This window comes from Lepus europaeus, chromosome 4 (genome assembly GCF_033115175.1).
Source record: "Lepus europaeus isolate LE1 chromosome 4, mLepTim1.pri, whole genome shotgun sequence".
Taxonomy (NCBI): Eukaryota; Metazoa; Chordata; class Mammalia; order Lagomorpha; family Leporidae; genus Lepus; species Lepus europaeus.
The window spans coordinates 32,751,308-33,328,023 of record NC_084830.1 but is presented as its reverse complement, the minus strand read 5'-3'; the positions used below and the strand labels follow the sequence as shown (position 1 = coordinate 33,328,023).

At 37.5% G+C, this 576,716-nt stretch overlaps 2 protein-coding genes across 2 annotated transcripts; one reads left to right on the top strand and one right to left on the bottom strand.

The window, feature by feature from the left end:
• The first annotated feature begins 33,388 nt into the window (after nucleotides 1–33,388).
• On the top strand, nucleotides 33,389–36,340 carry LOC133758666 (nonsense-mediated mRNA decay factor SMG5-like). Its single transcript, XM_062189858.1, is given in 4 exon segments — nucleotides 33,389–34,400; nucleotides 34,403–35,344; nucleotides 35,347–35,922; nucleotides 35,925–36,340. Coding segments are annotated over 4 exon segments (2,946 nt in total).
• A 190,513-nt stretch (nucleotides 36,341–226,853) lies between these two features.
• KCNV1 (potassium voltage-gated channel modifier subfamily V member 1) lies at nucleotides 226,854–233,172 on the bottom strand. Its single transcript, XM_062189473.1, has 3 exons — nucleotides 232,706–233,172; nucleotides 231,366–231,895; nucleotides 226,854–227,365 (listed from the first exon to the last, which is right to left on the bottom strand). The coding sequence occupies exons 1-3, from the start codon at nucleotides 233,170–233,172 to the stop codon at nucleotides 226,854–226,856; spliced, it is 1,509 nt and encodes a 502-aa protein (XP_062045457.1).
• Nucleotides 233,173–576,716: the final 343,544 nt, after the last annotated feature.

Here is a 576,716-nt window from a genome sequence, read left to right as displayed (position 1 = left end):
CTGAGCTGGCGCTATTTTTATTCTTTTACAGGCAGTTTCCAACATGGAACAATTCCAACTTTCTAGCACTTTTGATAAATAAAATCCATCTTACCATGACTTTTGTATAGCAAATATTTAGTCAAAATTAAGCGTGAGAAAGACAAACATACTTTAAGAGACATAACAGAATAAATACAAAAGGGGCTTTCTATCTATAGAGATTCAGAGGACAAGACTTGGGCATGCGGTTAAGATGCTACTTGGGACAACCACATTCCGTATCTGGGTGCCTGCTTTGAGTTCTGGCTTCTCTGCTTACAGTTAAACTTCCTGCTGAAGTGCACCCTGGGAGGCAGTGGATGACGCCTTAAGTACTTCAGTCCCCACCATCCATGGGAGACCTGGACTGAGTTCTTAGCTCCTTGCTTTGATCTGCCGAGTCTTGGGCTGTTGTGGCATTTGGAAAGTGAACCAGTGAATGGAAGTTCTCTTTCTCTGTCTCTCTGCCTTTAAAATAAAGTGAAAGTAAGTAAATAAAAATTTAAATCAGATTCAGAATAGGTCATGTTTAAATTAAATGGTATTAGTGGGCATAAGATATAATTGTATTGATGACAACTTAAAGTATCTACAAATTTTTGGAAAACTATGTAGCACAATTGTTTGCTAATAGCAGGTATTGGACAAGTTACTTTGATTAACAAATATAGTGGGTCAATCTACGTGCATCTAGGAAGAATACCGATTCCTCTGCTATGAATGGGTACATTCTCTGGAGCAACTTTACATTGAGGGGGAAAAACAACCTGTCTTTCTTACATGAGATCACATTTACTTTAATTTCCCTACTTTTTACTCCTTAAGAGGGATGTCAGTGTTAATTTTATCTCTGTCAATAAATAAATGGGATAGGCTTTTCAAAGGGGTTTATGAAAGGCCTCTAATGATTACATTTACATTATCCTATGTGAACATTTCCTTCTTACACAGGAATGAATATTGACAAATCATTTTTTAGATGATGAACTTACCACACTTTCTCATAATTTGTTGTGATAAAAAATAAGGAAAATATGAGGAATTTTGTTCTCAACAATTGTATTGCACATTTATTTGTTAACACGTCATATGCCAAGGAGCATATGCAACATGTCTACAATCAGAAGTTAGAGCTGCTCCACGTATCTTCTAGTAGCCCCCCACAAATACTTATTGAAGTGAATGAAATAAAATCACAACAAATCAGCAGTCTCCTTACAATTGTATTTTTGGTTAATGACATGACTATTCTTTCTGCTCCCAAATTTTTTCAGCCTTCTGTTTCCTGTTCCCTTTGCCTCAGTCCTCATATTTAGCTGACCTACAATTCTTACTTTCATTTTCCATTTCTTTTATATCCATTCTTTCCTTTCACTGTATGTACCATGTTGAAAAAGAAAATACATGCAATACCCATTGGAGGATGCATGAAAAATACGGATGGTAAATGCAGCTTTTGAAGCTATGTAAAAATCCTTGTTATTCATTTATATATTTGTTCCTAAATACTGTGGCAAACAATACACAAGATGTCATATACAAGTGTCTTTCCTTTATGAGTTAGTGGGTTAGACAATGCATTCCTTATAGTTCCATTCAACAGTGTTTGAGGTAAGCCTCAGGAGATATTAACCAACAAAGTACGGTTTTGAGTAGGGACAGGTTATTTTGGGCTGGTGTCACAAGGGAACTGGTGCCTGCACAAATATTTCGGTCATGAAAAGAAGTGTAGGGAGCCCTTCTGAGAAAGGAAACACAATTGAGGAAAAGACATCTCAGGGCATATCTGTAGACGGATGTCTGGAAGAACCTTGGTTAAGTGGGAAAAAGGAGATTGGTGAAAATGGCATTTGGCTGGCTGGCTGAATTCACTCATGGGTGAATTTATTTGCCAGAAAATGAGGAACCACGCAAGGTTTCCCTGCAGGGGATTAACATGATTAAAGCAATATTACAGTAATATGAATTTGGCGCCAGTGAATCATTCTGCAGAAAGAAAAATTCTGGGCACTTATTTAGAGGACAAGTGCAATAGTCTAATTGAGAGGTACTGAGGAATAAACAAGAATGAAAGTTGACATTTTTGGCTCTGAGGTCATAATCAAAATTAAATCAAGAAAGGATATTTAAAGTAAATAAGATCGTATAAATCTTTCGCCTTTTACTAAAGTAAATAAGAAAAACGCTGGAATGCATTAATTCATCCTCACTTATTCTTTGATAAGTTTTTGAATGTTTTCTGTGTGCCAGACCCTGTGCCCGCCAGGATTTAAGAGATGAATGAGATGATGTTTTTGCCTCCAAGCTCATGGCTAAGAAGGGAGACAGAAGATAATCCAACAGTTGCATATATTCAGAGAACTTTTTTCCCTCTAGTGATGACAAAAGTTTTTCTCTGATAATCCTTTTTCTCTTTTTTTCTTCCCCACCCCGGGGTTGTGCCTAATAGCGTTCGGTTATAAACTGGCCAGGATCAGGGTAAAGTCTGTGATGTGCCATCTATGTAAAGGAGTTGGTCTCATTGATTTAAAGGGTGTTCCTCAGATCCCATTTATTGCCTCAGGCTCATCGGCTGCTGTTTAGCTAAGGATAAAAGAACCCAGACAGCAGAGGATAAAAGAAAGTGAAAGAGGAGAGGAAAGGCTGAAGTTCGAAACATCCTTGGGCTTCCTCAAGCTTTGATGAAACTTTAAGATCTTGTTTCCAGAGACTGTACGTCTTTAAAATGGGTGATAGTTCCTCTCGTAAGGCTTAAAAAAAGAGAGAGAGAATAGAATGAGCTCCTTTAGCCTACAGCGATCATCATTTCACTTTATTTGAGCAGCAATCTACTGAGGAAGAAGGCTTGGGCTTCTAAAAGAGGAGAACAAAATACTTCTTTATTACTCCTCAGTCATTACACTTTGTCAGCAACACTGAGAGCTCTTGCCAAATGTGATGATTTAGCAGGTAGAAAGCGGTTTTCTGGTGCCATTTCCACCCCTTTTCTTCGAAAAGTCAATGTTGACTGAGACACCAGCAGTATCTCAGAGGACACATGCGATGCTTGGGTATTTCTTCCCAGTTTGCTCACTGGCCTAAGATGGTGTCCAGCGTTACATGGGTTGGCTTTAGAAGATGTGGTGATGTGTGTCAAACAGGCATGGAAAAGGGCCGGGCACATAGGAGGTGCCCAGTTACCTTCAGGGGAAGGACGGTATGTGTTCTTCATTCATGCCTGCTTAAACTCTCCAACTGCTTCTCAACCATTGCAGAGATGCAAAAGAAGTATGGGAGACATTTACAACAAAAGAGACATTCTAATGAAAACGCAGAAAACCTAGTTATGTTGGGCCACAGTTGTTAAGAGCAAAACATTATAAAACAAGTCATGTTATTATATCTGTATCTATCTGTATGTGTGTGTGTAATATATAATTAAAATGTTTTATACTAGAAGATATACTGAAATCACCCTCTTCCCAAATTCAAGTGCGTTCTTTACATAGTAGTCACTGGGAATGATCAATATTATAAACTAAATGTATTCACCCCGTTTTTCCTTCTCTTAGCATTTGACAAAATCTTAGTATAATTAATGGATTAAAGTTTTTAACATATTAATTCAAGTGATACATCTTATGCCTTTTTATTTTGTTCAAAAAAGATTTATTTATTTGAAAGGCAGAGTTACAGAGAGAGAGGGAGACACACACACACATACACACACACACACACAGAGAGAGAGAGAGAGAGAGAGAGATCTTCCATTTGTTGGTTTACTTCCTAAATGGCCACAGAGGCTGAGGCTGGGCCAGCCCAAAGCCAGGAGCCTGGAATTCCACCTGGCATGTGGGTGTTGGGACCTAAGCACTGAGGCCATCTTTTGCTGATTTCCCAGGCACGTTAGCGGGAAGCTGGATCAGAAGTGGGGCAGCCAGGATGCAAACTGGTGCCAATATGGGATGCTGGTGTTTCAGGCAGCGGCTTAACCCACTATGCCGCAACACAAGCCACTTCTTTTTTCTTTTCTTTTCTTCATTTTTTAAAAAAAAAATTTACATAAGGTATACAAATTTCATGTATTTCACATGTACAGATTAGGAACATAGTGACACTTCCCATCCTACCCTCCCTTTTGACTATGCTCCTGCCCTTATTCCTCCTCCTTACTCTCCTATCCCCACTCTTAATTTTTACAATGATCTATATTAGGTTTACTTTATATTCATAAGATTAACTCTACACTAAGTAAAGACCAGTGTTTTCAAAATTTGACAATTTACTGATTATTATTTTACTTAAAGTTTCAATTCCTAAGACATTCTTTTTTAAAAAGTTATATTGATTGATTATTTTTTAAAAGGTTTATTGGGGCTGGCACTACGGAGTAGCGGGTGAAGGTGCCACCTGTGGCACCTGCCTGTTTGAGTCCTGGCTGCTCCATTTCTGATCCAACTCTCTGCTATGGCCTGGGAAAGCCATGGAGGATGGCCCAAGTCCTTGGGCCTCTGCACTCTCTTGGGAGACCCAGAAGAAGCTCCTGGCTCCTGGCTTCAGATCAGCCTAGCTCTGGCCCTTGTGGCCTTTTGTGGAGTGAACCAGTGGATGAAAGACCTCTCTCTCTCTCTCTCTCTCTGCCTTTCTGTAACTCTGCCTTTCAAATCTTTTTTAAAAAGATTTATTTATTTATTTGAAAGGCAGAAGCACAGAGAGGGAAGGAGAAAAGGAGAGAGAGAGAGAGAGAGAGAGAGAGAGAGAGAGAGAGAGAGAGAGAGAGGTCTTCCATCTGCTGGTTCACTTCCCCAAGTGTTCTCAAAGGCTGCGGCTGGGACAGGTTGAAGTCAGAAGGCAGGAGCTTCATCTGGGTCTCCCAAGTGAGTGCAGGGCCCAAGTACTTGGGCTATATTCTGCTGTTTTCCCAGGAGCATTAGCAGGGAGCTGCATTGGAAGTGGGGCAGCCTGGACTGGAACTGGTGCCCATATTTGATTGCTGGTACTGGAGGTTGAGGCTTAACCTTGTGGGCCATAGCACTGGCCTTAATGTTTATTTTTTAAGGCAGAGTGACAGCGATAGAGGGTTGGAGAGAGAAAGAGAGAGGGAGAGAAAGAGATAGATATAGATTTTCCATCTACTGACTTATTCCCGGATGCCTACAACAGCCAGGACTCAGCCAGGCTGAAGCCAGGAGACTAGAAGATCATTTGCATCTTCTATATGGGTAGTAGGCACCCAAGTACTTGATTCATTGTCTGCTGTCTCCAAGGCACATTAGCAGGAAGCTGGTTTGGAAACAGAGGCAAGGCTGGATGCCAGGCACTCTAGGATGAGATATGGGTGTCCCAAGTGGTTTAATTTGCTGTGCCACAGTGCCCATCTCAGACATGTTTTCTGCTCAGTCTTATTTCAGTTTGAAGGTTACATGTAAAACATGCAAATTAATAATAGAGAAGATATAAAATTAAAATATTTAAAATGACTTTCAGTATTTATTTCTCTTTTGCATTTATCCAAAAGGATCACATAATTGGGTGTGCAGGTTATACAGTTCTTTAGTAGTCTGTAACATACTCTGACTTTCTAATTATCATGGAAACTAACATCAGTATTCCTGTTTCAAAAAACAGATGAATCAGCAACAAAACTGAATAAAACAAAGACTTTGCTGTGTGCTTTATAAAATGATTCTTTCATGTCTTGGTATGGAACACCCCAATGTTAATATAAAGAGAACAGATTTCATGTATTTCATAGATACAGCTCTACATAGATAACCATTCTTCCTTTCCTCCTTCTCTCCCTCCCTCAATCTCTCTCCTTCCTTCTTCTGATTTCATAGTTTGGGGAGGAATTCTGCAGTTTTCAGGTTTAAAAATCCTTCTGTGATGCTGCTTCTGGAGCATCCCATCACTCTCTGACAAGCGCAATTCTCACTGAAGCACTCACTCATCATTCTAATACTCCCTATTCTTTTTTTTTTTAAATTTATTTATTTATTTGAAAGGCAGAGTTAGAGAGAGAGAGAGAGAGAGAGAGAGAGAGAGAGAAGGACAGAGAGATAGATCTTTATCTGCTGGTTCACTCTTCAAATTGCTGCAGCAGCCAGGGCTATGCCAGGCCAAAACCAGCAACCAGGAACTTCTTCCAACTCTCCCAAGTGAGGGGCAGGTGCCTGAATAGTTGGGCCATCTCTGTTGCTTTCCCAGACACATAAGCAGAGAGCTGGATTGGAAGTGGAGTAGGCAGGGCTTGAACTAGTGCCCATATGGGATGTCAGCACTGCAGACTGCGGTTTTAACCCACTGAGCCACAGCATTGGCCCTGTATTCCCTATTCTCTCTCCTAATATTCTCTTACCTCTGTACAAACATAAATCTCATCAAGTTAACATTCTTCCTAAAAAAATAGATTCTTTTTTCCAGTTTTAATATTATTATGCAGCTTTTTGTGGACTGAAGAACAGTCTAAATTACTTTTAATTTCCTGATTTAAAATTTGCGTATGTGGGCAGATATTTAGCCTGGTGGTTAAGACCCCTCCTTCCCACATCAGAGTGGCTGGGTTGGATACACAACTCCAGTGCTGACTTCCTGCTGATGCCGACTCTTGGTAACACCTGGTGATGGATCAAGTGTTTGAGTCCCTGACACCCACATAGGATACCTGTATTGAGTTTCCAACTCTTGGTTTCAGACTCTGTTCAGCCCTGGCTGCTGTGGACATTTGGGGAGTGAAGTTTCAGATGCAAGAGTTCTTTGCCTGGTTTCTCTCTCTCTCCACCTTACAAATAAATTTAAAAATTAAGCAAAAAAAATCAGATTTAGCATTATTTAAATGAAGGTCAATGAGAAGTTATAAAATATGAAGAAAAATTTTGAAAGAGAGTCCCTTTTGCCAAATATATAGGGTATTTGTAGTTGAAATGAGCCACCAACTGCGATTTGAGAGGATTATAAAACTGAATATCTTCAAACTTTCTGGAGAAACCTATTTAGGCTATGTTCAACCAGAAGTGTCCAATAGCATATTGTACAACATGATACTATTATAGGGCTGAGCACTGCTTGGGATGCCTGCATCCCATATTGGAGAACCAGTTCAAGTCCTGGAGGTCCACTTCTGATCGAACTTCTTGCTAATGCATCTTGGGAAGCAGTAGAAGATGACCCAAGTGCTTGGGCCTCTGTCATCCTTATGGAGATTTGAATGTAGCTCCACCTTCTTGGCTTCCGCTTGGCCCTGCCCTGACTATTGTGGGCACCTGGTGAGTTAATCAGTACTTTGAAGATGTCTCTGCCTTTCAAGTAGATGAAAATAAATAAATAAATAAACAAACATTAAAAAGAAACTATTCTATAACTATGCAATTCAGTATAGAAGTTACTTGTTTCAGGTGGCTGTTGAGTAATGAAAACATGGCTAGTAAGATAGCAGCATTGAATTTTAATCTTATAAACTTTTACATCTTATAAACTTTTACATCTTATAAACTTCTCAAGCTTAAATAGGTACGTGACTGATGACTACTATATTGGATAACACAGGCATAGACTATACAAGTATATTCAGAATTCATTTAAAGCCATCTACATAGAAGTTATCTATATCAAGCCCTTAAGAAATTCAAAGTCCTTTGAAAACTTTGTTTAAAATTTTGATAAATGGATTTTTTGTTATTTAATTACTTCAGGCAATGTGTGGTGTTGAGAAGACTACATTGATAGCAATCAAGCTCTGCCACTATTCTGCAGAGCTGTCTTTGGTAGAGAGGTTTAGCTTTTAGGTTTTTCACTTTCTTTAATGGAATCACAGGGTCCTATAAGGTTTCTCCCAATTCTAATCCTTTACAATTTACATTGAGACTATTTCTGAGTCCATAAAATGAAGAACGCAGAGAAATCAAGAACACCTTTTTTTTTTTTTTTTCTTTCTTTCTTGGCTTACTGATTTTTTTTTTTTCCCCTACAGATTTTCCTTTCTGTAGTTTGGTGAAATTTCCATTACTATGTCCAAACAGATACTCTCTAGCTTTAAATTTCACCCTATTATCTCTTGACATTCTCTCACATTTACAATGATTTTTTTTTTTTTAATTTTGACAGGCAGAGTGGACAGTGAGAGAGAGACAGAGAGAAAGGTCTTCCTTTTGCCGTTGGTTCACCCTCCAATGGCCGCCGCGGTAGGCGCGCTGTGGCCGGCGCACCGCGCTGCTGATCCGATGGCAGGAGCCAGGTGCTTCTCCTGGTCTCCCATGGGGTGCAGGGCCCAAGCACTTGGGCCATCCTCCACTGCACTCCCTGGCCACAGCAGAGAGCTGGCCTGGAAGAGGGGCAACCGGGACAGAATCTGGTGCCCCGACCGGGACTAGAACCCGGAGTGCCAGCGCCGCATTACAATGATTTAATAGGATTTCTTTCTAAGCATTCTGCTTGTAAATTCAATGTAGCATGTCTATTAAGTGTTGAATTGTTTCCCTTTTCCTCCAATTTATGTATTTAAACCCTAAACTCTGGTACCCTACAATATCATTGTATTTGGGACAGGGTCTTTAATAAATTAACATTCAAAAGAGTCATTAGGGTGGGATTTAACTCAACATGACCTGCCTCCTTAAGTAAAAGAAGAGAATTTTAGGACATGGACACAGACAGAAGATCTTGTGAAGATACAGGGAGATGATGGCTATCTGAAAGCCAAGGAGAGAGGCCTCAGGAGAAACCACCCCTGATGAAATGGTGATTTCAGACGTCCAGCCTCCAGAGTTGTGAGGATATATTCCTGTTCTCTAAGTCACTCATATGTTATACTTTATTATGCCACTCTAGCAAGCTAACACCAAACGTAATATTTTCCATAAGATTTGTGCATGATCTACATATTTCCTTCTTTTCCTTCAAGAATACAGTCATCTCAATTCATCTTATATTGAAAGAAAAAAAATCTAAATATCTGAATAAAATACTGTGCAATTTTTAAAGGTTTGGACTTTGCTATTTCTATTGTTTGTTTATCTCCAGCTCTTGGGAAATATTTTTTTCCTTACCTTGCTGCTGAGATCCCATCGTCATGAAGTCTCTCTTTCCCTCCTTTCTGTTTATTCTAGTTTTAGTTAACTTCCAACATGTGGTGCAAATGGCATCTGAATTCAGGGATTGCTATAAATACTATTTCCATAATGCTAAATTTCCATAGCATTCCACATAACCTGACAAATGGTACAGCATTCCTATCTTATTGATGTTTTCTGGCCCCTATGGAGTTCCTGGTATTTAGTAGGCATTCTAGAAACAATAGTTTTGACTCTTTAGATCTTGAATTCCTTGGCATTATTCTTTCTTGCGCTTCTTCAGATATCTTTGTTTATTAAGCATCTACTATAGGCAAGACACTGCAGTTATTAGCCAATCACTTCACTCAGGCTAAACACAAAGCCTCAGTCAAAATATACTTTCCTGGCTGGCGCCATGGCTCACTAGGCTAATCTTCCACCTGTGGAGCCGGCACCCTGGGTTCTAGTCCCGGTTGGGGAGCCGGTTCTGTCCCAGTTGCTCCTCTTCCAGTCCAGCTCTCTGCTATGGCCAGGGAGTGCAGTGGAGGATGGCCCAAGTCCTTGGGCCCTGCACCCCATGGGAAACCAGGAGGAAGCACCTGGCTCCTGGCTTTGGATTGGCACAGCGCTGGCCGTGGCGGCCGTTTGGGGGATGAACCAATGGAAGGAAGACCTTTCTCTCTGTCTCTCTCTCTCACTAACTCTGCCTGTTAAAAAAAAATAAAAAAATATATACTTTCTTGATTCAGGTATTGTGGTGTAACAGGTTAAGCTACCACCTGCAATGCCAGCATCTAATATGGGTGCCAGCTAAAATCCAGCATGTTCCACTTCCAATCCAGCTTCCTGAGAATGCACCTGAGAAATCAGCAGAGGATGGTGCAAATACTTTGAACCAGGCACCCATTTGGGAGAGCTAGATGAAGCTCCTGGATCCTGATTTTGTCCTAGCCCAGACCTGGCTGTTATGGTCATTTTGGGAGTGAGCCAGCGGATAGAAGGTATTTCTCTGTCTCTCTTCTCTAGGCATTCCTTTCAAATAAATAAATAAATGTTTAAAAAATATGCTTTGTTTTTGTTGGATTGCCTTGTGGGTAACCATTCAAGCATAAGAAGAACCTGTATCATCTTATTTAATACTAATTTGAGCTGAACTACTGTTGTGTGAAAGTAAGTAACTTGGTTAATTTAGTTTGATGTGTGCTCAAATCATTTGGTCTGCCAAATATATCTTTATTTTGATTATTCTTTCTTAAAACAAGATATGCAATGATTTATTGAATTCAAAGAAGTCTTAATAAGTTTTGAAAATCAGAAATTAATATCACTTTCAGAGAGACTGAGTTTAGTTTAATAAAGTTTGATTCTATTTTAATTACAAATGACCATGTTGACCTTCTTATACATTCGTAAGATCTCTGAGCAATTTTGTAAAAAGTTTAATACAAGAAATGTTAGTGACACATGTAGCAGCATCTGTTCATTTAATAAAATATTTTATCTTCTTTTTTGACCTATACACATTTCTGAAAGCACGAGTTCACAGTTGAATCCAGGAAAGCCTGAGCAGCAACGTTTCCTTAGTCTGCAGCTTCTTGAAAATTTAAGTTGAAAATATATGGGAATTTCAAAAGAAAAGAAGACAAAAGAGAAAACTGAAAATAAGAAGGAAGAACCCAATTTTACCTCCCTTTTCAGTTGAGATGTCAGATAATAAAAAACAAAGGCATATGGACACAGGAATCATTTGCTTGAAGTTTTGTTGATGTGGGATACAATTTCTGAAAATTGAAGGTGAATCAATGGCTAACTAGACCCTTTACACACTCAGGAGAGGGAGCAAACTATGCCTGGTGGATTCAGGGTTAGGATGGGGAAGGGGATCAGTTGAATTTGTTATCTATTTTTGTTTTCACCATCACACTGCATCATCAAGACAAAAGAGCCTCAAGAGGACTTCTGGTTCAATTCTCTTCCTTAACTGACAAGAGTAATGAGGCCCCAAGGAGTTAAGATCTAGGACAAAGCCAGATGTTTCTTAATTCACTCTTGAGTGTCAATGTCACCATTTAGTCAATGCCAATGATTAACACTCATTTAAACTGAGTTACTCTTATGTGAAAAGTGAGTAACCGTGAGTTCTAAAAATGCAGAGACAGCTCTGCTATCATAGGAACTATATATTTAGAAATAATAATAAGGAGGTTGACAGGTTGGCTAATAAAAATGTTAACAGAAAAAAGGTTAAATTTGATAGGGAAAATGTTAAATTTTCCATGACTTTCTGTATAAAAGTTCAACTCCATTAACTGCAACATATTACAAGTCTGGCAGGATAGTGTGGTTGCTAAGAACAAGGTGGAGTCTGATGACCTGAATTCAAATTCTGGCCACTCTCTACAAGTTATATGGATTTGGTCAACTTAATCTTGCTTGTCTTAAAATAGGAAAAAACAGCTCTCTATGGGAATATGTCCACACAGCATGAAATACACTTGGGACAGTGTGATCGACAGCTTTAAGATGACTCCAGTGACCTTTACTTCCTTGTATTCATGCCTTGTGCAATCTCCTCGTCTTGACTATGAGTTAGACCTAGTGACTCACTCACAACCAACAGAATATGGAAAAAGAGATGGAACAGCAGTTCTGTGTGTAGGTTACAAAATCTTGTGACTTCCATCTTGTAGCAGACTGCCTCCCTGGCTGGTGTGGTGTAGCAAGCAGCTATGGCACTCAGGTCCACATGGCAAGGAAATGCCTGAGGAATTTAATTCCATCAACAACCACTGAGAGAGTTTAAAAGTGAATCCTTCCTAGGTGAACTTTCATTGCAGTTTTGTGAGAGTTCCAGTAGCAGGGGGACCCATCTCAGCTAGTGTGGATTCCTGATCCATAGGCACTGTGACATAATAAATATGTCATTATAAACTACAGAATTTTGGGGTAACTTGTTACATAGCAATAGATAATTTATAAAAATAGTGCTAAACATAAAGTAGTGAAGTCGATGGTAAGAGTAGGCAATAGGCTGGTGCCGTGGCTCTCTTGGCTAATCCTCTGCCTGTGGCATCAGCACCCCGGGTTCTAGTCCTGGTTGGGGCGCCGGGTACTAGTCTTGGTTGCTTCTCTTCCAATCCAGCTCTCTGCTGTGGCTCAGAAGGGCAGCGGAGGATGGCCCAAGTGCTTGGGTCCCTGCACCTGCATGGGAGACCAGGAAGAAGCACCCGGCTCCTGGCTTCGGACTGGCACAGTGCTGGCCATAGTGGCCATTAGGGGAGTGAACCAACAGAAGGAAGACCTTTCTCTCTGTCTCTCTCTCACTGTCTATAACTCTCTGGCTCTCTCTCTCACTAACTCTGCCTGGCAAAAAAATAAATAAATAAATAAATAAAAGCAGAACTGCCAGGCCGTGTAATAGTTCTATTGTTAACAGTAGTGACTTAAAGAGATCATCACCTACCTCTATCTATATAGCAAACCATCCCAAGACTCTGTGGTTTAAAACAATGATTTCCTGTTTTCTAAATGTGTGCTCTATTTTCCTAACTTCATACAATTCTCTCTAGTCTCAATGGGCTGTACAGACTCTAAAAGTTACCTAACTTGTTTATTCGCTCCTGCTTACATCTACATTTAAAAAAAAAAAAGAGTAGGCAAAATTTTAGAGAAAATTGTGGGAGAAATAATGAGGTGGGACATAGTCAGAGATCTTTCTTGGAGCCATAAGAAGACTGCTGTAGACAGAGAGAATGCTATAAATACAGGCCCTCTGGGGAACCTTTGGTGCTTGAAAATAAGCAAGGATATCAGCATGGCTAAGAGCATGTTGATCATGGATTTTAGGGGCAAGCTCATGTAGTGTCTTTTAGGCCATGGGTTTGGATTTTTTTTAAACTGTGTATGATGGGAAGTATAATAATCTGGTGAAATATTTTGACTGCTGTATGAAGAATTAAACATATGCGTGTTTGTGGTGATGGGGCAGGGGTGTTAGTAGGAAGACTTGTCTAGTGCAATAATTTGGGCAAAAATGATGGTGCCTTGTATTTGGGTGGTGGTGATGATGCTGATAATATCATAGGTAGCAGCAAGAAATGTGCTGATAGATTGAATGTGAGATGTCATCAAAAAGAACAGGGGTGACTCCAGAGTTTTTGTTTGGAGAAATCTGGTAAACAGTTTCTATTTACTGAGATGGGGAAGGCAGGGAGTCAAAGGTTTATGGGCAAGACGAGGAGCTCGCTAGGTACCTAGTAGGCATCTAAGCTGAAAAACTGAGGACGGAAATTGGCATTGTATGGGTTAAGAGAGGGATTGCAGACAAAAATTGGACTACCATCAGTACAGTACACATAGGTGTATGTGGGACTAGAGTGAGTGTAGACAGAACATAGATCTGAAGTACAAGCCCAGAGGCCCTCTAGCGTTTAGCTGTGGATAATGGAGGAGGGTTTATAAGAGGATACGTGGAATCAAGTGTTTGGTCACAGGGAAATCAGGAGATATTTTTTTTTTTTTTTCCAGAGGCTAAGTTAAAGCAGCTATTTCATTGTTCTCAGCTTCTTGTGTGTATCACGATCACTGGAGGACTTGTTAAAACAGATTGCTGGGCGCCACCCACAGAGTTTCTGATTTAGTGGGTGGTGAGCTTGGTTCAAGAATTTGCATTTTGAACAAACTTTCAGGTCGTTTACACTGGTTTTCAGGCTCTTGTCCAGGGCCCACAATGTGGGAATAGAGACTGTTGGGAGTTCAAGGTTATCTGTTGTCCCCGGAATATTTGCCATCAATTTGTCCATTCCTTCATTTTTATCTATTCAACACTACACTAGTTTCCTAGAAATTTACAGGTTATCACACACAGGCTGTGATAGGCACTAGGCCTGCAAAGCTCTTCATTATCTAGTAGAGTAGTTTCATATCAACATATAATTTATAGTGCAACATGGTGAGCACCATAGGAAAGGCATGTGTGTTGACATGGGATGGAAGAGGGGAAGAACTTTTGAAGAGAGGTGATATTTTAACTTAGTCTGCAGTAGTTAAAAAGAGGGAAATACATTCCAGGGATTAGTATGTAAAAAGAAATGACGCATACTAATAGATCACGTATTCATTAGATTCAGGACATTGCAGTGAGTCTGATTTAGTGGCTAGTAGGATTTGAAAAGTCAGTGGAAGGAGATACAGGTAGACTTGGATGCATACCATTTATATATGTCCCATTGTTTAACTTCTTCTCAACATCTCATTTCATCTGGAGTTTACAGATTTGGACAATGATATTTATTTGAAAATGGAAATGTTTCAATCAGTAGGGATGTCCTAATCAGAGATTTTAATGACTCAAACAGTTAAAATGTTTTCCTTTGGAAGTGATATAAAGGGCTGGCGCTGTGGCATAGTGGATTAAAGCTGTAGCCTCCAGTGCCAGCATCCCAGATGGGCACTGGATTGAGACCCAGCTGCTGCACTTCTGAGCAGCTCCCTGTTAATGTGCCTGGTAAAGCAGTGGAGGATGTCTCAACTCCTTGGACCTCTGCACCCACATGGGAGACCTGGATGAGGCTACCGGGTCCTGGCTTCGGATCACCCCAGCTTAGGCCATTGCGGCCCCTCTCTTGCTGTTAACTCTGCCTTTCAAAGAAATATAAAAAGGTTTTTGAAAAAGAAGTGATATAAAAGGTAACACTGAATATATTTTGTGATTTCTCTGATATGAAATATCCAGAATAGGTAAATCCCAAGGGATAGAAAACAAATTAGTGATTTTCAAGAGTTGGGGTAAGGGGACTAGGAGTGACCGTTTGATGGAAGTCTTTTGGGGGTGATGCAGGTGTTCTGTTACTACACAGACGTGGTGGTTGCACACTGAAATGAATGTAGTGAATGCCACCCAGCTGTATGCTTTAAAATGTTACATGAATTTCATATCAATTAAAATATATTGGCATAATGCAGATTTTAGATATAATATTTAAAAATAAAAATGTGCTATCAGGAACACAGTTTAGAGATGTTTAAATTTTCATGTATTTCTAGAGAGAAATAGGAAGCAATCTGATATTCTAATATAAAAAAGTTACTCATCATTAACCTGGCTGAACACTACAATAGGAATTTTTGATGAATAAAACACAGCAACTGACACACTAAACTTTAGAAGCTTTGATAATGTAAATGAAGATAAACTCTCTCTTGTTTTCTGATGACATTTACTGACTGGCTGGTCTGCATTGTTACCTTGAAGATTAATGTCTTTAAATGTCATTGCATTGTTGGATGATCTGCTTTTCATGTGACTTATATCTGAAAAAATGTCAATCCCATATTGTAAAGGTATAAATTGATTTTTGTCAGATTATTTCAGCATGCAAATGATTTCCAGAAGAAATAATTTATTTTTGTATTAAACATCATTATAAAGGGAAAATTATGATAAATTCTAAAATTATGGCAAACATACAGATAAATGTATCCAATATAAGCACAACTATTGTTATTTTCTGTATTTCCTCTCTTGTTGTTTTAAAGAATAGCAGTCTTTTAGAAGCATTCTTACTTTTGGTTCTCTGAGACAGAGAACTTAGCTTACCATACTCAGAGCAAAGTATATCAAGGGTCTGCATAGGGCCTTTTCCATTTTTATTTGATCATTTCTCCCTTAATCTCTTCCTTTTTTTTTTTTAAGATTTTGTTTATTTATTTGAGAGGTAGATTTACAGACAGTGAGAGGGAGCGACAGAGAGAAAGGTCTTCCTTCCGTTGGTTCACTCCCCAAATGGCTGCAACGGCTTCCTGGTCTCCCATGAGGGTGCAGGGGCCCAAGGACTTGGGCCATCTTCTACTGCTTTCCCAAGCCACAGCAGGGAGCTGGATTGGAAGAGGGGCAGCTGGGAGTAGAACTGGCGCCCTTATGGGATGCCGGTGCTGCAGGCAGAGGATTAACCTACTGCGCCATGGTGCCGACCTCTTCTCCCTTAATTTCAACCCCAGTCCAGTTTCACATCCCCATTAGTCACTATTCTTCTATGTATGTTTGTTGAGTTGTGTGAATATGCACATTCTAGGAAGATATATAGTACTGGTAATCTTTTAGTTTATAGGAAGGGTGCCACAGATGATTTTAGTGTATTCAGTAGTACCACACAGATCTTATTCACTTCATACTACCTTGTGAAGTCCTTTCCTTATAGCACTCTCCTTTCTGCTCTTCAGCTCCCTATTGGAGCTGTTCAAATCTCAATTATTATATTTTTCATTTCCAATATGTTCACATCTCACTTCCTTATGTTTCATGTTTCCAATGTTCTCCCTTATTTCTTTGAGGGCATTTTAAATTTTAGTTTTAAATTTTTACTTTAAAATTTTTTAATTAAAAGTCTCATTTAATTCAGTCCATTAATTTGGTTTCCTCTACCTCCAGTGCTGCCTTTGTTGCCTCCTTCCCACAGGGCTTATGTTTGTCTGGCGGAACTTTAGATGTGAGGTAGGTACCTTAGGGTGACAAATCTCTGATGTCATTGCTTGAGTTAGATCACTGCTTCTTACCATCTTTGCCTCCCGTGCCCTTCATGCCATGTCTCACCTCTCAGAAATCCGCTCTATTTCTCTTTAGGGCATCATGTTTTCCTAAGAGCTGCTTTCCTTGGATTAAATCATTGAAAGCCAATGGTTCCATAACCTTAGCACCAGACTCACTGGGGGGGTTAAAGCAGGAAATCTGAGCCCCGTCTCCCAGAATTCTTGATGCAGTAATTATGGGGAGAAAAATATTTGCATTTCTCATAAGTAACTAGATGCCACTCTTCAAGAACCACGCTTTGAGAACTAGTGACATAGACAATGGCATCGAAGATGAGAAGGAAACTAATGAAACGTTGGTCTACTTTCCTGCACCTATTGGTGTTTGTTCCTCTGTGTTGATTCCAGCATCTATTTCTGCTGGAGATAGATGTTACTCTGAAGTTTCTGGTTAGCTCTGGTTGCTAATGCTGTTGCTAAACTTCCTGCAACTGGTAAATGGGAGGACACTGATCTAGGACCTATGAGGTTGATAAAAGGCACAGGAAGGAAATTCTTTTCAGTATATTCTCGTGATCATGGTTTTGAGCCCTCTTCTATTTTAAGTAGAACTTCCAACCTTCCCCTCAAATTTCCAGTGGACTTGGATCTTTGCAGATTTTACTCTTATTTCTTCAGGATTTTTATACATTTATGATCATGATCTAAAAATTGGTCAGTCTCCCTCCCATTTGTGCACAACTCTTGTCAAGGACAGAGGTCAAACCAGCATCTCATGGTCGTTTGCCATCTTATTAAGCACCCTAAGATTTTTATAGGTTTTTTTTTTTTTTTTTTTTTGGACAGGCAGAATGGATAGTGAGAAAGAGAGACAGAGAGAAAGGTCTTCCTTTGCCGTTGGTTCACCCTCCAATGGCTGCTGCGGCCGGCACATCGTGCTGATCCGAAGCCAGGAGCCAGGTGCTTCTCCTGGTCTCCCATGCGGGTGCAGGGCCCAAGCACATGGGCCATCCTCCACTGCCTTCCCGGGCCATAGCAGAGAGCTGGCCTGGAAGAGGGGCAACCGGGATAGAATCCGGCGCCCCAACTGGAACTAGAACCTGGTGTGCCGGCGCCGCGGCCATGGTGCCGGCCAGATTTTTATAGTTTTTAAGTTGAGCACACCGGAAGTTTTATAATTTGTTTTGTCTAATTAACATGTTATTATACCTTATAGTGTGTAATTATGATGCATAATGAGCATAATGATTGCAGGATACAGTAATAACACATGACTTAGAATACAATTCATTCAATTATCCCCTACTGCTGGACATTCGGAATCTTTCCCATTGTCCCAAATTATTAACAGCGTTAAATGGATTAACTTTTCACAGCTACTAAAATGCTATTGTATCCTCTCTCTCTCACTCTTTCTCTTTTTTTTCTTTTTGGTCGTTTCCCAGTATTCTGCAAGCATTAAGGAGCTTCCAGAAGTGCCTTAAGTTCTGGGAGAATCTGCTTCTTTGTGTCTGATTCATTTTCAGTGTGGGTGGTGTACTGCTCTAACCTTGTCACTGACAGAAAAGTTCAGATTTTATTCTCATACTGTAGAGAGAAAGAAGTCTGTCCTTGAGTTCTCTCCAAAGCATTTGCCTTCAGAAAATGATTACATGCACTCTTCCATCAACACACTGGTACTTGCTAGTGTCAGTTCTCTTTTGAATTGAAGTTGCAATTTCCTTTGTTCTTATGGGCTATTTTTAAACCATGACAGATCTTATTTAAAAAGCACAGGTTGTGTTCCAGATTAATCTGTCCAGATTTGGTAGTGATCATTACACCATTCAGTGCAACTGAAGCAACCAGAAGGAAGGAAAACATTTCTTTTCTAATTTATTTGGAAAGAATGACTGTTCAGATAACATGATTTTAGTTTTTATATAAACCCATAGCATTTTGGTAAGCAGCATCTGAAAATAGGTTAATGAATCATCATGGGAAGAATCTTGAGTCTTTGGTTTAAAAAGGATGTTAACAATCATTTAAGTCAATCTCCTACTCCCAAGAAATGTCATTAATTTCATTCCAATGATCTATATTAGCTTTTTATTAGACTCTTTCCTGGGTTATAAGATCATTACCTCACCAGAGAGCTCCTTTATTCTTGGGGAACCGTAATTAAAACTTCTCCTTTTAATTTGTCTTGATACCTGTTTTTAAAACACCTACATAAAGATACACTGGTTTCCTTTTGGAATCGTGCAGAAAAAGGGATAGCTCTCCTTATCATAGTCTCACAGTCTTTCAAATATTTGAAGATATTTCATTTCCTTTTAGTTCCTTTTCTCTCTTGTTTAAGATAAACATGTTTAGTCCACCCAGACCTTTTCTTCCCCTCTTTTCCTTTATTTTCTAGCATGACAATGTCTATATCCCCAAACACCTCCAACACTTACTTGGGTATTTTTCAATTTGTCTATTATATTGCTTTACAAACATCTTAGAGACTCTCGAAAGTTCATTATCACGCAGGTTTTCTGTGAAATATACTTAGTAGTGCATATTACTTTCAGCAGTCTTAACCTAGAACATAGTTGCTGATAGATGCCACCTTCATTATGAGAGTTGCATTTCAAGTGGTCATTAGTAAGTATTTTATGAGGGCTTTGTCAGGTAGCCATAGTACTTTCAATGGAAATATAGTTTATAAAGTGATGAAAAGATTATCAGATAAACCAGGGAGCTAATTTTCATTGTCAATAATGAAAGAAAAATAGAAAAATAATTTTCAATATACTATAACCAAAATAAGCAGCATTATGTATTTAAGAGGTTTGTAAAGAACATTGGATTTACTTAATGAAGAATGAGGAGGGAGAGAGAGTAGGAGGTGGGACAGTTCGGGGGTAGGAGGGCGGGTATGGGGGGGAATAACTGCTATATTCCAAAAGTTATACCTATCAATTTACATTTATTAAATAAAAGGTTTTTAAAAATAGAACATCAAATTTAGACTTAAATGGGTCTTGTACACCAAACCTCCTAGTTACACAGGTGACTGCTGATTCTCCTCAGCTACCTGGGGATCATTGGTAGTTTGAAATCATTGAGAGGTGGTTCTATCTTTTTTGTTTTGTTTTAACTCTGATATGAGATGGGAGCTTCTCAAGGTAGTGGTCCTAACCATTGTATCAAATGTCCACCTTAATTTAAAATATTGAATGGGTATACTATAACTTATTTATTCAACTTAATATTGATATAAAATTAGGTTGTTCACCATTAGAGGGTTTTTTGTTCATTTCCTTTATTTTTCATCTATTACAGATAATTCTGCTAGAAGTATTTTTCATATGTCAAATGAAGCACATATGCAAGAGATTTCTACCAGGTGAATGCAAAACTGGAGGTGCTGTATTGCCAGGTACATACATTTTCAACATCAGTATGTTAGTTCAAACCATTTTTAAAGAAATTGTATCAGCAGTACATGAAGGTTCTTCCTCCATAGCATTGGTAATACTGGTTTTATTAGACTTTAAACATTTTGCAACTGTAAATCTCTGATTACTCATTGCATTGAACATATCTTCAAATGTTTATTGGCCTTTGATTATTTCTTGTTTTTTTTTTTTTTGAATGATTAAATTATACTTTGTCTTTGATTCATAGACTTAAAAATAATTTTCTTGATTTTACTCATTTATTGTTCCAAATACTGCAAAAATACTTTTCCAACAGAATTTTTTCTACCTAGATTTTTATTTTGAAATGAAGTTCTTGGTCTTTACTCAGCTGAATATATGATCTTTTCCTTTTTGGTCAGTGTATTTTTGAGTATTGAATCCTGTTTAAAATTTCTTCTCTATGTTGAAGGCTTTAAAATAATTTTAATTTAATTTAATTTATTATTTGCCTTTACTCTATTTTTGAATGGCAGGAAAGACCTCCATCTGTGTTATATAGGGAAAAACTAAAACCAAGAAATATTCCTAAACTTAGGATGTTTAGTATTTGTGGAAGACACTATTTTATTTAGTGATTGCATGCCAATTTTATAATTATTTCATGTTTCTGAGATTATAAAAGTATTTAATAAACATGCCTAATACCTACTATTATGTTTCATAGCACCAATAATTTCTGGAGAGTGTTAGGAAATAGTATTTCCAAGTTGTACAGAACTCTTTCTTCTTGAAGATTCCAGAACATGAAGTCATCAGCGAGGCACGTATACTCACCACTCTCTGAAGTCTGATTTACAACCACAACATCTGACAGCTGAGTGTCACTAATGGAAGGGACTTCTCATTGTTCAAATTTTCTGTTCAGGTGATAATAAATAATTTTCCCTTAGTAAAAGAAAGGTAGAATTGCCATTTAGGTTCATGAAAACTTTCTTCATATAGAGGTAAACAACAGGTGCAGTATGATCTCTTGTGTTTTGTTGTCTGTCACTAAATAACTTCTCCTAGACTTTCTTCATACAATTTTATAATTTCATCTCTTAAATTTAGTTCATTTTGAGTTCATTTCTTGTGTACAATGTAATTAAAAGCATTCAACCTTTTTTTTGTGTGTGTGTGTGGATATTCAGTTGTTCCAGTATCATTTGTTGAAAAGTTTATTCTTTCACAGCATAATTGTTCTCACACCCTTGTTGAAAATCATCTAACCATACATTTAAGAGTTTATTTCTGAACTCTTCTGTTTCATTGATTTATATGTCCATTTTTATTCCTATACTTCCTTGATTACTGCAGCTTTGTCATAACCTTGAAATCAATAAGTGTGCATTCTACAGTTTTGGAGTTCTTTTCCAAAGTTGTCTTAGCTGTTCTGATCCCTTGGGTTTGCATATTAATTTTAGGCTAGGCTTGTGAATTCTTATAAAAAATTTTGATGACATTTTGATATTGACACTATAGATCAATTTAGGTAGTATTGCCATAAAGAAATTTTAAGTATCTTAATTTGTAAATGTGGATATCTTTCCATTTAGTTGTCTTTTATTTTTTCAATGATGTTTTGTAGTTTTCCAAGTAAAAGTTTGCACTTCTATTATATTTGTTCTTGAGTATTTTATTGTTTTAGATGCTATTGTAAATGAGATTGTTTTTTAGTGTATAAAAGTTTAATTTTTTTGTATCTTGGAACTTCTTGAACTCATTTACTGGTTCTGATAATTTCTGTGAATTCCTTGGGGTTTTCTCTATATCACATCATACCATCAGCATAGACAAGTAGTTTCAACTTTTCTTTTTACATCTGAATGCCTTTTCTTTTTTTCTCATCCTATTTCCTTTGCTAGATAGAAGTGGTAAAAGTGGACATCCTGGTCTTTTTTTCTGCTCTGAGAGAGAAAACATTCAGTCTTGCCCTATTAAATAAGATGTTAGCTATGGTTTGTTTTTAGATGCTCTTTATCAGAATAAAAGATTTCCCTCTATTCCTACTTTTTTGAGTGTTTTCATAGAGGAAGGGTGTTAGATTTTGCCAAATACTTTTTGTGTACAACTGAGATGAGAATATGTTTGCTAGTTTTCTGTTGAAGAGTTTTACATCTGTATTCATAGGAAGTATTGATATAATTTTCTTGTGTTGTTTTCATTTGGTTTTGGTGTCAGGGTAACATTGACTTCATAGTGTGAGTTGGGAAATATTCCTACCTCTTCTGTTTTTGATCAGAGATCATAAAATTGGCATTGATTCATTAATTATTTGATAAAATTAACAAGTGAATTTATCTGGGCTTGTGCAATTCATTTTAGGAAATTTTAAAACTATTTAAAATATTTTAAAAATATTAATTGTGTATATTTTCTTCTTTTTTATTTAAATTTTTAAAAATTATGTAAGTGGAACAAACTTCATATATCTCATACATACAGTTTTAAGAATATAATGACACTTCCTACCCCATCCTCCCTCCCTCTCTCATTCTCACCCTTCCTCCTACTTTCTTTCTTATTTTTCTTTTAATTTTTGTGATACTATACTTTTTTTCCTTTGAGACCAAATTTTATCATTAATTGAAGTAGCACATAAGGAAACAAGAAATGAAGTTGGGCACTTAGGCTTATCTAAAATTTATGAGCCATAAGACTATCCTCCACTTAATACATTAAAAGGAAGTATATCTTTGAGAACACGTTTTTCTATTAACTCTCATAATACAACTCTTTGAGGATAGTGGTCCTGTGTGGGAAGTTAGTGCACAGTGACTCCTGTTGTTAATTTAACAATTAATACTCTTATGAATGACAACAGTGATCACCCAAGGCTCTTGACATGAGCTGCTAGGCTATGGAAGCCTTTTGAATCCACAAACTTCTTCAATATTTAGACAAAGCTATAAGCAAAGTGGAAGTTCTCTCTTCCCTTCAGAGAAAAGTACATCATTCTTCTATGACCACTTCTTTCCACTGGGGTCTCTCCCACAGAGGTCCTTCATGTAGGACAATTTTTGCCACAGTGTCTTGGTTTTCCATGCCTGAAATTCTCTTTTGGGCTTTTCAGCGAGTCCAGAATGCCTTAAGGACTGATTCTGAGATCAGAGTGCTACTTTAAGCAACTTTCATTCTATGAGTCGGCTGTACAGACAGCTTCCAATGTTGTAGCATTCATGTCTTTTTAATTATGATCTATTATTATTACCAAGCACTTTGTCCAATTTATATGATCACTTTAACACTTAATCCTATTTATATGATCACTTTAACTAACACTTTTCATCTCAGACTTTATTGATTTGGGTCTTTTCCCTCTTTTTTTTGGTTGGTTGTACCAATGGTGTATTGATTTTGTTTATTTTTTCAAAAAATCAGCTTTTTTATTTCACTGATTTTTTATTTAATAAATGTAAATTTACAAAGTACAACTTTTGCATTGTTGTGGCTTTTTCCCCCATAACCTCCCTCCCACCCACAGCCATCCCATCTACTCCCTCTCCCATCCCACTCTTCATCAAGACTCATTTTCAGTTATCTTTATATATAGAAGATCAACTTAGTATGTACTAAGTAAAGATTTTAACAGACTGCACCCACACAACTGCACAAGATATAGAGTACTGTTTGACTGGTAGCTTTGCTGTTAATTCTCATAGTACAACATATTAAGGATGGAGATCCTATGTGGGGAGCAGGTGCACATGACTCCCATTGTTGATTTAACAATTGACACTCTTATTTATGACATCAGTAATCACCCAAGGCTCTTGCCATGAGCTGTTTCAATTTTGTTGATTTCTTCTTTAATTTTATTTTTTCTTTCCTCTTGCTAGTTTTGGGCTTGGTTGGTTGTTGGTATTCTAGGATCTTGAGTGTATTGCTAGCTCATTTATTTGGTGCCTTTCTAGTTTCTTCATGTAGGTACTGATTGCTATAAACTTCTCTCTTAACACTGCTTTTGCTGTATCCCATAGGTTTTGGTATGATATATTGTCATCTTCATTTGTTTCCAAAATTTTTTTGATTTCTCTTTTGATTTCTTCTATGACCCATTGTTCATTAAGGAGCATGTTGTTCAGTTTACATGTGTTTACCTATGTTCTAGAGTTTTGAGTTGTTGATTTTCAGGTTTATGTCATATCTGTCAGAGAAGGTACATGGAATGATTTAGATTTTTTGAATTTGTTGAGAATTGCTTTCTGGCCCAGCATATGCTCTATCCTAGAAAATGTTCCATGCACTGATGAAAAGAATGTGTATTCTGTCACTGTGGGGTGAAAGGTTCTGTAGATATCCATTAGCTCCATTTGGTCTATAATGTCAATTAGTTGTGTTGTTTCCTTGCTAATTTTCTGTCTGGTTGATCTGTCTATTGAAGTCCCGTTACTATTGTATTGGAGTCTATGCCTCACTTTAGGTCCATTAACATTTTTTTTTAAGTAGCCAGGCACCTTGTAATTGGGTGCATACACGTTTATTATAGTCACATCTTCTTGTTGGATTGACCCCTTAATTATTATGTAGTGTTTCTCTTCATCTCTTTTAACAGTTGTTATATTAAAGTCTATTTTGTCCAATATTAGGATGGCAACACAAGCTCTTTTTTGGTGTCTGTTAGCATGGACTATTTTTTAAAAGATTTATTTATTTATTTGAAAGTCACAGTTACACAGAGAGGGGAGAGGCAGAGAGAGAGAGCGGTCCTCCATCTGCTGTTTCACTCCCCAGTTGGCTGCAACAGCTAGAGCTCTGCAGATCCAAAGCCAGGAGCCAGGAGCTTCCTCTGGTTCTCCCACGTGGTTCAGGGGCCCAAGGACTTGGGCCATCTTCTACTGCTTTCCCAGGACATAGCAGAGAGCTGGAGTGGAAGAGGAGCAGCCAGGTCTTGAACTGGTGACCATATGGATGCTGGTACTGCAGGCGGTGGCTTTACCTGCTATGCCACAGAGCTGGCCCTGAGATATATTTCTTGGAGCAGCAAATAGATGGGTCTTGTTTTCCAATGCATTCAGCCAATCTGTATCATTTAAATGGAGAATTGAGGCCATTTATATTCAAGGTGACTATTGATAAGTAACCACTTGGCCCTGTCATTTTTTTTAAGAATTATTCCTATTGTTTACTTTGGATTTCTTTTGTACTTCTACTTGTGGTTTTCCTGCCTTCTCATTCTTTCATAATTGTGACTATCTTTCTGTGTTTCTGTATGTAGCAATCCTTAAGCATCTTCTGTAGGACTGGATGAGTGTCAACAAATTCTTTAAATTTCTATTTGTTATGGAAGGTCTTTATTTCACCTTCATTCATAAATGTAGGTTTTGCAGGGTACAGTATTCTGGGTTGACAGTTTTTTCTTTTAAGACTTGGATTATATCTCACCATTCCCTGCTAGCCTGTAGGGTTTCCGATGAGAAATCAGCTGTGAGTCTAATTGACGACCCTCTGAAAGTAGTGTGACATTTTTCTCATGCGCATTATATAACCTTTTCTTTACGTTTTATTGTGGAGAGTTTGGCTACAGTATGTAATGGTTAAGATCTTTTCTGGTCATGTCTGTTAGGCGTTCTATGTGCTTCCTCTATTCTTTCTCCAAATTTGAGAAGTTTTCTGTAATTATTTCATTAAATAGGCTTTCTATTCCCTTCTCTCTTTCCACTCCCTCAGGTACTACTGAACCTGTATGTTTGGTCATTTGATAGTATCCCATAGGTCTCCCACACTATTTTTAAGTTTTCTATTTTCTTCTTCTTCTTCTTCTTTTTTTTTTTTTTTTTGACAGGCAGAGTTAGACAGTGAGAGAGAGAGAGAGAGAGAAAGGTCTTCCTTCTGTTGGTTCAACCCCCAAATTGCTGCTATGGCTGGCGTGCTGCGCAGATCCGAAGCCAGGAGCCAGGTGCTTCCTCCTGGTTTCCCATGCGGGTGTAGGGCCCAAGCACTTGGGCCATCCTCCACTGCACTCCCTGGCCACAGCAGAGAGCTGGCCTGGAAGAGGAGCAACCGGGACAGAATCTGGTGCCCCAACCAAGACTAGAATCCCAGGGTGCTGGCACAGCAGGTGGAGGATTAGCCAAGTGAGCTGCAACACCGGCCTATTTTCTTCTTTATTTTGTCTGATTGTAAGATTTCCCAAGATTTGTCTTCTAGTTTGAATATTTTTTTTTGCTTCATCTGCTGTAAGACTTTCCACCACAATTTTTCTTTGATCCATTTAATTCTTCATTTCTAAAATTTTATTTTGATTTCTGTTTATATTCTTGATTTCCTGGGAAAAATTTTCAGTCATGTCTTGTATGGTTTTCTTTAGCTCGTGGATTTCCTTTTGATTTTTTAAAATAATCCTATGATTTATTTTCTAAATTCCATTTCTGGTGTTTCCTTGATCTCTTCATCTTTGCATTCTAGTATTGAAACGTTGTTCTAGGGGTTCATGGTAACATCCATATTCTTGTTATTTGAATTTCAGTTCTTATTTTTTGGCATTTTTGGAGTTGATTTTTAATTTTTTCTTCTGTTGACTTATTTTTTGGGGCTATGCTTCTGTGGCTTTCTGGAATGTCTGCCCTTTCAATGAATACCAGGAGATGTGTGGTGGGTGTGGCCTGTGTGCTCTTGTCAATGCTCTAGGGTGGGGCAAGTTTCCATGGTAACGATTCCCAGCTTTGCCTTGCAGTTTTTCGTGTAGCCCCATAGACCCTGAGGTCTCAGAATTTAAGGTTCCCCAGATGCTGATGGCACGACTGCTGCTCTGTTTCTGGTAGTTGCCCAGCCCCTTCCTGGTTGATCTCTGAGAGAGTGGAGGCTATGGCTGTTCCCTCTGGATCACATGCTACAGTCACTGGCTTCATGCCTGCCCACCATTGCTGCCAGGGCTGTGTTCAGATGCCTGACCTCAGTGAGTTGTTATGTGCACACCTTCAGGCTTCCCTAGTGGTAGTCCTGATTTCAAATGGCGTCCACCCTCTCTGCCAGGTTGTGAGTTTTGTTTTGGAGAGATGGTTTGAATTGGCCACCTCCCTCCACTCCCACTTGGACCTCAGGCAACCTCCAGCATCCACCAGCTCCCAGGTTCTCAACCAAACCTGTGCTATGCTCTCACTAGTTCTATACCCATGGATTGCTGCTGTCTGTCCTGCCACCCTCCCCGACCCCTTTGCCCCATCTTAAAAGTGCTGCTGGCTCTGGCTGTTCTTGGCTCTGGTTTTCTGAGCTCTCTGGGTGTACATTAGCAATCACTACGCCAGTTCAAGCTGGTTCCTCTCCTCCTCTGTGGCTTCCCAAGTGGTTTTCTCTTCTAATCTCCTTCGAGTGTACACCTCCCATGTTTCTTTGCTATTTTTCCCTAGCCCAGCAAAGTGTGCTGCTCCCTAATCCTCCATTTTCCCCTATATTTACTTCTTGTAAGTCTGTTCAGATTTAAAATTTTTTCCTTAGGTCAATATTAGAAATTTGTGACATCCCAAAATATTTTTAATTTTATCCACATTATCTGTCAGTGAATTAACTTTCCAAAATATATTTATTTTTACTTATTTGAAAGGCAGAGTGTCAGAGAGGAAGAGACATACAGAGAGAGCAAGAGTGAATGAGCTAGAGACATATTTCATTCACTGGATCACACTCCAAATGATCACAACTGCCAGGACTGCGCCCATCAAAACCTAGGAGATTAGAACTCCATCCAGATCTCCCACTTGGGTGGCAAGTACTTGGGCCATCTTCCACTGCCTTCCCAGATGCATTAACAGGGAAGTGGAGCAGCTGGGACTTGAACTGGGACTCCACTATGGGATGCCAGCATCACAGGAAGCGGCTTAACCCGTTGAGCCACAACTTCAGTCCCAGGATTAACTCTTACAAGATATGCATGATATTTTGAAGTTAAATAAGGGTCTCAACAGCTCACTATCTGGAATGGAGTTTTTTTAAATAAAAACAAAAAAACAAGCAAACCAAAAAATCCACCAAAGCAGCCCAAAGGCCTAAACCAAACTTAGAATTTCATCATAGCTGAGGATCTCCATCTTTCTTTAGGAAATAGTATTGATGATTCCAGGCTATGCAGAGAGATGAAAAAGGAGAAAGAAGTAGTTCTCACATCCAGCCTCTGCTCAGACAGATACTTCTCTGTCCCCCCTCTCAACACACAACTTAGGTTTCAAGGATTTCTGATTACTATGATTGCACCAGGCTTTTTAGAACAAGACTTTATGGCTCAATTGAGATGGATGAAGACAGGAAACAGTTATGGTGCTGTCTTTATGAAGGGAGTCATCTTTCCTCTAAGTTTGATTTTAATTTTAGTTGACATGTAAAAAAGGAGCCATCTTTTCATCACCTTATTCACATCTGCTCTTTGGGTTATAGATGTGCATTTTATCCAGGAATAGCCCCCAGTACTGCTTGGGGCTATGTCATATCCATATTAATCCCATTGCCAGAGACACTAGGAGGAGTGAGAGCAGGTGTTTTGATTACATATTTTAGCTTCATTTTAGTTGTGTTGACCTTACCACAATAGGCTCTTAGTATAGTGAAAGTTGCCTCTAGTTCTTAGACTCAGTTTGAAATGAAATTTAGAGCAGGGGTTTTCATGGGCAGAGTTAATTCCATGAATTGGAGAGGAATTAGAAATACTGTTTACTGACTCTAAGGCAAATATTGATGTCCTGTGAGCAGCTACTTTGTTATTTAAAATATCTAGAGCCTTGCCATGTAGAATGTGCTCAGAAGACAGAAGCACTGGCATTGTCTGAAAATCAGAACTGTAAAAATCACCGGTTTCACCCAAGACTCCTGGAATAAAACTCTGCATTTTAAGATGTCCAGATGATTTCTAACTACATTGATATCCAGCTCCCTAGGAATATGTGGAATCTCTATTTCTGGCCTTGGAATCTCTCCCCTGAATGCAAGACATAGAAGAGTATCTTTGGAAACATTGTTTGCTACAGTTCAGTGATCAGAGCAAGAAAAGCAGGTGCAAAGTACACCTGAGCCTGAAGGCACCCTGGGGGTGGAAACGAATTAGTCTTTCCGAGGTGAGTATGAAGTCTCACATTCCCAAGGCGGATCCAGCATTGGTAGAAGGCATGACCCTTTTGGATAAATGGGCAATGCTAATTCTTTAGGGCTTCATCCATAGTCATCAGTGCCCATTGCAGGAATCCTTGTATTTTCTCATCCACTCAGGTTAGGAAATAGTTGGTCAGATTTCTCAAGGGGATGCAAAAATATTTTTTGTGTATATAGTTGAGTAGTTTTGATTTTCTTGTTCTGTTCTTTTCCTATTTTTTTTTTTTTGCAGCTTCTGCTTTTTGAGTCTCCAACTGTCTCCGTATTGAGTTACATCTGGTCCTGTGTTACCTGCCTGAGAAAGCCGTCTGAGCCAGCCTTCATGGCCATGGTGCACCCAGCTGATGCCTACAATGAATCAATTCAGGTGCTTAGATAAAGTGATGGGTTCAGAGAATTTGGGGGCCCAGCATGTGGGATTCAAGACCAGGAAGCTAGAAATCTGATCAGGAGTGTCTCCTTTGGATGCATCTCAGTAAAGAGATTTAACTGTATTCCTTTTATCAACGAGATCCAGGGCTTCTAGGAGCCTTAGTGTAGGGACCATCTAGCTTCTGAGGATTGTTTGTGATTGGCCCATGGCTTCGTTAGGGACAGCTGTGCTGAGTCTGCCACATGCTGATGAGTCTATTGGGAAATTGATCCTTGTGTTCTCAAAGGAGGAAAGAGGTCCTGAAAGTTGGTGATAAAATGGGCCTAATCATTAGTGCTGGGGTGAAGTGGGATAGGAAGCCAGGTTACTTTTATGTTGACTCAAATGGAATGAACAATTCTCAGAAACTGTTTGGTTTGGAAATATTAAACTATGAGGCAGTCATTATATTTTAATGTTAATGATTCATACCTAGATGTATAGATGTGTGATGCTTCCGTCATGGAGACTGTTAAGATGTTTGGGTACACTGACCAAAACTCATGGCTTCTTCTTGTTCACAGAACTTAGTAGAAAACCAGTAAGTCCTCGTTTGACTTTTTAAACTGAGAAAATAGATTCAAGCTGGTCAGCTTTCTACATTATCTGGATGTGTTGAATGGAGGGTAAAATTTCTCAAATGATCTGTAAGAGGTAAGATTAAATTTAGAAACATTTATTCATTTTGTAATATGTATGAGTAAATTTATATTATTTTATTTTTTTAAAAAAATTTATTTATTTATTTGAAAGGCAGAGCTTCAGAGAGGCAGAGGCAGAGGAAGAGAGACAGAGAAAGAGACACAGAGAGAGGTCTTCCATCCGCTGGTTCACTCTCCAGATGGACACAATGGCTGGAACTGGGCTGATTCGAAGTCAGGAGCCTGGAGCTTCTTCTGGGTCTCCTATGTGCATGCAGAGGCCCAAGGACTTGGGCCATCTTTTGCTGTTTTCCCAGGCACATTAGCAGGGAGCTGGATTGGAAATGGAGCAACCAGGGCTGGAACTCGTGCCTGTATGGGATGCCAGCACTGCAGGCAGTGGCTTTACTCTCTATGCCACAGCACAAGCCCCATTTGTAAATGACTCTATATAAGACTTCCTTATGGTTCTTAGAGGCAACTATTTAGGCAATCCCTTCAAACTTGAAAAATATCTTCTTGGGATTGAGTTTCTTTCTCTTACAGTCGGGACGATAAATTTGGTGTATCTTCAGTGTATTCCATCACACTTCATCCAGCTCAGGATTAGGAGGAATACAAAATTCTTCAAACATCTCAGATCCTGTCTTTGTTTCAAAGTTGGCAAATTTGAGAGTTGGAATGGAGGAGGTTTCTGTGCCCATTGTGAACTCTGTTCAAGCACAGGTCTTTCCAAATAGGTTTTCCACAGATGCCCAAGAAAGGTTGCAGAAGAGCGTTGTCTCCTCAAGTTAATAGGTATGGTTAGCAGTCAAGGGGAGGGAGAAGAGGCAAGTAAAAACGAATTCAGTCAGGCCCAGTTCCAAACTGGCCTTCAAACAGAACCCGTCTCTCTCAAAATACTTTAAGAGGTTTTGAGGCTTATGTTTTTCTTCTTCTAGCTAATAAATTCTAGTCTCTAATTCCTGTTTTTGATAGGGCACTTATACTTTATTTTAGGAAAATTGTGTATGTGTGTGTGTGTGTGTAGCTTTTATGTGAATGTAGGACTTTCTTCTCCATATATTTTTGATTTGGTTTTTATCTCTCTCTTCAGGCAGCTTCTCAGATTTGAAAAATGCCAGGCTAATCATTTATTTACCTGAGCAGGAAAGGCCTCTGTGCTGCTCTGGCGACCTTGAAAGCTTTGGCACTGCTGGTTCAACGTCTATCCTCTGGCTGCTTCCTTGCTTTCCTGTCTCAATCCCTTTCTTACTCTGCCCCATCTCTTTCTTTTCAGCTGTTCACATCAGAGAAACAAATCACAGCTACTCTCTTTGCTATTCCAGCTCTGTTGATACTGTATGCATACTGTATATATTCAATGAACCCTGTATATTTTTATTATATTTTATGCATACTGTATATTATATTTATACATACTGTATATATGCAATGAGTCATATATTTTTATTATAATCACTGAACAAATCTTTATAGTATACCTTCATTTCTATTTTCTTCTTATGTCAGTTATTCAAAGATTTATAAATTATGATAACTAATGAGTTGCATTTAATAATTGTTAACAACAGTATCAAGAATCTTTTTTTTGCTGAAAAACAACCATTATCACACTAATTTTTTAAAATTTTCACATATTTTCGTTTTGAAAGATGTAATACTCCAATATATATGTATATTTTCATATTCCATTGTTTCTAATTATGCTTTGTATAAGTCCACATAATTATATTTAAAGGGTTAATGATTTTCCTATAGTATATACACATATACATGTTTAAGACTATTTCATTTCATTCATTTTAGAATATTTAAGTTAATTTTCATTTCTATTCATTCTTCATCCATCCCTTCATTTATTAGAGTTGGAATGGATCTGTTATCATGTAAGTTTGGCTTATGTGAAGTGTATTTCCTGTGAATAGTGTTGCTGGGTAAAAGAACATGAACATGACTGTATTTGCAAATGAAAGAAAAGATGTTATAACTTTTAATGTTGGTAGCTGTGCAAGTTCATAAAAGTTTCACCAGCACCTGGAGCATTCTATATCAAAACTTAAATATTTTTGGCAACTTTGTGGTTAAATTGTTATCTCAGGTTTGCTTTAGTTTAATTTCCCTTTTATAAGGAAAATAAATTATTTTCTATTTTATGGTTAGCCTTTGTATTTCCTTTTGTATAAATTCTGTCTATTTATATTATAAGGTGTGCATTTCTATTCTTCCTTTATCCTGAGAGTCTAAAAGCAAATTCTACTCAGAGGTAAGGAATTTCATAACCTTTTGCATAAAATATTATTTTAATATATATTTAATATATCAATATATATATATATATTTACTATATTTATACTATATAACACACTTAAGTAGGATCTGGGTTGAATATCCTAAAGAACATACAACATTGATTAAGTTATTTTTTTTAATTTATTTTTTTTTTATTTTTGACAGGCAGAGTGGACAGTGAGAGAGAGACAGGGAGAAAGGTTTTCATTTTGCCGTTGGTTCACGCTCCAATGGCCGCCGCGGTAGCGCGCTGCGGCCGGCGCACCGCACTGTTCCGAAGGCAGGAGCCAGGTGTTCTCCTGGTCTCCCATGGGGTGCAGGGCCCAAGCACCTGGGTCATCCTCCACTGCACTCCCTGGCCATAGCAGAGAGCTGGCCTGGAAGAGGGACAGGATCGGTGCCCCGACCGGGACTAGAACCCGGTGTGCAGGCGCCGCAAGGCGGAGGATTAGCCTGTTGAGCCACGGTGCCGGCCAACATTGATTAAGTTTAAATTTTGTGTTTGATTTTTTTCCCTTCTTTTGTATTCTAGTTAATGGAAATTATTTACAGTTTTACTTCACTGTTAGACATGTGCCTTTAATAGTAAAATGAAAACTATATTTAAGGAAGAGATGTTGGAATAACCCTATCCATTCATTGCACAGTCACTTGAACATGGGGACAAGATGATGAACTGGCTCAGAGCATGCTCTCAGGGAGCTTTTTGGTCTGGTTTGGGAGAAAGAATGATAAGTAACTATGACAAATATGCTGTAATAGGCGGATCAAAATCTAGAAAGATTCATAGCAAATTCACTCCCCCCAAAGCCAACAGAGGCCATCCAGCGTGAAGGGGAGGCATTTAATCTCACTTGGGGATTGAGATTCTGCTGTTGCTCTTGGTTTTATTATTTTCATTCTCTGTGGGTGAGCACTGATAGGTCACTTTGTCTTCCCCAGAAGGGACACGTAAGCAGCATGGGAGAGGAGTCCAGTCTCGGGGAGAGAAGCCAGGCAGAAGCCCTGAACGCCAAACTCCTCTACCTGGAGGTCTGCTTGGCAGCTCAGCGTCTCGACCTCTTCCTTCGGAAAGGAAATGCCCACAAAGAGGTGTTCAAGCCTCACGTCCTGGCCCTTAGGGGCAAAGTTCAGAGAGTCTGCATTCAGCTCATGTTCCTGCATCCAGTGGCTTATGGGAGGAAGGCAGAGGAGCTGTTATGGAGGAAAATGTACTCTGATGTTGCCATGCTGCTCCTGACGACCAACAGGAAACACATGGACACCTCCGAACATTGGGCGGGCCCCTTGGGGATGCATCTGAGGGCTGGCCTCAGATTCTATGAGCATCTTTTCCTGTTCCTTCAGGGTCACTATGGGCTGAGATTACAGAGCTATATAGATTGGCCTCACAGCACCGTGCATTTGATTGGCTGCAAGAAAGTAGGGCCCACATCACATGAAGAGACTGCCTGGGCTCAAATGGCCTGCCATCGCTGTCTGCTCTACCTGGGAGACTTGCTCCGCTATCAGAATGAGTTCCTAGCACTGGCCACCGAGGACTTGGCAGAGAGATGTTACTACAAAGCCCTGTCAGTGGCCCCGCACATGGGAATGCCCTTCAACCAGTTGGGAGCTCTTGCAGGGAGCAAGTTCTATGATGTTACAGCCACCTACTTCTACCAGCGCTGTCTCCACTCGGACGTGCTTTTTAAAGGGGCAGCCTGGAACCTCAAACAGCTCCATGATCATGCAGGGCAAAGGTACAGCCATTTGAAAAGGTACCAGGGAAAGAAACTGTCTCCAAGCCAGAAGCAGTGCTGGGATAACAAAAGGCTGGTAGTGAGCTTCCTCTACCTACAGAGCCTCCTGCAGCCACAGCGTAAATTCAAAGCAGCCAGATTGATAGCCCTGTGCCAGCTGGTTCTGGAAGACTTTCGTCTCTGCCTTTCCTATCGGCCATGCCCATCTGATTCGAGCCAGGTTCCCACAGAAGGCAACCCCCCAGGGGCTGCTGATTTCTTCCAGACATCCTCATCTTGCATATGGTGGTCCTTTGTCTCATGAATGAGCACAGCCTGAGAAAAATAGACTCGAGACGGCACAGGCTGGCAGTCTTCTTCTTGTGGACACTTTCCTCCCATCTAATTCAACATGTGAGTACACGAATCCAAGCCAAGCTCCAGAAAGGGAGGCTGACTCCAGACACAACTGTCTCCAGTGATGGAATCCAGGAGAAAGAGACGGGGGAGGGACAACAAGAAATTCCAGCCCCCTGCCCCAGCCTCCTCCATAGCAAACCCCAGGACAGCTGCAGGCAGTCTTGTATTTCTAGCAAGAGTTGCAACTTGCAAATCAGTTTTCATTCCTGCAAAGACTCAGATGAGAGAGATGAAGGGGAAAATACATCCTTAAGTCCCCAGGTCCACCCAGAAACAAGTAGTGATACTTCATGTTTAGATTCCACTGATGAACAAGGGAATAGTGCCTTGAATCCAGAAGCAGGGCAGGAAAGCAGGACCACATCCAAATACAAAGATGCCCATCCCAGGAATAAGTGGAAGGCTTGTGAATCTCCCGGTTGTCTCCTAGATCTCTTGAAAACAACTATTTCTGCCAACTTGCCAACACCACTGAGTCTAAAGCTCCAAGGAAAACAGAGCTTACTCTTGGCTCCTGTCTTCATTCATGATGTTCTGATGCAACAGTCTGAGCCAAGCCCTGTGTCCAGTGGTACGTCTGGTACAAAGGGTGATATGAGCAGCTTACTTGAGACAGAACTTCCTGCTGGCACCTACCGGGGACAGAAGGCCTCCATTGGCCAGGCTGGCAACAATCTCCAGACCATACAAAGAAAATTGAAGATCCTCTCTGCAGAGGGGCTGCTGCCCACCATCAAGGTGATCTTGGGCTGGCTCCACACCAACTACAGCCTCGTTACCACATGTGGAACCCACTTAGCCTGTGGGAAGACATATGTGTACTGCTCAACTCGCTGCCGTCCATGGAAGATCTTCAGGAACCAGGCCTGGGCCTGTCCCATCACCTCCAGGACCTTGTGCAGAGTTGCACCAGCATAGAGAACCCCAGGTTCCTGCAACTCCCTGAGGACATTGCCCTATGCCAGCGCTCTCCCCTGCAGGTGTCCCAGGGGAGACTGGGCTTAGAGCAGGAGCCCCTGTCACTCAACAGCCGAGATGAAGCTGTTGTGGGCACCTGTTTCCTGAGAAGCTTTGGCCACTTTGTCACCAGACTCCCTGGACGATTTCTGAGGTTCGACTCTAACCCGGGTATCTTTGTGAATACTGCCTCTGAAGGGCCAGAAAGCTCATCTCATCAGCTTCCAAGGGTCACATTTTCCAAAGACATTGTCCAGCGCTGGCTTCAGCATGAAGTGATACATCTGGAAAAGACCCTCAGGAGCCCCCAAACTCAGTCAGTTTGGGCCCCTTACCTTTTCCCAGACCCCAAGGCCCTCTGTAATCATCTTCCAGTCATCAAGCAACTCGCTGCCAGTGGTTTTTCCTCATCACACCCAGGATTGTGGTCGACATACTCTATGTCTTAAGGAAGAAAGACAGCAGGGCCTCAGCAGCTGTTACCTTCTTAGAGAATGAGCTGAGGAGAGGGAACCAGTACATTCTATGCCAGGCCTTTGTGTCCAAGAGGTTGGTGAAGCCTCGGATAATAAGGCCAGACTCTGATGCCTGGGACCTCTATAATGTTGTTGACTTCTGCAAAGGTTTGCTGGACTCATCCAGAGCAGGGACACCTGATCCTAGCAGCATGGTGACTGTCCTCATTGGCATCTGTCTGGACAATCCTAGGAATTTCTCATACCCTCTGCAATTGGTACTGGGGACAGCAACGGAAGCTGGTGTGGAAATCAAAAACATCCAGTGCTTCCACAGAGAGTGGAAGGCAATCAGCTGACTTGGCCGTGTGTCATCTTCTTCCTCCTCCTTCAGCACATGTGGATCAAATGCAACTGGCTGTTTTTAAGAATCTCATGTTAAAGGTAGATCCTGCGCAATTGAATATTTGTTTCCACCCACAGGTAGAATTTTAATGTACCACATTTCAGAGGCTGTCTTGTTTTCTTCTTTGTCGTCTTGGCTTGATCGCATGTTCTCTGTTTGAAAAATCTCAAGATTAGACTAACTCAGTGTTTTGTGATCTTAGAGTAAAGTAGCCAGTTCAGGAAGTCCAGATCCAGCTCAGTGGAACTGTAATTTGTTTAGCTCTGTTTTCTGGCACAGAACTTTTAATGTTGCTTTATTATGATGGGATCATGCCTACTAGCTGAAGTAGACCTCTGCTGATTGCGAAAATTCAATGAAAATATTTCTCAAAAATTTTAAATTTTGGTTATCATGATCTTGTCTCTCTCTTTCCTTTTTTTTTTTTTTTTTTTTAAATTCTCCCAGATATCTTTGGGGACTTCTTTTTAATCTCCTACATGGAATGTACAATAGAGAGTCATTCTTGCCCTACAATTTTAAAACTGAGATTGACATCCTGTAACTATTGGACAAAAGTTAAAATTTACAACCTTGTTTTGAATGAAATGTGCTAAAAGTGTTAGCATCCATCAATGTCTCCCTCTCTGCCCACCCCCAACCTTCTTCCCTGATAAAGCAGCAGTTTGCAAGGTCACACTTCATACTGTCTCAGAATCCCAGGCTGGGGAGGCATTTGAGTCCTCCTCTGTCCTGGCATACTTCTCACCAATGTGGCCTCAGATTCAATTGCTCCTCTCATAAACAGAGACATCCCAGACTTGGCCTTTTCTTCCCTCCTGTGTTCTCATATTTTTTAGTGGCTCTATGCTGAGCTCTTGTGTTTCAGTTAAATTTCCTATAATTTCTCCTTCTCAATTTTTTTAAAGAACATCCTTTTTAGGCATTTTATTATATTTATTAGAAAATTTTCACTGACTCAAGAAATAAAACCACATAGATTGTTTCATTCTAACATTACCATTTTTTTCTGTTCAAAGTCTGTTGTATTTTCTCTGCATGCACATATTTGTTGATATAAATATATTGTCTAAATATGTTTTCAGCCAACTTTTATTTAAATTATAAACATTTCTTACATTATTGTATTATTTCATTGTCTGCCTTTAATAGTTACCTCATATTATTGCTTGCATAACTATTTATTTTCTTAATATTTTTAGTATTATTAATTATTATGTAATAAAGTATCTTTATCTGTTAAGTTTAACTTCTTAGGATAGATGAACAGAAATTGATTTACTGAGTTAAAAAGTATAAATATATATGGATACAAAATAAATGTGTTTTATTATATATATACATAACAATAACTTTTTAATAGACATTGTCAAGAAAATAATTTTGAAAATAGGAATAAACATTCTATACAGACTTCTAGGCTATGTTTTTTCACAAAGTGTATTATAAACATTTTTCAACTATTTTTACAATATGTTTTTAGCAAATGACCATCATATTGGTATGACATAATTTTTGTTTAATCATTTTGCTATTTTTGGACATTTGTTTCTACATTTTTTCATATTATAAATAAAGAAATTTTTATTAGTTTCTTTGATTAGTAGAATACATTCCTTGAAGTAGAATTATTGAAGCAATGGGTAAGAATATATTAAAGCCCTTAAGAGAGTAAATAATAGTGATGATCATTCAATTGGCCTCCAGAAAGGTGTGAGAATTCTTCCAAGAGTTTGAGTGTGCATATTGCACTATATTAAATTCAGGGAATTCTTTTTTTCCTTGCCAATTTGATAAGTGAAATTATCCTTATATTTTTTGACTACAGGAGCTTAGTATATATATTAACTTAAGATTTTTGCCCATGTCCTTTTTCATTTTTATAATAGAGTTCTTTTTCGTCCTGCTTATTGTAGTCTGCAACCATACCAAAAACATGTGAGAGTACGAGTTCAAGTGCCCAATACAGCTGCGCTAAGTAGAGAGTTGACTGCCCCTGCAGTTTTTGCATTGCTTGCTGCAACCTTCCAGGTATAGTTACATTCACATGAGAGAACTTATCAAACTGATGGTTTAAGAAGGGGAAATAATAGCTCAAAGCATGCAGGGGAGGGGGGCGAAGAGAATAAGAAAACAAGAATGTATTATTTAAAAAATGTAAACAGAATTGTCTTTCTGTTAGGAGTTGCTTGATGTTTTACACAGGAAAAACATGGACAACATTTAGTATGGAAGACTCTTTCAAAAAACTGGGTTGAAAGGCTTCAAATTGCATTCAGAAGGTTCTAGTCTAAATAATGTGAATGAATTAGGACAAGAAAATAAGGAACAATACTTACTGACTGGCAGCACAGGGGGTATTGTAGTTGTATCTTACAATGGGTTTTGGTTCTTTCAAGCCCAGAATTCTATTCTCATCCTTTCTATTAAAAATGAGTCATTTCAAATTGCCTTGCCAGCTCTCACGCTAAAGTGGGATATGCACTCAAAAAGCCGCATAAAAGTTGTGTTTTTTTTTGAAAATTTTTATTTATTTTTCATATTCAGGAATCATGATCCCAAGGAAGTCCCTTATTATATTCTGTGATATTTCCTTGCTTTCCCTTCTGTGTGTTGTGAAACTGCAGGTATTAAGCTGGTTATTGCTTAGATGGCTAGGATGGGAAGGGGACCTTCTATGAGAACACTGGTTTATAACTTCTTTTGTACCCTAGAAAGTGGTAAAGAACCCTATTTTATAGATGAATAAAGTTAAATCAGTCAAGTATATTTTCCAAAGACCTGTGGCGACTAAGTGACCTATCTGATAGCTCATTCCATTCCAGATATATCTGGCTCCAAATCCATTCCTTGTAGAGCTGGCTTCCTTCTAAGCACATAAAAGTATAGGACAGCCAGTAAACAGGCAGGAAGAGGATGCATCATTGAAGGCCAGTGAGTACCTAAAGGGCAGCTCGTGGGTCACAAAAACAACCCTCACTCTTCCCCCTTCTTATTGCCATGGTGTTGTGTAAATTTTCCCAGATGCCCCTAGGAGAGGAATCATTAGAGAGGGAAGAAACAGCCATGACAGCACCATCCAACTCTGACTTGAGTGGATTTACCTAAAAATAAGCTGCTGTACATGGGAAGACATTGACATATTTATTAGAGAAATTTTATATTTTGGGTGGAATAGATTTGAAGATAAGTTATGTTCTGACAATAACTAGAGCTATATATTTCTTTTGTTTTTATGAGATGAAGTGTGTAAATTTCAGTCTCAATATACATATGTGCTATGTGTGCTTTTTGGGAGGCCAGAAATGTTATGATTGAGTAATATATTTTAACTATAATAATTTTTTATATACAATTTATATTTCCATCTGCCTCCTCTATCAGCTGGAATTTTCCACATAGCTTAAATTCAATGTCTAGAAGTAAAGTCATTACTTCTTTTCTTTTTAAAGCTTTATTTATTTATTTGAAAGTCAGAGTTACACAGAGAGAAGGAGAGGGAGAGAGAGAGAGAGAGAGAGAGAGAGCGAGCTCTTTCTTCTGCTGGTTCACTCCCCAACTGGCTGCAATGGCCAGAGCTGCACTGATTGGAAGCCAGGAGCCAGGAGCCAGGAGCTTCTTCCAGGTCTCCCTCCCGGGTGCAGGGGCCCAAGGACTTGGGCCGTCTTCTACTGCTTTCCCAGGCCATAGCAGAGAACTGGATTGGAAGTGGAGTAGCTGAGACTCAAACAGGTGCCCATATGGGATGCCAGCACTGCAGGCGGCGGCTTTACCTGCTAAGCCATAGCACTGGCAGTAAAGTCATTACTTCTACCTGAATCAACCTTTTTCCTTGGAGTTTTTGTCTTGACAGGTGGCATTTAGCTGATTAAATTTCAAACCCTCATCTTGTTCTCATCTTCTAATGCTTTCTCCACAAAAATGGTTTAAGTATGTAAGTATGTAGATATTCATATGTAAATGTTAATTTCAAGGAAGTAGCTTGCAACTGGCAAGTCTGAAATCTGTAAGGCAGGATGGAAGTCTAGAAACTCTTGGCAGCTGATGCTGCAGTTGTCAGGCTAATTCTTGCACTCTCCTCACCCTCCCAGGAATAACAGTTTTGCTCTGAGGGCCTTTATGGACTTTCAACAGATGGATGAAGACCACCTCATTATTGATGAAATCTCCTTTACTTAATGTTGACTGTTGACATTTGCAACACTTACAGCTTCAGATAGATTAGTGTCCAATACAATAACTTGGTACTGTGGTCTACACAAACTAAAAGTAACCATTACACATCTACAACCATTTCTATACAGTTCTATGAGTATATCAGTAAATACTTATCAACAACTGATTCAGTTCTTATTAGTTCCAGATAACATATTTGCTGCTATGGATACATAAAAAAGAAGACATCTTTCCTATCTTTAAAGAAATCACTGTTCCAGAAATAAGAACCAACACCTAAGCAAATGGATCACTCTCCTTGTAGTATGAACAAGGTGTTAGGGGCCTGGAGAGGAGACAATGATAATGCTATACAAGGGTACTCCAAAACTTTGTGGAAAATGAAATTAAAAGACAAGTTTATTGTGGTGAAAAATGTAAGCCATTCATTTTTTTATACTGCACATCTTCCATGAACTTTATGAAGGATCCTTATCTAGAATATTCACAAAGAAATACACAAGAAATATTTACCTAACCAAAATGTATCTGAATCTACTGTTTCCATCCTCTTGTAACGATTGCAATCCAAGTCTTGTTTGGAGTTGGAAAATTGCTCTGTCTTCCTAATTTATCCCCCTCCTATACCCTCAATCCTGTTATGCCTCCTCCTTCCACCAGAGTTACTTTTATCTTAAATGCCAGATCATTTCTCTCTTTAGGTGAGCTTCTATTGAATATAGGAGATAAAGACGAAACAGAACTTATGATGCTTAATCACATAAAGCTTAGAGCAAGCAGGTACATTGAACTCTAGATTGAGATGTTCAAAGTGAGAACAACAGTGTGCCTGTATGAAAAATGCCAAAAATATATATTGACTTTAACTTAGATTGGATGTAATTAAAAATATTGACATTGATGACTTTTGAAGTTTATAACGTAGAAAAGTGTTTATAATTAACCTTTTGCAACTTAAAGGAAATTAACTGTGATTCTCAAAATAAGCTGTTTCTAAAAAAATAAATCCTACTAGAAATTCTGATTCTCCTTTGCAAACTTTATTTGAAATAATTTTTGGTGTTCATATTGTTATCTGATCTTTTAAGTTCAACCTATGTTTTGTAAGTCTCAGAGAAAATTTTGGGTCATTTAATACAGGAATACAAGTTGTTATGAAATAAAAACAAACTGTTATATACCGAGTAGAACTGCTTATATACAATTAATAGCTTAAATAATTCCTTCAAATGTAATTGTTTGCAACTATCTTTGGATGCTAGTTTTTGTGGAAAAGGAGAACACTACATAGCTTATCTCAGGGATTTCTCTCTTGATTTTGCCACACTTCTGAATCCGTCTGGGATCTTCAGAAAAGCCAACAGACACCTCACCAAACAAGCTTCCAAATTTTCCTACTGAAACTTTGTGCCATGTGTAAGTTCTTGCTTCTTTTTTCCATTTAAGTCTTCACGCCATGCTGAAGAGACTGGGCTCTGAAGTCAGCTATTCCAGCCTGAGACATGATAAAGGGTGGATTTTTAATTTTTTGAGTTGATTTCCTCATAGATTTGTCATGCAGATCAAAAGAGCCAATATGTTTAAATTCTTTGCACAGCAACAGGAACATAGTGACACAAATATAGCTGAAATCATGCCTCTCAAATTATAACTCAAAGTTAAAAATCTGAATTGTTTTCCACATTTCAATAACAAATGGAGATGATCCTGTATTTCTGGGTAAACATTTAATTCTATGTTCCAACTTTTATAAAGAAATTTTTATAAAGAAATTTCTGTCTCTGACTTGGAAGAAATCTAATACCAAAATAGAAAATTTGCAATCATTGTATAATGATAGGCTGTGAGATCTGGGAGAACCCATATGATTGATCTAGGACAATCTCCTCTCTTTGAAAATAAGGCATCTGAGACCTAGAGAGATTCAATGACTTCCACAGTCAAACAACAAGGGATTAGAAAAGCAGGGAGCTCTGCTTTGGCTCATTCTTAGATAAAAGCATGAAGCTCAAGTCTTCTCAGCGCATTAATGCAGCAGATTTATCTAAGCTAATAAATACAGAAAGCTATACTTTTACAAATGAAATTAAACACTTGAATTGTATCTATACAACACTAAAAATATTGAAGACTCCTTAGGGTGAATACAATATTTTACAAAACAGAATGCCGTGGGTAATGTATTTTCATTCTTTATTTTCCAATAAAATGGAGATAAATCACACTGGATGAGGTTTTTTTTTTTTTTTCTTCTTTTTTTTTCCAACTAGCTGACTTCAATTCATTTGTGTGGCACACAATTTAAGCACTCCCACTCTCTGCTCTCTGAGGACTTAGTGTCAGGAACAAAAGCTGGCATTAAAGTCAGAGCAGATGTGTAATCACTTCCTCCTCTCTAACTTGGCTCAAGCTGTTGGTAAAATCACTAGTCTACACTAACACTGAGTTTTTGGATTACTGCCTTAAAAATAATAACAGTCAGAATGAGTCCCTGGCTCAAAAATTCTGCTTTAAATGGAATGGTCTTGTATTTGGATGACTGGAGATAATGGGAGGAGCAGACAGGTTGGACAGGCATGTGTTTACTATCATTTCTTTTTTTTTGTATGGGATTGTGAATGCCATCTCTTTAAGGAAGTTCCCCTGCCCATGCAAAGACTTTCGATACATTGTTTATTTGATACATCCAAACTTGTTTCTGTTTCCTGGGTGCGTAATATCTACTTCTCAATTAGGGTGTCTTTCCATTGTGTTTGTGTGTGTGTGTTCATTATTGGTCTCTCAGGCAGGGTTAAGCAGGCAACAAATGTTGGAATGGGTTTCTCCAAAGTTTAAAAAGGCTAATGGTTCATAGCAGCTGTCCAACTTGGTGGAGCAATATTTTTTTCTATCTGAGCATATTCTGAAGTGTCTTCTCACAGTTTCAGTTTGATCTTTCTGCTGTCATTTGGCTTAGCTATTTCTATTTATTATGCTTTCAGAGAGGAAGAGATGTCAGCCTGGGCACAGAATTCAGTAGTAAAAACTGTGGGCAGTATTTTGGAGGAGCCATAAGAAGGCATCTAAAATAAAAATGATGAGTTGCATACAGGGCATTACAAACAGAAGAGTTAAGTAATGAAGATATAGTTTAGCCATTTTCACTTATGAAATAAAATCTTGTCACTTTACTGTTAGAGGGTAGTTCAAATAATCATGAAATCAATGAAACAATTACCACTTGAGCCCTAAAAGTAGCAAACGTCTGATGTTTTGAGAGGAAGATACAGCTTTGCGATTTTTTACAATGATCTGTTCCAGCAGGAGCTAGCTGCTTCCCATTTGATGGGGTGCCCTCAGTGCTCTCTCTGGGATTCTCCTATAGCAGGAACCCTGGCTCTGAAATGAGATCAGATTTTTAAGTTGCTGCTAAGTGAACATCATTTAGCATTTTCCTTCCTCTAACAGAACTCATCAAGTAATTGGCCTCTAACAGCAGGCAAACAGCATGAGAAGCAGGATGAGGTATGATGAAGCTAATGAAAATTTAAAGTGGTCTCCATTTTCTGTTGGCTTGGGGAAGGCCAATCAGAACAATGACACTCCCCACTGATAATGACGTGCCTCCTGAAGTGATTGAAACAACGACATGTGGACAGCAAGTTCATCTGTTGGTTTTCCAAAACAAACATAACCTTCTCAAACTCACAGTAATAGTGCCTGGGACATTTTGTGAATTTATTTATGCTAAATGATGGACCAAACTATGTAAACTATGTAATTACAAAGGTGAAAAGCCAGAAACTAAGATACCCATACCCAAACAGAACTTGTCTTGCAGAAATTTCATACATCATCTACACAGTCTATGAAACTTTCACTAAAGCTGCCTGGTTTTATGTACTGAATTGGTTCTATACACTACTGGACCTGTCCCAGGAAATTTTCTTTACCTCTAATTTCTCCTCATAAAATATTGTTGTATTAGGAAGGAAGGATGCTTTGTTAGTTTGAATTTACCCCACAGTAAACCCTGAGATGGTAACATAGCTATTTGTTTTATTTAGAAGGTGATGCCAGAAAGCACAAGAGAGGATGCTTAGAAATTGACATAAAAAAAGGAAAAAAAATCAATAAGAAAATGTGACTGGGGGTCAGCGTTGTGGGGTAGTGGGTTTGAAGGACCCCAAATCTGGGAATCCAACGCACTTGGGTGGTCGCCCAAAAACCCAAACTCCAGACCAGAAGATGCAAGAGCAAGAGGATTTTTATTAGGCGTTTGCGCAAACGGGCTCCCCAGCACCACAGGCATTCGAGAGAGTGAGAGAGCCCTGAGCAGGGGTTACAGGCAGTTTTTAAAGACAATAGCCACCTGATTAACATATGTATGCAGGGCATTTGGTGATTAGCTATTTTGAAGGGCAACAGGCATGCAAACTCTTGTCGCGGTTTTTAGCGAGGGAAGGGGTAAGTTTATACAATGGTCACAGAACCTTATTGCAACTCTTTTCGGACTCTTGCAAGCGTTATCGCGTGAGACAGTTACACAGAGCAGTTTGCCAAGGTTATTCTGCAGGCGGGTGGAGACACAGTTATCTTAAGGAATGTCTACCGTCAGCAGCCAAAGTTTTTAACCCTTACTATAATATTATTTTAATATTTACTTTTAGCAGGGGTCTTACAGGTTAAGCTGCCACCTGTGACACTGGCATCCCTTATGGGCACCAGTTCATGTCCTGACCGCCCCACTTCCAATCCAGCTCCCTGCTAATGCACCTGGGAAAAGTATTGAGGATGGCCCAAGTACTTGGACTCCTGCCACCCACTTCAGAGACCTGGATGAATGAAGCTCCTGGCTCCTTTCTAGTCCTGGCACAGCCCCAGCTTTGTAGCCATTTGGGGAGTGATGCAGCAGATGGAAGGTTCTTTTCTTTCTTTCTTCCTTTCTTCCTTTCTTCCTTTCTTTTCCTTCCTTCCTTCCTTCCTTCCTTCCTTCCTTCCTTCCTTCCTTCCTTCCTCTTCCTCTCTCTCTGTAATTCTTGTTTTCAAATAAATAAAAAAGAAAGAAAGAGAATGTGACTGAGTGTGGACAACTGGGGCTCAATTTTTCTGGGGAACTTTTTAAAAAATTTTGAGAAGGGGAGAGAGACAGGAGACATGGAGTTCCCATCTTTCGGTTTATTCCCAGCACCCACAGTAAGCCAGGGTTGGAATGAGAATAGAGCCAGAATATGGGAAACAAATCCAGGTCTGTCATGTGGGTGGCAGAAATCATCATTGTTATTTTTCAAGGTCTGAATGGATGGGGAACTGAAATAAGATTCCAGAGATGGGAATCAGACCAAGGCCCTCTCCAATGTGAGATGCATGAGTCTTATTTAATCATGAGGCCAAATGCCCACTTCTCTCTGGGAACCCTTTGACGAACCATGTAGAATGTACTTCTGTTTTATGTCACCAATAAAAGAGGAAACTGGATTATTTATTCACCAACTCTTATTCCTCACTGGGCTAGGGTTATCTGGCACTTTGGGCTGCCTTGCATACAGCTTGCGGTTCTTGTGGCACTGCAGGAAGCACTCTGGCAGAGATTAGAAAGAATCAGCACCTGAGATATGAAGCTGTCATGTTGCAGAACCATCTCCACGGCAGCTGCAGGTAATCCCAGTGTGGACCAAGAGATTAGGGACCTGATATCAACATCTCTACAGTCCATCCTTTGCATTATTCAGGTGTTTTCATGCCTCTCCCATTAACGACATTAATGATTCTTCAAGGTATCAAACACTGTCTCTAAGGAAGACTTGCACTGGAGGTCTGATGGAAGAAGAGAATTATCGCTGCTGTAGCTATTCCTTATGCATAATTGACATTCATTATTTTCCTACTCCTATTCAGGAGTAGGCTAGTACTTCTGCTGATCTAATGATTGATAAGAGCATCTTTACTACCTATTTATTTTACTTCTTTTTAAAAATTTTTGTCTATTTTCATTTTATTTGAGAGAGAGAGAGAGAGAGAGAGAGATCCATTGTCCATCTACTGATTCACTCTCCCAAATGGCTGCAACAGCTAGGGCTAGGCCAAGCTAAAGCAAGGAGCCCAGAACTCTATCTTGGTCTTCCATGTCAGTGGCAGGGAATTGGAAATGGCGTAGACAGGTGTCAGGCTAGGCAATATGGTATGGGATGCAGTCATCCCAAGTGGTGACTTAACTGCTGCTATGAATGTGCACCCATTATTTTAATTCCGTCATCTGACTTTACTCAGGGCCAATTCTGATGAGCCCACTCCATGGTGGGCAGTTCTAGTTGCTTGCTCACTTACTGTGCTGTGGTTGGACAATCTCTGCCAGGGCTCAGTAGCATGCCAGGCGGTCCTTTACAAATGGCAAGTATTCTGTGCTACAGAATGCATGGCCTTGCCTAGAATCTTAAAGACTCTTTGTTGCTGAGAGGCTCCTCAAAGGCTAGACAGACATCCCACACAAGGTACATACCTACCACAGAGAACTCTGGTATCATTGGCTCTGCCGGATCAAACAGCTTGAAAGAATGTAAAGATCTCACTGAAAGTCCTTTTTTGCTGTGGGGCCTATTCAAAACAGGTTGTCTTCTAAGTGACCCAATAAGTAGATTGTAACAGAGTCCCTGGGTATGGAATACATTGCTGTCAAAATCCAAAGAAATCTTTGCGGTGCTGTTCCTGGTTGTAGGAGGTACTAACTTGGCCTTCCATTTACAGAGCATATTTCAGCATACTAAGAACAATTGGTTCTCTGAACACTTCACCAAAGCAGGAGGCCTCTGGATCTTTATAGAACTTTGCCCAATTCTTTGTATGAATCGTATAATGACTAAGTATTTCCACTTCCTCCTTACTAAGTTCAGCTGCTAAGCCATCCAAATGTGTGAGGATCACCATGCTTTTCTGCAGAATGTTAAAATAAACTTGGTCTTTTGGGGGCTGTATTGTGAATAACAGGAAGCAAGAGAGTGAGAGTTAGCATTGCCCTGAGGCAGGTAGTAAATGTCTTTCCCAGATGAATACAAACAGCTTCTGATTTTCCTTTCTGACAGGGATTGAAAAGAATGCTTTCCTCACATCAAAAATCACATATGCAATGTCAGAGCCTTGTAGATATGTTCTAGTTAAGATACCAAATTTGTCACGGGAGCCATAATTGGAGTTGCAGTTGATCATGTTTATAATAGTCTACCATCATTTGCCATAATTTATCTGGAGTTTTCAATGACTTCTGTCAATGAATTGTACTTTAAGTGTGAGAATAACACCAATTTCTGATTATAACTGAAAAAATTTGATTTTTAAAGTTCATTATAGGCCGGCGCTGCGGCTCACTTGGCTAATCCACCGCCTGCGGCGCCAGCACCCCAGGTTCTAGTCCCGGTTGGGGTGCTGGATTCTGTCCCGGTTGCTCCTCTTCCAGGCCAGCTCTCTGCTGTGGCCCGGGAAGGCAGTGGAGGATGGCCCAAGTGCTTGGGACCTGTGCCCGCATGGGAGACCAGGAGGAAGCACCTGGCTCCTGGCTTCGGATCGGCGCAGCGTGCTGGCCATAGCAGCCATTTGGGAGGTGAACCAATGGAAAAGGAAAACCTTTCTCTCTGTCTCTCTCTCTCACTGTCTAACTCTGCCTGTCAAAAAAAAAAAAAGTTCATTATAGTAGGGGACAGTTTCAGGGTGTCTACTTTGATTTTCTTATCAAAATGGCTCTAATGAGCATTCTGCTGTAAGAACTGATGGTCTAAGGAAATGAATAATTGGGAGTCCATGGAACCATTGGACTCACTGTAAGGCAGCCCTGTGTGCCCATTTTTCCTCACTGTAATGGGAGTTTGTCATGGCACTTTGGTTCTCTGGTAGTAGTGTCAGCTTGGAGTCTGTAAGAAATAGCCTTCAAAAATATGGATATCCCCACTTTTCTAGTGCATAATTAATCTGTTAAATAGCCACAGTTCCATTTGCAAGAAGTATTGGAAGAGTATTATTGCATTCAATTCCTATGATATTCCCAAGTTCTTATTTAAACTTACCTCATTTTCAAAGTGTTGGCTTAAGAACAAGCTCAGGTTTGGAGATTGTGAGAAGTGATGACTTATCTTGCAGCAGCCTATTCCACAAGAATGTTTGATTTTTCTTGCTACTATTGTATGAGTCAGTAAGTGACCTCATGGGCAATCTACATTTTTTTTAAAAATAAATTTTATTTATGTATTTGAGAGGAAGTAGAATATCTACATCCATATAGATGTATTTATATGCATATATGTGCAGAGAGAGAGACACACACAGATATACAGAGATGGATGATAGCTATATAGGTAGAGATACTGATAGATATCTTCCATCATCTGGATCCCTTTCCAAATACAGTGGCCGCAGCTGGGTCAGATAGAAGATAGCCACCGGGAGCTCAGTTCAGGTCTCATGTGTGAGTGACTGGAGCTTAATTACTTGAGCTGTTTCCTGTTGCATCTGACTGTCCTCATTAATGGGAAGTTGGAACTCTAAAATGGGATGCAGATGTCCCAATCAGCATCTTAATCACCAGACCAAAGGCCCACCACGTGCCTGTCTATCTTTTCCTAAGGAACACCATTATTTATTCACCACTGATGCTAATCCATGTATTTCAGGCCTCCTGCTTGCTACTCCAGCCATGTTGCCTCATTTTCTCTGACAAGTACTACCACTGAAATCATGTTAGCTTCATTGACACTAAGGACTCTGTTTCTGTGGACTATCGTGGCCATCACCCTGTCCTCCAGGAGACCATCGGGTATCTCAGTGAAGATCCTATTTCCTGCACCAGTGCACTCCTTACTGCTTTGGTGAAGGGAATATCATTGTGCCTCTCCCGTTGCTGCTTTCATTCTGACTTGCTCACTTTTCTAAATCTCTGAACCCTTTCTCATTACTCTGACAGGCAGTTCTGTATTTCAATTCTGATTACCTCAGGCCATTATTATTTGTAAGCTCTAAGACCACAGCAAGGTCAAGGGAGAGTACCCCTCTATGCATAACTGACTTCTATAGTCTGGCACTCTAACTATGTAAACCCATCCCTCAGCTTCTGGCTGTTAAATATTGGCCATGTGCTACAGCTCTTTTACAGAATAAACTACTTCTTCACATAGCAGTTCCCATTCAAGTTATGCTAAAACTTGACCCTAGTTATTTATCTGGAGTATGAATGTGAAACTGGTATGAGAATTTGTTTTAAGAGTTCAAAAAAATTAGGTATTACAAAGGGTTGTAACTTTACAAAGAGCACTGAAACAAACAGGTACGCATTATATCTGTAGAATCATATTTTTTTGGAAAGGGTTGGTTGATTTAGGGGATAGATATCTAAGAGTATTCCTTAGGCATATGGTAATGAAAATAAAGATTAGAAAAAACTGATCTGTAAGCTAGAGAGGGTTTTTCCAAACCAGCATGATTGACATTTTGGATTAGATACTCTGTAGCAGACCATGATCTGTGCATTATGTGATGTTTATTGGTATCTCTGGCCTCCAGCCAGGAGATACTCATGGTATTCTCCTTGCTCCCCTGTTGTAACAACTTCAAATGTCTCAAGACCCTGCAGTGAGTGTAAAACTTCAGTGTGCTTCAGAATCACATGAAGGCTTTGTTAAAGAATGCTTTTCTGAGTTCTAACTCCAAATGGTTCTGAGGATTTCCCTTTGCTTTTATTTTTCAAAATTTTTTTATTTATTTATTTGAAAGTCTAAATTACAAAGAGAGAGGAGAAGGAAAGGCAGAGAGAGAGAGAGAGAGAGAGAGAGAGAGAGAGATCTCCCAACTTCTGGTTCACTCCCCAGATGGCCACAATGGCCAGGACTGTGCCAGGCCGAAGCCAGAAACTGGAAGCTTGTTCCATGAATGGCAGGGGCCCAAGTACTTGTACCAACTTCTGCTGCTTTTCCTAGGCTCATTATCAGGAAGCTGGATTGGAAGTTGAGCAGCAGGGACACAGACCAGCACACACGTGTGATGCTGGCATCGCAGGAGTTGACTTTACCCACTATACCACAATGCCAGCCTCAGAATTTAACTTCTCTAAACAAAGCAAATAAAGTATATGTGATTTTAGTACCTATCCTACAGGGTTATTCTGAAAATTAGATGGAATAAAAGATGAGAACAGCAGGTACAAAAGCCAAGAAGTCGTAGCCTCCATCCTTTGGTCAGGATCGGCAGGGAGACCAGTGACTGGAGTAGGGTGAGAAGAGGAAGAGTACCGACAGGTGAATTACCAACAGCAGTGAAGTGCCAAATTATGCAGAGGAAATTTGCCATGTAAATTTTCACTCTGAGAGCAATCAACAGCCAACTGGAGTGTTTTGAACTGATGAATGACATGACCTGACTTATCAGAAAGTCTACCTTGTCTACTCTGTGTCCTGTACATCAGGAGAGGGTCTGCCCAGTTATAAACCATGGATATTTAAAATTATCACTCTAAGTGGCTATCAAAAAAGGATGTACTTTTCTCTAAAGGGAGGAGAGAACTTCCGCTTTGCTTATGGCCTTGCCCAAATACTGACAGAGTCTGAGGACTCAAAAGGCTTCCATAGCCTAGGCAGCTCATGTCAAGAGCCTCGAGTAGTCACTGCCATCATACATAAGAATGTTAATTGTTAAATTAACAACAGGAGTCGCTGTGCACTAACTCCCCATGTAGAACCTCTGTCCTCAATGAGTTCTATTATGAGAGTTAACTGTAAAACTAGTTCTCAAATAGTTTTTTTGTGTGTGTATGTGTGTGTGCACAAATTTTTGAAATCTTTATTAGTATAGAGTTGGTCTTAAGTGTACAAAGTTTAAAAAAATAAAATTATCACTCTAGGTGAGATCGTTTAAGAATGAGTCCGGGGACCTGTGCTGTAGTGTAGTGGGCTCAGTTTCTGCCTGTGGTGCCAGCATTCCATATGGGCACCGGTTCATGATCTGGCTGCTCCTCTTGCATTCCAGCTCTCTGGTTATTGCCTGGGAAAGCAGTCAAAGATGGCCTAAGTGCTTGGGTCCCTGCACCCGGGTGGGAGAACTGGAAGAAGCTCCTGATTCCTGGCTTCATGTTGGCTAAGCTCTAGCCATTGTGGCCATTTGGGGCATGAACAAGAGGGAGAAATATCTTTGTCTCTCCCTCTCTATGTAACTCTATTTCTCAAATAAATAAAAATCTTTTAAAAAAGAATTAATCTAAGTGATATCTGAGAGCTGATGCCTATTGTACTACAACCTGTGTAATTGGCAACTAAGTTTATATTAATAAAATGGATTATCAGTTATCAGCTAGCATAATCTTACAAGTAAAATAATAGAAAAATAACTCAGCTAAATATTCCTTTGTAGGATATTTGAGGAAAACACCAAACAAAAAAGTCATTATCATTGGTTTTTAAAATTTATATGGCTAGCAGGATAGATTTATTGAAAGACCAAATTTGCATGTGTGTCCATGGGCTATAATAGCTATTTCCTGAAGACAATTATAGAATTTAGAAGTAGTCTATAGCTATTACATTTTATTTGAAGATGAGTATTCAAATTTGTTGTAGGCTGCACAGAGCACTGGCTTGATGTATATTTCATGAGCCCTGGTTGAGAAGGTACATTTCATATTGGAATATATGAAAGCTTCTAATGAAACATTTATGTCAGCAAGAGTTTTCTTTTGTGGAATAAAGTTAATGTGATAAAAAATAAAAAAGGCATAATAATGCCCTGAAAATGCTAATCCACTTTGGACAAAAAAGAGGGCAGGGAGCAGCTCCAGTAATGGATAGATCTTGACAACTTGATAAAAGTCAGGGGCCTGGGTCAGATGCATGACTTTTAACCGTGGCTTCCACAAGGAACGCCTAACCCACCATTCCCTTAGCCAGCTCTGAGCCGATTTTGTTGTACCTGTTAGTAACACAGCAGTTATGAATGATTACTATTAAGTCTCTTCAGTACTTTCACATTTGAGTGGAAAAATAATGAGTTTATTAAATTAATACAGTATCTAGTGTGAACTGTTTCTGAAGAGGAGATAAAGTGCTTTAAAATGTGTTCATTTCACTACAAAAATTAAATGCTAATTACCCTTGTGTGACTATCACACATTGTATACATGTTTCAAATTGTCACATTCCATTCCATAAGTATGTACAATTATTATATGTCAATTAAAGTTTTCAGAGTTTAAAAAAAAGTGTTCATTTCAATTGATCTTTTTTACAGCTATTTCAAACAGATTGCTAAGGGGCTTTTGACCATGGACTCATTTCTTCATGGTACTTGAATTAATCTTCCCAGGGTCTACTTGCTCTAGTGGCCTTCAACAAAGCTTCTGTTTTCTACTCTCCTCCATATTTTACACAACTCTTTAGAGACTGGACTATGTATGGTATTTGAATAATGGCTGCTGGGCTCTTGGATTAAACTTTATCACTTTGTTGTGCTTCCTTCCCTGACCCATTATACTTTCTCCTCAACCCTGCTGTATGTTTTTCTGCCCAAAGAACTGGGTCTTGGTGCAAAGAGAGGAGGATTGGATGTTAAACTAGTTCAGAAGTCCACATGTTGCCATTTGTTATACGCTTCTCACTTTTTTTAGTTCAAGCATTGACCCCAATTGGCCTTCTCATTCAATCTAAGTAGTACCCCTCTTCTCTAGAATTGGAGTCTTGTTCTTACCTATACATTATTTACCCAACTAAATGAGTTCCCTTAAGATTAGATCATCTTCCTGAGGGTCTTACCTTTTATTTATAGATCTCATTTAACTTGCTATTTCTTTCCTGACAACCAAGTGTACACCAACAATCTGGTTGCTCTACCTTACCTCCCTAAATGGAGACTACCATACTAACTACTGTTAGAACCACTGTTATGAGATTTAGGTCCTAAAACACTGTCTTGACAACACAGGCAATGTCTATGTCTCAATTATGATGTCTCAATTTAGTCTGTTTCGTAAACTCCCTCTTATATATTTTGTGTAGATTCTATCCTCTTCCCATCTCCCATTCTCCCTTCTGTCCTTTTTCTCATATATCTGAGGTCACCCAGAAGGATGATGTTGTTGGGTGTTTACATCATATTTGTGATTTAATAGCATCATGCATGTAACAGACATGCAATAATACTATGAATGGACCATGTTGCTTTATTCTATCTTGAATGAGACAATGTGTTCAAATTCTTGGCATGTTTTTGATATACTGGGAACTGCATTAATCTAAGACAGAAACCTTGCCCAGTTGAAGATTTCTTATCTAAGACCAGAGAACGAGTTTGGGAGAAGCAGGAAATTTTCTGCAGTGTTTCAACATATACATGGTTATGAAGTAATTGCCATATTCTGGGCAAGGTCCTACACGCTGAGAATTTACTAATGGTTAGTTGTAATTCCTTGGGGCTAGTATTAGCATAGTACTCAGCATATTGTAGCTTTTCAATGATTTGTTGAATAAATGAACAATAATTTGAGTTCATAAAGTATAAACATGCTAACATGTGTTTATTCTTAAAATATGTTTTTAACTAATGCCAATTTTAAATTCCTGATGTGACTGGAACACAATTTTGAATGCCTAGATGAAGTTTAAGTTTGTTTTCACTGAAGACTTGTCAATTTCACAGGTCTGTCTGCAGTCAAAAACTTCTTTTTAGTTGAATCTAGAAGAACAATGACAGCTCTTACATATATTCCTCATGGTGGTCAACATACTTTCCCATAAACTTTATTCCAATTAGAAAAGATAACTTTTTTATTTCAGTATTTTTCTATAGTTTAGAATAAAAATGAGTTTTTTTTTTCTTGTGGTAAGTTTATTTGTACATAGTCTTTGTTCTATTACTGGTTCTGATTCAATCATTTAAAATAGATAATCAAAGCTTCTCCAATGAGAACCTGCTCTAAATAACTAACATTGTAAAACCACATTGACCACTTTATGATAATATTTTAAGAAACAACTATAGTTTCTTTACAGCTTACTCCCAAGGTTTTAAACTGCAAAAGCACAAGTCCCTTTGTAGTTCTTGGAAATGAGGAAAAACTCTGAGAATACTGTATCTATTTTTAATCTTCAGAATCTTTTTTTTTTTTTTTTTACAGACAGAGTGGACAGTGAGAGAGAGAGACAAAGGTCTTCCTTTGCCGTTGGTTCACCCTCCAATGGCTGCTGAAGCCGGTGCGCTGCTGCCGGCGCACCGCGCTGATGCGAAGGCAGGAGCCAGGTGCTTCTCCTGGTCTCCCATGAGGTGCAGGGCCCAAGCACTTGGGCCATCCTCCACTGCACTCCCTGGCCACAGCAGAGAGCTGGCCTGGAAGAGGGGCAACCGGGACAGAATCCGGAGCCCCAACCGGGACTAGAACCCAGTGTGCCGGAGCGCAAGGCGGAGGATTAGCCTATTGAGCCGTGGCATCGGCCTCAGAATCTTTGACATAATAATGATGCTTGCATTTGTGCATCATTTGATACATTAAAAACATACTTCCACATGTATTTTTCATTACAGCCTGATGAAATAAGACATCATGAGTTTTGGTGTTAGAGGACTTTAGACGTCAGTCCAAACAACATTTTACTATCTGCGGCTGAGGTCAAACTTGGTAACTGGTGTGAGCTCAGTCACATAAATCCAACAGTGGAAGTGATGCCACTTTTCTGAGAAGTTGAGAGGGTTACATTAAACAATGTATTATTACTTCTGAAACATCACAGCTTTCAGTACATCCTGGCTTGATAACAGCTTTGAGAGACGAAAAAGGAGTTGGAATAATGATCAACATGGATAACTTACAAGGATTTTTATGTACTGAACATGTAAGTTTTTCTTCCTTACATATCAGTACAAGAAAAGTTATTTTTGATTTAATTTTCTAAGTGAAATAAAATCGGTGTGCCCCTACTCTAAAAGGATGTGAGAAATAAAATCTGAGTCAACAGTTTTCGTGTCTTTTCACTCTTGGATTTTGAATTTGGAGAAAAAAAAGATGACATTTATGTGGATATAGAAAGATGTGGGAGGTGGAGTGGTCCTCCTGTTCTTTTACCTCCCTTTGCTGGAAAATTCATTCCTTATTCCCTCTCCATCACTACCAAGCACTGATGCTCTCTGCAAGCTCACAGGTATATTTCCCAGAGATCCTATCAGTGGAACACAGGATTGTTCACTTAAGATCATTGCAGATCAGTTCTGGGTCTCCATGGGTAGGGCACAAGGACTCACTCATGGTATCTGAACTCCTGATATTTCCCTAGCCCCATGGACTCTAGCCTGTTTGTGGAAACTTCTTCATTGAACTCCTCTCCTAACATCAGTCTCTATCCGGTTTCCTTCATAGGTTGTCACCTCAATTTAAACCTGTGGTAAGGTTACTGCTGTACATAGCAGGTGATACTTTCAAGTCTCAAACTCTGAGACTGTGGAGCCTAAATGCAATATACCAAGTCTTTGGTATTGTATGTGGATAGGGAAGAGAACAATAATATTCCTTTTTTGATTATCCTATATTAGTGGAAATAATATATACATTAATACAACAAGAATTCATTCTGCAATGGTTTTATTTAGTTCTCTCATAACTCCCATGATATAAGGTCTTCAGACACCTTACTATCCTCACTAACCAAAGCTAGATTCTGGCCTCCTGCTTCACGAGCTCTGTTCTATGCTAGACTACACCAGCATTTAGCTGTTTAGAGTAAAGAGGCCCATTATCAAGCAATGATTGTGACCAAGTCTTTCAAGAGTTCACTCATTCCTTACTCTCCAAACATCCCACAAAAACCAGTTTCCTGTTCTCCCTAACTTCTCAGGACTGATCCCAATCTGATAATTCACATTATGATTCACATCCCTCTTCTGATCACCAATAGAAATGCAGCTGTCCATCTCATCCATCAGAAGTCTCATCACTATACTGCTCCAACCCCCTTGTCCCTCTCCCTCCATTCTCTCCTAATACATTTTCCGATTTCTTTCACAGTAGGGGTGGGCATATGGCAGAGTTGTTAGGGCACTGCTCGGGATGCCCTCGTCCCATATGCAGCTATTTAAGTTAGAGTCTGAGTTCTACTGCTCCCAATTTCAGCTTCCTGATAATGCCCTGAGAGACAGCAGGTGATGGCTCAAGTACTTGGAATCCTCCCACTCACATGGGAGATTCAAATTGAGTTCTGGGCTCCTGTTTTTAGCCTGACCTAGCCCTGGCTATTGAAGTAGCAGATGGGAGACCTCCTCTAGTCTTTTCGCATTTCAAACAAATCACAATTAATAAAAATTTTGAAAGAAATACTCTTTGTGCTCATCTAATTTTTGTTCATTCATATTCTCTTCATCTTCTTTTTCTAGAAGAAACCCAACTTTCCCTTGATCCACTTACTCTCCTTCAGTCTTTTGAAATAGCTGGTGTATTTTCTTTCTAACATTTTTATGTCAAAGCCTTTAATGAGTATTTTTCTATTTGTTCCTATTCTTTTCTCTTCCTATATCAGTAAATTTATCAACTTTATGGAAACATGTCATCTATTGTAATAACACTTTTAAATGCTACCTTCTTGAAGGTTTGTGCCTTCAGATGTTCCCATCTTTATTCCTTCATTTGTTGCTGTGTTTTACTAATCATGGTCATACCTCTTTATTCATTGATGACTTTACTATATGGATAACTTCCACTGCATCCATTGTACTATTTAACATTCTTTTTTATTTCAAAGTCTAAGTGGATGATTCAGCTAATCTATTACTGTGTCTGAGTCCTCCATGGAGAAGAAACAAAGACAGGATTGAAAATGTACAGAATATATGAGGAGAATGAATGCCTATGGAAAATACCCAAGAGAGCCACTAGATTGTAATGCATGTTGGTTTGACGCCAGGGAGGAGAGAGGGATGAAAAAGAGAGGTTAAATGGAAGCAACTTAATTTGAAGTTTAGTTCTAAGGAAAGTTTGTCAAGGTTATTGGGACAACCTTGATTCAAAATCTTCCGTCAGAGAAATCTGTTCATTTTTATAATATGCTCTTGTTATTGAGTTTTGTATCTAAAGTGATATCTGTACCACCTCTAAAAATGACAAAAATGACTCAATCAATTATTCAACCTCATATAAACATCTCATTCATTTTTATACTCATTTCAACCTCAATAATCATAGCCTTATTTCCCTCTTACTCTGCTAAGTGTCCACAATGAATCATTAAGATCAATAGACCAATCTCTTGCATTACCCAACTTTTTTTTTTAAAGATTTGTTTATTTATTTGAAAGTCAGAGTTACATGGAGAGAAGGAGAGGCAAAGAGAGATAGAGGTCTACTATCTGATGGTTCACTCCCCAGTTGGCCACAACGTCTGGAACTACACCGATCTGAAGCCAGGAGCCAGGAGCTTCTTCTGGGCTCCCACATGGGTTCAGGGGCCCAAGGACTTGGGCCATCTTCCACTGCTTTCCCAGGCCATAGCAGAGAGCTGGATCAGAAGAGGAGCAGCCGGGACTTGAACCGGCACCCATATGGGATGCTGGTGCTTCAGGCCAGAGCATTAACCTGCTGTGCCACAGCACTGGCCCCCCAACTTTCTTAATCTCCTCCCACCCCCACATTGTATGCACCTGTTGAAAATTCCAGCTGTTTTTACATATAGTTATACTCTTACTGTCTGATAGAACCTGTGCAATTGTTTGTTGTTGAAGACTTTCCTGATCTCGTTCTCTCCTTTTAATTTCTTGCTCTTTTTCTCTCTTTCTTTCAATCCAAGCAGACTGATATCACTTTAAACACAAAACTCAAGTGACTACTAAACATTGCCTATCATGCCATACTTTACTTTCATATGTTTCAAAGTAATAAGAACTGAGATACACACACACACACACACACACGAACAAAGTGAATCAATTTAAAAGGCATATGTGGTGCCAGTTTTGAGAAGGAATTAAATTTAAAAAAAAATTCACTGGACTTTAATTCGTCATCAGTATGTCGTCATCCCAGTTCAGGATCCATGGGAACAATGACACTACCAGGCATCAAGTCCTTAGCACCTATTTCAATGGCAGGAGTAGAAAATGTATTTGCACTTAGGTTGTCATAGGAGCATAATCTGTATTTAGACTGCGAAATGGTACCATATGTCAAAACAATATTTGGCAATTGAAATGATTTGTAAGTTAAAAAATAAACCAAGTGTGTTTTTGTAAGCTTTTCTTATCACCATTGGAAACTGTTTCTTGAGTATCTAGATAAAAATATTACATTTTCTATAATTTACTCTTCGTTAATTACATAAGTATGTTCATAGATGAATAGGGAACAAAACAGAGTGAAGATAACAGGCAAAGGAGATAAATGAAATTTCTGTATACCTACTATTAACTACAGGGACATGAGGAGGTGTGGTTCTGAAGGATACCACACTGAGCATTTTTTGGCTAAATGCTACTTCAGAATACACTCAACACATCTTTTTTAAAAAAATGACCTTACAGTCTGAATAGCAAAAGAATGACTTCCAAAAGCAGCATTTGTAGCAGTTCTGTTTCTGCCATGGAAAATTTAAAAATAAAAACAATTTGTGGTTGTCAGTTGGTATTTTGATTTACCTCGAAAAATGATTTATTTTGTCTTGTCTGAAATGTCATGATATTGTCAGATGGATTATTTTCATGATAGTTTCCCATGAGACCCTGGCCTATGAGTGTAGCCTGAATAAAATGAACAAGGAGCACACTTTGCCACCAAATGAAAGGCCACAGTAATCAGCAAAGTCAGGTTCCTGTCATCAGGTACGTGTCACCACGAGAATGAAAGCTCCTTTGTACACAGTGCACCATTTGCAGAAAGCATTAGTTAAAATTGGCTAATTTTTGCTCTGCATGTATTCTCCCAAACTGATTATGTTATTTTCTCGGGAGATGATGAGGCGTTAGGATCAAAATGTTAGACTCAAATGAGATGTTTTCCATATTAATAATGCTGAGGCTATTGCCATACTCAACATTGTATTAGATAATAAAATTTAAAAAGCCCATTTCCATTCTGAGCTGCTCAGTTTTAGTAACTTGCATTTCACACCAGCAACTTTAATCCCTATACCAACTGCCTACAGGAAGCACAGAAACTTAATTATTGACAGATTGAATATTTACATCTTGTAGAAACCAGAAAATTCTATAATTAAAACAGCAAATATTTTCTCTAAAGCTGGATTTTTCACTTAGTTGTGGGTTGCATATGAAAACAGCAGTATGCAACTTTCAAACTGCAATTGGAATTCTCTATCTGAGGTTTGAACATAGGTTATTTGCTCTTTTTCCTTTTTATCTTTTTCTTTTTAAAAATCTTTACTCATTGCTCACTTTTTTCTACTTCTTTCATGAGCATGAAATACTAGCTTCAAATTGGTGATCTGCTTCATATTGCTTTCCTTCAATATATGAGTAATTCCCATGGCGTGTGGATACATCTATAAAAGGCTACCAATTAAGGTTATTCTGTGCAAGAAGATCTTGTTTAAGAATGTCCATGATCAGACTTTTCTCTCTCTTGTTCATCTACAGTTCTCTGCAAAGGGTGTATTTGATTGACATTTCATTTGGTGTAAATAATTGCTTTGTTTACAAAGGCAGACCTCTCTAGTGAATTACAAACTATCATATACAAATCTTTTGAGATATATAATGTTCTATGAAAATAAAGAACAACTCTGGTATTATTTTCTTATAGCTTAGAGGTGATCTGCATCTGGCAAGTCCTCTTAGGTACTAGGTATCATGGAAACAACTCTGCTTGATTCAAAATTAGTTTGTTTATATCAACAGAAGGCTGTTGACAATGGTTTCCATTCCTGAGAGTGATAAGGGATGGAGTCCTTTCTATAGTTTTCCAATGATCGGCTCTTTTGTTAGGATCGTTGTGAAAAGGCATGGTATTAAGCAGAACATGGTATTCAAATATCTGCTCTGCTAATTCTTTTCTACATAATGTTGGGTAAATTATTGAAACTGTTTAGCATTATTTTCACATTTGTAAAATGGGGATAAATATGCTAGCTTGACCTAGCTTTAGGAATTAAGATAATTATAGATTTTGAAGTTTTAAATTAGGTTGGTTATTACTAGAATTTATATAATGCTGTGTTGTGTCACATCAGAGAGCTGTACACCCAAACTTCACTGTTTTAAATTACTTTTATAGGGCCAGCGTTGTGGCGTACTGGGTAAAGCTCTGCCTGCAATGCTGGCATCCCATGGGGAGGCTGGTTCATGTCCTGGCTGCTCCACTTCTGAATCACCTCTCGGCTAACCGCCTAAGAAAATCAGGGGAATATGGCTCAAGTATTTGGGCCTCTGCCATGCATGTTTGAGACCCACATGAAGCTCTTGACTCCTGGCTTTGACCTGGCTTAGCCTTGGCTGTTGTGGCCATCTGGGGAGTGAACCAGTGGATGAAAGACCTCTCTCTCTCTCTCTCTCTCTCTCTCTCTCGCTCTGATTTTAACAAATAAATAAATCTTTAAAACAATTATTAAATTGCTTTTATTGAAAGTCTTGTGGAATTATTCCATTATCCATATTTTTTGGAAATTATAAGAACATTAAAACTCTTATCTATTTGCTTTATTATAGAAAAATAATTGAAGAAATTGTTTATACCTCACATGGTACCATTTTTCTGAGTACCTTGAGACATGCCACATTTTTTCCTAGACTATCTGGATTTCTTTTAAACAAGGGCTTTCTGTGTGTATTTTGAAGTCATATAGAACTCTTTAAGTGCTCATCCTGGCTTCTAGGAAACTCTGAATTAAATTTATAGTTTCTATCCAGCAAAATATAAAATGACATGAATTTACATTCTATACTGTCTTCATGGTATGTATTTAACCATATTGCTGTATTATTTTTGTCTGTATTTTTAGCCATATTTTCCTATTCTTCATGATTTCCTCAATTTTTCCTCTTTAGATGCTATGTATTTTGAGAAAAGCATGATTTGTGGAATGAGGTAGTATCTAAACATAAAAATAGATTTTTCTATAAGCATTTGAAGTAGATAGTAGTTGCTAGCATACATTGAACATTTACTATGTGCTAGGTTCTATGAAAAGCACTGTATAAATATTATTTTTTTCTGAAAAGGTGTTATTTCCTACATTTAACAAAAGAAAATACCAAGATTTGGAAAGACAAGTTAATTGGCTCGTCTAATAGATCTCCCCCAATAAGTGGAAGGGATTGAATTCTAACATATACTTATATGTCTCCAAAATTTATTCTAATCAGTAATTATATTAAACCACCTTTTAATACATATTATGATAATATAACAAATGAGTATTGTTACTATTTTTGTATAAATTTCAAAGATTCCTAATGTAGTAGAACATTTCATCTTTACTAAGAGCATACTTTTTTAAATTATATGTTTTAGGATCCTATTATTCACATCTTTTCCTGAAAATTTCCTAGAGGAAGTCTTTTGCCATATCCTGCCTTTATTGCCAAGAATGATTTCAAGGTCTGTCTCCATATGTGACTTGGTGTAAAACACCCAGAAGTATATGCCTCTTAATGACATATGGAGGAACACATCCAACAATCCTTTTTTAGAATGTAGAAAATACTTCCTGGCACTTCCCAGCAATCTTCTGCCATGTTTTATTCTTTCAAGTTGTTCTTCAAATGCCTTTGGTACTTTCTTTCTAATTGTGCTTAGGTGGATAATTTCTGTTTAGTCCCCAGGCTTTTTGGTACATGGTGACCTCCTTAAAAGATCTTTCTTTAAATTTCGTAGACATGGTTTAGAAAAGAAGTTGAGGGAGTTTAAGCCATGCAGAGATGATGAAATAGCCAGGAAGATCCTGGGTCGGGGATTGGAAAGATGTTGTTTGATATAACAAGGAGAGCATTATGAAGTTAATAACTTCTGAATTTAATTTACACCAAAGGGAGTGAGTGCCTTTAGAATGGGGTCCTGAGGACCATGGAAAGGCTTTTTTTCCACCTTAGCAAAGCCATATAAAATCCTTCTTCTGTCACCGAGTGAGTTCTTCTTGGAAGAGGGAAGCATCGTTCTGAAAGCCTGGAAGATGAAGCTCAGTCAGAGAGGTCATTTCCAGGAAAATTGACAAATAAAGCAGTCATTTTTCAGAGATTCAAAGGACACGAAATGTCTATCACCTCACCATTTGGACAGGTCTGTGAACCAGATAAAAGGAAAAGGGGAGAGCTGGGACTAGATGCAGATAACTCATACAATGTACATACAGAGTGATCACAATGAGTGTAATATCCAAGAAAAATGGAATGCTTTTGCAACTGTGCTGTCATTCCAGTGCAATCTCCCCACAGGGTGAGGCCAAGGAAGAAACACAGACAAGGGTATGCTAACGACAGCAAATCAGTCACGAGAGAGGAAGAAGACAGTCAGGACCCAGGGGGAAATGTTTGCCAGTAAACTTTGCTAAAAGTGTCACCAAACCCTCCCTGAAATAGAACATTGTCTTTATTTTTTATCATTTGTTTTTGGGCAGACCCATTTTATCCATTTCAGGATATAGGCACCATTCCCCAGGCCATGTACTCTTAGAAGTTCTGCAGACATGCGTGCAACCTGGAAAATGACTTACTGACTCTGGAACTGGGAAGGAAAACTGCGGAGTCAAATAAGTTACTCTTGAAATATCTGCAAGACGTGGCATTAAATTACTTGTTTAATGCCATTAGATAACAACTTAAGAAAACATTTACCAGAAGGTCCAATGCCTTCTATAAATTTTAAGAATCATGTATTTGAAAACACCTCTTAAATATCTAACATGGTGTAGTTTGTTTAGCCAGTAAACTTAAGCACAACCATCTAAAATGTTTTTACCTGGCCTTTACCTGGCCTTTACCTGGCCAGCTCTCCTCCCAGGCCAGCCAAGTAATGAAAGTCAACAGAGTGCCTTCCCCTAGGAGGTTCACACCTCCCTTAGGATATACCCCATGTGAAGAGATAGATAGGTCTGGGCCTCTGAATTTACAAGGCCTAAAGCCCACCAGATTATTATCAAGCCCCTTCTATCAGGTTCTATTTGCCTCTCAATCAGAAAACTTAATTGTAGCTTAGACAGCACCTTTCTTAGCTCCTCTAATAATGACTCTGTCCTTTGTTTTAGGCCCTGTCTAGTGCACTTGGGCCTCATTCCTTCATAATCATAACCTCTACTCTACCACCAATGGCTCTACTCCCAACCTGTGTGTACTGATGGTCCTCTTCCCCACTTAATGCTGTATAATTGTTCAAACCTGGTAAATGCCACTCTTAGGATCATTGGTTACTATCCTCACTCTGTCTTTTATGACCTTGTCTAAATATGATCAGAGTCGGCAAACTTGGAAGGCTTCCATAGCCTTGGCAACTCATGACGACAGCCTAGGATGGTTACTGGCGCCATAAACTAGAGTGTCAATTTGTTGGGTCAACAACAGGAGCCACTGTGCACTTGCTCCTCATGTGGGATCTCTGTCCTTAATGTGCTGTACATTGTGATTTAATGCTATAACTAGTACTCAAACAGTATGTTTCACTTTGTGTTTCTATGTGGGTGCAAACTGTTGAAATCTTTATACTAAATTGATCTTCTGTATATAAAGAGAATTGAAAATGAATCTTGATGCAAATGGAAGGGGAGAGGGAGAGGGAGAGGGGAGGGTTGCGGGTGGGAGGGAAGTTATGGGGGGGGGAAGCCATTGTAATCCATAAGCTGTACACTGGAAATTTATATTCATTAAATAAAAGTTAAAAAAAAAGAAAAAAAAACCCTGGTGTTAAATTGGAAATGGCATAGAAAATTAATTTTTTAAAAAATATATTATGTAGGATCTCTATCTTTAATGTGCTGTACACTCTTATTTAATGCTATAACTAGTACTCCAACAGTATTTTTTTCACATTGTGTTGTTATATAAGGGCAATCTGTTGAAATCTTTACCTAATATATACTAAACTGATCTTCTGTCTATAAAGAGAATTGAAAATGAATCTTGATGTGATTGGAAGGGGAGAGGGAGCGGGAAAGGGGAGGGTTGCAGGTGGGAGGGAAGTTATGGGAGGGGGGAAGCCATTGTAACCCATAAGCTGTACTTTGGAAATTTATATTCATTAAATAAAAGTTTAATTAAAAAAATTACTTGTTTAATGCAACCTTTACTCAAGTGCTACACATCTTTGAATAGAGAATATCTAACAAGGAATAAAATGAGACATTAGTCTCAAATAAGGACAATTATGAGGATCCTCTCTAAAACTTTTTTAAAAAAGATTTATTTATTTAATTGAAAGGCAGAGTTACAGAGAGAGAGGGAGAGAGATGGGAAGACAGAGAGAGGTTTTCCATCTGTTGGTTCACTCCCCAAGTGGCTGCAACTGCCGGAGCTGAAGCCAGGAGCCAGGAGCTTCTTCCAGGTCTCCCACATAGGTGCAGGGGCCCAAGCTTCTGGACCATCTTCTGCTGCTTTCCCAGGTGCATTAGCAGGGAGCTGGATCTGATGTGGAGCAGCCAGGACTCAAAGTGGTGCCCATATGGGATGCTGGCACTGAAGGCTAAGGCTTAACCTTCTACACCACAGCACCAACCCCTCTCTAAAAACATTTTACAGCACAAATACTCTTAATGCATGATGTGAGTATTTGAAAATGTACTTGATATGCTACAGAGTGCGAATTTTAAAGTTAAGAGATGTATAGGTGAATTGTCATGAAATAACTCAGAATGGAATCTTGTGCACATGCTTGCTCTGGTTTTCTATTGTTATGTAACATGTTTCCACAAATTCAACAGAGTAAGACAACATACACTGTTATTTCATAGTTGCCTGTGTTTGGATCCAGGGCATGCGATAGCTGAGCCCTTTTTTTCAGGTTCTAATTAGGCAGAAATGGAGATGTTGCTAAAGGGAACTATGCGTTTTCCTTTTCAGTGTCTTAATGATGCTGAAATTAAGGTGATCTGGAGACTGAGTTGGCTAAGATGGAGTCATCATGGGAGTGGCCTCTGTTCTTTTGCCACTTCAATCTGGTCAAGAAAACTACATCCTGCTACCTTCACTGTATCGACTATTAAGGATTAGGGCACAAGATCTGCTTACACACAAGAGGCAGACATTATCTAAGCATGGAGGGATCCTCACATCCTAAGGTGAATTACTTTGGGTAACCCTACGATGCTTCTGCTACCACGTTTAAAGTGTTTTTTAGGGTTTTGTTCTCTCATACAAGCTCAGATACTGTCAAGGATTTCTTCAGTTATTTTCACAAAGTTCTGAGATAAAGATCATTTTTGGTTACATTGCAAATGAGTTTGAGAACAAATTCAGCACGTAGTAAGCAAAGAATTAACTGTAAAGATTTTTCTGACTAGAGAACACAAAAAATATAAAACAGAGAGTTTAGAGAATGATTTATTCCTGTTTAGCCGTGTTTTGAGGGTCCCAAGTACTCATGCTCCAACTGGTCTAAGAAATTTGTTGAATAACTTTAGTTGGGATCTTTGAAGTCATAGAGTATGTTGAAGGAATTAGAGTAGCACAGTAAGGCTAAGAGAGGCACCAAATAGGAACAAAATGACATTACTTGTTCATTATAAGCTTATCTGACAACTTTGCTGACCACCACTATCTCCTCCTGCTCATATTCTGTCACTCTGTCTTCTCGTCATCTCTTTTACTTTATGTTTTCTTGATCATAACCATTCATAACTTCTGTCCACAGTTTTCTTTCATTTTATCATTTTAGCTCTCTTCAAGCCTTATTACTCTATCTTCTCACTATTATTATTTGCTCATTAATATACAGAGAGAATGAGGATGTGTGTGTGTGTGTATCTGTATGCATATATATGTAAATCTGTGCCAATGCGTCAGTGGATATACATTGATGTGCTACAATTAGATGGCTTCCTGTGGTTGGGTATGTATGCATTGCACTCCAAGATGGAGGAATCAGGGAGTTGTGACCAGAGTAAGTGATACCTATACCTGGAACATATATGCCCTTGGAAAGAGTCTGGGAACCGGACATGGACTTTATTGAAAAAGCCTTGCTTTGTAGTTGGGAGTTCACTGGTGGGACGGGAATCCTGGGGAAGTAAAAGTTGGTACGTCAGAAACAGTAGAGAGCTTGTATTTTTGGATGAGATTCTCCAGTTGCTCAAAGGCCCAGCATTTTGTGGGAACATAAATCTACACCTAGCAGCCATAGCAAAATTTTAAGGTGGAGGTGAGGACAGTTAGAAGGGAGGGACTGTGGGTGATAGTATTAATTTTGAATTTGTTAGCTTGGGAATCAAGCTATGAAGCAAGCCTCTATGATGGACAGTGCTATTGGCTGGCAGTATAAAACATTAAGATAGCTGTATAAGTTGCTGGCTTTCAATTTAAATTCCTGCTCTGAAGAAATGAGCTATGTATATTTCAAAAATAGTCACTTCTCTGTAGGAGGACTTTAGACCACAACCATCTGAGGGACTTTCAAATTCAGTGTATTTTAGTGTCAGAACAAATAAAGGCACATCTTCAATGAGTGAAAGTGTCTAGTCTTCTTCATTTTAATTTTTTCATCTCCCAGACTACAGATCTTGAGCCTCCTCAGCTGAAATCTGGTGGATACAGGGTGAGCCACATGGCACGCTCATGTGATTTTTGCCATCTGTCTTTAAATACAACACCCCAGAATGTGTCTGTAAGAAACATAAGACAATTTCAAGCTTGAAGTCCACATTTTCCAAACATAGAGATTATGGAAAGATTAAAAATTAAAGAGGAAAAAGACAATTTATGTGAGTAAAAGGAATAAATAATATAAAAAAGCAAAGAGACATGAAAACAGGTGAAGAATTAACTAAACAGCAGGAAAGAGATGGACAATTTCCAATAGCAACATTTTCCTCCCACTCTAAAGCTGGGAAGTTTAATTTTCTTTCTCTGATAATTATTGGGAAGATTTTTCCAGAGCCAATGCATTTCATTGGTTTAGTTAAGAAAGCATTCATTATTCTGGGATCAATAAGTCTGAATATAATTGCTTTAACTAATTTGTTACAACTTTCATATTTTAGGTATTAAGTAAATAAAATTATACTTTATTTTAAATCTAATCTCACAAACAGTTTAAAACTGCTCCACTTTTGTGGCTAAATTTGGAGCAAAAGTGAAGAGATTAAGAATACATTAAAATCAACTTTATATATGTAGAGTCATCTTTTACATACATTTAAAATAAACTGTATTCAAGTTGAAGGAGACTCTATGAACTGATATGAGAAAAGCAGTTGCATCCTGGAAAATCATAAAAAGAGCAGGACTCAGAATTAATTAAGTTCTGCTTTCACTTGTAAGGAAGTCTTTGATCAGAAGTTTCTTCTTGGGAAGTTCACATTATTGTATCATTAAACATTTGTCCCCTCTTACTACGTATTTGATATAGAACCAAGTCCAAAGCCTCCATTTAGGAGAGTACATGTGAACTGACTAACTCTCAAACTAAGTGGCATTTTGAAAACTCATCAATGCTGTTACAGTTCCCATGGGAACATTAAAACTAAGCAACATGGAGGCTAGATAATTCCCTTTAAAGGTAGAAAGTGCTTCCTTGATATCAATATTGTATCCTTCAAGAGGTCCTAAAGGGTGAATGTTTGTAATGCTTAGCAGAATTGTAAATTATACAGAGAACAAAATGTTTTCTTGAGTTGTGTTCATATTTTGCAGCATTTTATCCACCAGGGAATAAATGAAGGTACTTTTCTTGACTCAGAAGTTTTATGTGGGCCAGTGCCGTGGCTTAACAGGGTAATCCTCCACCTTGCAGCGCCGGCACACCGGGTTCTAGTCCTGGTTGGGGCGCCGGATTCTATCCCGGTTGCCCTCTTCCAGGCCAGCTCTCTGCTATGGCCCGGGAAGGCAGTGGAGGATGGCCCAAGTCCTTGGGCCCTGCACCCGCATGGGAGACCAGGAGAAGCACCTGGCTCCTGGCTTCGGATCAGCGAGATGCGCCCGCCGCGGCGGCCATTGGAGGGTGAACCAACGGCAAAAAGGAAGACCTTTCTCTCTCTCTCTCTCTCTCTCACTATCCACTCTGCCTGTCAAAAAAAAAAAAAAGTTTTATGTGGAATGAAGACATATGTTTAAGCTAAGAGTAATATTTTCCCTGTATTTGAAAGAAGAAAACTACCCACACATGGTTATTAAAAATCTAATGCTGGAGAGAAATGCAGAATCAGAGTGGTTGCTTATCAGTTAGAAGATGGATTATCTATTAAGACTGGACATCAACTATCCAATGACTAGCCCAGGAAAAGAGACAGGGAAAGATATTTCTTGGAAAATTCCTATATAACACCAAAAGTAAGTTATAAAGATGAGGAGAAAAAGGTGAATTGTGATGTTCCTTTACTAAGTTAAACTGACTTTAAAATTACGAATTAGCTTCCCATTGTCAAATTTATCTCAAAAACATTATAAACTCAGAAATTTTAGAGTACTGATTGTGCAGAAATCATTACACATTAAATAGACTGTGAATTTAAATGAACTACATAAGTCATCTCATTGGTCATTTTCACAATTCAGAATATTGTTATAACACTTATGTTTGCTATAAACATAGCTAAGTCCAGTTTCCTACTGTTTCATAGAGAGTTTCTAATTGATGTCACAAAGGTGAAGGTCTAGTCTTCCTCAATTTACAAAAACTGTGATTGGAATATGCTCTTCCATTCATTGCTTAAAGAGGAGGGAGAAATGATTTTGAGCAACTGAAGGGAGTTATTATGTTGCTCAAATGAGACAGAATAATGAAGTGGAAAGTAAAAAGATTTTGGAGTGTAATTAAATTTCCTCTGTGGCCTTGCCAGTAGCATCAACTCTCTACTCTCAACTTACTTGTAAAATAAGTCCCATAACATTTAATTGGACAGGTTGTTGTGATACATAGAGTATTTTTATTAGTAATCATGTGGAAAAGTCATTTTGATTTTGTCATTGAGATATCCATATATTCAGAGATTATGGGAAGTAATTAAAGCTTTTTTTGTTATTTTGAAAAAAAGAAAATCCACAGTCAAATTGTATCCTCTACATGAATAACTATTAGTTGGATAATAGAAAGGAGATTACATGGTTAAATTTTATGGTGAAAAATAGTTTGGGGCATCTTGTTACTGGGGACATTCTGTCATCTGGTTCACATTGTCTGCCAAGCTTGACTGGGCAATTTAGCTGTGCCTTTTTCTATTAGAGAAGCAGAATATCATGTGAATCCTCAGTAGAGCAACTGTGGGGATGGAATTAATTTTGGAAGCTTCCAGTATAATACTTAAGAGATAAAAATTAAATCTTGAAAGATGGTACTTCTCATTAGGAGCAGCAGTAACAATAAATAAGGGAGTCCTAAATAAGCCTTGCTATCAGATGGTAAGATCTAAGACCTAGGAGCCTGTTCAGCCTTATTCAGTTTCCAGCACTGAACCTTCCTTGAGCCATGACATAAACAATCCTCTTTTGGTCCTACAAATAGGTTGGGTACTAAATCAGGGCTTGAAATCAAATCTCCTGATAATAATTAAACCATTTATCTCCCTTTCCCCATTTTTTGTTCATGGACGTCACTGAGGAACATTTTACAGGAGGATATCTGGTTAAAACCAGAATGTGGATTTTAGGATCTTGAGCTCCTATATCTCTATATTGCATATTTACATAGCTACATTACTTACCTATAAACTAAGGCATGTATAGTACTTAACTTCTTTTCTGACTTTTCAAAATTGAATGAGTCTTATATGTTGAAGAGGTTTGAAAAAATGTGATTAAGCCCGACAAGCCTCTGTCCAAAAAAAGGAATATAAAAGGAAACCCTTCTTTTTTTAAAATTATTTTTGACAGGCAGATTGGACCGTGAGAGAGAGAGACAGAGAGAAAGGTCTTCCTTTGCCATCGGTTCACCCGCCAATGGCCGCCGCGGCTGGTGCGCTGCGGCCGGCACACCGCGCTGATCCAAAGGCAGGGGCCAGGTGCTTATTCTGGTCTCCCATGGGGTGCAGGGCCAAGCACTTGGGCCATCCTCCACAGCAGAGAGCTGGCCTGGAAGAGGGGCAACCGGGACAGAATCTGGCGCCCCAACCGGGACTAGAACCCAGTGTGCCGGCACCGCAAGGCAGAGAATTAGTCTGTTAAGCCACAGCGCCGGCCAGGAAACCTTTCTTTTCCCAGCCATTGCTTATCCCTTTTGCTTTCCCTTCAAAATAAGAGGAAGAAGAATACTTTACTCTTCAGAACTTTATTTTTATCATGATTTCCTGGATAGTATTTCAAATGAAGATTTGAAAGACAATGTAGGTAATGGTTAAGAGCAAGGATTCTAGAGCCATGGTGTTGAGTTTGTGTCTTATCTTTGCCACTTGAAATTTGACAAATTATTTAACATCTTTGCTCTACAGTTTACTTTATATCAAATGGGACTAATTTCAGAGTCATTGTAAAGAACAAATTATTAGTGCTTAGTGCTTATCACTAAGAATAATACATACCACTTTCTAAATTTTCAGAAACTGTTACACATTTTCCTTTATAGTTTTAAAGTTTTTGTTTATTTGAAATGCAAAATGATAGAAAGAAAGGTAAAGAGAAAGAGAAAGAGAACGAGAGAGAGAGAGAGAGAGAGATATTTCATCTTCTGGTTCACTGTCCAAATGCCTGTAACAGCAGATCTGGGCCCAGTTGAAGCCAGGAGCCATGAACTCCATCTGAGTCTCTCACATGGATGACAGGAACCCGAGTACTTGGACCATCACCTGTTGTGTCCCATGTGTATCAGTCTGAAGCTGAATCAGAAGCAGAGTAGCTGGGACTTGAACCAGTACTCTAATATGGGATGCAAGAGTCCCAAGCAGCAGTTGAACCTGCTGCACTGCAACACCCACCCCTAAACTATTTTTTATTCTTATTATTAATATAACACTAGCTGTGCCTTTTATTCAAGAAACTTGGGACACCTCTAACCTGACAGACTGATTTTGTAGTAGTGGGGAATATTTTTGAAATTATTTGCCTAATGGTTGATGTGCCAGGGCGTTGCCCTCCAGAGTTATGATATTCTAACTCAAAATACATTAAGACTTTTCTCCACACTACTAATATATCTGAAGATGAGTTCAACTTTGGTGGTGAGTAGAAGACAAAGGTTATGTTAGAATGTGTTCTATGTGATGAGCTGAAAGAAAATTATTAAAAGAGCCTGCCATAGAAGAGATTGCAATAGCTAATATTGAACATGAGTAAATAGTATATAACTCCATGATACTGCTGCTCTGTCTGGTATCTAAGTTTGCTGCATATCATTCTGTCTCTGTAGCTGGTATCTAAAGAGGTTAACCATTCTTCCATTCAGAAGGGAAAATAAGAGCTTTAGTTCCTTACCAATATTATGTGTTGAGGAAATAATTAAAGATTAAAAGCCATGAAAAGCAGTTGTATTTTTGATTTCCAGATTTCATCTCAGAGACCAATCTTGCTATACCTTTCTTTTTGCATTTTCTTTCTTTTTTCCTCAGCTGACTTTATGTGTATTCAAGATAATATACATTAAGGACTATAAATACCAAAAAACAAAACAAAACAAAAGCAAAAAACCAAACAAGCCCTTCAAAACCCAAGACATTTACATTAATTTAAATTGTCTACAAAATTAAAGCAATATTGTTGACATTCATTTCACAGTAAATATTTTCTGTGGGAACTCTCTAAGCATTGGAACATAATGGTAACCAAGAGCAAGACCCCTTTATAATGAAAAATGAGATTGAAAATAGATATATAAACAAGGTTGTAAGAATGACCAATCAGGAATTGATCAATTTAATGAAAGCTATTAAATATGTGACTGTGATAAAGATGGCAGAGAGGTATGGGAAGGGGACAAATACGATGGATCCTGTCTTCAAAGAAAACTCCAATAACATCAAAACACAGACTTTGGGACCAGTAGTGTGGTGTAGCAACTTAAGCCGTGCCTGCAACACTGACATCCCATATGGGTGCAGGTTCGAGTCCCATCTGCTCCAATTCTGACTCAGTTCTCTGCTAATGTGCCTGGGAAAGCAGCGGAAGATGGCTTGAGTGCTTGGACCCCTGCACCCATGTGGGAAATCCAGAAAAAGCTTCTGGCTCCTGGCCTTGGCCTGACACTGCCTTAGCACTTGGACTGTCTTCTACAGCTTTCCCAGGCCATAAGCAGAGAGCTGGATCAGAAGAGGTGAAGCCTGGACAAAAATGGAACCCACATGGTATGCCAGCACTGCAGGAGGAGGCTTAACCTACTACACCACAGCACTGGCCTCATCACCAAGCTTTTAAAGAAAAATTACTCCCAATTCTTTTAAAACTATTCAAAGCAGTTTAAAGGCAGGAACCCTCCCAAACTCCTTCTATGAAGTCATTCTAACCTTACTTTTAAAACCAGAAAAAGATACAGCAATGAAAGAGAACCGCAGACCAATATCTCTGATAAACATAGATGCAAAAATCCTCAACAAAATACTAGCTAATCAAATTCAACAACAGATCATCAAAGAGATCACCTACCCAACTGGGATTTATCCATGGAATTCAGAGAGAGTTCAAGATATGCAAATCAATAAATATGATATATCACATTAACAAACTCCTGAATAAAAACCACATGATTATCTCAATAGATGCATATAATGCATTAAATAGAATACAACATCTTTCATGATAAAAACCTTAAACAAATTGGGTATAGAAGAAATGTACTTCAAAACAATCAAGGCAATATATGACAATCCCTCAGCCAGCATCATACTGAATGGGGAACAGGTGGAAACATTTACACTTAGACCCAGAACCAGACAAGGATGTTGCCCACTTTCACTATTGATGCTCAATATATTTCTGGAAGTGTTAGCCAGAGCCATTAGGAAAGAAAAAAAGAAATCAAAGGAATACAAATTGGAAAGGAAGAAGTCAAGTTATCCTTGTTTGCAGATGACATGATTCTATACATATGGGAACCAAAAGACTCCACTAATAAATTATTGACACCTAAAAGAGAGTTTGACAAAATTGTAGGATATAAAATCAACACACAAAAATCATTAACATTAATTTACATAAGGCCATGGTTGAGAAAGAGCATATAAAATCAAACCCATTCACAATAGCTACAACATTTTAAATACCTTGGGATAAATGTAACTATGGAGGTAAAAGAGCTCTACAATGAAAATTACAAGACATTAAAGAAAGAATTATGGCAGAAAAAGTGGAAAAATATTCCATTTTCATAGATTGGAAGAATTAATATAATCAAAGTGTCCATAATACCCAAAGCAATTTATAAATTCAATATAATCCCAATTAAAATACCAAGGATATTCTTCTCAGATCCAGAAAAAAATCAGCTCCAAAATTCATATGAAACATAAGAGAGCCCAAATATCTAAAGAAATTTTGAAGAATAAAAAGATCCAGAGACATCACAATACCATGTTTCAAGATGGATTACATGGCATTTATAATCAAATCCGCCTAGTAGTTGCAGACAATAGACATGTGGACCAATGCAACAGATTAGAAATCCCAGAAATTAATCCATTATCTACAACCAACTAATCTTTTGACAAATGAGCTAAAATTTCTTGCTGGAATTAGGGCAGTCTCTTTAAAAAATGGTGTTGATAAAATTGGCTTTCTATATTTAGAAGTATGAACAGACCCTTACTCTGTACCCTGGACAAATACGAACTCCCAGGAGATAAAATATTTAAATATAAAACATGAAATTAGTAGAAGAAAGCATAGGGGAAACACTGTAAGACAATGGCATAGATAAGGACTTCTTGGATAGGACATCAAAGCACAATAAAAACAAAAATAGATAAATGAAATTACATCAAGCTAAGAAGCTTTCACACAGCAAAGGGAACATTCTACAAAGTGAAGAGGCAAGTGATAGAATGGGAGAAAATATTTGCAAAGTTTACATCTATTATAGGATTAATATCTAGAATATATAAGAAGCTCAAGAGACTGAACAACAGCAATATAAACAATCCAGTTAAGAAACTGATTAATGATATGAACAGGCAATTTTCTTAGGATGAAATGCAAATGGCCTACAGACGCATGAAAAAAAAATGCTCAAAATCACTAACCATCAGAGAAATGCAAATAAAAAACACAATGTGGATTTTCTCACCCCAATTAGAATGGCTACCATCCAAAAATCCAAAAATAACAAATTTTGGCAAGATTGTGGAGAAAAAGGTACCCAATACACTACTGATGGGAATGTAGACTAGTACAATCATTATGGAAGACAGAATAGATACCTCATACATTTGAAAATAGATCTGCTATATGACCTAGCCAATGCACTCCTTGAAATTTACCCAAAGGAAATTTAATCAGCAAATGAAAGAATTTTCTGCATCCCCATGCTTGCAGCTCAGTTTAAAATGGCTAAGTTATTGAATAAACCCAGATGACCATCAAGTGATGATTGAATAAGGAAAATATGGTATATATACACTATGGAATACTACTCAGTCATAACAAAGAATGAAATCCTGTCTTTTGCAACAAAATGGATGGAATTGGAGATCATATGCTTAGTGAAATAAGCCAATTCAGAAAAGACAAATATCATATGTTTTCTATAGTATGCAATAACTACTATTTAGAGTAAAAAATCTAATGTTTGTGAGTGAAATACATCTGGAGACTTGATTATGATTTATAGCCCTTGTCTATATTAATGGAACAGTGGTTTTTCTATATTCTACTTGTTAAATTCTTTATTTAGTGAAGGATTAAGCTTGTGATTATAAAGTAAATGGAAAGCATGTTAGAAAAATTAAATTAAACTAGTATAAAATTAAAAGAACAAAAATGAAAGGAAGGAGGGAGAGGTTTGACAGGAAAGGATAGTAGGAAGCATTGTTTTCTTTTTTTTCCCATCTTTTTCTTTATTGGACAGTTTGTTATTAAAGCAAAATATTAACAGTATATTTTGAAATTTGTATCACATTGGGATCAGCATTGTGGCATAGTGGGTTAAAACATTGCTTGAAATGCCAGCATCCCATATGGGCACTGGTTCAAGTCCAGGCTACTCCACTTCTAATCCAGCTCCCTGCTAATCTAATGTACCTGGAAAGGCAGTGGATTCAAGATGACCCAAGTCCTTGGGCCCCTGTACCTACATGGGAGACTGGAAGAAGTTCCTGGCTCCTGGCTTCACCCTGATCAAGCACTGGCTGTTTTGGCCATTTGGTGAGTGAACCAGTGGATGGAAGGATTCTCTCTCTCTCTCTCTCTCTCTCTCTCTCTCTCTCTAAATACCTTTCTTTTTTATCATTTTATTTTATTTTTTAACATTTATTTAATGAACATACATTTCCAAAGTACAGCATATGGATTACAATGGCTTCCCCCCCATAACTTCCCTCCCTCCCGCAACCCTCCCCTTTCCCACTCCCTCTCCCCTTCCATTCACATCAAGATTCATTTTCAATTTTCTTTATATACAGAAGATCAGTTTAGTATATATTGAGTAAAGATTTCAACAGTTTGCACCCACATAGAAACACAAAGTGAAAAATACTGTTTGAGTACTAGTTATAGCATTAAATCACAATGTACAGCACATTAAGGACAGAAATCCTACATGAGGAGCAAGTGCACAGTGACTCCTGTTGTTGACTTAACAAATTGATACTCTTGTTTATGGCATCAGTAATCACCCTAGGCTCTTGTCATCAGTTGCCAAGGCTATGGAAGCCTTTTGAATTCACCAACTCTGATCATATTTACACAAGTTCATAGTCAAAGTGGAAGTTCTCTCCTCCCTTCAGAGAAAGGTACCTCCTTCTTTGATGACCCGTTCTTTCCACTGGGATCTCACACGTGGAGATCCTTCATTTAGGTCATTTTTTTTTTGACAGAGTGTTCTGGCTTTCCATGCCTGAAATACTCTTATGGGCTTTTCAGCCAGATCTGAATGCCTTAAAGGCTGATTCTGAGGCTAGAGTGCTGTTTAGGACATCTGCCATTCTATGCGTCTGCTGTGCATCCCGCTTCCAATGATGGATCATTCTCTCCCTTTTTTATTCTATCGGTTAGTATTATTCGGACACTAATATTGTTTATGTGATCCCTTTGACTCTTAGTCCTATCATTAGGATCAATTGTGAACTGAAATTGATCACCTGAACTAGTGAGATGGCATTGGTACATGTCACCTTGATGGGATTGAATTGGAACCCCCTGGTATGTTTCTAACTCTGCTGTTTGGGGCAAGTCAGCTTGCGCATGTCCCAATATATAGTACATCTCTTCCCTTTCTTATTCCCACTCTTACATTTAACAGGGATCACTTTTCAATTAAGTTTCAACACTTAAGAATAACTGTGTATTAATTACAGAATTCAACCAATAGTATTAAGTAGAACAAACAAAAATATACTAAGAGGGATAAAGTATTAAGTTGTTCATCAACAGTCAGGGAAAGGGCTGATCAAGTCACTGTTTCTCATAGTGTCCATTTCACTTCAACAGGTTTCCTTTTTGGTGCTCGGTTAGTTGTCACCAATCAGGGAGAACATATGATATTTGTCCCTTTGGGACTGGCTTATTTCACTCAGCATAATGTTTTCCAGATTCCTCCATTTTGTTGCAGATGACCAGATTTCATTGTTTTTTACTGCTGTATAGTATTCTATAGAGTACATGTCCCATAATTTCTTTATCCAGTCTACTGTTGATGGGCATTTAGGTTGATTCCAGGTCTTAGCTATTGTGAATTGAGCTGCAATAAACATTAAGGTGCAGGCTGCTTTTTTATCTGCCAAATTAATTTCCTTTGGGTAAATTCCAAGGAGTGAGATGGCTGGGATGTATGGTAGGGTTATATTCAGGTTTCTGAGGAATCTCCAGACTGACATCCATAGTGGCCTAACCAGTTTGCATTCCCACCAACAGTGGGTTAGTGTCCCTTTTTCCCCACAGCCTCGCCAGCATCTGTTGTTGGTAGATTTCTGAATGTGAGCCATTCTCACCGGGGTGAGGTGAAACCTCATTGTAGTTTTGATTTGCATTTCCCTGATGGCTAGTGATCTTGAACATCTTTTCATGTGTCTGTTGGCCATTTGGATTTCCTCTTTTGAAAAATGTCTATTGAGGTCGTTGGCCCATCTCTCAAGTGGGTTGTTTGTTTTGTTGTTGTGGAGTTTCTTGATCTCTTTGTAGATTCTGGTTATTAATCCTTTATCTGTAGCATAGTTTGGAAATCTTTTTTCCCATTCTGTCGGTTGCCTCTTCACTCTCCTGACTGTTTCTTTTGCAGTACAGAAGCTTCTCAATTTCATGCAATCCCAATAGTTAATTTTGGCTTTGACTGCCTGTGCCTCCAGGGTCTTTTCCAGGAAATCTTTGCCGGTGCCAATATCTTGCATTCTCCAATGTTCTCTAATAATTTCATGGTGTTGGGTCATAGGTCTTTAATCCATGTTGAGTGGATTTTTGTGTATGGTGAAATGTAGGGGTCTTGCTTCATGCTTCTGCATGTGGAAATCCAGTTTTCCCAGCACCAATTATTGAATAGACTGTCCTTGCTCCAGGAAATGGTTTTAGATCCTTCATCAAATATAAGTTGGCTGTAGATGTTTGGGTTGATTTCTGGTGTTTCTATTCTGTTCCATTGGTCTATCCATCTGTTTCTGTACCAGTACCATGCTGTTTTGATTACCACTGCCCTGTAGTATGTCCTGAAATCTGGTATTGTGATGCCTCTGGCTTTGTTTTTGTTGTACAAAATTGCTTTAGCTATTCGAGGTCTCCTGTGTCTCTATATGAATTTCAGCATCATTTTTTCTAGATCTGAGAAGAATGTCTTTGGTATCTTGATTGGTATTGCATTGAATCTATAAATTGCTTTTGGGAGAATGGACATTTTGATGATGTTGATTCTTCCAATCCATGAGCATGGAAGATTTCTCCATTTTTTGGTATCCTCTTCTATTTCTTTCTTTAAAATTTTATAATTCTCATTGTAGAGATCTTTTTTAAATTTTTTTTTAATTTATTTTAAAGTCAGTTACACAGAGAGACAATGAGAGGCAGAGAGAGAGAGAGAGAGAGAGAGAGAGAGAGAGAGGTCTTCCATCCACTGGTTCGTTCTCCAATTAGCCGCAACGGCTGGAGCTGTGCCGATCAGAAGCCAGGAGCCAGGAGCTTTCTCTGGATCTTCCCATGAGGGTGCAGGGGCCCAAGGACTTGGGCCATCTTCTGCTTTCCCAGGCTGTAGCAGAGAGCTGGATCGGAAGTGGAGCAGCTGGGACTTGAACTGGCGCCCATATGGGATGCTGGCACTGCAGGTGGTGGCTTTACCCACTACACCACAATGCCGGCCCCTCAGTGTAGAGATCTTTAACATTCTCAGTTAAGTTCATTCAAAGGTATTTGATTGGTTTTGTAGCTATTGTGAATGGGATTGTTCTTAGCTGTTCTTTCTCAGCCGTGGCATTGCCTGTGTATACAAAGGCTGTTGATTTTTGTGCATTGATTTTATATCCTGCTCTTTGCCAAACTCTTCTACTAGTTCCAATAGTCTCTTAGTAGAGTTATTTGGGTCCCCTAAATAAAGAATCATCTGCAAAGAGGGATAGTTTGACTTCTTCCTTCCCAATTTGTATTCCTTTAATTTATTTTTCTTTTTCTTTTTTCTTTTTTTTTTTGCCTGATGGCTCTGGCTAAAACTTCCAGCACTCTGTTAAATAGCAGTGGTGAGAGTGGGCATCCCTGTCTGGTACCAGATCTCAGTGGAAATGCTTCCAACTTTTCCCCATTCAATAGGATGCTGGCTGTGGGTTTTTCATAAATTGCTTTGATTATGAGGAATGTGCCTTCTATACCCAATTTGCTTAGAGTTTTCATCATGAAAGGGTGTTGAATTTTATCAAATGCTTTCTCTGCATCTATTGTGATAATCATATGATTTTTCTTCTGCAGCTTGTTAAGGTGTATCACATTGATTGATTTGCGAACATTGAACCATCCCTGCATACCAGGGAGAAATCCCACTTGGTCTGGGTGGATAATTTTTCTGATGTGTTGTTGTATTCTATTGGCCAGAATTTTACTGAGGATTTTTGCATCTATGTTCATCAGGGATATTGGTGTGTAATTTTCTTTCAATGCTGCAACTTTCTCTGGCTTAGGAATTAAGGTGATGCTGGCTTCATAGAAAGAATTTGGGAGGATTCCCTCTTTTTCAATTGTTCTGAATAGTTTGAGAAGAAATGGAGTTAGTTCTTGTTTAAATGTCTGGTAGAATTCAGCAGTGAATCCATCTGGTCCTGGGCTTTTCTTTGTTGGGAGGGCCTTTATTACTGTTTCAATTTCTTTCTCATTTATGGGCCTATTTAGCTTTTCTATGTCTTTCTGGTTCAATTTAGGTAGATTGCATGTGTCCAGGAATCTATCCATTTCTAATAGATTTCCCTGTTTGCTGGCATACAAGTCCTTGTAGTAATTTCTGATGATTCTTTTTATTTCTGTGGTGTCTGTTGTTACATTTCCTTTTTCATCTCTGATTTTATTGATTTGGGTCTTTTCTCTTCTTTTTTTTTTTTAGTTAGTTGAGCCAATGGTGTGTCAATTTTATTCATTTTTTCAAAAAATCAGCTCTTTGCTTGGCTGATTTTTTGTAATTTTTTTTTGGATTCAATCCTGTTGATTTCTTTTCTGATTTTAATTATTTCTCTTCTCCTACTAGCTTTGGGTCTGGTTTGCTGCAGTTTTTCTAGATCCTTGAGATGCGTTGAAAGCTCATTTATTTATTTATTTATTTTTTAACTTTTATTTAATGAATAGAAATTTCCAGTGTACAGCTTATGGATTACAATGGCTTCCCCCTCCCATAACTTCCCTCCCACCCGCAACCCTCCCCTCTCCCCTTCCATTTGCATCAAGATTCATTTTCAATTCTCTTTATATACAGAAGATCAATTTAGTATAAAGATTTCAACAGTTTGCACCCACATAAAAACACAAAGTGAAACATACTGTTTGAGTACTAGTTATAGCATTATATCACAATGTACACACATTAAGGACAGAGATCCCACATGAGGAGCAAGTGCACAGTGGCTCCTGTTGTTGATCCAACAAATTGACACTCTAGTTTATGGTGCCAGTAACGACCCTAGGCTGTCGTCATGAGTTGCCAAGGCTATGGAAGCCTTCCAAGTTTGCCGACTCTGATCATATTTAGACAAGGTCATAAAAGACAGAGTGAGGATAGTAACCAATGATCCTAAGAGTGGCATTTACCAGGTTTGAACAATTATACAGCATTAAGTGGGGAAGAGGACCATCAGTACACACATGTTGGGAGTAGAGCCATTGGTGGTAGAGTAGAGGTTATGATTACAAAGGAATGAGGCCCAAGTGCACTAGACAGGGCCTAGAACAAAGGACAGAGTCATTATTAGAGGAGCTAAGAAAGGTGCTGTCTAAGCTACAAGTAATTTTTCTGATTGAGAGGCAAATAGAACCTGATAGAAGGGGCTTGATAATAATCTGGTGGGCTTTAGGCCTTGTAAGTTAAGAGGCCCAGACCTATCTATCTCTTCACATGGGGTATATCCTAAGGGAGGTGTGAACCTCCTAGGGGAAGGCACTCTGTTGACTTTCATTACTTGGCTGGCCTGGGAGGAGAGCTGGCCAGGGAAAGGCAGGTGGCATCTCTAACAAGAAATTTGCAGTTCTGCCTGCAATGTTGCTGACCCTACTTGACCATCCCCTCAGCTGCAGTGGTCACTTTGGAAGTTGGGCTGAGTGAAGGGCTTTTCAGCTTAGAGCCAATAAGATCTGTGGCTCTGACCAGGGCATCCTTCGACTCCAGGGCAGGTCCATTTCCAGTGATCCAACTCTTGGCAGAGCTGCCAGGGCTCTTCACAAGCTGACTTCTGCTGAAGCCCAGGCTTACCACATTGAAAGCCACTGCAGTGGACTGGCCTGTTTGGTCTCCTTGTGGGCAGATCACTGTACAGATCAGCCATTAATAGGCCTGCCACCCATTGCTTCTGATGCCAAGCTTTCTTTTCCTCCTGTTTTTTGTTAAAGCAGACCAGACGATGCAAGTCAAGGGAGTGCCCAAGTCCCATCTCTAATCTTCGGTGGCCTGAACTACAAGTCTATAGTCACAGGCATGTTCTGTAGTAGTTTTTCTAAGGTAGACAATGCCCATGAGGAAAATTATATTCTCACTTTAAAACTTTCTTTCCCTTTTGTCTGAAAGGGAGGTTTTTCTACTTACTGTATACTTCGCTGATGGCGAAGTAAATCTAGCTATGAGATTATTATTTAAGTTCTTATTTTGGCTATGCTATTACAGAAAAATGTTAGCCATCTCTTTTATAAGGTCTAAAGATTAAATTGTGCGTCCTACAGATTCCTTCATAATAGAATTAGTTTCCTACCTTGGAGAGAATAGAGAAATGAAAGAATAAGTTGGGCTTAGAATAGAGAAATGAGGGAGCAAGTCCTAGATCGCTTGCTGACAATAGCAATATCACATGAATACTTAGCAAACCGTTTCAACCATTAGATAACAACTTAAGAAAACATTTACCAGAAGGTCCAATGCCTTCTATAAATTTTAAGAATCATGTATTTGAAAACACCTCTTAAATATCTAACATGGTGTAGTTTGTTTAACCAGTAAACTTAAGCACAACCATATAAAATGTTTTTAGTTTCTTTCTACCAACACGTTTAAAACATATGATACACAGATTCGGGTCACACAAATTAAAATGTATCTTTGATTGATTTTAGCAGCTTAAATTTATGGACAATCTTATCTAAAAGCCATTTAAAATAAAACTCTTAATAAAATTTCCTATGTGGACATACAATATGTACGCACATATAACATAGCATAATAGACCAATATAGCAATTTTAATAATAGCTTTTAAAATCTTTAACTCTTTTTGTAGATTGCCAACTGATTTGAATTGCTTTTTGTTTTTAGATTACTTTAACACATTGCTTTAACAGAGCATCAGAGTTTAATTCTATGTCAAAGAGAAATTGAGCTTCCTGTGATCTTTTGCTGTGAGGTTTCCTTCCTTTACCTTCTTTCATATTGGTGACCATGTTTCTGTGTTTCTGTGTGTAACACATCTTTAAGCATCTTTTGCAGGGCAGGATGAGTGGCAACAAATTCTTTCAGTTTCTGTTTGCTATGAAAAGCCTTAATTTCACCTTCATTCACAAATGAGAGCTTTGCAGGATATAGTATTCCGGGCTGGAAGTTTTTCTCTCTTAGTACCTGGGCTATATCTCACCATTCCCTTCTAGCTTGTAGGGTTTCTGATGAGAAGTCTGCTGTGAGTCTAATTGGAGATCCTCTGAGAGTAATCTGACGTTTCTCTCTTGCACTTAGAATCTTTTCTTTATGTTTCACTGTGGTGAGTTTGATTACAATGTGTCGTGGTGAGGATCTCTTTTGGTCATATTTATTAGGGGTTCTATAAGCTTCCTGTACTAAAATGCCTCTGTCCTTCTCCAAACCTGGGAAATTTTCCGCTAGTATCTCACTAAAAAGGCCTTCTAATCCTTTCTCCCTCTCCATGCCTTCAGGAACTCCTAGAACCCGAATGTTGTGTTTTTTAATAGTATCCCGTAGATTCCCAACAATATTTTTTAGATTTCTAATTTCTTCTTCTTTTCTTTGGTTTGCCTGTTTCCTTTCCTGTTCTCTGTCTTCTAAGTCTGATATTCTCTCTTCTGCTTCGCCCATTCTGTTTTTAAGGCTCTCTATTGTGTTTGTCATTTGATCTATTGAGTTCTTCATTTCATTGTGGTTTTTTGTCACTATCACAGTTTCATGTTCTACTAGTTGTTTCATTTCATTTTGATTCCTCCTTAATATTTCATTTTCACGAGAGAGATTTTCTATCTTGTCCATTAAGGATTTCTGTAGTTCAAGAATTTGTTTTTGAGAACTTCTTAATGTTCTTATCAATTTTTTGAGATCTGCTTCTTGCATTTCTTCCATCTCATCATCTTCATAATCTTGAATTGGGGTGTCTTTTTCATTTGGGGGCATCATAGTGTCTTCCTTGTTCTTGTTACCTCGGTTTTTGCGTTTGTTGTTTGGCATGTTGGAGATATTTGGTTTCTTCACTGTGGTGTTTTTTCTGTCACACTATGACTCTATATTAAGTGGACTGTCTGCTTTCGGTGGAACCTTAGAGGCTTGAGATAAGTGTGGCCTGAGAGCTGTGTTTGGTTCCTCAGGGTTGAGGGTGTGTCAAAGATGACACTCCCAGGTTAGGCGTGGTAAATCTCTCTTTCTTTCTTTTTTTTTTTTTTTTTTGATTCAAAAGGGAAGTAATTCCGCACAGCTGAACATAATTGGAGGTAGTTAGCAGGCAAATGATATACCCACAGGAGCCAGAGATCAGAAGCTCTTTCCCAAGGACCACACAGGGAATCTCTGCTGCCCTCAGTGTGGGCTCCAATTCTCCTGCAGTCTCCCACTGGGTTGCCAAGTTAGATGCTAATCTCCTGTTATTTCACCCCTCCCTCCAGAGTCAGGTTTTTCTGCTAGGCTCAGGGCCGGTACAGACTTGAGGTCGCCCTGCTTATGACGTATGTCCAAAATGGCGCCTGCTCTTAGTCTTGCTCGCCTTTGAGAGGTGAGTGGAGAGAGAGAAACTCGTGTCCGTATCGGTCACTTTTTTTTTCCTCTCTCTCTTCTAGTTATGAAAGCTCATTTATTTGGTGCCTTCCCAATTTCTTGATGTAGGCACCTATTGATATAAACTTTCTTCTCAACACTGCTTTTGCTGTACCCCATAAGTTTTGCTATGTTGTGTTGTTATCCTCATTTACTTCCAGAAAGTTTTTGATTTCTCTTTTGATTTCTTCTATGACCCAGCGTTCATTCAGGAGCGTGTTATTAAGTCTCCATGTGTTTGCATACTCTGTAGGGATTCCTGAGTTGCTAATTTCTACCTTCATTCCGCTGTGGTCTGAGAAGCTACATGGTATGATTCTAATTCTTTTAAATCTGCTGAGACTTGCTTTATGGCCTAGTATGTGGTCAATCCTAGAGAAGGTTCCATGTACTGCTGAAAAGAATGTAAAATCTTGATATGTAGGATTGAAAATTCTGTAGATATCTGTTAGATCCATTTGGGCAATAGTGTCGATTAAATCTGCTGTTTCCTTTTGATCTTCTGCCTGGTTGATCTGTCTATTTCTAAGAGTGGAGTATTGAAGTTTCCCAGTACTATTGTATTGGAATCTAAGTCTCCCTTTAAGTCCCTTAACATACCTTTTAAATAAACTGGTGCCCTGCAATTAGGTGCATATACATTTATAATAGTTACATCTTCCTGTTGAATTGAACCCTTAATCATTATATAGTGTCCCTCTTTGTCTCTCTTAACAGTTTTTTGTGTTAAAGTTTATTTTGTCTGATATTAATATGGCTACACCTGCTTTCTTTTGGTTTCTGTTGGCATGGAATATCTTTTTCCAACCTTTCACTTTCAGTCTGTATGCATCATTGTTGGAAAGATGTGTTTCTTGTAAGCAGCAAAAAGATGGGTTTTGTCCCTTAATCCATTCAGCCAGTGTGTACCTTTTAACTGGAGAGTTAAGTCCATTAACGTTCAATGTGACTATCGATAAGTAGTGATTTTGCCCTGCCATTTTTCCAAAGATATTTTCTAGTATATGCTTTGAGTTTCCTATGATCTTTTCTGGTAGGTTTTCTTCCTTTACCTTCTTTCATATTGATGACCATGTTTCTGTGTTTCTGTGTGTAGCACATCTTTATGCATTTTTTGCAGGGCTGGACGAGTGGCGACAAATTCTTTCAATGTCTGTTTGCTATGAGTGGTCTTTATTTCACCTTCATTCACAAATGAGAGGTTTGCAGGATATAATATTCTGGGCTGGCAGTTTTTCTCTGTTAGTACCTGGGTTATATCTCACCATTCCCTCCTAGCTTGTAGGGTTTCTGATGAGAAGTCAGCTGTGAGTCTAACTGGAGATCCTCTGAGAGTAATCTGACATTTCTCTCTTGCACATTTTAGGATCTTTTCTTTCTGTTTCACTGTGGTGAGTTTGATTACAACATGTTGTGGTGAGGGGTTCGATGAGCTTCCTATACTAGGATGTCTCTGTCCTTCTCCAAACCTGGGAAATTTTCTGCTAGTATCTCACTAAAAAGGCCTTCTAATCCTTTCTCTCTCTCCATGGCTTCAGGAACTCCTAGAACCTGAATGTTGGGTTTTTTAATATAATCCTGTAGATTCCTGACAGTATTTTTTAGATTTCTGATTTCCTCTTCTTTTCTTTGGTTTGCCTGTTTCCTTTCCTGTTCTCTGCCTTGTAAGTCCCATATTCTCTCTTCTGCTTCACCCATTCTGTTTTTAAGGCTCTCTAATGTGTTTGTCATTTGATCTATTGAGTTCTTCATTTCATTATGATTTGTCATCACTATCACAGTTTCTTGTCCTACTAGTTGTTTCATTTCATTTTGATTCCTCCTTAATATTTCACTTTCACGAGAGAGATTTTCTATCTTGTCCATTAAGGATTTCTGTAGTTCAAGAATTTGTTTTTGAGAACTTCTTAATGTTCTTATCAATTGTTTGAGATCTGCTTCTTGCATTTCTTCTATCTCATCATCTTCATAATATTGAATTGGGGTGTCTTTTTCATTTTGGGGCGTCACAGTGTCTTCCTTGTTCTTCTTAGCTCGGTTTCTATGTTTGTTGTTTCGCATATTGCAGATATTATTTGGTTTCTTTGCTGTGGTGTTTTTTCTTGTTACACTATGACTCTAGATTAAGTGGACTGTCTGCTTTTGATCGATCCTTAGAGTCTGTGATGGGTGTGGCCAGAGAGCTCTGGTTGGTTCTTCAGGGTTAAGGGTGTGTCAAAAGTGACTCACCAGGTTGTTCTCTCTCTAGCTGTCTCTCTCTCTCTCTTTTGACTCAGAACAGAAGTAATTCTGCACAGTTGAGTGGAATTGAGGGCAGTTGATGTGTGAAATCTGGCCCCTGTGGGTATGCGTCTGTTCTACCCCAGGGACCAGACAAAGTGCTTATGCATCCCTCAGTGTGGTCTCAAATTTCTCTGCAGTCTCTCACTGGGTTGCCAAGATTACCGAGTTTGTGTACTCAGTGAGTTCTCTTGCCCACCCTCAGATTTTCACAGTCTCAGTTTGTTAGCTCCATACTTTCACTAGGTCCTAACCTCCTGTTATTTCTCCCCACCAGAGTCAGGTTTTTCTGCTTTGTTAATGGTGGGCGCCACTTTACATACGTAAAATGGTGCCTGCTCTTTATCTTGCTATGCTTTGTAAGGCGAGTGGAGAGAGAGGCTAGTGTCCGTGCAGGTTCCTCTTATTTATTCATTTTTTTCTCTCTTCCAGTCAGCCTGGTGAACTTTCCCCAGCAGGGCTTGCAGCCTCATTCCCTCTAGGCTCTTTCTGCCTTTCCCGTCCAATGTCTCAGGCTTCTGAGGTTTTGTCTCACCTCCCCTTCCAGCGCTGGCGCACAGACTCCACGGCTGTCCTCCACGCCATGGGTGTCCTTGCTCTCCCCGTAGGTCCTCCGTGCCACATCCACTAGATCCGGGAGAGTTTCCTCTGCAATTTTTTTTTTTAACAGGCAGAGTAGAAAGTGAGAGAAAGAGAAAGGTCTTCCTTTGCCGTTGGTTCACCCTCCAATGGCCGCTGTGGCCGGCACGATGTGGCCAGTGCACTGCACTGATCCAAAGGCAGGAGCCAGCTGCTTCTCCTGGTCTCCCATGGGGTGCAGGGCCCAAGCCCTTGGGCCATCCTCCACTGCACTCCCTGGCCACAGCAGAGAGCTGGCCTGGAAGAGGGGCAACCGGGACAGAATCTGGTGCCCCGACCAGGACTAGAACCTGGTGTGCCAGTGCCGCTAGGTGGAGGATGAACCTCTTGAGCCGCGGCACCAGCCACAATTTTTTCCCGAGCCTTTTCCTGAGACTACAGTAACTCCACTTTTATTAAACTATTTTTTCCCAGTCTATCAGTGCACGCCCTCACTATTCTGCCATCTTGGCTCCTCCCCCTCGGAAGTATTGTTTTCTTAAAACTGTATATGAAATGCATGAAATCTGTTCTATTTATATAAATAATAAATTTATAAAAATGTGCCTTTTGGTTATATAAGAAAATTGAATGAAGAACCTAATAAGGGGCAGGCGCATGGTGCAGTAGGATAATCCTCTGCCTGCAGTGCCGGCATCCCATGTGGGTGCTGGTTCTAGTCCAGGCTGCCCCTCTTCCAATCTAGCTCTCTGCTGTGGCCTGGGAAAGCAGTAGAAGATGGCCCAAGTTCTTGGGCCCCTGTACCCACGTGGGAGATCCGGAAGAAGCTTCTGGCTCCTGGCTTTGGATCGGCACAACTCCGGCAGTTGCAGGCATCTGGGGAGTGAACCAACAGAAGGAAGACCTCTCTGTCTGTCTCTCCTTCTCACTGTCTGTAACTCTACCTCTCAAATAAATAAATAAAATCTTTTTTTTTAAAAAAGAACCTAATGAAAGTGTTATAAAGATAATAGAAATGAATGAATTTGAAAATATTTGATAAATAAAATAATGAATACATCTAAGAACTAGAGTTGAGAACAGGATAATTGAGTAGACAAACTCCTAGTAGTATCAATACAAAGGAGAAAAATGATAATATTTAATATTATGAATAGAAAAAACTATTTTTTTATTTTTTAAACTTTTTTAAACTTTTATTTAATGAATATAAATTTCCAGTGTACACATTATGGATTACAATGGCTTCCCCCTCCCATAACTTCCCTCCCACCAGCAACCCTCCCCTCTCCCGCTCCCTCTCCCCTTCCATTTGCATCAAGATTCATTTTCAATTCTCTTTATATACACAAGATCAATTTAGTATAAAGATTTCAATAGTTTACACCCACATAGAAACACAAAGTGAAACATACTGTTTGAGTACTAGTTATAGCATTAAATCACAATGTACAGCACATTAAGGACAGAGATCCCACATGAGGAGCAAGTGCACAGTGGCTCCTGTTGTTGACCCAACAAATTGACAGTCTAGTTTATGGCGCCAGTAACCATCCTAGGCTGTCGTCATGACTTGCCAAGGCTATGGAAGCCTTCCAAGTTTGCCGACTCTGATCATATTTAGACAAGGTCATGAAAGACAGAGTGAGGATAGTAACCAATGATCCTAAGAGTGGCATTTACCAGGTTTGAACAATTATACAGCATTAAGTGGGGAAGAGGACCATCAGTACACACAGCTTCGGAGTAGAGCCATTGGTGGTAGAGTAGAGGTTATGATTACAAAGGAATGAGGCCCAAGTGCGCTAGACAGGGCCTAGAACAAAGGACAGAGTCATTATTAGAGGAGCTAAGAAAGGTGCTGTCTAAGCTACAAGTAATTTTTCTGATTGAGAGGCAAATAGAACCTGATAGAAGGGGCTTGAAAATAATCTGGTGGGCTTTAGGCCTTGTAAATTCAGAGGCCCAGACCTATCTATCTCTTCACATGGGGTATATCCTAAGGGAGGTGTGAACCTCCTAGGGGAAGGCACTCTGTTGACTTTCATTACTTGGTTGGCCTGGGAGGAGAGCTGGCCAGGTAAAGGCAGGTGGCATCTCTAACAAGAAATTTACAGTTCTGCCTGCAATGTTGCTGACCCTACTTGACCATCCCCTCAGCTGCAGTGGTCACTTTGGAAGTTGGGCTGAGTGAAGGGCTTTTCAGCTTGGAGCCAATAAGATCTGTGGCTCTGACCTGGGCATCCTTCGGCTCCAGGGCAGGTCCATTTCCAGTGATCCAACTCTTGGCAGAGCTGCCAGGGCTCTTCACAAGCTGACTTCTGCTGAAGCCCAGGCTTACCACATTGAAAGCCACTGCAGTGGACTGGCCTGTTGGGTCTCCTTGAGGGCAGATCACTGTATAGATCAGCCATTAATAGGCCTGCCACCCATTGCTTCTGATGCCGAACTTTCTTTTCCTCCTGGTTTGTGTTCAAGCAGACCAGAGGATGCAAGTCAAGGGAGTGCCCAAGTCCCATCTCTAATCTTCAGTGGCCTGAACTACAAGTCTATAGTCACAGGCATGTTCTGTAGTAGTTTTTCTAAGGTAGACAATGCCCATGAGGAAAATTATATTCTCACTTTAAAACTTTCTTTCCCTTTTGTCTGAAAGGGAGGTTTTTTCTACTTACTGTATACTTCGCTGATGGCGAAGTAAATCTAGCTATGAGATTATTATTTAAGTTCTTATTTTGGCTCTGCTATTACAGAAAAATGTTAGCCATCTCTTTTATAAGGTCTAAAGATTAAATTGTGCGTCCTACAGATTCCTTCATAATAGAATTAGTTTCCTACCTTGAAGAGAATAGAGAAATGAAAGAACAAGTTGGGCTTAGAATAGAGAAATGAGGGAGCAAGTCCTAGATCGCTTGCTGACAATAGCAATATCACATGAATACTTAGCAAACCGTTTCAACCATTAGATAACAACTTAAGAAAACATTTACCAGAAGGTCCAATGCCTTCTATAAATTTTAAGAATCATGTATTTGAAAACACCTCTTAAATATCTAACATGGTGTAGTTTGTTTAGCCAGTAAACTTAAGCACAACCATATAAAATGTTTTTAGTTTCTTTCTACCAACAAGTCTAAAACATATGATACACAGATTCAGGTCAACAAATTAAAATGTATCTTTGATTGATTTTAGCAGCTTAAATTTATGGACAATCTTATCTATAAGCCATTTAAAATAAAACTCTTAATAAAATTTCCCCATGTGGACACACAATATGTACACACATATAACATAGCATAGTAGACCAATATAGCAATTTTAATAATAGCTTTTAAAATCTTTAACTCTTTTTGTAGATTGCCAATTGATTTGAATTGCTTTTTGTTTTTAGTAACCTCAGTTAACCATACTTTCTCTCAGTTGGTACTGTTCATACATTATTGGCTTCATCTGTTTACAGAGCCATCCCAAAGTACTGAATACAATAAAAGTGGCTGGAAAAAGTCCATAGGAACCTATAGGAGGACAGCTAAACACAGAACCAACAACGCTTTAGTTTTATGAGCAGCACATCATATATAACTGTGGATGACAAAAGACTTTAAGTCTCCATGTTTAAAATTATAAACTCATCAACCAACAAGAGGCACTTGCTTACTTCACAGTATTTTTGAAAGCACCTGTAGGATTTTACAAATATTTAACCCTTTAGGCCTCTGGGGCTTTCTCATTAAGATAACTATCATGTCTAATAACACAAGATCATTAGACTTTTTAATTCTCAAACATTTGTATTAATAGCATTTTCCATTATAGAAACTTAAAGTCTGGTACCACATCACATCTTGACAGTCCTTCTAATATACTCCAAATAGACTGATTAGTTGGTGTCTCTATAAGATGAGAGACATAGGTCCTTCGATTTTTTCAGTTGGGCCCAAACTGGAAAAACCAAAGTCCTGGATTTACTGGAAATTTTAGAGACCAGATTGTTTGAAACTTTGATTTTTTGAATGCCTGTCAAGAATGCCAAGAAGGCTCAAAATCCAAAATATCTGGTTGAAATAAGATTCCTTAAAATCATGACATAACATAGACCAAATTTGATCATTGTTACAAGGTGATTATTCAAATCTTTGAAAATAAGCACATATTTAAATAACCCATAGCTCTTAATAAAAATTCAGTTGTTTTTGAACAATTAGAATTTAACAGACATCAAGAGAACATAATAGATTACTTTAACACATTGCTTTAACAGAGCATCAGAGTTTAATTCTATGTCAAAGAGAAATTGAGCTTCCTGTGATCTTTTGCTGTGAGGTTTCCTTCCTTTACCTTCTTTGATATTGGTGACCATGTTTCTGTGTTTCTGTGTGTAACACATCTTTAAGCATCTTTTGCAGGGCAGGATGAGTGGCAACAAATTCTTTCAGTTTCTGTTTGCTATGAAAAGTCTTAATTTCACCTTCATTCACAAATGAGAGCTTTGCAGGATATAGTATTCTGGGCTGGCAGTTTTTCTCTCTTAGTACCTGGGCTATGTCTCGCCATTCCCTTCTAGCTTGTAGGGTTTCTGATGAGAAGTCTGCTGTGAATCTAATTGTAGATCCCCTGAGAGTAATCTGACGTTTCTCTCTTGCACATTTTAGGATCTTTTCTTTATGTTTCACTGTGGTGAGTTTGATTACAACATGTCGTGGTGAGGATCTCTTTTGGGCATGTTTATTAGGGGTTCTATAAGCTTCCTGTACTAAGATGCCTCTGTCCTTCTCCAAACCTGGGAAATTTTCTGCTAGTATCTCACTAAAAAGGCCTTCTAATCCTTTCTCCCTCTCCATGCCTTCAGGAACTCCTAGAACCCGAATGTTGGGTTTTTTAATAGTATCCTGTAGATTCCCGACAATATTTTTTAGATTTCTAATTTCTTCTTCTTTTCTTTGGTTTGACTGTATCCTTTCCTGTTCTCTGCCTTGTAAGTCCCATATTCTCTCTTCTGCTTCACCCATTCTGTTTTTAAGGCTCTCTAATGTGTTTGTCATTTGATCTATTGAATTCTTCATTTCATTATGATTTCTCGTTACTATCCCAGTTTCTTGTTCCACTAGTTGTTTCATTTCATTTTGATTCCTCCTTAATATTTCACTTTCACGAGAGAGATTTTCTATCTTGTCCATTAAGGATTTCTGTAGTTCAAGAATTTGTTTTTGAGAACTTCTTAATGTTCTTATCAATTGTTTGAGATCTGCTTCTTGCATTTCTTCCATCTCATCATATTCATAATCTTGAATTGGGGTGTCTTTTTCATTTGGGGGCGTCATAGTGTCTTCCTTATTCTTGTTACCTCTGTTTTTGCGTTTGTTGTTTGGCACGTTGGAGATATTTGGTTTCTTCACTGTGGTGTTTTTTCTTGTTACACTATGGCTCTAGATTAAGTGGACTGTCTGCTTTCAGTGGAGCCTTAGAGGCTTGAGATGAGTGTGGACTGAGAGCTGTGTTTGGTTCCTCAGGGTTGAGGGTGTGTCAAAGATGACACTCCCAGGTTAGGCGTGGTAAATCTCTCTTTCTTTTTTTGATTTAAAAGGGAAGTAATTCCGCACAGCTGAATGTAATTGGAGGTAGTTAGCAGGCAAATGATATACCCACAGGAGCCAGAGATCAGAAGCTCTTTCCCAAGGACCACACAGGGAATCTCTGCTACCCTCAGTGTGGGCTCCAATTCTCCTGCAGTCTCCCACTGGGTTGCCAAGTTAGATGCTAATCTCCTGTTATTTCACCCCTCCCCCCAGAGTCAGGTTTTTCTGCTCGGCTCAGGGCTGGTGCAGACCTGAGGTCGCCCTGCTTATGACGTATGTCCAAAATGGCGCCTGCTCTGTCTTGCTCGCCTTTGAGAGGTGAGCAGAGAGAGAAACTTGTGTCTGTATCGGTCACTTTTTTTATTTTTTTCCTATCTCCCTTCTAGTTAGCCTGGTGAACTTTTCCCCACAGAGTTTCAAGCCTCGTTCCTTCTAGCCTCCTCTTTCCGCTTGCCCGCTTATATCTCGGGCTATTGAGATTCGGCTCACCTCGCGTTCCAGCGCTGGTGTGTTGAGTCTGCTGCTGGTGTCCCGAACTTGGGCTCCCATGCTCTCCACGCAGGTCCACTGTGAATCACTAGTTCCGGAAGAGTTTCCTCTGCTGTTTCATCCCCTACTCTTCCTGACCCTGCAGTATCTCCACTTATATTAAACTTTCTCTCCCCCTGGACTAATAGTGTGCTCCCTGCCTATTCCGCCATCTTGCCGCTCTCCCCAGAAAAAAACTATTATAGATTGTGTTGAATTTTTAAATGATAATAAGTTTTCTAGATTCCATGCTGAAGTTTATCATATTCAAAGGTGAGTTCAAGAAAGATTAGTTACCTAGAATTAATAAAAAGCAATATTGAAAGTATCACAAATCAAAAACTAGACACCAAAATGAAAAAAAAATACCTCTTCCTTTACAGTGTGCAAATAGAAACCAGGCTCTGACTGTAAAATGGCAGGGATGATTTCTATGCTATTTAATAACCCCCCAAAATAGAGAATGTATATGAGCCACACAATTCTTTTAGAAATATAACATTACTCTAATATAAAAATTCAGAAAATGTAATTGAACAAGGAAAAGAAAGTCTATTCACATGAAAAGATTCTAATTGCAAAATCCCCTTAAAGTGCCAGCCTTTTTGTTGTAAAAATTCCATGGTAAAATAACACATTATAGACAAGTAAGATTGATTTGAAATGTAAAGATAAATTGTTGTTAGAAAAATTTTCCAATATCATTCATCACAAAGGATGAGAGTTGCTTCGTGCTATTACTTGACATCTTTCTTTTCATCTGATTCAATTGTCATCTCAGCCTGATCCTTCTTACACCTTATCTTTGCTTTCAAATGCATCATCTCTCCCCATGTTCTCCTGAGAACAACAAATGTATTCCTAAAATGTGCCTCTTAATCTTAAAAACGTTTTTAGTGGCATTCTTTTCCTCTGAATCTTCTTTCACAACAGGGAATGGAGTTTTACTGAGAGATTAATAAACCTTTTAAAAAAAAGTCTCCTAGTACAACAAAAGTGGTATTTCTCAGATTCAATATTTGCTGATGATCAGAGTGAGTAGATTAGCCTTAGACCATCTGCACACACAGAAGTGATGGTGGGACTCCATGCACACTATTCTTGGCTCCCTTCTTTGCTATTCCTGGGATTTTTCTCTCATTGGAGTACTTAAAAATCCACAAGAACCACAGGACAGATAGCAAGAGAACAATACCCATAAACCTCTACTCCCATTTGTTGGCTATGAAGAAACTATAGAAGATGAATCTTTATCCATTCCACCCCCATAAGATTATGGGTGATTTTTCTTGAGGGGATGGAATGTTCGGTGGGAAGTTAGAAATCAGCCTAAGTGGGTATGAGAGGGGCCTGAGGAAAACAGCATCTGCAGATGCTCACCTGGGAAGCAGCTCAGGATTTTGAACTTCAAATTCCTTCCCAGACCCTGATAATTTTGCAGGTGACCTCAGCCCTTCCTCCAAGAGAAGTGCCCCAGGACAATCCTCTGTTCTCAGCACCAAATGGGTTACCTGGCCTGATAACCAGGTACATCCTTCCTCCATTACATCCTCCCTCCAAGCGTCTCTGCCCGGTGCTGGGCGGGCTACCCATTCTGATAGCACTGAGTAGTAAAACCTGGGAGGAATATCCTTTGTTCTGGAGGGGAAGAAGAAATGGTGGGAAAAGCTGGACCCTTTCCCTTATAAGCCGCATCTGAATGCAGACTGCAGGCTCAGCTCTCAGCTCTCTGCTGAGCCATCCGCCTGGCTGCCAGATGTATTCTATTTAACCACATAGCCTTGCTTTCCTCCAGTCTGAGTGACTGGGCACTCTCAGATTCTGTCCCATGACCTACCCCAACAAACCTTGCTGCTTAGCTTTTCAGCTTTGCTTTTCTTGCAGTGCTCGAGTACACTCCTCTATGGTTTACTCTAAGAGCTATACTTCCCAGAACATGTTATGTTCTCTGTTCCTCCTATCATTACTGCCTGACTATTTTAACCAGCCAGGATTTGCAGTCTTTGTTTTGAAAATAACACTAGGAATAGAAAGAGGAAAATCAGTGAGTTCCTGAGGAGAACAAAGACTTCACCTTGCCAATTGCCCAGCTGAAGCTTGAAGGAGACCTGTCAGTCTATTCTATTCCATTGATGCTGGCTTGATGTTTTGAGGCAGGTAAGAGCAGATAAGACAGGAAGTTGATCCCCTGTCTTACAGATGACATGATTTTATTAAACAAAGAGGTCCAGATGAGTTAAATCCATTGAATTATCCTCTCTCTCTGACTTTCTCTCTCTTCCCCCCTCATAATTTAGTGTAGATTCCATCTGGCATAACTTTATTGTGATATTTTATCTTTTCTGACTTCATAGGTGTTGTAGTGAGTTGAGAAAAGATATCACTCAGATGTCACTTTGGACATTGTATCTTGTTTTAAAAATTTTTCTTTATTTTCATTTTGTTGAGAGAGAGAGAGAGTTATCTTCAATTTCCAATCTCTTGGGTCACTCCCCAAATAGCTACAACAGCTAGGGTTAAGCCAGGCTAAAGCCAGGATCCTGAAACTCAATTCTGATCTCATGCGGGTCACAGGAGCCCAAGGACTTGGGCCATCCTCTGCTGCCCTCCCAGGCATACTAGCAGGGAGCTGGATTTGAAGTAGAACAGTAGGGACTTCAGCTGGTGCCCGTAGGGATACCAGCACTGCAGCCTGTGTGCCACAATGAGCCTCAGCAGCATCTCTTTTACTAGATCTTAGTGAAGAAAACTCCAGGTGGTATCTTAACTACTGAGCCAAATGCCTGCCCATGTATCTTCTCTTAATGACTTTTTTCTTTTAAATACTACATTCTGTGATTTGGGAATTCCTAATATGAAGGGGTATGTGTCTGCATTCCTGGAGGACTGTTACAATGTTCTCTCCAATCTGAAATATACTTCCCCTGTCCACTCCTTTGCCTGCTCCAGCTTCATCTCGCAGATATCTAAACTTCAGTATTACTGCTAGAGGAAGCTCAAATTATTCGTGGAGTTTGAGGTATCCCTCAGCTGTGTTGTGGATTAAAAAATGAGAATCACAGCAAAAGATAATGGTAAATAAAGTACAAAGAAGTTAACATCTTCAAATATACCCCTTCCCCCCTTTTAAAAATTTTATTTCATTCACTTGAAAATCAGAGAGAGAGACAGACAGACAGACAGACAGGGACAGAAGAATCAGAGAGATAGACTTAGAGGCAGAGAGAGACAAAGAGACAGAGATACAGAGAAAGAGAGAGCTCCCATCTGCTTGTTCACTTCACAAATGCCTACAACTGCCAGGGATTAGCCAGGCCAAAGTAGGGAGCTGGGGATTCACTCTATGTCATCTACATGTGTGGCAGGGAACCAGCTACCTGAGGATTCACTGCTGTCTCCTAGGGTGCACATTATCAGGGAGCCAGAATCAGGGTTGGAACGAGGACTTAAACCCAGGCACTAGGAGTAGGGTTATAGGCATCTCAAGGGATGTCTTAACTCCTACACCAAATGTTTTCTCCTAGCTTTCTATATTAGTACCTAAACCATGAATGTACTAATTGTACATGAATATTGCCTATATAATATTTTCTAATAAATTGATGTAGCACACAAAACCTGCAGATAATAAAAAATCACAAAGTGGCCAGAATGATAAAATAAGACAATTTGATGAATTCATGTGAAATCATGGGAATGACTACTACACGTTACAAAAAGATAATGCAGGCAAGCTTTAAGCAATTTGGCTATATAGTTACTGAAAACTTATAGAGCAAACGTCTTCCAACAAAATGAACCAGATCTACACTCTAAGCTGAAACAAATCAAAAACTGGAAGAAAACATTTTAAGCAGTAATTTTTAGACTTTGGACATCAGATAGTACATGAGAGTGTTCCTAAGGAAGTTGAAACAAATAAGATGAGCCCTTGCATCATGCCAGCTTACTACTTGAATGATCCTAAGCTGTTGCTCAGGAAGGAAAATCCAAGGGGAACCAGGCTATTGTCTTTGGTTGAGGAATCTGAGAGACTGGGACAACCAACCAAGCAAAACAAAACCAAAACACCTGAGAGGATTGTACCTGAGGGTACAATCTTCAAGGCTCACACAGATTGGGGAATAGTTGGTGTACCTGAGGAAATCCCAAGTTGGTTCAGTAAAATATAGAAAATACAAAAGATAAAATAAAACTTGAAAATGGAAATGAAAAATATAATACCTGAAATGAGAAATACATTGAATGGAATTAAAAGATTATATACTAATGATGAAGAAAATATTAGTAAATTTGCAGACAAAACATTAGAACTTATCCAAACTGAAACCCAGAGGTTTTTGTCAAAGGTATAATGTTAAGTAAATGGGGAAAAGGATGGTTTTTGAACAAAAGGCATTAGAACAATTAGAAGTATATGAAAAAAATGACCCTTGATTCATGTTTTATGCTAAAAACAAAAAGTAACTTACAATTGACCATGAACCTGAATATAAAATACAGATAAACTTGTCAACTTTTATAAATATTATATATATTTTTAAACTTTTATTTAGTGAATATAAATTTCCAAAGTACAGCTTATGGATTACAATGGCTCCCCCCCCCATAACTTGCCTCCCACCCGCAACCCTCTCCTTTCCCGCTCCCTCTCCCCTTTTATTCACATCAAGATTCATTTTCAATTCTCTTTATATACAGAAGATCAGTTTAATATATATTAAGTAAAGATTTCCACAGTTTGCCCTCACATAGCAACACCAAGTGAAAAATACTGTTTGAGTACTAGTTATAGCATTAAATCACAATGTACAGCACATTAAGGCATTCGGATCTGGCTCAAGAACCCATGCGAGTATTTTAGGCATGGAAAGCCAAGACACTCTGGAAAAAAAAAAAAAGAAGAACTAAATGAAAGATCTCTGTGAGTGAGATCCCTGTGGAAAGAACGGGGCCATCAAAGAAGGAGGTACCTTTCTCTGAAGGGAGGAAAGAACTTCCACTTTGACTATGACCCTGTCAGAATAAGACTGAAGTCGGCGAACCCTAAAGGCTTCCATAGCCTCGGCAACTCATGACTAGAGCCTAGGGAGATTACTGACGCCATAAACAAGAGTGTCAAATTGTTAAGTCAGCAACAGGAGTCACTGTGTACTTATGTCTCATGTGGGATCTGTCCTTAATGGGTTGTCCAATGTGAAGTAATGCTATAAGTAGTACTGAAACAGTATTTTTACACTTTGTGTTTCTGTGTGGGTGCAAGCTGATGAAATCTTTACTTAGTATATACTGAATCGATCTTCTGTATATAAAGATAATTGAAAATAAAAAAAAACTTGGTGTTAAATTGGAAATTGCATAGAAAATTAATCAATTCTTAAAAAAATATCATGTAGGATCTCTGTCCTTAAATATTTATTAGAATAGAAAGTTAATAACCAAGTGAAACCTGACTTGATATTTATAAAATCATCAAAATTAGAAAAAAAATTAGAAAATTACTCCTAAAAGAACAATAATTAAACTCAGAGGGCTGAGTTGTCTTAGTCTATGTGAAATTTGGTAAACTTACTAGATCATGTTTTACTCTGGTAAATGATATTCTGCATTTTCACATTGATTAAATTATGTTAGGAACATTACATTTTAGACAATTATGTTTTCAACAAAATGGGCTGAAAGATTTTAAAATTTAAAAGAATTTTAAGTCCTTATTCATGATTATTGCACTACTAGGTACATAGTAAAAACGAGAAAAGGTATAGAGATTTCCCATCCATGCCCCTGTTTCCACATATGTGAGCGAGTCCTGCCTACCTTCACCATTATCAGTATCTCTCACTGGACTCCACATTGTTTTCAAATGACAGTCTAACTAGCAATTGCTTACTTCTAACTTCTCCTAGGCTAAAGTGTTCTGGCAAACACTTTTTGTTCTCTTTTTAATAATCTTTCTTCTTTCTTGTCCTTGCTAGCTAGCAAATCTTAGATTCTACTTTGGTATTTGGAGAAAATATAATTCAATATAAACAGGGGAAATCTTGAGTTGTTCAAGCTAATCATGTTAATCTAATTCCCCATGATGATTAGTTACTTTAGGAATATAAGATACTTTTTTATCGTGAGCCACACATGAATATCTAATGAGAAGCTGTAGAGACAACTTTCTTTTTCCAAATGGATGAAAGGAAGAGATGTTCTTTCTTCCTGCCTTTGGGCCACATTGTATGAAGCTGTGGTACTGGCAGCTGCTGCATCTATCTTGAAACTATAAAGGGACTAATTTCAAGGGTCAAAGGCAATATGCTGAGAGTGGCTGAGTTGAAAGAAGACAAAAATCTGGGTGTTCGATGATATTGATGAGTACTCAAGTAGACAGTCTTGAAAGGGACCATCTCATCTCCCTCACTGTATGAGATAAAAATTCAGTTAAATTGCTTTGAGTTTTTATTTTCCTAATCTGAACGCACCCTAATGGATTTCAAACTTTACCCCTGAACGTATTAAGATGTGTAAAATTGCTCCCAACCTATCTTGAACCAATATTTCCATTCTAACTTTCTACCCTTTATATGTATTTATCCTTTCTAAATATCATCAAACAGATATTTTTAACTATCTACTGAATTACCTTGTGCCATCTTTCTTCCACTGACAAAGTCTTTCTCCATGTTAACCTCAAAACTGAGACATCAGTTTGTTCCTTTTGTAACCCTCTCAGGAAGAATTCTTGTTTTCCTCTCATCTTGTTACTATAGGAGTTTTTCTCTTTTATTACACTTCTGATTTGCATTTCTATCTCCTTGATAGTCTGATCTTCTTAAGGACAGAGAAGTCATTTCATTTATGACTGTATTTTCACATTTTTTAAAAAATTAAAAATTTTATTTAATTTATACAAGTTTCATGTATTTCACATATAAAGATAAGAGAGTTCATCATATATGATACAGATATGTGGAAAAGGGTGCTGTTTGGACAGATGATTGGCCTTCAGTGCAACAAAACCTTTGGTCAGTTTATAAAAGAAAGTCAAGTATCTGTAGGCTATGCAGGTTAAAGATTTCCTGATATCTAGTAAGTAGAGAAACTATTACTGACAACTGAAGCAGAAGAAATAGTGTCTAAGCCTGGATTTTTAAAAATAATCATTTCCTGCTCCTATATCATATGAGAGAAACATCCTAGTAGTTTCTTTTAGTGCATCAGCTCTTTAGTGTGTATATCTCTTCCATATTTTTGTAGACTTTTAAAAAAATCCTCAAAGATCTAGTTTGTGAGTTGGTTTCTTTTCTCAGCCTATTTTGGAGTATCAGCTATAGCATAGCCAGCACTTCATTATGTGTGAGAACTGCTCACAGTTAAGTTTAAAAGCAAACACCCCAGCTGTGTGTTTAACACAGATTATTAGGAAATGTGTCTAACTATCATGATTTGATGAAACACAGCTATGCGTTTTCTTTCATCTTTGCCCAGATCTTTTGAAAGTGAAAATCAGTCCAATTTGTTAAAGAAGTTGCTAAGAAATAAAAATTCAGAAGTTTTATGAATTTTTTGGTAGCTAAATTATAGAAGACAGCAAACATTTGATTGTTGCCTTGATCATTCAATGCTTCTTTCAAGATTTTGTCATCTTTGGGAGGAGAGTCAGATCAAATCTGCAAACACCAAATTCGATTACCTTACGTCTTTAATGGGAATTGTACATCTGACTTCCAAGTCCCTTCAGGGTCAGACTTCCTAAGACAGGGACACTCACATTTTCTTGCTCCTAATACAGAGACATTTTGTATTTTATTCTCTTAATCTTGTACCTAATTAATTATTAATCATCAAAATAGTAAGAAAAATGATCTTTCACTTCATCATTGCAGTGATAGTGAGCAGCATTAAGATCAAGATGAGATGGAGAGGCCGGCACTGTGGCATAGTAGGTTAAACCTCCGCCTGTGTTGCCGGCATCCCATATGGGCTCCAGTTTGAGTCCCGGCTGCTCCACTTTTGATCCAGCTTCCTGTTGGTGGCATGGGAAATAGTGGAAGATAGCCCAAGTGCTTCGGTCCTTGCATCTGTGTTGGAGACCCAGAAGCTCCTGGTTCCTGACTTCTGATTGGCCCAGCTCTGGCTGTTATGGCCATTTGGGGAGTGAACCAGTGGATGGAAGACCTCTCTCTGTCCCTCTCCTGTAACTCTGCCTCTCAAATAAGTAAACAGATGTTTCAAAAAATGATGAGATGGAATACAGACTGCAAAGAGCAAACTGTAAAGTTTATAACATTTGCCCAACAGTTTTTCATTTTATGTTTCTAAGAAATTTCAGAACGGTACATAAAGTGTCAAAAGTTATGAATAGTACAGTGACTCTGGGAATTCCAAATGATCAGTGTACTACTAAGAAACAGTTCTTCTCTTGGAATATTTTTCTCATTAAAACAAATGCTTTCCCACAGTGACATATTTTACACTTGGAATAAACTGCACATTCAGAAGTTAGAGAATAACTAATAGGCTTTGGATGCCTTTTCCTACCACAATCAAAATACTGTATTCACAAGGAAATCTTTTAACAGAGCGATAGAGTGATGTTTGTATTCGAAGATAAATTATCTTGGTATGATTTTCTTTTCCAGAGATTTCTCCAGAGTTTAATAATGTCTAACTTTTCTGAGTCACCTCAGAAAATTGAATACATGGAAAATGGAATTGAATTACATTTTTCATCTTCAACATTAATAACACCTGGGATGAGATTTGCATTTTTCAGGAAGAACCATTTTAGCTATAAAATTGCTCTTTCACAGTGTTTGTAGCAAGTTTAAGATTTATGTAATATTTCAGCTGCAAGTTAGAAAAGGTCAAGATGACTGAAGTATTAGTCAAATTCAGAAATGATTAGATTCAATGAATGGCATTGTTTACTCAGTAGACTGGGTAATTTACAGAGGAAAATCCCACAGGGGAACATGAAAAAGCCACTGGAGTTAAAGAGCCAGGGAGTTGAAGAGCGTGGGATCGCCAGTTGGGCTGGCCTTTTATCAGCTGAGGGATGTTGCGCAGACTGCATGAAGTTTCTGGGCACTGGCACTTCCCTCACCTGTGAAATGAGCTCAAGAAATTACAACATAGTTTGAGTCTTTTCCAATATTATTAATGCACTTGTTCTTTTGAGAAGTCATTTTGGACTTGATTCAGAGATAGTGGAGATTGATACAAAATTCTTATTTGAACACAATTTTCAAAACAGAAAATAAAATAACTTTAAATAAGTATTCCATATTTACTACGACTCAGCCATTATTCCTGGAGTTGGAGACATAGCAGATAATAAACGTTTCTACCTTTATACTTCCTGCATTGCAAAGGCTCTTAGTTGATGCTTAAAGAATAAGGATGAGTGCACATGAAGTTTTTATCAAGTCAATCACTCTTTTTTTTTTTATGATAGGAAGTAATGCAGAATCAGTGACATAGGGATGGACTTCAGGAAGAGTGTAGTAGGTCCTGATACTTAATATGGTAGTTGGCAAGCAGCTAACCCAGAGGGACATTAAAACTTAAGAACAATTAAAAGCTGTGGCTGCTTCACATTCCAGCTCCTGGATTCTTTCTGTTCCTCCATGTTGTTATGCTGTACCCAAGATCAGAGTTTCAAAATGTCTGAAAGTCTCACTCCATATTGACTCTATCAACATCTCTATCTACATGTACATCTATATCATGTTTCACCTTGACCTCAGTCATGATTAAGATGATGAAGTACCTGAATATATTCTCTACTGGGTGAAAAGGAAAAGAAATTGAGAGACCTGGGTTTTGCCTATGTGGATGGACTGAGGTCTTATTTTAATGCTGTGATCTCTGTAACCTCAATCGCTATGGCAAAAGCTGCTGCTTCCATTTGGGTACACTAGAGAGAAAGGCCAAGACAAATTCTAGGATCAAAGGATATTAACATTGGCAAGGAACCTAGATATTACCTAGATAAACTGTGGGTCATATATAAGCCTTAATCATCTCATCTTTGGGGAGAGAAAATATTTTATTAGTTGCGTAGCTTCCAGATTTAGGTTGAAAGGAGATGCATCCACATTGGTATGACAGAAGTTGATCATTATCTACATTCTCTCATTCATTGTGGTGAATGAGACCAAATTCTACTGCCTTAGAACTTTCTTTAGCAGCTAAAGACTCACTTCTTGAACCGGAAAGCCACAATTGTAGATATATCAGTGACCCTCGAGAAGATCTCAGTGATTGACTGGAGTTTGTATATAAATACGTCAGAGCTCTCACTTCTGAGTTGGATAACTCTGACGAATGTATTTGTTAATTGTTTTGAGAGTTCTCCAGTGGGATTGAGTTCTGTGTACTCATAATAGTAACTGATTGAATCATGTGCTCTTTATTGGTCGTCTTTTTTTCCTCACTCTTACAGTAGTATTTCCTGGAATTATCTTGCTAATCAATTAGACTGGAACCTTATCTCTCATTTTGTCTCTGAGAACTCCATCTAATAACAGATAGTTTAATCATTTTCATTGTTCTGTGTTTTACTGTTACAATAATATATCTTAAATTATTTATGTGCTGTTATGTCAATAGGCATTTGGATTATTTCCAAATATAACTATTGTTAATGATGTTGAAATGAACTTTTTAAAAAAAAGATTCAGTTGTCTATTTGAAAATCAGAGATAGAGAGAGAGAGAGAGAATGAGAGATAGAGAAAGAGAGATCTTCCATCTGCTAGTTCACTCCCCTGATAGCTGCAGTAGCTAGGGCTGGGCTAGACTAAAGCCAGGAGCCAGGATCTTGTGTATTGCATGTGGATTCAGGGGCTCAAGCACTTGGGCAATCCTCTGTTGCTTTCCCAGGCACAGTTGAAGGGAGCTGGATCAGAAGTGGAGCAGTGGACACTTGAACAGGTGTCTTTATGGGATGCTGGCTTTGTAGGCAGCAACTTTATCCAGTATGCCACAATGCCAGCTGAAGAAAGGGACTTTAAAATATGTCTTTTATAAACATATAATTATGGAATCCCTGGGTGAGAGTATATGCAAATTTCCAACTTTAGTAGATGATAAATTATTTTACAAAATGGTAAGAATTTATACTGCTGGGGGCCGGTGCTGTGGCATAGTGGGTAAAGCCACCACCTGCAGTGCCAGCATCCTATATGGGCACTGGTTCAAGTCCTAGCTGCTCCACTGCTGATCCAGCTCTCTTCTATGGCCTGGCAAAGCAGTAGAAGATGGCCTAAGTCCTTGAGCCCCTGTATTCATGTGGGAGATCCAGAAGAAATTCCTAGCTCCTGGCTTCGGATCAGCGCAGCTCCAGCTGTTGTGGCCAATTGGGGAGTGAACCAGTGGATGGAAGAACTCTCTCTCTCTCTCTCTCTCTCACCCTCTTCCTCTCCTTCTTTTTCTGTGTAACCCTGACTCTCAAGTAAATAAATAAATATTTTTTTAAAAAACAGAATTTGTAGTGCTGGGAGGAATGTGTATGGATTTTAGGTGCTATATATCTTTGTCAATATTTTATATTATCTGACTTTTATACTTTAGTTATTCTTTTAAATACATGGTGGTCTTTACTGAATTTTAATTTTTATTTCTTTAAGGTAAATGGTGTTGATCACATATGCATATTTGATATCAATATTTGTCATTTGGATAATCTGTTTTGTGAATTACTAATGTCTGAGTGCTTGTGTATTCCCCAAATTCTTGTGTTGATGCACCAACTACCAAATAGACTGAATTTGTGCTTGGGTATTTTATGAAGGTAAATAAGATTAAAAGAGGTCTTACATGTGGGAAACCTAATCTGATAGGATTAATGTCCTTATGAGGCAAGATTTCTCTCTCTCTCTCTCTCTCTCTCTCTCTCTCTCTCTTTCTCTCTCTGTGTGTGTGAGAGAGAGAGCTGAGGAAAGGCCACGTGGGACTACTGTAAGAGGGTGTGAGGATGACCATATGTAATCTAGGAAGAGGGCCTCACAAAGAAACTCAAGCTGCTGGCACCTCGATCATGGATTACTACAGGAAATAAGTTGTTATTTAAGGCACACAGTGTGTAGCATTTTGTTATGGAAACACTTGCTGACTAATAAAATTTTGGCACTGGAAAGTGAAGTTTTACTGTAACAAATACATAAACATGTCTTTGAACAAGGCAATGAATAGAGGCTGGAACAGTTTTGATAAGCAAGCCAGAAAAACCCGAGATTGTCATCAAGGACTGTTGGCAATATCATCTAACCTGTGAAAATCAGCTATTGCATTTTAAACTTCAATCATCAGATTTTTAAATTCTCTAATTTTTACCCAATTCTATGTGGTTTTGAATTTTTCATCAAAACTCTCCATTTGTCTTATTATTTCCTTGATCCTATTAGTTATAAAATTAAAGTATATGTCCGATAACTCACTATTTGCATTATCTCCAGTTGTGGTTCTATCATCTATTTTTTCTTACATTTTGGTAGGTTCTTATCTTTATGTATGCCTCTTTATTTCAACCAAGTGCTACAGATTGTTTATTAAAATTGAGGTTCTGGATATTTCTCCTTTTTCCTGAAACAATTTACTTTTGCTTCTGATAGCTGTGTGGGAGAATCGGTGACCTCACACTTACCTTTGGCTGATCATGCATTAATTGAGATGATGATATTGAGCTTGTGCCCATTAAGGCCTGGTACTGTTTGATTTTCCCCTCACCCTAGGATACAATCTCTTGGGGCTCTTGCCTCAAAGACTAAGGTGGTTACCATTGGTTCTTCTTGCTGGATTTTGTATTTCTGGGCTTGTGAGTTCTGTGTTGAAGTCCATTTTTACTTTAAGTTCCACTTCCTCTGAGTAAAAGCTAGTGTTATTTTCACTGTCACATTCAGACCTAAATCTCATTCAGGCTTTTCTTTCTACCAGTGATTTCGATTTCCATTTTATGCAAGATCCTGTTCATTGACTTTAGTTTTTTTTTTTTTTTTTTTAGCTGTTTTTCTTCAGTTTTATTTTGAAATAATTTTATATTACAGGGCGGAGCCAAGATGGCGGATAGTGAGGACGTGCGCCGATAGTCTGGAAAATAAAGTTTCATAAAAGTGGAATTACTGTAGCCTCAGGAAAAGATTCAAGAAAAAAACTGGAGAGGAAACGCTTCCGGATCTAGTGGATGTGACACAGAGGACCTACAAGGAGCCCACCGCGTGGAAACCCAACTGCGGGAGCCGAGCCATAGAATCTCCCCAGTGCGGGAACGAACAGGAGGTAAGACAAAAGCCTCAGAAACGCGAGACATTAGTGGGGAAAGGCAGAGGCCCCTCCCTCCACTTGAGCAAAACAAAGAGCAGGCACCATTTTACATATGTAAAGTGGCAATGAGTACACAAACTCAGTAACTTTGGGTCTAAGGTGAAACTTGAGAACACATTGAGGGCTACATAAACTCTTTGTGTGCTCCCAGGGGTAGATCAAACGAATACTCACAGAGGCCAGATTTGAACTACCCTCAATTCCACTCAGCCATTTGGAGTTACTTCCCAACTGAGTCAAAAAAAAAAAAAAAAAAAAGAGAGAGAGAGAGAGATCCAGCAAGGAGCACAGCCTTAAACCTGAAGAATCAAGCAGAGCTCTCTGGCCACACCCATCACAGCCTCTAAGGATCCATCAAAGCAGACAGCCCACTTAGAGGCATAGTATAACGAGAAAAAAACACCACAGCAAAAAAAAAAAAAAAATTATCTCCAACGCGCCAAACAACAAACGCAGAAGCCAAGGTAACAAGAGCAAGGAAGACACTATGATGCCCCCAAATGAACAAGACACCCCAATCCAAGATTATGAAGATGAAGAGATAGAGGAAATGCAAGAAGTGGATCTCAAAAAACTGATAAGAACATTAAGAAGTTCTCAAAAACAAATTCTTGAACTACAGAAATCCTTAATGGACAAGATAGAAAATCTCTCTCGTGAAAATGAAATATTAAGGAGGAATCAAAATGAAATGAAACAACTAGTAGAACATGAAACTGTGATAGTGACAAGAAACCATAATGAAATGAAGAACTCAATAGATCAAATGACAAACACATTAGAGAGCCTAAAAACAGAATGGGTGAAGCAGAAGAGAGAATATCGGAATTAGAAGACAGAGAACAGGAAAGGAAACAGTCAAATTAAAGAAAAGAAGAAATCAGAAATCTAAAAAGTACTGTCAGGAATCTACAGGATACTATTAAAAAACCTAACATTCGGGTTCTAGGAGTTCCTGAAGGCATGGAGAGGGAGAAAGGATTAGAAGGCCTTTTTAGTGAGATACTAGCAGAAAATTTCCCAGGTTTGGAGAAGCACAGAGACATCCTAGTACAGGAAGCTCATAGAACCCCTAATAAACATGACCAAAAGAGATCCTCACCACGACACATCGTAATCAAACTCACCACAGTGAAACATAAAGAAAAGATCCTAAAATGTGCAAGAGAGAAACGCCAGATTACTCTCAGAGGATCCCCAATTAGACTCACAGCTGACTTCTCTTCAGAAACCCTACAAGCTAGGAGAGATTGCAAGATATAGCCCAGGTACTAAGAGAGAAAAACTGCCAGCCCAGAATATTATATCCTGCAAAGCTCTCATGTGTGAATGAAGGTGAAATAAAGACCTTTCACAGCAAACAGAAATTGAAGAATTTGTTGCCACTCGTCCAGCCCTGCAAAAGATGCTTAAAGATGTGTTACATACAGAAACACAGAAACACGGTCACCAATATGAAAGAAGGTAAAGGAAGGAAACCTCACAGCAAAAGATCACAGGAATCTCAAACCATATATTAGAAAATATCTTTGGCAAATGGCAGGGCAAAGTTACTCCTTCTCAATAGTCACATTGAATGTAATGGCTTGAACTGTCCAGTTAAAGACACCGATTGGCTGATTGGGTTAAGGAACAAAACCCATCTTTTTGCTGCTTACAAGAAACTCATCTTTCCAACAATGATCCATACAGGCTGAAAGTGAAAGGCTGGAAACAGATATACCATGCACAGAGATGAAAAAAGAGCAGGCGTAGCCATCTTAATATCGGACAACATAAACTTTACCACAAAAACTGTTAGGAGAGACAAAGAGGGGCACTATTTAATGATTAAGGGATCCATTCAACAGGAAGATATAATGATTATCAATGTAATGCACCTAATTACAGGGCACCAGCTTATTTAAAAGACTTGTTAAGGGACTTAAAGGGAGACTTAGACCCCAATACAATAGTACTGGGGGACTTCAATACTCCACTCTCAGAGATAGACAGATCAACAGGACAGAAGATCAACAAGGAGATAGGAGATTTAAATGACACTATAGCCCAAATGGATCTAATAGATATCTACAGAATATTTCATCTTACATCTAAAGACTTTACATTCTTCTCAGCAGTACATGGAACCTTCTCTAGGATTGACTACATACTAGGCCATAAAGCAAGTCTCAGCAAATTCAAAAGAATTAGAATCATACCATGCAGCTTCTCAGACCACAAATTGGAAATTAGCAACTCAGGAATTCCTAGAGCATATGCAAACACATGGAGATTGAACAACATGCTCCTGAATGAACAATAAGTCATAGAAGAAATTAAAAGAGAAATCAAAAACTTCTGGAAGTAAATGAGGATGAAAGCACAACATACCAAAACCTATGGGATACAACAAAAGCAGTGTTAAGAGGAAAGTTTATATCAATAGGTGCCTACATCAAGAATTTGGAAAGGCACCAAATAGATGAGCTTTCAAGTCATCTCAAGGATCTAGAAAATCGGCAGCAAACCAGACCCAAAGCTAATAGGGGAAGAGAAATAATTAAAATCAAAGAAGAAATCAACAGGATTGAATCCAAAAAAAATTACAAAAAATCAGCCAAATGAGGAGCTGGTTTTTTGAAAAAATAAACAAAATTGACACCCCATTGGCCCAACTAACTAAAAAAAGAAGAGAAAAGACCCAAATCAATAGGATCAGAGATGAAAAGGGAAACGTAACAACAGACACCACAGAAATAAAAAGAATCATCAGAAATTACTACAAGGACTTGTATGCCAGCAAACAGGGAAATCTATCAGAAATGGACAGATTCTTGGACACATACAACCTACCTAAATTGAGCCAGGAAGACATAGAAAACCTAAACAGACCAATAACTGACACAGAAATTGAAACAGTAAATAAAGGCCCTCCCAGCAAAGAAAAGCCCAGGGCCGGATGGATTCACTGCTGAGTTCTACCAGACATTTAGAGAAGAACTAACTCCAATTCTTCTCAAACTATTCAAAACAATCGAAAAAGAGGGAATCTTCCCAAATTCTTTCTATGAAGCCAGAATCACCTTAATTCCTAAGCCGGAAAAAGATGCAACATTGAAAGAGAATTACAGACCAATATCCCTGATGAACATAGATGCAAAACTACTCAATAAAATTCTGGCCAATAGAATGCAACAACACATCAGAAAAATCATCCACCCAGACCAAGTGGGATTTATCCCTGGTATGCAGAGATGGTTCAACATTCACAAAACAATCAACGTAATACACTACATTAACAGACTGCAGAAGAAAAACCATATGATTCTTTCAATAGACGCAGAGAAAGAATTTGATAAAATACAACACACTTTCATGATGAAAACTCTAAGCAAGCTGGGTATGGAAGGAACATTCCTCAATACAATCGAAGCAATATATGAAAAACCCACAGCCAACATCCTATTAAATGGGGAAAATTTGGAAGCATTTCCGCTGAGATTTGGTACCAGACAGGGATGCCCACTCTCACCACTGCTATTCAACATAATTCTGGAAGTTTTAGCCAGAGCCATCAGGCAAGAAAAAGAAATTAAAGGGATACAAATTGGGAAGGAAGAACTCAAACTATCCCTCTTTGCAGATGATATGATTCTTTATTTAGGGGACCCAAAGAACTCTACTAAGAGACTACTGGAACTCATCGAAGAGTTTGGCAAAGTAGCAGGATATAAAATCAATGCACAAAAGTCAACAGCCTTTGTATACACAGGCAATGCCACGGCTGAGGAAGAACTTGTAAAATCAATCCCATTCACAATAGCTACAAAAACAATCAAATTCCTTGGAATAAACTTAACCAAAGACGTTAAAGATCTCTACGATGAAAACTACAAAACCTTAAAGAAAGAAATAGAAGAGGATACCAAAAAATGGAGAAATCTTCCATGCTCATGGATTGGAAGAATCAATATCATCAAAATGTCTATTCTCCCAAAAGCAATTTATACATTCAATGCAATACCAATCAAGATAACCAAGGACATTCTTCTTAGATCTAGAAAAAATGATGCTGAAATTCATATGGAGACACAGAAGACCTTGAATAGCCAAAGCAACCTTGTACAACAAAAACAAAGCCAGAGGCATCACAATACCAGATTTCAGGACATACTACAGGGCAGTTGTTATCAAAACAGCATGGTACTGGTACAGAAACAGATGGATAGTCCAATGGAACAGAATAGAAACACCAGAAATCAACCCAAACATCTACAGCCAACTTATATTTGATCAAAGATCCAAATCTAATCCCTGGAATAAGGACAGTCTATTCAATAAATGGTGCTGGGAAAATTGGATTTCCACGTGCAGAAGCTTGAAGCAAGACCCATACCTATCACCTTACACAAAAATTCAGTCAACATGGATTAAAGACTTAAATCTACGACCTGAAACCATCAAATTATTAGAGAACATTGGAGAAACCCTGCAAGATATAGGCACAGGCAAAGACTTCTTGGAAAATACTCCAGCAGCACAGGCAGTCAAAACCAAAATTAACATTTGGGATTGCATCAAATTGAGAACTTTCTGTATGTCAAAAGAAACAGTCAGGAAAGTGAAGAGGCAACCAACAGAATGGGTAAAAATATTTGCAAACTATACTACAGATAAAGGGTTGATAACCAGAATCTACAAAGAAATCAAGAAAATCCACAGCAACAGAACCAACAACCCACTTAAGAGATGGGCCAAGGACCTCAATAGACATTTTTTGAAAGAAGAAATCCAAATGGCCAACAGACACATGAATAAATGTTCAAGATCACTAGCAATCAGAGAAATGCAAATCAAAACCACAATGAGGTTCCATCTCACCCCGGTGAGAATGGCTCACATTCAGAAATCTACCAACAGCACATGCTGGAGAGGATGTGGGGAAAAAGGGACACTAACCCACTGTTGGTGGGAATGCAAACTGGTTAAGCCACTATGGAAGTCAGTCTGGAGATTCCTCAGAAACCTGAATATAACCCTACCATACAACCCAGCCATCTCACTCCTTGGAATTTACCCAAAGGAAATTAATTTGGCAAATAAAAAAGCCATCTGCACATTAATGTTTATTGCAGCTCAATTCACAATAGCTAAGACCTGGAACCAACCCAAATGCCCATCAACAGTAAACTGGATAAAGAAATTCTGGGACATGTACTCCATAGAATACTATACAGCAGTAAGAAACAACGAAACCCAGTCATTTGCAACAAGATGGAGCAATCTGGAAAACATCATGCTGAGTGAATTAAGCCAGTCCCAAAGAGACAAATATCATTTGTTTTCCCTGATCGGCGACAACTGAGCACCAAAGGGGAAACCTGTTAAGTGAAATGGACACTATAAGAAACAATGACCTGATCAGCCCTTGTCCTGACTCTAGATGTACAATGTAATACTTTATCCTTTTTAGTATTTGTTGTTGTTGTTGTTCTAGTACTAGTGGTTGAACTCTGTAATTAACATACAATTATTCTTAGGTGTTTAAATTTTAACTGAAAAGTGATCCCTGTTAAATTTAAGAGTGGAAAAAGAGAGGGAGGAGATGTACAATTTGGGACATGCTCAATCGGACTTGCCACAAATGATGGAGTTAGAAATGTGCCAGGGGATTCCAATACAATCCCATCAAGGTGGCATGTACCAATGCCATCTCACTAGTCCAAGTGATCAATTTCAGCTCACAATTGATGGCTCTGATAGGTCTAAGAGTCAAAGGGATCACACAAACAAGACAAGTGTCTGCTAATACTAACTGATAGAATCAAAAAGGGAGAGAAGGATCCAACATGGGAAGTGGGATACACAGCAGACTCATAGAATGGCAGATGTCCTAAACAACACTCTGGCCTCAGAATCAGCCCTTAAGGCATTCAGATCTGGCTGAAGAGCCCATGAGAGTATAGCAGGCATGGAAAGCCAAGATACCATGGAAAAAGAAAAAAGACCTAAATGAAAGATCTCTGTGAGTGAGATCCCAGTGGAAAGAACGGGGCCATCAAAGAAGGAGGTACCTTTCTCCGAAGGGAGGAGAGAACTTCCACTTTGACTATGACCCTATCGGAATAAGATCAAAGTCAGCGAACTCTAAAGGCTTCCATAGCCCTGACAACTGATGAATAGAGCCTAGGGAGATTACTGACGCCATGAACAGGAGTGTCAAATTGTTAAGTCGGCAACAGGAGTCACTGTGTACTTATACCCCATGTGGGATCTGTCCTTAATGTGTTGTCTAATGTGAAGTGATGCTATAACTAGTACTGAAACAGTATTTTTATACTTTATGTTTCTGTGTGGGTACAAACTGATGAGGTCTTTACTAATTATATACTGAAGTGATCTTCTGTATATAAAGATAATTGGAAATGAAAATAAACAACCTGGTGTTAAATTGGAAATGGCATAGAAAATTAATTAATTTTTTAAAAAAATATTATGTAGGATCTCTGTCTTTAATGTGCTGTACACTTTTATTTAATGCTATAACTAGTACTCCAATGGTAGTTTTTTCACTTTGTGTTGCTATATGGGGCAAACTGTTGAAATCTTTACCTAATATATACTGAACTGATCTTCTGTATATAAAGAGAATTGAAAATGAATCTTGATGTGAATGGAAGGGGAGAGGGAGCGGGAAAGGGGAGGGTTGCTGGCGGAAAGGAAGTTATGGGAGGGGGGAAGCCATTGTAACCCATAAGCTGTACTTTGGAAATTTATATTCATTAAATAAAAGTTTAAAAAAATAATTTTATATTACAGTGGTGCAAAGGTATTAGGAGAGTTCTTATTCCATTAATGTTAACAGCACATAACTATAGTGCATTAGCACTGGTGAAGTGCCATTAATGAACCTATTTTCTTTCTTTGGGTTTTCCAGTTTTTCCACTAACATCCCTCTGTTCCAAGGAAAGTTTCAATTCATGAATCCACGTTATATTTAGATGTTCTGTCTCCTTATGCACCTCCAATCTGTGACAGTTTTTGGTCTTTACTTGACTTTTATGGCCCTGGAAGTTTTGAAAAGAACTTTGAAGAATGATATGTACAACATTCTTCAATTTGTTTTTTTCTGATGGTTTCTTGTTTTAACCTGGAATTTGTTTTAATTGTGTTTGGCAAGACTTGTAAACATAAAAATGTCTGTAATGAAAAAGAGGTTTTTGTTAGATCTTTAGGAACAGAAGCATGACATGTCACACAGAGCCTCACAGAAAACACCAAAGCTAGCCTGCAGGTAGAGTCGCTGGGGAAAATATGAGCAAGAAGCTTTACTGTTATTTCTGTGGGTTGGAATAAAAAAGGCAGGGTGAACTGGGCTAGGATTCATTAGTTTGAATAATTTCAGTGAGCTCTGGGGCAAACACTGTCTCTAGTTGTCTGTTACCTGGCCCTAGGTCTATGCAGGCAGGTGAATAGTGGCCCAGAATGTGCAAGTCTAACACAGGAGGGCTCTGGATTGTTTACTTGGTGAAAGAAAGGCATGTTAGTAGTGACTCATTTACTGATTCCTTGGAATTGGCTTGTCTTGGGAAGGGCATTCCTTCCAGGGACTGCAGGATCCCAGGATGTCAGAGCCTCAAAATTATAGAAGACATGGTTGTTAGAGATTTCTCAATTGGAATGAAAATTTCTCAATTTAGTTTTGGAATTATCAAGCACACTTTTTATTTTGAAAAATTCTTCCCTGATCTCAAAATACTGTTTACAATTTACTCCTTTCAGTGCCTCTATATGTTTTGGTAAGTTGGAGGGTTTTTTTCTTGAAAAACTATTTTTTTCATTCTGTGGGATGTCTTTTCACTTTCTTTGTAAAAGTTACTAATTTTTATTTATCTGAAAATGAGAGAGAGAGAGAGAGAGAGGAAAGCTTCCATTCCCTGGTTCATTTTCTAAATGTTCCTGGAGAGCCAGTGCTGGGCCAGGCTGAAGCCAGGAGCAAGGAACTGCATTCAGGTCTTCCATGTGAGTGGCAGAGACCTTAGCTTCTGGGCCATCATCTGCTGCTTCTTAGGGTGCCCATTATCAGCAACTGGATCTGAAGCAACAGCTAGTGGGACTTAATCCAGGCTCTCCAACATGGGATGAAAGTATCCTAAGCTGTAGCTTAAGCCTCTATGCCACAATGCTACCCCCAAGTTCAAGTTCGAGGTTCTCAAAGCTGTCTGTTATTCTTGCTGAAACTTTATTTTGTAAGAAAAATTTCCTTTTTTTCTCAGCTTTGTCTTCATTTAAACAATTTACTCTTTGAAAATGACTGATGTGGCCGGTGCCATGGCTCACTAGGCTAATCCTCCGCCTGAGGCACCGGCATCTCGGGTTCTAGTCCCGGTTGGGGTGCCAGATTCTGTCCTGGTTGCTCCTCTTCTAGTCCAGCTCTCTGCTGTGGCCTGGAAAGGCAGTGGAGGATGGCCCAAGTGCTTGGGCCCTGCACCCGCATGGGAGACCAGGAGGAAGCACCTGGCTCCTGGCTTCGGATTGGCGTGGTGCACTGGCTGCAGCACGCTGGCCATAGCGGCCATTTGGGGGGTGAACCAATGAAAGGAAGACCTTTCTCTCTGTCTCTCTCTGGTACTGCAGATGAGATGAAAAAATTTAAAATTTTATTTTGTTTCTTTGAAAAGCAAATAGAGAGACAGAGACAGAGACAGAGACAGAGAGACAGAGATAATTATCTTCCAGCTGCTAGTTCACTCTCTAAATGCAACAGCCAGGACATGGCTAGACTGAAGTCAGGAGCTTTGGACCCAATATGGTCTTCCACATGGGTGTCAGGGAGCCAACTATCTGAAGCATCACCTGCTACCTTCCAGGATGCAAATTAGCAGGAATTTAGAATGAAGAGTGGAGGAGGTATTCAATACCAGACACTTCAATACAGCATGTGGGCATCTAAAGAAGCAGCTTAACTGTTGGGCTAAATATTAGCTATTATATGTTGTGTGGGCCTTTATTAAAATATTTCCTTCACAGGTGGAGGAGAAATAGAAATGTTTATAGTTAATTGGCTTTTGCTTTCCCAGATTTCAGGTTTAGTAGCCTATTGGTGATAGCATGCAAATGAATTTCCTTGTAGATTTTTGCTTCCCTACAATAATTTGCATATTTTTCATTCAGCTTTCTATAGTCTGATGATCTTCTCCTTATTGTGTTATTTAAAGGAAAGTATGGTCTAAATGGAAAGCTCATTGGATTGTTAAAATATGTGCTGTGTTAGATAGGGTTCTCCATATGAGGTGGGCAAATGACTTATTGATGAAGTGCTGAAGTATGTATGGCCTCACAAGGTTTATCCTGTGTTCTTGAAAGGAGGCTGAAGAAATATTTGTACCTCTGAGTCAGGAATTCATTGTCTATGCGTTTCTATTGGAGTGAGAGGTGGGGAAACAGTGTGACTCTGGCTGAGTTTGGTCCCATCAGTTGAGAGGAAGAGCTGTGAACCATTAGCAGACAGCACAGCTGCTGAGGGATGGAGCAAAGGCGGGGTCTGGCTGGGCACTGACTGTCATTTCTGCATGGGTAAAGGCTGAGAGTGAGTGACCATACTTCTGTTCACCAGATTTTATATAAAGTAATATTTTCAATTCTGAGTAAGTGACATCTAAGGTCACACAGGACTGTTATATTTAAATGAATGTATGCAACAACAACAACAACAACAAAATCTTAATAGCTGTGCGTCCCATAACATGAGTTAATTTTGAGTTCAAGAGAAAGTAAATCCTAAGCACATCCTATCTGTTCTTAGAGGTGTTTCTCAAAAATATAACTTCTTCCCAGAGGTAGTACAGTATGCTAATTATCCACTGGAGTTCCTTTTATGTTCAAATCCCCAGCATCCTGAGCTGTAATGAAAGTTGTCAATCTAGGAAGAGAAGCCAATTTAAAATGCATTAATAGGAAAAACAACAGCTGTTATAAATAGTGCTTCATATGCCTTTTAATATGGTATAAGCTACTCCTGAGACTGAAAGGAACTGTGACTATAGCAAAGTTTTGTAACACATCTCTTCGAAATTGAAATACAAATTTCTATTCAATTACATTTCTTAGCAACACGTTAGTGCTCTACAGCTAGCACTGTTCTAGGTTTGGTGGAAGACCAACAGGAAGAAAGCCTTCAGCAGATATTGAAGAATTCTATCATTATTAGAAAATCAATGTAACAAATTATATTTTATTTTAGAGAGATTTTTGTTATAAAATATCCTGAATCATAACATGTACAGTAAATATCTACTTGCTTTACAGTTAAGTTGTGGTTTACTTTCATACTCGAAGCATAATCATAATAAAATGTGGTCAGTGCAGAGAGAAAATACAACTATTAAATACAGAAGTCTTGTTCTTGAGTTGGGGGACTGTGCTGTAACAATCTATTGACCTACAGGCCTGTCTTAAAATAAGGGTCTGAAAAAAACAACTTGATTAAACATTTTTCATGAGGAATCTTACATTTTTCTATAGATTGTGGTAGAGTAGAATTACAAAGCATCCATGAAAATTCAAGGCCCAGAACTTGTGCTGCAGAAAGCAAAACTAACTGACAGCTTCATTGATTGCCCCAGTGAATCCAATAGTGCCTCGAGCTAAGGTTATACATCTTGTGACCTGCTTTTATCCAATGACTGACCATGGTGAATGTACCAAGACAAGCTTATTTTTACAAGATGTTGGAGTCCATCTAGTGGTGTCTCTGGATCATGGATTCCTCCATTGGGTTGTCTCAACCTAGATTCTTAGACTGTGCTACTATTTATGTCATTACTCTTCTATCTTCTTCTACGGGAGTCATGGTCTGAAGGCTCCTTGTACTTCTTTGTTGCAGCTTGAATAAGATATGCCTCCTCAATTCATGCTGACATTTGCTACTCTAAGTCTTAAGTTATTTGTACTAGTATGTACTAAGATGTTGAAACTTAATCCAATTAAGGTGCTTAAATAGTAGGCCTAGTGGGAGGTCCTGGAACACCAGGGGCTTGTGGTCAGAGGCAGTTCTTGTTGGAGGGTTGATTATAAAAGTCAAGCTGGGCCTGGCCTCTCTGCTTCCTGGCTCACCATGTGATCATTCCACACTCATCTGAACTTAACCAGATGGCTGAGCAAATGCAACCAGTCTAGTCTTGGACTGTGAATCTTCAAAATGGCGAGCCAAAAATAAACCTCCTTCATTGATAAGCAGCTGTTTCAGATACTTAATTATAGTGATGAAAAGCTGACAAATACACTTCTTTCTCAAATAAATCCCCTGTATGTATAACCTCATATTCCTATGTGCTTCTAAGTGGACATAATAAACATATGTGGTAATGAGTGGTTCGAGGGTACAGGTGATAAAACAAAAACCTGGAAACATTCACTAAGCACCTACTGGGCAAAGAAGATGCCATCATGAACAGATCTTCCCTGGAACAAGTTGGTGGCATAATTGCTAAACATTTTACCAGCAGTAACTTGGGGAAACGTACCAGTTAATGAAATGCTTTTGCAGCTTTGATGATTGAGACATTTGAGTGATATGAGGAGAAACCATATTCAAGGAGATACAGCATTAGCTTTTTATATTATGTTGTATTGCCATCCTGAAAAGGGATAATGAGAAACTGAGAGCTGTTAAGAGCTAAGCATGGGAACCAGAGGGGCTTTTTGGTAACTTAGAAAGAGTTCTTAATTTTCTAAGTAGAAGACCAACTAGAGCTGCACAGCAAAATGAAGATATGATAGGGCCACAGAGTTCTAGACATTTCCTTGCCCACTCAGGGCTCTGATCTGGAAATCTGGAATGATGCAACGTAGGATGGGGCATTTGTGTTGATAATCCTGAAGATGATAGCTCTAAAGTTCTGCTAGAATCCCTAGAGCTTCAGAAATTGTTTACCATTTGTTTGAGAACTTTGAGGAAGTCTCGTCCAAATATAACAGATACCCCACTCAGGAACCCTTTCTAATTTCTTTCCTGTATTCCACAGTGATTCAGAGTAAATTTCAGTTTATAAGAACCTCTATGCAAGGTAAAAGAGAAGGTATATTTTGAAAGCATTGCACATATTAGGTGCAATATACTGTCAGGAGTCAGGGGAGTATTCATGGGATTGGAATTTCAGGGTGCTTTACAAAATATCGGTACTGTAAGATAGGATAAACAGGAATTTATTAATTTGGTCAAAATTTATCTGGACAAGGAATTTAAATAATTGACAAAGATCACAGACATGAGACAAACTTGTTGTAAAGTTAGCTCTTAGAATCTTGGGAAAGTTTAGGACCAATGCTGAATCCCAAATATCATACTAAGTCATCAATCAGCTATATTATATTTGATCCAGTCAACTGTGTTTTAATATGCACATAATGTAATGCTATATTCTGCCATGGGTAACAATTGGGTTTCCCACAGATAGACGTATATTCTTATTGATCCTTGGGTGCCCCTTGTACATCTTCACCTTATTGGAAGCATAAATGGACAAGTAGAGAAATTTAAGGTGATGTGAGTTTGCTATTCCTGCCCACAGAGCCTCGTACAGTTCACCATAATGAGACTATTTAATGCCTGACCACCAGACATTGAATCCCATGCATGATAGCATCTGACCAGCGGACCAAGCACACAGAGCACAGTACAGTAGTAGAGGAGAAGGTCCCTGGAATTCTCTGTACCATATACCATACCATGTAGAAGCAGCTGCAAAGAAGTTTGGGACATCCTTCTATAGTCATAATCTCACAGATAATACTCTAAATGAATGAATGGGATATCATCATTCAGGATAAAATATGTAAATGTGCATTCAACCAAAAACTCTATACAGTCAAATGTCCCCAAGAAGTAAAATACATGTATGAGTCCAGGAACAAAGGAGTTAATGTTGGTTTGACCCGAACTGCCATCATTCTCAATGACCCGCTGAGACACTTTGTGCTTCCTGTCCCCACAACCCCACACCTTACAGGTTTGGAAGTCTTAGTCTCCAAACTCCATTCACTCTTTTTTTTTAATTAAACTTTTATTTAATGAATATAAATTTCCAAAGTACAGCTTATGGGTTACAATGGCTTCCCCCTCCCAAAACTTTCCTCCCACCCACAACCCTCCCCCCTCCCGCTCCCTCTCCCCTTCCTATCACATCATGATTCATTTTCAATTCTCTTTGTATACAAAAGATCAGAAGGAAATAGCAACAATCCAAGCATCCTACTGCTGTCTGGGCACTTGAGGGCTTTTTGTATTCAGGAACCTGTAAGCAAGGAATCAGCATCAAGGCAGAGGTTAACAATTCTGACCAGGAAAAGGATGTAGAGCACTTTTATAAACTGGGTCAGGAAGGAATATATGTGACACCCAGGTCATTCTTGGGTGCTCCCTGGTATTTCTTTGTCTCATTAGAACCACAAATGCAAAAATACAGTGATGTAAACTAAGTATAATTGCTGCTCTGATTTGGACATTGTTTCAGTGAGTCCTTCCAGGATTTATTTATGGGCTGGGAGCTTGGTCCCACTGTAGTGGTATTGAGGGAGTACAACCTTTAAGAGGTGGGGTCTGGTGGAAGGTAAATTGAACAGGGGGCATCACCTTCACAAGGGATTGTGGGTGTTTGGTGCAGTGGTTAAGTTAATGCTTGAGGTGCCTGCATCCAATATCAGAATGCCTGGGTTTTAGACCAAGATCCACTTCCTGTTCCAAATTCCTGCTAATATGAACCCTGAGAGAGATAGGTAATGTCTCAAGTAGCTGGATCCCTACCATACATCCAGGATATCTGGATTGAGTTCCTGGTTCCTGTATTCAGCCTAGCCCAACTCATGGACATTTCAGGCACTTGGAGGAGTGAACCAGTAGATGGAAGCTCTCTGTCTCTCTTTTCCTTTGAAAATGAATAAAATAAACAAATGAAAATGTAAAAAAAAAAAAAAAAAAGGAGAAGAAACAGTGAGACTGGTTCCTAAATCTATCTTGCTTTCTGTGTTGCCATGTGATCTCTCCTTGCACACACTCCCATCATGATACCATTCATATTGTGATGCAACCAGAGTGCTCTCACCAAAGCTGGACACATGCCAGTGTCATGCTATTGAAACTCCAAATGTATGTGATGCCTATTACTCATTGAGTGTTAACTATGTGTCAAATACTGCCCTAAGCATTTTGCAGGCATTAGTTTATTTAATCCCCATAATAATCTTATAAAGTATGTGATTTATTATTTCCAGGCACATAGAGTTGAAGTCACTCCTCCAAGATATGGTTAGTGGAACTGAACCCAGATATTATGGTTCTAGTGTCCATGCTCTGTTTTTTTAAATTAAATTTAAATTTTTACAATTTGTATAAAAGGAACACATTCATGTATTTCATATATACAGTTTTAAGAGCATGATACTTTCCACTCTACCCTCCTTCTCCCTTCCTCCCAAACTCCCTCATTTTTCCTTTCTTATTTTGTCTTTAATATTTGCAATGACATACAATTTACTTTGTAATCACATGTTTGTAATCAATTTACTTTGTAATCACATAAATAAAAAGTCAACAAGTAGTAAGTAGAAAAACCACTGTTCCTCAGGAGTATAAAATAGGGCTATACACAGTAAGCAAATCGCAAGATGTTAATTTCACTCATTTTTTTGTACTCTGTTTATTAGTTACCACAAATTGGAGAAAATATGATATTTGTCTTTCTGGGACTGGCTTGTTTCACTAAGCATAATGGTCTCCAGTTGCATCCATGGTGTTGCAAAATACAGGATTTCTTTCTTTTTTATGACTGAAAGAAATATCAAATAATACCTAACTTTATTTAGCTATTTGAGGGCTTTGTGAGTAGAAAACTTTAATAGGAGCTGTTTCTTTGAAATGTCACTGTACAATCCTGGACTAAGGAGTGAGTGGTAGGATGGATATGGAGATTAGAAAAAAATCCGACTGATTCTTTCGAGAAGTTTGACTCTTTTGAATGGAGAGGAAACTAGACAATTAGGGAAGGACAGAGAGAAGTTTTTTGAGACTTGAGCATGCTTCAGAGCAGGAAATGGAAAAGGCATCACTGATGAGCAGGTTTTCTGAGTAAATGTGGTGGGGTGTGATACCAGATGCTAACGGAAGGAGATGCCTTAAACAGGAAGAGGAACAGCGATCACTTGTCTTCGGAGAGAAGGACACTGTGTCTGCCAGTGTCACTGTTTTGAGTCAAGGAGATAAGGAATCACATCACATAGCTACAAGTTAATGGTTCATCCAAAAGAGGTTTGAGGAGAAGACATTTGAAATAGTTCTTTCTTTTGAAAAATGTCTATTGAGGTCCTTGGCCCATCTCTTCAGTGGGTTGTTTGTTCTGTTGTTGTGGATTTTCTTGATTTCTTTGTAGATTCTGGTTTTTCAAAAGAGGAAATCCAAATGGCCAACAGACACATGAAAAAATGTTCAAGATCACTAGCAATCAGAGAAATGCAAATCAAAACCACAATGAGGTTTCACCTCACCCCGGTGAGAATGGCTCACATCCAGAAATCTACCAACAATAGATGCTGGAGAGGATGTGGGGAAAAAGGGACACTAACCCACTGTTGGTGGGAATGCAAACTGGTTAAGCCACTATGGAAGTCAGTCTGGAGATTCCTCAGAAACCTGAACATAACCCTACCATACAACCCAGCCATCCCACTCCTTGAAATTTACCCAAAGGAAATTAATTTGGCTAATAAAAAAGCCATCTGCACATTAATGTTTATTGCAGCTCAATTCACAATAGCTAAGACCTGGAACCAACCCAAATGCCCATCAACAGTAGACTGGATAAAGAAATTCTGGGACATGTACTCCATAGAATACTATACAGCAGTAAGGAACAATGAAACCCAGTCATTTGCAACAAGATGGAGGGATCTGGAAAGCATCATGCTGAGTGAATTAAGCCAGTCCCAAAGAGACAAATATCATTTGTTTTCCCTGATCGGCGACAACTGAACACCAAAGGGGAAACCTGTTAAGTGAAATGGACACTATAAGAAACAATGACCTGATCAGCTTATGTCCTGACTCTAGATGTACAATGTACTACTTTATCCTTTTTAGTATTTGTTGTTGTAGTTGTTGTTCTAGTACTAGTGGTTGAACTCTGTAATTAACACACAATTATTCTTAGGTGTTTAAATTTTAACTGAAAAGTGATCCCTGTTAAATTTCAGAGTGGAAAAAGAGAGGGAGGAGATGCACAATTTGGGACATGCACAATCAGTCTTGCCCCAAATGATGGAGTTAGAAATGTGCCAGGGGATTCCAATACAATCCCATCAAGGTGACATGTACCAATGCCATCTCACTAGTCCAAGTGATCAATTTCAGCTCACATTCGATGGCTTGGATAGGTCTAAGAAACAAAGGGATCACACAAACAAGACAAGTGTCTGCTAATACTAACTGATAGAATCAAAAAGGGCGAGAAGGATCCAACATGGGAAGTGGGATACACAGCAGACTCATAGAATGGCAGATGTCCTAAACAACACTCTGGCCTCAGAATCAGCCCTTAAGGCATTCGGACCTGGCTGAAGAGCCCATGAGAGTATTGTAGGCATGGAAAGCCAAGATACCATGGAAAAGAAAAAAAGAAGAAGACCTAAATGAAAGATCTCTGTGAGTGAGATCCCAGTGGAAAGAACGGGGCCATCAAAGAAGGAGGTACCTCTCTCTGAAGGGAGGAGAGAACTTCCACTTTGACTGTGACACTATCGGAATAAGATCAAAGTCAGCGAACCCTAAAGGCTTCCATAGCCCTGGCAACTCATGACTAGAGCCTAGGGAGATTACTGATGCCATGAACAGGTGTGTCAAATTGTTAAGTCAGCAACAGGAGCCACTGTGTACTTACATCCCATGTGGGATCTGTCCTTAATGTGTTGTCTAATGTGCAGTGATGCTATAACTAGTACTGAAACAGTATTTTTACACTTTGTGTTTCTGCGTGGGTACAAACTGATGAGATCTTTACTAATTATATACTGAATCGATCTTCTGTATATAAAGATAATTGGAAATGAAAAAAAAAAAACCTGGTGTTAAATTGGAAATGGCATAGAAAATTAATTAATTTTTAAAAAATATTATGTAGGATCTCTGCCTTTAATGTGCTGTACACTCTTATTTAATGCTATAACTAGTACTCCAACAGTATTTTTTTTTTTCACTTTGTGTTGCTATATGGGGGCAAACTGTTGAAATCGTTACCTAATATATACTAAACTGATCTTTTGTATATAAAGATAATTGAAAATGAATCATGATGTGATTGGAAGGGGAGAGGGATCGGGAAAAGGGAGGGTTGTGGGTGGGAGGGAAGTTTTGGGAGGGGGAAGCCATTGTAACCCATAAGCTGTACTTTGGAAATTTATATTCATTAAATAAAAGTTTAATAAAAAAATAGTTCTTTCTGATTGGAGCAGATCATTACAAAGATCAGCAGAGCTTGCTAAGCAGTTTTAGGTGAGTTTTATGGTGAGAATTAATGACTTATTTTGGTACCATGAGGTAGCATTTCCTCCACCAAAGCTTCCCAAAGTAAGACAAATAGGGATAAGTTAAAAATGCCATCCGTAGAGAGGGCTATCCTCCTTCAAGCAATCCACCCCTCTTAAAGAAAATTGGTCATTGACCTTTCTAAAAACATTTAGCTGCCAATATATAAATAATTGTAGCGTGAAGTATTAAGATGAAAGTTATAGTACAAAGTAAAACAGAACTTGGGCTTGAGAGTTAAGTGGCCTTGGTTAGAATCACAGTTCTGCATTTATTTGGCTGTGTTTCTTTAGGCAAATTAGTTGCCTACACTTCCCAATCCTCTCTAAAATGGGTTCACCTCTAAATTGGTTCATCGTTAAAATGGGTTAATAGAGAATATTTTGAATAATGCTTACATTCAATAAGTTTTCAAAGGATAGGAGACTCATGATCAGGGCTTCACAGATAGTAGGTAAAGGAACCATACACCAGGCAGTATGGATTCAGGGTCCAGGCTCTTACATCTGGTGTAAGATTGCTCAGATATTCCAAATATTAGCTACAATTTTAAAAATTTATTAATATCATCTAAAGTAGCATGGCGTTTTAAAGTGTGCTCACATTTTCTGTTTGTTCACTGAAAGTCAATAAAGAATAAGTAGTTCATAAAATATGCTCTTGCAAGACTCTTGTTGGGTATATAGTGGATTGACATTTTTATGATAAAACACTACATGATATCCATCGCCATGGTAGCATTTGGATTCTGGTACATATTGAATGTGTAATAGCATCTCTGTCAGCACAAAGTCTTTTAGGAAAATGAAATGGACAAAAATTGGTATACAATAGAAAAAATAATGCTTTATATCATTTAAGAAAAAGTGATCATAAAATCAGTTTTCAGTTTTAAAACTATCTATAAAATAACATATTTTCATTACAGTTACATTGTTTTCCATTGTTAGACAAAAGGATAACACTGTATATCTATCCTTCTGTCTACACCTAACTCTGGTGTAACATTAAGAAAGATACACTGATTAAGGCATTATGGAACAATAAACACTTGTTTTTGTTTGTTCTTATTAGGAATTTCAAGTCAAAAGAGAATAAGCCTTTACAAGGAAAAATAAAAGTGAATATCACAGTAAACCAGAACTATCATACCAAAGTATTCTTCTAGAAATATATCAAAGCTATTAACAGATATTAATGCCTCTACATTTCTGTTTATATTATTGTTTCTATCTATGGGAAAATTAGTCCTATTTAGTCATATTTCTAAATTACATGAATTTCAGAAACACTTTTTTTTAGATCCTATAAGCACAAAAATAAGGATTAATATGATTTACAACAGAGTGCATCTTCAAAATCCTGTCAGGTTGAATTTTGATGTTGTTCAGATGAAATTAATTTGTGTACAAAATGGAGATCTATATTTTCCTTAACCTTCAACTCTTTTTCTCAACTTTATTGGGCAAATATTTAATCATTGACCTAAATCAAAACATAAGCATTAGATTCATTCTTCTTCAGACTCTTTCAATTTGTTACCTGGGCAGGACATTTTTTTATTTCCTGAATCTGATCCCAGAATCTTTTTTTTTTTTTTCAACAAAGAAACCTTTTATTTAATGGGTACAAGTTTAAGAGTATAGTGATTCTTCCCACCATACCTGCCCTTTCACTCCCACTCACACCCTACCTCCTCCTCCCTCTCCCATTCTCAGTCCCATTCTCCATTGATTTTGTTTTCAGTTAACTTTATACGACAAAGACCAAATATTAAGTAAAGATTTCAACAATTTGCACAGACACACACACACAAAACTGTTTGAGAATAAGTTTTACAGGTAGTTCTCTCCTCTCTTCAGAGAAAAGTACATCCTTCTTTGCTGGCAACTTCTTTCTACTAGGACCTCACACACAGAAATCCTTCATGTAGGATTTTTTTTTTTTTTCCACAGTGTCTTGGCTTCCCATGCCTGAAATGCTCGATGGGTTTTTTAGCCAGACTGGAATGCTTTAAGGACTGATTCTGAGGTCAGAGTTCTATTTAAATTGATTTTCATTCTTTGAGTTTGCTGTGTGGAGTGCTTCCCATGTTGGAACACTCCCTCCTTTTTAATTCTGTTATTATTACCAGACATTTGATCTTATTTATATGATGCCTCTAACACTTAATACTATCTATATGATCACTTTAACACCTAATATAATCTCTATAACACTTAAGATGGTATTTTTATCAGACAGCTTAACGGCATTTGGAATCCCATGGAAAGTTTTTAAACTGTATCCTTAGAAGTAAGCTAATAGGAATGTATGCAAAACCATACAGCTTTACAGTTATAAACTTCCTCTTCCCTCTCTTATTCTCACTGTTATTTTTTACTGATATCTATTTTCAATTGAATTTATACACATATGATTAACTCTATGTTAAGTAAAGAGTTCAACAAATAGTATGAAGATGAAGAAGAAGGAAAAAACTATTCCTCAACAGTCAAGACAAAGGTTGTTCAAGTCATTGCTTCTTAAAGTATCAATTTCCCCCCTAAAGATTTCCTTTTAGGTGCTCTATTAGTTCTCATAGATCAGGGAGAACATATGGTATTAGCCTCTTCGGGACTGGCTTAATTCATTAAGTATTATGTTTTCCAGATTCATCCATTTTGTTGCAAATGAGAGGATTTAATTTTTTTTTTTACCACTATGTTGCATTCCATAGACTACATATCCCATAATTTCTTTATCCATAGATGGGTATTTAGGTTGATTCTATGTCTTAGCTATAGTGAATTGAGCTGAAACAAACATGGGGGTGCAGATAACCCTTTTATTTGCTGATTTCATTTCTCTTGGGTAAATTCCCAGGAGTGGGATAGCTGGGTCATATGCTAGGTCTATGTTAAGATCTCTGAGGTATCTCCACCCTGCCCTCCATAGTGCCTTTATAAGTTTACATTCCCAACAACAATGGATTAGGGTACCTTTTTCTCCACATCCTCACCAGCATTTGTTGTTTGTTGATTTCTGTATGAAAGTCATTCTAACTGGGGTGAGATGAAACCTTATTGTGGTTTTGATTTGCATTTCCCTGATGGATTAGTTTTCCTGAGCATATTTTCAAGTCTGTTGGACATTTGGATTTTCTCTTTTGAAAAATGTCTGTATAAGTCCTTTGCCCATTTCATAACTGGGTTGTTTGTTTTGTTGTTGAGTTCCTTGATCTCTTCATATAGTCTGGTTATTAATCCTTTGCCAGTTACATAGTTTGAAAATATTTTCTCCCATTCTGTCAGTTGCCTCTTCACTTTCCTGAGTGTTTCTTTTGAAGTACAGAAGCTTCTCAATTTGATGTAATCCCATTTGTTAATTTTGGCTTTGGCTGGCGCCATGGCTTAACAGGCTAATCCTCTGCCTTGTGGCGCCAGCGCACTGGGTTCTAGTCCCAGTTGGGGTGCTGGATTCTGTCCCGGTTGCCCCTCTTCCAGGCCAGCTCTCTGCTATGGCCTGGGAAGGCAGTGGAGGATGGCCCAAGTCCTTGGGCCCTGCACCCGCATGGGAGGCCAGGAGAAGCACCTGGCTTCTGGCTTTGGATCAGCGCGATGAGCCGGCTGCAGCTGCCATTAGAGGGTGAACCAACGGCAAAAAGGAAGACCTGTCTCTGTCTCTCTCTCACTATCCACTCTGCCTGTCAAAAAAATAAATAAATAAAAAATTTTTGGCTTTGATTTCCTGTGCCTCTGGGGTCTTTTCCAAGAACTTTTTGCCTGTGCCAATATCTTCTAGGGTTTCCCCAATGTTCTCTAATAATTTGATGGTATCAGGTCATAAATTTAGGTATTTGATACATTTTGAATGGATTTTTGTGGAAGATATAAGGTAGGGGTCCTACTTCCTATTTCTGCATGTGGAAATCCTGTTTTCCCAGAACCATTTGTTGGAGACTGTCCTTGCCTCAGGGACTGATTTTAGCTCCTTGATCATAAATAAGTTGGCTGTAGATGCTTGGATTGATTTCTGGCATTTTTATTCTGTTCCATTGGTCTATCCATCTGTTTTGCACCAGTACTGAGCTGTTTTGATTATAACCGCCTTGTAGTATGTGTTGAAATCTGGTATTGTGATGCCTCCAGCTTTGTTTTTGTTGTATACTACTGTTTAGCTATTCGAGGTCTCCCAGGTTTCCATATGAATTCAGAAGCATTTTTTTCTACATCTGAGAAGAATGTGAAGTATTTTGATTGGTATTGCATTGAATCTTTAATTTGCTTTTGTAAGAATGGACATTTTGATGATATTGATTCTTCCAATTCATGAACATGAAAGATTTTTCCATTTTTTTGTATCTTCCTTTATTACTCTCTTTAATGTTTTGTAGTTCTCATTGTAGAGATCTTTGACATAACATGGTTTAATTTATTCCAAGGTGTTTGATTTTTTTTTGTAGTTTTTGTGGATGGGATTGATGTTAGAAATTCTTTCTCAGCTGTGGCATTGTCTGTGTATACAAAGGCTGTTGATTTTTGTGTGATGATTTTACATCCTGTGACTTTACCAAACTATTCTATGAGTTCCAATACTCTTGGAGGAGTCTTTTTAATCCTCTATATTAGAATCATGCCATATGCAGATAGGGATGGTTTGACTTCCTCTTTCTCAATTCGTATCCCTTTGATTTCTTTTTCTTGCTTAATGGCTCTGGCTAATAATTCTAGAACTATTTTGAATAGCCATGATAAAAGTGGGCATCTTTGTCTGGCTCCAGATCTCATTGGGAATGCTTGCAGATTTTTCCCATTCAATATAATGCTTGTAATGGGTTTGCCATAGATTGCCTTGATTGTGTTGAGGAGTGTTCCTTCTATACCCAGTTTGCTTAGAGTTTTCATAATGAAAGTGTGTTGTATTTTATCACATGCTTTCTCTGCATATATTGAGAAAATCATAGGGATTTGTTCTTCAGTTTGTTAATGTGATGTATAACATTGATTGATTTGTGAATGTTGAATCATCCCTGCATACCAGGGATAAATCCCACTGGGCCAGTTGAATGATCTTTCTGATGTGTTGTTGGATTAGACTGGCTATAATTCTGTTGCAGATTTTTGTGTCTGTTTTCATTAGGGAAATTGGTCTATAGTTCTCATTCTCTGTTTGATCCTTTTCAGGTTTAGGAATTAAGGTGAGGCTGGCTTCACAAAAACAATTTGCAAGGACTCCCTCCTTTTAAATTGTTTTTGAATTACATGAGAATTGGAGTTAGTTCGTCTTTAAATGTCTGGTAGAATTCAGTAGTGAAATCACTCATTCCAGGGCTTTTCTTTGTTGGGAGGGTATTTATTACTTATTCAAATTCTATCTTGGTAATGGTCTGTTAAACTTTTCTATGTCTTCATTTAGGTAGGTTGTATATGTCCAGGGATCTATCCATTTTTTTGTAGTTTCCCAGTTTTTTGGCATACAGCTCTTTGTAGTAATTTCTGATGATTCTTTTTTATTTCTGTGATGTCTTTTTTTACATTTACTTTGTCATCTCTAATTTTATTAATTTGGGTCTTTTCTCTCCTTTTTTTGATTAGTTGCACCAATGTTGTGTGAATTTTATTTATTTTTTCAAACTCCAGCCTTTGTTTTACTGATCTTTTGCATTTTTTGTTTCAATTTTGTTGATTTCTTCTCTAATTTTATGTATTTCTTCTCTCTTTCTTGTTTTGAGTTTGCTTTGCTTTTGTTTTTCTATATCCCATTGATAGCTCATTTATTTGGTTCCTTTACAATTTCTTGATGTAGGCACCAATTGCTATAAACTTTCCTCTTAACTCTGCTTTCACTTTATTGTGTAAGTTTTGATATGTTATATTGTTATCTTCATTTGTTTCTGGAAGTTTTTTGATTTCTCTTTTGATTTCTTCTATTACCCATCTTACTTTCAGGAGTATGTTGTTCAGTCTCCATGTGTTTGCATATGTTCTTGAGATTCCTGAGTTGCTGATTTCAAGCTTCATTCTATTGTGTTCTGAGAAGATGCATGGTATAATTTTGATTTTTTTGAATTTGCTGAGACTTGCTTTATTGTCTAGCATGTGGTCAATCCTAAAGTTCTGTGTACTGCTGAGAAGAATTTTTATTCTTCAACTATAGAATGAAAAGTTTTATAGATATCTATTAGTCCATTTGTTGTATAGTGTCAATTTACTCTGCTGTTTCCTTGCTGATTTTCTGTCTTATTGATCTGTCCATTGCTGAAAGTGGGGTATTGAAATCTCCCATTACTATTGTATTTGAGTCTATGCCTTCCTTTAGATCCCTTAACATTTCTTTTAAATAACCAGGTGCCCTGTAATTACATACATATATGCTTATAATAGTTCTATCTTCCTGATGAATTGATTCCTTAATCATTGTATAGTGCCCTTCTTTGTCTCTTTTAACAGTTTTCTGTTAAAGACTATTTTGTCTGATATTAGGATGGCTACACCAGCTCTTTTTTTTGGTTTCTGCTGGCATGAAATACCTTTTCCAATCCTTTCACTTTCAGTCTGTGTGCATCTTTGTTGGTGAGATGTGTTTCTTGTAGGCAGTAAATGGATCATTTTTGTTTTTGAATACATTCAGTTAGTCTGTGTCTTTTAACTGGAGAGTCGAGTGCCTTACATTCAAGGTGACTATTGGTAAGTAATGATTTTACTCTGACTTTTTTCCATAAATATTCCTATTTTTTTACTTTGGATTTCCTTTGTACTTTTACTGGGAGATTTCCTTCCTTTACATTCTTTCTGAGTGATCACCATGTTTCTGTATTTCTTGTGCTGCACATCATTAAGCATCTTTTGAAGTGATGGATGGGTGGTGACAAATTCTTTCAATTTATGTTTGTCATGGATTGTCTTTATTTCACCTTCGTTCATTAATGAGAGCTTTGCAGGGTATAGTATTCTGGGTTGCCAGTTCTTTTCTCTTAAGACTTGGAATATAGCTTGCCATTCTGTCCTAGCCTGTAGGGATTCTGATGAGAAATCTGCTGTGAATCTAATTCAAGACTCTCTGAAAGGAATCTGATATTTCTCTCATGCATGTTTTAGAATCTTTTCTTTATGTTTCCTGGGGAGATTTTGATTAAATGTCTCATGGTGAAGATCATTTCTGGTCATGTCTATGAGGAATTTTATGTGCTTCCTGTACTTGGATTTCCCTTTTATGTCTCCGAAATAGGCAAATTTCCTGTTATTTCTCTAAAAGATCCTTCTTTTTTTTCTGATCTTTTTTTAAACTTTTATTTAATGAATATAAATTTCCAAAGTACAGCTTATGGATTACAATGGCTTCCCCCTCCCATAACTTCCCTCCCACCCACAACCCTCCCCTTTCTCACTCTTTCTCCCCTTCCATTCACATAGAGATTAATTTTCATTTCTCTTATATACAGAAGATCAGTTTAGTATATATTGAGTAAAGATTTCAACAGTTTGCACCCACATAGAAACACAAAGTGAAAAATACTGTTTGAGTATTAGTTATAGCATTAAATCACAATGTACAGCACATTAAGGACCGAGATCCTACATGAGGAGTAAGTGCACAGTGACTCCTGTTGTTGTCTTAACAATTTGACACTCTTGTTTATGGCGTCAGTAATCTCCCTAGGCTCCACTCATGAGTTGCCAAGGCTATGGAAGCCTTTTGAGTTCACCGACTCTTATACTACTTAGACAAGTTCATAGTCAAGTGGAAGTTCTCTCCTCCCTTCAGAGAAAGGTACCTCTTTCTTTGATGACCTGTTCTTTCCATTGGGATCTCACTCGCAGAGATCTTGCAGTTAGGTTTTTTTTTTTTTTCCTCAGAGTGTCTTGGCTTTCCATGCCTGAAATATTCTCATGGGCTTTTCAGCCAGATCTGAATGCCTTAAAGGCTGATTCTGAGGCCAGAGTGCTGTTTAGGACATCTGCCATTCTTTGAGTCTGCTGTGTATCCCACTTCCCATGTTGGATCGTTCTCTCCCTTTTTTGTTCTATCGGTTAATATTTTCAGACACTAGTCTTGTTTATGTGATCCATCTGATTCTTAGTCCTATCATTATGATTAATTGTGAACTGAAATTGATCACTTAGACTAGTGAGATGGCATTGGTACATGTCACCTTGATGGGATTGAATTGGAACCCCCTGGTATGTTTCTAACTCTGCTGTTTGGGGCAAGTCAGCTTGCGCATGTCCCAAATTGTACATCTCTTCCCTCTCTTATTCCCACTCTTATATTTAACAGGGATCACTTTTCAGTTAAGTTTCAACACTTAAGAATAACTGTGTATTAATTACAGAATTCAACCAATAGTATTAAGTAGAACAGACAAAAAAAATACTAAGAGGGATAAAGTATTAAGTTGTTCATCAACAGTCAGGGAAAGGGCTGATCAAGTCACCATTTCTCATAGCGTCCATTTCATTTTAACAGGTTTCCTTTTTGGTGCTCGGTTAGTTGTCGCCGATCAGGGAGAACATGTGATATTTGTCTCTTTGGGACTGGCTTATTTCACTCAGCATAATGTTTTCCAGATTCCTCCATTTTGTTGCAGATGACCGGATTTCATTGTTTTTTACTGCTGTATAGTATTCTATAGAGTACATGTCCCATAATTTCTTTATCCAGTCTACTGTTGATGGGCATTTAGGTTGATTCCAGGTCTTAGCTATTGTGAATTGAGCTGCAATAAACATTAATGTGCAGACAGCTTTTTTGTTTCCCAATTTAATTTCCTTTGGGTAAATTCCAAGGAGTGAGATGGCTGGGTTGAATGGTATGGTTATATTCAGGATTCTGAGGAATCTCCAGACTGACTTCCATAGTGGCTTTACCAGTTTGCATTCCCACCAACAGTGGGTTAGTGCCCCTTTTTCCCCACATCCTCACCAGCATCTATTGTTGGTAGATTTTTGAATGTGAGCCATTCTCACCGGGGTGAGGTAAAACCTCATTGTGGTTTTGATTTGCATTGCCCTGATGGATAGTAATCTTGAACATCTTTTCATGTGTCTGTTGGCCATTTGGATTTCCTCTTTTGAAAAATGTCTATTGAGGTCGTTGGCCCATCTCTCAAGTGGGTTGTTTGTTTTGTTGTTGTGGAGTTTCTTGATCTCTTTGTAGATTCTGGTTATTAACCCTTTATCTGTAGCATAGTTTGCAAATCTTTTTTCCCATTCTGTTGGTTGCCTCTTCACTCTCCTGACTGTTTCTTTCTTCTTCTTCTTCTTCTTCTTTTTTTTTTTTTTTTGCTGCAGCAGCTTTTATTGTTGGACTATGTGTGGATTAGTGGAGTGTCTGCTTTATGTACAGTCATGTGGTAGGTGTGGCCAAGGAGCTCTGTTCAGTTTTTCAGGGTGAAGGGTGTGTCTGAGGTGACACACCCAGGTTTGGCATAGTAAATCTTTTTTTTTTTTTTTTAATCAGAGGAAGGTTTATTCTTGTCTGTTGAGTAGACTCAGCTGAGCTCCTCTCCTCAAAGGAGACCAGTGTTGGGTTCTAGCCCCAGTGGGTATATTATTCATCTTCTCTGCCATAAGGACCATACAAAAGATTTGTGCAGTCTTCAGTGTAAGCTCAGATTCCCCAGAAATGATCCTCACCAGGTAACCAGGGAGTCCTGATCATGTGAAGCCTTCTACAATGACTGCTCAAAGTCTCAGCCACACCCTGGGACCTCCCATGCATCCTTAGTGTTTTCACAGTCCTGGCACACAAGCCTCCCATAGTCATGAGCACCCAACCCCCTATCTGTTCTCTCAATGAGACTCAAGAGTCTCTGCTTGGCTGGTTGCTGGGTGCAGACACAAGCTGATGCAGCTATTATGTATATCCAAAATGGTGTCCACTCTCCATCAGCTTGTTACAGGATGCAGGTGCAGTGTGATCAGGCAGAGAGAAAACCTGACCCCCTTTGTTTTTCCTCCTCTAAATTTGGCAGGTACACTATCTGCCATGGGGCTCCAAGCTGGATTCTCAATAGGTTTTTCCTGCAGCTTTTTCACCAGTGGCTTTTGCTGCTGTAGTCTGGTCTCATCTCACTCTCCAATGCTGGTGGGGAAGCTCTTGGATAGTGGGGTCTTGAGTTGTGCACATCTGCACCCTCCATGTAGGTTCATTGTGTCCTTCCAATTTGTGTAGATTTTCCTCTGCTGTTTTCTCCCTAACTCTTCCCTGAGGTTGCACTCTTTGCACTCTTTTTAAACTATCTTCTCCTAGACTAGAGCAGCAAGCTCCCTCTTTATTTTGCCGTCTTAATCCAATCTCCTCCCAGAGTCATTATTTCCACTCCTTAGCATTATTCTGTTTATCAACTCCACTATTTCTTCCATGTTTAAAATATTTTTATTTTAAAATATTTTAAGCAACCAGATAGAACCCACCACATTATCCTACTAAATTTTGTCATTCTGATCCATTTGCATCCCCCCCCCTTTTTTTAGGAAGAAAGAACCTCAAGTGATGCCTCCCTACCCTCCCTAATTCCATCAAAATCTCCTGCCCAATGAACACAAAGCAGAGACCCACACATTTCACTTCAATGCATGATTTCCTACTCTTGTTTAATATCAATTATTCAATAGAAGATAGATTTTGTGTAAAATGATAACAACCCTGTATATTATATATCAATAATTCTTACATGCCAGGTACTATTCTAAGCATTTCACACTCATTATTTCATTTCATTAAGTGCTCCTCCTTTCCAGTCAACCTATGAGGTTGGTACTGGTATACTATTGTACAGAAAGTGTGAAGCACAGATAAGTTGAACTAACGTCCTCACAGACATACAGAATGCCATATAACTCTACCTAAGCGATATCCAGCAACCTGCTCAGCAAAGTTTTGACTTAACTATGTGGAAAGATTAATTCTCTTTCATATCCACTGCAGCTTGTCCTGCAAAGCCACACTGTCGGGGAGAGCAGGGTGACAGTGTCCTTCCCAACGGAGCACCGGAGACAAGTTTTGGTGAACATGTTTGACTGTATTCACAGCCATGTACGCTTTTTAAAGGGCAAGGAGAAAGGGTGTAACTAACTCAGGGGAACACTAACTATAGGACAGAACTGACACTGGTACCAATATGCCTCTCCAACCAGCTTAAAGGTAGTTTTCCAGGTGGGCCTGGGCCACATCCAGGAGCAGTTTACCTGATTGGCAGAAGGCAGGGGTGGGGAGAAATGTGCCTGGGCTCGGGCTAACTGCTGAGATTGCCCACAATCCACTTTCCTAAAACCAAAGCACAATCCCTTTATTTACCTGCTCTTCTGTTGATGGAAAGTGGGCTTTCCAGTCTTGATACCTACATAATACTGCAACCAACAGTTTCATGGTCATTTTTTTCTTCACAAGGGGTTTCACTGGAACATAACCAGGAGTGGAGTTGCTGGCAAGTACAGTATTTACAAGTTTACAAGATTTTGGAAACTGATTGACACAGTAGTTTACACAATTTTGACTCCCAAAGCAGTCTGAAACTCTCCTACCATATTTACCCACACTTGGGCTTTCAAAATTTGCCAACTTGACAAGTGTGAGGTGGTCTGTCCTTTGTACTCCATGACTGAGCTGTCTGATAACCTTTCCCTGTGATTCATATTATGCTAACACACACACAGACACCTTCCATCTGCTGGTTCACTACACACAATGGCCCACAATGACCAGCGCTGTGCCAGGCTGAAGTCAAGTGTCAGTAGCTTCATCTGGTTTCTCATATGGGTAGTGGGGCCCAAGCACTTGGGCCATCTTTTGCTGCTTTCCCAATCCAGCAAGGAGCTGGATTGGAAGTGGAACAGCTGGGACTTGAACTAGCACCCATAGGGGATGCCAGCTTCAGAGGCAGCAGCCTTACCCACCATTCTTTCTTTCTTTCTTTCTTCTTCTTCTTCTTCTTCTTCTTCTTCTTCTTCTTCTTCTTCTTCTTCTTTTTTTTTTTTTTTGACAGGCAGAATGGACAGTGAGAGAGAGAGACAGAGAGAAAGGAGAGAGAAAGGTCTTCCTTTTCCATTGGTTCACCCCTCAATGGCCGCTGCGGCTAGCATGCTGCGGCTGGCACACCGCGCTGATCCAAAGCCAGGAGCCAGGTGCTTCTCCTAGTCTCCCGTGCAGGTGCAGGGCCCAAGCACTTGGGCCATCCTCCACTGCACTCCCTGGCCACAGCAGAGAGCTGGACTGGAAGAGTAGTAGCAACCGGCACAGAATCCGGCGCCCCGACCTGGACTAGAACCCCGGGGTGCCAGCGCTGCAGGTAGAGGATTAGCCTATTGAGTTGCGGTGCTGGCCAGAAAGCTATATTTTCATGTTGGCAAATTGTCAAGAGTGAATGCTCTCCCTGGAATGCTGTGTCTACTTTTATCTTCCTGGTGTATTGGTAGTCTTTGTACAAAATCCTTTTCAGGTTTAGTCTCGGCCGTGAAATTTTTGGAATTCCCACCCTCCTTTACCACCTTATGCCTGTCAACCTCTTCATCCCCTGAGGACCCATCACTCTTCCTTTATGCTATGCTGTACTTTGCACTCAAAGATAGAACTATATATATATATATATATATATATATACACATATATATGTATATATTACATATGAAATAGTGTTGTAACTATTAGATTGGATGTACTGTGCACCAAATAATGAATTTATATAAGTATAATTTCACCTTATTTGCTTGAGGTCTTCTACACTGCATTTAATGTCTTATTATGGTACTTTAAAAAGTTCATGCAAAAATATTCAATGATAAGTTCATTTTGGTGCAAAAATTGAAATACATGCATAGATTTTCTATAATATGTATTCTTTGTGAACTTATGAAGTCAATTTGAATAATATTTATATATATTTATTGAACTGAACAACAGATTAGGTGAATCAGGATTTGAAAATATTTTGTGTTTGAAAATCCAGAGATTCCTAAATACTATTTGTAAATTTAAAGTATTTGTTAAATGAATGGAAATTCATTTAATGGGAAATGAATATCAGAAGAATAGTCATGTATGTGGTTCAATGTATTCTTTATTCCATGTGGCCTTCAGATTAGAATCGTTTTTCTAATCTGAAATGTAATCTGGGTGGTTTCTTAGTTTCTTTTTAATTCTTTTTCTCTATTAATATTACTTTAGATCTTTCTGTCTCACTGTGTCACTACTTTCCCTAAAAAGTAGTGATATTTCTGTCATTTCTTCTGGTTCATGGTCGTCAGTATTTATGCATATTGGTCATTAATCCTTGTACCTTTTAAACCTGATTTGTGAATATCTGTCTTTCCCTGTAAGATAGTTGCCTATTTTTCAGTTGGTGATACTGAATGATGAAACTTTGGTTTCCTAGAATACCAAGGGAATAAGTCACTCTGTTCTGCTTAGAAGAATGTTCTATGGGCATCTAGTTAAAACTCTGGGTATTCCAAGTTTGAGGTTTTAATCATTTTTAAACAAAATACCTCACATGTTTGTTTTGCTTGTAAAAATCTACCATCAGTTTGCCATATAGACAATATGATCTCTACCAACATTATACAGATTCTGTTTATTTCTTGATATTTTGTTACATTAATAAAATTTTTAAATTGAAGCATTTAATTTTTTGAAAAAGGTAACATATTCATTGCTTCACTTTTGATAAACTGTAAGTTGTATTTTCCATACACTTTATTTGATAGTTTGTAGCTCATGTTTATATATTCAGACACATATTTCATTAGGATGTGATACTTCTTTTCCATGTACAAGAAATAATAAAGTAAATTGTACCTTTGTAGCCAAGGGAGTTATATTATTCATTTCATATCAGTGATTTGAAACCAAAGGAAATGCTTTCAAGTTAGACATTTAGCTTTTAGACCTTGTTACCATGTGCTTAATGTCAGTCATGTTCCTCCCATAAGCCTTTCCCATAAAAAAAGGATTACAGGATTACAACCACAGTTTGTATTAAAAGCTCCTGAGGAACAGGGTTTCATCTTAATGTTTGGTGCCATGCCCAGTATGTGGCAAGACTCTATAGTTCATGAAAATCAACGTTATTATTAATGTCTCAACACCAATAATTTTAAGGAAGAACAACTTGTAATTTAAAAATAAAAATGAATCAGCACTAAAGATGTGCCTGTTCCAGGATTCTTGTATATCAGAATATTTAAAAAATAACAGAGAAAAGATTAAAGTATAAAGGAAAGAACATTTTTGAAGTTATGACATGGTAAGCACGAATGAAGTTTGAGTGCTTAACCATCAAAATGCTGTTATAATACAAATAATTTTTTCATTGTCTATACTTATTATTATCAATAAATTGGAATTATTTCCTGAGAATTAGCTTAGTCACTAAGTAATTTTTCATTGCATGTGGTGCTCTACAAAAAATTACATTAAAATAAGTATGGGGTTTTGATAATCATGGGGAAATACTTATATATTCATTCCTTCTGTGGAGCTTATACAGTTTCTGACACCATGATATAAACATATATTGTTTAGGGTAGTGAAAAATGCAGCATTGAACACCATGGTTTCCGTTGACTTTAGAACGCTTTATCTCAACAGTGAAGAATAAATCTAAGTAGTAGAATCACACATAGTTTTCTGACTTCCTTAAATCCTCCTTCCAGGTCTCACAGCTTTGACTGACACCATAAATCATTTCTTCAGTCTGGAACCTTGCAGAGCTCATGATGTGTATTAAAATAATCACTGCATTTCTCCTGCTTTGTCCCTTTAGATGATTCTTTTTTCCTCTAGTCCCTTAAATGTGATTCCCTTTGGGGATATACTCTTTTTTTGTTATTTTTCTCTGTAAGTTTTGTGTTAGTGATTGTTAAAGTTTCAATTACATGTCTTTAAGCTCCATTGAATTACATAAATGATATGAATTGCTAAAATCATTCTTTTATCAAAATTTGTTAAGAATATCCATGTGCCTATGCTTAGTGACAGGGAAATAATCCTGGTAAAGATACAGTCTCTGCTCATTATTAACTTACAACCTAGACAGAAAGACAGACCTGGAAACAAACATTCCCCTACAGTGTTTTATAAGGGTCAGATTAGGAACGCAAAAACATACCACAGTAGAACCAAGAAGTGAGTCACCTATTTCACTTTTATAGGAAAGGCATCTTGAATCAAGAATGTACCAGCGACTAGTCTCTTATCCAGGAAAGCATTCCCATCTACCTTCTGGCTACTGGCACCTAAAAGTTTCAAATAAATGCATCTTTTACATCATATTCTCTTTTGGCAAAATCTTCCTGATTCTCCAAACTGAAGAGGTAACTATGAAAGGTATCAAGTTCAAGAATGATAGAGACTTGATGAAGAATTCAGCATCTTGATAGTTTTCTAATTCAGTAGTTCCTCTTGTTTTATAAGCAGGAGAAAGTCAGAGAACTCAGAGAACACAAGATAAAGGAAACTCTTTAGTATGTACGTGTTTTCTATTGTGTGTGCATTTGTGAGTGTATGACCACATGTGACTGGGTCGAGCCCTGGCTAGTCCATTTTTTTTAAAGATTTTATTTATTTATTTGAAAGAGTTACAGAGAGACAGGGAGAGACAGAACAGAGAGATCTTCTATATTCTGATTCACTCCTGAGATGGCTGCCATGGCCACGGTCAGAGATAGGCCAGATCTAAGCCAGGAGCAGCAGCTTCTTCTAGGTCTCCCCAGTGTGTGCAGGGGTCCAAACAATTAGACCATCATTTACTGCTTTCCAAAGCCATTATCAGGGAGCTGAATCAGAAGTGGAGCAGCCAGAACAGGAACCGGGCCCATATGGGATGCTGGTATTGAAGGCAGAAGCTTAACCTGCTATGCCACACACTGGCTCCATGATTGGTGTTTTAACTACAAGTATGCACAGAGGGTAAGCTATTATGGTATGTAATTTTTTCAGGATTTCTTTTATTTATTTGAAAGTCAAAGTTACAGAGAGAGGGAAAGATGAGAGAGAGAGAGAGAGAGAGAGAGAGAGAGAGAGAGAGAGAAAGCGAGAGGTCTTCCATCTGTTGGTTCACTCCTTAGATGGCCACAGTGGTCAGGGCTAGGCAAAACAAAGGCAGGAGCTAGGAGCTTCTTCTAGATCTCCCACATGGGTGCAGGGGCCCAAGCACCTGGGCCATCTTCAACTGTTTTCTCTGGTGCATTAGCAGGGAGCTGGATGTGAAGTGGAACAGCTGGAACTCAAACCAGGACCCATGTGGAATGCTGGCACTGCAGGCAGTGCTTTAATCCACCATGTCACAATGCTGGCCCCATGGTATTTAAATGCTAAATTTGGGTTTGGGGATGCATTGTGAGCCTCCAAGTGAGCAAGAAAATAAAAACTAAAGAGCTGGACTACTTAGTGGCCCAGGAGATTCCTTGAAACACTGAGAAATTCTTTCCTTATTACTGTCTTCAAATTGTTTCCCCCCCTTGTCTGTTTCTTTGTTTTGCTTTTTTGTTCTTTAAATGCCTTTTTTTCCCATTTAAGCCAGGAGCTTCTGGGTTTCCCATGTAAGTGGCAGGGGCTCAAGCAGATGGGCCATCTTCTACTGCTTTTCCCAGGGCTCCTAGCAAGGAGCAACGGTAGCCGGCGTCTATATAGGATGCTGGCATCACAGGCAGTGGCTTTATCCACAGTGCCACTGTGCAGACCCCCAGAAGACATTTTATTCCTTCTTTGCAGTTACGAATACAGGAATGCCTCGAGTAAATTATAGCAACAGCTTTGTTTTCAGTCACCTTTCTTTAATGTGTGAGTTCCAAACCAATGTGTGGTTTCAATCAGTGAATCTAATACCAGTTTTTTATCTCACATGAAAACCTTATTCCTCATTACCTCTTAGGAGGCAAGTTCTGTCTACTTCCAAACTTGAGATCAGCATGTTTGTGGCTATATTTGCACCTATTGTTAGTCCACAGAGGTGGACCATTTTTTTTTTTTGATATATATATATATATATATAGAGAGAGAGAGAGAGAGAGAGAGAGAGGAGAGAGAGAGAATATATTCCATTCTCCGGTTCACTCCCCAAATGGCCACAATGACCAGAGCTGGCCATGCCAAAGCCAGGGGCTAGGAGCTTCATCCAAGTCTCCCATGTGGGTGCAGGGGCCCAAGCACTTGGGTTGTCCCTCTACTGGTTGCCCACGTGCACTAGCACAGAACTGGATCAGAATCGGAGCAGTGTGTCTGGAACCGGTGTCCATATGGGATACCAGCATTATAGGCAGCTGCTTCACCTGACACACTATAACACTGGCCTGATAATCTCACTTTTGGTTGACTCAGATCAACAGATTTCTTTCCCAGAAGGCTAAAGAAGAGGAAGAGGTATATTTTCAATTATTTACATTTGGTCTAAAATGTTGATAGCTTATCTGAGTATACTATTGCAAGAAGAACTGGGATTTCACATATGTGCATCTATAAATGGATATTGTGTTAATCATTCTGTTTAATTATCAATATGTTGTTCTGAATTAGAGGAATCATGATTTTTGTTTACTTTGCAATGGACTGCTGTTTAATATGTGCATTGCTGGCCGGCGCTGCGGCTCACTAGGCTAACCCTCTGCTTGCAGTCCCAGTTGCTCCTCTTCCAGTCCAGCTCTCTGCTGTGGCCCAGGAGTGCAGTGGAGGATGGCCCAAGTGCTTAGGCCCTGCACCTACATGGGAGACCAGGAGAAGCACCTGGCTCCTGGCTTCAGATCAGCATGGTGCGCCAGCTGCAGCAGCCATTGGGGGGTGAACCAACGGACAAAGGAAGACCTTTCTCTCTGTCTCTCTCTCTCTCACTGTCCACTCTGCCTGTATATATATATATATATATATATATATATATATATATATATATATTGCTAAGTAATTTCATGGACTGGTAGAACTCTCTTAATAGTTTTAATCACTCACAGGAGTGACATTTTATCACATGTGCTATACTATATGGCTGACTCACATGCATGACACCCCTTACCTTTTCCATATTTGCTTGGCTAACTAGAACTTTTTTTAATTTTTAAAAATTTATTCCACCCCCACCCCAAAGAAACCTTTTATTTAAGGGATACAGACTTCATGGATTTCATAAGTACCACTTTAGGAATATAATGATTCTTCCCAACATACCTGACCTCCCACCCACTATCCCACCCCTCCTTTTCCCTCTCCCATTCCCAGTCCCATTCTCCACTAAGATCCATTGTCGATTAACTTTATACATAGAAGGCCAACTCTATACTAAGTAAAGAGTTCGTAATTGCATGGTAAAAAAAATAAAAAACCAAAAATCAAACCAAACAAAAACTGCTCCTCAACAATTGAGATAAGGGCTGTTCAAAATCATTGTTTCTTGAAGTTAATTTCACTTTTTTTTTTTTTTAGAAACTTAATTAACTTTAATGAAGCAACCAAAAATGATACATCTTTTGGGAGCATTTAGACATGGTTATAAAACAACTCTTTATGGACAGAGGTCCTTTACGGGAAGTCAGTGCATGGTGATTCCTGTTAATTTAACAGCTAACAGGCTTATGTATGATGTCAGTGATCACAGGAGGCTCTTGACATGAGCTGCCTAGGCTAAGGAAGCATTTGAATCAAAAATCTCTATCAGTATTTAGACAAGGCCGTAAGCAAAGTGGAAGTTCTCTCCTCCCTTCATATAAAAGTACCTCCTTTGATGACCACTTCTTTTGGGGCTTCACCCACTGAGATCCTTCATGTAGGACTTTATTTGCTTCAGTGTCTTGACTTTCCATGCCTGAAATGCTCTCATGGGCTTTTCAGCCAGACCAGAATGGCTTAAGGGATGATTCTGAGGTCAGGGTGCTGATTCTGAGGTCAGGATTGTCATTCAATGAATCTGCTATTTGGATTGCTTCCCTTGTTGGAACATTGACTCCTTTTTAATTCTATTATTATTACTAGACCCTCAATCCTATCCGTATGATCACTTCAACACTTAAGATGGCATTTTTACCATCCAGGCTAGCTAGAATTTTATGATGCACTCAGGTTCATAGCCAAGGCTATTCTTTGATTTTTAATATTTCTTTATTTTGCAATTTTAAATTTCATTTTATTAATAATTTTAATTTTAATTTTGAGTTACCTTTTAATAGATTCACTATGATTTATAGGTACAATTCTAAGATCATAATGGTATTCCCTTCTTTCTCCTCTCCGTTCCTCTCTCTCCCTCCCATCCTCTCTCCTTCTCATTTTTTTTTTTTTTTGCCCAGTTTTTGGTATAGTATACTTTAAAATTGCATTACAGTAAAAAGGCTTAATACTTCACCACATTAGAAGTTTAATAAGTAAAAAGCAAAAAAACCCCTAGTTTAGTGAGAACATAGACAACGGCTATAAACAATAATGGAATGGAAAAATGACAATTTTACCCATACAGAGTAATTTTTAAAGTAATCACAGACCATTGAAACTTTAGTAATATAGCATCTTTAATTTATAAAATCAATAAAAATTTAAAAATCTTGGGGCTTCACCAAGATTATAAGATCTGTATGATGAAAATGAACATTTGAAACACATTCCATGATCATGGGTGAGATTACTTAATGTTATGTCAATGTCAATTTTCCATAAATTGCATATTCCATAGTAACATGTAACAAATATACACATTAAATTACTAAATAGCCAAAGTAATAAGAACAGAGTGGAATAGTGTGAGAACAGAGTAGGCCAATGTGAAGGATTAGCGAAACACAGAGACTGGTCTCTGTGTATGTAATTTGTAGACATACCATGAATCAATGAGAGATGGATATATCATAAAACAATAAAAAAATCTTTCCATCCCATGGAAAAATGAATATTTAATTCCTACTGAGTGTAAGTGTTATCTCTATTTGAATTAAATTAAATTATAAAAAATAAAGTAATAATAACGAGTAGTAAAACCTAGTCTCCTTTCTATTTTTTTTTTTTTTTTTGACAAGCGGAGTGGACAGTGAGAGAGACAGAGAGAAAGGTCTTCCTTTGTCCGTTGGTTCACCCCGCAATGGCTGCTGCGGCCAGCACACTGCGCTGATCCGAAGCCAGGAGCCAGGTGCTTCTCCTGGTCTCCCATGTGGGTGCAGGGCCTAAGAACTTGGGCCATTCTCCACTGCACTCCCTGGCCACAGCAGAGAGCTGGCCTGGAAGAGGGGCAACTGGAACAGAATCTGGCGCCCCGACTGGGACTAGAACCCGGTGTGCAGGCGCCACAGGTGGAGGATTAGCCTATTGAGCTGTGATGCCGGCCGATAGTCTCCTTTCTAATGACTAATACATTTGAAATTTTCAAAGCATAGTCATAAGGCAAAGAAATTGATGAAATTAATTATAGCCAAATAAAAATATTTCTGTTCTTAAATAGATATAATGGAGAAAGCAAACAAGCAAACATCACAAGGACAGAAAAGATGTCTAAACCTATCAAAATTTTAATATTATTTAATCATTGAAAATGATTTTTTTAAAAAATTCCCACTTATTTTACCAAATCTTTTGTAAAATTTTTATTTATGCAAGATGAACACATTTCATGTATTGCACATATACAAAGTTTTTAAATTTGCTGACACTTGCTTTATGGTCTAGCATATGGTCTATCTTAGAAAAAGTTCCATGCAACAGTGAGAAGAATGGAAGCAGCTGTAGGATGGAAATTTCTGTAGATATCTGTTAGTTCTATTGTGTCAATTAACTCTGCTGTTTTCTTGCTTTTTTCTGTCTGGTTGATCTGTCCATTGCTGAAAGTGGGGTACTGAAGTCTCCCATTACTATTATATTGGAGTCTATGTCTCCAATTAGGTCTATTATTAACATTTCTTTTAAATAGCCAGGTGCCACATAATTGGGTGTGTATATGTTTATTATAGTCAGGCCTTCCTGTTAAATTGATCTCTTAATTATTACATAGTGAACTTCTTTGTCTTAACAGTTGTTATGTTAAAGTCTATTTTGTCTGATATTGGGATGGCAACATCAGCTCTTTTTTGGTTTCTGTTAGCATGGGATATCTTCTTCCATCATTTCCCTTTCAGTCTGCATGTATCTTTGTTGTTGAGATGTGTTTCTTGTAGGCAGCAAAGAGATGGGTCTTGTTTTTTAATCAGTTGAGCCAATCTGTATCTTTTAACTGGTGAGTTCAGGCTGTTTATATTCAAGGTGACTAACATCAAGTAATGACTTGGCCCTGCCATTTTCCCATAAATATTTTTATTATTTACTTTGGATTTCTTTTGTACTTCTACTGGGAGATTTTCTGCCTTCACATTCTTTCACACCAATGGCTATATTTCTGGGTTTCCATGTATAACACACTGTTAAGCATCTTTTGTAAGGCTGGATGAGTGGTGATAAATTCTTTCAATTTCTTTCTGTTATGGAAGGTATTTATTTCACCTTCATTCATAAATGAGAGCTTTGCTAGTATTCTGGGTTAACAGTTTTTATTCTTTTCTTTTAAGACTCAGGCTATATTTTGCAATTCCCTTCTAGCCTGCAGGGTTTCTTATGAGAAGTCAGCTATGAGTACAATTGGAGATCCTCTGAAAGTAATCTGGCATTTCTCATGCATATTTTAGAATCTTTTGTTTGTGTTTTCTGTTGATAGTTTGACTACAATGTGCTGTGGTGAAGATCTTTTCTGGTCATTTCCGTTAGGAGTTCTTTCTGCTTCCTCTACTTCGATGTCCCTTTCTTTCTCCAAATTGGGAAATTTTTCTGTAATTATTTCACTAAATAGACTTTGTAGTCCATTCTCTCTTTCCACACCTTCAGGAACTCCTAACACCTGTATGTTGGGTCATTTGATAGCATCCCATGGATTTCCAGATCTCCAACACTGGTTTCTATTTTCTTCTTCTCCTTCTCCTTCTTCTTTTGTGTTCTGACTGTAACAATGCCAAAGATTTTTCTTCTAGTTCAGATGTTCTTTTTTCTACCATGCCAAGTCTGCTATTGAGGCTTCCCACCACATTTTTTATTTGATCTATTGAATTCTTCATTTTAATATTTCTTTTTGATTTCTCTTTAAAATCTCAGTTTCATGGAAAAAAAATTCATTCTTGTCATGTGTGGTTTTCTTTAATTCATTGATTTGCTTCTGATTGCTTTTGAGTAATCCTATTATTAAGTGTTTGAATTGCATTTCTGGCATTTCCTCAATCTCTTCATCTACACATTGTAGTATTGAGATGTTGTGTTCCTTTAGGGGGCCATGCTTCTTCCTTATTCTTATTTCTTGAGTTTCTGTACTTGTTTTTAGGCATTTGTGTCACAATGGAATAAAGTCAGAAATCAACAACTCAAGAATCTCTAGATCATATGCAAACACACAGAAGCTGAACAACATGCTCCTGATTGAACAGTGTGTCATAGAATAAATCAAAAGAGAAATGAAAAAATTTCTGGAAACAAATGAAGATGACAATATATCATATCAAAAACATGTGGGATACAGCAAAAGCAGTTTTAAGAGGGAAGCTTATAGCAATTGGTTTCTACACGAAGAATTTGGAAAGGTACCAAATAAATGAACTTTCAATACATCTCAAGAACCTAGAAAAACAACAATGATCCAAATTCAAAATTAGAAAGAAAAAAGAAATAATTAAAATTAGAGAAGAAATAAACAAAACGGAAACAAAAAATGCAAAGAAAAAATCAGTGAAATGGAGAGCTTGTTTTTTGAAAAAAAAATTAATATACCATTGGTACAGCTAACCAAAGAAAGAAGGAAATGATGCAAATCAATAAAAATCAGAGATGAAAAAAGAAATATAACAATAGATACTACAGAAACAAAAAGAATCAGCAGGGATTACTATGTATGCCAACAAATTGGGAAACCTAGAAGGAATGGATAAGTTCCCTGAAACATACAATCTACCAAAATTGAGTCATGAAGATAGAGAAAATCTAAGGAGACCAATAACCAAGGTCAAATTGAATCAGTAATAAAGACCCTCCCAATAAAGAAAATCCCAGGACCAGACGACTTCACTGCTGAATTCAACCAGACATTTAAAGAACTAACTCCGATTCTTCTCAAGCCATTCAAAACAATTGAAAGGGAGGAAATCCTCCCAAACTCCTTCTATGAATCCTGCATCACCTTAATACATAAACCTGAAAAAGATGCAACAGAGAAAGAGAACAATAGACCAATACCCCTGATGAACATAGATGATAAAATCCTCAACAAAATAGCTAATTGAATCCAAGAACACATCAGAAAGATCATTCACCCAATGTGGGATTTACCCCTGGTATACAGGGATGTTTCAACATTTACAAATCAGATATACAGATTTAAGAGTATAACAATACTTTCCACCTCACCTTCCTTCCCACTCACTATCCTAGCCTTTCTCTGCATTCCTCTTTTATTTTTTCTTTTGATTTTTACAATGACATACATTTAGTTTATTTTTATAATTACACACTTACCCATCAACTAAAAAAAGAATTCAAGAAGTAGTTATCTTTTAAAATTGAATTATCTTCCCTTACTATATGTGTATATAATTTCATCATGTTTCAAGTTATTATTGTCAGGTGGCTTGAATAAATGAGGGTACTTCTAAAGTTAATGGAAAACAGAGTTAAAAGATAAGTTTATTTTGATTCTAAAATATTTAAATCTATGCATACAAGGGGTCATTTAAAAATTCATGGCAAAACAAATTATAACACAACTATGTTTGCAAAATTTTTGCACCAAAATAAACATCTTTTGTCTCAATTTTTCTACAAACTTATTTTTAGAAAACTCCCCTTGTCTAAATTTAAATTTAAAATAAGGTATCTATTGATTTGAGAGGAAGAGGAGTAGAGAGAGAGAGACAGAGAGGGTGAGAAAGAGAGAGAGAGATTATACACTCCCATCCATTATTCACTACCAAATGCCTGCAATTGCAGGGGCTGGGCTGGTGCTGAAATCAGGAGCTTTGAGAAAGAATCCACCTACATGAAGTCAGTCCTGCTTTCAAGAGTCTGCACTGGCTGGAAACTAGAATCGGGAACTGGAGCCAGGAGTCTAAGCCAGGTACTCTGATAGGGGAGCAGACATCTTATCTTAGCTGTATAACCACTTCTTAATGAACTTTTTGTAGTCTGCTTGTACAACAACAGGAGAGAAAGTAAACATTGTGTTTTATAAAGTATAGTTCATAGGGATACCTCCATTAGAACCTGAACAATTTTGATGTTCACATCCCATTTTGAAGTCCCTAAATTGGAGTCCCAGCTCGGCTTCTAATACAGCTTTCTGCTAGTGCACACCCTGGGAAGCAGCAGGTGATGAGTCAAGTATGGAGGTCCCTCCCATCTATGTGGGTCCATATGTGGGAGACCTAGGTTGGATAATGGGCTTCTTCTTTGCTTTGGTCTGGGCATTTGGGGAGTGAACCAGCAGATTGATATCTTGCTAACTCTGTCTGTGTGTTTCTTTCTTTTACAAATAAATAAATTGAAAGTGAATTAATTATTAAAATAAAAGACCCATAAGACAAATGTTTTGGAATTTTGTGATTTATTTGGTATCACAACTACTTGACTCTGCTATTACAGTGTGACATAGATACTTTAACAACAATGGACATGGCTGTGTCCCAATAAAACTTTATTTACAATATCAGATTGTAGATTTGGTCCACAGAAAGTATTTTCCAAAAATCCAGTGAAGATATAAAAAACATTAGCTCATATTTAGTCACAGTATATGAGTCAGGATTGGTTTTTGTGAATTTCATAAAGATTAAGAGTCAGGAGCTCAGGAGAGGAACTTATGTTCATAGCAGAAAAATTAATGTCTTGTGATAGAAACTTATCCACACAAATAAAGTCAGAGCTTATTGAATGGGAATGTGTTTACAATGATGAATTATTACCCTCACAGCATAAAAAAGATAAACTAATGGATTCCATTTCCATGGAGATTTTGTGTAACACAATGGCCTTTTCACTATGCCATTTTAAGTAATTACCATTAGCACTGAGGCTATTAATTCAATATAATCAAGGAATGTAAAGGTCAGCCAGCATCACACCATATCCATCACTAAAATTTCTCTGTATTTTTTTTTTTGCATTTTATAATTGAGTTTTCTTGTCAGAATTTTTAATATTTTGAGGTTGCTTCTATCTGCATGAAATTATTAACAAGAAATAGTATTCATTCACATCAAAAATTACATTTAGTTTTCTTTTCTGTTACATTAAGCAGAAGACAATTTCATCCATTTAAAATGTACCTTTGCTTGATTTGGGTGAATGGAATGGACATCACTTACTGATCTCATTCAGATTTAATGAGCAGCAATTAGTTATGAGCCCATGTATTTTTGTCATCTTTCTTCTCTTGTCCAGTGACCCAAATAACCATTAAAAGAAAACTACTTTATTCATTTATCATATCCGTGCTTTCTGGGCTGTGTTTTGAAGTCAGACACTTTGTCACATGTCAGCCTTCATATGTGGCAATATATTTAACACAATCTCTTAATCACTGTCCAGTTCCCCCCACAAATGAAATATTTGAAGCATCTCAGGAAAGAGTGTACTAACTTTAAGGAATTTAATCAGAAGCAAATGCTGCAACAGTTTTGAGTTTCATATCATCCCTGTTCTTTAAGGAACAGTGTATGCAGTGTGCCCTGGAACACTGGCAAAAATAAAACAACAAAACCAAGTAAAAATTTTCCCATAATCATTGTGGCACATACCTGTGATATCTAAAGCTTCGTTCTCCCACTGAGAGTCCTTAAAAAGTTTTCACCATTTATTTCACAACCGCTTTTCTCTCCAGTTTCTCTTTTGCCCGTCTCATTTTTATTGCTGGAATTCAGTAGCTCATTGTTACTTTGCTTATTTAATTTATCTGCTGGCTGGTTTCATAACATTAATTTTGCCTTCTGTAATTCAACCTTCACATTCTCACTGAAATGATTTTTCTTATTTGCAAAAATGATTATGTCACCTTCCTGGTCACAAATCCTTCAAAGATTGCAAATTGTTTTCACCAAAATATTTGAAATACTGGCATTGCTATATAAGCATAGGTTCCGTGGAAAGCAGAACTAAAACAAAGCTCTTCATGAACATGATTTATTTTGGAAATGATTCAGGGAACATTATCCTTTTGCGGAATCTTAGCAAATATATTGGGGAACTTTGCTGGAGGTGATAAAAGGAAACATTTATCTTTTAGTTCTTGTTTCCTACTGGTGAGTGGTGGCCCCATGTAAGTGTGATTCTAAAGGTGTCCCCAGCACAGTGTCAGAGAAGGCCAAGACAGGAAATAAGAAGTCTGTGGCATGGGATGAGGCAACAACCTGTAAGACTACTCCCCCTCAAAGCTGACAAAAGCAAGCAATGCCTGGAATTAGAAGGGGGCTAGAATTTGAAATAGTATGCAATAATTGTTAATGTTCCTTACATGTGCAACTTGAATTTCTGATCAACATAATATATTATCACTTTATTTCTATGCCCAGATCAAATTTACACTCATTCATTAATTTAATCAATAAATATTTATAGAATGAGGGTATGTGTCAGGCAATATTTTCTTTTTAAAAAGATGTATGTGTTTATTTGAGAGGCAGAGTTATACACACACACACACACACACACAGAGGGAGAGAGAGAGAGGAAGAGGGAGAGAGGGAAAGAGGGAGAGAGGAAGACGGGGCAAGGGAGAGAGAGAGAGAGAGAGAGAGAGAGAGAAATTGTCCACCTGCTGGTTCATTCCCCAGATTGCCACAATTTCCAAGGCTGGGCTAGGCTGAGGAAGGTAGCCAGGAGCTTCTTCTGGGTCTTGCACTAGGGTGGTAGGGGTCCAAGTACCTGTGTAGTCTTTCACTGTTTTCCCCAGGAGCATTAGCAGGGAACTGGTTGGGAAGTAGAGCAGCCAGGACTCAAATTGGTGCCCACTTGGGATGCTGGTATCACATGCAGTGGCTTCACCCACTACACCACAACGCCAACCCTATCAAGTAACATTTTAGACATTGTAGATGTAGAGAAGTTTCTGGGCTATTTGGAAATAACATTTGAATTGGCAGAGTTAGATAATTAACGTATAAAGAGAGGGATGCAATAAATTCATTTAGTGGGTAAGTGTGATAAAGATGTTGAAGTAAAGTAATGAGATAAAATGTAATAGAGGGAGAACTGAGTGAAAGCCTCTCTGGAAATGAAATTGAATGTGCAGTCTACAAGGTAAAAGTGAAAAAAAAAAAAACATGTAACACCCTGGGTAAAGTGTGTAAAAAGAGGGAGAAAGAGAAGGAGAATAGAAAAGAAAGGAAAACGAAAGAAATGAAAAAATAAGGCAAATGTAAAGGCTCAGAGTTGTAAGTCAACATGGTGTGCTCTTGGAGCAGGTAGACATGGCTAACACTAAGTGAGCTTGATAAAATCCCATTATTTTAATAAAACTGAATTCCTTCACGTATTTAATGTGAATGATAATGTCTGTGCTATGGGATCCTTGTGAAGTTAAGCAACAGAATTGTATTTAAAATGCTGAGCACAGTTTGAGACACATTGTACAGTCTCAAAGCTGGCAATACTGTCAGTCACCAATGTATGCCTCAGAAGAAAAGGGCTTCACAGCCTTTCCAGCTACAGTTATTAAATGAATTATCTGTAGACAATCTTCCAACAATAGTCAATTTTGGAGATGTTTTTGCTAAATAATAGAGCTACAGTCCAAATACCTTTGACTTCAGTTCTGATTTCCAACACAGTGTCAAATAAAACGAGTTGGAAATCTTAGACTGAATACATTATCATCAAAGAGAAAGCATTTGGAAGATCAACTATAATAATTATTATTTTTTTTAAATCTTGGGGCTGGTGCCCTGGCACAGTTGGTTAAGTAGAAACTTGCTGACATCCTATATCAGAGTGCTTGTTCAGTTCCTCTCTGCTCTACTTCTGATCTAACTTCCTGCTAAAGTGCCTGGAAAGGCAGTGGATATTGGCCCAAGTACTTGGGGCTATTTGCCACACAAGTAGGGGACCCATTGGAGTTCCTGGTTCCTAGATTCTGCTTAGAACAGACCTGGCTACTGTGGGCATTTGGTGAGTTAACCAGCAGATGGAAGCTATCTATCTCTGCCTCTCTATCTCTGTCTCTCCATCTCTAATCTCTATATCCATCTCCATTTCTTTCTATCTGTCACACTGCGTTTCAAATAAATGCATAAATAAATCTTTAAATTAAAAAATCCTGAATATTTCTGATTAGGACTATAATTCCATTTTTCTTATATCATTTTACATGTACAATTTTACTAATTTAGAGCAGTTCAAAGACTTTACTGGTAAATAACAAATTAGGTCACAAGTAGTAGAAATTTCAGCTTAAAATGACTTAAACAATTAGGGATTTGTTTTTCCTTATATAAGAAAGAGTCAAATTGTTTCTCATAGCTGTTAATCAGTGTTTGATTTCCTTCCTTTTTGGCACATGGTAAAATTTCGCTTCTTTCTCCCTTGAAGTTAGGTGTGGTTATATTCTTTACTTTGGCCAATGGAATGTGAGCAGGTATGGCCTGTTAGTTCTGGACAGAAGCCTTCAAGAGTTTTTGTTTCTGCCAAGTTCCCTTACCCCTGTGACAGTGACTGGTGACATATCCCATGGCAGTCTGATGGGACACAGCCTCACTCTCCACTGGTGTTTTGAGGTTGTTTGTGGCGGCAGCATATCCCACTGGTAAATATCATTACTGACAGAGATAGCAGGAAAGGCATGAACTTTATCTCTGTCCATTTGTTGTCTTCTGTTTCATTCCTCAGCTTTGTAACCTCACATTCTCAAATGGTCGCTGCAATTCCAGGCATCATTTTTGTGTTCAAAGCAGGAAGAAATGGGAAACAGGGGTGGAGACATGCACTTTTCCTTTAGACTGAGAATGCAAAAAAAATATCTGGAAAGCTTTCTAGACAGTTCCACTTATGTCTTCTGGATTAGGAGGACTGGGTTAAACCTGTGCTACTTATGAGCAAAGTAGTGAAAGAGGAACATATAAAAAAAAGTGGGAAGCAGAGGGGACATGATACTGAGCAGAAAACTGACAGTGAATGTCGCAAGTACACAGTTGCTATGGGGATATTCCTTTTTTCTAAACTCAGATGAAAGCACTCAATACTGTAACTAGGCCAAACTTGCGCAGAGCCATCCTCTACTCTCCATTTCAAGTTAATAATGAACTACCAAAAATACTACTGCAGCAATTCCCTCCACCATTCTCCATCCCATTTCATAGCTTAAACTGTTTCCCAAATGGCCATTGGACAGTTATATGATCAGTAATAAACAAATAAGCAAATGGAAAATCTGATGGAGGCTTGCTTGTCATTTGCTGTCACAGCTTGCTATCTACAAGGCCCCTCATTTTGGTATGAGGAATTAAACTGGCCTGGTAATGATACTCTTCTACAAAAGGAGGCTGACTACTTTTTGAAAACATAAGTAATCATGATGTCATTGATTATCCAAACCATAAAGATATTTTTAGACAAATTAATATTTGTTTCAACATAGCAATAGACATTAGAGCTGTTGGGTTTTAATTCCCAGGTTATAATATATTCATGTTCTCATATTTTCCATTCTTGGGAAATTATACGTACCATCCTTGTCCTTTTAAAAATGTCTTTAAAATGACATGTGCTTTTTAGAGGAGAGTTCCATTTTTAATTTGGACTTCATTATGTACATGGTATAAAATCAGTGTTACTTTTTATATTTAAAGATCCTCTGTTGATGGTATAATGTGTTCAGCATATGTATGGGGGTGGTGACTGAGAAGACAGACATTTAAGCAACAGTTTTTCCTAAACTTGAGGGCTCTCCTTTGATTTGGTTTAAAAATATACTCACTAGCCATTTTTTCAGTTCCTTGAAGAGCCTAATCATGTAGATAAGTACTGAGGTTGCTAATGTTTGTAGCTCTGTTTTCTTCTCCAGGGATAACTGATAATGCAATTACTCTTCCCTTGTTTTGATATGTGTAAAGTTGGACTGAAGCTGCTGTTCCTATGCTCCAGTTGATTGTCAAAGTCAGGATTTTGGAAGACTTGTGTTTTTCTCACTCTTATAGAGGCTTTACTTCCACAAGGTGTACAACAGAGACTTCAGTGTCTTAATATCTGACACCCTTTCCAGCTTCTCCTTTGGTCTACTGTTGTATAATAAAGGATTTGAAGACAGAATGTGACCAAAGCCTGGTTCCACCAGAATCCAATGTGAGGTCCACAAAGTTTATTACCACATCTCAAGCCTATAAGTGTGTGAAACACTTTGGAGACATATACGCGTGTCTTAAAACAACTTTCAAGTGAAACATTTTTACACTAATTATAATTGAGATTAGAAGTAGCAGAACATCTTTAAAAATACTTGAAATGTGAAGATTCAAAAAGTTGCTTAATGCTTTGAATAAGATGAAATATATCTATTAAAATACAAAAAATAGCTATTGGGATACTGATGAATTCACTTTTTCAGTGTGCAAGAAAAGATTAACTTTGCCTAAAGAGTGAATTATGCTTTGACTAGCTTCTGGGCTATGAGCTGTAGGCCTTTAGAATGTCCTGCCTGATAAAAGTATCTGTTCATCAGGGACCCTTTGGACCATGCCAGATACTCTATGATAGCAATGTGCTTTATGATGGGAAACTTGGGACATGGAGCGTTAGCATGACACTGGATGGTGTCCTGCAGGTTGCCAGCTATGTCTGTGTGGTCAAGTTCATGCAAAATAAGGAAGCTGTCTTCTCTGATGTCATCCAATATCTATCCTGAGGAAAGAGAGACTTAACTGAAGTAGGAACAACTATTCTTCATACGCAATTTCTACTGGTTATCTTTCAGACTGTGTTGATATGTGTATGCACATTCTCAATGCCAGTAATGGCTCCCTTTCTACCTAGGAGAGAGGTCTGAGGCACTTTCCAATCTATCTTTTACTGGAATCTCTGGAATCTCTGAGAATCCCACAAGAAACCTCCCTAAGCTTCCTGTACAACCTATTGTTAGGGTCCTTGCCTTTCCCCAGGGTTTCAGCTTTTCAATCCCACTCTTTGGAATTAACATTTGTTTTGCTTCTCTCTTTCATTATAGACTAAATCTTTTCTCCCCATGGATTCCATCTTGATTTCATGTATTTCTCTATAGCTATCATTGCCAATGTCTCATTACACATCTTCTCCTATTGGATGATATAACTGTGTCTATCGTGTTCATCATTGTGTTCCCAGCTTCTAACTCAGATCATAAAATAAAGTAGTTGCAAATAATAATCTGCTGAACTGATGGGTGAATGAGAGTGAGGCCCACTCCACTTCTGTGTCAGAACTGTTTCCATCAAAGTCAGTTTAATTCAGAGACTTGGCACCCCCAGTTTACTGGCCTGAGTGCTTTTATAATTTAGGAGATATAATGAAGAGGACGCATTTTTTTAAAGGTCAGTGAGTAAGAACATCAGTGAAAGATCTAATTTCGCAAATAAGAGGGTGGAAAACTATCATCAAATTCTACAGAATATGTATTTCATATCAATACTTAACCGTGCGATCAATGGTAGAACAATCACTAGAGACAATATAAAAAACTAGGCCACTGGAGGGGATTGGGAAACAGAAACTTCTTACAAGTTGTCATTCTTCAATTAAAGATTGCCTTCTATTTTGGTCGTGTCTCTGCTAAGAGCATTCCCACAGTTTTTAATAGCTCAGTCTCAGCTGTCAGGAACATTTGTGTTAATTTTTCCTGCTCAGCACACATAGGAATTGCTGTGCCTGTTGTTTGCTGATGCCAGTATCTGCTTCCTAATAATGTAACTGAAAGAGCCCATAAAATATTGCTGTAGAAATCCCTCCTGTTTCTTAAAAACCTAGGGATGCTATACAATTCATCTGCTGAGATAAATATCATATTAAAATATAATGTAACAATAGATTTATTAGAGATTACATTTCTTTTGCTACATTAGCAGACCTTGGTGAAAATGAAGGGATGATAGGGACTATATACTTACCTTTTTTAGGCCTGATTGTTATTGCTTTCATGGCAAAGTTATTTGTACATCATTCTGGAAAAATTAACTGTGTATGGAAAATGGTAGAGTAATAATTAAACAACAATTACTCTTGTATCTTGTAGCGGATTGAAGTGCTGTTGAATCTTCTCCACAGTGCATGTATTTAACTATCATTCCTGCCATAACAAATCACTACAAATTCACCAGCCTTTCACAACACTTACTTGTCACCTTACAATTTGGTAGTTCAGAAACCCAGGAGACATGTGGCTCAACTGGTTCTCTGATGTGGTTTTTCACAAGACCAAATTCATGGCATTGACAGGATTCATTCTTTTCTGGCTGCTTTGGGAGGGGTCTGATTCCAAGGTCACTAGGACTACTGGCAGTATTTAGCTCCATGGGTTTACAGAACTGAGGCCCCCACTTACTGACTGACTTGCCTGGAGCTCTCAGCCTTCCGATGTTCCCTGTGTTTCCTGGTTTGTGACCCCACTTCCTCCATCTTTAATAACAACGGAGGTTCATTCCTTTTTTGTCTGTACCTCACCCTCTGCCCTATCTCTTTTCTGCTTTTCTCATCTATTGCATACCTCTCTTTATTCCAGCTGGAGAATTTCCTGAGTTTAAAAGGGTTCAAATGATGACACAGGGCCCACCTGGACAATACTGGATAGGTCCTCGTCTTAAGGCACATAACTTTTATTATACCTGCAAAATATGCAACAGTAGCTAGGTTAATGTTTGATTGATTAACCGGGTGTTCGATGTGCATTAGGAGGTAGTTGGAATTGGAAGCAGAGTAAGTTCTTGAACCTAAGCAATGTGATATGGGAGGCAGGTGTCCCAAGTGGTATATTACCTGCACCAAATACTCTTTGTTATTTTCATCTTTTGCAGTTGAATTATCTCAAGTTAGGTCTGTAAGTAATTCCATTCAGCTATTTTTGCTTTGGACTTAAAAAATAAAAAAGAGAGTCAACAACAGGAGTCACTGTGCACTTACTCTTCATGTAGGATCTCTGTCCTTAATGTGCTGTACATTGTGATTTAATGCTATAACTAGTACTCAAACAGTATTTTTCACTTTGTGTTTCTATGTGGGTGCAAACTGTTGAAATCTTTACTCAGTATATACTAAACTGATCTTCTGTATATAAAGAGAATTGAAAATGAATCTTGATGTGAATGGAAGGTGGGAGGGAGCGGGAGATGGGAGGGTTGCGGGTGGGAGGGAAGTTATGGGAAGGGGGAAGCCATTGTAATCCATATGCTGTACTTTGGAAGCAAGACCCATCTCCTTAAAAACCCCAGCCTCAACTGGACTGCGCGCTCAGCTCTCTGCATCTTTGCTGAGTTGCCCGCCTGGCCTGGCCTGGCCTGGCCAGGTGTACTCTCCACTCACCCATGCAGCCCCCCCCCCCCCCAGTCTGAGGGACTGGGCACTCTCTCTCAGGTCCTGTCTGGAGAGGTGCCCATCCGTCCTTACAGATGTTCCTTCTTAATAAACCTTGCTATTTTATCTCCCACTAAAAAAAAAAATAACTGAGAGAGAAAATTTAAAAAAATAAATAATAAAGAGAAAAATTATTCCTTTAAGAAAATATATTAGAAATTATGCCTATTTGGTTGCCTTTTATGGAAAATCTGAAGCATCATTGGTATAGATATTCAAATGTCTATTGTGACTGATTTAAATAAAAATACTAACTTGAATGCTTGCTAAGAATGCAGTTGTATTAATACTCATATACTTGTCACCAACTTCTTTCCCTCTCCTCTTCCTCTTTTAATGCTGGCTTTCTGTGTGGTAATAGTCATCTGTTCTCCAAAGGAATCTCTCCATACTCCCTCCCCTCTCCATATATTGATGTTTTACAGTCACTGTCTTGAAATTCTTAATGATGTTATGTTTGAACTTTTGTTTTATAAGTGAAGTCTGATGCAACAATGGGGCATGCACATGGACGGAGGGGTTATAGAGGTAGTAATGTGGGTGCACAGATTTAGGCTGATGGGCAGCTTGTCCTGCTCACTTGGCACATGCACTTTTCTCAGCAGCTGGGAGTGGGAAGGTGAGGGATGGTGTGGGGTTCTAAGGTGAAGCTGGCTGGGACCTGAGCCCAGATCACAGAGGCAATGGCTCAGCAGCAGTAGTAGAAGCTGTAATGGCCATAGAGATGATGGCAGTGGCCATGGTCAGGGAGAAAAGCAGTGCTTTGCATAGGGGCAGGATGGGCATATCCATCATTCCTTGGAACTCAAGTCCTTATCCTTGGAGCAGCCATACAAGTATTAACTCTCTGGCTTCCTGGACAGGAATTAATGGCACTCAAGCAATAAACTTGTCAGCACATTATTGTAAAATAGAAGCATACACACTTTCACTGCAATAAAGCATATCCCAGTTACTAGAATTCCTCAGAGTTCAAACTCTCATTTTTAAAACCACTGCAACATTGTAAGACAAACATTCACAAAGTTACACATAAAATACATTAAAACAACACTGCATTTGATTGAAAAGAACACTGTGTTCTATAGGAAATTCTTCAAATAGATTATTAGGGAGGTAGATGACTTTTATATAAATTTTTCCTTTTTACTGAAGATGTAGAAATAGAATGCATAAGCACTGTTTTTTTATTTAAAATTTTTCTATTTATATAAGGTAAACACATTTCATGTATTTCATATATACAGAGTTAAGAGCACAATGACACTTCCCACCCTTTCTTTCCTCCTCCCCATGCTCTCACTCTCCCTCATTCTTCCATTGTTTTTTTGCTTTTACTTTTTGCAATGATGTACCTTGACTTTATTTTGTAATCACAAGCTTAACCCTCCATCAAAGAAATCAACAAGTAGTAAGTAGAAAACTCACTGTTACTTAAGTGTAGACAAGAGCAATAAATGATGATCAAATATCAAATTGTCAATTTCACTCATATAAATTAGTGTTTTGGTTCTCTGTAGGTTAATTACCACAAGCCAGGGAAAACATATATTTGTCTTTTTGGGGTTGGCTTATTTCACTATGCATAATGATTCTCTGTTGTATCCATTTTGTTGCAAAAGACAAAAATTCATTCTTTTTTATGGCTGCATAGTATTCCATAGTCTATCTATAACACATTTTCTTTATCCATTCGTCTGTTGATATACATCCAGGTTGTTTCCATATCTTAGCTGTTGTGAATAGAGTTACAATAAACACGGGTGTGCAGATAACTCTATCACATGGATGATTTCATTCCCTTTGTAGGAGTCCAATGGCAGAATCATTTGATAGATGAATTTTCAGATTTCTATACTGTCTTTAACAGTGGCTGAACTAGTTTACATTCCTACCAACAGTGGATTAGGGTACATTTCCCCCCACAGCGTCACCAGGATTTAAAATTAGTCATAATAGACTTTAACATAGAAACTATTAAAAGAGACAAAGAAAGGAATTATGTAATAATTAATGGATCAATTCAACAGGAAGATATGATTATAGTAAATGTATGTGCACCCAATGCCAACAACGCATCTGGCTACTTAGAACAAATGTTATTGGGTCTAAAGGGAGACACAGACTTCAATACAATAATAATGGGGGACTTCAACGCCCCACTTTCATTAATGGACAGATCAACTATACAAAAAATTAACAAAGAAATGACAGAGCTAATCAAAACTATGGACCAAAAAGATTTAATTAATATCTACAGAACATTTCATCTCAAAGCTTCAGAATACATATTCTTTTCATTATTACATGGAACTTTATCTAAGACAGACCATTTGCTAGGCCATAAAACAAGTCTCAACAAATTAAAAAAAAATTGAAATCATACCTTCTATCTTTTCTGACAGCAATGGAATGACACTGTAAATTAGCAATGTAAGAAACTCTAGAAAATACACAAACACATGGAGACTTAAAAACATGTTCCTGAATGAACAGTGGCTCATAGAAGAAATCAAAATGGAGATTAAAAAAAATGCCTAGAAGGGAATGAAGATGACAACACACCATATCAAAACTTGTGATATACAGCAAACACAGTGTTAAGAGAGAAATTTATACCAGTTAGTGCCTACATCAAGAAATTAAAAAGGCCTAAAATAAATGATCTAACAATACATCCCAAGGACCCAGAAAAACAAGAACAAACACAATCAAAAATTAGTAGAAGGAAAAAATAATTAAAATTAGAGAAGAAATAAAGTTAATACAAAAAAAGTCAATTCAAAAGATCACTGAAATTAGGAGCTGGTTTTTTGAAAAAGTAAACAAAATTGATACACCACTGGCACAACTAACCAAAAAAAAAAAAATGAAGACCTAATTTACTAAAATCAGAGATGAAAAAGATGTTACAATGAATACCACAGAAATAAAAAGAATCATCAGGAATTACTACAAACAGCTGTATGCCAACTTATTGGAAAACCTAGAAGAAATAGATAGATTTCTGGACAATATGATCTATAACAATTAAGATATGAATATACAGAAATTCTAAATAGACCAGTAACAAAGTTAGGGAATGAATCAATAATACAGATTCTCCAAGAAAGAAAAGCCCAGGACCAGATGGTTTAACTAATGAGTTCTACCAAACTTTTTTTTTTCCTGGGCTCAGTTCAGTCCTTATTTTTTTCTCAAAGAAATCTTTTATTTAAGGAATAGAAACTTCAAGAATTTCCTGAATACAACTTTAATAATATAGTGATTCTTCCCACCACACCCACCCTCTCACCCACACTCCCAGCCCCCTCCTCCTCCCATTCCCAGTCCCATTCTCTCCACTTAGATCCGTTTTCAGTTAACTTTATACACAGAAGACAAACTCTATACTAAGTAAAGAGTTCAACAATTTGCACAAAAAATAACCCACAAAAATGGAACTGTTCTTCAACAGCCACGGCAAGGGCTGTTCAAGATCATTGCAACTTGAAATTATTTTCACTTTTTTTTTTTTTTTAGAAACTTAGTTAACTTTAAAGAAGCACCCAATAATGATATATCTTTTGGGAGCACTTAGACAAAATTATAGTACAACCCTTTGAGGGCAGAGGTTCTGCATGGGAAGTTAGTACACAGTGACTCCTGTTGTTAATTTAACAATTAACACTCTTATGTATCATGTCAGTGATCATGGAAGGCTCTTGACATGAGCTACCTAGGCTATGGATCCAAAAACTCTGTCAGTATTTAGACAAGGCTATAAGCAAAGTGGAAGTTCTCTCATCCCTTCATATAAAAATACCTCCTTCTTTGATGACCACTTCTTTCCACAGAGGTTTCATCCACTGAGGTCCTTCGTGTAGGACATTTTTTGCTATAGTTTGTTGGATTTCCAAGGCTGAAATACTCTCATGGGCTTTTCACCCACACCAGAATGCCTTAAGGGCTGATTCTTTAAATGCTACTTAAAGCGATTGTCATTCTATGAGTCTGCTGTGTGGATTGCTTCCCATGTTGGAGCACTGATGCCTTTTTAATTCTATTATTATTACCAGACACTTCATCCTATCCATATGACTACTTTAACACTAAAGATGGTATTTTTACCACCCATGTGGTGATTTTGGGTCCCATGGTAATTTTTTAAACTGTACCCTTAGAAGTAAGTCCATAGGAATGTTTTCAGAACTATACAGCTTTAGGGTTATAAACTTCATACACTTCATAATTACAACTATAAGAAAATGGTGACTCTTTCCACTGTGCCTGCCCTCCCACCCACACTCCCATCCCTCTTCCTCCTCCCTTACTTATTCCCACTCTTATTTTTTACTCAGATCTATTTTCAATTGGCTTTATACACATATGTTTCATTCTATGTTAAGTAGAGTTCAATAAATAGTATGAAAAAAATCTGTTCAACAATCAAGACAAGGGCTATTCAAGTCATTGCTTCTCAAAGTGTCAATTTCACTTCTATACATTGCATTTTAGGTGCTCTATAAGTTATCACAGGTAAGGGAGAACATATGGTATTTGACCCTTTGGTACTGGCTTATTTCACTAAGTATGATTTTTCCAGATTCATCCAATTTGTTACAAATGACTGGATTTTTTTTTAAACCACTGTGTAGTATTCTATGATGTATATATCCTATAATTTATTTATCCAATCTTCAGCTGACAGACATGTTTGTTGGTTCTATGTCTTAGCTATTGTGACTTGAGATGCAAAAAACATGTAACAATTTCATAAGCTGTTTTCATTTCCCTTGAGTAAATTTCCAGGAGTGGGATGGCTGGGTTATATGGTAGGTCTATATTCAGATTTCTGAGGTATTTTGGCTTCAATTGCTTGCTCCTCTGGGGTCTTTTCTCAGAACTCTATATCAATGTTTGCAGAGTTTTCCCAATGATCTCTTATAATTGATAGTATCGGGTTGTAGATTTAGGTCTTTGATCCATTTTGAGTAGATTTTCATGTAAGGTGTAATGCAGGGGTCTTGCTTCATACTTCTGCATCTGGGAATCCAGTTTCCTTAGCACCATTTGTTGAAAAGACTGTCCTTGCTCCAGGGGTTGATTTTAGTTCCTTTGCCAAATATAAGTTGGTTATAGATGTTTGGGTTGATTTCTGGTGTTTCTATTCTGTTCCATTGGTCTATCCATCTGTTTTTGTACCAGTACCAGGTTCTTTTGATTATAACGTCCTTGTAGTATATCTTGAAATCTGTAAATCTGTATTGTGGTGCCTCTGGCTTTGTTTTTGTTGTATGATTGTTTAGTCATTTGGGGTCTCCTGTGTCTCTGTATGAATCTCAGCATCATTTTTTCTATATCTGAGAAAAATGTCTTTGGTATTTTGATTAGTATTGCATTGAAACTTTTTTTTTTTTGCATTGAAACTTTAAATTGCTTTTGCAAGTATGGACATTTTGATGATACTGATTTTCCAATTTACGAACATGGAAGATTTTTCAATTTTTTTGTGTCTTCTTGTATTTCTTTTTTTAATGTTTTGTAATTTTCATCGTAGAGGTATTTGGCATCCTTGTTAAATTTATTCCAATGTATTTGATTTTTTTTGTAGCTATTAAACTGGGATAGATCTTAGAAGTTCTTTTTCAGCCATGGCATTGTCTGTATATAAAAAGACTATTTTTATGTATTGATTTTATATCCTGCTACTTTACCAAACTCTTCTATGAGTTCCAATAGTCGCTTAGCAGAGTCTTTTGGATTCCCTATAGTTTCATGTACTCTGCAAATAGGAATATTTAGAATTCCTCCTTCCCAATTTGTATTCCTTTGATTTCTTTTTCTTGTCTAATGACTCTGGCTAATAATTCCAGAACTATATTGAATAGGAATTATTGGAGTGGGCATCCTTGTTTGGTTCCAGATCTCAGTGGGAATGTTTTCAACATCATTTTGCTGTTGTTTTTCTATATACTTGAGATGTATTGATAGCTCAATTATTTGGTACCTTCCCAATTTCTTGATGCAGGCGCCAATTGCTGTAAACTTTCCTCTTAACACTGGTTTTGTTGTATCCTGTAAGTTTTAATATTTGTATTCTTGTCTTCATTTGCTTCCAGAAATGTTTTGATTCCTCTTCTGATTTCTTCAATGCCCCACTGTTCATTCGGGAGCATACTGTTCAGTCTCCACACGTTTGCATATGTTCTAGAGATTCCTGAGTTGATGATTTCCAGCTTCATTGCATTGTGGTCTGAGAAAATGCATGGTATGTTTTCACTTTTTTTGAATTTGCCGAGACTTGCTTTGTGGCCTAGCATGTGGTCAATCCTAGAGAAAGTCCATGCCCTGGTGAGAAGAATGTGTATTCTGCAGCTGTACAATGAAAAGTTCTGTTAGGTCCATTTGGTCTAGCGTGTCAATTAACTCTGTTGTTTCCTTGCTGATTTTCTTTCTGGTTGATTTGTCCATTGCTGAAAGTGGGGTATTGAAATCCTCTATTACTATTATATTTGAATCTATTTCTCCTTTTATATCCTTTAACATTTCTTTTACATAGCCAGCTGCCCTGTAATTAGGTGCATATTCATTTATAATAGTTTTATCTTCCTGTTTAATTGTTCCCTTTATCACTACATAGTGCTCTTCTTTGTCTCTTTTAACAGTTTTTGTGTTAAAGTGAACTTTGTCTGATATTAGCATGGCTACACCAGCTTTTTTGTGGTTTCTGTTAGCATGGGATAGCTTTTCCATCCTTTGCCTTTCAGTATGCTTTGTCTTCACTGCTGAATTCTACCGAACTTTTAATAAACACTGTTTTCAATTTTAGACAGATTAGGAAGCCTTTTTTTCTTTTCTTGTACTCTCTCCACTAGTGAGATAATGTTAGAGGAGATATGAAAAGGTCTCGCATACGTTCGTATTTAAAATTAACTCAGGCTTATGCAATACTGATTTTTAGTGAGAATTAAATATTTTTTAAAATTAGGTATTTTAATTTAATTTGCAAGGCAGATGCATACATGCACACAAAGGGAGAGAGGGAGAGGGAGGGGGAGAGGGAGAGGGAGGGGGAGGGGGAGAGGGAGAGGGAGGGGGAGGGGGAGAGGGAGAGGGAGAGGGAGAGGGAGAGGGAGGGGGAGAGGGAGAGGGAGAGGGAGAGGGAGAGAGGTTTAGATAGAGATATCTGTCTGCTCATTCACTTCCAAATGTCTACAGCAGACAGGGCTGGGCCAAGCAATGCAAGCCAGGCCAGGAAGTCAATTCAAGTTTCTCATGCTCCTGGTAGGGATTCAAGCGCTTTAGCCACCCTCTGCTCCCTTTCACTATGTGCATTGGTGAGAAGCTGGATTGGAAGCAGAAGACCTAGGATTGGAACCAACCACTGGGATGCATGATGAGGGCTGCTCTTGGTGGCATCTAAACTGCTGCACCAAAAGCCTGCTTCAGAATGAAATATTTTTAAAAAATTCCACAAGAGACATAAATTATTAAGTGTTTCATATTTACATTTTTTAAAATTGTTTTGAAATTTAACTCAGTTTGTCACAACCTGTGAAACACTCTTAATGGCTCTGATAACAGTTGTATCTGTACAAAGATCCTTCTCAAAGTAAAATTTATTGAAAAAAGCTTTTGCATTTGCATTTCAATTTTATTGGATGAAAATGAAATCTCTAAAAGCACCAATTTTTATGTACTAATAAATTGAATTTGCAGAAAAGCTAGAATACTGATATACACAAACAAGATGCCAAATAATAAAGCATTATTAGTTACACTGTATACCATTATGATACTCAAAATATACATATATATGTATATATATGGTTATAAATGTATGACTCTTACCTTTATTATGTTTTTTAACAATAATTATTTTATTTATTCAAAACACAAGAGTTACAGAGAGAAGTAGAAACAGAGAGAGAGAGAGGTCTTCTGTCTGCTGGCTCACTCCCCAAATGGCTGCAATGGCCAGAGCTGAGCTGATCCAAAGCCAGGGGCCAGGAGCTTCTTCTGGATCTCCCACGTGGGTGGAGGTGCCCAAGTACTTGGGCCATCCTCCAAGGCGCGTTAGCAGGGAGTTAGATTGGAAGTGGGGCAGCGGGACTTGAACCGGTGCCCATATGGGAAGTTTGTTTTAACTCTCTGTGCCACAGTGCCAGCCCCAACTTTATTATGTTTTTTAAGTAATGGCATATTGCGTAAAAAATTTGTTTTGGTACTGTTAATTACACTTTCCTTGTTTGTGAATAGGGAGTTTGTCATATTGCACTGGGCTTTGCAAATTATTTAGCTGGACCTGCTTTCTTTCATCCAGCTTTTTAATATACCCCTGAATTTATTAAACATTTCCTTTCCTCAGACATTATCACTTTATAGATTTAGATTTTACCAGATCATAGGATGTTGTTTGTTACATATAATTTACTTGTAACTGTGGATAGCTTGAACCCGTGGTGATGGCTTCAAACTTTTTTATGAACTCAAAATATACTTCCCTGATACATCATTTTTAAATTTTTTTTTATTTATTTGAAAGGAAGATTTACAGAGAGAAAGAGATAGAGAGAGAGAGAGAGAGAGAGAGAGAGAGAGAGAGAGAAAGAGAGGCTGAGAGAGAGAGGTCTTCCATCTGTTGATTCACTCCAAATAGCCACAATGGCTGGAGCTGTGCCAAGCCAAAGCCAGGAGCCAGAACTTCATATGGATCTTCCATACGACTCCCACACGGGTGAAATGGGTCCAAGGACTTGGGCCATCTTCTGCAGCTTTCCCAGACCATTACCAGGGAGCTGGGTTGGAAGTAGACCTGAAGCAGCTGGGACATGAACCAGGTCCAGTAGGTAGCTGGTGTCTCAGACAGGGTCTTTACTTGCTATTCCACAATGCTGGTGTATCTGATATCACATCTTATATTCCATAAAATGTCAGAAAGAATAAATATCTATCTGTTTACTAAAATAATCTAAGATATAACAAGTGATATATGCAAAGAAAAATGATTGCATATGATCACAGCCCTGGAAGGGTATCAAGGGATCATCTGTGTAATCCACATTCCTTTCACAAATGAATAAATTACAAGCTAGAGAGTTTAAGTGATTTCTTCAAATCAATTCAAAATTTTTCTTACAAATTCTAGACCCATCAATTAATAGTTAATGTGATTCTAAATGATTTAATTTCATTAAATTAGTACATATGCCTCATTTAACCTGAGAGTGTTTTGTAGAATTAGTCTTCCTTGTTCTCTTCTGTGCCTGACAGCTGTGGTCCAGGTTACCTGTGGGGTTTTCCTTGCCATTCCTTCTCCTGTTTTAACTTACCTTCTTTTTCAGAAATCACATCTTTTTTTAATAAACTTCAAAAATTAAGCTGGTGGATATCTGATATTCCGTAAGTGTGACTCTACATTAGCATGTAAACTTTTAAGTTACATTTTAAATTAAATTTTGCCTTATTAAAATTTTTAGGATTTCTTTAAAAAAGGCATTGACTCAGATAATTAACTTCCATTACCAACTCTGCTTTTTGTAAAAAAAATAATAATATGAATAAAACGGGTTTTTTGCAGTCTGTAGGTAAGGTTCTAAGAAGGCAACAACACTTTCCATACTCTCAGGCCCCGCTTACCTCCCAATCTCACTCCCTCCATCCTCTCTCTTCATCAGGTTTTGCAAGGACATAATTTTAATCCACGTATATTCACAGGCTTAATTTGCCACTAATCATAATATTCAGCAAGTAAAAAGTAGGAAGATCAAAGTTCCACAAGTGTGTAAACCTGAACTAAAAATGACAGTCATAGCCCAAAGTGACCATTTCACTCCTATACAGCTATAGGAGACGTGATAATTCTGTGCCTTTCAACACCCCTTAGGAGTAAGGGAATGGAGTCTGAAAGGGGAAGGATCTAGGCAGGTATACAGGATCAGGTTTATGAGCTGGAAGACCACACCTTCATCACGCCCCCTGTGTGACCTCATGCCCCTGCCTGACTACACCTGTTGGCCCACATACCAATCAAAAAGGCCTGAAACATAGTGGGCTTGGCCTTTTTCCCTTTTGCCCTCCTTTTTCCTCCCTGCCCTTAATCCCCATGCTAGGAGCCCTTCAATTTAACCCAAAGCTTATTGTGGACTGCAGCTTGTTGGTGTGCCATGCTAAGGAGGATCACGCTCCCCCTAAAACTGAAGAGGGGGAGATATGGGCAATCCCAGCAGCTGGCTGAGCCCAGGCACATTTCTCCCCACCCACACCTTCTGCCAATCAGGTAAACTGCTCCTGGGTGTGGCCCAGGCCCATTAGACCCACCTGGAAAGCCACGTTACCTTCAAGCTGATTGGAGAGTCATATATTGGCGCTATAGTTAGTATCCCCCAGAGTTAGTTACGCCCCTCCTCCTTGCTCTTTAAAAAGCGTAGGTGGCTGTTATTAAATGGACACGTTCATCGAAGCCTGTCCCCCGTGTTTCTTGGTGGGAAAGGACACTGCCGCCCTGCTCTCCTCTACAGTGTGGCTTTGCAGGACCAAGCCGCATTTGACAGGTTGACTTCTTGCTAAATCTCTTTGGGAAGAAAATGGTCAAAACGCATTATTAGTTTTAGGATTCTTATTTCCGTTTCTCTGATGAAAATAGTGCTGCATTATAATATTAATACTTAAATATATTTGTGTTACAGGATGTTTAACAACTTTTTACTGGTATGGTTGTCTTGAAAACCTTTTGATTTTACTTATGTGTCTTTTATTTAGTAATGCTAACACCATCAATATCCTCCTTTTTCAGAATTTTACTAGCTCTTCTTGATGGCTTACTTTGTATATATGACATTTCATGATAACCTTCTGTAATTTCAAAAATATTCTTCTGTGTTTTTTATGAGTATTAAGATTGAATTAAGCTAATAGCTTATTTTAAGGAAAATTAACATATCTATAAGGTTGGTTGTTTTTACTCAATAAAGTGACATACCTTTTCATATGTTATAAATTTCTTTTGTATCTTTCAGTAACTTGTACTTTTTTGTGTGTATATTTTAGAAACTGTTGGCCAATATTATTATAGGAATTTAACCTTTTGGCTTGTGATTATATATATATATATAATATATATATATAATATATATATATTTGCTCCCATAACACTCTTTTATAGGTTGCATTATATATGAAAGTTGAGCCCAGGACCCTGATAATCTATGTAGAAGTATAAATTACTAAGCAACAATAATAGATAATCTCAAAACAAAATAACTTTCAAAAAATAATTCTCTACAGCATATCCAGAATTTTATGATATAGAAGTGAATTCCCGATGAAAACTTACACTGTGCTCCTAGGTTTCAACTACACTTACTCTCAAGTGCATTCCTCAGCTGACCCAAATGGTAGGTGTCTAGGTGTCTAACATGCCTTGTCATCTGTCTGTAAGCTAACATCACCTTGTGTTTTCTGTGTTTTGTTTGGTCCCTGGGTTAGTTGGAAGAAAAATCACTGCAGGGACAATTGATACTTCGTTTGAACGATCATTTTATGCTGCTCAAAGAAGACTCACTTCTTAGTTATCATTCATTCCTCACCTATGAAATTTTTAGATGTGAAAAATTTATCTTTAAGAACAACATGAGGCCAATCAAATAAAATGCTTCTGTCTAGATATTGACCAAAGTTTATTTGCTACATTGTTATTCTGGGTTAATTTATTAAAAACAAAAAACAAAACAAACAAACAAACAAAAAAAACCAACTCAGCTATCTGAAGTTGCAAGCTGATTCAGAGTCCTAGGTAAAATTTTGAAGCTTTATCAAGTAAAAACAAAAGGAGCAACCAGCAACATATGGAGTACTAATGCTTATTTTTATTTTCTTATGAGTGTAAATGATAAGGGACTGTTTAATACACATGGAGCCCATGATCTAAAGACATGTAATATGATATGAACACATAAAGAATACATGGCCAGGAAGATCTAAGTCACAAAATAAATACATACATAGTACTTTTGCCAAATACAAGATTTCTGCCTATTATGGATTTAAAAAATACATTTTAAGACTTTTTCTCCTTTTAATTTTTTTTCCACAGGAGTTTATACATCAGATTAGGTGAAATAAGGAAGATATTACAAAAATATAATAATAACAATACAAACTTCATTTCTGCTGAATTTGCTGTTTTACATAAAATTCGCATGAAATTTGATTAAGAGTTGCCTCTCAATTATCAATGAGAATACATTTTGCACTTCTTGGTAAAGGAGGGCAACGCTGAGGCTCAGAGTAGAAGTCAGCTGCTCCATCCCTGCTATCTGACCACCAGGACTCAGATCTCCCTGTCCATTCTGTTATACTTGATGATTGAGTTCTTATCAATCTAGACTCTGTAAGAAAAGTTTACGGAAAAGTAATTCAAATGATAGAAATGGGATGGACATTTCTTGCAGCAGTTAAAACACTGGTTGAGATGCAAGCATTCCATGTCAGAGTACCTGAGTTCAAATCTCAGCTCTGCTTCTGTTTCTAACTCCCTGCTAATGTGCATCCTGGGAGACAGAAGGTGTCAGTTCAAGTACTCAGGACCATGCTACTCCTATAGGAGACCCAGATGAGTTCTGGGCTCCTGACTTTGACCTGGGCCAGTCTTACAGTTGCAGGCATTTGGAAAGTAAAAAAGCAGATCAAGTTCTGTCTGTCTGCCTCTCAACTAAATACATAAAATTTTTAGAAGTACATCTTTTCTTGGAAACATATCTGTGAAATTCATGAAATCTGTTTTCTATAAATTAATAAATAAAAATGGAAAAATTAGAAATATTGCACAGTAAGAAAACTGTTAATAATGATAACGTACTATACATTTTTCTTAAGAAAACTGAAAGAGGATTTTCAAAGTTTTCACCATGAAGAAATGATCAGTGTTTGAGTTAAATGTGTATCCTGATTAATCATTATAGAATATATATATGTAATCTAACATGATATGGGACTTTCCAAATACGTACAATTTGTTGTACTTGTTAAAAATATAAAAGAAATAGGGAGCTGGTGCTGTGGTGTAGTGGGTAAAGCTGCTGCCTGCAGTGCCGGCATCCCATATGGGCACTGGTTTGAGTCCTGGCTGCTCCACTTCAGATCCAGCTCTTTGCTACGGCCTGGGAAAGCAGTAGATAATGGCCTAAGTCCTTGGGCCCCTGCACCTGTGTGGGAGACTGGGAAGATTGGCGAAGCTCCAGCAGTTTCTGCCAATTGGGGAGTGAGCCAGTGGATTGAAGATCTCTCTCTCTCCCTCTGCCTCTCCTTCTCTATCTGAGTAACTCTGCCTTTCAAATAAATAAATAAATCTTTAAAAAAATGTAAACGAAATACAAAGACATAAAAAGAAAAATTATTAGATTACAAATGTTTTGTTTACAACCCTTTTCTCTACCATTGAGTAACAGTGTTTTTTTTTATTCTTCATACTATTTTTTTTTAAAGATTTATTTATTTATTTGAAAGTCAGAGTTACACAGAGAGAGCTGAGAGGCAGAGAGAGAGAGAGAGAGAGGTCTTCCATCTGCTGTTTCACTCCCCAGTTGGCCACAATGACCAGAGCTGTGTCGATGGGAAGCCAGGAGTCAGGAGCTTCTTCCATGTCTCCCATGTGGGTGCAGGAGCCCAAGGACTTGGGCCATCTTCTACTGTTTTTCCAGGCCATAGCAGAGAGCTGGATCAGAAATGGAGCAGCCAGATCTCGAACCAGTGCCCATATGGGATGCCGGTACTTCAGGCCACGGCATTAACACACTGGGTCGTAGCACTGGCCCCTCCTCATACTATTTATTGAACTCTGCTTACTGTAGAGATAATCTTAGTGTAGAGTATAAAGTTAACTGAAAATAGATCTTTGTAAAAATTAAGAGTGGGAATAGGAGAGGAAGAATGGGAACATGGGCGGGAACAGGAAGATAAGGTGGGAGAATCACTATGTTTCTAAATCAGTGTATGTGAAATTTGTATACCTTAAATAAATTTAAGAAAAATGGGGCCAGCGCTGTGGCTCACTTGGTTAATCCTCCGCCTGCGGCACCAGCTTCCCATATGGGTGCCGGGTTCTAGTCCCTGCTGCTTCTCTTCCAGTCCAGCTTTCTGCTGTGGCCTGGGAAGGCAGTGGAGGATGGTCCAAGTGCTTAGGCGCCTGCACCCCCATGGGAGACCAGGAGGAAGTTCCTGGCTCCTGGCTTCGGATAGGTGTAGCTCCAGCCATAGTGGCCATTTGGGGGGTGAACCAACGGAAGGAAGACCTTTCTCTGTCTCTCACTAACTCTGTTAAAAAAAAAAAAAACAAAAAAACAAAAAAACCTTTACATTTAAAAAAATAAGAAAAAAAAAAAAAAGAAAAATACCGAAAGTGCAAAAAAATCTGTACAAAAACCAGACCCAAAATATGGCTACTTCTACATACATTATTATGAGCATCCCTCAGGCTGTTTTTCACCAGTTAAAGCATTAAATTCAGTAGCTTAGATGAAGGGGAAGAGTCTTGGGGTGACTCATCTAATTAGGGTAAACTAAGGCACAGAAGCAAGATCACATTCTAGAATGAAAACTTCTTCACTCTAGTTTTATGTTAGCAATGTGGGTATTTTATTTTTTTTTTTTTAATTTTTGACAGGCAGAGTGGACAGTGAGAGAGACAGAGAGAAAGGTCTTCCTTTTGACGTTGGTTCACCCTCCAATGGCTGCCGCGGTTGGCGCACTGCGACCTGCGCACTGCTCTGATCCGATGGCAGAAGCCAGGTGCTTCTCCTGGTCTCCCAAGGGGTGCAGGGCCCAAGGACTTGGGCCATCCTCCACTGCACTCCCTGGCCACAGCAGAGAGCTGGCCTGGAAGAGGGGCAACCGGGACAGGATCGGTGCCCCGACCGGGACTACAACCCGGTGTGCCGGCGCCGCAAGGCGGAGGATTAGCCTAGTGAGCCGCGGCGCCGGCACAATGTGGGTATTTTCTAATAATGCTAACTGTTAGCATTTAAAATCTGATACTGGTTATGTTTTGACTGACAAATAATATAATTATCATTATCATAAAGAGAAATATGCATTAGGACATTTTAATTGAAATATAAAATAATTTTATAATAGTAAGTTTTCACAAGGTAGAACAGCTGCTTTTGCAGCTGAAGAAATTATAAATGAGATTTCATCTCTTTGTGCCTCATACTACACATGAAATCCATTATTCCTTCCACATGTGAGTTAGTTATTAGATAAGTACTTTGAGGGTAAAAATATTAGCAGTATACTTATTTCAAATATAAAATTTGAAATTAATTTGGCATTTCTATAAAGTCATGATATTTTCTATGAAGACTTTATTGTTACTCATCTGCTGAAAGATTTTAATCAGGTGTATCTCTGAATGATTGACAGTCATGTGATGATAAGAGAACTGAAAACCTCAACATAGTTTTGTATTGTGTTATTCTCTACAAAGCACCATAAGGTTTCTTTATTTGAATTCTCAAGCATAAAACTAACATTTTGCTAAGTTGGTGGAGATATGTTTCTTTCCTAAAAGGCTGCCCTTACTCTAAGTCACCTAGTTGATTGCATATTTGGTCAGAATCCATTTGAGTTACTGATGACTAAAATAACACATCAAATTTATTAAGGAGCAATATATATTTCCAAGTCTATATCAAATTAGGTTAAACAAAAGTTAGAAATTAATACTCAGAACCGAAATAATGTCATCTCATTTCCCTATGGAAAGAATGATGGCACAGTTCTGCTCTCCCTGTTGTATGTGGGACAAATGGGTATTTTTTCATAATGTCTATGTGTCATTGGCATTAAATAAAACATATAAAATCTGAGCAGCCATTAGAATTCTAAGAAAAATTAAAGTCAAACTACTGGTAGATTAGCCATACAGTGCAAATTAACAAGGCAGATATTTTCTTCAATTGAATTAACATTAAAAATCCCTTCACTAGAGCAAATGTGTTTCAGTTTGGAAACATGGCACCTCTAGATGCTCATGAGCTCTTACTGAGTCAAGGGTTACTCTGGCAATGTGTCATTAAATGTCTGTTATGGGCTGCAGCCAAAAGTGAAAGATAGTCTCTCTCAAAATACACTTTGATCCGTGTACTTCCTAACCATTATAGCTGTAGAAGTAAGGGAGAGAGAGAGAGAGAGAGAGAGAATGAGGAAATGGCAAGTCAATAGGGGCTAAGTGGACATGGGAGGAATGCTCATGATCTCCAAATCCAGTTAAGATATGGACAAGCAGAACAATGAGGAGATGTGTTTAATATATAAATGTGCTATTAGAAAATGGCTTCATTGAGGTGGGTGTTTGACTCAAGATGCTGGTTAGAATTCCTATATCCCACCCTGGAATACTTGGGTTTGATCCTTAGCTCCAAGTCCTGACTCTAGCTTTTGACCAGTGTCGACTGTGGAGCAATGATGGCTTATGTAATTGTGTTCTTTGGCTCTTGCCATTGTGAACATTTGGGGAATGAACCAGCAGATGGGAGTTCTGTTTGTTTGTCTGCTGTCACACTGTGTCTCTCAAATGAAAGAAAAAATCTTAGCATCATTGAAACCAAACCACAGTTATAGTAAAAAGCAAACCAATAACAGAAATTCAACAACCATGTTAATGTCATCACAATGTGACCTCTTAAAAGTTTCCCAGACTTTTCCTTGTACCTTATCCTTGTTACCACTGGCCTAGGCTTTCATAAACTTTTCCATGTTTCTTCTTGAAGTCGGTTTCTTCCCTGTTGATCCAAATTCCACACTCACACAAGAGCTGGCAGTTTAAAACATAAACCAGGTTCATTTCACTTCCCACTTTAAAGGCGTCCAAGGCTCCCTCTGGTCCTATAACAGAAGAGAAGCCATTTACAACTGAACTTTGAATTCCCTTCTTGTCTAGTTTTTCATTCAAATCACCATTCAGTCTCCACTGTTGCAGGCACACTGCACCAGTGGATGTGACCTTTTAATATCTGGTCATTTTACTTAAAATGTTCTTGCCTCTATTTGCTGCCTTTGGAAATGTTGTCAATCCTTTTAGACTTTGCTCATGATTGCCCAGGTTCTCTAGGCAGAGCCAGTGACTTCTCAAAGTTTTTGTAATGTTATGTAACTACCTCTGCTTTTCATTCTGTGTTGCGATAGTCTGCTTTTGGGTCTCTTTGACCTACAAGATGATGATTTTAGAACACAGAAAGATCTTAGCCACTCTTCAGATGAGTAAGATACAAGTGTTCTAAATTGATGAGAATTTTCAATGTATACAAGTTTATAACTGATGCTTCAGAAGTTATAATCAGATCATCAAGGCAAAACCTGTAGGAACAAAGCTTAGAGAGAGTTGAAAGTTGATAATCATCCCTAGACCATATAGGTCAGGTAAAGCCACATACACATATTAATGTCACAATTTTGGTGTTTCTAAAAAATTACATGTATTGCCAACTTTTCACTTTCATCTCTTTGTTGGGAATATTCTGATGCTTAAAAATTACTGCAGTTAAAGTGAATAAAATAGCAGTTTTTTACATTCATATCTCAAAATAACTCCACAGATGGTCTTTAAACTTTCCAAGAAAATAAACGTTGGAAAGAAATCAAATATGAGATTTTTCAACCTAAAAATACACGCTCCTCAACCTCAACAAAGTTATGGACATGAGGTAACCAGAGACAATTGAGTTTGATTAATCAGTGCTTTCATTGTTACCAATATTGCTATTTACTAGGGAATGATATTGAGTAGATAACATAAAAAAACAGACTTTTAAATGCAGTTATTCATGTCTGTTCAAGACTGATATTTCATCATCATCATTATTAGAATATCATCATCCTAATTATAGTTAGCTGCACTTTAAAATATTATGTACAATTTGTCAAGGACTATTCTACATTTCTATAAGTATCACCTCATTGATCTTTACTTTTGTTTTTAAAAAAAGATGAATTTTTATTTATTTGAAAGGCAGAGTGCAAGAGAGAACTAGAGAGCGAGAGAGCAAGAGAGAGAGATAGAGAGAGAGCGAGAGGGAGAGAGAGAGAGAGAGAAATAGATCTTCCATCCACTGGTTTATTCCCTAAATGGCTTCAATGCCCAGGTCTGGGTTATGGCTGAAGCCAGGAGCCTGGAAATCCATCTTGGTTTCTCATGTAGGTGATAGGGGCTCAAGTACTTGGATCATCTTCTGCTGTGTTCCCAGGTACATTAGCAGGGAGCTACAATGGAAGCAGAGTAGCTGGGAAATGGTGTTCCCACAATGATGTCTCAGGTAGCAGCTTAACTGGTTGCACTACAACATCAACCCCTCATTTGTTCTTTAGATGTCTATAAGGGGTAGTGTGGTAGATATAGGAGAGCCCTTGTTTACTATCCATTTAAGTTCCTGTCTCCCATACCTTAAATGTTCTGTTGGCTAGCAAGTGAAATATTAGTATCACAATTAGTCCTGTAACCTGGTTTGGGAAGATGACACAATTCAGAATGAGATGTGAGTGGAAATCTCTGGGAGAGAATCTCTTCCCAAAACATTTCACAGAGAAATGTTTTCTCCTTTTTCCTTTTCCCTTTGCCCTTCCTGATGTTTGTGTAAGATTTTCCCTGATGCCTGGAAGTACAGCAGGTGCTCTGAAGACCTGTGAGGAAAACAGTATGCTAAGAAGAGAGATGCAAGAACCGTTTGGGCCCTTAAATCAGCTTTAGGAAACAGCTTCATCCAAAAGTAAACGTCTAAATTTAATCAAAATCTTACAGGTCTGACCTCTCGAAATATTTCTAAAACTTTATCTGCCTCTCTTTCCCTGCTGCCACAGCCTGACCTTTTTAAAACCTTTCAGTTTCCTCTCCTTGCAGCCTGTTTTTTCCCCTGGATTATGGCTTCATTCTTGGTTTCTCAACTTTTGTATTTTTGGTTATGTAAGAAAAAAGAATTCTCTTATGTGGTTAGACTTCCGTTGTTGGGAATTTCTTGTACAACTAAATACCATCATAAGAATTTAGGTTTATTCTACTGTCCCCATTGTATAGGTGATGGGTTGGTGGATCAGCAATGTTTTATAACTTCCCAAAGTTGCAAGATTCAAATTTACCCTGTCAGGACCCAAAGCAGTTGTTTCTACATTACAGTTGTTTTATATTAGGCTGCAACATTTAGAGTTGCCAGTTGCAATTTTGTGTGACTCAACCTACATGGCTATGTAATACAGAAAGAACACATTGGAAGATACTTCAAAAAATTCCTGGATATGGAATTAAAAGGTAAAATTTTTGGGGTGCAAAATTTTTTGAAGTCCTGGCATAGTTTTTCTGTAAACTGTATATTCCAATAATTTTTGAGGAAACATTATATGCATGGATTTCAACTTTTTTTCACAGAAATAAACTTATCTTTTAAAGATTTCCATGAACTTTTGGAAGTACCTTTGGGTATGTTTGTGTGTGTGTGTTATTGTACATACTTAAGAATTCTAAAATTTTATCTGATGTTTCTTGGTCAATTCGTAAAATTCTTATTTAATTAATCTAGTTGTGAATAAACACATTCTGTAATAAGTTATTACCTCCAAAAACATTATTTTTCACTATCTAAACAGAGTTTTGAAGTTGGAATAAGTGGTAAGAAGTCTGGCATTAAGTAGGTGCTCAAAACATTGAATGAAGAGTATTTTAAGTTGGTCATTTCCTTTACACCTGACATTTTTTAAATATGCATTTTGAAAGAGGAAAATTATTACCTAAAATACAGTCATTGCTTTGATGCTCACTTGTGTTACTTTTAGAAACAAATTATTAGTATTGTTCCTACTTGGTCTGACACTGGTATTCTTATTTTAAAAGGCAACTCAGGTCATTCACATTGTGAAGATTTCATAATATTGACCTTAGTATTACTTTTGAAGAATGCATATGACTATTATTTATTGATTCAATTCCCATGTTTATTTCTCCAACTAATTTATGAGCTTCTAGGAGAGAAGTTCTGTCTTCATCTTTATATTTCTAGAACTTGGATGGCAATTGATACATACATTATGAGTGAATTTTATTACTTTGATTCAAAATTATTTGAGGCAAATTTCACATTTTATGAAAACAAACATACATGAAAAACTAAATGTTGTACTTCTCAAATAAAATTTAATGACTTAGTTTTGAAGAAATGTGGGGAAAGTACTTATTTGAAAGAAAATGAAGTGAGTTAAAGTTGAATTTGGAAGAAATATTTGAATATGTGGAGATATACAAAGTCAGAATAGGGAGAATTGAATGAGTGGGTGGTAGCAGATGTTTTTGGTTATAAGGACATTCAGGCAAAGCATGTCTGTCAATTCAATGACATGTTATCACTTACTGTGAGTGCAATGTAATTTGTGTAAAAGGCAGCTAAAGGCTGAACATGAGCTAGAATAAAGGCAGCTGAAGGCTGGTACATGAGTCTGATGGTTGTGAAGGTAGTTAGGTTTTGATCTGTTCCTGAAAGCTGTGCTTTGTTGCATTTTTAAAAAATATGAGTTCAGGCCAGCGCCGCGGCTCACTAGGCTAATCCTCCGCCTTGCGGCACCGGCACACCGGGTTCTAGTCCCGGTCGGGGCACCGATCCTGTCCCGGTTGCCCCTCTTCCAGGCCAGCTCTCTGCTGTGGCCAGGGAGTGCAGTGGAGGATGGCCCAAGTCCTTGGGCCCTGCACCCCATGGGAGACCAGGAGAAGCACCTGGCTCCTGCCATCAGAACAGCACGGTGCGCCGGCCGCAGCGCGCTACCGCGGCGGCCATTGGAGGGTGAACCAACGGCAAAAGGAAGACCTTTCTCTCTGTCTCTCTCTTACTGTCCACTCTGCCTGTCAAAAATAAAAAAAAAATATGAGTTCATCATAGAAGGAATTAGGAAACAAATCTGAGATTTTGCAACTCTTCACATGGTAGAAATATGAGATTTGTGATGTTGGTTGAGACAGTCTCAGCCATGGCCCTTAATCACTAATGGATGATCTTGCTGATTGCTATAGATCTCAACGTGTATCTATTTCCTGATACTGAGCCATCTTTGTTGCTAGTCAAATGACAAAATATGTCAAGATAATTGCAGCATGCCTTCTATGTAAGTAGTTGCTCTTTAGAAAGAGGGAATTGGCTTGTATGATGATTACTGGCATGTTTCTTGCTCACTTCCGAGGTTCTGGGTCTCTTGGCTTCTCTCCTGTGATGCTAACCATGGTGTGTATAGGTCATCCGGTCCTTTCACATTACATTTGACAAATACGCTGATCTTTGTGCTGTTTGCTGTGCTGTGAGTAATGAATCCCATTGTTTTTCAGCCAGGAATTTCTTGTCTCCTGTCTGCATTCATGATGCTGTGGCAAGCTAAATTGTTAGAGTACAAGTGGGTTAAAATATCAGACTCTTCAGATTTTCAAAATTGAATTGTTATGTAAAATGCAAGCTTGTTGGACAAACAACATTTTATATCAAGGTTGAGTGGTATCCAAACAATTATCCATAACAAAGAACACTCACACATATACATATATATCTGGAAAAATGAAAATTAACACAAAACATTGTGACATCTTGAGGTAAAGTGGCTCTCCAATTTTGAACAAACTGCAAATTTAATTTTTGCTATACTGCATAAATATGCTATTGTACTTACAATGAATAAATTTTTCAGCTTAATAGGTAGCATGAAACATAACATTTCGCAGTACTACCTGCTGGATTTGAAAAGTAATAGATATAACTGAAATCAGAGAAAGACTAAATGCCTTGTGGAGCAATCAAGAAATTTCACTCGTATATTTATAAAAGTCAGTTAAATAGTTCCATTGGAAAAGCAATAGGGGCTGGTGTTGTGGTGTATGGGTAAAGCTACTACCTGTGATACCAGCATACCATGTGGGTGCAGGTCCATATCCTGCTGTTCCACTTCCAAACTCACTACAAATGGCTTGGGAAAAACAGTGGAAAGTGGAAATTTTTGGGTCCTTGCTACCCACATGTGAGACCTGGAAGAAGCTCCTGGCTTCATCCTGGTCCTGCCCCGGCCATTGTGGCCATCAGGGGGAGTGAACCCATAGATGGAAGAACTCTCTCTCTCTCTCTCTCTCTCTCTGTTTCTCTCTCTCTTCCTCTCTCCTTCTTTCTACAATTCTGACTTTCAAATACATAAATAAACCTTAAAAGAAAACCAATGGTCAACAGAAAGTGAGTAACACAATAAAAAGTAAAATGCTTTTAGATACTGGATGAAATTATTACACCCATTAAAAATATAGTAGATAGTTCTGTTCAAGTAGTAACACTGCATTCAAGAGCAGTCAGGTGAATAATGAAATAATAGATGCTTTTACAGACACTGGGAAACATAGTTATTTGCAATAGTATTGCATTGTAATAATTGCTGATTTTTGAGTTTTTTCTAATCTTTTCAATATTGCATAAAATATTGTAGAATGGCAAGATGTATATGAACAAATACAAACTGTTGTAATTTTTGATCAAAAAGTCAGAATTGGGAATCAGGGAGCAAGAGAAATACAAAAGAGTTAGTAATTTAAACTTGCTAACATATATGAAAAATATCATAAAGAAATATTCATTGATTCAGAAACATTTACAATTGTGAGTGGAGAGATTCCAATGTTGGTAGATCTATTTTAAAGTGTTTACCAACCTAGAAGCAATACTACCCAGAGAGTTGGAATTTTAATTAAGTGCCTTGAAGCAATCTAAAATGATATATATGAATCTACATTTAAAAAGGAAGGCATCAGTTATAATTACTAGTAGAGTTACAGACAATTAGACTGAATTTTGATAGTGATATAAATAAATAAATGCCACATATTTTGATCTCTGGTTCATTTGTTGATTAATTTAACTGCTTCATTATACCCCTAACTGTTACTGTTCTTAAGGGGTTCATATTTTAGTAAGGAAGAAAGCATGTAAACAATTGTCTAAAATAAGTCAGATTTAATTAAGTACTCTAATAAAAAGATAAGGTTGTTTTGATAAGAATCAGACTAAAGTAATCAGAGTAGGCTTCATGAAAGAAGTGGCTGTAAGACATCAAAAGTCATTAATTATTTTTTTAATAAAGAAGCGGAAGAGACATGATCAAGAAATGAAAATCTGAAAGTGCTGGACAGATTCAGGGAAGACTGAGTAATCTAGAAGAGTCTGAAAGTCTCAGATTTTGATTTGTTAGCCAATTAAAATGTTTTCTGTTCCTACTAAAAGGCTACTTTTCTGTTCCTACTAAAAAGTTTTAGTTATAAAGGATGAATAGTTTTTGAAGTAACATAGAGCCTGTGGTTAACAATACTATGTTGTACTTTTTTTTTTATTTGACAGGTAGAGTTATAGACAGTGAGAGAGAGAGACAGAGAAAGGTTTTCTTTCCGTTGGTTCAGCCCCCAAGTGCCCGCTATGGCTGGCACTGCACAGATCCAAAGCCAGGAGCTGTGGTGGAATGAGAAGGCCATGCCAAGGTGGCCACTGGCAAGCGAGCATCAGTTACTCAGGAATGGCTTTGAGTCCCACTTGGCAACGGAGCCTACCTAGCAACAGGCTGTGATTGGATGGCTTTGAATCTTACCTGGCAATGGAGCCTGCCTGGCAACAGGCTGTGATTGGATGGATTTGAATCTTACCTGGCAAACGGAGCCTGCCTGGCAACAGGCTGTGATTGGTTGGAGCATAGACTACCCCTTGACCGGATTGGCTGGTCTTGGCTATATAAGATGCTGTACCAACTGAAATAAACGAGTCTGCGGGCTGCTTGCCTATAGCCCACTTTCACCTGACTCCCAGGGTCTGTGTGGTGACTCCGCATCTCTTGCCCCCACCACACTCCTCCTCTCAGAAATGAATCCACTGCAACATTGTTGAGAAATCAACTGCAACAAGGAGCCAGGTGCTTCTTCCTGGTCTCCCATATGGGTGCAGGGGCCCAGGCACTTGGGCCATCCTCCACTGCCCTCCCGGGCCACAGCAGAGAGCTGGACTAGAAGAAGAGCAACCAGGACTAGAACCTGGCACCCATATGGGATGCTGGCGCCGCAGGCAGAGGATTAGCCAAGTGAGCCATGGTGCCTGCCCTATTATTAGTACTTTTAAAGAATTTGTCCAGAGGTAGATATCTGGTGCAGCACTTAGCATCCTATTTGGCAATTTACAGATTCAATGAGATACCAATCAAAATACCTAGGACATTCTTCTCAGATCTAGAAAAAAACAATGCTAAAATTCATATGGCAACACAGGAGACCCCGAATAGCTAAAACAATCTTATACAACAAAAACAAAGCTGGAGGCATCACAATGCCAGATTTCAACATATACTACAGGACAGTTATAATCAAAACAGCCTGGTACTGGTACAAAAACAGATGGATAGACCAATGGAACAGAAAAGGAATGCCAGAAATCAATCCATGCACCTATAAAATTTGTCTTTGTTAAAGGAGCTAAAATCTACCCCTGGAACAAGGACAGTCTCTTTAACAAATGGTGCTGGGAAAACAGGCTCTCTGCATGCAGAAGTATGAAGCAAGACTCCTACCTTACATCTTACACACAAAAATCCACTCAAAATGGATCAAAGACTTAAATCTATGACCTGATACCATCAAATTATTAGAAAACATTGCGTAAACCCTGCAAGACATTGGCATAGGCCAAGAGTTCTTGGAAAAGACCCTAGAGGCACAGGAAATCAAAATCAAAATTGACAAATGGGATTACATCAAATTAAGAAGCTTTTGCACCGCAAAAGAAACACTCAGCAAAGTGAAGGGGCAACCAACAGAATGGGAGAAATTATTTGCAAACTATGCAACTGATAAAGGACTAACAACCAGAGCCTATAAAGAGCTCAAGAAACTCAACAACAATAAAACAACCCAGTGAAGAAATGGACGAAAGATTTAATAAGCATTTTTCAAAGGAAAACTAGCTATCAGGTATATGTAAATCAAAAGCATAATAAGGTTTCACCTCATCCCAGTATGAATGGCTTTCATACAGAAATCAATAAATAACAAATGCTGGGGATGATGGGTGGAAAAAAGGTACCCTAATCCACTGTTGGTGGGAATGTAAACTAATAAAGCCACTATGGAAGATAGTATGGGCTATCTCAGAAATTTGTATACAGACTTAGCATATAAGCCAGCCATCCCAGTCCTGGGAATTTACACAAGGGAAATGAGATCAGCATATGAAAGAGTTACCAATATCCCCATGTTTATTGCAGCTCAATTCAAAATAGCTAAGACATGGAATCAACAAAAACACCTGTCAACTGAAGGCTGGATAAATAAATTTTGGGATATGTACACCATGGAATACTACACAACATTAAAAAAAATGAAATCCTGTCGTTTGCAACAAAATGGATGCAACTAGAAAACATTATTCTTAGTGAAATAAGCCAGTTCCAAAAGGACAAATATGTATTCCCTGCTCTGTGGTAACTAATAGAGTACCTAAAGGGTAATCTATAGAAGTGAAATTGACACTTTGAGATGCAATGACTTTGAACATTCCTTGTATTGACTGTTTAGGAATAGCTTTTCTTTCCTAATATTCCTTGAACTTTTTACCTACTATAAAGTTAATCCTATGTGTATAAAGTTAATTGAAAATATATATTAGTAAAAAATAAGAACAGGAAGGGGAGGGAGCAGGAATAAGGGTGAGAGTGTGGGTAGGGTGGAAAGAAACACTATGTTCCTAAGAGGGTATTTATGAAAGGCATGAAGTTTGTATACCTTAAATAAAAGGCTTCTGAGGGAAAAAAAAAGAAAAAAAGATGTTCCTTGGGGGGCCAGAATTGTGGTTTAATGGGTTAAGCTACCACATGTGAGGTCGGCATCCCATGTGTGTGCCAGTTCTTGTCTTAGCTGCTCCACTTCTGATCCAGCTCCCTGCTGATGTGCCTGGGAAAAGCAAAGGAGAATGACCCAATTCCTTAAGCCCCTGCTATCTATATGGGAAACCTGGGAAAAGCTCCTGGCTCCTGACTTTAGCCTGGCACATCCCTTGCTGTTGTAGCCATCAGGGAGTGAACCAGTAAGTGGAAGATTGTTCTCTCACCCTGTCTCTCCCTCTTTTACTGTAACTCTGCTTTTAAATAAATAAATCTTTTTCTTTCTTTTTTTAGATCCTGCTTGTTGCACCCATATCTCACATTGGAGTGCCTGATTTCCTCTTTTCAAATAAAATATATAAATAAATAATTAAAATTTAAAAAATTGCTGAGAAGGTAGAGTTCATGTCTGGCATTCATGTCTCTGTGTCTCTCTTTCTCTCTCTCTCTCTCTCTCTCTCTCTCTCTCACACACACACACACACACACACACACAGAGGACAAGAGGAAATGTTTGGAGGTGGTAGACTTTTTTTTTGACAGGCAGAGTAGACAGTGAGAGAGAGAGAAAGGTCTTCCTTTTGAAGTTGGTTCACCCTCCAATGGCCGCCATGGCTGGCACACTGCGGCCGGTGCACCACGCTGATCTGAAGGCAGGAGCCAGGTGCTTCTCCTGGTCTCCCATGGGGTGCAGGGCCCAAGCACTTGGGCCATCCTCCACTGCATTCCCGGGCCATAGCAGAGAGCTGGTCTGGAAGAGGGGCAACCGGGACAGAATCCAGCGCCCCGACAGGGACTAGAACCCGCTGTGTCGGCACCGCTAGGTGGAGGATTAGCCTGTTGAGCCACGGCGCTGGCCCCAGAAGTGGTAGACTTTTAAGAGTTCTTCCAGCATAGATGACTCTGGCACTACCAGCTGACACCATGGTACTTTTAAAATTTTATCGTAATTTATTTTGTTATTTTGCACTCTCCCTTCTATTGACTCTTGCACAACCTCCTTCCATCTTTGGTTGCCATTCTAGTGAGGATGTGTTGTGACTGAAGGATTCTCCTATCATATGACCATTAAGAATCACCTCCCCTCAAAATCCCCTCCACACTGCTTCTTCACATCCACAAAGCTGACATCAACTTACCATAATCTTACCACCAGTTTTGTTGTAGACCTGATTCGTTCACCCTATGCTAGTTTCTCCGTCTGGGACATGCCCTTCTCTTATAACCAAAGTCAAGAAGAAGAAATTATATAATATTTAAATTATACTTGTTTTCACCCAATAAAATAACAGTTCATATGGCCAAATCCAATGTCAGTGGGTCAGAAAACGTTATTTTCCCTTATTATGGGGTGAGGAGAGTTTGTATATGTGAACAAGAGTATAATCTACCATAGTCCAGCTTGAATTTAGTTAAATTCTTACAGTTATGGTCCTGCTGAAAGGGAATTGAGCACTTAGTATTACACTAGCTACATGGAAAGGAAGAAGGTGAGAGGAAAATATAGCTTTAAACAATTCAAGAGGAGGATAGGAGTGGATACTTAGCCTTACACTTAAAACACTGGTGTCCTACACTGGATGACCTATGTTTGATTCCTGTGTCTAGCTCCTAACTCTAGCTTCCTGCTGATGTAGACTCTGTGAGTCAACAGTGATGGCTTAAGTGGTTGGGTTCTGCTATCCGCATGGGAGACCTGGATTGTGTTCCCTATTCCCAACTCTGGCCCTACATTGGCCAATGTGAGCATTTGGGGAGTGAGGCAGAGAATGGGTGATCTCTCTATCTCTCTCCCTCTCTCTCCTTACCAGTCATTTTTTTTTTACATGAGATAAAGATAAAGAAGGCACTAAAATCTGGAATATTTTAGATAAAGAATTATAATTTCAAAAATATTCAGTTCCAGATATAGACTAGTGTGAAACAGATTACTGTAGAAATACTTCTATTGCGAAAGTTCACTGGTTTACTTCCCAGATACCCACAACAGCTAAGACTTGGCCAACCTGAAGCCAGAAGACAGGAACTCAATCCATGTCTCCATGTGGGTGGCAGGAACACAATTACTTGAATGATCACCTGTTGACTCGCAGAGTAAGTAAGTGGAAAGTTCGAATGGAGAGCAGGGCCAGGACTCTAACCAGGAACTCCAGTATGGGATGTGGGTGTCCCAAGCAGTATCTTTGATTCAGTAAGGAAGAAAGAGCTCTGCCATGTTAAACAAGAACAAGGAACTGAAATCCAGGTTGGCAGGGTTGGGAAATGGTGCTGAGGTGACTTGAAGTATTTAGAGAACCCAGAAATAAGCCCTTTGTATCAAAGGATTTGGAAGTTCGACAGTTACAAAAGGCAAAATTGAGTCCTTATACACAGAGTCAGACAAAATTCAGATTTCCAATAAATGTGCCCTCAAATGGTAACATCCATGTTGAAGCAGACAGCAGGCATTTCCTTCTACCATCCTGGGCAGCGTGCAGTGTTCAGCACTCCTCAACTCCTAATTTCCTAAATGTAGCTAAGGCACTAGGGAAAAAAATCCCACCACATTAGCATGTAAAATGGAAACATTGCTTCCTGATTATTGAGTGATTCTGTATGTAGAAATACATATGGTTTGCAAGTTGTACTGTAAACATTTTTTGTAGTATCTCAAAAAAAAAAGAATAAATATATAGGATAAAAATGTAGACAAATTTACAATAAAAACCAAGGCCCTCTCCTATAGTTAATTGTCACTCTATACGAGTGGAAATATAGCCTTGAATATGGTACAGGATGGAGAGGGGAAGACTGAGTGTATGATAAAGGGATTTTTTCAGCCAAATTATCAAGTTCAGAGGAAAAGTTCTAGATTCTCCATCATTTTCTGTTGATCCTTAGCAAGCCAACTTTGAGAAATGCTCATGAAAAATGATAGGGTCCATGCCTTGAGATAAACTTCTTATAAGCTAGAACTTGACCCACATGCCCATGGTTTGTGTTGGAAAATGTAATCCACTACATTCATCCCCTTGATTGAGGCTCAAAATGATTTTTTAATATATCTGCTTTTGATTTTTAAATTTTAGCAATTGTGTTTGGACAATAGCTTAAACTTCATTCTAAATGTCCTTTGTTTTAGGTAAATATAATATTTTCTCATGTAGACATCAGCCAAAAAACATTGCATTGAAACAGGAATAGCCTATAAAGTTCAAGTATAAAAACCATCATGCCTGAGACCAGGAACATGATGATCAGGGAGGTTTCTGTGGTGTGTGCTTATGTGTATGGTTAAAATGATTAAATACATAGAAGGAACACAACCTATGTGCAAAGAATACAATATTAAAAGAAATCTATGGGGAAAACACTAAATTAAAACTTCTAGAAATAAATTGTAGAGGCATTGAAGTAAGTCCTTAGGGGATGAGTTCAAGTGAATATTAGAACTTATCATGAAATTACTTACCAATAATTGCAGCCAAAGAGTTAATTAAAATGAAAGTTATTTAAAGAGAGATATTTTTGACTAGTGACCAATGTGCCAAAAATATACAATGGACAATGGCAGTCAATAAATAATATTGGTACAACTGTATATCCAAATGTGAAAGAATTAAATTAGCCTCTTAACTCACACTACATAGAGAAATAAATTCAAAAAGGATTAACTACTTAACTCTGAGACCAGAAACTATAAAACTAAAAGAAGAAAACTCAGGAGCAAAGCTCTACAACATTGGTCTTGACAAGGATTTTTGGCTGTCACTCCAAAAGCATAGGAAACAAAATCAAAAATAGACAAATATGATTACTTCAAACTAAAAAGTTTCTGAGCAGCCAATTTAGCAATCAACAGACTGAAGAGATAACCTATGGAATGAAACAAAATATTTGAAAACCATGTGACTCTTACGAGTTAATATCCAAAATATGTTAGGAACACAAGCAGCCAGTAGCAAAATAAAAATAACCCAATTAAATGTATACATATTTCAACATCTTACATTGTACATGAAAAATATATATAATGTTTAGTTGTCAAGTTAAAAAGTTTATTAAAATTATGTTGGGCATTTAGCCTAGTTGTTAATATGCAGAGATACTTGCATCCTGAATTGTACCTCCTGATTCCAGCTTTCTGCTAAAAAAAGTTACTCACTATTATGGTGGCATTTTCTGTATTACATTTCATTGTACATGTTGTGATGCTGCTGCTATAAATAACAGGGGTAACAGTAATATTTATGGTAATATAATTATATGAAATGAGTGATATTTAGTATCATTTTGAAAATAATTTCACCCTTGATTAATTGCCTCTCATGATTATATGAATGCTACATTTATAGGTGCTCTGACAGAAACTTCTTTCAATATACACGTTTTCTTTTTCAGATTTTATTTATTTCTTTGAGAGGTAAAGTTACAGACAAAGAGAAACAGAAAGGTTCACTCCCCAAATGGCATAAAGGCCAGAGCTTGCCGGCTCTGTGGTATAGTGGGTAAAGCTGCTGGCTGCAGTGCCAGCATCCCATATGGGCGCCGGTTCAAGTCTTGGCTGCTCCACTTCTGATCCAGCTCTCTGCTATGGCCTGGGAGAGCAGTAGAAGATGGCCCAAGTCCTTGGGCCCCTGCACCCATGTGGGAGACCCAGAAGAAGCTCCTGGCTCCAGGTGCAGCTCTGGCGATTGCAGCCAGTTGGGGAGTGAACCAGCAGATGGAAGAACTCTCTCTCTCCTCTCCCTCCTTCTCCCTCCCTCTCCCTCCTCCTCCCTCTCCCTCTTTCTCTCTTGGCCTTTGCCATGGCTCAATAGGCTAATCCTCTGCCTGCGGCACCTGCACACCGGGTTCTAGTCCCAGTCGGGCGCTGGATTCTGTCCCGGTTGCTCCTCTTCCAGTCCAGCTCTCTGCTGTGGCCCGGGAGTGCAGTGGAGGATGGCCCAAGTGCTTGGGCCCTGCACCCACATGGGAGACTGGGAGAAGCACCTGGCTCCTGGCTTTGGATTGGCGTGGTGCACCGGCCGCAGTGCGCTGCCGCAGCAGCCATTGGAGGGTGAACCAAGGGTAAAAGGAAGACCTTTCTCTCTGTCTCTCTCTCTCACTGTCCACTCTGCCTGTCAAAAATAAATAAATAAATAAATAAATAAAGGCCAGAGCTGAGTGGATCCGAAGCCAGGAGCCAGGAGCTTCTTCCAGGTCTCTCACGTGGGTGCAGAGACCCAAGCACTTGGGCCATCTTCTACTGCTCTCCCAGGCCATAGCAGAGAGTTGAATTGGAAGAGGAGCAGCTGGGACATGAACGAGCACCCATATGGGATGCCAGGCCCAGCTGGAGGCTTAGCCTACTATGCCACAGTGCTTGCACCTCAATATATATATTTTTTATTTTGTGAATACAGGATAATCAGTAACACTTCTATGATTTTCATGTTTCCTCTATAAGTCACTAAATACCAGAGTTTTTTTAAAGTTAGAAATCCTGAACACCCTAAAATAAGCCACTTTCCTTCCCAATGAACTTTTTACCTTCATTCTCTTGGCAAAATTGTTAGTTCTAAATCATTATCAGTCTGAGTCTTAGACTTTTTATACTGCTTTAATGGTGCCAACTTTCTTCATATTATTATGTTTAGTCATCATTTTTAATGAGCATTATTTTATTCCCCTTATCTCTTAAGGCAATGCTGAATTTTGATTTTGTTTAACTAAATTACGTGATATAACCAGGCTTTCTAATATGGAAAAAACCACGAAGTTATACACCCGGCTCCAAAAGAACCAATGTTCTCTAACTAGATTATGTATGGAAGAAAATGCCACCCATGTAAGTAGAAGTGAGTCTAAGAACCACTAAATCAGAATGTTTTTCATTTTCTAAGGCTAGCTGAATTTAGACTTTACAGTTTTAGATAGTTAAGTGATCTTGTTGAATATTCTGATTTAAAGGAGAACAGATGCCTGAGAAGCAGTGATGACTTCACCACATGTTTCGCTTTGTCATTTGGCTCTCTGGAGGGCACCATCAACCAGTGTGGCCAGAGGGATGCTACAAGGCTCAGGGAGTGGGGAGCGGAAATGTAAGAAAATGTAGGATCATAAGGCAGGTTGGCAAAACAAAGCATAAATGCTATAATTCAAGGTCTTTATTGTTGACTTCTTTATTTTCCAAGGTGACTACGTGAAACTTCTGTACAAGGCCCATGTGGTCCAATTCCTCTAATCTATGGTCCTTGTTAAAAGACAGAACTCTGTTACTAGGATTGTTGACACCGAGCTTTGGGAGATCCCTGTAAAAGAGGTGCAGTGAGAAGAATAAACATCATCTTATTGGTAAAAGAGAAAAGATCCACTGGTCGGCTGACCAGAGAAATAGCAGCAAGTGGGCCATAGAACAACTAGCTCAGCAGAGAAGGCTGGCTCAAACAGAGGCACAGACACACAGTTACTGAGACAGCTCATGACTTTAATTATATAAAAGAACAATCTCAATCCAACCCTCTATCCTTCTGGGAAAATTATAGGAAAATATCAGACTTCCTTTTAATTAAATACAATGGTTCTTGGAGCATTAAGAATGAAGTACTGTAAATATGAGAGGGTTGAGCTAGTCATTGGGAGCAGATCCATAATTTGTATGCACCTTTTGTTTAAAGTAAAACAAATGCCACAATATTAATAAATGTATATATTCCATGATGCAGTTAGCAAGTATTTTAGAAGCTGTGAATTTATTATCAGGCTAGTTTTTATTCTACTAACAATGAGAAAAACAACAAATTCTGTTTGTTGTAAATGACATGATAAAGGGACATGTGTATAAATAATTTTGTATAAACATTTATTGCCATTTCCATTGAAAGTTAATTTTAAGGGTACCATATGATTACATATAATTATGAAAAAGTGAGGAAAGCAGTTTAAATCAATAATCAGCAGATTAAGTATACATATGGACACAATATACCAATATCACCTAGAAATATTTGTTGAAATCATTGTAATTAATCTATTATAACTTTGTGTGGTGATAACACTCATATCTATTTATCATGCCTGGATGAAATTTTATATAACAAGACCATGCATCTTTTTTTTTTTTGAGGGGAAGCCATTTATTTATTTATTTAGTTTCAAATATAACTGCTTTATTGTTCCTTCCACCCCATATAGTTTCTTTTTTATTTTTTATTTCATAAATGTGAATTTACAAAGTGCAACTTTTGTATTGTTGTGGCTTCCCCCCGCCAACCTCCCTCCCTCCCGTGGCCCTCCCCTCTCCCTCTCCCATCCCGCCCTTTATCGAGTTTCATTCTCAATTACCTTCATATACTGAAGATCAACTTAGTATATACCATGCATCATTTTTGAAAATAGAATTCTAAGTCTTAATTTTACATCCACAAATTTAATAATATTTAATAATTTTATTAATTTGTGTTATACAAAAAGCTGTCAAAGACACTGGATTACAATCCATTTGAATTTCATTGAATAAAGTTGATCTCTGAGATGTCTCTAATTATTGATCAAGGGTGGATTTATTAATTTATTGACCTCTTAAAATTGTGGTAGGCTAGAGTTGTTGAAGGTTTGGGAGGGTCAAGTAACAAGGGAGGCTATTTAAAAAGGTAAGCTATATGCTAAAAGAAAAATAAAAGAAGTACGTATCAGAAACTAAATGCAATGCAGAAATGTTTTGGTCAAGAAAAATTGGCAAATGTAACTTTAAACACTTTCTTCTATGGGGGGTAGGGATGCAAAAATGAAATAGTTATTGACATTTTGTTTTCCTTGAAGTGATATTTTAGTTTAAAATTATTTTAAGATTTAAGTGACATGCATTTTAAAACTTAACCTGTTAGGATTAAAGTAGGTGATTATTTTGTGAAATATTTTGTGATGCACTCTAGCTTTAATACATGGGTTAGGTTTAATTTTTGATTCTTAGCAAAACAATTATTTCAGCATATCAACCATTGGGAATATTATTTCCCTCTTCAGTTTTCATTTGCAAATTTCATTATAGCATGCTATGGTTACCATCTGGTGTTTCTTATATAATATTATACTCAGGCTTTTCAGCTTTGAAATAATATTTCTAAGCACATGTAAATTCTATCTGAAAATATCATTTCATATAAGTAACAGATTTGTAAAACATGTAGTATAGTTTAGGTTTATGGTTATTCTACATATTAGAAATTCCCAGATTATATATTAACATGAATTTTTAGAAATTGCTACTTAGTAGTTTATTAAGCAATTTTCAGGATTCATGAACTTTCTTTAAACATCTCTTCTGAATAATTATTTTCCAAATAGAGTAGTTTTTCTAAAGGAATAAACATGTGTTTGCCCTTCCCTTCTGCTCTTTCTTCCTTTCTACCTTTCTTCCTCCTCTTCTTCCTTTCTTCCTTCCTTCTCTTCTATCTATATCTCTATCTATATGTAAATTCTTCCTTCATGGAGCAGGTGTTTTGGTATGCACAAGCTATGGTTGGAATGCCAGCATATGATATTACAGTGTCCTCTACTTCTGACCTAACTTCCTGCTAATGAATCCTGGGAAGCAACAGTTGATGGCCCAAGTATTTGGGTTCAGCTGCCCATGTGGGAGACCTGGATGGAGTTTCTGGCTCCTGCCTTTTGCCATGCCCAGCTCTGATTGTTAGAAGCATTTGGGGACTGAACGAGTAGATAGAAGATCTCTCTCTCTCTATTTCTGTCTCTCCCTTTCTCATTCATTGTCATTCTGCCCGAATAAGAAAATAAAAAAGCATTAAAATTAGTCCTTTGTATCTTTTATACAAATGTTATAATTTTGCCTTTGAATTACACTATAATCTTGGCTTTTAATTTTTTTTTACTTTCAAAATTAAAGCTTTGGTTTTTTTGATCACTGATCCACCCCAAAGCATGCACATGTAAAAGTATTCACTTGCATTGCAATGAATTTTTAAGGCAAATTGAGGCACAGTGGAAAGCACAATGCTGGGCGCATGGTTGGTGTGAACAAAGCTCACTGTACTTGATCTACATCAGTTGCCTTACATACTCACTTATCCTTGCTGCTCTCTATATAATAAATGTTCAGCTTTAATTAAAATGTCAACCTCAAGAAATGGTTTTAAATAAATTTATGCATGTGCTTTTGGAGCACAATTGACTCCTACTGACTTGTTAATAAATATTATTTGGTAGTTTGGTAAACAGACATAATTTCTTTCTTTTAATGCCTAGGTTTAGTGTGTGTGTGTGTGTGTGTGTGTAGTTCAGTTTTAATGATAGTTTCCCATGTAGCAATGAACTCTACCTCCCAATATTCATGCTGTTGTATGTTTTTGTCCCTTTGAATTAGAACTGGTACTGTGACTCACTTGGAATCCACAGTATAGTATGCCAAGTGAAAAGTGCTGGTCAGGTTGAACTTTGCAACTCTGCTATAGGGTCTTGGACTCTTCACTTACTAGGAAGGATGCAGAAGCCAAGCATGAAGTCAAGTGACCCTGAGGCACCCAGGCCAAGCTATCTCCCTTCGGAGGCTACATAAAGAGGGAAAGGCCTTATCAGACCTCAGCTATTCCAACCATCCTGGCCAGTATGCTCTGAAGAAAGGAAAAGTGTCTGCAGCCTAAGTCACTATCTGCCCATGAAAAAACTTTGCAGCTGAACCACTAAACTTTGCGGTGGTTTGTTAGGCAGGCAACAATACATAGTATGGACATGCAGTACAGTTTGGCTCACATAAGCCAGAAGTCCACATATGCGGTAAGGAAGGTGATGGTGGTAAAGAGAGACAAGAGGGAGGGAAAACATGGAGAAAATGGACAGTTGGAAAACCAAGGAGCTAATCAGGAAATGATACTTTTTCCATGTAAGAAATCCTTTTGAATTGCAAAGTCACTTTTTAATCATGCTTCTCAAAATCAAGATTCTGTCATAAACCCTTTTAGGGAGACTAAAAGCAGATGTTCACTCATTTATTCATTTATTTATTTGAGATGCTTCTGCTAAACTGCTACCAAGTCCAGTACTCCAGGTCAGGTGTGACCACTAAGTAAGGAAACCAAGGTGGCATCTGCCATTGCTATTCATTTTCCCTGCCCTTTTTAAAAAAAAATTTATTTTGAAAGGATTACAGAGAGAAAGGGAGAAACAGAGACAAAGATGGAGAGAGAGAAAGATCTCCCATCTGCTGGTTCATTCCCCAGATGGCCAGGAGCTTCATCCAAGTCTGCAATGTGGGTGGCAGGGGCCCAAACTCTCAGGCCATCTTATGCTACTTTTTTCTGTCCATTAGCAGGGAGCTGGATTGGAAGTGAAGCAGCCAGGACATAAATTGACACCCATATGGGATGCCAGCATCTCAGGCAGTGGCTTTACAACGCTGGCCCTGCCATTCACTTTTCAAGGCCTATTCCTGGGATGCATTTCAAGACACAGGTTTATAAAGTGATTATTTAAACTGATATGCATGGAAAATAAAGACCAAAGCCATAGAAAGCAAGAGAAAGTACTAGGGGAAAGATAACTAAGTGTTGAGTGGAGAAATTTATATCAAAATACATTCATTGTCACAGTTGTACAGAGGATAAATTGATTTGCTGAATGTGGAACAGGGCGAGGAGGCTGAGTCTGGAATATGAAAAACTGGGGACTGTCATGATTTATGTGCCAAGGATGGGAAAAGGAGCCAAATAGCGGTGAGTGAAATGACAGTTGAGCTGAAGGTCCAGATAACATAAAGCTGTACTGTAGCCAGTTACCACCGTGATGTACATTTCTCAAACAATGTGGTTGCCTGAAGCAGAAAGAAAGGGAATGGATGGCTGAGTCTGGGTCAGAAGAAGTCTGGGATATATTTTCTGTGCTTATTTTAGCAAACAACATTTTTAAAAGATTTATTTATTTATTTGAAAGGCAGAGTTACAGAGAGGCAGAGAGAGAGAGAGAGAAAGAGAGAGAGAGAAAGAGAGAGGTCTTCCATCTGCTGATTCACTCTCCAGATGGCCACAAAGGCCAGAGCTGTGCTGATCCAAAGCCAGGAGCCAGGAACTTCTTCGGGTCTCCCACGCGGGTGCAAGGGCCCAAGAACTTGGGCCATTTTCCACTGCTTTTCCATGCCATAGCAGAGAGCTGGATCAGAAGTGGAGCAGCCAGGACATGAACTGGCGCCCATATGGGATGTCAGCACTGCAGGCGGCAGCCTTACTACGCCACAGCACTGGCCCCAGCAAATGATATTGAATCTGAAAAATTGATGAAATAATATGCATGAATCATCGTGTTGATCTCTGACTTTTTAAAATAGATGTTATATTTATTTGAAAGGCAGAGAGAGAGAGAGAGAGAGAGAGAAGCAGAAAGAGAGAGAGAGATCTTCTATTTGTTGGTTCACTGCCCAAATGGCTGCAACAGCCAGGTCTGAGGTTGAAGCTAGTAGCCTAGGACTCCATCATGGTCTTTGGCATGGAAGAAGGAAGGGGCCCAAACACTTGGGCCATCTTCCAGTGCTTTTCCAGGTACACTGGCAGGGGGTTGGATTGGAAGTGGGGCAGCCTGGAAGCAGAGCTCTGATATAGGGTGCCAGAGTTTTAGGTGGCATCTTAACCTGTTTCACCACGATGTCACATTCGAGCTCCAACTCTTCAATTTCTTGAAGACTCTGAGGAAATCATGTAACCACTTAGCATTTTTCCTTACACTTAAAATGGTATATTCACCTGTCGGTTATGAAGCTAACAGGAAGAGATTAAGTGAAGTGGTTTATAGACCTTAAGCTATGACTCTTCTGCAAGGCATCATTTTCCTCTTTGACAGTAAGTAAAAATTCATTTCATGGATGACTTCAGTAACATCTGTCTGTTGCTGTTTGTTAATCTGTCTCTTTTTATCTGAATCTGCAGGAAATGTTCCCCACTGGTCACTTTATTCCTCATAGCCTCCCCTCCACTTTATTTATATTTAGTTGTTTTGTCTCTATGTTCCAGCAGATTACTAAGAATACTTCATCTTTTTTGCACTTTGAGTTCCAGTTTGCCATGACTTCTCTTCTATGGAAGCTCTGTTTCTACCCTGTTGATAACCTCTTAATTACCTACTGAAATTAGCATAATATGGATATTTTTAATTCTTAACCTGGTTTCTCTGATGATAAAAGATGTCTGGAAGTTACATCGTCTACTCATTTGTCTAATTTTTAGATGGTATTTTCTTTTAGTCAGCATTTCACACATCCGTTTATTCACAGAATGGCCTATTATTCGTAGAATTTTTGTAACTCTTATCCACTTATATGTGACATCTTGTTGATGCCATTAGTTTTAAAACAGTGTTGATAGCAAGAGATGATTATGTTTGTTCAACTTCCTTTTGCAAAATGTCCAAAAAAATCCTGCAATAGGCCGGCGCTGTGGCTTACTAGGTTAATCCTCCGCCAGCGGCACCAGCACCCTGGGATCTAGTCCCGGTTGGGGCGCTGGATTCTGTGCCGGTTGACCCTCTTCCAGTCCAGCTCTCTGCTGTGGCCCGGGAAGGCAGTGGAGGATGGCCCAGTTCCTTGGGCCCTGCACCTGCATGGGAGACCAGGAGGAAGCACCTGGCTCCTGGCTTCTGATCGGCACATCGTGCTGGCCGTGGCGTCCATTTGGGGGGTGAACCAATGGAAAAGGAAGACCTTTCTTTCTGTCTCTCTCACTGTCTAACTCTGCCTGTAAAAAAAGAAAAAAAAATCCTGCAATGGATGCTGAATTTTAAAGTTACTTCTCTTATTTATATATCCTGTTAGTATTTGCTGTTTTCCATTTTATGTTTCCATGAACAAACAAATTAGCATTTCTAATTTTGAAGTGAAACTAGCAGACAGACGAAGTGAGCTGTAAATTGAAACAGAATACAGCTTCATTTAATTGGACTGACAATTTTCAGTTAATTCAAGGGGGTGTGGGAGTCCTGCATAAAGAATGAGATTTTGCAGTTTTCTACCAAAAATAGCCTGGCACAGTTCTGATAATTGGCATAGAAGGATGTTAATGAGAGTGATGTATTCTCTGATAGAATGGTTGAGGCATCAGTGAAATGGCTCTGAAAAAAAAACAACCACAACAATAATCCTGTTCTTTAAGTAATAATACGATCAAATTGGTGTGCAAGAAATATGTTTGTGGGAATCACCAACAAGGCTATACATTTTATTAACTGCAGAGCCTAATAACACTGTGAAATTGAATTCTAAAAATCTGGCTTTAATCTTGCAGAAGTAGGACTGTATTGTGGTGATAGCTTGGTTAGCAGGAACAATTACTGGATATGTATGTATTGGGAAAACTGGTAAAATTGCCAGTCATGGTTAGAAAAGAGAAGCCCTTGAACCAAAATGGCCCTGCTTGTTCAGCACTGATTTTAATTGATACAAACATCCTTACAGAAGTGTGTTCTATTTAGGGTAGAACAAGTCAGTTAAGCTTTGCCATAGTTTAAAGAGAGAATTCTGGAGATTATTAATTGACCTTTGCCACATATCACATGATGATGTAGGGAAAACTCCTAAGGAGTCCATGAAAAAAATTATAACACTGTCAAATGAGATCAGCAAGATTACAGAAGATATATATATATATATATATATATATATATATATATATATATGTTGGTAATGAGCAATTAGAAATCAAAATTTAAAGTAACATTATTTATAGTGACAAAACCCTTAAATATGAATCTAACACAATTTTCTGAAAACTACAAAACAGTAAAATAAATAAAAGAAAATATAAATAAATTTGATATACATAGTCAGGGATTCAAAGATAAAACATAGTAAATAGGAAGCCGATCCAAAAAGTCCATGGGAATTAAAAAAAAAGCTTATTTTGGTGCAAAAATTTTTGAATCCATGCATATGAGCAATCTTCTAAAAGTTTATGAAAAATTAATATTATCACAAAATTTTGCAAGGATTTCACTTTTTTGCACACAATAAGCATTTTTTTCAAAAGTTATTATTTATTTATAACTGTATATTTTCTGAAAAAAATTAGAACAAAGAATTTTGGATGATTTCTCTATAAGAAATAATGGATATTTTGGGCTGTCATTGTGGCCTAACGGGTTAAGCCACCACCTGTGATGCTGGCATCCTATATGGGTGCCAGTTCAAGTTTTGGATGCTCCACTTCTGATCCAGATCCATTCTAATGTGTCTGGAAGAGCAGTGGAAGGTTGTTCATGTCCTTTGGCCTCTGAAGCCACTTGGGATACTCTGATGAAGCTCCTAGCTCCTGGCTTCAGCCTGGCCCAACCCTGGCCTGGCTGTTGCAGTCAATTGAGGAGTGACACAGCAGATGAAAGGTCTCTCTCTCTCAATCTCTTTCTCTCTCTCTCCATAACTCTGCCTTTCAACTAAATAAAATAAATCTTTTAAAAATGGAAATAGTGAATATTTTAGGCAATAGTTATGTCCACCTTGATTACACATTATGTAATGTGTATACACATATTAAAACATCCCATGAGATCCCATTAAACCCATGAAATGGAATTTCTTGTGCATGGTTGAGGTCCTGATTCCCAGGGTCTCAGATATGGGATGCAGGAATCCAAGTAGCAGCCTCATCAATGTTCCTGTAAGAATGGAATTCCTAATACACTGTGGGAATGTAACCCAGTACAACCATTGTGGAAGACATTATGGAGAGTCCTCAGAAAATAAAAATAAATCTACCATATGAACCAGCCATCCCACTGCTGGGAATTTACCCAAAGGAAATGAAATCATATGAGAGAGTTATTTGTGCCATGTTTATAGCAGCTCAATTCACAATAGCTAAGATATGGAATCAACTCAGATGTCCTTCAGACTGATGACTAGATAAAAATAATGTGGTATATATACACTCTTGAATACCACTCAGCCTTAAGAAAGAATGAAATGCTGTCTTTCCTAATAAAATGGATGCAATTGGAAACCATTATGCTCAGTGAAATAAGCCAGTCCCCAAAAGACAAATTATATGTTTTTTCTGATTTGTAATAACTAATCGAGAATATAAAAATTATATATATGAGTGAAATTGTCATACTGTGATTGAATTATTATTTATAACCCTTATCTGTATTCCTGAGTAACAGTGGTCTTTCTACTTGTTGAACTCTTTATTTAGTGGAGGGTTAAGCTTGTGATTATAAAGTAAATTGAAAGTGTTTCACTGCAAAAAATCAAAGAAATATAAGAAAGGAGGCAGGACGGTAGGAAGTATAATTATATTATTTTTTTAAAAGATTTATTTATTTATTTGAAAAGCAGAGTTACAGAGAGGCAGAGAGAGAGAGAGAGAGAGGTCTTCCATCCTCTGATTCACTCCCCAACTGGCTGCACTGGTCGGGCCGCATCAATCCAAAGCCAGGAGCTGGGAGCTGCTTCCAGATCTCCCATGCAGGTGCAGGGGCCAAGCACTCGGGCCATCTTCCACTGCTTTCCCAGGCCATAACAGAGAGCAGGATCAGAAGTGGAGCAGCTGGGAGTTGAACTGGTACCCATATGGGATGCTGGCCACTGCAGCCAGCAGCTTTACGTGCTACATCACAGTCCCTCATGTTCTTAAACCTGTACAAATGAAATACATGAGATTGGTGGCCATTGCTGTGGCACAGTGGGTTAGCCCTGGCCTGAAGCACTGGCATCCCATATGGGCACTGGTTTGAGTCCTGGCTGCTCCACTTCCTATCCAACTCTTGACTATGGCCTGGGAAAGCAGTAGAAGATGGCCCAAGTTCTTGGGCCCCTGCACCCACGTGGGAGACCTGGAGGAAGCTCCTGGCTCCTGGCTTCGGATTGGCGCAGCTCCAGCCGTTGCAGCCATTTGGTGAGTGAACCAGAGGATGGAATACCTCTCTTTCTGTCTACTTCTATCTGTAATTCTGTCTTTCAAGTAAATAAATCTTTAAAAAAAAGAAATACATGAAATCTATTCCATTAATATAAACAAAGAAATAAATAGTTATTGCTCAATAACAGTAGTAGCTGTCTCAGAGTGGGAAAGAATGGAATTCTAATCTTCTTCTGGGTCTCCAACATGGGTTCAGGAACTGAAGGACTTGGGCCATCCTCTACTGCTTTCCTAGGTCACAGCAGAGAGCTGGATCGGAAATGGAGCATTCAGGACGTGAACTGGCTTTACCCACTAAACTATAGCACCAGCCTGGATATTTTGGCTTTTGAAAACTACCATTATTACATGTGTGTTCTTTGGTTGATCTATCTGCTTCTTATTTATTTCTTAATCATTCTACTGAATCACTTTCAGTTGTGAGAGATAGTGATACCCACAGCTCTAATAGATGTTGAAGGTTGACTAATAAATAAATATTCTATAGTTTCCTGTATTAATCTCAAAATAACAATTATAGTTAGAAAAAGTTACAGAATTTCTGTTAACTTTAATTTTTTTCTTTGAAATTTATTTGATATGTTTACTTTGTTGAGAAAATAACAAAATGTGAAAGTATTAGATCTAGAAGCTGATATTACAATTTTATAGTAAGCTAAAAATAATTCTCAGGAGTCCAGTGGGAAATTATTAGAGATAGGCTTATCCTCAGGTCCTAATGTTATTAGATCAAAGACTTTTAGTTTGGAAGAGGATGGAAAAGCCAGGATAAAAATATTCTATAGAGTCTTTAGGAGCGAAAAGTCACCTCTTCAATTACTAGGAGAGAGAGAAAATAAGATTGATGTTTTAGAACTATTATTTGCATGTAAATTGCTTTTCTTCATCAAAACATGAGTCTTAATTTATCATGATATAGAGAGATAGGTTATGACTTCCTCCAAAGCAAGTAGAGCAAAGTGATTACTATAATTACAATATTAATTTTCAGACATGACAGAGAATAAAGAAGTATATCAGATATTTCCCATCTTTATTTCTGTTCTCTAATGAAATTTTATTTCTCATCCCAATCTCCCCCCTGAAGCTCTCTCATATAAAGGGAATGAGAGAGAATTTTGTTTCAAAACAAAAACAAAAACAAAAGTAGATAGTATTAAATTACTTAAGACCGCATCTAATAAAAAAGAAGCAAATTTTTTTTCTTTTCTTAATGCATCTTAAAATAGAAATGGAAATATCCTGATGGTCATATCTACTAACAGCTCAGTTACAGCGAGGACCTTAGTCATCCGAAGCAAGTTGGTAATAACAGGCATTTGTGCCACATCAGTGTGGAATGTTTGCATTCCTATAGCAAATGTCAGTTAACTATTTTGTTCTAGATTTTTATACTGTTAAAATGTTTATTAGTAATTGTGATAGACCACTGCATTAATCATGCAAGTATAATGCTAGTCATTGGATAATAATAGTCTTTATCTCTGCAGAAAGCATTTTATAACATTGCATGAATATGAATCTGGTATAAAATAAAATGTTTGAGAATAAATGAAATAAACGTCAAGGGATTAATTTAAGTTTAGCATATCTTGTAGGGAAAATATTTTTTAAGAGGATTTCATTTAATAAGAGCACTATTTAATTAGATCTCTTGGTTTTCAGATTGTTTATACTAAAGGACTACCTTGAACTCTAATGATGTATTGCTGGAACTTGGTGCTGTCACAACACTTTTAAAATCTAATGGGTGGATTTTGTCTTACAAGAACTTGATTCAGAACTACAAATCAAATGTATTCCTGATTAGTTGATTTTAGTTTTTTGCTTGTTTGAGAATTCTCTTTTTCATTCTAGTAAAACGGCTACTTTTCTTTAAAATCTGGATATTTGATACTAAATTTTACAGAGAGAAATATACCTTAATAAAATACCATAACATATATATTCATTGTTCATAGCACAATTTCACAATAATAAAATTTTGACAAACTGAAGAAAATGACATTGATAAAATTATTTTGCTGTAAATAAGAATGTAAAAGTACATTTATTTATTTATTTGAAAAGCAGAAAGAGCAAGAGTGAGAATGAGAGTGAGTGAGTGAAAGAGTGTGTTCTCATCCAATGACTAATTTCCTAATTAACTTTAACAATCAGGAGATAAGGCCAAAGCCAGGAGCCAGGAAAATAATTCAGATCTCACATATGTGTGGCAGACGCTCAATTACATGAGCCATTACTGTTACTATTGCCTCCTAGGTTTGCATTAGCGTGAAGCTGGTTTGAGAAGTCAGGTGCTCAGATATGGGATGTGAGAATCTTAACCACTAGGCTAAACACCCATTCCCAAACTATGATCAGCATTTGGAAGACTTATTTTTTTAATAATTATGCAAGAAAATTTTGCTCTCCTTTGTACTACAAATGCAAGGTAAAAGATGGATAGGAAAAATGTCAAGAATATTCTAGATAACTTTGAAGAAGAACAATGTGGTAGGACTCTCTCCAAATGATATTAAGAATTATAATAAACTTGCAATTAAGATAGTGTGACATTGACACAAGATGGACAAACTGGAACCACAGATTATTTAAGCAAGCTGAGAATAATTCATGCTTGGCAGCACCAGAACAAATGTGGCACTACAGAGTAGTGAGGTCTTTATGATTATAGTAACGGGCTATAAAATTTCTTTTAAGAGTGTTACAAAGCTACATTTGCAGTAGTACTGATACACACAGACATTTCTTCCTTTTTTTTCTTTTTTTTTGTTTGTTTTTTAAATTTTAGCTCCCACAAATAAGTGAGAATGTGTGGTATCTGCCTTTCTGGATCCAGCTTATTTCACTCAACATGATCCTACAGTTGTGTCCATTTTTGCTGAAAATGATAGAATTTCATTCTTTTTGATAGCTGAGTAATATTCCATTGTGGGTACACACACACACAAACACACACACATATGTGTATATATATATATATATATATATATATATATATATATATATCACATTTTCTTATTCATCTAATGATGGACACCTTGGTTGAATCCAAATTCCAAATTTTGGCTATTGTGAACAGTGCTGCTGTAAACATACTGGTGCAGATATCCCTTTGATACACTGATTGTGTTCAAGTCTTTTGGGTATGTACCCAGTAGTGGGATTCTGGATCATATAGCAAGGCTGTTTCTAGTTTTTTTTAAAAAAGAAATCTCCACCATGTTTTGCACAGCAGCTGTACTAATTTACGTTCCCATCAACAGTGTATAAGTGTTCCCCTTTGTTCACATCCTCATCACCATTTGTTTCTGTGCTTTAGATTTTAACCATTCTGAAAAGGGTGAGGTGATAGCTCATTGTGCTTTTGACTGACATTTCCCTGATGTCTAGTGCTTTTGAGCTTTTTTTCATATATTTGTTGGCCATTTGTATTTCTCCTTTAGAGGACTGTTTATTGAAGTCCTCTGCCCATTTCTCAATTGGACTGGTTGTCTTACTGTTGTTGAGTTTTCTAAGTTGTTGATAAATTTGGGATAGTAATCTTTTGTCAAGTGGTTTGCAAATATTTTTTCTCATTCTGTTGGATTTCTCTTTGGTGACTGTTTCCTTTGTTGTGCAAGCTTCTGAGTTTTATACAGCCCCATTTGTTTAGTTTTGCTTTGGTTGCCTGTGCTTTTGGAGATCTTAGAGTGTTTTCCCTACATTTTCTTCCAGCAACCTCATAGTTACAGGTCTTAAATTTACATCTTTGATCCATCTTGAATTGATTTTTGTATATGGTAAGATGTATTTATCTAATTGCAATCACATATATATTTTATCCATTCAGCCAACCTAAATCTTTTGGTTGGTGAATTTAAGCCACTTAGATACAAGGTTAGTATTGATAGATAAGAACTATGACCTTTTATTTTGTTGATTGGGTAATGATTCTACCTGTTCTGTTAGTGAATTTTGTGGTGTCATGTGTTTTCAGGATGTTTACTTTTAAGGCAGGGCACCCTTCAGAAATTCTTGCAAGGCTGGTATGGTGGTGATGAATTCTCTCAGGGTATGCACATCTGGAAAATACTTTATTTCTCCTTCACTTTTAAAGAACAGATTTCCTGGATATAATATTCTCGGTTGAAAGTTTTTTTCTTTATGACCTTAAATGCATCATCCCACTCTCTCTGGCCTATAAGGTTTCTGTTGAAAATGTTAATCTAATTGGCTTTCCTTTATATGTAACTTGACACTTTTCTCTTACTGTCTTTAGGATTCTCTCCTTTAACTTTTGGCAATATATTAAAGAAAATAATCCCTGCAACCTTATTTCTCACCAAAAACTAATTCCAGATAGGTTGAGAATCTATTTCAAAAGAAAATTAACAAATTTTTGGGGAGGGGGAATAAGTCTTTTTTTTTTTGACAGGCAGAGTGGACAGTGAGAGAGAGACAGAGAGAAAGGTCTTCCTTTTGCCGTTGGTTCACTCTCCAATGGCCACTGTGGCTGGCGCATCACGCTGATCCCAAGCCAGGAGCCAGGTGCTTCTCCTGGTCTCCCATGCGGGTGCAGGGCCCAAGGACTTGGGCCATCTTCCACTACACTCCCAGGCCATAGCAGAGAGCTGGACTGGAAGAGAAGCAACCCAGACAGAATCCGGCGCCCCGACCAGGACTAGAACCTGGGGTGCCGGCGCCGCAAGGCAGAGGATTAGCCTATTGAGCCGCGGCACTGGCCGGGAACAAGTCTTATTGTGTGTGGCAGCAATGCAACCCAAATGATCATAAGCAAGAATTCCTTTAGTTGCTAGAAATTGGAAAGTTTGTGTTGTGGGCCTGAAATATCCTACATAACATTTTTCTCCATCTCTCTGCTCTGCTAGCTCCTGCTTGGTTTCGTTTCATTGATGCATAGCTCTCGCCTCTTAGTAGATGAGAGAGCAGTGACAGCACTGACAGCCTCAAAGTCTCTGACTTGGGCAACTCTATTGAGGAGAGATGATTTTCTTTTGTGCAGTTACTGATATGGTTTAAATGCATTGTGAATACAACTCAGTGTCTACTGAGGGGGAGGACTAGATTGGCCCAGCCTCGACCATTAAAATAGTGGAACAAAACAACAATGGTGTACAAGGATAACATAAAGTAAAACAGGTTTTTTTTATTGTTGCATTGGTAGTTTTGGTTAGAAAACAATGCCAGGCATTTTTAGTCTGAAATAAAAATTACAAAAATAAAGTTTGACTCCAAAAATTATAAAATTATTTAGTAGAATAATAATTATGGCCAATGACATGTATCTTGGAATGTTCTTAATATTGCAGGCATATTTCCCATTAATATAGTATATTAATACAGGTATATTGTATGTTGAGCATCTGATTTGTGCTGTGCTTTTTATGTGCCTTATCTGCCACGTTTTACAACAAACCTAAGTGACTATTTTTGTTTTCATTTTAAAAGAAGGAAACATGTCAACGTTGCAAAATTGTGATTAGAACTCACAATTTTCTTGACTCCAAATGGTTGCTTTTGGTTGTACCATTTCTTCTCCACTGAAATTGTACCATCAATAATAATAATTAATAACTCATAATCAACAAAGATCGCTAGATATTTTCTTGTGGAAAAACTTGATATGACTTTGAAAATGTATTAAACCTTGTGCAGAATTTTTAAATCAAAAGAGGATAATTTTTACATGCTAAATTAAGAGAGCGTACATAAATTGGTGACAAAGAGTAAATACAGAAGTATTAAAAACAGCATACATTTTATTCCCTGTGACTAACACCATATTATTTACAGATTTGGTTGCTGTGGTGATGCTCTCATATGCTCATTTTCATCCTGAAACACAACAGAGATGTTTATAGCTGTGTAAATGATTTCCAAATTAAAAATTTTATTTTAAGGAATCACTTAATTTTCATAAATGTAGAGAACTTCCAATCATATATGAGTATAATTCTATTACATCACTTTATTGGAGTAGTAAACTAAAATGTATTAAAATCTGTAGACTTGAAAGATCAAATTTGAAAAAGAAAATGGTTTTCCTTCAATATACACTGATTTTGCATATTCTTAATAAGATATGACTTGGTTCTTTTAAACTTGGGAAATTTGATGGTATTCACAGAGAGCTAAGAGTAAGATGTAGCAAGAAAATTTTAATTTTTTAGTACAAAGTACTAATGTAAAGAATTGTACTGTTAAGGTAAGACCTCAGAAAGACAGTCAATAGAGCCAAAAGTGACCAATGTATTGAATTACATGAATTATAGTTACAGTATTGTTCCCCTTGCTGAATTAAATGTCAGTCATTAGAGGAATAATGTTTTCCTGAATGATATTGAGCCTTCATTTTCATGAGTATCCAGTTCGTTTTTGCACCTCAGGTTGGTATTTGATGATGAACTGGCTTATTAAGAATTGAAACTTCATGATATTTAAAATCTAAGGTGGGGCCAGTGCTGTGGCGTAGTAGGTAAAGCCACTGCCTGCAGTGCTGTCATCCCACATGGGCATTGGTTCCAGTCCCAGCTTGATGCAACTTTGCTATGGCCTGGGAAAGCAGTAGAAGATAGACCAAGTCCTTAGGCTCCTGCGCTTGCATGGGAAACCCGAAAGAAGCTCCTGGCTCCTGGCTTCAGATGGACCCAGCTCTGGCTGTTGCAGCCATTTGGGGAGTGAACCAGCAGATGGAATACTTTTTCTCTCCCTCTCTCTCTCTCTCTCTCTCTCTTTGTCTCTGCCTCTCTGTAACTGCCTTTCAAATATATAAAGAAACCTTTAAAAATAAAATAAAATAAAATCTAAGGCTGTTGTCCAATAAGCAATGTTTCTTCCTTTGCTACTCTCTTACAATTTTTGTACCACCCTTTTATAATAGTCTTCTACTGTTTCAAGAGTTAGATCATACAGTTGTGCCATTATATCCAACTGAGTGATGAAGCGGTCTTTTAAATTTTTGGATATGAAAAGAACATATTTCATGTACTGCATAGGTTTTTTATAGATAACCGTAATCTCTCCTTCCTTCCTTCAATCCCCCTCCCAGCTTCCTTCTTATTTTTTCTTTGATTTTTCAAAAAACATAATTTCAGTCCACTCCATAATCACATGTTTAATTCACCACTAACCATAATATTCAACAAGTTAAAAAGTGGAAAGGCCGCAGTTCTATATGAGTATAAAAAGGGCTAAAAACAATTATCAAATCACCTTTTAAACAGTTTTTCTACATATTTTGAGTAATCTATATATAGCATTATCAGAAGTAAATAATTTTTCCATGTTTCCATGTTTTCTTCATATCATTTAATTCTCTTTACCCTCATTGGGAAAAAGCTTAAAACTTCTTTGTTCATATTGCCGTAAGTACACGGAAATTTTTAATTTATTAGTTTACATGTAGATTAACATCTACAGTCTAGTAAATGAATATCTAGGAATGGTTTCCAAGTGCTTATGGTGGATGGTTTAATTACTGAGATTGTGAAATATTTCTAAATTTGTGTGAATATTGGCCTTTTTTTTTCTACGTAAGGGGGTTAATGTAGTTGTAGTCAATTTAATGTGTTCCTAAGTAGTGATATTGATGAAAATATAGGATTTATGTGCTGGTTAAGTTTTTAAAATACATTGAAATAAATAATTACTAAAATTTTAGATTTTCATATTCCACATGAAATTTCCTGTGTAGCATAGTTGCATGCTCAATTGTATGCTTGGGCAGAGGTAAGCATCCTAGCTTCCAAAGAATGTTATAGTTCTTATAATGTCATTCTTGTTGATTTATGACCCTATATTTAGTTTTTTATTTTGATATACACATTTTTTCTGATTTCCTTTATGATGTTTCTTCTAAAAGGAAGCCTTTTCTTCAACTTCTCCATTTAGAAAACTCAATTTTCTATAGTCTTCTCTTGGAGCCAGTATTACATTGTATTTTAAGTACTTAGCTGTTAATATGTTACTAACAGGCTATGTTCCTTAAAGAAGATATGTTCCCTGGCTTTAATAATTCCAACCTCAAGGAATTATTGATTTCTAGAAAAATTTTCCAAGTATCATTGATTTCTGAGTTTTATATTTACTCAAGAAAATACAAGCAAATCCTTTTCATTTAAATATCTCTCTTGAGAGCACCCAATTTATTTAAAAACTTAGAACATCCTACTTTTTATATTAGCTCATTTTATGTTACAATAGAAGAAACCTGAGACTGGGTAATATTTAAAGGAATAAGATTTATTTCAGCCTAAGATTTTTGAGCCTGGGAAGTCCAAAAGCACGGCAGCAGCATTTTCCAGCTTCTTCTGGGAGGTCTGGGCTTCCATAATGCATGTTGGAGAGTACAAGTAGGTAAATGAAAAAGAAAGAAAAGAGGACTGAACTCCTGTGGTAGCAAACCAGAGTCAATGTGAAAACATGAATCCATTCATGTAGATCCTAGTCCCATGACTCAAACATCTCCCACTAGGCCTACCTGCCAACACTGCATACTGCAGAGTTAATTAATACATGAATGTTTGGAGGACACAATCAAACCACAGCAATTTGGTTTTGTTAGTTATTTGTAAAGTAACCACAGCCAAGGATCTTATGTGGTTATAGTGAGACTAGCACACACCTTTCTATGACCTGGCTCTATCCTTGACCCATCACTCTTTATGTTAAATGCTGAATAGTTAGTAGCCTAGTTATCACTGAGACAAAAATGTTAACTGACATTCTTAAGAAAAGTCATTCTGAGAAGTGTGAATGTGTCAATCAATAAATGTATATTCTACATCAATAGAATGAAGGATAAAATTATATGATCATTCAATAATCGAAGGGAAAGCATTTAATGAAACTTCTATCCTTAAGAAAATCCTGAACAAATTAGAAATAAAAATAACATATCTCATCATAAATGACAAATCAGCAGCCAACATTGTATTAATAGGAAAAGGCTGAAAGCATTTCCTCCAAGTTTTTTTTTTTTAACTTTTATTTAATAAATATAAATTTCAAAAGTACAACTTTTGGATTACAGCGGTTTTCCCCCCATAAGCACCCTCCCACCTGCAAACAATCCCATCTCCTACTCCCTCTCCCATCCCATTCTTCATTAAGATTCATTTTTAATTATTTTTATATGCAGAAGATCAACTTAGTATATATCAAGTAAAGATTTCAACAGTTTGCATCTACACAGACACACAAAATATAAAGTACTCTTTGAATACCAGTTTTACCATTAATTTGCATAGTATAAAACATTAAGGACAGAGATCCTACATGGGGAGTAAGTGCACAGTGACCCCCATTGTTGATTTAACAATTGACACTCTTATTTATGATGTCAGTAATCACCCAAGGCTCTTGTCTTGAGCTGCCAAGGCTATTAAAGCCTCTTGAGTTCACAAACTCTAACCTTATTTAGACAAGGCCATAATCAAAGTGGGAGTTCTCTTCTCCCTTCAGAGAAAGGTACCTTCTTCTTTGATGGCCCATTCTTTCCGCTGGGATCTCACTCACAGAGATCTTTCATTTAGGTAATTTATTTATTTATTTTTTATTTTTTTTTGCCACAGTGTCTTGGCTTTCCATGCCTGAAATACTCTCATGGGCTTTTTAGCCAGATCTGAATGCCTTAACGGCTAATTCTAAGGCCAGAGTGCTGTTTAAGGCATTATCATTCTATGAGTCTGCTGTGTATCCCGCTTCCCATGTTGGATTGTTCCCCTCTTTTTAATTCTATCAGTTATTATTAGCAAACACTGGTCTTGTTTATGTGATCCCTTTGACCCTTAATCCTATCTTTGTGACCAATTATGAACTTATGCTGATCACTTTAACTAGTAATATGGCATTGGTATATGCCAACTTAATGGGATCCAGAATCTCATGGCACGTTTCTAGCTCTACCATTCTGTTTAGGTTTTCTATGTCTTCACGGTTCAATATAGGTAGGCTGTATGTGTCCAGGAATCTATCCATTTCAGATAGATTTCCCAGCTTGTTGGCATACAACTCTTTTTTTTTCCACTTTTATTTAATAAATATAAATTTCCAAAGTACAGCTTATGGATTAAAATGGTTTTTTCCCCCTTATGACTTCCCTCCCACCCGCAACCCTCCCATCTTCCGCTCCCTCTCCCATTCCATTCACATCAAGATTCATTTTCAATTATCTTTACATACAGAAGATCAATTTAGCATATATTAAGTAAAGATTTCAACAGTTTGTACCCACAAAGAAACATAAAGTGTAAAATACTGTTTGAGTACTAGTTATAGCATTAAATCACAATGTATAACACATTAAGGACAGAGATCCTAAATGAGGAGTAAGTGCACAGTGACTCCTGTTGTTGACTTAACAAATTGATATCTTATTTATGGCATCAGTAATCTCCCTAGGCTCTTGTCATGAGTTTCCAAGGCTATGGAAGCCTTTTGAGTTTGCCGACTCTTATCTTATTTAGACAAGGTCATAGTCACAGTGGAAGTTCTCTCCTCCCTTCCAAGAAAGGTACCTCTTTCTTTGATGGCCCATTCTTTCCTCTGGGATCTCACTCACAGAAATCTTTCATGTAGGTTTTTTTTTTTTTCCCCAGAGTGTCTTGGCTTTCCATGCCTGAAATACTCTCATGGGCTTTTTATCCAGATTCAAATGCCTTAAGGGCTGATTCTGAGGCCAGAGTGCATACAACTCTTTGTAGTAATTTTTGATGACTCTTTTTACTTTTGTGGTGTCTGTTGTTACATTCCCTTTTTCATCTCTGATTTTATTGATTTGGGTCTTCTCTCCTCTAAGATTTGAAATCAGACAAGAATGTCCTCTCTCATGGATATTACTCATTAAAATACTAGAAGTTATAACCAGAGCCATTAGGGGATAGAAAGAAAGAAAAGGCAGACCCATTGAAAAAGAGGAGGTCAAATTATCCTGATATGCATATTACATGATTATCTATATAAAGAAATATAAACAGTCCACCAAGAAATGATTAGGATTGATAAATGAGTTCAGATTTCATATGCTACAGAATTAACACCAAAATCATTAACATTGTTATAGTAATGAATACACCGAAACAGATATTATAAGAATAATCTCATTCATAACAGCTACAAAAACACTCTTAGAATAAATGAACCAAGGATGTGAAAGACTTCTACAATCAAAATTATAAAACACTAATGAAAGAAATTGAAAAGGATACAAAAATGGAAATAATTTCTATGTTTATGGATTTGAATAATTAATGTTGTTAAAGCAGTTAAGATACGGAATCAACCTAGATATCCATCAACTGAGGACTGGATAAAGAAATTTAGGGAATATTACTCAGCTATAAAAAATGAAACCCTGTCTTTTGCAACAAAATGGATACAACTAGAAACCTTTGTACTTAGTGAAATAACCACTTCCTCAAAGACAGATATCATGTTTTCCCTGACCAGGGATAACTAATAGAGCACCTAAAATGCAATGTATTGGAATTAAATGGATATTTTGAGATTCAATTATTTATAACCTAGTTCCTTTTGTTGAGGAACAGTTTTTTTTTTCTTCATACTATTTGTTGAACCATTTTACTTAGTGTAGGGTTAACCTTTTGATCATTAAATAAATTGAAAGTAGATATCTGTAAAAATTGAGAGTAGGAATAGGGGAAGGAGTAGGAAGAGGGGTTGGAGCATGAGTGGGAGACAGGGAAGTATCACTACACTCTTAAATCTGTATCTATGAAATAGATGGAAATTGTATAACTTAAATAAAACTCATTTACAGATTTAATACAATCTCCAACAAAATATCAATGACATTCTTCACAGAACTAGGTAAGACAATTCTAAAATTCATATACAAACACCAGAGACTCTGAAGATCCAAAGCAATCTCAAACAAAAATGAACAAAGCTAGTCATCACAATACCAGATTTCAAGACATACTGGAGAGCTATATAACAAAAAAATAATGGGAGTGGCAAAAAAAAAAAAAGACACACAGAGCAATATTATAGAATAGAGAGCCCAAATTTTATTTTATTTTATTTTTTAGAGATTTGTTTATTTATCTATTTATTTGAAAGTCAGAGTTACACACAGAGAAATGGAAAGGCAGTGAGAGAGAGGTCTTCCATCTTCTGGTTCACTCCCCAATTGCCTGCAACAGCCAGAGCTGTGCCGATCAAAAGCCAGGAGCCAAGAGCTTCTTCCAGGTTTCCCACACCGGTGCAGGAGCCCAAGGACTTGGGCCATCTTCTACTACTGCTTTCAAAGCCATAGCAGAGAGCTGGATAGGAAGTGGAGCAGCCAGGACATGAACTGGTGCCCATATGGAATGCCGGCACTACAGGCGACGGCCTTACCTGCTATGCCTCAGTACCAGCCCCATAGAGCCCAAATTTTAATACACACATCTACAGCCAACTAGTCTTTGACAAAGGTACCAAAAGCATACACTGGAGAAAGGACAGTAAGGACAGTCTCTTCAATAAATAGTGCTGAGAAAACTGGATATCCATATGCAAAATATTGAAATTGATGGTCTCTCCCCACCTTGTTCCACCTCTCCATACAAAAATCAACTTGCTCCATTATAATGGCCTCCATCTCTATCCATCTTGCTGCCAATGTCAGGATTTCATTCTTTTCATGGCTCAATAATATTCTATCACACACACATAAGGATTTAAAGGAGCAAGGATTTAGATGTAAATCTTGAAATTATGAAACTACTAGAAGAAAGCATAGGAGAAACACTTCAAGACATTGATATATACAATAATTTTTTGGGTAAGAACCCCAAAGGACAGAAAACAAAAGTAAAAATAGACCAGTGAGATTTTATCAATCTAAGAGGATTCTGCATAGCAAAAGAAATGATCAACATAATAAAGAGAAAACCAAAAGAATGGAAGACTATTTGAAAAGTATGCACTTGACAAAGGATTAATATCCAGAAAGTATAAGTAGCTCAAAAAACTGAAATGAGAAAAAGAACAATTGAGTTAAGAAATGAACAAAAGATCTGAATAGATCCTTCTAGACAAATAAAATACAAATGGAAACAAATATATGAAAAAATGCTCAGTTTCACCAGCCATTAGGAATGCAAATCAAAACCACAACGAGGTATATTGTAACTCTAGTTATAAAGGCAATTATCAAAATGGTAAAAAATGAATGTTGGTTAGGATTGGAGAAAAGGAAACTCTAACACACTGTTACTAGGAATGCAAATTAGTATAGTCATTATGGAGTATGCAAGTTCCTTAAAAAAAAAAAAACCTGAAAATTGATGTACCATATAAGCCAGCTATTCCACTTCTACATCTAATATGCAAAAGATATGACATCAGCATGTGAAGGACTTACCTGCTCTCCCATGTTCATTGTAACACTATTCACAGTAGTCAAGATATGGAATCAATGTAGGTGTCTATAAGCAGATGAATGGATAAATAAGATGTGAAATATATGTGTGTGTTTATGTGTGTGTGTATAATGGAATATTACTGAGCCACAAAAAGAATGAAATCCTGACATCTGTTGCAAGATGGGTTGAGATGGAGGCCATTATGTTACGCAAAATAAGACAGACATGAAAAGAAAAACTGCATATTATTTGTGTATATATATATATACATATACATATTTATGTATTTAAGCATCTTAAAAAATCTTTGTGAACTTGGAATACTGATTACTAGAGGTTGGGCAAGGTGGGGTGAGGAGGAATCGTGGGTGTTTGAATTATGGGCACCAAAATACAGTCAGATTGAAGCAACAAGTTCTATTGTTAAATTGCAATGGAGAAACTATAGTTCACAATAATGTGTCATATGCTGTGTAAAGATCTGAAACAGAGGCGCTGATAGGCAAAAACACAAAGAATGAAAAATAAATGAAAGGCCAGTTGTCTGGTTCTATTAGTTTATGTTGTATTCATGTGTTGAAATATTACATTCCACTTCATAAAAATGTACAAGTATTTCACATTAATAACATTTTTAAAAATAGGAAAGTTTTTGAAAGAAATACCCACAAAGAAAATCCATCCTTTTTTTCTTTTTAACGTATAGATGCAGCTGACTTTTCCAAACTTCCAAAGCTCCAAATTACAGTCAATATCTATTGCAATTATCTGGTTGAATTCTTCTCTTAGCAGAGTTAATTTACATTCCCCTCTCCCTTTTCAAACTGCTAACTCTTGCCTGCTTTTATCTTACTCCTTCAGTAGCTTCCTAAAAGTAATGACAAGTAACTGACATCAGCAAATGCTATGACATTTTCTAGCATCTTCTCCGAGACTCAGGAGCTGTCTTACACAATTCCCAAGTTTTAATGGATGAACATTTTGTCAAATTGGTTTGCTATGGTATGAGGTTCACCAGCTCTCCAGTTTGTAGTAACTGCTTCCTTATTTTGTGCTATTCAATTCTCACATGAATGCTAGACATTTCGAGTTTTGCAATTGTCGTATTCCACCTAGAGGTGCTGACTTCTTTATTTTCTCAGATATAACCAGTAAGTACAAGCTCCTCAATGAGAGAAAACTTTTTTATTCTTGTAACAATATGAAGGAAGATCCAGTGGGGCCATAGATGGATCTCTACCCCAGATAATCAAGAGGCCTCGTTTCTTTCCATGTTAATGCTTTGTTATCTCCTGTTAAATTTTAATTAGTGTCTATGGAATCCAAGGAGTGTTACCAGTGGACAATTGTAGATGCTCAACATTCCTATTTTAAGTAATTATAGAAATAAATAGTAATAATATCTGCTATGTTAATATTTATTACTTACATATTTAGGTCTGTTATATTAAACATTTAACAAGTTGCATATCAGTCATTCCATTGAGTGGAGAATCTAGTTACTTTCAGTTTCTTCTTGCTTTCTTTAGAAACCATTGACTATAGATTGGGCGGGATCATTAAGAATACACTATATGGATGGTGTGTTGGGTGGCAGGTGCTTTTAAGAATTTGCCACAGGGGCTGGCATTGTTTCTCTTTCTCTCTGTAACTCTGACTTTCAAATAAATAAATAAATACATAAATAAATAAATAAATAAATATTTTTTTAAAAGCCACTGGTTGTGTCTGGGACTCCCAAGAAAAAATGATAGTATTGGTTGAGAGAGAATCTAAAATCGGGAGGAAAACGGTGGAAGAAAGGATAGAAAGGGGCTGGTGCTGTGGAGTAGTGGGTAAAGCTGCTGCCTGCAGTGCCTGCATCCCATATGGGTGGCGGTTTGAGCCCCAGCTGCTCCTCTTCCAATCCAGCTGTCTTCTGTGCCCTGGGAAAGCAGTAAAAGATGGCTCAAGTCCTTGGACTCCTGTACCTAGGGTTAGGGTTAGGGTTAGGGAGACCCAGAGGAGGCTCCTGGCTCCTGGCTCCTGGCTTCTGATCGGCACAGCTCCGGCAACTGCAGCTGATGGAACAAAGATGTATGTGTACAAGTTTCCAATTCATCTATCTATGTATACTTTTACTTATTAGTGTATGTAACCATCTCTCACTATACAAAGTTAAACCAGACTTCATGGTTATGTCCAACTCTATACAAATACTACATGGATCTTTCTTGCTTTCTGCTCTTGCTTGCTTCCAACAATGAGTAACTTGCCTCCCATCAAAACACTATCCATTTAATCAGTTGTTCAGTACCTAGTGTAGTGATATTAAAATTGTGAACATGGTGAACAGCTTTAGCCACCAGAATACAATCCTTATATCCAGTTCCTTTTGTCTTTACATAGTTTACTAATTTCTTTTTTCTTAAAAACAATAGTTACTTTATTTGAAAAGCAGCTTTACAGAGGCAGAGGCAGAGAAAGAGATAGGTCTTCAATCTGCTGGTTCACTTGCCAGATGGCCGCAAGGGCCGGAACTGCGCCAATCTGAAGCCAGGAGCCAGGAGCTTCTTCCAAGTGTCCCATGCGAGTGCAGGGGACATCCTCCACTGCCTCCCCATGCCACAGCAGAAAGCTGGATTGGAAGTGGAGCGGCCAAGACTCGAACTGGTGCCCATATGGGATGCCAGCACTGCAGACAGTGGCTTCACCTGCCATGCCACAACGTTGGCTCCCAGAGTCTACCGATTTCTAAAGTTACTTAGATAAGTACTGTTTCTACCATCTTCTCCAGCGAGATTATTTTACACATTTGTCATATGGTTTAATTCTTTTGTTACAATCTTTATTCCTTCTTAGAATTCTCTGACCTTCTAGTTTATTATTTAGTTTTCTATGCTTATAGTTTTTTGGTGCTATAAGGATTTACTAGTATTGAAAAATACTAGTCATGTATCCACAATTGCAATATTATACAGCATGATTTCACTACGGAAAAGCTCCTCCATCCAGTTTCTCCCTCACCACTGAGCCCCAAGAAACACTGGTCTTTTTACTGGTTCCGGTTTCACCTTTTCCAGAATGTCTTATAAATAACCTGTGTAGGCCTCCCAGATTTGATTTTTCACTATGCAATATGAATTGCAGTTGTCTACATCTATTCTTAATAGTTCATTTTTCTTTGTTGCTAAGTAATCATATTCCACTACGTGGCTTACCACAGGTTTTTTTTTTTTTTTTAATATATTTGATAATTTCAGGACTTTTTTTTTTTTTTTTTTTTACTGATTACGGATAAAGGTCATACATATTTGGATGTAGGTTTTTATGTGGAAATGTTTTCATGTCACTTGTGTAAATGCTTAGGAATATGATTATTGAATCATGCCATAAAGCTGTATTTAGATTTTACTCAGGAAAATTGTCAAATTGCCTTCCAAAGTTGCCACTTCATTTTGCATTCCAATCAGAAAAGAATGAGAATTGCAATTGTTCTGCAACCTTGCCAGCACTTGGAATTGTCAGATTTTAAGGGTGTAAGTAATATCTTGTTGTGGTTTTAATTTGAAATTCATAAATGAAAAATTATGTTGATCTTTATTTCATATATAAGCTTGCTGATTAGTTTTGCATGTCAAGCTGGCTAGATCACAATACCCAGATATGTAGTCCAACAATATTCTAGATATTACTGTAAAAATATATTTGGATGAAATTAATTTAATTACTGATTTATTTAAAGTGATAGACTTGAGTAAAGTTGATTGTCCCTCCATAATGTTAATGAAGCCTCATGCCTTCAGTTGAAAATATTAGGAAAAATACTGAAGTCCATTCTAAAGAGGAAATTATTTCATCAGACTGCTTTCACACTTGAACTTCAACTCCTCCTAGGGTCTGCAACCTGCCACCTGCCCTGCAGATTTTGGACTTACCAGGTTTTACAATAATGTAAGCCAATCACATACGCGTTCTGTTTCTCCAGAGAACACTGGCTAATACCATGACCAACTGTTCCAGTGCTGAACATGGAAACTAATTTAATAGTCCATTGATAGTTCCAGATGAATGAATGATGGTGATACTTAGATGCTTATAGCACACTTTTTCTTTTCAGTGTTATCAGCTCTTGTGTTATCTTTATCAGTCTTGAGTTTTTTGAGTACCTCATGTCTATGCTCAGCTTAGCTGAGCAGATATTTCCAACTCCTATCTTAGCTCCAGAGAAAAAACATCCTTGGTTTCTTAATTTATGCGACTTGTAATTTTCTTTGACAAATCTAGTAGGAATTAAGATTAGATTCAGGAACAATGTACGGGGTGAAAGAAACTGCTGTAAACACGCCTTAGAAATGTGGTGTTATAATGTAGGGTGTGTGGGTTGTGGGAGAAACATTCTATGATACTGTGATTAGGTTCCAGTCTTTTATCGAACCTGGGCCTCTGGCCTGTGAACTTCCTAAGTGTTTCTCAGCTCACCTACACCCTTAGGTGGTATAGGATTGCTGGAGTGGTTTGGAGTTGGGTATTTCCCCTCCTTGACAGTTAGTTAGGCTCTGTAAATATCCCAACAGGTTATGCTCTAGTTAACTTGTTTCTCCTGAGGGAAGGCCTGTTTGAGAACAGAGTGCTGTGGTGTATGTATTCCAAAATGGTTTGTTTTGCCTTCCCTTTGTCAGAAGCACAAGGAACTTGGTTGAGTTTCTGGAGGTAAATCTCACAATTTTGTGCCTTACTCCCCATAATGAGGTCATTTTGAAGATATTTATTCTCAGACTTGTCCACATTGAGCCTCCAATAACTCATAAGTACAGTTGATGTTTTCCTACCCTGGCACTGATTTCTGCAAGATTCCACCCAAGAATCTACTGCCATAAGCTATGATGCTCTGTAACAGCCTATTTCTATAATCTTGGGAGCCATGGTTTGCCCTGTGTTTTTGCCTAGCTTACAGATCCAGGAAGACTTGTTGCTTATATGTCTGTTCAGCTTTCTATTTGTTAGGACAGAATGGTGAATTTTTAAGAGATTTATTTATTTATTTATTTGAAAAGCAGAGTTACAGAGAGAAAGAGAGAGAGAGAGAGAGAGAGAGAGAGAGAGAGACCTTTCATTCACTGGTCCACTCCTCAAATGGCCACAACTGACACTGGACTGATTCAAAGTCAGTAGCCAGGAGTCAAGAGCTTCTTTTGGGTCTTCTACTTGGGTATCAGGAGCCTAAAGATGTGGGCCATGTTCTGCTGCCTTCCCAGGCACATTAGCAGGAAACTGGATCAGAAGTAGAGCAGAAGGGACTCGAACCAGTGCCCATACGGAATGTCAGCATTGCAAGTGGTGGGTTGACCCACTACACTACAATGCCAGCTCAGGGTGGTAAATTTAAAGTTCCTTGTATATGAAACTGGAGGCCAGAAGTCTCATCTTATTTGTTTTTTTGTTATTGTTAGTAATAAGTTAAGTAATTTCATTATCAGTTTGTTTCAATTTAATTAAAACATGAACTAAAAGACTATTACCCATTCAAAAATGAACAGAAACCTTATAAGAAAATCCTCCTTGGAATATACGATTTTGCTAATAGGTAAATTTTTTTGTCCTAGCTTACTACAAATTGCTACTTATGTTAATATAAAGTTGAATAGTGAAATCTTAATTTCTCTTGGAAATGAATATTGAAATCACTTTCTACAAAATCAAGAAATAAAGTCAAGTAATACTTTGCCTGTCAATGTGTGTTTTTCGTACATTTCCTACTGCTCTCAAAACCTGCAGTACTGCATCTGCAATGCATATAGTTATCAGTGAGGGCTTGTGAAATGCACTTTACTACCTATTGTGCTATGCAATGCAATGCTTGCTATGCTATGCCAGACTATCTCATCCAATCGCTCTTATTCCATGTCATTCTATTGTATTTTACGATATTCTATTCTATTCTGATTCCAATTCTATTCTGATTCTGGTATATTCTGTTCCATTCCACCCATTCCATTTTACTTCATCAGCTCCATTGAAAAAATAGTGCTCATAATTCAACAAATGTATTTCAGGTACTATTTGGTATAAAGTTCTAAAAAAAATACACCATGCATACTAAAATAATTAAATTGTTTTAAAATTTTGTAGTATGAGTCATTACTTATAATAGAGAACTTGTTTTGGTATAGAAATGATTACACAGAGGAATACTTTGATTGTATAGGGTTTCAAAAATAGGTCCAATATGTTTAAATAAATTACTTTTATTTTACTGCAATATGATTTTTTTGTTTCATAGCACATTCTTTGATTCATTTTTTCTTTGAAATTTGAAATAAGATAGAAAAAAAGCTGTTATTAAACTATCTTTGCCAATTCTGAAACAGAGAGGACAAGTTATGCCATGGTACTTTTCTATTCTAGATCACAGAAATCCTGATCATATAAACACTGGTTAATTAGCCCTTTTCTGCATATATGCATCATCCTTGAAAGGTTATCATATGACATTAGATGAAAAAGTGTTGCTCTGTGATTTAAGAAACAGTTCTACTTAACAGATGTCAGCAGTATGTCAAAAAGATGACTTTGCTACTTGGATTATCAGATATATGTGCTGAAAGTTATCTGAAGATTTATTTACAATTCTCATATAATATGATGGATACCAAATGGAGATATAGGGTCTATCTGTCCATGCATTGCAGATGGTGCAATTAAACATTGGTTTCTTTATTTTGTCAACATATCATATTAGCCTGTGTGAACAATAGTATAGAACATTTCATTAGAACGTGAGAGTAGAAAACTGCCAAGCTAGAAGAATTTCTCAAATATCCTTTAAATACACATTTTATTAAATTATTACAGAGTTAGATATTCTGTCTCTAAAGTTCTATCTCTAAAAGAAAATCCCAGGGTGGGAATTTAGCACAGCAGGTAACATGATTGTGTCCCATTTTGGAGTATTTGGATTTGATGGCCAGCTCTGACCCATGACTCCAGATTCTTGTTAATACAAACCCTGGGAGGCAGTTGTGATAGCTTAAGTAGATGGATTCTAGCCACCTATGTGGCAACCTGGACTGAGTTTATTGCTCCAAGATTCAGCCTATTGTGGACTTTTGGAATGTGAATCAGAAGGTGGGCTGTCTCTTTCTTTATTCTCAAATAAGAGATTCCACTGTTATGCAAACAGGTTTTTCCCCCAGGACTTTAAAGTAATAAAAGTAAATAAATAATTCATGTGATAAAAGATGCTATAAATTCAGCTAATGGTTACAAAATGATTTTTATTTTTCATTTTCATCCTTTCTTTTCCTGATAGCTTGTGGTCAAGATGATATTATTGTCTTTTTTTTTTTTTAATTTTAGAGGCAAGGCCTTTTGGAATAAATTTCCTACAAAGTATAGTTTCCATAGCAACTATAACTGTCTTTTACTTTCAATGAACCATTTAGAATTAGTTGACAATAATAATTATAGACCACTTAAGATGAACCATTTGCTTTACAGCAAAGACATGTATAAAGACAGGGTTTGGTGAAAACTGTCCTAGTTTATAGAAACCTAATCACTTTTTAAAGAAGGTTTCATTTTCTTACTTAAGTAAGTGATTGAAATTGTACGTACATACCCAGTATATAGTATTGAGATGACTGCTGATGCATATCAAATAATTTTTCTTCCAATAATTTCAAATCAATATTTATTTCATAAGTTTTTATTTCTTTTGATGTTTTTATATGCATATGCCTAACTTGTCAAATCTTCTGTAGTTCAATTATTATTCCTTTGGAAATAACATGAGTACTGAGCCATAAAAAAGAGAAGAAAACACAAACATTATCATTATTTTGTTTTATTTACTGAACTTCTTACACTATAGACATTCTAAAGATGGTAAAGTAAGGTTTCAATTAATTCCAAAAATAGTCAAGCAATCTTAGAACATGAAAAGGAATCCCAAGAGTTAATTTATTTACCCTATTACTTCAAATTTAGTGGGGCTGTGCTATTGAAAGCCAAATATATGTATCCATCTCATTGGTCTTATAGCAGTTAACTTGTAAACATGGAAGTAGTTTTCAATCATTATATTATTAATAGTGCTTATTAAAATGCTCTCAAATGGGACATGATGCTACCAGCTCAGAAAAGAAGAAAATGGAATTTAGATAAATTTGAAATATTCCTGTGAAATTCTATTTTTATTCAAGTCATTTCTTTGTTCAAGAATAAAAGTAAATAGCATGGCAATGACATTTCTGTGCAGCATAATTAATTATGGTGTGCTCCAGTACACAATAATGATGAAAAGTATTTTCTAGGATGTGAAATTATTCTCTGAAGCTAAGATAGGCACCCTGAAAAATTTCTTTGTAACTCTTTTAGGATGATAGGGTATAGTGAGGGAATGGTATTCTTTGATGGGGGTGCTGTGGATAGTGGAAGGTAATGAGGATGCCTTCTAGTTGCTGTTCAGGGAGAAACTATATTAATAAGGGTTCCAATTATTCATACCAGCCTCTTTTCCTAGGCTTCCCCTCAAAAAAGAGGGACCCTGGCATTCACAGAGGTACTGCTTCTGAACCTCCATGGAGAAGCAGACCTATGCAGCTGGCAATGAAAATGGAGTGCTCATATCTCCTCCTAAGGGGTTTAATTGGCAGTATCAGCTTGTTGCCTTTCTGGAGTACTAATTCACTGCCATTTCTAAGACATGTGGGATTTCGTAGTGGGCTACTTTTGCTGAAGACCTCTATATCAATGTGGCTGAGGTATCTTAGAACTGGGCTGCAATTAGAGATCCTTCTTACCCAATCCTCTCTCTTATCCCTGTTCTTCACAGTTGTCATATTTGCAGCAAGGTCTGAAGATTCTTCTCAATTTCTCTAGATTCCTTCTTTTTAAGATTCACAGGGATTTTCTCTCAGTAAATTTCTGTCACATAATCCATGTCGAATAGTCATCTGTCTGGGAATGAGCTCAACTAAAGTTAAACTTAGAGTTTGGGGGAAATATCAGTAATTTGACGTTGGATGTACTGACTGTGGGATGTTTATTGGACACTGGTTGCATTGGCAGTTAGTAACACGAATTGAAAGATACAGGAGATGTCTAGTATGATATAGGAATATGGAAATTGACCAAGTACGAAGAATATTTAAACTAGGAAAACTGAAGATTTTATCGAGAGAGCAATATAAATAGAAAGTAGGAGAAGACAGGGGATTAAGTCCAGATTAACCATCCCAACTAAGAAAGCTGGCTTACCAGTAGAATATGAATGAGACAAAAGGAGGGTGGAGGGTGTCAGGGTATAGAAGTCAAGTGAAGGAAGTGCTCAAGAAGGGACCTGCAATTAGCCTTGTAAAGTGTTGAGGATCGATTAAATTACATTAAGCCTGATAATCGATGATTGAATTAGGAATATGTGGCCAGCGCTGATCTTGAAAATAATTTAATAGGATATATAGGGGAGGGGGACTGATGAGTATATTTTCAACTAGAAACTGGGAAAAGAAACAGTAAATATATAAATGAAGACACTGAGTATGGAAAATGTTGCTAAGAAGCCTTGCTATGATGTAGAAGAAAGAATTTGGTGTTTTCTAGAGAATGTAGTAGATTAAATATTTTCTTCCCATTTTTTCAAAGATGTGAAAAAATCGAATCATGTTTGTATGCTGGTAGAATCACCAACTCAGCAGAAGGGGGAAAAGTTATGGTAGAGTAGAGACAGGGATTTTCTGAAAAAAAAAAAAAAAAAAAAAAAAAAAAGAAAAAAAAAAAAGAAATGTCCTCGTATTGGAAAGAAAGGGTGGGGTGGACATCTCAAACCTTGCTATGAGACAAAAGGCAGAGGAAACAGGCACAGATGGATGTAGGAGAATAAATGTGGAGGCTGGATCTTATAAAATGTCTCTTCCGATTCAAGTTTCTGAGTAAAAGTGGAATCAAAGGGAGGTGTTGGAGGTTTCTATTTATCTCAAGAGAGTGAATGGATTCAGGAATTGCAGTATAATTGCCTGGCACCATTAAGAACCCATTTGGAGTTGTAGGCATTAATGTAAACTGAGGGCAGTCAGCATGCATTGTTTTCTTCTGTAGCCATAATCTGTTCTACAGGGACAGGCACAATTAGGTATTGAATTAGATGATTAGGGCTGGGGTATATTCAGTTAAATATGAGATAGGTTTGAGGGATTAAACAAGGGAGTGCTTATAATATAATAAGGGAAGTATGAAAGTGAAAATTTGAGTATCATAGTGATCCCATTCCCCTAAAGGCATGCCAGGTGAACAGTTGCCTATGGGATCCATGAATCTCTCCCTACATGACATTTTTCTGCCATATATCAATGTGGTTTGGAGACAGGTTTGGCCATGGGTGGTGGTTTGCGAAGGAAAATTACCAAGGGAAGCATTGGAACACATAATTTGCTAACCAGCATCTTCTTGGACCTGAACTGAAGGATTAATAAAAGTTCATGAAAAGGTGGAATTAAAAGATAATGCACATTTCCATGTGAGGACCCCTCAAAAAGAGAATGCTTTTCACCCTAACAAAACATGTTTGAGGAAAATTCATCAAAGTAGTAAATTACTTAATGATAATATTTTACTTGGATAACTTGGATCTAAGAGTTAGTCAAATGATTTTAATGAGATTAAGAATTCCACAATGAAGCACAGAAGTGAAACTTCCACCCCAGTTAACTCCTTTGTGCATCTAAGACATTATACTTATTGTTATATGTAACAATTCTTGAGAGATAAGGGGAGAAGAAGAGAAACATAATAATATATGACTATGTTACTCACACTAGAGATTCCTCAGTAATTTGTTAAAATTGTTCTTTAAAATACTCTGGCATTGTTTCTGTATATTCAAATGTTTTTAATTAGTATTACATAAATGCCTTAGGTATACAATATTTCCATTATTTTATGTTTCTAAACAACTTAAATATTGTTTTATAACAAAAACTACTAGATTTTTGCAAAATGTCCAATGGTTTATAAGTGATAGGCTATAACATTAACAGATTCCTTGCCTTGATTTCTCACTTAAATTAAATTTGGTTTGCTTATATGTTCATTTGTTGGGTAAGTAAAGTTGACTAGATGATAACATTTAAAAGGTTATTTGAAATATACACAGCTTGATAAAATTTATACACCTAACATAACACATTTGTAAAGACATGTTTATGATTTTCTATGAGGCATATATATTTGTATTGTATATTATATAATATTAATACATATTATATATACACATTTTAAATTTACATTATTCCAACTATTATTCTAATTCCTTTCTTGTCCAGTGAGTATAAGGTGTAACCTCAACCTTTTTTTTTCAAAGATTATATTTATTTGAAAGGAAGAGTGAGAGAGAGCGAAAAAGTGAGAGCAAGTGCACTATCTTCCATCTGTTGTTTCCACTCACCAAATGGCTGCTATAGTCAGGGCTGGGCCAGGCTGAAGCCAGGAGCTGAGGACTTCATCTGGGTTTCCCACATGGCTGGCACAGGCTGAAGCACTCGGGCTATCATTCGCTGCTTTCCCAGGCACATTAGCAGGGAGCTGGATCAGAAGTGGAGTAGCCGAGACTCAAACCAGCACCCTGATATGGGATGCCTGTTTTGCAAGTGGTGGCTTAACCTGCAATGCTGATCCCCACTACTGTTTTATAAAAGCACCATTCCTGAATATAAGGTGATATTTTTCATAAGGCATAGTAAAACTCTCCAGCCCTGAGAAGCTGGCTTTCTTAATTATGAAATGAATGCCTCTGCATAGGTTGTGTGGAAAGAGTGAAATCTATAATATAAATTTGAGGCATATAATTTTAAGGGTCAGGTAGTTTAGCATTTAGTTCTGGCTCTGCTACCTTCAGGCTGTATGAATTCAGATGAGTTTACATCCCTTAATGTCTAAGTTTTATCATCTGTCTTCCTCTCACATCCTCAAGTAGAATATTAAATATAAGAGGACAGGATTTGGTCTCATTTAACAAAGACTCTGCAGTGCCCAGCACTCAGAGGGTCCTTAATAAATATTTTTTAGTTAATAATTATATAAAATATATATTTAGAAGAGTCTAAGAATAGTAATTATATAATACAATATCTTGAGGATAAATTGATACAATACATGGTGAGTACAGTGCATAGCCCTGGATCAGAGCAACTATTCTCATTAGGAAAAATTCCAGAGAAATCAGAATGGATATTCCTTCTGTGTGTAACCTCTTGTGTCCCTTAAGTCTATAGATGGGATTTATACCAGGACTAGTGCCATACTCTAGCACACGGTATGTGTGTAAAAGGGAATATATTTATTTTACTAGTAATTATCTCTTTGAAATCTTTCATAATATTTAGAAGTACAATCAAGTTAAATGAATTAAAGAACTTTACCATATATTCTGAAACTTATGCCATCAATGGATACATTTTCAGAGCTTGAACACACCTGTTAGATAACAGGAGGTAGTACATGTAAAACTTCATTGATTTTAAGATGCATGTTATAAAATTATATATATATATATGAAATCTGAATGTAATTTACAAAAAATGTCATCTTGTAGTTGATAAGCACATTTTTTTTCCTTTCCTGGTGCTTCATAATGTAAAAGAATGTCTTAGGTAGAATTGATGAAATATGGTATAGCTGTATCCTAATGCAGTGTCTCTCCATATTTCTTATCAACATACATACCTAGCAATGCCACCTAGATATTTTTCCCAATTTTCCATATCACAGACTGTTAATACCACAGATATCATATATGTATGTTTACATACTGCATGTGTATCTATGCTTTATACATAAAGAGTAAGGTTTTTAGCCAACAACCAATTTTCTTATTTGGGCTTTATTATATGTTTGCAGAATAGAGAAATTAAAAACAATCCATTCTTTGTCATTCTTAGTTTTAAAAATTTCATATACTAAAATATTTGAGATCCTTAACTAGTTCTTAGTTTTAGAGTTTTTGACTTTAATTATAAAAAAGAAGATTCTAGGAATTTTATTATCATGAATGTTAAAATGCCTGCAAAGTTTGAACATTTACTATTTACTCCAATAGTCAGAAGCTGTCCATATTTTTGTTAACAAATAAAACATATTTGAGTTCATCCAGTGATGCCATTCAACATATTTTCATTTTATGAAATAAGAAATTTTAATGGTATCAGTCTATAAATTAAATGTTTACTACTTTACTTCCATTATTTTCATGATTTTAAAGACGTAGCTGAACAATGAATGCATCCATGAAGAGACATTTCAAAGACCATCTGATTTTCATGAAGTCCCAATAAACACTTCACATATTACATTCAGTGGTGAGAATGAAGTACAGTTCTTGAAGCTTTTATGTGCACTAATCCACTGCATTGTCAGAATTCCCACTTCCAATGGTAAAGATGGGATACAGAGCTGAAATCCCCATGTGACCAATAGTCTGCACCAGACAGAAGACAGGGACATAATCTATGAGTATCAAGTCAGGATTTTCTCTCAGGAAGCTAATTGTTATATTCAACAGCTTAACTGGTGGAGAAAGGAGTGTTTTATTTACCTGGAGAATATCTTTAAATAGCAAAATTGTTCAGTTCTTTTCCTCTGTCTATGCTGTTTAATTTCCATTAAAAAAATCAATGTGCAAAAACTTGTAAGATTAGTGATACATAAAACATTTAGTCATGTTGTATGGATTTTAATGATACTATTTCATATTTGGCAATTCAGACATGTGTATATTATCCCGGTTGTCTTTGGTTATGTAAACTGGCTATAATTGAGACTCAAATGTGCAGTTGTCATGGGGGATGTACAACAGTCTAGAACACCAAGCAGTATATTAGCAAAAATTAAGATAGGTAGTGCTCAAAAGACATTCATCATCAGTACACAGATTCACATCAAGACTTTATCAATCCAGTTAATTGTACACAGCGGATGTAAATTAATTAAAAGTGAATTCAAAACCAGAAATCATCTCCTGCACTGCTTCTGGTACTTGCTCTTTCTCTGCCTTTTAATCGAAGCATCTCCATGATACTTCGAGCATAGACATCTCTCAAGTTAACACTGATGTATGAGTCAGTGGCTATATTCTTGGTGAGCTTCTTCAGAGCTTCACGCTGTCTAACAGCTGCTTCCCTGAGTTTCAAGGTGAAGTAGCAAGCAGAGAAGCGATCATTAATAATAGCAATAGGCAAGGCCAAGACAAGAATTCCTGATAATATACACATGAAAGCCACGATTTTGCCTGTAGTGGTGTCTGGCCTAATGTCCCCATATCCCACAGTAGTCATGGAGGTTGTGGCCCACCACCATGCACAAGGGACACTTGTGAAGGTTGTGTCAGGAATGCTTTGCTCAGCAAAATATTCTATAGTTGAAAATATGGATATTCCCACAGATAGAAATAGGAGTAGTAGGCCAACTTCTTCATAGCACTGGGTGATTGTCATTCCAAGGGAGCGTAATCCTGCAATAACAGAACAACTGCTGTCAATCATTGGCACCCTTCTCTTTTATCCCTTTCTTCTCTCCCTCCTTGCTATCCACCCATACACATGCATTGCAGACCTAGTATGTAACTCGCCCTGGGCAACATTCTAGAGATGTAAAGATGATTAAATCAAGATCCTAATCTTAAGGAAGCTCATAATTTATTTGATTAGGTAAGGTTGTAAAAGAGATAAATATAATTAGATTAAATAATTCGCTTATGTAATGATTGAGCTCCAAGTATTTTTATTTTTAAAAGAGGGTAAAAGATGAGACTAAAGGCAGGCAGAGTTTATGATAAAAAAATTTTGTACAAGGGGCTGGTATTGTGGCCTGGCGGGTTAAGCTGCAGCCTATAATGGCAGGCATCCCTTATGATTGCTGCTTTCAGTCCCAGCTTCTCCACTTCTGATCCAGCTCCCTTTTAATGCACCTGGAAAAGTAGAAGATGGTCCAAGTGCTTGGACCTTCCTGGCTCCTGGCTTTGGCCTGGCCCAGCCCTGGCCATTGCAGCCATTTGGGGAGTGAACCAACAGATGGAAAATCTCTCTGTCTCTCCCTCTCTCTCTGTAACTCTGCCTTTCAATAAATAAATAAATCTTAAAAAATATCCAAAACAAGTTTTGTACAGAGTCTATATTTTGAAAGTTTTTGCAGTGTTGCATGTGAGGGGCTCCCCTGGACTTATCTACATGTCAACGTGTCACTTTGGAACTTATTTCTCTCTTTTTAAAGATATTTACCTATTTATTTGAAAGACAGAGTTGAGAGAGAGAGGTGGGGGGAGAGAGAGAGAGGGAGTGAGAGTAGGAGAGAAAGAGAGAGAGAGAGAGAGAGAGAGAAAGAGTGACAGACACACAGAGAGAAATGTTCCATCCACTGGCTCAATCCCCAAATGGCCACAACAGCCAGGGATAGGCCAGATGGAAGCCAGGAGACAGGAGCTTCCTCTGGGTCTCCTACATGAGTGCAGGGGCCAAAGACTTGGGCCATCCTCTGCTACTTTCCCAGGTGCATATTAGCAGGGAGCTGGATTGGAAGTGGACCAGCTGAGGCTTCAACCAGTGTCCATATGTGGTGCTGGTGTTGCAGGCGGCGGCTTTACCCACCATGCCACAATGCTGACCCCTGGCACTTATTTCTAATGCTAATTTTATATTGTTTTCTCCTATTTTATGTGTCTTTTTATCCTCCTGATTAAGTTTGCCACAATCTGGAGCCTCATTGCCTGAAAGCGAGAGAAAGCAAAGCATATAATATAAACCTGTCAATAAATTGAGGCAGTAGAGATAAGTTAAGCATTCATGACAAAATCGACATTAGAACATCACATGCATATTCAGGTGATGTTCTTAGTGGTGTGTCAAGGGCAGGTCTCTGAACTCCTAGGACATCAACGAAATCCTAGTACTTAATACCAGAGCTATATTTTCTTTAAATGCACAAGAATTCTGCTTTCCTGTAGAAAAATCGACCTGAATAAAGAGCATTCTGCCATTGTAAAAAAGGCATGAGAAATGGCGTCATTAAGAGAATCACTCACTATGAGGCATTGGTGGAGTTCCCATTATTAGGTCTCAGATTTATTGAGCTCCTGGGAGACAGACCCAAGAAAGTGCAATCCCATTTGTAAAGAGACTAAGCCCCGAGGGGAGTAAAAGAATCCTTTATAGAACCAGGATTTTAGTGAATCATGAGATATATTTCCCAAGACTAGAGCGATCATTCTAAAAATTTGTCCAGATTTTGAAGCCATTTCATCATGACATCACAATAGTATGGCCTCAGAAGTCCAAAGAAATATCTCCCAGAATCATTTTTATTCACTCAGTAGACTATTTGAGACTCATTAGAATATCATTAGTGCCCTCATCATTTTGAACTTTGCTCTTATGATTTTGAGATATTCTTGAAATATTAACCAGCTATTTTTAAAGGCCAATGAATATTAATTATAAGACTTGAAGTCAAAAGAATATCTTTCAGAATACCTTATAATACCTTTCTTTTCTTTTTTCAAAATGGCCTGGATGTGTCCACATGGAATTGCATTTCTGAAGTAAAGTTAGTATACATGAGGAGAAGCATAGTGTGGTCTGAGAAAATTATTTAAATTCAAAGATGAAATGTTCTAAACACTTTGGTGAAAAAAATACCAAGTGGGCTGAATTTTTATCATGTTATACTTGTTAACTCTGATCATCATTAAAAATAATATGAGCTAGTGGTAGTCATTGTTGTGCCATTTTACAGATGGGGAGACTGAGTGGTACAAAGCTACAGAGCCAGGAATTAAACCTAGGCTGTTTGGCATCCTACCTATTGTTCTATAAATCCTCTTAATTTTTATTTACAACATATACGTGGAGAAATGTGTTATCCATGTCTATGTTTTATCTAATATTTGAGGTAAAATCTCAAATAGTTATGCAATTGTTCATATTGTTCAATAAACTGAGCCTTTATTAATACTTTATAGCTGTTTTAGAACTAGAAAACCTTTGTAGAGGTGACACTGTGGAAATTACTATTATTTTCCTTTTCCTTTCTGTTGGGAAAAAATGTAGTCTTTACTGGGTTTTTTTAAATTGAATCCTGCAAACAGTTTATAAATACTCGAGGAAAGCATCCCATTATGTGTGTCAGAAAACAAAGAGTGGTACTTATAAAAGTTGTTGGAAAACCCATTATCAAATCTCTGATATGTGAGACTTGCTAGGAAAATACACTGCCAAAATTATGTTAGGATAAGTCCTAATTACCTCAGAGACATGTAGAAAGAAAACCATATCAGAAGTCAATTTCTCCCTATGTTTATATGGAGAGAAACCAACATCAACCTTTTTTTAGGTGGCCAGTCATGCGCATATCTTGGAATCTCCAGTCAATTTGTTTGTACCAACATGTATTTTTATTAATATGTATTATATTAAAATGGCATCCTACTGCAGTGTTTCTCAAAGAGTAGTCCAAGAACCACCTACATCAGAATCACTTGTGAGCTGGTTAAAACATATGCTCCTGGATTCAACCTTAAATACTAAAATCTGACTCTGGGGGCTGTAGCTCAGAATTTGCATTTCAACAAGCTTGTCCAGAGAGTCTTATTTTAAGATCTGACATGAAGTAACTCATAGGTACTCTAGAACATCCAACAGCTGCAGGGTCTAACACTGAGAACCAGTATCTTGAATTGATTCATTGTATGATGTCCCCTGACACTGGTTGAAATTTTCAGGCAGTTGAGTGTGTGTGTGTGTTTATGTGTGTGTGTTATGTGAAGACTTTTTTAGGGAATGTTCATCAGATGTTGAAAGATTCTATTTCACACAAAAATCTAATGAATTCTAGTTCCCTCCTCTCTCACGTCTCCCAAGCTAGAGACAAGAAATATTCAGTACTAGATAAAGCATATATACAGTGTGTTCTGGTTTCTCCCAAAACAAAATATTTCCATTGCTTCCTCAAAGATTATCACCAGCCCATGAGCACCTGCTCATTTCCCTTTCTGCATGAGTAGGGAAAGCTCTGGAGGACTGACTTCCCTTCTGGCAAGAAGACTGTGTGGCAGGCAATTCTTGTATACTGAAGAGCAACTGGCTTATACAGATATTCATAATTTATGTGTATCATTTGGTGTATCACTTATGCATGTTTTGTCTAGAACTTTCTAGACTTAGAGAGTCTTTAATTTTTTTATACATGAGTACTAGCTTCTAATAAATTGAGGTTAACAAGTGGTCAAATTGTTTCTCAATGCCTTATAGACAGAAAGTGTGGAAGAGGCCCCTTCTCCTATATCTATAAAAATGACTTTAATGTGTTGCCTCCTAATACCTTTTCAGAGGTCAGGTTTAAGTTTGAGAGAGCTGGTCATTTTGAACATCAATTCAGAATCACTTCTCTGATACTGTGACCGAATCATAAGTGCATTAAAAACCATGGCAAATTAAAAGGCATCAAGGAAATCTGGATACCTGTGGAATGTCTGCCCAGCTTTAGCATGCGCAGAGCCCTGAGCAATCTCAACACCTGGACAATGCGTCCCACATTTTCCAGCTCCTGTGTGGTCTGGCTCCCGCTCAGGCTCTCTACCAGAAGGGTGATGTAGAAGGGCAAGATGGCCAGGAGGTCTATGATGTTTGGCACCTTTCTCAGGAAGCGGCACCTGTCCCGCACACACAGGAAGCGCAGGACAAACTCCCCGGTGAACCAGCTGATACACACGTACTCCAGGATCTCCAGCAGCTGCAGGTCGAGCCAGCTTAATTCAGCTGACATGAGGGCCATATTGACGATGGACACTGCCACAAAGATGATGGAGATGACCCCAAAGACTCGGGCAGCTGTGGAAGACCCAGGTTTCTCCAGGATATTCCAGAGCTTCTGGCGGACGGTGGGACAAGGTCCTTGTGAGAAGTCCTGCTCACTCTCATGTTGACTTTCTTGGTCTTCCGTGTCCTTCTTAAAGTCTAAAGTTTCACTCAGCTCCTTTCTTCTGAAGTATCTTTTAGAAAAGACAACTTGGTGATTAGTCTAACTTTTGTAAAATACAGAAGTAGGAGAGTATTAAACTTGACAGGGAGGCCATACTTTTTTCAGTGAAATGCAGGAAACGTCTATTCATAGTTTTCCCAGGTTGTCTCCTGCCCATAGTATTCAGAATTCCCCACTTAACATTATGATTTTCAGAATGACACTTTCTGAGTTTATTGAACAAGATTTTTACATAGCAAAAGCCGTTTGTGGGTGAATGCATTTTATTACCCATTTGCTGCCTACAAGAATAAATGATTGTCATCTGTAACTTTGTTAGATATTAAGGAAAGGTAGTCAGAAAGAAATAATGGCAGTCATGGCAGCATAACAGCGACATCACCATCCAAGGCCCACAAGCATTCAGTCAAGGAACCAACTGCCTATTTTCTGTAATAAAAGCAGGTGTCTATTCAAGATTTTCAAAGTTAATGTGCTGGGTTTGCTAAATGATAATGCTCAACCGAAAATCTTCATCCGAACACAAGCACAGCTTTTCTGAATCACTTATCCAAACATTAAATATTTAGTGGGGAAGTGACCGTCGTCATCTTCCTCTATAGGAAATATATACTGGGATATACTCGCAACGGGGACACACAGGCTCAGAAGGTTCGAATAAAAGTTAACTTTGCCCCCACCACCCCACTTAACAGCGCAGAGGTGGCCACCCCCTATCCTAGGCCTAGGTCCTAGCAGCTCAGCCTCAGATCTTGACTTGCGCCTTCCTCTGCGCACCGCGCCCGCCTCCCCGCCCACCTGCCACGTGCCTAGCCGGTACCTGTCCCTGCAGCAGGAGTCGATGCTGAGCTCGTCGATGCCCCAGTACTGGATCTCCTGGAGAAAGGAGAGCGCACACAGCTGCTCCATGACGTGCAGGCGGCCGGTGCGGTAGTAGTGCAGGACGTAGCGGAACGCCTGCGAACTGCGGTCGAAGAAGTACTCGTTGTCCACGGGGTTGGCGTCGTCGCACAGCTCCAGTGGGCTAGGCACGGCGGCCAGGCCCCCGGGGCGGCGGTAGGAAGCCACCACCACGGCCAGCTTGCCAAGGCGCGTGTGCGGGAAACAGGACAGCGCCTGCTGCGAGAGCACAAAGCGGCTGCCTCCCACGTTGACCGTAAAGCAATCCCCGAGCGCCAAGGGCTCCCCTTCCCCTTCGCTGCAGAAGACGCTGGAGTCCAGGGAGGTCAGGGAGCAGCTGTCCAGCGGGGAGCACGGCGGCGCCCTGCCACGGGGAGGCAGCTCCATCGCAGCCGCCGCTGCCTGCGGGCGCCACAAAGTTGGGAACACGCCGGAAGCCTCAGTCCCGCGAGGGCGGCGGCGGCGGCGCGGCCGGGATCTCCCGGGCTCCCGAGGGAGGTGCCTCCCACTCGTGCACCTCTACCGTCCCCACCCCCGGTGCCCGTTCCGCTTCCCGCCGCTAGGGAGCCGCGAGCGCGCCACAGCGGCGCGCAAGCCAGCCGGCTGGGAGGGGCGCGGGGCGAGGAGGCGAGCACCACCCGGGGCAGCCCGTGGGTCGCCGTGGCTCTTCCTAACTTTGTAATTAGGATTCCCCCGGCCCGGTAAGGTGTCCGGATTGAAAAGCCTCGCCACCTGGCGGGTGAAGGGGTCGGGGACTGAAAGAGCAAGGCGGGTGGAGGCAGCGGAGGCGACTTTTTCAGCTCAGCGCAAGCAAGGGCAGGACTCAACTCCTGAGCGCGGGAGACCCAACCAACAAGTTCAGCAAGCGGGAGAGGTGGGTCCCTTCCAACCTGCGGGTTTACAGTCCTCCCTCTTCGTTTTCTGCAGCTGCTTCACTCCCCGCGGGAGCCCGCGGCGGCTGTGAGCACGTGGAGAGGGTGCCCTGGGGGATGGGCCGCGCCATTTCCTCCGGGTCCACTCGGATGCCAGTCACTCACGCTCCGTCGCCTTGGCCCGCCTCCCCTTGACCTCCTGGTTGAGGAATAGAGATAATTAATGAGGACGTTGACCGAAGATCCAGGGAGTAAGGCCTTAGAGGAGCGCGAAGACCAGCTGCCCCGGTTGTCCACCGCCTGCCCAGGCATTGAGTGCGCTCCCGGGGACAGCAGGTGTTGTGGTAGCGCGATCCCTGGCACGCCTCAAAGCCTTCATTTCATGCGAAGAGAGGGCGAAGAGACAAGGAATAGAACAGGCGTGGGCTGGGGCAGGAGTTTAAATAGTAACGGTGCCTCGGTAAAGGGAGAAGCCGAGAGCCCGGGCCCAGGTGAGCCTAGACCTGTACCCACCAGATGCGCTTGGAGCCACGCCCGGGCCACCTGTGGGAAAGGGGTAGGAGGGCAGGGCAGGTGACTCACCTGCCGCTGCTGGCACATCTGGGCTGCCAGCCCGCGTCCCAGAAACGGAGCCCTCCTTTGATCCTGCCGGTCTACACGTGACGCCCGACGACAGTGGCTGCGAGCGGCGGAGCTCTTCGCCAGCGCTCGGCGTCTCGCCTCCTCCCGGCCCCGCGGCTCCGCCCGCGCTGGCTCGGAGCCGCCCGCCCCGCCGCGGCCCCAGGCTCCAGCAGAGAGAGTGGAAGGAGCGCAGGGGGCGGGAGATGGGCAGGGGACGCGAGGCACTCCGTGACGCCGAGTTCTGTTCCTGCTGAAGACGCGTAATTCACATTTCCCTGAATCTGCGTCCTCACGAGTGCCTGAAAACACGGCCAGCGGGCTAAGTGGACTCACCTCTGGGTTAGGGCAATATATTAACTTTTTTGGTGTTATCTATTTTTATGTTTACTCTTCTGATTTCCTGGGAGCATCTCCCAGTTCTGTGTTTTTCATGTCTTTCCCAGAAACGGTCACCCATGCTTGTAGTTGCGATTTCCTAGTAGGTCGCTTTGAAAAGTACAGATAACCAGGGAAGCAGGCAGCTTGATGCAGCAGGGGAGTGCCTTTTCATAAACAGGGCATAAACCTGGCTGCTTCCTGTTGGCGGCTGTGGGACTGAGAGCTGTCACCTGCTTACTGGGGCTCAATCTTTTCCTCAGCAAATTTTCAAGTTTTAATAAAAACACTTGACGTTTATTGGATGCATGCTTTATGCCAGGGAGTTTTGCAGGCTGTCTACTCGCGTAGTAATTTATTTAATCATGGCAACACTAGAAGTGGCAGCAAGCATACGGACTTTATGGATCTAGGACAAATTATGTGAATTAACGTAGGGTCAGGCAGTCCAAATTCAAATCCAGGACTAAATATCGGAGTCTGCTCTGATAAACAAAATGTTTGGAAAATAGCGTCTTTGTCAGGTTTTTTTTTTTTTTTTAACTTGGATTTACTTAATTTATTTATTTGAGGGGGAGAGAACAAGAGAGGGAGAGACGGAGAGAGGGACTGAGGGAGAGGGAGGGGGCAGTGAGTCTGTGTGTGTGGAGGAGGGAGAGAGAGAGAGAGAGAGAGAGAGAGAGAGAGAGAGAGAGATCCCAGGATTGGGCCAAGGACGGAGCCCAGAACTGTCTGAGGCATCTATGTAGGGAGACAGGTATCCCATTACTTGAGCTTTCATCCAGTTCTCAGGGCAAGCTTTAGCAGGAAGCTGGAATGGGGAGCAGAACTAGGACTGCAACACAAGCATTCTCACATGGGATGCAAGCATCTTAACCCCTATGGCAAATACCCACCTGTTTTTATTTACTTTTTTTTGACAGGCAGAGTGGACAGTGATGGAGAGAGACAGAGAGAAAGGTCTTCCTTTTCTGTTGGTTCACCCCCCAATGGCTGCTGCGGCTGGCGCATGGGCGCTGATCCGAAGCCAGGAGCCAGGTGCAGGGCCCAAGGACTTGGGCCATCCTCCACTGCACTCCCAGGCCATAGCAGAGAGCTGGACTGGAAGAGGAGCAACCCAGACAGAATCCAGCGCCCCAACTGGGACTAGAACTCGGCGCCACAGGCGGAGGATTAGCCTAGTGAGCCGCGGTGCCGGCCTTTATTGACTTTTAAATATATCAAAATCTGATTATTTATTTTTTTGAAAGTTTCTAAATAAGATCACGTGTTTAAGGAGGTGTTTTCCCTGATTTTTCAACACATGTTCATTGAGAACTCACTGTGTGCCAGGCCCTGTGCTAGGTGCTTTAGAAGGCAGACAGAATCCTCTCCTTGTACAGACATCAGTTATGCTGTGAGAATAAGAAGACAGCTTCGGGAATTTGTATATAATATACTTATAGCTTATTGATAACAATGCATTTGATTAACTATTGCCTCTTTATTCTTCCAAACTATGGAAACTTAAATTATCCCAGTCAAGAGTTCAACACAATGTTTAGGTACTGTGTTGCTTTCACTGTTATGTTTAAGTAGCAGAGTTTTCCATTACACAATAGGAAAACCTCCTCCAATTGGAAAGGCAAAAGTCAATAATTTTGTTAAGGCTTTTTCGCACCTCAACCCAATGATTAGTGATGAAGTTCTACATCCTGTTTAGAAAGTGTAATGAGGAAGGAGGAAAGCTTTCAGAGAATGACAGCCTTCAGTGAGGGGGAGCTGATGTACAACTTACCTGAGCTTAGTGAAAAGGGACTGAGGTTTGCAGGTCTCCTCCATTGCCACCAAAGTGCTGACTGATGAGAGGTGTCCTGTGGAGGTAATGACAGGGATAACTACCTTTTAAGTGCCAGCCCCTTTGCTAAGCACTAGAATTCTCACAGCGGTCCTATGAAGTAAGCATTGTCATTCCTGGTTAACAGATTTCATCTTGGATGTTCACTGGTACAATCAGGTTAACTTTCCACCTGACACAGTGAATGTAGGAAGTATGTGAAGAGATTGGAACCGGTGTCTTTGTCATTCTATCTCAACTGTTTTCAGCTGGGCTTTAGTTGTGTTTACAATTTACCTGAAATAAGGAGATCATAATTAGAGAGATGACAACTAGTCTGGTAGGAGTATTAAGTCTCTTGAGTAATAAATACCCTTGCCATATTCCCTATCTGATTCTCTGAAACCTATGGAATATCCTCTTTCTTTGATTGCCTAGGTTTGAGTCAAGGAGACTGAGGAAGAGCATCTGATAACTGATATGGAAACTATCTTTCCTCGTCCTTTATCCAGACTTGAGAAATACCTGGAGATGTGTCAAAGTTGCTGATAAGAAGCCAGAAGTAGTGAGGTCTTGTTTTCCATTTTATTCCTACAAAGCATGGGAGGAATGTAATTGTCATGCTAGAGTTGTACAGGCTGAAAACATAGCAACTTCATGACTTTGGGTATGTTTCCTAGTCATCACATGATATATTTAGGGTGGCTTTCCATTAAGACTTTTGTTATAAAATAGTACTTTTGGGTATTATATTTCAAGTCTGCCCTATATTGAGTTGAATATTGAACAGCTCTGAATTGATTTGAATATTGAGTCCACAGCTACAACTTGTGTTTGCCATTATTTAAATTTTATGACCATATTAAAGTAAGTCTATTATTTTTTACATTTTAAATTAGATTAAAAGTTGTCACATACTTTAAATGTCTAATTCGATTGATAAAATTACAAAAATAAAAGTTAAAAATCCTTTTAAGCATATTACAAATCCTTTTGTTAATGAAATTTCTGATTATCTCATTTTGATTTTTGAAAAATATTGATTTTGATTTTTTTCTACATATAAACATCTTTTTTTTAAACTTTTATTTAATGATTATAAATTTCCAAAGTACAGCTTATGGATTACAATAGCTTCCCCCCCCCATAACTTCCCTCCCACCCACAACCCTCCCCTTTCCCGCTCCCTCTCCCCTTCCATTCACATCAAGATTCATTTTCAATTCTCTTTATATACAGAAGATCAGTTTAGTATATATTAAGTAAAGATTTCAACAGTTTGCCCCCACATAGTAACACAAAGTGAAAAATTACTGTTGGAATACTAGTTATAGCATTAAATAACAGTGTACAGCACATTAAAGACAGAGATCCTACATGATTTTTTTTAAAAATTAACTAATTTTCTATGCAATTTCCAATTTAATACCAGGTTTCCTTTTTTTTTCATTTTCAATTATCTTTATATACAGAAGATCAATTCAGTATATACTAAGTAAAGATTTCATCAGTTTGCACCCACACAGAGACACAAAGTGTAAAAATACTGTTTCAGTACTAGTTATAGCATCACTTCACATTGGACAACACATTAAGGACAGATCCCACATGAGACATAAATACACAGGGACTCCTGTTGTTGATTTAACAATTTGACACACTTGTTTATGGCGTCAGTAATCTCCCTAGGCTCTAGTCATGAGTTGCCAAGGCTATGGAAGCCTTTAGGGTTTGCCGACTTTGATCTTATTCCGATAGGGTCATAGTCAAAGTGGTAGTTCTCTCCTCCCTTCAGAGAAAGGTACTTCCTTCCTTGATGGCCCCGTTCTTTCCACTGGGATCTCACTCGCAGAGATCTTTCAATTAGGTCTTCTTTTCTTTTCTTTTCTTTTCTTTTTTTTTCCATAGTATCTTGGCTTTCCGTGCCTAAAATACTCTCATGGGCTCTTCAGCCAGATCCGAATGCTTTAAGGGCTGATTATGAGGCCAGAGTGCTATTTAGGACATCTGCCATTCTATGAGTCTGTTGTGTCTCCCGCTTCCCATGTTGGATAGTTCTCTCGCTTTTTTATTCTATCAGTTAGTATTAGCAGACACTAGTTTTGTTTGTGTGATCCCTTTGACTCTTAGACCTATCACTGTGATCAGTTGTGAACTGAAATTGATCACTTGGACTAGTGAGATGGCATTGGTACATGCCACCTTGATGGGATTGTATTGGAATCCCCTGGCACGTTTCTAACTCCACCATTTGGGACAAGTCCGATTGAGCATGTCCCAAATTGTACATCTCCTCCCTCTCTTTTTCCCACTCTTATATTTAACAGGGATCACTTTTCAGTTAAAATTTGAACACCTAAGAATAATTGTGTGTTAATTACAGAGTTCAAGCACTTGTACTAGAACAATAACAACAACAAAAAATACTAAAATGGATAAAGTATTACATTTTACATAAAGAGTCAGGACAAGAGCTGATCAGTTCATTGTTTCTTATAGTGTCCATTTCACTTCAGCAGGTTTCCCCTTGGTACTCAGTTAGTTGTCACCGATCGGGGAAAACAAATGATATTTGTCTCTTTGGGACTGGCTTAATTCACTGAGCATAATATTTTCCAGATTCCTCCATTTTGTTGCAAATGACCGGGTTTCATTGTTTTTGACTGCTGTATAGTATTTTATAGAGTACATTTCCCATAATCTATTTATCCAGTCTACTATTGATGGGCATTTGGGTTGGTTCCAGGTCTTAGCTATTGTGAATTGAGCTGCAATAAACATTAAGGTGCAGACGGCTTTTTTGTTTGCCAAATTAATTTCCTTTGGGTAAATGCCAAGGAGTGGGATGGCTGGGTTGCATGGTAGGGTTATATTCAGGTTTCTGAGGAATCTCCAAACTGACTTCCATAGTGGCCTAACCAGTTTGCATTCCCACCAACAGTGGGTTAGTGTCCCTTTTTCCCCACATCCTCTCCAGCATCTATTGTTGGTAGATTTCTGAATGTGAGCCATTCTCACCGGAGTGAGGTGAAACCTCATTATGGTTTTGATTTGCATTTCCCTGATTGCTAGTGATATTTGTATTAATATTACATTGTTTGCAGTAGATTCTAATGTTTCTATAAAATTGCAAATTCTCATCTCTTAAATTACTTTAAAAAGTTCTATTAATTTCTTTGAAAGACAGAGTTACAGGGAGAGAGAGGAAGAGACAGAGAGAGAGAAAGAGAGATCTTCCATCTGCTGGTTCACTCTCCAAGTGACTGCCGTGGCCAGGGTTGGGTCATGCTAAGGACAGGAGTCTGGAGCTCCATCTGAGTTTCTCATGTGGGTGACAGGAACTCAAGTCCTCGGGGTATTTTCCCCTGCCTTCGCAGGTTCCTTAGCAGGAAGCTGTATCCAATTGGAGCGTACAGGATTTGAACTGGTGCTGTTATTGGATGCCAGTGTTGAAGACGGAGGGTAAATCCACTGTTCCACAACCTCAGACCCTATATGTATGTTTTAAAATGATTATGCAGATTTTTATTAAGTTATTGAAAAATTTTTAAGGAAAGTATACACTCATTATTAAACTTTATCCAAAAATACTTGGTTTGCATTTATTTTTCATAATTAGATACATAGGGGTGATATAATGAGTGAATTTTTAATAAATGACGTTATAGAATTCAACTTGAGTAAACTCTTCATTTTCATTTTCAACCTTGTCACTATAGGCTCATACATTTGCACTAAATCTTTTTGACTATTTTCATTCATTAACAATTCAAACCATATTTCAAGCGTTTGATTCCCCAGGGATTGACAACCAGGTGAACCAGTGGTAATGACATTTAGAAGTGTCTTAGAGTATAGACAAAATCACTTTATTTTCTTTCTCTTCATTGTACTGTGATATGCTTAAAGGTAAAAAAAAAAATCTGATGAATTCTGTCTATTCATCTTTCATGTGCCTTCTAGGTGCTTGGAATAAATCCTCCCAACTGTATGACAGCCCACTCTAATGCAGAATTTAGCTTAATGTGGGCTTGTGCTGGATTTCTTCCAAGGGGAGGCAATTATCTTTGGAAGTACCCAAGAATTCATTTTTATAGCCTAGTCTTCTACAAAGATAACAGGATACGGTGATGATGAAGACAAGAATATGATAACAATAGATGCTACCTTTACTTTTGCAATCCTTATTCTGCCTTTTTTTGGCTGTGTGACATAAACAAATTCCTAAGGCCTCAAAGTTTTGTTTTCACAACTGTGAAATAGGGATAACAATAGTATTTTATTGCTTTAAGTTAAATGAGATAATTCAGGAAGGTATAATATGGTGTCATTAGTCTTATTGTCACTGTATTATTATTATTATTATCTTTCAGGAATGTTTTTATGAACTTCCTTACCCAGCACCTTACTAAGCACTTATTATGTGATGGGTACAATGTTGAGAACATGACAAACATTATCTCATTTCATTTATATTTCACACAATTCTACAAATATGGTATATTAATAAATCTTATTTTATAGATGAAACCAGTCTCAGAGTGTTTGCCAAGTGTCACATAGAGAAAAGATATAAAGACATTTGTTGAACTCAAAATGTTATGTAATTTCTCATGTCACTTATGGAAGGCATATATACTTGAAAACATTTATTTAACTCAAAGTCTTTATTCTTTGAATTACATAAACATAAAAATAGCATGATGATGAGCAATCATAATCTCTTTTCCTTTTTACAAATAAATTTAAAAACAGAAAGTTTTATCCTGTATTTCAAATAAGACATGGTTGTACTTTCTAGACTGACCTGTGAGTTCACATTTTAATTTTTTCTAACAAACGTAAAGAGATAGCTGATTTGATCATCATATGATTTTCATATACTACTTTGGTATACAAAAGACATAGGAAAATTTTCTTGAATTATCAAGAAAATGTATAGAATCAGGCACTTACTGCTCACTGGATTAACTCCTACAGTTACACTGAAATTAAATTTTTATAAACAAGATTTAGAAGCAGTGGAGCAAAAACAGGACAAGTGCTCTGCTCATCATGTTCTGTAAGCTGTTAATTGAACCCAGTATTGAATTCCAATTAAATCCTTTTTACCTAGTTCTATCACATTCTCTTATGTGGATAGAAAGGTGGAGTCATACAAAATGATAAAAATTGCACTTCTTATAGAATATATCTGATTTTTAATATTAGGAGTAAAAAAATTAAGTTGAAAAATTTATTGGTTAATAAATATAGAAATATGTACAGATAGAATATTATGTATAGATATATGTATATTTTATTTTATTTATAAGGGTACATGGAAAAATTAATGGAAATACAGTTAAAAGATATGTTTTAGTGCAAAAATTTTTGAAATCTATGCATGTGAAAGGTATTCAAAATATTCATGGGAATGAATATTTTGAGAAAACTATGTGGGGAGTTAAAAAATATTTGTGTTAAACTTTTTTGGGCTGGCACTGTGGCTCAGAGGATTAAGCTGCCACCTGAGAGGCTGGTATCCCATTTGAGCACCAATTCAAGTCCTGGTTGCTCCACTTCCAATCCAACTCCCTGCTAATGTGCCTGAGAAAGCAATGGAAGATATCCCAGTGCTTGAGCTCCTTTCACCCACATGGGCGACCCAGATGGGGTTCCAGGCTCCTGGCTTTGGCCTGGCCCAGACCCGACAATTGTGGTCATTCGAGGATTGAACCATCAGAAGGAACATCTTACTTTCTCTCTCTCTCTAAATCATATAAACCTTTTAAAAATAAAATAAAATGAAGTTGTCTTTTTAATTCCCTTTTCCATGAACTTTTTGAAGTATCCACATCATGCACATCATTTATACATATGAATATAAAAACTTATAGAAATGTACTTTCACAAGCTTCAGAAGGTGGCTTTTTAAGAATACACAGATAGAATACATATATATATATACATATATCATATATACATGTAAATCATACATACCATATATGTGTGAATATACATATATAAATGGCACGCATGCACAGGAAAAACTTAACAATATAGTGCAGTTTACCAAGTCAGTGGATCTTATTGTCATTACACGAGAAAAGAAGCATGCAATCAGGGACAATACCGGAAAGTAACACAGATAGGTAAGGGGAAAGACAATTTTTCTCTTCAAAAAGATTCTTAGTTATATGGCTAGTCCCTTTAAATAGCATTCTCATTGAGTCTTAAATATAATCTAATTAAAGAAAATGTGAAGTAACTTTAGGACACATATGCTAAACTTTTTGCCAAATACTGTTGCTAACCGTATTGTGAAGCTGTATAGAATACATTGTTCTGAGGTCTGTGTTGTGGTATAGCGATAAAGCTGCCACCTGCAGCGACAGCATCCCATGTGGGCACTGGTTTAAGTCCTGGCTGCTCCACTTCCAACCCATTTTGCTGCTGGTGGCCTGGGAAAATTGACAAAAAGATGATGTAGGTACTTTGACCCCTGACACCACATGGAAGAACCAGAGGAAGCACCTTGATCGTGGCTTCAGCCTGGTCCAATCCTGGCCATTGAGGCCATCTGGGGAGTTAGCTAGTGGATGAAAGATCTCTTCCTCTCTCTGTAACTTTCCCAAATAAATAAATAAATCTTTAAAAAGATAAAGCTCCTCTTTTTTTTAAAAAAAGTATGTTATTCTCATATTCTAACATTATTCTAATCTCAGTTTAAGTATACAGAACATTAAGTGAATATTTTGTATATATCATTTATTGTACAGAAGTGGGTTACCCTGATCCTGTTTGAGCTCCTGAGTCATTGCTTTTTATAGTTAGCTGCATGTTCCACTTTCTTATACTATTTTCACTGGTGCAAAAGCACAGAAATAGGGGTTTGGAGTCAGTACACACTAATCTTGTTGGTGTGAAAAAAGAGCCCAGGATCAATGCATGTATTCCAGAGTATATTTTCTCCACACAGAGTAATTATCTTGGTGGCAACTGAATATACAAATGTGTCATTCTTGCAACATGAAGAACAGCAGTGAGCCATATGGCTTTCTCCTTACACCACTGCATCTGATTGACATCTCCGTTGCAGAACTGGCCTCACAAATCTCCCACAAACAGATTTTCCGGAAATCAAAACCAAATGGGAATCCAGAGGGACGTCAAATCACAGAAAATTTGTCCTAGGCCTACTTTTTCATTTGATCTCTACAAGGTCAAATTTATTCTTTTTTTAATAACTGGAAATTTTTGTCATGGTGGCACCATGAACTATCCAGTTTCATATTGCTTGCAATTTTTTAAATGGAAGTAAGTCTCAATTAAATAACTTGAGAAGGATAACAGCAAAATAAATAAGGATTTTAAAATCAATTTACCAAATCATCAACTTCATCATAAAATTCAATATTGATGAGGATTCTATTCGCATTTTAATTTTGAGAACAAAAATTGATGAGGAATCAAGAACAGATAATTACTGACTAACCAAAGGAAATTTTGAGGGTAGCAAATGTTTTGTGGATGAGTATGTATTTATGTGCACAGAGGGAAAGTATTTGAATTTGTTTTTTTTAAATCCACAAACACCAAAATTATGCAATCTCACTTTATATTGATTAATGGATAGGAATGTATCAAAAATTGTTTCTGCATAAATTAAACAAAAGATTCCATGTTTGCAAATGGTTAACTTTTATGGCTTCACTTTTATTCTGGTAATAAGATGTTAATAGCTGACAGTATGGGTCTTTGTAAAATATTTGTTGAATGACTAAATGTAAAATGAATAGCAAGTTTGGATGTACTTGAACATACAAGTGCATGGATAAGAACATGATGGAGTATGTGACTTCTGTCATTTTTGTCAGCATGAACAAACACTGCTGTCAGTTGTAACCATGTTCATCTGTGAAATGATCTACTTTTGCCTCCTATTTGAATCAGAATTTGTCCTTGGGGCAATGAATTACATACAAAGTAAATGGGCCTCTCTCTAATGAATCGATGAAGATCATTTTATTATGCAATAAGCACTGTTTAAGGGACCATATTAAATATATTTTCATTGTCCCAGGCTTTCAAACCATGGATCAGAAAGAAGGCAACATTGTTGAGACCCTCTTACATTGAGGACCGCACACAATTTTTGGTTATCTGAGTCATACTTAGTGTTTGCCATGATAAAAACCTAAACTTATTAAGGAGATCATTTAGTCCAAAACATGTTAATCAGAATAAGCATTTTTACAAGTAAGTATATTTCCCTCCAAAAAAAAAAAACTGAAAAGAGAGGCATTATTTCATAATTTTTCTTGCCACTTTGTTATCTGGCAATAATATCTGCTTCTGTATTCAGACTGTTGCAATTTGATATTTTGCTTAAAGTTTGTGAAGAAAATCCAGTGTCACACAGATATGAGGTTGAAAAAGAAAGAGATTTTATTTAACTTGGACATTTAGTTGTGTAAATTCTTCTTTTCTTGACAAATTACTTTCAACATGGAATTTAAAACTATAATAATGGATTATTCATATTAATATAGTTATAGTCCATTAATCTGTATTGCTCTTGTAATGATATTTTTTAAATCCATACATGATTTTATGTCATGTGTTGGTTACTTTGAAAATGCTTACTTCTTGGTTGTGTAGATCTTTCCAAAGGTCACTCATTTCATTAAACACCACCAACAAAATCACTCTTGCTAACATTGCCACCAATTTAATCAGAAAAGTTATTAAATATTGGGAAGTCATCAGGCTTATGGGGTAATAACTTTTCTGAAACTCTAATTTTTCACTTTGGAAGTTCAAAGTTTATCATCAGCAACAAATATTGTCAGTTTCTTGACAGTGAGTAGCTTCAATAGTTCATTTTAAATAAATCATTTAAAACCACTGAGTTAACCATAGTTTGTTGAACTGTCTATTTCTTTTCACATAAAAATGGTTAGCCACGGAAACAGTGGGCAGTTCACTGCCATGTCATCATAGCAGTCTTTTTCTTGTGGTAACCATGGTACTGAGGTGTACTACAGATGACCTCCAGTGTGTGTCCAATTTAGTCAGATAAAACATTGAAAAGATATGCACTTTTGATTAAATTTAATGACATTAATATTGTTTGTTTTTCATTGAAGACATTCATATGTGAAACTGACTTTCTTCCCCTGGAATGTGTGAAGAACACAATGATCACTGGTTTAGCTTAGGTCCACTGCTTTGAGAGGAGCTAAAACACAATTTTACTCATCACAACCAATCTCTTGGAATAATGCAATAAAAAAAATGCAACAACAACAAAAAATAGACATCCTTTGAGAATCATGATTTTAAGGAACGTATGTATTTTTGAAAGCACAGATTTATGATATTGGGGCCGATGCTGTCGCACAGCAGGTTAAAGCCCCAGCCTGCAGCACTGGCATCCCAAATGGGTACCAGTTCAAGTCTCAGCTGCTCTACTTCCTATCCAGCTCCTTGGTAATGCACCTGGGAAAGCAGTGGAGGATGGCCAAATACTTGGGTCCCTGCACCCACATGGGAAGCCTGGAAGAAGCTCCTGGCTTCGGATCGGCTTAGCTCTGGCTGTTGTGGCCATTTGAGGAGTGAATCAGCGGATGAAAGACCTCTCTCTTTATGCCTCTACCTCTGTCTGTAGCTCTGTTTTTCAAATAAATAAAATAAATCTTAAAAAAAAAAGACTTATGATGTTTACATTGTTTAGGAATTAAATACAAAATGGGACTTCTATTATAGTTTGTTTTGCAAGTTTTTATTAAAACATTTCCTTTGCCTAATTTATTTTATATGGAGATACACACATGCACAGGTGCACAGAAATGTGAACATATGAATAGGCGCCCATTTTAATTTTAGCTCCGATAAGCTGTTTTTTAAAAATTCTTTTGACAGATAACAAGTTGATCAGCTTTTCTTATAAATTCCTTCATCACTAGGTTGTTATGGGCTGAGTAGGATTTTCTCCTCAAAACTCATGCAGCTACTTAAACTCTGATGTCTTAATGCTAATGGTTGATTGATTGATGGTGGAAACTTGGTCTATTGATGACATCTGAGATGTGGGGCCCATGGAATCCTTTGGGTGATTGGAGGCATGCCCGTGGAGGGTGGTTCTCCTGAGGGGTTTAATTATTTCAGTTCTGTTTCAGCTCAGCTGGTCTCTCTCTTGCTTCCTGAATCACTGCCATCCTCTACGTCGTAACCAGCCTCCAGCAGACAACGGACCATGGGGCCACCCGATCCTGTAATCTCAAACCGTGAGATTAAATAAACCTTTCTTTCCTAAAGAAATTCCTCTTATGTACTTTAAAGTAGCAAAAGTGGGCTAATACAAGGTAAGCCCTACTTTTTTGGTACAATCAGGTAAACTTCTTTATTGCAACAATTTCAATATTCCTTTTTGGCAATGCTTTGTGTTTTTGGATAAAAGTGATGAGTCTCTAATCTTTGACATCCTTTCTCCCTTTCTCTAAAAGGGCAAAGTGTGGCCTAGGGCGAGGGGTTTTTGTCTAGTTCAAGTGCTATTGCTTAGATTACTAGAGTAGGGCTTCCTGTGATACTTATAGGCCTGAATGGCTGCAGGCTGTTGCTGGGCCATTTGCTTCTGGACTCTATTTTCCTCTTTTCCTTTGGTCCTGGGTTATAACTGTTTGCATCAGGCCTCTCCAGCCTCTCCTCTCTGGATCTCCTGTGGTCACCTCAGGTCTATGTATCTTAGGGTTACTGTACACCTCTATTGTTTCCACAAAATCACACCTGCCCCTTGTTGGAAGTGGCTGGGCATGAAGCATCTCCTAGCTCTCCTGGTTCATTAGCACAAATGACAAAGTGCATTAACGGAGGTATTCCTGCTCAGGTGTTTCTGGGCTTCCTGAACCTTCCTGGAAGTTTCTAAAGCTGCCCCTCCTTGACCGGCTGTGGTTTGTCATCAATATGTATGTGTATATTCATAGTGGATCCATGCAGCTGATCACCTTGATGTTTCTATCTGCCTCTCCTCCATTTTATTTCTTTATGATTATTCATGTGGTTTTTTTTTTTCCCCTCCTATTTCCAAATCAGGGTTGCTCTGTCTCTGTTAGTGCTGCTACCTTACGTATGTATTTGGAGATGCAGCCATTGTGATGAAGAGAGGCATTATTTTTACTGTCAAGATGATTGGAGAATGTTATTGACAATTACTGATCAGGAGCCAGCAATGCTGCATATCTTTTGTATATAGATAGTAAAGAATTGGCATACCCCAAAGGCCAGTAATGAGCTCAGGAAAATCACTGCTCTGAGATATAAATTCCTCAGACCCTAGGGAGGAAAGCCTCACAGCTGAGCCATGGTCTCTATAACCAAGACAACACTAATTACCCAAGGCCTCCCACAGCCCTCCAGATGGATGCCTTAGGCTGATTGCAAAAGAAAGAAAAAGGCTAGAAAAATGAAAAGCTCTATGATCATTCTATGAAGTTTGCACATACATTAGACATTCTAACTTGTATTCATTTTTATACTACCATTGCATTAGGATTACATCTTAAACACAAGAAAGATATATACTTGCGTGCACAATGAATATCTATAACAAAGATGGTGTTTTATTGTGATAGCTGATGAGACCAGTAGCTGTGCAGAACAAGCTTTAATATTGTGGAGATTTTTATGGATGGACCTTGGCCCATATCACAAAGATGGCCTTGCATGCATGCTCCTCAGGTGATCTCAAGGTTTCTAGAAAATTCCATTAAAACTTATAATTATTTTTCTTTATTATCTCTGGTCAGCTTTTTCAAGACTGGACCCTGAGTAAGATCTGGTGATTGTCAGCTTTATGCTCCGAAGTGTAAACATGATCTACTCTTTTCAGAATGCCTTTACATTGCTTTCTATTCACTTTTCTGTACTTTATCAAGTCAATTTTTCCTTTGTCAGCCAAGTTTATCAACTGATCAACTTTGCATGTGAGAAAACAATTTGCACTTAAAAATAACTAAAAAGAGCACAAATAATGTCTATTACCTAATTTTTAAGTTGTTCACTCAGAATATTACAAACCTTACTTTTTGTTAAATAAAATAAATATTATGTATAAAAATCACAAATTCATAGAATTCTATTGCTAAATCTTGAGTTTTGGAATAAGACTTCTCTGCAAATTATAATGTTAATTTGTTAAGTAATTGCACAATATTAAATGAATTCAGGTTGATTATTTTTCGCTAGAATGTGATATACTTGCAGTGGTAGACTTTCCCTATAACTATCTACAACTTACATTTACTTAATTCTGTCATATAATTTCCTGAAAATACATTAATTAACGGGCATACATCATGTCTGGTGAGAATAAGACATTTGAATTGATTTCTGCTAGGGAAAATTTGTTTAGTTTGTGAGTTAATATGGAGTAATTCAAACTTGTTGGAAATTTTGGAGTTGTTTTAATTTAGGAAGATGACAATGATTTGTGAGATATCACACAAGTTAGAGAAATGGTAAAACTGTACAGGACATTGTGTATTCTCAAGATGTTGTCTCTGCCTTGAGCTTGCCTGAGGTGAATTAGCTGTTTTATTGGTGCCACTATTATTAGTAGAGCAACTCATGTCATGTTTTCGAATTTTTATATCTAATTGATCTTTTTCTCTTTTGTAAAATGTCAAGTTAAAATTAATAGTGCTTGTTGGAGGTTGACTTGTGATTTTTTTTCCATTAACAATGTATGTTTATTTATTTCCAGTTTTCACAATTTTGGTTACAATTTTAGTCATTCTGTTTCATTGTGATACAGATTTAGTGAATTCTGGATGGATAGTACATTCTGTGGTTCAAAACTACTGTATTCTGAAATTGTAACATACTGTTATAATTTTTTCATTAGCAACACAGACCTGGAAACTGTTAGTACATTTTGCTCCCTGGCACTTGTTCAGTTATCTGCAATGAGGCTGAATTAGAGAGTTAAATCAGAGAAGTCTGAAAAACTTTTAAAAAGTGGTCAAGAAAGGCAATGATTATCTGGCAAAAATTTAAATATTCATTGTAAGATAGCAATCAAGCTAAATGGGCAACTGAAATAGTTAAAAAATGAAATCTTAGGTGGGGCGCCAAGATTAGATTGCTAAAAAAATAGTGTTTGCAGAGTTTAAGTAAGTACCAATGTGCAAAACAGATGAGATAGATGTGTTTTCCCTAAAAACGGGCAAAGAGGAAAAGGCAGATCAGTGAGGTCTGTAATCTGTGACATCCAAAGTATTTTTCCTGGTGAAAGCTTGATATGTTTATGCTGCTGGGAATACTTAAGGATTAAAGTGAGATGAAATGTGAAACATTTTAAGTCATAAGAGTTTTGTTTCTACATCTGTTTTCTTACCATAAAACATAAAGGTGTCACTAATAATTAGCAACTGCTTTTTGTGTTTAATTGAATAAAAAACATGAAGTAGTAAATTCTCAACAGGTATTTCCCTATGGAGCACATCCTAGACACAAAAGGCAATCATTTTCTTCATGATTTCAGCCTCTATTCCAGACTCTTTCTTTCAAATCAATTCTTAGACACAGAAACAGCCAGTTGGTCTCTGACTGCTGCACACCTGGCTTTCACCACTGCTGTTCTTTCGAAACATCCTGTGAATCTTATTTATTGTCTGAAACTGTGCTTCAGCACACCCTGAACATTTGCTCTTGTTTTCCTGCTTTGGCTTCTGTTGCTCTGCTACAGTTCACTGGACTTCAGATGTCTGGGTTATCTACCTTACCCAGTTTAAATGTTTGAAGTTTGAACATAGACTCATGCTATCTAACTTCTAATATTATGAATAGATCGTATTATTACTCATGTGGGCTACTCTCTATATGTAGAATGTGTTTCATAAGAGAAGTCCTTCTTACATGTTTTAAATAGTAGGGGTATAAGTTGGATGCAGTTTGGGATGAACTATTCCCATTAATATTACTCAAATCTTCTGGTAATATTACCCAAGTCTTCTGGGACTGTTTCAGGCTACTAACAGGTATATTTTACATGTTGTGTTTTGTAAAATATATTTTTTTGAAGAATTATTTTATTTGAAAGTCACAGTTACACAGAGAGAGAAGGAGAGGCAGAGAGAGAGAGTGTTTTTTCCATTCCGTTGGTTCACTCCCCAAATGACTGCAGTGGCCAGCGCTGAGCTGATCTGAAGCCAGGAGCCAGGAGCTTCTTCCAGATCTCCCATGTGGGTGTAGGGGCCCAAGGAGTGGAGCCATCTTCTACTGGTTTCTCAGGCCACAGTAGAGAGCTGGATTGAAAGTGGAGCAGCTGGGTCTTGAACTGGCACCCATATGGGATGCCAGCACTGCAGGCTGAGGCTTTAACCTGCTGCGCCACAGTGCCGACCCCATATGTTGTATTTTTAATCAAATGTGTTTGCACTAAACACAATTAATGAGCCTTGGTTCTTTCCCTTCAAAATGGTTGTAATTTGGTTTTTAATTTAGTCATTCTATTTATTTGAAGGAGAGAGAAAGCGAGAGCAGGAATGAGAGAAAAAGAGAGAAAGAGACAGAGAGGTCTATAATTAGTGGATTCATCCCCAAAATGTCAGCTACAGCCAGGATTGGGCCATGCCAATGTCAGTTGGCAGGAACTCAGTCCAGGTCTCTCCTGTGACTGAAAGGGACTCGATTGATTGAGTCATCAATTGCTGCAACCCAGGGTGTGCAATAGCAGGAAGCTGGAGAACAGAGCCAGGACTTAAATCCAGGCACTTTGACATAGTATGTGGACATCCCAGTTAAAGGCTTAACTCCTATATCAAATGCCTACTCCTTGAAATTATTTTGCAAATTTACTCACTCCTCAACTTCCCCTCTGTCTTAGATATCGGCTCTTTAGCACCCATCACATGCTTTCATCTTTCCACTCTTGATTTTTTTCCAAATTCCATCATGACATCTGAACAATTTAAATCATGTAATGGTCCTACTTAATAACTTTAATCCCTTTTCATTGAATGCAGAAGGAAATTCAATTGGTTTTTAGGGCCTTTAAGACTTCTGCGCTTCTCATTGACCTTATCCAACAACTCTTGGTAACCGTTTGGGCTGGGCAATGTAATCTTCTGCTATCTATCTTAGGTCTCATTTAATATCAAAAATACAAGATAGGGCATGAAAGGGGCATCTTTAATACCTTATAACTCCTCATCTCAGTCCAACACAACCATGTCAGCTCCCAGAGGACAGTGGTCTCTGTAGTGTACGTCACTGTATTTTCAGGGTTTGACACAATTGGCTCTCAATGAGTGTTTGCTGATTGAAATTACTTATTTCAATTATTTACTGAAAGTTTATTATGTTACTGTGCAGTATAGTTCTCAAACTCAGGTTTGGAAATATTTGCTTTATATATTAATATATAAAAAGTTCATGAAAAATCAAATTGGAATTAAAGTAAGTTTATCTTCATGCAAACATGTTTGAAATCCATGCATATGAGGGGTCTTCAAAAAGTTCATGAAAAATGCATATTATGGTAAAATAAGCATGGGTTTCAAAATATTTTGCATCAAAATAGACAGCTTTTTAACATTTTAATTCAGAATAGTTTTAAATTTACAAACCTACATTATGAAGTAACAATACAAAGAATTCCTATAGTCCTATAGTACAAAAAATTTCCCTCATTAACATCTCATATTGTATCTTTTTCATAATTAGTGACACATACCCAGAAACCCCTATTTTTTAATCCAAACTCTATTTATCTCTCCCACCTCACACAGTCTTTTTAAAAAATAATTATTAACTTATTTGAAAGGAAAAGAAGGAGGGAGGGGGAAAAGGAGAGTGAAAGAGAAATAGAAAGAGAGGAAAGAGATTAGTTGACAGATCTTCTATCCACTGGTGGTTTACTTCTCAACTGTCCACAATGGTCCAGGCTGGGCCAAGTCAAAACCAGGAGTGAGGAACTTCATCAGTGTCTTCAACATGGGTGGCAGGGGTTGAAGCACTTGGGCCGTCTTCTGCTGCTTTCCCAGGTACATTGACAGGGAGCTGAATTGAGAGTAGAACAGCTAGGATTCAAAAAAATGTTCTCATATGGGATGCCATCATAGTTGGTGGCTTAACTCACTACTCCATAACGTGAGCCCAACATTCTGTGTTCAGATTGAACATTAAAAAAAAAAAAAATAGCTCCCACATTTAAGGGAGATAATGCACTAATTGTCTTTCAGTATCTGGACTATTTCACTCAACATAATGTCCTCCTGTTCAATATATTTTGCTGCAAATGTGATTCTTTTTTTATTTAAGATTTATTTATTTATTAGAAAGACAGAGTTACAGAGAGGCAGAGAGAAAGAGAAAGAGAGAAAGAGAGAGAGAGAGAGGTCTTCCATCTGCTGGTTTACTCCCCAAATAGCAGCAACTCCTGGAGCTATGCCAATCTGAAGCCAGGGACTTCTGGGTCTCTCACATGAGTGCAGGGGCCCAAGGCCATATTCTACTGCTTTCCCAGGCCATAGCAGAGAGCTGGATTGGAAGTAGAGCAGCCTGGACTAGAACCCGGCGCCCATGTGGGATTCTGGCACTGCAGGCAGCAGCTTTACCTGCTATGCCACAGTGCTGGCCTCTAAATGTGATTCTTTTTCAAAGCTGAGTGGTATTCTGTTATGTATAAAAACCACATTTTTTTAGCCATTCATCTGATGATGGACACCTTGGTTGAGTCTGTATTTTGGCTATTGGGAACAGTGCTGCTATAAACATGGTGGGGCAGGTATCTCTTTTATACAATGAGTTAATGTCTTTTGAATGTATACCTAGTAGTGGAATTGCTGAATCATATGGTAGTTCCATTTCTGGTTTTTAGGGAAATCTCTATGATTTTTCCAGAGTGGTATAACAAATTTATATTCCTACTAACAGTGTGTAAGTGATCCCCTTTCTTGGAACTGGCATTGGGGTGTAACAGATAAAGCCACAGGTGCTGATGGCCTGAGAAAAGCAGTGGAAGATGGCCCTAGTGCTTGGGCCCCTGCTATCCATAGGACACCTAAAAAAGCTTCTGGCTCCTGGTTTCCACCTGGCCCAGCTCTGGCAATTATTTCTGGTAATTATTTCCCTCAATAGGCTTTCTAATCCATTCTCTCTTTCCATGCCTTTAGATATTCCTAAGACCTGTATGTTGGGTCATTTGATAGTATCCCATAATCTCCAACACTGTTTTTAAGTTTTCTAATTTTTTCTTCTTCCTTTTTTTGTCTGATTGTAAAATTTCCAGAGATTTGTCTTATAATTCAGGTATTCTTTCTTCTTCCTCACTGAGTCTTTTGTTGAGGTTTCCCAATACATTTTTTATTTAAGCTATTGAATTTTTCATTTCTAATATTTCGCTTTGATTTCTGTTTAAAATCTAAATTTTTTTAAAAAGATTTTTATTTATTTATTGAAAGTTGGAGTAACACGTAGAGAGGAGAGTTAGAGGCAGAGAGAGAGAGAGAAGTCTTCCATCCGCTGGTTCACTCCCCAACCAGCTACAACTGCCAGAGCTGTGCTGATCCAAAGCCAGGAGCCAGATTCTTCTTCCGGGTCTCCCACACAGGTGCAGGAACCCAAGAACTTGGTCCATCTTCCACTGCCTTCCCAGGCCATAGCAGAGAGTTGGATCGGAAGTGGAGCGGCTGGGACTCGAATTGGCTCCCATATGGGATGCCAGCACTGCAGGCGGCAGCTTTACCCACTATGCCACAGTGCTGCCCCTAAAATCTAAATTTCATAAGAAAAATTTTCATGCATGTCATGTATGGATTTCTTTCATTTGTGGATTTGTTTCTGATTACTTCCGAGTAAATACTATGATTAATTTTTTGAATTTCAATTCTGGCATTTCATCAATCTCTTCATCTTCACATTCTAGTATTGCATTTTTGTTGTGTTCCTTGGGGCATCATGTTGACTTCCTTATTCTTGTTTCTTGAATTTCTGCATTTGTTTTTAAGCATTTGTGGAGATACTTGTTTGTTAGTTTTTTTTTTTTTTCTCTGATGTCTTTTGTCTTTGGAGTTGGCCTCTCTGGCTTAGTGGAGTGTCTGCTCTTTCAGCAAATACCCAGTGGTGAGTGCAGGGTGTGATGAGAGAGCTCTGGTCACTGCTTCAGGGAGAGGCAAGTGTAAGGTTTCTGCTGACAAATCTGCTGTTAGCCTAATTGGTTTTCACTTAAATCTAACTTGATAACTTTCTTTGACTGTCTTTAGGATTATCTCTTTGTCCTTAAATTTTCACAACTTAACTATGATATGCTGTGTAAAATATCTTTTGACTTTTGAGTCTTGTTGGGCTCCTTTGAGAGTCCATATCTGTTTCAAAATTTGGGTAATTTTCAATGGTTAATTTATTCTATAGATACTGAATCCCTTTTTCTTTCTCTTCTTCATGTATGCTGATTATGTCAATATTTGTTTCATTAATGGTAACCATGTTTTATTCAGGATTTCTTCATTTTTTATATTTCTTCTCTTTATTATTTTATGCATTGGTCATTTAAAAGCCTTGTCTTCCAGATCAGAAGTTATTTTTTTCTGCTTGATCTATTCTTATTGAATCTCTTAATTATATTTTTTATGCCATTCATTGGTGTTTCGGCTCCAAATTTATTTGATTCTTTTTAATGATTTCTATATCTTTATTTAATTTCTCATACATGTCATCTATTGTTTTTGTCACTTCTTTAAATAGTCTATCTGTACTTTCTTGCATGTACCTCAGGTTAATTACTTTGGATTCTTTTAAGACAGTTCATAGATTTTCCTCAGATCATGATCTATTTCTGGAGAACTATTGTGTTCATTTGGAGGTGTCATGCTTTCTTGCTTCATTATATTTCCTGTGTTCCTACATTGACAACTGAATATCTGGCATAATAGTTAATTTTTAAATAAAGTAAGTTTCATTGGAAAATACTTCTGTTTAGGTGTAATGTAGGGTGTCATTTCTGTTGTTAATTTGACTTTGGCTTTTGGTAATCCTAGAAATTTAACCTTGATTGATTTCTTCAGTGGTAATCAGTATTAGCCATATCTATAAGAGCCAGAATTATCTAGTCTGCCATAGTTTCTTAATGTAGTAGCATGACTTTCAAGCGGATGTGAGCTTTCAAATATGTGTGTCTTTAGTCTTTAGAGTTGAGTGTCAATCATAATAGGGCTTTTCATAACTGGGGCCACATATATGGTGCTATAGTACACAGAGGGGCTTTTCCTTTGTCCCACAAGCAATCCTGGGTGATTCTGGGACCTGTAGCACAAACAGCTATGGCCCCCAGACTGTATATGTGAATAGGACCTTCTCCAGATCCTGATGTGTAGGTTTGACTAACCTTGGAGAATATAGGTCCAAGATTTCAAGTCCCAGCTCTGGGAAATATTAAGGGGACCTTGCCCCTGTCCCACAGGGTTAATACAGATTATGTTGAGTTTTCTACAGTGTCATTTGTTGATCAGAAACACTGAAATGCAGGTAGGTCCTTTCCCAGGTCCCCAAGCATATGTTGTGTTGACTCTAAGGAATATAGTGCTGATAGAGTTCTGGAGCTGCAGGATACAGTGGTCTCCTTAGCTAGGTCACAAAGGTTTAGTGCCAGTTATTTCAGGAATTATGGACTGGCAATGAGCTGCCTATAGTAGAGGAATATAAGCAGGGTCCTCTAGATCCCACAGGTGAGTATGAGTTACTCCAGGGGTGATGGCACCTGCATCAGAAATCCCTGAGTTACAAGATACAGAAGGGACTGCCCTTGGTTTCCACAGGGCATGCAAAGTGACACTGGGCTTGTTCTCCAGTCCACCAGCACCTTGTGGTAAGTACTGCAGAAAGGGCTTCCTCATGTCTGATTCTCTGGATTTGTGTATGGGCTGCTACTGGCAACCATCCCCCAAGGCATGTGGAACTTTCCTGGATGGCACAGAACAAGTAAGGGTAGGTCTGGGATTTGTGCTCTCTTAGATTCGCAGAGGAGATTCAAGACTTCACTGTTCCACTTCCTATCCAGCCTGTTCTCTTTTCTGGAAAGTACCCTTACTCCCTCTGAGGGATTTTATTAGTGAAGGAGCATCTTCCTTCCTCCTAAGACAGGTGAAACTTAGCAGCTTCTCGGCAGCAGTTTGAGTCTTCTTTCCGGACAGAGGAAGGTGGTGTGGGTTCTTTGTCTGGGGGCAAAGTAGTTTCTTGGACCCAATCAGCCCTCTGTACTTAAAGTAAGTGAGGACTGTGGAATTCCTACCAAGTTAGAGCTGCTTGGATGCACTAATGGTGGGGGTCAGAGCATTTCCACTCACCTCTTCTCAGCAAGATGTTTGGATCACTTTTCTTATTTTTAGATTATTAGAAGGACATGTGCTTTCTCCCAGGCAGTGACTTCTTCTGGCTTAAATCGTCTCCAGGAGTCTTTAGACACAGGATTTATATTACATCAATTATAATAGAATATATGTTCAAGTTCAGTGCTTCTGGATTCACTTCAAATAGTTAGAAACACTGAGAAAAATATTTGTGATTTTCAAGAAAAATATTCAGTTCATTATTTTTCTAGTCAATCAAAATGTTATACTTTGATTTAATAAGACCATTATTAGGACATTAATTCATTCATTTAATATCATAGGATTTTTGAAAACATTGCAATTGACATTTCTCAATGTCAATTGATAAATTACTGCTTTCGGTTAGAATCCTACAAAGTATAGCTTATTATATTTAATTCTAACAAATCTGTGATGTAGATATTTTAAGTAACCATGTTTAACTGATTAAAAATACCCTAATACCCTGAGAATAGAAGAGATGAATAACCATCCAAAGTCCTACAATTAAAAATACTGGAACCAAGTTGTGAATATGGCCTAACTGTAGAGATTGGCTCCTACCCCAATCTACCTAATTTTTCAAAAACCTATTGCTATTTGGTCTATTTTTTTTCTACTTAAGCAAGCTTAATTCACTTTGGGAAAATGAACAAAATTTTTAACAAAATTAGAAGTAAGCTACTGAGGTGATTTTTTTTTCTTTTTAACTATTTATTTATTTAAAAGAATTACAGAGAGAACAGGAGAGACACAGAGCCCTTGCATTGGTGGGTTCCCTTCCCAAATGGCCATAAGAGCCAGGGCTGGGCCAGACAGAATCCAGGAACCTAGAATTTCATCTGGGTCTCCTGAGTAGGTGGCAGTAGCCCAAGCACTTGGGCCATCTTCCACTGCTTTCCCAGGCACATTAGCAAAGAGCTGGATAGGAAGTAGAGCAGTGAAGTCTTGAACCAGCACTCATATGGGATGCCTGCCTGGCAGGTGGCAGATTAACCCACTGCACAACACCACCAGACCCTGAGGTGGCTTTTTGAGGAGTATTATATGCCATCACAATGCTCAAATAAATCTATAGGTAAGAAAGCAAGTGGCAAGTACAAGAAAATGCATCTCTGTTAGAATAAGCTGTTTGTCTGCTATTATTCCCTTGTACATGCGTATTTCCCTTGATTTTGTTGTGAATTAACTCCTATTTCTCTTGGATTACTTTTTCAAACTTCATCCATAGGAAGCCTGACTTATGTTGGTGAAAATTAAACTGTGCCTTATAGCCTTTTATATTCAGTCAATTGTAATGAATGTTTGGTGTTTCTATAGACTATATTAAAATTAACAGTAACTAACAAGATGTTCTAAGAAGTCCTAGAGAGATAATTATCTTTTCAATTTATATCTACAGTTAAAGATTGCATACAACATTAGGAGTTCTTATTTCTCAGTTTTATGAGTCACAGTTTTAATTATATGCATCACATATGTAATCCAGCCTTAAACCATTTTGGAATATGAAAGTTATTTCATTAAAACATGAATAGTTACAGTTCAAATTACTCTAATTACTGCTAAAAACTTTCCGAATTTATCAATAAGTTATCTGCTATATCAGTTTTAGAGCTATATGTACAAAAATTTCACTGAAAAATTTCACTAGCTATAGTTTAAATATTCACCTTAATGATAAAAATGGCCATTAATTATATCTAATATTTGACTATCTCTACCACAATAAAAATAATAAAAATGAACAAGAGGTATAGTAAATTTCTCTTTTTCCTATAGCCCAATGCCAGCTACCTTGGTTAAGCTACTACTCTTTCATGAATTGCAAGAAAAAGATTTCTAATTCATTTCCTTGTTTAAAATTTCACTTTTTGCCCATTTCCAACCCTTTCTTTATTTAGCAGACAATGTGGTCTTTCATTTTTATAAATGCTATTTATTTGTAAAGCAGAGACAGAGAGAGTGACATATACAGAGACTGACAGAGGTCTTCCGTCTGCTGGTTTACTTCTCAAGTGTCTACATTTGTTAAAGCTGGATCAAGCTGAAGCCAGGATCCCAGAATTCATTGTGAATTTTCAATAAGGGTGGTGGGGGCCCAAATTCTTAAACCATTACCTGCACCTAGCAGGAAGCTGGAATTGAAAGTGGAGCTAGGACTCGAACCTAGGTATCCTGGTATGGGATATGGGCATCCCAAATGGCGACTTAACTCCTGTGCAGCATGCAATCCTGAATGGTTTTTCTCAATAGAACATTTTTATACCATTTTCCCACTGATAACACTGCAAGAACTCCTGTTTCCTCTCAAGACATTCTACTTCATTACTGAGGCTCATATGGTGGTTTTGCATCCAGAGTCCTTTCCAGTTTCATCTCTCACCTTCTCCTCTAGCCAGCATGAATGAGTCCTATTCTTGCTTGTATCTAAGCCTCATACTTTCTTTTTTTAACATTTTTTAAACTTTTATGTAATGAATATAAATTTCCAAAGTACAGCTTATGGATTACAGTGGCTTTTTCCCCCCTATAATTTCCCTCCCACCTGCAACCCTCCAATCTCCCATTCCATTCACATCAAGATTCATTTTCAATTCTCTTTATATACAGAAGATCAATTTAGTATATATTAAGATTTCAACAGTTTGCACCCACACAGAAACACAAAGTGAAAAATACTGTTTTAGTACTAGTTATAGCATTGAATCACAATGTACAGCACATTAAGGACAGAAATCCTACATGAGGAGTAAGTGCACAGTGACTCCTGTTGTTGACTTAACAATTGACACTCTTGTTTATGGCGTCAGTAATCACCCTAGGCTCTTGTCATGAGTTGCCTAGGCTATGGAAGCCTTTTGAGTTTGCCAACTCTGATCATATTTAGACAAGGTCATAGTCAAAGTGGAAGTTCTCCCCTCCCTTCAGAGAAAGGTACCTCCTTCTTTGATGACCTGTTCTTTCCACTGGGATCTCACTCACAGCGATATTTCATTTAGGTCATTTTTTTTTCCAGAGTGTCTTAGCTTTCCATGCCCGAAATACTCTCATGGGCTTTTCAGCCAGATCTGAATGCCTTAATGGCTGATTCTGAGGCCAGAGTGCTGTTTAGGACATTTGCCATTCTATGAGTCTGCTGTGTATCCCTCTTCCCATGTTGGATAGTTCTCTCGCTTTTTTATTCTATCAGTTAGTATTAGCAGACACTAGTCTTGTTTATGTGCTCCCTTTGACTCTTAGTCCTATCATTATGATCAATGTGAACAGAAATTGATCACTTGGACTAGTGAGATGGCATTGGTACATGCCACTTTCTAAGCAGGGCAGCTTTCCTCTTTGTTTTCATCTGGCCGGCTCTTATTTGTCTTAGTCTGCAGTCTAGGCATTTTCTTTGCCCATTCGGAGTTAGGTGTTAATCCTTGTTTGTCCCGTGGCTCCTTCGGCTTCACAGCTGCTACCTATCTTCTCATCAGGAAAGATTGAAACTCACTTCAAAGAGGAGTGTTTATAGCTCTTCTTATTTCTGCCCTAAATGGTTTTTTCCATAAACAAATGGATGTTCTGATACTATAAATATTTTATTTATATTTCCTTTATATATTATTTTTCTAAATACAATATATAAGTTCTGTCTCAATTTGAGTTTAAATCCTAATTCTCTTGGGGCTGGCACTTGTGGCTCATTTGGCTAATCCTCTGCCTGTGGCACCAGTATCCCATATGGGCACCAGGTTCAAGTCCCAGTTGCTCCTCTTCCAGTCCAGCTCTCTGCTGTGGCCCGGGAAGGCAGTGGAGGATGGCCCAAGTGCTTGGGCCCCTGCACCTGCATGGGAGACCAGGAGGAAACACCTGGCTCCTGGCTTCGGATCAGCGCAGCGTGCCAGCTGTGGCGGCCATTTAGGGGGTTAACCAATGGAAGGAAGACCTTTCTCTCTGTCTCTCTCTCTCTCTCTCACTGTCTAACTCTGCCTGTCTAAAAAAAAATCCTATTTCTCTTACTTATTAATTGTGTGTCTTTGGGTAATTGAACCAAAACCTGTGTTCTAATTTCAAAATCTAGAAAACTGTGGTACTTACATAATAGGGTTGTAGTGAATAGTTCTGATGATAAGACACAAAACACTCATCACAGTGCTTAGAACATACTAAGTGCTTCTTTCTACCATTATTTTTACTTACTACTTATAGTATGTCTTACTATTATGTACATTTTTATTTTATTATAAATGCTGTAGCATAGGATTTAAGAACTTTCATTTAAGTTCAGACAGATGAATTCAAATTTTGATGTTGCCTCTTATTTGATATGTGATGTTGCTGTTTGAGAGCCAGCTTTCTCTTCTAAAAGCAGGGAATAATAATCATATCGACACGAGAGAAGTGAGGTCTAATATTGATTCCAGGTTCTTGCTCTCTGCCTAGAGAAGGGTGTATGTACAGACACATACATGGTTTGCAAAGTGATAAAGTTTATTTAAAAGGTGAGAAAGCAAACACTCACACAGGAGCATAGGTGAGGAGTGGGCCAGAAGGAAGAAAGGGGTGGAGATGGGATGTAGAGAAAGAGCTTCTCAGTGCCTCCTCTCATCTTGATCTGCAGCAGAGGGGAGATTTTCCCAGTGTGGGCTTCTTTCATGAAGTCAGAAGGGGAGCAGCAACGTACTAGGCACTGCCCCCTGCCCCCCATCCCCAGGTCTCAGGTAAAGGGAATATGTCCTGAGAAGGGTGGTTTGATGGACAAGTAGGAAGATAGAATTACATGGGGTGGGGTGGGGGGGTGGGGGGCTTACGGCTTGCAGGTACCTCCAGCGCAGTATCCCTAGCCATCTGCCTACCTTATTCCATATCAATACTTTTTTTTTTTTTGACAGGCAGAGTGGACAGTGAGAGAGAGAGACAGAGAGAAAGGTCTTCCTTTACCGTTGGTTCATCCTCCAATGGCCGCCGCAGCCAGCGCGCTGCAGCTGGTGCACCGCGCTGATCCGAAGGCAGGAGCCAGGTGCTTCTCCTGGTCTCCCATGGGGTGCAGGGCCCAAGCACTTGGGCCATCCTCCACTGCACTCCCTGGCCACAGCAGAGTTCTGGCCTGGAAGAGGGGCAACCGGGACAGAATCTGGCGCCCCGACTGGGACTAGAACCCGGTGTGCCGGCGCCGCAAGGCGGAGGATTAGCCTTTTGAGCCGCGGCGCCGGCCTTCAATACTTATTTTAATAAATTGCTATGACACTTCAAAAAGATCATATAAAGAAAGTCTTAACACATTACCTGGTACATAGTGAGGACTTAAAAAATGCTATCTGTTATTATTGTTAACAAATCTACCTCTCTCATAAGGATAGGAAATTCACTCAAGTTGAAACCACAGACAAGAAAGGACCCTCTCTTCAGGCTTAATAGAAAGCTTTCCTTAGCTGCCTACTGTAACAGCAGCCCATGGTAGTCCTTTGGATGCCTGTTGCTTAGTGATGTACTATCCCATTAATGGTTGTTTTTGCTAAAAATTTGCTGAGCTGTCTTTTTATGCTCTCCAATAAAGTAAGGCAGAACAAGCTGCAGCCAAAATTGTGACTGAAGACTGAGGATCAACTCAAAACTGGGAAGTTACCCTATGACCTATGACTATGAATGAGTTTTCTGTAAAGGCATGATTTGTTAATAGGCATGCTCACGGGGCTTTCGGCACCTCTTTCCTCTGCACCTTCTGTGTTCTGTTACTTAGTTTCATCCTGTTATGCCCCACTAATTCCAGAATTTCCAAAACCATTTCTCAATGCAGATAGATTTAGGTTTTGTTGGTTTATGTCCCTAACATCCTTACGGGCTCATAATAATCTTTTCTTTCTCAGCAGATGCATCCAGTGGACAATCAATAACGTGGACAAGTGGGGCGGGTCTGTTGCTACAGAATTTTAGTATCATTCATCTTTTAATTTTTAGCCTCAGTGTTTTGCAGTGACGCCTTACGTATAATGATGTATCTACTCATGAAATAACCATTCAGGGGAAGCATTGAATTGTTGTGGTCCACATACAAGTTAGTGTGAATTATCATGAGCCAGTTGAAATTACTGGTCCCTGGAGGTGAAAGCAAGTTGCAGGAGTATCATCTTGCAATGTAGAGGCATTTCTACTGAAGATAGCCTAACTGATGACATTGTCCTTACAGAAAAGGGGCTGAGAAATAAGTGCAAGGAGGTTAATTGAGAGAGCTTCAATGGCAAATTTAAACTTCTTTAAAACTAGCTATGATTAACCTTGGCAGTAGTTTGACTGCTTATCAAAGGAAACAGAAAAAAAATTAATTTGATATGTGGCATTATTATTTGATCAGAGAATCCATAGGATAAGATAGTTTGGCAAATACACCCAGTTTGTATTTTAGAACTTAGGTCCATGTGAATGGGTTAGATGCCCCAGGAGAGCATGCATTAATTAGTAAGTGATTATTGTTAAATTGCTGCTAATTTGGGTTTTGTAATTGAAAGGAGCTAGAAGACTATAGAACAGTGTTGACAGCACTTTGGGAGGGGAGGAAATTTGAAACAGCTCTTGTGTAACTGATCTTTCAGTGCTGAGACAAGAGTTTATTTTACTTGTGATACGGACTTCCTGTCTCCTTTAGATGACAGTTATGTATGTTTTAGAAATGAGTGGCATTTCATTTCAAAATTCAGTTTATAATTTTGATATGAATTTTGAATTCATTGACATGTAAGAGTATAAAATATTTTTAAAAATTGCAAACAGGTAAAAACTAAAGTATTTTTGCATTTAACAAGTCATAATTATAAAAAAGGAAATATCTTAAATTCAATTGTGATCCTGTAGAAGGGAAAAAGCAGTAATTCAGTAAATATGCACACCTTTAAAAAATTTCACCCATAGCTCTAATTCTTGTCATATAATAAAACTGAAGTTGAGTTTCACTTCAAGAATGATAATGTGAGGAGGTTGTGGGCCAGATGGCGGGCTAAAAACCATAATAGGTAAAAATCTTTGTCACACACACACATACACACACACGCACACACACAAACCCAAGAATTTAGTTTGTGGAAATTGGCCTAAATGTACAAAGCAAAGGGATAAATATTTACATTAAAAAGTCTATAATGATGAGAATCTGTGGCACTTGAGCCACAACTCTTTTCCTCTCCATCTTATCTCAGTACAACATGGTGGGCAGGTATGGCTAAGAAGACACGAGCTCCTTCTGCTCCCACTCCTAGTCACAGGCTTGCTATTTCTCTAAGAATGACAGACCATCAGCCTCTCTCCCTAGCACCTGTTCTGTGTCTTAGAGGACAAATTCCAGGTGAATGTGGCCAAGAATTCAGGAGTTCCCACTCTACTCTGTCCCCACTCAGAAGGGAAGCTGAAACCAAGAGATGAGAAATGCAGATAGCTGAGAACACTGGGATCCCCAAAACTCCAGTCACCTGTCTCTGAGAGGTGCAAGACCCAGACTAGGAGATGCAAGCCTAGAATAAAGGAGACCCATTGGACCATGCCACCTCATTTAGCAGGCATGTTCCTCTGGGAGAAAATGGCTACTCTCTCTGCTCCCAGATTTGGAACAGGGGTTTAGAGAGGTGATCTGTAAGAACAGAGATACAAAGCTCTCCTCAAAGGAATTAACTTTATTTTAAACAGAGTATATAGAAAATTCAAGTATAAGGATTCCCTAAAAACAATCTAGGAGGTAAATAATTAATAGGGGGTAAATCCATGGGAGCAACAAACTAAACCTGAGGCCAGTTTATTTACTGAGAGAACCAGGGAAAGAGAAATTGGAGCCATCATTCATGCGGTGGGAATGTAAAATGGTGAATCTGCTTTGGAAGGCAAGCTAGCTGTTCATCAAAATATTAAACAAAGTTTACCCTAGGACTCAGCAGTTTCACTGTTAGTTATGTGAAGAGAAAGGGAAACATGTCCGCACAAAAATTTTTACATGAATGTTTATAGTCACAAAGACAAAAAAAAATGAAAGAAATTCAAGTATTCATCAGTTGATGAATAAGTTCAATGTACTGGATCCAAACGAGGGAGTGTTATTCAACAAGAATAAGGAACAGAATGTTGACATGGATGCACTTTGAAAAATCCTTTTAAGTGAAAGAAGTAGTCATAAAAGATGGTATGTTATATTTCATTTGCATGCAATGTCCAGAATAAGTAAATCTATGAAGACAGCAAATATATGAGTGTTTGGCTTTGCCTCAGGGTGGCAAGTGGTTGGACAAATGGGAAGTGAATTCTGCCAGGAACTGAGGTTTCCTTTGAGGGTGATTAACGTGTTCTAAGATGGACTGTGATGAGAGTTACCTAGCTCAGAAAGTCCTAAAAACTATTGTAGTATATACTTCAAATGTGGAGGCAACAAGTGATGGCTTATTACCCATATAGAAGCCTCGGCTGAATTCTGGTCACCCGGCTGCAGCCTGGGCTAGCCTTGCCAAACGGTCAGATGAAACCAAATGTTGGAAAAATAATTTTCAGTTTAATTTCAGTTGGTCTATAATGCTAGAGTTGGTTACAATTGGAAGATACTATCATGCAGAAAGCCAACATTGAAAGGACTGTATTTACTGCACTTAGAATGAGTGAAACCTTCCAAAGACATTTTTGGGCAGGGGTCTGGTGCAGCAGTTAGGACACCACTTGGGATACCAGCATCCTATATCAGAGTGCCTAGGCAAGTCTCAGCTGTGCTGCCAATCCCAGCTTCTTGCTAATGCACACCCTGGAAATGCAGGTGTCTTCCTTGCAGCAATATGGGAGATATGGGATAAGTCCCTGGCTCCTGGCTTCAGTCTGGCCCAATCTTGGCTGTTGCAGCTATTTGGGAAGTAAAGCAGTGTAGATGGGTGACAACTCTATATGTAAATCTCTCTCTCTCTTTCTGTGTGTTTGTGTATGTGTCTGTGTGTATGTGAGTCCATCTTTTGAATAAATTAAATATATAATTTTCTTAAAAATAAAAAAGGCTCAGCCAGCAGATAAAAGATCTCTACTTGTCTGCCTTTCAAATAAAAAAAGTGAATAATTTTTTCTTTTTTGTAAAGATTTATTTATTTATTTATTTGAAAGCCAGAATTACATAGAGAGAAAAGGAGAGGCAGAGAAAGACAGAGAGAGGTATTCCATCTGCTGGTTTACTCTCCATTTTGCCACAATGGCCTGTGCCGATCTGAAGCTAGGAGCTTCTTCTGTGTCTCCCACATGTGTGCATGGGCCCAAGGGCTTGATCCTTCTTCTACTGCTTTCCCAGGCCATAGCAGAGAGCTGGATTGGAAGCGGAGCAGCTGGGACTTGAACCAGCACCCATATGGGATGCCAGTGCTTCAGGCCAGGGCTTTAACTCACTGTGCCACAGGGCCGGCCCCTAAATAAAATTTTTAATCAAAGATTGAAATGATTCCTATTTTTTCCTTAGTTGGCCAATAGTTCAGTGACTAGTCACATCCTTGTACCTCATAACAGATCACACTGCTGATTGAGTACAATCTCTTTTCTATTTGATTGGGGTAAGGCTACTAATGTGTGTGCTTATGTGCATGTATGTTAACATTCACAGTATCCATGTTGTACACTAGATACCCAGGACTTATTCATTTTATATGAACAGTTTGTACTTTTTATCATCTTAATATAATTGTATCATTATTCTATTTAAATTCAGCTAAATCAAAGGGAAGCATTTAAGGTGTGACTTGGGTCACCTATACCCTGTATTTGAGTCTCAGATCCTTGTCATCTCATTGAACTTCCTGTTCGTGCCACCCTTGAAGGCAGCAGATAATGCTACAAGAACTTGAGTCCCTGTCACCAAATTGGGAAACATGGTTTGAATTCTGGGTTCCTGGCATCAGCCTGACCCAGCCCTGGCTATTGCGGGCATTTTGAGAGTGAACCAGCAGATGAAAAAAATCTGTCTCTCTGCCTTTCAAGTAAAACAAAAATAAATAAATAAGCATTATAAAATAAACTCAGCTAAATCACTCAAATACAGAATTGTAAAACTGCTTTAATATTTCCCAATTGCGTGTTTTTTTCAGTAAAAAAAAAAAATTTCGCGAAGGATTAGTTTAATCTTCTTTCCATGGCAACAGAATTGAAGAGTAGAAATAAACTATTAAACCCACTTCTTGATCTAAAATTTCTCTTTTTCTTTCACCCAAACAAAATAGGTTACAAAAACATAATAATTATGACTATAGAAATGTCATTTACACTGACCTCAATTTCAATCTTGTTTTGCTCCTTAATCCAATGGGATGATAAAAAATGTAATTCATATAACAATTAGAGTTTTATGAAATCTTCCTAGTTGTTTGAGTCAGGAGTTCATGATGTACCATAATTTCCAGGAAAATGAAATGCAACTTAGACCCTACTACTTAACATTTGTACAATGCAGTATGATAGTGCATAATAACTGCATGTTGGGAATGGGTGGGTGTTTAGCTTAGGAGTTAAGATGTCTGGACCCTACATCAGAGTACTTGCCTATGTTCAAGCCTGGCTCTGACTCTTGACTCCAACTTTACACCTGTGCAGACCATCAGAGGCAGGGGTGATGGTTCAAGTAACTGGATTCTTGCCGTTCATGTGGGGTACCTGGATTGCTTTTTTAGCTCCTGGCTTTGACTACCTCCAATCCTGAGTCTTGTATGCATTTTAGCAAATGAACCAGCAGATGGGAATGTCATTGGTCTGCTTCAAATAAATAAATACAAATTTTTAAAAAGAGAGAAAAGAAACTGCACTTGGGCTTCGGTGACTCTGTACCGTTTCTTGAAGTTTTGTGAAATGATGTAGTAGAGTCTTAAGAGCAAAACTAAATGAAAAGTCCTGGTTATTCCATTTCATTGCTCTGGGATAGAGGCAAGTTCTTTAGCCTCTCTCAGCTTGGCACTATGAAGTATTGATAGGAACATTATTTTTTAGTTTTCATTAGAGCTATGATTAGCAGCAGATGACATAGTGGTCATGGATTATGAAAACTATAAAGGACTGCTACTACATTTAGTATCAAAACTACTCCTCTATGTAACTTTTTAAAAGTGAATGTGAGACTGAGGAAATACAGTTTTACAAGGAGAGATTATTTTTGTATATCATACAACTACAAATCATTAGAAAAGTATTACTGATTTTCTACTTTGCCAATTCCTTTTTGGCTTGGGTGTTTTACATATGCTCTCTCATATGTATCTTAGAAATATTTTAAAAATTAATTTCATTTAGAACTCTGAGAGTGATGATATAGTATAGTGTTGATCGTGGGATTCTGAAACCATGCTTTCTGAGTTCAGATCCTTGGTTTGGCACATCTTTGTGACTGTATTCAAGTTACCAATCTTTCTGTGCCTTAAATACTTCATCTGTGTGATGTTAATAGTTATCTAAATCAATGTTTTAATGAACACGAAATGAGCAAATAATTGAAAGTGCTTGGGGCAGTGCCTGGCATGAAGTACTCAGTAAAATGATACAGTTCTTCACTGTAATAATACAATTTCCTTATATATACATATGTCTTTCCCAAAAGACAATTGTGTTTACCTAATTTTAATGGGCTTAAGGCATTGCATCATTGCATAAAGTAGCTTCTAGGAGTCTGCTGCTATATACAGATATATGACCAAAGTGTGGTTCCTACCAAAGAAATGTATGAACAAACAACCCAGTAATAAAAGCCTGGCATAAGTAATATTTATCTTTCTAATTTACAATTGCTAGACATTTAAGCTTAAATATATTTTTAAAGATTTATCTATTTAAGTCAGAGTTACACAGAGAGATGGAGAGGCAGAGAGAGAGAGGTCTTCCATCTGCTGATTCACTCCCCAGTTGGCCGCAGCAGCCAGAACTACACTAGTCTGAAGCCAGGAGCCAGGAGCTTCCTCCAGGTCACGCACACAGGTGCAGAGGCCCAAGCAGTTGGGCCTCTTGTACTGCTTTCCCAGGCCATATAAGCTTAAATATTTTAATATTAATAATTCTACAATATATTTATAAATATAACTGCATATTTATAGATACACATATCAATTTTTAGTTTATATATGTATGCATCAATGTTTATAATATATGCAATGTCTTTATATATACATATATTAATTGAAATACTGAATCAAATGAAATGTATGTTTTGTAATTCTGTAGTGTTAAACTTTCTATCAGTTTATGTTTTCATTGCTAGTGATTAAGGGCAATTCTCTGAAAATTCACCAACATGGAACACTGTCAATTTTCAATTTTTTAAAAGTCTTTGCCTGTTGGGGCCAGAACTGTGGCATAGTGGGCTAAGCCTCTACCTGTGGTGCTGGCATACCATATGGCTGCTGGTTCATATCCCAGCTGTTCCTCTTCTGATACAGCTCCCTACGAAAGCAGTGGAAGATGACCCAAGTGCTTGGGCCCCTGCACCCAATTGGGTGACCTGGAAAAATCTCCTAATAGGCCCAGGTCTGGCCATGGCAGCCATTTAGGGAGTGAACCAGTGGATAGAAGCCCTCTCTCTCTGTTTCTCCTCTCTCTCTCTCTGTAATTCTATTTATCAAATAAATAAAATCTTTTCTTGTCTAGCTGACAAACATATCTTGGTAAAACTGAACTATACCTTGCTTTAATAATCTTTGTATTAATGACTGAGCTTTATGAAGTTTATGTAGTGCAATGCGGAATTAGAGTCTCTCCGTGCAACTGTGAAAGCAGTTAAAAGGAATCACTCCATCTATTGTTCCCAGACCACACTGGAATCAACCTGCCCTGGCTAAGGCTGTTTCCAAAGAAGGACACTATTAATGCTTAATTTGGATGCTTACACATTGTATTAGGCCTTTTTTGTTACTATAAGTACCTGTGTCAGGGTGTTTTATAAAGAAAAGAGGTATATTTTAGATTATGGTTCTGTATGTGCAAGGTCTAGGGGCCTCATCTGATGATAACCTTCTTTTTGGCAGTGTGTTAATGTGGCTCAGAGCATCACATAGCAAGATACAGGGAAGATGTATATCTGGTCAGTCTTCCTCCATCATGGAGTCTTCACCCAAATAATGTTAATCCTAACCACTTCCCAAAGACCTTTCTTCTAAACACTATAATCAGATTATATTTCCATCCTCTTAATACCTCACAGTGTGAATTAAATTTCAACCTATGACGCCTCACAGGACACATCCAAATCAAAGCACCTGATAGCATCTACTAAAAGTGCAGTGAGTCTCCTCTTGCATCCTCCTCCCACTTCAGTTAATTTTCTTCTATTTGTTAGTTTTACATCTTTTTAATTAATTTGCTTGCTTCTTTTAGGACAGAAATTATACCTCTGTTTTCTCTATTTCTTCCCTAAACTCACTGTCTAGCAAAATTTTCAATATATATTTGTTATGTAAACTGATTGTTTTAATGCTTCAGGATGATGGATTTTCTTTCAGGAGATCTGGATCTTTAGCCTGGTTGCTCTACTTAGCTGTAGGTGATGCAAATATTTTTTTCTCTGATCATTTTTCTTATACATACAACCAAGGAATGCAAGCAGATAATCACTACAATTTGTCTTTTAAAAATCAAAAATCTATAGTTCTTTGCCTTTTTTATTGCAGGTGAACGGTTTCCATATATGTTATAAATAGGAATAAAATAATGTGTTCTCTAATTCAAGTTCTGCCTAGAAAAAATCTGCAAAACTATGTTGCCTTTCTGCAAATGAGGCATTACTTACAAAATGGAATATTTTAGTTAGTCGTCAATTCTATGCAGTGTGTTAGCCCCATCTAGTGAATGATTAATGAATTTTCAAAAGCCAATAGCATGTGAACATTTTTTGAGTTACTGCTGAGTCATGTATCATCCTGGATCCAGAGTTGAGGCTTTACTATTTCAGATATAGGAAAGATTGAGAGACGAACTTGTTACTTCCTGTGAGAATAGTTGGGAAATATTTGAATGCCTTTGCAGAACTGATTCACTTTAATAATAAGGCAATATTAAGAATTATAATCTATTTCTTCAAATCTCTCTCCCAAAATTAATTTTTAGCAAACATATATAGTTTAATAGTTACATATTTCTATAACATTAGACACAGAAAGGAGAAATTCTCTACTGCTCTTTCCTCCTTGTTCTTTCCCTAAAGGTGATTATATGCAACTAATTTCAGTTACCTATTCTGATACCTCTATGTGTTAAATAACATGGTTATCACAACTTGTTGATTTGTTTTTCAGTAATAGATATTATCAAAGAAAAGATGTTATTTTTTTCCTTTTTAAGAATGTGTTATTTATGCCAAGACATGTAAACTTGGATAACTTTTCTTTCCAACTCAACTACCCCATCCAGTTGTCATTTTTTATTATTTTCTTAGCTTGCAATGTATTTATCACTAATTTGGCCTCAAATTTGTGACCCATTATAATCAATGCTGCAGATACATCAGGTATTCTATTTGTTCACCTTTGTGAAGATGTCTTTCTCAAGCCTTCTTACCTGCTCCTACCTGGTTTTATTTCCTAGCCTGGGATGCAGCTGTTATTCTGGATATGCCTTAATCATTATCCTGAGAAACCTCTCATATTTCTGCCACGTTGAGTTCCCTGTTTCCTGTGTATGTGTTACTGTTTTCTGGTTTGCCCATGTTTTCCTGGTACGTATCCTTCAGGAACTTCCAAAGAAAGAATATTTGGGAAATATATTTTTGATACTTTGTGTGCTGATCCAGTGAATAGTTACTCAGCTTCAATTCCAAACTTCTTTTGTGTATGGAAAGCTAACAACTACATTTCCAAAACTTCCATACAGTAAGATTCTGCTTTGTTCCAGTGAGATGCATTCACACTGATTTTTAGTGTGTGAATGAGGGAGCTTATTAATAAGCCTCACCATGGACAGGTGCCTTTGGATGATGGAGGCTTCCTGAAAGTGGTGATTTCCAGATAGAAGAGGAGGCAGTAGTCCTTTCGTTGGCATAATCTGGCAGAAAAGTCTAAAGCTATTCCTGAAATTCCAAATCAGAGTCTATTTAGTCATTAGGTGTTCTGCAATACTGCTTAAAATGTACTATGGTTCTGTTTCTGTGGTGCAGTGGGAGAGAGACGCAGAGCCAGACAGCCAAAGTGGGTGTGGGTGAGGGTGAGAGAGGGAGAGTGCTTACATGCATCTGATGATTCAACTTTTAAATCCCATAACCACCTAAATTGTTCCTGAAGCTGGGTCCAAAGCCCAGAGCTCAACACTGGTCTGTCATGTAAGTGGCAGGGATCCAACTTCTTTAGCCTTCCAGGTTGCACATGAGCAGGAAGGCGGATTTGGGAGCAGATCTGGGACTCAAACTCAGGTACTCTGATGTGACACATTAATGGCTGCACCAAATGCCTACCATAAGATTTAATTTTGATACATTGATCATTACAATATTTCTTTTTAATATATGCATACTAACTTTGCATGATCTCTGCTTTCTTCAAATTACCTTTGTTTTTTCTTTTTGATTTGGGCTCAGTTTTTTAGAAGAGACTTTCCTTAAGTGTCTGATAATCTCCAATGGCTGCTCATTAATAAAATAGAGGGTGGGAACTATAAGAATTTGGTTGGATTTGCTCATTGTGAGCTTCACTACAGACTGTTTTGGCTGGGTTGAATAGCCTTGTTGTGCGTGTTCCCTTTTGGAGGGCAAAGGCATAGATATCAGTATTACAGGATAGAAGAGAGGTAACTGGGTCAGTGTCCTGGGTCTTGTATGCATTCTGAAATACAGGGCCACTAAGAATGTCTGCTCTGAAGAGGCCCAGGTGCTCACCAGAACACAGAACATCTCTCGTTTGCTATGTTAAAGGGTAAAACTTTAGATTTTTACTAAAATGAAGGAGGAGACTTGGTGATTTGACTGTTACTTAAGCAGAGTTTCAGTTAATCCTTCTTATAAATAATAAATCACTCTTTCAACTTAAACTTCCACAAGAACTGAATGCTGTAAAGTCCAGAGCGCTTTAGATTGTTCATGGTACATTGAATCACTTCTTGGATTTCATCATTACAGTTAAAGTTTTGACTTTCTCAAATGCATTTGCTTCTTAATTTCTAAAACTTTGTCACTGTTTTATCTTTCCTTGTGGATTGTCAGTTATAGCATTTTTTTTTGACAGGCAGAGTGGACAGTGAGAGAGAGAGACAGAGAGAAAGGTCTTCCTTTGCCATTGGTTCACCCTCCAATGGCTGCTGCGGCCGACGCACTGCGGCCAGTACACCACGCTGATCTGAAGGCAGGAGCCAGGTGCTTCTCCTGGTCTCCCATGGGGTGCAGGGCCCAAGGACTTTGGCCATCCTCCACTGCACTCCCTGACCACAGCAGAGTTCTGGCCTGGAAGAGGGGCAACCGGGACAGAATCCAGTGCCACGACCGGGACTAGAACTCGGTGTGCCGGCACCGCAAGGTGGAGGATTAGCCTATTGAGCTACGGCGCCGGCCAGTTATAGCAATTTTTTACAGTAACAATTTTAAAAAAGATATATTTATTTGAAAGTCAGAGCTACAGTGAGAGGGAAAGACAGAGAGAGAGAGAGAGAGAGAGAGAGAGAGAGAGAGGTTATCCATCTGCTGGCTCACTCCCCAAGTGGCCGCAACCACCATGGCTGAGTCAGACCAGCCTTCCTTAGGATCCCCTATGCACGTCAGGGACCCAAGCACGTGGACCATCCTCCACTGCCTTTCTCAGGCCATTAACAGGGAGTTGGATCAGAAGAGGAATCACCAGGACACAAACTGATGTTCATATAGGATGCCGACATCACAGATGGAACCTCTACCCACTATGCCACAACACTGGCCCCAATTTTGTTTTAATGGAAGTTTGGCAAAAAAGGAGAAGTGATGTATGTTATCAATATTATATAATCTATTTTTAGTCTTACACTTGACTTAATTGATACTGACATGATTCTTGAGCTAATACATCATTTCACAGATGAATGTGGGATGTGTGTATGTATGTGCACACAGACTATTACCTATCTATTAAGTTAGGTGACCTTTGATGTCTGTAGACACAAAAGAAGCATAGTTTAGAGGGAAGGGTTTGTGATGACAAGAAGTGACAATGAAACAAAAATAGTGGAATGCAAAGAAATTTACCTACTCTTTGTCTAAGCTACTCCCTATTAGGTGTTTAGGTACCTTTAAAAGAAGCTGCCTTTTGTTTTCATTGCCATAGTGGTGTACTTGGGTAAATTAGTTCCTTATAAATGTTTAAGTACTAAACCTATAAAAATTTACTGAAAGAGTAAGTCACTAAATAGTACTTGAGTGATTTTGAAAGTTATTATTGCCTTTTAGGTGTAGCTAGGTAGCAAGGAGAATCTACTACAAAGAAATTAATAGGCAGATAAAGTAGGAAAATTAAGTTCATTTATACATTTACATATGGTCCACAAAAATATCATATTAAATAAATAGATAAATATATTTTGGATCTAGGGAAAATAGAATTAAGTAGGACAAATTATGTGGCCATAGTTATCAAAAGAGTGTATACTTATTTATCCATTCATGTATTTGACAAATATATACTGACAGTTATACTAGATACAGGATACTGTATATGAAATGCAAAGGTTAAGAAGTTTATATATATATAAATCAGTGTGGCCAGGCAAGATCTCTCTGCATTGGTTACTATTTGTATTCAGAAATCTAACAGGAATGTTAGAGGGATCCATTCAAATGTGTAGGGGGATGAGATTATGGGGAAATCTAGCTCCAGCAAAACCAAACCAAACAAGTAACAAGCAAGGTAACAAAACTAAACCTTCTCAAAGCTAGAAACTTTAAAGGTAAGATGTGACATAACTAAAAGGGGTCAAGTGATGTCAGACGTGCACGTACACACACACACAAACACACCCTACCTTGATGTTTCCCTCATCTCTGTTTTCTCTTTGGGGATTTCCATTTTAGGCAGGCTGTCTACAGATGGCAATGATGACCACTGGCAGGTCAATCTGTACATTCTTCTCACTTCTAGTGATTTTAGGGTAAACAACATAGCCTTTGATTGTGAATCTATGCCAATCCCCAAAGGAATAACCATAGATTCTGGTATCAGTCTTATTTCTCACACAATCAGCTCCAATTTTCTAACCTGTGTCAAATACTTATTTCTGTAATGGAGAATGTTGGAGAACATATGTTTGATAGCTAAAATTTAGTAGCCATTATTAAAAGTTTCTAAAACTAAAGGATGTGAAGAAGGTATGAAAACACACCCACACACAGAATCAAATTTATATATGGAAACTTTGGGAGGTTCTTATTTGTGGATTAAACTTATTTTTTATTATTTCAAAAAGCACTTGCAGAATCTCTAAAATAGGACTAAGTTTATTACATTTTAGTAGATAATTTCTGTTTTAGAGATAATGATAGGAAAGGTTTATACTCAGAAAAATAATATAAAAGAGGGCTACTGGGATATGGGCATGGACTGAATTTCAAGAGAGTTGGGCAAATTGGTGATTGTGAGGCTTTTACTTGCCTTGAATTAAAATTCATGACTGAAACCCTAGGAAGAAATTGGAAGTGCGCTTGGATGGAGTAGGCTCAGCCAGGATAGGCTAGATTATATTGCAGTAATAAACAGTCCAATTGTTGTCAGCTTGTAAGAAGGAACGCTGCTTTTTTCCCAAGTCACATGTTCATCACTGGCGAGCTGCTGAACTCTGCACACAGTGGCCATTCAGAGATCCAGGCAGATAGAGTAACTTCTTGGAAATTCTGGTCACCATGAAATATCAGTATATTTCAAAAAGGTTCATAGCATAAAAAAAACTGTTATTTTGGTATAAAAGTGTTTGAAGTATATCCATAGATTTTTATGATCCACGTATTATAAGAAGTTTTTGAAGAATTCTTATAATGATGGCTCTTTGGCCTCATTTATGTTATAATATGATTTAAGCTGAGAGGGACATATGTCACTTTTGCTTGCAGCTCACTGGCAAGAGATAGTCATACTATGTCATACGTCTTTAATGGGACCAGGAAGTGTAATAGTACTATACGTCTAGAAGGGAAAGACCTGAAAGATTTTGGCGAACATCATGAATGACTAATACAAGCATTTGAGTGTTTTATTTACTGGGAAACATGTATATTGGAAATTTCTTATGCTAGGGTAAATTTGTATCTGATGTAATTTGGAGAAGAGTTAATTATACAAATTTAATTTATAATGAGTAGCTCTTAGATTCTCTATCAAATCCATTTTTGAATCTATAAAACCAATAAATATAATTCAAAAAAATGTTCTTGGAATAGTCTTCAAATAAATGTTGATGAATATTATAATTAAATTTTCCTTCCATTTGTTTATAAATTAAAGTGGATAAATTGAAACAATGTCAGTTTTGTTATACAGAGGCTTCTGCAGTTTCCTTTCTGTGACATCTCATGTTTTTTAATAAGATTACATTCTTATCACCTTAAACCACTATTGCCATTGACTTCAGGAGGGATTATAAACAAGTGAATGGCAGGCAATTTGCTCTAAGGTGTGCAGCTTTGTGGTAATATGGGATAGTGCATATCTCTGCGAACACCTGACATTTGCTGAGCACAACAGATCCAGGGCATACTGGGGGCTGGCCCTGAAAAATTCTCCCTCGTTTGGTGTGGCAGGAGCTTGTTTCAGACACAGGACAAAGAAAGAGGAACTGATGAGGATAGATTTCCGGAAGAGTCCAGCATTAGGTCAGGGTGGTTGAAGGATTCGCAATTGTGATTTTATTGTCCACTTAAAGTAATAGAGTATAAATGATGTCTTAAAAATGGGTGAAGATAAGCACAAATCTATAGTGAAGGGGAAATTGCTTAGTAATAATAAAAATCAACTTTTTGGTGTTTATGACTTGGGACTCCTTGAAATCCGTAGCAGAGAGCACATGTTTTTGTAAGACATAATAGGATGTTTTCAATTGATGAAATGAGTGGCATTTAGGAAAGTTGATAGATGTAGAAGACTGTGCCACTCCCTTGCATGAGTGAATTATAGGAGCCAATGGCTTAGAGTTCTGTTTGTTCTGTGTCTCTGCACACCACAGAGGGATTTCTCACCTGATTTTACTGTGAATTGGCTATTCTTGCCATCTTTACTTATTCGAATTCACCTCTGAGTAGTCTTTTCAGGGAAGAGACTAATGTTTTTCTTGGAGCAGAGAGTGTAATTTGCTTAAAAGATTATGTGTATATTTTTCTCTTTTTCCTCTCAAAGTTTAGATGAATGATAGAATTGGATCTGTGATAAATTTAGGTGGTATGTATTTGGCTTGTACACACCATTTAGCAATATAATAATACTGTTGTTAAGGGATAGAAGTATCCCTATAACCTTCGATAAATAACTATGACCTTGGAATGGAGGTTGTGGTACAGCAGGTTAAGCCCATGTTTGTGATGCCTGCATCCCAAATAGGAGTGTCTGGGATAGAGTCCCACATTGGCTTCTAGTCCAGCTTCCATCTCTCTGCCTGGGAGCCAACAGATGGTGGTCCAAGTACTTGAGTCCCTGACACGTGTATGGAAGACCTTGATGAAGTTTCTGGCTTTTGGCTTTGGCCTGGCCCAGCTCTGGGTATCACTGACATTTGGGGAGTGAACCAGCAGATAGAAGATATATCACTCTGCCTGTCTGTCTCTGTCATTCTTTAAAAATAAATAAATAAATTTTTAAAACTGCATTGTTGTAAAACTAAAACAAACAAAAATAAAAGCAGAACACTATGACTTGAATTCTCCCAATCCCTTCACCCAGGAACCCTGCTGCCATCTCCCTCATGTCTCTATGATCCAGCGTCTAGAAGGTCAACACGTGTTGAACTCTCCACAAGATAAGCATCGTGATACACTGAGCCAGGCACTGTCGTTCCCAATTTAGATATGTGTATCCTTGGGTTCACACAATTCAATCACTCTATCCAAGGTCATACTTTGCAACAGAGACAGGGTTTAAATTTAGAATTATCTCATCTTAAAGGACTTGGGCTTAACTATTGCTCTTTATAGGTTTTTAGAAAAAAATGCTTTCTTTATACCTAGAATAAATGTATTTACCAACCCAGAGGAACTATAAACTTCAGTTTGCAAGAGGCTTAAATCACAGCACTGAAGAACCTGACCCAGTGCTCTTGCTCTGAAACCATTTACTCTATTTCAAATTCTTATTTGTCTCTTGCTTTGTTTAAGCAATTTCTTATAATATATATATATATATATTGAGTTAATATTGATCAGGAAATGTAAAAAAAGTTGGTGTCTTTAATACATAAGCAATAGGGAGGAAAAGGGACATAAATAATCTTTAAAAATTCATAATCCTTGCCTTCAACTTGGTTTTTATTTGATTAAAATGATATAGAGCTGAGATATATTATTTCAGAATGGCATAGGACATTAGAGATGATCTAATAGTGATCTTCAAACCTTTTGGTCTCAGGAACTTCTTAAAAATTATCAGAAGGCTCTAAAGAGCATGTTTACTTATTTAAAAGGCAGAAAGGGAGAGAATGGGGGGAGGAGAGGGAGAGAGAGAGAGAGAGAGAGAGAGAGAGAGAGAGAGAGAGAGAGAATACACCATACAGAGAAATCTTCTATCTGCTGGTTTATTCCCTAAATGCCTACAACAGCCAGTACTGGGCTAGGCTGAAGTCAGGTGCTAGGAACTCAGTCTAGGTCTCCCATGTGTGTGGCAGGGACACAACTACTTGAGCCATCATCTGCTGCTTCCCAGGGTGTACATTACCATGCAGCTGCAGTGGAGAGTGAAGCTGAGACTTGAACCCAGGCACTCTGATGTAGGATGTGGGCATTGCAAGCAGTGGCCTAAATGATCTGCCAAGTGCCCACCCCCAAAGAGTTTTTACTTTTGTGGTTTTATGTATCCATACTTGCTGTACTAAAAGTTAAACCTTAGAATTTACTTTTGATTGTTAACAGATAAAAACAAAATCATTTAAATAAGACTGTTTAATTGCAGTTGATATTTTTAATTTAAAACTTTAATGCAAATAATGGCACTTGTGCTGGGATATAAGATGTAACATTTCAATACATGTACAAAGTATACTGCTCAAGTCAGGGAAACCATCAGTTCCAGCTCACCATCACCGCCATGTATTTGGAGCTGTTGAACTTCTCCTTTCCAGCCATTCATAAAATATATTACAGGTTGTTCATTGTGAACTAAGTTTCTCACCTTGTGCTGTAGACAGCTAGAATTTGTTTCTTCCATCTTAGTGTATTGTCACAAGCAATAATTATATTCTTAAAAACAAAACAATGATAGAGTAGTATGGTTTTAAATTTTTGCAAATATCCTTAATAGAACATGTATTTTGTTATTTTCATTTGGGCTTTGTATTCAGAATGTTCCAATATGTTGTTTTAGTTGAATTCTATGAAGAACATATTCTGGCCTCACATAGATATCACATAGATATGTATTTGGGAAAATGTGGAAAATGCAATATTTAACATAGTAGGTATCAGATAGTTCCACCTGTGGGGGCCTCAGGTCATGTTTTAAAAACATAAAAGTTGAGTGGTTGGTGCACTGGTTGAGATCTCTCCACCCGACAAGAGACCCAGATTTAATCCTTGGCTACTGTCTTTGCCCTGTGAGATCCCTCTCTGTCTCCCTGTTTGTATTTTTCTTACTATTTGTCTTTGAAATAACTTAAAAATTTAAAAAGAAGTCAGTCTAGTAAAACGCTGACTGAAAGCAGTTTATTTAGCAGGTCTTGATCACAGAGGAATTTACATTTCTACTCCCTTTCACAAGAAAACTATTCTAAAACATTATCTATTTTTGAATACTCCTCTTTATTTACTGTCCTCTTTCATTCAGTCTTGGATTTTATCTTGATAACTCTATTGAAACTTTTGTTGAGATCGAATAGTTACTTTTGTAAAATGGTCAATTCTCAGTCTGCATCCGATGAGGACTCCAGCATTTAACTGAGTTGCTCTCCATCTCTTTGAAATGCCTTCTTCACTTGGTTCCCATGGCATTACAAGCTATTTGTGTTAAATTGTGTTTGCTTGTTTATTTATTTATTGTTTTATAACTCAAAGATTCCAGATCTCAAAAAAGTTTGTCTTTCACATAAGCTAATGTATCAAAAAATTTCTTTGCTTGTTGAGGAAATTCAAACATTTTTACATACATACAATGCTTAACCAAGTTGGCGTTGTAATAATGTACTTTCACAGAGCCAAAATTTCAAAATATGCATAAAATAAACTCTCTAAAGGTCTTTACCCCATTTATACTTCCAGCACTAGAAGTTATGTAAAGACAAAATAGTATAATGAATTGTGGAAAATATTTTAAAATAGTGGGAGAAAACTAAAAACAAAAAAGAAAAAAGAAAAAAAGAAACTAAAAAGAACATTTCACATATGAAAAAATACATTGTAAGATAAATTAGTGATAATTGCATGGATGTAGTCTATAAGAGCTGGAAACTTCCACTACATTAAGTATATATAATTTTTGTCATCAATTCTCATGTTGTCAATGTTATATTAATACAAACAGAACAGCTTCAATGTAGTTCATCGATACAATTCCAATAATATAATGATACCTCCTTCCTCTTTACTTTCTTCCCCCTTCTTTGTTGCTTTCCTTTTTTCTTTTTTTCATTTTTGAGGTAACATACTCTTATTTTACAATATGTTCAACAGCTGGATGCTCCAATAAATAGAGATTTCAAAAGTAAAAAAAAAAGGACCTTGTTCAATGGGAATCTAAGCAAGGGCTATAAACAATGGTCAAATGAAAATATGACCCTTTCACTCATATACAGTAAACTTAAAAATAGGGGCCAGCATTGTGACGGAGTGGGTAAAGCTAATGTCTGCAATCTCGACATCCCAAATGGGCACCAGTTTGTATCCTGGCTGTTCCACTTCCAATTCAGCTCCCTGCCAATGTCAATAGAAAAGAATTGGAAGATGGCCCAAGTGCTTGTGTCCCTGAGATCCATGTGGGAGTGTGGGAGACTCAGATTAAGCTTCAGGCTCCTGGGTTCAGCCTGGCCCAGGCTTGGCCATAGCAGCCATCTGGAGAGTGAACTAGTGGATGGAAGATTCTCCTCTCTCTCTCTCTCTCTCTCTCTCTCTCTCTCTCTCTTTTTCTCTGTCTCCCCCTCTCCCTTGCCCTCTCTTTCTCTCTCTTCTCTCCCTCTCCCTCTTCCTCTTTATCTCACTCTGTAACTCTGATTTTCACACAAGGAAATAGATATTTAAAAAATAAAAGCAATAAGAGTTCATTAAAACTATAGTAGTATGTCATTATTAACCATTGGTTTGATAAAAAAAAAAGCAATGTTTGATAAGATATTGAGATACACCAGCATTTCTTTCCTCTTGTGCTTTTGTTTTGCGACTTCTTCTTTTGAAATTTTAGCTCCCACATGTGAGGGAGAACATGTGGTGTTTGTTTTTCTATGCACAGTTTCTTCATGCAATGTGATACTCTCCAGTTACACCCATTTTGATGCAAATGGTAGAATATCGTTTTTTTTTTATACCTGAATAGCATTTCATTGTATATACACATACCACATTTTCTTTATCCATTCTTATGATGATGGAAACCTTGGTTGATTCCATATTTTGGCTATTATGAATACTGCTGCAATAAAAATGTAGCGCAGGTATCTCTTTGTTACAATGTATTCATGTCTTTTGAGTATATATCCAAAAGTGGGGTTGTTGGATCCTATGGTGGGTCTATTCTAATTCTTACAGAATCCCCATACTCTTTTCCAAAGTCGTTGCACTAATTTACAACTCCACCAGCAATGTATATGAATTCCCCATTCTGCACATCCTTGCCAGCATTTGTTACTCTGTCTTGGTTAACAGCCATCATGATGGGAGTGATGTGATATCTCCCTGTGGTTTTGATTTACATTTCCCTAATGGCTAGTGATGTTGAACAACTTTTTATGTATTTGTTGGCCGTGTGTATTTCTTCTTTTGAGAACCATCTGTTGAAGTCCTTTGCCCTTTGGTGAGTTTTTGAGTTGCTGATATATTCTGGATATTAATACTGTGTCAGATACTAGCTTGCAAAAATTTTCCTGTTCTTTTGGATGTCCCTTCACTCTGTTGATTGTTTCCTTTGCTGTTTTACATAATCCTATTTGTCTATTGTTTCCCATAAGTTTTCTTTTAGTAACTTTATAATTTCTAGTCTTATATTTAGGCCTTTGATCCATCTTGAGCTAATATTTTATATATATGAGAGGTAGGGATCTAATTCTACTCTTCTACATTCTGCACCCTGTTTGCCACCACCATTTATTAAAGAGATTTTCTTTCTCTGATGTATGATTTGGGCACTTATGATAAAATTCAGTAGGCTGTATGTACATGGATTAATATCTGGGCTCTCTATTCTATTCCATTAATCTATGCTTCAGTTTTTATGCCAATACCATGAAGAAAGTCTTTCATTAGGGTGAATTTACCTGCATCTGCTTTTATTTTAAACCAAATGCTTTTTTTTTTAATCAGAGAGAGAGAGAGAGAGAGAGAGAGAGAGAGATTGATTGATTGATTGATTATATCTACTGGCTCCCTAAATGCCCACAAGACAAGCCCTGGGCCTGGTTGAAGCCAGAATCCTGGAACTACATCCAATTCTCCCAAGTGAGTGGCAGAGGCTCAACACCTGAGCCATCACCCGCTGCCTCTCAGGGTGCATTCTCAGGACTGGGTTGCAGAAGCAGCAGCTGTGACTGGAACGGACATCCTATTATAGAATATTGATCTCAAGCATCAGCTTAACTCTCTGTGCCTCAATGACTGCCCCATGCTTTTTTTTCCCTTTTAGAGGATGAGTCGCCTTGGAAAATATGCTCATATTCATTTTATGTGTGGTGTTGCCCTTTCTGAAATTGTTTTGTGTTTCAATATAAGCCTACATGAGCATTCTTTGTTAAACTTCCCCAACTTCTGTGCCATGTTTCTTTTTTTTGGGGGGGTGGTGGTGGTGGTGGTGGTGGTATGTAGACATCCATTCCACATACACTCATACCAAACTACGGATTTAGCAGAGACCATGCTGGTGATGGAACGACAGCACTGTTATACACCTTCTTACCCTACTGTGCACATAATTATTTTTGAAATAGTGAGTAATTATGCTGTCATCTTCAGGCAAATGCAGCTTTCATTCATTAAAAGCATCTGAAACTTCATCAGCTGGATGGAATTCCATCGCAGACAACTCATTTTTAAACTGGAATTTTAATTTTTGCTGTATGGACTGACCAATACCTTACTCTGAAATTCAGATTTCTACCCTTTTCATATGGCCTTTTGTTCACGGAAATTGTAGTTTCTGGGATTTTAGCTTTCAGGATTTGAACATTCAGGCTTTCAGTTCTGATGTTCATGACAGTTATCTTAATGAGAAAGCCCCAGAGGCCTAAAGGGTTAAATACTTGTAAAATCCTACAGGCTCTTTCAAAAACACTGTGAAGTAAGCAAGTGCCTCTTGTTGGTTGATGAGTTTATAATTTTAAACATGGCAACTTAAAGTTTTTTGTCATCCACAGTTGTGTATGATTTGCTGCTCATAAAACTAAAGCGTTGTTGGTTCTGTGTTTAGCTGTCCTCCTATAGGTTCCTATGGACTTATTCCAGCCACTTCTATTGTATTCAGTACTTTGGGATGGCTCTGTAAACAGATGAAGCCAATAATGTATTAACAGTACCAACTGAGAGAAAGTATGGTTAACTGAGGTTACTAAAAACAAAAAGCAATTCAAATCAATTGGCAATCTACAAAAAGAGTTAAAGATTTTAAAAGCTATTATTAAAATTGCTATATTGGTCTATTAGGTTATGTTATATGTGTGTACATATTGTATGTCTACATGGGAAAACTTTATTAAGAATTTTATTTTAATTGGCTTATAGATAAGATTGTCCATAAATTTAAGCTGCTAAAATCAATCAAAGATGCATTTTAATTTGTGTAACCTGAATCTCTGCATCATATGTTTTATACTTGTTGGTAGAAAGAAACTAAAAAGATTTTATATGGCTGTGCTTAAGTTTAGTGATTAAACAAACTACACCGTGTTAGATATTTAAGAGGTGTTTTCAAATACATGATTCTTAAAATTAATAGAAGGCATTGGACCTTCTGGTAAATGTTTTCTTAAGTTGTTATCTAATGGTTGAAACTGTTTGCTAAGTATTCATATAATATTGCTATTGTCAGCAAGCGATCTAGGACTTGCTCCCTCATTTCTCTATTCTAAGCCCAACTTGTTCTTTCATTTCTCTATTCTCTGCAAGTTAGGAAACTAATTATATTATGAAGGAATCTGTAGGAAGCACAATTTAATCTTTAGACCTTATAAAACAGATGGCTAACATTTTTCTGTAATAGCATAGCCAAAATAAGAACTTAAATAATAATCTCATAGCTAGATTCACTTCGCCATCAGCCAAGTAAACAGTAAGTAGAAAAAACCTCCCTTTCAGACCAAAGGGAAAGAAAGTTTTAAAGTGAGAATATAATTTTCCTCATGGGCATTGTCTACCTTAGAAAAACTACTACAGAACATGCCTGTGACTATAGACTTGTAGTTCAGGCCACCGAAGATTAGAGATGGGACTTGGGCACTCCCTTGACTTGCATCCTCTGGTCTGCTTTAACACAAACCAGGAGGAAAAGGAAGCTCGGCATCAGAAGCAATGGGTGGCAGGCCTATTAATGGCTGATCTGTACAGTGATCTGCCCTCAAGGAGACCCAACAGGCCAGTCCACTGCAGTGGCTTTCAATGTGGTAAGCCTGGGCTTCAGCAGAAGTCAACTTGTGAAGAGCCCTGGCAGCTCTGCCAAGAGAGGGATCACTGGAAATGGACCTGCCCTGGAGTCGAAGGATGCCCAGGTCAGAGCCACAGATCTTATTGGCTCTAAGCTGAAAAGCCCTTCACTCAGCCCAACTTCCAAAGTGACCACTGCAGCTGAGGGGACGGCCAAGTAGGGTCAGCAACATTGCAGGCAGAACTGTAAATTTCTTGTTAGAGATGCCCCCTGCCTTTACCTGGCCAGCTCTCCTCCCAGGCCAGCCAAGTAATGAAAGTCAACAGAGTGCCTTCCCCTAGGAGGTTCACACCTCCCTTAGGGTGTACCCCATGTGAAGAGATAGATAGGTCTGGGCCTCTTAACTTACAAGGCCTAAAGCCCACCAGATTATTATCAAGCCCCTTCTGTCAGGTTCTATTTGCCTCTCAATCAGAAAACTTAATTGTAGCTTAGACAGCACCTTGCTTAGCTCCTCTAATAATGACTCTGTCCTTTGTTCTAGACCCTGTCTAGCACACTTGGGCCTCATTCCTTTGTAATCATAACCTCTACTCTACCTCCAATGGCTCTACTCCCAACCTGTGTGTACTGATGGTCCTCTTCCCCACTTAATGCTATATAATTGTTCAGACCTGGTTAATGCCACTCTTAGGATCATTTGTTACTATCCTCACCCTGTCTTTTATGACCTTGTCTAAATATGATCAGAGTCGGCGAACTTGGAAGGCTTCCATAGCCTTGGTAACTCATGACGAGAGCCTAGGGTGGTTACTGGCGCCATGAAGTAGAGTGTCAATTTGTTGGGTCAACAACAGGAGCCACTGTGCACTTGCTCCTCATGTGGGATCTCTGTCCTTAATGTGCTGTACATTTTGATTTAATGCTATAACTAGTACTCAAACAGTATGTTTCACTTTGTGTTTCTATGTGGGTGCAAACTGTTGAAATCTTTACTTAATATATACTAAACTGATCTTCTGTTTATAAAGAGAATTGAAAATGAATCTTTATGTGAATGGAAGGGGAGAGGGAGCGGGAGAGGGGAGGGTTGCGGGTGGGAGGGAAGTTATGGGAGGGGGAAGCCATTGTAATCCATAAGCTGTACTTTGGAAATTTATATTCATTAAATAAAAGTTAAAAAAAATTCATGGAGAATGAATTTTCTAATGAAAATTATGCTTCAAAGATATTTTGTGCAAAAATATCTTTTATCATTTAATTTTTCCTTGAACTTTATGTAGCATCCTATTGTGATTTTATTTTTCATTTGCTCAAAAATTAGACAAAGAATAAAATTCATGCTGTGAGAAGATTCTATCAATTATGCCAAATATTTACATAAAATAGAAAATGTCAGTTTTATGTGATAATTTTATCACACTATTAAATTTATAGACACCTCCATTAAATTTATATGGTAACAATAGATAATATATGAATAATCTGAATTTAACATTTTCTTAAGTTATATTTTGTTGTTTATAATGAACTTTAAACTGATAGTTTTGACTGACAAAAATCAATATTAATTTTATAATTTTGCTACTTTACTATGAAAATGTAAGAAAGACTCTCTAGCTTTGCCTTTCCTATGTGAGAATAACTTGTAATTTCTACAGCTCATGCAGTGATGCAGCCTTGTAGAAGATCCAATTAGTGTGATTCTCCAGAAGAATGTGAGAATGTATATTATTTAAGTAGCTCTAGGAAAGACCTACTTTCTAACCAAAGCATTAAATAATTTTCTATTATACTTGATGATACTCTGAAATGTCTAATGAGGAAGGAAAGGACAAAGATCATCACAGAGTTGCTGCTGGCCGCAGGGTAGGAGGAACCAGCACAGAGAAGTAGGAGAATTAACTTAAATGACTTGATCAGGGAAAGGCAAGGTGGGAGATGTTGTAATGAGCCAGTTTGCAAACAGAGTGGGCGAGGAAGAGTAAGGAAGGAATTTGGAGTCCTGGGCAATATAGTTTAAGGTGTATTGGTATTAGTGAAACTTCAAAGAAATATTTAGAGATAATTGAAAGTATTGCTCATTGTGAAGAACAAGTTGAAAGTGTGTAACTTGAACATGATACCACCTAGAGTGTTATAAATAATAAGCACTTGCTTTGGTCTGTTAGATTACTAGTATTATATTTGTAACATGGTAGAATTGCATTGTGAATAAAGGAAATAGTAGATGAGGTATGTACGTGCTATATTTGAGGCTTACTTATGTGCATTCTGTATTGATATAATTCATTCTAATGATTTTCACAGACAGAGATGAGCAGAATGAAATGAAAAATATATTTTAGAAGAACATTTTAATGAAATTTTAATTGACAAATGATTGTATATATTTGTGGGACATGATGTAATGTTTTGATATTAGTATTCTGAACAAAGCTATGTAAGATAGCTATTTCCTCACAACTATTATTTTTTTAATTAAACTTTTATTTAATGAATATAAATTTCCAAAGTACTGCTTATGGGTTACAATGGCTTCCCCCTCCCAAAACTTCCCTCCCACCCACAACCCTCCCCTTTCCCCCTCCCTCTCCCCTTCCAATCACATCATGATTCATTTTCAATTCTCTTTATATACAGAAGATCAGTTTAGTATATATTAGGTAACGATTTCAACAGTTTGCCGCCATATAGCAACACATAGTGAAAAAAAAATACTGTTGGAGTACTAGTTATAGCATTAAATAAGAGTGTACAGCACATTAAAGGCAGAGATCCTACATAATATTTTTTAAAAAAAAATTAATTAATTTTCTATGCCATTTCCAATTTAACACCAGGTTTTTTTTTTTTCATTTCCAATTATCTTTATATACAGAAGATCGATTCAGTATATAATTAGTAAAGATCACATCAGTTTGTACCCACGCAGAAACAAAAAGTGTAAAAATACTGTTTCAGTACTAGTTATAGCATCACTGCACATTAGACAACACATTAGGGACAGATCCCACATGGGATGTAAGTACACAGTGACTCCTGTTGCTGATTTAACAATTTGACAACTATTATTTTTATGGTGGGGCATTTGAGATTCACTCTTTTAGTTATTTTAAAACATACAATACATTTTCATTGATTCTGTTCATCCTTCTGTGCTGCAGATTTTAATGCTTATTCCCCCAGTCTATCTGATATTCTGTACCCTTGGGCAAGTATCTCTCATTCTCTTCCTCCCCTCCAGTATCCTCTGGTAACCATCATTCTCCATCATTCTGTTATTTACTTGTGTGAGTTTGACTTTTGTAGATTCTAAAAATAAATGAGACCATATTGTGTATAACCGAAATAATTGAAATCAATATGTGAAAGGAATATCAGCACTTCCACATTTATTGTAGCTATTCACAATAGCCACAATATAGAATCAATCTAAATGCCCATCAATGGATGGATAAAGAAAATGATGCTTATACACATACTAGAGAAATATTTATTTATTCATCTATTTATTTGAAAGGCAGGATGGGGGGAAGAGAGGGAGAGCGAGAGCGAGAGAGAGAGAGAGAGTATCTTCCACTGGCTGGTTCCCTTTCCAAATGGCTTCAAAAGCCAGACTTGTGCCATGCCAAAGCCATCTTGGTCTCCTACATGAGTGACAGGGATCCAACCATTTAGGCCATCATCCACTACCTTCCTGGGTACATTAGAAGTAAACTGGATCAGAAGCAGAACAGCCAGTATCCCAAGGAGCACTCAGATATGAAATGATGGTATCACAAGCAATAGCTTAACCTGATGTACTACAGTGCTGACCGGTAGAATATATTTTTGTGAAATATAGGTTCACTTTATTATTTAATCCATATAATACTTTTGTAACTTAAGTGACCTAGATAGTAGCATGCCTAGTGTATTTAATACCTGAAGCAGATCTTTTTTGACGCTTTAGAATAAGGCAAAATTATTTTTGACACTAACCATGCAATACTCATTAGTAATCATATTATTGATTTTGGTTTTAAAAGTTAGTTAAAATTAATTACATTGAAGTTATTTATATTCAATAAAATGCTTCATTTATGAACTAAAATTTACATTTACCACAGTAAGGACAGTCTATTGAATAAATGGTGCTGGGAAAACTGGATTTCCACATGCAGAATCATGAAGCAAGACCCCTACCTTACACGTTACACAAAAATCCACTCAACATAGATTAAAGAGCTAAATCTACGACCCTACATCATCAAATTATTAGAGAACATTGGAGAAACACTGCAAGATATAGGTACCGGCAAAGACTTCTTGGAAAAGACCACGGAAGCACAGGCAGTCAAAACCAAAATTAACAATTGGGATTGCATCAAATTGAGAAGTTTACGTACTAGAAAAGAAACAGTCAGGAAAGTGAAGAGGCAACCGACAGAATGGGAAAAATTTGCAAACTATGCTACAGATAAAGGGTTAATAACCAGAATCTACAAAGAGATCAAGAAACTCCACAGCAACAAAACAAACAACCCACTTAAGATATGGGCCAAGGACCTCAATAGATGTTTTTCAAAAGAGGAAATCCAAATCGCCAACAGACACATGAAAAAATGTTCAGGATCACTAGCAATCAGGGAAATGCAAATCAAAACCACAATGAGGTTTCACCTTACCCCAGTTAGAATGGCTCACATACAGAAATCTACCAACAATAGATGCTGGCTAGGATGTGGGGAAAAAGGGACACTAACCCACTGTTGGTGGGAATGCAAACTGGTTAAGCCACTATGCAAGTCAGTCTGGAGATTCCTCAGAAACCTGAATGTAACCCTACCATGCAACCTAGCCATCCTACTCCTTGGCATTTACCCAAAGGAAATTAAATTGGCAAATAAAGCTGTCTGCACCTTAATGTTTATTGCAGCTCAATTCACAATAGCTAAGTCCTGGATTCAACCCAAATGCCCATCAACAGTAGATTGGATAAAGAAATTATGGGACATGTACTCTATAGAATACTATACAGCAGTCAACAACAATGAAATCCGGTCATTTGCAACAAAATGGAGGAATCTGGAAAACATCATGCTGAGTGACATAAGCCAGTCCAGGCCAGCGCCGTGGCTCAATAGGCTAATCCTCTGCCTGTGGCGCTGGCACACCGAGTTCTAGTCCCAGTCAGGGCGCCGGATTCTGTCCGGGTTGCCCTTTTCCAGTCCAGCTCTCTGCTGTGGCCTGGAAGTGCAGTGGAGGATGGCCCAAGTGCTTGGGCCCTGCACCCGCATGGGAGACCAGGAGAAGCACCTGGCTCCTAGCTTCGGATCAGCATGGTGTGCTGGCTGCAGCGGCCATTGGAGGGTGAACCAACGGAAAAGGAAGACCTTTCTCTCGTATTTCTCTCACTGTCCACTCTGCCTGTCAAAAAAAAAAAAAAATAAGCCAGTCCCAAAGGGACAAATATCACATGTTCTCCCTGATCGGTGACAAATAACCGAGCACCAAAAAGGAAACCTGTTGAAGTGAAATGGACGCTATGAGAAACAGTGACTTGAGCAGCCCTTGTCCTGACTGTTGATGTATAACTTAACACTTTATCACTTTCAGTATTGTTTGTTCTACTTAATACTATTGGTTGAACTCTGTAATTAACACACAATTATTCTTAGGTGTTTAAATTTAACTGAAAAGTGATCTTTGTTAAATATAAGAATGGGAATAAGAGAGGGAGGAGATGTATAGTTTGGGATATGCTCAATCTGACTTGCCCCAAATGGTAGAGTTAGAAATGTGCCAGGGGATTCCAATTCAATCCCACCAAGGTGGCATATACCAATGCAAATCACTAGTCAAAGTGATCAGTTTCAGTTCACAATTGATCATACTGATAGGTCTAAGAGTCAAAGGGAGCACATAATCAAGACTAGTGTCTGCTAATACTAACTGATAGAATCAAAAAGGGAGAGAATGATCCAACATGGGAAATGGGATACACAGCAGACTCATAGAATGGCAGATGTCCTAAACAGGACTCTGGCCTTAGAATCATCCCTTGAGGCATTCGGATCTGGCTGAAGAGCCCATGAGAGTATTTTAAGCATGGAAAGCCAAGACACTCTGGAGAAAAAAAAAACTAAATGAAATATCTCTGTGAATGAGATCCCAGTGGAAAGAACGGGGCCATCAAAGAAGGAGGTACCTTTCTCTGAAGGGAGGAGAGAACTTCTACTTTGACTATGACCTTGTCTAAATAAGATCAAAGTTGGCAAACTCGGACGGCTTCCATAGCTTTGGCAACTCATGACAAGAGCCTAGGGGGATTACTGACCCATAAACAAGAGTGTCAATTTGTTAAGTCAACAACAGGAGTCACTATGCACCTTCTCCTCATGTAGGATCTCTGTCCTTAATGTGTTATTCAATGTAAATTAATGCTATCACTAGTACTCAAACAGTATTTTACACTTTATGGTCGGTGTGATTGCAAACTCTCAAAATCTTTACTCAATATGTACTGAATTGATCTTCTGTATATAAAGATAATTGAAAATGAATCTTGATGTGAATGGAATGGGAGAGGGAGTGGGAGATGGGAGGGTTGCCAGTAGGAGGGAAGTTATGGGGGGGGAAAGACATTGTAATCCATAAGCTGTACTTTGTAAATTTATATTTATTAAATAAAAGTTTAAAAAATAAAAAATAAAAAATTAGTAATTATACAAATTTATGAGCCATAGTATGACATTTCAATACATGTATACAATGTATAGTGATCAAATCAGGATAATTAATATTTCCTCTTCCTTAACATTATTTTATAATTAATGTTTTGGAGAGGCTTCTATTTTCTTATAAATCATATGATATGTTATTATAAACTGCAGTCACCCCACCATATGTGTAATACCAGGACCTCAGTCTTTCAATTTAGCTCCTTTTTTGTACCCATTATCTAAGTGCCTTCTATTCATCCCAGTCACTAGTAATTACTATTCTGTGTACAACTTGAGTTTTTTATTTTCAGTATATGAGGGAATATGTACAGTATTTGTCTTTTTGGTCTGGCATATTTCACTTAATATGATGTCCTCCAATTCCACCAATTTTGCTAAGACTGATAGAATATCATTATTTTGCAGCTGAATAATATTCCACTGTGTATATATAAACACTTTCTTTTTTAAAAAGATTGGTTTATTTGAATGTCAGAGTTACACATAGTGAGGAGAAGTGAGAGAGAGAGAGAGAGAGAGAGAGAGAGAGAGGTATTCCATCTGCTAGTTCACTCCCCAACTGGCTGCACCAGCTGGAGCTGCGCCGATCTGAAGCTAGGAGCCAGGAGCTTCTTCTGTGTCTCCCATGTGGGTGCAGGGGCTGAAGGACTTGGGCCATCTTCTACTGCTTTCCCAGGCTATAGCAGAGAGCTGGATTGGAAGTGGAGCAGCTAGGACTTGAACCAGCACCCATATGGGATGCCAGCATAGCAGGCGGTGGCTTTACCAATCTTCAGTTGACAGGCATTTAGATTGATTCCATTTCTTAGCTATTGTGAATTGAACTGCAATAAACATGGTGTACAGATAACTCTTTTATTTGCTGATTCCATTTCCCTATGGTAAATTCCAAGGAGTGGGATAGCTGGGTCATACAGTAGGTCTATATCCAGATTTCTGAGGTATCTCCAAACTGTCTTCAATAGTGGTTTTACCAGTTTACATTTTCATCAACAGTAGGGTAGGGTACCTTTTCCCCCAACTCCTCATCAGCATTTGTTGTTTGTTTATTTTTATATGAAAACCATCCTAACTGGGATAAAGTGAAACCTAATTGTGGTTTTGATTTGCATTTTCCTGACAGCTGGTTTTCCTGAACATTTTTTCATGTGTCTGTTGGTCATTTGGATTCTTCTTTTGAAAAATATCTGCTTATGTCCTTTGCCCATTTCTTAACAGGGATTTTGTTTTGTTAATTTGGAGTTTTTGATCTCTTTATATATTCTGATTATTAATACTTTATAAGTTGCATAGTTTGCAAAAAATTTCTCCCATTCTATTGGTTGCCTCTTCGCTTTCCTGAGTGTTTCTTTTGAGGTACCAAAGCTTCTCATTTTGATGTAATCCCATTTGTGAATTTTGGCTTTGATTACCTGTGCCTCTGGGGTCTTTTGCAAGAACTCTTTGCTTGTGCCAATCTCTTGCAGGGATTTCCCAATGTTCTCTAATAATTTGATGGTATCAGGGTGTAGATTTAGGTCTTTAATCCATGTTGAGTGGATTTTTGTGTAAGGTGTAAGGTAGGGGTCCTGCTTCATTCTTCTGCATGTGGAGATCTAGTTTTCCTAGCAACATTTTTTGAAGACACTGTCCTTGCTCCATGGATTGTTTTTTAGCTCCTTGGTCCAATATAAGTTTGTTGTAGATGCTTGGATTGATTTCTATTCTGTTCCATTGTTCCATCCATCTGTTTTTGTACTAGTAGCAGGCTGTTTTGATTATAACTGCCTTGCTTTGTAGGATGTCTTGAAATCTGGTATTGTGATGCCTCTGGCTTTGTTTTTGTCATATAAGATTGCTTTAGCCATCTGAGGTGTTCTGTGTTTCCATATGAATTTCAACTTCATTTTTTCTAGATCTGAGAATAATATCTTTGATATTTTGATTGGCATCACGTTGAATCTGTTAATTGCTTTTGTAAGAATGGACATTTTGATGATACAGGTTCTTCCAATCCATGAGCATGGAAGATTTTTCCACTTTTTCTGTATCATCTTATTTTTTTTCTTTAATGCTTTGTAGTTCTCATCATAGAGATCTTTGACTTCCTTGGTTAAAATTATTCCAAGGTATTTGATTTTTTTGTTAGCTATTGTGAATGGTATAGATCATAGATGTCCTTTCTCAGCCATGGCACTGTCTGTATATACAAAGGCTGTTGGTTTTTTTTGTATTGATTTTATATCCTGCTACTTTACCAAACTCTCTTATGATTTCCAATAGTCTCCTGGTGGAGTCTTTTTGGATCCCATATAGAGAATCATACCATCTGCAAATAGGGATAATTTAACTTTCTCTTTCCCTATTTGTATCCCTTTGATTTCTTTTTCTTGCCTAATGGCTCCAGCTAAAATTTTCAGGACTATATTGAACAGGAATGGTGAGAGTGGGCATCCTTTCTGGTTCTGGATCTCTGTGGAGTACTTCCAACTTTTCCTCATTCAATAGTACGCTGGCCATGGGTTTGTCATAAGTTGCCCTGATTGTGTTGAGGAATGTTCCTTCTGTACCAAATTTGCTTAGAGTTTTCATCATGAAAGGATATTGAATTTTATCAATGCTTTCTCTGCATCTATTGAGATAATGATATGGTTTTTGTTCTTCAGTTTGTTAATGTGCTGGATCACATTGTTGATTTGAGAATGTTGAAACATTCATGCATAGCAGGGATAAGTCGCACTTGGTCTGAGTGAATGATCTTCCTGATGTATTGCTGGATTCTGTTGGCCAGAAATTTGTTGAGGGTTTTTGCATCTATGTTTATGAGGGAAATTGGTCTGTCATTCTTTTTCTCTGTTGTGTCTTTTACAGGTTTAGGAATTAAGGTGATGCTGGCTTTGTAGAATCAATTTGGGAGAATTCCCTCCCTTTCAGTTGTTTTGAATAATTTGAGAAGAATTGGAATTTGTTCTTTAAAATGTGTGGTAGAATTCAGCAGTGAAGCCATCTGATCCTGGGCTTTTGTTTGTTAGGAGGATCTCTACTAGTGATTCAATTTCCATCTTGGTAATGGGTCTCTTTAGGTTTTCTATGTCTCTATGGCTCAATTTCAGTAGGTTGTATGTGTCCAAAATCTTTCCATTTCTTCTAGGTTTCCCAGTTTGTTGGCATACAGCTCTTTGTAGTAATTTCTGATGAGTCTTTTTATTTCTTATGTGTCTGTTTTTACATTTCCTTTTTTATATTTAATTTTATTGAACTAGTTATTTCTCTCCTTTTTTTTGGTTGGTTGGGACAGAGGTATGTCAATTTTATTTATTTTTCAAAAAAACAGCTGTTCATTTTACTGATCTTTTGTTTCAATTTTGTTGATTTCTTCTCTAACCTTAATTATTTCTTTTCTCCTACTAGTTTTGGGTTTGGTTTGCTATTGTTTTGCTAGATTCCTTAGATTAGTTGATAGCTCATTTTTTTTCTACTTTCTTGATGTAGTCATTAATTGCTATAAACTTTCTTCTTAACACTGCTTTTCTTGTATTGCTTTTGATATGTTGTATTGTCATCTTTATTTGTTGCCAGAATTTTTTTATTTCTCTTTATATTTCTTCTATGATCCACTGTTGATTTAAGAGCATGTTGTTTAGTCTTTCTGTATTTGCATATATTCTAGACATTCCTGAGTTGCTGATTTCCAGTTTCATTGCATTGTGGTTATAGAAGATACATGGTATGATTTTTATGGTATAAGACTTGCCTTCTGGCCTCGAATGTGGTCAATCCTAGAGAAAGTTCCATGCACTTGTGAGAAAAACATGTATTCTATGTCTGTAGGGTGGAAAGCTCTGTAGATATCTGTTAGGGCCATCTGGTTTATAGTGTCAATTAACTCTATTTTTCCCTTGTTGATTTTCTTTCTGGCTGATTGTTGAGGTGGATTCGTTCTGAGAGGATAAGCGTGGTGGGAGCAAGAAACACAGAGTCATGACACAGACACTGGGAGTCAGGTGAAAGCAGGCTACAGGCGAGAAACTTGCAGACTCATTTATTTCAGTTGGTGCAGCAGCTTATATAGCTGAGGCAGCCAATCTGATCAAGGGGCAGTTTATGCCCTAACCAATCACTGCCTGTTGCAAGGCAAGCTCCTTTGCCAGGGGGGTTCTGAAGCCATTTCCTGAGTAACTGACACTTGCTTGCCAGTGCCATCTTGGCATGGCCTTCTCATTCCACCACATTTCTCCCTTTTTATTTATTTTTGAGCAACAGGAGGCATGATCCTTGGCCATACCTTTGTTGACCCCATTTCCATGTGGTCTCATGTGGCTGTGCCTGTCTTAGGTTGTCCCCCAGGGATCTTACCCGTCGTTGACTATCCAGCCCTCAAAATGAGAGACCACAGGAGTGCTTGCCCAGATTGTGGTAGGAATGAGGAACAATGTTAATCAGGAATGGCATGAATGCACACAGGCTGTTGGCTGTTCGAATGGCTGACTGGAGCTAAGTGGGGTATAAAGCAGTAGTGGATGTGGCTATGGGCAGTTCCTCAGGGCTGGATGATAGGGCAGCAGCTTGAAAGTTGGTAGCAGGTGTGTCTGCTAACAAGGCAGTCTCTCAGTCTTGTTCAGCTGGTTCTGCTTGACTGTCAGTTGCAGGCTTGATGTTTCTGACTGGTACCCAAATGGGCTGTCCAGCATTCTCTGTAAAGACACAAGCATACCCTCAGCCCTTGGTTAGCAGAAACCTTTTTACAGGCATTGGAATCCAGGGCCTGAATTCTGCATCTGCTCTGAGATTAACATCAAACGTGCAGATGGGATGGGGTCTAGTGGCTGCCCTGAGAGCCTGGAGTACCTGGGGAATGCTACAAATGTGGGGGATCCTCGCTAGGTGCAATGGGATGACCTCACATGGGTTATCGCCTCAAGGTCATCTAAGTTCATCCCATGGATATTTGGGGGATGGCTGACTAGGCATTGCTGCGTTGTCTGCTATCAAATCATTTTCACTGTCTGAGATATCCACATGTCATTAACTGTTACCTGTGAGGCAGCAGCCTGTAGTGATGGACTCTTATCACACAGATTCATTATGCTTGGTAATCTGTGTGGGCTTCTGAGAGGGGTATATGTTTCCTATGTTTGAGTGTTTAAGAGCAGTGTGCCATGTCAACTCTAGCCAAAGGAAAGACACCCACAACACTGCTGTCATAACAAAACAAATTCCTAGTACCTGAGCAGCTGATGACATTATGCAGGGCGTTCCCTATGTTAGACAAACAGACAGTGTATCAGTTATAAGTATGTCCTGTGCTTAGTGGGGGATTTCATTAGGTCAAGGCCGTATGCCCACACGGTGTCTCTGGAGCATCACCTCTCTTGAGTGAGGGAAGATGACTTGATTCTGAATTCTTGGATGATCAGTCCCTTGTTTGAATTCGCCAGGCAAACAAAGTAAAAGGAGGAGCTGAGAAGTGGTGTTATGCTTCTGGGCGGTGTGTGCCTAACTTGGGGTCAATTTGAGAACAAGGACAAGGAAAGGGGCACAGGAGGGGATTCTGTGCTCACCCTCACAGAACCAAATAGCATGCAAAACACAGAGGGGCCTATTTGCTGAAATCAAGGGGGACCTCGCCATGTCCATCATGCTGTCTCTCTCTCAGCCAGGTTGGGTGCCAGATGTTGAGATGGATTCATTCTGAGAGGAGAAGTGCAATGGGGGCAAGAGGCGCAGAGTCATGACACAGACACTGGGATTCAAGTGAAAGTGGGCTAGAGGTGAGCAGCTCGCAGACTCATTTATTTCAGTTGGTGCAACAGCCAATCTGGTCAAGGGGCAGTTTATGCCGTAACCAGTCACTGCCTGTTGCCAGGCAGGCTCCTTTGCCAGGTGGGTTCTGAAGCCATTTCCTGAGTAACTGATGCTTGCTTGCCAGCACCATCTTGGCATGGCCTTCTCATTCTACCACAGTTGATCTGTCCATTTCTGAAAGTGGAGCATTGAAGTTCCCCATTACCCTTGTATTTGAATCTTCATCTTCCTTTAAATCCATTAACATTTTAGATAGTGAAGTGCCCTGTAATTAGGTGTATATAAATTTATGATAGTCACATCTTCCTGTTGAATTGATCCTTTAATGGTTGTATAGTGTCCTTCTTTTTATCTTTTAATAATTTTTGTGTTAAGGTCTATTTTGTCTGATATTAGGATGGCTATACCATCTCTTTTTCGGTTTCTGTTAGCATGGATTATCTTCTTCCATCCTTTCATTTTCAGTCTGCCTACATCTTTGTTGGTAAGATGTGTTTCTTATAGGTAATAGATAGGTTTTTCTTTTTTAATCCATTCAGCCAGATTAGGTCTTTTAACTGGAAAGTTGAGACCATTTTTATTCAGGTTGACTATTGCTAAGTACTGACTTTGCCCTGCCATATTTCCATTAATAGTCCTAAATTTTTATTTAGGTTACCTTTTTATTTTTAGTGGGTCATTTTCTGCATTCATCTTTTGTAGTGATGCTTCTATTTCTGCGTTTCTGTGTGTAGCACATCCTTGAACGTCTTTTGTAGGGCTGGGTGGGTAGTTACAAATTCTTCTTACAAATTCTGATTAAAATTCAGCTTATGGGTTTCCCAGGACTCCTTCCTATGTCACTCAGTACGTAATAACACTGGACTCTTTTCCTTTCTCTTCAGGACCTATGGACTCAAATATAAAAGAAATATTAAACTAAACAACCCTCCCCTAAATCAAGATCTATGAAAAGGGGTCACTTAAAGAATCAATATCCAGAATCTATAAAGAGCTCAAGAAACTTAACAACAACAAATAAATAATCCAGTTAAAATATGGGCAAAGGACTTCAACAGGCATTTTGCAAAGGATGAGTAACCAAAATAGAGTATTGAAAACAGCCTTGTGCTGGGTATTGAGAAAGCTGGTCCTACTGTCACTTGCTAATCAATGCTACATTAGTGCTGGGCTCTTTGCTCATTTACACAATGAATGACAGGGCTGATTCAGTACCAGTGATTGTTCACATATGTAAAATTATCAGGGTATTAAAATAAGTTGAAAAGCTTTATAGTAGTAACAATAGATGGTGTGAATATTTTGATAGCATGGACATTTTATTCTTGAAGCTCTGAAAATATGAAATAGCCTTTCCTATACAATGAGTGTAATATTTTCAGAGCTTTTTGCAGAATGAACTCCACAAAAGTGTCTCTCTTTGCAGTTTGAACAGGTGAAAATTCTGACAAGACCAATCAGGGGGAGAAAGAGAAATGTAGCAAAAAAAAGTGGATATTAAAAATTATTTTGAGAACATGAAATACGATTCTGAAATAATCAGCCAAAAATTGAAAAATGCATATGAGGTGTTTCCTATGTGGTCTGTGCATTGCCAACATCCAAATCTCATGGAGTGGTAGGGCGGAGAATATGAGTCAAAATATAGATTCCTGGCCTTCAAAACCACTGAGCTGGAGTCTCTGACAGGCGTGGGACTCAAGAATCTGCATTTCAAAAAGCCTTGGAAGTGATCTTTGTGGTTTCTTACTTTTGACTGTCAATGTGTTGGACTTTGTGACAAATTCTCCAAAATATCCTTCATTTCCATTTTAGCACACATTTGGAAAATACAGCAAGAGAAGACTTTCCTTTCATAAAGAAAATAACAATCATTGACCATCTTGTGGCACTGAATTGCAAAACTGCATTTTGATTGTATTATGTTTTACTTCAATTTAAAAAAAATTTGATCTGCAGTGTTTTTATACTTTTTATAAGATTTATTTATTAATTTGAAAGGCAGAGCTATATAGAGAGAAGGACACACACACCACACACACACGCACACACACACAGCCTATCTTCTATCTGCTGATTTATTTTCTTTTTTTTTTATTAAACTTTTATTTAATGAATATAAATTTCCAAAGTATAGCTTATGGGTTACAATGGCTTCCCCCCTCCCATAACTTCCCTCCCGCCCGCAACCCTCCCCCCTCCCGCTCCCTTTCCCCTTCCATTCATGTAAAGATTCATTTTCAATTCTCTTTGTATACAGAAGATCAGTTTAGTATATATTAGGTAAAGATTTCAACATTTTGCCCATATAGCAACATCAAGTGAAAAAACTACCATTGGATTACTAATTATAGCATTAAATAGCAATGTACAGCACATTAAAGACAGAGATCCTACATAATTTTTTTTTCAAAATAATTAATTTTCTATGCCATTTCCATTTTAACACCAGGTTGTTTTTTTTTTTTTTCATTTCCAATTCTCTTTATATACAGAAGATCACTTCAATATATAATTAGCAAAGACCTCATCAGTCTGCGCCCACACAGAAACGCAAAGTATAAAAATACTGTTTCAGTACCAGTCATAGCATCACTTGGCTTTAGACAACACATTAGGGACAGATCCCGCATGGGGTGTAAGTACACAGTGACTCCTGTTGCTGACTTAACAATTTGACACTCCTGTTCATGGCGTCAGTAATCTCCCTGGGCTCTAGTCATGAGTTGCCAGGGCTATGGAAGCCTTTAGAGTTCGCTGACTTTGATCTTATTCCAATAGGGTCATAGTCAAAGTGGAGGTTCTCTCCTCCCTTTGGAGAAGGGTACCTCCTTCTTTGATGGCCCCATTCTTTCCACTGGGATCTCACTCACAGAGATCATTCATTTAGATCTTTTTTTTTTTTTCCATGATATCTTGGCTTCCCATGCTTGCTATACTCTCATGGGCTCTTCAGCCAGATCTGAATGCCTTGAGGGCTGATTCTGAGGCCGGAGTGTTGTTTAGGACATCTGCCATCCTATGAGTCTGCTGTGTATCCCACTTCCCATGTTGGATCTTTCTCTCCCTTTTTGATTCTATCAGTTAGTATTAGCAGATACTTGTCTTGTTTGTGTGATCTCTTTGACTCTTAGACCTATCAGAGCTATCAATTGTGAGCTGAAATTGATCACTTGGACTAGTGCGATGGCATTGGTACATGCCATCTTGATGGAATTGTGTTGGAATCCCCTGCACATTTCTAACTCCACCATTTGCGGCCAGTCCGATTGAGCATGTTCCTAATTGTTCATCTCCTCCCTCTCTTTTTCCACTCTTAGATTTAACAGGGATCACTTTTCAGTTAAAATTTAAACACCTGAGAATAATTGTGTGTTAATTACTGAGTTCAACCAATAGTACTAGAACAACAACAACAACAACAAATACTAAAAAGGATAGAGTATTACATTGTACATCTAAAGTCAGGACAGGAGCTGATCAGTTCATTGTTGCTTATAGTGTCCATTTCACTTAACAGGTTTTCTCTTTGGCGCTCAGTTGTCACCGATCAGGGAAAACAAATGATATTTTTCTCTTTGGGACTGGCTTAATTCATTCAGCATGATGTTTTCCAGATTGCTCCATCTTGTTGCAAATGACTGGGTTTCATTGTTTCTTACTGCTGTATAGTATTCTATGGAGTACATGTCCCATAATTTCTTTATCCAGTCTACTGTTGATGGGCATTTGGGTTGGTTCCAGGTCTTAGCTATTGTGAATTGAGCTGCAATAAACATTAATGTGCAGATGGCTTTTTTATTTGCCAAATTAAATTCCTTTGGGTAAATTCCAAGGAGTGGGATGGCTGGGTTGTATGGTAGGGTTATGTTCAGGTTTCTGAGGACTCTCCAGACTGACTTCCATAGTGGCTTAACCAGTTTGCATTCCCACCAACAGTGGGTTAGTGTCCCTTTTTCCCCACATCCTCGCCAGCATCTGTTGTTGGTAGATTTCTGAATGTGAGCTATTCTCACCGGGGTGAGATGGAACCTCATTGTGGTTTTGATTTGCATTTCTCTGATTGCTAGTGATCTTGAACATTTTTTCATGTGTCTGTTGGCCATTTGGATTTCCTCTTTCAAAAAATGTCTATTGAGGTCCTTGGCCCATCTCTTAAGTGGGTTGTTTGTTTTGTTGTTGTGGATTTTCTTGATTTCTTTGTAGATTCTGGTTATCAATCCTTTATCTGTAGTATAGTTTGTGAATATTTTTTCCCATTCTGTTGGTTGCCTCTTCACTTTCCTGACTGTTTCTTTTGAAGTACAGAAACTTCTCAATTTGATGCAATCCCAAATGTTAATTTTGGTTTTGACTGCCTGTGCTGTTGGAGTATTTTCCAGGAAGTCTTTGCCTGTGCCTATATCTTGCAGGGTTTCTCCAATGCTCTCTAATAATTTGATGTTTTCGGGTCGTAGATGTAAGTCTTTATTCCATGTTGAGTGAATTTTTGTGTAAGGTGATAGGTATGGGTCTTGCTTCAAGCTTCTGCATGTGGAAATCCAATTTTTCCAGCACCATTTATTGAATAGACTGTCCTTATTCCAGGGATTAGATTTGGATCTTTGGTCAAATATAAGTTGGCTGTAGATGTTTGGATTGATTTCTGGTGTTTCTATTCTGTTCCATTGGTCTATCCATCTGTTTCTGTACCAGTACCATGCTGTTTTGATAACAACTGCCCTGTAGTATGTCCTAAAATCAGGTATTGTGATGCCTCCGGCTTTGTTTTTGTTGTACAGGATTGCTTTGGCTATTCGAGGTCTTCTGTGTCTCCATATGAATTTCAGCATCATTTTTTCTAGATCTGAGAAGAAGGTCTTCGGGATCTTGATGGGTATTGCATTGAATGTATAAATTGCTTTTGGGAGGATAGACATTTTGATGATATTGATTCTTCCAATCCATGAGCATGGAAGATTTCTCCATTTTTTGGTATCCTCTTCTATTTCTTTCTGTAAGGTTTTGTAGTTTTCATCGTAGAGATCTTTAACGTCTTTGGTTAAGTTTATTCCAAGGTATTTGATTGTTTTTGTAGCTATTGTGAATGGGATTGATTTTAGAAGTTCTTCCTCAGCCGTGGCATTGCCTGTGTATATAAAGGCGGTTGATTTTTGTGCATTGATTTTATATCCTGCTACTTTGCCAAACTCTTCAATGAGTTCCAGCAGTCTCTTAGTAGAGTTCTTTGGGTCCCCTAAATAAAGAATCATCATCTGCAAAGAGGGATAGTTTGAGTTCGTCCTTCCCGATTTGTATCCCTTTAATTTCTTTTTCTTGCCTAATAGCTCTGGCCAAAACTTCCAGAACTATATTGAATAGCAGTGGTGAGAGTGGGCATCCCTGTCTGGTACCAGATTTCAGTGGAAATGCTTCCAACTTTTCCCCATTCAATAGGATGTTGGCCGTGGGTTTTTCATATATTGCTTTGATTGTATTAAGGAATGTTCCTTCCATACCCAGTTTGCTTAGAGTTTTCATCATGAAAGGGTGTTGTATTTTATCAAATGCTTTCTCTGCGTCTATTGAGAGAATCATATGGTTTTTCTTCTGCAGTCTGTTAATGTAGTGTGTTACATTGATTGTTTTGCGAATGTTGAACCATCCCTGCATACCGGGGATGAATCCCACTTGGTCTGGGTGGATGATCTTTCTGATGTGTTGTTGCATTCTATTGGCCAGAATTTTATTGAGAATTTTTGCATCTATGTTCATCAGGGATATTGGTCTGTAATTCTCTTTCAATGTTGCGTCTCTTTCTGGCTTAGGAATTAAGGTGATGGTGGCTTCATAGAAAGAATTTGGGAGGATTCCCTCTTTTTCGATTGCTCTGAATAGTTTGAGAAGAATTGGAGTTAGTTCTTCTCTAAATGTCTGGTAGAACTCAGCAGTGAATCCATCTGGCCCTGGGCTTTTCTTTGTTGGGAGGGCCTTTATTACTGTTTCAATTTCTGTGTCAGTTATGGGTCTGTTTAGGTTTTCTATGTCTTCCTGGCTCAATTTAGGTAGGTTGTATGTGTCCAAGAATCTGTCCATTTCTGATAGATTTCCCTGTTTGCTGGCATACAAGTCCTTGTAGTAATTTCTGATGATTCTTTTTATTTCTGTGGCGTCTGTTGTTACGTTTCCCATTTCATCTCTGATCCTATTGATTTGGGTCTTTTCTCTTCTTTTTTTAGTTAGTTGGGCCAGTGGGGTGTCAATTTTGTTTATTTTTTCAAAAAACCAGCTCCTCGTTTGGCTGATTTTTTGTAATGTTTTTTTGGATTCAATCCTGTTGATTTCTTCTCTGATTTTAATTATTTCTCTTCTCCTACTGGGTTTGGGTTTGGTTTGCTGCAGATTTTCTAGATCCTTCAGATGACTTGAAAGCTCATCTATTTGGTGCCTTTCCAATTTCTTGATGTAGGCACCTATTGATATAAACTTTCCTCTTAACACTGCTTTTGTTGTATCCCATAGGTTTTGGTATGTTGTGCTGTTATCCTCATTTACTTCCAGAAAATTTTTGATTTCTTTTTTAATTTCTTCTATGACCCATTGTTCATTCAGGAGCATGTTGTTCAATCTCCATGTGTTTGCACGTGCTCTAGGGATTCCTGAGTTGCCAATTTCCAATTTCATTCCTTTGTGGTCTGAGAAGCTGCATGGTATGATTCTAATTCTTTTGAATTTGCTGAGACTTGCTTTATGGCCTAGTATGTGGTCAATCCTAGAGAGGGTTCCATGTACTGCTGAGAAGAATGTAAAGTTCTTAGATGTAGGATGAAAAGTTCTGTAGATGTCTGTTAGATCCATTTGGGCTATAGTGTCATTTAAATCTACTGTCTCCTTGTTGATCTTCTGTCCTGTTGATCTGTCTATCTCTGAGAGTGGAGTATTGAAGTCCCCCAGTACTATTGTATTGGGGTCTAAGTCTCCCTTTAAGTCCCTTAACAAGTCTTTTAAATAAGCTGGTGCCCTGTAATTAGGTGCATATACGTTGATAATCATTATATCTTCCTGTTGAATGGATCCCTTAACCATTATATAGTGCCCCTCTTTGTCTCTTCTAACAGTTTTTGTGGTAAAGTTTATGTTGTCCGATATTAAGATGGCTACGCCCGCTCTCTTTTCATTTCTGTTGGCGTGGTATATCTTTTTCCAGCCTTTCACTCTCAGCTTGTATGGATCATTGTTGGATAGATGGGTTTCTTGTAAGCAGCAAAAGGATGGGTTTTGTTCCTTAACCCAATCGGCCAATCGGTGTCTTTTAACTGGACAGTTCAAGCCATTAACATTCAATGTGACTATTGAGAAGGAGTAACTTTGCCCTGCCATTTGCCAAAGATATTTTCTAATATCTGGTTTGAGATTCCTGTGATCTTTTGCTCTGAGGTTTCCTTCCTTTACCTTCTTTCATATTGGTGACCGTGTTTCTGTGTTTCTGTATGTAACACATCTTTAAGCATCTTTTGCAGGGCTGGACGAGTGGCGACAAATTCTTTCAATTTCTGTTTGCTGTGAAAGGTCTTAATTTCACCTTCATTCACAAATGAGAGCTTTGCAGGATATAATATTCTGGGCTGGCAGTTTTTCTCTCTTAGTACCTGGGCTATATCTCGCCATTCTCTCCTAGCTTGTAGGGTTTCTGATGAGAAATCAGCTGTAAGTCTAATTGGAGATCCTCTGAGAGTAATCTGGCCTTTCTCTCTTGCACATTTTAGGATCTTTTCTTTGTGTTTCACTGTGGTGAGTTTGATTACGACGTGTCGTGGTGAGGATCTCTTTTGATCATGTTTATTAGGGGTTCTCTGAGCTTCCTGTACTAGGATGTCTCTGTCCTTCTCCAAACCTGGGAAATTTTCTGCTAGTATCTCACTAAAAAGGCCTTCTAATCCTTTCTCCCTCTCCATGCCTTCAGGAACTCCTAGAACCCGAATGTTGGGTTTTTAAATAGTATCCTGTAGATTCCTGACAGTATTTTTTAGATTTCTGATTTCTTCTTCTTTTCTTTGATTTGACTGTTTCCTTTCCTGTTCTCTGTCTTCTAATTCCGATATTCTCTCTTCTGCTTCATCCATTCTGTTTTTAAGGCTCTCTAATGTGTTTGCCATTTGATCTATTGAGTTCTTCATTTCATTGAGGTTTTTTGTCAGTATCGCAGTTTCCTGTTCCACTAATTTTTTCATTTCATTTTGATTCCTCCTTAATATTTCATTTTCACGGGAGAGATTTTCTATCTTGTCCATTAAGGATTTCTGTAGTTCAAGAATTTGTTTTTGAGAACTTCTTAATGTTCTTATGAATTTTTTGAAATCTGCTTCTTGCATTTGCTCTATCTCTTCATCTTCATAATCTTGCATTGGCGTGTCTTGTTCACTTGGGGGCGTCATAGTGCCTTCCTTGTTCTTGGTACCTCCGCTTCTATGTTTCTTGCTTGGCATGTTAGAGATAATTTGTGGTGTTTTTTGTTTTTTTTTTTCTCTCGTTATACTATGCCTCTAAGTGAGCTGTCTGTTTTGTTGGAGCCTTAGGGGCTGTGATGGGTGTGGCCAGAGAGCTATGCTTGTTTCTTGAGGTTTAAGGCTGTGTAAAGAGCGACTCTCCCAGATTACTTGCTCCTTGCTGGGACGCTCTCTCTCTCTCTCTCTTTTTTTTTTTTTTTCTTTTGACTCAGTTGGGAGTGGAGTTGAGGGTAGTTGAAATCTAGCCTCTGTGAGTATTCATTTGATCTACCCCTGGGACCATACACAGAGTTTATGCAGCCCTCAATGTGTTCTCCAGTTTTGCTAAAGATACTGAGTTTGGCTGAGCTTTACATATGTAAAATCGCGGTGCTCTTTGTTTTGCTTGGTGAGTGAAGGGAGAGGCCTCTGTTCCCCCTCCCCCCAATGTCTCGGACTTCTCAGGTCTTTGTCTTACCGTCCTCAGTTCCCGCGCTGGCGAGATTCTGTGGCTCTGGCTCCTCTCCCGCCGCTGCCGCTCGGCTCGTCTCGGTTGGTTTTCCACGCGGTGGGTTCCCTGTAAGTCCTCTGTGTCTCATCCACAAGATCCGGAAGCGTTTCCTCTGCAGTTTTTTTTTCTTGAGTCTTTTCCTGAGGCTACAGTAATTCCACTTTTATGAAAGTTTATTTTCCCAAACTAAGGCACACGTCCTCACTATCCACCATCTTGGCTCCGCCCCCTGTGCTGATTTATTTTCAAAATGTCTTCAAGAGCCAGGGCTGGGCCAGGCCAAAGCCAGGAGCTCCATTCAAGTCTCTAACATTGGTGGCAAAGGACCAAGCATTTGGGCCATCTTGCACTGCTTTTCTAGGCACAATAGCAGGAAGCTGGATTGGAAATGCAGGAGCTGAGACTCCAAATGATGCTCGTATGGGATGATGGTGTCACATGCAGCAGCTTAACCTGATGTGCCATAACAGGGGATCTAAGTGTTTCTATTCTTAAGAAAAATGTGTATGTGTGATTTTAAAGTGCTCTACTCATGTTGAATGAAATAAGCTGGACACCAAAAGACACATGCCACATGTTTTCCCTTATATGTAACAGCTAAAACAAACAAAAAAAAACAAAAAGGAGAAATGATTGTGTATCAGTATTGTGTCAAATACAGTTTTGTCAGACTTTGTTTTATATCTTTTTCAGATCAATGGTTAAGAATTATATACTGGTGAGATAGTTACAAGGTGGCCTTCTCTAGGCTTGGCAAAAATAGTAGGAAAAAACGTGGAGAAAATGCATTCTCAGGAGAAAGTTGTAGGGAAAACTGCAGTGGAGATTCTGAGGAAGCAGGAGAGATGCCATGGACCTGTGTGGAAGGTGCATATGCAGAGCAAAAAACATGGACACAACAAATGAACCCAGCAGCCCTGAGCTAGAGAAAGTGCCAACTCTAGTGATTGAGGTGAGGTCATACTGAATGAGCCTGTGCTACTGTTGATAAAGCTGTAGGGAGAGCCAAGTGGACTATGGTGTTGTTGAGTCTGGCTCAGAGTCCTGAGGGGAACAGGGTGCACTCTCACCCGGAGGAAAAAACAAAAATAGCACATCTTTTTCTCTCTTCTCATCTTCCACCCACAACAGCACCCTGCAACTGGCTGTGAAAGGGCGGGCACCATTTCAGACACAAGTAGGTAGCAGCTGCTGCAGCTTTTGTGTGAGCACTCCATCTTTTCTTTAGGAGCAACTGCAGCTGTTCAGGAGCAGTTGGTGGGGACAGTATCCACCTTATCAGTGCAGGCAACCACAGAAGCTCCGCTGCACTCACCTGGCAACAGGCAGGGAGAGGGAGTCATTTCAACATAAGTACTACCGGTGGATGTGGTGGAATGAGAAGGCCATGCCAAGATGGCCACTGGCAAGTTAGTGTCAGTTACTCAGGAATGGCTTCAAAACCCACCTGGCAACAGAGCCTGCCTGGCAACAGGCTATGATTGGTTAGGGCATAAACCACCCCTTGACCGGATTGGCTGCCTCAACTATATAAGCTGCTCTACCAACTGAAATAGATGAGTCTGCGGGCTGCTCGCCTCTGGCTCGCTTTCACCTGACCCCCATTGACTGTGTGGTGACTCCACACCTCTTGCCCCCACCATGCTCCTCCTCTGAGAATGAATCCACAGCAACATATGGAGATGCTTGTATGTACCCAGCATGATTGTGAAATGAGTAGGGCTGTGGCTGGTAGGTATTGTGCATGTGTGTGACCCAGGGATTTGCCAGAGGGAAAAATCTGCATTCCCCCTGACTTTGAATCTGGCTGGGAGTATTGTCAGGGTACTGGGCACCCACATAGAACTGTAAGGTGCCCCCAAGTCTCAACAAATCATAGGCTCTGGGGTTCTGGGGCTCAGTCTATCCAGGCAGAACACCAACAGGCAGCAGGATCTGGGAGTCCCTCAGCCTCTCTGTACTGGACAGGCTAGTTGGGTGGAGTGGTTCCTCTTGTACCCTAAGACTGTGGGAGCCTTGAGTGCTGAGACTGTGAAAATACACTGACTGCATGAGAGGAAACAGGGATACAGGGTATAGCTGGGTCTCTGGGCAATCACTATGAGCAGCTCCATAGGATCAGAGCTCCCTGATTACCTGAGTGGGTCACCACAATGGGATCCAGTCTCAATTGTGTAAGCTTGGGTGTGTATTACACCCATTGAGGGCCAACACCTAGGCATTAATCACCTTGGAAGAGAGGAGGTGAAGATGTGATCAAGTCAAGAGAGGTGACCTGCCCTCACTTCTGTTAACAAGAGTTCTACCACATCCAATTTGGCTATCACCCTCCATACTTGCCCCACATTGGAGCACTGACCAGAGTTCCTGGCCATACCCAGGAATACCTCTGGGTATTCACTGAAAGAGCAGAAAATCTACTAAGCCGCAGAGGCATAGTTCAAAGATAAAAGCCATCAGAGGAAAAAAACCAAAAACTATCTCCACAAATATCTAAAAATAAACACAGAAACTCAAGAGACAGCATTAAGGAAAACAACATGAAATTCACAAAGTAATGCTACAACACTTCAAAACTATAATGTGAAGATGAATAGATTGATGAAATGCCTGAAATGGAAATAAAAAGATTAACCATAGGATTACTTGTAACCTTGGCAACCCAGTGGGAGACTGCAGGAGAATTGGAGCCCACACTGAGGGCAGCACAGATTCCCTGTGTGGTCCTTGGAAAAGAGCTTCTGATCTCTGGCTCCTGTGGGTATATCATTTGCCTGCTAACTACCTCCAATTCCACTCAGCTGTGTGGAATTACTTCCCTTTTGAATCAAAAAAAGAGAGTGATTTACCACACCTAACCTTGGAGTGTCACCTTTGGTACACCCTTAACCCTGAGGAACCAAACAGAGCTCTCAGGCCACACCCATCTCAAGCCTCTAAGGCTCCATCAAAAGCAGTCAGTCTATTTAATACAGTCATAGTATAACAAGAAAAAGCACCACAGCGAGGGAAGAAGAATCCAAAAAATATCTCCACAATGCCAAGCAACAAATGCAGAAACTGAGGAAACAAGAACAAGCAAGGCATTATGACACCCCCAAATGAACAAGACACCCCAAGCCAAGATTATGAAGATGATGAGATGGAAGAAATGCAAGAATTTTCCAACACACAGTTGTACAATACACATTCTTTTCATCAGTACATGGACTTTCTTTAGTATACAATATATGCTAGGCTATAAAGCAAGTCTTAGCAGATTCAAAAACGTTGAAATCATACCATGCATCTTCTCTGAATGCAGTGGAATGAAGCTGGAAATCAACAACTGAAGAGGCTATAGAACATATGCAAACACATGGAGGCTGAACAGCATGCTCCTGAGTGGAAGAAATCAAAGAATTGGCCGGCGCCACGGCTCAATAGGCTAATCCTCCGCCTGCGGTGCTGGCACACCAGGTTCTAGTCCTGGTCGGGGTGCCGGATTCTGTTCCGGTTGCTCCTCTTCCAGTCCAGCTCTCTGCTGTGGCCCAGGAGTGCAGTGGAGGATGGCCCAAGTGCTTGGGCCCTGCACCTGCATGGGAGACCAGGTTAGACACCTGGCTCCTGGCTTCGGATCAGCGCGGTACACTGGCCGTAGTGTGCCAGCTGCAGCGGCCATTGCGGGGTGGACCAATGGAAAAGGAAGACCTTTCTCTCTGTCTCTATCTCTCACTGTCCACTCTGCCTGTCAAAAAAAAGAAAGATTTTGGGGAAAGGAATGAAGATGACAACACATCAAAACTTATGGGAGGGGGCCAGTGTTGTGGCTCACTTGGTTAATCCTCTGCCTGCGGTGCCGGCATCCCATATGGGCACCAGGTACTAGACCTGGTTGATCTTCTCCCAATCCAGCTCTCTGCTGTGGCCCAGGGGGGCAGTGGAGGATGGCCCAAGTGTTTGGGCCCCTGCACCTGCATGGGAAACCAGGAGGAAACACCTGGCTCCTGGCTTCGGATCGGTCCAGCACCAGCTGTAGCAGCCATTTGGGGGGTGAACCAACGGAAGGAAGACATTTCTCTCTCTCTCTCTCACTGTCTAAAACTCTACCTGTCAAATAAAAAAAATATATGGGATACAGTGAAAACAGTTTTAAAGAGGGAAGTTTATAGCAATTGATGAGAACATCAAGAAATTGGAAAGGCACAAAATAAATGAGCTATCAATACATCTCAAGGATCTAGAAAAACAACAGGAACTGGTGCTGTGGTATAGCAGGTAAAGTTGCCACTTGCAGATCCAGGATCCCATATGGGTGGCTCTTTGAGTCCTGGCAACTCCACTTCAGATCCAGCTCTCTGCTATGGCCTGGAAAAGAAATAGAAGATGGCCCAAGGCCTGTGGCCCCTGCACCTGCGTGGTAGTCCCAGAAGAAGCTCTTGGCTCCTGGCTTTGGATCGGAGCAGCTCTGGCTGTTGTGGCCAATTGGAGAGTGAACCAGTGTATGGAAGACCTCTCTCTTTCTCTCTGCCTCTCCTCTCTCTGTATAAATCTTTCAAATACATAAATGTTTAAAAAAAACAATAACAAACCAAACCCAAAATTCCCAAGAGGAAAGAAATAATTAACATAGAGAAGCAATATACAAAATTGAAACCAAAAAAATATAAACAATCACTGAAGTTAGGAGTGTTTTTCTTAGACAAAGTAAACAAAATTGACATACCACTGGCCTAAGTAACCAAAATAAAAGAGTAAGAAGGCCCAAATGAATAAAATTAGAGATGAAAAAGGAAATGTAATAACAGATACCATAGAAATAAAAGGAATCAGCAGAAATTACTACAAAGAGCTGTATGCCCAAGAATTATTATACCTAGAGGAAATAGATTCCTGGACACATACAATCAGCCAAAATTGAGTCATGAAGACCTAGCACACCTAACCAGAGCCATAACCTAGACAGAAATTAAATCAGTGATGAAGAGCTTCCTAACAAAGAAAAGATAAGGATCTGATGGCTTCACTGCTGAATTTTATCAGACATTTTTTAAAAAAGAACTAATTCCAATGCTTTTTAAGCTATTCAAAACAACTGAAAGGGGTGGCACCCTTACAAGCTCCTTCTATGAAGCCAGCATTACCTTAATTACTAAATCAAAAAAAAAAAAAAAAAGAAATAACAGAGAAAGAGAACTATTGACCAATATCCCTAATGAACAGAGATGCAGAAATCCTCAACAAAACACTAGCTAATTGAATCCAACAGCACATCAGAAAGATCATTCTGCTGGACCAAGTGGGATTTATCCCTGTTATGCAGGAATGGATCAATATTCACAAATCAATAAATGTGATACATCACATTAACAAACTGAAGAACAAAAACCATATAATTATCTCAATAGATGAAGTGAAAGCATTTGATAAAATACAACATCCTTTCATGAGGAAAACCTCAAGCAAATTGGGTATACATTGAACATTCCTCAACACAATCAAGGCAATTTATGACAAACCCACAGTCAGCATCTTATTGAATGGGGAAAATTAGAAGTGTTCCCACTAGGATACAAAACCAGATGAGGATACCCACTCTCAACATTGATATTCACTGTAGTTCTGAAAGTTTTAGCCACAGCCATAATGCAAGAGATAGAAATTAAAGGGATACACATTGGGAAGGAGGAAGTCAAACTATCCCTATCTGCAGATGACATGATTCTATATATAGCAGATCCAAAAGACTCCACCTAAAGGCTATTGAAACTCATAAAAGAGTTTGCTAAATGACAGGGTATAAAATCAACACAAAAATCAATAGCCTTTATTTACACAGACAATGCCATAGCTAAGAAAAAAACTTCTAAGATCTATCTCATTCATAATATCTACAAAATAATTGAATACATTGGGATAAATTTAGCCAAGGATGTCAAGGATATCTATGATGAAAATTACAAAACATTAAAGGAAGAAATAGAAGACATAAAACTGGAAAAATCTTCCATTGTTCATGGATTGGAAGAATCAATATCTTCAAGATTCCATGATACTGAAAGCTATTTACAGATTCAATGTGATCTCAATCAAAATATCAATGACATTCTTCTCAGATCTAGAAAAAATGTTAAAATTCATATGGAAGCACAAGAAACCCCAAATAGATAAAGCAATTTTATACAGCAAAAACAAAGTTGGATATATCACAATACTAGATTTCAAGGCATACTACAGGGTAGTTATAATCAAAACAGCCTGGCACTAGCACAAAAAATGATGGATAGACCAATGGAACACAGTGGAAACTCCAGAAATAATCCACACATCTACAATCAACTTATCTTAGACACAGTTGCTAAAATCAATCCATGAAGCAAGGACAGTCTCTTCAACAAATGGTGCTAAGAAAACTGGTTCTCCACATGAAGACATATGAAATAAGACCCCCTACCCACTCAAAGTGAATCAAAGACCTAAATCTATGATCTGATATCATCAAATTACTAGAGAACATTGGGGAAACCGTACAAAACATTGTCATAGGCAAAGACTTCTGGGAAAGGACTCGGGCAATTAAAGCCAATATTGATAAATGGGTTATATCAAACTGATAAGCTTTGCACAGCTCCAGAAACACTCAGTGAAGTTAAAATGCAACTAACAGAATGGGTGAAAATTCTTGCAAACTATGCAATGGATAAAGGATTAATATCCAGAATATATAAATAGCTCAAGAAACTCAACAACAACAAAACAAACAATCCAGTTAAGAAATGGGCAAAGGATTTGAGCAGCCATTTTTATTTTATTTTATTTTATTATTTGACAGGTAGAGTTAGACAGTGAGAGAGAGAGAGAGAGACAGAGAGAAAGGTCTTCCTTCTGTTGGTTCACCCCCCAAATTGCCACTATGGCCAGCACGCTGCGCTGATCTGAAGCTAGAAGCCAGGTGCTTCCTCCTGGTCTCGCATGCAGGTGCAGGCACCCAAGCATTTGGGCCATCCTCCACTGTCCCCCCCGGACCACAGCAGAGAGCTGGACTGGAAGAGGAGCAACCGAGACTAGAACCCGGTGCCCATATAGGATGCCGGTGCCACACGCAAAGGATTATTAACCAAGTGAGCCATGGCGCCAGCCCCTGAGCAGCCATTTTTCAAGACAGGAAATTCAAACAGCTATTAGACACTTGAAAAAATGTTCAGGATCACTAGCCATCAGGGAAAGGCAAATCAAATCCAAATGAAGTTTCACCTCACTTCAGTTAGAATGGGTTTCATGCATAAATCAAACCACAAAGGTTGATGAGGATGTGCGGAAAATGGAACCCTACTTTACTGTTGATGGGAGTGTAAACAGGTGCAGCCACTGTGGAAGACAGTATGGTGATCCCTCAGCAATGTCAATATAGACCTACCATATGACCCCGCTATCCCACACCTGTGAATTTACCCCAGTGTAAAGAAATCAGCATGTGAAATAGTTGTCTTTACCCCCATGTTTATTTTAGCTCAATTCACAATAGATGATATATGGAATTAACCGAGATGTCCATCAACTAAAGGCTGGAAAAAGAAATTAAGGTAAATATATACTATGTAATACTACAAAGTGATATAAAAAAAGAAATCCTGTCTTTGGCAACAAGATGCATACTACTGGACACCATCATACTCAGTGAAAAAAAGCCAATCCCCAAAAGACAAATACCCTAAGTTCTCTCTGATCTGTGGTAACTAATAAAGCACCTAAAAGGTAATTTATAGGAGTGAAATTTACACTTTGAGATTTCATGATTCTTGTACAGCCCTTTTCTTAACTGGAGGAACGTGTTTTTTTTTTTTTCATACTATTTTTAATTCTTTTCTTAGTTTAGGGTTAATCTTATGGGTATAAAAACTAAAAATAGATCTTTGTAAAAATTAATAGAGGGAATAAGAGAGGGAGGAGGAAGAAGGTTCAGGTAAGAGCGGGAAAGAGGGTAGGGTGGGAAGAAACACTATGTTCCTAAATTTGTATATATGAAATGCATGAGGTTTTTATTCCTTACATTTTTTAAAAATAAAGAAAAACAAATTATACGCTATTGTAGTTTTAATGACCTGTGATTATTTGCATATTTATTGTTGGAGTTGGCATTGTGGAGTAGCAGTTAAAGCCAAGGTCTGCAATAATGTCATCTCATGTGGGCACCAGTTTGTGAACCAGGTGCTCCACCTCCAATCCAGCTCCCTGCTAATGGATTGAGAAATTCAGTGGAGGATAGTCCACATGCTTGGACCCTACCACCCACATGGGAAACTCGCAAAAAGGTCTTGGCTCTTGGCTTCAGCCTATTGCAGCCATCTTGGAGTAGACAGTGGATTCAAGATCTCTCTTTCTCTCCCACTCTCTCTGTTGCTCTTTCAAATAAATAAATCTTTTTAAAAATGTTATTGTATATGAGTAAAATGGCAATATTTTCATTTGATGATTGTTTATAGCCCTTGCCTATACTCCTGATGAACTATGGCCTTTATACATTTTACCTGTTGAATTCTTTATTTAATAGAACATTAAGTCTTTGACTATGATGTAAATGAAAAAATGTTATTTAAAAATTAAAAAAAAGAAAGGAAGAAGGAAAGAAAGAAAAGGGAGGAAAGAAAGAGGGAGAGATAGAGGGAGGAGGAGGGGAAGTATTACAATATTTGAACTGTATTTATGAACTTCATGGAATCTGTTCTCTATTAGTATCTCATTAACCCAAGAATCACTAAGAAAAAAGGTACTGTAATTTGATCTCAAGAAAAGGGTTACTTGTCTGGTAAACAGAAGTAGAATGCAGTCTTGTCTTGTATAATTTGATGTATTATGCATATATGTGTTTTCTGTGTCATTCAATCAGTGCAGAGGAAAGAGTGCCTCTGGAGCAGATGCAGGATTCAGAATCCCTCCTACAGTCTCAGTTTCTCTTCTTATAAAATAGAACAACCCTAGAGGGGATTGAAAATAGTAACTAAAATGGTTTATGTAAAGCCCCAAGCCTGCTTCCAAACACACAGTAGATGTTCTATAATGACAGCTATTCTTATCCTATTATCTTTGTGTCCAAAGGTGACATCATTGAAATAGGCTTATCCACAGTGAGCAGTGTTTCTTTCAGGAAAACACACACAGGCAGGCATTCTTGCATTTGTAGCTACAGTGACTGCTTTAGGATCCTGCTGATATTCACATCATTTACTGGGTTTACGATCTGTCCCCATCTAAGCTGCTATAAGTCTTTGGCACACCTTGATTTACCTTTACTCATATTATATTTCCCATTGTCATATTGTCTAAAGTTATAAATCAGAGTTACATTAACTTCAGTGTTCCTTTTGCTAAAATCATCCACACTTAAAAAAAAAATTTGTACTACCAGATTCTATTTCTTCTGATTAATACTTTAAAATGTCTAAGATTTTATTTTATAGGTAGTTTTCATATTGCAAATATTATTTACTTGTCCTGTGGGTGAGCATAATAGAACTGTAAAGAAATGAGTTCATGAAGTTTATAGAGTGCTGATGTCTCAAATTCCAAGTAGTACAATAAAATCTCAATTCATAAATTAATGTATATTTTATGTATGTCAACTTAGGTCATAGTCAAGGATCAAAGGATTCTATCTTTCACTATTCCTTCTCTTATTGGGCAGAGGTTCAATCAGTAAGGGGTACAAGAAACCAACATATGCAATCAAGTTTTTCAACAAGAAGAAATGAAACAAAAGGTCTTTTCAAATTTATATTTGTTCAACTAAAGAGTAAAGAAAGCTAATACAATTACCTGGGATTATCTTTCACATCCTATTTTGTAATTTTAATAACAATTTAAAGAGCTTTATAAAAATATTCACATAATTGATGGTAAATTTAGTAATGTGATAGTGTACATTATAATTTGTATAAAATCTCCATTTTTGTTATTTGGTCATCATTATCACATATACATCATAATTTTAAAAAAATATTTATTTGAAAGATATATATATCTTATAATAATATATGTACATATATATATATATATATATATATATATAGAGAGAGAGAGAGAGAGAGAGAGAGAGAGAGAAAGAGAGCTTCCATGAACTGGTTTACTTCCCAAATGGCAACAACAGCCAGGGCTGTGCCAGGCTGAAGCCAAAAACCTAGAACTCAATCTGGGTTCCCCACATGGTGGGGTGGCAGGATCCCAAGCACTTGGGGCACCTTCTGCTGATTTGCAGGCACATTAGCGGGGAGCTGCATTGGAACAGGAACATCCATGGCTCCAACAGGTACTCATAATGGGATTCAAGCATTGTAGGCAGCAGATTAATTCACTGTGCAACAGTGCTGGCCCCATACCCATCATTTTGAAAGATTTCAGGATTAATTCATAATAAATAAACTCTCAGATGAAAGGAGGAGATTCAAGGGTTTAACAATAGCTAATATGATCCTGACTCAAGATTTGTCCTAGTAATCACAGCATTTCTGAGATGTTGTAATTATTTTTTCTATTATTTGTGTAAATCTATTTAAGCAACTGCATGCAATTGTTATCTTTATTCTATTTGGATATACAAAAGGTTTTAATTGGAATAACAATATTCTGCTGCCTTAGCTTCCTTAGAATTGTAGTTTTGTTAAAATGTGTCTCATTGAAAAAAGGCTCATATGAGTTCATAGGAGAAAAAAACCCATTCTAGTCTGTTTGGAAACATTAATAGATATTTTCCAATTTAAAGAAATTGACTTTGTGTGCTTAATTCAGTTGGATGAAATATAAGAATTTAAAAGTGGAAACCAATTATCTCTAAGTTGTATGCTGTGTTGAAAAACTATTAAACTGGAAAATTTTTGAGCTGTTTCAGAAGGCACATTTAAGCTTTCTGTTGACAATGAATACAAAATAAAAATAATGTAAAAATGAAAATTTTGACAGACAAATCATATCTCCTTCACAAATGAGGTCCTATATATACACAAAACCAGGTTGTGTTGCTGACCCAATAATTTATAATATCTTTCAGTCTGTGAATTTATTTTCTGTTTAGGCCAAATAAAATTTCATGAATTCAAAGTTCCGTCACTAGGTGGCTCCATAAAGCTTTTTAAAAAGCAGCCTTCTATGAAAATCTCTGGTTTTAGAGCATGTATTTTCTTATTTCATCTCATATTTTTGCCATTATTTTATAGTCTGTATAGCTTAGTTACAAACCATTAGCTGTAGGAAATTGGAGCCTATGTGTAATGTGCTGCTGACTCCTCTGTCTAGTCAACAAACAGTGAAAGCTGACAGATGACAATTCTACAGGACAATGGTTATTGACTGGGCTCTATTGCTCAGTGTTGGGATCCTTAGTTAAATTATTTCCATCTATAGTGTGTCTTACTATAGAATGTCATCTTGGTACCAAGTCATAATTCCTAAAGTGGTACAGACACAGAGAAAGGAACATGGCTTTTTAAAAAATGTCTGTAGAATATTCCTAATATGAAAGATGTAGTATGCTTTAAAGGGAAGGGGCCCTGGACTATAAATTGTAATAGGTGGTATCTGGTCTGAGATTTTGCATACATTTATCATATCTGAATCTAAGTTTCCCCACACATAAAGTGAAATTACTGCATTAGATGATGTTTATGATCTATTCCACTTTTAATATTTTGAGAACTGTGAAATGCTTAGAAGGATATCTTAATTAGAGATGTTCCTGTATATAGATAATATTTACTCTTATACTACAAGCTTATGAGGTAGGGGAAATGTTATCTCCTTAGTTTCAATGCCTAAAATAGAGCTTGAAACATGGCAGAAACTCAATATGTTTATTTGAATGATAAAAGAACTGCCTAAGACTACATAATGATGGATATCAAAGAGCAACACTGGGGCTGGTGCTGTGGCATAGTGGGTAAAGCCTCTGCCTGCAGTGCACATATCCTATATGGGTGTGGCCACTCCACTTCTGATACAGCTCTCTGCTATAGCCTGGGAAAGCAGTATAAGATGGCCCAAGTCCTTGGGCCCTTGCACCCACGTGGGAGACCTGGAAGAAGTTCCTGTCCCCTGACTTGGATAAGTGCAGCTCCAGGCATTGCAGCCATCTGGGGAATGAACCAGCAGATGGGAGACCTCTCGCTCTCTCTCTCTCTCTGCTTCTGCCTCTTTGCAACACTGTCTTTCAAATAAATAAATCTTAAGAATGAAAATAAAGAGCAACACTGGCTCGCCAATGTTCTGTTCTGTATTCTACAGAGTTGCATATGCTCACTGATGAAGGTAAGACACCCTGGCATGCAATCAGCCTTCATGAAGGGAGTGAAAGTTTCTAGGCTTCCTCTATTCATGTTAGTTCCCTATTTAGATTGGATAGTTGCCCTCTTAGATGCCTTGGAAAGAAAAACCCATCTGTTGTAGAAGATTTTAAGTCATGGGGACACAACAATGACTTCAGTTTGCTCTGAAGCTGATGAGCCTAGCACAGAAATTAGGGTCTGTGAAACGAAGTTCTATGTAACATTGGAGTGTTGAGAGGTGAGGTTAAAATCTAGAAGGAAGTGTAAGAAGTGCTTAGTAGATTTTAATAGATACAACATAAATATAAATATGTAAAAATAGTTATTGTGAACCAAATAAATCATTGTTAAATACTATTTTAATGAGGAGTACAAGATTCTTGACAGTGGGCATTTATGGATAACTGACCCAACCAACTGAGACTGTCTGAGTGATAACAACGAAATTATTAGGCAAGAATCTTGAAACTCCCATCAAGTAACAGAAAAATGTAGCACTCACAAAATAATTATTTTATACAAATATGTATAAATATACATAAAGCTATGCAATGTCATTCTGATGTGTATTTTTCAGTTGTGATCATCTCTTAGTTTCTAGCCATCTGGAAATGGAAGTGTACTTGTTTCACTACAGCAGTCTTACTGATCTCTGTTTGAGCTCCTCTGTGTCCTACTTTGCTATAGAGCATTGAAATGGCTTTATTCTGCTTGATTTTTGTTCAGAAAATGAAAACCATCAGCTGTGCTTGATTTGACATTGTATGAATGTTTAGGAATCCATAGCTTTTACTAGGAAGCATTATTTAATTTTCCTGTTGACTGCAACATCCCTGGGAGGATTCACTACTGAATGATGCCCCTGATGTGTAGGTCACAATGGAAGAATAACAAAAGGAAAGTTATTCTTAAGTTTACTACTGCATTTTTTGCAAACTGGAAAAATATCCACACATTGATAGAATTCTGATAATTTTGCGTAGATGTTCTTAATATAAAAAAAAAACCCTGGGGTATTTTATCCCCATGCCAAATAAATAGCTTCTTTTGATATAAAGATACTTATATTTGGCTCATGACATTTTAATATGTGTCATGGCTGAAGTGCTTTACAGTGGTCAAAGGGTATAGAACCAAAATCATTCCCTCAATCTTGAGAAATAAGCAACATGATCCTATTTGTTGTTTTTTAAAAAATATTTATTTATTTGAAAGGCAGAGTTACAGAGAGGCAGAGGCAGAGAGAGAGAGAGGTCTTCCATCTGCCTGTTCACTCCCCAGTTGACCGCAATGGTCGGAGCTGGGCCAATCCAAAGCCAGGGGCCAGGAGCTTCTTCTGGGTCTCCCATGAGGTGCAGGGGCCCAAGGACTTGGGCCATCTTCTACTGCTTTCCCAGCTGAGAGCTGGATCAGAAGTGGAGCTGCCAGGATCTGAACAGGCACTCATATGGGATGCTGACAGTACAGGTGGTAGATTTACCTGCTACTCCACAGTGCTGACCCCCGTCCTATTTGTTAACTGCGATGCCAGTCTGCAGCAAAATAGAAAACATATGTAGTATATAATAAGTATTATAAGTATTTCCATTGTTCTGTTTTGGAGCAGTCTATCTCATGCACTTGCTGTCATACAATGAGTTTGGAACAATGTCAAATAGAAGATAATGTAGCCTTCATTCATGATCTGAATAGGTTTAAGGGGAAGAAGGTGAAAGTAGCCACACCATGCCTGCCTGTGTGAATTAGTGAAGAGCATAGGTAAATGAATTTCCCTCTGTCTCTCTCTGTCACACACACACACACACACATCTGTACATACAATCACCTTTACAGACTCCCTTTGGTAACCAAGCAGGAGTGATAGTGTCTATGAAGTTAACTAAATAAAGATTTGAGGATCTGGGATCCTAGCCATTCTTTATCATCTCTAAGCAATACCATACTTAAAAAAAAAAAAAAAAGAAACGGAGCCTATTTTTGCATACTGTATGTTGATGTTTAAATCCTCTTAAGCCTATTACAGAGCTTCTCTCTTTTTTTTAAAGATTTGTTTATTTATTTGAAACTCAGAGTCACACAGAGAGAGGAGTGGCAGAGAGAGAGAGTGAGAGAGAGAGAGGAGAGTAAGGTCTTCCATCTGCTGGTTCACCCTCCAGGTAGCCACAACGACCAGAGCTGGGCCAATCCAAAGCCAGGAGCCAGGAGCTTTTTCTGGGTCTCCCACGTGGGTGCAGGGGCCCAAGGACTTGGGCCATCTTCTACTGCTTTCCCAGGCCATAGCAGAGAGCTGGATCGGAAGTGGAGCAGCCGAGACTAGAACTGGAGTCCATATGGGATGCCAGTGCATCAGGCCAGGGCATTTACCCACTGCGCCGCAGCACCAGCCCCTACAAAGCTCCTCTTTTTTTATTTGACAGGCAGAGTTAGACAGTGTGATAGAGAGACAGAAAGATCAGAGCTCCTCTTAATAGTGGCATTTTGGACTGGAAATGACATCACATATATTTACTGCAATTATATTGAATTACAAAAAATCTTCCTGTAAAAACCATAGGCTATCGTTCTTTATATTAGCAAAATTATGAGGAAATGAGAATAATGTGTGAAAGAAAGGCAGGGCATTGGGAGAAAGGAAAAGCTGATTCTAGTTCAATCATTGTTATAACCAGCATGGCCACTTTGACTCTACTGACTCAAGTTCTCTCATAAAGTAGTTTATCTCTAGGGAGGGTGAGCATACAGACCTGTTTGCCTGGGAGAGTGGTGGTTTACACCTGTTTTCCTAATGTAATTTTTTAAAAGATTAATTTTTACTTACTTGAAAGACAGAATTAGAGAGAAGTAGAGTTATAGAGAGAGGTCTTCCATCTGCTGGTTCACTCCCCAAATGGCCACAAGAGCCAGAGCTGAGCCAATCTGAAGTCAGGAACTAGGAGCTTCTTCCTGGTCTCCTACATGGGTGCAGGGACCCAAGGACTTTGACCATCTTCTACTGCTTTCCCAGACCACAGTAGAGAGCTGGATCGGAAGAAGAGCAGCCTGGTCTCGAGCCACCGCCTATATAGGATCCCAAGCTGGGGCTTTAACCTGCTGTGCTACAGTGCCAACCCCCTAATATAATTATTAATACATCATTTTCACTTTCAAAAGTATCCTAGTTTGGATGATGATTTATATGACTATTTTATCTCCATAGATCCTTTCAACTCTAGCATTCTTTGATGTTAACTAGGGATGTGATGCGGAATCATTGTCTGAAAGCTGGTCATTGAAATTCTAGTCCTTTATTTTGAGCAATGGTGAAAGATGAAGGTATTGAGTTTGATATAGCCCAATTATGAAGATATGATATTCAAAGACTTAATTTTCTTCTGACACCTATGGAAAAAATTTTAATCAGAGAAGAAAGTGAGACATCATACTGGTTGCATTGTAGAGATGAATTTTAAGAGACTGTTACTGAGATAGCAATAAATCTAAGACGTTATTAAAATAATTCAAATAAAAGTACTAGCAGACTTATCCAAGATTTTAACAATAGTGAAAGAGACAAAAATACTAATTAAAAGATATTCTTTGGGTAAAATTTTACTTAATAGTGCATAAATATGGGATTTATGGAGAAGCTAAAGGCTAAAATGACACTCTTTTATCCCCACAATGCCTTAAGTGACAGGTTAGATAAGGATGTTCTTTCATTCATGGGAAGGCACTCTTAGGTTCAGGAGTTCTGAGCTGAGATTTAACAGACTCATTTCTAGACTTGTGGAGCATAGACCGTGGGACATACAAATGGAAATATATATTGGGCATTTAAATATAGGATAAGAAACTATTGTCTTCTGTGCTGGTGGTGTGGATTAGGGAATGATCAGCGCATGCATAACTCCTAGAAAAGACAAAAAAGGGAGATTGATAAGGATCTGCTAGAGAAGAGGAGTGAAACCTCTGAGAGTGATGTCACATAATTAGGGAGGTAAAACTTCCATTTTAAAATACACATCATATTTCAAGTCAGTGGACAATGGCCCAAGTGCTTGGGCGCCTGCACCCGTGTGGGAGACCAGGAGGAAGCACCTGGCTCCTGGCTTTAGATCGGCATAGTTCCGGCTGTGGCGGTCATTTGGGGGGTGAACCAATGGAAGCAAGACCTTTCTCTGTCTCTCTCTCTCACTGTCTAACTCTTTCTGTCAGATAAAAAAAAAATTAAATGTAAAAGAGAGAAATTTTTCATAGTCTCCCCTAATATTACAATAGAACTTGCATGATGATAGTTTCTTGAAGTTTAGTTACAACGTGGAATCTAGACTTTATCAATTAACTTTACATACTCTGTTACTTTAAAATCCCTTAGTCCATATCTACTTGAAATGAATCTTTAACCCCTCTGTGATATTGTATCATCTCTCATTGGTCATTTGGAAAATATTAGCTCACTGAGTTATGGAGATCTTCTAAATGTTGACATATTTCTTTATTTAATATCAAAAACTGTATTCATCAATATCACTACTGTTCTCATCAGAAAAGTGCTTAAGTATCAGGTAACTGTCAAGCTCACAGTGGCAGACACAAGATTTCCAATATTTGAACTTTCTCCCAAAAGCTCAAATTTTATCATTGGCAACACATTCTGCTAGTTGTTTTCATTGAAGGGACAAGTTCACTACATTTATTTTCAACAAAATGTCTGCCATTTATGCAAGTCTGAATAACTGTGGTTTATCTACCAGCTTTTCTTTCAAGTAAAAACTGTGGTCCATGAACAAAGAAGTTAATTCAGAAGCTCACAACATAATTGCACAAGTGCTTGCCTTTGATATCTAACTGAATTGCTTAATATATACTTCCTTTTTGTCACACATAATATTAAAAATACATGTACTTGGGGCTTAGAATTTAATTAAATTGATCTTTTTTAATACTTGGTCAAAGGGTCTTATAGTAAAAATAGCTTTATTTTTTCACTGGCTATGAACATGTTATAGCAAAAAATTATGGTAAAGTTTGAATCCTCTGCCTTGATTCATAAGTCACCAACAGGTTTACCACCATTGATTTTGCACAATCAATACAAATGTCAGCACAGCAAGAAGGGCCATTAATGACTTAGTGTGAAAATAAGAGTAGTTTTGATTTTTCAGATGCTCAGAATGGGTCCTGGGACCCCCAGAGGTGTACAGACTATATTTTGAATAGTGCTATTTTAAACTTTGAGAGGGCTGCTTCATCAAATGCTATAGAAAGATGATAAAAAAAAAAAAGCCTCCTAAAACCTAAAAACATTAAAAATGACTTCATCAGACTTCTCTACAAGGATGACTTTGGCAATCTTGTGAAGAGTTCTAGGATTCATGTTTTCCAAGTTAATGTATCTTAAACCTTAGTAAATATCTACATTAGTGAAGTCATGTGAAGAAAAAAATTGAATTGTCCTCCACTTCAGTGGATATGTTTTAAGCACTTCAAATGAAAATGCTGTGAAAATGCTATGAAGGCATTAATTATAGTTATCACCAAACCAGGAAGAGCATATCAAATTTCTCTGACTAAGAAATAAATGTCTTTTCCCTCTTTGAATTATGGATCTAGCATGTAAAACAATTTGGCATGCCATTTACAACTCAAATAAAAAGCAAATCCCAAGTAACAGAAAGAAACCTTGTGCCCTCTGGCTGCAATGCACAGACGTAGAATGAAATGGTTCAATATTTTAAGAGCTTACTTTGAAATAGTTTTTGTACAAGGATAGAAGGCTATTTGGCATATTGTGGAACATATGGAATGTTTAGTACACATGTGAAGGGCAGGTGGTATGCTAAGGAAGTAGCATTTACTGAGCATCCTCTCGGGGACTTTTCCTGAGTCAGAAATATTACCTATCTTTTCTTATACAACTGCACATAAATCTTTAACACCCCATAAGTTGAGTATTGTTAGCTCTTCCTTAAGGATTATTAATTAACCTATTATTATTATTATTAAGCTAAGGCTATTAATCCAATTTTAAACCACTCTTAAACTGAAATTGATTAGATTTTGATTTATTTGTTTAGTGTTATTGGGATTAAATCAATTTCCTGATGGCTTATGAATTTCTTTAATTCATAATAATTGTTAAGGGTTGGATGCCATGTGCAGGGTACTGGCTTTAGACTAGGTATTATGTTTCAATTTATAAAACACTTCTGCAACTGTAGTTTTAATGAAACTGGCTGGTAGATCAAGTAATTTTCCTGTCATGTCACAGGTATTGAATAACCTTGAGCATGTCCAGGAGCCAAAGAACTCAAAAGGTCATGAAAAATAAGAGACACACTTTGCTGTTCTTAGGGTATAATTACTAGTGTTTATAGTATTTATAGTAAATCCTATTATATTCTGCCTAATCATCAGTGGATATAATTAGATACATATATCAGCATGTATATTGTCCTCTACTATCTGTATGATTTACTTCTAATTTTCGTTTGGTTTAAACTGGATATTATGCTTCCTAAATGAACATTTTACATCAAGATCCAATAAATATTCTCAGGGTTATATAACATCAAAATTTGATGAATCTTGGAAGATTTAATACTCTTTCAGGCTTGCTTTGTCATATCTAATAGTAATTATTTACCTTTAAGCTATCATCCAGGTATTCACATTAAATTTTTACTTTCAGCTTAAGTTCCATTTTTTCCTCTATATGTTTTGGTATAGCCTGGAAGTCTACTATGCATGTATCTTAAAATTATTATGGGACATTATGTTATTGATTTCTTTTTGAGGATAAAAAGAAATATTTCCAGTGTTCCCAATTTAGTCAATGTGGTTTTGAGATGTGTCTGAATTTGTTTTTTCCTCTCATAGTCATTTACTTCTTTTTTTATTCTAGCTCAGATATTCTTTCTTTTTTTAAAATTTTTTTCTAAGCTATGTCTTCATTCACGTTTTATATTTCAATAAGTGCATGATCATATTACTCACTCTTCTAGAGTTAAGCCTTCTATGGCTAAATTAGTATCTTCAAATTGATAACACAGCATACAACAATAAATAGGCAGAATTTTTAAAAATATATTTATGTACTTATCTGAAATGGAGAGAGAGAGAGAGAGAGAGAGAGAGAGAGAGAGAGAGAGAGAAAAGATATCCACCTTTTGATTGTTTACTTTTCAAGTGTCTGCAGCAGCCTGAGCTGGGAAAGGTCAAAGCCAGGAGCTTGGCACATAATCAGAGTCTTCGATGAGGTTTGCAGGGATCCAGGTCTTGATCCATCACTGCTACCTCCCAGGATCCATGGCAACATTCTCCCACACAAAGAAATGCAGCATACAGAGAAAATGACTCAAGTTTCAGAAAGTTGAGTTGGGATGAACCAAAGCATAGAGATAGAAAAGACAGAATAGTTTCAAAGATGAGAGATTCACCTAATGTGATGAAACATATATGATTCTAAGGTTAGTATAGTTTTACCTCAAGGAATTCTGTTACCCTGGTTCTTCTTATCTTTTCCATTTGCTTATTAACTATTCACATAAAATCAGTTATAGGGCATTTGGACTCTCAATAAAGCAGAACGCAGAAATTTAAACTGTATGTTTTGATCATTTTTATTTTCACACTGAAAAACGAACACCCATGTACATATGTACCAGAAAATTTCTTCCCAAAATATTTATCAGAATTTCATGGAGTAAGAGAAAGTAAGAGTAAGAGGAGTAAAATGAAATGCCATGGAAAATAAGTTGGAAAATAACTAGCTTTATAAAAGTATTCCAGAAAAATACTCGAGAAATCAGTATAGTTTCTAAGCTGTATATGCTCTTGAAGTATGTTTGCCTCATTAATAATGGAATAAAAAATAAGTGTATTTAGCATTATTCAGAGCCTAATTACCACCATGTTGGGAATTTAAGTGTGAACTCTGTAACAATCAATTATTATATATTGTGAGACTGTAGAAGTAGTCAGTAGAAATAATTGGAAGAAAAATACCAGATAAAAGATTGCTTGTGGCCAGTGCCATGGCTCAACAGGCTAATCCTCTGCCTTGCGGCGCCGGCACACCGGGTTCTAGTCCCGGTTGGGGCGCCGGATTCTGTCCCGGTTGCCCCTCTTCCAGGCCAGCTCTCTGCAGTGGAGGATGGCCCAAGTCCTTGGGCCCTGCACCCCATGGGAGACCAGGAGAAGCACCTGGCTCCTGGCTTCGGATCAGCGCGATGCACTGGCTTCGGCGGCCATTGGAGGGTGAACCAATGGCAAAAAGGAAGACCTTTCTCTCTGTCTGTCTCTCTCTCACTGTCCACTCTGCCTGTCAAAAAATAAAAAATAAATAAATTAATTAATTAAAAAAAAGATTGCTTGAGGTTGAAATGCTTTCTCTTATATATACTGGCTTTCTATTTTAAACTATTGAGTAACAATAGTGAGTAAAAATAAAAAATTAAAATAGGACATCAGTGATTTTGTTAACATTTTTGCATTTATGACTGTTGCAGTAATTACATAAAAATGAAACTATGATCACAAGTAGTAGCTATTTGCTGCAAATGAAAATCAGACAATTTAATATCAATCTGGTCATGAAAATACCAACTACTTATAAAGTATCACTTTAAATAAAGATTGGATTTTGTAGTAATTAATGAATTTGAGAAGGAGAGAGAGCTGGAAAGGAAGACCCCAGTGGCCAGAACTTGAGTGGGGAAAAAGCCAGGAGGTGGAACTGCAGTGCAGCTCTCCCACATAGCCAGAGCTATCATTACTTCCTCTAATGGTCTGTATAATTAGGAAACTGAAATCAGGAGCCAGAGCTGGGAGTCCAGTCCAGGTGTCTCAACTGCTGGGGTAAATGCCCACTCCCATGGATTGATTTTTTAAAGGCTGACTATTATTTGTAAAACCATTTGATACACACCTAAGTGTCAATTAATCATTACAAAATTTCAGTTTTATTTTAGCTTTGGCATAGATTAATGATTTCTTTAATTGTCATTCAATTTAAGAGTAAAGATGCTGGGGTAAGTTTATCCTCTGTCAGTGGTGCCAGCATCCCGTATGGGTGCTGGTTTGAATCCTTGCTGTTCTACTTACAATCCAGCTCTCTGCTATGGCCTGGGAAAGCAGTAGAAGATGGCTCAAGTGCTTGGGCCTCTGTATGCATGTGGGAGACTGGGAAGAAGCTCCTGGCTCCTGGCTTTGGATCTGTGCATTTCTGGCCCTTGTGACCATTTGGGGAGTGAACCAGTAAAAGGAAGACCCTTCTCTCTGTCTCTCCCTGTCACTGTCTGTAATTCTATCTCTCAAATAAATAAATAAAATATTTTAAAAAAAGAGTAAAGGTGCTGATGAGAAAATATTTTTGGTGAATAACATAGAATATTTTGTTTAAAATGGGCAATGGTTTTCACAATAGTCCTGCGTAGACAAAGGAAAGACACTCAGCAGCATAGTATACAGATATTTTCTCTCATTCTGTTGGTTGCCTCTTTATTGAGTGTTTTCTTTGCAGTACAAAAGCTTCTTAGCTTGATGTAATTTCATTTACCTATTTTGGTTTTTATTGCCTGTACTTCTGGGGTCTTACCCAAGAAGTGTTTGCTTATGCCAATGTCTTGCAGTGTTTCCCTTATGTTTTCGTGTAGTAATTTGATGGATTCAGGTCTCAGGTTTAGATTCTTGATCTATTGTAAGTTGATTTTTGTACAGGGTGTAAGATAGGAGTCATGTTTCATACTTCTACACGTGGAAATCCAACTTTTCCAGCACTATTTGTTGAAGAGACTGCCCTTTCTTCAGAAAGTGATTTTAGTTTGTCGAAGAATAGTTGTTTGTGGATGCAGAGATTAATTTCTGGGGTTTCCATTCTATTCCATTTTTCCATATGTCTTTTTTTGTGTGTGCCAGTACCAAGCTGTTTTGATTATAGCTTCCTTGTAATATGTTGAAATCTGGTATTGTGATGTCTCTGGCTTTGCTTTTATTGCTTAATATTGGTTTAACTATTTGGATCTCTTGTGTTTCCATGTGAATTTTTGGATCATTTTTTCTATATCTGAGAAGAACTTCCTTGGTGTTTGCATTGAGATCACATTGATCCTGTAAATTGCTTGGGGTAGTATGGACATTTTGATGATATTAATTCTTTAAATCCACAAATGTAGAAGATTTTTCCTTTTTTTGAAGACTTATTTTATCTATTTGCAAGACAGAGTTACAGAGAGAGGTAGAGACAGAGAGGGATAGGTCTTCTATCCACTGGTTCATTCCCCAGATGGCTGAAATGGCCAGAGCTGCGCCGATCCAAAGCTAGGAGCCAGAAGCTTCTTCTGGGTCTCTCACGTGGGTGCAGAGGCCCAAAGACTTGGGCCATCTTCTCCTGCTTTCCCAGGCCACAGCAGAGAGCTGGATTGGAAGAGGAGCATCTGGTACTAGAACAGGCACCCATATGCAATGCCAGTGCTTCAGGCCAGGGCTTTAACCCACTGCACCACAGCGCCAACCCCAAGATTTTTCCATCTTTTGTGTCTCCTTCTATTTCTTTCCTTAATGTTTAACAAGTAATTTTCATTGTAGAGCTCTTTCATATCCTTGACAAAATTTATCAGCAGGTATGGCTTGTATCCCCCATTTTCATCATGAAAGATCAACTAGCCAAAAACCTTACAAACAACAGAGGTAATCTACACTATTGACCAAATGGATCTAATTGATATCTACAAAACATCTCATCCCACAGCTGCAGAATACACACTCTTTATATAAGTGCATGGAGGATTCTCTAGGATAGACCATATGGTAGGCCATAAAATAAGTCTAAACAATTGAAATCTTACCATATATGTTTTCTGACTTCAATGTAATAAACCTGAAAATAACAACATAGTTAAGGTATGTTTGTCTTGGCAGTTAATTAATCACAGAAGGAGTTCTTCATACCCAGTTAGAAAGTAAACAGGATTATTACTTAATTAGGCAGTTATTGTCTATAAACAAAAAAGAACAAATGGGATGCAGATTTTTTTGAAGATCAAAAGTGTCCTGCCTAATGTAAATTAAATAATCATTTAAGTTTGTAAGTATGTGTTTATATCACTGTGTGTGTGTATACATAAAATTTGAAACCTTGCTCTGTTTATTGCCTTACTGAAAGGAGCATGAACTTAGCTACAGGTCAAAAGTATACCATGCCTCTAACATAGAAAATAATTCTGCATAATATACTTGGAATTGATAAATATCCATAAAGAAACACAATGGGTAGTGAGTTTGACGGAACAGCTAGGTAGAGGAAAAGGACTGCAAATTCTACAGAAACAGAAACACCATGACATGTGTAAAACTCTATGTGGCTTCACCTTTTGCATAAATATAGCATAATTTTCATCAATGTTGAAGTAGAAAGCTGCTACGTTTGTATGTCACAACAGTTTAACAACGATATCTATTGGCTTCTCTGCAGTAGAAAAGGTGATTCCCAAAAAGGAGAAATAAGATCATATAGGGCTGACTACAATATGACATAGGGAAACATTCTTTCTAAAACTGTTCTTCTGTGATGAAAAGCACAAAGCATTTGGAAAGTAAATGGAAATTTTAATTTTTCTTCGCTTCAAGGTTTATTTTATTCTGCCTTGTTTTGTAGAATTAGAGGGTAATATACATGCTGTTATGGGCCTCATTTTTCAACAGAGAAGTGAATCCTTACACAGGTTCATTGGCATTTTAAAGATGAGCTATTAGCATAAGCAAGATAACACCTTTATTAATATAGTTATGCCTGAGATAAAGCAGAGTGGAGCTTTGATGTGTAATGTTAATGGTGAAGGGTTTTTAAAAATAATAAAATATTTTAATTAATAGCTGTGTTCAAATGGACACTTCACTCTCCTACTCTCCCGCTTGAAATGGCAGCATTATTAGTAACTTCTTCATTGTTTCCACTCAACATCTTATCAGTTACTATGTTTTTGATTTTTCATAATTGTTTTCTACTTTCAATTTTCACCAGGTTTTAATTTTCTATTGCCATCGTAACAAGTTATCCCAAACATGGTGGCAAATCTTAAGGTTATAAATGTTGGAAATCTGAAATGGATCTCCTTGGCTAAAATAGAATTGTCACAAGTCCACATTCCTTCTGGGAGCTCTAAGGGAGAGTCAGATTTCTTGTGTTTTACAGCTTTTAGAGTCCACTGTGATTTCTTGGATTATAGCTCATTCCCCTCTTTTAAATCTAGCAGCTAAGTTCTTTAAATCTGTCTCCTATCCTCGTACTATTGCCTCCTTCTTTCACTTATATAAGGGTCCCTGTGGATTTATCCGAATAATTCAGAATACATCTGTATCTCGATGACTAATCACACTTCTAAAGTTCTTTTTACTATGTAAGGTAACATATTAATAGGACACAGATATTGCTGGGGGAGAACATTATTATACATACCAAAGTTCACCACCTAATTTCCAAATGTTCCTATTGGTTCCACTTGTAAAAAGTATGTACTCCAAGCCAACATCTCAAAAGATCTCAACCCATTACATCTTCAACCCAAGTTCAACATGTTGTCTAGATCTTACCAGCAGAAAAGTCTCAAATTCCATATTATAAAGCATTTGCATCAGGAATGAATGTGACTCCTGTATGATTCGTCTGATGGAAAATTTCCTCTCCATTTGCAGATCTGTGACACTAGAAGACAAGCTTTCTATGTCAAAGAATACAGTGATGGTGTTTGCATAAAATACCAAATGCAGACATTCTCAATTGAAAATAAGAATGAAAGTTAAACAACAGCCACAGGTCTGAAGAAATTTTAATCTCCAGTCTGGCAAACGTTAGGTTTCAAGAACTGAGAGTAATGCTCAGTGGTTTGTGGCTCTGCCCTTGAACCTATACTTCTTTCATAAAGAGCAAGCATATGTTTGCACCTGATAGTTTTGTAAGCCTCTTTCTGAATACAAAATTTTGAGAATCTATTTTGTCTTCCTCTGTCTGTTTCAGTTGAAGGAGGCATAAAAGATGATGCTATAAAATTCCCTGGAACCTGTGAGTCTCCTGTGTATCTCATAGGGATTCCTTTGGGCAGGTGACTGCTGAACAAGTTTTTCATAAATAACGTCACCCTCATTTATCATTTCTACTGAGATGCCTAAGTCATGGGTGGCATGTCTAGTCTTTTTTTTTTTTTATTTTTGAAACTTCTGTATTGAGCATTCTCTCTTCAATGTGTTTTCATACTACCTTTTCTATATTGTACCATCTATGCCACCTCACTTATTTCCTTATTGTACAGTTCTTTATATATTGTTCCTCTGGTTATATATATTTTCTCTTTTTTAATATCATTATTTTTTACTATATAAAATATAAATTTAAATACAGCAATTTATTTCCATTATGCCTAAGCTTTTCAAAGATTTCTGAGTGTCTTAATATATCTTAACACTCTGATCTTTAGATCCTACAAAGGCAGTAGTAAAATCTTTCTCTTCACAGTACATTTTTTGACACAAAATCTCCTAATTTAAGCATATTTTGCAATTTGAATAGGCTGAGCATCTCCCTATTCTTTATGTTCTTGCTGCCTTTTTCATAACGCTTCTTTGTTCAATTTGTTCCCACATTTTACTATAAACTACATAAAGAAACTTGGTTTTACCTTCAACAGTTTACCCAAACAAGTCCTCAGCTAAATTTCCAAGTGTATTTTTTTAAGTTCTGTTTCCTATGTTACTAAAGAACATGAACAATTCTGCTAAGTTGTCTGGAACGAAATAACAATGATGTCATTTCCTTCCATTTCTAATAGCCTGTTTCTCCTTTTTTCCTTAATTCTTACCAATAACATCTTTAATATTCACATTTCTACCAAGTGTTTATTCATGATGATTTAAGTGTTCTCGAAGAAAATATGTTTTCTCTTCTTTGTTCCTCACTGCCTTCCCCAGCAGTCTTTAGACTTCACATTCTGATTAATAGTCTTTCAAGGCAGTCTAAGCTTTCAGGTTGTGTTTCTGAAAATTATTCCCACACCTTCTTAACTGATGGACTGGCAAACCTTGTCCACATTTTATTATATTTATTTGTATTGGTTTCTAATTGTTGGCATAATAAGTTACCACAAATTTAGAAGATTAAAACAATGTTATGTACAAGATATAATAGTCATCACTACTACTTTATATCAGAATCATTAATTTGTGATTACTGATGAAGTATTCTTTTAACTACTGTTGCCTCTGCATTTATAAAAATCATGTCCATTGCACTGCCAACAAAAACAATAACATTTGCTTAAACTTGTTAGTAACTAGGGAGTACTTGTAATGTGCCAGATAATTTTGTTAAGTGTTTTATAATGATTATTCAATTTGTTCCACACAATCGTGCCATGATGTAGCTATTTGGCCCCTGAGTTCATATAAGAGTTTATCCCCATCCCCATGAATTGTTAATGGTAGTAAGAGGTTACAACTTAAACAAATTTTGATGTTTAGAGACAGGGCCTTGGGGACATGATTGATTTTGGGTTCAAGCTCATAAGATTGAATTACGATGGCTTTGTAAGGAGATACATAGACATAGATGTGACATAGCCATGGGTGCAGGGGACACCCTGGAAAAAAATTTACACCATGTTGTTTGGACTTGAACATCCAAAACCATGAGGCAAAAAATATTTTCTCTTTAATAGTCAGATGCCTCAGGTATTCTTTTATAGTAACTGAGTCATTTGATATCAATGGCCTTATATGCTAGGTAATAATCATATGCCACTCCATATTTGAAAGAACTGAGGCAAAGAGAGATGAAGTAGCCTGTCCAAGTCATGTACTTGATTGGTAGATGAGCATCTAGTACCCAACCGAAAGAATTATTTTAAGAAATCCTCAATTCAAGCATTATTATTTCCCTTCAAAATGAAGCACACATTACACCAGAATATTGGCCATATGTTATTCAGAATACTCAGCTCCAATCATGTATATTTGTTTCTCTCTGAACACTTTTACTTTCTCTCTCTGTGTTTTTACTTTCTCATTCTGTGTTTTTGTGTATTGTGGTTATCGCTTTGGATGATATTCCTTCATTTTCTCTATCCTTCAATTCCCATTTATTTATTTATCTTTCTCAGAAACCTTTATTCAATGTATACGAACTTCATGCATTTCTTAAATATAATTTTAGGAACATAGAGATTCTACCCACCCCACCCTCCCTCCTACCAACATTCTCACCCTACTTCTTTCCTTTCCTATTCCCATTCTTAGTTTTTATGAAGATCTATTTCCTCTTTTGAAAAATGTCTGTTTAAGTCCTTTGTCAATTTCTTAACTGGATTGGTTGTTTTGTTGTTGTTAAGTTTCTTGAGCTCTTTATAGATTCTGGATATTAATCCTTTATCAGTTGTAGAGTTGGCAAATAATTTCCTTGATTCTATAAGATGCCTCTTCACTTTGCTGAGTGTTTTGTTGCAGTGCAGAAGGTTCTCAATTTGATGGAATATCACTTGTCAATTTTGGCTTTGATTGTCTGCACGTATGTGTGTCTGGGGTTTTCCAAGAAGTCTGTGTATGTGGCAATGTCTTGCAGAGTTTTCCTAATATTTTCTAATGATTCGATGGTATCAGGTTGTAGATTTATGTATTTGATCCAATTTGAGTGGATTTTTGCATAAGGTGTAAGGTAGGGAGCTTGTTTCATACTTCAGCTTTTGGAGATCCAGTTCTCCAGCACCATTTCTTGAAGGCAAAATTCTTGCTCCAGGGATTGATTGTAGCTCCTTTGTCAAAAATAAGTTGGTTGTAGATGCATGAATTGATTTTTGTAGTTTATCGTCTGTTTCAGTGTTCTATCCATCTGTTTTTGTTCCAGTACCAGGCTGTTTTTTTTTTAAACTTTTATTTAATAAATATAAATTTCTAAAGTACAACTTTTGGATTACAATGGCTTTCCCCCTCCCATAACTTCCCTCCCACCCTCAACCCTCCCATCTCCCACTCCCTCTCCCATTCCATTCACATCAAGATTCATTTTCAATTCTCTTTATATACAGAAGATCAATTTAATATATATTAAGTAAAGATTTCAACAGTTTGCACCCACACAGAAACATTTTATAACTGCCTTGTAGTATGTCTTGAAATTTGGTATTGTGATGCAATTAGGCTTTGTTTTTGTTGTATAAGACTGCTTTAGCTATTTGGGGTCTCCTATATTTCCAGATGAATTTCAGGATTGTTTCTTCTAGATCTTTGAAGAATATCACTGGCATTTTGATTGGGATTGTATTGAATCTGTACATTACTCTTAGTAGTACAGACATTTTTATGGTCTTTCTAATATATGAACATGTAAAATATTTCCATTTTTGTGTGTCTTCTACTATTTCTTTCTTTAATGTTTTATAATTTTCATCCTAGAGATTTTGATGTCCTTGGTTATATTTATTCTGAGGTATTTAATTTTTGTAGCTATTGTGAATTTGCTTGATCTTAGAAGTTCTTTCTCAGCTGTGGCATTGTTTGTGTATACAAAGGCTACTGATTTTTTTGTGTGTTTTAATTTTATATCCTGCCACTTACAAAACTCCTATGAGTTCCAATATATTCTTCGTGAAGTCTTTTGGATCGCCTATATTTAGAATAGTGTCATCTGTAAATAGAAGTAGTTTGACTTTCTCCTTGCCAAATTGATTCCTTTGATTTATTTTTCTTGCCCAATTGTTCTAGCCAAAACTTCCAGGACTATATTGAATAGCAAAGATGAGAATGAGCATTCTTTTTTGGTTCCAGATCTTAGTGGGAATGTTTCAAACTTTTCCCCATTCAATAGAATATTGGCTGTGTTTTTGTCATAAATTGCCTTGATGGTGTTGAGGAAGCTTCAGTCTATACCCAATTTGCTCAAGATTTTCATTATGAAAGGATGCTGTATTTTACCATATGCATGCCTTTTCTGCATCTACTGAGATAATCCTAGGATTATTTCTTCAGTTTGTTAATGTGATATATTGCAATACTGATTTGCTAATGTTGAACCATCCCTGCATAACAGGGATAAATCCCACTTGGTCTGGGTGAATGATAGTTCTGATATGTTGTTTGATTTGATTGGCTGGTGTTTTGTTGGGGATTTTGCTTCTATGTTCATCAGGGAATTTGGTCTGTAGTTCTCTTTCTTTCTCATATCTTTTTCAGACAGGAATTAAGGTGATGCTGGATTCATGAAAGTAGTTTAAGAGGATTTCATCTCTTTTAATTGTTTTGAATAGCTTGAGAAGAATCATAGTTATTTCTTCTTTAATTGTCTGATAGAATTCATCAGGAAAATCTTGTTCTTGGAATTTCGTTGGGAAGGTCTTTATTACTGATTCAGTTTCTGTCTTGGTTACTGGTCTGTCTAGGTTTTCTATGTCTTCATGGCTCTATTTATGTAGGTTGTATGTGTCTAGCAATCTATCCATTTTTTCTAGGTTTCCCGATTTGTTGGCATAGAAGTCTATGTAGTAATTCATGATGATTCTTTTTATTTCTGTGATATCTGCTGTTATATTTCCTTTTCTTCTCTAATTTTATTTATTTGGATCTTTTCTCTCTCTTTTTTGGTTAGTTGGACCAATTATGTATTGATTGTGTGTATTTTTTCTTAAAAGCAGCTCTTTGTTTCACTGATCTTTTGTATTGTTTCTTGGTTTCAATTTTGTTTCTTCTCTAATTTTATTTTATTTTTTTATTTAGTAAATATAAATTTCCAAAGTACAGTTTATGGATTACAATGGCTCCCCCCCCATAATTTCCCTCCCACTCACACCCCCCATCTCCTGTTCCCTCTCCCATTCCATTCACATCAAGATTCATTTTCAACTATCTTTATATACAGAAGATCTATTTAGTATATATTAAGTAAAGATTTCATCAGTTTGCACCCACACAGAAATTCAAAGTATAAAATACTGTTTCAGTACTAGTTATAGCATTACTTCACATTGGACAACACATTAAGGACAGATTCCACATGAGAAGTAAGTACACAGTGACTCCTGTTGTTGACTTAACAATTTGACACTCTTGTTTATGGTGTCAGTAATCTCCCTAGGCTCTAGTCATGAGTTGCCAGGGCCATGGAAGCCTTTAGAGTTTGCTGACTTTGATCTTATTCCGATAGGGTCATAGTCAAAGTGGAAGTTCTCTCCTCCTTTCGGAGAAAGGTACCTCCTTCTTTGATGGCCCCGTTCTTTCCACTGGGATCTCACTCACAGAGATCTTTCATTTAGGTCTTTTTTTTTCCATGGTATCTTGGCTTTCCATGCCTACAATACTCTCATGGGCTCTTCAGCCAGATCCGAATGCCTTAAGGGCTGATTCTGAGGCCAGCCTCAGAAACAACACTCTGGATATTCTTTCTTCTGACTCATCCAGTGCATTATAGCTTTCCACCACATTTTCTATTTGATATATTGAGTTCTTCATTTACAATATTTCATTTTGATTTCTCTTTAAAATCTTGATTTCATGGGAAAATTTTCATTCATGTCATGTATAGATTTTTTTAATTCATGTATTTGCTTCTGATTATTTCTAAGTAATCCTGTGAACAATTTTTTGAATTCTGTTTCAGGCATTTCTTCAATCTCTTCGTCTTCACACTCTAGTATTGAAGTGATGTTATGTTCCTTTTGGGGCATTATATTATCTTCCTTTTTCTTGTTTTTTGAATTTCTGTGTTTACTTTTATGCATTTGGGAAGATACTTGTTTTTCTTTTCCCCCCTCTCTGATGGCTTTTATCTTTGGAGTATACCTCTGTGGCTCAGTTTAGTGTCAACTCTTTCAGTGACTACTCAGAGGCAAGTTATTTGAGTAGCCAGGGAGCTCTGGTCAGTGCTCCAGCATGAGGGTAGTACCCATGGTGACACCTAAGTTGGGCATCATAAATCTCTCTCTCTTTTTTTTTATCAGATCAGAAGGTTTGATGAGCTCTGTTGGTATAGTCTCATGCTTACCTCCTGTCATACAAGCTGATCAATGCCCAGGTGCTAGCCTCATTGGGTGTAATATTCATTTAGAACCACAGAAAGGCTCTGTGCAGTCCTCATTGTGAGCATGGATCCTGCAGCAATGACCTTCCCCAGGCTATCAGATTCCCCAGTACCCAGAGCCACCTACAATGACTGCCAAGTGACCCAGCCACACACTGTGCCTTCTAACACAACCACAGTATTTTCACAGTCCCACCATGCAAGACTCTCTTAGGATGCCTAGCCACCTGTCAATTCTCCCAGCCAGTTCAGGCATCTCCTCTTGGCTGGTTACTTGGTGCATGGACACAAGCTGGTGCAGCTGTTAGGTATGTCCAAAATTGCACCTGCCTTCTCAGCTAGTTACATGATGCCATTGTCAGCTGATCAGAGAGAGAGAAATGTGTCCCTTTTTTCCCTCTAGGTTAGCAGGTACACTGTGCCTTATAGGGCTCCAAGCCACACCAGGCTTTCCCCACAGTTTTATTGCCTGTGGCTTGGGCTTTTGCAGTCTGGTCTCACTTCACTCTCCAAAGCTGGTGCTGAGGCTCTCAGTTGCTGGGGTCTTATGTTGTGTCCATGTCCATACTGTGCATCTTCTCCACATAGATCTATATTGTGTCTGTAACTTGCGTGGAGTTTCCACTGGAGTTTTCTCCCTAACTCTTCCCTGAGATTTCATTCTCCCCGCTTTTTAAAAACTATCTTCTCCCAGACTAAAGCAGTAAGCTCCCTCCTTATTCTGCCACCTTGGCACCTCTCCAGTTTATATGTTAAGCACCAACTTCTCCAAAACCTATCTAATAATTTAACCTTAAGTTTCTTAACTAGTATCTATAGTATTTTTTATGTAGGAAGTCAGAAATGAGCTTATGTGTATGTGACAAAGGCGTAAAGAATTGACATCTAGGTCCAGCATCCACATCTCAAAGTCATCCCAATAACCCTCCAGGTGCAGCCCAGTATCTGCACTTCAAACACCCTGCTGGATCCTGACCTTCCAGGGAGTCCTGCCCCTTCTACCCAATAACCATCCTTTCTCTAAGGCAGGGCGGATGCCAGCCAGGCTTCCCCTGTCTGATAACTCAGAAAGGAATTTTTCATATTTACATCCAACAAGTCCTTTGTTCAGGAGGAGGAGAAGGAGAAGTAGGAAGGCAAGGCCCATCCGCTTAAAAACTCCGGGCCTAAATGTAAACTGTGCACTCTCTCTCAGGTCCTGTCTGGAGAGTTGCCCATCCATTTTTTCGGATGTCTGTACCCTAATAAACCTTGCTGTCTCATGTCTGAATTCTTTCTTGCACAAAGACAAGGACCCTTTACTTCTCTGTTAACAGTATTCATTCAAGCAACAACCATGTCTATTTTGTAACATTTTTATTTTTTCTGTAGCATAGAAGGCATATTTTTCCTTTGTATTGCCATATAAATATTACTGATCTGTTATTTTCTAAATAACAAATTTATTAAAGATTATCAGAATTTTCTGTTTAATAAAAATTAAATAACTGGTTTGTGTATATGTGTGCCTGTAGGTAAAAAAAAAAAAAAAAAACTCAAAGACACTACACTACTATGGTATAACAAGCAAAACATCTGAGATTAAAGTCCAAGGTATTAAGTAATTGATATTTATTGTAGTTTTTATAGAAACTAAATATTGAATTATAAGAATGCTGTCAATTGAAGTTGGTTGTTATCATTCCTAGAATATCTTTTGCTTACACAGGCTCATATAATATCAACAGGAAAACAAAAAAAAAAAAAAATTGACAATCGCAGAAATCATTCAAATTAATCTTCCACAGACTATAACAAGAAATTTCATTCAGTGCCCTTTAGAGCATTGATTCTCTAATCATGGCTATGACCTTTCATTAAAGGTTTTCTGAGTTCACAAATAAATGACATAATTCCATCAGTGTTTAAGGGTGATTTTAAGAAAGAAATTAAATTACATATGCAAAGCCAATAAGCTAATAAATGTTAGCTTACAAAGTAAGGGTTTGGATTTCTGTTTTTTATTTTTAGATAAAAGAGTAAACATCACAGAATAAATCTTCTCAATTTAAAAAAAAACACATATTAGGTGCTTAATATGTGGGAAACTCTTACACATGCTATAAGATAAAATACAAGTAAGGCTTTTGAAAAAAAATTCACATTTTATGGGTAGACAAATGTTTATAAAAATTAAAAGCATGTTAAATTGCTTTAAGCACTATGATACAAGTACAAAATGCATTTCCAGTGCCTCAGCAAGAAATGAAGAGAGAACAAATACTAGGTCATTAAAAACATGTTTCAAAACACAAAGATGTGGGAAGGATACAGACGAATAACGCAGGTGAGATCACATTATTTCTGTCTTTGTTAGAGACAGAGGGAGGAGATGGTTAATGGAGCTCAGAGACAAGGAGAGGACTTTTGAAGTTTTCCACTTAATATAAATGACACAGACATATTATTAGAGTTGGTAGAGTAAGAATTTCCATCTACCCTCCTTTTTCCACTATGTCCTCCTGCCATTATTACACTGTGGCTGATTCTAATGTTATGGGAGAACGGCTGTGGAGAAATTATTGTTACCTAGGTTCTTTGTCTCACATGGAAGAAGAATTTCCAAGTGGATGACAAAGAGATTTAAAAGTATTTATTTATTTATTTAAAAGTATTTATTAGAATCAAGGACCTCCAACCAGAGCAGCATGGAGAGGTGGGACATCCAAGAGAGAAAAACCCAAAGGGACTGGTGGCAACCAGCATTAAGTACAATTTTGAAGGAAAGATCTTGATGGTTAGATTGGCATTCAGTTACCAGGGGAGACAAAAAAAAAAAAAAAATCAAAAGACCTCTCTTACAATTCTCCATCCTGTCTTACTCATTTTCACAATACGCTATGAGTTCTGGAGGAGCTCCCTTGGTATTCTCATGGTAAATTTGGAGATTCTAAAGGAAGGAGGGCAGCCTGTTTTTTCTTGCTAAAGATAAAGTTTTGGGGAAGGAAGCAAGTATTTTATACCCCAAATTCCATTGGGATCCCCTGACTATTAACCCATCTGACTCCTCACACTAACTGGAAGTCAGAAGCAAGAATGCCTGTCTATATTAGATCAAGGCACAGGCACAGTAAAGAAGGGAGGGGAGTAGACCCTGAAAAGCATATGGTAGACACTCAGCACAAATTATATGGAATCATAAAGGACCAAATGATTAGTTACTACTGGAATACAGTGGTAGCTTTGGGATCTGCATGGAAGGAAGGCCTATACTTCCGGGAATAGAGAAGTCCCTACCTATACTTGCGGGGAAGAAAAGTCCTTGTCAAGGTCCCTGCTGGTGCCTAAATGTCAACCAATGAGGATCAGACCCACCTCGACCTTTAACCCCCATGCCCTGAATCTATAAAAGGAGCTCTCCCAATCTCTGACGAGCGACTTCCCCGGCCCCCGCTCTGTTGCTCTGTTGGGGCCGTGGAACCTTGCCCGGGAGCAGAACCCCAATAAAAGCCTGTGAATTAATCGATTCGTCTACCTGGGAAGATTTGTTATGTGCTGGACACCTTGCAGATTGTGCCAAAACCCGGGAGCTGAGGTTGGCGCCTCCTCTTTCTGAGTTTGAGGCCCCCTTGCTCCTTGAACCTGTCTGGTGCCCCAGGTTGACTACAGACCACGCTAGACCAACTGTAAGTAACTCCTCCCTTGCTCTCCCTCCCTCCTCTGGGTTGGCCCAATCTCTGTGATCTCCAGCCAGCTCTCGGTCTGGACAGAGACCTCCAAATCGTGCGCATGTGGGCTCTGTTCTCTGCTGTTTAGCCTCCCAGTGGCTGTGGAGATGTCCCGCTGCCGGCTTGGCCCCATAGAGGACTGACCTCTAATCCATCTGCTGAAGTACGGGACAGGGGACGCCTTGACCGAATTTCAGTAGATCCGGGCTACCGAGGAGACCATGGGATCTGGCCAATCTCAAGGGTGGGAATCAAAATGCCCCCTGGCCTGCCTGCTAAAGAACTTGAAGAAACTGGGACTGGCCCAGGACCTAAGGCATAAATGCCCCTAATCTTCTACTCCACCCAGGCATGGCCTAATTATGTACTTGACAACAGATCTAGGTGGCCCCCTGAGGGAACATTTGACCCCAAGGTCCTCACTGACCTTGAAAATTTCTGCCACAGGGAGAGAAAATATTCAGAGGTCTTGTATGTTCAAGCTTTCTGGGACCTTCGTTCTTGCCCTATTCTCCTCTCCTCCTGTTCCACGGCCCAGGTCTTGCTAGCCAGGACCACGGCCTCACCTCCTAAGGACTACTCTTCTGCATTACTGCCAAACTCTTCACCCTCCACCTTTTCGGACCCTCCTGAGTTCTTGGGGACCCCACAGCTATCCAGGAACTTCCCTCCCCCATATGTGCATTCTTCTGCTCTGCCATGTCCCACCCCTCCCTCTGGTTCCTCGCCATGTTCTGCCCCTCCCCCTGCCTCCTCGCCACCATGTCCTTCTGCCTCCTTGTCGCCATGTTCTGCCCCTCCCCCTCCCTTGCCACCATGTTCTCCTGCTTCCTTGTCGCCATGTTCTGCCCCTCCCCCTGCCCCCTCACCACCATGTTCTGCCCCTCCCTCTGCCTCCTGCCCACCATGTTCTGTTCCGCCCCCTGAAACCGGTCCTTCATCTAACCCCACTTTCACCATAACCTGCGATGAACCCCTTTCCCCATTACCTATGACCAGCACCCAGGTGATATCGCCGTTGCCCATAAGCGCGCACACACGATCATATGACCAGAAGCCCTGCCACCTCTTTCCACTTCGAGAGGTGGCTGGGACTGAAGGTATTGTGTGTGTGTTCATGTTCCATTTGCACTACAAGACCTAGAACAGATCGAGGAAAGACTGGAATCCTTTTCAGAAGATTCAACTAGGTTCATAAAAGAGTTTAGATACCTTTCTCAAACATACGACCTCACCTGGAAGGACCGCGATATTATCCTCTCCTCCTCTCTCACTTCTGAGGAACGGGTACCGGTCTGACAGGCTGCCCAAAATGAGGCCGACAAGGCCCAATTAACTGATCCCACTCTCCCAGCAGGAGCCCAGGCTGTACCAGAGGTGGAGCCAGGGTGGGGCTACCAGGAAGGACAGGCAGGAAGACAAAACGTGGCCAATATAATAAGATACTTATTGGCCGGCATGGACACTGTCTCCCACAAGGTGGTCAATTTTGATAGACTTTGAGAGGTCACCCAGGACCCAGGAGAAAACCCATCTCTTTTTTTAAACAGGCTCACTGAGGCCCTAACTAAGTTTACTAAACTGGATCCTCATTCCCCCTTGGGGGCGGCGATTCTGGCCTCTCATTTCATTTCCCAGTCTGCCCCCAATATCAGAAAAAAACTAAAAAGGGTGGAGATGGTCCAGAGACCCCCATTAGAGACCTTGTAAAGATAGCCTTCAAGGTCTATAACACTCGGGAAAAGGCAGTTGAGCAGGCACAACAGGCCAGGATGCAGAAAAAGGTTACCCTCCAGACTCAGGCCCTGGTGGCAGCCCTGTAGCCGGCAGAGGAAAGAGGGGTCAAGGGCAACCAGCCCGCCGGGGCATGCTTCAAGTGTGGATGAGAGGGACATTGGGCTCGAGCATGCCCCAACCCTCGCACACCCACCTGGCCATGCCCCACATGTGGCCAACCGGGCCACTGGAAGAGCGACTGTCCCAGGGGAGGCCTGACTCCTGCGCCTCTATGCGGAAGCCCAATTCCCCAAGAGGACTCCATGCTAAAACTGCTGGGGATGGCTGAAGACTGACGGAGCCCAGACTTGGGGACCCCGTCACCCTTGTCAAGCCCAGGGTAACGCTCCAGGTAGTGGGTAAGTCCACAGAATTCCTGGTGGATACGGGGGCTACCTATTCTGTTCTGCCGGCCTATGCGGGCCCACTCCTGCCCTCTTCAATTTCTGTAATGGGGATTGATGGGACTCCCTCCCACCCTAGGCACACGCCAAACTTGCCTTGTCAATTGGAAGACCATCCGTTCTCCCACTCCTTCCTGGTAATCCCTTCCTGCCCAGTCCCCCTACTGGGATGGGACATTCTATTCCAACTGGGCTCCAGCCTCCAGATTCTATTGCGACAACCCTCAGCTGCTCTCCTACTCCCTCTGATTGCTTCCCTAACCTCTCCCACCCCTTCCCTTGATTCATCAAACCCCCAATGGCCAATTTCTCCCATGAAAGTCAACCCTCGAGTATGGGATTTGTCAACACCAGTGATGGCAACCCACCACCAGCCAACCCTTATTAAACTCTGGGAGGGCACTCTATACCCTAACTGACCCCAAATCCCCATTTCTGAAACCCACATACATGGCCTTAAACCCATCATTGATAGGCTCCTCCAACAAAATCTCCTAATACCCACTAACTCTCCCTGTAACACGCCCATACTCCCAGTATGAAAACCATTGGGTGAGTATAGACTAGTCCAAGACCTCCGCCTCTTCAATGCCGCAGTTATTCCTATCTACCCGGTGGTGCCTAATCCCTATACAATGCTTTCACATGTCCCCCCCAAAACCTCCCACTTCACAGTACTAGACTTTAAAGATGCTTTCTTCTCTATTCCTTTATACCCTAATTCTCAATATCTATTTGCCTTCACCTGGACAGACCCAGACACTCACCAGGCCCAACAGTTGACATGGACTGTGCTCCCTCAGGGGTTCCAAGATAGCTCCCACATATTTGGACAAGCCCTGGCCAGTGATCTGTCAACATTTGAGGCCCACAGCTCCACCCTGCTACACTATGTGGATGACCTTCTCTTATGCAGTCCCTCCAAAGAGGACTCCGTGTCCCAGACAGTGGCTCTCCTAAATTTCCTAGGGGACAAGGGGCACAGGGTATCCCCCACTAAAGCCCAACTGTCCTCTCCATCAGTGACCTATCTAGGCATCCTTCTGACACCCTCCACCTGGTCACTAACAACTGATCGGCGTCAGGCCCTAAAAGTTCTCCAACCACCAACTGACGCTGGGGCCATACTCTCCTTTCTTGGATTGGTGGGGTTTTTCTGACACTGGATCCCTAACTTCACTGTCCTGGCTAAACCTTTATACCAGGCCACTCATGAGACCCCAAAGGGCCCTTTATCGTCACCAACAACCGTGACTCGTGCCTGGAGGACTCTTTGCGATGCCCTGCTTGAGTCCCCCGCTTTGGCCTTGCCTGATCCTACAAAGCCTTTCCATCTGTTCACAGATGAACTCAATGGAATCGCTACTGGCCTCCTAGCCCATCCATCTGGCCCCACACACTGGCCAGTGGCCTTCCTCTCAAAACAGCTTGACCTTACAGCCAGGGGCTGGCCCCAGTGCATTCGAGCTCTGGCAGCAGCGGCCACATTTACCAAAGATGCCACCAAGCTCACCCTGTAGCAGCCTGTCACAGTCCTGTCATCCCACAACTTAGCTGAACTTTTGGGACAGAGGTTCCTCCCCCTCTTCACCCCCTCCCGGGTCCAGGAGCTACATCTCCTATTCACTGAAAATCCCCATATTATTATAGCCCGCTCCCCACCCTTAAACCCAGCCACCCTCCTTCCGCTCCCATCTTCCCTCATGAACCCTCTTCCTGACTCTCATTCCTGCTCTGACTGCTCTGAGGTACTAAATTTCTTCCAGACCCCAACAGACCATGTTCTAGATTCCCCAGTAGACTCCCCTGACCTAACACTGTTTGTGGATAGCAGCTCAGTGATGGGGGCAGTTGGGGTGCGGAGAGCAGCAAATGTGGTTGTTACCCTCTTTAAAACCATAGAGGCACAATGCCTTCCCCCAGGAACCACCTCCCAGAAGGTAGAACTCCATGCCTTGACCCAAGCTCTTATACTTGCTAAGGACCAAAGGGTCAACATCTATATGGACTCTAAATATGGCTTTCTTATAGCTCATTCTCATTCTGCCATATGGAAGGAAAGGGGATTCTTACGTCACGGGGAACGCCGATAGTTAATGCTGCCCATATCCACCAGCTTCTCCAGGCCCTCACTCTGCCCCTCCAGGTGGCAGGGCCACCAACAAATGACTGATCTGCTGTCAATGGGTAATAGTCGAGCAGACTTGGTGGCTCGGACACTTACCAGTCAAGGCCCACCTACACAGGAGCCCCTCGCCCCATTATTGTTTCTCACAACCTCTATTAAGCCTGCTTACCTCCCTCAGGAAAGGCATCAACTACTACAAAATGGAGGTAGGGAACACCCTGAGGGGTGGATTTTTCTCAAAGACAAGATTGCTCTCCCTATTCAAAACTCCCTTCCATTATTAACTGACATTCACAACTCTCTACATATAAACCCAGATTCACTCTACCGTTTTCTGTCCCCTCTGTTTTACTGTCCTACTCTTAAAGATCTCCTTAAACAGGTTCACTCATCCTGTTCTATCTGTTCCTTGACATCCCCCCAGGGAAAGCTAAAGCCCCAGATACCCACCTACCAGATGAGAGGCCACCTTCCTGGTGAAGACTGGCAAATAGACTTTACTCATATGCCCCCTTACAAACACTTATGGTGTATTCTAACCATGGTGGACACATTCTCTGGTTGGATAGAGGCCTTTGCTACAACTTCAGAAACAGCAGCCGTGGTGGCTGAAATCTTATTACAGCACATCATTCCACGATTCAGGCTGCCTACCTCTATCCAATCAGACAATGGGCCAGCCTTTGTATCACAGCTGGTACAACAAGTTACAGAAGGCCTTGGCACCACCTGGAGGTTACACATCCCATACCGCCCCCAATCCCCCGGTAAAGTCGAAAAAGCGAACGGCATGCTAAAAGACCAGCTTACTAAACTCTCCATCCAACTTCGCATGGGATGGCCACAACTACTCCTGTTGGCCCTCACCGGGCTCTGTGCAGCTCCATGCAAGCCCCTGGGACTTAGCCCATTTGAGTTCATGTATGGAAGACCGTTCCTTCTTAACCATAACCTGCCAGTTCCCACCTTGCCGTTGGCCTCTTACTTCCCCTATTTCACCTTACTTCATTCACTTTTCAGGGAACACCCTGACTGACATCTCCCATTCCCATCTGCTCTTCACCCAGCTGGCCCAGAGGTCCTGCTTCTCCAGCTGGGGGACTCCATCCTACTCTGATCCTCCCAGCATCAGCCACTCCATCCCCATTGGATGGGACCCCACATCGTAATTCTCACCACTCCAACTGCAGCCAAACTACTGGGTCATAAAAATTGGTATGATATATCTCGCCTCAAGAGGGCACCTACCTCTCTCCCAGGGCCGCCATCATCCTGGACAGCCACTGCTCTGGGGCCTACCAAGCTTAAGTTTGTTCGTAATCCTAGTCCTCTGGTCCTACTCATGATTCCTAAGATTCTGGTCTCGGCTCAGTCCCTGCCCACATGTTCGTGCTCCTCCCACCTATCTTACTTTCCAGCCACGTGTTATAAGAGAACATCACCACAATTCTGATGTTCCTTCACTGGATTACCAGCAATCCAGGTAACTGTCTGCCATGGTGGAGTTCACAGCCGTGACTGCTTTGGCAAACCCCCTGGATCAAAGGTCTGTATGACACCGACCACTCACTGGGGCTACAGTGACGGGGGAGGGCACCAGGTCTTTAACCGATGACAAGAGGTTGCTAGGGTTAAGGAGGTGCTCAAGGACCTGGGAGAAAACTTGTCACCAATAACCACTCAGTGGCGACCCTTGCCACCTCTCCCTCGGAGATCCAATCCACCTTGCCTCTCACGCCCTGACTGGCTCCTCAACTCTTCTGATAGCTCTCTGGCTGGTGGTTACTGGATTTGTTCCACCCTGTTGCTTTCTGTGGCAACTAATGAGGTCCCAACAAATTCTACTCCTGGACCCACTGATGAGACAACTTTTCCATTACTTACTAATCTCCCTCACCCAAAAAATCTACACCAGTGCTTCAATTTAACCTCATCATTATCTCCTGACCCACTATCCCCCAACCCTTTTTTCAACTCCACTCTCTGTAATTCCATGACCCCTATAAAACCAGGAGATTGCTTAACTGGAGGTCATTTCCTCCAGTGTGGGAGCTTCCTATTCTGCTGTCTACCACCTAATGCAACTGATATCTGTATTCCTGTAACTGTCCTCCCAGAGGTCTCTGTGGTGCCCCAAAACCAGTATCTCCCTATACCGGTGCTGCAAAATACCCATGCTAAAAGGGACATAATTATCCTTCCCTTTCTAGCTGCACTAGGTGTTCTTACAGGAGTGGGGACAGGAGTAGCTAGCCTGGCATATGGTACTACCCAGATACAGCAACTGGCAAACACCTTAAATACGGAGCTACAAAATGTTGCAGCCTCCTTTATAAACCTGCAAGACCAGATTGACTCCCTGGCTGATGTGGCCCTTCAAAACAGAAGGGCATTAGACCTCTTACTAGCAGAAAAAGCGGGGACATGTGTATTTCTTGGGGAACAGTGCTGCTTTTTTACTAACAAATCTGGAGTGGTCAGAAACATGGCACAACAACTTAAGGAGCACATTGCCAAACAACAACAGGAGTACCAGGGACAACAAGGATGGGATCTATTTTCCTCTTTTCTCCCTTGGGTACTGTCAACTCTGGGACCCATAATAACTAGGGATAGTTGTAATGATCGCTCCTTGTGCTCTCAGGCTCATGAAAGATCGAATCCAAGAAGCCTCCAGAGTAGCAGTCAACCAGATGCTTCTCCATCCATACATGCCTGTCCCTGTGGAGCCCCAAGATACCCGCAGCAGGCCCCTGTAGATGACGTCCCCAGTCAGCAGAAAGTAGCCAGAGAGACTCATCATCACCCTTTTTTCCTATCATCAAAAGGTCGGGATGGTAGCTTTGGGATCTGCATGGAGGAAAGGCCTATACTTCGGGAATGGAGAAGTCCCTACTATACTTGCGGGAAAGAAAAGTCCTTGTCAAGGTCCCTGCTGGTGCCTAAAGGTCAACCAGTGAAGATCAGACCCACCTCAACCTTTAACCCACATGCCCTGAATCTATAAAAGGAGCTCTCCCAATCTCTGATGAGCGACTTCCCCAGCCCCCGCTCTGTTGCTCTGTTGGGGCCGTGGAACCTTGCCTGGGAGCGGAACCCCAGTAAAAGCCTGTGAATTAATCGATTCGTCTACCTGGGAAGATTTGTTACGTGCTGGACACATTGCATAAAGAAAATTTCACTGTATGAGATGTTTAAGTTGGACTTGGAATGGTAAGCAGTGCTTTATCTGGAAACAATGGAAGCCACGTGAATTCTATGTAAAAAGAGCTTCTTAAGGAAAGACATTGGAGTGTGTGCAGTTTTGGAATTATGGAAGGTTCTGTGCTATAACTCTGCATTTCAAGTGTTTGCCTAAGTAATAAGGTAAGAGTCTAGAAATTCTGGTACTTGTTACTTCAGGAAAGATAAGACCCATAGTTTTTATTGGTTTAAAGTTCTTTTCACCGTTGTAAGTGAATTAAGGTTTTGGAAAAGATAAGGTTAAACAATTATTTCAAGCTATTTTGTTTAAGATTTATTTCGTTCAATTTTTCTTCCTGAGCTTAGAAATCATTTGAAATTGTCCTTGGAAATTTTACAACATGTAAATATATATTTGCTTCTGATTTTGTGCTTAACCTTCAACCTTTTTCTTGTTCTGTGGAATTCTAGAAGTAGAAGAAAGATCGTTGAGAGTATTTCATGTGGGAAGGGATGACAAAAAGGGATGCTGGAAGTGAGGAAGGAATTTGAGGATAATAAAGAGAAGGGGGAAATAAGAAGAGGAGCAAGGAGTAGGAGAGGAGAGGGATGTCGGACACAAGAGGAGGGGGAGGAGATGTAGAAAGTGGTGTCTCTTTGGAATAAAAAAGAGCAGGAATGTAAGAATAAGATATTTTTTTAAACAAAATCCAGAATTAGCATTCATTAGCTACTTATCCTTGATGAAATTTCATCTATAAAATTTGAAAGAATGTTGAACACCTAAGGTGTTTGAAAAAGTAAATGTATTTCCTTAGGTACTTCCCCTCCTTTTTCCTGTTTTTTTTTTTTTTTTATATTATTATTACTCAATGGAATTAGTAATATTGAGTTTAGCCCTGACACTGCTACAGAATTGTGAAAAACACTATAGCATCCAGGATAATTGCAAAGCTATTGAAATTCAGCATTTACAGTCTAATTCATGTTCCTTTTTGTCCTTAAGTATAAGGATGTAGGAAAGAAATTCCATCATCAGATTCACTGAAGAATGCATTTGATATACCAACCCCTAAGTGATCAGCAAGTAGTTACAGAGTTACTTACAAATCAAATTCAAGGAAGATAGAAGTTGCTATCAAAAGATGTATTGCCTGTCTGAAATAAAATAGTGAAAAGCAGGTTATCATTCCACATAATTTTGTTGTGTGAGCACACACACACACACACAACACCCCCAAAAATTTTTTTTTGGAAAGAATTTTAGCACTTAGGAATGACAGCAGAAACTATTTTAACAAATGTATGATCAAAAACAAAGAAAAAAAAACACAGAAGAATGGTGCTTTCTAGAACATGTTGTGTTAAAATGTGCATTCTTAATTCATAAACAATGAAAAGAACAACATCAGTAGGCAGTCTCTGATGATTCCTTGGATGATGTGTAGTTGCTTGGAATTCTTCTTTCTAAGGGCACGAAAGGGAGAACATTGTGGTCCTACCATGCCCTATCTTTCTTTTTAGCAGTTAGCTGGATTTTATTCAATGTGCTGTTACAATCTGGCTTTTTCACAGTTCATCTGACTTACCATAGACTGATTTTTTAAAGAATGACTGTCATTATAAAATATAGACATTTTTAAGTCACCTTTAGGTTTCATTTGGTCTAAAGACTCTGAAATGCCTTTTATAAGTTAAATGTCTCAAAATTTAATGTTAATTCTATTTGGTTTATAAGGCATTCAAAAATTTTTGCTATAGATAATATTACATATGCTTATAATAATAATATTCTAAGTGAATAGTGTTTTAAATACCATCTGATTTTCATTTTACATAATAGGCTATGTCTACATGTGTTCTAAATACTGTCCTCCCCTTTGAGGAGATATGAGCTTTATCAACTAAAAAGAGAGTCCATCTTGTTTGATCACTCTTCTTTCTTTAATCAAAGAATGAAATTCAGATGTTCATACCCTTGTACACTTTAATAATCATTCACAAACTGGCTGGACCTAAAAAGTTAACCTTATTGTGTCCACTATGGTATATGTTAGGCATGCCCCCTTCAATAGAGACTATCACAACATATTGATTCTGCTATTTGTGAGGTCCACCTATTTAACAAATGTGAAGACAGACCTGTTTTTAATCCTTTTGTTGCTTTCAATTTTTAACATCATGCCCTTCTTCTGTGTCATTTTTGGTGCCTTAAACTTACCTAAGAATTTGTATCTTGAGAGAATACCCTGAATAAAATTTGGTTTCTGAGCTGACATTACTCTAACAAGAGGACAAAAGAAAAATAGGCTAGAGAAGGTCAGTATTATCATTATATGTGGACCGTTGTTATTCTGGCTGAAGATTTATTTTAGAAATTAAATGGTACTACAGGTTTCACAGATCATCAGAATTCTTTGTGAACTAAAGAGGACAATTACAATCTGTTATTAAGGCAATGTGAGTATCTGCATCAATACAACTTTTTAACAGCAAGTGACACAGGTCAAATACCCTAGTGGAAAATGCATGTTGGTGGTGTTGGTTTCATGGTTAGCACTGTCCTAGATACGACTTGAAAGGTATAACCCAGTTGTAATAGACTATGACAAATTTTCAAGTCACAGAGGTACCTCATTCCATAATTTGAGTCTGACTGTCATCTCTGATGGTCCTTGATGTTTCTTTCATATGGACCCTCTGATATCAATGTAGCAGATAAGTCTTTGAGAATTGCTGTATTAGAATTTCAGCTATTCAGGAACTCGAAAGATGTGCTTGGAAGATTAAAAACTTCAGTTTCATAAGGATCAGAAGCTGGGACTCATATATAGAAGGAGAGCAGGTATAGATTAAGGTTAATTGAATAAATGCCCATGTAAAGAGGAGATGGAAAAAACCACAAGTATTTCAGACTTTCTCAAAAATCTGCTTCAGTTTCTGACAACTTCTTTTATGCAGCATTTTTAATTTTATGCAATTATTAAAATTCTAATTTTAACTGATTAATTATATACTGATATTGAAAATCCAAAGTGGTTTGCCCTGAAGAATGAAAAACTTATATTTTTGTAGATGCCATAGTAAATTACTACCTAATTTATATAATTCTTTATTTTAGTGTTCTTCCAATTTCTGATTTCTTCTCTCATTTCTCAGCGAACTCTAGATAGTTTTTCTCTGGTTTGCATCCTCAGCTGGTTCCATGCATTTTGACATTTTCAAAAAATTTAACTAATTCAACATCTTCTCTAAACTGTGTTGAGAAGTGTCAAATATATTTAAAAACTATTACAGTGAATAGTAAGGTAAGCATGAAATACTCATCATCTATATTTTTTCATATTTTATAATTATCTACATATGTATACATGTATATTTTAATGGAACCATTTTCTAGTACATTACAAAAATGGTGTCAATATCTTAATAACTCTAAATGTAAAATGTGTCCCCTGTGTAACTATTGTAGAATTTTTATTAAAATTAATTTCAAAAGTTATCTAATAAATTCTGCATAGTCAGATTATCCCAGCAGTCCCCAATGTGTTTTTAACATTTTTCTTTATTTATTTGAGAGGCAGAAAGACACAGAAAGGGAAGGATAGACACACAGAGAGCTCTCATCTGCTGGTTCACTCCCCTAATGCCTGCAATGTCTTGGGCTGGGCTAAGCCAAAGCTGGGAGTTAGGTACTCAGTCCCAATCTCCCACATAGGTGGCAGAAACCAAACCACTTGAATCATCACTGCTGCCAACCATGGTGTTCATTAATAGAAACCTGGAATCCTATTAGGACTCAAAGCGGTCTACCACGATGTGTATATGGATATATTATAACCAGCATCTGAACAACTAAGCCAAATGCTTGCCCTTTAAATGGTAGTTTTTGGCTATGGGAGTATATCAGGTGTCAACTAAGCATCATTCATTTTGTTTCATTGTTTTTTTTTTTTTTGTTTTGTTTTTTTTTTTTTTTTTGACAGGCAGAGTGGACAGTGAGAGAGAGACAGAGAGAAAGGTCTTCCTTTTGCCGTTGGTTCACTCTCCAATGGCCGCCGTGGTAGGCGCGCTGCGGCTGGCGCACCGCGCTGATCCAATGGCAGGAGCCAGGTGCTTCTCCTGGTCTCCCATGGGGTGCAGGGCCCAAGGACTTGGGCCATCCTCCACTGCACTCCCTGGCCACAGCAGAGAGCTGGCCTGGAAGAGGGGCAACCGGGACAGGATCGGTGCCCCGACCGGGACTAGAACCCAGTGTGCCGGCGCCGCAAGGTGAAGGATTAGCCTAGTGAGTCACGGCGCCGGCCTCATTTTGTTTCATTGTATCTCTTAAATATGCTTTTACTTTTCTCATTTTCCCCATAAATATAACTTTTTATTTTTTATTTTTTTATAATTTTTTAAAAAATTTTTGACAGGCAGAGTGGACAGTGAGAGAGACAGAGAGAAAGGTCTTCCTTTACTGTTGGTTCACCCTCCAATGGCCGCCGTGGCTGGCTTCCTGCGGCTGGCGCACCGCGCTGATCCAATGGCAGAAGCCAGGTGCTTCTCCTGGTCTCCCATGCAGGTGCAGAGCCCAAGCACTTGGGCCATCCTCCACTGCACTCCCGGGCAACAGCAGAGAGCTGGACTGGAAGAGGGGCAACCGGGACAGAATCCGGCGCCCCGACCAGGACTAGAACCCGGTGTGCTGGCGCCGCTAGGCGGAGGATTAGCCTATTGAGCCGCGGCGCCGGCCCATAAATATAACTTTTTAGAGATGAGGTAAGTTGTATTTTAGAATGTCTTTCATTCTGAATTTGTCTGATTTGCATTCTGATAATGTCATTGAACTTAACTGATTTGCTCATCATATTTTAGTATTAACAGTCCTCTAAAAATCTCTTAAATGTTTCTTGACTCTCATAATTCCACATTTAACTATCTTCCATAGTAAAGAGAATTTTCTTAGAAGCTCAGAACTGGTAAACAGTTTTTCCTCATAATAGTGTTCAGCCTCTTTAAAACCTTTTCCAAGACCTGTCATAATCTGATGTCAGTGTTCATTCCTACTTGGATAACCTTATTTCCCCCTTATTTTCTTAGCTCCTAAGAAACGGTTCAGTGGAGCCAGAAAAAGTCATGCTAGGTCAGTTCAGGAGATTGGATAAAAATAACAACCATTTAAAAATGTGTTCTTAAAATATTTCCACCACACTGTTTGGAGGTGGAGTGTCGCCCCCCCCCCCCCCCCCCCCGGCCAAAGCAAGTCTAGTCTCCAGTTAAGATTAGCAATTGCCAGTACAATGGAAATTTTAAAATTCTTTAGTTGAGCTAAATTTTCAGAAATGACTAAATGACTAACGCCACAAACACCAACAAAAATGAATTTGACTTCTGTTTGCTTTGTCAGAATTAATATTTTCTTTTATTCTTCTGTCATTAAAATAATAATCTTATATTTTATCTGACTATGTGATATAAAGAAGAATAAGATTCAGTCTTTCTTTGGACTCATAAGTATAAATTATTCACCTTTTCAACTACTTATACTTATGACACCAATATAAACTTTCTCTTTGAGAATTTAATGTAAACATTTATGTCCATATTAATCCTCACATCTATGGTAACTCCCATTGCTGATTTATCAAAATCTTCATTTTCTGTAACTGTATTCTCTGTGCCGATTGAACAAATCCTGTTTTCATTTATTCATCCATTTCAGCATTTTTGTCTTTTTTCCAAAGTTGACTCACAGACTCCTGGTTTGATTCTAAGATGTTACTAATCCAAGTATGTACTCAAGAATTTCATTTCTGTTAAGATTCTCATTTCTTGCCGGAGCCGCGGCTCACTAGGCTAATCCTCTGCCTGAGGTGCAAGCACATCAGGTTCTAGTCCCAGTTGGGGCGCCGGATTCTGTCCTGGTCGCTCCTCTTTCTGTCCAGCTCTCTGCTGTGGCCCAGGAGTGCAGTGGAGGATGGCCCAAGTGCTTGGCCCTGTACCCATGTGGGAGACCAGGAGAAGCACCTGGCTCCTTGCTTCGGATCAGCATGGTGTGCTGGTCATAAAAGCAAGACCTCTCTCTCTCTCTCTCTCTCTCTCTCTCTCTCTCTCTCTCACTGTCTGCTCTGCCTGTCAAAAAAAAAAAAAAAGATTCTCATTTCTATGACAGACTGAACTGCATATTAATGAGCCTTGACATATCCCATTGTGAGTTTAAAATATGTTATGAACAATTACATTTAGACAATTTCTAAATTTTTTTCCCATACAGAAAGTTTCTAAGGCGTTCTGTTCAGTCTATGCATATGCCCATTCAATTTCTGCAATGCAAATATAGAATACTATCTTTGACCTACTTTGAATTTTGTGTTCATTTTTGTAAAAAGACTATGTTTGATGGAATTTAGTTAAAATATATTTTAAAGACAAACAAAGAGAGCTGTCATCCACTGGTTTATCTCCAAATGCAAACAGTGGCCAAGCATGGACTGAGGCTGGATCTAGGGGCTGGGAACTCAATTCACTTCTCCCATGTGGCTGGCAGGAACCCAGTTACTTGCATCATCGCCATCACCTCCCAGTGTCTGCATTGGCAGAAAGTGTCAGGAGTTGGCGCTGGACCTAAACTCAGGCACTCTGATATGGGATATGGCTGTCTTAACTGATATCACTTACTAGGCTAAATAGCCACTTCCTCATGTTGCTTTCTAAAAGCCAGAATTTCAGTCTGTTGATAGGACTTTTATCTTTAATGTGTAACTGTTGATATTAAAATTTTTCCCAGGGTTTTTCTGTTCTTTTAGTAAAGCATTAGAAATACATGTTGGGTGATATGCACCAGAATTATTTACCTGTATCAATCCCCAGCAATTGCATTCAATGCTATATAGATTAATGAAGGCAATAGAGAACACTACTTAGTTATGGTTTTTCAATGTTTCAATTCCAATAATAACACTATTATACAGCTTGCATTTCATTATATATTCTAAGTATTCAAATCCACATATTTTACATAAAATCGTCATTATTTTCACCAAATCAGCCCATTATTTGGATGACATTCTTCAGTTCTATCAAACTCATAATCATATTTTAAATGTTCTAAGATTTAAGAACAGTAATTTTGACAATCTATTACTACATGCTGATTACCTTGTGTTTTCTAAATGAATGCTGAGAATCTGTCTGGTTAGTCTTTGCAGTTTTGTCAAATCCCTCCAGTATAAATAATTGGCTAACAACTTTTTCTGTACATTTCTCAATCCCTCTCACATCCTTTGTTTCTTCCTTCCACCTAAAAATTTATGACACAAGTGTTGATTTTTAGATTGCTTCAGATTCTATTTATGGTCTCAGCCTATCAGAGATAGTTGACAAGACTCATATAATTTAATTCCTCAATACATCATGAGTATGTAGTTAATTTAAACAACTAGATGCTTTAAGAAACAATATCTTTGGTCATTTATACTGCTTTTCTCTGGTTCTTAAATTGTGTACTAATATATTTATGAAATCAATTGAATAGCTTCCTGTTTCTTTTACTGTTCCCTGCATATGCTAGCATTATCAATATCATTGGTCTTTATATAAACATAACTTTAATTAATTCGATTGCATTTTTCATCTTAAATACATTTCTACAAACTGTTTTGCTTTTAGGCCTTTTTGCTATTTTTAGCACATACACAGGTTGTTTCACATCATTTTATGTAAGTCAGATACTGGATTAACCTTCCCCTTTGTATGTTGTGTTTGTGAATATTTCATTCATTGTCAATTTCTTTTGGTGAAGCAAATATTATTCATACTACATAAGTAAAATCCATATCATCATATCATTTATGTTAAAGGGAGAATATTTTATCTCATCCAGTTAAACTTCAGTATTAAATTTCTCTCAAATCAAAGTCAAGTATTTGCCTGTCTTTTTCAAACTACTTTCATTTTTATTCCTTTCTTATTTCTCTATGAATATCCCTTGGTTTTCCTTGTTCCAAATTTCGGATTCGTTTTTGGATCTTTCTGTTTCATCTTAGCACATTCATATAAGTAGTAGTTCATGTCATCATTTTCTGTTATTTTTTAAAATGGATATTTTTATTATTGAGTTGAATTCTTTATACATTCCACTTACTAATCCCTTGTCAGATGTATAGTAGGCAAGTGTTTTTTCCCATTCTGTAGATCATCTCTGCTCTTCTGATTATTTCCTTTACTGTATAGAAATTCCTTAATTAGATGAAATCTCATTCTTCTACTTTTTCTTTTGCTTCCTGTGCTTTTTGGATCTGCCCATTCCAATGTCTTGAATAATTTCTCTTATTTTTCCTTCTACTAGTTATCTATTCTGTTGCTATGTGTAGCTATATTTTTTCCATTACCATGCTGTTATTTTTTTTTAAGATTTTTATTTATTTATTTAAAAAGAATTAAAAAGAGAAAAAGAAACAAAGAGAGGTCTTCCATCTGCTGGTTCACTCCCCAAATGGCTGCCTTTAAAAAGAAAAAAAAAATCTTTTACCATTTCAACAACAGAATAACCTAGAGGGTGTTCTGTTAAGTGAAATAAGGTACACAGAGAAAACAACTTCTAAATGCTGTTGTTTATGTGTGGAATTTAAAATAGCCAAACTTGTAGAAGCAGAGAATAGAAGGGGAGCTGCTTGCTGTTCTTTAACTCACTCATCAGACCAGTTATATCTGCTTATAAGAGGCTGTGATGGGGAAAAGGAAGAGGAAAATCTTCCCATTGCAGTATTTCAAGTGATAGGAAAAAATGATTCCCTACTAATTATTTGTTATAACCAACTGCTTATGTTTTAACCAAGTGAATTGCACACGATTCATTGCAAAGTGTTTGGCTTTTTTTTTTTTTTCTTAACTAAGCTAATGTCATCTTCACAAAATACTTAAATAAATGAAGCCAATCAATTACTTTTAAGAAGGGAGAAGTGCTTGATCAAAATGGATTTCCAGTCAATATTTCAGGTGATCAGGCTGACAGGTAAGCAGTGCTCCTTACGAATCGGTGCCTGGGCAGTGGTCATGCTTCATGCATCACACATTTTGGAGACAAGATGGCTGCTAGAGTAGACTCAGTGTTATCTGTTGAATACATTTTTATCCTCAGCACAATATGTAGGGTGACTTGAAAATTGACCCCAACAGATAAACATTTTCCTTACTAATAGTAAACTCTCACTTTAATGACATTTTTTAAACTTCTTGGAATTTCAATGTGCTAATGGATAAGTACATTGCACTTAAAAGCATCTTAAAATTTTTACTGCCTTGTCATTAGAGTAAATGTGAATAGTGTCTGTGGTATTGTCAGCGGCCATTTACAGGGAGTGTTGAAGTAGTCCCTTGTTGGTGTGACTAATTAGACATGAGTTGTTAGCTCTTTTTATTATTTTTGAAACCACTCACATAAGTGTAGTATATTTTGCATAATTTATCTAGTACTACACACTGGAAAATTCTCTGTACCAGCCGTGGGAGTGTTCACTGCCAATTTGTTAGTGGTCGATTACCATCTCAGGTTGTCTTAGAGGATAATACATTTGTTTGAATAATAAATCCATGAGAAGGATTTTTCCAGTTTTAATTATTAATATTTATATTAAAACACTATGTTAAAATTTAACAAACATAAACACTATTAAAAATGTATGGTTATTGATTTGCAAGCTTGTTTGATTATTTTAAAAGCAAATTTTTTCAGGCGCTTTTAGTTTAAACCACCTTTTTCAAAAAGAATTCTCAATTTAGTATACTTATTACTTCTTTTTAGTTCAGCTACATCATTTCATCATATTACAGTGGTATAAATGGCTAACATAGAGTCTTCATTTTGCACATGCCATGAAAACCTTGAATATTAAAATAATCTTGTTTTACACAGGTCCTTGGTAAGTGAACCATGGAAAGCAAGAACATAGTTCCAATATGCCTGGGTTTTAGTTGACATGGTGTTTTGCAGAACAAGGTCTTACATTGGGAACAGTGTAGTTTTCATCTGTAAATTACCATTTGGCATAATTAAATATTTCCTATTTCTAAGCATTAAAGAGTATGTTTTCAGTGAAGAATTCTCAAATTAGCTGAAATGTTAGCTATGAACATGCAATATTTCTAGGGAATAATATCTATGCTTCTCATTAAAGTTTTCCGGAAATGAAAAATATAAACAGTATAGGTATAATATTATTATTTGATATTATTTTGAAGAGTACTCAGCATTGGGGTTCCCTTTCTGTCCATATATCATGTACATTTCTTCTTTAGACTTCTAAAATTTGCCTTGAAAACAACAATGGAACATTTATTAGCTGTGATACACTCATAAGCAAGGGGAACAGTGGCTTAATTTTAAAATAAAATAATCATTTGAAGATAGTTTTAAATAAATTATTTGTATAATTTAAATGTGTCACTCAATTATTTAAATTTTTGAAGTCATACGTTATGGTACACATTTATAATCTTTACACAGCTAAAATTATATTGTTTATATCAGGTTTTTTTTTGTTTTTTTTTTTTTTTTTTTGGATAGGCAGAGTTAGACAGTGAGAGAGAGAGTGAGAGCGAGAGAGCGAGAGAGAGAGAGAGAGAGAGAGAGAGAAATTTTTTCCTTCCATTGGTTTACCCCCCAAATGGCTTCTATGGCTGATCCGAAGCCAGGATCCAGGTGCTTCCTCTTGGTCTCCCATGCGGGTGCAGGGCCCGAGGGCCTGGGCCATCCCCACTGCCTTCCTGGGCCACAGCAGAGAGCTGGACTGGAAGAGGAGCAACCGGGACAGAATCAGGTGCCCCAACCAGGACTAGAACCTGGGGTGCCGGTGTCGCAGGTGGAGGATTAGCCAAGTGAGCTGCGGTGCTGGCCCTGTTTATATATGTTTTAAATTTGATAGTTCACATACATTTTTTTCATGATTTTGCAATGTTTTTCATAGTTTAAATAAAGATAATTTTACAACATCATATCAGGCCCACATTTTATCAACTTCCACTTATGCCGTTACTGTGGGACAAACCCACATCAGCTGGCCTATGTTATAGGGAAGCAAAGGAGATCTTAGACCCCCCAGCAGCAGACCTGTACACTGAAGTAAATTCACCCAGCTTAGCTTTGTCTAGGTTAGCGTACTTTAGTCATTCTTTGTTGTTTTGCATCAATATTGACTGATACTTTATCAAAACAAGTATTCAGGGGATTTTTTTTTTATTTTGCAAGAATTATCAGTATTTATTTCTTAGACACAGTATCCACACTAGGCATAATTTTCCTTTCTAGGTGGAGTATTATAACTGCCATGCAGTTATTCTGTATGGTCACCAAGAACAAGTGCTGTAATATTAACAAAATAAAACAACCACCAACCTCAATCAACTGGAGAAGCAATATAGATTTCATATAATTTATACAGATCCAAAGACACTGTAAATTCTTATCAGCAATAGGTCTGCATGACACATGATCTTTGGCTTGATTATTTTATATAAGTGTTCAACAACTTGTAAGGTGTGTAGCACATATTGGACATTCAGTAAGTGACATAAAGTAAATCAATTCTTTTGCTTGTGACAAAATTTTAAAAATTATTCTGTTTTCTACAAACGATAAGAATCATATAAATACTAAACCACCCAACAATACCACTCTCAAATTTCAGATGAGAGTAACAAAATGACAGTTAGTCATTGCATTTATATTGTTATCACCTTTGACTAATTGTTTCTTAGTAAGACTATAGTAGAAAATAATATAATGATCTGTATGTCACTTTTTCTGCCTTTTCTAATTTACCTTTCATATTACTTGTGAAATTATCTGTCCCTCTAAAACAAAATAGATGATTGTCATTCTTTGATTAAAAATTCTTAGTGCCTACATAGATAATGTCCTACAATGTAATGTCCTATTTATTTAACATGAGATTTAGATGTTTTTTCTGTTTTATCATTTCAATCCAATCCTAATATATCCCCTCTTCTTTTAAGCCTATGTAACTTAAATCCTACTTATTACAACTCACATGATACCCTGAGGCCAACTTATAAGCTATTTCCTCTTTCTGAGATGCATTTTTTGTTCTGTTGTCTCTACCAAAGAAACTTCTACCCATTTTCCAAAACTCAATGCAATTGTCATTTTCCATGAGGTTGACACTGATTGCTGTATCACAGGCAGAGATAATTCCCTTACTCTCTGAATATCCATAGCAATGTGTTCATATTTCTATTATATTGCCTATTATTAGAATTTATATTAGTCAAAGATAATAGACTCTTCTTCTTTGAGTTATAATTGTCATATCATATACTATACTGTTGCTAATCTCTTATTGTGCCTAATTTATAATAGGCCTGAATGCATAGGGAAAAACAGCACGCATAGGGTTTGGTACTACCCATGGTTTCATGAATTCAGTGGACATCTTTGAATGTCTCTCTCACAAGCAAGGGGGACCTAGTGTATTCACTGTTAATAAATCCTCCACGTGTGCTTCTGAGGATTCTCATGCCTTCCGTGCTATTGTTAGTATTGATTAAAGTTCATTATGATTGCTAGTTCAAGTACCTTGGTATCCTGATGATAAAAGAGCCCAATAACATTCCTGTTTCACTCTTATACACAGGCTATTTAGTTAGGTCCCTGATATAATACTCATTCTTTCCTTTTATCTGGGACCTTGAAATTCTGACTTAAGAGCTTTTGCTGTTCAAACAATGCATTAGGATGTATGATATTGTCAGTTAATCAAAGTATAATTATTTGTCTTTTTTTTTTTTTTTTGCCTAGAAACTTTTGTTTAAGGTATACAAACTTCATACATTTCACATACACAAATTTAGGAACATTGTGATCCTTCCCTCCCTCAAATCTGGACTCCCATTCTTCTTTTAATTAAATTTTTTCTTTATTTGAGATGGAGGAGAGAGAGAGAAGGTGGAGAATGGGGAATGCCACTTCTGCAAACACTTGTAGGAGCGAGGGCTGGTGAGGTCAAAGCCAGGGACTGGGGATTCTATTCAGATCTTTTACCTAGGTGACAGGCGTCTAGTTGTTTAAATCATCACCTGCTGCTTACCGGGGTGCACATTAACAGGAAGCTGGAATTGGGAATAGGGTCAGAATTCAAACCTAGGCACAAATGAGATGTAGACACTATTCCCTGTCCGCACTCTCTACCCACTCCAGTATTGTAGTAACTGCTAAGCCAAATGCTTGTCCCACCTATCTCTTTTAAAATTTATTTATTTATTTGAGAGACAGGGGGACAGTGCTAGGTAGAGATAGAGCCTCTATATGTTCATTCTCCAAAAACCCACAGTGGCCTTGAGCCATAGCCAAGGGCTGGGAACTAAATCCAGACCATCCTCTTTACTCCCCACTCCCTGTGGGTGGCAGGCATCCTGCTACTGAGTCATAACCACTGGATGCTGGGATCTTCATTAGCAGCAATCTGGAACCAGAGGCCAGAGCCAGGAGTCAAACCCAGCTGCTTTCATGTGGGATATGGGTGTCTTCCCAGTTTCTTAATTGCTAGGCCAAATGCATGCTTTTCAAACTGTTACTACTTCTGTTCAGAAACTCTGGACCGCTTTCTTCTACCCACTAAGTAGGTCAGATGGAGGTCAAAATGATCAATGGAATCGCAAGTTAAAGTATGGCAAACTACTGGCTATTCAGACTTATAGGTGATAGTCTACATTCAATGTTCAAAATAATCCATAGACTTTCTAGTCATGTCCTAAGTTTCTTTTATCAGCCTAACATGAAGACCACATGTCTCAGGATGAAAAACTTACAACTGTGACTCATATATTTGAAAATAAAATAATATCAGAGAGTTCTCTAAATTTAATAGAGCTCCTAGTACATAGTATTTTCTCAATGAATATTTATTTAATTGAATGAGTGATGTTTGAAAAAAATGGCACAATGTTTCATAGGATTTCATGTATTTCTAGATTTTCAGGCCAAGTATTAAGTGTTTGGGAAGAGGGTCATTATGTACTTAGTTTTTTTTTGTTGTTGTTGTTAAGATTTATTTATTTATTTGAAAGGCAGAGTTACAGAGAGAGGAGGGAAGAGAGACGGAGAGATCTTCTGTCCTCTAGTTCACTCCCCAAATGACTACATATTCAAAGGCTGGGCCAGACTGAAGCCAGGAGTCAGGATCTTCTGGGTCTTCCATATGGGTACAGGGGCCCAAGCACTTGGGCCATCTTCTGCTGTTTTCTTGGTTGAATTAGTGGGGAGCTGAATAGGAAGTGGAGCAGTCGAGACTGAACCCGCTGCATATGGGATGCTCCTGTTGCAGACGGCAGCTCTAACTGCTGTGCTGCAGTAACAGCCTGTGTACTTAGCTTTTATGAAATACAAAGAACTGTGATTAACCTGTAACGTGGCTCAATGTTTTAAATAAAGGCTGCTTCAAAAAGTTCCTGGATAATGGAGTTAAGAGATGTTTCTTTTGGATAAAAGGCATTTTGAAATTCATACATATATGCATAGTTTTTTCATAATATGCATGGGTTTCAAATATATCTGTACCAAAATAAACTTGTTTTTTAGTTTCATTTTATTCAAACTTTTTGAAGTAGTCATGCACGATGGGTAAAATTATTGGAGTTTCTTTTATTTCTCCTCTTAGATAATCAATTATGGACATAAACAAATCATTTTTTATGAGTCTGAGGTAATTGTCTTTCCTACATTTTGGAGAAATTCATATGGGTCAAATAACTAATTATATATTTTTTATAAATTAGCCAGAATGCTTAAACGTAGTGAAAGGATTTAGGTGTGAGAGTTGGAATCTAATTTTGGAAAACTCTCGATGGGGAGGCAGATAAAATCACAGATTATTTAAAATTCTGGTGAAATTCTGGCTCTCTGAGAATGTACAGGATATATCATATGTCTCTATAAAACTAAAAAAAATCACTTTGAGAGATAATTCTATATATAATATGTATAATTTAAAATTATATATTATTAAATTGACCATGAAATTCTTGTCATTATGCCATATATATTATATTTTACAGCAATGAAAATTTATTTTTAAAAGATTTTATTTATTTATTTGAGAGGTAGAGTTACAGACAGTGAGAGGGAGAGAGAAATGTCTTCCTTCCGTTGGTTCACTTCCCAGATGGTTGCAACGGCCAGAGCTGCACCGATTCGAAGCCAGGAGCCAGGAGCTTCCTCTGGGTCTCCCACATGGGAGCAGGGGCCCAAAGATATGGGCCATCTTCTATTGCTTTCTCAGGCCATAGCAGAGAGCTGGATTGGAAGAGCAGCCGGGACACGAACTGGCGCCCATATGGGATGCTGGCACCACAGGCACGGCACCAGCCCCTTAAAGCAGTGAAAATTATAATCATTTAAACTTCTAAATAAAGGATGCTGAATTCCACTAATATACACTCCAGTTTAATTGTGAAGTTTTCCCTATCAATTCATATTTTATTAATGAGGTACCATCCTATTATCTAAAATATTCCTGTGAAAGTAAGTTTTTATGCATTTGAAATGTATAATTATTCACTGTGCTGTACTTGAACTGACCCTGAATATTTTATATATGTAGTTTTCTTTCCTTCATAAAATTATCATTTTTACCAAGACATCTATAAGAAAAAAAAGTTAGAACAAGACTTTTTTTGTCATCATGTTACACTTGCACTCAAATCAAACATGATCTTTGATATTTAGAAAGAGAATATTTTAGATAAAGCTATTCTTAAACCAATGCAATTAATGTTATGACAAAGCATCTTGTACACATACACATACTATGTTCTGTAAATTGAAATAACTGCCTCTTTTGAAAGAAGATTTAACTATTGGAAATAAGCATTGGATTTGGACTAAGGGTGTGTGGAGCCCAGCCTTAGTTCTACCACCAGTGTTTCTATTTATTTATTGTTTGTTTATTTTTTATTAGCACCATCTTCTGATTCTTCCTGGTCTGATGCAAATAATTTAATCTCTTATGTGAGATTCCCAAGGTCAGAATAGAGGTACTATTTAGTTTTCAGATGGCTTTTAGCTTTAAAAACATATAACATTGGCGAATTTTATAAATTTCCTTATATGATTATTGATATATTGAACACAATTTATGTTTTATGTGTATGTTATAGGCATCAAAATTGCCTGCCAAAACAGGAAAATGCAATAAGTTTAATGAGAAAATGGACAAAGCGTAAAAATAAACAAGTCAAGGACAAGGAAAATAGGATTTTTAACAAATAAAAGATAAAATTAAAGTTCAGACTTACAAAAGTCTTCAACAACCAGGCAGTCAACCAAATGCTGCTACAAGGATATACTCGGCTCCCCACCCAGGAGACAGCGGCCTGAGACATCGCCCCATGCCAGCAGAGTACCTCGCCACCCCATGTCAGCAGGAAGTAGCTCTAAAGACAGATCATCGTCCCTCTACCACTCCTGGACTTTTGGGACTAATGTAATCCCATACAACTCCTGCTTTATAAAAAACAAAAGGGGGGAATGTTAGGAAACTGGGGCAGTTTTAGCCAGGTGGCTGCATGGCCCAACTACCTGAGCCAGGCTCCACTCCCCATCCTAATGTGATTCGCTGCTCCTGCTTCCCTGCCCGCCCTCAGGCAAAGTTTTAAAAGGGCCTGTTCCTGAACTCGTGCTCTCTCAGCTCTTCCCTCCTGCTCTCTTGGTTCTTCTCTCTTGGCCCTTCTCTCCTGTGCTCTGTTGGCCTCTCTTGGCTCCTCTCATCTCTCTTCTCTTTCCTCTCTGCTCTCTCCTCTCTCTTAGCTCCTCTCCTCTCTGTTTCTCTCTTATACTCTCTTTCTCTCTCTTTCCCTTTGCCGCCCCTTCACTCTGGTCTGTTGGGTGTTCCCCAATAAACCCTTTCCCTTTAAAAAAAAAAAAAAAAGAGGGAGGTGCCATTCTCTGAAGGGAGGAGACAACTTCCACTTTGACCTTGTCTAAATATGATCAGAGTCGGCAAACTCAAAAGGTTTCCATAGCCTTGGCAACTCATGACGGGAGCCTAGGGTGGTTACTGGTGCCATAAACTAGAGTGTCGATTTGTTAAGTCAACAACAGGAATCACTGTGCACTTGCTCCTCATGTGGGATCTCTGTCCTTAATGTGCTGTACATTTTGATTTAATGCTATAACTAGTACTCAAACAGTATGTTTCACTTGTGTTTCTGTGTGGGTGCAAACTGTTGAAATCATTACTTAATCTGTACTAAATTGATCTTTTGTATATAAAGAGAATTGAAAATGAATCTTGATGTGAATGGAAGGGGAGAGGGAGTAGGAAAGGGGAGGGTTGCAGGTGGGAGGGAAGTTATGGGGGGGGGAGCCATTGTAATCCATAAGCTGTACATTGGAAATTTATATTCATTAAATAAAAGTTTAAAAAAAATAAAGTTCAGACTTACTATAAAGTAATGCAAATAGAAAAATAATAAGCCAAGATAAAGTAAAATGAAAAAAGACTGATATCTTTTAGGAAGGAAGGATGGAGAGTAGAGATCATGTTTTGAAACTTAATTTGAAATGTTTTCTGGATCTTGAGTATATTCCTCTTGCTCAAGTTTTCAAAACTTTATTATTAAAGAGAACAGTTTTCATGTATTTCATAAATAACATTTTAAGAAGATAACCATACATCCCTCTCTCCCTCCCTCTGTACCAAAAGCTTCCCTCCTTCCTTCCTTCCTTCTTTTTTTTCCTTTAATTTTTTGCATAAAACAGTTCAACTTACCTTATAATCACAAGCTTAATCTATCACTAACCATAGTGTTCAGCAAGTGAAAAGTAGAAAGACTACTGTTCCACAGGAGTATAGACAAGGGCTAAAAATAATCAGTCACATTAATTATTCTCATTGTGAATTAGAGACAAATAATCTAATTTTTTCTTTGATTGTTTTGATGTCATATATTCTTTCTCTTAATATTTAAATGTTCCTCTCCTTTTTTTCTCTATCATTGTCCTGCTGGCTCTTTAAATGACAATGACCTGGGCATATTTCTCCAATACAAAATTAAACTTATAATTTCACCAAGTACAACAGACAGGTTAAGGGGTGGATGAAGAGTCAGACCTCCTGAGTTAACACCCTTGTTCCTCACTTAATTCCAGCAAAACTTTGGCAGGTTACTGTTCTCTTTGTGTCTTGGTTTCTTCTTGTAAAATGGGAATGAAAATAATGGAGATATGCCATAGAATTTTCATTAGGGTTAAATAACTTTAAAGTAACAAGTGCTATAAAATTTTGTTATAGAATTTTTAAAAACTGTGCGTAAAGTAACTATTGCTACTGAGGACACTGCATACAGGTTATTTATCACAATTCAGGAAAAACTGTCCTGATCTCACATTTACAAACTTTCCACAATTTAAGATTTAGCTAATAATTTAAAGCATTTAACATAATATGAATAAGTATTTTAAAGAGCTTGTTTTATGTCAAGAATTATAGCATATACATTCATTTGAGTTATCTATAATTTCTGTAATAATTCTGATTTATCATTTTGCTGATGAAGTCATGCTAATTCAAAATGATAAATTGTTTCATAGTATGTGTTCATGTCTCTATTACCACAGAAAAGAAAAAGAAGAAACAGATGGAGGAAGAGAAAAAGTAGAAAATAAAGGAAGAGAGGGAAGGAGAAGGAGGAGGAAATGGAGGAGGTGTGGTGTGAGACCTGAGCCTGAATCAAGGTGTAACTATTTTAAATTAGGCCTCCATCTTGTAACTCCAGCCTGACCAGGCCCTGAACCCTCAGCCAGAAGTAAATAAATGAACTCCCCTTGCAATGAACTCTCCTAGCAACAGCCGATTAACAGGTAACAGAGAAATACCTAGAGTCCCTGGTGTCTTCTCAGGGCAGATAAGGTGATTGATAGCTACCTGAGACCCTGCAGTTCGTCACGTAAACCCCAGCAGCTCGGACCCTATGCTTCGGCCAATCAATTCAAAAGGCATCAACCCCAAAGCCATCCAACCACCTTTAGTGGGTCCGTTCCCACCACTGGATGCACTAATCAATTCTAGGAGATGTCCTTTAAACTTTCCTGCAGGATGAGATGATTTGCTAAATGGTACCATGATGTATAGAATGTCTCTGAAAACCCTATAAAAACCCTATTAACTGAAGGGTTGGGGCTCTCAATTCAAACCTGCTACATTGGTGTTGATTGAGAGTCCAGGCCTGGACCTGTAATAAAACTCTCATGTGCCTTACAGTGGTAATGGCTCCTTGGTGGTCTTTGGGGACAACTGAACTGGGCATTACAGTGGGAACAGAAACAGAACATCCATAATGGTGACAAAAGTAGGAAGGACAAGGAGATGGAAAGAAAGACCATGTGAAAGAAAAGAACGAACCAAAATTCTGGTACCTCAAGGGATCGGGCCAATGATGACAAAATCAGGTGAATGTGATAAGGGGAATATTCATAATTATGTTGGTTGGTCACTAATTCAGAAACAGAGAGAGAGTGAGCAAGAGAGAGAGAGAGAGAATTTCTGCTTAGCTATCTCTCACCATGTTTTTCTTAGGATATAATACTCTACTTTCTCTTGATTTTATTTCTTATCATATTTTCCCTGGGCTTCTGTATTCTGGTAACACTGACCCCTGAGTTACTCCTGAACATATGGAAAACACTTTAATTCTTGGGCCCTTGCACCTTTGCTCTGTGTGCTTGGCTCTTCTCTCCAGATACCTGCTTGGTAAGTTCTTCTTTCACTTCAAATATTGCTCAAATATCTGCCACAAGGAGGCCCTCTCTGAGTACTCTACTAAAAGCTATTCTCACTTTGTAGTTAGATTTTTGTCCCTCTAAATCACCTTCATTTTCTTAAAACCGTTACCTACTATCATTTCTTTCTGTATTATATAAAAATTATTTACTTGTCTGTCTCCTCATAGTGAGTGACTTGAGAGGAGTTGCTTTGTTTTCTTTTTTGCTGTATCTGCAGCACTTTGAAGAGTTTCCTATTTATAGTGAGTGCTCTATATTTTTTGTTATATAAATGAATAATCTTATTTCATGCCAAGAATTGTCCTCAGTGCTTTACATATATTATCTCATTGAACTAAATAGGAACCTCAGCAAAAAAAGTATGTGTTAAGTCCTATATAATTGGCATAGTACCTAAAAAAGAAACTAACAGAAGTTAAATCTTTTGTGCCAAATCTGATAGCTAGTAACTGTTAGATTACATAATCTCACCTCAGTGCACTGCTTATAACCATTGAAATACCTGGATCAATATCTAATGGCAATTTTGCAGAAGGAGGGTCTAAATAAGTTGAACTCTATAGCTAGTCTGACTCAATATGCTTTTCCTGATATTATACTAGATAGAAGATTCTTGTGTGTTTAACCATAACAATAACTCTTAAAATAACAATAACTGTCAAAATAAGCATAACAATGACTCTTACCTGGTCTCATTTGCAACTCTTGAAACTAAGTCTCAGAAATATTTTATTCAGAGAAAAAAATGAGCATTGAGTGGTTTTAAAAACTACTTCTGAGGTTCTATTGCACAATAGGGTGAAGATAGATACTGAAAATTAACTGTATATTTTCTCTATAAAAATACTAGGTGAAAGAATTCCTGGGTGTTTTCAATATAATGAAATTTTAAGTTCTTGGAAAGATAAATATATTCACCATGATTGAGCATTCAACAATATAAGCATGCAGTGAATATTACTTAGAACCCCATAAATATATACACTTGTTATAAATCTGTTAAACTTTTAAAGATAAAAAATAAGCTGCTATCCTTTACTAACTCAAAGACAATTATCAGCTGAACCTTCCTTACATTCAGTATGTGAGAAGAGAGGAAAGTTGATCTGTGTTTTTCTTCAAGGTTTTCTTGCTGTTTGTAGAATTCAATACATTTCTCTCTCTATTATTTTTATGTCTGAATTACAGAAAGAGAGGGAGAGCGAGAGATCTTCCATCTGCTGGTACACCCCCCAGATGGCAGCACCATGTGAGCGGCAGCCCTCTGCTGCTTTCCCAGGCACATTAGCACAGAGCTGGATTAGAAGCAGAGCAGTTGGGACGGAACTGATGTCCACATGGGATGCCCGCAATGCAGATGTCTGAACCTGCTATGCCACAGCACCCTCCCCTCGATACATCTCTTAAAGTGAACCTATTCCAAATCCTCTGGAGTCACACACACCTTCCTGAAGCATGGCAAGACCTGCATGGTGCCCTACACTAGGATGGTTGAAAACAGAAAAAAATTCTAGTCCTCTGGGACAGAAACAAGCCCTTTAAATTTAGCTGGGCAAGTTGGAGGTGGTCAGAGGCTGGAAGAAGGGGTTCCCAGATGAGAGTGGGTCACAGAGACGAAATGACCATTTCCTAGACTATGCCTATGTACCACTAGGTGCCCTGGCATCAACTCAGCACCTGCCTCTCTCATCCTTGACATGGAGTTTCTATAACTAGAATGACAGGAATGGCCTCCTCCCTTAGGTCCCTGTTCTTGGATCCACTGTGCAGGGGTCCGGGGCTCCAGATGCATGCACAGAGACTCGTGCACATGAATCCATATGAAGCTCTTCCTGCCATTCCACTACACCCTCTCTATAAACAGCTGCCCTACTGAATGTCTTCTGTCACTCAGCTTTGTTTCTGACACCCCCACTTCCTTTTCTTATGAGTGTTCACCTAAGCAATATGCCATGAAACTCAAGTGAATCATTTTATTTTGTTTTTGTGATGGGGTGAAGATTCAGTTGTAATTTTGGATCTTGGTTTCCAGTTAAGATATGGTCAGGCTTAAACAGTACAAGTGATAACTGTAGAATAGGAATTAGTGTTGGAGGTACAGAGTTTGCAAGAATCTTTATTTTATTTTTATTTATTTTGGATAATTTTTTTTGTCTACTATGTATTAAACAGTATTGCTGCTGTGCTGCAAAGCCATAGCAGTTTTGAGATGCTGTTGATAGCTGAATTATTCTCTGGCATGAGAGATGGCCTTGGTTAGATTAACAACTCTGCCCAAACTGAAGTGGGGTCTGGAAAAGCCTTTGTGTCCAGAGTCCCAGCCCAGCCACCCACAAACCCTCTGCTTTTGACACCACATCACTTCTCTGAGGTGCTAAACACAATATGTACCTGTTTTGGGGCCAGCAGGAAATGCTGGTCTTCTATTTTTTTTCCCCAAAATAAGTTTGTTTGCAATTCTTAGATTTTGATCATGTATCCTCTGCTCTTTGCCTCCTCCTCCTCCTTCGTAAAAGAAAGTGGATGTCTTTAAACCCAAGAAGCAAGATTCAGTGACACTTGGGGATTCAGGCGACAGAGGCAAAGGAGGATAGGCACATGGTAGTCCACCTTTAAAGTGAATACAGGCTTTCCTCACCTTACCTGGTAGTTTAAGCCCCCAAAATGACTGCATGGCTGCTATGCTTAGTATTACTAATGTTAACTTATTCTTACCACTGTTAAATATTTTACTGAATAACTGTTACTTGACTTTTTTCCAAAAATGATTCTACTAAGTGTCATGTGAGAAGTTTGCCGTGTTATAATCTCTGCTTTGCTAATGAGAAATCTGGAGTTCATTTTATTAACATATTTTCTCAGTAAGTACCTATAACTAGACCAGTATAATTTCAAATCTTAGGTAGTTTTGAATTTCAATATAATAGATTTCGGTTTTACCAAGTATAATTGCCCATGAATTATACTTCTTTGAATGATTTATAATTTCAGCTGTGGCTCAGGAGATTTTTTTTTTTTTGAGAGGATGAGAAATTTCACCTGTGGTGGATATTGTGGCATGGCAGATTAGGCCTCTAGCTAGAATACCGTATCCTATATCTGCATACAAGTTAGTATCCCAGCTACTCTGCTCCAAATCCAGCTTCCTGCCGATGACCCTGGGAAGGCAAGGGATGTTGGCCCAAGTACTTTGCTCCCTGCCACCCATATAGTAGAGAAGAATAAGGGTCACATCTCGTGGCTTCAGCCTGGCCCAGCCCTAGTTGTTGTGGGTACTTGGGGAGTCTACCAGTGGATGGGAGATCTCTGTCTCTGTATCTTTGTCTCGGCTTCTCTGTTACTCTGCCTTTCAAATAAATAACTAATTTAAGAGCAAAAACATTTCACTTAATTATCACTTGTCTTATGAAGAAGTGTAAAACTCATCATAACTGATATCATTCATTATGGTCAAATATGATTACATTTTACTAATGTTGCTACAGGACTGTTCATGATGATCCTTCAAGTCAATGTTAGAAATAAATTACTATTTTTTTTTACATTACAAAACATCTAACTTTTAACTACTAAGGGAGTGCTCACTGACTATAGATTTTGAAGTCTAAGATTAAATTACTTGGTTCTGGTCAGGCATTGTGGTGTAATGGGTAAACCTGCCACCTGAGATGTGAGAATACCATATGGGGACTGATTCATATCTAGGCTGCTCCATTTCTGATTCAGCTCCCTGGGAAAAGCAGCTGAAGATGGCCCAAGTGCTCGGGTCCCTGTACCCACATGGTCTTGAGACCTGGATGAAGCTCCTGGCTCCTGGCTTTGGCCTGGCCCAGCCCAGGCTTTTGTGGCCATCTGGGGAGTGAACCAATGGATGGAAGATCTCTCTCTGTCTCTCCCTCTTTCTTTGTAACTGACTTTCAGATAAATACATCCTTTAAAGAATTATTTGGTTCTGCTTCATGTAGCATACCAAATGGAATGAACCTGAGATGAGCTTTGGTTTTATCAAACTACTGAATCTCAGTGGTGATCTGCATCAAGTAAATCTTCCTTGGACACAAATTTTAATGACACACTGATCAATTACGTTCTCATAGCCAAGAAAATGAGGAATCAGAATTAGTGGAGTATTTTGCTTCAGTTCAACATTAATAGACTGGGTATATTTCTGTTTTTTTTTTTTTTCCTGCTTTTCCTTTTGGAATTATGCGGTGAACTTCCTGTTAGTTGGATTGAGCATTTTTGCAACTTACAGTAATGATTCATTTGTATTAATTATATTTGTTTTATGTAAATCTTATTTCAATCTCAATTTTCATTTGAAATGGTAAGAAAATGATGAAAGTATGAAGATCTGAGACCAAATATAGAAGTTCTTTTCTGATATCTAAGGTTAAAAAATTTCTCCTTCCTAAATTGAATTACATTTTCTAGTAGAGAATTAATATGTGTATGGTTTAATTCACTGAAGCTATGAATCCCCTATAACAGCATGAGGACCTTGAAATCCGTTGTCGACCAGCCAGTAACTCAACTCACAGAGTGATGATTCTATGACAGATCCAGAAAGAACTGCCTCAGAAAATCTTTATGGCGATGATAGATGGATTTTGTTTCCTGGGTCATTGTTTTTGATGAGGTTATTTTTGTGTGATCCAGTGTAGGAAATGAGATTCCACAAGAGGGAAAACTTAAGAATGCTTTTGAAGCCCTCAAAATCTCTTGAATGATTATACCACTGTAGGGAATGTTTTTCCCAAAATACTCTGCTTTGTATCTTAGGGTGTTATATAAAATTGTTAATGCATAGCTACTGGTATTTTCTGTCACATTTAGTAGAACAAGGCAGTTGTCATCTATCAAACCAATGTGTTATTTGAGTACATATACAAGGGTTCTTCAAATAATTCATAGAAAACATACACAAAAACAGAATGTATGATTTCAAATTTGCACCAAAAACACAAGAATTCCTCTTTTTTTCAAACATTTTGAAGGATCCTGTACTTTCAATCATTTCAGATATTCCTGTACCTTATATGCATGTACAATAAAGCTTATTTCTTATCATAATCTATACCTCTTTTAGCTTTTAAACTACCTCATTGTGAAACACTATTCTTACAAGGAATGAAGGGCCTGGGTGAATAACTGATTTGGGCTAATAATAGCACAAAATGACAAATACTGGATGATCTCAATGATATGTAGAAGACAAAAAATAAAAAGCTCATAGAACAATGAATAGAGCAGTGATTATTAAAGGCTAGGAAGGGTAGGGGCTATAGGGGATAGAGGAAGGTTGGATAATGGGTACCAACCTAGAGTTAGGAGAAGTAACATCTGGTGTTCTGTATCATAGAAGGGTGATAATAGTTTACAACTCATTATATATTTTATATTAGACATTCTTCTGTAAGACAGAGCTAAATTATGATTCTGTCCAGGCAGCCAGCTGAAGGTGCTGAGCTGGTAGGCAACCTTTTGGCATAAGATCTCTTCCCTAAAATAAACAAACAGGCAAGCTAACCATGTAGCAGGTACTTGTTTCTTATTTCCTCAGCATTCATTCCTCCTCTGTGTGATAATATAGCCTATATTTACAATGAGAAAGACCCTTTTCCGAACTCCATCCTCATGGTTAGAGTGACGTTATGTCTATGCCAAGTTCCAAGGAAATATATACATTAAGGAGTTCATACTTTTGGTCACATTGTGATCCAATTTGGGACAAATGGAGACACAGCCAGAACTTTTGCTTAACTACTTGAAAAAATGAGCTTTCTCTACTCAGCTTACCTATGCTGCCCTCCCCATTCCTTGGTGCCTGGAACCACTTGACTGGAACTGCTGCACAAATCTTGAACCTTTAAGAAGAGCCTCCTCTGAGAGTAATATCAACCTATTGGGGAGAGTGGGGGTGGTGGTGAAGAGAAATAGAATAGGTTATTGATGCTCTCTAAAGAGACTCTGTATCCTACTGCACCTGGGAATACTTTTACTCATGGGTTTTTCATTAGGTAAGCTGTGCATTTCACTTTTATTTTATTTCACTTTTATTTTATTTCACTTTTATTTAATAAATATAAATTGCCAAAGTACAGCTTTTGGATTACTGTGGCTCCCCGCCCCCATAACTTCCCTCCCACCCACAACCCTCCCATCTCCCGCTCCCTCTCCCATCCTACTCACATCAAGATTCATTTTCAACTATCTTTATATAAAGAAATCAATTTAGTATATATTAAGTAAAGATTTCAACAGTTTGCACCTACACAGAAACACAAAATGTAAAGTACTGTTTGATTACTAGTTATACCATTGATTCACATAGTACAACACATTAAGGACAGAGATCCTACCTGGGGAGTAAGTGCACAGTGACTCCTGTTGTTGATTTAACAATTGACACTCTTATTTATGGTGTCAGTAATCACCCTATGCTCTTGTCATGAGTTGCCAAGGGTATGGAAGCCTTTTGAGTTCGCTGACTTCGATCTTATTTAGACAAGTTCATAGTCAAAATGGAAGTTCTCTCCTCCCTTCAGAGAAATGTACCTCCTTCATTGATGGCCTGTTCTTTCTACTGGGATCTCACTCGCAGAGATCTTTCATTTAGGTGTTTTCTTTTTTTTTTTTTTTTTTTTTTTTCGCCAGAGTGTCCTGGCTTTCCATGCTTGAAATTCTCTCATGGGCTTCTTAGCTGGATCTGAATGCCTTAAGGGCTGATTCTGAGGCCAGAGTGCTGTTTAGGACATCTGCCATTTTATGAGTCTGCTGTGTATCCTGCTTCCCATGAAGGATCTCTCTCTCCCTTTTTGATTCTATCAGTTAGTATTATCAGACACTAGTCTTGTTTATGTGATCCCTTTGACTCTTAATCCTATCATGATCAATTATGAACTGAAACTGATCACTTGGACTAGTGAGATGGCATTGGTACATGCCACCTTGATGGGAATGAATTGGATTCCCCTGGCACATTTCTAACTCTACTGTTCAGGGCAAGTCCAATTGAGCACGTACCAAACTGTACATCTCCTCCCTCTCTTATTCCCACTCTTATATTTAACAGGGATCACTTTTCAATTAAATTTAAACACCTAAGAATAATTGTGTGTTAAATAAAGAGTTCAACCAATTATTAGGTCAATTTGATCCAAGTTTCTCAGAAGACAATGCATGAAGCTAGATTTATATCAAACAGTGATTCTGGAGCTACTTAGATCTTTGAAGCCTTGCTCTTCCAGTTATCCTCTTGTCTACAGAGCAATCTGTGCTCTCAGGTCCCTCTCAACTATCCAGTGTATCTTATAGTGGTGACATCATAGTCTTGCCATTTTTGGCAATGTTGAAATATACTGAAATTTCTATAGCCTCCTGTTCACAACACTTATCTCACAGCCTCACTTGCTGACCAGATCATGTGACACACTGACAAATTAAAGGGTTAATAGTGAACATAATCTTCATATTGTCTCTTATTCAAAAATTATTACCTTTTAAAGGGAGACCCCGTGTCTTATTCTGAAATACATGAACTTTTTATGCTATACAGTAAATACACAGAGGAAAACATACCTTATTGATTAAGAAAGTTTTTTGTTCATATTCATATGGCTTATATGACTAAAAGATGATTTAGGAATGTGCCCTTGCTCCATGTGTCTTTGTTGAAGTGATGAACTTGCAAAGGTGAAGTTATCACATTCTCACACCTTTATGCCCATGACCTCTTATCTGTGTGCCTCAGTGGTAACCAGTGTCATGGTAACTGACAGATTTACCTCCTTGACTAGCTGCCTACAACCATGTTATGCAACTGTTTGGCTTGGCACCACTCTTGTCTGTAAGCCCATATAAGGAACTGGGGAACATGGATTGGGCACGACTATTGGTAGACGTGGCTATTGGTAGAAGCCGGTTGCTTGTGAATGGATGTGGTCATGCATATGTGGTTATGTGGTTGTATGTGGCTATGTGTAGATGTGTGTCGATGTCTCTGTGTGTGTGTCTGACTGCCGCTATGGACCCCAATGTGGATACCTACTGTGGCCCCATTGCCATTGGCCTGTGGCTGTTTCTTGTGCATTTCTCAGTGTTGCTGTGAATAAAGGAGATATAAACTCATAAACAGTTCTAAGTTGTTCTCTGACCTGCTAGAAAATGAATCTGCTTGTCCAAGACCCTAAGACTGTGCTGCGCCCACAGCTGTTGTAACACCTGCGTAGCAAACTTTTGTTACGTCAGGGGTTCACGCTGCAGGGACGAGGCGAGAACCCTGTGGGGTGTGGCCTCGGTGGCTTCTGTGTAGCCCAGGGTTGTAAAGACTTTCGGCTACGTAACAAGAAGTGGAAGACCTAATTACTGCTGGTTAATAAAGCAATGTGCCTCAACATTAATAGTGATTTTGTATTTAGTAGTTATGCCACGTAGTGCGTTAGGACAAGTGCACCATGATTAGAAACAAAGGAGTCAAGTAGTGCCAATAAGCATTTCACAAAAATCAACAAAAAGCACTTTAGACTTTGGCCCACCAGTCATTAGGGCAATTTACGAGGAGGCATTAAACACTGACAAAAAACAGCACACCCTAGACAAGATAAAACAAAAGGAGCTGAGGTGTTAGCTTTAGAGAGCTGAGGTGTGATTTAGGTTCTGGGTTATCAAGTTTAAGCAGCATGGGGATGAGAAAGCTACATTCAATCTTACATAGGTGATATATGGACTTAGGCTAACAAGCACCACCATCTGATAACTCCCCTGTCCCAGGTTCTCCTAATGAGAGGTTAACTAGTAACCTGACCTTTACCTTTTCTTAAAAGTAGGACTGCGAATCATCACCACAATGTCTCCCTGTATCTCTTGTAAAGTTAATCATGTAATCCCATTAGCCTTAACAAGTTTTTGTAATCTTGGAATTTCTTTTGTCTTCAGCAATGTAAGCTTCCCTATATAAACTCTGGTTTTCCCGCCAATAAACTGCAGACAGACAACTGCAGGCAGACAACTGCAGCCACAGCATACTCAAAAAGTGTGTGTCTGTCTGTCATTCCCCTAGCCGATTTCTGTTCCTCCTGTGCTTTCGTCCCCCGTTCTCCCTCGGGTCTGGTGTCTACGCGAGAGCCGGTCCGCGGCAAGACTGGGGCATATAGCCTTATATACCCCACATCTTATATTTATGAGGAAATAGTAAGTACTATCGAACAAAGGTGTGTCTCTTATTTTTAGGTATTGGAGGGGATTACTGTTTTTCATTGACATCTGAGAACTTTCCTAGCTTGACTTTGTGGCTTCGAACCAAGATGGACAGACCCAGTGTCAAAAATCTACAGTTGTAGTACAGTTACACTGTTTTCTACCTTTTCTCAGAGCTGATGCTTAATGTGGTAGACACTAGGACATTGATGTGGAGGAAATTAGCTTCTTGTCTGCTGTGAACAGCGCAGGGCAGAGCTCCAGGGGTATTTACATCAATATTGCCCCTGCAGAATCTGGGCAAGCACAAGTGGATTGTTCATGCTACATTATCATCACATGGATAAAACTGGCTCCCTCTTCTATTGATCAGTAAAGAGACATTAATTAGGGGGGTGCAATTGCCATGATGCACGTATTTTATGTATAAATGTCACTTCCTGTAATGGAAACATCCTAGGACTGAAGAACTCTTATCTACATTTCTTTCCTGGTAGTAAATTTATTCTCAGATCATTAGGATATTTTCTTCAAGTGCTTTTCTTGCATATGTTGCATATTTGAAATCTCAGGCCGTGGACTCTCACCACTGTTATCCCCACTGACTCATTCTATGAATAACCATCTACTTCCTCCCATTTTTAAGAAAGCAATTGTTTTTCAGTAAGTTGGGCCACACTGAAGTGATCTCAGCTTGCTAAATCTCTATCATTGATTGTGTCCTTGTTTCAGCATAACTTCTCATTCCTGTGGAAACAATTGACTCTTGCTGGAGTCCTTGTTCAGTATCTCAGCTAGTCTGAAAAAAAAACTGCTATGCTCCTGTGGGTAACCAATCAGTGGGATTTCACTGTTATATCCTAACAAGGAAACTGGTTGCTATATTCTGTCCTTTTCATTTTATCAGTTCCTGGAATATTTGCAAGCATCAAATAAATTAATATTCTAGCTTCAACAAAAAATTTTCAAAGCTACTTTGTTGAGAAATAATAAAGATATTTTAAAATGTCATTATCAACTCCCTCAAAATGTGCACAGAGTTTTGCCAGGCATTATTCAGAACAAATTAATAGCAGTCTTTAAAAGTCTAAATTTAAAACCTCCTTATTAGGAGATAGTTATCTATTTTAACATACGACATTTATCTTTTTTATTTTTTTCCAGTATAATGGACTGGCCTCTCTTCTATGCTTTTGAAAATGTGGATTCCTTCCTATTTTCAATCTATTTTAAAATTTAAATGCTATTTTACAAAAATGAAAAAAATTGCATTCCTCTCCATCCTGAAATGTGTTTTATTTGTAATAGGTTTAAAATTTAATTTTAAAATTTATTGTATGATAAAATACTATAATGTTTGTGGTGGAGTTTTTGTGTAATACATACCACAGAATTGAAAAAAAAAAAAAAAAGCCAGGAGCTGGCACAACCTCTTAAGACATTCATGGGGCCTGCACTGTGGCATAGTGGATAAAGCTGTTGTCCGCAGTGCTGGCTACCCATATGGGTGCCGGTTCGAGACCTGGCTTCTCCACTTCCAATCCAGCTCTCTGCTATGGCCTAGGAAAGCAGTGGAAGATGGCCCAAGTCTTTGGGCCCCTGCACCCACATGGGAGACCCAGAAGAAGCTCTTGGCTCCTGGTTTCAGATCGGCACAGCTCTGGGGGTTGCAGCCAATCAGGGAGTGAACCAGTAGATGGAAGACCTCTTTTTCTGCCTCTCCTTCTCTCTCTCTGTAACTCTGACTTTCAAATAAATAAATGAATTTTTGGAAAAACAAAAAGACATTCATGCACATTACAGTACCTGGGTTTGATTGCTGCCAAGCCCCTGACTCGAGCTTCCTGTTAATGCAGGCCCTGGGAGATAGCAGTGATGGTTCAAGTAACTGGATTCTTGTCACCCTGTGGGAGATCTGGATTGAATCTCTGCTCCCAGCTTTTTCCACAGCTTAGTCCTTACCATTATATAGGCGTCTGGGGAATGATCCAGTGTATGAGCACTCATTCTCTCTCTCTCTCTGCTTTTCAAATAAATGAATGAATAAATAAAATTTTAGAAAATGAATTAAATGCTGACACTGAAAAAACTCGTCTTTTTTTTGATAAACAATAAATGAATGATTATTCAATTGATTGACATTTTAAAGAATAAATACTATAATATTGGTTTTGTACATTTTTCTCCTGGCTAGAAAATACCTTGAAGTACTGTAGCTCAGCAGGCTTCTTTATCATGGCTATGTTGTTTTAATCATGGGATAATATATGAAAATCTTAGAATAAAACTCCAATATTTTACTACTAATGCTCTTAAATTTTAATAGGCTAAGTAAGAAGTATATTTGCAATAAAAACATGGGGTGTTTACTATGTATTTGGTCATTTATTTAATATTTCAAATTGGCAAACAAAAATGTATGTAATTATCATGTACAAATTGCCATTTAAGTATAAATACACAAATATATCAGTCTGGTTAAATTGAACTAATCAACATATGCATTGCTTCACATAGTTGTCATTTCTGTAATGAGAAAGCTTAACATCTACTTTCTAAGAATTCTTCAGGGGCCGGCGCCATGGCTCTCTTTGTTAATCCTCTGCCTGTAGCGCCAGCATCCCATGTGGGCACTGTTTCTAGTCCTGGTTACCCTTCTTCCAGTCCAGCTCTCTGCTGTGGCCCAGGAGGGCAGTGGAGGATGGCCCAAGTGCTTGGGCCCCTGCACCCGCATGGGAGACCAGGAAGAAGCACCTGGCTCCTGGCTTCGGATTGGCACAACGCTGGCTGTGGCGCCATTTGAGAAGTGAATCAATGGAAGGAAGACCTTTCTGTCTCTCTCTCACTATCTTTAACTCTACCTGTCAAATAAGTAAAAAATAAAAAGAAAATAATTTTTCAAAAATGCAACATGTCATCATATTGTGCAACAGATTGCTTGAATTTATTCCTCCTAATAGAAATTTTGTATTCTTTGACCAACATATCCCCAATCCTATACCTAATTCCAACCCCAGGCAAATACCATTTTACTCTCTACTTTTGTATGTTCTACTTACTTAGATTCTACATGTAAATGAGATCCTGTAGTATTTGTCTTACTCTGTAGCTTAGTTTACTTAACATAATGTCCTTTAGGTTTATCCATATTGCCAAAGACAAGATTTTTTGCTGCAGGGTTTTCCAGTATTTTTACATAATAATTTTAAAAATCTACTTATTCATTGATTACTTAGGTTGTTTCCACATGTTGACTCATTTGAATAGTGCTACAATAAACACGAGAACACAGATCTTCTTTGACATACTGATTTCATTTCCTTTAGATATATACTCAGTATTGGGATCTTGGATTGTGGTACCAAATGGCTATTTGGTAATTCTTAGAGTTTTTTGAGACCTTCCATATAGTATTCCTTAGTCATCATACTAATTTACATTTCCACCAATGGTGAGCCAGTGTCCTCTTTTCTCCTCATCCTCATCAATGTTGTCTGTTTAAACGTCTGTGTTCATAGAAGTATTGGAAATATGAAACTTTTTTTTCTTTCTTTCTTTCTTTTTTTTTTTTTACTTTAAAGGCAGAGACTGGTTCACTCCCTAGATGGCTGTAATGGCTGGGGCTGGGCCAGGCTGAAATCAGGAGCTTTGAACCCCATCCAGGTATACCACTTGAGAGCAGGGATCCAAGTACTTGAGGCATCCTTCACTGGCTTCTCAGGAGGATCAGCTGGGATGCTGATTGGAAGTGGAGCAGTCGAGACCATAACCGATGCCCATATGGAATGATGGCATCACATGGGGCAGCCTAACTTGCTGTGCCACATGCTGGTCCCATAAACATTATTTTTAATGGAACCTAGTATCACAAATCTTTCCTAGTATTTATCATCTATATAGTCATAGAATTTGAACCAGAAGAAACTTTAAAGATTATCTACATTTTTAAAGTGGAGAAAATGAATCCCCACAATTCATGGTTTAAATTTCACTTTCAAAGGTTTACTATCTAAAATAGTAGAGCCAGCCATTGGAGTATTTTATAGCAAACTTTCCTTTGTTGATAGATGTTCAATATTATATATGAGGGTGGTTAAAATAGTTTTTGGATAGTAAAATTAAATGATCAGTTTACTTTGATGCAAAACATTTTGATGTCCATATATTTTGGGGAGAATCTTCAAAAAGTTCTTGGAAAGTACATGATAACAAAAAGGCTGTACATGCATGTCGAACTGCTTTTTGCACTAAAAAATACTTTAATTCCATTTTCAATCAACTTTTTGAAGGTGTATTTATGTTTATAATAATTATAAGAAGTAATATGATGCTCAAGATGCTGATAAAGAGTTGAAATATTTCCTCTCGATGTTACTAAGTATAAAATCACACAAGAATTAATGACTGATCTCATACTATGTCCTACATTGCTTTTTTTTTTTTCAATTACTCTAGGAAGCAGGTAGTATTATTACACTCATTTTACTGATGAGAAAACTGAAAACTGAGCATGAGTGTGTAAATATCTCTTTAAGGTCATTGCATGGTAAGTTAGTATCTAAAGAGTCATTCAATAACTTCTCTGTTATCTCAAGTAATTACCAGTGCTTCCTACCAACAGATTTATCTTCAATTGGCTTGTAGTTGAGTCTAGGCATTAGTATTGTTAAAACATCTCTTAATGTTTCTAAAATATAGTCAGTATTTTGCCCCCCTCAAAGAGAAAAACACTCCCTATATAGTATTGAGCTCATGGTGATGTATTCACTCTCTAATTTCTGTGTTTCATTGCCTAGCTTTCTGTTGCCTTGGAGTTGCAATCCAGTCTGAAAGCATATGTTAATATTTGTGGAGAATAAGAAAGAAGATGCTATAATCATAGTGGCAGATATTAAAGGTTCATTTATAAAATGCCATTCTATTAATGATATATAATACAAATATTGATGATATATGTATTAGATAATATTTTACCTTGCTGCTTACCATTATCCTTCAGGGCAGGCAAACTTATTTAAATTTATCTCAACTTTGGCCTGAAATTTTGTCTTTTCTTTCAGGGGAGGCAAACTGAAATAATTGATCCCAACTTTGGCCTGAAAGTTTGTCTTTTCTCAAAGAATCATTGATACTTACCTTAATTGACTCTACACAAAGGAATGCTTTCTATTCTCAGGTTAACTTATATTAATTTTACTCCTGTCTCTAAGTAAAATGATGTTGGTGTTCAAAAATTAGTATTTGAAAATTTTTCAGTCCACATTTAAACAATATTTTTATTGCTACTTGATAAGTACCTTAGGGCATAATGAAGTACAAACAATGAAGATAAAATGAATTTTCATGATAAAAATTAACCTCACTGAATGAAAACAAGGATCCTTTAGATGTTGAAAATTTTCATAAGGTTATTAAATAAAATGTACCTCCTTTTCCTTGTTTCTTGAAGGTAATCCTTTCAGTTGTTGTATAGCTCATTAATTCTGTTCTATAATAAATTTATGTATTCAGCTATTACTGATTCAAATAAAAAAGATTTTCTGCATCTTTAAAACTTTTTTTCCCAGAGAAAATAATACCAATCCAGTGTTAAGATAAATGAGTTTGTGAATAGCTCCATGTCTGCAGTGTGACGATAATGCGGAACCCAACACCTCTTGCCAAAGATTGCTGCTGCTATTGTATGGTAGAAGCAAGTAAAAATAATTTCCTTCCTTAAATATTTTTTCAAGCTTCAGCCTTTTAAAAGATGGAATTACTTTTCTAGCTTACAGCCAATATTGACTTCACATTAACTAGGAAAAAAGAAAAAGGAAAAAGAAAATGGTTTAGAACTGTTTCAAATCCCATAAAAATGAGCATTTTTCTCTAAGACTTTTATCTTTTTTGGTTTGAGTTTTTTGATGTTGTTTATTATAGTTTTTCAATTTATTTTTAATTTTAAGGTTTAAGTATTTTTTTGCGATTTATTTGAATGGCAGAATGACACGGAGAGAGAGAGAGGAAGAGAGAGAGAGTCCTATCCACTGGTTCACTTCTCAAATGGCTACAATAGTTGGGGCTGGCTCAGACTGAAGCCAGGAGCCAGGAGTTCCATATGGGTCTCCCAAGTGGGTAGTAGGTTCCCCAATACTTGGACCATCTTCTGTTGCCTTCCCAGGCATATTAGTAGGAAGCTGGATTGGAAACAGAGCAGCCAGTAATTGAAATGGTGCTCCAATATGAGATGTCATTATTGCAAGTAGTGAGTTAACTTGATGTGCCACAATGCTGGCCAAAAGACAACAATTTTTAACATTTTGTCATATTAATTTCATATGTAGATATTATATATGTATACAGTATATATTTTTTTCTTGAAAGCAGTAATATTAATATCACAAAATGTGAGATTAAGAATGATCATACCATGAAGAAAAACTGGTATATTGTCATGTAAATGATATAATTTGTTGAACACAATATTTATAGCTAACTATATAACAAATAATATGACATCCACACAATTCTTATACTCTTTGTATATTAACTTCTACCTATAAGAGAAAAGATGATATTTCTCTTTCTGTGTCTGGTTTATTTCACTTAGCACAATGACTTCATATTATATTTGTTTTTACAAATATCAAGATTTCAATCTATTTTATGACTGAGTTATATTCCATGATGTTTATTAAACATCATGAAAAAAATCTCAATGATTTTTATATGATGGCACAACAGTGAATACTTTTTTCTTTCTGGAGTTATTGATGACTCTCATTAATTCACAAGTTGGCTCAGAAAGTATGGCTTGCTATAAATTTTAGTGTTCATATTCTTTTGATTTTTCATAGGTAACCAAAACCTTAATATCTCATATATAAATTTTTGCATACATAAAAATGTCACATATGTTAAAATATTTTACTGTGCTTCTTTGGAAGAAAAAATATAGGTGTTATTCATTCTGCATTAGAAATAGAATCTTGGGGCCAGTGCTGTGGAGTAGTAGGCTAAGCAACTGCAATTGCAATTAAAAACATAGGAGCACATATCTTTTAAAACAATTTCCATGTTGTTTCTTCCTAGTTTCCTAATATCTGTCAAACATCAGAGAAAATAATAAAAAAAGAATCTAGATTCATCAAAACTATATTTAGTGAAATAGGAATTCTTTAAGACTAGCATTCTTGGCTCATGATTGTGAAAGTGAATTCCTTTGTGCAAAATTTCAATGATATATTAAGAGTAAAAATCTCTCATGCTTTTTTTGAGTGATTTTGTTTGTTTGGTTCATATCTATAGGATGATGTTTACTTGGTTGGCAGAGAGATTCCAAATCAACAATTAGGAAATTCAATGAAAATATTGATGAAACTCTTTTTTCAGGGACTTTTCAAGCATCATACTAAGTAAATTGGTACTGTTCTTCATTTTCCATTGAAGTGTCTTACATGGCAAATAAGACATAAATCATGGTAATGTATAGGTAGGACAATAAAAATTTGAATTATTTCCAAAGGAAGTTGGAAGGGAAGTAGGAGAAAACTGCATTATCCACTTTCATGGAAGTTGTCAAAAAAATATGTGCTTCTACACTGCATTTGGATTTCTGATCATATCCAAAATTTCCTTCAATACCCTCATACACCTTTAAAATCTCCTTTCCTTATTATTCATAGGAACTAACACTACCAGAGGCTAGTTTTCCCCCAAGATTATAGTCATTAAATTGTACTTATTTGAAACAAAAGCAGACTGAATTGCCCTCTTTTCTTCTAGAAAATCATTTTAAGTGCCAATTAGATAATATATTTTGGTATAAATACATTAAAACAATAAAATTATGAACCAGTGTTTATTAACCGTCCTGAAAAAAATACATAAATTACATTTATTTTGAGGAACAATACCAATTTTATAAAATTTTTGTGTATATTTTGAGCAAAATTAATAAGTAAACTGCATTTTGAAATGGTTGACATATCAGAGTTGTCTTGATAATTCTTCTATGCATTTAATGTGTTAGGTTAGCTGTTATAAAGCATAAAGCTTAACTCTTATTGTTATAAACTAAATAAGATCTTCAAAGTTGTATAGGACTTTCATCAGAGTTCTCTCAGAGAATTGGGGTAATGTTAACAACAAGGAACCAACTGCTTCAGTTTTGTACAACTCCAAAAGTTTATGTCCAGTTTCTAATTGTGAGACTTAAAATCATTATCCCACATAAACCTAAATGCAAGTAAGTAAATCTAAACATTCTAGTTTGCAAATCATTTTTTCTTATCTAAGAAATAAAACTCTTAATTCAGATATTATACAGAATGTTTATCCTAATCTTTCCATAGGAAACAAATTTATGAAAATATTAGAAAAAATGGTTGACTTAAAATATTTTAAATTCATATATATTGTTATTTTGTTTTTCTATATATTTAAATGGGATGCCTTGAAATATTCAAGATTCCTTGCTATAGCTTTTGACATAACAAAAAACAAACACAAAGGTGATCACATTTGTTTTTATTATCTATTCATTTAGGACACAAGAGATAGAGAGAGAGAGAGTGAGCTTGATACTGTTTGCTACTTCCCTACTCAAATACTTGTGAAGGCTGTGATTAAGTGGGTCTGAATCTAGGAGCCAAGAACAAAACCTTGATCTCTCACTTGGGTGGCTGGAATCCAATCATTTGAAACCTCATTGTTGCCTCTTAATGTGTTTTAGCAGGAAGCTGGAGTCTGGAACCAGAGTGTGGAATGGAAACCAGGTACTCCAATGTAGAATGAGGATGTTTTAACTGCTCAATTTAACCGTCACCTGTCACCTTCATATTCTTTTTCTTAAGAATGATTTCTCTTTTTAAATGAGCAAGGGTAAATTGTAAACTATTGGAACTTCGGTTTTCTGGAACTAATAGGTGCCTATACAATTAGGTATCTCTAATGATTTGATGATGTAGTTATCTACTGTTTGGATTATCAAGCTATGACAAAACTACAAACAACTTGTGGATATGCATTTTACCTACTTATCTCCAGAAACTGCTTTATGTAGACCATATCCATATGAGGGAATATATTACTATTTTAAAATGAATGTAGTTGCTTTGAAGCATGGATATCTTGCGTATTAAAATATATTTGTCTATTCAATTTGTTTAATGATGGATTAAAGGTTTTCTAAAGTTGGCCACATATCTATGGCTTCACATGTTTTACTCTACTGAGTTGGTATACACCTCTTGTTTTTCCATGAACACATACTTTCAAGTTTTGAAAGGGACAACATATTCAAATATGTAGCATATATCAAAATTAAAGGGAAATATGCATAATGAAGTTCAGATTTTGTTTCTAATTGTACAAATTATATAGAAAGCTGAAACAATTTCGTATATTTAAAAAGTTGATGAGGAAAATATCCATTAAGCTACCTCATCAATTCACCTAACAGTGTTGAATTATTGCTAAAGGCAAACTCTTGAGTGTTTTATTAAGTCTAACTTTACATCATCTAAATGACTGTTTTTCTACACTGGTGCTTTCTACAAATGGTGCTGTTAATACCAAACTAAGATTCCTCAATACTTCTTACCCTTTGTGGTTTCTCTGGGTTTCATGTCCTCAACAGCTATAATTAAAGCAAGGATAGAGATTTCTTCTTGAAGAGGACTCTTCAGCTCACCATTGTTATCTGTTTTTATTTGGAGTCCTATTACTCACTTGTGATGACTCAGAGAAGAAATTGCACCACTGTTTTTAAATCTAGGAAACCAACAACATTGCTGTTTTTTTGTCTTTCTTTTTTTATAAGTTTTATTTAAGGTAAAGCAATTTCATGTATTTCACGTATACAGATTTAGCAATGTAGTGATACTTCCCACTGTACTCTCCCTCCCTCCCAACCCCCACTCTCACTCTTACTCCTCATCTCTCTCCTATTTCCTCTCATAATTTTTACATTGATTTACTTTCAGTTTACTTTATTTTCATAAAATTAACCCTACGCTAAGTAATGAGTTCAACAAATAGTATGAGGAAAGAAATACTGATCCTCAAATTAGAGAAAAAGGGTGTAAACAATCACTGAAGCTCAAAGATGTCAATTTCACTCCTACACATTACATTTCTGGTACGCTGTTACCACAGATCAGGGAAAATATATGGTATTGATATTTTTACTTTTTATTTTTACCTTTGTGACTGTCAGATTAAAAGAATATAACTTGGCCATAGCCTGTGTCATCTATATTTTACAAACTCTCATCATATAGATGGCAAACATGAGAAAAGTTGTTTGTAGATAAGAGCTGAAACTTCAGTGTTGCACAGTGCTAAGTATTGGAAAATTAACTTTTGTCAGACAGGTATCCATTTGGGATTTTTATAATATGAAATGAAAGCAATTAAAATTGATGTTTTCTGAAAATATTGCACCCTATGAGACACAAGTCTGAAAACATAACAAAAGGTGAATCGATAAAAGCAGCTTCCAACAAGGTTCTGCATGAATAGTTAAAATGAATTACTTTAAATAAAATTCAGTTTTAAAATGTCCTATGTAACTGACCATATGAAATAGCATTCTTTTCATATTTAAGAAATATGGAATACATCATAAGTGTATTAAATTAACTTGGACCTCTCACACTTATTTACAAAACATAAGAGTATTAACTAACCTTGGTATAATATATTTATCTCAACAAAATAACTAAGTATAAACTTCTAAAAATCATACTACCCAAGATTTATTTAAACAAGTTGTTAGTTTTTTATATGAATAGAATAATTTGATCATAGTATATGTCTGGGGGTGGAAGGGACCTTAGAATTATGAGGTAGTATAACTGTCCTAACTTGGAAGATGAAAAAATATGCTCATAGAGGCAAGAATACTATTACTGTATCCAATAAATAATCATAGGAAAATTATAATTTTCTTATTTTAAATCTATCCATACTTCATTATTTGTGTTTTTATTACAGAAATTGGTATTCTTCAAACTAAAATAGTGAATAGATTTTATTTGTTTCTATTAATTGTGACTTTGGAGACTTTTCCCTAAAACTTATAATCATCACATAATTCAAAAACTATTTTCAATATGTCTTTACACACTAAACCCTTCAAATGTGTGTGCTGTGACACATTCTAGTCACATGTAATGACTTTCTACAACCTCATGCATTTGAAGAAAATGATTGTAGAAAGTCCATAACTGTAACAAGGTGGAACTCAATATTTAACGCTGAGACACAGACCTATTGCTTATTTAGTTTAGTTTTCTTTTTTACTCCATCAGAAAGGGCATGTACCATTTAAAAATTCTCACTATTGACTGAGAGAAATTATACATTTTCCTTTATTTGAATAATAACCTCAAGATACCTTTCATTCATCTGAGAATTGCAGTGAATGATCAAATATTAAAGTAAGGAAATAGAATAGAGCATTGTATTTGTTAATGCTGTAGTTCTTTTCCTTGGTCCTTGCTCAAGGGTGGGCAAAACACTGTCCTGAAAAAAAATGGATAAAATATATGTTAAGGCAGGAATTGCAAAGATTATAAGATTTCCTACTACTTCAACAATAGCAGTTAGTTGGCTATGTGAGCTTACTTTTTAAAGAAAAGTGTATTTTTGGATCACACTTCTGGAGATTCAAAGGCAAATGGAAAAGCCAGGCTCCAGAGAGGACCTTCTTCCTTCTGAAGCCACCAGGATTCAGTCATGAGTGCTCTACCATAATAATAATGAAATTTAGTATTTGTCATTTATCTAAATGAATATATTTGACAGAAAACTCAAGGTGTTTTGGTCAGAGACAAAGAAGACAGTCACTCATTTTTTTTAAAGATTTATTTATTTATTTTATAGGCAGAGTTACAGAGAGAGAGAGAGAGAATTTTTCCATCCACTGGTTCATGCCCCAAATGGCTGCAATGGCCAGAGCTGGGATGATCCAAAGCCAGGAGCCAGGAGCTTCTTTTAGGTCTTTTGTGCCAGTGCAGGGACCCTAGCAATTGGGGCATCTTCCACTGCTTACCCAGGCCATGAGTAGGGAGCTGGATTGGAAGAGGAGTAGTTGGGACTCAGCTGGCAACCATATGGGATACTGGTGGCACAGGTGGAGGCTTAACCTATGTAACACCAAAACACTGGCCCCAACAGTCACTCATTTATTCACAATAAAAGTAGCATCCAGAATACCATCTTGTATTGTTTGCCTGAGTCCCAATCATCCAAGGTGATTTAGTGAGAACCATATGGTAATTGTAAATGAAATAAGTTTTCTACAGGAGAAAAACCTAGAAATTAAAAACAAAACAAAACAAACAACAAAAACACAAGCAGTCCTAAATTGGCTATGAATGTCTTTGCTGAGAGAACCCAAACAGCAGAAATATAAAATATACAATGTCCTCATTTCCCAACAGTTGGTCTTGGGGTTTTTCAAAGTTACTTGTCAGAGAAATTGGCTCTTTTACTAGGAACTTCACACTTAGCTTTTTCTTTCCTTTTTAATTAAACAATCTATACTTTGGATCCAAAGCAAATTATTAATTTTTCATTAGTTTCTTTTATTGACAATCACTCAGTGCCAGACATCATATAGCCTCTGATCGTACAAAGCTAAGCACATTACATTACCTGCCCTAGAGGGGTTATGGTCTAGAGTAGAAAAACGACCTAACAAAATGTTTGCCATGTGCTGCAAGTATATGCTTGCAATCTATACAGGTTGGTACCAGTGAGATGATTCAATTATACCCATGAGTCAGGAAGGCTTCAAAGAAGAAATTCTCCTCAAAAGATAAAAGGTGTTAGCAAGTTGGAAGGGAGCTGGGGATGATGAAATAAATGGCACTCCATGTGGAATAGATTTTGTGATCCAAAACAGGCAAAACTAAAAGTAGCATTTAAAGAAGCATTAATAATAATTCACTCTGCAGGAAAAGCAGGATTTGAAGAGAAGTTGGCTAGTAATACCTAGATGTAGGTACATACCAGCTTATAAGGTCCTCAAGCATAACACTAAGGAGTTTCTTTGTTTTTCCTATGGACAGTAGTTTTCACACTTCTTTTCTCAGTAGGAAAATCTTTTCTTCAATGGAAGGGTCTCAATTAAACTTAAAATTAAAAGACAGTCTTTCCTGATTCTTTTTTTACGAATAATTAACTAATTAATTTGAAAAGCAGAATGATAGGGAGAGAGGAAGACAGAGAAAGAGATGTCTTCCAGCCACTGGTTTAATTCCCCCAGTGTGGCCACAACAGTCACGGCTGGGTGAAGATGAACCCAGGAGTCAGGAGCTGGTATCTCCAACTTGATTTTCCATATGACTGGCAGGAGCTCAAATACTCAGGACATCTCCTGCTGCATTAACAGGAAGCTGGATTAGAGGCAGAGTAGCCAGAACTCGAACTGGCACTGCAATATGGGATGCTGGCATTGCAAATAGTGGCTTAAGCCACTGTGCCACAGTGCGAACCACCTTTCTGGATCTTACTGCTCCTTATTTTGAATTCTTACACTAACTCCTTCTCTAAATAATTTAGCTTAAATTATTCTTACAATAATTTTTTTTTAATTTTTTTTTTTTATTTGTGAGGGGGCAACTGGGATAGAGGGAGAAAGCTTCCATCCTTTAGTTCATTTTCAAATACTACAAAAGCTGAGGCTGGACCAGGCTGGGAACTAGAAACTCGATCTCGGTCTTCTTCATGGATATTAGGGACCCAGCTACTTGAGCCATCATCTGCTACATCTCAGGGTATGCATTCTCAGGAAGACGGAATCAGGAACAGGGCTAGGCTTCAAACCTGTGTTCCAATATGGGATGTGTGCTGTTCAACCAGTGACTTAATGTCTAGGACAAACACTCATTTCTTAGCTCAAATTATTTTTAAGGAAACTTTGTTGGCAATTCTTAGGCAAAACTGATTTGTATTCTGAAGTGGGACTTGAATAATTTTCACATTTTTTTTTAAATTTATTTGATAGAGTTAGTGAGAGAGAGAGACAGAGAGAAAGGTCTTCCTTCCGTTGGTTCACCCTCCAAATGGCCGCTATGGCTGGAACTATGCTGATCTGAAGCCAGGAGCCAGGTACTTCTGGTCTCCCATGCGGGTGCAGGGCCCAAGCACTTGGGCCATCCTCCATTGCACTCCCAGGCCACAGCAGAGAGCTGGCCTGGAAGAGGAGCAACCGGGACAGAATCCTGTGCCCCGACCGGGACCAGAACCCGGTGTGCCAGCACCGCAGGCGGAGGACTAGCCTATTGAGCCACGGCGCTGGCCAGTTTCCACATTTCAATAGACAGTTGAAAATATTTTATGTAGTTTGTTGAGGGGTAGGAAAGGAGAAAGTTATCGAATGGATAGGGTCTTGGTGTGGTAGAGTACTCAGAGCTAACATGAATATACTAGGATTCTTTCCAGTTTAGTCACTAATTGGTGAAGAAAAGCTATAGAATCATGGCCATTGTTGTATTTAGTTTTTTGTTTTACAGGGACTTAATTTTCACAACTGAGGAATTAGATGGATAGAGTGTACCACTGCTTGTCGATCAATTGAAACACCACAGTAGGAGAACAGAACTTTCTGTAGGTTGAGCATGCAAAGGTAATTGTTTAAGGGTGACTGGAATGATGGATGGAATGTCAGAATTTTAGGAAAGAATGGGCTGATTGCAACATACTCAAGCAAGGATGTCAGTGACCACTTTGGCAGCAGTGACTTGAGATTAGACAGCAAAGTTGAAATTGATAGAAAGAAATTAAGTTGACAAGCTGGAGAGGATTTCCAGAATTTAGAGAAAGCACTGTGCTTTCTCTAGCTTTTGGGGTCAATTAAAGCCTGGTGGAACGGGCCTGCAGCATCTTTGGTATTTTTTAAGACACAAAAGTCTTAAAAACACGTTCTTACTGATGAGTGATCTTTCCCCTTTGAGTTTGATAAATAGCAGAGCTGTAACATGGAGGATTTCATTCTTCAATATCTCTAATGCTGTGATTTAGAAAATAAAGGAAAGAACTAGGTTGAAAGGTTAACTTGATTTACTGAAGATTGAATGCTATATGAATCATCAGTGATATGTTTTTTGAGAACACCAACATATTTTGGTAAAAGAAAAAAACTAGACTTTTTATTTGCACCTCGTTTTGCTCTTCTCGGTCAGATGCAGATTTAAATAAGAAAGTTCTCTCTTGAAAATGTCGGTTAAAGAAAATAGTTATCACATTAACAAATTCACATAAAGTCATGCTAAATTTTTTGACCTTTATTGGTTTAGCTTAGAATCTTCTGTTTGGTTTTTTTATGCACAAATTAAGCTCCTTGCCATTAAACGTTTATTTTTAAATTCAAGATATGGATCCAAATGGGTCCCAGTGCCCAGCCTCGGAGCATCACATGCATTGACTTTGGGGAGACCTGGAAGCAAACACATGGAGTTATTTTAGTTTGACATTTCCCTTGAAGAAATAGCAACTACTTTGAAAAGTTCATCACATCCTATTGCTTAGGTGATAATGTAGTAATAGGAAAAGCATGCAGGGAATATATGAAGCAATGAATCAGATTCTTCTAAGAGAACAGGGTTTTAAGATATAATTACAGCTCATGCAGTGCAATCACATGCCACCCAAGGTTATCAGGGTTCCAATCCTTATGATTATTCAGTGTAGTAACTGGGTTAAGGAGAATGTTAGACTTGTATTTGTCAGAGTACTCCTTCTTTCATTTTTGGGAAAAATAATGACACACAAAAAATTAAATGTGAGGAAAATGAAAGTGAGGTTTTTCCCTTGATTTTAACACCATTCCATTGGAGGAGGGAATATACTTTTTGGTTAAATTTGCATATATCATTAGTACAAAACAGGAGGCTACCAAAAGTTAAAGAGCAGGAGGACTGTAGGGACATCTAGATATCTACCCTCTCCCACAATGGTGTACTTTATATACTATATATATACTTTATATATATATAGATAGATATATATAAATATATACTTTATACTATATATATTATATATAATAATGCACCATGTACTTGAAGAGAAAATTCAGCTGGAAAATTAGGCACAAAGGGGAGTTCTGGTTGAGCATTTATTTGGATTAGATGAGCAATACACCCGTTTCCTGTAGGAAAATAGAAAAAGTTAAAGTAAAAGGGAAAGCTTGTGGGTTTAGAACAATGATGATCACTTCTGGGGCAAATCATTTTGTGAGAGTGATGGTCCAGTTAATTTTTTAAAACCTTTATTATTATTATTATTGTAAGAATTATAAGAATGCAAATCAGTCTAATATTATGTTTTGTTCCTTACTGGAAGTAGCATAAAAGTTTTCTAGGAAACATTGTCCAATGCTTAGAAAATTCATAGATTCACTTATTAATGTTGTATAAATTAGTTCAATCTCTAAGAAAGACTGTCATAACAATTGTCAAAATTGCCAATGAATATTCACTTTAATTATTTCATATATTCATCCTCTATAAATGTATTAAATTATATATGAAATTATATACTTAGTACACTGGAAAAAATGAGAAAGAATTTATTGAGTGATGCTCTGTAGAGGTGAAAAAAAGACAAACACACAATTGAGAAATCAAGAAAACTTTCCCTGTACTTATAAAGATTGAGCTCTGAAGTATATAAATGAATAAAGCCATGTTCTGCATATACATCATATCAGACTAGATAGCATATTACTGTGTTAATTTTTAAAAGGATATCTATGTGTGCATGGAGGATCTCTCAAAGGATACTCAAGAACCTGAAGACACTGGTTGGATCTAATTACTTGAAGGTCAAACTTTGGGAAGGAGTCATTTGTCCTTTTGAATGATATGTCTTGGGGTATTTCTATTCAATAAATTAAAACTAAAATATGAAAGAATCATAAATGGAATTAGTTCTATGACATTATACTAGTTGGAATAGATAGCAATGAATGATAAAGACATTAACTGGTCATGTAAACACCTATAGCATTATAGAGTACTGCTGACAGTTCTCTGAGCATTTGTATTTTTTTTTTTTTACATAGACAACCTATATATTTAGACTTAGTGCTTCTTTCTTATGCTATTTCAGTACTTCATAAACATAGGTTTTGATTATTATAAATGTTATATTCTTCTTGAGTAATGTATTTCACTATCAATATTGGGCACTTGATACAATTTACATTTTTACCCCTATGATTAACACTTATCAAAACATTTTGCTTGCATTTAGATGATATATCTACATCAGAGTTCTCAAAATAGATTTGGTCAAAATGTGTGCATTTATATAGGAGACTATCAATATATAAAAGTATGATGTTCAGCTTACTTCACTTTTTCCAACACTGATAAGCAAAGGGTGACATTTCATAGTGATATTTTACATTACACACTCTGTGTATATGTGTGTGTGTGTGTTTACATTATGTTTTACACTAAAATATTAGGGGATTTTAATATTTTTATTATCAATTTAAATTCTTACTACTGAGGCTATTAATTCTTTATCCAATATTCACTACAAATATTTTCATCTTATATTTGAAAGAGGTCTCTCACTGTTTTTCAGCTTTTAAGTTCATTCCTCAATTAACATTATGTTTATATTCTAAGGTGTGTTGTTTGATTTTTCAAAAATATAATTTGTTAAAGCTATGATGAGAGGCCAAAGTCAAGATATCATTTTCCCAAAGATACAGACATTTTTCCTTTTTGTTATTTGTTCTTATGGTAGAGGGATTCCTCATCTTTTAAAAAAGTTTTATTGATTCATTTGTAATTATTTAAAAGATAGAGGGGAGAGAGAGAAAGAGAGATATATATAGAGAGAGAGCGAGCGTGAATGGGTGAGCTCACATCTGCTAGTTCACATCCCAAATGCTTGTGACAGTGGGTTTGGGTCAGGTCAAGGCCAGGACCCAGGAACACCATCTGGATCTCCCTTGAGGGTGGGAGAGACCTAACCACTTGAGCTTTTGCTTGCTGCCTCCCAGAGTCTGCATTAATAGGAAATTAGAGTCAGGGGCAGATCAGAGACTAGGATCCAGGATGTAAGATATGGGATTCCTGTGTCCTAGACGGAGTTTTAACTATTGCATTAAACACCCTACTGGGATTTCCCACCCTTAATTTAATTTAATGTTAAGACTTATTGATTTATTTGAAAGTCAGAGTTATGAGAGAGGGAGAGACAAACATGCAGAGGTCTTCTATCCACTGGTTTATTCCTCATGTGGCCTCAACATCCAGGGTGGAGCCAAGCTGAAGCCAGGAGTCAGGAAGTTCATCTGGGTCTCCCACATGGGTGAATGTGAACCTGAGCGCTTGGGGCATCTTCCTCTGCTTTCTCCAGGCTGTAGCAGGGAACTGGATCAGAGATAGAGAAGCCAGGATGTGAACATGGCGCCCATATGAGATGCCCATGTTGCAGGCTGGCACCCAATTTCCCATATTTAAATGAAGAAACCTCTTTTCAGGTGATGGCAATCTTAGAAAATATCCACATTTATTGTATTAAAGAAATAATTGCTTTTCAGTTGCTGGCTTTGATTTTTGGCAAAAAGAAAAAAAAAATCTCCCAAAACTCTCTTTACATGCTCTCTGTACTTGGCTATTAGTTTCAAAGTCTAATTGTGTATGCACTGCAGACCTGACTGAACTGTAGCTCTAGACACATGTTATAGACCCTGCTATTCCAGTGCATGGGCCGTTGCACCAATGTGGGAGACCTAGATAAAGCTTCTGGCTCCTGAATTTGGACGGGCCAGCTCCAACCATTACAGCCATTTGGGAAGTGAACCAGCAGATAGAAGACTTTTTTCTCTGTCTTCCTTCTGTCTGCAACTCTTGACTCTCAAATAAATATAATCGTCAAAAAGTGATTTAAAATAAGGGAAACTATTAATTTTATTTAGCTATAGATTATATTATTAAGTTATTGGCAATTGTATTCAAGAAATAGATGTTTTTGAAAGTAAAATTAACCTCAAGAGATGACTCATTCATTTAATTTATTAATCATTTATTTTATCATGAAAAGTATTTAGAATCTAGAATTTCTTTTTCACATCAGTTTTTTCATAGTGCCCTTAAAAAATAATTTTCTTAGTTATCCAAAAGCTCCTGTTATTTTTAATAAAAATTTCCCCATAAAATTTGAGTTTCTGTAATCTTTCTTACATTAGAAATTTGAATCTTTGTAAGTTTCCCTGACATTTAAACATGTAAACAGAGCTCAAGACTACTTCTGTGGTATTTCAACCTCAAAGTAAAAGCTGTACTTTCAAAAATCCAAGTTATTTACACATAGAGCTAAAATTTAGAATTTTTTTATAACTAAGATTCACACAGGAATTAATGACTCCCATACTGCAATATCTGACTTTTGGGATATTCTGTTTTAATCATTTTATTTAAAAATGTTTTAAATTAACATGTGGTACTGGTACATTTTTATGAGGTACAGGGCAGACTTTCAACAAAAATACCTCATAAACTAATTAGATCAAGCAAATAGCTTTTCATTTGCTTAACTTTTCTTTGTGTTTGAAGCTTATAAACTCCTTTCTTCCAGTTCATTATACAGAATATAACACGTTATTGTGAATGTAGTCACCCTTCTGACTTTACATTTCCTCTTTCAGTTAGTTTTTTGGCTTAGAATTCTATGTAAGAAGGTTTTAGGCTCCCGCATTCCCAACATGCACCCCTGTTAGGGAGGGTAGAACACAGGCAGAAGATTCATCAGTTAGGCGACTTTGACTTGATGAGTCATGTGAAAGAATCCCACAGATTGTGAGACATTCAGCAAGTTTTCCAAGAGATGACACTGGGCTTTCGATTTACCAAAGGAGAAATGAGTAACATTTATGTTTATATGTGTTATCTGCATTCTACTTCTACATCTGCCCTTGGCAGCAGTAGGTGGCTGGACACAGGTTCAGCACTAACTAGTCTGCTTTCTCATTATAATTAATTTTCAATGTAAAGCAGCCATAGAGTAAGAGACTGTGTTTATACAAGTCTGATGTATTTAAATTGAACAAGATACTTATATTGGGAATCGTGCCAACATAAACCAAGTACACAAATTGGGTTCATTATCCAATTTATTCAGTAATTTTTTTTCTTTTGTTGTTCCATATTGGAAAAACAAATGTGTTTTTTTCAATTTTGTAATTTATATAATGTGAACAAATTTCATGTATTTCATATATACAGATGTAGGAGCATAGTGATACTTCCCACACTACCCTCCTCCCACCCATGTTTTCACCTTGAATAGATATTCTGTGTCAGGTCCATCCAAATACTGATGCTGCTGCAGTTGCTAGTACAACTAACTATTGATGCAGACTTTCCATGTGTAGGGTACAGTTTGATATACATTCTCCCTCTTAAGGTTTCATGTATTTGTATGAAGATAATATTATTGTCTTATTTTTAATGATTAGAAAATAGGAGGAGGCTTTTACAGTGCAGCAGCTAATTCTGCAATGCCCCAGTCTCCTATTGGAGTTCTTGTTGGAGTCTTGGCCACTCTGCTTCCTATATGGCTCCCTACTTATGCATCCTAGAAAGTAGCCATGGCTGAAGTGCTCAGGGCCCTGCTACCCATGTATGACAACTGAGTTCCCGGCTTTGGCCTTACTCCACTCTGGATGTTGCATGTGCGGAGTTAACAATTGGATAGAAGATCTCTCTCTGCCTTTGTCTCTGTCTTTTTCTTTCTCTGACACTATGCCTTTCAAGAATATGAAAATGAAATTTAAAAGTAAATGAGAAAATGGAAGCTCTGAAATGTCAAACAATGTGCCTTATCACATACCTAATAAATAGCACAATCAAAATTTGAAATCAGGACCTCCTAAGTCTGAAGATTGAGTGCTTAACTATCATTGCTATATTTAAAGGTTCTGTATTGCTCTATTTAGAAGTTTATACCAAAACCTCTTCCTCAGGAATCTTATCGTTTAGTGAAAAGAAACTTATATAAAGACAAGCCAATAAAGTACTATGTGTATTTGATTAAAATATGTTCAAAACATTGAATAACACAAAATTAACTTTGAGGAATTAAAGCACTTGAACACTTGGGCAAAGGCTTATTTAGTTCATTGCTACTCATTCAGCCTCTGCATAGCTATGTCATAGGATAATAGGTATGCATAATACTATAGCTTATGGAAGTTTCAGGAAGTAAGTTATTTCTGTATAACGAGTCTTTGGATGAGGTAAAGATATATTTAGAATTCAAAAGTTAAAAAAAAACTGAGTTATATTTAAACTGTATAAGAAAAATCTCTATTTGTACTGACTTGTTATCACATAAAAGATAATTTATCTTATAATTTTAAGCTTCTTACCAATTAAATGAACTCTTTAGTAAAACAAATTTAATTTACACAGCATTTTTTTTTAATTCAAGAAGCTTGGGCATAGATTTAAGTCATCTATCGTGTAAGTATGATTTTCAGTTGGTGTTTTCCTTGTGGATAGGGATGTTTTGGTACTTCCCTGGTACTTCAGATTGGAAAAGTAGGCTAGCGAGATGGTAGTCACCAAAGGCAATATTATTCTATCTGATATTACTGTATATAGGTGGTAGTACTATATGATTTAATTTATTAGGATGGTGATAAACATAACTTTTCAAAAGAACATTTTGAGGCTTTATATAATTTTCTCATCTATCTTGGGAAAAGTGAGTATTTTATGTGTATTTGTGCCGATTGTGACCTGGAAAGTGCCTCAAGTCAAACTCTTTGGTCACTTAGCAAAACAAGCTCAAGCAAATATTCTGACCATATCACACTTTCAACAATTCATGAATTGTCAAATGATTATTAAAGTGTGGTCAGTGATTTTTAAAGTGCACATTTGTGGGCCCTGCATGGATGGATCTATTAAATCAGATTTTTGTTTAGTTAAGAATATTTGCATTTTTAATGTGTTCTGAGTCCTGAGACAAGTATTTATGTTCCTTGGTCATCCTTTTTTAATGGATATTTGGGTCTCCCTCATTACATCAGACCCCAGGGCAATGACAACTGAGATCTCACTTTCATTGACTGTAATCTGCTTTCTTACATTGGTCCTGTCAACCTAATGCTCTGAAAAGATGTGAATAGTAATGTTGGAGAGTTTAGTGTTGGTTTGGAATCAATTGAGATTCAGGCACTCATAAGTCAACATCATATACATTATTATTTAGTAAAAGCTGAAAGTAGAGAGTCAAATTTGGGAACACAGCTAAATGGACTTTAGAAAATTAATAAAGAATAAGGGCTATGCAGTAATGGTGGAAACCTTCCTAGTCCTAGGGCTCTCCTGTGATGGAGAAGGATATAATGTATTCTTCCTATTGGAGAGATGATTCTGTAAAAAAAAAGAAAATAGTGAAACTGCTTAAATGTTTAACTGGATACCCGCTGTTGTTGTTAATCAGTATCCACTGGCTAACATGCCCACTTTTACTCATGCTTTCTGTCCCTCATTTCTAAAGTCACATCCCATTGTGTTGTTCCATTGAAATTCCTGAGATTGCTTCTGTTGAACTTATATTGAGTGTTCACTGTTTTTCAGGTCATGTTCTACTGTTTAAATGTAAAGTAACTCGTTAATTCTCTGAAGTCTTTAAAGTTTAAAGGTAATATATTAGAGATCTTGCAGATGAGCACATTGAGATAGAGTTGTTGAATGACTTGCCCAAAGTCAAAATGTAGTTTGTTAGAATCAAAATTTCAACCCCAAAATTCTGGTTCTACATTTATTCTTAATCATGAGCACAGAATACTCTGTCTAGGACTGAAAATGTCAGTCATTTCCTATCTGCTCTTCATCTACTTAGTCCTTTCGTAGGTCCATCACTGCTGCTGGTTATGCCAGGATTCCCATCATTTCTACTTTCCTTTATGATCTTTTCCCTCTGTGCATGCTGTATTGTAAGGGTTCATGGTGGTGCATTATAAACCAATGCCAAAAATGAAGACAAAGCAGAAACTAAAACAATAAAAAATGAGGAGAATAAATTTAACAAAAGATGTATAAAACTTGTATACTGAAAATTATAAAACTGCTAAGAGAATTTGAGATATAAATAAATGGAAAGACACCTTAGGTTCATGTATAGAAGATGATATTGTAAAGATGAAAATTCTGCCTAAATTGATCTATAATTTCAATACAATCCCTATTGAAATTCCTGTGGGCCTTTTAAAAATAGACACTTAAAGGCAGATCCTAAATTCCATGTGAGTACAAAAGCATAAAAAAAGTAAAAATAACTTTGAAAAAGAAGAATAGTGTTGGAGAACTTTATCTTCTCAATGTAAAAACTTTCTGAAAAATCTGGAATTATTAACAGTGCATTAATAGCACAGATAAAAATGTGGATCAATGGAATAGAATTGAAGAGTACAAAAATAATATTTATAATAGCAGTCAAATACCTTAACTGAGGTACCAATGGAATTCACTGGGGGAAACAATATTCTCTCTAACAAATGGCACAGGAACTATTGGGTATCTGCTTGGAAAAGATGAATGTATATTTTTCATTTCTCACCATACATAAAAGCTAACTTATAAACTTAAGTGTAAGAGCTAAAATAATTAAACTTTTAGAAGAAATGATAGTTGTAAATCATTGAGATCTTGAGGTAAAAAAACTTTTTTTGTGTTTTACAGCAAAACACAACCCATGAAAATTACACATCTATTGAAACTCACTATTGTTGTATTTCAAAAGATACCTTAAATTAGAAGACAAGCATTGAACTAGGAGTAAATATTCATAAAATATGAGACTTTTATGCTATTTATAGGCATTTTATTAAAGAAGATATATGAATGACTAATAACCATCTGAGATTTCCAGTATCATTAGTTGTAAAGGAGATATAATTTAAAACCACATTGAAATACTATTTCATACCCAACAGAATATCCATAATTAAAGACATATTTCCAAAGATTTAGAGGCACAAGCATGGGCACACATTGCAGGTGGGAATGTAAAATAGCCAGGCCACTTTAGAGAATCTCTCTTCAATGTAAATAAAAACAAATGTACACACAAAAGCTGTGCATGAATGCTGGTAGCAGCATTATTCATAATAGCAGAAACCTGGAATTAACATGCCCGCCAATCAAATCCTAAATGGAAAGACAAAATGTGATCTTCACACAATGGAATATAATCCCACAATGAAAAGAAAAAAGACTCCTGCTATGTGCTACATTATGGATGAACCTCAGAAATATTATGTTAAGTGAAATATTCCAGACAAGAGATTATATGCTGTATAATTCTGCTTATATGCAATGTCCCCAAAGGCTACTTTATGGTTTCTAAAAGTAGATTAGCAATTTTATCTGGCTAGTGGCAGAATGAGAATTACTTGTAAATGGACATAATTGATATTACTAAGGAGATGAAAGCATCCTAAAACTGATTTACAGTAGTGGTTGTATCAGTAAAGTTACTCAAATCACTGATTTGTAAATTTGAAATGGTTGAATACTATGTATTGTAAAATACACCTCAATAAAACTGTTAAAAATACAACATCATTTTCTTTGTACTAAATTGCTCTCTGTGGCTGGACTCAAAATTGTTTTTCATGCGTGTTAGAATCCAGTAAATCTGGTCAAGTTCATAGGCACTGATTGGTCATACCTATTCAAAAATTTGAAATCCAAATGCTCCAACATTTAAAAACATTTTGAAATGCTAGCATAATGTCAGAAGTATAAAATTCCACTCCTAACCATATGTAACAGTTTTAGTTGATTCACAGGTGCACTAAAAATATTGTTTAAATTACTTTCACAGTATGTGTATGAGGTATATTTTAAACATAAATGAATTCTATGTTTAGACTTGGGATCCATTCCTAAAATATCTTATTATGGATATGCAAATATTCCAATCAGAAAAAATCCAAATTGTGAAATTCTTTTGGTTCCAAGAACTTTAAGAAGGGATCTTCAACCAGTAGTTATTCTGAAGTTTTAAAGGGTAATTTAATATTATATGACAGAGGTAAATAATGCTTCAGAGTTCTTGCCAAATCATCCCACTTATTGATAAAGATCATTAATAGAGAAAATCAGATGTTTCAATATTCTTTAGATGCTTACATTTAAATTTGTTGTATTTTTTAGCTTAATTCTATCTCCTCACTGTTTGAATAAAAGTTTCTGAAAATTTGAAGTCAAGTTAGTACTCTGTACTCTGAACTTTAGATATTTATAAAATGAATAGTTTTAAACTGATCTCTTGGGAGGAGGAAACACAAAAACCTTAAGAGTGTTGTTCTTATTCACTTACCACTCACTTTCAAATTAATGAACAAGGTCATTATTATGAAAAGGAGATTTGGAACAATTTGTTACAGTATATACTTTAATAAAAACCATGTTTTAGAAAATTCTGAGAAACTTTAAGAACAATGTGTCCTACTGACTCTCCCTTTTGGTACAATAAGTGGTAATAGAAACATTTTGGTACTGCAAAATATTTTTACAGTCCTATAGTCTTTACATACATCAATTTGAGAATTATTTCTGAAGGTTAAATGATGATGTTCAATAGTGCAAATGACTTCTCCCCAACCTAGAAAAACTAGTCAGGTTGTGTCTCCCAATTTCAATGGAGGTAATTTCTAGATCATGATATATTTCATGGGCAAGTAAACAAAAGGAATCTCAATGAAATCATCCAATTTATGTTAAGGAAGAGTTAAAGTGAGACAAATATATTGGATAAAATACAGCCATAAAAAATACATTGGACATATGTCTTGAAAGAGATGTGTCATTTATTTTCAGAAATATCCTCTTTATGTTTTTGGCTCATTTTTTTTCTGATTTGGTGGTAGCCATGCTTGAATTGCTGTGAAGCTGCCAGTGATTACTAGGTTACTAGGATTTTAGCTTCCTCTTGGGGGTAGAGGGAGTCCACAAAGAGATTCAGTTGCAGAAGAGAGAACTGTTGAAATAACATGGCTAAGAAGGACATGCCACAGAATAGCTCCGTGGTTATTGTGAAGTATATAAAGCACCTTTCAAAAATCCCTTATTATGACAGATCTGCTTGACTTCCTCCAGAGCCCCTCGCACCAGAATCCAACAGCCCGGAACCCTCCTAAAGTATCTGCCAGGAATTACATCAGATTCTACTCAGAATGTGGAAACATATGAACAGCGCGTATCTGTAGCCAAGAGACAAAATACAGTAAGGGCATAAATATAAATTTAGCAACTGTCTGAAAGGAGATATCCCTGCACGTCTCCTAAGCTACAAAAAAAGAGAAAGAATAAAAGATAATTTTATTGTTTCTTTATTTATAGCATTTGGTCAAGAAACCTTGAATTTGAGCAGGATAGCCACAGTACAAATATAATTGAAAGGGAAATTAAAGAGCAAAAACGTAGTAGATCACAAAGACAGTAAGTGGTGGTGTTGGCTGTAGGTACAAATAGTGCTCACTCATATTTCTTCTGTCCTATTAAAACTGCCTGTGCCTTACTGTGTTTATCTGAGAAATAGGGCTACTCTTGACTTCACAATTCTGATATTTGCCTGTGTTGATAAACATGTCAAAAGCCTCGAGAAACTATTTATGAAGAGATGTTAATGTTGAATTAATGTTCACAAGTGTGAAAAAAATCATGCATTCATTGTTTGCTGTTGAACTATCAGGTGTGTTTTATTGAATTTTCACTTTTCTCCTTTTTTTAAATTCATTTTTTAAAAATTTATTTATTTGATAGGCAGAATTACAGAGAGAAAGGGAGAGAAATGGGGTGGGGAGAATCTTCCATCTGCTGGCTCACTCCCCGATGGCTAGCTTCAAAGGCTGGGGCTGGACCAGGCCAAAGACAGGAGCCAGGAGCTTCATGCAGGTCTCTCACTTGGGTGGCAGGGGCCTTAGTATGTGGGTTATCTTCTGCTGCTTTTCCCAGGCCATTAGCAGGGAGCTGGATCAGAAGTGGAGCAGCTGGGACACAATCTGGTGTCCGTATTGGATGCTGGTGTTGCAGCTGGAAGCTTTATCTGCTATTCCACAATGCCAGGGCTACTTTATTCTTTCTTAACAAATGATTATTCCATTTATTTGATACTTGGAAAATATTACAGATGCTAGATTATTACTGAAGTAAAAGAACATAACATTTACTTTGTGAAAATTGAAATAACAAACATGATAGGATGCACTTTCATTTTAAGGGTAATAACCATCACTGACAAAAGATACATCACGATTCTCTCACAATAGTGGCTTTTCTGGCCATTGCAGTCCATAGACCAAAATGAGATACAGTATGTGAAGTCTGCTGTACCAAAAGTGCTTAGAAAATTATAATTTCCTTATACCACAGGGAGTTCTAAGCTTCTTTATGGTTTACATAAATTCATGGTTTCCAATGAGACTCTATCCGTTTTCCACCCTATCTACCCATTCTACATACTACATACAAGTATGTAGAAGGAGCAGAAAACCGATGGTTAAGAAATTTGGAGCGTAGTCTTGTTGCTGCCATTAGAAAATGCATTTCATGACTATTCTTTGTGTACCTCAGATGTCTTTTCTAGGAGTTTCTTAATGATTGCACTATGCCACATATTGTTTTTCTTAAAGAACTTCAGTGTTTGAGTTGTGGTTCTGTCTCATCTTTCAAATATGAGCCTAAATGTATCATGTGAGGGGCTCTATTCTCACACACTGGCTCTCATCTCTGAGGTCCTATTAGAATTAGCTCGCTTTGATAGAGTATTAGCATCACAGTAGTTGTTCACTGATCTGTATCTCTAATAGGTTATTAGAGAAACTTTTATCCAGAGACAATGGCTTTTTAAATTCTGTGTTCTCAATTCTTTCTATTATGTCTATAATGTTCTACAAATATTTATTGAACTATATGGATATGTATGAAGAGGAATTCATTTCTGTATAAACACACTCTGTTAACCTCTTCATAAGTGCTCGTTCTTGTCTTAATCTTTTCTGGAGTAAGGATGAGAATCAAAGAGAGTTTTTTCAATACAGAGTTGAGGTCACAAACTAATTTGTTGCCAAGGGCTCTTGAAGAAATGGAATGTGACACAGAGAGATAATTATCTGCTAAATCAAGTTAATTAAAATCCACTATTTATTTCTTTGAATTTTTTAGTTGAGTGTCTCTAAGATTGTGCTTTAATATAAAACAAGACAAAATATACAGTGCTTTCATTCTACCTTTGACTTTAATATGAAGGAATACATTTAAAACATTATCATCATAATAAATTAGACTGCTGGTCTATAAAGTTTTATTGTTTTAGTAAGTATTTTCTAGTTCCGTGTTTTAAGTAGACAACATTTTTGTGTGATATTACACTAACATGGCATATGCACAATAAGTTATTTCTCCTTCTTTCTTCCCTCACTATGTCCCTCCATCCTCCATCCATATATTTTATAAATACACTCCTTCCCCCCCCTTCCTATCTCTCTCCTCCACTCCCTTCCCTCCCTTCCTCTCCCCTCCTTTCCCCTCCCCTTCCCTTCTCTTTCTATTTCTTCCTATTTCTTTTTTACCTTCCACCATTCATTCATTAAATATTTATATCTGGCAGGAAAGCATTTCATAAAGTTGATAAATGAACAAAGAGATAAGTTTAATCTGTAAAACAGTTCTAAATGTTAATTTTATTATCTGTTTTCTCGACATAGAAACTAAGTCTCAGATGTGTTTAGTACATGTAAATTCACACAGACAGTAGGGACAGAATCTCAGGTAAACCCAGATCTTATTTGCCTCTTAATCTGTGTGCATTCTAATCTGCTCAATGAACTTTCCCCCATGAAGACTGGCAAGATAGATTTTCCTCCTCAAAGAGGATACTGTCCAGTGTATTTCACTAACACTATCTCCTTGTCAATAGCTTGTGATTTTCCGATCCTTACAGAAAATATCATTTAATCTGTGAAATAAATGTTTGTAACTACAATGAAAATTGGGAAATTGTAATCATTCAATTTTAATGGGTGATGCCAAGGTCACACAAACATTTATGAGGGCATTTGGGTTATGTACACCCTTTCCTGTGTGCTATTATTTGAATGAGTTTGCTGTTTCTTTTTTTTTTTTTTTTTTTTTTTTGAGTAAATTCTTCCACCTGGGTTTATTATCCAACATTTTTTTTTTGTATTTTTTTTTAACTTTTATTTAATGAATATAAATTTCCAGTATACAGCTTATGGATTACAATGGCTTCCCCTTCCCATAATTTCCCTCCCACCCGCAACCGTCCCCTCTCCCGCTCTCTCTCCCCTTCCATTTGCATCAAGATTCATTTTCAATGCAGAACATTTCCTTCTAGCTCCAGAGTGGGTTGAGTAAAATGAGAAAAAATCTATAAGACCTCTAAATAGACTTGTTAATTTCTGAGATGACTCTAGTGGAAAGAGAAAGTGGCCCGGGCTAATGGGTGATATTTGTAGGTTTGAGGATTGTTAATGCATTGCTCACTAGCTTTTAGAAATATAGAGTTATTTCCTGGAATGTGGTTTGGTAATAAATAATTTTCAATTTTATTTATAAATTTAATATCTATGAATGACTAGTTCTGAATGCTTATATTTCATGTATCATTATCCTAGGAGCATTGCTAACCTGGTGTGCTTATTTAGGCATATAGATCTTGACTTCACATAAGTAATACATAAAGGAATCACTTCTCTGGAGACCTATGACAGCACAATAATGCAATAATGTCTTTGTAATGGTTCAACTCACTAAAAATATCTTCTACACATTTTTCAGTGGTTAATATTAATAGTCATGGTTATACATAGAAGAATTGTAGAACCTAGTTACCTTATACATAGAAGAATCTGTAGGATCTAGTTAACTAGCATGTTTTTGTAATTCTTAGTTATGATGTTGCAATCCTTTTGGTTGTAGACACAAAAAGATTTGTAACTACTACTTGAAGAAAAATGTGGAATATATTGATAGAAACCAATAACTCCTGAATCTAATGACTTCAATACAGTCAAGACTCTTTTCTTCCTTATTTCACTTGAACATATTTTAGAAGATATGATTCTTTTTATTTACTTTGTGCCTATTCTTAGATTTCCTCGAAATTAGATTATATATATATATATATATATATATATATATATATATCCATGTTGTGGTAAAATGGTAGTCAACAGTTTGAGGTTCCAATGAGGGATCTTTAAAAAGTTCATAGACAATCTATAGTGTGAAAATACTATGCATGGATTTCAAGATGATTTGTCCTCAGATAAACTTATATTTGAATCTTTTTAAAAAATATTCGTATATTTATTTGAAAGGCAAAGGTACAGAGAGGCAGTCAGAGAAAGAGGTCTTCCATCTGCTGGTTCACTTTCCAAATGGCCACAATGGCCAAAACTGGGCCGACCTGAAGCCAAGAGCCAGGAGCTTCTTCCAGGTCTCCCATGCAAGTTTAGGGGCCCAAACTTAGGCCATCTTCTACTGCCTTCCCAGGCCATAGCAGAGAGCTGGATCAGAAGTGGAGCAGCAAACTTTCTGAAATTTCCTGTGCTATTTCAGTTCTGTATGTCAGTTTTGTATGCAAAGTTCCAGTTCCAAATTTTAGAGAAGACTTTTTTGTTCTAGATTTTGATCATGTTCCCACCCTAGGACCTAATCTCTGCAAGAGAGTTGAATTGTTAATATTAATTTTGCTATTACACACATCAATCCTTGATCCACTACAGTTTGGGGTGTGTATGGAGGTAAAAGTGTGGATTTTTAATTCCCACGGTGTAGGTAGGAGTATCATGTGCAGGTATCTATCACATCCAAAACTGATTCAATTGATTTATCTTTGCTGAAAAATGTTTCCCCGAATTTTTAACAGTGTGTCTTGTGCTTGCTACTTGAAAAATATTACTATTCTGATAAGAAATGATTTATTTTACTTTTCTGTTGTATCACCCCAGCTGCTTCTGGTATCCTCACATTTAATTATATCATAACTGCTGATAACTTTCAGAGCCTCATGATGGCATGTTCAGTATACCTAGACTACTCATTCTCTCGCTCTTCCTAAAAATCTCAAGTACTAAAGTGTTTCATCGTGAAATTGATTTAAATAATGAACATCTTGGTGGCTGTTAATCTCTTTTGCTATATATACTGATGTTCTCTTTGCACAAATCACACAATCTACACTCAAGTACAAATCGAATTTTTATAGACTTCCCTGAGATGTTTTTTCCCCAGGGTCTGACTCATTTTTTGTTGGAAATCAGATCCTTATTTCACTGTAAGCAGTGGCTTTAACAGGTGTGTGGCTGGTGGTCACTCTAGTCTGCCAGCTGCAATTGTAGCCAGCTGAAGTAAGAAGAGTCCAAAATGCCTCCACAGCTGGTATATGCCAGCTCTTTCACAATAGATTGGTAGATATTTATATCACTTATACACACATTATATAGGTATATGTAAAATATATATAATTGATGTGCAAATGAAGTCTTCAAAAAGTTAATGGAAAATAGATATTTGAATTCGATTTTTCCATTTTGAATTATATTACAATATATGAACATATGTTTGTATATTTACTATCCAAGTATATATTAACTACCTCATATCAGTTCAGATATACTAGAAATGTTTCTCAGAAATCCTGCTCTATGTTTTATGTGACAGACACGTGTCTACCATTTTAAGAGCGGCACATATTTTAGCCTTTTCTGTAAGACATTAATCTAAGTGGCAGAGACTGATTATGTAGCAACTGGGCTTACTGTCCCCAAAGAAGGCTGCTCTGACAGACCTGTTTGCTGTGTTCTGGATCAGTGCTCACAGGGAACAAGTTTCTGGCTGTCCTCCTTCTCCCACAAGAATGACATCAGCTGCTAGATAAATGTGTCAGTGGAAATTATGGTGGTCTCACAGAAACCTCAGGAAATTCCTCTCATGAATATAGAACGCCTTTGGTGCAGGCTTCAATCTCCATTTCTTAATAGAAATAAGAATTCTTTGAGAAGAAGGGCTACGTGATTCTTTGTAAATCGTGGGCCTTTAAAGTGGCAGCTCTCCATGAAGCTCTGCTGAAGCTAAGGCATTAAACTTTCTGTTTGACAAAAGTCAGAACTAATCGCAATGTGGAAATTAGGGCTGCAATTTTCCATGAGCATGTTGGCTTATATGAGACAATTTTACAAACAAAATATGTTTTGATGTGCCAGCATTTATGTGATCAATTTAGAAAGGGCTGTTATTTTCACAAACTATTCTACTCTGAGTCTAACAAGGATAAAAATGAGTTACAACTTCAATTATAATTATGTGGATAAAATAATTAGTTTAGTAACATGTCCAGAAAAGAAAACAAAGGGCTTCCTTAAAGTGATAATGGACATAATACACATGGGACATAATCCTGCTAATAACCAAAGGAAAACAAGAGGTGAAACATTGGCAATAAAAAGGCAGTAATTACATGTTTTATGATGCAAGCAGTTCCTTTCTTTGATCACAGGAGAGCACTGTTCATCTACGGAACATTTTGTTCAAAAGAAAGAAATGGAGCATTTGTGATCCAGAAGAGGTTTGATGTGGCAAATTATATAGCCCTTATGATTGAATCATAGCTGTAAAAAAGAAACACACTCTTCGCATAGAAAAATGAATATACATGTACGTGATTTGTAAGCTGTCAGTTTGCTAGTCTTGAAATCAATTGGCAAAGATACATATATATATGAATCTTTCTGGTATAGATGTGGTTCTCTGAAAGCCCCCAATAATATGCCAGATTCATTTCCCATCAAAAAGAGATGTAATTACATCATGCTTCATAAGTTTAGTGTTTCATTTAAGAACTGATCTCAACTAAGCCCAATCCAATAACACTTAACATAAGTATTCAATAAGAATACAGCAAAGATAAGCACCTAAAACAAGGTATGAATGTTCTCTGTGGGTGTGGTATCTGGCAGAAAACATCATATTATTAATTCAGTTATTTTATTTTTTAAGATTTATTTGTTGGGGCTGGCACTGTGGCATAGCAGCTTAAACCACTGCCTGTAGCTCCAGCATGCCATATGGGTACTGGTGCCAGTCCTGGATGCCCCACTTCTTATCCAGCTCCCTGCTAATGTGCCTGCGAAAGCAGCAGAAGATGGGTCAAGGGCTTGGATCCCAGCACACCTGTGGGAGAACCCGAAGAAACTCCTGGCTCCTGGCTTCAGCCTGGCACAGCCCCAGCTGTTATGGCCATTTGGATGGACAGTGAACCAACAGATGGAAGAACTCTTTCTCTCTCTCTCTCCCTTTGTCCTGATCTCTCTGTAACTCTGCCTTCCAAATAAATAAATAAATCATTTAAAATTATCTGTTTATTTGAAAGAGTTACATAGAGAGAGGGAGAGATCAGGCAAGTGTGTTTGTGTTGGAGGTGGCGGGAGTCACAGAGAGATCTTCCATCAGTTGGTTCACTCTTGAAATTGCCACAATGGCCAGGACTGAGCCATCACAAAGCCAGAAGCCTGGAACTCCAACAGGGTATTCCATGTGGGGGCAGAATCTCATACACTTGAGCCATCTTTTGCTGCTTTCCCAGGAGTTTTAATAGAAAGCTGGATTGGAAGTGGATCAGCCTAGACTGGTGCTTATATGGGATGCTGGGGTCATATTGCCAGTCACAGTAATCTGATTCTTTCTTTCAAACCATCAGGGGATTTAGCAAAAGATATGTTTTTTTATCTCATGAGGACAATCAGCAAGAGGTTTGGTATTTTTCTACAAGAGCCATGGATGAGGAGTATTGCCATTAAAGATTATTTACATCAGTTTTATAAGGAAGTAATAGTATTTCTAAATCATTTAATTTGCAGACAGCACATAAACAAAGATTTACTTTTGTTCTTCAAGTTTATCCTATCAATTTTTTTAGATAAAGCTTAATTTGGGGAGTCTACTCTTTTTCATTTATTGTTACTTAAAGATAAATCCAAATTTGCCTTTTGTGATTGGAAACTTCAGATCTAGACATGGTCAGGAAAGTACCAATTCCAACTTCTCTTCTTCTATCTCCCTTCCCTCATTGCTTCTTTCTTATTCTGAATTTCAAGTGTTCAAAATTGTTTTTTCTACGCTCAACATAGTCAGTGATATTTATTGGTATTTCAACTGGTGAGAATCCATACCTCTCCACAACCATTAGGATCTATGCAGGAGTGTGTAAAGATCAGTGTTTCTAGAATCCTCTGGAGTGCACTTTTGCAAACAGACGAATACCATCTAAGGCAGTTGAAGAAGATGAGGCTTCTTGCTAGTTTGCAATGATTACTGTTGAAGCTCTCAGTTTTCCAGTCTCTCTTATGAATTCAAACATGCTATACCATGCAGTGAGCTTCAGTAAGTTTGTTCAAGATCAATGCCTGTAACAGTGAGGACTGGACCAGGCTGAAACCAGGAGCCTGGAACTCCATCTGGGACTGGGTCTCCCTCATGGTTGACAGGGACCCAAGTACTTCAGCTTTCACCTGCTGCCTCCCTGGGTATGCATTAAAAAGAAGCTGGTTCAGAAGTGGAGGACCTGGATTGTGCCCCAGGCATTTTATTATCAGATAGAGACATCCAAATCAATGTCTTAATTACTGCTCCAAATGCCTGCCCTTCTGTTTTGTTTGTACATTACTGATAAATAATTCTTTTTTCTTTTGAAAAATATTTATTTTATGTATTTGAAAGGATGAGTTTTGGGGTGGGGAGGGGAGAGAAAGAGAGAGAGAGAGAGAATCTTCCATCTATCCTCTCATTCACTCTACAAATGACTGAACTGTCAGCATTGGCCAGAAGTCAAGAGCTTCATCCGGGTCTCTAATGTGGGTGGCAGGAGACCAAACACTTGGGCCATCTTCTACTGCTTTTCCAGGTACATTAGCAAGGAACTGGATCAGAAGCGGACAAGATGGGACTTGAAATGGCATCCATATGGGATGCTAGCACTGCCCCCTGATAATTTCTGGTTATGGCTTTCCTCAGATACCATCATCATATTATGGATTTATTTTAGTTTTCAAAAGACAGGACCCTTATGCTGAATAAAATATTTAAAAATTTTGACAAATACAAATAAATCCTTATACACTAATATACTTCTACTTTGACTTTTGCATTCATTTCCAAATGCATGGGGACTGAGATCTGTTAAAAAAGGTGAGCTATTCAGTAAAACTCTACCTTAGCTAAGGCCTACTCTTATCTCTGAATATCTGCTATTTAAGCAAAAGAGCATTAAGGGATACTTAGTATTTAATTTTAGATTTTAAGCTCTTTAAGATTAGTTTATACTTGGATAATGACTTCCTTTCTTTTATTTCTTGTGTTTGGTATATGGTATCTGTAATTTTAGGTCCATTTTATTTTTATTCTTAAATGATCAATGTCAGGTCTACTTAAAGTGTCATACTGGGTAGCAATCTGCAAATACTTACTGTTCAGTGTTTTAGAACCCGGGAAATCAAAAGCTTAGAAAACAGATTTAATAATACAGACAGGGATACTATTTCATTTTGATGAGAATTTGATGCTCTGTTAACCAATAGGAAGATGGATACTGAGACAGAGGACAATGCAGTTAGAAAACTATATCCATGGTTACGTCTCAGAAATGGTACATGCTGCCATGAACATGCACCTGTCAAAGGAAGCCTGAACCTTCTACATAGAGCTCTAGGCCCTCTAGATAATGTTCCACTAGGCACCTCTCCACTCCTTTGTGTCATTCTTCTGTTTAGATTGGTGAGTACAGTTGTTGGGTGATTCTAGAGCATCTTCTTAATGACTATATTCCTGAGATATTGTTTCTGGCATTTTCAGATTCTATGGTATGAGAGAACATTCATTAAGAGGGATGTATTTATAAGCATTTGAAGGAGAGTCCTCTAATAGGCTCCAAAAGGAATGGCATACCCTTGTACCTATGTCACTTGTCTATCTAGTCATCTGAGATGGGATGTTGGCTCTCATGGACAGATAAAAGTGACATAATTGCAAAAAAATATTGCTCAGTGAAATCTCTCTTTTAGGGAATACCCAGGTATTACCATCAAATCATGATCATAGTAATACACTATACTGTTAATTTGCATTTTTGAAAAAATAACATTTTAATTCCTTAATAGTGAGTGATTATATAAATAGAATTCTAGGAAAGAAGCCAAAAGTAAACTCACAACCCATGTTCTTAAAGAAACAAGAAATGCAAATTATCACTAGACTATAAATAGGGTTTACAGATTATCACAAAAGTGTGATTATTATGCTATAAAAGGCATACATTAAAGGCAAACGTGCATAATATGTTCTAAGTCTTGCTGAAGGGAAGAGGATAGACTCTTTTCTATATTCATCTGGTTGAGTCTGTTAAACATGCTTCAACTCTTAAAATATAAATGGAGTTAGTTTCCCTTTGAAGTTTTCCAGTGGTACTCAGATGTAGGCTATAAATATACTCTCAAAGCCCTTTTCAACACTACAGTCTTAGTCTCTCTTCACAAGAAATGTAGACAGGAGGAAAAGATGAGTTTTGCAATCTTCATAAAGTCTCATCAAGCCCTTGTCCCGATGGAGGAGTTGGTGCTCTGCTGTTTTACACCTACTAGGTGGAAGCCTTCAAGTCCCACTTGATAAACAATATTCAAACTGCAGTCAAATAGGAGTTTCTCCAAACTGCAAATGATATTCCTCAATAGTTTGGCCTGCGTTTGAGTACTAAATAAAAAAAAAACTGGTAATTAGGGAGGCCCCAGAGTCCCATTAGAGCTTTTGATGTACCAGTGTAAAACACCTGTATCTATCCATGCAGTTAATATCACCTAGATGTTTAATTTTCTGAGTTACCAGGTATTTTCCTCATTAGACTTTCTATCTTTGAATTATGTTTAATTTGTCTTTTCATTGGCTTACAACAGAAATGCACAGACTGTCTTTGCAATGGCCAAGAGAATTATTTTATCCTCCCTCTCTTCCTGTCTCCTCCTTGCCTGCCTTCCTCCTTTCCTTCTCTCCTCTCCTCTCCTTTCCTTTTCTTTCTTCCAGCCTTTCTTCCTTCTTTCCATCCTAGCATATAGCTATCTTTATAAAAGCCTAATATGATGATAAAGCATTTCTGACAATTGTGTGGAGTAGTAAAACAACTTCTCAAATTATGGTTTTGATGAAACTTAGACAAATTACTTTATGTTCTCTGATGTTCACTGTTTTCATCTGTAATATATAAGAAAAAAAACTATGTTTGAAGAAATTTATATAAACTTGCTGACAGACAAATAATCACCTCAAAATTGATGGTCTCTATACTATTAATTTTTTATGTTTAGAATTTTTACATTATTTTTCTGAGTGTTCAAAAATAAGTTTTCACCTGTAATCACATTGAAAAGGAATAGAAATAATTTTAGAACATTCGCAATTGATGATGTATTAGCACTGATCTTGGAGGCTTAATCTGGGGTAAAATGAGGGCACTGTGCAGACTTGTGTTGACTCCACAAGTTTTGCATATTTCACTCAGGAATGTAGCAGACTAGATCTTGTGCCTTGACCTCCAGAAGGCAGCTCCTTTGAAAACGAACATTTCCTGCAAGAGTGTATGATGGTGTAATCCAGTACAGTGGGGGCAAGATGGAGTCTTTCATGCCATTTCTCTTCTATTTCACTCTAAATGAAGTATGTGTTTACTTCCAGAATACTCTTAACACATAGTAGAAAAATAGCCATCAGTCAATGAAGGATGCTTTTTAAAATATTTGCAAAGTCTTTGTTGGCTGCTATTTGGTAATACTTAAATACCAGGGAGTATATTTTTCTACCATGTTATAGAGGTGACCATCCAGCTTCTGCTTCATTTGTGAGGAATGGCGGCAATCTGAACCATGCGATGTATAACCACAGCAGTGACTTCATAATAGAACTATTTTAGATTCCATTTTGCAATAATGAATTTGACCTCTGGATTCTCTCAGGAAATAAGTGCAGTTCAGCTGCATCAGGAAGAGTATACTTTATGGGCTGTACTGTATAGTTAACATAGACTAACTGCTCATAACCAGTGCTGTGTAAATTCTTCTTCCCATAGGTTTAAATTGCAGAATCGCATTTTAAGGAAATAGAGAACAAGCACATGACTCTAGCTTAAAGCTTCTGTTGTATTATAAAAATATACAGACCTTCTTCAGTGTGTACCATTTATGTTGGCACATTAGATCCATTTAGAAATAATATTTATTATGAGAATACTAAAAAATCTGATCAATGAAAGCTAATATAAATTATAATCAATATTTATTGGTATTTCCTTATGGTTGAATCATGTGGAAGAGATATATCAAGTAATGGGAAAAAACAGATAATGGGTATCCTAATATACATGCACATTACAAGTATTTGCTGAATACTTCACTATGCTGGACATTTTATTGTAGACATCTTCATGTTTTAAATAGAGATGCAAATGTAAAAATCATTTCATTTGCACGTGAGTAATTTGTATTTTCATTAACAACAGGATTTACTATTATAATGTCTGATTTATGAAGATATCTGAGTTAATTGGTTATTACAGACTAGGCTTTTATGAATTATATTTTTTACACTTATTTCCAGATCCACTTCTTTTGCTGTGTTGCTTTTAAACTCAATGTAATTTGATGATATATAAAAGAAACTAACTCATATTTCAATAAGTTTTCAGAGTGGAATAAATATGAAAAAATCCTTTATCTAATGAAGTCCAATGACTTTTTGAATATCACTCCCCTAACAAATCATTATTTGGGAAACTAAAAGCCTAGATCAAGAGTTAGCTAAAGATAGTTCTTTTGAACTCATGCGAAGCAACCTAGAGTTGGACAAGACAAAACATAATGAGTTTCAAATCAACCCAGTTGACTAATATTTACTATCCTTAATAGTTAAAAGCAAATAACATCTAATATCTTTGAGATAAGAAAATTGTTATGTGAATGCAAACCATTTGTCATTTTAAAATAACTCATTTCTTGCTAAATATTTAAGCACTATGTTAACCACAGTTTAGGAGAACTTAGTACTATCATTTGTTCTCTTGTATGATGGCTGACCATGAACTGACGAAGTTCTCTCAGTTTTCTTGCTTACAGTTCTTTTTTTCTTTTAAAATTTTTTTTCATGTTATTTGAAAGGCAGATTTGCAGAGAGAGAGAGAGAGAGTAAGAGACAAAGAAAGAGAGAGTGAGAGAGATCTTACATCCACTGATTTATTTCCCAGGTGATCACAATGGTGATCTGGTCCAGACCAAAGCCAGGAGCAGGAGCTTCCTCCTGGTATCCCATGTGGGTACAGTGGCCAAGTACTTGGCCATTTTATGCTGCTTTCCCAGGTGCATTAACAGGGAGCTGGATTAGATGTGGAACAGCGGGGAATCGAACCAGTGCCCATATGAGATGCCAGTGCTGCAGATGGTGGCCTAAGCCACTATACCAAAGCACAGGCCTATCTTGATTATAGTCTTCTTCTTTTTTTAAGATTTATTTATTTATTTATTTATTTATTTGAAAGTCAGAGTTACACAGAGAGAGAAGGAGAGGAAGAGAGAAAGGTCTTCCATCAGCTGATTCACTCCCTAATTGGTTGCAAGGGACAGAGCTGCCTGGTCTGAAGACAGGAGCCAGGACCTTCCTCCTAGTTTTCTTATGTGGAGGTGGGGCGCCAAGGACTTGGGCCATCTTCCTTTGCTTTCTCAGCTGGATCAGAAGTGGAGCAGCTGGGTCTTGAACCGGTGTCCATATGGGATGCCAGAACTGCAGATGGCGGCAGTTTTACCTGCTACGCCACAGCACCAGCCCTTTGATCATAGTTCTAAACAATAATTCTGGAATTGTATGGAGTCTAATAACCATGAAATACAAGAACTGTCTGAAACAACCATGACCTTGTTCTGATTTATCCTGGGATATAAGTTTAGGAGAAAATACCCAGGACAGATAAAGTATAATCCCTGTAAACTTTCAACATCTTGTAATTCTGAGTTCAAAGTTGAATCTCTTTGTTTATTTTTCATCTATAGTTATTGTGATAAAGCATTTTCATTTTTATATTTCACAAAAGGTTCTGGAAACACTTTAAGAGGTTTAAAAACTACTTGTTTCACAGACATCGTGGGACTGCATCTGTAAATGTTCCAACAATGAAATTTCTCTGTGGAGCAATGCTGGTGCTCATGCCTTTTCTACAGACGTATATATCTTTTCATAACAGAACCAATGACAAGGAGAAAGTTAAATCTCTAGCTGGCAATTTGGAAAGCTCTTTGGGAGGATTTTAACATCGTTTGTAGATATGTGGTGCTTATATCACATTTATATCTAAATCTATATCTGGTCCTTCTCTATCTGTATCTCCATATCTATATTTATGTCTGGCTATTTATACATGCACATATCTGCGCGTACATACATTTATGGGAATAAGCTGTTACATATACAATTTTTTTAAAGGCTTCTTTATTTGAAAGGCAGGGTTACAGAGAGGCAGAGGCAGAGAGAGAGAGGTCTTCCATCCGCTGGTTTACTCTCTAGATAGCCGCAATGGCTGGAGCACGCTGATCCAAAGCCAGGAACCAGGAGCTTCTTCTGGGTCTCCCACGCAGGTACAGGGGCCTAAGGACATGGGCCATCTTATACTGCTTTCCCAGGCCAAAGCAGAGAGCTGGATCGGAAGTGGAGCAGCTGGGACTTGAACTGGCACTCAAATGGGATGCCAGCACTGCAGGTGGTGGCTTTACCTGCTATGCCACATTGCCACCCAACACATACAATTAGTATTTCACATATGTGTCCATGTGTACATAAATACAAACATGTATGTGTATATTTTATATATTATATATAATATGTTCATATTTACAGATTTAGACACAGTTTTCAAATGGATTCAGTGTTAGCAATGGCTTCATTGTGATGATCTCAAGACAATTGAGGTCATATTTTATTCTTTACTTAATTTCTTCCCTACGGTAAAGCAGCTTATACCTTTATCATTCTTTATTTAAATCTCTAATGTTTCTAGATATATCTGCTTAATAATTAATTGTTATGATAATGATAATATTAACTAAAATTTTTGGTTTACAAACACTGTGCTAGGTCCTTCATACACATTTAATAGATCCGTCACAATTTACTAAATTGACACTATTACTATCTTTCTAAATAAGGTATAAGAAACTAAGGTTCAGGCCGGCACCGCGGCTCACTAGGCTAATCCTCCGCCTGTGGCGCCGGCACACCTGGTTCTGGTCCTGGTTGCAGAGCTGGTTCTGTCCCGGTTGCTCCTCTTCCTAACCAGCTCTCTGTTGTGGCCTGGGAAGGCAGTGGAGGATGGCCCAAGTGCTTGGGCCCTGCACCCGCATGGGAGACCAGGAGGAAACACCTGGCTCCTGGCTTTGGATCCGCACAGCGCGCCGGCTGTGGCAGCCATTTGGGGGTGACCTTTCTATCTGTCTCTCTCTCTTACTAATTCTGCCTGTCAAAAAAAAAAAAAAAAAAAAAAAACTAAGGTTCATATCAGTTAAATGATGGTTGCAGTATCACTTATTTATCAATTTCAGGACCCATGACTGAAATCAAGATAATCAGATGTAGAAGAAACGTTCTTTCTTACCACTCCAGGACATGCCACTTATATTAAAATTTGAATGTGATATTATTTGGTCAAGTTGTTTTTCTCTGTGGGAGTTGTGTAAAATGAAAGACAATGAACAGTTAACTAGTTTGCTGAGAATAATTTAGTAGCATGCTATACAATATACATCATTAGAGGAAAAACAACTCTAGCAGCTATAACACATCCCTAAGGATGAATAAATTGGTGCATTAAAAATATTTAGTGACTATCTGGCAAGAAAGTAATACTGACTACTAAGGAGTCTCCAAAGAACTTTCATTGGCTTTATTTCTTCCCTTATTTCAACCATCTGAAAGCTACAAAAGACTGTGCATGCTGATTTGCATAAAAAGGTTGCTATAGCAACCTTTGAGCATGGTTCTAGAGGCAGCCTACTAACTGTAACCTTTATGTTTATGAGAACAATATACTTTATATGGTATTAGAGTTGTGTGTCATTTATATCCTCAAGGTATTTAGCTATATTATGGAGTCAGAATAGTTTATCTTTGAAATTACAAAGAAATTTCTGGTTTTAGAGAAAATAAAAAATTATGACTTCATCTTTCATTTAGACTTATAGAATGCAAAAAGTATAGATGAATATTATTTTGTGTGCTTAGGAGTTTTGCCTATCTATAGGTTTCTTTTTTTATTTTTCAGTTTTCTCACTTGCATTTACTGAACACTGCCATCTTCTAGTTTTCAACAATTTTATCATAAAAAGTCAAGTGGAGAATTGAATTACTAAACTTTATAATTCTGACAAAACACATGAATTTTCCTTGTTTTCTGCATATCTTTTTTAATGTTTTCTATAGTAATTTATTTTTTCAAGTTAATGTAATATTAATACAAAGAGAACAGTCAATGTAGTAGTTCACAGATACAATTCTAAGAATAAAATACTTTTTCTTCCTCTCTCTCACCCTTCCCCACCTTCCCCATCCCTCTTTTTCTCTCTTTGTCTCTCTCTCTCTCCCTCTCTACCTCTACCTGTACCTCTCTTCCTCTCTTCCTCCCTCCAACCTCCCTCCCTCCCTTCCTTTTTAGTTTTTGAGTTGACATATGCATTTGTAAAGATGTTATTTATTTATCTGAGAGGCAGAATTGCAGACAGAGGGAGGGACAGACAGAAAGGTCTTCCATTCACTGGTTCACTCCCCAAATGGCTGCAACAGCCAGAGGTGGGCTGATCCAAAACCAGGAGCCAGGAGCTTCTTCCAGGTCTCCTACGTGGGTGCAGGGCCTCAATTACTTGGATCATTTTCTACTGCTTTCCCAGGTCATAAGCAGAGAGCTGGATTGGCACAGAAACCACCAGGACATGAACTGGCACCCATATGAGATGCTGACACCTTAGGCTAAGGCTTAGCCTATTACACCACAGCTCCAGCCTTTAACATATTTTTAATTAAAATTACTTTCATAGATCTGATATTTGGCCTTTTCTTTTTCTTTTTTTTTTAATTTATTTGAGAAGCAGAGGACTGTGGGATAGAGATAGAAATATAAATGACTGACATGATGGATAGATAGAGTGCTACTACCATCCTCTGGTTTACTCCCCAAATGCCTGATATTGCTGGGCCTAGCCTTGTGCAGAAACCAGGAATTAGGAAATCCATCTGGGTCTCCCACATGGGTTGTAGGGACCCAATTGCTTGAGCCATCATCAGCTATTTCCCAGGGCCTGTCTTAGCAGTAAGATGGAATCAGGCGTTGGCGCTGGTAATAGAACCTGGGAACTACAATGTGAGATACAGTCATCTTAATCGTTAGGGAAAACATTCACCTTGTCACATTTCTTGAAGTCTCAATTTTCACTGCAGTTTGGTTGTATGAACGGGCTTCAATTAAACACAGTAGAATTTATCGATGTAGAAGTTCACTGTTTTCAACAGAATTTCTCAGATTACGTATTAACAAATATCTATTATGCAGAATCCAGTACAAAGTAATTAAACACAAACAAGTATAATGATTTAATAGTAAGTTGTCTACTTAATGTCTCTCAGATATGAGGAGCACATTTCTCCTATCTCTGGGCCTTTGGATATTATCTGCAACCTCCATGGATGTTCTGATCACGGTGCCTCCCTTTTTCTATTTATGCCTCATAGCTTGAGTCCCACTTTTTCAGGCAAGAATTCTGGTCAACAGGAGTCTTCATCTACTCTACATTTAGAGAATACTTACAGTTTTTAACACTCATTTGGTAACTATAAGCTATGAGGAGTTGTTGGCATAAATATTTTTGTTGTTGTTTCCTCTTCTCTGGTCCAAAGGTAGGGAAAGGTATATTCAAATTATCTTTTTTTTTGTTTGTTTTTATTAGTGATATGCGGACATTGTTCTATCCATTCTAGCAAATTGGAATATCTAAATCCAAGTGTTTGTAAATGAAAATCTGATTGAATAACTTTGTGTCCAAACTTCTTGTTTTGGATTCCTTCTAGAAACATTCTAGTTGGAACCAGTTTTGTCTCCAACATTTTAATTTCCTAAGAAATTAGTCTCTTAGCAATTTAATTGCTAGGGCTGGAAGCATATCCTAGAATTTCTATTCGTATTTTGTTTCTAAAAGAATGTCATATTCATATGATATTTATGATCACATTGCTGGATATTCCATTTCAATCCGATTTTTTAAAAAAAGATTTATTTATTTATTTTAACTGCAGAGTCAGCAACCACTGGAGCTGGGCTGACTTGAAGCTTGCAGCCAGGAGTTTCTTCCAGGTCTCCTACGTGGGTGCAGCGGTCCAAGGACTTTGACCATCTTCTGCTGCTTTCCCAGGCCATGGTAGAGAGCTGGATTAGAAGTGGAACAACCAGGACTTGAACTGGCGCCCATGTGGGAGGCTGACACTGAAGGCGGCAGCTTTACCCACTAAGCCATATTTGTACTGGCCCACTGGTTTCTTGAATAGTGAAACTAATCCAGAGTAGAATAAATAGAATAACCTTCAATTATTCGGCTAGAGTAGTAAATTAGCACTTTACCAGGCCTTCATTATATTTCTCATTTAGCCCATCACCAATTTTAGTTCAAGTCTTTCCTTTATCCTCAGTAGTTTTGCCAAGCAGAGCATCACGAAACAATTCAGAGGCAGATTAGCAGGGGCCACAGTTGATCTTTCATGAATATCTGGAAGTTGGCTTCAAAATTTCTATGGGGAGCTTGCTTAGTCCCTAGGAATTCTATTTGCCAAATAAGGGTATATTTCTTGCCCTAGGATAAAAATAGAATCCAGTCCCTGTACCCAAATAGAATTCAGAAGTAATTATAAACAAAACTAAATGCAATAAAAAAACAACAACAAATGAACCACACAAACAAACGAAAACCCTGTTAGTCACAGATTCAGCACAGGGAGGAAGACAAATTCCACTGGCAATGCTTCCTGGCAGCAATGATGAATAGAGTACACACTGATTTTCATGTCAAACTAATAGGAAAGAGGACTGAAATGGGAGAGCCCAGCCCCAGAGGTCAATATGGAGGGATCTGGTTGCTGAGAAGACACACCTGCAGGTACTCATGAGTGGAGATGACGAGTTTTGATTACTCACTTTCTCTGACTATGATTGTTCATAGAAACAGAAAGGAATAAGCAAAAAAAGTGATTTTTTTCCTTGTGGCAATTGAGGAATGCAGAGTTAGTAGGAATGAGGTGAGTTTGACATAAATTGAGACCTATTTGAATGATTAATATTCTTTAATTTTATTGTTACTATTAACTTATCATTTCCATTGATTCCTGTCTCTTTCATATTTACATATAAAATTTTTGTGCTCTGTGAATCTGTTATCCAGATTACTTAGATTCACACCAAATATGATCAATTCTCAATTGTGTGGGAACCACTGGATGTTTTCCCTGTGTCCAAAAGACATCTTTTTTTTCAAATAGAAAAACAAAATGTGGCTGGCGCCATGACTCAATAGGCTAATCCTTCGCCTGCGGCGCCAGCACACCGGGTTCTAGTCCTGGTTGGGGCACCAGATTCTGTCCTGGTTGCTCCTCTTCCAGTTCAGCTCTCTGCTTTGGCCCGGGAGTTCAGTAGAGGATGGCCCAAGTCCTTGGGCCCTTCATCCACATGGGAGACCAGGAGAAGCACCTGGCTCCTGGCTTCGGATCAGCATGGTGCTCCGGCAGCAGTGTGCTGACCACAGAGGCCACTGAGGGGTAAACCAACGGAAAAGGAAGACCTTTCTCTCTGTCTCTCTCTCACTGTCCACTCTGCCTGTCAAAAAAAAAAAAAAAAGTGCCAGTCCAGTATTGTTTTGCAGCAGGTAAAGCTGCCGTGTACAATGCCACCCTTCCATATCAGAGTCCCAGTTTGAGTTCTGACTGCTCCATTTCTGTCTAGCTTCTGGCTATTGTACCTGAGGAGGCAGCAAAAAGATGATTCAAGTGTTTAAAGTCCTGTCACCAATATAGGAGACCAGGATGGAGTACTGGCTCCTGACTTCAGTGTGGCCCAGACATGGCCATGTGGCCATTTGGCAAATGAACTAGTGGATGCAAGATCTCTCTCACTGTCTGTCTCACCTATTTATAACAGACTTTTCAAATAAATAATAAATTGACTTTTAAAAATCCATAAATAACTTTTCACAACTATATTTTATGAGCTCTTCAAAGTTGATGATACTCAAATTTCCCAGTGACTAGAAATAGTGCTGGCATAATGACTCCCTAATATCACTGAGTTTTGAGAGTATCTTTAAAAATTCATAGAATATATATGATGGTCCCCTTAAAAGTCAAAAATTCTTATAAATAAATAAATAAATAAATGCTGTTTCTTTGCGATACACTGCACTTTCTATTCTTCATCCTGCCTGAGAATTTTATTATTTTAAAAAATCACACAGACACAGTTCACTCATTTGCTTGGAAAGACCTGGAATTGGGAAATACTATTATTTTTTATTACATCAGTATGAAACCAATTAAAAAGTCATGCTAGGAAAATGTTAATAGCAATAATTAGAAAAGACATGAACTTGTTTTATTTGATCGCTTTTTTTCTTTTGAGACACTAAAAAGATTAATATCTTAACATGATCACATGTATCTGGGGAATTTTTTAAAGATTTTATTTAACATATATGAATTTCATATACTTCATATGTACAGATTTAGGAACATAGTGATACTTCCCACCATAACCACCCTCCCATCCATGCTCCCACCTTTCTTCCTCCTTCCTCTCCAATTCCCACTCTTAATTTTTACAAAGAACTCTTTTAAGTTTACTTTATACAGTAAGATTAACCCTCCACTAAGAGTTCAACAAATAGTATGAAGAAAAAAATAGTTCCTCAACAGTAGAGACAGAGAAATAAATAATCATAAAATCTCAAAATATCAGTTTCAGTCCAATATATAACATTTTAGATATTCTGTTACCACAGATCAGGGAAAATATGCAGTATTTGTCTTTTTGGGACTTTTTGGGACTGGCTTATTACAGTAAGTATAACGGTTTCCAGCTGCATCCATTTTATTTATTTATTTTTTTGCAAAAGACAGAATTTCATTTTTTTTTTTTGTTTTTACCACTGAGTAGTATTCTGTAGTGCATATCCCATAATTTCTTAATCCAACCTTCTGTTGATGAACATCTGGGTTGATTCCCTTTCTTAGTTATTGTGAATTGAGCTGCAATGAACATGAGGGTAGAGATCACTCTTTCATATTTTCAGTAAATTGCCAGGGTTGGAATTGCTAAGTCATATGGTAGGTCTATTTTAAGCTTTCTGAGATATCTGCACACTGTCTTCCACAGTTGCCACACCAGTTTGCAGTCCCACCAATAGTGGATTAGGGTACCTTTTTCTCCAGATCCTCGCCAGCATTAGTTGTTTGCTGATTCCTGTATGTGAGTTATTCTAATTGTTGTTCTAATTCAATGACATAAAATGTCATTGTGATTTTTATTTGCATTTACCTGGTGGCTAGTGATCCTTAGCATCTGGCTCTGATTCTTGGTGAGAATGCCTCTAACTTTTCTCCATTTAGTATGATGCTGGCTGTGGGTTTGTTATCAATTACCCTGATTGTGTTGAGGAATGTTCCTTCTATACCCATTTTGCTTAAAGTTCTCATCATGAATGGATGTTGTATGTTATCAAATTCACCTATTAAGGTAATAATATGGTTTTTAACTTCAATTTGTTAATGTGATATATCACACTTACTAATTTTTGAATGTTGAGCCATCCCTGCATACCAGGGATAAATCCGTCTTGGTCCAGATGAATATTCTTTCTGATGTGTTGTTCTTGGATTCTATTAGGTAGTATTTTGTTGAGGATTTTTGCATCTATGTTCATCAGTGATACTGGTCTCTTGTTCTTTATTTGTCATTTGTGTACTGGGAAAACTCTTTAATTTTCTTTTTTTTTTAACTTTTATTTAATAAATATAAATTTTCAGTGTACAGCTTATGGATTACAATGGCTTCCCCCTCCCATAATTTCCCTCCCACCCACAACCCTCCCCTCTCTTTAATTTTCTAAAAGGGGGATAGATGTATCTACTTTGTTGTATTGGAAGAGCAAAAAATATCATTAGATTCTTGCTAAGCAATAGTTCTCTCCATATCTTCTACCTCTTCCTTCTTTTAAATTCATGAGACTTTGATAATTCCTAGTCTACTAGATTTGATAAGGTTAGGACTGGGAGAGTTTTTGTGTCCTTATCTTTAAGGTTGTTTCAAGAAATTACATGTATTTTGATTAGTTTTTTGATGTTTGATAGATGTCTAAATTCTTGCTAAATCTCTTTGGCAAGAAAATAGTCAAAAATTCATTCTTATTTTTAAAATTCATGTCACTATTTTTCTGATAAGAATAATGTTTCAGGCCTGCGCAGCAGCTCAATAGGCTAATCCTCCGCCTGCAGCACTGGCACAGCAGGTTCTGGTCCCAGTCGGGGCGCAGGATTCTGTCCCGGTTGCTCCTCTTCCAGGCCAGCTCTCTTCCAGGCCAGCTCTCTGCTGTGGCCCAGGAGTGCAGTGGAGGATGGCCCAAGTGCTTGGGCCCTGCACCCACATGGGAGACCAGGAGAAGCACCTGGCTCCTGCCATCGGATCAGCACGGTGCACCGGCCGCAGTGGCATTGGAGGATGAACCAATGGCAAAGGAAGACCTTTCTCTTTGTCTCTCTCTTTCACTGTGCACTCTGCCTGTCAAAAAAAAAAAAAAAAAAAAAAAAAGAAGAAGAATGTTTCACTAATAATATTAACACCTAAACATATTTATTAATTTCATTTTTTATTGGCATGCTTTTTTTGAACACCTTTTGGTTTTACTTACTTGTCTTTTATTTAGTAATGCAAACATGATCTAATGTTCTTCTTTTTCAGAATTTTACTAGCTGTACTTTGAACTTGGTTTACTTTGTATATATGAAATTTCATGATTACCTTCTCTAGTTTCAAAATATTCTTCTGGGAATTAATATCCATGTGAAGGACTGGGCAAAGTTTAAAAGTTACTTTTTATTTTTATTATTTCATTCCTCCTTTATTTTCATGTTGCCTTTTGCCTTCTCCTTTCCTGTCCTTTTCTTTAAGCATTTAAAAATTTTATTTATTTATTTATTTATTTATTTATTTATTTATTTTTTTGACAGGCCGAGTGGACAGAGAGAGAACAGAGAGAAAGGTCTTCCTTTTGCCGTTGGTTCACCCTCCAATGGCCGCCACGGCCCACGCGCTGCGGCCGGCGCACTGCACTGACCCAAAGCCAGGAGCCAGGTGCCTATCCTGGTCTCCCATGGGGTGCAGGGCCCAACCACTTGGGCCATCCTCCACTGCACTCCTGGGCCACAGCAGAGAGCTGGCCTGGAAGAGGGGCAACCGGGACAGTATCCGGCGCCCCGACCGGGACTAGACCCCTGGGTGCTGGCACCGCTAGGCAGAGGATTAGCCTGTTGAGCCACGGCGCCGGCCCTAAAAATTTTATTTATAAAGGAGATAAATTTCTAATGTTTCATATATTCAGTTTTATGAATATAATGATACTTTCCATCCTACCCTCACACCCTTTCTAAAACCTCCTTCCTTTCTTTCCTTTGAATTTTTGCAGTAACATTCTTTCAATTTACTTTATAATCACAACTAATCTTCAACTAAATTAATTAATCACAATTAATCTTCAACTAAAAGGATGCAACAAGTAGTGAGTAGAAAAATCACTATTCCTCAGGAGTATAGACAAAGGCTATAAACCATAACCAAATCTCAAAATGTCAAAATTACTCCTATGCATTATTTTGACTGTATATATGTTACCACAAATCAGAGAAAATATGAAATTAGTATTTTTAGGTCTAGTTTATTTCACTAAGCATAATGGTCTCAGTTGCATTCATTTTGTTGCAAAAACAGGATTTCATTCTTTTTTGCAGCTGAATAGTATTCAATCATTTATATATATAAAGAATATATATGTAGAATCAATATACTGCAGTATATATGTATATATACAATGTATATACTATACATAGCACAATATATAATGTGTACAAAATATATATACACCATAAGTACAATATATATGTGTGTATATATTATATATTTTATTATTATTTTATATATTTATTATTGTATATATTATATTTATATATATATATAAATGCAATTTTATCAATTGATAGACATCTGGGTTGGTTCCATATCTTAGCTATTTTGGTTTGAGCTGTTATAAACATGGGGGTATAGCTGACTCTGTTGTGCTGATTTTTTTTCCTTTGATGAATTCCCAGGAGTGGCGTGGAAGGTCATGTGGTAGAACTATTTTCAGATTTTTAAGAACCTCTCTACTGTCTTCCATAATGGATGTACTAACTTTCATTCCCATCTATAGTATATTAGAATACCTTTTCTCCCATATCCTTTCCAATAGTTTTGTTTGTTTGTTTTTGGATGATAGTCATTCTATCTGGGGTTCTGGGGTGACATAAAATCTTATTGTGGTTTTTATTTGCATTTACCTGATGGCTAGTGATCCTGAGTATCTTTTCATCTTTTCACATGTCTATTAGCCATTTGTTTCTCATCCTTTGAAAAATACCTGTTGAGCCAACGCTGCAGCTCACTAGGCTAATCCTCCGCCTGTGGCGCTGGCACCCCAGGTTCTAGTCCCAGTTGGGGTGCTGGTTCTGTCCCAGTTTCTCCTCTTCCAGTCCAGCTCTCTGCTGTGGCCCGGGAAGGCAGTGGAGGATGGCCCAAGTGCTTGGGCCCTGCACCCACATGTGAGACCAGGAGGAAGCATCTGGCTCCTGGCTTCGCATGGGCGCAGCATGCTGGCCATAGCGACCATTTGGGGGGGGGGGTGAACCAATGGAAGGAATACCTTTCTCTCTGTCTCTCTCTCTCACTGTCCAACTCTGCCTGTTAAAAACAAAAAAACAAACAAACAAAAACAAAAACCTGTTGATATCTTTAGCCCATTTCATTTTTTTTAACTTTTATTTAATGAATATAAATTTCCAGTGTACAGCTTATGGATTACAATGGCTTCCCCCTCCCATAACTTCCCTCCCACCCGCAACCCTCCCCTCTCCCGCTCCCTCTCCTCTTCCATTTGCATCAAGATTCATTTTCAATTCTCTTTATATTCAGAAGATCAATTTAGTATAAAGATTTCAACAGTTTGCACCCACATAGAAACACAAAGTGAAACATACTGTTTGAGTACTAGTTATAGCATTAAAGCAAAATGTACAGTACATTAAGGACAGAGATCCCACATGAGGAGCAAGTGCACAGTGGCTCCTGTTGTTGACCCAACAAATTGACACTCTAGTTTATGGTGCCAGTAACCACCCTAGGCTGTCGTCATGAGTTGCCAAGGCTATGGAAGCCTTCCAAGTTTGCCGACTCTGATCATATTTAGACAAGGTCATAAAAGACAGAGTGAGGATAGTAACCAATGATCCTAAGAGTGGCATTTACCAGGTTTGAACAATTATACAGCATTAAGTGGGGAAGAGGACCATCAGTACACACAGGTTGGGAGTAGAGTCATTGGTGGTAGAGTAGAGGTTATGATTACAAAGGAATGAGGCCCAAGTGTGCTAGACAGGGTCTAGAACAAAGGACAGAGTCATTATTAGAGGAGCTAAGCAAGGTGCTGTCTAAGCTACAATTAAGTTTTCTGATTGAGAGGCAAATAGAACCTGATAGAAGGGGCTTGATAATAATCTGGTGGGCTTTAGGCCTTGTAAGTTAAAAGGCCCAGACCTATCTATCTCTTCACATGGGGTACATCCTAAGGGAGGTGTGAACATCCTAGGGGAAGGGACTCTGTTGACTTTCATTACTTGGCTGGCCTGGGAGGAGAGCTGGCCAGGTAAAGGCAGGTGGCATCTCTAACAAGAAATTTACAGTTCTGCCTGCAATGTTGCTGACCATACTTGGCTTCCCCTCAGCTGCAGTGGTCACTTTGGAAGTTGGGCTGAATGAAGGGCTTTTCAGCTTAGAGCCAATAAGATCTGGGGCTCTGACCTGGGCATCTTTCGACTCCAGGGCAGGTCCATTTCCAGTGATCCAACTCTTGGCAGAGCTGCCAGGGCTCTTCACAAGTTGACTTCTGCTGAAGCCCATGCTTACCACATTGAAAGCCACTGCAGTGGACTGGCCTGTTGGGTCTCCTTGAGGGCAGATCACTGTACAGATCAGCCATTAATAGGCCTGCCACCCATTGCTTCTGATGCCTAGCTTTCTTTTCCTCCTGGTTTTTGTTAAAGCAGACCAGAGGATGCAAGTCAAGGGAGTGTCCATGTCCCATCTCTAATCTTCGGTGGCCTGAACTACAAGTCTATAGTCACAGGCATGTTCTGTAGTAGTTTTTCTAAGGTAGACAATGACCATGAGGAAAATTATATTCTCACTTTAAAACTTTCTTTCCCTTTGGTCTGAAAGGGAGGTTTTTTCTACTTACTGTTTACTTCGCTGATGGCGAAGTGAATCTAGCTATGAGATTATTATTTAGGTTCTTATTTTGGCTATGCTATTAGAGAAAAATGTTAGCCATCTCTTTTATAAGGTCTAAAGATTAAATTGTGCATCCTACAGATTCCTTCATAATAGAATTAGTTTCCTACCTTGAAGAGAATAGAGAAATGAAAGAACAAGTTGGGCTTAGAATAGAGAAATCAGGGAGCAAGTCCTAGATCGCTTGCTGACAATAGCAATATCACATGAATACTTAGCAAACCATTTCAACCATTAGATAACAACTTAAGAAAACATTTACCAGAAGGTCCAATGCCTTTTATAAATTTTAAGAATCATGTATTTGAAAACACCTCTTAAATATCTAACATGGTGTAGTTTATTTAACCAGTAAACTTAAGCACAACCATATAAAATGTTTTTAGTTTCATTCTACCAACAAGTTTAAAATATATGATACACAGATTCAGGTCCCACAAATTAAAATGTATCTTTGATTGATTTTAGCAGCTTAAATTTATGGACAATCTTATCTATAAGCCATTTAAAATAAAACTCTTAATAAAATTTCCCCATGTGTGGCCGGCGCCGCGGCTCAGTAGGCTAATCCTCCGCCTTGCGGCACCAACACACCGGGTTCTAGTTCCGGTCGGGGCACCGATCCTTTCCCGGTTGCCCCTCTTCCAGGCCAGCTCTCTGCTCTGGCCAGGGAGTGCAGTGGAGGATGGCCCAAGTGCTTGGGCCCTGCACCCCATGGGAGACCAGGATAAGCACCTGGCTCCTGCCATCGGAACAGCGCGGTGCGCTGCCTGCAGCGCGCCTACCGTGGCGGCTATTGGAGGGTGAACCAACGGCAAAAGGAAGACCTTTCTCTCTGTCTCTCTCTCTCTCTCACTGTCCACTCTGCCTGTCAAAAATTAAAAAAAAAAAATTTCCCCATGTGGACATACAATATGTACCCACATATAACATAGCATAATAGACCAATATAGCAATTTTAATAATAGCTTTTAAAATCTTTAACTCTTTGTAGATTGCCAATTGATTTGAATTGCTTTTTGTTTTTAGTAACCTCAGTTAACCATACTTTCTCTCAGTTGGTACTGTTAATACATTATTGGCTTCAACTGTTTACAGAGCCATCACAAAGTACTGAATACAATAGAAGTGGCTGGAAAAAGTCCATAGGAACCTATAGGAGGACAGCTAAACACAGAACCAACAACGCTTTAGTTTTATGAGCAGCACATCATATATAACTATGGATAACAAAAGACTTTAAGTCGCCATGTTTAAAATTATAAACTCATCAACCAACAGGTGGCACTTGCTTACTTCACAGTATTTTTGAAAGCACCTGTAGGATTTTACAAGTATTTAACCCTTTAGGCCTCTGGGGCTTTCTCATTAAGATAACTATCATGTCTAGTAACACAAGATCATTAGACTTTTTAATTCTCAAACATTTGTATTAATAGCATTTTCCATTATAGAAACTTAAAGTTTGGTACCACATCACATCTTGACAGTACTTCTAATATAATCCAAATAGACTGATTACTTGGTGTCTCTATAAGATGAGAGACATAGGTCCTTCGATTTTTTCAGTTGGGCCCAAACTGGAAAAACCAAAGTCCAGGATTTACTGGAAATTTTAGAGACCAGATTGTTTGAAACTTTGAATTTTTGAATGCCTGTCAAGAATGCCAAGAAGGCTCAAAATCCAAAATATCTGGTTGAAATAAGATTCCTTAAAATCATGACATAACATAGACCAAATTTGATCATTGTTACAAGGTGATTATTCAAATTTTTGAAAAAAGCACATATTTAAATAACCCATAGCTCTTAATAAAAATTCAGCTGTTTTTGAACAATTAGAATTTAACAGACATCAAGAGAACATAATAGATTACTTTAACACATTGCTTTAACAGAGCATCAGAGTTTAATTCTATGTCAAAGAGAAATTGAGCTTCCTGTGATCTTTTGCTGTGAGGTTTCCTTCCTTTACCTTCTTTCATATTGGTGACCATGTTTCTGTGTTTCTGTGTGTAACACATCTTTAAGCATCTTTTGCAGGGCAGGATGAGTGGCAACAAATTCTTTCAGTTTCTGTTTGCTATGAAAAGTCTTAATTTCACCTTCATTCACAAATGAGAGCTTTACAGGATATAGTATTCTGGGCTGGCAGTTTTTCTCTCTTAGTACCTGGGCTATGTCTCACCATTCCCTTCTAGCTTGTAGGGTTTCTGATGAGAAGTCTGCTGTGAGTCTAATTGGAGATCCTCTAAGAGTGATCTGACGTTTCTCTCTTGCACCTTTTAGGATCTTTTCTTTATGTTTCACTGTGGTGAGTTTGATTACAACATGTCGTGGTGAGGATCTCTTTTGGTCATGTTTATTAGGGGTTCTATAAGCTTCCTGTACTAAGATGCCTCTGTCCTTCTCCAAACCTGGGAAATTTTCTGCTAGTATCTCACTGAAAAGGCCTTCTAATCCTTTCTCCCTCTCCATGCCTTCAGGAACTCCTAGAACCCGAATGTTGGGTTTTTTAATAGTATCCTATAGATTCCCGACAATATTTTTTAGATTTCTAATTTCTTCTTCTTTTCTTTGGTTTGCCTGTTTCCTTTCCTGTTCTCTGTCTTCTAAGTCTGATATTCTCTCTTCTGCTTCGCCCATTCTGTTTTTAAGGATCTCTAATGTGTTTGTCATTTGATCTATTGAAATCTTCATTTCATTATCATTTCTCGTCACTATCAGAGTTTCTTGTTCCACTAGTTGTTTCATTTCATTTTGATTCCTCCTTAATATTTCACTTTCACGAGAGAGATTTTCTATCTTGTCCATTAAGGATTTCTGTAGTTCAAGAATTTGTTTTTGAGAACTTCTTAATGTTCTTATCAAATTTTTGAGATCTGCTTCTTGCATTTCTTCGATCTCATCATCTTCATAATCTTGAATTGGGGTGTCTTTTTCATTTGGGGGCATCATAGTGTCTTCCTTGTTCTTGTTACCTCGGTTTTTGCATTTGTTGTTTGGCATGTTGGAGATATTTGGTTTCTTCACCGTGGTGTTTTTTCTTGTTACACTATGGCTCTATATTAAGTGGACTGTCTGCTTTTGGTGGAGCCTTAGAGGCTTGAGATGAGTGTGGACTGAGAGCTGTGTTTGGTTCCTCAGGGTTGAGGGTGTGTCAAAGATGACACTCCCAGGTTAGGTGTGGTAAATCTCTCTTTCTTTTTTTGATTCAAAAGGGAAGTAATTCTGCACAGCTGAATGTAATTGGAGGTAGTTAGCAGGCAAATGATATACCCACAGGAGCCAGAGATCAGAAGCTCTTTCCCAAGGACCACACAGGGAATCTGTGCTGCCCTCAGTGTGGGCTCCAATTCTCCTGCAGTCTCCCACTGGGTTGCCAAGTTAGATGCTAATCTCCTGTTATTTCACCCCTCCCCCCAGAGTCAGGTTTTTCTACTAGGCTCAGGGCCGGTGCAGACCTGAGGTCGCCGTGCTTATGATGTATGTCCAAAATGGCGCCTGCTCTGTCTTGCTCGCCTTTGAGGGGTGAGCGGAGAGAAAGAAACTCGTGTCCGTATCGGTCGCTTTTTTTTTTTTTTCCTCTCTCTTTTCTAGTTAGCCTGGTGAAATTTTCCCCATAGAGTTTCAAGCCTTGTTCCCTCTAGTCTCCTCTTTCCACTTGCCCGCTGGTGTCTTGGGCTATTGAGGTTCGGCTCACCTTGCGTTCCAGCGCTGGTGTGTTGAGTCTGCCGCTGGTGTCCCGAACTTGGGCTCCCACGCTCTCCACGCAGGTCCACTGTGAATCACTAGTTCCGGAAGAGTTTCCTCTGCTGTTTCTTCCCCTACTCTTTCTTGACCCTGCAGTATCTCTACTTTTATTAACCTTTTTTTAAAACTCTAAAATATATGATTTGAATGAAATGAAATGTTCCTTACTTTTCTTTAAGGAACAAATGATTAACCGTATATTTTTTATATCAGTATGTCAATAATTTTTCCTTTGTATAAGTTGTAATTTAAAATGTCTTTATTTACATTTTTATCAATCTTCCTATCAATTTAAGAAACAAAAACTTTATAAAGCACTTTTACTTGTATTTGTCACAGAGAAACACAGCATCCACGATCCACTTTTACATTTTTCAAAGCAAAATATCATCTTAGTGAAATATACTGGTGATATTTTATTAAAGTTCTGGGAGAAGTTTTGTAAAAAATAATAAAGTAGAAAATCAGAGTATACTAAAATTCAGACTGATGTTTTTGGCAATTCTGACCCATGATTTATGGTGTAACCCAAATAAAACAATTAGTCATTTGAATAATAAAATTGATTGAAACAGTACAAAATTTCTATTCACATAAGTAAAATGTCATTATACATAAATATGAAAGAATTCATAGCTCCAGTGAATGGCAACTATTTGTTTCTCCAGGTATCCATGCCACACATATTATGTATTTACTAGGTGCTAAACTATGTACATTTCAAATATTCTTGCTTCTGTTTTAAAATTTCTTTCATATTAATTCCATCTTCTTTGTTCACAACAGCCTCTCATTAGAAACATACTATTTCCTTCTAAACTTATGCTCTTCCTGAAACCTCACAATGTGACCTTTTGGAAATAAGTTCATTGCAGATATAATTAGTTAAGATGAAGTCATAGTAGAGAAGGGTGTTCATAATGCAGAGGTTGTAGTGATTATTTGGCGAGCAAAAGAACACTGAGGACTGCCCACAGCACTAGAAACTAAGAGAAAGGCATGCACTAGATTATTCGCTAGTGCCTTTAGAGAGAATGTGGTTGAGACGACGCCTTAATTTCCAATGTCTAAACCCCAGAAATGTGAGATAAGAAATACATGCTGTTTTAAGCCATTGCATTTGTTGTAAATTGTTATGGCAGGCTTAGGGCACTGATATAGGAGCTAACAGAAATTTATAGACATCCTTACTCCATTTTACATAAAAACTGCTCATTGGAAGTTTTTTTCGCCCATTTTCATCGCATCAACATTGAAATTTCTTTTGTGCTCCCATTAGTTTTGTAAATAATATAAATGGAAGAAGGAGGCCTTATAAAAAAAGAGAATTGCTGACAAATTTCATAATCCTTATATTGATCTTTAATACCAATCTATTCTTGTTGACAAGGCTTGTAACAGAATAAAGTAAATCAAAGAGATAACTGGCAGAGGGAGATTATTTTTCATTATGGAAGAAGAAAAACAGCAATATTAAGTTAATCTAATTGCTTCTCGGCCTTTTGGCTAAGATCAAGTGTAAAGCTAATCAAAAAGAAAAAATAGTACATTTGAGTAATGAATGTGAATCTCAGGGTCCAACTGTTGGAGATCATGCCATTTAGCCTCTCCTCCAGATAAATATGCCTGCATTTCAGAAATATGTTTACATCCTTGATACTACACAAATCTATTTAAATTCAAATTGAATTTATGAATTTTTATCTCTAATTTCCATATCATAATGCAGAGTCAGTGTGCCAAAGCAGAATTTGAAAATATTTAAATGTCAGAGTGAGCATTTTGTCAAGCAATTCAGATGTTCATGTCACACATTTAGGTTCCGAGATTTGATTCCTGTCTCTAGTTCCTGACTCTTCCTTACTGGTAACAGGGACCGTGGAAGATAGCAGTAATGACTCAGATAATGGGTTTCCTGCTACCCATGTGGAAGATCTGTGTTGAATTCCTAGCTCCTTAGCTCCTGGTTCTGGTTTGGCCTAGCCTCCATATTGTAGACATTTAGGTGAGGAACCAGCAGATGAGAGCTATACAAATAAAATGGTAATAGTTATAAAAACTATGTTCTTCTTAAAGAACTTCATGTTGGGCTGGCATTGTGGCATAATAGGTAAAGCTGCTGCGTGTGATGCCAGCATCTCATGCGGGTGCTAATTCGTTTTCCAGCTGTTCTACTTCCAGTCCAGCTCTCTGCTCGTGTGCCTGGGAGCAGTGGAGGATGTCCCAAGTGATTGGGCCCCTGCACACACAAAGAAGTCTGCGAGGAAGCTCCTGGCCCTTGGCTTAGGTTTGGCCCAGCCCTGGCCATTGCAGGTATCTAGGGATTGAACCAGCACATAGAAGATCTTTCTCTCTGTCTCTCACTCTCTCTTTCTGTGGTTCTGCTGTTCAAGTAAATGAAATAAATTTTTAAAAATGCTTTAAAAATTTGTTGCAAAATTAATGAGAAGTAGGAATCACATTTTATAAGCTCTATGCTTATGGGTAAATTAAATATGCAAAAAATATACAGAAAAAATAAATTACCAAAAAGGATATTAGAAGACAGAAATTTTTACTTTTGTTATTTTATAATTGTTAAAATAGTTTTGTTATTGCTTTAATGATGAAAATATTATGAAATAAAATAAATATAATTGATCAATCTACTAAAAACAATATAATATAAAATAAGTATTAAAATGATCTGATCATTTATTGTTTTACTACATAAAAGGTAACTCTTACTATTTTTGTTATATATTTTAATGAACTCCAGTTAGTAACTTGATAGGACACATGGAAAAATCAGAGACAAATATATCTAGAGAATTTTTTCATTTATTTTCCACACTAGAAAAACTGCCCAATCGCAATAGCTGGAATATATGAAGATAATTATAATGATACTTTTTCCCAATTTAGGTTGAAAATAAATTATTTATCAAAAAATTCTTACAATGTTTAACATAAATTTCCTGAGAAAAGTCCTTCTGATTAAATTGGAGTAAAAATGTTGAGTCATTTGGACTTCCATTTGTCTACTTTTTCATTATAAGGCAGGTACAATTCCCTATGAATTACTACAACTGACTGAAGTACTCTCCCTTGCCTGGTTATGGTAATTTCTTTTCAGCAATCATTACTGTCAACTGGACTAATTTTTGCACAAATGTATATTCTGGTAAATTCTCATTGTAATGGATGTGCACATTCCTTTAAAGCAGACCACATGAAAATTGGGTGCATTCAAAGATTTATTGTATGGTTGCTTTGTGAATTAATTAAGAGTAGTTCAATATACAGACCACTGTAACCATATATATACAATATAATTTACATTTATAGCTATTTCCCTGAAGTTTGCTTCAGAAACATCAAGTACGGAAGTGATTTTACTCAACCTTGATACAGACTTTGTCTGAATCTGCTTCTATTCATGCTCCAGAAAGTTAAGGACTCTGGTTTTGTAGCTGAATTGATAATGGAGGACATCCACAGGTACTAATTGCTGCTAGGATACTTCAGAAGGATCTTGCAAAATGACATTAAAAATAAAAATATTTTAGTACAAAAATAGAAATTCACATTTAGGTTTTTATAGTATGCATCTTTAAAATTTTTGAAGATATCTTGTATGAAATGAATTCCCTAAATCTGCTGTATGAAACTGTTGTATTATCTTGCACATTATAAAGTATTCAAGATGGAATGGTAAGTGGTCAAAATTCACTGTTTATATTATTTTTTGCATACATCACAGAACTGAGGCTTTAAGAAGTCATCTAAAATCTAAAAATCAGCTTCTCCAAATGAAAGCAATATAATTGTGGAAAACAATTCAGCATGGTTTGACTTTCAAAGTGTCCTACTTCATATTATATATGCATGTTATTCACTGCCTAAATGAATTTATTAAAACTCCAGCAGAGACTGGTGCACTTCCTAACACACCCTCTTAGAAGATCTTCATCAATATCATAAAAGTTATTTTTAAAAATAAATACTTTCTGTTCATCGTACATTCATCTCAATAAACTCTAATGACTCACATTGTGCATCATGATTTATCCCTTATTTTATTTAGAGAAGAAACACTTTGTATAGAAAATGATTTCAGCTCCATGAGGATATATGACTTATTTTTGAAAGATAGAGCATGAAATTCTCCTACAGAAACTCTGTTTCAATCAATAGAAAAACATACCATTCATACTTAAGCTTTAAACATAAATTTTTAAAAAGCTTAAGTGTATAATTTATAATGTTTAAATATTCTAGCAATGGCTCTGTTAATTTCTACATCACAAATCCTTGACTCAAAAATAACAAATTGGATGAGAGAAAAATAATCCAAAATTTTAATTATAGTTCATCATTAAAATTTGTTAGAAAAAATTACTTAAATTATTTCAAGAGGTGGTCTTTGTGGCGTGCATAGTGGGTTAACCTGCTGCTTGGGATGCTTGTGTATCAAACTTGCTCGATGGCATGCTGCCCTCATACCTGTTTCCAGTCCAACTTCCTGCTAATGATGGCTCAAGTACTGAATCCTTGCCACCCACATAGGAAACCAGGATGCAGTTCCAGGCTCCTGGCTAGGCCTGGCCCAACCCGGATATCTGGGCATTTGGGAACTGAACTATTCGATGAAATATTTTTCTCTCTGTCTTTCTCTGTGTTTCTTTCCTTTTATGTCACTCTTTTAAATAATTTGTTTAAAACTAGAAGAATTAGCATTTTATAAAACATTACATTTAATTCAATTGGAGGATTTCTTGTGTATTGAGGTGGAGCAATTCTTTATATAGGAGGATAGATGTTTGCTTCTGAATTGTGAACTGAGGAGCACTGAGGAGGCTGAAGTGCTTGCAAATTATTTCCCAAACCAGTGTCTTATATCCTGAAAAAATCATTGCTCCAAATTCTCTTGTCTTGGTCATGCGTTATCCTTCCTTGTGTGTTGTCAAATGAAATAAATGTCTTCAGCAAAGTATAGTATCATCACTCACTAGCACTAAAGAATGGACGAGTTTATCATATAGTGTTTTTTTCAGAAGGGAAGCACTAAGATGGAGATGGAAGGTTGGCTAATATGGGACAGTGGGATGAAGGGGAAATATGCAGGGGAACATGAAGTATGAAATGGTAAAAGAGGAATAATAAAGTTGGGGTTCATAATGAGTCTTGATGCCGAGTATTTTGTGGAGGAGTGGCTTTATCCAGCATAGAAATCTACATTTATGTACTTATTATTAGGAAAACACTCAAAATGATGTTTTAAAATTTCTATGTTAAAATTCATTTTCTTTACCAGTAATTTTCCCCAAATCAGTAACATATAAAAGAGGAAAAAGGGATATTAGGTTTTGATAGTAAAGTAATAAAGAAGATAATTATAGCTGCTTAAAAGTTACTTAGTATAAATCTTTGAATGATTTTGCATGTTATATTATTAATACTTCAGTGGGATGTTTATATGGCTTTTTCCATGGAAATTGCATCATAAATGTGGAATATATTCTAATATTTAAATTTTTAGTTATTTTTACTTACTTGAAAGAGAGAGAGAAAGGGAGGGAGGGAGGGAGAGAGAGAGAAAGGGAAGGCAGGGAGGGAGGGAGAGAGAGAGAGAGAGAGAGAGAGAGACCTTCCATCTGCTGCTTCACTTCCCAAATGTTGACGATGGCCAGGACTGGGCCAGATCCAAGCCAGGAGTCCAGAACTCTATCTAGGTCTCTTATGTGTCTGGCAGGGAACCAAATATTTGTACCATTATTTTCTGCCTCCCAGGATGCTTTAGCAGAAAACTGCATAGGAAGCCGAGTACTCAAACCTGCACTCCAATTTGGGATACAGGCATCCCAAGTGGTAGCTTAACCTACTGCACTAAAAAACCCACTCCTAATCTCTAATTTTTTATCGGGTTATAGAATCCATAATAGAAACTAGACTGATTCTTATCTCTCTCAAATACAAGAATTTTCATTTGATTAAGTACTGGTCAAAAAGATATAACCAGAAGCATACCCCTCTAATTGAATGGAATATTTGCCTGATCGCTACCAGTCATCTCAAACTTCAAAAGAAGGCAGCAGTCAAAATAGCGTAGAAGAATGGACTACAAATTTCTGTCACCATGGAGTTACCCTATCAGAAATATATTGCTACCTAAGCCACTGTTATTTTAGTTCCCTGTTAGAGTAGGCCAAGCTATATCATAACTTATCCAATGTCTTCCCTTTAGGCAGGAGACCATGCTCTTGTTAATAAGTGATCTTCTATATCTCTCACCAGTTATTTTCTAAAGTGAATATATATATTCTGGTTTCACTTCTGAAGTGCTTTTTAGTTTTCATTAGTCTGGAAATTTAGAAACTAGAATTTACTTATCTGTTGCCATCATTCAGATTAAGTGACAAGTATGTGAAAACAGATGGTCCGGATACTAAAATACAAATTACAACCTTCCTATATAGATATATTATGGTCTTAATAAAAAGTTAATGCTAATAACATAAATAAGGATATGACATCCTAAACTTTATTGCTGATGCTCAGAACTATTCTCTATGGTGCTCATATAGTTTCATCAAGAGAACAAAAATGCAATAATCAGCATTTGTTTTTTACTAGCTTTTTAAGTTATTTTCTGCTAACAGAGAGTAAAAACAGCAAGAGCACTAGAATTCAGATCTCTGCTTTCGTAATCCAGGGATCCTTTCTGATTACAGGAAGTTTTTGAGAAAATTTGCCTTTGGGGGTATTTAATTTTTCTCTTTTCTGTAAAACCTGATGTCTTTAATTTCTTTGTAGCTACTATTAAATCATTTTTATTTGAATCTGATAGTTTTAGGATTAATAGATTAATCATAATTTTAGGATACTTGGAGTATGTGATTTTTTAAAGATTTCTGCTGTAATTTAATTCAGTTTACTAATTCATCAAGTTCCATGGAATATGAATAGACTGATTCCCACAAATAAAGATGTTATATTTTCCATGAATTATGGAACTATTTCAAAATTATTCAGTGTGTATGTATATATGTATATATATATATATATATATATATATAGAGAGAGAGAGAGAGAGAGAGAGAGACTGTAAGATATAACCTTAACTGAAGAGCATAGCATAGTTCCTTTGTGATTTGTTTCCTATTTGCCCTGTGTTTTCAGTAAGTGTCCTCCTGACTTTAAGTTTCAGAAACATCATACAATTTATTGCTTAAAGATAAAGTGTTCTTTCATCTTTGCACATAAATAGTGCTCTTCACATAGCATGGGCTCCAGGTTCACTGTCTCCATTGTCTTCCCTAGTCCATAGGACTTCATTTCCTCCTTGTTTCCACTCCACCTTCTACTTACTTCCATTGTAACTATTATCACTTTGTACTGTACATCAAATCTTTGTCCCTTAAGTCTCCAATAAATCTAAATTGTATTAAGATGGTGTTATACACTTTTCCATATCTTTGATTAATTAAATAATTTTAAAAAATTCTTTATTTATTTGAAAGGCAGAGTTACAAAGTGTGCGAGAGAAACAGTGAGAGTGAGAGAGAATGAGAGAGAGATAGAGAGAGAGTGAGAGATCTTCCATCTGCTGGCTCATTCCACAAATGGCTACAATATGTAGATTTGTGCCAGGAGCATGGAACTGCACCCAGGTTTCTCACATAGCTGGCAGGTGCCCAAGCACTTTGCTATTTACAAGGCACATTAACAGGAAGCAGGGTCAGGACTTCTAACCAGTGCTCATATTGACGGCAGCTTTACATTTAGCTGCTTAATCGCTGCACCACAATGCTGACCCTAATTAACTTAATTTCATGAGCGATCTTCAAAATTTCATGGAATATGTGTATTATGTATGAATTTTCAAAATGTTCTGCACCAAATAAACTGACCTGTTTTACTTTATGCTCCTTCATTTCATTAACAAAAAGTCTCTCTTTTTTGTTCATGTTGTCAGGCAGCATGCTACACCTCTGCATGTTTCTTGGGTTATTGTATATTTCCTTTTATTAACACCTTATTTGAGGTATTTTTCCTGTTAGTTGATATAATTTCATTGTGTATTATCCTAAAACACATCTTTCAAGCACATCTATCTACATTTTAAGAAAATGAAAACAAATGGAGTAACCATGTTATTGCTTAATTAAGATCCTCAGTAATTAAGAGTTTAATTCTTATTTAGTATAAACCAGAATTTTTCCTATTCCGATGATGGTGCAAGAAAGTTTAAGACTTTCAAATATATTCTAAGTGCATTTCTTTAAAAATGGGGATTGCCTTTGGAAAGAAGTTCATGGCTTTTCACAGAAGCTCAGGCATAAAAAGCAATTTGTTGTGAAAATTCAATTGTACAATCTGACCCAGACCCCTAATGTTTAGACTATCCTGATGTCTTTTGCCCTTTGCTTTCCCCAAGCTCTTCACTTTCTTTCTTTCAGAACTGAAAAAAAATTTTTTTGAATGTTCTCTATCACTATTTCATATCTAGTGAATCATAGGTAATAATTTGGTTAATTTATTGGGTTTAATCACTTCACAATGCATATGCATTTCAACACATCATGTGTACGTGATAAATTCATAAAATTATATGTGTCAGTTGAAAATTAACATTTCTATGTGCTAGATTTAATGTAACACTTTAGTTTTGTTAGCTCATTTGTTTCCAACAACTATATTAATATATCGTATTCTTATTCTATTTTACTGAAATGAAAACTGATACATAGGAAAAATGGTGTCTTGTCTAAAGTCTCAAAGCTAAATAAATTTTGGAGCTCAACTAGAAAACAGAAATCTCCAACTTCCATCATTACACTATATTGTCTTTCTATAAAGATTAAAAACATGCATGATAGCAGGAAAAAGAGGTAACAACTTAGCATAGTTTTATTCATTTATCTGACAGAGACAGAAAGGGGGTGGGGAAAGAATGAACAAGTGAGCACGAACACAATGCAATCACTGATTACCTTCTCTCTGTTAGCAAGGTAACACACACAGATACACAAACACACAAACTTGAAGCAATCATGATAATACACTTTAAGTGAATTCCCAATGTTGCCATGGCAATACTAAAGGTTTACACAACAAATTATTTTATACATTGCCAAGACAATGTGTCAACAATTCTAAATGTTGTCCTGAAATAATCTATTTGACTGAATCAAACTTAAAATTATATAAAATCACATAATCCTGTCTGGAATGAATATGAATTTGTATCTTCACAGTTTTCTAGAATGAATCATGAAGTGCATTAGTTAAAAGTGATCTGGGGCCGGCGCCGCGGCTCAATAGGCTAATCCTCTGCCCGCAGGGCACACCGGGTGCTAGTCCCGGTCGGAGTGCCGGATTCTGTCCCGGTTGCTCCTCTTCCAGTCCAGCTCTGCTGTGGCCCGGGAGTGCAGTGGAGGATGGCCCAAGTGCTTGGGCCCTGCACCCGCAAGGGAGACCAGGATAAGCACCTGGCTCCTGCCATCGGATCAGCGCGGTGCGCCGGCCGCAGCGCACCGGCCGCGGCGGCCATTGGGGGGTGAACCAACAGAAAAGGAAGACCTTTCTCTCTGTCTCTCTCTCTCACTGTCCACTCTGCCTGTCCAAAAAAAAAAAAAGTGATCTGAAGTTACTTTAATGGAAATATCTACATTCAATGATGAAGGAGCCCTGGTAATACTATTAAAGTACTAAAAGAATCCTAAGCTGTGTTTGTAGCTACTATCTCAATTTTATTAGCTGTTCCAATTAATTTTACAAGCTTATATTTTTTTTTCTAGTCACATGTTCAAGATAAAGTAGATTCCTTAATTTCAGAAAATAGTTTTGATGATTAGCAAGCAGCTTAACAAAACAGCTATGTTCCATATAGCATAAACACTATGGATTTAACATTAAAATTGCATGAATTATATGTAGGAAAAAATTCCATTTGCTTCTTTTTTTTAAAAAAAAAGTTTATTTATTTATTTGAAAAGCAGAGTTACAGAGAGGCAGAGGCAGAGAGAGAGAGAGAAAGAACTCTTCAATCCTCTGATTCACTCCTCAAATGGCCGCAATGGCCAAAGCTAGGTCGATCTGAAGCCAGGAGCCAGGAGCTTCTTCTGGGTCTCCCACGTGGGTGCAGGGGCCCAAGCACCTGGGCCATCTTCTACTGCATTCCCAGGCCACAGCAGGGAGTTGAATCAGAAGAGGAAAAGCCAGAACTTGAACAGAAACCCGTATGGGATGCCAGCACTACAGGGGGGCAGCTTTACCTGCTATGCCACAGTTCTAGCCCCTACTTCTTACACAACCTATCACCAGAATTGAAAGTGCACTTACTAGATAGTAAGTAAAGTGAAATATTCCCATTTACAAGAGGAAATTTAAAGGTGAATAGACTCCACTCTAGAGCACTCATAAATTGTATGCATTTGCTAATGATAGAATATGGATAATGGGTCATCCCCAGGGTTGAAGGTTTGCACCTTACAATGAATAAGAAGTTATAGCAGTATCATATTAGTGTCACAAGTAATCACAGTCACTTCTAAACATGGGGAGGTCAAATGCGGTTTGTAGTAAGTAAACTGCATTTGCTGAATCAAGGTTTTCAATCTAATTAGTTTAAAGGCTCTGTGTACACCTTATGACCTTTGGAATAGATATCCGTCTTAAAAGTTTTTTGTCCCCCAGACCTCTGTGAACTCTTCAGCATTTGACAAATTTAATATATAAACTCATTCCACAGTCAGTCTGTTAAAAAAAATGTTAAAGTTCTGGGAAAAATATAGTATTTTGCTTAAGAAAACTATAGTTAACCTGCGCTAGCAGCCTATGTTATAGAAATATTTGTGTATTTTTAAAATACATAATGAAAAGAGAGAAAAAAGAAGGAAAAAAAATCTTGGGCAAGGCAGTGATAAAAGACACCAAAATAAATATTTCCAGGCTATGAGCTTTGGAATTTCTGTTGTGTCATTTGATTTTATCACACATATTTGATTTCGAAATACAAATAAAACAGGTAAGATGTGATATGCTAATTACATTTTTTTCTCTCCATATTTTCAACCAGTGCAGTTCATGATTCATCCTAGAAGGGCTGTGACTTTACAATTTTTTAGGTGGAATTATGTGATTTTTTTTTTTTTTACTTTCTAAATTTAAATGAGTAAAATATTTTAAGACTATTTAGAACTGTTGGCACAATGTCTTGGTAATATATATATATATATATATATAAAATAAAGTAATTTGTGAAGTTAACTCATAGTATTCACAGTATCATCAGGACTGTTCACATAAAGAAATGTGTGTGTCTGTTCTACATGTTCAACATGTATGACTGATCTTGGTACAAGATAGATGAAATAAAGCCATAGCCATATGAACATGGTACATCAGGTTGTCATCCAATGACTCAGTTATGTGCATCCAATGTAACTTAAGTATAAATGTCACTTATTAAGCATTGCACATTTTACCTATCTTCCAACCTTTTGCTTCTCCTGATATCCATATATTAGTAAAAGATTTTATCATCTACCATGAAAATGATTAGAAAATGTGACTGGCTGAGCTGGAGCTGCAGCTCACTAAGCTAATCCTCCGCCTGCAGAGCCAGTACTCCAGGTTCTAGTCCCAGTTAGGGCGTCGGTTCTGTCCCTGGTGCTCCTCTTCCAGTCCAGCTCTCTGCTGTGGCCCGGGAAGTCAGTGGAAGATGGCTCAAGTTCTTGGGCCCTGCACCCACATGGGAGACAAGGAGGAAATACCTGGCTCCTGGCTTCGGATCGGCACAGCGCGCTGGCCGTAGCAACCATTTGAGGGTGAACCAATGGAAGGGAGACCATTCTCTCTGTCTCTCTCTCTCACTGTCTAACTCTGCCTGTCAGAAAAAAAAAAAAAAAAAGAAAGAAAGAAAAGAAAATATGACTGGCTGATGTCAAAAATCTCCACCCAAAATCCAGTTCCTGTTTTTTTGAAAAAAAAAAAAAATTGATACACCATTGAGCCAACTAACCAAAATGGGGGGGAGGAGATGACCAAAGTTAATAAAATCAGAGATGATGGAGCCTGTGCTGTGGCGTAGCGGGTAAAGCCCCCGCTTGTAGTGTGGGCATCCCATATAGGCACTGGTTCAAGTCCCAGCTGCTCCACTTCTGATCCATCTCTCTACTGTGGCCTGGGAAAGCAGTAGAAGAAGCCCCAAGTCCTTGGGCCTCTATACTTGCATAGGAGACCTAGAAGACACTCTTGGCACCTGGCTTCAGATCAGCCTCGCTGTGGCCGTTGCGGCCATTTGGGGAGTGAACCAGTGGATGGAAGATGTCTCTCTCTCTCTCTCTCTGCATCTGCCTCTCTATTACTTTCAAATAAATAAATAAAAAATCTTTAAAAATCTTAAAAAATTTGGAGATGAAAAAGGAAATGTCACAATGAATACTATAGAAATAAAAAAGAATCAGCAGGAATTACTACAAAGAGTTATCTGCCAACAAATAGGAAAATCAAGAAGAAATCTACAGATTTCTGGACATATACAATCTAACAAAAACTGAATCATGAAGACATAAGATACCAAAACAGACCAAATAATAAGACAGAGATAGAATCAGTAATAAAGATCCTCCTAAGAAGGAAAAGCCCATGACTAAATGAGTTCACCAATGGATACCACCAAAATTTTAAAGAGTTAATTTTAATTCTTCTTAAATTATTCAAAACAATTGAAAGGGAAGAAATCTTCCCAGATTCCTTCTCTTAAGCCAGCATAATTTTAATTCCAAAACCAGAAAAAATACAGCAAAGAAAGAGAACTATAATCCAATATCCCTGATGAACACAGATGCAAAAATCCTCAATAAAATAGTTGTTGATTGATTCCAACAACACATCAGAAAGAATATTCACCTGTGCCAATAGGATTTATCTCTCTTATGTAGGGATGGCTCAATATATGCAAAATTGCAATATATAACATTAAAAATTGAAGAATAAAAAGTATAATTATCTTAGTAGCTGCACAGAAAGCGCTTGATAAAATACAACATCCTTTCATGATAAAAACCTTAAGCAAATTGTGTATTGAAGAAACATTCCTCTACATATTCAAGACAATATATAACAAACCCACAGCCAGCATCAAATTGAATGGAGAAAAGTTGGAAGCATTTCTATTAATATCTGGAACCAGACAAGGATGCCCACTTTCACCACTGTTGCTCAATATGGTTTTCCAAGTTTTTTTTTTTGGACAGGCAGAGTTAGACAGTGAGAGAGAGACAGAGAGAAAGGCCTTCTTTCTGTAGATTCACCCCCTAAATGGCTACTACGGCCGGCGCTGTGCCCATCTGAAGCCAGGAGCCAGGTACTTCCTCTTGGTCTCCCACGTGGGTGCAGGGCCCAAGCACTTGGGCCATCCTCCACTGCCTTCTCGGGCCACAGCAGAGAGCTGGACTGGAAGAGGAGCAACCGGGATAGAATCTGGTGCCCCAATCAGGACTAAAACTCGGGGTGCTGGCTCCGCAGGCAGAGGATTAGCCAAGTGAGCCACGACGCTGGCCAAGTTCTTCAAGTTTTAGCCATAGCTATTAGGCAAGAAAAAAGAAGTCAAAGGCTAAAATTGGATACAGGGTATTCAAATTATCTCTGTGTCCAGATGACATGATCCTATGTAGAGAAAAACTGAAAGACTCCACCAAGAATTATTGGAAATTATAAGAGAGTTTGGTAATTTTGCAGATTATAAAAGTGACATAGTCAGGAGCCTTTGCATACATAATCAGTACCATGACTAAATAGAACTTGTAAGATCAGTACAATTCACAATAGTTACAAAAATTTTTAACTATGTTATAATAAATTTGATGGAATAAGTGAAAGATCTGTACAATGAAATTTTCAAAACTTTAAAGAAATAAATAGAAGAAAACATCCAAAAATGGAAAAAATCTTCCATGTTCCTGGATTGGAAGAATTAATATAATCAAGATGTCTGTACTACCATTAGCAATTTACAGATTCAATTTGATCCCAATCAAAATACTTACATCTAGATAAAATGCTAAAATTCACTTGAAAATGCAAGAGACCACTAATAGCCAGAGCAATGTTAAACAGCAAAAACAAAGGCAGAGGTGTCACAAAACAGTTATAATCAAAAAAGCTTGGTACTGGCACAATAATAGACCTGTAGATCAAGGGAACAGAATAGGAACCCAGGAAATTAATCCGTGCAGCTTCAATCAAATAATCATTTGACAAATGAGCTAAAATCAATTCCTGGAGTTGGGACAGTCTCTTCAACAAATTGTGCTGGGAAGTTGGAACTAAATATGCAGAAATATGGAGCAGGATCCAACGTTGCATCTCTATAGAAATAATCTCAAAATGGATCAATGATCTTAATCTGTGATCTGATGCCATCAAATTACTAAAGGAAATATTTGGGGAAATTCTGCATGACACTGGCATAAGCAAAGACTTCTTGGAAAATACCCCAAGTAAATAGGCAATAAATAAAAATACACAAATTAGATTCCCTAAGGCTAAGCATCTTCTGTACTGCAAAGGCAACACAGAACAAAGTGAAGAGGCAACTGACAGAATGGGAGAAGCCATTCAATATGTACACAACTGATAATGGTTAACATTCAGGATGTATGAAGAACTCAAAAAACTCAACAACAACAAGACAAATAATTTCATTACGAAATGGGCAAATGACATATATAGGCATTTTCAAAAGATGGAATTTAAATGACCAACAGACAAATGAAAAGAAACTCAGGATCACTAGCTCTCAAGGAGGTACAAATTAAAACAGCTATGAGGTTTCACCTCACCCCTGTTAGACTATCATCGAAAAATCAAAAACACAATAAATGCTGGTGAGGATGTGGAGAAAAGTTACCCTAATACACTGTTAGTAGGAATATAAACTAGTACAACAATTATAGAAGATCCCGGTTGCCCCTCTTCCAGGCCAGCTCTCTGCTGTGGCCAGGGAGTGCAGTGGAGGATGGCCCAAGTCCTTGGGCCCTGCACCCCATGGGAGACCAGGAGAAGCACCTGGCTCCTGCCATCGGATCAGCGCGGTGAGCCGGCCGCAGCGCGCTACCGCGGCGGCCATTGGAGGGTGAACCAACGGCAAAAGGAAGACCTTTCTCTCTGTCTCTCTCTCACTGTCCACTCTGCCTGTCAAAAATAAAATTAAAAAAAAAAAAAAAGAAGACAATATACAGATTCCTCAGAAATCTGAAATTAGATGTACCACATGACCCAACCATCCTATTCCTGGTAATTTAGCCAAAGGAAAAGAAATCAGCTAAATTCATAATAGCTAAGATACGGAATCAACCATGATGTCCATCCACTGATGACTTAAAAAGAAAATGCGATTAGATAGATAGAGATGGATAGATAGATAGATAGATAACTCTGCTTCAAAATACTAAGACTATATTCAGGAGGATTAATTTAGGTGATAACAATAAGAGAACTTTAATCTAAAAAGAGAACTCTGGTAAGAAAATAGAGGAATGGGCTAGTTAGAGTTGACTAAGGAACAGAATGCAAGCCAACAAAATCAAGTGTGCAAATTTTATTTGAAAATATTTTATACATGGAATCAACAAAACATAGTAAGCTGTTGAATATTGTGGGTGATAAGTAGAGGAAAAATCCTTTTTCTGAGATTTTACCTATGTTGGTTGCTACAATTGTTTATAACAAAAAAATATTTGATATTTATAAATACAACATATGATACTAGAACTATGATTTCAGAAATATTAATTTAAAAGTGGAAATCAATCCATATAGTAAATAAATATAAGAATGGGATGATAATTAATAACACATGTATAATATTTAGGGACATTTCATAAATTATAGAGGGAACAAAGAAAACAGAAGTTATTCTGTGAGATGCAAAATGGGAAACAGAAAGGAACATTCTTGAAGGACACTGGGGATTAAGAGTTCAAAGAAAAAGGATGAGAACTAAGATAGGGAAATAAAATTTGGTAAAGACAGTATTTTTATATTGAGAGTTATTTCCACTGTTATTTACATATTTGTATTTCCATAGAATGTGCAAGAACCTACATCATGGAGTTTACGGGGTATGTGACATGGTGTACCAGGCATACCAGTTAGCTTGTCACATTTCACCTTCTCAGCAACTCAGGGTCACCTTAGTATCCATGCTTTGTGAGGTCAAGTGACCTGCAAAGTTCATGTGCCATTAACTGAGCTGGAATGAAACCCAGTTCTGTCCTTTTCAAAATCTTATGCTTTTCCTTTTATACCATGTTTTCTTCCCCAATTTTCTGTTGAGATTCAGTCTCACAATTGTCATTACAATCTTTTATATCTGGCATCCGAAGAAATGTTGATAAAAAGAGATAAGCTAGGGGGAATAAGATTGCTACAGAATGAGAACCTTAATATTAAGCCGAGCAGCAAAGGTTAAGGAACATACATTTCTCAAGAATCAGGCATCAGGGTTACTTATTTACTGCTCCTATGTTTAGAATGCAGTATGCAAGGCTGCACTTTCCAGCTTTCTTGAGGTCAACATGGTCCGCTAGTGCTTCCCTCTTGAATAATGTATGTTTGGCCCAGAGAATGACCTTATCTGCTGCTTAACGTCTTTTATTTTGAAAAGTTTATAGCATTCAAGTCAAACTGAAGAATTTTTTGTAAATACGTGCTTTTAATTTTTGTTATGAAATGGTATTTAAAATTCATGCATCATAAAAGTACAATATTAACAATGAGCATGGACATATTAACACAAATCAATTTATCTGATTCATTGTTTTAACTTTCTGAATTACATCATGTAATTTAATGATGAATTTTTCAAAACGTGTGGGTAAATATTTAATGGGATGTTAGGCTTTGTTGTTCCTGCCCCAGAAAGATAAAGACTCCCTACTAGCTAGGGCCACTTCTAACTTCAGCTTCTGATTTCAGGACATTAAAAGATGTTTCAATTATATCACTTTTTTTTAACTTGAAAGTGACATTGAAGAGTATATTGGGCATGACCAACTGAACTATATGAACAACGCTAACAGTCTCCATAATTATGGAGTATATAGCTTTATGCTACTGAGGAAATATTGTAACATGAAAACATGGAAAGATGTTAAAAAGAGCATTTTTGGATGTTGAAATCTAACCACATTTCTATGGTGTATAGTTGTAAATTCCACTCCCTCCTTAAGACTGTTCCTTATCTCTGACTAAAGGTGATCTTTCCTGATTCTTCTGAGTAGTAAGTATTGGGAGCATTTTCTACTTATCTTATGTAATTAAGCAAATTGAGCCTTGTAGTGGAGGCTTTTGTGTCTATTACTTTTATATGCTTCAATAGATCACGAGTCTTGAAAGCTATAATCATGATCTGTTCTTATGGGGTGTGCTGTGGCACCTCGCTTCTGTCTTACTCAGTGGGTACTTGACAAATGCTTTTAGTTTTGAAAAAAAGGGACAAATTACTGTTGTAAATTTAGGGAAGGGAAGTAAGATCCATAAACATTGAAAACTATATATCTCCTTCCATAACATTGCCTCTGTTCCTTTTTTCCTGTCTTGTGCTAGCTTCTACCATTTCCCCCTCTTACACTGATCCTCTTCTAGATTGAATCACATTATTCCTGAAAACAATGATTTGTCTCTTCACTTTTGTGGTATTATTACTTCTTGGAATACATTAAAAACTGTGTGTGTGTTTGTATGTGTGCATATGCATGCCCACATGCATGTGTATAGATACATAGGAGATGAAAACTATATTATGAATGAAAATGAAATTTTTATTAAAATAGGTAAAAAATATATAGTTCTGACTTTATTCTTAATATAGACATGGTCTTGAGTGCTTAAAAGGCAACATAGTTTGATTTTCGCCACAATCTAAACAATCTTGTAGCTTAACTACAATTTTTGTCTCCATTGGATAGGTAAAAATAGAATTATTAGAGCAAAAGTCAATTAATTTGCCCAAGATCATAAAACCTGATATGGTGATGTGCAATTTAGCACCTGTGCTGTCACAAATCCTGGTGTAAGGCATGTACTCAAATTAAGTTGCCTCCCATGAAATTAAGAAGGATATTGTCCAGAATGAACCAAATACACAAAATATCATTCTACGTTGCTTTTTCAGGGTTAATCATTGTCAAACACAGTCATTCAATTTTCATGATCATTGCCCAAGTCTGATAAAATAACTTCAATGGTATATCTGCTTATTTAATTACTCTACCAGTAAAATAAACAAACAATGCATATATAATAAACAATGAATAATAAACAACAATGCATACATAAATGAAAAATAGCCAGTAAATTAGCCTGACTTAAGTATTTTAGTCTATTAATTTATTCATCTATTATATAATGGAATTTTTTTTCTAAAATGCTCAATAGAGGAATTTTTTAAATTTTTATTTAATAAATATATACTTTCAAAGTACAAGTTTTGGATTATAGAGGTTTTTTTCCCCCCATAACCACCCTCCCACCTGCAACCATCCCATCTCCCGCTCCCTCTCCCACCCTATTCTACATCAAGATTCATTTTCAATTATCTTTATATATAGAAGATCAATTTAGTATATACTAAGTAAAGATTTCAACAGTTTGCACCCACACAGAAACACAAAGTATAAAGTACTGTTTGAGTACTAGTTATATCATTACGTCACATAGTACAACACATTAAGGACAGAGATCCTACATGGAGAGTAAGTGCCCAGTGACTCCTGTTGTTAATTTAATAATTGACACTCTTATTTATGATGTCAGTAATCACCTGATGCTCTTGTCATGAGCTGCCAAGGCTATGGAAGCCTCTTGAGTTCACCACTCCAATATTATTTAGACAAGGCCATAGTCAAAGTAGAAGTTCTCGCCTGCCCTCAGAGAAAGGTACCTCCTTCTTTGATGGCCCATTTCTTTCCACTGGATCCAACTCACAGAGATCTTTCATTTAGGTCACTTTTTCTTTTATTTTTAAAGGACTTTTTTTTTCCTTTTATGCATTGTTTGTTACTTTTTTTAAATTAGAAAAAGTAGTTCTTTGTCCCAATGTTAAGAATAAGGAGCTGGGTAGCTAACATTCCATTCCTGAGCTCCTCACGGGAATAAAGGCAGTGAATCTTACAGTTCAAAGTTGGGTGATGAGGGCCATTTATCCTGATTGGCTACTGGTATTCATGGGCTTCCTTGATGGGCTGACAATACAGTGTTCTTTATGTTGTGTCTGTTAGTTTTAACAACTTTGTTGAAGGATAATTTATAATAAAAACTGTACATATTTAATATATAACTTAAAGAGTTTGGACATGCAATATTCATGTAGTTTTCTGATTTATTGACATACTGCTTTTTCAAAAAGATACATCTGTTTTTCAAAAACATTATAATGTTAAGTAGGTAAATTAATCAAGTGTTACGTGAATAAGCTGTCTAATATTTCATAAGAGGATTCCTTATACTATAAGACAGTTTGATTACCCAGTCATTGAGTCTTAAAATAATATGAAAATTTAAGAAGTATAGAATTTAATACATTCTATAAGAAACCGAGCTGTTACACTAGAATTATAAATTTTATTTAGCTGGTAGATGTAATCAAGTAAAATTCATGGAGATATTTCATTCTATCAAAGAAAACCAACTTTGTTATTTTAAAGGTGTCAATGACAAAATTCTTATTAGCTTTAAAAAAATTTCACTTCATGTTTTTCATTTAAATATCTACTTTATTTTTTCTTAGAATTCTCCATATGTAATGATTGTGTATTTTATGGGGTACAGTGCAGTATTTCAACAACCATATACAATACTAACATACCAAGCTAGGCATTAGAAATTTTATTTTCTTATAATTTCTTTGTGTTTGATACCTACATTTTTTTATATCTGTGAAGTGTACTAACATCATATTCCTTTTTTCTGTCTAATAATAATGACATTATATAAATAGATTAATTCGTGTTTGTAGTTCAGACATATCTAAATCACTCCTCCACACCACCTGGCTTGCAAATTAACTTGCTCATTATATCTAGATTTTGCTTTAATAGCATTCCTAAAAGGTACAATCTGTAGTTAGTTCTTTTTCCGATTGAGAATAATACAGTAATATAAAACTTCCGAGACAGTTACATTTCAATTATTGTCATTATTTACTTTTGTGGTTAATTTTCCTTAATTCTTTTTTTAAAGATTATTTATTTGAAAGGTAGAGTTATAGAGAGGCAGAGGCAGAGAGAGAGAGAGAGAGAGAGAGAGAGAGAGAGAGAGAGAGAGGTTTTCCATTCACTTGTTCACTCCCCAGATGGCCAGAATGCTGGAGCTGTGCTGATCAGAAGCCAAGAGCCAGGAGCTTCTTCCAGGTCTCCCACATGGGTGCAGGGGCCCAAGCACTTGGGCCATTATCTATTGCTTTCCCAAGCCGTGGCAGAGAGCTGGATTGGAAGTGGAACAGCTGGGATTCGAACCAACGCCCAAATGGGATGCCAGTGCTGTAGGCAGTGGCTCTACGGCTACACCACAGTGCTGACTCCTGATAATTCTTTTCTTAAACTGCCCTGCAATTAATATTTACCAACCATTTAGGGATAATGTTTCTTCCTTATTAAAATTCCCTTTAGAGATTGATTTCTTTCAATTTTTAATTAAATTGTGCATTTTCCTTAATGAAGGATGTGTTACCTTGGTCCTAATTTCCCATGTATCACAAGCTCCCTTCATTCCCTTTCTTACACCTGAGTTTTGATTAGACGTACACTGCATTTCCCATGAAAATGCCTTGTCCTGTCCCTCTGTCTGCACATATAGTTCAGGCTTCCTGAAACATCTTGAACTCATCTTGTTGTCTCATTAATCTCTTCTTTATACTTTAAAGCTCAGATCAAATGACTTCATGAAGAAATCCATCTCTCATTTCATTAGACTAATTGGTCACTTGGTATTCTGTTGCTGCTATACCTTCTGTTAGCTTCACTTTTAGAAATTAATACCTATGGGGCCTGGCACTGTGGTGCAGCAGGCTAAAGCCCTGCCTGCAGCACCAGCATCCTATATGGGTGTCCGTTTGAGTCCTGGCTGCTCCACTTCCGATCCAGCTCTCTGATATGACCTAGGAAAGCAGTAGAAGATGGTCTAAGTCCTTGAGCCCCTGCACCCATGTGGGAGACCTGGAAGAAGCTCCTGGCTCCTGGCTTCAGCTCAGCTCAGCTTTGGCCATTACGATCATTTGTTGAGTGAACCAGCAGTTGGAAGACCTCTCTCTGGCTCTACTTCTCTCTGTAACACTTTCTTTCAAATAAATAAAAATCTTAAAAAAAATTAATACCTACTGCATTCTGAGTTTACTTAAATAAGATCATATTATTTTGTTCACTTTTAAGTATTTGGGAATTAATAGAATATTTGGTATACCTTTGCTATTGTAATAGAAAAATTTTTTCATTTAATATGCCATCTATATGCTTGGAAATATACTATGCCTTTTAGATGATAGATTTTGTTTAACACAGGAGTCCTAGGAAGTAGATATTAGATGAACCACAATTTAATGCATAAAAAAGAATGTCAAACAAGGATACTGATTTTCTCATGGTCACATTGTAGTGAATGGTGGAGCCACAATTGGAGCTCTTTTTTTTTTTAACCCATTATCTCATAAGAAATAACAAGTAGTTTGTGGACTTTTCCTTATTACAGAAAAACTCAAGATAAGGTATATTAAAAGGTTGTGAACTTTATGAATGGATGTCAAGAGTATGGACAAGATTAATAAGTAAAATTGGAAAAATGTGGTTTTGTTTCCATAATAATCTATTAACATGAATTTGATATTTAAGAAATTATGCATACTAGCTGAGCTTGGTTCTCAATGCACAAGTAAGACCTTTGACACTTGGCAAAACTGACGTGGACTTAACTCTACAACTTAAGATTTTCTGACCTTGAGCAGGGTCAATTGATCTAAGTGGACAAACCCATTCCAATGACTAAATCCATGCTTTCAGCCAATAATGCAGACATTCAGTATCCACTATTCTAAGTTCTAAGGCACTTCCATACCTGATGTTGCAATCAGAAAAATTATTCCATTCTTCCATTCAAGAAAATCTTGAGATTACAGTTACAGATGCATTATTTCTCTAAAAATCTTAGCATCTTTCCTTCTTGCCCTTTAGTGACATGCAAGTGACAGCAAATTCTGAACATTTTCTGCAGAATAAGCTATAGTTTCAATTCTCACCGTCTATTCATTGATAGCAATAGGAAGAACAATTTTTAAAGGAATTTGAAATTGTATTTTAGTATTTATTTGACTTTGTAAAAATGTGTGTAACATTATATTTGCACATTTTATGAGGTGTAGTGTAATATGTCAGCACATATACACAGTGCAAAATGATAAAATCAGGAAAACTAACCTTTCCATCTGTTTTTCTTTTCTTTGTGTTTGGAGCCTACCAGTTCCTCTCTTCCAGTTCCTTAGACAGTATATAATTCAGTACTGTGAGCTATAATTGCCTTGTTATGTGATGGAATAGAACCTGTTACTTATATCTACCTGTTATATGTTATCCACAGACACATCCACTCTCCAGAGTCTTCCCAGCCTCTTGTAATCACTATTCTAAGTTTAGATAGGCTATTTTTACAAAATATATTCATTTATACTGAGGAATGAATAAGTCGCCTAGGCATCATTGTGAATAAAACTACCAGATTCTCAGATTCTAGAAATTTACTCCAAATAATGAAATTATTGGAATTGTCAATGAGGGTACTTTTTATTATTATTTTTATTATTCAGATTTTTGAATGTTTTTGAGAGGCAACCAGAGAAAGAGGGGCAGAGGCGGAGGAGAGGGAGAAAGAGAGAGAGAGAAATGTCTCCTATCTACTAATTCACCTCCCAAATACACACTGTAGCCCAGACTGGCCCAGAAACAAAACTGGGAGTCAAAACTCAATTCAGGTCTCCCATTTAGATTTCAAGAATATGGCACATGGTCATCTTCAGTGATGTCTTAATTGCCAGACAGAACACCTGCACCAAGACAGGCAATTGTTGGCCTCTATTTAACTTCGTAATTGTATCATCGTAAGACTGGAAGTTTTGGCATGAGTTGAAACATTGATTAACAGACTCAATAAACTGCAATTCAGAGAATATTACTATTACAATAAGCAACCACTTAACTAAATGTAATAAATATATTTTATATAAGTAATAATTGGTTGATATTTTTATATATAAAATTTAAGATACTTATGTATGGCACAAGAGTTATTAAACCAATATTAGGATTCATACTAATCTGTTAGCTGATGAAAGTAATTTCAGTATTTAATCTTCTTGAAACACAGAATGTTTATCATTTAAACATTTTATTGAAAATACAGTGCATATACCTTGAAATGCACATAAGTGTACAGATAAATGGATTTTTGTGTCCTCTGAGCACACTAATAATCAACACTCAAATTAAAACCATCTCTAAAATTGGATTATATTAATTTTCTTTCAAATTTGTTACAAGGAGTAAAATTATGCATAAAATGTTCCTTACCATTCAGTAATTAACACATTGTTGGAACTAATACATGTTTGGTACCATTTACTCTTAAGCAATCAGCATTTTAGTGAAAGATGTTAATGCTGAGGTCTTTTCTCCAGATTTGGAACTTTCCCAAAAGTCTTTAGCTGTGATTCATAATAGAAAATTATTCATAAGCTGGGACTTATATCAGAGAGCACTCTAGTTTCAACTCTTTGGACTCAGACTGAATTACACCACTGGCTTTTTGGCTCCCTAAGTCTCAGATGCATATTATGGAATTTCTTGACCTAAATAACCACATGGATCAATTAATCATAATATCTCCTTTTATATGTCTCTGTTTCATTGGAGTAGTTTAATATTTGTAGCATGAAGGTACCTTGTAGTGATGGTATAGCTAAGAACTTTGATTTTGGTGGTAGTTACAGGAAGCTGTACATGTGATAAATTGGATGGGGCTTCTCTCTCTCTCTCTCTCTCTCTCTCTCTTGCTCGACACATACACACACAGAGAGATACACACAGGCACCCACAGATACAAAGGAGTACAGGTATAACTGGAAAAATCTGTATAAGCTCTAGGATTGTTTGAATTTGTTATTAATATGTAGATGATAATTATTCCAGAAAATAGCATAGAGGGAGGCTAGATAATTTATTCTGTATATTTACTTTCATTCTTAGCAGCAAGTTTAGTAGAGAAAACTTCTTGCAATAAAAATAGTTTACTTTTATTCCATTATTTATCTGGAGGATGAGACTATTGTGAAATTAATGGTAAAGATTTTGAAACTGAGATGTGATACTCTACTCTAAATGGAAGTGGATCCACATGTCTTTCCAAACTTCTTTATAATTATTTCAAATAAAAAGTAAAAAGATACAAGGACTAATATGTGCATGACTTAATAATTCAGGCCTACAATCAGCATCAAGCATATATAACTTTTATAATATTAATTTAGGGTACAACTATGATTCTCTCTCCTTTATAGGTAAAGTAAATGAGCTTTTGGGCAGTTAAATAATTTGAGAACCATATAATTAAATAGAAAAACCAAAATAAGCATTTAGATTTTATCCCCCATTTGTGAGGAAATGAATATTTTAGCTAAATATAGAATACTAGAATAGATAGCAACTCTCGTTTCCCATAAATCCATCATCCTGTCACACAGATGGCAGGTCTTGTCAATAACCAAATTGATACATACGCATATCAATCAATGCAAAAGGGGTCAATATAATGCTAAGCCTTCACTAGTATTATTTACTGAAGTTGATATCTAAAATGCTATGTGCTGAAATTTAGAATGGATTAGAGTCTTTTTTCCATAAAGAAATGAAATTCTGATTTCTATCAGAAAGCAGTAGTGAGGATTTCTTTCAAATTAATTATTATCTAATATTGTCCTCTCTATGTATGAATGATTTATTCCATTAAATTATGTCATGGTATTTAGAATCACTTGGACCCAGAAGATACAAAATCTTTTTTTGATTTTATTTAGTTATACAAGTTTCATACATTTCATATATATAGGTTTAGAAACATGGTGATAATTTCTACCTTACCCTACCTGCCTCCCATGATGCAACCCTTCTTCTTATGTCTCCCATTCACACTCACAATTTTTACATAGATTTATTTTGTTAACCTCACACCAAGTAAAAGAGTTCAACAAATAGTCTGAAGATAACACTGTTCCTCAATACAAGAGACAAGTGCTGTTAAAAAAAAATCATTGAGTCTCAATTTGTCTCTTTTACCACCAATACATTACATTTTAGGTACTCTGTTATTTATCTCATATCCAGGAAAACATATGATATCTGCCTTTTTGGGCCTGGCATATTTCACTTACTATAATGGTTCCCAGTTGTGTCCATCTTGCTGTAAAAGACAGGATTTCCATTTTTTATAGCTGAGTAGTACTCTGTAGTGTGTGTGTGTGTGTGTGTGTGTATATATATATATATATATATATATATATATATATACAATTTCTTTATCCAATCAATAGACGATAGACATCTGGATTATTTCCATATCTTAGCTAATGTGAATTGTACTACAATGAACAAGGGGATACATATGACTCCCTTTCAAATGTTTATTTCTTTTGGTTTATGTAAATTCCCAGGAGTAGGATGGCTGGGTCGTATGGTAGGTCAGTATTCCGATTTCTGAGGTATCTGCATACTGTCTTTCACAGTTGCTGCATCAATTTACATTCTCACCAATAGTGAGTTAGGGTGCCATTTCTCCTACATCTTACCAGCATTTGCTGTTTGTTGATGTCTGTATGACAATCATTCTAATTGGGGTGAAGTGAAACCTCATTGTGGTTTTGATTTGCATTTTCCTGGTGGCTAATGATCCTGAGCATATTTTCAAGTACCTGTTGACAATTTGAATTTCCTTTTTTGAAAAATGCTCTAGTCCTTTAGCTATTTCTTAACTGGGTTGCTTGCTTTGTTATTGTTGAGTTTCTTGAGCTCTTTATATACTCTGATTATTAGTCCTTTATCAGTTTCATATTCGCAAACAATTTTTCCCATTCTGTCAGTTGCCTCTTCACATTGCTGAGTGTTTCTTTTGCAGGGCAGAAGCTTTTCACCTTGATGTAATCCCATATGTCAATTTTGGTTTTGATTGCCTGTGCTTCTGGGATTTTTTTTCCCCATGAATTCTTTGCCTATGTCAATGTCTTGCAGGGTTTTCCCAAAGCTCTCCAGAAATCTGATGGTATCAAGTGGCAGATTTAGGTCTTTCATCCATTTTGAGTAGTTTGTTTGTGAGTACTGTCAAAGGTATGGGGTTAATTTCAGACTTCTTCACATAGAGATTCAGTTTGCCCAGCACCATTTGTTGAAAAAACTGTCCTTGCTCTTGGGATTGATTTTATCTCCTTTGTTGAAAATAAGTTGATTGTGGATGTGAGGATTGATTTCTGGAGTTTACTCTGTTCCGTGGAGCTACCATTCTGTTTTTGTGCCAGCACTAGGCTGCTTTCATTATAACTGCCCTACAGAATATCTGGAAATCTGGTATTGTGATGCCTTCAGCTTTGCTTTTGTTTTATAAGATTCTTTCAGCTATTCAAGGTCTCTTGTATTTCCATATGAATTTAGCATCATTTTTCTAGATCTGAAAAGAATGTCCTTGTTATTTTGATTGGGATCAAATTGAATCTGCAAATTGCCTTTGGTGGTAGGGACATTTTGATGATGTTGATTCATCCAATTCATGAACATGGGAGATTTGTTCAGTTTTTGATGTCATCTTCTATTTCTTTATTTAGTGTTTTATAATTTTCATCATGGAAATCTTTGACATTTTTGGTTAAACTTATTCCAAACATTTAATTGTTTTTGTAACTATTGTGATTGGGATTGGTTTAAAAGTTATTTCTTAGCTTTGGCATTATCTGTGTATGCAGAGACTATTTATATTTGTGTTGATTTTATATCCTGTCACTTTTCCAAACTATTTTATGTGTTCCAATAGTTTCTTGATGGAGTCTTTTGGATCCCTTATATATAGAATCAGACATCTTCAAATATATTTTGACTTCCTCCTTCCCAATTTGTATCCCTTTGATTTATTTTTCTTGCCTAATGGCTCTGGCTAAAACTTCCAGGACTATATTGAATAGCAATGGTGAGAGTGGGTATCCTTTTCGGGTTCTGCATCTTAGCGAGGATGCTTCCAGCATTTCATCATTCAATAGAAGGCTGGCCATGGATTGGTCATAAATTGCCTTGGTTGTGTTGAGTAATGTTCCTTGTATATGCAATTTGCTTAAGGTTTTCATCATGTAAGGATGCTGTATGTTATCAAATAGTATCTCCACAATTACTAAGATAACCATATGGTTTTTCTTCTTCAATTTGTTAATAATGTATCACATTTATTGATTTGTGAATGTGGAACCATCCCTGCATACAAGGGATAAATCCCACTTGGTACAGGTGAATGATCTTTCTGATGTGTTGTTGGATTTGATTTGATAATGATTTGTTGATGATTTTTGCATCTATGTTCATCAGGGATATCAGTCTATAGTTCTCTTTCTCTGTTGTATCTTATTCTGGTTTAGGAATTAAGGTGAGGTAGGGTTCATAGAAGGAGTTTGGGAATAGTCCTTCCCTTTCAAATTTTTTTAGAATAGCTTTAGAAGAATTGGAATTAGTTCTTTAAGTGTCTGATAGAATTCAGCAGTGAAACCATCTGGTCGTGGGCTTTTCTTTGTTTTGAAGGTCAATAATACTGATTCAATTTCTGTCTTGGTTATTAGTCTGTTTAGGTTTTCTATGTCTTCAGACTCAGTTTTGGTAGTTTGCATGTGTCTAGGAATCTATCCATTTCTTCTCGGTTTCCCAATTTGTTGGCATACAGCTCTTTGTAGTAATTTCTCATGATTCTTTTATATTTCTGTGGTATCTGTTGTTTTATTTTCTTTTTCATATCTGATTTCTTGATTGGGTTTTCTCCCTCTTTTTTTGGGTTAGTTGGGCCAATTATGTATTAACTACATTTATTTTTTCAAAAACCAGCTCTTTGTCTCATTAATTTTTATATCATTTTTTTCATTTCAATTTTGATATTTCCTTCTCTAATTTTAATTATTTCTTTCCTCCCACTAATTTTGGGTTTGGTTTGTTGTTTTATAGGTCCTTGAGATGCATTGATAGCTCATTTATTTGGTACCTTTTTAATTTCTTCATGTAGGCATCAACTGGTATACAATTCCCTCATAGCACTGCTGTATCACATAAGTTTTGATATGATCTATTGTCTTCATTCATTTCCAGAAATTCTTTGATTTCTGTTTTGATTTCCATTATGACCCACTGTTCAGTCAGGAACATGTTGTTCAGTCTTCATGTGTTTGTACGTGATCTGGAGATACTTGAGTTATTGATTTCCAGACTCATTCCATTGTAGTTAGAGGATTCATGGTATAATTTCAATTTTTTTAATGTGCTGAAACTTTTGTTTTGGCCTAGTATATGATGTATCCTAGAGAATGTTCCTTGCACTGATGAGAAGAATGTGTATTCTGCAATTGTGGGGTGAAAAGTTCTGTGGGTATCCATTAGTTCCATTTGGTCAATAGTGTCTGTTATCTCTGTTTCTTCTGGTTGATTTTCTGTCTAATTAATCTGTCCATTGATGAAAGTGGGGTATTAAAGTCCCCCATTACTATTATATTGGAGTCTATATCTCACTTCGCAGCCATTAACATTTTTCAATAGCCAGATGCCTTATAATTGGGTGTGTTTACATTTATAAAAGTCACATCTTCCTGTTTAGCTGATCCCTTAATCATTATGTAGTACCATTCTTTGTCACTTTTAATAGTTTTTGTGTTAAAGGCTATTTTTTTCTGATATTAGGATTGCAACACCTGCCCTTTTTTGCTTTCAGTCCACATTTATCTTTGAGGGTGAGATGTTTCTTGTAGGCAGAAATTATATGGGTCTTGTTTATAAATCCATTCTGCCAAACTGTATCTTTTAATTGGAGAGTTGAAGTCATTTACCTTCATGGTGATTATTGATAAGTAACAGGTTGGCCTTACCATTTTTCCATAAATATTCCTATTGTTTACTTAGGATTTCTTTTGTACTTTCACTGGGGGATTTTCTGCCTGCACATTCTTTTGTAGTGATGGATATCCTTCTGTGTTTCTGGATGTAGCACCTCCTTAAGCATCTTTGTAATACTGGATGAATGGTGACAAATTCTTTCAATTTCTGTTTGATATGGAAGGTCTTTATTTCAACTTCATTCATAAATGAGAGTTTGTTTCTGGGTTGACAGTTTTTTTCCTCTTAATACTTAGCCTATGTCTCACCATTCTCTTTAAAATCCCAATTTTGTGGGAAAAATTTTTATTCATGTCATGTCTGGTTTTGTTTGTGCATTTGCTTCTGATTGCTTTTGAATAATCCTATGATTAATTTTTTGAATTCCATTTCTGGCATTCCCTCAATTTCCTTATCTTCACATTCTATTATTGAAATGTTGTGTTCCTTTTGGGGGGTCATGATGTCTTCCTTATTCTTGTTTCTTGAATTTCTGCATTTATTTTTAGGTATTTGTGCAGTTGTTTTTTCTCTTGGCTTTTATCTTTGAGCAGTGCTTCTGTGGATTAGTAGTGTCTGAACTTTGAGTGAATATCAAGAGATGTATGGTAAGTTTGGCCAGGGAGCTCTGGTCAGTGCACCAAGCTGGGGCGAGAATCCAGGGTAATACCCAAGTTGGATGTGGTAGATCGCTTGTTAACAGAATGGGGGAATTATTACCTCTGTTTTGAGATCACTCCTTCTCCTCTCCTCCAAGCTGAGAAATGCTTGGTGTTAACTCCCAGAATGTTCAACACTCATCCGCACCATTATAAGAACAGCATAAATGATCTGTGCAGACCTCACTGTGAGCACAGTTCCCGCTGTAATTACCCACCCTAGACAACCAAGCTCCAAGCATGTGGAAATATGCCCAGAGATTGCCCAGAGAACCAGCGTCATCCTACACCCTCTCACATAACTACTGAGTCCCCATGGCTTCAGCACACAAGGCTCCCACAGTCACTGAGTGCAGTGGTTTTATTCTGTCCTTCCAGCCTGTCCAGTTAACAAGAGGCAGATGTTCCGTGAGCCAGCTCTGCCTAGGCGTCTTGATCCTGGGAAGCTGTAGGCACCTCATTGTCCTACCTGGTTGCCCAGCCAACTCCTAACCCACCTCAAAGTCAGTGTGGACTGCAGGTTTTTCCCTCTTCTAGAATCTCTGGTTCATATATACACAAGTGCCAGTGGCCAAATGTTGTTGTCTCCCCTATACTGCCACCGGTACTGCCAAGAAGATGTGTCATGTCTCACTTAGTTGCAGTGTGTGTGCACAAGGCTTCTACAGCTCCTGCCCAAACCCAAAATGGCACCTGCCTTTTCTCTGCCAGGCATCAGTGCTGTTGTGTGGATGTTGGGGTGAGACAAACGTGCCCCTTCTCCACCCACTACATCCATAGGCAACCACTAGCACCTGCTAGCACCCAAGGTTCCTGTCTGGACTCATCCAATGCTCTCAGGTATATCACTCAGGTATATCACCATGGGTTGCTGCAGTCCAGTCTCACCTACATCTCCAAGCTGCCACCTGCTCTGGTTCTTGCCTACTGCAGCTGTGTTTGTGTTCATGCTGTGCATCTGCACCCTCCACACTTGTCCACAGTGCTCCTCTTGCTTATACGATAAGTTGGTCAAGGCATAGCCGGAATTGCAAGGGCTATGAGAGCAGCTTGCCTTGTCAGAGTAAGCACTGAGCTGCTTAGGGGACCTCCAATAAAAACTTTAAAAATAAATTTTGAATGTGGAGGCCAGCAAAATTAATTCCTAGTTTGGAAATATAGTGAGCTATGCAAATGCAATTTTAATTTTAGGCAACTTAAAATAAGATGATTGCTATTGGTTTGCATGAGAAAATCATATATTACTGGATGTTTACTCAAAACATGGGCTGAAATATTTTTCTTGAAATAAGAAATGCCAACAGAATTGGAACAAAATACTTATCTTACTTTGTATATAGCCTGAATGTGGCTTGAACAGCTCATATTGGTGTAAGAGGGTTTGCAATACTATTGTTTAGCTCTCAAAACTTAATTGGGTGTGACATGATATATATGGAATGATGAGTTTGATCAGTAGTTAAGCCCCACCATAAATTTCTATTAATTTTACAACAATGCATCATCTTTTAAAATAATAAAGGATAGCTTAGTGATCAAGGAGAGTCTGGGGCAGAGTATGCAGAATATCACTATTTTTTAAAAAATGAAAATATTTACTTATTTATTTGAAAGTCAGTTACACAGAGAGAGAATGAGAGGCAGAGAGAGAGAGAGGTCTATCATCCACTGGTTCATTCTCCAATTGGCTGCAACAGCTGGAGCTGGGCTGATCCGAAGCCAGGAGCCAAGAGCTTCTTCCAGACCTCCCACATAGGTTCAGGAGCCCAAGGACTTGGGCCATCTTCCACTGTTTCCCAGGCCGTAGCAGAGAGCTGGATTGGAAGTGCAATAGCCGGGACTCAAATCAGTGCCCAGGAGGTAGCAGCTTTACCCACTACACCACAGTGCTGACCCTGAGTATCACTCTTAATATCATTCCTATATACCAAGAAATTAAAGTTAAACTAAACTTGCTATAATGGTTATTGCTTTTGAACACTTATGTATGAAGGGCTATCAAAGCACGATCTTATTTAATCCTAAGAAGTAGTTATAATCATGTTCCTTTTAAATATGATGAAAATAAAATGAAAAGTATATAATATGGACATCATTACTCTAATAAAATACTGGGGCCAGTGCTATGGCGTAGAGGGTAAAGCCACTGCCTGCAGCACTGGCATCCCATTTGGATACCTGTTCAAATCCAGGTTGCTCCACATCCAGTCCAGCTCCCTACTAATGAGCCTGGAAAAGTAGTGAAAGATGGCCCAAGTGCTTGGGCCCCTGCACCTATGTGGGAGACCTGAAAGAAGCTTCAGGCTCAACCCTGGCCATTTAGGGAATTAACCAATGAATGGAAGCTCTCTCTTTCTTTCTCTTTCATTCTCTCTCTCTCTCAACTTTTCCTGTCAAGTAAATACATAAATATTAAAAATAATAAAATATTAATTGAGCTTCTGTAATAAGAAATAGAATAATTAAAGTTCAAACCTAATGTTATGGTATCCCCAATAGTACTTGGAGGTGCTACTCTCTTTGTTTTCTTTATACATCCATCCTGTGCTATAATGTGGCAGCTTCGTCACCTACCATTGCATATGAATTCTGTCAATGGAAAGGAAATGTGGAACACTCTACTTTTCTTTTAAGAACCTGACTATGTATTTGCTTACATTAGATTTAGTCACACTTCATTGTTCAAAGCACAGAAAACTGATCATTCCTAATTGTTCAAAGCATAGATACATTGTCATAACTAATTACAAGGGAGGCTGTATCATTGTCTGGCCCATTGCAAAATAAGTGCACCTGCATCATATACCCATTGTAGAAAACAGGACACGTACAATACAGCTGCTTTAAAACTGTCATTGAGAAATGTAAAGAATGAAAACAGACATTAATTACTGACACATAGTAATTAACAAATTCTATAGAATGGGAATTTTAAAAACTATCTGATCTTTCTGTCTCAGAAGTGGGGCAACAGCACTGGTCACCAGATCTGGTGGCCTCTGTGTCTGTCTTTTAGAACTAGGGATGGGAGATCTCTAGAGAGAATATATTGAATTTTTTGGAACTTTTATATTTGACTCTTATTTATCCTTTGTTCATGTCCCTTGGAGAGAAGGTGCTTCTTGGTAGCCTTAGAGGTTTGAATTTGCTTCATGTTAATGCAGTTTTAGGATTTGAGGTTGTTTGGGGAGCAGTCAAAAGCTTCTGGTTATATTGACAATACAATTTCTTTAAAAAGTTGGAAAGCTGGGGCCGGCGCCATGGCTCACTTGGTTAATCCTCCGCCTGCGGCACCGGCATCCTGTATGGGCCCCGGTTCTAGTCCCAGTTGCTCCTCTTCCAGTCCAGCTCTCTGCTGTGGCCCGGGAGGGCAGTGGAGGATGGCCCGGGGGAGCAGTAGAGGATGGCCCAAGTGCTTGGGTGCCTGCACCCGCGTGGGAGACCAGGAAGAAGCACCCGGCTCCTGGCTTCGGATCGTCACATTGCCGGCCATAGCGGCCATTTGGGGAGTGAACCAACGGAAGGAAGACCTTTCTCTCTGTCTCTCTCTCACTGTCTATAATCTACCTGTCAAATAAATAAAAAGTAAAAAAAGAAAAAAAAATGTTGGAAGGCTTCTCTTAAGTACATTTTCAAATAGTTTGTATGGGCATAATCCTTGTAGTATATTCTGAGGAGGTACTTCAAATTCTATAGGGAGATCACTTTTTAGAAGTGGGTGTGGGGTTTTTGTGAAACACTAAACATTTTTGGATATCTTATTTATAGAAATGTTTCATTTATTATATTCTTATACCCAAGTTACAATTTCTGTTTACCTGATCCCAACCACTTTGCTTGATTTCCTAAATGCATTTTTATTCTTTAAGTCATGCATCAAATAACAGAGATGCCTACTGCTTATAAGGAGGCACAGAGATAGGTAGTTAGGATATTATCAAGAAAAATCGGGATTCCTAGTCCCAGGAAGTTCACTCTCTGGTTGGAGAGTAAGAGAGTAATCAAAAAAACTATTGTGACCTTTACTTAAACATTGTCACAATCAATTCTATGATGAAAATATGTATTCACTTCCTAATGCATTTTAATATAGAAGTTTCAGTTTATACCTTATCTAAAATGCTTGTTATCAAATGTATTTTGCATTTCAATTTTTTTCAGATTTTGGCATATTTTGTACATACGTAATGAGATATCTTGGAGAAGAGACTAAACTCTAAACACGAATTTATTTATGTTTATATATACTTTAAACACAGCCTGAGTAATTTGTTACAATATTTTTAGAGCATTTACAGTTCAATTATGTCACATGATGTTAGGTGTGGAATTTTCCACTTGTAGCATCATGTCAATATTCAAATTTTCAGACTTCAAACATTTCAGGTTTTAGATTTTTAGAACAGGAAATCTCAATGTAGTACTATATAATTTTAATGTATTCTTTATCTTGTTAAAGATTCAATTCTCTACCTTTAACCCTTTATATAATCCCCCTGCTCTTATCACTAGTATTGTTCATAATGTGAGTTTAGAGGACAAAATACTTTCACTCAGATACACTGGAAATAAGCCAGAATATTGGTTTTTCATTGGAATTGCAATAGTCAGCAAATATTATTTGATTATTGATCAAAGAATGTAATGTACTTTTAAATGAAGTTTGACTTGATTAAATTTTATATGCTATCCATTAAACACTTACTCGCATACTCAAAAGCTATAATTATCAGTAAAGTGATTTTTTTTCTTTTTCTATCTGCAGCTATCCAGTAAAATTGATGTCTTTAACAGGCATGTCTTTAAGCACTAGGATTACTGTCAAAGACTATTGTGAACCATATTCATACCTGCACTTCAGTTTGACAACTATGAATGTGTTTTTGTTATACGCTGTATATTCACTTCTTGTTTTTACATCTTAAGTGCATTTTTCCATAACTGCCACATGCAGTTTCCATGGTTACCTGCTCATTCCATTTCTATTTTTGCCTTTAAGAGGCCATACTGCTACATATGGAAACAAAAGCCTAGAACCAGCAACTTAGCCCTAATGTTCCTTCCATAAATTTTGTATGTAAAACAATTCTTAATATACAGTTAATTTCATATTAATGAATTTTTTAACTTTAATAGATGTAAGAAACTTGTACAGAAATTTAATGAAATTTTTCTTTCTTGTCTATTCTACGTTGGTGTAAATACTGCTATTGTGGCAGGGCCCATTTAGTCATTGACCAATTTTCTGTGTCTTTTTGGCAGAAAAATTCTCTCTAAAAATACAGTGCAACCTCCACTTTTCTCCCTCTTTTGAATAAAAACTTAAAATAATTAATTCTATATAAAATTCCTGCTAACTCCAGCCATAAATTTCCCAAATAATTTGGAATTACTGTTTAGTGAACAAAATTCTGGCTTATAAGGATTAAAGCAAGCAAAAATACTATAATTTTGTGTAATCAAGGCTTGTAATTCAGACAAATAACAATAAAAATCAGTCAAATCAGTACTATAAGATCTCATTCACAGGATGATCCATGAGTGTTGAGATCAATTTGGAAAGCTTAAGAGAGGCACTGGGCTGGAAATATCCATTATAGTTATTGTAAAAGCTGCTGGGAGCTAGATGGAGCAGACTCATAATAGAGTGTCTTCAGTGCTTAAATTGTGTCTGACCATAAACACAGTTGATGGCCAGAACAGAATAGATTGCTACTAATTATCTATCATTTTAACAAAGGGAAAGTCAGGGGAACTTGTTTTCTCAAACCAGCTGCCTATTCTCTTCAATCTTATTGATTATTCTTTGCCCTAAATAAGAGACAAACACATACACACACATACTTCCAAAAGTTTGTGGGGAATAAGTATCATGAAAACAAATCCATGGATTTCAAAATTTCTATCAAAATAAACTTATATTTTAATTCTATTTTCCATGAACTTTTTGAAGAAACTTGGTGTGTTTGTATGTGATGACATTGGATAAATTTGATATTTGATCATTATTTGTTGATTTAAACTGTTTCATGACTTCTTGCTTTGTTGTGGCTATTCTACTAAGTGCCAGGGATGGCACAATGTACATTTCCAGTTATTTACCTATTGTTGCTTCTTATATGCAAAATGAGCATTATAATTCTTGTCTTTCATGCTTCATTAGGGTGTTCTTACTGCACATGGGACAGCTTCATAATGCTTAAAAACTGATTTTTGTGAGATCTTCATAAAAGCTCTTCCATTGTTTTTAAGTTCATTTTAGATCAGTATATTTTATTTTAAAGATTTATTTATTTATTGAAAAGGCAGAGTTACACACAGAGTAAAGGAGAGGCAGAGAGACAGAGAGGGAGAGGTCTTCCATCTGTTGGTTCACTCCCCAGTTGGCTGCAATGGCTGGAGCTGTATCTGATCTGGGTCTCTTCTTCTGGATTTCTCATGCAGGTGCTGGGGCTCAAGGACTTGGGCCATCTTCTACTGCTTTCTCAGGCCATAACAGAGAGCTGGATTGGAAGTGGAGCAGCCAGGATTTGAACCAGTGCCCATGTGGGATGCCGGCACGGCAGGCATCGGCTTTCCCTGCTGTGCCACAGTGCTGGCCCCAGATCAATATATTTTAGAAAGAAGCAATATCACCACAGTTATAATGTACAGCAACTAGTTATATTTTTCAAGTATACATAGAACTTGAACTATATTTCATATAGCTAAAACATAATCTTATTTAAAGTCTTGTTTTTAATTTTAAGCCTTCTTATATTCATAGATAAATGTGGGGCTGGCACTGCAGGGTTATGTGTTAAGTTGCTTCCCATATGAGTGGCAGTTTGAATCGTGGCTTCTCCATATCTGATCCAGCTTCCTGCTAACACACCTGAGGAAACACTGAAGGGTGACCCGAGTGTTGAGCCCCTGCTACCCATGGGGGAGACCTGATTGGAGTCCCATGCTCCTGGCTCCTGAACTGGCCTGATCCTGGCCGTTATGACACTTTGGGGAGTGAACCAGTGGATAAAAGATCTCCTTTCTCTCTCTCTCTCTCTCCATCTCTCTCTCACTCTCTCTCTCTCTTCCTCCGTCTCTCCCATGTCTCTTTCAGCAGGTTTGCTTTTCAAGTAAATAAACAAGCTTTAAAAAGACAAATGCTGTGGACTTTCAGATCATTTTAAAGTTCAACTACACTGGCTGGAGCCGCAGGTTCTACTCCTGGTCGGGGCGCCGGATTCTGTCCCGGTTGCTCCTCTTCCAGTCCAGCTCTCTGCTGTGGCCTGGGAGTGGAGGATGGCGCAAGTGCTTGGGCCCTGCACCCACATGGGAGACCAGGAGAGGCACCTGGCTCCTGGCTTTGGATCAGCGCGGTGCGCCGGCCACAGTGGCCATTGGTGAGTGAACCAACGGAACAGGAAGACCTTTCTCTCTCTGTCTCTCTCTCTCACTGTCCACTCTGCCTGTCAAAAAATAAAAAAATAAAAATAAAGTTCAACTACAAAAATTTGCTTTACATGGCTTTTATTAGTTTTGAAAAAAGAATTTTAAGTGAGAGTGAGATAAAATGTATACCATATTTCTTATGTCATCTTAATCATTTCTAAATATGTGGTTCAGTGGTGTTATATCCACAATGTTGTGTAGTAATCTTCAGTATCTATTCCCAAGACTTTCCATTGCTAATGACAGAAATTCTATACCTGTTAAGCACTAATTCAGTTTTATTGCTTCTTCTAGCCTCTGGGTACCTCAAATCTGTGTTTTGGTAGAAAGCTTTTAGTTTTCCACCATTGTTTATAATGTTACCTTTGGGTTTCATACAAATGGTCCTTATTCTCTTGAAGAAGTTTACTTCTATTTTCAATTTCCTGAGAGCTTTCAATCATGAAAGGATATGAAGTTTGTCAAATACTATTTCTGCAGCAATTGGGATGATCATGTAGTGGCCTTCTTTTTTTCTATGAATGTGATGCATTACCTTGACTAATTTTTATTATGGTAACCTCTTTGCATTATTATCATATATCACACTTAATCATGGTGCATAGCCCTCTTCTCTCCCAGAAGCCTTTTATTTAAGGTGTAAAAACTTTGTGCATTTCATAAAAACAAATTTAGGAAAGTAATAATTCATCCTATCTTTTCCTTGCTATAGATTTTTTTCTTTTTTTAAAGTTTCATTTTATTCATATGAAAGAGTTACAGAGAGAGGTAGAGACAAAGAGAGAGGTCTTCCATCCACTGGCTTACCCCCCAGATGGCTGCAATGGCCAATCTGAAGCCAGGAGCTTCCTCTGGGTCTCCCACGTGGGTGCAGGGGCCCAAGGCCTTGGACCATCTTACACTGCTTTCCCAGACCATAACAGAGAGCTGGTTCGGAAGTGGAGCAGCTGGGTCTTGAACCAGCACCCATATAGGATGCAGGCACTTTGGGCCAGCTCATTAACCTCGCTACACCACAGCGCCAGCCCCTCATCTTTGCCAGTAAAACTAAATGTGTGTGTGTGTGTGTGTTTTATCATTTTAATAAACTGCCTTTTGGCTTTCCTGACCCTCACTGTTGACTTCTTAATCATTATTTAATTTTTGTCTACACTGTAATCTTTGTTATTATCTTCAATCTGCAAGCTTTGGTTTGCTTTTCTCTTCCTTTTCTAATTTCTCAAGGTGAAAAACTAGATAACTGATTTGAAATTTCTTTTCTCCTTTTTAAATATATGGGTTATAGTAATAAATTTTTCTCCGAGCACTGATTTTACTTTTGGTTATGTTTTCTTTTTCTCCCTCTCAGGTTGGTTTTCTTATTTCCCTTATGATTGTTTCTTAGACCCATTGATAGTTTAGATCAGCCTACTTTAATATCCATGCATTTGTAAAGTCTCCAATTTTCCTCCTATTCTTAATTGCTATCTTCAATCCACTGAAGAAAGTGAGGACACTGCATTATTTCATTTTTTATTTTTATTCAGCTTTGTTTGTAACCTAACTTGTGGTATATCCCAAGAATGTGCCATGTGCACTTGAGAAGAATGTGTGTATATCTGGTTTTGTTGGGTAGAGTTTTCTGTTTATTTCTGTTCTGGCCGGTTCATGGTGTTCATATGTTCTCTTTCCTTCCCGATTTTCTGTATTGATGTCCTCTCTGTTATAACTTTGTCTGCTTTTCAGAGTTTGTATCAACATGGTTATAACAGATTGTACCTTTTTTAAGGGGGAGGGAGGAATGGGAGCTTGGTGTTGCATACTTTGACATTTTACCGATTAACTCTTCTATACCTCTCCCTTAATTTTTCTTCATCTGAAAACTTTTTGAAGATTCCCAGATAAAGCATATTACACTTTGGGAAACAATAAATTATAACATAATCTGAAAATTTTAGTAGGGACACTTGATGTTAGAACAAAGCTACTGAACATAGAATACGTTTCCCCTTGTTAATTCTTTCTAAATGATTAATTTTTTATATTTCTCCTTACTAATTCTTTCTATTTGATTGACAGAAATGGAAAATATTAAGAAAATCTGGCCTACCCATGTATTTAACTCTAATGAGTGGTATAATGGTATGTATATTCTGTGTAGGGGAGTGTTATTGATATTTAAAAACCTGGAGTAAGAATGGATAAGAATTATTCTAAGAGGCAAAAATTCAGGGGAGGGAGTATGTTTAGAAGAATGTTTAATAGCAAGGTGATATATAATTCTCAGTTTCTCTTAGTCCCATGAATGCAATAATAAAAGCAAGTTAAGAAAAACTAAAGAGTTCAATATAGTTTTGTTACCAGTAAGGTTTCTTAAGAAATATTTGGAAGAGTATGTGAATTTTATGAATTGTTTTGAACCTACAAGTTTGGGTAATTAAATATGTAAGAGAACCTCAATGGAAGAATTTGTAATAATTTTATGTACTACAATAATCTTTCTTGGATGGAGTACTTGTTATGTGAATGAACAAAAAAAAATGAACTCTGTGTATTGAGCCCTAGGTTGTTTACGTGTTCACAGCATGGGGAAAGCTCTTAGCTCAAAAGTCTATTGCTTTATACTAAATTGATCTTCTGTCTATAAAGAGAATTGAAAATGAATCTTGATGCAAATGGAAGGGGAGAGGGAGCGGGAGAGGGGAGGGTTGCGGGTGGGAGGGAAGTTAAGGGAGGGGGAAGCCATTGTAATCCATAAGCTGTACACTGGAAATTTATATTCATTAAATAAAAGTTAAAAAAAAAAGTCTATTGCTGCTAAATTGGAATTTTATACATACAATTGTTTTAAATACAGTCCAATTTAGTAGACTTTCAACCATTTATAGAATGTCTTATTATTATTATTATTATTTTTTTGGACAGGCAGAGTGGACAGTGAGAGAGAGACAGAGAGAAAGGTCTTCCTTTTGCTGTTGGTTCACCCTCCAATGGCCGCCGCGGTAGGCGCGCTGTGGCCGGTGCACCGCGCTGCTGATCCGATGGCAGGAGCCAGGTGCTTCTCCTGGTCTCCCATGGGGTGCAGGACCCAAGGACTTGGGCCATCCTCCACTGCATTCCCTGGCCACAGCAGAGAGCTGGCCTGGAAGAGGGGCAACCGGGACAGGATCGGTGCCCCGACCGGGACTAGAACCCGATGTGCCGGCACCGCAAGGCGGAGGATTAGCCTAGTGAGCCGCGGCGCTAGCATAGAATGTCTTATTTAAAAACCTACAGGATCTGTGTCCAACTTCTTCCAGGCATAGATAAACGCTGGGTTTTAAAGACCCAAACTACAGCTGCCCTTCAGAGCTGTCTAATCCAGATATTCCTCATGGTGTGTCTAAGTAACATCAGGTAGACTGGTAAAGTCCCTCTCTGAATCCCTTTTTCCCACAGCAGTTTCATTGCCTTTCTTTTCTCCTGGATAATCTCTGGAGGGCCTACTAGTCCTTTCTAGTAGATAAGGGTGACATTAGAACCATACTTTCCTTTAAAAATATAAAACTCTAAATAAAAGGCTAATTTGGACTTTTCACGTGCACAAAACATGTATAGAAGTCCTGAAGCAAGAAAGAACTGTTGACACTTTTGAAAGACTCACAGATGGTTAATGCCCTGCGTTCACATGGTGTATATGGAGAGAGCACCACAAAATGATGTCAGAGAACTGCTTAAGGCTTAAAATACAATATAAAGACCTTGCATTTCTCCCATGTGTATCAGGAAGCCATAGGAAGTTTTACTTATAGCAGTGCAATAATCAAATGATTTTTTTTTGACAGGCAGAGTTAGGCAGTGAGAGAGAGAGACAGAGAAAAAGGTCTTCCTTCCATAGGTTCACCCTCCAAATGGCCGCTACGGCCAGCGCACTGCTCCGATCCGAAGCCAGGAGCCATGTGCTTCCTCCTGGTCTCCCATGCCAATGTGGGAGACCCAGAGGAAGCTCCTGGCTTCTGGCTTTGGATCTGCGCAGCTCCGACTGTTACAGCTATCTGGGGAGTGAACCAGCGGATGGAAGACCTCTCTCTCTCTCTGCCTCTCTGTAACTCTGGCATTCAAAGAAATAAATAAATCTTTTAAAAAATGCAGAATACAACAGTGATATTTATAATACAAACTGAAGTAAATAAAAATAGGCTTAGAAAAATCATGGTTATATTAGTTTGCAGGTCATTTAAACATCTCTAATAGCCTGGCTAATTTGAAATACGAGTAGGTGGAGGTGTAAGCATGGAATTAAGAAAGTGTGTTAACAGCCACAGCATTATCCAGAAAGGGAGGCAGGAGGCCACAGTGATCATGAATACACAGGCTAGGACTTGAGATTTGTTGTGTGGGTAGAGACAATAGGCTTGCTTGCTGGTAATTTGGATAATTAATTTGATAAAGTAAATTTCTGACCTGGCAACTGTGTGAGAGGTATTTCCATGTTCATAAATGGGACAGAGTGTAGAAACAAGATGCTTTAGCTACTTGTATTTTTTATATGTGAGGTTATGGTGCTTTTGATTTATCCAAGTAATGGTGTCAAAAACTCAGCCATGCATATGAGCTGGAGATCCCAGAGAGTTAATGTATAAATAAGAGATTCCCCTGAGTATGTAACATAGGCATTGGAAGTCAAAACTTGAAAACGTAAATTCACCATTTTTAGTGGATAAGTGGATAAGGAAAGAAAAATAGTTATGATCAGACTTCAAATGTAATTGATTCCAAGATAAAAGGGTGAAACTTCAGTTGGAAGGTGATGGGAAATTAGGGAACATATTTTGTAGGGGTTACTCTATAAAATCAATGATTAATGAATAGTAATATGATTGGTAAACAAGATGGGTTGAAAAGGAAACTGAAGTAAGAGTTTTGAAGTATAAAGGATTTTCTTCAGTATCAAATTAGCAATGCTTCATAAAAACCCTGCACATGAGAAGATAGAGTAATACATAAATTGCTGCAAAAAAATTGATTTACTGCAAAAGTTTTGAAAAATAATTTGCCATAAAGTAATTTATAATCATTTTGCCTCAGAAATATCAATTAATGGAATTTATATTAATGGAAAAAAGCTTCAGAGAACATCTTAACAGAAAAAATTTTTACATAAAATCATTACTCTTTTGATAATGCAAGCAGAACAAGTTGTTAAATAAATTCCAGTGTGTTCACTTGAAATAGTACTTTAAAACATTAAAATGATGTTTTGCAGTTATTTAATAATGAGGAAAATACCACAATTAAATTTCTGAGTAAAAGTATAATTTATATATATATATTTTAGTAAAAATTAAACTATGTGACATGATGATGTTCATGATGCTTTTTTCTTTTTCCTTTCTAAATCTTACATTATTAAAATAATGATAGTAGAGGATAAAAGAAAGAACACTATTTTAAGTAAAAAGAAATTTTAGACATTAGGCTTGAATAAAAGGATGAACCAGTATGTATATTCTAAAGTAAATTTATATTAATGTGCATAAGAGTAGTCATCATGATTTACAATATTTGTTGGAAACTTCCTCTGGCTGATATGTGCTAAACATCTTAACAAAATATCCTACTTAATCATCATGTTAAACTGTTAAAAGCAATATTGCACCCTTTCTACAGATAAGAGAGTTTTACTAACTTTTCGTATGTCCTTTTCATTAAGCTGATATACCAAGATTCAGACCCTTCTTTGTGTTACTCAAAGCCACTGAGTAATAACCCAGGGAGCTATGAAAAGTGGAGCTTTAGAAGTTGCTGTGATAGATGAGATCATTTACACAGATGGGACTGTCCAGAAGAAAAATATTTTGGAAAGATAATTCAGGCGTGGGAGGGAAAAAGGAACTTGTGAATATATATTTTTCTTGGAAATCAATTATACGTCATTCAGTGTGAATATTCTACTTGAGTCAGGTCATGCATTTAACATTCCTGACATGTTCCTCACAGCACCAACTCCATTTCTTCTTCTTATTTCTCTTTCCAGCATGCCTTTTTACTCTGAGAATCTAACTGAATGCTAGCATCTTTCTCATTCTTCACATTGAAGGTTTCCCAGAAAACTGCACACCACTCTCAACTTTGCTCAGTGTTCTTGCAAGGCTTTGGCATGCAGTTACTAGTCAAGACAATTGTAGATTAGATACTATTATAGTGAATTTTAGGTGTCGACTGAATTAAGGGATACCTAGAGAAAGGCTAAAGCATGACTTCTGGGTTTCTCTGTGAAAGTGTTTCCATAGGAGATTTGCAGGTGAGTGGGGTGGATCCATTATTTATGAGAGTAGGCATCATTCACTCAACCAGATAGGGAAAACAAAAAAGAGACAAAGGGTGACTGCCTTTCTGTATTGTTCCTGAAAAGGGACTACTATTACTACAGTGAGCTCCTGGCTCACCATCACTTACACCAGGAAGAATCCCCTTTTTTTTTCCTTTCTCAAGTTCTCCAGTCCTTGTTCCTGACAAACCTTGACTTGGAGTCCTTTCCTCCATCTTCAAAGCCGAGAGTGTAGTATCTTCAAATCTTTCTCCAATGAGGTTATTACATTACTGTTTCTCTTCCATAATATTCCCTGTAGTGCCTCCTTTTAAGGATACTTTTGATCGTCTATCTGTTCACCTGGATAATCCAGTATAATCTCTGATTCTCACAATTTTTAATTTAGTTGCATCTGCAAAGTCATTTTTTTCAGATAACATAAGCCTCACGGGTTATAGGTAATTAAGATCTGAATATCTTTGGAGGCCATTCTTCAGCCTCTCAGTTGCTCAAAAAGACAGTTGATAGTATCCAAAATAAGGAAAACAAACATCCATCGAGATTCATGAAGATATTCAGAGTAGCTCAAGTTCTAAAATCAGGAAATGTCACGCACAACTAAAAACACTATAGTACTATTGTTCCATTGTAAATACAATTTTTTTTTCTGTTAGTATGACGATATATTTGTATTAAGTCAGATTTGTACCCAAACCTCTTTGGTAAGGTTGTGCTTATAGAAAAGCCTATTTGGATTTAGATGCATAGAAAAAGTCCATGTTGAAGTCAGTATCATAATAATCCATGTGTATTGTAATATATTTTTCTCATATTCAGTTTTATGCCAGAGGGGAAAAAACATTCAGTATGGAAAATTTGTTTAAAAAAGTTGCCCATTGGCCATCAAAGAAGGAGATACATTTCTCTGAATGGAGGAGGGAACTTCCACTTTGATTATGGCTTTGTCTAAATAAGGTTTGTGAACCCAAGAGGCTTCCATAGCCTTGGCAGCTCATGACAAGAGCCTCAGGTGATTACTGAGGTCATAAATAAGAGTGTCAATTGTTAAATCAACAATGGGAGTCAATGTGTACTTGCTCCCCAGGCAGGATCTCTGTCCTTAGTGTGTTGTACTATGATAATTAATGGTAAAACTAGTCTTCAAACAGTACTTTATACTTTGTGTGTCTGTGTGGGTGCAAACTGTTGAAATCTTTATTCAGTATAGAATTGATATTCCGTATATAAAGATAATTAAAAATGGATCTTAATGAAGAATGGGATAGGAGAGGGAGTGGGAGATGGGATGGTTACTGGTGGGAGGGTGGTTATGGGGGGAAGAACCGCTATGATCCAAAAGTTGTACTTTTGAAATTTATATTTTAAGTAAGATTTTTCTATTAAAAATAAATAAGTAAAATATTATTGGTACAAAAAAGTTGCCCATTCTACAGATAGTTATTCTGTTAGGCACTGTTATTATAATTCACTAGATGATAAAATATAAAAATTTTAAGCTTTAGGATGCTTGTCTTCTAGTTGTGGGGATATGAAATTTAATGGTATTCCATTGGTTCTGGATAAGCAGTATAAGAATCAAGTTTTAGGCTAGGATAAAACATGAAACAAGAAAGATTCTTGACTACCAATTGACCTCTCATTTAATTTATTTGCTCTCCTTTCTTTACTTATCTTCTAGAACCATCTCTTACACATGCAAATACCTCAAATATGAAAACCTTTTTGTCCTTTTCAACAGTTCAGTATCAAAGCCCTAAACAGTTTGAGGCCATAATATCAGCTTTATCCACTATGTAAAAAACTTAACCTAATAAACTTGATTTCCTTGAGAAAACCAAAAAGCATTAAAAATACTTAAAATTTGCCATTATCTTTCAGTATGCTATCGCACTGGGTATAGTCATGGCCAACCTCTAGGGAATCTACTGTTTCCACTTACTTTACTTTTGCCATTGGAAAGTGTGTGCCTCAGCAAAAAGTGTAGCAAGCAATTGTACATATAACCTGAATGTTGAAGACCTTTTGCCTCTGAGAGCACAAAATTTGATGTCAAAACAGTACCTATAGAAATTTGATGAAGTTGCAAACCGACTGTATTATATTGGGGGCTCTCAGGTGACTATGAAATGAAATTTACTTATTTTTTCATATTTAGTCCTTAAAAACATAAATATTATGATTTGGACAGGGTTTTCCATCAAAACACACAGATATTAAAACCCCAAAATTATTTAACAGCTAAAAATTAATGTCAATTTTTGGTGGATTAATGGATGAGTTTGATCTTATTATGATGTTTGAGGGCAGGCCCTTTGGAAAGTGATTAGTTTTGATTATTTTTTGAGAGTAGAGCCCCATGATCCAATATTAGTGGCTTTACAAAGAGCGACACATAGACATAGAAGAAGATCACGCCTCAAAATCTCTTTACTTTTGACTCACCATGTAATCATTTCTCTACCATCCAACATCATCATCAGACACCTGAACTAATGAGGTTAAGCCTGATCTTGGACTGTGAACCTACAAAACTGTAAGATGAAATAAACCTTCCTTCCTAAGTAGCTTCTTTCTGGCATTTTAGTTTAAGTAACCAAAAGCTGACTAATAAAATAAGTAAAATAGAAAATATGTTGAAATATGGATATATTCCTTAAGGAACTAAAAGTTTTCAAAAATATATTCTTTTCTTGTATAAAATTGATTTACATATTCTATAGAAACTCATTTTTAATATTCTATCATCATGTATATTAGAATGTCAATTAGGACCAATTTCCTTTGGGGATAAATTTCATTTACCTAAAGCAAATATTTGACCACCTCTTTTTAATATCCTTGTAGTTCAAATAAATTATATTGGATATTAGGTTAAAAGCCCTATAAATGTTTATAAGGGCTGGAAATCCAAGGATATTTCTAAGGTATCAAATACTGAAAAATACATCTACCTTAACTTATGTAACTCTGAATATTACATTGCATTTGGCAATGACTATATTCATGGTTAGTCCTATGAAAATATGTAAAAGAAAGTTATAATCTATACTTTTCTGTGTTTTGCAAGGCAAAGGTTGACCACAGGCTTTAGTAACAGATCCAACTCTAGTGAATTATGAGCATTACTGTCTATGAAGCATCATTTTGTTGTCTTGTACGAGTCAAACTCTTAGATCTTCATATACTTCACAGAAAATCTGCTGGCACTCAAATGTGACAAACTGTTCTGAAAATATCATGTTTAAATGACATTTTCAGAATTTTAAGGTATTTTTCTTACTATGATATTTTCAATTTTATCACCTGTGTAACTTGTTAAATGATGGATAGGGAAACAGGATACCTCTGTGCAAATTATAAAAATAATAAAGGAACTGCAGAAGTAGGAAGAAACTATAGGTCACCTAGAGAGGACCCAAGAATCTCTTTTTTTGTAAAGATTTTATTTTATATTTTTTAAAAGATTTATTTATTTATTTGAAAGTCAGAGTTACACAGAGAGAGGAGAGGCAGAGAGAGAGAGAGAGAGAGAGAGAGAGATGGAGGTCTTCCATCTGCTGGTTTATTTCCCAATTAGCTGCAACAGCCGGAGCTGCACCAGTCCAAAGCCAGGAGCCAGGAGCTTCTTCTGGGTCTCCCACATGGGTGCAGGGGCCCAAGGACTTGGGCCATCTTCTACTGGTTCCAGGCTAAAGCAGAGAGCTGGATTGGAAGTAGAGCAGCTGTGTCTTGAATGGGATGCTGGCACTTCAGGCCAGGGCGTTAACCTACTGCACCACAGCACCGGCTCCAAGGTTTTATTTTATTTATTTGAAAGTCAGACTTGCAGAGTTACAGAGAGATTGAGGGAAAGCCAGAGAAAGAGAAAGAGAGAAAGAGAAATCTTCAAACTGCTGGTTCACTCACCACCTGGGTACAGGAACCCAAACACTTAGTCTGTACTTCTCCTTCTTTCCCAGGCACATTAGAGGGAGCTGGACTGGAATTGAAGCAGCTGGGACTTGAACCAGCACCATATGGAATGCTAGCATCACAGGTGGCAACTTTACCTGCTACACCACAACAGTGGCACCAAACCAGGAATGTTATATGTAGTAGGTGTTCAATTAATGCTTATGAAGTGCCAAAATGAATAGTTCTTTTCCTTATATTTCTGTAACAATGCCCTGAACACTATTGTAGGACTTTTTCACACATTTAATCCCAAGACCAATATTATAAAAATTCTGTGGGCTCAAGTAGAACTGTAGACCTCAGATCTCTATATGAAATTCTATGATCTCTTATTATTTTATATGCATGTCCTTAACCTGATGATATTTTCTTTATTGATCAATTAGTATAGCAAGTGATAATATATCCACAGAATAAATTAAAAAGTACAGAGTTAGAAAATCAAATTAAAAAGCCTGAAGGAAGTCTTCATAAAGTCAACTGAATATTTTTCCTGGTGGGTGCATTATTGCCAAAACAGAGACACAGAAGGTCTGGGTTGAGCTCCAAAATTCCTGCTACATGTAGATGTTGACATCATAGAAAAGTGCATATATTATTTTGATTCTGCAGAATTATTACCTAGTGCTTTGTTCCATATCGGCAAGGCCCTTCCCTATACAATTCTTTAAAATGTTTGGTTCCTGTCTAAGACTCTGTCAACACAGATCTTTAAGTTCTTACCATCTTACTTAGCAATTTCTGATGGATTTCTGGTTCTTAACCAAAGGTCAATTGATCTCTTTATTTTTTAAAATTTTTTTAAATTTTTTTACAGGCAGAGTTAAATAGAGAAAGACAGAGAGAAAGGTTATCCTTTTTCTCTTGGCTTACCCCCCAAGTGGCTGCTACGGCTAGCGCGCTGCGCTGATCCAAAGCCAGGAGCCAGTTGCTTCCTCCTGGTCTCCCATGTGGGTCCAGGGCCTAAGGACCTGGGCCATCCTCCACTGCCTTCCCAGGCCACAGCAGAGAGCTGGACTGGAAGAGGAGCAACAGGGACAGAATCCAGTGCCCCAACTGGGACTAGAACCCAGGGTGCCAGCGCTGCAGGTGGAGGATTAGGCTGGTGAGCAGTGGCGCTGGCAGTTGAAACCTTAGAAATGGTAATTGAAATAACTTAGATGTTACATTTCCTTAGCAGGATTTAAAATAAATAATCCTTTAATTAATAACTTTCCTTTATTTAGGACTTTGTATTAGTTGAAAAGAAATGTTTTGCACTTATTATTTATTAATTTTTATAACATTTTGATATTTTGTAAAGCAGCTATGACTTGTACTTTTACTCATCATATGAAGAAAGTTATATTAATTAATATTGAATTTTTAATTTATTTTTTGTTTATATGAAAAGCAGAGGACAAAGGGACAGAGATCCTCTGCCTACTGTTTCACTCTTCAGTTGCTTGCAACATCGAGGGCTGGGTTCAGAGCAAAGCCAGAATCTCGGAACTCAATCTGGGTCTCCCACTTGGATGGCGAAGTAGTATCACTTGCTACATCCAGGTTGCCATTAGCAGGAAGATGAAATCAGGAGCAGAGCCAGAATTTGAGACCAGACACTCTAATATGAGATGTAATCACCAGGCCAGATGCCCACCCCAAGAAAAACACTAGCGACTTGCCCACAGAACCCTGTTCCTTGGGATTCTTCATGGCACACTGGGGAAGTGGGATCTTTCCATTGACTCCTCTCCCTTGTTTTCTTATCTTTCAACGTGAATTTGTAAACTTTTGCATTCACTGATAATTCATTCTCAGGTTTTGTTGGTGTAATTCAGATTGCCTTTGATTTTGAGTCCTGGCAGATAGGTCTTTTTACTGTCTTCTTCCTAAGTAACTTTTTCTGACCCAATTCTGTACTTACTTCCAAAAGCTTAGAAAGATTTTAGTGGTCTCCATCTGTCATTGGAAAGAAATTATTCTGATGCCTGGATTTGGAAGTTGGGTCAGAAACTTAATCCTAAACTAAATAACATGTGAAAATATTTTGCTTTTCTTTGCTCTTTCTCTCTGTCATGGACTAACTAGAGAAGTAGTAGCAGAAAATAATATGTGTTTCACAACTGAATGTTGCTTTCAAGGTATGAACACATTTTTTCATAAACGTTATTAGCATAGCTCATTAACATAATTATTCATTAACATATGATCATCGAGTTAACATTAAATTGAAATTTGTTTAAGCAAAATAACTTTGTTAATTTAATATCAAGCTCTACCAATGCTCAGATTAAATAGGATCAAATCCAGAAGGAATCTTCTGATATTATGTCATTTATTGACATAAAAGATGAAAAACATTGGTCTCCATTAAAGTTGGCAATAAAATGTATTCTGTGTAATAGTTGATCAAATATCTTCATCAAACACTAAGAATAAATCCTTCCCTCAAGTCAGTCATATTTTAACACAACTTAATTTTAAACTTCTTATTTTTATGTAGCTTTAGCATTTCATATCACTAAATCCTGTTAAGCTTATCTGAACTGGTATTCTTTGCAAAAAACATACAGTAGTTCAAAACTACGATTACAAATAATATCCTATACTATTTTAGTTGTATGAATAATTTTGTTTTAAATAGCTAGATATGTATCTTACCTGCTTGTAATTTTGTAATTAAGAAACAATTAGAGAGGAATTTAAATAGTGAAAGAGAAAATTATGGGGTATTATATTTGTACTTTGATATAGATCAGGCTCAAGATCAATTCCTCATATTTTGATGTTAAGGATGCATAAGACAAGAAAAATCTGTACTTAATAAAATATTCTCAATTACTCTTTAATTATTTGCCTTAGGTTAATACAGATGGCTTGAATATCACATGCCAGGGCAAAAGGATATGGGAATCATGGATAGCATTAAATGTATCTATCTCTGTATCAAATCTATCTAGAAAATTTAGTTGTCATGTAGTTTGTCTACTCCATCATTTGCTGAGATCTAGTAATATAAGTATACTCCTTTTGGAGAACAACATGGGAAAATTTGACTGTTATCTTCATTGATTTTCCATTCATATATTTCTATGTCATACTTCTCTCACATCCTGGATTGTGCTGAAAAATTCTAACTCATGAACTCTTTCTATCCTCTATGGAAACTGCAGCTTTATTCCTACGTCAGTGAAATAGACCATCTTTCCTCAGTCACCATTTGTCTTTTGAGTGGTGACTTGGGATTCATTTCACATCATGTTACTTGATTTAATATATATCTGAACCCCTCATATGCTTTTTCTCCCCCCTGAGGAATAGGTACTTTATTTGACTAATTTAATCTACTTAATAGCTGCATTTTGTTGAGAGCCTAAACTCCCTTATCCTACAATGCTTAATATCAAGATCTTGTTTTATAAAATAATAAATGAAGTCATGTAGAAATAAACATTTGTTCCTTAATGAAGGGGCAAAATTTGTGCATGGAAGATTTCTTTCAAAAATCAAATCTGTTTAGATTTATATAATGAGAGAATATTTTCCAGCCAAATATTTCCTGGTTATTGGCTGCAAATATAGATAATACAAAGGAACTGGCTATTGTTCTTGTCATTTGGATGGTTGTATTTTGAAAGACTGTGAGTTAGGTATGATCTAAGTGATACAATGTCCAAAAGAACACTCTGTGTCCAGTCAGCTTACTACACTCACTTTCCTCTACAGACACATTCTTTTTTTTTTAATTTTTATTTAATGAATATAAATTTCCAAAGTACAGCTTATGTATTACAATGGCTTCCCCCTCCCATAACTTCCCTCCCACCCGCAACCCTCCCCTCTCCCGCTGCCTCTCCCCTTCCATTTGCATCAACATTCATTTTCAATTCTCTTTATATACAGAAGATCAATTTAGTATAAAGATTTCAACAGTTTGCACCCACATAGAAACACAAAGTGAAACATACTGTTTGAGTACTAGTTATAGCATTAAATCACAATGTACAGCACATTAAGGACAGAGATTCCACATGAGGAACAAGTGCACAGTGGCTCCTGTTGTTGACCCAACAAATTGACACTCTAGTTTATGGTGCCAGTAACCATCCTAGGCTGTCGTCATGAGTTGCCAAGGCTATGGAAGCCTTCCAAGTTTGCCGACTCTGATCATATTTAGACAAGGTCATAAAAGACAGGGTGAGGATAGTAACCAATGATCCTAAGAGTGGCATTAACCAGGTTTGAACAATTATACAGCATTAAGTGGGGAAGAGGACCATCAGTACACACAGGTTGGGAGTAGAGCCATTGGTGGTAGAGTAGAGGTTATGATTACAAAGGAATGAGGCTCAAGTGCACTAGACAGGGCCTAGAACAAAGGACAGAGTCATTATTAGAGGAGCTAAGAAAGGTGCTGTCTAAGCTACAAGTAATTTTTCTGATTGAGAGGCAAATAGAACCTGACAAAAGGGGCTTGATAATAATCTGGTGGGCTTTAGGCCTTGTAAATTCAGAGGCCCAGACTTATCTATCTCTTCACTTGGGGTATATTCTAAGGGAGGTGTGAACCTCCTAGGGGAAGGCACTCTGTTGACTTTCATTACTTGGCTGGCCTGGGAGGACAGCTGGCCAGGTAAAGGCAGGGGGCATCTCTAACAAGAAATTTACAGTTCTGCCTGCAATGTTGCTGACCCTACTTGACCATACCCTCAGCTGCAGTGGTCACTTTGGAAGTTGGGCTGAGTGAAGGGCTTTTCAGCTTAGAGCCAATAAGATCTGTGGCTCTGACCTGGGCATCCTTCGACTGCAGGGCAGGTCCATTTCCAGTGATCCAACTCTTGGCAGAGCTGCCAGGGCTCTTCACAAGCTGACTTCTGCTGAAGCCCAGGCTTATCACATTGAAAGCCACTGCAGTGCACTGGCCTGTTGGGTCTCCTTGAGGGCAGATCACTGTACAGGTCAGCCATTAATTGGCCTGCCACCCATTGCTTCTGATGCCTAGCTTTCTTTTCCTCCTGGTTTTTGTTAAAGCAGACCAGAGGATGCAAGTCAACGGAGTGCCCAAGTCCCATCTCTAATCTCGGTGGCCTGAACTACAAGTCTATAGTCACAGGCATGTTCTGTAGTAGTTTTTCTAAGGTAGACAATGCCCATGAGGAAAATTATATTCTCACTTTAAAACTTTCTTTCCCTTTGGTCTGAAAGGGAGGTTTTTTTCTACTTACTGTATACTTCGCTGATGGCGAAGTGAATCTAGCTATGAGATTATTATTTAAGTTCTTATTTTGGCTATGCTATTACAGAAAAATGTTAGCCATCGCTTTTATAAGGTCTAAAGGTTAAATTGTGCATCGGAAATATTCCTGTATAATAGAATTAGTTTCCTACCTTGAAGAGAATAGAGAAATGAAAGAACAAGTTGGGCTTAGAATAGAGAAATGAGGGAGCAAGTCCTAGATCGCTTGCTGACAATAGCAATATTACAAGAATACTTAGTAAACCGTTTCAACCATTAGATAACAACTTAAGAAAACATTTACCAGAAGGTCCAATTCCTTCTTTAAATTTTAAGAATCATGTATTTGAAAACACCTCTTAAATATCTAACATGGTGTAGTTTGTTTAGCCAGTAAACTTAAGCACAACCATCTAAAATGTTTTTAGTTTCTTTCTACCAACACGTTTAAAACATATGATACACAGATTCAGGTCACACAAATTAAAATGTATCTTTGATTGATTTTAGCAGCTTAAATTTATGGACAGTCTTATCTATAAGCCATTTAAAATAAAACTCTTAATAAAATTTCCCCATGTGTACATACAATATGTACACACATATAACATAGCATAATAGACCAATATAGCAATTTTAATAATAGCTTTTAAAATCTTTAACTCTTTTTGTAGATTGCCAATTGATTTGAATTGCTTTTTGTTTTTAGTAACCTCAGTTAACCATACTTTCTCTCAGTTGGTACTGTTAATACATTATTGGCTTCATCTGTTTACAGAGCCATCCCAAAGTACTGAATACAATAAAAGTGGCTGGAAAAAGTCCATAGGAACCTATAGGAGGACAGCTAAACACAGATCCAACAACGCTTTAGTTTTATGAGCAGCACATCATATATAACTGTGGATGACAAAAGACTTTAAGTCGCCATGTTTAAAATTATAAACTTATCAACCAACAAGAGGAACTTGCTTACTTCACAGTATTTTTGAAAGCACCTGTAGGATTTTACAAGTATTTAACCCTTTAGGCCTCTGGGGCTTTCTCATTAAGATAACTATCATGTCTAGTAACACAAGATCATTAGACTTTTTAATTCTCAAACATTTGTATTAATAGCATTTTCCATTATAGAAACTTAAAGTCTGGTACCACATCACATCTTGACAGTCCTTCTAATATAATCCAAATAGCCTGATTAGTTGGTGTCTCTATAAGATGAGAGACATAGGTCCTTTGATTTTTTCAGTTGAGCCCAAACTGGAAAAACCAAAGTCCAGGATTTACTGGAAATTTTAGAGTCCAGATTGTTTGAAACTTTGATTTTTTGAATGCCTGTCAAGAATGCCAAGAAGGCTCAAAATGCAAAATATCTGGTTGAAATAAGATTCCTTAAAATCATGACATAACATAGACCAAATTTGATCATTGTTACAAGGTGATTATTCAAATCTTTGAAAATAAGCATATATTTAGATAACCCATAGCTCTTAATAAAAATTCAGCTGTTTTTGAACAATTAGAATTTAACAGACATCAAGAGAACATAATAGATTACTTTAACACATAGATTTAACAGAGCATCAGAGTTTAATTCTATGTCAAAGAGAAATTGAGCTTCCTGTGATCTTTCGCTGTGAGGTTTCCTTCCTTTACCTTCTTTCATATTGGTGACCATGTTTCTGTGTTTCTGTGTGTAAGATATCTTTAAGCATCTTTTGCAGGGCAGGATGAGTGGCAACAAATTCTTTCAGTTTCTGTTTGCTATGAAAAGTCTTAATTTCACCTTCATTCACACATGAGAGCTTTGCAGGATATAGTATTCTGGGCTGGCAGTTTTTCTCTCTTAGTACCTGGGCTATGTCTCGCCATTCCCTTCTAGCTTGTAGGGTTTCTGATGAGAAGTCTGCTGTGAGTCTAATTGGAGATCCTCTAAGAGTAATCCGACGTTTCTCTCTTGTACCTTTTAGGATCTTTTCTTTATGTTTCACTGTGGTGAGTTTGATTACAACATGTCGTGGTGAGGATCTCTTTTGGTCATGTTTATTAGGGGTTCTATAAGCTTCCTGTACTAAGATGCCTCTGTCCTTCTCCAAACCTGGGAAATTTTCTGCTAGTATCTCACTGAAAATGCCTTCTAATCCTTTCTCCCTCTCCATGCCTTCAGGAACTCCTAGAACCCGAATGTTGGTTTTTTTTAGTATCCTGTAGATTCCCGACAATATTTCTTAGATTTCTAATTTCTTCTTCTTTTCTTTGGTTTGCCTGTTTCCTTTCCTGTTCTCTGTCTTCTAAGTCTGATATTCTCTCTTCTGCTTCACCCATTCTGTTTTTAAGATTCTCTAATGTGTATGTCATTTGATCTATTGAATTCTTCATTTCATTATGATTTCTTGTCACTATCAGAGTTTCTTGTTCCACTAGTTGTTTCATTTCATTTTGATTCTTCCTTAATATTTCATTTTCATGAGAGAGATTTTCTATCTTGTCCATGAAGGATTTCTGTAGTTCAAGAATTTGTTTTTGATAACTTCTTAATGTTCTTATCAATATTTTGAGATCTGCTTCTTGCATTTCTTCGATCTCATCATCTTCATAATCTTGAATTGGGGCGTCTTTTTCATTTGGGGGCGTCATACTGTCTTCCTTGTTCTTGTTAGCTTGGTTTTTGCGTTTGTTGTTTGGCATGTTGGAGATATTTGGTTTCTTCACTGTGGTGTTTTTTCTTGTTACACTATGGCTCTATATTAAGTGGACTGTCTGCTTTCAGTGGAGCCTTAGAGGCTTGAGATGAGTGTGGACTGAGAGCTGTGTTTGGTTCCTCAGGGTTGAGGGTGTGTCAAAGATGACACTCCCAGGTTAGGTGTGGTAAATCTCTCTTTCTTTTTTTGCTTCAAAAGGGAAGTAATTCCACACAGCTGAACATAATTGGAGGTAGTTAGCAGGCAAATGATATACCCACAGGAGCCAGAGATCAGAAGCTCTTTCCCAAGGACCACACAGGGAATCTGTGCTGCCCTCAGTGTGGGCTCCAATTCTCCTGCAGTGTCCCACTGTATTGCCAAGTTAGATGCTAATCTCCTGTTATTTCACCCCTCCCCCCAGAGTGAGGTTTTTCTGCTAGGCTCAGGGCTGGTGCAGACCTGAGGTCGCCCTGCTTATGACGTATGTCCAAAATGGCACCTGCTCTGTCTTGCTCGCCTTTGAGAGGTGAGCGGAGAGAGAGAAACTTGTGTCCGTATCGGTCACTTTTTTTATTTTTTTCCTCTCTCTCTTCTAGTTAGCCTGGTGAATTTTTCCCCACGGAGTTTCAAGCCTCATTCCCTCTAGTCTCCTCTTTCTGCTTTCCCGATGGTGTCTCGGGCTATTGTGGTTCTGCTCACCTCGCGTTCCAGCGCTGGTGTGTTGAGTCTGCCGCTGGTGTCCCGAACTTGGGCTCCCACGCTCTTCACGGAGGTCCACTGTGAATCACTAGTTCCGGAAGAGTTTCCTCTGCTGTTTCATCCCCTACTCTTCCTTGACCCTGCAGTATCTCCACTTATATTAAACTGTCTCTCCCCCGGACTAATAGTGCGCTCCCTGCCTATTCCGCCATCTTGCCGCTCTCTCTACAGACATATTCTTTCTTTAATTCCAAGAGAAATATCATGTAGTTAGAAAATTTATTCTTGTGTAGCAGGTAAAGCAAAAACCTGCAATTCTGGCATCCCATACAGGCATTGGTTTGAGTTCTGGCTGCTCCACCTCTGATCGAGCTTTCTGCTAATACACATAGGAAAGCGATGGAAGATAATCCAACTCTTTGGGCCCCTGCACACACATGGGAGCCTTGAAGAAGCTCTTGACTCCTGGCTTCAGCATGGTCAAGACCTGGCTGTTGTGGCCAGTTGAAGAGTGAACCAGCAGGTGGAAGATTTCTCTCTGTGTCTCTCCCTCTCTGAAACTCTGTCTTTCAAATAAATAAAAATATTTTTAAAATTCTTAAAAATATATTCAAGGATCATAATGATGAATTCAAACCACCACTTCTGTGAATAGTTATGAATCAGCACAAACCTGAGTCTCTTATGGAGCTAATGAGTTAGTGAATGTCATGGTAGTCTTGCTTTTGCTATGAGCATTTTAGGATTCTAAGCGAATACGGAGTAGATATTTAACTTAGAGATTTAGCTGCCTATTTCCCACATAGCAGTGCCTTGATTTGGTTCATGGCTCCAACCCCAGCTTCCCACCAAGGCAGATCCTGAGTGACAGCAGCGATGGCTCAAGTAATTGGATTCCTTCTAGCCATGTAGGAGGCTTGGATTGTATTTTGGATGGTGTCCCTATCCCCAACACAGCTGGACCATTGTGAGCATTTTCAGAGTGAACCAGTGAATGGGAACTCTGTCTCTCTTCCTGTTTTTCTTTCTCTGTATTTCTCTTCCTCTTAAAAATGTTTGGAAAATTGTCTATTATCTAAAATTATGAAAACCGATACGTAATCCTTTTGTCAAATGCTTCTAAACCTGGTCTTGTAAATAAAAACCAGAGAGAATACTTATGGCATGATTCCAAGGTGGCAGAATAATGGCAGGGCTAGGAGAAAATAGTAAAACAAATAAACAAACAAAAAAGTGGAGAAAATGCATTTTCAGGGAATGGTCAGAGGGAAAGCTGCAGTGGAGATTTTGCTGAGGGAGGAGGTGCAGCATGGACACAGACACAACAAAGGAGCCCAGCAGCCCTGAGCCGGAGAAAGTGCCAGCTTTGGAAGGCAAGGTGAGATCAGACTGCCAAGGCTCATGCCACTGGTGATGGAGCTGTAGGGAGAGCCTAGCGGACTGCACTGTCTTTGAGTCCAGCCCAGATCCCCGAGTGGAACAGGGTGCTGGCTCACACAGAGAAAAAGAAAAGGAGCATGTCTCTCCTCACCCCCTGGCAATAGTGTGCGGCAACCGACTGAGAGAGGGCAGTGCCATTTTGGACATAAGTAAGTAGCAACTGCTGCAGGTGTCATGTGCGTAGCCAGCAATTGGCATGGGCACTCGCCATCTCGTCAGCAGCTTGGGTGCAACTGGCAGAGACAGCTGCCATCTAGTCAGCAGAGTCAAACTCAGTAGCTCAGGTGCACGAACTCGGAAACAAGTTTGAAAAAAGAGCCATTTCAACATGAGTGCTGGCTGCAGAGAGTCTTTTAGCTGCCCAGTACTGTTGTCAAATGAGTAGGGCCACATTGACTGGTGTTGTGCACACATGTGATCCACGGATTTTACCAGAGGAAGAACTCTATGCTCTCTACTGACTTTGAGTCTGGCTGGGAGGACTAACAAGGGACTATGCCCCCACATATGACTGTGAGGTGCCCCCAGCTTCTCAACATATGACAGGCTCTGGGGCTCTGGACTGAAGCCGCATAGACAGAGCATCCACAGGTGGCTGGCTCTGTGGACATCTCAGCCTATCTGTAGATGAGACAGGCTAGCGAGGTGGAGTGTATCCTCTGTACCCCATGGCTGTAGGAGGCCTGAATGCTGAAACTGGAATTCTGTTGCTACATAAGAGGGCTCAGGGTATAGCTAGGTCTTTGGGCAATCACTGTGTGCAGCTCCACATGCGTAAAGCTCCCTGATTGCCTACAATATCCATAGTTACAATGAGGACTTCACAGATCTTTTGGGAAGTTCAGGCAGAAGCACAGATAAGTGTTGCAACCACCGATACGTAATACCTGGGGTTTGAGCACCTTGGAAGAGAGGAGGTGAGGGTGTGATTATACCAACAGACAGGACCATACCTCCTTCTGTTAATAAGAGATCTACCACACCCAACTTGGGTGTCACCCTGGATACTACCCCTCCCTGGAGAACTGACCAGGGCTCTTTGGACACACCCAGCACACTCCTCTGGTTATACACTAAAAGAACACAAGTCCACTCAAGCAAAGAGGCCTAGTTCAAAGCTAAAAGCCATCAGAGGGAAAAAACCAACAAGTATCTCTTCAAATGCCTAAAAATAAATGCAGAAATTCGTGAAACAAGATTAAGGAAAACAGCATGACCACTCCAAGTGAACAACATAGGATTACTCAGAGCAATGAGAAGCAAATACATGAATTAAAGAAATGCATGCATGTTGTTAATGGAAGTTTTTCCCATGAAATTGAGATTTTTAAAGAGAAATCAAAATAAAAATTAAATATTAGAAATGAAAGATTCAATAAGTGAAATGAAAAATGCAGTGGAGAGCCGTAACAACAGTCTTGGTGAGACAGAAGAAAGAATATGTGAGCTAGAAGACACATCTTTGGAAATTTTTCAGTCAGACCAAAAAAGAAAAGAAAATAGAAAAATTCAAAAGTGTTGGAGATTTATGGAATTCTACCAAACAACTCAACATACAGGTCTTATGAGTTCCTGAAGGCAAAAAGAGAGAATTGATTAGAAGGCCTATTTAGTGAAATAATTACAACAAACTTCCCAAATTTGGAGAGAGAAAGAGACATTCAAATACTGGAAGCACATATAACTCCTAATAGACATGATCAGAGATCTTCACCACCACCTGTGGTAGTCAAACTTTCAACATAAAACATAAATAAAAGATTCTAAAATGTGCGTGAAATGCAAAAATACTTTCTGAAGTTGTCCAATTAGACTCATAGCCGACTTTTCCTCAGAAACCCTTACAGGCTAGAAGGAAATGGTAAAATATAGTCCAAGTATTAAAAGAAAGAAAATGTCAACCCAGAATACAATACCCTGCAAAGCTCTCTTATGAATGAAGGTGAAATAAAGACTTTCCATAAGAAACAGGAATTGAGAGAATCTGTCCACATTGGTTCAGCCTTACAAAAGATGCTTAAAGATGTGCTACACAAAGAAACAAAGAATGATAGCCATCATTATTAAAGAATGAGAATGGAATGAAGCTGGAATTTAACAACTCACAAATCTCTAGAACATATGCAAACACATGGATACTTAACAACATACTACTGAATAAACAATGGGTCTTAGAAGAAATCAAAATAGAAATCAAAAACTTTCTGGAAACAAATGAAGAAGACAATACGTCATATGAAAACTTATGGGATAGAGAAAAAACAGGGTTAAGAGGGACAATTATAGCATTTGGTGCCTACATCAAGGAATTGGAAACATACCAAATAAATAAGCTAACAATACATCTCAAGGCCCCCCCCCCAAAAAAAAATCAACATACTAAGGCCCCAAATTAATAGGAGTAAAGAAAAATTAAAATTGAAACCAAATAAATACAATCAGAGATTAAAAAGGAAATGTAACAACACGTACAACAGAAATAAAAAGAGTCATCGGGAATTGTTTACAAAGAACTATATAACAAAATATTGGGGACAATAGAAGACATGGGTAGATTCCTGACACCTACAATCTACCAAAATTGAGTCATGAAGGCAGAGAAAACCTAAGCATACCAATATCCAAGAATGATATTGAATCAGTAATAAAGGCACAATACAGAAAAGACCAGGAACAGAGAGCTTCACTGCTGAATTCTATCAGACATTTAAAGAAAATTATTTCTCATTCTTCTCAAGCTTTTCTAAGCAATTGAAAGGATGGAATTCTCCTAAACACCTTCTATGAGGCCAACATCACCATAACTGCTAAACCAGAAAATAAACAACAAAGAAAGAAAATGACAGACCAATATCCTTGATGAACATATATGCAAACATCCTCAACAAAATACTAGGTAATCTAATCAAATAACACATCAGAAAGATCATTCACCCAGAGCAGGTGGGATTTAGCCCAGGTATGCAGGGTTGGTACAAAATTTGCAAATCTATAAATGTGATACATCACATTAACAAACTAAAGAACAAAAACCATATGATGATCTCAATAGTTGCAGAGAAAGTATTTGATAAAATAAAACATCCTTTTATGATGAAAACCTAAGCAACTTGGGTATAGAAAGATCATTCTCAACACAAGGCAATTTATGACAAACCCACAGCCAGCATCTTACTGAATGGGGAATAATCAGAGGCATTCCCACTAAGATTCAGAAACAGACACGGGTGCCGGCTCTCACCATTGCTGTTCAATACAGTCCTTGAAGTTTTATCAAGAGCTGTTAGGCAAGAAAAAGAAATCAAAGGGATAAAAATTTGGAAAGAAGTCAAACTATTCCTATTTGCAGATGACATGATTTTATATATAGGGAATCCTAAAGACTGCACAAAGAGACTCCTGGAAATCATAAAAGAATTTGATGAAGTAGCAGGATATAAAATCAACACCGAAACATCAATAGCCTTTGTATAAACAGATAATGCCATAGCTGATAAAGAACTTCTAAGATCACTCTCATTCAGAATAGCTAAAAAAATTAAATATTTTGGAATAAATTTAACCAAGGATGTCAAAATCTCTATGATGAAAATTACAAAACCTTAACAAAAGAAATAGAAGAAGACACAGAAGTAGAAAAATTTTCCATGTTCATGTATTAGAAGAATCAATATCATCAAAATGTCCATATTACTAAAAAACAAGTTACAGATTCAATGTAATTCCAATCAAAATACCAATGCCATTCTTCTCAAATCCAGAAAAAATGATACTAACATTCATATGGAAATACAAGAGACCCCAAATAGCTAAAACATTCTTATAAAACTAAAACAAAGCCTGAGGCTATACAATACAAGATTTCAAAGCATAATATTAGGCAGTTGTAATCAAAACAGCCCGGTGCTAGAAAAACTAAAATAAGAATAAATACCAAAACAAAAACAGCTGTGTAGAACAATGGAACAGGATTGAAACTCCAGAAATCAATCCACACATCTACAACCAACTTTTCTTTGACATAGGAGCTAAAATCAATCCCTGGACAAGGACAGTCTCTTCAACAAATGGTGGTGCAGAAATTGAATCTCCTCATGCAGAAGTATGAAACAAGACTCTTAACCTTACAGAAAAATGCATTTAAAATAGAAAAAGACCTAAATCTAAGACCCGGTACTATCAAAGTATTAGAGAACATTGAGGAAACTCTGCAAGACATTGGATAGGCAAATACTTAGAAAGATCCCATAAGTACAGGCAATTAGAGCCAAATTGGTAAATGGGATTATATCAAATTTAGAAGCTCCTGCACTGCAAAAGAAGCACTCAGCAAAGTGATGAGGCAGCCAACAGAATGGGAGATAATATTCACAAATCTTGAACTGATAAAGGATCAATATCCAGAACCTATAAATAGCTCAATAAGCTCAAAAACAACAAAATAAACAATCTATCTAAAAATGGGCAAAGGACTTGAAGTCGCATATTTCAGGAGAGGAAATTCAAATGGCCATCAGACACATGGAAAAATGCTCAGAATCACTAGCCATCAGAGAAATGCAAATCAAAATCACAATGAGGTTTCACCTCACCCCAGTTAGAATGGTGCTCAGAGAGAAAGCAGCAAATAACAAATGGTGGCAAGGATGTAGGGAAAAAGGTACCTTATCAGTGTTGGGGACTGGCACTGTGGTGAAACAGGTAAAGCCACAGCTGCAGTGACAGCATCGCACATGGGTGCCAGTTCAAGTCTTGGCTGCCTCACTTCCATTCCAGCTCTCTGCTATGGCCTGGGAAAGCAGTAGAAGATGGCCCAAGTCCTTGGGCCCCTGCACCCACGTGGAAGATCTGGAAGAAGCTCCTGGCTCCTGGCTTTGGATAGGCGCAGCTCCAGCCATTGTGGCCATCTGGGAAGTGGACCAGCAGATGGAAGCCCTCTCTCTCTCTCTCTCTCTCTCTCTCTCTCTCTCTCTCTGCCTTGCCTTCTCTCTCTGTGTAATTATGTCAAATAAATAAATAAATCTTATAAAAAACATGCTGGTGGAATATAAACTCGTGCAGATATCTCAGAAATGTGAATCTAGACCTTATATGACCCAGACATCCCACTCTTAGGGATTTATCCAGATGAAACGAAATCAGCATATGAAAGTGTGATCCATACCCCCATGTTTATTACAGCTCAATTCACAACATCTAAGAAATGTAAACAACCCAGATGTCTGTATACCAAATACTGAATAACACAATTATTGTATGAATTCATTATGGACTACTATATAGCGGTAAAATAAAAAAAAATGGACTACTGTCATTTGAAACAAAACGGATATAACTGGAAATCATTATGCTTAGTGAAAAAGCCAGTCACAAAAAGTCAAATACCATAAGTTTTCATAGGAATGAAACTGACTCTGAGTTGTGATGATAGTGAATAACCCTCATCTCAGCTGTTAAGGAACAGTGTTTTTATTTCTTCATAATATTTGTTCAATTCTTTACTTAATGTAGGGTTAATCTTATGAGTATAAAGTAAATTGAAAATAGATCTTTGTAAAATATAAGAATAAGGATAGGAGAGAGGAGGAAGAAGATTGGGAGTGTGGGCAGGCAGGAGAGTAGGGTAGAACATTTTACTAAGTTCCTGTATCTGAATATATGAAATACATGAAATTTGTATACATTAAATTAAATTTTAAAAAATACTCATGGCGTGATTTGGTGTGGGGGGTATTTTTCATTTCTTTTTGATGCAATTTTCTAACTATAGTCTCTTTAGATAATTGTACTAAATTTCTTGATACCTTCTCATCTTTGATAGTATTTTTATACTTCACAATCATATGCCAATGTATACTCTTTAAGGAGAGTCTTCCTGTTATTGTCGTTTGAACCTTTAATTATTATAAAATGTAAATTAAATCTATTTGCCATATCTAACTATCCTATGAAGTTTTGAATAGAATTAACTTTTGAATAGAAGGTAAGACTCATGATGTCATAAACAACTGTTATGCTCGGCATATGTTTTTATAAGACTTTCTTCTGATATCAATATCAGACACCTATCTTTTCTTTCAGGAAATTATAATATTGTCGTGAATAATAACAAATAAAAGATTATTTATAATATAGTTAACAATTAGAATGTAGATGTTGTCTCTCTGGGAGATGGTAAGAAATTATATTGCACAATGAGATGCCATAGAGAGAGGTGGGGAAAGAGAGAGAGAGACAAAAGACAGGTGTCAGATACCAAAAATAAATATTCAGAGGAATAGTATAAAGCAAACATTCTAAATCAAGAGTTAAAAAATCAGTCCTTGTAACATTAAGATGAGATGCCTGTGAATAGATAAATGACACAGAAAAGACTAAGATATATGACAAAGGGAGTTTTGTAGATAATCATTCTTTAATTAAAAACAGCTTCTTCCTCCTAATGCTGTCAAATGCATTTATGTGCAAGCTGTTATCTTACCTTGAGGCATTTGCAAATATGCCTAATACAGAGTCATGGACATGGCTGATACTTTATTGATGTGCAAATAATAAAGAATTTGGTGATATTAATTGTATTTATTAAATTAAAATATTTCCCATTTATAGTCATGCACTGCCACCAGAAATTATTGTTATCCAGATTTGTATATTTTAAATGGTTATTGTTAATGTTAAGCAAAAATAACCATTATCTCCAGCCATTCATAGACATAGGCAATCAAACATTTAGAAACAAACAAGCAAAAGCAGAGTACCTTAGCAATATTATAGAGATACTTGTGAAAGAAATCACAATATCTAAATAAAAGTGATTCAAAGAGTGAATTATAGAGAAAAGGAATGTGAGAATGAGGGAAACATATTAAAGCTGCAGAAAAAAAATCTAAGCAGAGTAAAATGCATAGTCATAGGAGAAACTTATAATGAAGATTGTAAAATGAGGTAAGTAATATTGACAATCACAGTTGTCTGGCTCGTTGATATTCCAAAGTCAAACAACTACTTTATAAGATTTCATCCCAGCCTTTCAGAAATAACTTGAAATTAAGACTTAATAAATTATTCTGAACATTCTCCTATCAAGTCAAATTTGGTTTCAGGGTGTATTTGAGTAGGTATAATTTATAATTAAAGTCAAAAAGGTGGAAATATCTTCAGACATGAAGAAAATTAGTACTATTAATAGCTCTTGAATTTTCAAAGTCTTCATGCTGGTTGATGTATCTGTAAGAGTCTAATTTGGGTAATGTGATTCTTTGTATTATATCATGTGGTGTGCTCAGAAATGTTTAACAACTGGCTCACAGGGGTAAGATGAGAAGGGTATGGTTTGTGGACTTGCCAATTTCTGTGGTGTAAATACTCCCACCGTGGAGAATTATTAAATACCTGTTTGGTATAACTGAGTGTGGGTTTTGGAAGATATATGCACAATTATTCTTATGGCATAAAACTGGTGCTAAGCTTCTTTTTATATTTTTTAAGGAGGAAATAATGGTAATTACTATCCATGTTTTCTAATCATATACTCAACACTCATATGCAAGTAGCATAAGCCCAACTTAAATTAGTTCGAGTTTATTCTAAAGTGATTTGTGGGTTCATCACATACTTAGGAAGGTTAAGAGGTTGGACTTATTTAGGTATCATGAGATTCAGAAGTTTAAATGATTTCTTATCTTTATTTCCTCATGTTCTTACTCTTCTGCCGCCCTCTCCTAAATCTCTAAATTTAAAAAGTTTATGATATGTTAATGCAAACATACATTCAATATACTAAAATAAAAAATATAAATCCCAGGAAGAAGGGGCAAAAGGTGTTAACCAGCAATGTGTTATTAATTTTCTTGTACTATTAATATTGAGATACTTTTCCCCATTATGACTATATTCGCATGAAAACAGAAAACACCATCTTCTTGATATTTGCTATAATAACTCCAAAGTTACCCTGATTTTATAGAAATACCATATTTTGGAGAAAATATATTGTTATCCTTTTGGAGTCTTTTGTAGAGGTGAATATTTTTGTCTGGAATACTAACAGTATGACATAGTGCTAGACAAACAGATCATACAATATTTCCTAAATATTTTACCTGCTTGTCTTTTAATATATTTTGAGGTTAGACCTTTCATTGTGTTTGAGTTCTTTTTTCTTGTTATTTTTGTTGCTTTCTAAACTGATTATAAATCCTTCCAGTCAACAAAATGACTTATACCTGATCCAGTTAACACCTCAATAATTTTAGTGTTTTTTAACTGTCACAAAAATACAGATAACCTTTTAAGCAATTAGATATTATGATGACACTCTGAAATGCCTAAAAGTACATAAAATCAATAATAGTGTTTTTTATTTGTAAAATTTTTGAAATTCTGTTTTAACCCTTTGACAATGATATTGAAGTTTCTTATGCAGATTACAGTTATTAAAAATAAAGCATGAATTTTTTACTCAATAATGAACTTTTTCACCTTATAGGAGATTCTAATCATAATATGTTTGGTTTGTAGAAGAAAACTTTTCTCAGACTTTAACAAGGTTACATTAATAAATAATAACACATCATAATCTAATTTTTTAAAGTTTATTTGACAAATAGAGTTAGACAGTGAGAGAGAGAGACAGAGAGGTCTTTCTTCCATTGGTTCACTCCCCAAATGGTCACTATGGCCAGCACTGTGCCGATCCGAAGCCAGGAGCCAGATGCTTCTTCCAGGTCTCCCACACTGGTGCAGACACCCAAGCACTTGTGCCATCCTCCACTGCCCTCCTGGGCCACAGCAGAGAGCTGGACTGAAAGAGGAACAACTGGGACTAGAACCCGGCGCCCATATGGGAAGCCGGTGCCGCAGGCGGAGGATTAACCAAGTAAGCGATAGTGCCGGCCCTGCAATCTAATTTTTAAATAGATACAAAGTTCATCTCAAGGCTACTTTGCATCATTGAGGCATAAAAGAAAAATAACTAGTTTTGGGTTATAGTCACATTTTTGCTTCTGTAAGTGCTTATACCTTTGAAAAAAGGTAACTATTCTGAATCTCATTACAACTAGTGTCAAGTACCCTTAGTTCTTGCCATTTAATATTTTAAATGAATAGCAGTGATTTCCAAATCTTGATATATACAGAACTTATTCTTAGTGGCAAATGAAATATCAAAAATATCCAGCAAATATAATAAAATAACTACCTAGAGAAGAAATAATTGAATGGAACTTACTCTCTTAAATGCCATTTTAATAGCCTGGTCCAGTGGTTTCATTTTATTTGGCATGGTTTAGTTCAACATTTTAGAGTAAAGAAGTGTTTAGATGTTTACAGAAGTTGGGAACCAATTCTCCACAGATCTCTCATATTGCTACATGTCCTTACAAAGTCACTGCCTGCCTCTATTATACTTGCATTCATTAGGAAGATAGGGACAATATTTCTTTCTAGTGAAAATGCCACATGTGTTTATTACCTAGTCAATAAAAACACTATCTCCCTAAAGAAAAAGGTCGAGCATGCTTCTTATCATTTATAAAATATTCAAATTTCTTCAGTTTATGATTCTCTCCCATGGTCTATACAGCCTTCTTCTGACCCATTTCAACCACTGTGTGAGAATTTAGGCTTAAGGCATCAAAATAGGAATGCTGATTCACTAGCTGTTCTTTTTTTTCAATGTATGATAATTCATCCTTCATTCGGAAAGAGAAGACTTGGATCATCTGTCAGCATCTAAAGAATTCTGTCAATCTAACTCCTTAGCTTGCAAATTTATAGTCCTTGACAGCAGGTAAATAATTACATTATAGTTGACAATACATTCTAGAACTATGATCATGGACATTCTTTGCTAAATATAGTTTGTACAATGTATTTATTTAAGAGTTACTTAGAAATGTAGACCTGATTTCCTGATACTGCTATGCTAGGACAGATGGCTTCGCAAACATCCTATTTGGATTACTTCTGTAATTTTTTTTTCACTTGAACAAAAATTATTGCAGATTTCTAGCTCTTTGGGAGTATTAAATGGTCCTAATTTTTATCATATGACTGACGAGCTTTACTAGAAATTCTGTTTGAATTTATTGAAAATGTTTTATTTTTATGATCAGCGTTAGGTTTTCGACAAAAATAAATCCAAGAAATAGAGATTTCCAATATTTCCTAGCCCAACCAGACAGAGCCTTACTGCTATGTACTGCAAAGTGGTACATTTGTCAAAATCAGTGAACCTGGACTGATGCATTATTATCACCCAAAGCAGCAGTTTATACTAAGGATCTCTGTTAGCCTGGCAAAGTCTATGGATTTTGACAAAGGTAAAATGATGTGTACCCATAGTAATACAATACAGGTTAGTTTTGCTGTCTTCAAATTCCTCTTGTGAACTATCTATTCATTCCTTCCTCATCCCCCACTCCCGGGTTATCCCTGATACTTTTACTGTCTCTAGTTCTGCCTTCCAGAATACCTATGGTTGGAATTACGCGCTATGCAGCCTTTTTAGATTGGCTTTTTCATCTTTCCCAATGCTCCACATCCATGTCAGCACTTTATGTTGTCAGTGTTTTTGATTCTGGACATTATAAAATGTATTCTGTTGCATCTCATGCCGTTTCAATTTGAAATTTTTTGAGAATATATGATTGGAGCATTTTTTCATGTCCATGTTATCTGCTTCTTTATGAACTGTATATCTTATTTAGTGAACTGTTTAGATCTTTTGTACATATTTGAATTGGGTTGTTTATTTTATTATGAATTTTAAGAATTTCATAGGAATTTTGAAAAATGGCTTATCTTTTCATTGCCTTTGTGAATTTGTATGTAAGAATCTCACATTTGAGTGTCTATACAATCAACTAGTCAAGAAAATGAAAGTAACCAGAATTATTTGTCATTGTGGTATTATTTATACAGATATACTAACTCTGATGATCTCTTTTTATTTAATTATATCTTTCAGTTAACTCAATGAATGTTCTATACATTATAAATCAGAGAATAGTTTACTTTCATATGAATTTTGGATTATTTTTGTCCATAACATAATCTTTCTTTTTTTTTTTTAATGAGAAACTCTGATATGGGATGTGGGTGTCCCAATAAGCATCTTTTTAAAAGATTATTTAAGTATTTATTTTTTGAGAGGTAGAGTTACAGACAGAGAGAAGGAGAGACAGAGAGAAAGGTCTTCCATCCACTGGTTCACTCCCCAAATTTCCCCAACAGCCAGAGCTGGACCAATCTGCAGCCAGGAGCCAGGAGTTTCCTCCAGGTCTTCTATGCAGGTACAGGGGCCCAAGCACTTGGGCCATCTGCTTCTTATTTCCCAGGCCATAGCAGAGAGTTGGATGGGAGGAGGAGCAACCTAGACTAGAACCAGCACCCATATGGGATGCTGGCACTGCAGGCAGAGGTTTAGCCCACTATGCAACAACGCCAGTCCCCAACACATAATCTCTATCTATCTGTCTGTCTATCTATCTATCTATCTATCTATGTATATATAATAATAATAATATATATTAGTAAAATATATATTATAGATAGATAATATATATTAATAAAGTATATATCATATATTACATATATATATATAATTAAGTCTCTGCCCTAATGTAAAACATGGTAAAAATCTAAGAGATAAAGGTCCACAATGAGTGAAGTCAGGGTCTGAAGTACTGGGCCATTTTCTGCTGTCTTCCCAGGCACATTGGCAGAGAGCCAGATCTGGGGTCAAAGATCCAGGACCTGAACCAGACACTCTGGTGTTGAATGCCATTATCCCAGGCAGCAATGGCTTAACCCATTGCCTGACAATGCCCACTGTGTGGACTGCATTTTTAATTTCATTTAGCTCACCTAAATATAAAACCAGATATTTTATACAGTACTTGAAAAACTTTTTAGTATGTATAGAACAACTTGGTTATGCAAATCTTTTTTTTTTTTTTTGACGGGCAGAGTGGACAGTGAGAGAGAGAGACAGAGAGGAAGGTCTTCCTTTTTTCCATTGGTTTACCCCCCAATGGCTGCTGCAGCTGGCGCACCACGCTGATCTGAAGCCAGGAGCCAGGTACTTCTCCTGGTCTCCCATGAGGGTGCAGGGCCCAAGCACTTGGGCCATCCTCCACTGCACTCCCTGGCCACAGCAGAGAGCTTGCCTGGAAGAGGAGCAACTGGGACAGAATCCGGTGCCCCGACCGGGACTAAACCTGTGGTGCCAGCACCGCATGCGGAGGATTAGCCTACTGAGCCGTGGCGCTGGCCGCAAATCTATTTTTCAACTATAAATTTATACATTCTAAATACACAACAAGTAATTCTGATGAAAATTTAACATCTGAGTTAAGTTTCTTTAAGTATAAAATATATACTGAATTTTAAAGATTTAGTACAAAAACAAAGAATATACAATATTATCACTTTTTCTATTAATTTTATGTTAAAAAGACAATATTTCACATACACATCTATATTTTCCCCAACATAACATGCTTCTTCAGGCCCCATGTTTTCTCATGTGTTCCTTCTTTGGCCTTTCTTTAGCAATGCCTAGGACTGGCCTAATCTACCCTTCTAGTCTTGCTTCAAAGATTACCATTTTATGTAACTTTTCTAGTGGCAGAACCATACTATATACTTTTTCTGTGAAAATTTGTAATAATTCATTCAACAGAAGATGTTAAATGTGGCTAAAGAAACTGATCAGATTCACAGACACATTTGATCCACCGAGTTTTTGCCTGACATACTAAAACTGAAACATCAGCAATAAAGTCTGTTTTTATGTCTTCTCTTAAAAACAATTAGCTATAGCCAAGTAGGGTTTGATACTTGATAGTTGGAAATCTGGCACCATCTATGAGCAGTTTCTTTTTTTTCCATTTGAAACACAAAGCTGCAAGTGGGAAATAAACACCAATACAGTGTCTGTGGTCCAATTACAGCACCTATTGAATGCAACTTTTTTAATGGCAACATTACATTTAAATGTAGCACACTATTTAGTTGATGAGGAGACATCGATGCATTTTGAGTAGTAGAATGCCTGATTTGCTTTGTCTTCTGGAAATACTGGTTACCATATTGAAGACTGGGTGGAAAGAAGGCTAACTCTAAGTAATACTCTCAAGAAAGAGAAGTGTTGGGAAACTGAATTTATGTAGTTGGATTAGTCTTGCTGAGCAGGAGGATTTCATATACTTGATACAAAATAATCTCTTGATATGGAGGAATTTAGTTTTGTCTCTATAGATCTTATTAAAACTGTTTTATTATATTTTTCATGTTAATTGATTAAATGAGCTCTCAGAGGTTCAAATTAAAAGCTTGTTAAAATGAAAATAAAAATGTGGAATTTGGAAAACATTTTAAAAGTCTTTGCAGGCATGCTAGTTCTCTAAATGAATGACCCTCTTATATTATTTGAAAATCATCTCTTTGTCTTACAATAAGGAGCAAGAACACAGTCCATATGCCACCATGGTTAAAATAAACTATCTATCTATCTATCTCTATCATATTATATATCTATCAGTCATCTATTTAAATATTTATGACTATTCCCACCCAAAGGCCAAAGAAGATATTTGCCATATCCTTTATTCTCACACTTGCAAGTTATAAAAGCTGACATACATTGCCTTAAACAAATATAGAGAGTTACTTGGTTTATGGATTCTGACTGCCTATGCCTAGGAAAAGGGTGTGAGAAAAAACATCTAAAAACATTTCAAGGAGCTTATTACTTCAATATCTCATTTACTTAAAAACTCATTAATAGGCAGGTTTTAACTCCAGGCTAACTGGGATTACTTCCCTTGTGTCAACTTCTTCCTGAAGTTAGGATTCATCATGGAGACCAAATACCTAAAGCAGACCCAAAGCTCACAGAGATGTACTTAATAGCCAAGGGAAATAGAGAACTATTTCAACTTTTGCCCAAGTTCTTAAACTTTTATGTTATTACACCAAGTTATGATATATCAGTATTCCTGGGCCAATCACTGAGGACAGAGGAATACTGTCTGCTAATCAACTTAATTCTGTGTTAAATATAAATCTGTGCAACAACTCTTAGGGTTTGCATTACATGATCAAGGTTACAGAACAGACAAGCATCACCTTGTCTTGAAACTGGGTTTATAATCAGTTCTACCGAAATTACATGATTTCTGTTCATTGAGGAAGAGACAAAATCGAAACTATCCAAGACGTTCCATCACATCTTGCTTCAAGTGTTTGACTCAGGCCATTGGGAATGTATTACTCTCTTTTATGTCTGCATTCCATAGTGCATATTTCACACTCAGTTCTCAAACGGTGGCAAGATAGCCAATAGCTTCTCCACATTTAAAACAGTTTATGGGACAGTTTATGGGACAGCATTGTGATCAGCAGATTTAGCCACCACTTGCTATTCAGCATCCCATATCAAAGTCCCAGTCAAGTACTGGCTACTCCACTTCAGATCCAGCTTCTTGCTAATGTTCCTGGGAAGGCAGTAGAACATTGCACAAGCACCCTACCACTTATGTGAGAGACCAGACCTATATGTTGTGACCATCTTTGGAATGAACCAGTAGAGAGAAATTCTCGGTCTCTCCTCCTATGTCTCTCTCTCTCTCTGTTTTTCTGCCTTTCAAATAAATAAATACGTCTTCTAAAAAATCTACTAGTTTTAAAAATTAGAGAATAAAAATTCATTGTTATCAGAGTTCAAATTACAATCTTTAATTTACATTAGACCATCTAGGGTCACACATCTATCTTGAAGCCAATGCTGCTAGATGTATTAATACACATATGAAAAAGCTCAGGATATACATTATTATTAATGCTAGTGTTTAAGGTCAATTCTATTGTGTCACATGGACTTAGAACGAAGCCCAGGTAAACCACAAAATAAAAATGAGATACTGTTTACCCTCTTAAAAACAAATAATTGAAACTATATATATATATATATATATATATATATATATATATATACATATATATATATTGACAGGCAGAGTGGACAGTGAGAGAGAGAGAGACAGAGAGAAAGGTCTTCCTTTTTGCCGTCGGTTCACCCTCCAATGGCCACTGCAGCCGGCGCACCACGCTGATCTGAAAGCAGGAGCCAGGTGCTTATCCTGGTCTCCCATGCGGGTGCAGGGCCCAAGGACTTAGGCCATCCTCCACTGCACTCCCTGGCCACAGCAGAGAGCTGGCCTGGAAGAGGGGCAACCAGGACAGAATCCAGTGCCCCGACCGGGACTAGAACCCGGTGTGCTGGCGCCGCAAGGTGGAGGATTAGCCTGTTGAGCCGCGGCACCGGCGAAAACAATATATTTTAAACAAAAAAACACTCAATTATTTTGTGATAACAAAAGCCAAATAACATATGTTTTATTGAATGTATTGAAGTTTATTGGAACTGGTGGTGTGGTACAGTGGGGTAAAGCCCTGGGCTTAAGAGCCAGCATCCCATATGGGTACCAGTTGAGTCCTGGCTGCTCCTCTTCCAATCCAGCTCTCTGCTGTGGCCTGGGAAAGCAGTAGAAGGTGGCCCAAGTCTTTGGGCCTCTGCACCTGCCTGGGAGACCCAGAAGAAGCTCCTGGCTCCTGACATTAGATCAATGCAGCTCTAGCTGTTGTGGCCATCTAGGGAGCGAACCAGTGGATGGAAGAGCTCTCTTTTCCTATGCCTCTACCTCTCTCTCTAACTCTTTCAAGTAAATAAATATAAATCTTTTTTAAAAAAAATTAAATTTATTTACAGCTGGGGCCAAAATTCAGTTTTGTATTCTCTTCATCCATCAAGATGCTTTAACTGCATGTCATAAACTGCATAGCTTATGAACAGCTGAGATTTATTTTGCACAGTTTTGGAGGCTGAGAAGTCCAAGATGAAAGTTCCAGCTGATTTGGTTTCTGATGAAGGCCTTCTTCCTGGTTCGATGACAGTTTCTTGCTATGTCCTCACAGGATGGACCAGTTAACTCTCTGGGATATCTTTCTTTTTTTATTTTTATTTTTAGATTTATTGATTTATTTATTTGATAGGAAGAGTTACAGGTAGTGAGAGAGAGAGAGAGAGAGACAGAGAGAGAGAGAGACAGAGGGAAAGGTCTTCCTTCCGCTGGTTCAGTCTCCAAATGGCCACAACGGCCGGAACTGCACCGATCCGAAGCCAAGAGCCAGGTGCCTCCTCTCCGTCTCCCATGCAGGTTCAGGGGCCCAAGCACCCTGGCCATCCCCCACTGCTCTCCTGGACCACAGCAGAGAGCTTGACTGGAAGAAGAGAAACCAGGACTAGGACCCAGCGCCCACATGGGATGCCGGCGCTGCAGGCGGAGGATTAACCTAGTGTGCCACAGCACCGGCCCTTGGGATATCTTTCAAGATAGCACTAATCCCAGTTATGACAGCAAAGCCCTCATGATCTAATCATTTTCCAAAATCTCCATTTTAAATAATATAACTATCTTAGTGGTTAAAATTTCAGCATAAGAATTTTTGGGAAACATAAACATTAAGACTATAACACTGGATATAACCAAATGTGTGGCATGCATGTTCAGTTAAAATCACTTCATTGTGTTAATGACAAGAGATTAATTAAAAACAATTATGAATTTAAAATCCAATGTTGTTAACATTATACTTGGGATTTAATGTCACTAATTTTGAAAGATTTTTTAAATATAAAAAGGCTGAATAAGAAAGAGAAAGAGGAGGAGGAGGAGGGAGGAAGGAGGAAGAACAGGTACAGTCACAAGATAGAGTTGATCTTTAGCCTAGCATTCTTTTCCACTTGACTGTAAGAGTCATTTACCATTTTCTTAGAGTAGAAAACATACTTCAAAATTATTTCCAGTTCCATTAAATTATCCAAAACTTATGTAGCATTATACAGCATTATGTAGTATTAATAACTCTGTCAGGAACAAGGTTGATGAACTAAGACAAGAGGGCTAATCTCTGAGAGAAAAAAGCCATTTTAAAAGGTTTTCTAATTCAAACAGCATTAACATGTTAAATGCTCCATGGATTCTGATTAGTGGACCTGTTCACCATAAAATCTTTGCATGAGTCAATTTCCAGTATTATTTTGCATTCCACTATTCACTACTCTATATTTAATCATACACAACATACATCATGAATCACACATTTAAACATGACTCAAGCTGTCTGCCTAATATTAGTATAATAAAATTACATTAAATAATGTAACTCTAGAAACTTGGCCTCCCAAAGACATGGGGTTCATAAACAATGGCTCTAGGTTGAATCAGAGCATTCACCTAAGTCAGAAGTTTCCAATGTAATAGATGTCCACCCCTTCCCTCACACTGAACAATTAAAATACTAAATTGTAAAAGTTGGTCATGCAGCTGCTTTTCCAAGAGGCCTTTCTCCTATTCCTCATCTTTTCTGTCCCTTTATTCATAGCGGTATTGATGACAGAATTCTGCTTAATGCAAGGAGGCACTTAGCTACACCTGAAGAAAATCAGCGTTTACCTGCCCCCAAGAGTTAATACATGAAGACATTGTGTTTGTGTGTGTGTTGCATATATAAATAATAAATATGAACCTTTCAATTAGGTGAATATGTTATTACTTTTATTTATTAACTTTATAATTTTTTCATGATAATTTTTGAGTGAAAGGATGAATAATTTATATAATTGGCTAAAAGTATACCTCTTAGCAGGTAATTTGAACAGAATAGGGCAAACATAAAAAATTGAACAGAAAATGCCCTAAAACCTCACAGAAGGTACATATAGCTAAACTTATAACAATTGAAATAAATTTCCACAGTTGTAAAGTCTGCTGTAGGCCACAACCAACCAATGTTTTTATGGATTTAACACGAGGCAAATGAATGAAAGTGAGAATTTCTAAAGAAATTGTAATGTATTTTGAATCATTTTTAATGGACTGAAGTTAGGGGATTGGATCACTACATACCAAGACATTTTCCAAAATGAATGTAACCAATCTGCAGTTTCCTAAATATTCTATGGAGAGAAATAAAGGTTTAATAGAGGGCTTCCCTTTGGTCATCAATGTAATCCTCTAAAATGTACAGTTTTTGATTTTCTAAGCAATTACTGAATATTTCAGCTGAAATGTAAGAAGTTTGTCTCTGGGTGGCATTTTTTTTAATGTAACATGATTGGCTATTGGCTTAAAAATAAATTAAAATATGGATATTTTTCAGCCCTGGTGGTTTTCAGGCTTTATTCCAAATGAAGCTAATATGAAAGGTCTCTGAGAAAAAAAAAATCACAAAGACACAACCTGTTCATAAAGTCTTGCAGTAGTTAGTACTTCATATCCTGTATTCTATTCTGTTCTTTTTAGAACCAACCCCATGATTTCGCTAGGAGGAAAAAAAGAAAAGACTGCTTTTTTTATGGGGTAGTGAAATTATAGTGATTGCTTTAATTATTCACTAGATTTTATTCTTTTAACAGAGTCTTTTTTTACATTTTAGCTCTGTTGGGAGCAGCAGTACACTGCCACTGTTTATCTGGATATTTTCTTTTTAAGTTTCATGTGTGCATACAAATATATAAGCATGGTCTCTTAGGAATGCTTACTATTACAGAAACATAGAGCTCTCCCTTGCTATGAATCTCCTTTGTGGAGAGTCCCTTTTTACTTTAGTTAATAGTACTTTATCCCTGGAATTTTTCTCCATTCCTCCTTCTTCAAATACATTGGAGTACTTCATAAAGTACATGGAATGAATGAAATTCATAGCCATGTGTATGAGAGATCTACAAAAAGTTCAGGAAATACAGATTGTATAAAACTATGCATGGGCTTTAAAATTTTTTGCAGCAGAATATACTTTTTAAATTTCATTCTCCATGCACTGTTTGAAATACTCTGGTGTCTTTGCGACTGAAATTAAAAAAGCCTCTGTGCAATCTGGAAACAAGGTAGCTTACCTTAGATGAAGTGAAGTAAATGTGGTGAAGTGGTGTAGGCTTGACTATTGTACTTCCAGTCTCTCTCTTCAGAGTGGCCTTAGGGAAGCCTATGGAAAGTTTTCTCACCATATGAGAATAACAATAGCATTCCCTCCACCATGGTTCATGAGGAGTGAATATAAGTAAAGGAGATATATAAGAAAAGGAATTGCCAATCAAAATGGAGGTGAGCTGATGTGTTTCATGTTTATTTTTTTATGAGGTATCATTTTTTTTTTATATACTTTTTGACAGGCAGAGTGGACAGTGAGAGAGAGACACAGAGGGAAAGGTCTTCCTTTTGCCGTTGGTTCACCCTCCAATGGCCGCCGCAGCTGGCGCGCTGCGGCCTGCGAACCGCGCTAATCCAAAGGCAGGAGCCAGGTGCTTCTCCTGGTCTCCCATGGAGTGCAGAACCCAACCACTTGGGCCATCCTCCACTGCACTCCCAGGCCACAGCAGAGAGCTGGCCTGGAAGAGGGGCAACCGGGATAGAATCCGGTGTGCCAGCGCCGCTAGGCAGAGGATTAGCCTGTTGAGCCACGGCGCCGGCCATGAGGTATCATTTTTTTAAAAAGGCTATTTATTTATTTGAGAGGCAGAGCCACAGACAGTGAGAGGGGGAGACAGAGAAAACACACTTCCATCCACTGGTTCACTACCCTATTGGCCTCAACAGCTAGAGTGGGCTGATCCGAAGCCAGGAGCCAGGAGCTTCCTCCAGATCTGCCATGTGGGTGCAAGGGCCCAAGTGCTTGGGCCATCTCCTACTGCTTTTCCAGGAAGAGAGCTAGATTGGAAGAGGAACAACCAGGACAAGAACCAGCACCCAAATGCGCTGTGGTGCCAGGGGCGGAGGATTAACCTATTGTACCACAGCGCTGGCTCTGAGAAGGTGTCATTTTTAGAAAAAAATTTGAAAAATCCAACTGATTATTCATAGACATTATGCATTCTCAGACAAATTCAGACAACTCAATTCAACCCAGCTGCCTTTGGTGACTCCCAGACGTCCACTCTCATCACGACGATGATATTAGGATTGTGAACAATGAATCTTCTCCCTTGTGTGCCTTTTGTTCTAGCTTCATGCAGAATAAAAACACAAAACCCTACTTTTGGTTTTAGCAGAGTTTCTGTAGTGAGTTCAATCAAAATATACCCAGTGTCATAAGAACCAAGGGAATTGAAGATAATATTGTATTTCATGAAATGAAGTCACTTTTAAGAGTGATTTTCTAAGATCTAAAAATAGTGAGTTTTTCTTTGGTGAGGCCTCATGGGTTTTCTACAAACTTTGTGAAATGTCTCCTTATATTGTTTTCAATAGATTTCCAAATTGGCAAACACCAAATATTCTGCACATTTGATCTATTGCGTTTCTAAAGTATTTTCTTTTGTGAAACAGACATACAAAATGTGCAAGTGAGCTGTACTGAAAAATATATTTAAAGACTAATTATAAAGATCAGCTGAATTGAGCCCTTGATAAATAAATTCAGCTAATTTCCTCAGAATCACAAGAAATACAACAAAATTTGGAATGCATAGTTATAAAATATATCTTAGATTATGTTGCTTTTGTTTGCTTCCTCAAAGATATTCTCAACTTGCTATTTTCCCTAGGAAATTCACAACACATGTAGCTTTCCCAAATAGGGGACACTAATCACAATTTTGAGCATCCTGTTTGAAAAAGATCCTGAGGAATTCAAAAGATATACATTGAAAGAAGGAACAGAATCTAGAAGAATGTATTTTCCAGAAATGTTAGCAACCTGGTTTGTATGTCCACATGAGAATTAGTATTGGTAAGCTCTTTTTAGGAATCAAAACACTGAGAATGTTTGTCTTCCTTTCTAGACTCAAGAATGCAAAATACCCAGGGGGTGGCCCTCAGGAGATTGGACACCCATCAGAAATGGGATTTGCCTCTAAGCAAATAGAAGCACAATAACAGGAATCCAGAGGAAAGTTGTTTATCCCACAGAGAGCCAGTTTTCATGGCCCAGATTGCTGCTGCTGTCACACATTTAGTTCAGGGGGACACAGTGAAAATGAATTTATTAACGAAATAGGAAACTGTGTTACTTCCATTAACACACAAAAATGGAGTCTCCACTCTATCAAACATGATCAGATCTCACAAAAATCTGATTCTTTTTCTCAAAATGTATTGTGATGCATCTTATATAACTGTGGTAATTACTGCATGTTCTTTTCTTCCACATTCCCTTTAATGTGCCTGTCCACCAAACTTCAGGTGATTCACTCTTCCACTTCTATTCTAAGATCTAGACTGGGAGTAAGAAGAGACAGGAAGGATACATGAGGATGTGTGAATTGCATCCTTTCATTTTATTTCCATACCGTAGTGCTAATAATTGATCTTCTCAGAGAGACCATTTCTGCTTTGGGGCACACCATTCCCGGCAAGGCCATTCATAGGATGTTTTGGTAAATGGGCTGTGGGTTAGCTGACTCTTCTTGCTTTCATAGGACGTAATCCTCATGGTTCCCTGGCTTGTGAGTAACATCTCTTCTACGAGGTCATTGTCATTGCAATTCAAGACCTAGGTATGAGAGTTATTGCTGTCTCAGGATGCAGAACTCACAAATATTCTGTTAAGGATTCTTAAGAGCAATCAATTGTGCTCATTTCTGTTTCAGCTAGGAGACACTCCAATTCAAAATGGTGAGACCAAATAGTCCATGGACATTTTAGATATCAGACGTTTGACAGAGACTCTGATTAATTTATGTTTGCATTTTCTTGTCCTTTTCTATGCATTACCTACATCAGCTTAATTTTTCCTTAGTAGCCAAGTGTAACAAGCAACTCCAGGCCTAACATCCGTAGAATACATTATCTGTAAATACAAAGAGTGTTCCTTTTCTGAATTATGAAGCAAAATACTGGCATTTGTCCTGTGCTGCTATTAGAGGTTTATTTCAGGAGGGACCTAGTTTGTACTGAGACCGTAGCAAAATTCAAAATTCTGACTGGGGTGCCCCTTGAGTCTGTAAGTGGCCTTGAGTCTTCCTGAACTGTAAAGCTATTAGGCACTTGCTGACTGTAGCTAGAATTGCAATGGGCACTACAACTTGCGTTTCTTTTTCTTAGTTCTTTTACAAGCTTTGAGCAATTCTGAATGTTTAATAAATCACACTTTTTCCTGAATGAGAATTATGAAAAACTAATGGCTATGCTCCTTCTTTGTTTGCAAAGGTCACTGATGAGATAGCTTAGCATAACTGACTTGTTTTCATACCACAAAAATCATATTTTTATAATAGACTTCATATTACCTATTTGCATATATGTGTGTGTGAAGGATGATATTGTACCTTAAAGTACAGAGTGATGATTTCTTTTTTTTTAACTTTTATTTAATAAATATAAATTTCCAAAGTACAGCTTTTGGATTACAGTGGCTTTTTCACCCCATAACCTCCCTCCCACCCACAACCCTCCCATCTCCTGCTCCCTCTCCCATTCCATTCACATCAAGATTCATTTTCAATTCTCTTTATATACAGAAGATCAATTTAGTATATATTAAGTAAAGATTTCATCAGTTTGCACCCACACAGAAACACAAAGTGTAAAGTACTGTTTGAGTACTAGTTATAGTATTAATTCACATTGGACAACACATTAAGGACAGAGATCCCACATGAGGAGTAAGTACACAGTGACTCCTGTTGTTGACTTAACAATTGACACTCTTGTTTATGGCATCAGTAATCACTGTAGGCTCTTGACATGAGTTGTCCAGTCTATGGAAGCATTTTGAGTTCGCCAACTCCGATCTTATTTAGACAAGGTCATAGTCAAAGTGGAAGTTCTCTCCTCCCTTCAGAGAAAGGTACCTCCTTCTTTGATGGCCCGTTCCTTCCAGAGTGATGCTTTCTAAAACAATAATCTTGTCAAAGTATTATAACATAGGTTCTAAAAACAACTAGTAATTACATATGATAATCCTTGAATTAATTAAAATATATGTCATTCTACAATATCTATTTATATTCTAATAAATTAAACATCCTCTATTATTTGTTATATAGGATTTAAAAATCTATTTATTATACAAATATGCAACATTTGAGAATAAAGTAATGAGAGGAGAAAATGAGTAAGAAAAGATTCCCAATCTTCTGCTTCCCCTCAACCTACCAGCAGCAAACAAGTCATGGAATTGAATGTGTGACTCTGGCTTGGTTCCCTCTCACCTATGTGGGATACCTGGATTGAGTTCTTAGCTTCAGATTTTGACCCACAGTCCGGCTGTTGTGGGTGTTTGTGGAATGGGCTAATGGATAGAAGATGTTTCTCTGTCTGTCTGTTTCTGACATTCTTTCACTGTTACTTAAATAAAAAATAATTTTTTTTAAAGTAGAGTAAAGGAAGTTCACATGGTGAACAATGCTAATTTCTAGATCTAAAGAAACCTTAGAGTCGGAGGGTTAAGGAGAATCCTATAATTTATTATCCAAACTAGAATACGTTGGAGAGTAAAAGAAAACAGTAACAATTTACATTCAATTTTATTTTTAAATTCTATTAACCTACAAATTGTATTTCATGTTGATAAACATATTCAATGATTCTGAGACCTGAAAATTAAAAATTTGTGGATAAGCAAAATATTAAAAAATTCTTTTTAATCTAATTATATAAGCACTAAATTCAATAAAATAAGAAGAATTACTTTGATTCATATTTATAATTTTAAGGAGTTTCTTGGTTGTTTCACTCTCTAAATTCTGCCCTTAATATATGAAATGTATTTATGCTATAATATTTTCAGCATCTTCTTATTATTTTATTTTTCCATAAAATATCCTGAGATTTTAGATGATTGTATTTTATGGTTAGTGTATTTGAAATTGTTAATTACAATCTATACTTTTAAGTAATCAGTGAATGATAGATAATTTTTAAAGAAATTCACATACAGTTAATTTTTCGTTGTAAAGCTCTAAATTTTTTAAGAGTTATTTATTTATTTAAAAGGCAGAGTTACAGAGAGGCAGGAGTAGAGAGAGAGAAAGGGTTCTTCCAACCGCTAGTTACACTCCCTAAAATGGCCACCATAGCTGGAGCTGGGCCAATGCAAAACTAGGAGCCAGGAGCTTCTTCAGAGACTACTAGGTGGGTGCAGAGCCTCAAGCACTTGGGACATCTTTTATTGCTTTCCCTGCCCATAGCAGAGAGTTGCATTGGGAGAGAAGCATCCAGGTCTTGGATTGGCACCTGTATGGAATGATGGCACTGCAGATGTCAGCTTTATTTGCTACGCCACAGCAGTGGCCCCAAGTTCTAAGAATTTTAAGTGATGCTTAGATTCATGTAACTACTGATATGATCAGGGTCTGATTAATCAAGTTACTCATAAAAACTGTCTATGCTTTCCTTTGTGGTCAGGCTTTCAGCTGACCCCTCTCTCCTGACAACTATTGTTCTGTGTTTTCTCACTGCAGTTTTACCTTTTTGGAAAAAAGATGATGCTCTTTATAAGTAAATTATATTCATAATTCATACTGCTGTTCTAGACTACAGCTTAACTTGCCCTGCCAGAACACTGCCCCTCACAACCTTAACTATCAGAATTAGGTTCTGTATACTAGTTGAGCTCTATCACTTTTTGGTTTTTCAGTTGCTCCTATTCATTATGTACAAATTTCAAACTTAATAACTTTGACTTGAAATATTTTTAGTGTTTGCTATTTGAATCTAGTTTTAAAAGTTGACATTTTTGGTGCATCAGTTTATGAACAACATTTTGGTTAAAAGTTTTCAACTCCTTGGCCTTATATGGCTAATGGAATTTTCTTTGTCCTAAACTTTTGTTTTCCTGTTGATCCTCTATGCCCCTTACTGTTCCTGTCTCATGCATGTTGAATGGTAATGGACTCATCCTTATTGTGGACCTTAAACTACTTTTAAGGAGCTTGGCTTTTTTGCTTTCTGTTTTCTTAGCCTATGCCTTTCATGTTAATGGATTTCTGTGGTTCTATCACTGTTTTCAATTTGGTGCTAAATAGAAGTTTTGGTTGATTGTAACCTTAAAATGCTTATACTCTTAATAAGTACTCTGCAAAATGCTACCTGTAATCCAGGAAGGTCAGGGTCATCACAGTTGTTCTGGCTGCTGGCTGTAAGTGAATAGCAGTCAGGTCGGTCACCCTGAGAAAGCCTTCCCTGCTATGTAGAAGTCAATGAATTTGGGACACATACTGTGCTGCACACAGTCTGGGCCATTTCCCTAGTAGGCTGCAGAATGGGATGTGTTGTTTAACTATTTTGATGCCAGTGTGTGCAAACTGTGAAAGCACTTCAAAAATCCTCAAAATTCTACATATAGAAATATGATGTATTGTTACTACCATTGTCGTTGTAAACTATTGTGCTTTTCTCTCAATTTGAGAGACATATATCATTTGGTAAGGAAAGTATTTCTCTGTTTGAAAAGCCCTTTCATCCTAAGTTTCCATGCAATGAAATAAAATTACTATATATTTGTTAAATCATATGCACATTAATTCAACAAAATATTGTGTGTGCTGGACACTCTCTCAAGTGCTTAAAGATATAATCACTAATAATAATTGTATTAGCTTTCATAATAAAATAAATACACATGAACTGACCATTGGAGTCTAACCATTACACTTTAATGAATAAATATGAATGGGTGTGTAGGTGCTTCATAGCTATGGTTCTTAAAAATGGTTCCAGACGGCCGGCGCCGTGGCTTAACAGGCTAATCCTCTGCCTTGCGGCGCCGGCACATAGGGTTCTAGTCCCGGTCGGGGTGCCGGATTCTGTCCCAGTTGCCTCTCTTCCAGGCCAGCTCTCTGCTGTGGCCCAGGAGTGCAGTGGAGGATGGCCCAAGTCCTTGGGTTCTGCACTCCATGGGAGACCAGGAGAAGCACCTGGCTCCTGGCTTCGGATCCACACAGCGCGCCGGCCGCGAAGGGCATTGTAGGGTGAACCAACAGCGAAAAGGAAGACCTTTCTCTCTGTATCTCTCACTATCCACTCTGCCTGTCCAAAAAAAAAAAGTGGTTCCAGACTACTAGCATCAACATCACCTGGTAGTTTGTTGGAAATGCTCCACTGAATCCAAAATCCTGGGGATAGTTGCCAGCGATGTCTGTTGTAGCAGGCCCTCCAGGTTATTCTGATGATGTTAAAGTTTGCAATCTACAGCATGCTATAATACAGGATAAAGTTGAGGGGTTAAAACATAAGGAGAGAGACAGCAGAGGTGAGTTTTGAGGAGAAAATAAGAAACTGATACAAATTTCTACCATGAAAAGAGCAGGCTTCGCAAGAACAATTCAATTATGAGACATGAAAAGCCAAGATTTTATCACCTTAACAGCGAGCTTCCAGATATATGAAAAATGAAAATAATGAATTTAAAAACAACTGAAAACTAACTTCGGGTAAGTTATTATTTTGTTCAGAGAGGGCTGGCTCAGTCACGAACACTCTAGGAATTGATTTCTTACTCTGTTTCTGCAAAATACTGCAATGGCCATGGGGTGTCTTGGTTTAATGAAGATTCTATAGATAGTTGGTGTCATATCTTCAACATTGAAAAACCTTTTATTTTTGTCTTTGTTCCTGAAATGTTTTGTTGGTAACTTGTCTCAATGAAGGTGTCATCTGTGATAATTCATAAACCACAAATACAAAAATATGGGACAACATAATTGTCAGAGAAAATTTAAATTTTTGATAGAATTGTTATTTGTAGCTCTCCTGAAAGACATTGTGATTTCCATATATGTTTGTGTGTATGTGTATCATCCAGTTATATGCTCATAAATAACAGCCAGAATAGTTTTGTTTCATTATCTACAGTAAAAATCTTGTGACTATGTAAAGTATTTCTTCATTCCATTTATTAAAATTCTTCATTATATTCCTACATTTAGTTAGTTCATGGTGCTTGCTTTGTCAGTATGAACATATAGAATTTCTCTTGTGAAATTCTCATTAACTTATATTAGTGTCCAAGCCATTAAGTTTGAATTTAGACTATAAAAGGAAAATGAGCCAATACTTATTTCATTTTTGATTATGTGTGTCATCCAGATTTCTCCTTCCCAACAGCAAAGACCCTCATGATTATTAATATATATTCATTCGTATTTAATTAGTAATTCTAGGAGCTTCCAACTACACTTCCAGATTAAATTATCTCATGTTGATATATTAAATGGAAAACAAGTCATTCTTCATTTAGTAAATGAATGTGCCTTAGGGATTCTCAATAAATATTAATTAAATTATATCCAAGTAGTTATAATTCCCTTTGAATTACACAATCTTTAGAAAGAGCAAATGATGGGGCCGGCACCATGGCACAGTGGGATAATCCTCCGCTTGTGGCGCCGGCATCCCATATGGGTGCCGGTTCAGGTCCTGGCTGCTCCTCTTCCAGTCCAGCTCTCTGCTATGGCCTGGGAAAGCAGTGGAAGCAAGTGCTTGGGTCTCTGCACCCACCACCCTCATGGGAGACTGGGAGAAAGCTACTGGCTCCTGGCTTCAGATCAGCGCAGCTCCAGCTGTTGCAGCCATTTGGGGAATGAACCAGCAGAAGGAAGCCCTTTCTCTCTGTCTCTCTCTCTCACTGTCTGTGACTCTACCTCTCAAATAATTAAATAAAATCTAAAAAAAAAATAAAAAAGAGCAAATGGTTATAAATACTGGAAGATAAGTGCTCTTTTCAAAGAATATATCGAATATTAACTCAGAATGGAACAAAAAATAGTGTAATATAGACATGAATAGTCAAGGGGAGCATCATAAATGTCCAAATCTCAAATAAAATTTGGCTTAGAGTAAAATGTACAGGGTCACTTCAGTTGCTCTCTAGGTATGGTATTCTATAAATAAACTGAATATATTTGCTCCCTCTCTCTCTCCTTTTCCTCCCTTCCTTCTTTCTCCTCTTCTTCATTTCTGTTATGATATTTTATGTTATTATGCTACATTATGAATGTGCAATATAGTGTCAAGTACTTTGTGAAATTAGAATTATAAACAAGCTGAGTTCACTTGCCAGATTTTTTTTTTAAAGTGAATTTACTTATTTATTTGAAAGGCAGTGTGACAGACAGAGGGAGTCAGAGAAAGATTTTCATCTACTGGCTCACTCTCTAAATGGGTGTAACAGACAAGGCTGGGCTAGGCTGAAGCCAGGAGTCAGGAACTTCATCTGGCTCTCACATGGATGGCAGAGACCCAATTACTTGGGCTATCATCCACTACCTCCCCAGGCACATTATCAAGAAGCTGGAACAGAAGCAAGCTAGCAGGGACTCAAACTGGCACTCTGATATGGGATTGTGTTGGCCTGGGAAGTGACATAATCCACTATGCCACAGTTTGGGCCCCTCAACTTCTGGCTTTGTATTCTCATACAAGTTACTATACATAATGGGAAATTTAGTTGTCACTTTAGTAAAATTTCTGTTAAATTTACTCATAGAAGACAGTGTTTCATCTTTCCATTGATTATCTACAATGCTTCAGACTCTGAGTGCTCTGTGCACTAGTGGATATCTATGATCTCTGAAATATGCAGGATGTATTGCTAGACATAAATGGGAAAATATATGTGAAGAGGAAGGGAGAATTATATCTGAGGTTTTAATAATCAAGTTCTCCATAGACCTCCATTTTATTCTCAACTCAATGTTGTGATACAGGAGTAATTATAAACCAATATTAAAGTATTAGAAAACTGAGGGCTAGCTCTGTGGCATAATGGGTTAAGTTCCTACCTGCACTGCCAGCAACTCATATGGGCTCCAGTTCCAGTCCTGGCAGCTCCAGTTCTGATCCAGCTCACTGCTAATGCACCTGGGAAAGCAGCAGAGAATGGCCCAAGTGCTTGGGCCCCCGTACCCACATGGAAGGCCCAGAGCTCCTGGCTCCTGACTTTGGGCTGTCCTAGCTCTAGCCCTTGAGGCCATTTAGGGAGTAAATCAGCAGATATAAGGTTTATTTCTCTCTCCCTTGTCTCTCTGTAATGCTGCCTTTCAAATAAAAATTAAATACACCTAAAAAAAGATTAGAAAACTGGGACTCAGAGACTATTATGTAATTGTTTAAGAAAATGAAAGTCTGAAGTAATAGACATAGAATATTATCCCATGAAATCTTGCCATAGAGTTTAGAATCATGGATATATTGTCTCATTTTTGATAGAATATTTATACACACACATATATTTGTATGTGTGAACTGCATATGCATAGTCTATATCACATACTTTTGTATGAAAGAAGGAGGAATACTTAAACTAGTGTGGAAAAACACAAAAAATTAGTGATAATGGAAAACAAATAAGATTAGAGAAAAGTATTCTAGGCACATGGTGATGTGTGAAAGCACAACTATTGAATTTGTAGTGTCATAGGACAGAATTCTTATTGGAATGTATGAATCACTTACATTAAAGAAAGAACAATATTGAGTAAGACAGAGGTAATCTAATGTCAACATAACTGCTCAAGCAAGAAATTGTTATTTACTTCGACTTGCAGATGAAGAAGTTGTAATAGAGTGATGTTACAATTAAATTTCTTGTAGCCAATGAGAGTCAACAATGAAAAACTAAATATGCTAGTTTTCTAATTTTCTGAAATTATACTCAGTTATGGAAAATTAAATTTATCAGTGAGTGTGTAAGGGCTGTGATAATGAGCATTTTAAAAAGCTTATTGATAAGAAAGGTCATGTTGAGAAAACAATATCCTTGGATGACTTAAACTGGGATGTTGTGAAAGTTTAAGTAGTAGAGATTGCAGAATTGCTGCCTTTGACAGCGCCATAGGGAATCATTTAGAAATATTCAAACAACATTGAGGACTAAGAGAAGATTATATGGTATACATTTTAGCAGAACAATGTAGTAAAGGATTGTGGAGTAACATAAATCATAATTAAATGCATAAACCCTACATTCAGGTTGATCTGGGAGGCAAGCGAAGATAGTTTTTTGAGTTATCATACCGGGAAATATTACAAATATGATATATATGGAATCTTTCAAGGGATTTTACTTTATTTCTCTTTGTTCAACAAAGAAATAGGAGTTATATGGTAGTGAGATGCTATCAGTTGATCATTCCTGGTACGATGCTGATGTTAGCCACATTGCTGTTTTATTTTTTTTTCCCGTTCTTTTTTTTTTTTTTTGACAGGCAGAGTGTGAGAGAGAGCCTTTGGTTCACCCTCCAATGGCCACCGTGGCCGGCGTGCTGTGGCCGGCGCATCGCGCTGATCTGAAGCCAGGAGCCAGGTGCTTCTCCTGTCTCCCATGCAGGTGCAGGTCCTAAGAACTTGGGCCATCCTGCACTGCACTCCTGGGCCATAGTAGAGAGCTGGCCTAGAAGAGGGGCAACCGGGACAGAATCCTGTGTGCCGGCACTGCAGGCGGAGGATTAGCCTATTGAGCCGTGGCTCCGGTCCCTGTTCTTTCAATAGGCCAAAGCATAACCTAGTTATCCCTCTTCATCCAAATATTTTCATGACTTCTTTCAATTAAGGTCTGTTCAAACACTTACTTAGGAAAGTCTTCCTAATTCTTACATAAAACTAATTTATGCTAATTCATATTGCCATAGTTTATTTTTATACATAACACTGACCAGTATTTGTCACTATATTATGAATTTATTTGTTTCCCTCATAAATGTGAGTACTTGTATTTAATGTAATAATATCCACTCCATAAAAATGCCTGGCACACAAAAAGCATCCATTCAATATTTACTAAATCAATAAGTGTCTGAATCAATGATGGGAATGAATTTCTTATGTAATTGTGTAGAAATGTCCTGTTTTATTCAAGAATTATATAATGACATAGACTGCAGTTTATCAAAGGCAGAGTAATAACTTCTGGGAAAACAACAGACATAGTAGATGTGCTAGGAAATACTAGATAGAAATGTTTAAGCATAAGATGTGGAATGCAGACACAATAAGCAGGAATTCTCTGTGCCATATGCCCAAAAGTTATTTGCATCAACGGTGGATGACATAAAGCTAAGAACCCCTAATGTGATGTACTACAGTGTTATGATTGAGATAGATTTTAAAAATAAAAAATAACATGCAGTCACATGAAAGATGAAATGGTATCAAGAAAATGGTGAAAACTACAGAGTGATTTAAGAAACAAAATTGCCCTAGTATAAGGCAGGTGAGGGTATAATTAAAAAATAATTCATAATGAAACAAATTCAGCCTAGTCAAACCATAGAGATTTTAGTAAATCATAAACTCTGTAAAAATTGTGTAAAAAGCCTATTCTAAAAATAAATTCATTGTTGCTTTCATAAAAAATGTGTAACATGACAATCCCACCCTTACATTGGGACTTAAAGAAAGTACATCTGAAATATGTCCTCAGTTTGCACATTGATTTAGTTGTTTAATAAAAATTATCAAGTATCTATTAAATGTTAGAAACTGTTCAAAACACTGAAAATACAACCACAAATACATCTCTGATTTCTTTGTGCCAGTATGCTGTTCTGGAACAGTATTTTAAATGTTCATAAAAGAATGAAATCTTGTCTTTCGCAACAAAATGGATGCAACTGGAAACCATTATACTTAATGAAATAAGTCAGTCCCAAAAGAACAAATATCATATGTTTTATCAGATCTGTAGTAACTAATAGAGTACTCAAAATGTAATGTATTTGAGTGAAATTGACATTTTGTGATTTGATTATTGAATACAACCCTTGTCTCTACTGTTGAGGAACAGTGTCTTTTGAAATCTTAGTGAAGTATTAAGTTTATGATTATAAAATAAACTGAAAGTGTGTCATTATAAAAATTAAAAGAAAGGAAGGAGGAGGGAAGGAGAGCAAGGGTAGCATGAGAAGTATCACTATGCTTCTAAATCTGTATATATGGAATACATGAAATATATTCACCTTATATAAAGAAAATTCTAAAATTCTTCAACCAATATGGTGAAAATCTGAGAACTCTAGCAGAACATCACAATCAACATCATAAAACCACTTTTATTGTTGGAAAGTGGGAAATGGTGCAGTTGGACCCAGATATGTTTTAATAAAGTAATTATATTGGAATGAATATACACTTCTTGGCTGTATGGTTGGAAGGCGTTTTGTGAAGAACGTCCATACAACACGATTATTTTATTGAAACTAGTAGAAACATTAGAATGATCAGATTAAATAAATATTGTAAGAAGTCTGGGAAGATTATATTGAGCTATCTAGATGCCAAATTATAGAAATTGCCAGAAAGAGAAAAATTTGAACCCAGAATAGTAGGTAGGAATAATATAATAATGGAAGCAGTGATCTAGTAGAAAGATTTGGTGGAGGGGAGGAATGTTAGAATTCTATCTCTAAAGAGTTGATGTGTCAATCGCTGAGCAAACTGATTTATGCAATTAAGAGGCAACTCCTCTTTAAATTTTATTGGTTTTGCCAATGTTTATTTGACGAAAAAAATCTTTTGGTAAATGAAAAGTATATTTGCTTCTTTGAATGACAAGAAAGGATAAGAGAAATAACTTCAGATTTTGACTGGGCAGAAACAATAACGGAGATGTGAAAGAGAACATAGTGACTCCAAAAACTTGAACAGTAGATGTTCTTAACTGAAGAAGACATTTTAACACTGTATATAAAGGAGAGCAAGTTCTTCCTTGAAGCTAAGCTAATCAAGTAATGGAAGTTCAGACAATTATGTGCACTGCTTTAGCTCAAGAACCCCTGGTACTCTGCACAATATAGCTAGTAAAGTGTGTTGATGAAGAACACATAAGGCATTGCTATACCCTCTAGGTTGAATTTCCAGATTCATAGCTCATTTAGTACTGTCTAACTTTGGGCAAGATAGTTAACATCACTGTGACACAGCTTTCTTGTTGGCAAAATGAATGCAATATAAATGTCCACTTAAAATCATTGTGAGGAGTAAGATGTTTATATGTAGAAAAGTTTTGATTCCTAATGAATATTGCGTATGAAATAGCTATTATATTCTAAATAGATGACCAACTGGACTATTGTGATGTTTTATAAGGTTATTATTACTGTTACATGATCACTGCAGTTCTTGGCAAAGTGCAAGGGCAATTAGCACACAACCTCTTGTTTAAAGATTTACCCTAAGGACTGTGTGTATTACAGTTATTTTCTTAAAAGCACAAGTAAGTGGAAGATATATCTTTGATTTACCTGCTCTGATAAGATAGACAGAATGAGCAATCATTTTAAAAAGTGGTTTATCCACCTTCCTTGTATGGAAATGTTTATGTACTCTTTTTGTTATCAGAGATGTTAAATGTTGCAACTGCTCGTTTTCTTACATATTAAAGTTCTCCATGGCATCTAAAATGCCCTTTTACTCTAATTTGATCACTCTCTGTATCAGTCCTCAGTAACTCAGGAATCCATATTTCCATAAATGCAATCAAATCAGCTCCTTCAGAATTCGCCAGCCCTGGAGTCTGGCAATACACAATCAACTTTGCTTTTTTAGCCACTCAATCTTGTTTAGCAAAACTTGATTAGATTCTATCATCCTACTCATTAAAGATTCCATCTGTTTAAAATTTCTTTTCTGTTTAGAACAAAATTTTTTTCTTGATCTTTGCTTTCTTTTTGGTTCATTTACTTTTTAGTTTTGTAATACAAAATCAGTATCTGTAAAATGTTTGGGGTTATTTTGAAAAATATGATTTATGTCTCATTTTGGAGACGGTAAACAATTTTTTTGTTTATAAAATAAAAATTTCAGACAGGTTATCTCAGTTGGCATAGCAGAGAAATGGACTAAAATGAAACCTAACAGACACAAAAACAGAGGTCAACAGATTTATTTAAGAAAGACTGAAGAGTAAAATGAATTTTTTTATGAAGTGATGGGTGTATTTACCTGTGGTGATGATATCATAAAGTACATTTATATCCAAATTCATTATATTTGTGCCTCTCTACAACAATATTCAATCTTGATTATTTTTCCTTTTCTTAGGGAATTCTTAGCATTTCAGGAGACAGAAATTTTATCTTAAAATTTTTTGCTATGTTGAAAGAACCTCAGAAATAAAGATATATACTTTTAAATAAAGATGTATATATTAAATGCATTAAATTAAATTAAATTAATTAATGTAAATTAAAATGTTATCTCAAAAATTATAAATAACATATTAAGTTGAAAACAAATAAAAAACCCCAAAAGGTAGACATATGGGATGATTGCAATAGCTAGTACCAAAAAAAAGTTAGGAAAAACTTGAAAAACTTAAATGGAACACTTGCCTTCAGAGAAGCTTTGAGGATGGATTGAAAAAGGTAAGAATACTTTGGTTCTTAAAAGGAGCCATAAACAGGAACTTGGAAATATCAGGTTAGACTAGGATAAGAGGTTGAGTATGGGATTTGTAAACAAACTTGCTGGTTTTCAAACACCAGCTCCACTAATGAGTTCTCTTTTTAAATAATATTTATTAATATAAAGAGAACAAATTTCAGATATTTCATAGGTACAGTTCCAGGAGAACGACTATACCTCCCTTCTGGCTGCCTCCCCCTTTTAATTCTTTAATTAAGTTTCACAAAGTCCCTGAATTTCAAACTACTTTTGAACAAAATAGGAAGAACGCCATCTAACATGGAAAATTAAATTATATATAGAGTTCCTGATTCAACGACACATACTTCATGTTCCTCATTTTTATTCTTCCTATCTGTATCTCTGCATGAGATCAACTGCAAACACTCTCGCAGGATCAGCTTTCAACAACATTGCGTTTTGTTCTGCATCTTGAAGATACTTTCCCTTCCTTTACCTAGATTGCCTCAATTGTCACAGGGCTGACCTTGTCAGTCACTTCTGAGCTTCCTGTCATCTCATAAGAAAGTTCAGTCAATCAATGGTGTCAACACCAGCTTCTATTTTTCTCATAGTATTTACTATTTTTATTTTAAATTTTTATTTATTGAAGGTGAATAAATTTCATGATTTAATATTTACTAATTTTTGAAAATAACTTGCACACACACATTTATTTTCTTTCCTACCAGAATGAAAGTTCACACAGTATCTATGCTTCCTTCTCTCTGTTCATTCAAAATTCTAGAGTAGGCTTTATCACAAGGTAGGCAAGCAATAATTATTTGTATGATTAATTATAAAATTAATAAATGTGTATAATGTATTACAGAGTAGTAACTCAATATATAAATTATTATATGCATAGCAAAAAAATAGAAACTTTAGAGTTGTAAATAGATTAAGTAGGAATCCTTCTTTGAAGCTATTTTAATTGAGTGACTTAAATTTCTTACAGTAATGCTTGCTCTGTGAAATAGAAGACACTACATTTGACAGCAATATATTTTAAATAAATAACTTAAAATCAGTAAATTCATATTGATTGCCAATTATACATAAAGCTTATAGTATATAAATAGGAAATTATTCATGTATACAAAGAGTTGATAATCTAGGAGATAAACAGATAATTTAAGTATATAAGAGTCTAGAAATATATGATTAAGAAATACTAAAACAAACCATTAGAAGTTTTGCCTTGATGTCTTACAGTTCATTGTGAGGAATTCTGATTCCTTAGTATATACTAGTAATAGAAAGATTGATAGTCACAATTATAAGGACATGTTGCCCACTTATGAAGGTGTAAACTTAATAAAATGTAACATTCATGTGCTCAGCCAAAAAAAAAAAAAAAAACAAGTTTGCTGTTGAGGGAAAATGAATTACTACTTTCCTAGGCCATAGGAGAAAGCTGGATTGGAAGTAGAGCAGCCGGACTCGATCCAACACCCATTTGGGATGCTGGCACTGCATCCCAAGGTGGTAGCTTTACCCACTATGCCACAGTGTTGGCTCCTCCTTCTCTCTTTTTTTTTTCAATTCAAAATGCTTATGAGTACTCATGATTAAATAGCCACAACCAAAATGCCTTGTCTTTTACTATCAGAAAGATAAAGTCAAGGTTTATAATGATTTTGGCAAATTAGTTTATTTTGACAAGATCAAAGTAACTACATTATGGAGACTGGAAAGTTAAGGCAATTACATAACTTTATATATAATACTACAATTAGTTTCATTAACTTGAAAATTCCACTACAGTTCCTTAAAATGTCTTTTGTTAAATTAGTATGTCATTATTTTTTTTTAACTTTTATTTAATGAATATAAATTTCCAAAGTACAGCTTATGGATTACAATGGCTTCCCCTTCCCATAATTTCCCTCCCACCCGCAACCCTCCCCTCTCCCGCTCCCTCTCCCTTTCAATTCACATCAAGATTCATTTTCAATTCTATTTATATACAGAAGATCAATTTAGTATAAATACTTCAACAGTTTGCACCCACATAGAAACACAAAGTGAAACATACTGTTTGAGTACTAGTTATAGCATTAAATCAAAATGTACAGTACATTAAGGACAGAGATCCCACATCAGGAGCAAGCGCACAGTGGCTCCTGTTGTTGACCCAACAAATTGACACTCTCGTTTATGGCGCCAGTAACCACCCTAGGCTGTCGTCATGAGTTGCCAAGGCTATGGAAGCCTTCCAAGTTCCCCGACTCTGATCATATTTAGACAAGGTCATAAAAGACAGGTTGAGGATAGTAACCAATGATCCTAAGAGTGGCCTTAACCAGGTTTGAAGAATTATACAGCATTAAGTGGGGAAGAGGACCATCAGTACACACAGGTTGGGAGTAGAGCCATTGGTGGTAGAGTAGAGGTTATGATTACAAAGGAATGAGGCCCAAGTGGACTAGACAGGGTCTAGAACAAAGGATAGAGTCATTATTAGAGGAGCTAAGAAAGGTGCTGTCTAAGCTACAAGTATGTCATTATTTTAACAAAATATTGAAAATAATTGAATAACTGAAAGGATAATGTTTACAAGAATAATATCTTACAACATTTACTTCAGAAACGAGACTGGGCCTGCCAGGTAGACCAGAAAAATCATAATTTCTTTGCTAGTTTTGAAGTTTTCTCATTTTTTCCACTTCTTGTCAAATTCATCATAATTTGAGAGGTGGTATTTGTGATATTATCAAGTGTTGATTTTTTCTCTACACTGCTTTTTCTTTTTTTACAGAAGGATTCAAAATAGTAAAAAAAAGCATCTATGAGATTAAGATATTGAACATTAGAGACACATTGCACAAGAGGGTAGGAGCAGTGGGATGGCTACGTGATTTTGCCGGCAGTCAGGATTGCTACCAATGCATATTTATCACCTAGTTGAAGGTTATACTTTTTCTAGAAGTGCTGATCGAATCCTCAGCTATTTCTTTATCCATCTCTTGGGTGTTGTGGTGGTAGACCAAAATCTGAAGTAAAAAAATCGTAGATTATATATAATTGAATATACTGATTTTGAGAATGTAGATGGATCCTATGATTATCAAGAAGTCTACGTGGTACCATAAGATCCTGTATAACATTTAGCTGTCTTCTGCAAGATTTAGTAAACACAAGTAAAGTAACAGTAAGAAATGATAAGAGAGATATGATTTTTATCTCAGATAAAATCTTTTTAATTGTGTGAAAATTAGTTAAAAATTTCAGTCACAAATAGGAAAAAGATAGCATTTCTTCTCTGAAATATGGTAAACCAGTTGATCCACATCAAGAAAAAGTGTTGATTATATCAGGTAGGGTAGGAATTGAGAATTAGAGCTTGATTTTTCAGATAGAAGCCTGCGGGACTATATCCTGATACAGGTAACAAGATGGATTTGATTCAGATAGAATGAAATATTCTAAGTGCATAGTGGCAGGAAATAGGTGGTAAAACTACTGAGAATTTGCATAGGAGAATTAAGTAATACCTTAGTATAAATCTGGACTGACAGAAGACACAGAGACGAAGAAACTAGATATTTGTAAATCAGAGTAAATAATCAATTGGTATTAGAATTAAACCATCCTGTGATTCTCTCATTGAAGCTGGGATGGAAAATAAAACCCGAGATCTTAAGGAGTCAGAGAGCTGAGTTGGCTGTTTAGATGTAAGAATGAGTAGTGCTGCAAGAATTTCATTACCAGCCGGAGTACACTGAGTGCTTATTCTTAGAAACAGCATAGTTGTCCCACTAATGGAATTTGGGATTATTGAGCAAGGTAGACTTGTATCAAAATAAAGAAGAAAGGAATTTCTCCAAAATTAAATACCTGAACACATCAAGCCAAAAAGGTTCCTTAGCCAGAGCCAAGTAAATTTTGTAGATAAGAGTTCTTTTTGTTTGAAGAGAAGACATGGGAGGCAGCAGCAAAGGATGGGAATATGGAGCCCATTATTCTGGACTGAATAATGAAAGAATAGATTTTCTATTTAATTACATATTATATTTTAAAGTTTCTATATTTTGAATTTGTTTAAAGTATATATAATATATTAGTATTGGAAGAATAAAATTTACACATAGCAGTTTTACACAGAATATATGTGTAGTGTATTGTCAAATATTTTAATTGATGTAAGTTCAGGTTTACAAAGATTTGGATACAGAAGGGTGATGAGAAAAGGTTGATGGTATCTGCATCAGACAGCCTTAAGCCCATATTCTCTACCAGTTGTAAGAACTTAGAAAAGTCTTTTACTTCTCTGAAAATTTGCTGTAAAACCTGTAAATTGAGAATAACAAAAGCTACCTCAATGGGTATTAAATTTATGTTAATCATTAGTAATTTAATTAAAGGAAATGTAATTAATGTTTAAATCATTTTAAAAGCAAGTCATTTAAGTTATTTGTTCAGTTGCCATTGAGTTATTTGAGTTACTATCATGTTTTGGATATTAACCCCTTGTCAGATGCATACTTTTCCAAGATATTATCCTTTTTTATAGGTTGTCTCTTTACCCTGTCAACTATTTTGTTTTTTAATTTTTTTTCTGTACTGAAGCTTTTGATTTTGATGGAATCTCACTGTTTATTTTTGTTTCATTGCCAGGGGTTTTAGGGTCATATCCAAAACATCAATGCCCATACCAATATTATCTAGGTTTTCTCCTATATTTTGTAGAGTAATTTCATAGTTTCAGGGATTTATATTTAGGGCTTTAATCTATTTTTAAAGATTTATTTATTTACTTGAAATGCAGAATTACAGAGAATCAGAGGCAGAGGCAGAGAGAGTGAGGCCTTTGATCCACTGGTTCACTCCCCAGATGGCTGCAATGGCCAGAGCTGAGCTGATTCAAAACCAGGAGCCTGGAGCTTCCTCCACGTCTCCCACACAGGTGCAGGGACCCAAGGACTTGGGCCATCTTCCACTGCTTTCCCAGGCCATAGCAGAGAGCTGGATCTGAAGAGGAGCAGCAGGGACTCGAACCAGCTCCCATATGGGATGCCAGCACTGCAGGTTGCATCTTTACCCACTAATCCACAGCGCTAGTGCAGTCTTAAATCTATTTTAAATTGATTTTGCATGTAGTGTCAGATAAGTCATTCTTTTGCATGTGGATGAACAATTTAACCTGCAGCATGTTTTGAAGGAACTATTCTTTTTAGATGGTAAGAGTCAATTAATAATAGATTGCATTCTTGAAAAACACAAAGAATATAACTTAAGTGTTTTCATCACAAAAATGTGAGGCCATATATATGCTAATTAGCTAGATTTAATCATTCCACAATGCATACATTTCTAAACATCATGTATGCAATAAGTGCATACAATTTACAGTATCAATTTAATAAGTAAAATAAAAATATATAAACTATAGTCTGTTTTTAAAAAACAAGTGTGTGAAAAGTGATAATCAATGTTGAGAATATTATGCACCAGGAGAGATCAGATCAGAATCTCTTAATTTCCTGTAAAGGATTGTTACAAAGTGTGGTATAGTTTTGTTAAAAATTAAGTCCACCATGAAAATTCTTTTAAACTATGCCTTTGAGTGTACCTAGAGGTATTTACTTATTTAAAGATTTGTTTCTTTATTGGAAAAGCAGAGTTACAGAGAGAGGTAGGGAGAGACACAAAGAGAGATCTTCCATCTGTTGGTTCACTCTTCAAATGGCTGCAATGGCTTGGCTGGGCAAGGTTGAAGCCAGTAGCCAGGAGCTTATTCCAAGTTTCCCACATGAATGTGAGGGTCCAACCACCAGTTTGATCATCCTCTGCTGCTTTCTAAAGCCATTAGCAGGAAGCTGGATTGGAAGTAGAGAAGCCAGGACTTGAATCAGCGCCCATGTTGGATGCTGTCATTTCAGGTAGCAGCTTAACCACCTGGAACACAGTGCTGGTCCCTAGAGGAATTTACACATCTAACTCAAAAGTGGTAAGAAAATATATGCACAAATATGTTCATTGATATTGTAGTAAATTGTAGTTATTATAGTAAATGTGTAGAAATCTGAAAATATGTCAGAAGACGAAAATTTAAGAAGTTTAGAAAACTAACAAGTGAAAAATTCTAGTTCTAATTTTAAATGTACCAAAGTGTATTTATGTATAGATTATGACTGTTACCATGATTCTATATATCTATCATCAGTCTATATCATCTATCATCCATTTACAATGAGAATGAATGACAATGGAAAATTTTAGTAAGATAGTGGACATGCGGACAATTAATTTTCTTTCTAGCTTATCAAATATTTTACCATTTCAAAATATTATCTTAAACATTTTGAGACAGATGCTTTTTGTTTATTATAAGTGTTCAACATGGTCTGTACTAGCCAATCAAAATAGCCCACTCTGTCATGGGAATAGTGCGTGGAACCAGAAAAAAATATGAGCAAAGAAAATGTCATTTATTTAGGAATAATGGAGCTAAGTTCACTCTCTCTGCAGTGATGAGTTCTGTTGACAGGAGTCTGTGCCACCAGAGTTACTAAGAGGATATAAATCAGAGACATGGAAAATGACAGTCACTTTATAATCAAATTTGAGTATTTGAGTACATTTCTGAAGCTTTTTGGCTTGTGATTTTCCCCTCTTTTTTTTTTATTTTTCCAATCAATGTGTTACCTTGTACTTTAGTTTGTTTATTTTTTGTTTCTCTGAAAGAGAAAATTTTCAATAGTAGATGAAAATACATCAATTAGGAGCTTAAAAGATTGGATTTTTTTCTCTACATTTCACTTTAATAATGTGACTTATATATTGAAAATTAATCAAATATCCACTTCTTGCATTGTTAAAAGTATTATTCCCTCCAACATTGCACATGGATTCCTTCATTTCCATATCCTAATTAGCATTTATATTTTATACTATTTCGAAAATAGTAATTCTAACTAGAGTGAGTTGACACCTCATTGTAGTTTTGATTTTTATATTTAGCACTTTTTTCATTTATTTTTTGCCGTTTCTATTTATTTTTCGAAAAATATCTTTTTAAATCCTTTGACTATTTCTTACCTGTATGTTTGCTCATTTTGCTTTTGTTGTATTTTAGAGTCTCTTTTATATTCTAAATATCAGCCCTTTGAAAGATGAGTAGTTTGCATTTTTCTATAATTCTAATGGTTGTCTCTTATTGTTTCCTTTGACATGCAGAAGCTTCTTATTTTGATATAATCTCATTTGCTAGTTTTGCACAGTTTACTTTCAGGGAGTGCAAGTTAGTACAGCCGTTATGGAAAACAGTTTGTAGTTTCCTCAAAAACCAGAAAATACATATTCTTTGACTCATCCCATTTCACTGTTGGATATGTACCCCAAGAAAATAAAATCCATGTATGAAAAGGACATCTACATTTCAGTATTCACTGGGGCACTATCCATAATGCTCAAGATATGGGATCCAAACTGGGTGTATAATATCAGTTAAATGGATAAGGCAAATGTGGTATATATGAGATGCTAGTGAGCTGTGCCCTGACCAAAGTCACTTTATTTTGTTCCTCGATGTACTCCAATCACTACATTCTGTCCCAGGGTATCCTCTGTTTGTTCTAACCAGTCATATGACTGCTATCTACTCAATAACTAATCTTGTAAAAATGTGATCCATAAGATTTGTTTACATTACATTCTGGAAAATGTGTCCAACGACCCCAAGATAAGCATAGCTTTGCTTGCAATAGCTTCTGTAACAAATGTGTGGCTTTGTAATTAACTTCCATCAAGATGTGGTTTCTGCCTTTATAAGCTTACCCCTGAGCTCAATCGGGGCTGCATGATTTGGAGAGCAAATACCCCCTTGCAGTCCCGACTTTCAGAAATAAAGACTCCATAATTCGGCCCTGAGACTCACTGTTCCAAATATAACATATACACCAGTAGAATATTTTTTAAAAAGTATCAAATTAAGATATTTGTATCAAATGGATATAACTGGAAAACATTATATTGTCAGCCAGATACAGAAAGAAAAATTATTTATCTTCTTTACCTTATGTGGAAGTTAACAAATATTTGTTCTTAACTTAGGACAGTGATTAGTAGAGTCTAGGACTGTAGGGATGAGGATAGAAGAAGGTTGGTTAATGGATACCAAAACACAATCAGGTAGAAATAATAAGTCCTAGTGCTCCACAGCACACTGAAATGACTATAGTTTACAATGATGTATGAAAAATTGGAAAGAGGAGCTGGTAGGTTCAATTCAAGTCTAGTTTCCTGGTTTTATTGGTTTATGCTGTGTATGGATGTTTATTAATCAGACATTTAAAAGATAAAATAACAAGACAAGTATAGTTAGTTTGATGACTTATTTATGACCTCAGTTACTGATATTTATGGAGCACACCGGTTCCTGCAATCTCTCCTCAGTACACTATAGTTTATTTTCATTTCCTAAGAATTACAGGAGTTCCTGCTTTCTACTTTAACTTTTCTTGAGACAGAATGCAAAGTGAGCTCCTTTGCCATTACAGCCAACTGCTGTTAATCTATTTTAGTTGACAGTTTCTGGGACATTATGACAAGAGAACATGGATGACACCTTTAGATAATCCTAAAAGAACAAATTCCAGATCCATCAAATAACTTTATTGAGCAAATTTTTTTAAAAGGTCACATAGAACAAGAATGTTTGCAAAATGTGAATAAAAGGAAGGGATTTATAGAAGTCATTTTTAGAATGTTTCCATATGGATCTTGACACAGCAGAAAAAAAAGGCAGAAGAACATAACACCTTTTTTTCATGCTTTGTTGGCAAGCACTTCTCACTTGAGAAAACTTTATTTTATTAAATGACTGTCAGAAAAGTAGAGAGTCTGTATTATCACATTTTTCAGGAAGGGTAATCTGGTGTAACAGCTGTTAGCCTTTGTACATGCTTTGTAATTTTATCTCTTTCAAGGTAGGTTAGGAGGCATGATTTTGACTTACAAGATTTTATGGCAAGTATAAAATAGATTACTGGTACTGTGCACAGAGAAACTCTAATTTTCATACAATAACCATTTTATCAGGGGACTATACTCTCTATAGTTCTTTTAAAAAGTTTTAAAATTATATACTACTGAAAAATATTTATTTATTTATTTATTTTGAAATGCAAAGAGATGGAGGACAGGAGAGGTGACAAGAGGAGAGGAGAAGGGAAGAATGGAGAGGGCAGGGGAGGGAAAGGGAGGAGAGGGAAGGGGAGGGGAAGAGAGAGGAGGGGAGGGGAGGAGAGGGGAAGGGAAAAGAGGAGAGATATCTCTCTTCTACTTGTTCCGTTCTAATATACCTGCAGTATTCAGGGTTTGAGCCTGGTCAAAGTCAGAAAATAGGAATTCAATCTGGGTCCTCCATGTGGGTGACAGGGAACTAATCACTTAAGCCATCACTTGCTGCCTCCTAGGGCACACATCTGCAGGAAACTGGAATGGAGATCTGGACCAAGACATGAAGCCACATACTCCAGCCAGTATAGGATATGAGTATCTCAAGTGACATTTGCACCAAGCACTAGTTCTGATGAAAATGATTTTTGCATGTAAAGTTTATCCAGTGACTTATCGTAAATAGTGCATAGCTTTGAATTACATAATTCTTCTTTGATAGACTCTATAAACATATCATACTTTATCTTCTTTAAATGTCTCTTCCCCTGCCACCAGCCTATCTCATTAGATTGGGAGCTCCCTGGGTACAGGGATTATGGCATATTGATTTTATGTCTTTTGGGGACTGAAACATCTCACACAGTGTCTGATATGTAGTAGCTGACAATTATTTTCCTTGTTACTGATAATAAATGGAGGCAAATCCATTCTTTCAATAATTATGACTTATTGCCAGCAATAGGCATTCTGTGGTTACATGTAACTACTATATAAAATCTATAACTGCAGTTAGGCAAGCCAGAACTTGATTGTGTAGATTTGTATTTTATCATTGATGGATGCACTTAATATAATTATTCTTCAAGTATATTCCATATGAGTTTAGACTAAAAATTGTGTTCTGTGATAAACTCTATCTGCAAATAAATTTGTATGACCTGTTTACACTCTACGTTGCTGTCATGGAAATTCATGTAGAAATCAGAAAATATTGAGAATTTTTGCTTTGTTCTACTAAAAATCATCTGATTTTTCAAAGTCATTTTCCCAAATTTACTTGTATATAGAATTATTTTCTGTCTGATATCTATTACCATCCCACACTAATTATGAAGAAAAAACTTCAAGTTGTAATGTGTAAAATATTTTAGTGTCTTAAATTTTTATATTTACATCCTCTCAATGTTTTTGCTTGCTCCAATTGTTCCAACAATCTATTATGTAAATACACAAGCCATTTATTCAAGAAAAAAAAAACATTTATACTTTCCAATATTCTACTACATAAGAACAAAGATATCTATCGTTTTAATATTTAATTTTTACTAATATAAAGAACAGATTTCATGTATTTCATAAGTACAGTTCTATGAAGATAACTGCTTTACTCTCACTTTGCAATCAACTTTCTACCTCCTCTCCAGTAGAAAAATTATTGAGCTGAGTTCATGTACAGGAACTGGCCTGAGCTTCAGTATGTTCTAAAATCAATAAGATAGCAAAAAGTTTAATTTATATTTTCACCCCCCTACTCTTTAGCAAAAGTACTTGAAATATATTTGAAAAGACCAATCAAAATTTCAATTGCATTAGATTTTTCCATGAGATCTGAATCCATTAGGATGATTTTGGCCTGTACCCAGTAAATGAAGTCTTTGGTATTTATTTATTATTCATTATCGAATTCTTTTTCTGTATTCCTTTCTCCTCTTTTTTTATAGATTCTTTGGATATTCTTTGCTTGGATAAAATGACCCACAGTTTTGGCACTATTGCAAGTCATTTCATTATAAATTTTATAACCATTTCTCTTGGCAGAGATATGGAACAGATGAACATTTAAAGCAGAGTAACCTGTTTTAAGTAAGAAACACATTGACATGTGAAACCATAATTTTATCTTGCCTTTGAGTGTATAATCAGCAAAGAGCTATTGAGATCTCAAACTTTCCGAGACAAATCAAACTATATTTCAAAGTGTTATGAAATCACAGAGTTTCTGAGAGATGGCATCATTTTTCTCTCTACTGTACTCTATATTTATTGTTCATATCGCATACTCCATAATATTGGAAAATTACATTAGCATATTTTAGAGATATAGCTCTGAACTTACCAATTAGATAATTATTATTAAACTAGGAATCTCAAGAAACAATAATGAACATACATGCCTTAATAACTTTTAAACTGCATAAAACACAAAACTGAAATATGATGCATTTTTGTCACAGAGGCATTCTAGTAGCTGAGTATTCTTGTTAATGTAATATTCTTAAAATTTATACCAATCTTCTGAATCATCTTTTTATTGGAATATATACATAGTTTTTCCTAAAATTCTGTGCAATTGCAGTGCTGTTTTACCTCAACCCAATGACTTACTGATATGTACTTGAGGATTATGTGCTGTTAATATCCCGGGGCATTTTTATCTCAATTGCTCAGTTTTAACATTTGCTAAGTTGAAAAAAAAAACTTTTTGAAATACCATAATTTAAATACATTTTCATTTTTAAGCTGACAGATAAAATTGTATGTATTTTTTGTATATCATGATGTTTTGAAATATAAATTGTGGAATAACTAACCCTAGCTAATTAAATGTGCATTACTTCATAAGATAAAGAAATAGCATCTATATACAATGGACTACTATTCCTCCATAAAAAGGAAGGAAATCCTGGCATTTGCTATAACATGGATGAATGTGAAGATCATTATTTTAAATGAAATACCTACCCTTCCTTCCTTCCTTCCTTCCTTCCTTCCTTCCTTCCTTCCTTCCTTCCTTCCTTCCTTCTTTTTTTTTTAAAGATTTATTTATTTGTTTGAAAGTCAGAGTTACAGAGGAGAGGCAGAGAGAGAGAAGTCTTCCATGCACTGGTTTGCTCCCCAGATGGCCTCAATGACCAGAGCTGGGTGGTTCCCACACATATGTTGGGACCCCTTCTACTGCTTTCCCAGGCCATAGCGAAGAGCTGGATTGCAGGTTGAGCAGCCAGGACTCGAACTGGTTCCCATATGGAATACCAGCACTGCAGATGGCAGCTTTACCCACTGTGCCACAGCGCTGGCCCCTGCTCCACTTTCAATCACTGTAATGGCCTTGGAAAAGCACAGGAAGACAGCCCAAGTGCTTGGGGCCATGTAGTTACATGAGAGACTGAGAAAAAGATCCTAGATCCTTGCTTTAGCCTGGCTTAGTCCTGGCTGTTGTGGCCATCTCTGGAGTGAAACAGCAGATAAAAAGATCTGAAAGGTTTTTTTTTTTTTCTTTTTTGTTTTTCTTTTTGTCTCTAACTCTGACTTCTAAAACAAAGAAATCTAAAAAAAAAAAAAAAAAAAAAAAAACTTCTGTGTAAATGTTCCTTTTTTTTCTTCATTCTGAAAATAGTCTTAAGGCTTTAAGAAAGTTATACCTTTCAAATAAACCCTGTAATTCTTCATTGGTTTCCACCTATTTCTTCATTTTAGCTTTGATTTTGTATTTAGGAATGCAGTCCAATATAGCATACCTTTCTTTGTTCATGTGTTATTGACCAGACAACGCAAAATCTGCATAAATTTGAACTTATTTATGACACTGATGAACTAATGTATATGTAATTAAGGTTTGGCTTCTATATAAATGCCATTGATAAGAGACATATTTGGGGTTACATTAACTCTACTGGAACTTTCTTTTAAAGATTTATTTACTTATGTGAGAGGTAGAGTTACAGAGAGAGGGAGAGAAGAAGAGAGGTTTTTCCATCTGTTGGATCACTCCCCAAATGACCACAATGGGTAGAGCTGGGTCAATCAGAAGCCAGAACTAAAGAGCTTCTTCCACAGACCTTAATTTTGACAATTCATAAGAATCAATGGACTATGAGTTACTACAACTGGAAATGATACTCACACCAGAGTTGACACATGGGGAATCTATATCTAAGCACCAAGTAAATAATCCAAGGGAAATACAAATATGGCTATGTTATAGAATTGCCACATAGACTTACTATCCTAATGCAGTATCTTTCCTTGAGAGACGTTTCAACCTGTGTTTTGAAAGAGCAAAGCAACAAAAGGGGATCTCATCTGAGAATTAATTAACTAATTTTAAACGAGACGGAGAAAAATATTCCATCTGCTGGTTCACTCTGCAAATACTTGCAACATTTCTGGGTCAGACAAAAGCCGGGAATCCAAAACTCTATCCAGGTTTCCCATGATAGTAGCAGAGCCCAAAATGCTTGGACAATCATCTGCTGCTTTCCCAAGTGCATTAACAAGGGATTGGATCAGCCCAGCATATGGGACTCATACACCCTGAAAATATACTGGAGGAAATCAAAGGGAATCAATCACTCAGAAATAGTTTCTTTATGCTGGGGATATTATTTTACATTGAAACATACTTTCCAGGTAGGACTATGCCTGCTTTCCAATATCTGTCAAAAATTCACGGTATCTTTTGAAAATATTTTCTTTGGGTGATCCTAAATCACCTGGGAAATACCAATTCATGCTTTCTTGTAAGGTTCCTCTTTCTAAAATTCATGTGTAAGTACAGTATCATATGGTATGAGATATATTCATTGCCTTTACAATCCTGAGCACAGTGAAGGTAAAGTATGGAATCATGAATATTTTCTCTGTGATGGAGTGAATGAAGGCTAGCATGACTGATTAAATAGTTGAATAAGACATACTGTGCTATTCATGTATTTGTTTCTTTAGGTATTCTTCAATGTGATTCATCATAGACATATAATTAAACATTTTCTGATCCTCAGCCACAGGAATTCTCTTTCAATAATTTCGAAGGATAGCCTAGAAAGTTTTTTTTTAATGTCTCCAGATTTGGAACTCATTATTCTGAAGTCCAATTTAGTTCAATTAGTAGATAACAGAAGGGATTGTTGTCTTGGAATATGTCACTCCACCTGTGGCTGATCTTGTCTGGGATCCTGGCCTCACTCAGTCTTTCACTCCTTGAAAAGAACAGGACCAGAGTCACATTTTATGGATACTTCTGGGCTTCTTTCTCAACTGCCATCCAACTGAGAAATCATATTTTAGTCTGGCAGATAACATTTGCTTACTTCTGTGTCCTTCAGGCTATTTTACATTCTAGTCCAGAAATTCCTTACCCTGAGACAAGAAAGACACATCTGCTACTTTTCTGAATGGTGTGTGTGTGTGTGTGTAGTTGAAAGGAGAAAAAAAGAGAAAGTAAAAAAGTAGTGTTCAAAATATTTGGATCAGATTTATCTATATATTTGATATCTGTATATTTGATCAGATTTATCTTTTTTCAAGTTAGTTGCTAGTCAAGTTGATTGAAAGAAACATAAATGATATAAATAGATGATATATGGATGGATAGATAATAAAATAGAGATAGATAGATAGATAGACAGACAGATAGATAAATGAGAGAGCACTTGTGTTTAAGTTCACTTCCCTAAAGCCTGGGCCAGTCTAAAGCTGAGAGCTGGAAATACAATCCAGGTCTTTCTTGTATGTGTCAGAGACTCAACTACTTGGGCCATCACGAGTGCCTCCTGGGGTCTGCATTAGCAGGAGTTCATGGAAATAGGAGCTGCATCTGAGGACCACACTAAGGTTCTCGGATGTGGGACTAACTGGTGTCAACCACTAAGCCAAACCCCTTTCTGTTTGTCTTTTGAGGGTGACTGGACAAGTTTGTCAACCCTGGCTTGAAAGGTATAGTATCAGGGTCTCAGATCATCAGAGTTGAGAGTCTGACTCATTCAACCAGGATAGCAGAGATGCTTGCTGTGGATCCTGAATGGAGTGAGAGGGGCAGACAATGAAATAGACTGTAACTATCGAGTTAGTAATTTTATTTATATGATTCCCCTAGGAAGAAATGTTTGCAAGAATACTGGAGTGGCTGTGCCAGATATGTCTTTGAGGCAATGGATTCTAACAGCTAAAAGCATAAACTGTGTTGTGTGCAGTGACGTGACACTCCATGTATCTCAAAAAGGACGTGTTGATTCAGCCACGGGGAGTGCTCCCTGCAGACAAACTTAAACTTTCTGCCTCTTTGGAGATTGTCCATATTGCACCCTTTCCTGGGGTGGCCCACATCCAACAAATGAACGTTGAGAAAATATGAAAATATAATTATATTGTCCCAGGAAAGGATGTTTTATCTTACTTAAGAGAGGTACAGACATGTTAAAATGTTGGTGAAAAGAAGCCATTATACGAGGAGAAATTTCTTCAAAAGCAGAAGAAATACAAGAGACATACTTCTCTTATTGAAAGATATATTAAAGAATTTGTTTAAAATATTTTATTAACATTTTTATTCATATAAAAGAACAAATTTTGTGTATTTCATATATGCAGGGGTTTTTAAGATTTATTTATTTATTTTGAGAGTCAGAGTTTCAGAGACAGGGGAAAAAAGAGACAGACATCTTCCATCTGGTGGTTCAATCCCAGATGGCTGCAAAAGCCAGTACTGGGCCAGACTAAAGCGAGGAGTCAGGAACTTCTTCCCATGTCTCTCATGTGGGTGGCAGAGGCCCAGGTACTTGGGCCACCATCTGCTGTTTTTTCAGGCCATTAGTAGGGAGCCAGGTCAGAAGTGGTATAGTCTGGACACAAACTGGCATCTATATGGTATGCCAGTGTGGCAGGTGGTGGCTTTACCTGCTATGCCACAATATTGGTCCCTCATATATAGTTTTAAGAACAAAATGACGTTTTCTTTCCCTCCCTCCTCTGCTCACTTCCACCCTCTCCTCTTCCCTTTCTTATTTTTCTTTTTTATATTTGCAAGATTTGATGATTGTTTGTAGTCCTTGTCTGTACTCCAGAGAAGCAGTGGTTTTCCTGCTTACACTTGTTCAATTCTTTATTCACTGGAGATTTAAGCTTATGATTATAAGGGATAGCAAAGGAGACATTTTAATGCACTTAAAAATGCACTTGAACACTTGGAAAGTCCAGTGTTTTATTTGTAATGGTAAGTAAATGTAGGAATTGACACCTAGTCATTTCATGTATTTCTTTTGTAGATTCTTTGATACTGATACATGTGACGGTACTCATTTACAAGTTGCTTGAATTGAAGATAAATGGTGAAGAACCTGCCAAAATATGGACCAGTTGTTTTTATGTGTAGAAACCAACCTAAGTATCTAACTGTTGGGTAGGACAAGCATGTCTACACCAAAGTATTGCAAATTTAAATGTCTCAGCAGTTAGAGCATCATTTAATAGTAAAAGCTAGTTTTAAAGTTGCAAATTTAAAAAAAAATAATAAAGAAGCAGAAGAGAAGGAAGGAGGCTGTGAGAATCAGATCATAATTGATAGTTTTCAAAGGTTTATGCTTTATTAGTGTTATATAGGAGAAATGTATTTTCTTAAGAAGCATTATTGTTACCTTCATTGAATTTCCAAAAAAATCTACAATATATTAGAATTATTGCATTTGAATTATTTAATGCTGCCTTTGAATCTTCTATACATAATAGCAATTAAATATTGTCATCAATTATCATAGTATGTGATAGTATTACCCTCCAATTCAGGGCATTTGCAATATAATATACGACTGGATCTGTGCTGGTATTTTTCTTTTAGCAAATTTTCCCTATGAATTTTGACTAAATTAGGCCACAGTTGTTGGCAAAAATATTGCATTGGCTCTGGGCTTCATACCAAATACTGTGTCTTTACGTAGTAATAAAACAAAACTTCTTATATCTGGATCACTGGGGAATGGTGCTGATTTGGATAGTTGGAATCAGGAATGTCTGGCTGTCTTCTCAGCCATGTGGCCACTTGTTCTCCTCCCTTCTGGTTAGCCCCATCTCTGCACTGGGAACTGATCCCACCACTATTTTGTGCCAGGTTCTCCTTGAATCCAGCTGGCCCTAACTCTGCTTCTGGCTTTGGCTCTTCCATGTATCCCTGCCAGACTAAGTCTTTCCTTTCCAACATGGCTGGCCCCATTTTCATTTCTGGTTTCAGGCCAGATTCAAATTTATGCAGATAAACTAAAAAAAATGGTGTAGATAAACAGGGTTGGGCTCAATATTTGGGAAATGTCCTATAATCCATCAAATTCTGTAATGCATTGGTCAAGACAGGGAATTTTCTTTCTGGGAAAAAAATTTTTCCTACATCATTTCCTCTTGACTATGCTTCCTTTTTCTGCTGGCTGAAAAATCTGGGTGAGAGTGATTCTGGGCACTTTTAAAGCTAGACTAGTGCCACATAACACTCATGCCAATCTAAAGTATTTTGTTAAAATTTAAATGTATGACAAAGTGTCAGTCGCCAGCCATATCTGGAAAGCAGCTGCAGCACACTGAGTGTTCTCTGGGACTAAGGGCATATCGAAGCCAAGCGAGAATGTGGAGAAAACAGAGCAAGAATATACAGCATCTGTACTTTGGGGACTAGTAATCCCTAACATCCAGCAGATAAGCAGACAACTTGAGAAGAAAAGCAGAGTGGTAACTGCAAAAAAAATCTCCTCCTTTTATCCTGCCAGTGTTTGAAATTATTTAATCAAAATAAAGCAACTGTAGACATCAGTAGGATAGTTTTTTTAGCAGGATGTAATGACCATGAAAAGGTGGTTGTTACTTTACTCTATTTTAGTGTGGGTAGATATAAATTCCTCGTTTTTATGATGTAACTCTACAAAGTATAACTTCTATGTATATAAATTAAATAAAATATTCTCTTTAAAGATATTGTAATGATTTATAAAAGCATTTGTTTCAGAACATGTAGAGACTAAAATAGGTTAAATATAACGTCCTATATTAATTTGTGAAATGAGAGTATATTTTTCTTTCCTTAAAGTCAGGTTAAAAAAAAGCCAGAATTTTTACCATCTGTTTCTAAACTGCACAGATGGTTGCAAAGTTAAGTCTGTTGTGAAAGCGTATTGCTTACTGTGCTGTCCACAATGTTCTCAGATAAGTGTCAAATAAATCAATTAAAAGGTAGTTGTTACAGTAACTTCAGCTACCAAAAGGTAGTATTGGAATCCACTAACCCATGCAGAATCGAGCTAACTCCTTGATGGTCATTTATCAGCTACTTTTTGCATAGATTTAAAAAAAAATCTTCCAGGCAAATTTCCTGTTATCCAAATCACATGTATGCAATATTAAAATAGTGATACAGCATAGATAGTTGAATACCTATAATAGTTTACTATCAGAAGTAAAACTTCATCATTAATATGAAATTAGAAATATGATTTGTTTTATAATTTGTAATGTGATTTGGTTAGTGTATTAGCTTTTTTGTTTGTTTGGTAGCAATGGTAGGAGGACTACTACTCTATTACATAACTAGGTTGCAATGAAGAATGTCAGAGACTAAATTTTTATACACATAATAGGTGGCACACAAACCCTGTGAAGTGGAAAAAAAAAAGTGTTCTACAATGTGTTCTCTGAGCTTCATGTTTTGATACAGGCTCCACTCTCTCTTCCCACCCCACCCCCTACTCCCAACTACCCTCTCCCTGGCAACCATGGCAAATGCCTTGTCTTTTCAATTAAGACAACTTTAAAACATTCTAGTTTGAAAATTCAACTCAGTGTCTACTTGACTCAGGAGGCTTTGAATCCCCTAAAATAGACAGATGACAGAAAATCACAGATGGTTTACATGTGAATAACTTTTTCTAAATTTAGAAGTTATTTGCTTGGTAGATTCTTATATCTCATACATAAAAATATGAGAAGTAAACTTACAGTATTTTATTCAACTCACATTTATTGAAAACTCTTTAGTGAAAACTCATTTCATTGAAAACTCATTTCAGTAATGAGAACAGCTCTCAAACTCAATATATTTTATTGATAAACAGAAATTAACTTCATCCACAAAATTTCTTTCTTTTTTTTTAACTTATCTTGGGCATAACAGTCTTTGGCAGTAATTTCCAGTTGAGAGTTACCTTTCTATTTCTCGTACTACTCACCACCCTTGGTGTGTAAACTTCTTCTTGGAGCAATTCATTGCATCTGGGCTGGAATTTAAAGCATTCATTTACACACTTTGCCTCTGATGATCTCATGTAGAATTATACTAGTTTGTTGCTAGCTAGAATTTGAGATGAGTTGTTTCTTATTTTCCCTCAAATGACCCTTTATTGGCATCTTAATTATTTTCCTGACTTTCTCTCTTTTTCCTTCTAGCCTCTGTGAAAGATGCTGAAGAACTGAGTTTTCGATCATCCCTTGCAAGATCTTAGCCTGAAACTAATCTACTTCTCTACCTAAGCCCTGATAGAGTAATGCACAACTCAAATGCAGTCCTAGTTTTGAGTTTTGCCATCTGTCTCCATATCCTCTTTCCCCATAATTCTGAGAATCTGAATACTGGACAATTTTTAAAATGAAAGATTTCTATCAGTCTTCCTCAGTTTGTGCCGCAATGGTAATCCTGAACAATCTTCCCTTTGTGACACTATTAATAAATGACTCAGCTAATTTAAAATATTTGTTAGATAAAGAATGAGATGAAAAAGAGAGCTCCTGTCTACTGGTTCCCTCCTCCAAACTTTTGAGTCAGTGGGGACTGGGGTGGGACCACAGCCTAGGTTTGGTGAATCTAGGCATACAGTATGAATAGTAGAGAATCAACTACTTGTACCATTATTGCTGACCACCCGGACATGCATTAGCAAGAAGCTAAAACAGGCAGTCAGCACAAGCATTGAACCCAGGCACTCTGATATAGAACGCAGTTCTCTTAAGTGAATCTTAAGCAGTTAAGTCAAATGCCTGTCCCGAGGTAATTATTTTATTTATTTTCCTGCTTTCCTATTGGAGGCCATTTTCTAAGTGTTTAGTGGCTCTGGATAAACTACTGCATTTATTGCAGCTGGTAGAAAGAGATATTTGCTTTTGAATACTTCATAATCAATTAGACATATTTAATTAATTATTAATATTTGCATAGTGTTCACTATATATCAAGCACTGTTCTGAAAGCCTTAGATGACATTCTCATAAATTCTACTTAATTCGGATATTATTATTATTTCCATTTTATATATGAGTAAGCCGTGGCACAGATAAACTAAGAATCTTGCTCATGGTCACCCATCTACAAAAGGGCAAGATTTGATTCAAGACAATGAGCTCATTTTTCAGGCCGGCGCTGCGGCTCAATAGGCTAATCCTCCGCCTGCGGCGCCGGCACACAGGGTTCTAGTCCCGGTCAGGGCGCTGGATTCTGTCCCATTGCCCCTCTTCCAGACCAGCTCTCTGCTGTGGCCCGGGAGTGCAGTGGAGGATGGCCCAAGTCCTTGGGCCCTGCACCCCATGGGAGACCAGGAGAAACACCTGGCTCCTGGCTTTGGATCAGTGCGGTGCGCAGGCCGCGGCGGCCATTGGAGGGTGAACCAACCAATGGCAAAGGAAGACCTTTCTCTCTCTCTCTCTCTCACTATCCACTCTGCCTGTCAAAAAAAAAAAAAAAAGGGCGGAGCCAAGATGGCGGATAGTGAGGATGTGCGCCTTAGTTTGGGAAAATAAAGTTTCATAAAAGTGGAATTACTGTAGCCTCAGGAAAAGACTCAAGAAAAAAACTGCAGAGGAAACGCTTCCGGATCTAGTGGATGTGACACAGAGGACCTGCAGGCAGCCCACCGCGTGGAAACTCAACCGCGGGAGAGGAGCCGCAGTCTCTTGCCAGCGCGGGAACGGGACGGAGGTAAGACAAAGACCTCAGAAACCCGAGACATTGGGGGGGGGGAGGAACAGAGGCCTCTCCCTTTACTCACCAAGCAAAGCAAAGAGCACCACCATTTTACATATGTAAAGCGCAGCCAAACTCAGTAACTTTGGCGAAACTTGAGAACACATTGAGGGCTGCATAAACTCTTTGTGTGGTCCCAGGGGTAGATCAAAAGAATACTCACAGAGGCCAGATTTCAACTACCCTCAATTCCACTCCCAACTGAGTCAAAAAAAATAAAAAAGAGAGAGAGAGAGAGAGAGCAATCCAGCAAGGAGCAAGGGAGTGAACAATCTGGGAGAGTCGCTCTTTGCACAGCCTTAAACCTGAAGAATCAAGCATAGCTCTCTGGCCACACCCATCACAGCCCCTAAGGATCCAACAAAGCAGACAGCCCATTTAGAGGCATAGTATAACGAGAAAAAAAAAAAAACACCACAGCAAAAAAAAAAAAAAAAACACAACAACAACAAAAAAAACATAAAGTATCTCCAACATGCCAAACAACAAACATTGAAGCTGAGGTAACAAGAGCAAGGAAGGACACTATGACGCCCCCAAATGAGAAAGACACCCCAATGCAAGATTATGAAGATGAAGAGATAGAGGAAATGCAAGAAGCAGATCCCAAAAAATTGATAAGAACATTAAGAAGTTCTCAAAAACAAATTCTTGAACTACAGAAATCCTTAATGGACAAGATAGAAAATCTCTCTCATGAAAATGAAATATTAAGGAGGAATCAAATGAAATGAAACAACTAGTAGAACAGGAAACTGTGATAGTGACAAAAAACCACAATGAAATGAAGAACTCAATAGATCAAATGACAAACACATTAGACAGCCTTAAAAACAGAATGGGTGAAGCAGAAGAGAGAATATTGGAATTAGAAGACAGAGAACAGGAAAGGAAACAGTCAAATCAAAGAAAAGAAGAAGAAATCAGAAATCTAAAAAATACTGTCAGGAATCTACAGGATACTATTAAAAAACCCAACATTCGGGTTCTAGGAGTTCCTGAAGGCATGGAGAGGGAGAAAGGATTAGAAGGCATTTTTAGTGAGATACTAGCAGAAAATTTCCCAGGTTTGGAGAAGGACAGAGACATCCTAGTACAGGAAGCTCATAGAACCCCTAATAAACATGACCAAAAGAGATCCTCACCACGACACGTCATAATCAAACTCACCACAGTGAAACACAAAGAAAAGATCCTAAAATGTGCAAGAGAGAAACGCCAGATTACTCTCAGAGGATTTCCAATTAGACTCACAGCTGACTTCTCTTCAGAAACCCTACAAGCTAGGAGAGAATGGAGAGATATAGCCCAGGTACTAAGAGAGAAAAACTGCCAGCCCAGAATATTATATCCTGCAAAGCTCTCATTTATAAATGAAGGTGAAATAAAGACCTTTCACAGCAAACAGAAATTGAAAGAATTTGTCGCCACTCATGCTGCCCTGCAAAAGATTCTTAAAGATGTGTTACACACAGAAACACAGAAACATGGTCACCAATATGAAAGAAGGTAAAGGAAGGAAATCTCACAGCAAAAGATCACAGGAATCTCAAACCATATATTAGAAAATATCTTTGGCAAATGGCAGGGCAAAGTTACTCCTTCTCAATAGTCACATTGAATGTTAATGGCTTGAACTGTCCAGTTAAAAGACACCGATTGGCTGATTGGGTTAAGGAACAAAACCCATCTTTTTGCTGCTTACAAGAAACTCATCTTTCCAACAATGATCCATACAGGCTGAAAGTGAAAGGCTGGAAAAAGATATACCATGCCAACAGAAATGAAAAAAGAGCAGGTGTAGCCATCTTAATATCGGACAACATAAACTTTACCACAGGAGAGACAAAGAGGGGCACTATTTAATGATTAAGGGATCCATTCAACAGGAAGATATAATGATTATCAATGTATATGCACCTAATTACAGGGCACCAGCTTATTTAAAAGACTTGTTAAGGGACTTAAAGGGAGACTTAGACCCCAATACAATAGTACTGGGAGACTTCAATACTCCACTCTCAGAGATAGACAGATCAACAGGACAGAAGATCAACAAGGAGACAGCAGATTTAAATGACACTATAGCCCAAATGGATCTAACCGATATCTACAGAACATTTTATCCTACATCTAAAGACTTTACATTCTTCTCAGCAGTACATGGAACCTTCTCTAGGATTGACCACATACTAGGCCATAAAGCAAGTCTCAGCAAATTCAAGAGAATTAGAATCATACCATGCAGCTTCTCAGACCACAAAGGAATGAAATTGGAAGTTAGCAACTCGGGAATCCCCAGAGCACGTGCAAACACATGGAGATTGAACATCATGCTCCTGAATGAACAATGGGTCATAGAAGAAATTAAAAGAGAAATCAAAAATTTTCTGGAAGTAAATGAGGATAACAGCACAACATACCAAAACCTATGGGATACAACAAAAGCAGTGTTAACAGGAAAGTTTATATCAATAGGTGCCTACATCAAGAAATTGGAGAGGCACCAAATAGATGAGCTTTCAAGTCATCTCAAGGATCTAGAAAATCTGCAGCAAACCAAACCCAAACCCAGTAGAAGAAAGGAAATAATTAAAATCAAAGAAGAAATCAACATCATTGAATCCAAAAAGACATTACAAAAAATCAGCCAAACGAGGAGCTGGTTTTTTGAAAAAATAAACAAAATTGACACCCCATTGGCCCAACTAACTAAAAAAAGAAAAGACCCAAATCAATAGGATCAGAGATGAAAAAGGAAACGTAACAACAGACACCACAGAAATAAAAAGAATCATCAGAAATTACTACAAGGACTTGTATGCCAGCAAACAGGGAAATCTATCAGAAATGGACAGATTCTTGGACACATACAACCTACCTAAATTGAGCCAGGATGACATAGAAAACCTAAACAGACCCATAACTGACACAGAAATTGAAACATTAATAAAGGCCCTCCCAACAAAGAAAAGCCCAGGACCAGATGGATTCACTGCTGAGTTCTACCAGACATTTAGAGAAGAACTAACTCCAATTCTTCTCAAACTATTCAGAACAATCAAAAAAGAGGGAATCCTCCCAAATTCTTTCTATGAAGCCAGCATCACCTTAATTCCTAAGCCGGAAAAAGATGCAGCATTGAAAGAGAATTACAGACCAATATCCCTGATGAACATAGATGCAAAAATACTCAATAAAATTCTGTCCAATAGAATGCAACAACACATCAGAAAGAACATCCACCCAGACCAAGTGGGATTTATCCCTGGTATGCAGGGATGGTTCAACATTCGCAAAACAATCAACGTAATACACTACATTAACAGACTGCAGAAGAAAAACCATATGATTCTCTCAATAGACGCAGAGAAAGCATTTGATAAAATACAACACCCTTTCATGGTGAAAACTCTAAGCAAGCTGGGTATGGAAGGAACATTCCTCAATACAATCAAAGCAATATATGAAAAACCCACGGCCAACATCCTATTGAATGGGGAAAAGTTGGAAGCATTTCCGCTGAGATCTGGTACCAGACAGGGATGCCCACTCTCACCACTGCTATTCAATATAGTTCTGGAAGTTTTAGCCAGAGCTATTAGTCAAGAAAAAGAAATTAAAGGGATACAAATTGGGAAGGAAGAACTCAAACTATCCCTCTTTGCAGATGATATGATTCTTTATTTAGGGGACCCAAAGAACTCTACTAAGAGACTACTGGAACTCATCGAAGAGTACTCTTATATTTAACAGGGATCACTTTTCAGTTAAAATTTAAACACCTAAGAATAATTGTGTGTTAATTACAGAGTTCAACCACTAGTACTAGAACAACAACAACAAAAATACTAGAAAGGATAAAGTATTACATTCTACATCAAGAGACTGGACAAGAGCTGATCAGGTCATTGTTTCTTATAGTGTCCATTTCACCAATGGAACAGAATAGAAACACCAGAAATCAATCCAAACATCTACAGCTAACTCAATTTTGATCAAAAATCCAAAACTAATCCCTGGAATAAGGATAGTCTATTCAATAAATGGTGCTGGGAAAATTGGATTTCCACGTGGAGAAGCTTGAAGCAAGACCCCTACCATTCACCTTACACAAAAATCCACTCAACATGGATTAAAGACTTAAATCTATGACCCGAAAAAATCAAATTATTAGAGAGCATTGGAGAAACCCTGCAAGATATAGGTACAGGCAAAGACTTCTTGGAAAAGACCCCAGGAGCACAGGCAGTCAAAACCAAAATTAACATTTGGGATTGCATCAAATTGAGAACTTTCTGTATGTCAAAAGAAACAGTCAGGAAAGTGAAGAGGCAACCGACAGAATGGGTAAAAATATTTGCAAACTATACTACAGATAAAGGGTTGATAACCAGAATCTACAAAGAAATCAAGAAAATCCACAACAACAGAACAAACAACCCACTTAAGAGATGGGCCAAGGACCTCAATAGACATTTTTCAAAAGAGGAAACCCAAATGGCCAACAGACACACGAAAAAATGTTCAAGATCACTAGCAATCAGAGAAATGCAAATCAAAACCACAATGAGGTTTCACCTCACCCCTGTGAGAATGGCTCACATTCAGAAATCTACCAACAACAGATGCTGGAGAGGATGTGGGGAAAAAGGGACACTAACCCACTGTTGGTGGGAATGCAAACTGGTGAAGCCACTATGGAAGTCAGTCTGGAGATTCCTCAGAAACCTGAACATAACCCTACCATACAACCCAGCCATCCCACTCCTTGGAATTTACCCAAAGGAAATTAAATTGGCAAATAAAAAAGCCATCTGCACATTAATGTTTATTGCAGCTCAATTCACAACAGCTAAGACCTGGAACCAACCCAAATGCCCATCAACAGTAGACTGGATAAAGAAATTATGGGACATGTACTCCATAGAATACTATACAGCAGTAAGGAACAATGAAACCCAGTCATTTGCAACAAGATGGAGGAATCTGGAAAACATCATGCTGAGTGAATTAAGCCAGTCCCAAAGAGACAAATATCATTTGTTTTCCCTGATCAGCGACAACTGAACACCAAAGGGGAAACCTGTTAAGTGAAATGGACACTATAAGAAACAATGACCTGATCAGCTCTTGTCCTGACTTTAGATGTACAATGTAATACTTTATCCTTTTTAGTATTTGTTGTTGTTGTTGTTGTTGTTCTAGTACTAGTGGTTGAAGTCTGTAATTAACACACAATTATTCTTAGGTGTTTAAATTTTAACTGAAAAGTGATCCCTGTTAAATTTAAGAGTGGAAAAAGAGAGGGAGGTGATGTACAATTGGGGACATGCACAATCAGACTTGCCCCAAATGATGGAGTTAGAAATGTGCCAGGGGATTCCAATACCATCCCATCAAAGTGGCATGTACCAATGCCATCTCACTAGTCCAAGTGATCAATTTCAGTTCACATTCGATGGCTCTGATACGTCTAAGAATCAAAGGGATCACACAAACAAGACAATTGTCTGCTAATACTAACTGATAGAATCAAAAAGGGAGAGAATGATCCAACATGGGAAGTGGGATACACAGCAGACTCATAGAATGACAGATGTCCTAAACAACACTCTGGCCTCAGAATCAGCCCTTAAGGCATTCGGATCTGGCTGAAGAGCCCATGAGAGTATTGTAGGCATGGAAAGCCAAGATACCATGGAAAAGAAAAAAAAAGAAGACCTAACTGAAAGCTCTCTGTGAGTGAGATCCCAGTGGAAAGAACGGGGCCATCAAAGAAGGAGGTACCTTTCTCTGAAGGGAGGAGAGAACTTCCACTTTGACTATGACCCTATAGGAATAAAACCAAAGTCAGCGAACTCTAAAGGCTTCCATAGCCCTGGCAACTCATGACTAGAGCCTAGGGAGATTACTGATGCCATGAACAGGAGTGTCAAATTGTTAAGGCAGCAACAGAAGTCACTGTGTACTTACATCCCATTTGAGATCTGTCCTTAATATGTTGTCTAATGTGAAGTGATGCTATAACTAGTACTGAAACAGTATTTTTACACTTTGTGTTTCTGTGTGGGTACAAACTGATGAGATCTTTACTAATTATATACTGAATCGATCTTCTGTATATAAAGAGAATTGGAAATGAAAAAAAAACCTGGTGTTAAATTGGAAATGGCATAGAAAATTAATTAATTTTTTTAAAAAATATTATGTTAGATCTCTGTCTTTAATGTGCTGTACACTCTTATTTAATGCTATAACTAGTACTCCAATAGTATTTTTCTTTCACTTTGTGTTGCTATATGGGGGCAAACTGTTGAAATCGTTACCTAATATATACTAAACTGATCTTTTGTATATAAAGAGAATTGAAAATGAATCATGATGTGATTGGAAGGGGAGAGGGAGTGGGAAAGGGGAGGGTTGTGGGTGGGAGGGAAGTTTTGGGAGGGGGAGGCCATTGTAACCCATAAGCTGTACTTTGGAAATTTATATTCATTAAATAAAAGTTTAATTAAAAAAAAACATATGCTCATTTTTAACTACATCACTTCTATTACACTCCAATTCTGAACAAATAGTATTATTAGATATTTGTTGAAAACAGAGTTATTTTAACAATTAACCATTCAGTACTTTACAAGTTATATTTACAATTTTTTTCTTACAGAAAAAATACAGCTAAATATAATGTTCCTTAAATTTAATCTAATCAAATGGAATTTTTCATAGGCAAATAAACTGAAATAATTGTACAATTATCTTGATTTATGTGGTGATTTTTAGATTATTTCATCTACTTTTCTAGATATTTACCTAAATATTTCTCTTCAATTTCAGTAATTTCTTACCATTCCACTGTGTGAGCTTCCACTGGAAGAACAAACAAAAAATGGCCTTATATAGGAGGGATGGAAAATCCAGGGGGTGGGGAGGGGAGTGACCTCGAGTAATGCTGAAGAATGATGCGTCCCTGGAGTCTGGGGAAATGCAGAGGAGGAGGCTTTAGGAAGCTTTAGGAGGCAGGTGTTTTGTTTTGTTTTGTTTTGTTTTGTTTCTTGTTGTTGATTTTGGCACAGGTACAAGGATGCCTACACATTGCAGAGTTGGAAAAAGTAAAATAACTCAGGTCCAGTTGAACAGAAGTAGAGTAACTCCTACAGAGAGCAACACTGAGAATTTTCAAATGGACCTAAAAGAAATACTTTTTCTAAATTTTCTGGAATTCACAGTTCACAGAATTCTTTTGAGGTTAGAGTCAAGAAGGGAATGGTTGTAGGGACTGATTTTTGGATACCTCCCAAATCAGGGCCAATGGAGTCTTGGAACTTAGAACTGAATTTGTTTCAACTTGGTAAATGAAATATTTAAATTTATTTGTGTATTTAAATATGCATATGTATATATGAAAAATTAAATACATATCAGCATTGCATACAATTTTATAATCTGATATGGGCATATGGGCATATGGGCACTGGTTTGAGTCCTGGCTACTCCACTTCTGATTCAACTCTCTGCTTTGGCCTGGGAAAGCAGTAAAGGATGGCCCAAGTCTTTGGGCCCATGCACCCGTGTGGGAGATCTGGAGGAAGCTCCTGGCTCCTGGCTTCAGATCGGCAGAGCTCCAGCCAATGCAGCCAATTGGGGAGTGTACCAGTGGATGGAAGACCTCTCTCTCTCTCTCTCTCTGTCTCTCTCTCTCTTTCTCTGCCTCTCCTTCTCTCTCTATGTAAACTCTGATTTTCAAATAAATAAATAAATCTTAGAAAAAAGAATATAACTCACCCTTCTGAATCTAATTTTGAAATAAAACAATTTTTTTGAGAGACAGGATGGGAAGAGAAAGACAAAAGACAGAGACAGAGGGTGTTGTGGTGCAGCGGGTTAACACCCTGGCCTGAAGCGCCGGCATCCCATATGGGTGCCAGATCAAGACCCAGCTGCTGCGCTTCCGATCCAGCTCTCTGCTATGGCCTAGGAAAGCAGTAGAAGATGGCCCAAGTCCTTGGGCCCCTGCACTGCATGGGAGACCTGGAACAAACTCCTGGCTCCTGGCTTTGGATCCACGCAGCTCTGGCCATTGCTGCCAATTGGAGCGTGAACCATTGGATGGAAAACCTCTCTCTCTCTCTCTCTCTCTCTCTCTCTCTCTCTATCTCCCTCTGTTTCTCTCTGCCTCTCCTCTCTGTCTGTGTAACACTGACTTTCAAATAAATAAATTAAATATATATTTTTAAAAAAAAGACAGAGACAGAGAAACAGAGACTGACTGTCCACTGGTACACTTCGTGTGCAGCTTCAATAGCCAGGACTGTATCAGGCTGAAGTCAGGAGCCAGAAACTCAATCCAGGGCTCTCACATGGGTGGCAGGGACCCAACTACTTATGCCACCGTTGCTACCTCCTAGTGTTTCCATTGACAGGATCCTGGAATTAAGAGCCGGGAATCAAACCCAGGTATTCCAGTATGGAGCACAGACATCTTAAACACTAGGCCAAATGGGGCCAAATAATCCTGATAAGGTTTTCTGTTATTGAGTGGTAGTAATAACTAAATTGGTCTTCAAAAATATACTGATTTATATCATTATAAAAATATTGATTTAATGTATATTTATCACTATTAAAATAGTGGTTTACATTATTACAGAAATACTATTTACATTATTACAGTATGAGTGTGTGAATGCTCATTTCTTCAAATCCTTGAAAATGTAAATGTACCAAAATCTGAGTATTAAAGTTCTTTCTAAATCTTTTTTCAATTACTTATTTATTGAAAGGCAGAATGACAAAGAGAGAGGGCAAGACTTAGAGAGACAGTGTTGGTTCACTTCCCAAATACCCAAAGATTAGAAGCCAGAAGCCTGGAACTCCATCTAAGTCTCCTGCCAGGGGGAAAGAGACCCAAACCATCATCCCAGAAGCATTAAGAAGAAACTGGATTGGAAGTGTAGGAACCAGGACTAGAACTGGAACTCCAACATGACATGTTGGCATCTCAAGCAGCAGCTTAACCCACTGGGCCATGATGCACATTCTTCTTTTTAAATATTTTACATTAGTATATTAAATACCTTGTCTGACTTCAAATAATAAGTTTTATATCAAGGATATAAATGTTTGTATTTTTTTGCAAATAGTGTCCTTATTTTTCAAATACAGTTATTTTTGGTGCTATTTTGATTTATTAGGTGATGCAAAGTAAACCATGGGCATCAGAAGGTGGTGGTATTCAGAAATCTTCAGATTTTAGAATATAGTGCTATGCATGTATCATATTTTGTGTAACCTTCTGTTGAGGTCTGAGGAAACAGTCTATAATACAACATTGATATTTCTACCAGAAAAAACTAGCTGAAAAACCTCAAGTCATATCAAAACAAGATTTGTTGCCTATGTTTTAGAGAACTCAAGGTCTTCTACCAGATGAATTGTGAAAAGAAATAAATTTTTAAAAATTTTGAATTTTAGAATTTTGTCCTAGAATTTAAGTATAAAAGGTCTTCTCCACTTTATTCATGTGACCAATTACCTATATTTTAACTGTATTAGTTTATGATTTCAGTTTTTTATATTTATTACTTGTGATGAACTCCAGCTACACAAAAGATTTTTTTCTAATAATTTATTGTTGTATGAAGTCTGAGGAAGAGTCTGTTTTTTTTTTAAATTTTATTATTTTTAAAATTTGTATATATCTCATAAATACATTATGGAAATTGTAATTCTTCCCACTGTACCCACCTCCCACCCATGTTGCTTCCCGCTTCCTGCTGCCTCTCCTGTTTTATCTGAAAAATAGAAAAAGAAGTAAAGAAAAAGAAAAAAAAAAGAATGAAAGGATTAAAAAAAATCTAAGAGAACTGTTCCTCAACAGTTTATACAAGGAGTGTTCTATGCTATTGCTTCTCAAAGGTGATTTTGCCTTTTTCCCCCTTTCTCCTTTCCCTTCCTTCCTCCCCCTTCTTTCCTTTTAGAAATGTAACTGTCTTTAAACGAGACCCTAAGGATGATACATGTTTTGTGAGCTCTTAAACATAATTATAACTTATGAGACATCATAACATACTCCATTTAACACATTAAAAGGAAGTGATTCTTGAGAACAAGTTTTACTATTAAGTTTCATTGTACTAATCTTTGGGGACAGAGGTCCTGAATGGGAAGTTAGTGCACAGTGACTTTTGTTGTTTATTTAGCAAATAGCACTCCTATGTATGACATCAACAATCACCCTAGGCTCTTGACATGAGCTGCCTCTGCTATGGAAGCCCTTTGGATCCACTAGCTCAACAAGGCCATCAGCAAAGTGGAAGTTCTCTCCTCCCATCAGAGAAAAGTAATTCCTTCTTTGGTGGCTCCCTCTTTCCACTGGTGTCTCACCCACATGAGTCCTTTATGTGGGACATTTTTTGCCAGAATGTCTTTGCTTTCCATGCCTGAAATGCTCCCCCTTGGGCTTTCCAGCCTGGTTGGAGTGCCTGAAGGGTTGATTCTGACGTTAGAGTGCTACTTAAAGCGATTGTTATTCTATGATTCTGCTGTATAGAATGCTTCCCATGTTGGAGCCTTCACTCCCTTTTAATTCTATTATTTCCATACACTTAGTCCTATTTATATGATCACTTCATCACTTGATCCTATCTATATGGTCACTTTACCACTTAATCTTATCCATTTGGTCATTATAATATTTAAGCTGATATTTTTATCAGCCAGTTTAAGTGATTTTGGAGTCCTATAGCAAGCTGTATAGCTGTATCCTTGGAAGTGAATCTGTAGGAAAGTATGTAGGACTATACTGTTTTGCAGGTATGAACTTCATACATTTAAAAATTTTAGCTTTAGGATCTAGGTAGTTCTGCCCGGCATGCCCACCCTCCTACTCACCCTCCCATCCCTTCCTTTTCCTTTTCTTATTCTCTTATTTTTTACTAAAATCTATTTTCAATTAACTTTATACATATATGATTAACTATGTTAAGTATAGAGTTCAATGATTCAAATGAAAGAGAAAAAGATAAGGAAAATATTAAAAAGGAAATGATAACCAAAAATATAGAATAAAAAGCTGTTCCTCACCAGTCAAGAGAAGGGCTGTTCAAAATCATTGCTTCTCAAAGTGTCAATTTCATTTCTACATGTTGCCTTTTAGGTGCTCTATTAGTTATCACAGGTTAGGGAGAACATATGGAAATTGTCCTTTTGACACTGGCTTATTTCACTAAGTATGCTATTTTCCAGTTCTGTGCATTTTGTTTCAAATGACCAGACTTCATTTTTTTTTTACTGCTGTGTAGTATTATGGTGTACATATACCATATTTTCTTTATCCAGTCTTCAATTGACAGGCATTTGGGTTGATTCCATGTCTTTGCTATTGTGAATTGGGCTGTCATAAATGTGGAGGTAAATGTACCTTTACCAGTTTACGTTGCCACCAACAGTGGATTAGGGTACCTTTTTCCCCATATACTCACCAGCATTTGTTACTTGTTGATTTCTGCATGAAAGCCATTCTAACTGGGGTGAGGTAAAACCTCATTGTGATTTTGCTCTGTGTTTCTCTGATGGCTAGGGATCCTGAGCACTTTTCCAAGCTTCTGTTGACCATTTGGATTTCCTCTTTTGAAAAAAATATCTGTTTAAGCCCTTTACCCATTTGTTAACTAGATTGTTTGTTTTGTTGTTGTTGAGTTTCTTGATCTCTTTATATATTCTAGTTATTAATCCTTTATCAGTTGTATAGTTTTCAAATATTTCTGCCCTTCTGTCAGTTGTCTCTTCACTTTGCTGATTGTATCAGCAGTGCAGAAGCTTCTCAATTTTATGTAATCCTGTTTTTTTTTTTATTTTATTTTTATGTTGGCTTTAATTGCTTGTACCTCTGGGATCTGTTCCAAAAACTCTTTGTCTACGCCAATGTCTTATAGGGTTCCCCCAATGTTCCCTAATTATTTCATGGTGTCCAGTAGTAGATTTAGGTCTTTAGTCCATTTTGAGTAGAGGTGTCAGGTAAAGATCTTGCTTGATGCTCTGCAGGTGGCAATCCAGTTTTCTGAGCACCATTTATAGAAGACAGTGTCCTTTTTCCAGGGGTGCACTTTAGCTCCTTTATCGAAGATTAGTTGGCTGTAAATGTTTGGATTGATTTGGGGGTTTCTATTCTGTTCCATTGGTCTATCCATCTGTTTTTGTACCAATACAAGACTGTTTTGATTATAAATGTCCTGTAGTATATTCTGAAATCTGGTATTGTGATGCCTCAGCTGTTGTTTTTGTTGTATAAGATTGCATTAGCTATTCCAGGTCTCCTATGTTTCCACATGAATTTTAGCATAATTTTTCTATATCTGAGAAGAATGTCGTTGGTACTTTGATTGGTATCACATTCAATCTATAAATTGGTTTCAGTAGTATGGACATTTTGATGATATTGATTCTTTTAATCCATGAATATGTAAGATTTTTTTTCATTTTTTGTGTCTTCTTCTATTTCTTACTTTAATATTTTGTAATTCTCATTGTAGAGATCTTTGACATCCTTTGTTAAATTTATTCCAAGGTATTTGGTTTTTTTGCTAGTTTTTTATGAATGGGATTGATCTTCAAAGCTCTTTCTTAGCTGTGGCATTGTCTGTATATAAAAGGCTGTAAATTTTTTATGTTGATTTTATATCCTGCTACATTTCCAAACTTCTATGAGATCCAATAGTCTCTTAGTGGAGTTTTTGGATCCTCTCTATATAGGATCATATCATCTGCAAATAGTAATAGCTTGAATTCCTCCTTCCCCACTTGTAACCTTTTAAATTCTTTTTCATTTCTAATGGCTGTAGATAAAACTTCTAGGACTATATTGAAAATCAGTGGTGAGAGTAGGTACCCTTGACTGATTCTGGATCTCAATGGGATTTCCCCCAACTTTTCCCCATTCAATAGGACACTGGCCATGGTTTTGTCATATATTACCTTGATTATGTTGAAAAATGTTCCTTCTATTTCCAATTCGATTAAAGTTTTATCATGAAAGGGTGTTGACTGATTTGCAAGTGTTGAAATTTCTCTGCATATCTCTGTTATATATCTATCTGCTTCTCTTTCTGCCTTTGCAATAAATAAAAGATAATTTTTAAAAATCTTCAAATGATCTTCACTACCAATTGAAGTATTATAATATTGACACCTCTGCTTCCTGTGTGGGACATTACTTGGTAGAGGGCTTTCTGGGCTTTCATCAAATTACTACTTAATGGACCTAATAGCTCTTTGGTGTAGGGTGTAGAAGGTTCCCCTAAGCTTCCCCTGCAGCTACCCAAAAAGTTTTTTGAATAAAGGCAAGATTTTGATGCACAAATGCTGGTCTGCTTCCAAGGCTTCCTTTACATTTCTTCCTTCATTCAATCACATAAAAATTTCCATTTTTCATCATACTGTCAAACATATAGGCTAATGTCTAAACAGCTGTCTAACTTTCCCTCTTAAAGAATAGTAACCCATCATCATTATTGGGGTAGAAAGGGTGAGGTTTTGACTTCTGTATTTTATTTGAGCTGGTAGGTGGATGTAAATCTTCTTAGTATTATTATCTTGCTGTCTGCCCTATGGTATTTCAGGGTGGCCTTGTCCTGCATGGTCCATAGGGCTAGTCATTTCATCCAGTGTAATAGTCTGGAAGGCCTGCCTCATGGCCATCTGGATCTGATGGAAGGGCAGGGTTATATTCCATGAGAGATGAAATGAACATGCACATTAAAGATATGTGGTATAAAGGGAAAGAGTAAGAATAGGGGAGCTGTGGAGCCAAGGAGAGGATGGCTAGTTGGAGGTTCTTGTCTGCACAAGAAAGAATTCAGACATAAGACAGTGTAGCAGTAAGCAGGCTAGCCAGGTTTGATGAAGAAAATGCAACTGATAGACCAGGTGGGTGTCTCAGGAAAGGAGATAGAGCTCAGTCTATTCACACTACAGTTTTTATGGATATGGCTATGAATTCTGTTTCTCTTATCCCTCCCTCTTCTGGAATTTAGTTGGGCGCCAGGTTTTCTGGATGTGAACCTAATAGCTTCCTTAGAGAGTAGGGAAAATTTCCTAAGCTGATCCCTGAAATTATATTGGTACCCATACAACCAAGTTTTTGAACAATGATGAGACTTCTGATATATAAATGCTGGTTTTCTTCTACATTTGTTCCCTCATTCAAACACTTAAAAGACCCACCCAACAAAGTTATCAAAGAAAAGGCTTTCAATGTTTAAGTGATAGCTCCCAAGGCTTGATTCTGCATTTTTTCCTCATTCGGGCATGCAAAAATGCTATTTGTGTCAAAAAATTCCTGAGTGAAGGTCCAGTTTCTGTATTTTCTTTTAGCTGGCATGTGGACATGGAGTTGGTTATGGGTTTTCATGTCCTGCTATCTGCCCTATGATGTTTGAGTAGCCTGAGAGCAGATTGTATTGTATGATCCAGAGGGCTTGTTGCATTGTCCAACAGAATAGTCTGGAAGCCATGCCTTATAATCATCTGGAGCTAAATGACTTTTACTCTGTTAGAGAGACATGAGGGCATTGAAGGCACATGGTATAAAGAGAAGGAGGAGAGGAGAGGGGAAGGGAGGGGAGGGGAAGTAAGGAGAGAGGAGTGAATGGAGCTACAGGGCCAAGGAGAGACAGGATCCAGCATTTTCATTATCCATTGCTGGGCCAGAAATTTCAACCCTGTTCAAGTCCTGGACTTGACTTGTCTCATCCAAAACTGTTGAATCTGTTTTTTAACTGTGTAGTTTGACCCAAAGGCAATAGTTTAGAGTATGAAATAGATGCCTATCTGGGCAGTAATAGCATTTCTTTCTGTCTTACCGGTTTTGAAGGACCAGTTCAGCAATCCTAGAATCGGGGTCCTAAGCAGCCTTTAACTGAGTTAAGGCTAGATTTTGTTTTGTTTCCAAAGGAAGGGGCTCTGTTTTAGGTTGCTCTTGAAAGCCTAATATGGGGGTTTTATTATTTCCCCATACCTAAGGATCCATAACCTGTTAGAAAATGCTGAATCTGTCTAAAGATTTCAGGAATAGAAATTTGCTGAATGTCCTATATCCTCTTTGGGGCTAGTTTTCATTCCCCCAGGGGTTAGGGTAGTCCTCAAATAATTACCTTCTGGGCAGAATAGCTGAACATTTTCCTTCGATACCTGGTAGCCTTGTTTTTCTAGGAAGATGAAGATGTTAGTTTAATGCCCAAGGCTATAGTCTTAGGTGGGAGAACAGAAGAGCAAGTCATCTACCTCTGGATTATATTCCCACCCCCTCCTTGGGATAGGTAATATAAGTTCTTCATGAAGGCCTGCCGAAATATGTGCAGCACTAACTATAAATCCTTGTGGCAGGACTGTCCAGGCTGGCTGTTGCTTTACAGCCTGTTTCTTAACTCACCTCATTACGAGGTAGCACCTGTTCTTGATATGGCAAAGCAGGGTATTGGGCAAATTTTTCTCATGACAGAGGCCTGTTTCTGATGAAGCCCTGCTGATTCTGTCAAAAACTGTGTTACTGGAGACAGAACTGCTCAAAGAGTCAAAGGACTCCAGATCAGAACTAGAGACCACTTTGGCCCTAAGCTGAGGAAGCTCTTCACTCTTCCTGGCTCCCAAGCCCACCACCATAATTGAGAGATAGAGTCTAGGATAATTGTTGGTGCAGTATGTGAGACCATGAATTTTCTTTTAGGTATTATAGCTGCCTATATTGCTAGTCTTCTATTCAGGCTGTATCTCTACCCAGTCCACGCAGGTAATGGGAAGCAATGAGGTGCCCTCCCTACAGAGATTCACAATTCACTTGTTATGTCTCTTCCAGAACCTCATGTAAAGAGATAGATCTACATGTTAACCCACAGACATGGGCCTACGTATACCTGACCAGACCTTAAAAACCTGCCCAATTATTATTAAGCCTAAAACATGCTCTTGTCAATTCTACTCTCTTTTCTTGTATGCAAGTGAAAGTATAGAATAAACATACTTGAGTATGAAATAAAACAAATCATTAAGAACTAAAAGAAAGTTTCTAAGACTAGCTACTAAAAATAGTATTACACACGGAAAGTTTTTATTATAAGCATTTGTGAGCTACAAGCCTAAAAAAAATTTCCTTCTGGGTGCCCTCAGATTGGTTGATTCATTATTACACAGCTTGTCTTGTAAGGTTGCTACAACATGCGCAGGGCAATATGTCATGCAGTATTTATATCAGTGTTAAAAGTCATTTGAGAATCCCATTAAAAGAAATAACCTTAATCATCCAAAATAACATTGCATTAATTATTGATAAATATAATCAGTAGTCTGAAATTGCTCACATTTAATATTAATCAGAATTGCAGATGAGTTCCTAGCATGGTGACATACTCTTTGTGCATTCAAGTGTTTATGCTGTTATGATTTACATGGTCCTTTTTTTTTTTTTTAACTTTTATTTAATGAATATAAATTTCCAGTGTACAGCTTATGGATTACAATGGCTTCCCCCCCCCAATAACCTCCCTCCCACCCGCAACCCTCCCCCCTCCCGCTCCCTCTCCCCTTCCATTTGCATCAAGATTCATTTTCAATTCTCTTTATATACAGAAGATCAATTTAGTATAAAGATTTCAACAGTTTGCACCCACATAGAAACACAAAGTGAAACATACTGTTTGAGTACTAGTTATAGCATTAAATCACAATGTACAGCACATTAAGGACAGAGATCCCACATGAGGAGCAAGTGCACAGTGGCTCCTGTTGTTGACCCAACAAATTGACACTCTAGTTTATGGCGCCAGTAACCATCCTAGGCTGTCGTCATGAGTTGCCAAGGCTATGGGAGCCTTCCAAGTTCACCGACTCTGATCATATTTAGACAAGGTCATAAAAGACAGAGTTTGGAGAAAGTTTATATGAGCCAAAAACAGAAATATGAAATATTTCATAGGCATAACTTCACTGAGGTTAAATTCTGCTCTCAAAATCCGTGAATTCAATAGAATGACAACTCACATAAGATGCTGTTAACTTCTTTGTTTTTTGTTTATCCTATAATAATAATAAAATTATGTGTTCATTTCCTAACATTCTTCTCAGTTTATATTCAAGTAGTCACACACTCAAAAATTGCCTTAATGTATTTGTACATTTTATTTTGTATCTGACAATAGAATGAGTGAGAATTATATACTGTATGTCGATATATTATATCTATATATAATTATATCGATATATAAATATTATGATATACCCATAATTCAGTATAAGACACAGAAGTACTGATATCAGAGAAACTTTCTCTAACCCTCCTGGATATTCTTTACTCTTCCAACCAGAGTTAATCATCATTATAAATTTGAATTAAAGTTCATGATTCGCATATATTCTTTTATACATTACTATGTATATAGACTTTAAAACAATATGTAATATTACTGTCAATGTTTTAGCATATATAGAATGGTATAATCATGATATAATCTTTCAACATATACAGAAACGTGTAATTCATTTCCATACGTGTAGAATGCCCTAATGCGTAGATATAGTAAAATACTAAAAATCTAGGATATGGATAAATTCTTAAAATTTCAAATAATGCTACTTAGAACATCCTAGCGTATACAAAAGAGAAGTCATTTGAGAATGTTGCTAGAGCACAAACCTAGATTAGAATGGCTTGGGTGAAGCACTTATGGTTCCTCAAAATTACTAAACATTCACCAGCTTAATTTACAAATATCATTTACTAATTTGCACTCTCACAATTAATGGTTGAAAAACTCATTTTCCTAAGAATGTAATCAAACCAATGTATAGTTTTTATAATCTGATACATATTAAGATATATAATATTAAGTTATTATAATATTATATTTAAAATACTTTTAAAAACTAGAAGATATTAACTATCAGAAATCAAATATTATAATAAAATTAATAACAATTAAGACAGTATTGATTTGTATGTTAACATCATATGTTAAGACTTTTGTCAACTGTCCTATTATTTCTAAAACTATGGGTAGCTTCTATTTCAATTTCTAAATAAATAGTTATACTCTGTGCACAATGAGAATAGTTTCTATTCTGCTTTGTATACCTTCAGTTGCTTCTCATGTTTCACAGACTGAATCCTTTAGTATCTTTAATACAACTTTGATATTAGCATCTTATTCAAATTCTTAACACTTATATTTTTTATTAAACTTTTATTTAATGAATACAAATTTCCAAAGTACAGCTTATGGGTTACAATGGCTTCCCCCCCCATAACTTCCCTCCCACCAGCAACCCTCCCCTTTCCCACTCCCTCTCCCCTTCCATTAACATCAAGATTCATTTTCAATTCTCTTTATATACAGAAGATCAGTTTAGTATATATTAGGTAAAGATTTCAACAGTTTGCCCCCATATAGCAACATGAAATGAAAAAAATACTGTTGGAGTACTAGTTATAGCATTGAATAAGAGTGTACAGCACATTAAAGACAGAGATCCTACATAATATTTTTTTAAAAAAATTAATTAATTTTCTATGCCATTTCCAATTTAACACCAGGTTTTTTTTTTTTCATTTCCAATTCTCTTTATATACAGAAGATCGATTCAGTATATAATTAGGAAAGATTTCATCAGTTTGCACCCACACAGACAAAAAGTGTAAAAATACTGTTTCAGTACTAGTTATAGCATCACTTCACATTAGACAACACATTAAGGACAGATCTCAAATGGGATGTAAGTACACAGTGACTTCTGTTGCTGCCTTAACAATTTGACACTCCTGTTCATGGCATCAGTAATCTCCCTAGTCTCTAGTCATGAGTTGCCAGGGCTATGGAAGCCTTTAGAGTTCGCTGACTTTGGTCTTATTCCGACAGGGTCATAGTCAAAGTGGAAGTTCTCTCCTCCCTTCAGAGAAAGGTACCTCCTTCTTTGATGGCCCTGTTCTTTCCACTGGGATCTCACTCACAGAGATCTTTCAGTTAGGTCTTCTTCTTTTTTTTCTTTTCCATGGTATCTTGGCTTTCCATGCCTACAATACTCTCATGGGCTCTTCAGCCAGATCCGAATGCCTTAAGGGCTGATTCTGAGGCCAGAGTGTTGTTTAGGACGTTTGCCATTCTATGAGTCTGCTGTGTATCCCACTTCCCATGTTGGATCATTCTCTCCCTTTTTGATTCTATCAGTTAGTATTAGCAGACAATTGTCTTGTTTGTGTGATCCCTTTGACTCTTAGACCTAACAGAGCCATCAATTGTGAACTGAAATTGATCACTTGGACTAGTGAGATGGCATTGGTACATGCCACCTGATGGGATTGTATTGGAATCCCCTGGCGCATTTCTAACTCCACCATTTGGGGCAAGTCCAATTGAGCATGTCCCCAATTGTACATCACCTCCCTCTCTTTTTCCACTCTTAAATTTAACAGGGATCACTTTTCAGTTAAAATTTAAACACCTAAGAATAATTGTGTGTTAATTACAGACTTCAACCACTAGTACTAGAACAACAACAACAACAACAACAACAACAAATACTAAAAAGGATAAAGTATTACATTGTACATCTAAAGTCAGGACAAGAGCTGATCAGGTCATTGTTTCTTATAGTGTCCATTTCACTTAACAGGTTTCCCCTTTCGTGCTCAGTTGTCACCGATCAGGGAAAACAAATGATATTTGTCTCTTTGGGACTGGCTTAATTCACTCAGCATGATATTTTCCAGATTCCTCCATCTTGTTGCAAATGACCGGGTTTCATTGTTTCTTACTGCTGTATAGTATTCTATGGAGTACATGTCCCATAATTTCTTTATCCAGTCTACTGTTGATGGGCATTTGGGTTGGTTCCAGGTCTTAGCTGTTGTGAATTGAGCTGCAATAAACATTAATGTGCAGATGGATTTTTTATTTGCCAAATTAATTTCCTTTGGGTAAATTCCAAGGAGTGGGATGGCTGGGTTGTATGGTAGGGTTATGTTCAGGTTTCTGAGGAATCTCCAGACTGACTTCCATAGTGGCTTCACCAGTTTGCATTCCCACCAACAGTGGGTTAGTGTCCCTTTTTCCCCACATCCTCTCCAGCATCTGTTGTTGGTAGATTTCTGAATGTGAGCCATTCTCACAGGGGTGAGGTGAAACCTCATTGTGGTTTTGATTTGCATTTCTCTGATTGCTAGTGATCTTGAACATTTTTTCGTGTGTCTGTTGGCCATTTGGATTTCCTCTTTTGAAAAATGTCTATTGAGGTCCTTGGCCCATCTCTTAAGTGGGTTGTTTGTTCTGTTGTTGTGGATTTTCTTGATTTCTTTGTAGATTCTGGTTATCAACCCTTTATCTGTAGTATAGTTTGCAAATATTTTTTCCCATTCTGTCGGTTGCCTCTTCACTTTCCTGACTGTTTCTTTTGAAGTACAGAAACTTCTCAATTTGATGCAATCCCAAATGTTAATTTTGGTTTTGACTGCCTGTGCTCCTGGGGTCTTTTCCAAGAAGTCTTTGCCTGTACCTATATCTTGCAGGGTTTCTCCAATGCTCTCTAATCATTTGATATTTTTAACATTTTAAAAGCTGTTATATTGTTATTGTGGTTGACTTGGGGAAAGGAATTGTGGTACAGTGGGTAAAACTGCTACTTGCAACATCCGCATTACATGGCTGAGTGCTGGTTCCAGTTCTGGCTGCTCTACTTACAATAGAACTCCCTTATGATACATCTGGGCAGGCAGCAGCAGATGACCCAAGTACTGGGGGGCCCTGCCATCCATGTGGGAAACCTAGATGGGGGTGCAGATTCCTGGTTTCTACCTGGTACAGACCAGGCTGTTCTGACCTGTTGGGAAGTTTACCAGCAGATATCAGGTTTCTTTCTGTCTCCCCCTCTATCGTTGTTGCTCTGCTTTTCAAATAAATCGTTAAGTAAATCTTTAGAAAAGCTAATCTCTTTCTGTTTTTTTACTGTTGAATTTAAGCAATTTATAATTATTATTTTTGATGGGTTTATATTTCTATCACTCAAAAATTTTGTGTTTTCTAGATATATAGCTTCTTATAAGTGTATATCTACTACTTCTAGATGATATAATTTGTCTTCTTAAATGTCTAAAACGGAATTATCTTTGTTTCAATTCCTGCCACAACATAACCATTCCATTGAATTAAATATATACCTTCAATTTTTATGCTCTTACACTTAATCTGAAAATTTTACATACATGGTTAGCAATGACCAATGCTAGTTAATAGTTTTCCAATTTTCTATCCATCTCTGTAGTACCAAACTCAGATGACAATTTGAGCCTGTCACTGCCCTTTTGTATTACCTCTGAAGTTGCTGAAGATCAAGTTCTACATGTTTCAATATTTGTTTTTTCCTGAAAAATCTACTTTCTATTGATTAGTTCCCTGTTGTATTTTAAAATTTGAGTTTATGAGCTCTTGCTTACTAGGGCATTTCTGAGAGCATTCTGTGATGGCTTGGGATAAGGATGTATGCTTCCAAAGAGGATTTTAGTTGGTTCTTGGCAAGGATGGTGCCAGTGTGGATGTCTTTTCTTATGGTAACTTCTCAACATCAGAGTTTATGGATACGGCATAGTGCTAATTCAGTAACTACCGTACATCAAGGTAGACATGGTTCTGAATTTCTTGGAAAAAAACTCTCCTGTGAAGCTCAGGTAAGCAGATAAACTTAATTTCTCTTTTTTCTTAGCCTGTCTTTTTACTAAGAATAAAACTTATCCATAACTCTGCCCTTAAACTGAAGTCACAGTTGTATTTCTGCATCTACTTATATCCACAAAAGACTGTTTAAAACATAATCCCTTATTTTTTAACACTGTTAAATGACCCTTGAATAAACACAACTTCAAAACTACTTACTTGCCCATCACTTTTATATCTTCCTCTTTACATTTAGGGTCTGTGTATGCAGTGTAAAATCAATACTTTGTTAGGAAGATAATCTTGGAGTTCTTTTAAATATAAGATATCTAGGGATCAATAATGCAATAAAATATGTTTTGACATTATTCATATGGAGATTTCTGCATGATTGAGAAAAAATCAGGAGATAACATTAGTCAGATGACTTGTATAATTTTGGGCATACAATGAGTGCTAAGAATAGGCCCATCCCTGTTTCTTGTCCTTCCTGTTTTCACCCGAAGGTTTATATTTGTGATCCTCTTTTTGTGAACAGCAACAGTGATTCAAAGACTAGATTTCCAGAGCCCAGTATCTGTCCAATTCTTTTCATAACACTGACAGTAGAGCAAAGCATAAGTTTTCCTTCTTTTCCCTTAGTACATTTCTAGTCCTCAAAGAAATCAAACACTGAGTGTTATAATTCAGTAACAGAACTGGCCACAGTTCCTGTTAGGCAATTAGACTAATTGGAATAATAATAAATCAATTTTTGTGTTCAATGAGAATAGTTAAAACTTTAAAAATATCTCAAATTAATTTCAATTTGCTTTCATCAGATATTTAAATATTTGACACATTATAGTTGTAGGAATAAGATTACACAGCCAACATTTTAAATGGCATTGTATGTATCTAAATATTGTTTTATACTATTAATATATTCATTGTTAATAAAATGATATAGAAAGAGGAGCTTTTATAAAACTATTTCTATTTCCTTATTTTAAAGTCTCAGTTGTCTTGACTGAACAAGCTGGAACTTTATGATATAGTTCAATGGTATGATTGGAGTCCCTTTTAATTGCTCTTTGACAGACTTCACAGAACCATGTCAAATTCGAGAAGAGAAATTGCAAAAGAGAGTTTTGCCAGAGTTGTACCTGTCACAAAGAGAATAGTAGAAACACGGATAATGGGCGTATACTCTGGGCTTCTTTGATTTAATTGCCTACAGTCTTCTCGGTAGTAATATGTCTGGCTAAGGTTTTCAAAGAGTGAAAGTTGCTAGACTGTAGAGCTATTTAATAAAAACCTTTATGACTGGCTTTTGAGAGAGTCAATCTCCCCAAAGACTAAGTTAATTGATCTTCATATGAAACTTTCTGGAAAACTAGGTAGATATTAACCTTTCAAAAAATTCAGAGATGAGTCTGCTCTGCTTGAAATATGCTGCATTTATAAAGCTAAATGTCCACAAAGTGAACTGAACACTATGGAGTTCAAACACAGAGGTGAGCATTTTATCATCAGCCTCATTAACACCATTAACGTTCTGGGTGTGGTAGAAGGAGCAGTCTCTGAGCTGTTTCAGTCTAAGGAGAAAAGCAGTTTGCCCTACTAGGTTTATCGTCCTAGGAAAGACCTATGGGAAGCCTAAGAAAAGAGAGCTAACTTTATGGAGCCAAGGGACTTTAAAAGGAAATAACCACCTCCCTTTTCTCTGTAATTGGTCCCTTTGAGCCTAGCTCTGCCTGAAGCCAATATAATTTCAAAAGGAAGCAGACAAGGAGTGGGGCTCTTTTTTAAGTAATCTGAGAGGTAGCATGGGGTAAAGACTGGGGGCATATCCCTTGGAGCTCTTCCTGTCATTGAGGCAGGATCTCTCTTTAGCTCAAGGGAAATCTTGGACCGTAGCTAAATCTTTTATTTTTACATTTTAACACTGTCCTGAGTTTGCTCAGAGTCCAATCATATAAATATGTGAGTATTATCTTTGAAGACTCACGCATCACTGCTAATGCTTATAAGCAAATACTATTTCTAAATCTACTCAGATATATTATATCTGTGTATAAGTATCAACATAGGCCTATCTATCATCTACTAAATAAAAAGAAATGCAGTATCAAAAATGTTGACTGGAACATTATGATTCTATCTAGAATAAAGTTATTTCTTATCAGAAAGTCAAAAATATTTATTAAACACTTTCCTAAAGAAGAGCAATGTGCTACTTATCAGGAAGGAGACAGACACCAAAGCATGTTCTATGCTTTTGAGGCAATGACAATCTCGTGAAAGATGCAGACTAAGTAGAAACCATGGCAGAAATTGGTCCTTGCCAGAAAAAAAAGGAAGTGTTGTATTAATTTAGAGCAGTGTTTTTTTTTTCTTTAAATTTCATGAGTATTAGAATCTCCGTAACTTTGTTCACCATGCAGATTTAGATTCATCACCTTCCAGAAAGGATCTAAAATTTTCATTCTTAATATAAACTCCAAGTATTTTTAATAGTATGATCTGAGGACCACACTTTGAAAAAACATCTAAATAGATATTATTTCTGGCTATCGGCGATGAAAATAAAATCTTCCTTGAGCTCCTAGATTTTTGATACCTCTTGAAAAATAGAACTTTGAAATGGCAGAGCTAGAGCATGTGATATTGAATTTAAGGTGTCAGCCTGGCAGGAATAAGGAGCATGTAGAGAACTGGAAAATGATTCCACTTGGGTTTGTCTAGGAGGCTGTTTCCAGAGGACACTGGCATGTGGGACAGGGACTGAGTGGGGGAGATACACCCTTAGTGAGAGTGGGCACCATTGGTCAGCTGTGGGCCCAGATAGAACAAAGAAAGGCAGAGAACAAGCAAGTTTCTCTCTCTCTCTCTCTCTTTCTCTCTCCTCTCCCAGAGCTGAGACACTTGCCTTCAGCCTTTGTACAACAGCACTTCTAAAGAAGATTCTTGAGAGCTTTTACCCAGCAATATCACTTTAGTTTTTTTTGGTTAATGTTATCCTAGGCTTCATGGTTCTCTGCTAAGGGAGGTTGTAAGAGCAAAAACTGGGACAGGCAAGCATTACTCTCTGACAGTAAGCACTTGTAAAATGGCACTTAATAGTCGTATGTTAGAAAAACAGATGTAGTTAAAATGTATTACATGTGAGGAGTGTTGACTGACACAGCAAGTAAATTCAGGTCTTATTTACTTCATATGATAATCTTATAATAGCAAACATAAACTTAGTGAGTAAGAGATTTAAATAGCTCAAATGATGTATAAGAGAAAGAATAGTAAAATAAATGCCTATGACCTGACTTTGAATTCAATGTGATTAAGAAATAACAAAAAGAAAGAAATTACTTTTATTCTTTACCTTTACTTTTTCTTTTCTATGTTCCAGCTTTGTGTCCACTCTCCATTCTTTCAAATTTAGATTTTTAGTGTTGAATCATTCGTTAAGTATTTTTTCCAAAAAGCTACATATAGTTATTGATAGAGAGTACCCATTCAATGGAAGGGATAATAAAGTAATCTTTAAAAAGAAAAAAAAAAAAAACAGAAAGATAGGTCAACATTTAGCCTACTGGTACCTGTGTACTGGATTACCTGGTTTCAATTCCTGATTCCATATCCTGACTCCAGTTTCCACTAATGCAGACCCTAGGAGGCAGAAATGATGGCTCAAGTAATTGGGTTCCTACAGTACAAGGTGATACATATGGATTTGTTATGGGAATGCTGGGTACCCTGTATGGAGCTACTATAGCCTCTGGCTACTTTATTTCTTCAGTGGAAAATAGAAAGTGTTGCCAATCCGGTCAAGGTGCGGTCTATGCCCTAGCCAATCACAGCCTGTTGCCAGGCAGTTTCCAAAGCCATCCAATCACAGCCTGTTGCCAGTCAGGCTCTGTTGCCAGGCAATTTCTGAAACCATCCAATCATAGCCTGTTGCCAGGCAATTTCTGTTGCCAGCGGCCATCTTGGCATGGCCTTCTCATTCCACCATAAGAAAGCACTCAGCCTAAGCCAGAAAAGTAAAAACAAGAGTTTTATTTTAAAAAGCTGCAAAGAGCAGGCTACTCCCCAGCCAGAGCAGCATCTGCAGGTTGTTGGGGTTTGATAAATGTATGTTCTTGTTTATATAGAATATTCATCTTATTTCTGGGAAAGGATGCTGATTCCCAAGACCCAGTAATCCATTTCTTTGCTCTTTGTATGGTTACTTCTGTAGGTTGTCATGACAATTTGAAACCAAAAGGGAATGAAAGGGAGTGTTTTATTAAATATGCTAATATGCTAATTTATTAAAATGAGGGTATAATGAAACTGTAGGTCAGGTATTGGTTGTCTGGATGCCATTTTGAATCCAATCAGTTTGTACCAGTCTCTGACCTGCCTTCTGTTATCATGTAGTCTTTTCAAGAACTTGAGTTGGCTATATGGCCTCTACTTGGGGAGGTCAGGGAGGAGCAGCAGAGGCTTGTAATATTCTATTTCATGTTGAGTTCCCTGTTCCTGGTTTGGACCCTTGCTAGTCTTGACCATTACAGGCATTTGGGCAGTGAATCAGTGGCTAGGAAAGTTCTCCATCTCTCTCTCTCCCTCTCTCTCTCAGTCTTTCTCTGCCTCTCAAAAAATAAACTCAAAAAGAAAGAAAAATCATTGAAAATTAAACAAAAAATCCACATTTAGCTGATGGTCGTTTCTGGTATCTTATTAGTAGTCAAGTAATCAACTTCCATATATTGTTTTCTATAATTTTAAGGCTCTCATAAACTCAGTTTATGAGAGAGTTATTTACAAGACACTAAAACAAAAATACCATATTTATAGCAAAACACATTAGGTAATTAGCTGGTTCTGACACTAGAACCAACTTGGATCAGTGAAAGATGATTTAGCCCAACTTCCATATTGAGATTTTTGAGACCGTAGTTCTGCTGTCTTTGATGCCATTCAAATCAGGTACCTTTCAAAGTAAAAAAAAAAAAAAAAAAAAAAAAAGTTCATTGTTTATTCTGATAATTACATAATCTTTCAGACTACAATAAAAATTGCCAAATATTTAAGTTACAAATGAATTCTGTATTTTTCAGGAAATGTGAGTCCAGTGGGAAAAAAACTTCCAGGCCTATCCACATATATAACATTTTTCTCTAATTTAGAAGCTAGGTCTCTTTAAAGGCTCCTTTCAGTAGTAAGTACTAGGAATGTAGCTTTAAAATGCATTTACTCTTATAATTCCTCTTATTAAACATCAACATCAAAGCCAGCAAAATTTCTTTTTCCCTGTTATGAGAGATTTATTTGTCTTGGACTTCTAGGGTAGATTTGTACCTATTTGTCTTTTTCAGATGTGCAAATTTGTTTTCAAAAACTCCCCCTTTCCTTCTTAACCAGCTGTATGATATTTAGGTTAGATAGATGAATTAAAATTTATTGAGCTTTGGGAATCCGAGGATTTAGAACAGAGTTTGAATAACTGAATACATCTCTAGGTAATAATATCTACCTTGAATTACAGTTCTGAGAATTGAAAAACAGCAGCAGTGTTAATTTTAGCAAATAAACAAATGCAAAATCAATCCCAAAAAGTGAGAAAAAAAGCTTTGTTTACATGAAAGCATTTGAGAAATCTTGCCATAAATTGTAGAAATCTACAAATCATACATTAAAGCAGCATAAAATTTTGAACATCTATGGCTATAGTTTATATTAAAGCATGATTGAAAATTCTAGGGATGTTAGCTTCCAATACTGAAAATATTCTGTCTTATTCATATTTGCATGGGAGCAGGAAGAATACAGACAAGTGAAGACAGAGCACTATCATCCTGTAAAGGAGACAGGAAACTTTTCCTGTTAGATTTTCCCTGATTTTCTAGATATGATATTTTATTTTTCTCTACTATTGCAAACTAGCCTAAGTCCTTTGGCTCATTCAGCAAATTCCAAGGATCTTTTGATAAATATATTAGTCACTATGGTTATGAGTGAAGTGAGAACTATAAATCCTTCCTTTCATAGTCTTAGTACTAGGCTATAGGTATCAAAGAAGGCAAATACTGCCTAATGTGCAAATATTTAATAGCCAGAAATCTCAAGTCATATGACTTATCTAACAGCTCAGATAAGGAACACTCTTGTAGTTTTTTGCTGATCCTTCCAAGAAACCCTGGCTGCAAAGTGGACTCATGTATGTTCTGAGGATAAAACTAACCAATTTAGTGTGATGGCAAGTATGACTTGGATGTAGGAAAATATTAGTTTCAATTAGTATTATGTAATAAGTTCAAAATTTTGAGAATATAAAAAATACTTATTTAGCTTATGTTTCTGGATATTGGTGCAAATGGGAAGGTAAGTGGTCTTGTTATTTTACACTGGGCCTGATTGGATGGCTCTGGTTTAAGAGTCAGCTCCAGCTTGCCTTGGCTCCTTGCTGAGGAATGATCTGTTTTGGGACCCAGGCAAATGGAGAAGTAGGTAAAGGGGAAAATGGTCTTATAAGAATAGTGGAGACATGGTGCACCCAACTGCACAAGTGTTTTGCAATCTTTTGGTTACATTACTTACACCAATATTCCATTGGCCAAAGCATATCATATGGCCAAATCAGTAATGAAGGGGCAGAGAAATAATTTCTACTCCTTTAGTCAGAAATATGAAAGTCAAATGGTAAAGAATGTAGATACAGGTAAAAACTGTGGTCAATAAAACAAACTATCACATTGATTGATAAGGTTACAAGGCTCCTGAGCTGCACGACCTGCATTCCAAATTGCAATATCTAATCTTAGGGAAATGACACTAATTCCAATATTCCTAACCAAATATTTTTCTTGAACATCACTATTTTACTAATGACAGGTTCTCTTCTAAAACCCAATTGCTCTTAATCAAACTCTCTGGCATAGATTACCATAATTATCTCTAAAATACTATTCTTTGAATATTGGTTACTGATTAAGGTTCTCCAAGTACTATCAAAATGATCATAGTGATGTAGATATGTATGTGGGTACTTCAATAAGTATCTTAAAGTTAAGATAAAAATTTATTATGGTCAAAAATAGAAACCCATGCATAAAAAGATGCATCAGTTTATAGGAATGCATATCATGAAAAGAAAAAACCGTCATACATTTCAAAGTGTTTTTTGCACAGAAGTAAACTTCCCTTTTAATTCCATTTTCTATGAAATTTTGAAGTACCCATGTATATATCACATAATTTGAACTGAAATATTTTCAAATATTTTCTGATTGGAGAGAGAGAAAATTTCCACCTACTGGTTCTCTTCCTAAATATCTGTTGGGACAGAGCCAGATGGAATCTAGGAGCAGGAAATAAATACCTGAACAGCAGGAATCCAACTATTTGAGCCATCACCTATTGCCTCCTGGGATACACATCAACAGGAAAATAATCTGGAGTGGAGTCATGACTAAAACACAGGTTTTCTCATAAGGGATATGGACATTCCAAGTAGCATCCCAAGTGCTAGATAAAATGCCTATGTCTGAAGTATTTTTAAAGGAAGTTAAGTCAGCAACAGGAGTCACTGTGTGCTTACATCTCATGTGGGATCTGTCCTTAATGTGTTGTCTAATGTGCAGTGATGCTATAACTAGTACTGAAACAGTATTTTTACACTTTGTGTTTCTGTGTGGGTGCAAACTGATGAAATCTTTACTAATTATATACTGAATCAATCTTCTGTATATAAAGAGAATTGGAAATGAAAAAAAAAACCTGGTGTTAATTGGAAATGGCATAGAAAATTAATTAATTTTTTAAAATTTTTATGTAGGATCTCTGTCTTTAATGTGCTGTACACTGTTATTTAATGCTATAACTAGTACTCCAACAGTATTTTTTTCACTTTGTGTTGCTATGTGTGGGCAAACTGTTGAAATCTTTACTTAATATATACTAAACAGATCTTCTGTATACAAAGAAAATTGAAAATGAATCTTGATGTGAATGGAAGGGGAGAGGG

What these genes read in the sequence shown, in the direction of transcription:
- KCNV1 (XM_062189473.1), bottom strand. Translation starts at nt 233,172, where the DNA reads ATGGAGCTGCCTCCCCGTGGCAGGGCGCCGCCGTGCTCCCCGCTGGAC. An exon ending in GACTCCTGCTGCAGGGACAG is followed by an intron (nt 231,896 to 232,705) that starts GTACCGGCTAGG and finishes CTTTTCTAAAAG; the next exon opens with ATACTTCAGAAGAAAGGAGC. An exon ending in GCTGGGCAGACATTCCACAG is followed by an intron (nt 227,366 to 231,365) that starts GTATCCAGATTT and finishes CTGTTATTGCAG; the next exon opens with GATTACGCTCCCTTGGAATG.